Source organism: Phyllostomus discolor, chromosome 5 (assembly GCF_004126475.2).
Source record: "Phyllostomus discolor isolate MPI-MPIP mPhyDis1 chromosome 5, mPhyDis1.pri.v3, whole genome shotgun sequence".
NCBI lineage: Eukaryota > Metazoa > Chordata > Mammalia > Chiroptera > Phyllostomidae > Phyllostomus > Phyllostomus discolor.
The window spans coordinates 8,364,844-8,865,629 of NC_040907.2; the positions used below are offsets into that span (position 1 = coordinate 8,364,844).

General features: G+C 56.8%; 3 protein-coding genes across 8 annotated transcripts; 2 read left to right on the forward strand and 1 right to left on the reverse strand.

Annotated features, from left to right (window-relative positions):
* Nucleotides 1-26,349: 26,349 nt before the first annotated feature.
* On the forward strand, nucleotides 26,350-413,778 carry KAZN (kazrin, periplakin interacting protein). Of its 6 annotated transcripts, none has more exons than XM_028513058.2 (15): nucleotides 26,350-26,831; nucleotides 312,332-312,523; nucleotides 359,664-359,800; nucleotides 364,395-364,565; nucleotides 369,545-369,734; nucleotides 371,534-371,664; nucleotides 374,584-374,634; nucleotides 375,947-376,070; nucleotides 397,220-397,425; nucleotides 397,982-398,100; nucleotides 405,159-405,390; nucleotides 405,810-405,911; nucleotides 406,440-406,606; nucleotides 409,054-409,168; nucleotides 410,571-413,778. In XM_028513058.2, the coding sequence occupies exons 1-15, from the start codon at nucleotides 26,597-26,599 to the stop codon at nucleotides 410,733-410,735; spliced, it is 2,337 nt and encodes a 778-aa protein (XP_028368859.1). In that variant the 5' UTR covers nucleotides 26,350-26,596; the 3' UTR covers nucleotides 410,736-413,778. The 6 variants fall into 6 exon arrangements, with proteins under 6 accessions (XP_028368859.1, XP_035881232.1, XP_035881231.1 ...); XM_036025338.1 differs by lacking the exon at nucleotides 26,350-26,831 and adding an exon at nucleotides 282,042-282,520; XM_036025337.1 differs by lacking the exon at nucleotides 26,350-26,831 and adding an exon at nucleotides 287,375-287,659.
* Nucleotides 413,779-433,474: 19,696 nt separating this feature from the next.
* Nucleotides 433,475-434,694, reverse strand: LOC114496863. Its single transcript, XM_036025113.1, is given in 2 exon segments — nucleotides 433,475-433,987; nucleotides 433,990-434,694. Coding segments are annotated over 2 exon segments (705 nt in total). The 5' UTR covers nucleotides 434,182-434,694.
* Nucleotides 434,695-436,290: 1,596 nt separating this feature from the next.
* TMEM51 (transmembrane protein 51) lies at nucleotides 436,291-486,921 on the forward strand. Its single transcript, XM_028513145.2, has 5 exons — nucleotides 436,291-436,635; nucleotides 437,075-437,254; nucleotides 478,907-478,980; nucleotides 483,020-483,546; nucleotides 485,831-486,921. The coding sequence occupies exons 4-5, from the start codon at nucleotides 483,209-483,211 to the stop codon at nucleotides 486,240-486,242; spliced, it is 750 nt and encodes a 249-aa protein (XP_028368946.1). The 5' UTR covers nucleotides 436,291-436,635; nucleotides 437,075-437,254; nucleotides 478,907-478,980; nucleotides 483,020-483,208; the 3' UTR covers nucleotides 486,243-486,921.
* Nucleotides 486,922-500,786: the final 13,865 nt, after the last annotated feature.

Genomic DNA, 500,786 nt, shown 5'->3' on the forward strand with positions numbered 1-500,786 from the left:
GAACCCCAAATCCTTTGATTTCCTGGCAGATTTTTCTTCCAGCAGGTTCTCAGTCTCTGAAATACCTGCAGGTATTCAGGAAAAAGTCTTTCTCCCAAGTCTCGTCTCACGAGTGCTGAACAGTGCGTGGGTCATTTCAACCTCTTTCTGCTGGTGATTAGTGAGCACCTATTCGGTGTTAGGAACACCCTGCGTCTATTTTCCAGTAGCTTGTGGTAAATGTTAATGAATGAAAGGGCATTCATTCTTTCCGCATGTCCACGGGGCGGAGGCTTCCCGAGACTCCCGCTGGAAGCAGGAGGTGATCATTGTCATGATCGGCAAGCCAAGCGCTCGATTGCATAGCACTCGGAAGTGTGTTTAGTTGAGACAACTCCTCTCTGAGGGGACTCGTGGAAGACAGGGTTGTGGCTCATTTAAGAGTCCCTGCAAGAGGCTCTTGGACGTATTTGTTAAGTGGTAGGTGTGCACGGGAGGGCCAGGGTGAGCGGTCAGAGCAGGAGGTCAGAAGCGTGCTCCCAGCTGCAGAAGGAGTCCCATGAGGACAGCTCCCTGTGCAGACGCGCAAGCCCCGGGGCCTGGGACCTCAGGGTTCTCCCCATCCAGCCAGACCTTACCTACAGTGAGAAATCGATCAGCCCTTTCAATGGGTGCAGCCAATCACAGGGGGCGCCTGGGGCCCGGTTGACGCCCCCAGGGAGCCTCCTCTGTCACGCACGCACCAGAGTCATCTGGGAACTTCTCAAAAATGAAGATTCCCAGGGCTCACGCCCAGCGATTCTAGCTCCTTGAAGGGGTCTGGGAAGATGCATGAACCTAAGTGAGATGGACCCCCCCAGGGACCCCAGTCGGGTGATCCCCCAGATCACGCTCAGAGATTAACGGTTCGTGAGACGCTTCTGTCGTGGTCTCTCTTCTGAACTCCAATAGTGGACATTTGTATCAAGCTGTCCCCAAACTATCATGGTGGGCTGGTCCTCTTCCTGGGTTCATCTCCTCGGATGGCACCACCGCCACCCCCAGGCAGCAGCCAGCAGCTTGGCAGTCACTCTCGGTCACTCACCACCCGCAGCACGTGACGCTCCCTCGTCCTCAGCTCCTGGGCTCCAGCCCCGGACGTGTAATCAGATCTGCTTGTTCCTCTCCATCCCCTTGACCTTGCCGCGGTTCAGCAGCATCACTTCTCACTCTGATTACGGCAAGAGCTCCCGATGGCCCTCCTCCCCTAGGCTGTCATTTGCATATTTCCAAACGGGGCTGCTGACATTGTGCGTTGAAGTGCAAGTTTGATCGTCAGCCTAGCTCCACGTCTCCAAGTGTGGTTCAAACTCCTCAACGTGGTGCTGTGGTTGGAGGTGGGCGCTCTGCTGAAATTCCGACGTCGAGATCCTCATGCCCCCTGTGATGGCCCCAGGAGGTCCTTTGGGAGATGCTTAGGCCATAAGGGGGCGCTCTCTCAAATGGGATGAGTGTGCCTGTAAAAGAGACCCCAGAGCACTCCTTTGCCCCTTCCATTATGTAAGGACACGGGGTGCAGGCACCCGCCATGAACCAGGAAAGGGGTCCTCATGAGAACTCCACCACACAGAACCCTGATCTTGGGCTTCTCACCTGCGGAGCTGTGAGACGTCAGTCACTGTGGTGTAAGCCATGCAGTCTGTGATACGTTGTCACAGCAGCCCGAGTGGACGAGGGCACGTGGCATCTGGGGCCTTTCATGCTGCTTATGCTACCTGCCCGTCTACTCTCATGTCCCAGGCTCCCCTTCCTGCTTCCCATGTCCTAAAGTGAGTTTTGTATTCAGTACTCGACGACGTCCCTTTTGCCTGGAATGCCTTCCCTCACGTTGTCCCCCTGGTGAGCTCCTGCTTCCTTCCTTCTAGACATGAGACCAGAAACCACCCACCTGGGGTTGTGGGTCTACAGAGAACACTGCCCGCTGTCGCCTGCTGGTCCGACTGTGCGACCCGTTCAGCCTCCCTGTGCCTCGGCGCCCTTCCCTCCTTGAAGGGGGTGGGCCTGATAATAGAGGTGACCTCTCGGGGTTGCTGTCAGAATTAGATGAAGCAACATGTGTTCATTGCTAGAACGGCGCCCGGCCCAGAGTATGTGCTGTAAGTGATTACTATGTATCATCATCATCATCATCATCAAATGCAGTATCCATGGAAGCATGACCAGGACATTGTCAGCATTATTTCCTGCAGGAAGAGAATCTGGATATTAGAGGTCCAAGAGTGAAAAAGAGGGCATTAAAAACTATTATAAAGGTTTGCATGCATCAGAAAGGCATAACAAATGAAGAGCACTGGCCTACCCACCTGCCAGCGGACAGGTAGAGCAGTGTTCACACAGGCGGGGCCCTCTGGGTGCCCCTCCCTGGGTGTGTCCCCCCTACCCCTCCTCGCCCTGCTCCAGGAACCAGGCCAACTTACTCTGCATGTCTTGCCCTTTCGGGTCCTTGAATTTTTTTCAGTAAGTTGCTCTTTTCAAACCCAAGGAAACAAAAAAGATATTTAGTTACACAAGTATCAAGTGCTCGTATTAAAAAGCTATACAACTTAGAGAAGTGATATTTTTCAAGTCAATTACTTTTCTCAGTCCATTAAAAAATCACCCCCTCTGGGAAGCCTTCCTAGCTGTCCCGTCACCCCATTCGGCAGGTAAAAGCCCTTTCCTCAGTCCCTCCATTCCACACTCTCCAATTATACTTCAGGTGCTGTGGCAGGCAGAACTCCGAGTGGCCCCCAAGACCCCACCCCCGGTGTGCACACCTGAGTAAGCCCCTTCCTGTAAGCGCTGGTAGGTCTAGTGAATACGATCGGCTTTCACTCATGTCACCAAGGTAAGGGGGTTTTTCAGACCTAATTAAGGTCCTCAGTCAGTGACGGGGAGTTCATTAAAAGGGAGATTCCTGTGGGTGGGCCTGACCTAATCAGGCGATCCCTGGAAAAGAAGGTCCAGCCCCTACCTGAAGAAAGAGACGGAAAGCCAGAGAGAGGCTCCTGCTGGTTTTGAAGAAGCAAACAGCCAGGCTGTGAGCTGCCTATGGAGATGGGCACGTGGCAGGGGTCCGCGGGTGGCCTCCAGGGGCCGAGGGCCCTCATCCTCCAACCATAAGGGGTTGAATTCCACCAACAACCCCATGGGCCTGGAAGAAAATCCCAGCTACAGGTGAGGGCACAGTCCACTGGCGTTTTTATGTAAGCGTCGTGGTACCCCTAGCAGCGCCGTGCCCAGACATCGGACCCGTAGAACTGCGAGAGGATGAGAGGGCGCTTACTCGAAGCCACTAAGTTTTCGGAGCATGTTCCTAGAAAACAAAAACAAAAACAGATTCTCAGGGTCTCCCCAGTTCTATTCTGTGCAGCTCAGCCGCCATATTTATCGGGGACCTAGCCTGTGTCCTGCCTTTCCATTCACCCTGGGGAAACCAGGGCGGCTCCAGGGGACATGGTGCCCAAGGGCTCCTCATCGGCTGGCACAGAGAGCGAGCACTCGGCGGATGCTTGCTGGCCGGAGGGAAGCAGAACACGCCGCAGGGGTCCAGGAGAACCGCTCACATCCCAGCTACACTTCCAACCGCTGCCCCATTTCCATTCTAAAGCTAACCCGCCTTCCAGCCGCGTATTTCTTTTTCTTCTCCTTCTGACGACTCCCCGGTCTGCTGCATGAGTCGTGTGGAACAACAGTAATTGTTGTACACAGAGGGGAAGCCTGTTGAAAATGTGTTAGGTATTCCATTACCCAATAGTTTCACAAGCCCTAAAGTACAAACACTTAGTTCATCCAAGTTTCCAATCTTAACGGCAAAACTACCGCCACTCTCTCTTTACTGAAATTCTCAGAAATATCCATCATTACCCGGTTCGGGAAATTTTCTCTCTGAAATCACAAGTCAGTGACCCCTGGGGATGTCCCACCAATTAGAAGTGGCCCATCTGCCATGGTAAGTGCAGCCAGAGGCTGGGATGACCGTGGGGCTGAATCCTCCCACCAGTTTTCCGATTAGAACCAGGATGCCCATCTCCGTTTCCCCGTCCCGGGGCCAGGCCCCCACCCCAGGTCGTATGAATGAAGTCCCTTCACTCCTCTGCTTTTGTTTGTTTTTTAACAGCTCTATTGGGGTGCGATTTCTATACCATAAAATTCACCCGTTTTAAAGTGTACAATTCAATTATGAGGTTTTTTTAAGTCCTCACCTGAGGATATATATTTATTGATTTTAGAGAGAGAGGGAAGGAGAGAGAGAGAAAAACATCAATGTGGGAGAGAAAGATTGATCAGTTGCCTCCCATACGCACCCCTATGGGGGACTGAACCCATAACCTTAGTATGTGCCCTGACCGGGAATCGAACCCGCAACCCTTTGCTGTACAGGAAGACGCTCCAACCCACTAAGCCACCTACCTGGCCAGGGCTCAACGATGTTTTGTGTGTTTACAGAGTTGTGCAATCACTACTATCTCATTTCAGAACGTTGTCCTCACCCCCAAAGAAACCTCGGAGCCATTAGCTCCGACCCCCAGCCCAGCCCCAGGCACCCACGGGCCTGCGTCCTGTCTGTCTGGTTTGACCCATCCTGGACGTTCCGCACAAGCAGGCAGCACAGCGGGCGCTCTCTCGGGTCTGGCTTCTTCCCTGAGCGTGTGCTTTTGAGGTCGTCCACGCTGTCGCACGTACCGGTACTTTGCACCTTTCCATTGCCAAACAGCAGCCCGCCGTGTGGTGCACCACATTGCATTTACCCGTTCCTCCGCTGGTGGACGTTTGGGTGGTTTCCACGTTCTGGCTATTATGACTGGTGCCGCTGTGACTGTTCAGGGACAAGCTTTTGTGTGGACACGTGTTTTCATTTCTCCTGGGTGGACACCTCGGAGTGGAACGGCTGTGTCAGGCGACAGGTCTGTGTTTAATATCCTGAGTGGTCACCAGACGTGGTTTCCAAAGGGTGTCATCGTCTTCCGTTCCAACCACAGTGCCCCCACAGCACCTCTGCTTTACATGTGAGTTGGCTCTGCACTCCCGAGCCCTAGATCCCTGCCCACCCACTGGACTCCCCCACCCTGGCCTCTCCCTGTGGTCTGTAAACTCGGGGCTTGGACCGCTAACCACCTTCGGATGCACAAACTACTTTCTGAAGCTCAGACCTTCCCTGAATGACCTCTGACCCCAACGCGACGACCGCCATGGTCCATGCATGACAAGAACCCTTCACTCAGACTTTTCTTCTTCTTTGTTTTAAAAAATGAGACCGACTCTAACCTTGCAAAACATAACATAGAATCCAAAACTAAGAACTGTGGACACAATCAATTTTTCAGAATGCTTTTGCTCTTTTTCGGAAACTATTGAGGAGTAAAACGTGGTCTAGGGTTAAAAGGCTTAGCCCAATACTGCCTTCATGCAATAGTGCGCCAAAGAGAAAGAAATTAGGTATTATTGCCCGTAATTGTTTACCTTTCTCGTGTATTGAACGCCCTCTGCTCACTGAGTTCACTCTGCAAAAAGTGCCAGGTTCTCTTGAACTTCCGGCGTTGCTTTGGCCTAATTCACTAAAACGGGCTCTTTGGGGAGGGGTGGGGGTTCAGCTCTCCCGCCAAAGCCAGTTCAATTGCCCAGCACGATCAATGGCTACAGGCACCTGTGCCCTGGGAACCCAGCGAGGAACCTCCGGGCAGATTGGTGGGAGGCTAAGGAAACCAGCGTGAGAGCAGAGACCTCTGCTCCCACACAGGCCCTTGCCGCTTTGCATCCGTCTGTGCTGTTTGCTTGAATGGGGAACGCCGTGGGCTGTGAGAATGCAGGCCAGGGAGGACAGCAGCACCTCCCCGCCACCAGGGTCCCGCGGGACTCACCCTGGATCAAGCGATCCATCCCTCCCCCTGGGCTGCCTGTCAGAGCTAAGCACGGCGGGGAGCGGGGAAGGGGGAGCAGGACCTGCCTTCAGCTGGTACCAGCAAGCACGCTGACAGCAAATGCAATGTCACGGCTCGCTCCAGCACTGACCCCCCTGCTTGCCCCACTCCTGGCCAAGGGCCTAGGGGGACATGACTCTGATTCCTGTAGCCCCCCGGGGAGGCCTCCTGGCGGACAGGACCCAGCCAGGGGGTGCTAGGGGAAGGCTGCCGCCGCAGCTGGCCAGAGGGCACCTTGTCCGTCACCGCCACTGCCGCGCTGTGACTAGCCCTTAGGAGGCAGGCCACGTCATTTCTGTCGTCGCATGGATGGGTGGGGAGCTCTCAAACGACTCAGGAGGTAACCCTGGACACTCAGACATGGCATCACAGGTTATTTCAGTGATGGGCAACGGAACGTGAGGGGGCCCTGTGCTTCCTGATGCGGACCGGGGAAGGAGAGAGAGGGCTGCAGCGTCCCCACTGGGCAGCCTTCCTGGGTGAAAAGGGCCCCAGGCTCCAAAAGGGTTTCTCCTGCATCCAGCCCCCCAGGAGGAGACCCCTCTGAAAAGCCTCCCTGTCCCCGGACCTCTGGCTGGCATGACCTTCGGCCTGGGAAGCAGGGACACAGAGGTTTCCGATGCGTTCGCCTGCCGTGCCCGCCGCTGGGAGCTTGGTCACTGAGCCTGTTCCCGCGGCTTCAGCAAGTGCAGTAACAAAGCCACTGCCTCCGCCCGCGCGGGGCATGCGAAGGCCTTCACGAAGTGTGCAGACTGGATCCGTGGCTTCCCTGGTGCCACCGAGCGCCCCTGCTCTGGGAAGCAGAATGGGCTGAACAGGAGATGCCAAGGGTGGCACGCTTCCAGAAGAAAGGCTCCCCGCTTGGACTCTTATTTCTGTACATCAGCATGTACACTCCCCGGCTGCAGCGTTTAGGGAAGCCTTAAGTACCTGCTGTATACCTAGCACTCCCCTGGGCATCATTGAATGGAGACACCAAAGGGACAAAGAAAGACAGTGTCCCCCGCCGTGTGCTGCCTGGAGAAACCCTTCAGAAGCGACGCGGTAACAGACCGGAAAGAGCAGCGGGCCGCTCAAGTGCCCCTCAGCTCTGATGGATGGGGAGGACGGTGCGAGACCTATTTCATGCATGAGAAGCAACACACTTCTGACTCATTAAGCTCCTCTCTCCGAGGGGTCAGTAAGCCCACTTCTCCGAGACCTCCCGGAGCCGCCCGCAGCCCGCCTCCAAGGGCCGCCCCCCCCCCGCGCCCCCGTGTATTTAGGGAAATTTAGCTGAACAATTTCTACCAACGCAGAGAGCGCTCATCAAAAAGAAATTAAGGCTTTGTGAAAAGCCAAGTACACTTTCAGGAATCTACTTGAGGCTTTCCCATAAACCCGTTGTCTGCAAAATGGAAGCATTAGAAATACACTTAAACCCGAACCGAAGGAGCACAGGTCGGAACTGGAAGCAGGCGGAGTTCCGGGGCGTGAGAACCCTGGCACGGAGCGTTCTCGCTTTTCCCCGTGCAACAGCGTTTTAACCGGAGTTGGCCGGTGTATCTTACTCCCACGCTCACCGCTTTCAGGGATGCAGAAAGAAGGGGAAATTCAGGCACCTGCGACCAGCACTTGGAACAGGAAACATGTTCATTAAGAGAAAATAGAGTGTCTTCATTAAGATCAAGAATTATTGCTGCCAGAGGTGGCCCAGAGCTCGGATTCCGTCTCTCGGTCCTCCCATTCCTATTGGTCTGCTTGATTTTCCCCTAACACATGTCTGGTATTCATCCAAGGAGCTGTGATTTCACGACCTGAAGCTTCCTCTAAACAACTGCAGGCGGGCATCTCGAAAACTCTAAGGACTCTGGGGAGTTTTCTCTCGGGGAAACAGAAGCATGAATGCTCAGCAGGATGGGGACCAGTCCCCGCCTCACCGTGTGGCTTTAGGCAGGTCCATGTCCCCTCCCACCTTAGGGTCCCCGTTTATAGCACAAGGAAGCTGCATCCCATGACGTCTCCCGGAACCTCATCGCCAGCCACGAAATCGAGTTCTCTTTCTCACAAGTGCACATGGAGTCTTGTGTTCACTCACTCAACCATCCGCCCCTGGGCCCCTGCCGTGGGCAGGGCTGAAGGCTTGGGTATGAAGGGCGGAAAGAAAGGTGAGGGAGGACTCAGCCTGCCCTCGAGGCCTGCCAGCCTAATGGAGGAAGCTGACAGTCACAGGATAAAGGAGGAAGGGCCATGATGGACAGGCTTCTGGCCAGAACGGGGGCAGGGGCTGCTGCCCATTCAGCCAAGACTTCAGAAAGGGGCTGACTCCCAGTGCCCAGGGCAGGGGGCAGAGGAGTGGGTGGTATCCAGTGAGGGGCTCTGGCAGAGCCAACAGCAGGGGGAAAGATACAGGCCCGTGGGCACACAGCACAGCGGAGGGTTCTGGGGGGCACAGGGACTGAGTGCCGACGGGCGTTTCATGACCGTTCAGGGGTCTGGGTTTGTTCCAGAAGATAGTGAGGATCCACAAAGGGGTTGGTTAGGGGGAAAAAACGAGCTGATTAAACAGTAGCCCCTGAGGGCCCCTCTGGCAGCACTGGTGGAATGTCATTGGGTTTGGGGGGAGGGGCAGACTGGACGAGGTGATCAGGGGGCTGTGCAGCCCTGGAGGTGACAAGGTGACCAGGGACCAGTACCTGAGCTGGGTCAATGGCTGTGGTGGGTAGATGAGGGGACGGAGCTGAGAGATGGTTAGGAGGCAGATTCTTAAAGAGCTGGCAGTGCACCGCTGGGAGCTCTGATCCGTCTCCTACCCCACGGACTGTGCTCTTTCAGACACCGAATAATGCTACTGATGCTCACGTGCCATGTGTCTCTCTGCCGGCCCGCAGCCTTGTGGCAGGGGTGGGAGGACGATGTCTGTGCCCCTCTCGTCCACTGTTAAACCCCTAGGACTTAGCACAGTGCCTGGTACGTCCAAAGAAGAAAACTCCCTCCCTCCGATGAACGTGGCGGGTGGGTGGTCCTGTCTCTTCTCAGACAATAAGCCGGTTACACTCAGAACATTTAGACTTCTCTCCTGAGGACGCCGGGTGGGCCGTGGCAGGGCTCAGAGCCCTGGACTCGGGGCCGGGAGACGAGCATGAAGGCTCCCCACCCTTCTCACCTGACCCGCGTGACTTGCAGAAGTCATGAAACCTCTCTGAGCCTCCGTTTCCTCATCGGTAAAATGCAGGCGGTCTTCGTACTGGACCTCACAGAGGGCGGTGAGGACTGGATGCGGTCGTCCATGACAGAAGTGTCTGAGCCGAGTGTCAGACACAAGATAAACACGAATAAATGCCAATTAGCCCGGCAGGCTTGAAGGCCGGGGGGTGGATGGATGAATGCATGGATGTGTGTATATACATATATATACATATATACAATGTCAATGGATGTGTAGGTGCAGTGACCATGGCCGAGGGGACAGAGGAAAGGGTCATTCTGGAGAGGATGTCCCTCCCAGGTCGTGCTCTCCCGGGCTGCCCTTCGTCCCACTTTGTGGGCATCTGCGTGACGCACTGATTGAGCTGAAAACGTAAGAAGCCACCAGGTCTCGGTTTCTGTGGAGGTCTCATGGCCTGCTGCCATTGAACGCTAATGATGCAAAGTTCTTATTTTAGGTTCCGTCTAGACACCTCTCTAAATAGGAACTTTATGCTAATCCGCAGGTGTTGCTTACGAACAGGTTATTTCTAAATAGTGGCTGGTATATTGCAAAAAACAAAACAAAACAAAACAAATAATAACTTACTGGAGTTGAAGTCTCCTGTGGGAAGATTCCTCATCAATGTGTCCCCTCCTCCCATACCTGCCGGTTCCTGACCACACCCTCCCCAATGACGGGCAAATCAAATATTCACAGTAGGTGCAATTAATTAAAGGCATTTTTCCCGATGAACGGAAGAACTGGTACACAGGGCCTCCCCTTGACAGTTTGAAGGTGCAGCTCCCGGCGCCGCTGGTGACAACGGGACGTGGGTCCGGCTGGGAGCCAGTCGGTAGTGGATGGGAGAGCTTCCCAATGCTCCTTCCGGGGTTTGTCCCGTTGGATCCCACTGCTCTCGCGGACCCCCTCGAGTCAGTAGTGCAAAATTCATCTGGGAGCATAAACGGTATCTGACAGTGGCATACATCAAACCCCAAACCGAACACTCGAGATAAATTGTATCGAGATTTTGTCACAATCATTGATTTCTGCTTTTCAGGCTCCCGGTTTCGGAGGCAGCCACATAAAACTTAAACACAAGCTGTCCACGGGCTCATTGGATTGCGGTCATTCATTAAGGCAGCCGTGGCTTTAATAAATCCGAACATAAAGATTTCTTCCACAGGCACCCTACGTGTGCCTCGAATCAAATAGGGTGGCGAAACTGACGTTGGTGGCGTGGGGTGGAGGGGAGAAGTGGCTTTGGAGGGTGGCTCAGGGCTGGTCATCAAGGGTGGCTTTGGACTGCGCAAGGGACCTCGTGTCACTGGGGACCAGGGAGCCCCTGTGGCGTATGTGGAGGGCACGGGCAGCGCTGGCCCTGGTGCTTTAACCGAAGCTGGTTTTAGCCTTGAAGGTGAGCCCCCTTGTTGGGTGACCTTCAGTTCTATGGATTGATTGGTTTCCCTCCACTGTGCCCACTTCCCAACGTGTGATTACCCCATCACAATCCCCAGTGATGGTGGTAATCACTGGCAATTTACAAAGCATTTCCCCACCCGGTGACTTCTGTGGCCCCCTGGCAACCCTGGGAGGGACAGGCCGAGATGATGATTGCCCCCACTGCACAGATGGGAAGACTCAAGTTTAGGAAGCAGAGTGATTGGCCTGGGGTCTCACAGCTGGCGGGGCTGCGGACCGACACCTGTCCCAAGCTCAGGCTAAACCCCACCTCCTGGACACGCTAGCTCAGCGTCCCGGTCGGGATGTCCTTCCGCCTTTCAAACCCTCAGGTTTTCCCGCTGTGAAGTGGAGCTGATCGGAGTAGGTATCTCCTACTCAGGGGACTAAATGAACTCCTACAGATCGGATGCGTCATGAGCGCTAATGCACATTTGCTATTATTCATTGAGAAAGTGAGGCCGCCTCAAAAACAAAACCCCATGGGACAAGGCCTGGAAAGTAACTAAGGGGAACTTCAAGTTCAGTTCACACCGGCGGTGGAAATCCTCGCCCTTGTCGCGCGTTAGCCTTTTCCAACGGCAAAGCATCCTTCCTCCTGGCGTGTGTTCAGAGAAGCCCGTGATATTTCAGTCCCATTCAGCTGTGACTCATTATTGTAAACAGCGCCGCGATGAGATAAGAAAAGAATTTAAATACACCGACTGACAGGATTTTTAGGGAACGTGATGCACAGGAAGATAAAGCGCAATCAGAAACATTTGCATAAACCCTTATGATCTCAAAGGTCATCTGTTTGGGAGTCTAAGGGCAATACATCATTTTCAATTCCGGGTGATTATTTAATTGAGAAGGAAAGCATTTAAATGAGTCAAGCCATATAGTAGGGCTGAGTCGATTTATGTCAACTGCAACAACCACCAAAAAATGAATGTTTCCTTGGGAGAAAATTGGTCCATTCCCATACAAGTGGAAATGGTAGAAGGAATAGTAAATCTGGTCATTTGTTAGGATTCGGTTCAGCACCTTAAAATATGTTGACGTTAATGTGAATTATGAATTTATTTTTAAAAATCAGCTTCCTATTATACCCTTCATTCTACTTAGGAAAGAGAATCATTTCATATCCATTAATTTACTTGAACTTCGCAATGACCCTCGGAGGGAAGTATCATCACTCCCACTTTATAGCAGCATATAATATACACCGATTAAGGGCAGCCACCAAGACTTTTTGTCTTTTTTCTTTTTTATCCCCCGCGCCTGACTAATAAAAAACGTAAGCTGAATGTTAAGCAGAACCTCCTCAGTGTTCTCCCCCAGACATCAACCCTCTTTTGGAAGGCAGCGCAGACAGGAGGTTCAGACTCCGCCTTATCACCGGCTCTCCCTGAGTTCAAACCCCAGCTCTGCCACTTACTGGTGCTGTGACCTTCGGAATCTTTTTTTTTTTTTTTTTTTTTTTTTTCGGAACTTCCGCGTATAACAAGGTTAAGAATATCTACCTCCTGGAGTCATTATACTAATTAAATTTCGAGATGGTGAAACGAGAGGCAAGACAGAATGCACTCGGTATGTTGTGGCAAAGGCTCTTAAACGGTACGTTCCGCTCCCTGGCGAGTACGCTCGGGAATGCTAAGATAAGCACACACGTGACCACTGCTGGAATTTTTTTTTTTTTTTGTAAGCATGCCTTAATCATCTGGTTTGAAATGAATGGGGGGCGCTGAGCAGCTGGGGCATCGTCAGAGGAGGAGTAGGCGCCAGGGATCTCACCGGGAAGCCGGGCAGGAATTCTCGCTGGCCCTGAGCGAAGCTTCCCTCCTAACTGGACACAGCGGGTTGATGTTGACGGGGCGGGGGGACCCAGTGTGAGAGGGTCTGCCACCTCTCATGCCGGGTCCTGTCACGTTATTATTTTCTAGGACATCACAGAGATCTTCTGCCCCACTGCAGGTGGGGGGGGGGGGCGTTGTCTGCTCATATAATTTCCACGTGAGAGATAATTATTACCAATCATGATTCCTAGCGACAGGAACCCAACGTGGCTTTTAGGGTGTGTTATTAGAGTATTTGCAAACTCACTGGCCGTCTCTGAGGCTTCCGGGGTAGTTAAATCGTGTTGTGGTCAGTTCAGTGTTCTCCGTCGGTGGTACCTTTAAAATATGTGAGTAGCACGGCCATGCAGAATGAAGGACTCTGTGGCTGGTATTAAAAGGTGTGGGGGGAGTACGGATGGATGGCTGTGAGCGGGACGAGGTGTGTAGCAAGTAAAGGACTCAGAACAGGGGGACTAACATTTAATGAGCATCTACTCATCCCGGGGTTCAAACTAGGCACTCTCTCTATGTAGGTCCACCCTCTCCCCACCCCCACTGCCCTGTGTAACCCCTCCTGGGGGCCACCAGTTTTCCCGTGGCCGGGCCCCTTGGTCAGCCTTCGGCCCCCACTGCCACCTGGCCTGTCCGAGGGTTTTAGCCAGGCCCCCTCTGAACGCTCTCCCTGCGCGGCTTCCAGGCTGTCACAAGTACTTTTCCTCTCCCGCTTCTCTCACTGCTCCTCCTCAGCCTCTGTGGTTGGTTTCTCCTCCGCCCCAACCCCTAAACGTCGGAAGACCCCAGGGCTCAGTTCGTGGGCCTTTTCTTCTCTATCCGATGCCTCTGGATAACACCGAGATGCCGGCAGCTTCCACTTGCATCTTTTCGGCTCACACCTGTCCTGGGACTCCAAACGCTTGGGGCCCACGGCCCACTCGATATGCCCATTTGAAGGTCGAATGTGCACCTCAAAAGCAGCACGCACTCTGACCCCAAAGTGGCCCCTCCCACAGCCTCCCCCCGTCCGTCAGTGAGTTCTCCCTTTTCCAGGTGCTTGAATCCAAAGCACTCACATCGTCCTTGACTCCCTGTCTCTCGCACTTGCTGCGTGCAGCTGCCAGCAAGTCCTGCGATTCTGTTGTCAAGGGTCCCTGGGACCTGCCACCCCTACACGCCACCTTCTCCCAAGTTACCATCATCGCTCACTAGATACAGCAGTAGCGGTTGTTGGGCAGTGGTGTGGCGGCCGTGGGCAGTGGCCTGTGTCCTTCTGCGGAATCCCTCTCCCTCCCACGGGCACATGCTCCCTCTGGCGGGGACACCAACCCCATTCCCCGAGGCATCCAGCTGGGGACACACACAGGCCACTTCAACGTAGCACCGTGGGCTGGCCCCAGCGTAGGCCACCTCTTCCCAGGGAGCCATGGGAGAGGGCGCTTCTGCCCTCCCCTGCCCCCGGTGGTTGAAAGTGGAATGACAGCGGCCAGGAGCTGCCCTGGACCTCCGCCTCTGTAGGGAGACCGGCCAGGGGCATTGGAGAGAATGAGAAATGAGGCCGATACACAGAGCGGGGCAAGGAAGGGAGACCAGAGAGCACGGCCTCGGCTCCTGGAATTGCTGGGGTTGAACACGCCACTCCACTCCCCAGGTCTGTGCGCTGGTCGGTGTAAGTGGGTGCACACCGATTCTCTCCCACTTGCGGGGAGTCGGGCCGGGGTGTCACCTTTGGCCATGGCGCTAGTTTCCCGTGACACAGTCGTCAGTTTTCGCTGTGGTGCAGGCTCCGGATTTATCTCATGTTCGTATCTGCACGTGGGTGAGGGCACGGCTAGGGTCTGGCTGGGCCTTACTCTGGGCTGTGGGTCTGCTTCCAGTGTGCTCAGTCTGGGGCTGAGACGAATGAGGCTGTTACCGGGGCGTGTTCTTCTCGTGGAGGCTCATGGGAGTGCAAGAGGTCAGGTCACACTGTGGAGATGCCGAGGCCTCTGCTCGCTGCAGGTCCACTAACATTCCAGGGCCTGAAGCCAGCCCCGTGGCCAGGCTGGGTATCGGTGGGGCGGGGCAAGGTTCTCCCCGACCCTGGCGAGAGGGGCTGAGGTCACCAGGCTGCAGGGCGGCACAGCTGATGCTACCGATATTATTGATATCATCGGGAGAGAGGGATTAGGAACGCTACTCCGGCGATCGGCAGGGAGAACGAGCCGAGGGAGCCAAGTGATTCCTGACTCAGCAGAACCTTCCGGCCGCCACACAGATGTCAGCCGAGGTGTCATGTCGCCCGCGTCCCTGAGGGGACAGCAGCTTCTGCTGACTGTCTGTTAGAATTACAGCAGAGTCAGCCGATCCCCAGCGCCTTCTCCGGGCCGCGCACACCGCATCAAGGCCCTGTGTGCGGGGGAGCAGGACCCTTCAGGGAAGACCAGAGCCAGTGTTAAGCGGACACAGCTCCTTCCTCGCGCAGGGCTGTCCGGAGCCAGGGGGCGCCACGGGAAATGTTTGTCTTTGTGTTGTAAGTTGTGCAGATCACCGGAAAAAGGGTTTTAAAGTTTGAACACTGGTTTCTGGAAGGATCAATTGCCCCCTTTGCTCTCCTTTCCAAGAAAAAGAACCCCGAGATCAAAGGGGCGCTTCCATAGCAGAGGTTCCCCCTCAGACTGAGTTTGGGAGCTTCCCCCCCCCACCCCGAGCAGAACAGCCCGAAATAGAGCTAGTTTTGTTTTTTGTTTGTTTGTTTGTTTTTGATGTGCCCCTCAGCTGGATAAGTGACATGCCACAGTTTAATTTAGTTCGACAAATGTTTGCTGAGCCTCACTCAGCAGGTGCTCACTTACAAAAATGCATAATGATAGCAAGTATTGCCACCGGGCGTCTGGTCACCTGGCCGGTCAGATGACCCCCAGGATCTCAGCTTCTTCAGCTGGTAAGAATGCAGGTTTGACCTATGAACCCTGACGTCCCTTTCAGGTCTAAAATTCTGGAGTCCACGAACTGGCTGACGGTCTTTGCTCACGTGCAGGTGACTGAAATCACTGAGGTGTGTGCAGACAAAATCAGAGCTGCAGACGCCCCGAGGGTCCTGGGACTGAACAGGGGTGTGCGGGCTCCCCTCGGCGGTCAAGCTAAGAATTCCTGGAGCAGATGACTGGTGATGGCACTCACGTGCCTCGTCCCCCCTCCTCCCACCTCCCCAGAAAGGAGGTATATTGTCCCACCATCATTCCCACTTCAGGGGTGTCTATAAACCCCATCTTTACTACTCTTCTCGACAGCACCTATGGCAATTGGGGGTGTGAGGAGGTGATAACAAAGGATGCCCCAGCATCCCATTGACTCAAGTCCCAGCCCTGCCACTTGTTAGTTGTATGAACTTGGGTGAGCGACTCGACCTCCCTGAGCCTCAGTTTTCTTATCTGTAAAATGGGGGCACCAACAGTAGCTGCGTCCTCACAGGATTGTGGTAAGGGATGTAAGTTAAGTACTCAGCACCGTGTCTGATGAAAGAACACACTAGAGACGTCATGAACAGCGCCTCTTCCATGCACATTTTCAGGCAAAACTTAATCTCTCAGCTCATTTAGCCTCTTCTGGAAAGCCTAGAACTTTGAAGAAGGATAGGCTTAAACGGTCACTCAAATGTAATGAAAAAACGTCAAATCATTTCACTCAGTGCTCTTCATATAAAAGTTTACATGGCTTCGTAAAAAAGCATGTGTGGCTTTGAACTAAAACAACACCAAAAACATCTTTTAAAAAAAAGGTAGAACCTAGTTCTGCCGCAGAAACCCTCTGGGTTCCGGTGAGACTCCAGCTGGTGGTGAGATCCGTGATCACCTCCCGCCTGGAGCCCCAGGGGAACCCACACGCCGCGGGAGGGGCCCATTCTCCGAGCCTGTGCCCTCTTCCAGGGCTGCATCCCCTGCAGGAAGGGGACACGTCCTTTCTAGTGGGCACAAAGGGGCTCTGCGGGCTGGCCACGGTCCTGGACCAGCCACCTCTCAGGAGACACCGAAGTTCACTCTGGTTTGATGTGTCCCAATGAATGACGAGAACCTAGACCTGCATTTTCTTCCCCAAACCTGCCCAGCGGACTGAGGCTCCCAGTCTTCCCCAAAGCTCTGGGGCTCCCCGTGCTCAGTGACGGTCGGCAGGGCCCCCGGGCTCCTCACGGGCCAGGGGAAGAAGTCAGCTCCAGTTCCGTCTGGTCAATACGGAATTCCACCTCTTTAGTGGCTTGGAGCCCGGACAGGTGCGTTCTTGCACTGACGGTCCCGGTGGCGTGAGGGGCTAGGTGTGGCGCCCGTGTGCTGGACGGAGGGCCCCGGCCTGTGGACCCGGGGCAGGGAGCCAGAGAGCACACGGTGAGGAGGGAGAGGGAGCCCCTCCCCTTGGCACCAGGCAGCCTGCAGCCCCTGGGGAAGGTGTCAGAGCCGGGACGGATGATACCACCGCAACTGACACTGCTCTGAGCACAGACAGTCCCCCCTCGGGCCGCACGTCCAAACACGGGATTATACATTGTCTCACATCTCCCCACCATAAAGGAAGGCAGATAAACAAATAACGATAACAATTAAGATAGATATGGCAACTCTGCAATGTACTGGCTGGCGACACATTATCCCAATGAGCTGAGCGTTGAATGAAATAGCTCCCTCCCAGCTGTGCCTGCAAACTTGCCATTGGACGGCTAATCCCGGTACCTGGGTGGGTGGGGGCAGGGCGGGTCCTTCTTCGAGCACTGGATTGAACGGTCTACATGTCTGGGCTAAGGAAGATTTTCCCCAGGGTACGTTAGTGCTTAAAAAGGTTTGCCCTTGACTCAAGGAGTTAGATTCCAAGAGGCCTGTTCCTGGCCATCCGGTTCCTGAAAGAGGGTCACACACATCGCCGTGTCTGAGATGCCTTTGTGGTGGGTCGGCGAGGGGCATTAGAATCTTCATGTCCTGAGCTGTTTGGTGCCTGGCGTGGCGTCTCCCCTGGTCCCAGGGGGAGCAGTGGTCCTCAGGGGGTTCTTAGTACAAAAGGCACCTAAGAGTCGAAGGAAATGAAAGAGGAGGGAAGCAGAAACTCCTGAGCGCCTGAGCAAAGTAGGAGAAGAAATAAGCGGGGGGAAGTCTCCTGCTGAAGGTTTCACTAAACCGTTTAGTGAAAGAGTGAGAGAGAGATGAAAGTGTGGGGGGAGGGAGATCCTGAAAATCCCATTCTCGGAAACTCCCCTCTCTGCTCCCTGTCAAGAGAGTATCAAGTCGAAGGCACTCCTCTTTTTATTTATTTATTTTCTTAGTTTTAGAGAGGGGAAGGGAGGGAAAGAAAGAGGGAGAGAAACATCAATGTGTGGCTGTCTCTTGTGCGCCTCCTACTGGGGACCTGGCCCACAACCCAAGCCTGTCCCCTGACAGGGAGTCAAACCAGCGACCCTTCGGTTCCCAGGCTGGTGCTCAATCCCCTGAGCCACACCAGCCGGGGCCAAAGGCACCATCTTAGAAAACGCTCACACCCCTATTTCCCCGACCCTGCTACCTCTAGAAAGAAGAAAAAAAACAATTTTTATGGGATGGAGACCACAAAAATAATGCCACCGATGAGAAAAGAATAAATTTCCCACTTAGGGTAGGTCTGTAAAGTATTGCAAGTCCCTTGGGTACCATTTCATGAACCAAAGGAACTAATTTACCAAGTGGGTCCCCAGGGCCTGGAGGAAGTAAAGCGCCAGGCGGCAAGGAGCGGCTCCCTCCCTTGCTGCTCCATCAGCTCCAGGCCTGTTGCAGAGGGCGGGGGCGTGGGGTCGGAAGGGACACAGCCGGCCCCTGGGTGCATGGGCGCACGCAGGGGTGAGACCGCGTGGTGTTCCAGGGGTGAATGGGGAGGAAGGAGAAGGCAGAGACCTGAGAACCAGACACACCACACCTGTGCGTGCGTTGGCTTCTGCCCCTTTGCAGCCAGGTGCGTGGGGGCCGACCTTCTGAGCGTGAGGTTGTTCCTGCCCCGCTGAAAGGAGGCAGGAGCACCCGTGTCCGGCAGCGGCGGGTTCAGCCAGAGCTCGTGGAAGTGAGTGGATGGGCACAGAGGCGGGCTGCAGGAGATACCCAAAGATTCATAGCTGCCCTTACCACTATCACTGGCAGCATCATCATCATCATCCTCACCACCGTCATCTCCATCTTCTCTACCATCGCTGTCATCCGTGTCTGCACCGTTGATTGCATCTACTGAGTTCCTTCCAGACACCAGGCCCCCTGCCAGATCCTTCTCGTGCGCTGTCTCCTTTAATTCCCCAGCAGCCTAGGAAGTGGGTAGTCACGTTATCCCGAGCTGCTAATGAGGCTGCGGAGGCTCAGAGAGGTTAAGCAACTCACTAAGTGTCACACAGCTCATAAGAGGCAGAGCTGGGACTTGAACCCTTGTCTAACCTCAGAGCCTAGGCTGTGCTCCACTCTTGCCCTCAGAGAAGCCTGAGCTCACTGATGATGTCACTTAGCATCCCCCAGCCTGTAGGCTGGGGAGAGGGGGCTTTGCTGGGGTGAGGAATCCGAGCTGAAGGTCAGATGGCTGGCGGACTTGGCTGTGTTCTCTTCAGTGGTGTGGAGGGGACCTTTCAGAAACGGCTCCGTGGGCTGCAAAGTGGGGGGGGGGGTCCCAGCACGTGGAGTCAGCCAAGACAGGAGAGGGCAGGAGCCGCAGCAAGAGACCTGGGCGTCGGGCCACTTCTTTGGGACACAGAGACGGTTTTCTGCAGGTGGACGGACTTGTCTCAGGGTTTTGCGTCTTGCTTGGCTGCTGTGATCGGGCCACCGTCACTCGTGGAGGCCATGACCGAGCCAGGAGCCAGGAGCCAAGAGCCAAGAGCCCAGGCCATCACGCACATTCTCCTGTCCTCTCCACACCGCCCCCAGCCAGAAACACATCAAACAATGTTCAAGGAGGAAAAAGCTGCCCTTCTATCAAGAAACAGGTGCTTTAAGCGTATCTGCTCGTGCGTGCAAGTCCGTGGTTAGTACGTGGGTTTCACGTTCATCTATTTTGCACGCAGCAGCTTCTGCATTACAAGGGATTATTCAAGAACTGCTTGCGAATGAGGAACGTGCAGCAGTGGCCCTGGCCGGCCGGTGAAACGCTCACACGGGAGACAGGCGCCTGGCCGGCTTCCCGACCTCTAGCAGGAGGCTGCTCGGGAAGCCCAGAGGAGAGTGTCGCTTCGCCCTGATGACTGTGCTCCGTGTCCGCCCCCAGACAGGCGCACGTTGCTTAATGACAGGGTAGGTCCCGAGGGACGTGTCAGGAGGCCGTTGTGTCGTTGTGCCGACACCACAGAGGCCCTCGCTGCGCACCCGCTCCACCGCACAGCCCGCTGCTCCCGGGATACAAACCCGCACGGCGCTGTCACTGCACTGAGTAGGGCGGCCGCTGCAACTCGGCAGAGCGTGTCTGTGTATCTAAACACGTCTACACAGGGAAGAGGCACCGTAGACACGTGGAACACAGCACTTGTGTACCACTGACCGTGCGGTGTGCGTGTGTTTACACCAGCATCCCCATGAACACGTGCGTAACACATTGGGCTGTGACGTCACCACGGCCACGACATCACTAGGTCACAGGAATTTTTCAGCTCTGTTTTAATCTTACGAGACCACTGTCATATGTGTGGTCCGTTGTTGTGGCCCAAAAGTCACTGTGCAGGGTGTGACTCGGTGTGCGTGGATAGGGCATGCGTGCCCTATTACCGACACCTGCGCTCACACCGCTCCGTCTCGTGGCTGTGGGCTGGTTCCCTGAGCCCTGCCGCCCTCTGCCCTGCTTTTTGCTCCGGGCTTCTTTTTCTCCCCATCCCTTCGTCTCGTGACGTGGTTATAAGAGTGACTAGTGGGGGGAGGGAGGGGACATGGCTGGGAAGGGAATACGGCTTCACTGTTGGGGTTCACCTCCTGCACACTCTTCTCTGTATCTACCACCCCGCACCCCTCCCCCCAGTCTTCTCACCCACAGCCTGGAGACCCGGGTGCCCCTGCCAGAGACGCTTTGCCCTGCCCCCAGAGCACATGTTCAAATGCACTTAGTCCAAGTGCGCCGTGCAAACACACAAAAGACGAATCTCCTGGATGGGCTGGGATGTGCCTGTGACAGTTTGAATAACCAGAACGTCCATCTGCGGGACAGGAGGGTGATTCCTTGGGGACCCTCCGGTGCAGGCTGCGGAAGACACGGGACCCACAGCGTGCAAAAGAGCCAGGGCGGGGAGCCCTGGGGGCCATTGCTGAGGCTCGGGAGCTTCCTCGTGTTGACATGCTCACACGTGTGCTCGGTGCTCAGTGAGACCCTGGGCGCCTGGAGCGGCGAGTCCCGACCTCACGGTGCACCACACACTGCTGGGCAGCTCGCTGCCAGGGCAGGTACCCAGTGCTTCGCCCGGAGTCGCTCCTGGGCCGGGGGTGGAGCCCAGGCTCTACATTTTAACAAGCATCTCCTGGGGACTCCGCATCGGGGTCTTCCTCTTCGCTTTGAGGAGCACTGGGGCCAGCCCGAAGCCAGAGGTGTGTTTCACAGAGCCTGGCGGGGGACACTGTCCTCAGGATGCGACCTTTCAGGGGAAGGCAGGACCACAGTTCTCCCTGGCTTCCGTGGGCAGCCACATGCCCTGCCAAGGAACCAGGGGGCAAAAGCTCCATCACACCCCAGCTCCTCTTCCAGACGCCCCCCTTTTCCCACCCCGTCCCGTGTACGAACGTCACCTTGAAGCGGGGAGCACACGCATCCCGCCTTCTATCCCTCAGCCAGACAGAAACCAGGTCCCTGATTGAGTCAGAGAGAAAACTGGGCCACGCATGGATTTCAAAGTCGGAGGACACGCAGGCACGCACCTGGGATGTGAGGACAAGCCCCTTATCCCCAGTATCAGAATCTGCCCAGCGCAGGCTGTAGGAGCCCCTTCCACCTGATGGGTTTTTGCAGGGAAAGAGTAAGACGAGAGATCTGAAAGCACTTGGGGGAGTAAGATGTGGCTGGGACCCCGGGGGCAGACGGAAGCTGAGGAGGGTTGGGATGAGAGAGGCAAGCGCCTCTGTGGATGTGAATGGGGGTGGAGGGGCGCACAGGCTCCCTCAGCCACAGACCCTGGGGGAGCATCTGCTGAGCACCAGGCAGGGGGCGCAAAAAGAAGAGCCGAACGAGAACCCTGCCGCCAGGAGGCTCGCAGAGCAGCTAGGTGGGCGCGTGTGGTAGTGGTCGGGGGATGGGGGCTGCAGCCTCAGCCTGAGCATTGGGTTGCATGGGACAGAAACCTTCACGTTAGCCCCAGGAACGGCCATTGATTTCTTCTGCATTCCGTGGACTTCAAGACAAAGCAGAGTAAGCAGGATGGCCGTGGGGACCTCCAGATCAGGGGTTTGAAACCCTTCACCCCCCGTGAGCCAAACGTATGGCGACTTACCTCTCCAATTCTCAGCCTAGAGCTTACATGTACAGACAATCAAGGCGATACGTGCTATGAAATGAGGAGATGTTGAATGCGAAATCTGAGAGATAAGAAGGAAACGGGTGCAGAGAGAGGCAGGGAGATTATTCCAGGCACAGGTGAGGGAGACAGCCAAGCCCCCGAGGTCAGGAAGAATTCAGGGACAAAGGTCTAGTGAGCTGGGGAGCGTGGTGCAAGATGAAGCCGGAGGCCAGGCTGTGCCAGACCGTGGGCTCCCTCTCCTCCCTCTAGAACTTGGGAGGTGCCACGTGCACCACGGGGCTGGCGAGAGCCTGACCGTCCGTTCTGCTGGACGCATGTCCAAGCCGGGCCATTTTCTGAAAACTCGGGTTTCCGTCTTGCCCGCCTCCTTTACCAGCACGGCTGCCGGGTTCCTTCCTGTCTCCCAGCCTCCGTTTCTCCATCGGTATCCAATGGGGGCGCCGGAGGAAGGGGTCCCAATGTTGCTTCAGAGGACCAAGCCGCCTCACTCGGTCGTGGGATGGGACAACCATGCATACGGGGTTTCCTGGGTCAGTTCCAACGTACGCCGCTTGGCTCAGCTTCACGGTCCACAGCACCTTCCTTCCCTTTCAAAAGTGTCCCAGTTCGGACATTCCATTGTAAGGCCACCGTATGCATGGGAGGAGGGGCGTGCGTATGGCGTCGCCGTCAGCCGCGGGTCAGGCTCTCGGCCTTGGTCCTTTCTCATTAGGGTTTCCTTTCGCTGACAAGGATGGCTTTGCACGTTCCGAAATGCCCAGACAAGCTCCGACAGGCACCAGCCGCCTGCTCCTTCTGCTCAGAAAGGAAGATGGGGCACGCAGCAAATACTGGTGGGGGCTGGTGGCCGCGTGAGGACCAGGGCCCTTGTCTGGGCCTTGGATGGCGTGGGGCTGCTAGGGACGGATGACAACTAGGGGCACTGGGGCAGTGGCAGCCGACCCCTGGGAAGTGACCCCATTTTCTGGCGTGGTTCTCAGCGTCGGCTCACTACTGAGAGGTGAGGCAGGGGCTACTGCAGGAACATGAAGAAGGTCGGAGCCTGAAACGGAAGGCACAGCACTGATGAATTCTCACAGTTGTGGCCCCTAAGAGAGAGAGAGCTACGGATGATGGACAGCTCTGGAGCCCCGCCCCCCAGTTTGCCTGTATCTCCCAAGAAACGAGTCGTGTGTGTGTGTGTGTGTGTGTGTGTGTGTGTGTGTGTGTGTATTAGCCTTCACGTAGGTGTGGGGCTTGCAAACGGCAGCGGACAGGGGTTTCCCGATTAGTTTGTTACCTGAGATCACCTGGGATGGAAGTTTGGGGGGAAGAAACCTTTGGGGTTAAATCAAGTAGATCCCAGAGGCTAATTGATTCCCTTCAAGATCTGACCCTTTGTGTAGAGGTGAACATAAGAAGACACAGCTGGGAAAAAGTCCCTTTTTCCTGTTAAGAAAAAAAATCTCAGCCCTGGCTGCTATGGCTCAGTAGATTGAGCGCGGGCTGAGAACCAAAGGATCACCGGTTTGATTTCCAGCCAGGGCACATGCCTGGGTTGCGGGCCAGGTCCCCAATAGAGGGCATGTGAGAGGCAACCACACATTGACGTTTCTCTCCCTCTGTTTCTCCCTCCCTTCCCCTCTCTCTAAAAATAAGTGAATAACATCTTTTCTAAACAAATCTCAAAAAATAAAACTCTTTAAAATCCCAAGAAGCACCCCAGCAGTTTCTAAAGTGAGTTTCTGTAAAGCTCCACGGCTGCACACAGCTGGGGACGAGGAGGCGGAGAGACGAGAAGGGGCCCGAGAAATGGATCTTGGCTTTCTCTTTCCCTTATTGGGTATTTTGTTTTGCCTTGACTTTAAAACTCTGGTGTGGGAGAATCATCTCGCGGAAGAGGAAGTGAGTAATCTCGGTGAGTTTGTTTACGGCACGAACACGCTCGCACACCTTCGTCTGCAGGATGCCGACTCTGGGCTCGGTGGCGAGGAGGCAGGGATGAGTGACGCGGACGCTGGCCACTCTCCTTCTCCCACGCAGACGCTCCCGGTGAAGTAAGTGGGGGGAGAGAGACATGTAAACAGATAAATCACAGCGCCTTCTGAGGGGGGCTGTAACAGAGGTGTGCGCGTCTCACACACACACACACGTGCACGAACATGCACACACGCATAGAGGGAGCTCTCCAAATGGAGCTGCACTTAGCTGTTTTCTCAGGCTTGTTCCCAGGACAGCCTCTATTTTTTTTTTTTTTTGCATTTGCATATATGCTGACTTTTTATTGAGGTGCAATTCATGGAACAGTAAGGGAACCGTTGTGCGACCATAACCTGCTTCCAAAACATTTTCAGCACCCCACAATAAAGCCGGGTGCCCGGAAGCAGTCACTCCCCGCTCTCTGCTCCCCCTCGCCCCTGGCAGGCACCAATCTGCCTTGTGCACCCATGGATTTAACTTCTCCGGAGAGGTCTTATAAACGGAATCCTGTACCACGGGACCTTCTGTGTCCGGCTTCTTTCACTGAGCATAACGTTCTCGAGGTTTATCCACATTGTAACGTATCAGTGCTTTTTATGTTCCTTTTCACGGTTGATTAATATTCCGTTGTGTGGCTCAACCACAATTTGTTTATCCATTTCTTTGTTGATGGACATTGGAGTTGTTTCCACCTTCTGGCTATTGTGAATGGCGCCTTTGTGAATGGTCATATACACATTTTTGTCTGAGTATGTTTTCAGCTCTCTGGTGCAGACACGGAGGAGTGGAATTGCCGGGTCACATGGTTATTCTACGTTTAACTTTCTGGGGAACCAGCAGGCTGTTTTCCATTGAGGCTGCACCATGCCCCCCCGGCCCCCACCCTTGTGAAGAATCCACACAGCAATCATTTCGATGCCCCTCCATGACTTCACTGAAGAGCTTCAAAGAGCTGAGTCCTGACTTACAAATACCCCCAGCCGTCTAAGCGCCTGTGTCGGCCCAGTGGGTCAGAACTCATGCCAGGGAGGCTAAGGTCAGGGTCATTCTCCAGCTGACCAGTTGTTAGCTGAGCGGAGTGGACTGAGTGAAAACTGCGCTGCCACCGAACACTGCTCTGTTCTCTTGCAAAAGCGTTTTAGGGATCACAGCGCATGGAGCAAAACTGTATGTTTACGGTTCCCTATAAAGGGGGAAGGAAACTACCCAGCATCCACTGCCTCTTGAAGGCACAATGGGACGAACTCAGAATCAGGTGACCACTCACTCCTAGTCCTGGTTTCGCCTGATTTCTGGGGGGTGGGGGGGGACGCCTTGGATAAATTGCTTACACCTGCCACAGCCTCAGCCTCCTCATCTCTAAAATGGGAATAATAATCCTTCCTCCAGAGAGAGGTAACGCCCGCTTTGCACACAGTAGGCTTGCGATAAATGCTGTTGAATCTCAAGGGTGGGCCACCCCGGTCTCTGCAAGGAGCACACCAAGGGCCTCTGCGGTGGGCTCTGAGCCGCTCTCCCCGGCTGGCCGGCTGGAATGGCGGCGCACGGGTTACATTGGCTGCTTTAAACTGTCCTATTTGCATGGAATGAAGCTTGCTATGGTAACAAGGTCTGGTGGCTGGAATCCAGGGCCCCAGTGAAAAATGCAAAGCCTGTGCTCCGGGAGACAGAGGCGCTGGATGGGTTTATCAACTTTAAGGTTACCTCAGGTCTCCCGTGAAGAGAGTGGGTAAGCTGAGGCAACTGGGCTTCGAGCTGCGGCTCCCAGCAGGAGGAGGAAAGGGGAGGCCCCCCAGACGCCTTTCAGCTTTCTCTCCTGGCCTCATCCCTCTCGACCCCACCCCAGCTAAGAAGCTTGGGACCTAGCCGAGGCCACCCTTCCACACCGGGCGCGCACGCCGGGTTTCAGGTACCAGGGGAGGCCAGGGCGCGAGTGGTCCACTCTGGGGAAGGGCCAAGCGCTCCGGGAGGGGAGGACAGCGCGGGGTGGGGACGCAAAGGTGGGGTGGGAGGGGGTGGAGAGTAAGGCACGCGGGACACCCGCCCAGCTCCCCGCTGCAATTTCCTCCCCGCAGTTTAAGGAACCCGCAGGCCAGAACTGCACTCCAAGCTCGCGCAGGCTGCCCCCACCCCCGGAGCTCCCTCCCCACTCCCCTCCGGGGCCCCTTTTCCAAGCACCCCTCTCTCCCAAGCACCCACCTCCTCCCCAGCCCTAGCAAGGCTCGGGGCGCGAGTTCGCCAGGGCGGGGGCCGCCCCACCGCTCACGGGAGGGGATCAAAGGCCGGCCTTGGACTAGGCGCTCCCCACCCCTCGCGGGGGGCGCCACTTGAGCCCACTTCAAGCCTCCTCCTGCAGCCCCCGCGCCCTGGGGGTGTGTCCCCCAAGTGGGGGGGCGCGAGAGGCCGAGGGTGAGCCCCGGCGGCCGGGCCGGGCCCCCTCCCGAGCACGCGCCGAATGGTAGGCTCCATTGAAAGAGTGCCGGGCGGCGCGCGGCGTCCTTCTGCGAGCGCTCTCCGCGCTGGGGTCTCCGCGATCGCTGCTCCTCCTCCTCCTCCTCCTTCTCCTCCTCTTTCTCCTCCTCCTCTTTCCCCTCCTCCTCCTCCCCCAGCGCCTGGCTACCGCCACGACTCCGGCTGGAGGCGCCGCTGTCATTCCTGCGCCCGAGGAGCCGGCGCTGCCGGTGCCCGGGGGTCGGGGCGCGAGGGAGCCGGGCCGCGGGGGACCCAACAGGTAGAGCCGGGGTGCCCGGCCGCGCACCCCCCCGCGCATCATGCAGCTCTTTGTCACCTCTCTCGCCCCCAGGCCAAAATCCTGAGCATGATGGAAGACAATAAGCAGCTCGCGCTCCGCATCGATGGGGCGGTCCAGTCGGCCAGCCAGGAGGTGACCAACCTGCGAGCTGAACTCACGGCCACCAACCGGAGACTGGCGGAACTGAGCGGAGGTGGCGGCCCCGGCCCCGGCCCGGGCCCGGGAGCGGCGGCCAGCGCCTCGGCGGCTGCAGACTCAGCGGCGGCGGCGAACATGGAGAACCACCAGCACGGCGCGCAAGGTAGGGATCGCCCGGCGCCTGGCGGGGAGGAGAGGCGAGTGAGCAGGACCCGGGCCTGGAGGGGGCCGGAGGCTCGGCGTCCCCCGTGCCCGGGGTGAAATCGCGCCGCTTTGTGGCTCGTAACCCTTTCTGTCCGGCTGTGGCCACCGCTGCTCCCCTGCTGGGAGTTGCAGGCAGCTGTCTTGAAGGAAAAACCCGGCTCAGTGTGCACCGACCGGTTCACACGGTCACACCGGCCCTGGGCGGCGCGAGCGAGGCGCAGCCGCGGGGCCCCTTCCCGCGGCAGAAAGTGCCCTTTAGATGGCACACAGCCCCCAGCTCCGTGGGCAAACTTTTCATGCCCGGGCCTTTGCCCCCCATGCGGGGCAGGGGCGAATGCCACAGCTCCCCCCGGCTTCCGGAGCCTGCTTCCTTTGGAGTGACTGCTGCCCTGAGAGCGAGCTCCAGGCTCTGCTGCTGTGTTTGGGGCAGGGGATTGGGCCGCTTTGCACTTTTCTCCACGATGCCAAACCCTTCGTCACGATTGCATCTGGACTTTATTCCCTGCCCCCCCACCCCCATTCTGATCCCGCAGGCGGTAGAACCTAGCCACGCAACAGTAGATGCTCCCTGCTCAGCAGGGAGTTTAAATCCCCAGCAAATATTACCCCCCAGAGCACTTTGCAGGGGGAAAGCTTAGATCTCAAAGGCTGAGGGATGGGCTAGGGTCGGAATGACGGCTTTGATTGTGGGCAGCGGAAAGCGGCTGCTGGAAGGCACTCTGGGCAGTTGGGGAGAGAAAAAAGACAGCTGGTCTGTGTTGACATGGACAGGGATGGAGCTCAGAAGCCCCCCCACCAGGGTGGACGGTGGAGGCAGCAGCCGGAGACCTGAACTGTTTGTTCTCAGCGAGCGGAAAAGTGAAAGGGGCAAAGCTGGCTTTTCAGGCTTTTTTGCCTTCTTTTTTTTTTCTTTTCCTTGCCTAATTGCCCTTTAAGAAACCGGGTGCCCCTGGTTATTAATAGCATTTGAATTGTCTGAATAGCATTTGAATTGTCAACTAACCTGCTGAAATCCAGAACACGACAGGAAAAGAAAAATCCAGCCCAGGAGGGTCACTTGTATACATACGTCCCTTGGTGGAGTATGAGGTACCCATGGCTCAGGGACTCCTAAGTGAGGAGTTTCTGGGTTTGTCGTGATCTCCGGGGCTTCTCCTAAGTGCGGAGAGGCTGTTTTCATATTGCCGCCGGCTCTCGGTCAGTTTCCGCTCCTAGGGAGGCTGTGCCTTTTGGGGGGTGAGACGTGAAGCCTGCACAGGAACTGTTCTGTGTTGAACCGCAAGTCCGATCTTCACTTGGTGCTTTGGGAGTCTGTCCGAAGTCCTGGGAACGGGGGCCATCACCTGGGGCCAAAGTAGCCATGACGTCATGCCGGGAAGGTGTCGTGAGCCCGGTGTGGGCTGCACGGTCGTAGCCCGGTTACTCCGTCATTTGTCCCCGGCTGTGTCGTCGTGTGCGGAAGGCGGTCTGCTGGTGGTACCTGGGGAGCGGGAGGGGGAGCAGGGCACGCGCTCTGCCCTTTATGGGCAGGAACTCTTCCAACGTTCAGAAATAGCCAAGAACTGGCATTTTGCTAAGAATCAAGGGCCATGGCGAAGGGGCCTGAACAATGCTGGCCTCTTGCCCGCCGTCTGCCCCTGTCCCTGGCCAAGGAAAAGTTACGCGGCTCGTATCTGAGCCCTGGTCCAGCCGCACGCGGAGGAGCATGCTAAGGAGGTCGGCAGCCGGGATCTCCACACTCAACCTGGGAGCTGCGATGCTTAGCCCGTGGTTAGATTGTGGATGCAAAGCCACGGGGGGCTGTTTTTTTTTCTCTTTTCCTACAAAAAAAAAATACACAAGGCTCTGGAAATGGACCTGGCGAAAGCCAGGATCTCCTGCGATTCTTAAAAAACGTGCAAAAGCCAGCAGCTCCCTCCTGCTCTTAGCAGCCCACCGAGTCCGTGGCTGCCCGTGGGTGGCTGGGTCAAGGGCCGGTCTTCGATTTCCCCTCTGTGGACCACGGGTATTTTCCAACACCTTTCCTAGGGGGCAGGTAGCGATTTGACAGTCGGAGAATAAAATGTTCAAATTTTAACTCAACTTAATTCCTGGCTACCTATCCCTCTCAGCTGATGGCATCTGAATGTAAACAGATGTGATGGTTGAAAAGACCAGCCTCCTCACCCTAAACCCAGTGGGGCGTCATTTACTCATTTACGGCCACAGGACATCCGTCCGGTCCTTGCCCCGTGGTTTAACCTCTGTGAGTTCGCGTTGCCTGGGTTTTTTCTCATGACCTTTGCTCGGTGTTCTGCCAGAACACAAACCCTGCACAAAGGTGGCCTGGTGGCTTCTTCTGCCGGTGCGTCCGTACTCCTACAGGAGAGTGGTGGCTGCTCTGAAGTTCATGGTCCCCGGTGGCCGATGGGTATCCTCCTGTGTCTCCATGGTATACCCCCAGGAAGGCTCCCCAAAGCTCAGCTGCTGGGTGTTCCTGACTGTTCTTCCAGATTTGTCTTCTGCTTAAACTCAGTGTGTCGGTGCCACTCCGTGGGCCCACACCGGAGGAGTGTTTGGGGCTATTGAGTTATCACTTTGCAAATCCAGGTTCCTGAATGAAAAGAGTGTCTTTCAAAATGCAACTGTGCGAGCCAGTCTTTTAACTAAAGGGCATTATGCACATACGCAATGAATCCTAATGTGCTTTTAATAATATTAGCACAAACGGTCACGCGGGAAGAGCTACCTTTTGCTCTCTCTCTGCCAAGGAATTGCTAGATACCTTTTCAAATGTTTTCTTTAAAATTTTTTTTTTAAAAAGCGAATTAAACAAAGTCGTCCACCCGCCATTGGATGTTTTGTTCCCGTGATGGCATCCGACGGTAGGTGGGTTGAGGAAGAAAACTTGGGTTTCCCCCCGCGAGGGTGCAGGCAGCGTGGCAGTTCAACAGAACGGTGGCTTGGTCGGTCCCCTCTGGGGGCTGGTGTGGTTGCTATGTAACGCAGCAGTCCAGAAAGCGCACTGCTGAAAATCTGGGCTTTCGACACTTCGCAGGATCTTCTTTCGGAATCTGTGTTGAAAGAACGCTTGGCAGCCAGCCCATCTTCCCTCTCCCCGCTCCCAGCGGGTTGGATAATCCCTAATGAGGATGCTGGCGAGCAGTGCAGAGGGCGCTCGTGCAGGGTGGCGCATTCCACAGCTCCTCTGGAGGCCGCCCCCTGGGCCGGCGGGATCCAGGCGCCCCTCGACAGGTGGACACAGGGAGCCTCGGGAGGCACAGAGCCACGCATTGGTCCCCCCGTTCATCTCGCTGTTGGTAGCCAGAGGCACGGGGTTGTTTAAAGTAACATTTCTCAGCTGTTTGCCTCAGCATAAAGTCTCTGGGAAAAAAAAAAAAATGTGTTTAAAATCCTCGCTGTTCTTCGAGGGGAAAAGATGGCACTTTGTTTCTTCCAAAATGTTTCATCTGATGAATGACTAATATTAGATCCCACGGGTGGCTGTGCTCTGCATGGGGTGAAACAATTAAGCGCCACCGTACCCAATTCGGAGAGGTGTTAGCCGCGTATAACGTAACACACGTATGCCCAGTAAGATGCCCTTCGTTTGTTGGGGCTTCATCTTTAAGGGCATAATGTACGTACCTGCCTGTGCAAGTGGGAGCGTGGATACCACTGTTCCTGGGTGGCGCGGAGTCACTGCCTGTGGCATTGGTGAGGGCGGGGGTGGGGCAGAGTGCCGTTTCCGACACCTCCGTACCTTCCTGTCAGTAGAGGCAAGTTTTATTTTTTTCTCGCCAGGCATTGAAATGGGCTGTTGCTCCGGGTCTGTCTGACTGCTCACTGGTGATGAGCACATCAGCCTTGGACCGAGCAGGGCGTGCGTCAAGCCTGCGGAGACCTGGTCCCGGTCGCTTTGCAAAAGAAGTTCTGTGTCTTGCCACCCCCTTCCCAGTGCATCCTGCCTCTGCCTCGCTTCCCCGAGCAGACTCTTATCTCTCCTGAGAAAGAGAATTCCCAAACCTGGCAGGATCCCTGGGGCCTTCTGTCAGCTCGGCCCAGAGTGACAGCTCATCACGTGGCAGGCGAGGGCCTCAGTTTCCCGCCACCGTCAGGGGATGGGAGAGAGGGGCGGGGCCTCCCTGACCTGCCGGCCTCTTGTGAGCCGGGGCTTTGAAGTCCTTGCCGAAAATCGCCGTGCATAGTCGAAAAGAGATAGATTACTTACAGATCAGTGCGGCATGGTTGAAATTAGTTATTGATTGGTTATTATTTACTGTCTTTCCATCGTCTTTGGAAAATGCCTTCGGAGGACCCTTAAGTCAAGTTTCTGGTTCCGGTTAATTGCATGCTTTCACATTTTCGTGATTTATTGAGGTTTTCCTAAACTTCCTTCATGCGGACCGCACGTCTAAGCCAATCGGATTTTTATAGCGGGAGCCTCGTCACATACCTGCCCCGAGGAAGGCAAGGCCTATTCCTCCCCCTCCTTCGCCCGCCCCCCTCCCCGGGACTGCTGGCACTTTTTAGGAATCCTGTGGGTTATAATTTGTGACTTCTGGCTGCCAGCGCGCTTGTAGCAGATGGGCCTGGCAGGTGGGGAGGGCTCACTGGAATGCTGCCTGCTCGCCGTGCAAGTCCTACGGGGCCCAGAAGGTCAAGCTCGGGGTGCTGGCCCTGTTCATCGCGTGTCATGGATATGGGGGACGTGTCCCCAGGTCCCTCTGTTAACAGAGCTCGGGGACGCGCGGTCAGTGCGGATTCCTCCGTTCTTCGCCGGCCTTTCCCGGGAGCGGTTTCCGGGAGCGTGAGCGGTTGGCTTCTCACCCTCCGCCATCCGTCAGGCAAGCACACAACTCATCCTGCCCGCTGAAGCCAGGGAATGGGTTTTTAAGTGATCCTGTAAATGGAAATTAGTCCGTACGGTTTGGGCTGGAGATTAGGGCGAGTGACACGTGCGATGGCAAGCGGTGCCATCAGCAGCCGTCCTTGCCACGTTGCTGTAGTCGTCTGAGACGCGGGCGGAGCGGGTTCAGGCAAGAACCTGTAGGAGGAGACAGCTTCCCTGAAGCCAGCAGGGTGGCCAGCCACGGTGGCAGACCGCGCCTGACCACTCAGAGCAGGTGAGAGTCCTGCTGGCCGTGTCACCACCCAGGGTCCCCTGCCAGGCCCGTCTTGCCTATGGAGACGCAGGAGGACGACCAAACAAAGGCACATCTCTTCTTCGTCCCCAAGGGGTGGGGCAAGCCCAGAACACGCTAGCCTGCTGGACGCGACCTCAGACCTGAGCTGCGGAGCCCCAGCCACGCTCCGCGGGTACCCCTGCTTCTCTCTCCGGGACCCCCAAGCTGCTGAGAAGATGAAAGGAGCTGAATGTCGTCTTAGTGAGTTTGACAAGAACCGCGGTTTAAGCAGGCGGCTCCTGTGTGACGGGAATTCGCTGGTCCTCGGTTTGTTTTGGTGGCTTTGTCGGCTTGGCCTTGCTGGACCTTCGGGTTGGACTTCTGAAAAGCTCGTGTCCCCTTCACCGTCTGATGAACTGAGACCCATGCACCAGAGCTCCGATGGAGCTGGTGACCGGCAGTTCTGCGGGCGCAGCATCCGCGAGGCCCCTGGGCTCCCCTCCTGCGACGGGCAGCCAGTCTGGGAGGGGGCAGAGAAGCAGGAGGAGGGGACGCCTCGCCCGGCTCCCATGCCCGCTCTCTTCTGGCACCAGAGCAGGCGCCGGAGTGCCCTTGTGGGGAGGCGAAGGCCTTCCCTTCCCAGTATTGTCTTGGCCCTACAGACCCTCTGAAGTCACTCGAGTCATTAAAAGCCAAGAGCCCCCAAACCACAATGGGCTCAGAGCTCATACAGGGGCGGGCAAAAGTGGGTTTGCAGTTGTAACACAGTAATTAATAAAGAGTCACACCAGAAGGAATTTTGTGTTTCACGGACGCAGCGCCGCAAACCTCCTCTGCCCACTCCTGTATTTTACACTCACCTTTGGGGCTGCGTGACAGTGCTGGGGGGGGCTCACTTCCGAGCAGGTCACATGACCCTGGGTCCTGGAACCATTCTGACCCCATGGACCTTTAATGCAGGATGAAAAGAGAACCAGTTTCAGAACTGTCGTCAGACTTCTCCGTGAGTAATAATTAGGACTTACAACATTTCAAATATTGCCCCGAGGGCTTCGCCTGAATAATCGCACCCTGAACCCATTGAGAGGGCAGCTCCTCTGTCCATTTTTCCAGAGAAGAAGCTGGGACTTGGAGAGGTTAAGCCAGTTGCCCACCCTGACACGGTAATGACCATGACGGTGGGGAAGATGGCAAGTTTTGACATGGTTCTCACTCGGAGCCTGGTCCGGTGGGTTCTAAGTGCTTTTGTGTATTAGCGCTTTAATTAATGCAGTTAGTCCTCATAGTGACTTGTGAGGCAGGCGTCATGGACCCATTTTACACATGGGAAAACTGAGGCACAGAATACGGTGACTTGCCAAAGGGCCAGTAAGTGACCAGGCTCTGGCCCCAGGGCCGTGCTCTCAGCCTTTCTGCCTCGATGCCCAGGGTCACTGAGCCGGCAGTGACCGAGCCGGGAATGCAAACCCACCGGTCTCTCTGCTCTTTCAACCCGTGCGCGCTTCCCTGTCTCGCCTCCTACGTGAGGAGCACCCTCTGGCTTGTTGCATGAGGAAGGCTCAGGAGCTGCAGGCTCGTCCCATGCTTGGTTGTCTTTGCCTTAGCCTACTGGCAGCCCTGGCGCCTGACGCCGACCTCTCATGTTGGAGAGTTAGGGAGGCATCCGCACCTCTCAGGTGGGAGATGAACTCGTCCCCAGGCAACGCCCATGCTGCCTTGGCAGGTCGGCGACCCAGGGCTCACGTGCCACCCATGAAAAGGGCCATTTCCATCCTGGGCTCCGGGGTCTTCCACTCCACGGATTTCATATGTTTCTCTCCTAGGAAGGGTGTTTCCAGGCAAAACTGGAAACGTGGGGGCCTCTCGTTCTCCAGCCCACCCACGTCCTTCCTTTTCCTGGGCTCCCACCCTGCGGACTCCCTGGCCTCCAGTAGCCCAAGGCCACGCCCAGCAAAGGAACTATTAGCTTCTCACAGATCCCTTCATGCCAGGATTTCTCCGCCCCGGTACTGCGGACATTTGGGGCAGGACAGTTCTTTGCTGTGGGGAGACCGGCCGTGCACTGCAGGGCGCTCAGCGGCATCCCTGGCCTCCGCCCACTAGATGCCAGTAGAACCCTCCGCACCTCGGCCGCGACCATCACAGAGGTCTGTGCAAGTTGCCGAAGTGTCCACGGGGGCCCAAATCAGGGCGCTGCGCTTTATGCCAGGAGCCGGGGAGGCCCGGCTGTGAGTCCCAGGTGTGGGCTGCGTGAGAGCAGAGTTCGGTCTGTGTGTTTCCTGCTCCATTCGCAGCGCCCGGAACAGTGCATGGAGCAGAGGCTCAGGGAGTGGTTGATGAATGAATGAACGAATGAATGAATGGAGGGATGAACCCTGGATGACTCAGTTGCAGAGCACGTGGAACCTGGTCTACTCACCACGTGATACGTGGCATCCCAGAGACCACTGCGGTAATGGCAGGTGATTGTACATGTTCATAGGTCAACACTATTCTAAACCCGTTCCCTGTGTTACCTGTTAACCCTTAAAACTACCTTCTGCAGTAAGTGCTATGATGACCGTTTCACAGACGAGACACCTGAGGCCCAGAGAGGTTCCTTGACTCTCCCAGGGCCACCGAGCGAGCCAGGGGCGGAGCCAGGGTACGAGCAGAGGCGACGTGGCCCGGGAGTCCGTCTGCGGCCCCAGCCAGGGGCTGCAGCTTTGCAGAGGTTTTCGCTTTCCTGCTGAGAAGTCCTTTTCGTTCTGAAGCTGGCACTGTGGCGATTATAACCAGGGCGTGCGTGGCAGACACGAAGTCATTCATCATAAATCCTCAGAGCGCCACTGTCCCAAACAGGCTTTGTCACCGCCGGCGGATCTGCGGCCAGGAAGAAGCCGTGTCTGTCTGGCCAGAGGTAGGAGGGCGGCCTGGTGGCCAAGCCCTGTTCCAACGTGAGACCGCCTCCTCTCGTTGCCTCCCTGGTGGGCTTCAGCCACAGAGAGTCACAGAGAGGACGTGAACTTCTTTCCGTGCTGGGAAAGGGGGCAGCGCACCCGGAGCTTCCCAGCAAGGTGTGATTCATCCTCAGGAAAAGCCGTGCTCCCGGACCAGAACCGGGGAGACGGAGAGACTTTGAGGTCCTCTGAGAGTCCAGGGGATGGCAACAGCCAGTTTGCCCGGCCTCTCGTGGGCCTTCCCGGGCCTTGCGCCGTGCGCTTGGTGAACATTCTCTCACTTCCTTTCCTATCACAGTGATTAGGTCATTCCCCCTCCCTGCCACCCATTCTACAGACGGAGAAGTGGGGGCTTAGTGAGGTCGTGTCCCCAAGCTCTGGTAAGGGGTCATCAGCTGAGTAGAAGGTCGGGGGGCGGTTGGAACACAGGTGCAGGCGACCCCGGGGCCTGCCCACTTCACGGCGACAAGAAGACCAGGGTGTCGTGTCTGGGCGGCGCACAGATGCGCAGGCAGGATGCTATTTCCTGTCTGCTCACACGCCTCCCCCCCAACTGGCCCCCTTCCCCTCCTCCGTCTTCCTCTGCTCTGCTATCTCCGTCTGTCTTGCGAGCTTGGGCGCAGGGGTTCAGGGGCCACAGATTTAATAAGACGTGGGCTCCATTATCTTAGCGATCCGTCTAGGAGGTGTGACTGACACGGAAACATAATTACATTCCATAATAAAGGTCTAGACAGGTGTAATGGGGAAACAGATGACGACGTGACAGACGCAGAAGCCCTCGCGGGCGAACGTGACAATGGCGATAGGAAATAAAGGCAGGCCGGGGAGAATGCATTCATTTCGCCGCTCAAGGTTAAGCTGCCCAGGAGAGAGGATTAAAGAGGACAGCTTTCTGGGCAGGCTGGGGTGGGGTGCTGCCGGGCACCGCTGCTGGCTGGGACCTTCTCCCTCAAAGAGCATTTCTTAAGGAGGAGGAAGAGGGGGATGAGACGGGGTTTGGACATTGAATAATAGCTGCTTCTTTTTTTTTGTCTCCAAAGAGAACAAGAAAGTACATCTCAGTAAGCCCCGCATCTTCTTCTCACACGTGCTCTCCCGTTCTATTATCTTGCTGGCCAAGGCTGGGGCTTCTCGTCAGCTGCCGCTAATGAATGAGTTCATTTTCCTTGATGAACTTGACCTTTTTTTTAACCATTGACCACGGTGTATTTGCTTTAATTCCGTAAGTGCCACCTGGAACACCGTGGGCGTTACGCCACTCCCCCCCACCCCCCATCCTTGTCATTCGAGAGCCCGTGCTCACCATCTCTTGAGGACAGCAAAGTATGACTTGTAGAGATGTGATACTGATCCCGGAGAGTGCGCCCGTGGCACCACAGAGCATGGGAACTGACGGCGGGGGACCGCTGACCCGCTATTACATGTGTGTTGATTATATCAATTAAGGTGTCCGTCCCGTGTGTCGCTGTTCCCAGTCCTACGAGGTTTCCTGTGTCGAGCAAGGAAAAAAAATGGGAGTATTCGCTATACCTTTAGAGTTGGGTAACAGAAGGGCGAGGCCCGGCTGCCATTTTTTTAAAGATTATTTATGTATTTATTTTTAGAGAGGGAAGGGAGGGAGAAAGAGAGAGAGAAACATCAATGTGCGGTTGCTGGGGATCATGGCCTGCAACCCAGGCATGTGCCCTGACTGGGAATCGAACCTGCGATGCTTTGGTTCGCAGCCCACACTCAATCCACTGAGCTACGCCAGCCAGGGCCTGGCTGCCATTTTTGTGGGTGCTGTCAGCCAGTTGGCTCACAGACATTTAAGTCTTTTTTTTTTTATTGTTGTTCGAGACATTGAAGCCTTAATGCAAGTCTTGCGGAGAGGGTGCGTGATTCCTTGTCAGCTGCTCTGTGGTGCGGGTCACTGCTGAGGCCGGGAGGTGTAGACCCTTGTTAAAACTCAGCTGGCCAGCACATGGTTCGGTTCTACCGTGGGTCAGGTCAAACCTCGCCCCCCCCCCCCCCCTGCAACCGTCACCGTCATTGTCACCGCCTTGCCTCTAGAGCAAAAAAGCTTGGTCTGGCAGCCTGCATTTGCAAAGCCCCCTCACCGAGCCCCCCGTGCCAGGATCCCACCGCGTTCACCCACCATCCATCCATTCGTCTTTCCTTGGCTCCCAGGAAGGCGTCCGGGAGGCGCTTTAGCTCATCGCCCCGCTCTTTGTGGTGAACAAAGACGCTCACAGGCATCGTCTCCAAGGACCCTACCGACCGGCTCGTGTGATTGAATTGAAGTAGACACAGCAATATATTTCTCAAATAAAGAAATGGAGGCTCGGTGATTTAAGTTGACGGGGCCAGGGTTGCCGAGCAGGTCATTGAACCACATCTCTCTCCCAGGGCAGGATGAGGCCCGGCGGTGCCGCGGCAGGAGAGGGCTGCCCTGTAGCTTGTGATTGGATGGGCCGGCCTTACCTTGGCCACGCCCTCTCAGGCCTGGGCCACCCTGGTCCTGAGGCCTGCAGGGTGACACCATCACCCCGAGACTGTGCTCTCTGCCGCCAAGCCCCCATGCCCGATGTCCACTCACAGTGAGAGGAAAATCCAGTTTTCCAAACGTAATCCCATTTTTTACACCGTGTTCTTTCATCATTTCGGTTACAAATGTAATCCCATTTTTTACACTGTTCTTTCATCATTTCGGCGGGGTTTTCTAGGCATCTGGCTTCTTCCCACCACAGAGACTCTTTCCACGACCCGTCTCCTTGATGCCTGGCCTTGCGGTGCCTCCTCCCGTGGCCCAGCCCGCAGTCAGGGGCCTGGAGACCGGGGCGGGGTTGCCTTCAGGACCTGCCCGTGGACTCCAATGAGCCGCAACCCAATGAGCCGCATCCCAGTGAGCCGCACTGGGGAATGACTTTCCTCTGGAAGAGAACTTTCTGTGCCCAACACCACCATCGTTTAGGATTCCTGAAGACAGGAGCACACCTGCGTGGAGACCTCCGGTCTTAGCGTGCGGGTGTGCATCCTCTGCACAAGCTGGAGGCAGGAGTCAGCCATCGCAGTAAATCTGCTCATTTTCCCTTTCTCCACTCTCCCTTCAGGCACTCTCCACTCAACCCTTAGGGTCTCTTTATCAGGGTCTTTGGGTTAATATGCAACCAAAAGTGTTGGTTTAAATCTTCCTCCCAACCTGTTGGCTGCGTGGGTACGTGCTCTCCCTGCTGCGGAGGCCGCTGTGTCCGAGCAGTAGGCGGACTTCCCGCTGCTCCGGGTTGGCCCCTAGACCTGGTGCTCCGGGCCGTGGAATCGCATCCGCAGACCCAAGGCCACGGGCGTGGCGGGAAACTCGGGGAAGATCAGAGTGGGGCCTTTTGCTGTGCATCTCAGCGGGAGGGAAGGGGAGCATCATCCCCCCGAGGCCTCTGTGCTCCCGCAGACAGACCACCTGCGTGCGGTGGCCCATGGACTCCTGAGCGGCTGGCCCAGCGCCGGCTGACCCAGCGCCGGCTGTCCGATCTTTTAACGTCAGTGCGACTCGTGTTCAGCGCGATGAGGAACGTTTGGGCTTCCTAGACGTCTGGCAGCAGTGAGAAATAACAGAGTTTGAGCTTCGTTTAAGGATCTATTATAATGGGCTCTAGAAAAGCAGGAAGTATTTTTAAGGATCAAAATGCTTTGGTGCTTTGGAAGTTTAGATTTCTGTAAGCATTACATACTTACAATCCACTCCCCCACCCCCACTGCCGATCCCTGTATGTTGGTGAAAGGGCTTCATGGTTGGGCTTGGCGCTCACGGCAATGCCCCTCTTTTCTGGTTTGAGTGAAGGCGCTAACACGGGAGCAGGCAAGCTGTGTCTGTAATGGGTCAGAGAGTAAGTATTTTAGGCCTTGGGAGCCATAGGGTATCTTTCACGGCTCCTCACCCTGCTGCTGTAATGTGAAAGCAGCCATAGCCATTAAGTAAAACAAATGGGTGCGAGTGTGTTCCAATACAACTTTATTTACAAACACAGGTGGCCCTTGGGCTATCATTTGCTAACCCCTGACCTTGTAGTTCTTTTTCATTTGCCTTCTGACCCATTTACATCCAGCATACAGGAGGAGCTTAATAAATGAGGATTAAATGGGAGCAATAAAGCCCCTAGATTACGAGGTTGGAGGAGCAGAAATGAGAAATTAATCACTAGGGTTGTACTTGGAGAAAGAGACGTTTGTTGGTAGCTCCGTGGTTGGAGGTGAAGTTTCTTGGGTTCAGTCGTTGTCACTGGCCTTACGAGAACTGTGAAGGGACAGGAGTCACGGTCCATGGTAAGACCCAGGGTGACACACTTGGCACCTGAGCCTCAGTCTCCTTATCTACGAAAGCAGGAGGGCACGTCCGCCTTCAAGATCACGTAACAGATATATGAGCGTGGGGGAGTAGACAGACCCGACTCCGGTTCTGGTGATAGAACTCAGGCTCTGTGGAACATTCTAGCTCTGTTTCCACACCTATAACCTGAGGCTGTTCCCACCTCCCTCACAGGGTGATTGGGGGGGTTTGACTCGGTTTTTCAACCTTGGCACTGTTTGTATTCCGGGCCAGAAAATGCTTTGCTGTGGGGAGTTACCTCGTGCACGGTAGGATTTTTAGCAGCATCCCAGTTCCTTCCTTCCCACTGGGTATGAGTAGCATCGCCATAACGTGACAACCGGAAGCGTCTTCATTCATTGCCACATGTTTTTCCCAGAAGGAGTTACTCCCCAGGTGGGAGCCCTGGTTTAACTGCACAACACGTGGTGTCTGGCACGAGGCATGGCAGACTTCGGGATTCAACAGGTAGAAGAACTCTTCCTTATGAATAACACATTGCATTGGACTCTGGATTCTCCCTCCTTTGACGAGATCTTTGTGATTTCCCTAGCCCATTTCTGACTCCCAAAGGCAAGACTGGGTATGTTTCCTCCAGACCCCAGGTGTTTCTCTGCAATCTCTGTGTCGCTTAGATGCCTTGCGCCTGGGAGGAGCCAGGCTTCCCGTGATGGCCTGTGGACTGTGCTTTCTAGCCCTCTTAACACACGTGTGCCCTAGACATGCATTTGGGGTTACGGTGTGAACCCATACATGGTTCTCTAAGAAACCACCCAGATGTCTGAAACAGGAGCGGATGGAAAGGGTTAAGGCTGGAAAAGCTTAACTGCCAAAGGTCGGCAGGCCAAGGTGTAGGAGGTTGTACTCAGAGGAAACAGGTAAGGCACCACACACCGGCTCCAACAAAAGTGTCGCTTCCCCACTGAGCCTGCACGCACTTCTGACGCCCATCGGGGGCCGGTTTCCAATGGTGTAGACTTTAGCGAAGGCGGCAGTTCTGTGCCATCCGTTCACATCCCCACCGGAACAATGGCCCCCCAGTTTTTACATATCTCAGATACTCTAATGATGAAGGGAGAGAAAGAGAGATTGATTTTGAATGAGTTCTGGCCCCTACATAGTCACAGTTGTATTTTTTTTCTATCTGTTTGAGATAATACATGAATACAGAAGAATACATTGACTTCAGTAGCATTGTCAAATGGATGCGTCTCCCGCATCTGCATGCATTTGAAACATAATGGAAGATAGATGAAAAATGACTCGTTTTGTCCACAGGCTGCAGGTTGGAGGCGTGTGGATTTTGGACATCCCGTGAGGCACGGTGGCTACCCAGAGTCTCTGGCCCGCACACGGGAAACTGTTGCTGCCGAGTGCCCTCGGGCACGTGTGTGCGGCGTGTTCGGTGCGGTTCTCCGCCACGCCGTGTGGGGCCCCGCCCTCGGTGAGCGCCTCAGAAAGCCGTGGGTACCGCCCCAGGCCTTCGGGTCTCTGCTGGTCTCACAGGATCCTTCTCTTCCTCAACCTCCACCCTTCCTTGTTGTGATACAGTCAGATTCATCTGTGATTTGGCCCCTCGACTTAAAAAAAGAGAACTCCTTCATTTCAGCCACAATGACTGCAGTGACTTCCCCGCGTGGGTATTGGAGAGCGCCAGGGCTAGTCGGAATGACAGACCCGGCCCTAAACTAGATTTCGGGCGATACGATTTGATTGGCCAACTGCCAGCGCTAACTAGCGTCATCCTGCCCCATCGCCGTCTAACTCCTGAGACCCCTGAAGCGTGTGATCCATCATATCATTTTCTCATTTATACCAGCGCTGGGTAATGGCCTAATCTCTCCAGCAGCATTCAGATTTATTAGGGGAGATGGCATTTACAAACTCATTCCGCGGTTCCATTGCAAACACCCCGAGCCGCTATGTACTTTCTTATTATAAACCTTCCTTTTAACAATGGTTTATTACCTGCAATTAAAATCACCTGCAAGACCCACGTAAATGGGTTTCAGTTCTTTTCCTTTGTGTTCATATTTGGCTGGTGGCCCACTTAGGACGTAGGAGCGACCATTAGCGAGAGGCAGGTTTCAGCTCCCGGAAAGGACAATCTTGGGAAGATGTCCAGAGGGAACACGGTCATCATTGGAGCCTGGGAGACCATCTGCCAGGCATGTTAGCAGAGCCACTGCCCGCTCGGTCCAGCAGAAAAAAAAAAAAAACCATGTGGAACACCAAGTGGGGTGTGGTGGAGAGGAACCTTCCCGTCATTGTGTTCTGCCTTGAGACCGGGGAAGAGGTTAGCAGCCACAATGCGCCGCCCTCTGGGTGCAACCCAGAGACGCGCTGAGCGGGGGTGAACGCTAGAGAGGGTCTCACTGGCTCCGGTGAAGCCATCTAACTTGTGGGAACACATGAAGGTGGTCCCGTTAATTCAGCATTTTATAGCATAGGACAGAAACCTCTGGGATCCGTTGCGTGGGTGCATTCCCTGTTCTCTTAACACTTATGCGCTGCGTAAGATCAGTGTGTTGCTTTACTGTCTCAGCCTCAGTTTCTTCCTAGAGATAACAACACTAATCCCAGCATTGCAGGGTTGTAGTAAGACTCCCCGAGAGCGTGTGTGTGAAGCGGTGAGTTCGTGCCTGGCGCTTGCTAGATCCTCCATAAATGTCCTAAGGGTCGTAAACAGTGCCATAAATGTGCGTGACTGTGCGGCATCCTAGCAGGCACTGGGGGAGAGAGACTGAGCTCATGCTTGAGTTTATGCCTCCAGTTAGCAGTCAAGAAGCACGTTTTCTGATTGACAAACGAGGTGATGGGTGCAAGGGATACCAGGGCCAGAACAAACACGGTGTCGCCTTCTGAGGAAGCCAGGGGAAGCCAGGGCAGCAGGAGAATGCCCAGCGTGGGGCTCCAGAGAACTGGGCAGTTCCAGCCGACACAGTGGCTTGTGATGCCGGCAGTGTGAGGGAAGACAGGGGTCACGTCATGCCCGCCTCCAGCCCCCATGCCTTGTAAGAGGCACCCCAGACGGCCACTTCGGAGCCTGGGCTCGGTCCACATGAGTGCGTTGGGTAAGGCCTCGCTGAAGTTCCCCTCATTTCTGTGCTCTACAGCTTGTGACCTTTCACAATGTCACCGAGTCAGTCGGCTCCACGTGAAAGAACACCCTAAGGTGGACAGGTGTGTTACATTGGGGGACCCTCGCCTTCTCGGGGGGAAGCAGAGGCGGTGTCAGCCTGTGACTCTGCGGTGGACGCGGGGCAGAGGGGCTCAGAACATGGGTCTGGAGAAGAGATAGAAGTGCCTGAGCAAAGCACGCATGTGGGTTACGGAATCGCAGACCGTCCACAGGGCCCTGGGCAGGTCATTGAAGACCGTCTCATCCTGCCTTTGCTTTGCAGTTGGAGACACTGAGGCCGGCAAGCCCACGTGAGCTCACAGAGGGTCTCGTGGCGCTTTGCAGCGAAGCCCGGGCTAGCGTGGTGTCACTGGCTTCCCAGGCTGGCACACGTGCCCCTGACCCCTCACCCCCGGTACCATGTCCTCACCGGAGCCCAAAGACGCAGGCCCGTGCCGTGGGCCCGGCAGCGCCCCTGCTGCCGCACACACACGCCCCTCCTGGGCCCTCCAGGAGCTGCCGTCCTGCACCCGGCCAGTGGGACCTGGAGCAAGCCGCCCTCCTCCGTGGAGCTGATGGTTTGGTCTTGTTTCCCAGCACACACAGAAGAGGATGGTTTAAAAAATAATAATAATAAAGCACCAGCCAGATGCCCAAATTAAAACACTAAATTTTCTTGGAGTTTATGTGCTCCGAGCAATGTAAATAAAGGTGAGGGCCGGGCGCCTCTGCCCATAAATCAGCCTCAGCCCCAAGGCTCACTCCCCCGGTTCGTGGAGGTATTCTAGCCCATCCCCCACCCCTCCCGGCATTTCCAGGAGACAAGGGGGAGGGCTCCATTTGTCATCCTGATTGTCCTCCCCTGGGTTTCTGGGAGCAGCAATCTCGGCGTCGCCTTTTGCATGAAATATTAAGCTCGGGGATAGAACCGGGACATTTCAATGCAGGCGGGATACACTTGGGAAGGCTGGTTTTCTGCCCCCGTGGCCTCATTTGCATTTATTTTACTCCCGACCATTTGTAATAGAGTGGTGGGTGTCCATCAAATAGCTATTAACTCTCCCTCGCGCTCCTGAGGGGGCTGCCGGGGCTGCCGCTTACAAGTTTAGGGGAGAACGTGGTCCTAACCTTTGATCATTCGGTTAGTGTCCTGGGCGAGCCACCGTGGATGTTAGAACTTCTCGTTCCTCCTGAGTCTCTCAAGGACCCGGCAAGACAGCAGCCTGGGTCGTATGACTAGCGTCCCTTTAACCGGACTCACATTCGCGGGTTTAACCAATGGTTCCACCACTTCCTGGCACGTCATCTGGTTGGGTCCCTAGTGGGCGTTTTCTCGCCTGTGTAGTGGGGCCGATACCCACCCGCAGGTGTGCCCAGCCTTTCGGCGTCTCTGGGCCACGCTGGAAGAAGAAGAGCTGTCTTGGGCCACACATTAAATACACAAACACTAACAGAGACGGATCAGCACAAAGAAGGTTTTAAGTACATTTACGATTTTGTGTTGGGCCACATCCATACCCATCGTGGGCCGCAGGATGGACCCCCCTGCGGGTTTTTACAATAATTGAGTTGATGTATGCGCACCCCTGTGTGAACTGCTTGGCGCCTGTGTGCGGAGGACTCCATCAGTATCAGCCGTATTTAAAGTGACGCCCCAGAGCCTCTCACGGAAGACCTCTAGCGCCCAAGGGGGCTTCTCGGGGAAGCGACGACAAAATCGTTTAAGGAGGAGCTAGTTTAAGTCGGAATCTTGGTGTTTCAAGTACACATCCCAGAGCGTTTGAAGCCTGAATGTCCGCATTGGTTTTGTGGTTTGATCGATGGGGTTGGGCAGTGGCAGGGGGGACTGGCCCAGCACCCACTGCTGTCCGTCTCACCTTAAATGCCCCCGGCTGAATTCTTACCTCCGACGGCGCGTGCATCCTGCTCCCCGGGAGGGGGCGCCCCGCCGACTCACAGACGGACTCTCTGTTAATTCCTGCATCATTTTTTTCTCAATTATTTATAGCTCGCCCGCTGATGTTTCAAGCTCTTGTTGTTAAGAAAAGACAAAAAGGCCACGAGCGCTGAGAGGCAGTGGCTGAGTCTAGCAGTTGCTTCCCTCGCGTCGGTCAGTTTGGTTTGGGCTGCAGGATGGGGCGCGTGAGGTCTCCGGCCCGTGTCCGTGGAGACAGACAGACGCCCTGGAATGTAGACCTCTCACCTTCCGGGGGTGAGTGAGGGTTCGACACGGGAAGACCCCCTTCCGTTTCCAACTGGTTGTATGACCAGACCAATCAGTTTCACGTTTGAGCCTCAGTTTCCCCACCGTAAAAGGAGAGGAAAAGAGGAGGGGGACCACCGCTTCGTGCAGTGATATTTCTGGGGCGTCTGCCCAAGGGCAGGCTCCGTCCCGGGCTTATGGCGCTCCTGAGCTCCTGGGGCAGAGGGAGGGTGATGGCCACGGTGAGGGCGGCAATGACACTGACATTTACTAGTGGCTTAGGAAGGACCAGGCACTGTTCTAAAAGCTATACAGCTATTTTGGCGTTTAATCCATCAAGTATTATCAGACCAAGGTTTACAGATGATGTGACTGAGGCACAAATGGTTAAGTAATGGGTCCCTGCGCACACAGGGGGCAGAGCTGAGATTTGAACTTTGGTCCAGTGACCCCCCGACCCCGCCCAAAACCCATACTGTATTTCTAACCAGCCTGCATGCCTCTCTCCAACGGATGCATACAATGACAATGCACTGTGACAAGGACCGTGATAATCATACCTGCAAGGGATATCGGTGTCCACAAGGGACCCTCGGCCCGGGCTGAGGTGAGGGGCTCGGTGACAGCCTGCCTGCCGAGGGGGCTGGGCTTGAGCTGAGTCTTGAAGGACAGGGGGTCTGCCCTAGCCAAAGCAGATGTGGGAGAGGCCTGGGCCGGGCTTGCTGCGGGAGGCCACGCGTGGCTCCGGGGGAGCAGCCAGTGTTTGGGCTGGACGCCAGGTCTGGGCGTGAGGGGAGAAGGGGGCGTTGAGAGAGAAAGAGGACAGCGGGAGTGCAGGTGGCGGGGACAGGTGTGGCAGGGTCTCGTGGACCCAGTCCAGGAGTGCGGATTCTACTACCACCTTCAATGGCTGTGTCCCATGGAAGGGGCATTGCATCCCTTGTGAAAAATTGTGGTAAAAACACACCTACCACAAAACGGACCATTTTAGCCATGCTCAAGTGTAAGTCAGTGGTATCAAGCGTACTCACCGTGGTGGACACCATCACTGCAGTCTAGTAGTGCCAGAACTTTCTGATCGCTGTTGCATCCAGCAAACTCGAGAACAAATGTCAGAGACTTTCAGGGTATCAAAGATGTTGCTTTACTGGCCAAGTTTAACCTGCGCAGGGGCGAACTCTCAAAGTGTCCAGAGACACGCTACCCACAAGGGCTGCAGATGAGAGTCACGCCGAGCGCTTACAGCTAAGTCCTTATATAGGGGTTTTGGCGCGAGCAAGCAAGCGTTTCACAGAAGCTGATGTGGCAGTTAGCTATTTGCTTACAGAGACCGTGTGCGGGAACAGGGTAAAATTCAAATTTCTAAAACTAAACAAAGCATTGCTTATTTAGCATGCCCAGGCGAGAACATCTGCACGACACAGGACGTTTGCTCAACTACATCCTGCACTCTGTCTCCCTTGTTAGTTCCTTTTAGCTACAATGAGGTTCCTGTTTACTAAGGTCACATTTAGTTCCTAATTTTCTTGTTCCCAACAATCACCTAGGACAGAAAGAAACCCTGTGCCCGTTAGGCAGCCACCCGTTGCCCTCCTCCCACAGCCCCTGGCAGCCCCGAGTCCGCTTTCTGTGGCTGCAGATCTGTCCCTTCCGGACATTTCCTACAAATGGAGTCATGTCCTGGCTGGCATAGCTCAGTGGATTGAGCGTGGGCTGCGAACCAAAGCATCACAGGTTGGATTCCCAGTCAGGGCACTTGCCTGGGTTGCAGGCCACAGCCCCCAACAACCACACATTGATGTTTCTCTCTCTCTCTTTTTCTCTCTCCCTTCCCTCTCTAAAAATAAATAAATAAAATCTTAAAAAAAAAAAACAACAAAAAACGGAGCCCTCGTATGCCAGGCTCAATTCACTTGGCTGAATGTTTTCAACGTTCATCCACATTGCGTATCAAAATTTTATTCCTTGTCATGGCTGAATAATAGTCTACTACCTGGATTATACCACATTTTAACCTCCTCATCATCTGATGGCCATGGGAGTTGTTTCCTATCCTACCTTTGGTCAATTGCACATAGTGGCCTTGCATCACTCTAAGGTAAGTTTTGGGCTCAGGTCAGCTCTTCCGACCAGTCGACTGTGACCCTGACCCCACTGCCAGCTTACCCATCTGTGTAATGGGGAGATGTGCGTGCCTGTGCACACACATGTATATTCACATGGGACTGCACACTGTCTACCAAAGCGAGTCTTCCGCTTCGCCCTAAATTACAACAGAAGATTAAATAACTCCGAAATTGTTTGAGGCTCCAAAACTTCTTCTGACAATCCCAGCAAGAGCTTCCTTGGGATCAAACGGGGCCGATGGGGGTACCCACTTCTGAGGGCTGTGGAGGCTGCTGGCCGTGTTCATGTAGGGAAGGCACAGATCGGGGCGCTCGGCAGACCCGAAGGGCCCAGGGAATGCTGTTGTGATTGCCCCCCTGTCGCCGTCACCCTTGTTATTAGCACGGTCCTCACTGCACCCACATTCTCCGGACAGCGGGAAGCTGGGGCAGGTCTCCGGAGCGTCAGCCAGTCCGCGAGGGAGCCCTGCTGGGTAGGCTGTGGGCGCACGTTGTCCAGAGGAGGTTTGTGACCGTGTCACTACAAAAGCATTCCTCTTCTTCCTGCCGGTCCTTTCTGAGATACTCACCGAGCCCCTGCGCCACGCCCCCCCATGGAGGTGGGCAGTGGCTTTGACCCAGACCCTGTCCGGGGCCTTTACAGTCGAGTGCTTATCGCAACACACAGTGAAAAGCCCAGGCTCCAGAGTGGGCGGCCTGGAACGGAGTCCTCTCTCCACTGCTGGTTTGCTGTGTGCCCTGGGCAGGTTATTTAGCCTCTCTGGGCCTCGGTTTCTCCATCTGTAAAATGGCACAGCACAGTACAGTCCAGCACACCCTGAGGTCCAAAGGAGGTGGTAAATGCAAAAGCATTTGGTACAAGGTGACCTGGTACCTAATAGGCTCTTGCCTGAGTTTTTGTCAGGGAAAGAACACATACACACATAAATTACCTAAGTCGGAATCTCTATGAGGTGTTTTAATACCCTTTGGAAGTTCAAAGGAGAGAGAACTGGCTGAAATGGAGTCTAGAAATTTGATCTGAGACTCTATGAAGAAATAGCTCTGATTTCCAGTGTCCCCCTGCTCCAGGAACTGAGCTGAGCACCTTCATTTTTATTATATTTGACTACATGCCTACAAAGTGGTGCCCCTTTTAAGGATGGATTACATTCTTAAGCCTGTTCAACAGTCCCACTAGGGTGAATAATCCCGTTTTTAGGTGACAGCAAGGCCTTGCCCAAAGTCACTCAGCATAAAAGCGTCGAGGAAAGGACTTGAACTCAGATCCCTCTGTGCCCAGAGCCCCATAGAGGGTCACTTGAAAGTGATTCCAGGTGGGTCATCCATGCGGACTGGAAAATGCTTTGGTGTCGATAATCCACAAAGTGATTCTCCTTCTGCAAGGAATTTCGACTGAAAGTACATTTGCACTATGGGAACTGAATCCACAAGTTAAAAAGAGGCAGACTCAGAATGGTACCGGTGGCAGATGCTAGCTGGAATGTCACAATGGGCAAGAGGCCTGGGATCAGACTGGCGTGGGTTCAAGTCCCAGCCCTGCCACTTACCAGCTGTGCATGACCTTGAGCAAAGCACACCGTCTCCTGCAGCCTCATGGAGTTCATCACCCCTCACGTGCACATGGTCACAGTCCCTGCACGGGAGGGTCGTTGTGAAGGTTGTGGGGGACGGTACAGGCGGGACTCTCAGCAGAGCCCCTCGCAGGTACGAAACTTCAGAGCGTCCCCATCACCGTGGTCCATGTGCCAGTCCGGGGGCCTAGAGGGTCTGCATCGCCTCTGCTCGCCCTGGAAGCGGGAGCCGTCCTGCCAGCCAGTCTGTGTAGGAACTTCCGACCACAGAGCAGATGGGCAGCTCTGGGGGGCACACTGTCCTGGAGCTTCCACCGCACTCCCCCGCCCCGGGGAGGAGCTGCCAAGTGAAAAGACGATTGCTAGAGACGAGGCTGAATCCTTTGTGCGCTGGTCCACTGGGGACCGGACTGGGCCACCCCACTCATTTGTCATCTGCTAATGGGGCTCATCAGTGGCCAGAGGGTGGGAAGAGGGGGGGCTTCCCGCCCACAGCGTGCAGATCCACACCAGGGTCTCCGGAGCGGCTGGGCCGCCGGAGCCTTTTTGCTCCACAGTGGGTGCTGCCTGTCACAGAGAGGTCTCTGAACGCAGGAAGTGCGTGTTTAATCCACGTGACCCCTGAGCTTTGTTCCTTCCAATCTCTGCTGTGTCTTTGAACCTTCTCCATCTTGCAAGACACTACTGGAACCTAAGGAACCACAGAGGCTTGGCTCCTGCCCCCCACTGTGCCCCCCACTTCTCAGGGCCACGCTGACTCCCAGACACCTCTCTGCTCTCACTCCCAGCGTGCCGTCTGCTTCCCTCACGTCTCTGCTCCTGCTGGTGTCCAGCGTCTGCCCCCGACACTGGCTGCAGAATGAGATCTCAGGAGAAGATGCAGGCCTCTGCTCTGTTGACCTCGGTTTTGCTTTGGGCAACCAGGCAAAAGATGAGAAAATAGCAAGCACGGGCATGCTCCTAACCCTGGGAAAGCTTCCACAGCCCGCACTTAGCTTCCGGCTTGGGCAGAGCGGGAAGGGTGGGAGCCCGGGGGCCGGACCAGGGACCGGACCAGGGCCCTAACCTTGTCCACCGCAGACAGTCGGCTGCACAGTAGCTCCTCCCCTCGGGGCACCCGCGCGGAAGGGGCAGTTTGGGAGGATGCACACACAGACCTCTTCCTCCTTTACCTGGGAGCTGTTGAGGTCTCGTGTGCTCTGGCTTCTTTAGCGATGCAGTGAGCATTGATTAGTGTCTGTCGATCGATCGAAACTTCCTCGGGTGAGCCTGCCGAGACTCCATCTCAGAAGGGGAGATTGTTGGCGTACTTTGATTGGAAAGTGTGGGTTGACTTAATCGTCGGCCTTCTTGGGGCATTGAAAAAATAGTGACAAATGACATTATGTTTAGTAAAAGAAGGTACCTTTGAGATTTCTTGCATTTCTGTAAGAAATTAAAACCTGTCAAACTCTGCACGTCAGCTGGAAGCCTTCCCGGAAATGAAATGCAGAGAATGAATCTATCCCTTTATTCCGATCCCCCTTATTTTGGGCAGGGCTGAACGCTCTGTCTTTGGAATCCAACGGGCCTGGTTCAAATCCTGCCTCCATCACTTCGCTAGCTGTGTGGCCTTGGGAAATTTGCTGAACTTCTTTGGGTGTCAGTTTCCTTACATACGCTTCTCATAACAAAAATAAGGATGTTTTGGGGCAGCAGCGAAATGCCCATAGACCACACACGGCCCGCACCGTGAGCCCTTGATAGCGAAGGGGTCAGTGAAGAGAGGTCACTCATTTATTCGACAGACGTTTAGTGGGCCCTACCCATGTGCTGATCACGACCTGCTTTCCGTCCACAAGGAGTTAATTCTCTCGTGGTTTGCGGGAAATCAGCACTGCCAGGTCCAGCCACTCGCAGCAACATGACTCTTTGAGGCGGGGCAGTGACCCAAGAGCAAAGAACCTTCGTGTTCCTTCGGCTCAGCCCTTCCACCTACCCCACCTGCTCCCGCCAGACATGACCAGAAACTTCACCTGAACAAACAGGAACACCGCTGAGCTCTTGATGAGGTGATGTCTGGTTTTTCAGATTAAGTGTCCCAGGTAAATTGCTAAGTGTGTGCCAGGAGCCAAAACACGGGCAGGACCACCGTTTCCAAGAGAACGGCCCGAGCCCAGGCGGCGTCCGCTGAGGGCGCCCCGTCCACCCGCAGGGAGCCGTCGTGGAAGAAATTAGCAGCAGACCCCGGGTGCGAGGAGCGAGGAGGCTCACTTCGGCTTTCTCTGCCTTCCCCTCGAGTGTGTTTTCTGCATGCGCCGAAGTTCTTTAAGCTGCCGCACACAGTTCAGAGGGTAATACCATTAATTAGACCAACAAGGTAACGTAATGAAAGGTGCAAGCCTTCCCAGCATACTAGGTTGATCCCTGATTAACGGAGTAGCCCCCTCCCATTGTGACGCCTTGTTCTCCAGGCTATCCGAGGCTAATGCTCTGATTGTAATTAAAACCAGGGATGAAATTTCCACTCCTCTCCGTGAGTGGAAAATGAACAGTTTGAAAGCAGAGGACTAAACTAATCACTTAGAGAAGTCAAAGAGATATCCAAAAAAAAAAAAAAAGAGCCCCAAAGAGGCTTGGCTTATAATTAGCGGCGAAAAGATTTCCAGTGATACTTCATCAATCACTGTTTAAAAAAAAAGGAAAAGAAAAGAAAAACTTTGAGATTGTTTTGACAAGAGAGAGTTTTGACTGAAGTTGGGGGAAGCTAAAAACGTTCCTTTAAAATGTAATTACGAGAAATTTCAATTATCGCTCTTCTTTCAAAAGTCTCTGCACTCGGCAGGCAATTAAGGGGAGCGAGGTGTACGCAGCCGCGTGCAGTGGGTTTCCCCCCGGGGACCGGCACACTCCGGGTAGCGGGCCCTCGGCAGCTCCTTGGAAGGGAGAGCACGTGGGGGGGCGGTCGTCAGCCGGTCACTGAGGCCGGCCGGGGGGAGCTGGACACTTCCGGCAGCTCTCCTTCCTCCCTGGCTGCACCCGCGTTCATCCCTGGGCACCTGCTGGTTTCTCACCTTTCGGGGACCCTAACAGATTCTGAGTGATATTTGCTACATGGTAGATTTTGATCCAGACGGGCCGCCGTTGTCCCCCGAGTACAGACTTGGGCCAGCCGGTGCGGAGCTGCCGCACGGAGCACAGAGGAGTCTTTTCTTCCCGACGCCGGACAATGAAGGCCCCAGCCCACCGGGTGGAGCCCCGCTGGGAGAGTGCGAGTGCCATTACGGGCCTTTCATCCTGCGCTCTTCCCCTCACGCCGACCAGTACTCGCGGCACTGAATTAATGCCTCTGGCTGTCAATCAAACGACACCATTATTTAAATTCATCGGGGTTTAGATCCTGACGCAGGCACTAAGTGCTAACTAAGCAAGGATGGAAATGGGAAGCTTCAGCCATTAGCCAGTAACGCTAGTCATCACCATAACCGCTTGCATTTGTCGAACCCTTAACCATGCATTCCAGCAGAAGCCACATTATGTATACAGATTCTCGCAACACGCCACTGTGCTGTTTAGGATGACCATTTGGCAGGTGAGACATTGGAGGTGTGGACGGGTCAGGTGACTTTCCCAGGGACGATGGGGTTCCTGAGATGGGGCCAGGCTCTGCTCTCTGCAGGGCTGCCATCATGGCCGGGGGTCTTAGCACCTCTTTCCACTGGCACCCTGGCAACAGCCCCTGGCAACAGCCCCTTCCAGCCTCTCCCCACGTCCATTCTCTCCAAGCTGTAGCCCGAATGGGCTTTAAAATGCTAGTCTTTCTGTGCCATTCTGCTTCTGGAAACCTTCTAAACAGCTCTCCATGTTTCAGGGTCCAGCCTGACCTCCTACTGTGGCTCCTAGGGACTGGCCGGAGGGCCTGCCTCCCTGCTCTCGTTTCGGACCATTGTCCCACAGGGGCTGCGTCCCAGCCACACCAGGAGTCTCACGGCCTCTCACTGCTGTTCATGCCTCCTGCAGACTCCTGCTTCCCCATCCTCCACTCAGAAAACCTCCACTGGCCCTCCAGCACCACTTCCAGGAGGCCTTCCAAGCTCTGCAGTGACTGTGCTCCTACTGTGTGCTCCCATAGCACCTGCTAGCCTCTTATCATGATTCTTGGTGCATACATACTGAGCACCTACTACGCCCCAGTTGCTGTTAGAGGCTCTGAGGATAAAGCAGTGGACAGACAGTTGAGCAGGGAAAAGAGACGGCAGACAAGCGTGCCTACGGTGTGGCGGGTGACACTGAGGAAAATGGCCTGCTGAGGGATACAGAGTGAGGGTGGGCCGGGGCCACATCTAGATCAGGGCCACGGAAGTCCTCGCCCAGAGAGTGGGAGGGAAGTGGAGGAGCGAGCCACGGGGCTGTGCGGGGGCGAGCATCTAAGCAGGGGGAAGCGCAAGTGCAGGGGCCCTGAGGCTGCAGCCACTTGGTGCATTGGAGGAACACCAGGAGGCCGGTGTGGCTGGAACCCGGCAAGCAGGGAGGGTTGGTAGGACTGCGGTCGGAGGAATAGCTGGACCAGAGCTACAAAGTGGGTAAGAACACAGCTAGCAAGCTGGGAAGCCCAACCGGAGGAGGCGTCTCTGCCCAGGCCCGATGCGATCTGACTCCAATGTAAAGGACTCAGTCCTCACACCCCTTGCATGGCTGGTGACTGCGTCTGCCCTCTTTCCTGCTATCCCTGAAGCCCCTTGCGGCAGGGCCTGTGGCCACTCTGGCCACCGTTCCATCCTAAGGGCTTAGCACAGTGCCTGCCTCCTTAAAGGCGCCACATAAATGGAAGTGATGGAAGTGAAGTGGTTCCCAGCCCAGCTGGCTTCCCCTGAGACTCCATAACCATTGACAAAGTAGAGGGGCAGGTGTTCCTGCTCTCTGTAGTGGAGCCCCCCGAAAAACAACCACCAGCCAGACGGGAGCTCCGCACCCGGGCCTGGCACGCGCTGGGCAGGTGCACCCAGGTGCATCGGAAAGAGGCCATTCTCTGGGGACACAGTTCTCTGCTCACCAGGCCCCGAGTCAGCGTTCAAGTTCATTGTGAATACAGACACTGCGCCCGACAGCTGACGACAGCGTGGGCAAGGTGACTAGGAGCTCTCTCCCTCACCTGCCTGACCTTCGTGCCTTCCCTGCCCAGGAGCGGGCAGCCGGCATCCACTCGGGAGTGAATCTGAATGTCTTCTCCCAAGTTGTTTCCCCGCCTTGGGCTGGGGCACCCCAGTCCCCACCACTGTGGGCGGGGGGCCTGGTCTGCAGCTCCATGCTTCTGAAGGATTGGGCCCGGGCGGTTCGGGGCGCCTTGTGTGCGTTCGGATTCCGGGGGCTTGTTTGAAAGGACAACCTTTTGTTGGCGGAGCGATTTTAGTTTTAGCTGGCGCCCCAGACAAAGCAGTCTTTCAACACACCCGCAGCCTATAGGCAGCCAGGACTTTTTCAATGAGGTTGCAGGAAATTTGCCAAGGCGCTCGGGGCCTGTAAATTAGGCCTTGTTTAAAAATTTAGATAAAGCCCAATGTGAGAGAGAAATGCTTTCATAACACGAGAGGCGAGTTCCCCTGAAAACCCCTTTCAAGCTAAATGGAACGCTTCTCTGGAAGCCCAGAGACGTGAGATGCTTCGGACGTCCACAGAGTTTTCGTTTATTGTCCCAAGTGAAGCGAGGGCATTTTCCGTGGCTGAACAGTTCAGATGCACATGCCAGTGGAATTCCTTTGCAAAATGCGGGGCCCGTTGGGGCATCGATTTTCCCAAACCTGCCTGATTTCCTTGCTCCTTGGCTGTCGCCCTGCAGGGGGTGGGGACCACCGCTCCTGCTTCAGAGATGAGGACAGCCTGGTGCCCTCGGCTGCATTCTTGCCGCCAATGGGCCGAGCTTCCGCTGTTACTCCGTGTGGCGCGGTGGTTTGTAGTTTGGAGTATTGGCGCGTCTCCAACATTCACCTGGAAGAGACCAGTCGCCAGCCGTCCGGAGGCGCCTCCTGGGTAGCCAGGGAAGGTGCTGGCTCCCGTCTGCGAGCGTCCGCCGCTGCACGAAGCACATTCTCTCTCCCCAGGAGCCTTGTGTGCCCGGGTTTGCCTTGTTTCCTGCTCCTCTCTGATGGCAGCCGCCTTCCCCTCTGGTGGGTCCCTCCCATGTGCTTCCGTGGGGTTTGTTACAAGGGACAGAAACTCCACGTTAAACTGGCTGTGGTGGCAGGGGGCTCTCGAGGTGGGGAGCCTCAAAGGCTCCCGGCATTGTCGATGCAGGTGCAGCACAGCCGGATGACACGGCTCGGCTGAGATGGCCACGCCCGGCCTCCCCTGTACCTCCTCGGGGTCGCCTCTCTTGCCCACAGTGCTGTTCCCTCCCTGTCCCAAGGTGCCTGGCCCTGGCTCCGGGGCGCCTTGCTTCCTCGTTCCCATCCAGTGGGAAGAGCTGACGCGGTCAGATCTTTGAGGAAAAAGTCCCAGACTTAGGCCTGATTGGATCAGTCGGGTCACATGCCTGACCCTGATTCAGCCACTAACGCGGGGCTGGAGGAGTGGGGGAAGGAGGGGCCGCTGGCCTGTGCTGTGTCCGTAGACCTAAGCCGCTGCTCTGAATGCAGGGCATGCTTAACCCTCATTACATGCTCAACAACCGCTCTTGGAGGAGCAAACACGGGGGTGGGGGGGGGCGGGGGGGGGCGTCACTTGCCAATTCCTGTGGTGTAAATATTTCTCCCACAATGATTTTAAGCAACCGGAGCAACGCCATTGAGCATGGGGCTGGGGACAGAAGCACACAGTTGGCTCTCGGGCCAGGGCAGCGCTGTGTCACCTCCCCGGTCGTATGTGGACCGCAGAGAGGGAGGATGGGTCCTCACACAAAGAGCAGAGAAGGGGCAGGGACATGGCTGTGGGGCTGCTCAGTCAGACGGGCCCTCCCGAGGGCAGCCCAGGCCCAGGCGTGCACCTGACGCCGCATTCATGGTGCTGGTCCTCGCCGGGCCAGCGCAGGCCAGCTGCTGGTGCGTGTGTGCTGTGTCCCTGCCCCGTGCGGAGAAAGGGGAGGAGTTCACTCAGACTGAGACATCAGGCCAAGCTGGGGCTCTCAGGCACGTCCTTCACCTTTCTCGGTACCTTCAGCCACAAAAAGATTCTAGGAATGATCTCTCCCAGAGTCGCCGTGAGTATTCAGCAGGCTGCCAGCTGTTAAGTACTGTGCCTGTATAAAGACAAGGTGTGTTCCTCATGCCTCTCCAATGTGTCCCCCACATGAGCCACAAATGAACACCGGTGCAGTCTAGCAGACAACCCAGGAATCTGAAGTCAGACAGGCCTGGGTTCAAATCCCAGCCCTGCTGTTCATGAGCTGTGTGACTGTGGGGAAGACACTTAACCTCTCTGAAACTTTGTTTCCTCATCAATACAATGAGATATAATTGCCTTATCCGGAGGGGTCGTTGCCAAGATTGAATGAGACAAAGCAGATAAAGGCACAATAATACATAAAAGTTATTTTTAACCTCGCATGCACTGATTACCCCTCCCCTCAAAGTCATTTATTGCCCTGCTGGCCACAGCCCCCAGTGTTGGTTTGGAAAGCCGCCTTTCCCTGACTTTTAGGATATGAGGTTCATGGAGGGTCCTGTACCTGCCTCCCGATCCCATTCGAGTTGTTTCAGCCAAAAAGCATAGTCACATTCCCTGACCATCGTTAGGTCAGAGGTCCGGCCAGAATGAAGCCAAGAGATTCTGTGGAAGCTATAGGAGGTGACTTCCTCGGTCCTGGGGACCTGGGAGACTAAACCTGTGGAGCTGCTGCATCCATCTTGCCACCATGAGGTGAGACCCAAGGTGTACAAGCCAAAAGATGGCAGAAGCCAACACAGATTGAGCCTGCATCAAACCCGTCATCCAGTATATTTCATTTTCATACACCATATATTCTTTAAACAACAACAACAACAATTTAGTTTGAGTTGGGAATTTCCATCAATCGCAACCGGAACAGCCCTGTTTGATGCATTACGCCTGAAGAAACTGAGCCTCAGGAAGGCGGTGCAGGCGGAGGGGGCCGAGGGGCCGGCGAGTGGTGGGGCAGAGATGGGGCCAGGCCCTTCCACCCCAGGGCCCCACCGCAACCTCGAGGGGACCATTCCCGCTGGCGGCTCTGGTGCGTGCACACGGTGGGGAAGTGCGACTCCGGGCTGTGCGCATCACGGCTCCTCACTTCACGCTGTCCCCGAGACAGGGCTCGCACTCACGAGCCTGCGGCCTCGGGCTGCTCGGATTGCTCCCGGGGAACCAAGCGGAGAAAATCCCCAGGGAGTGTCCCCCTGCCACCCCCCATCAGGAAACGTGTGGATCAAACGCACCTGCAGCCTCTACTCTTCTATGCAGGTGGAAAGGAACACTGTGAAGGCACCTGAGGTCAACCCACCTCATCCCACCCCGAAGTCTGGCAAGCGCCCCCAGGTCTTTCCTAAATGTTATTTTGATTGGATTGAGAAGTTTGGAGAAGACAAAGTGACACATTTTCACAGTTCCTTGTCAAACCAAAGCATGATTGCCAAAGTGTGAAGTTTAAAAAAAAAAAAAGCAGGAAAGGGAGCAGCTGTGTCAAACATCACCATGGCAACTCCAGGTTTGGGGGGGAGGGGGCTTTGCCGTCATTTGCATTTCCCGTAGAATCGCTTACAGGTACAGCGCAGGTAACAGAGCTGGGACCCCGGGAGGATGCGTACCGTAGTGTTTGCAGTCAAAACGTGGTTTGCGTGCTTGTTTTTATTTGAGGCAAATTTTAATGAAGCACCACATCCCTTCAGCGGTTTCTCGTTCAGGAATTAGATGTGAATCCTTTTGTAAACAGAAGAATCCTTCTTTTGGGGAAAGAATTAGCCTCGAGCCTACCCCAGCAAATGCTTCCACAGTAGAGTCCCAGAATTTTCCCGAGAAAGCTGGACAAGCCCCCGGTGGGAGAAGCTTTCCCACTCGTCTAAGTTCTGCTGCTTGTCCTGCCCCACTGAAGCCACGGGTGATGATCTCTTGCCACGCGAGGGAGCCGCGTCGTTCTCAGCGAGGACCTTGCAGATGGAACCGAGACTCCAAGTGTAAACCTGCTCAGGCCCCTGGTCGGCTTTGTCCTGTGGGCACCGGCCACGTCCCTGCCCTCGGCCACCTGTGTCAGTGCTGGGCTTTCAAGCTGAGCCAGGTGTGGGCTGTGGCCGGTCCGGAATGAGTGATCGCCCGTCCTGCACTGGAGAAGTGACTCCAGCTGCTCACTGTTTATGAGAGCACCCCGTTTGGGAGGGAGGGCGAGGCGCCCTTCCCACGGTCAGACCTGCTGATGACACCGTGGTAGCAGAATGACCCCCCAAAGATGTCTGTGTCCTCACCCCCAAACCCTCACTTGGCAAAAGGGCCTTTGCAGATGTGAGGTGGGGAGACGATGGTCCGTTGTCGGGAGGGCCCAGCGTCACCATGGGAACACTTAGAAGAGGGAGGCAAGAGGTCATGGTCTGAGGCCACGTGGGGACAGAGACAGAGGTCAGAGAGACGTCACTGCTGGAAGGGGACCCCGAGCCAAGGAATGCAGGTGACCTCTAGAAAAAGGCAAGAACTTGGTTCCCCCCCCACTCCCCTGTAGTCTCCAGAAGGAACACAGCTGCTGATTGGGGCCTGTGACCTCCAGAACAGTAGGTGACAAATCTGTGTTCTTTGAAGCCACCGAGCTGGCGGTCATTTGTCACAGCAGCAGCAGGGAACTAATACAGACGTCCACCTCATGAAGCATTAGAATAACACACCCTCGACTCTCGGACTCACGGGATGAAATTGGTTCTTCCTCTGAGGAGGCAGAAGCTCCTGGAGGTGCTTCCAGTACCTGGGGGACAGGTGTATGAAAATGTGTTTCCATGATATTAGTGCAGTTAAGAGACGGCTTGGAATTTCCACTTGGAGTGGAAAGAAAAATACCTCAACCGCTTACCCCGGAACCTGACTGGGTGGTAAGCTGTTGGGTTCTGCCCTCGGGGACGACGTCCCACCTGCCTTCCCTGCACTCTGCGGCTCTCCTTAGGGGCGTGCGACGCTGGGGGACTGGAGACCATGCTAAACGTGAGACTGGCGAGAGGGACCCATCCTTCTCCCGCTCTTTGCGTGCCTAGCTCCCATTACTGTCACGAGGAGTTATGTGTGTGTGTCTAGAAGGCAATGGCAGCATTTATTGTAATCCAACCGCACTTGCCCCGCGCCCACACGCTAACTGTTCCTTCTGAGGAAAACTTCTCCCCAGGGGGATGGATCAAAAACCTCCCAGCCCCTTTTTTTGTTTGTTTTTATATTAATTTTTAAAGATTTTATTTATTTATTTTTAGAAAGGGAAGGGATGGAGAAAGACAGAGAGAGAGAGAGAAACATCAATGTGCGGTTGCTGGGGACCGTGGCCTGCAACCCAGGCATGTGCCCTGACTGGGAATCGAACCTGCGATGCTTTGGTTCGCAGCCTGCGCTCAATCCACTGAGCTACGCCAGCCAGGGGTGTGTGTTTGTTTTTAAATCAAGCCTGGCTGATAAAAGAAAAACGATCACAGAGGATTTTTTTTCTCTTTTGCCTTAAAAAAACGTCCATTGTAAAACCATACGTGGAGAATCTGTCTTCAGAAATGCATTGTGCGTTAGCAGGAGGTTGGACATGTAGGTGCCACGTAGCCTGCAGCACCTTGTAAGCGAGGCCCCGCATCTTCTCCAGTCCCGGCCCATCCGGCAGTTGAAAAACAAAGTGAAGGTGAAAGCAGGAGGAACCTGGCTCCTGTCAGCTGTGGGGCTGGGCAGCTCCGCCCACCTTTCGGGCTGTGGGTGCAGACCGCCCAGCCTCCTTCCCCACCCCCTGCAGCTCCGTGCTCTTTGTGTAGGGCAGGCTGGCTGTGTTCCTTGAGTTGCCTTGTGTAAGGGATGGCAGGCAGGGGAGTGGGGGCGTCCTAGTGAGCTAACTGCAGGCTTTGGAGGGGGCTCCCAAAGCTCACAGAATGCTGACAAGCAAAGACATTCGCCAGGGCTGGGATGCCCAGAGCGCCCCCTGCCCACCTGTCTGCTCCTGCGTCAGCTAACACCTCTTCCTCAGCAGGGGTCCACGCCACGCTTGGGAGGGTTGGAGAGTTCCCCTTTGCTTGTTGTACGCATGAGAAAAAAATGTTTAGATGGTCAGTGGCTCAGAAATCGGGCTGTGGGGTCCAACTGCTTGAGGCAGAGCGTGGCTTCTCCTTGTGATGCCGCCAGTGAACTTGGACAAGTCCCCGAACCTGTAAAATGGCGGGGATGGAGGGGACAGGTGTGGGACCTGCCCCAGAGGGGAGTGGGAGGGGCTATACACTGGCTGTCGGGTCGTTTGTATTGGCTCGTGCTGAGCGTTCAGTAAACACTAGCTTTGCTGGTGTTTTGGTGTTCATGGGGCACGGTGGTGGGATGGGTTCGTTTCGGCACAAAGTTTGGACATTCGAAATCCTCAGTGCCGTGTCCTAGCGTTGGGGGTCCGGGCCAGCCCCTTCCCCGCTCGGACTGGGGTTCCCCCATCCAGCCACTAGAGGTCCCTGGCAAGTGCCCAGTCCACGTTGGGCACCTAGCAGGAACCAAGTCGGATTTCCTTCTGCTGCTCCTGTTCTTACAGAGCAGATGAGAGTCTTACTACTCTCATCTGCACCGGGATGTCCTTTGCTCCTCCCCGAGCAATGCTGTCCCTCAGCCAGGTTCCCTGAGGGGATTGTTGGAAAAGCAGCTCCACCCGCACTTCCGGCGCCTACCTGCTCCAGGTGTAGCAGCTGTGTGTAGGTGCTGTAGCTGTTGTGAAACTAGCGGACCAGGGGTTGTCACCTGGGGCAATTTGGTCTGGGCTGGAGACATTTTTGGATGTCACCACTAGGGGGAGCTGCTACTGGCACCTAGCGGCCGGGGGCCAGGGAAGCCGCTAAACACCCTACAGTTCGTGGGAGAGCCCGGATCCCAGTGTGGAGAACGCCGAAGCTGAGAAACCTTGAGCCAGGCGACCCCACGGGTGCCGTGTCCATTCTCGACACCTTGATTCGACAGTAGTTTATTCCATCGATGGCATCTGTTCACACTCAGCTCCGTGGGCGCATGGAAGCTCACTCACGGTTGCCAAGTAAAGGAAGGAGTAGGAATGTACCCTGCCCCCACCCTTCAAAACCAACCCCAACAAGACCGCTCCACCCAGAAGAGGACGGGCTGGGAATGGAGCGGAAGTGCGGGGGCATTCGTGGGACCCCGGCCCGGTGAGCAGAACACCAGGGTCTGGGCCCATCTCTCACACTCCCTAGATGGGCTGGCTCTGGGCAGGTCATCCCCCCCTCTGGGCTTCAGGGTCCCCCTGTCCAATGAGTGGGTCAGGTGGGAGTCGCCGCTCTGCTCTCGAGTTCCTAACTAGAGCCTTACAATCCAGCCCAGCGGCCGCCAGTCCCAGCTGCCGGTGCAGAATAAATAGGAAGGCGGAGTGGTCTTGGTGCCCCGGCGATGCCTTGAGCCACGTGGACCGGGGGCCACTTGTGTTCGCTGGGTGTTTCTGCCTCGCTTCTGTCCCCCCAAACCATGTCCCCCTTAGAATCAGGACAGTGACAGGAGCAGCTGGCAGCGAGCCCTCGCTGGGCACCAGCACTACTCAGTCCCCTTCGGCCCCAGGAGGCACAGGCCATCATTTCCGGCACCTTCAGACGGGAAAGTGGAGGCAGGAGAAGGCTCTTCCACAGCCGCCAGTCTCAGCCGGGAGACTCAAAGGCTGTGTCCCCGACCACACAGAAGGGGGAGGGACTCACCCCAGGCCGTGAGGAGCCATCCCTTTCCCAGAACGCCCGCACCCATGCCTCTTGCTCCTCTGGTGAACAAGGAGAAGCTAAAGAGTTGACTATCCCGATGATGCTCAGTATTGGGGTGCAACCCTCCCGAGGAGGGGAGAGAGAAGGCCAGGGGACATGGAAAGAGGAAGGAGCAAGCTCATGCATCTGAGGGGAAATCCAACCTGAAGTTCAGGCTTTTCGTTGGAAGACGAACCCTGAAGAGCTCCCGTTTCAAAGGAGAGACCACTGGGGAGTCCGGGGGTCATGGCCAAGGCTTCTGAGCAGACAGGGCGCGCAGGCTGCCCGGAGAGTCCAGTGCTCTCCCGCCTTCCTCATTCCACTGTCAGCTGGCTGCACACCCGCTCCATGGGGTGCGGGGCAGGCTCCCCAGCGGCCCCCGGCCGTGCAGTGGAGGTGTGCGGTGAAGATGGGACCAGAGCAGCCTGTGCAGAGCCCGTCAGGAAGTGTCAGAGGTGACGGGGGAGGGGGGGTAGGGGACTGGAGGGGGCGCTGTGGGCATCACTGTATCCCAGGGACCTCAGCGATAGGAGCTGTCCCATTGCTGCCCCCCGACGACCACAAGGCACCGAGCTAAGGTCTCTGTTTATGTTAACTTGCTTCAGTGCCGCCATGACCCCAGAGGGCAGGTAGGATCGTCATCCCAAGCCCACCAAGGAGGGAAACCGAGGCTCAGAAATGTCACAGGACTTGCCGAGGCCACAAGGTGGAGATGGTGGGGATGCAGACGGCTTGACTCCAGAACCCATGCATTCGGTCACCAGCCCCCTGAGCTGGCCCGTACAGCACTGGCTCTCCAGGCTGGCTCTCCAGGCTGGCTGTGGGTAGAGCCGCCAGGAGCTTTGTACGCCAGTGCCCCTGGGCTCTGCCTTCCTAAGAGGCTGGTTTCATTGCCCCTGGGTGGGGCCTGGGCACAGGTATCTTTCTGAAAATCCCTCCGGTGGTTGTATGGGGAGCCAAGGTTAAGAACCACTGTCAAGTATAAACGTGTGTGTGTGTGTTGTAGGTATGCAAACGTATATAGGTACATAGATACGTGTACATATTGTATTAGTTCCTAGGGGCTGTGTAACCAAGTACTACAAACTGGATGGCCTGAAACAACAGAAGTGTATTCCCCATAGCTCGGGAGGCTGGAAGCCCAAGATCACGGTGTGGCCAGGGTTGGTTCCTTCCTGAGCCCGGAGCGAGACTCCGTCCCCTGCCCCTCTGCCGGCTCCTGGCGTTGCCAGCGTCCTTGGTGTTCTTTGACTTGCAGACTCGTCACTCCGGCCTCTGCCTCTGTGAGCACGTGGACTTCTCCGTGCGTCTGTATCTCTGTGTGCTCGTCCCTGTCCTTACAAGGACCCCACTGGCTTTAGAGCCCGCCCTAAGGTCACATCTGTGGTACCCGGTGGACATGCATTTTGGAGGGATGCTATTCAACCTACTGTGTGTATGTGTGTGTGTGTAAGTAACCGGGGTTATGTTAAGACCTGGCTGTCCTGTAAGAGTAACTAAGACCCTTCCCCAGTAGAAAACCATTGCAAGTGTTTGCGGAAGGGGAGGCGGCAGGGAGACGAGTCCTCTCTCCAGAGCTGAGGTGGAATGCTCCTCCTGAATGGGTCGTGCGTCCTCCACCCTTCTCCTCCATCCCTCGCACCCCCCCCACAACTGACCCAGTCCAGGCCACCGTCGTCTGTCACCTGTGTAAATGGCAGCGGTCTCCCTGCCTCCTGTCTTCCATATTCCACAAGACTCGCCCCGCCGCCCCCCCCACCAGCAGCCACTCTCCATACAAGCCTGAACTCACCCCTTCTCAGCCTCAGGCCCTTCAGTGGGCCTGGCAGCCCTCCTGGGCCCCGCTCCTGCCTCTCTCGTATCCCTCTGTCAGGTCTCTTGTCCGCAGCGTCACCCAGTCTACTTTTATTCATGTCCAGATAGCGGGGAAGGGAGGAGGCGGGAAAGAGAGGGAGGGAAACATTGATGCAAGGGAGAAATATCGATCGGTTGCTTCTGGAATGCAATCCCCTGACCGGGGACCAAACCTGAATCCCAGGCACGTGCCCTGACCAGGAATCAAATTAAGGGACCTTTTGCTTCGTGGGGTGACGCCCATCCCACAGAGCGACACCGATCAGGGCTTGTGGGGTCTTTCTTCAGGCCATCCTTTGTGCGGTCCCTCTGCCCGGAAGGCCGGACAAATGCCACCCCCAACCTGGGGACCCCTGATGCTCTCTGCCAGGGGTCTGGCTCCCCAGAGACGGGATGGGGGAGGCAAGGGGAACCCCTGCTGGGCCTTTCCATTAAACCTCAGTAGGGCGAAGAATAAACATCCCCACTGAGGTGCCCCCTGCCACTTTCCAAGCTGGCAATGAAGTGACCGGCTGTAAAACTGTGACGTGTTCTTCCAACCAGCTTCATGGCTTTCTGAAACGTTAAGAATTAATATGGAGTATCAACACTTTCAGTGGTCAGATGTCCCCCGTGGAGCTCCGTGTCTGGAAATTGTCCCTGTAGGGGACAGTGGGGACCATGGTGGCAGGCCTGTTCGGGGCGGTGTGAGTACCTGGTGGAGCAGAGGCCTTTTGGGAGGAGAGCTGGGCTTGGACGGCTCCGGCCGGAGTGGCTTCTGGCCTCCTCCGCCCTGGTCTGTGCTCTCTCCAGCTGCTTGTAAGTTTCACAGTTGTTTTTTATATTTTTTTTGTAACAACCCCAGCTTGTTCCTCTGTTTTTAATTCCGAAGGCAACACAGAGGGGAGGGCTGTCTGCGGCCACCAGGCACTCAGACCCCTTTGCTTTGATTTTCTGAGCCATCCCAGGCAAGGAGGCAAGGCTCTCGTGCCCAGGGGCTGCCTGTTGCTGCCTGTGGGGTGGCCCATCTCCCTGGATCAGCCTCGAATCTTTCTGGCTCCCAGAGTTTGTAATTCCCTGCTCCCCACCGCCGCACCCCAGTGAGGGAAGAGAGAGGTGATGTACAGTGATCGCCCAAGGTCTTCTCTCTGTCAGGGACCTGGTGGCTGCGCATCCCGGGGGAGGGGGAGGGAGGGACCACAGGTGCAGCTCGGGATCCGGGAGGCTGCAGAGGTTGTTCGAGAAACACTCCTGGATTGTTGGGCCTGAAACAGCAGTATTTTTCAACACCCAGTCTGCTGCTCAGCGAAGTTTAAAAACACCCCTTTATATTTTGGATAATAAAGCTCAAAATCATTCACTCTGTTAAGTGATGTTTAATAAACTTATGGTCTAATGAGCTGCCTAGTTTGTGTTTGCCAGGTTTCAGCCGCCTGGGACCCGCTGGGGTGTGTAGGATGCTGTAGACTCGGTCGCAGGTGGGATGAGCCCCTGATCTGTGGCTGTGGCAGAGGCAACAACAAGTTGGGATTTTCATCATCCCATTAGCGGCCTCTCAAGTGCCCGCACCTCTTCCTCCGGCACACACACAGGGTCAGAGGTCCAGAGCTGTCTGTGATGCCAGGACTCTCTCTCGTTGTAGCCATTAGCAGGGGCAGGCATGGGAGCTGTTCGCCGTACTTGGTGTCTGTGCTGGGTACTTCATTATTTCTTAATACTTTCCCAAAGTGTCCATGTGGTGCTTTGAAGGCTCCTGGGCAAAACTCCTAAGAGCTGTAATTTGATAGGATCGCACCCTTTCATTTCAAGCTCCGCCCAAATAGAAAGTTTGCAACCTGTGCGTGACCGGCAGTCAGGCTGCCCCTGGGCCTTTGCACATGCTTTTTGCTCTGCCCGGGAAGCTCTGTCCTCACTCTCCGTACCTTCACCATCACCTCTTCATCCTCTTGATACCTATTCTTGCTTTAGGTCTCCAATTAAATGCCCCTTTGCTCAGAAAGGCTAACTGCGCTCCAAGGTCTCTGCTCTGCGTCCCTGTGTCGTGGCCAGCACACTCCTCTCCATCATGTGGCCGTGCCTTTCTCCGAGCTGGCTGTACTCAGGCAGACACTCTCATTAGTGGCGTAATGGGTATGGGTACTGTGAACTCACATTCTTCAGGTGAACTTGATGGTCTCATTCCCAGTGGTTCCAGCTCACATCCTGGGTCACTTGCCCACCAGTTAAGCAATTCTACCATGAGTCTGACCGGCCAGGCTGGGGTCATAGAGCTAAGAAGGGGAACCCGTCCATCGCAAACATGTGATTTTATCCCAGTGGTACATGGAGGTGGTACCACCAGAGTTGGGAGGCACACTGAGATTATTATTAGTGCCCAAATCAGGTGGGGTGCTGGGCAGGCAGATGCCTCAGCCGGCCAGTCCAGCTCCCAGTGGCCCACGGGACACCGAGGTCAGTTTCATGAGAGATTCCTATGTCTTTCTGCATCACATCTGTCCGGATTTGCCAAGGATGACAGAAGATCCAAAATAACGGTTGTCTAAGTGAAAGAGACACTTGTCATTCTCTCCCCCAAGAGCCAACGTGGACAATCCAGGGCTGGCCTGAGGGCTCGGCCCTCCAGAGCCCTCCAGCATATGGTGTCAGTCAGCTCCGCACCGTGCCGCCCCCACTGCATGGCCGTAACCTTGAGGGCCAGGACGGTGCTCCAGTGGTCACGACCCCGCTCCAAGACGCAAGGCGGAAGAGGCCAGAGGAAGGAGCAGAGGAAGGACAGCAGCTGACCTTGAGCGCTGCACCCTGTTCTCGCTCCCTTGACCAGAACTCGGTCACGTGGCCACCCGTAGTGACAAAAAAAAAAAGCTGGGTGTGGCCATGAGCCACTCAAAAGCTCTGTCACACCAAAAGTACACTCCGTAAAAGATAAATAACGAATTCTCACAACTCAGTGGTAAGAAAACCACCCTGTTTTTAAACTTGGACAAAGACTTGAACAGAAACGTCATAAAAAATGCAGGACAGACGACAAGTAAGCCCATGAGATGTCCCACATCATTGGTTATTAGGGAAATGCACATTAAAACCACAGCGAGCTCCCACAACACACCTGTAAGAGTGGCTAAAATTAAAATCCGGGCAATACCAAATGCTGACAAAGAGGCAGAGCAACTGGATCTTTATGAGAAACTAAAACAGTATAGCCACTGTCCAACACAGTTCGACAGCTTCTGATAAAGTCAAACAGATACCCACCACGTAACTCAACAATCTCACTCCCGGATTCTTCTCCTAGAAAAATAAAGTCTTACCTTCAAGCCCTGGCTGGATAGCTCAGTTGGTTAGAGCATCGTCCCGATACACCAAAGCTGTGAGTTCTAATACCAGTCAGGGCACATACAAGAAGTAACCAATAAATGCATAAATAAGTGGGAAAAATTGACATTTCTCTCTCCCTCTAAAATCAGTTAAAAAACAAAAAGAATTATCTTCACCCAAAACCCTATACACAGATGCTTGTGGCAGGTCTATTCACAATAGCCCAAACTGGAAACAGCTCCAATGTCCACAGCAGATGCATGGATGAGCAGCCTGCAGTACATCCACACGATGGAAACCACTCGGTAATGAAAAGTCATGACTTATCGATTCATGAAGCACCTTGGATGAATCGCAAGGCATTATGCTGAGTGGGGAAAACAAGCCCCGCAGTCCCAAAAGGTTACATGCTGTACAACTCCATTTATAGGGCACTGAGCAGAGGGCAGGCCCGGAGTGATGGGGAGGAGATGCGTGGTTGCCGAGGGCTAGGAATGGGCACGGGTGTGGCTGTGAGGGACAGTGCAGGGAGGTTTGGGTGACGGAATGGTTCCGCTTCCTGACTGTGGTGCTGGTCACTCGAATCTACACGCGTGTTAACATTCGTAGAATCGTACACCCCTTGTACACATACACGTAGAATCATCCATCTTCCTGTAAAAAGTGCTTGTACTGTGGTCAGGGGTGGCGTGGAGGTGGGGGGGGGGCAGTAGCCATCTGATCCCACCACTTCTGCCTCATTTTCCAGCACATTCCCTTTGTTGGGCCAGAGCAGGGCTCCTTAGCCCCCAGAGCTGTCGACGCATGAGGCCAAATAAGTCTTTGTTTGGGAGCTGCCCTGCGCATAGTAGGACATTTATGTCATCCACCCCCCCCCCCCACGAGATGTCATTGCTATCCTCCAGCCCCCACCCCCGGTGCGGCAGCCAGAAACGTCTCCAGACTTTGACCGCTGCCCACGGGAACCCACCTGCCCCTGGTTCAGAGCCCTGGGGTGAGTCTGTCTTATGTCCTTGCAACTGAACAACTTCCAGTTGGTCGTTTCTTTTCTCAGAGACCCTTCTATCTGCTTCCTCTCTGTCTCCGTCACCTCTTTTGTGACAGCTGCCCAGCAATTTGCAAGGCGGAAGTCGGATACGGCTGAAGCCTGGACCCCCCGGGGCCCACGAGACTGCTGAGCTTCTGCTCCTTGCAGTTTGGGGCGGCTGTCCCCAAGGCCCCGCCTTTCCCATAGCCTCTCTCTACACCCACGTCACCCCCACTGTGTCCCCGTATCCAATCCCTGGCAGAAGAGGACTGAGTCCCAAGTATTATTGCTGCCAGGTGGTGGGGTGTTAAGCCTGCCCTTCAGTTCCATCTTAAGCCAAGCCATGGCCCTCTGCTCCTGTTAAAGCTCAGAGAAGCCATTCCACTATTTAAATATCGACGAGGAACATACTTTAATAATCATACCCCAGGGCCCAGTTCTTCCTGTTGCATGAAAAAATAACGGTCAAAACAGCCAGTAGCCAATTGAAAAATTATGTAAAAGAGACGAAAAGAAATCCAAATCCACACGCCTTCCCATCACGCCGGACCATCTTGGCTACAGTTCTCATTTCGCACGCTCCCCAGCCCGGGTGCATGTCGTGGAGCCCGCCGCGTCTGTCTTTGCAAAGGGCTGGGTTCATTCCGAAGGTGGCCTAGGGGTGGGAGCTAGAGAAGCACCTGTTCGTTTCTGTCTTTGACTTAGGAACCAGTAATGGAGTTTATGGGCGTTGTCTTCAAACCGGGGGAGATCAGAGGAGTGGAAGGTCCTTCAGGACGGCGCAGCGCTCGCCGGCCCCGAGCGGGTAAACAAGTGACGGAGTTGGCTGATGGGACGCTTCCGTGGACTAGTCAACGGGTCCAGGCCAGACCTGGGGACTGAGGTGGCTTCTTCCTTCTACACGATGGTCGGCACACGGGCGTCAGGGTGCTGTGTTGTCCTGTCACGTGTGTTTTTGATAGATGCTATAAACCTGAATCTTTAGTTGTAATTTGTGAATCTGATCTGTGAATCCTGCAGTGAGTTTAGATGGCAAAGATCAGGTCTGCAGGCTAGATACATCTGAGGGCTCAAGAGGCGTGACCTCTCCCCCGTGCCCATCCTCTGAAGGTCAGCTCTGCAGACAGCCTGAGGAGGAGGCTTAGTGGCGGGGATGGGGGGTGTCCCCGCGTCGTCACCACCCACTCCCGCCATCAGCCTCCACGGCTGTTCTCTCTCCGCCCGGTCCTCCAGGGGCCTTCCTCCCCAGCTGGCCTTTCCGTTCCCCCTGCTGCCCCAACGGCCCAACCGAGGCGAGAGTGGGTCCCTCCTCCTCTCCGCTGAGCTGAATGAAGATGGAGCCTTCCCGCTGGCACTGTCTAGCCCCGGGCAGAGAGAGCAGCACGGAGACATGCCCAAGAAGAAACGCCCGAGGGAAGGAAGCAGGGTGTGACGTTGTGTAGACGGAACCATCCCCTTTGTGTGACCATCACCACCAGCAAATTGGGGCTGTGCACTGGGACAGCCACTGTGGAGAGCGGTCCGGAGGTTCCCCAAAACACTGAAAATAGAACAATCCTAGACCCGGCACCCCCTCTGCTGGGTGCCCATCCAGAGGAAATGAGCCCACTGTCTCAGAGAGATATCTGCAGGACCCCCCCCCCCCACACCATGTTCACTGCAGAATTATTCCCAGTTACTAAAATCTGGAAACAACCTAAGTGTCCATCGAGCGGTGAATGGATAAAGAACCTGTGTTTGGGGTATATTCCCCATGGAATATTAGTCAGCCATAACAAAGAATGTCCTGCCATCTGTGACCACATGGATGGACCTTGAGGGCATTATGCCAAATGAAATAAGTCAGACAGAAAGACAAGTACTCTACGATCTCACTTACATGTAGAATCTAAAAGCACCAAACTCAGAGAAACAGAGACTAGAGCAGTGGTTGCCAGAGGCAGGCAGTAGGGGTGGGGGTGGGGGATGCATGAGGGTGGTCAAGTGGTCCGGACTTCCAGTCGTAAGAGAAATAAGCCCTGGGAATCTGAGGTACAGCATGGCGATTATAGTTAATAAGACTGTAATAACACTAATAATACTATATGTTTAGAAGTTGCTAAGATGAATCTTAAAAGTTCTCACCACAAGAAAAAACTTGCTGCTATGTGAGGTGGTCGATGTTAACTAGGCTTATTGTGGTGATCGTTTTGTCATATGCACATGCATCGAATCATCATATTGCTCATTGATCATTGCTCAAACTAACGTCATGCTGCATATGAATTACGCCTAGAAAAAAGACTGGAAGGAAACATGGCAGAATGTTGATAATGGTCAGCTCCGGCCATGGGAATGGAGGTCGCTTTTTCCCTCATCAACGTCCTTATATTTTTCAAGGTTTTCACGCTGGGGTGTGCTCCTAATGGAAAACATTTTCTAAAGGAAATCTTACTAAGTGAGAAACATAACGAAGAGAGAAAGTTCAGCAGTGACATTCCGGGAGTGTCTGTTCTTTGGTAGATATCCGCAGGTTTATTTAAGATGCCCAACCGCGGGGCATCTGATCTCCACGGATCTGGAGGGTCCTGGGCTTGCTCCCCACTGTACATATGTGTCCTGGAGGAGCATTGCAGCGGGCAGTGGGGAGGAGGCCGGGCATCTCCCGGTGGCGTTCTGAGCAGGAGGGGTTGGAGCTGGGACACTTCAGAGGTGAGCACTTCTTGGTCCCTCGTTAAGTGTAGGGACAGAGCCCTGATTCACCAGGTTTTCCTTCCGTGAACGTTTACCAAAGGTCCAAGAATGGGAGTCACTATTGTGACAGTAGAAACATAACAGACTTTGTGGATACCAGGTGCACACAGTAGGTCACCTCCCTTTGGGAACAGACCTCTCCCCTGGGTGATTTGCAAGAGGCTCGAGTCCTTGGGACACGAGGCCATCCCACCCTGAGTGAGACACCTCTGTTCGTATCTCCACGTGAAAAAATAGGCACTTGGGTACACCCAATACTTTTATGTTGGCAGCAAAGAACTTTGAATTAACTCATTTGTTCTGGCTACTTGTCATGTGCAAGTTTTCCGGAATCGTTCTCCGAACCACTCGGACTGACGCATGCCCAGACCTCTTTGCCACTGGACCAGAGCATGACAAGGCAGAGATCTGTCACCTCGGCAAAAGCTCCACGTCATTGCTCTGAGGGTGGCCAGGCCCTGGCTCTGACGGTCGGCCACGTGTCTTCACCAGCCCTGACTACGTGGCTGGTGTGCCTGAACCCGGAGGCCCCAACTCATGTTTTCACCTTCTGTACAGGACGCGGGTGACCCCATGAGACGCTGAGACGCTGTCTCCATGGAAATAGTCCCCCCAAGAGGAGCATCGTCCGGCCCTCTGTAGTCAGCCTCTTGTGGGCTTTAAATTAGTTCCGACAGAGCAGGACATTCCGGTGCCGCAGCGAGGTCGGCGCGGGGCACACCACGAGGCCACAAATCAGGGCCAGCCTCGAGGATGAAAACCAAAAATAGAGTAAGCCGAGCCGCAGCAGCCCGAGTCTGTGCAGGAAGCTGTATCTCTCTGTGTGCAAGGACTTACCCCAACCATGAAATTGCGATTCTGTTTTGAACCGATGACAAGTGCCCTTCACTTTAAATAACTGTCAGCATCCTTGAAAACTTGTGTGGGATTTTAACCCAATTTGCTTTCATTTAAAATGGCCATTTGAGTGTCATCGTATTATCTTCCCTCTCCGTTATTTCTCAGTTAGCTGGGGCGGGGAGCTTTCTGCCTCCTTCCTCCCGGGCACCTCGCTCTCTAATTTACTGGCCGGGCCTGCCACCCGCCCACCCCTCCGTCCATCCATCAAGGAGATGCTTCTGGGCTGCCTGTGCGCCAGGCCATACACCAGCCTAGTGTGATGTCTGGAGGCACTTCCGGTTGTCACACCGGAAGTGAGGGAGTGTCCCTGGCATCTAGTGAGGAGAGCTCAAGGATGTTGCTCAGCGTCCACAAGGCACAAGGTGGCCCCACAACAGGGAGTTAGTTGATCCAAACAGAGAATGCCGAGGTTGAGAAATTCTGCCAGCTCAGAGACAAATGACTGCACACCTGGCCCTATGGGGTGCACAGGACCGCAGGGGGAGCTGACCCACATAGGGAGGTTGTGCTGATGCCCCGGCTGAGGTCATAGGTGTGTCCCGCCGTCTCTCCTTTGGAGGGTGTGGTTTGGAAATGGGTCCCTTCACGGAACTACGAGATTCTTCTCTGGCGTGATCTCGTAGGATTCGGAAATAGGGAAAGAGGTTGGATGCCGAGAGGGTTGCAGGTACAGGCGTGGGGCATGCTGTGGGGTGAAGGTCGCTGGAAGCTGGAATGTGGGCGGAGCCTCCGGGGCACCAGTAACAAGCTCGTACACCTGCAGGGAGCAGGCAGGGTGACAAGGGCACTGGCAGACGGTGGCCGATACAGCCCCCTGGGGATCGTTGGGGACTGTGGCAAACCTCAGAGCAGCCGAGACAGGCAGCAGCTCCGGTCAGCTGTCTCCATTGAGAACACGAGCCCGGCGTGACCGGATCCTTCTGATTTTTGGAGAAAAGCGAGAAGCCCAGACTTGACATGAAATCTCCTGAGTTTTAAATGTAAACAACTGATTCAATATTTGTTTTAAAACAAGACCCAAAGGCACTGCTCAGGCCAACGATGCATCTGCGGACTGCATCCCCTAGTGGTGACGTGGGTCCTCAGGAGTAAACGAGCAAAGGCGTGTGACGCCCAGTGTGGCACCTGGGAGACAGTAGGTGCTCAGTAAATGCTGGTCAAGAGTGATTGCCTGAATCAGGCCTTTTGACATCTTTGTCAGCCTTAGCCACTTGGCATTTGGGGCTGGACCATTCCTTGTTGTTGGGGCTACCTGTGCACTGTAGGCTGTTTAGCAGCACCCCTGGCCTCCACCCATAGGTGCTGGTAGCACCCCCTTACCCCAGGGATGCCAGCCAGAATGTTTCCAGACCTTGTCCGCAAGGCATTCGCCCAGAGAGTGACACTGTAACTCAATGCTGTGAATTCTTAGGTCTCTTGGTGGACGGGTCAGCCCCAGGTAGAGAACCAGAAAGAACGTCTCTGTCATTCTGAATCCTCCTGCCTCCCCAGGACAGGTACCCTGGACAGAGGTCATTCTGTGGCTCTGTGTTGTTCCAGAGGCCCGTGGAGCTCAGCTGTTCAAGGCCCGAGTCTTTGGTTAATGTTTACAGAGGCCTTTGAAAAGACCGAGCATGCTCACACCTGCCCACAGGCGGGCCCGCCCAGCTGCTGGAAAGGGGCTGGAAGGACAGGCCTCTACTCCAGGGACCCCAGCACCACTTGCGTGTCCACAGAGATGGGGGGCCGCCCTCTCACCCAGGTCTTTGATGGACTCTAATGAAAGCAGCCGAGAGAGCGAGTGTAAACCCTTCACTGACCCAGAGGTGACTCTCAACTTGACCCTGAGAGTCACCTGCGGGGCCAGTGAGAAAGGACTGCTGGGCGCCCCTTCCCCATGCCCCCCACACCAGCACCAGGTATCTGACTTAGTGGGTCTGCAGGGAGTCCAGGGATTTGCATACTGGACCAGTTCCAAGGGGCAGTTGCCGCTGCTGGCCCAGGGGACCGCACCTTGAGGACCACTCCCCTTCCCCCCCCTCCACCTGGTTTCTCCTGCGGTAGAGAGAGGACTGCCTGTTCGGCTCACTCTGGGTTCTCTACCTGGGTCTGACCCACCCACCGGCAGACGATAGCCAGGTGCTCGTGGCCTTGAATTAAATTGTAACTTGCTGTGTAAGTACTTGGCTGGCTCAATAAAGGGAATTTATATGCCTACCAGCTTCTTTGTTTTTTAATTATTTTTCTCATTCCCTTGATAATGTAGTGTATTTGGACAGGTCTCCCAGTCATTAGAATGAATTAGTGAAATCCCTCTTTATAGGTTTTTGTTTGTTGGAGCTTAACGGAGGTGGTTTAAATCACTGGACGTCGGAGCGGCCTGCTCCGGCGAGTGCGTGCATAATGCTGCCTTCTAAGCAGGCTTAGCTGCCGGGATGGATAGAGATTAGAACAATTTGCTTCTCCGCTGCCGGGGAAGCTGACATTTTGGGAGCTCTGATACAGAGTTGCTTTTTTCCAAAAAGGAAAGCCTCCCACATTTCAGTTCAGTCCCAAATAATTTACCTTCAGGTGCTTGTGTGCTGGTAAGGTCCTGGGGGGTTGGGGGGCAGCCACCGGGGTTGGGGGCGGGGGGACATCAGGTTGGAAGGGAGCTGCGTGCTCATCCCAGTCTGCCGGGACTGTCCCGGGGTGGGGGAGCCCTGAAGGTCCGCTGGCGAACCCTCCACCCCCCGGGAACTGGCCAGGCGGTGAGCCCAGCTCGGAGGAGGGTGTGGCTGCACGCTCCCGGCAGGCAGAGCTCAGGAGATCGCAAAGTAGCGGCTGGGCCAAAAAGTCTGTTGAGTCCTTTGAGTAAAATAAAAGACACATTTTTCAGTGTCACCAGTAACTTTATTGATGGGGTATTTTGAGTGTGTCGGCTGTCTCCCTCTGTTGGTTTCTAGTGGGCAGAGGCCAGGGCTGCTGCTGGACATCTTCCAACGCATCAGACGGCCCCACAGCAGAGAAGTATTTGGCCAGAATGTCAACAGTATCAAGAAACCGTGCAAACCACTTCTGACACGTTCGATCAGCCACAGCAGCTTCTGCACACACCGCGCAAATCTTTTTCTTTCTTGAAATCATAAAGCATAATGTTGCATATCTCCTTCCATCTTCGGTGTTAAAATGGCTGCACAAAGCCCTGGCTGGCGTAGCTCAGTGGATTGAGCGTGGGCTGTGAACCAAAGTGTCGCAGGTTCGATTCCCAGCCAGGGTACATGCCTGGGTTGCAGGCCATAACCCCCAGCAACCACACATTGACCTCTCTCTCTCTTTCTCCTCTTCTCTCTCTCTCCATCTCTTTCCTCTCTAAAAATAAATAAATAAAATCTTTTTAAAAAATGGCTACACAAAAATTCAGCAGTTTTGGTACTTTTTTCAAATGCACGCTGATATGACAGCTGTCAACAATACAATCTAACAAAATTGATTCAAATGAAGTTAAAGACCACTAAGCACTACTAGACCCATTGTACGGGAAAAAAACCAAAAAAGCTTTTTGGCCTACCCAATAGCAATACCCATAATTCTCACCCAAGTTTAACACTCGCAGACCAGATACTTGATCTGTGTGTCTGGTTTCATCCCCAAACAGAGCAAAACAGGGCTGTTCCACCATTTCACAGGTGAGGAGAGCCCAGGCTCAGAGAGCCCCCTGGCGGTCGCCATGACCCCAGACGGGGGACAGCAGAACCGGTCCGGTCAAGGGCCAGGCCGTCTCGTCCTTGACAGGAGCCAGCCTCCCGGGGCCTTGTTAAAATGCAGGGTCTGGGCCCCACCCCCAGCTTCTGATTCAGTAGGTCTGCGTTGGGGCCTGAGAATCTGCATTTCCCATGGGTTCCCAGGCCAGGCGGCTGCGGCTGCTGGTCCGGGGACCACACTTGGGGACTCTGAAGGGCCGTCCCACTCCGCCTGTCCTGCGGAGGTGCAGCTGTCACCCGCACTGCACGGGACACCGGAAGCCTGCCCGCCCCAAGCGCTCCCGAAGGTCAGGCTTTACCGGGTTCTTCTGTGACGTGTATGGGCTCTCGGGACGAGTCTTGGACTCCCCGATGCAGGTGCCAGGTGACCCCAGGTGATACCCTCCTCAGAGCAGCTCTCAGGCGCAGTGTCCTCAGACCCGGGCAGGGTCCACTGTGGCTTCTCAAGCCGGTGTGGTCACCCAACAAGGACACACCGCCCCTTTACTGGCCCTGAGTGTGAGGGCAGGAAAAGCCAGCATCCTTAGGCAAAGTCATTGCAGCTGCAGGTTTTCGACACCCGTGGGAAATTGGGTGGGGACGCCTGTGGGGACTGGAAGGAGAAACTGCAGAAGCAGTGGGCAGGAGTGGGGCCAGAGCGTGTTCCAAATCCCAAGCGGGCCGGAGCCGGGGCTGCCGCTCCTCGGCCCTGGGACCGTGGGTGCTCTGCAGGTGCCCTGCGCTCCCACAAACCCCCTCCCTGCGAGGGCCTGCGATGACGTGCAAACGGTGCTGGCGCGCAGTGCGCACTAGGGACACGTGAGCTGACCTTTTATCATCGTGATCCTTCGAGGCTTAACCAACTCCAAGCCTCAGTTTCTCCGTCTGTGAAAAGGGAACGAAATGGTAACATGGCCCGCCGTGGGAGGGCAGGGTTAGAGGAGCCCGCGTAGGAAGCACTGCGCCCAGAGCCTGGGTGCCTGGAGAGCCCTCAGGAGTGCCAGCTGTCATTGTCCTGACCTTCCTAGGCCCGAGGCCGCTGAGTATCTTATAAAAACTGTAGACTTGGGAGAATACATATATAATGATGAACATCAGTCAGGGACTTTGGCCATCTCTTTTTCTTTTTTAAGATTTTATTTATTTATTTTTTTAGAGAGGGAGAAAGAGAGAGAGAAACATCAGTGTGCAGTTGCTGGGGGCCATGGCCTGCAACCCAGGCATGTGCCCTGACTGGGAATCGAACCTGCGACACGTTGGTTCGCAGCCCAAGTTCAATCCACTGAGCTACGCCAGCCAGGGCTTAAGCCGTCTCTTGAACTGGGTTTAGAGTCTTAGCAGTGAAAGGGTAGCTCACAAAATAAGTCACTTAGGCCACTGTCCACTGGGGAGTGCTCTGTGTCCTCACAGTCCCTCTCCCCACCCCAGAGTCCCCTCCAGCAGCACCCCCCACCCAGTGCTGTCTCGACCAGGGTGTCCTCCGCATGCTGCTTCAGGGCACCCTGGGTGACCCTCCAGGTGACACTGGAGCTGTCCCAAGGCACAAGGAATGTTCAGAGACTGGCAAGAGCTTCTACTCTGGCCTGCTTTGGCAGTATTTATGTTTCAAAGGAGGCTGCCAGAAAAAGGCAGAATCTAGCCAAAGGAATATATTACTAATGGTGGAATTTGACCTGTTTCTGTAGGTCATCAAAGAGAAGAGATGCCATTTAACCTTGATGAAATCTAGGACACAGTGGATTTCGGGGGTGGGGGGTGGATGTCATAATGGGGGAAAGTATGCAAAGGCAAGGGAATGAAAACCATCCGTTACCTAGCCTCTGCTCACCTTTAAGCCCCACGAGTTCCTTCTCCATTCTTGCTCAGGCAGCACTCTATGTGGTATCCTTTATAGTAGGTGGAAATTTCTAGAATTTCCCTGGTCTTGCCTCGGAAAGTACAGTTGCATGTTTTTCTGTAAATACTGTGCAAGATGAACGAAGCATTCCGAGCCTCCCTGAATTGGATAGATCATCTCAAAGCGAGCTGACTGCTTCTGGAAACCGCGATCCCTGCTGGCCCCACAACAAGCAGTTTTCAAACAAGGCAGGTCCTGGCATCTGGGAAGACTGGCTGTTTCCTTTGTTGCCAGGGAAATCTTTTCGAAACGGAAAATCCCCTCCATCCCAGCCCCCAACAGTCTCCAAAGCAGTTGGCGTTCTTTAAAAAAAAAAAAAAAAATCCAAACACCGAAAACAATAGACAACATAAACCCCTGCCCATTACTGTGCATTAGGAAGGGTTTTTTTCCTCAACTGAAGGGATGAAAGGGCATCATTATTTTGTTTTCAAATGTGTTTAAGAACCTGTTATTAAAACGGAATTAAGCCCGAGTCCCAGGGCAGCGGCTCTCTGAGTGCCGGGAGATAATCTTGATAATGCGATTAGCGCTGCCCCAGTGGGGCCGGGCGGGGAGGGGAAAGTCGGAGGCTGGCGAAGCTGGCGCTGTGCTGAGCCTCCGCCGACTGCCCGCCCACCAGCCTGTGGTCCAAACAGGTACGTTCTCCCCTCGATGGGGCCACGCCCCCTGCCATCCCCAGAGGCCAGGGGCCTCACCGATAAGACGAATAATATAACATTCACCCGCTGCTCCCCACGTACCGGGCGGCATGCTGAACCCTTCACGTGTGTGTTCTCCTTGGTTCTTAGGTGCTGAGGGTCTAAAGCAGATACTAGCGCAGCCACGTGCTCCGCCCCATTTTCGAATGAGAAAACCCAAGCGACTGGAACAACCTCCCCTAGGGTCTCGCAGCTGAGGAGCCACAGAGCTGGGATTCAGACCAGGTCAGCCGGTGGCAGGGCCCTGCTGTTGACGGCCACCGCCGAGCGTCAGATTGGGCGGCCCGGCACTTAAGTGCAGAGGAGTCAGATCTGTTGGAAAACTTTCATTGACTAGCAATCCCCACCCCCACCCTGCAACCAGGAAGCTGTGATCCTCGCCAAAATGCTTGCCAGTGAGGTGCGGACAGCGGTCGTGCGGGGAAGAGGTCCCTCGTGGGTGCTGCATTGTGCCTTTTGCTTGTTTGTCCGAAAAACAGAGGCCTCTCTGTACCCCTCCCGCTCTTTTTGACATTTAATTTGCTTAAGAGCGATACTATTTCTTGAGCACCTACTATGTGCCAGGTACTAAGCTGGGTTGGGTTTCACCCATTATTGTATGTGTGTGTGTGTGTTATACATATATACAGATACACACATACATACATATATACATGCATACTTACTTCTTATTCCTATTTGCAAGTGATGAAACTGGGTCTGAGAGAGGAAGGGACTTGACTGCCAGGCGCCCCAGACAAGACATGGGACAGTCGGGAGCCAGGCCCAGACCTCGGGGACACAGAAGCCCTTTCCCTTTTTCTTGGTCACCGATCTGTCCCCTGCCCTCTTCAGCCAGCCCTCCACAGAGCCGGCGGCATTCAGGGCTGCTTTTCCAATAGGTTACGTATTTTCCAGGGGCGTTTGCTCTTTTCTGTCAAGTTAAAAAATACCGACATATTTTATATCCGTTTATTAAAATGAGCTGCGTGCATCAGGGTGGCTATTACTTAAGACACTCACGCAGAGAACATGGCAGAGGCTGGTGACAACGTGGGGACACGGGGACCCTTACGGAATGTAGGTGGCATGTGAACCGGCGCGGCCACTATGGAAACTGGTGTGGTGGCTCCTCACGAAAATGAAAACTAGAATTACCATACAATGCAGCAGCTCCACTCCTTGGTGTATGCCCCAGACAACGGGAAGCAGGCTCCCAATGAGAGTATTTGCACACCCCTGTTCATCGCAGCATTATAACAGTAGCCAAAAAGTAGAAGCAGCCTAAGAGTCCGTGAGTGGATGAATTGATAAGTGAAATATCGTATATACCTATGATGGAATAGTATGCAGCCTTCAAAAGCAAGGAAATTCTGACACGTGCTACAGTGTGGATGAACCTGGAGAACATTATGCTAAGTAACATAAACCAGTTACCAAAAGTGACAAAGACTGTGTCGTTCCACTTTCGCGAGGTACTTAAAGCGTACTCAAATTCGTAGGGAGGGAAAGGGGGAGGCTGGTTGCCAGGGGCAACAGCCTCGACGTCAGTTTGACCAGTCCTCTGCTTTACAGGGAAAAATCAGTGATTCTGACTGCGGTTTATGCGTCCGGCGAGCTTGCCGTAAGCCAATCACTGTGACAAATACAAGGTGGATTCCCGACTTCATTTCAGATCTCCACTGGCAGCGGGACCCGGGAATCTGTATTTTTACGAAGCTCCCTGATTCTGATGTCAAATGGTTGAGAACCACCAGCAAAAACAATCCCCGTGCCCAGAAACAAGACCAGCTCTGCATGCTGAGCAAGGCATTTGGAGCTGCCCGTGTGTCCCTATTTCCGCCCTGCCCCCATGAAGGTGGCCTTGTGCACGCCGACCCTGTAAGAGGCTGCGGCAGCCCCATCCCGCACCACGCCAGCAGCATCCCTGTGGGAAGGACAGCAGAGTGGGCCAGAGCCAGGCGAGCGGAGCAGACGGAGCAAACCTCTCTCTTTCTCTGTTATCTTCCAGCAATCCCCAGAAATGCCCAGTGGCTGGCTGCCTGTGCAAAAAAAAAAAAAAAAAAGATGCATTGGAAATGTGTTATCACTGTTTGCTGCATTTCATCCTGTGGATTAGTCTGTAATCGAAAGAATGACATTTATCGGCTCTGCTGGCAGAGTGATTGATGCACAAGTCATGCAATGGTGTGATTTCCCAACAAAGTCAATTATTTAAGTATTTAAGTGCCATACGTTAATATTTGCAGTAGTGCAGCCTGATGTCACAAGAGTCAACCCTTAGGTGCTTCTTAGGGTTGGGGTGGGCAGCCGAAGGATGGATCGGGACATGGATGCTGTAGCCCGGGATCAAAGCCGGTTCTTCTCGGCCTGTGACATCCCCTCTGGCGCACGGTTTCTGAACGGGGAAGCGGAGGCGATGCTCATCCTTGCCCCCCAAGGGTTCCCCTGGGAGAGGCCCATGGACAGTGTGGCGTGGTGCTGGCCCATTGTCACGCATCGAACTCTCATCATCTGTGACCACCACAGAGAACTCTTGGTATTCCAGTGGTTGTCTTAAAGCCCACGGCCGCCGAATTCAGACAAAGGTCAGCTCCTCACTCTCCACCACTGGGGCCCGAAGGTTACATCTCCCTTTGAGCATTTGGGGGCTCCAGAAAGGACAGAAACCCAGAGATGCAGAATCTGGGGAGTGGCCCATAATTAAGATGCTATATTAATTTCCTAGGGCTGCCATGTGAATGCCCACCAGCTAGGTGGCTTAAACCACGAGAATTTATTCCCTCGTTGTTCTGGAAGTCAGACGTGCAAGATCAAGGTGCCAGCGGGGCCGCGACCCCTCTGAAAGCTTGCAGGGAGGATCCCCTCTGCCCCTGCAGCTCCCGGTAGCCCCCCTGGAGTTCTTTAGTTGATGGCAGCAGCACCCCAGCCTGTTTCCAATAAACGTCTGTCTGTTCTTCTGTCCCTGGCCTTCCTGTCCTCGTGTCTCTGTGGGTCCTCTCCTCTTCTGACAAGGACACCGGTCATCGGGTTGAAGGCACACCCCCAATTTAAGAAGATTTCATCACTGGATTCTTAACTAATCACATCTACAAAGACCCTTTCTCCAAATGAGTTTCACAATGTGAGGTTCCAGGCAGACGTGAATTTTGGGCGGGACGCTGTTCCACCCACCGCCGCTGTTCATCGCACCACCAGCCCCGGTGCCCTCAGGACAGGTGGGGAACAGAGGCAGTGGGAGCCATCGCTTCCTCTGGAGCTAGGACGGTCTGCGGCTTCCCTGAGACCTGGCCTTTCCGAAGGGTGAGAGTCTCCCGACGAGGAGGCTAGAAGATGAGCTCGAGGGGCGGGGGGGGGTGGGGACTTATTCAGCCAATGATCAGTTTGCTTCCAACTGCCAGAGCCCATGGAAGCTAAAGAGAGTGATGTTTTAGCAAGAATCTTAGAGGATCGTGTTATTCTCTTCACCATGGACCCCCGAGTATGTGTTTGCGGGTCCGAATTAATCCACAGCGCTGGCACACGGAATAAACTGCTTTTCCAGGCGGGCTGGCTGAAGCAACCTGACTCGAACCCCAGGCAGATCCTCCTGCGGGTTGTCAGGAATCCGGGGCAGACAGAGGAATGGGAAGGGGAGTCCCCGTGGGACCCACGAGGCCGCCTCCGTGGGAGGACTCCCCCCGAAACCTCCACACCCAGCGTCCGTATGTGACCAGATAACCGCCGTCTGCAGTCCAGCTCCCCCTGCTCTGTACAGGTGCGAGCTTCAAAGAAGGAAGGAAAAGCGCCGAGAAGAGACCTCACGCTCAGGTTAGAGACCGGCCCACGCAACTATCAGTGCTCGGACCTCCTTGGAGCCTCCCTGCACGTAACCCCTTCAAATCCCTTTTCTTCGTTACCAGGAGTGACTTCTGCTGTGACAGACTCAGGTAGGAAGGTGACCAAGCTGGAGAGACCGGCCATTCCGATGTCGCTTAAAAATGCTCTGCTTCTATGGCTCCGAAGAGAATTATCTGTACCTCTGAATAAATTCTCCAGTCGGCAAGAAAGAAAGTGGTGCTGGGGGGAGGGAAGATCAAGATCCCTAAGAAACTGGGAACTTTATGTGTCATTTTCTCTCGCGCAAGTAGAAGGGTCTTGGGTAGACCCTCGAGTACGGCTCACTCGCTCTGGCCGCGGAGCCACCGTCCTGCTTCAGACGCTGCTCGCATGCCCCTGCGTGGGTCCACCCGTGGCTCGGTGGCCGTCCTCTGTCGTGGCTGTCCCTCATGGATGGACCCCCTCCACAAGCCTTTGCTGTTGGCGGCCCTGGCTCCTGCATCCCGCATTTTCAGGTGAAGGGAGGCTGGTTCACACCCTTTCATTTCTCTCGAGAAGCCCTGAGGGGCCCTGGACATCCCGTGTGTGCACCAGAGGAGACCCCCCATCGGCTCCCTGGCCCCCCTGCCCGAACGCCCCCAGATGATGCCACGTCACTCCCCTCTCCAGGATCAGCAGGACGGGGACACAGGAGAGACCCAGGAGCGGATGGCTGTGCAGAGCAATGGTGACAGCCTGCTGCGGCGCGGCCGACCCCCAGGCCCCTGAAGACGCCCACACCTTAGACGCAGAGGCTGCCCTCGGCTGAACCAAGAAGCCCCCCCGAGTGTGGCGGGGGGCATTCTCTTGCACGGACCTGGGTGTTCTTCCTTCCGTCTCACATGGCACTCTCGCCGTTGAGCACTCGCCCTCGTGTCCTCACATGACCTCAGGAGGACCCGTGTGGGGGGCAGGAGAAGGATTTGGGGCCCCGTATCTCTGGTGAGGAAACCGAGGTCTAAAGTCACAAGGTAACCTCCGAAGGTCTTTTCACCCTCAATGTACAACTCCTCCTTCCTCTGGACAAGCCGGTGGACTCCTCCGAGGGGGTGGACCATTTCCTGCCCCCACCCCACCCCCCGCACCGCCCTCCCCAGCGCCTGGGTAAAGAGCACAGTGTCCTCCCCCTCCTGCTTCCCCCCTCCTCTCTCACCCCTCTCTGTAAAGCAGGAGGTATTGCCTCCTTCCTTCTTCACGGGATGCTGGCGCTTCTTTAAAAACCTGTCGGCAGCTGCGTACTGGCACACAGGCAAGGTGAGGGAGGGTCCGTCACAGGAATTCCGACTGTGAGTATGACCTTCTAGGGCGTGCATCTCAGGGCTCTTGTTTTTGAATAGAAATAAACAAGAATAGATGCGTGCTCATGGCATGAAGCCAGCTGCAGCTCACGCTGCTCAACGTCAGTTTGTAACTAATCTGCAATGTGTGTAAAGGAATTGGGTTTGGAATTCTCTCCTCCCGGAGCAGAGCACGGAGTGGAAGAAGGTGCACAGGGACCCTGGAGACCCTCTCCGGCAGAGACCATTTATCATGGTCTTGGACAGAGGGGCGTTTTCAAAGATGTATGCCATTTGTAGGTATTTCTTAGCCCATTGTTACCAAGCAGCTTTTCCCATTGCTTGGGAATGATGGGAATTACTGTAAAGGCAATTACAGTAAGGGGGGGACCCCCCACTGAAGGCAGGGAGCCCAGTCTGGGTGTGTCCACCGCCCGCCCCTGCCCCGACTTGGGAAGCGCTCGCTCCCTTCTCCTGGTGGACGGATTCGGTTCACATCTTCAGTCTGCTCGGGCCACTAACGGGCTCTCGGTTCTGCAGGGGTTTCAGACAGACACCGAGACCGGGCAGAGTGGGCTCAGACTGTCAGTGCGCGTCAGTGACCTGGGAAGCTGGCTAACAACTCCGGGGCCGCGGCCCCGCCCTCGGGCTCTGATTCTGTAGGTCTAAGCGGCGACCTGGGCGTCCGTACTTCTCATGAGCCTGCAGGTGCCCTGGGTGCACACCAGGGGTTTGGGAATCATTGCTGTGAGGGTCCCAGGAGCGGTGGGGACCACTGCTTTCTTCTCACATACCTAGTCTGCCTGTGAATCGCCCAAGGATCTTGTTGAGATGCGGATGCTGACGACGTAGACCTGGGCACAGGCCTCAGATGCTGCATTGCTAACCCGTTCCCAAGTGATGCCCATGTTGCTGGTCCAGGGACTTCCTCTGAACAGCAAGGGGTGGACCAGTCGTTCCTGGCCAGGTTGCTTTTACCCCTCTGAGAACACTGGCGATGTCTGCAGACATTTTCAGTTGTCACGGCGGGGGATTATGGGTACCACGAGCGTCTATCTAGTGGATAGAGGCCAGGGATGCTGCTAAACATCCCACAATGCACAGGACGGCCCCCAGCAGAGTGGGATCCATCCCAAAATGCCAGTAGTGCCAAAGCTGATAACCCCTGGGCAGACAAGGGCTTGGAGAAGTTGACTAACCACTAATCAACGGGCCAAGGGCTCCCTGGAGGAGGGAATATCAAATAAGGACCATTGTCCAATATTGGGTTTCCTTCAGGCACGGTAGGGCTGGTATATAATCATGCGGTTTCCACCTTCTCCCGATCTGGCCTGTCCCTCTTTCTGTTTTATCCCTTCTCCCCAACACACGCTGCTATCTGATGTACGCATTTTACTTCTGTGCTCCTTATTTTTCTTATTTATTTATAGCCTCCCCTATCGAAATGTAAACTCCAGGAGGGCAGAGATTTCTGTTCACGTGGTTCACTTTGTTATCCACAGCACCTGGAACAGTGCTCGGCACATAGTAGGCTCCATAAATAGTTATTAAATGGGTGGCTGGACATCAAGGTCTTTGGAGAGACGGGCAGGAGACTGGTGCCGGGCCTCGGGCTAGGGAAGTGGCAACCCATCTGTTTCATCCTCTCTCCTTCGCCCATTCATAAAACATACATTAAAGGCCTGCCTTGCGCTGGCCTCCTGGGCATGCGCTCTTGATTGGTTGGTGGGCAGGCGGTGAGCTGGGCCACATCTACTCTCCCGGCCTCTCAGACACTCAGCGGAGAGTAGCAGAGTGTTCCCCAAGAGGCAAGGAGCCCACATTTTTTTAGTGCTGTTTACACATCCTGATTTCGTGATGCTTGCAAGAGAATCTCTGTGTAACACAGAAAAGTCAAAATGAAAATAAACGTCTCCCTCTCCTTTAACTCACTGCCTTTCTTTTTCTTTGTAAACCGCATTTCCATCCAGAAAGTTCTTGCCCTGGATTGTCTGGCCTTCTGGGAAATCGGCCCCTGGATAGTGCGTCTGTGACCGCGGGGGAGCGAGCCGGGAGCGCGGTTCGCCTGTGCAAGGGACACTCCGTTTCCCCAGCAGCCAGAGTGCCCCCAGCCGGCCGTGTGCCTGCCTTCGGGCAGGACATGGTTACACAAACACATCCCAGTAACCGCTGGCCTCTTGTTCCTTCGGCTCTTCTGCAGCCTAGAAATAGGCATCCTTGCCTGGGAATTCTGTCCTTTTTCTCGCTGGGGGCAACAAGTCCCCCTCCCCCACAGGGTTATTGTCTAAGCCCGGGTTGGCGGGATGTGTCTAATGTGCGTGCCGTCAGAGAGGTCAAGACCACGACGAGAAGAGCAGCTCCGAGTTCATCTGCATTCCCAGGGAGGCCCGGGGACAAAGGCTCCTCCCCACCCCATGGCCTCCGCTTCGTGGTTCACTGGTTTTGGTTCATTCCCTGCAAATTGAGTAGTAGATTAAGAAGGAAAAAGAAGTCATGTTTTTATTCCTCCAGTGTCCCCTGCCCGGTGGTTTCGGCGGGGCCATCATGGGGACAGGCCCTGGTTGGCACCCAGGGAAGGAAGGGCCGCTGAACGCGGTGTTGGCCCCAGCCCTCCCCGCCCACAGGTCAGTTCCACCGCTGCCTGGCTCGTCCTTGAAGAGCAGGGAGCCCGGGATTCTGCAAGCTCAGTCGTCAGATCCCGCCCACAGACTCAGTTTTCCCCTCCCCAGCTGTACCCTGAGTGTCACCCGTGTTTTGGTGCAGGTGACAGAATTGCTCTCTGGCAAATGTAAGCAGACGAAGAATGTATCAAAGGCCGTTGGGGACTCACAGGACCTCCAGGAGGGTGTCAGAGGACCAAGGGGCAGCCAACAGCAGAAGCATAGTAGGTGCCGTGCCGAGGTCTCATCGAAGAATGGGTTTGTAGGGATGCCGGTGCCACCACCGCTGGGCACAGGCGAAGTGCAGCCCCCCACCCCACCCCGCTGCCAGCCCCAGGGGCCACCTCTAGGCTGAGGTCACGGCCGTCTCTGGGAAGTGGATGGAGCAGCCGTACCCTTGGCCGAGATCTGGCCGTGCCCGTTTCTCCAGCCACACGCTCCACCTTGGGCTTGGGCACAGTCTGATTGTTGCAGCCCAGGTGACGTGCAAAGGAAGCCGACCAAGACACAGTTCCTCACCTTTCATTTGGAAAGAGGTGGGCTCACCAGGTGGGAAACTCCCACAACTCAGGGAAAGTTCGGCATGACCCCAAGGAGTGACAGGTGCCCAACAGCCTGGGGAAGGCCTAACCTTGACATTTTGCATCACGGAGCGCTAGAGGTTTCAGGGTACCAGAGAGAGACACCTGTCCGAGGACCTCATGACCCCTGGCTTCCCATCAGGGGCAGCAATAAGCTAAGCTGTGCTCAGATTTGCCAGCCTCGAGTCCAGTCCTTGGCCACAGGTGGGTTCTTCCAAGGCTCTGCCAGTGCTGGACCCCAGGGGACCCCCGGGGTAGTCGGACAGTTCCGAGCTCAAGCAAAGGACTGGGGCAGAACGTCTCGGCCACTGGCCCTTGGCTGACTTTGGGTCACTGCTGTCAATGTTTCCATGGCCGCGGGAGTGGGCCCTCAGCTGGAGGTACACGGAGGTTTGGTTTATAGCCAAACCAGTTGGGAGATCGCTTTGTCCACAGATGTGCTCAGTGAGGTTTTTCCCATCATTCCAAGTGGCTCGTGGTGGCGTGGGGGCCAGCCCCTCAGTGCCGGTCATTTGAATGGGGCAACTTGGCTACAGTATTTTGTGTAGCCCGTTGGGACAGCTGGTTCGTTCCTCCTCTGGGGATGTCACTGCTGCCAGGAGCAAAGGCCACAGGCTGTCACCAGGCTGTGGTGCATTCATTCTGACCCGACATTGGAGGGGCAGCTGGGAGGGAGCCCCAGAAGTCACACCCTGGGAGTAAGTCACAGATGCTCAGCAGCAGGAGGAGTCCTGAGCGGTGACCCCCAGACATCTGGCGGGGGGTGATTAGAGAGGCGGCGGGTGGGGCCCTGGGGCCTTGGGGAGTGTTCTCTAAATTGCCCCCTCCTGCTTCGGCTGCTCTTCCTCGCATCATTAACCCATCTACTTGGAAGATAGTCCGGGGTCTTTCGCGCCTGCATCCTCAGTGCCTCGACCACCGTGCGGCTCCTGGTCGAGGCGGGCAGCCCGAGCCCCCACTCTCACTCCCTTTCCCTTTTGTTTGTGTGCCTGTTGCCTGTCTCCACCCTGAGAATGTGCATCTCAGAGCCGGACTCTGTTGTCTTGTTCCGAAGCTGTCTCCTGGTGCTTCCAGCCGTACACGCAGTCGGTGCAGAGTAAATATTTCGGTTAACGAGCATTGAATAAAAGTATGTGCTCGATCACTGCTGGTTCATTGCATGCGAAAACGGAGACTTTCCTGCAATAGCCAAGGGTGTCCTTGGACGCTCCAGCCCTGCCTGTGACAGGGCAGGGCCCCTCTCCCCGCGTGGATCATTTCCGTCTTCTCTTTCTCTGATCGCCGGTGGCTTTCCTGTGGCTTTGCTCTCTGTCTTGTGTACGGTCAGCCCCTCCAGGTCTAAGCACAAGAGAACTGAACAGGGACAAAGAGCCTAGGGGAGATGTGGGAGGATCTGACCTGACCGTGTGGGGAATGAACAGTGGGGGTGGGGGGCGGTGAATGGCACCCGCCCCTCCAAAAGCCCCAGGCATGGGCTTCAGGGTGAAACCGACTGTCGCTGGGTTTCCAGTCCGTAGGAGGGAGCCCCTTCCCTCCTCGGATGCTGGCCCCGAGCCACCTGGAGTCGGCGGCCGACTCCCCTGCTAGGCACAAGAAGCAAGATGATCTGTAATTGCGCTCACCCCTCTGCCCGCACGGCCCAGCTGACATGCCCTGTGATGAGTTGCCGGAGTCGCCCTGCAAACACAGAGGCCCGGCCCTTTCTCCTCTCTCTCTGAGCCTGAGGTCGGGAGGGTGGGCCTTGGTCCCTGGCGTGTGTCTACAGAGCTAAGCGACACCTCAGGCAGGCCACCTCACCTCCCTGAGCCTCCGCTCCCATCTCGGTGGTGGGCGGGGTCAGACCTGCTCTGCGCTCCCGCAGGGAAGGTGAGGATGGAACAGGCACTGAACTGTGGAGACAGCGCAACGCCCCCCAGTGGATGAGGGATAAACCACAACAGCAGGTCCACGCCGCGGAGTGTTATTTGGCAACAGAAAGGAATGAGGTTGTGACACGCACCATGACGTGGTCGGACCTGGACGGCGCACAGATCGGTGCCTCTGTGACATCGATGTCTGTCTCTCTCTCCCCGCCCCCACCCCTGCTTCCTCTCTCTGAAAACAATGAAAAAAAAAATGTCCTCGGGCGAGGATTTAAAATTACATAAAAAAAAAAAAAAGAAATCACGCTAATTGGAAAAAGCCAGACTCAGAAGGCCACGTATGGTGCGTCCTTCCTGTTGAACACCGGAGCGGGAAGATCCGTGTGGACGAATGCAGATCCGTGGGCCCCCAGCGGCTGGGGGAGGGGCGGCAGGGAGTGGCTGGTGGTGGGTGTGGGGGTTCTTTCTGGGCTGACGAAAATGCCCTGGAATTATGTGGCGGTGATGGCTGCACAACTTGGCGAATATACGGAAAACCACTGAATTGTATGCTTTGAAGAGTGAATTCTGGGGTGTTAGAGTTACATACCTCGGCAGCAAAGGAAAGAAACACACACACGATATATAAGAAAAGGGCTGCATCAGCTCTCAGGAGGCGCGCCTGTAAAGTGTCATCGTCAACAGCGTCGTCTTCATATCCCAGCATTTATTTAGTGCCTACTGTGTGCCTGGCACTGTGACAATGGCTTTGCTTGCCTTGCCTTGCATAACAGAGCTTGTCGTTTTTACTTTTTGTGAAGAAGACTGAGAATCAGAGAGAGCAGGTCACGTGACCAAGGTCACAGGCTGCTGAGAGAGGCCAGGCAGGGGCCCAAGCCCAGGTCCTTCTGACCCCCAAGCCTGGACCTCTTCCTTCGGCCCGTGCTGCTCTGCCTCCGGTTCAAGGACCTCTGAATGGAACCAAATGTCTTATTTGTTCGGAGACCTGGCCGTTGTCTGATTGACAGTGGTTCTTAGAGCCTAAATGAGGACACTTGAGACGCCCCCTGGAAAGGCAGAAATATCTCCACGGTCAGTCCACGTGACACTTCCCAGCGGTTGAAATGGACCGGCTCACCAATGGCTCGCGCGTGGGACTAGCAGCCAGCCTCTGGCCTGGGCCGTTAGGAATGGGATCTAAAAATTCCAGGAGTGAATGACAGATTCTAAGACACCTCAAGGACCCTTCCCAGGCCTGGGTGATGTCAGGCACCCACCATCCCAAAGCCAAGGGCAGCTGCCCGAGGGTTCCCTCTGGGAACGGTCAAGCATTAGCTTGGGAATTACATCACATGGAGAGGAGGTCACTTCCAGGCCTGGGAATTACTGATGGGGCCCCTTTGAGCCAGCTCCCTTCTGTGAAGAGAGGCCAAAGACGTGGCCTTCCAAGCCCAAAATAGCTTCAAGGTCTGTACCGATGTATCAGAAAGCTGCTGAGCGGTGACAAGAAACGGTAACAACTAAAAACAGCATCACCGCGGAGAGCAAAGGACAGCGGCGGGCAAGGAGAGATCTAGAACTCCCCGTGCAGAAGTGGACTGTGTGGGGGCCTGGGCTGCTTTCCACGGCTGACAAGGTCAGACCCCAGATTCGGGGTGACTGCTTGGTATGGGAGAAGGGGCCCTGAGAGTTCAGGGCCTTGATCTTAGCTCCTTCCTACCCAAATGGGCCGTGTCATTTCAGAAACTGTGGACTCACCCACTCACGACCACGATCCCTTGCAGCTCCAAAACCCCACGACGCGGTTTCAGCTTGAAGGAGTGGCATGTGCAACCATTACTTTTTTTATTGTGGTGAAATACATGTAACATAAAATTTAGGACTGTGGCCGCTCTGAGACCTGCAGTTTGGTGGCATTAAGTACACTCACATCGCTGTACAACCATCACTATCGTCCCCTCAGAACTTTCTCATCTTCCCAAACTGAGCCTCTGTCCCCACTATGCACGGACTTCCCGTAATCCACTCCTCCCAGCCCCTGGCGCCCGCCACTGTGGCCTCTGTTCTATGAATTTGCCTCCTCTGCACACGTCGCATAAGTGGAATCGTACAACTTCACCTCCTTGTGCTGGGCTTATTTCACGCAGCACAACGTCTTCCAGGTCCAGCCACGGGGAGCATGTGTCAGAACTTCCTTCCTTTTTCAAGGCTGCATAATGTTCCATCGTGTGCATATCCTGCCTTTTGTTCTTTCTTTTCATAATGGAGAAAACTTTTGTTTAATAAAAAGAATGTTTAAAAGAACGTACAGTTACCCAACCCATCGGCTCTTCCCTTACTCAGGCAGGACGCGTTGGGCTATATCGGTGTCCGTGATGTCCTAGACCCAGAAAATCTCAACTCGACACAAGGTGGAACTCACAGCTGTTTTCATTGGAAACGCCGGGAGGCATAAGGACCGTCACCAGCTCGCCAGCCACCCTTAGCTCCTCCTCCCTCTCATGTCACCTGGCTTCCCATAAGTCCATTTAAATCTTGGCCATTTCTTGTTCCGGAGCTGCTCCTACCAGAGTCTGAAAAGCACATCCGTGTGCTTCTGTTTCCCAGGTCTTTGTCACGTGCAACGTACTGAGGGTTTTCTGTCAGACCCTAGAGGCAGGCAGCGCCTGCTGCATGTGCAGTGGGCTGGGGACTGTGAGCCAGAAACTGTTTATTTAGGCTCTGACCCCAGCACCTTCCGGGGACCTGGGAGCTGCCGAGCGAGTGTCTCATGGCGGGAATGAACCTGAGCAGAATGGGCAGAGCTTCCTTGCCTGGACGGCGAGTTTCTTCAGAAGTGCAGAGAAATCATAAAGGCCTTAATTAAAACTCTGTCACTCATATTTGACGGCCGTGGCCTGTCCCCCAAAAGGAAGCAGAGGACGAATGCACAAATTATATTCCTGGGATGTTAATGCAGAAACATGGTGCTAAGATTTCTCACGTGTTCTCTGTGAGACCCCAGCTTCACTTACCTCTAGGTTTTCTTGGACCCTCTGAGGGGCACTGACCACATACTCTTATCAGCTCTGTTGTTTGGGGGGATTCTTATCACCGTGTTAGCTAAGTGCAGGTGGGATAATGTACACGGGGACCTTCATGTAACCACAGTGCCACAGTCCCCTGTGTTCTGTGTTCCGGAGTGAACCCTATCTAAGACTATGTCGGTTCGGGTCTCCCTAAGCCAATGGAGTCGAGGGTTCAAGAGCAAATCGTTGATCTGGGAGTTCCCAGGGACACCAGTGGGGCTTTGGGCAAGTCAGACATGGAAGGAAAGACGGCTGGAAAGAGGGGAGCTTCCAAGCCAGTGACCACTGCGGGGGACAGAAGCGTAATCACAGGGGGAGCATCCTTAGGAGTTAGCGACCCCTACAGGTGAGGGAGCCGGGTCATTTATCCACCAGTGCCCACCAGTCATTGGTGTGAGAGTTTTCATGGTTCTGTGCCCCTCCTGGCCTGCTGAATGGGGAGCGGTGCGAGTTCCGGCAGTGAGAGAAGGCCCTCAAGCGAAGGAAGGCAGGCAGTGTGCACCCACGTGCTAAAGGCTGGGGTGCACGAGCAAAGGCACCCCTGGTGTCTTCATGGGGACCCAGGGCTTCGGAATGCTCTTGGCCAGAGGTCTGCTAACCCCCACACCTGGGCCCCGTGCTACCAGCAGTCATTTGCTTAAGAGTCATCTACAGCCCTGGCTGGTGTGGCTCGGTTGGTTGTAGCATCGTCCCATGCACCGAAAGGCCATGGGTTCAATTCCCGGTCAGGGCACACAACCTAGGTTCCTGGTTCAGTCTCCGGTAGGGGTGCGTATGGGAGGCAACAGATCAATGTTTCTCTCTCACATTAATGTTTCTCTCCCTCTCTCTCTCTCAAATAAGTGTATCCTTAGGCAGAGATTTAAAATAAAAGAGCCATGTAGTTGCTCCCCCACCTGTTCATGCCAGGTGGACAACGCTCTAATGGAGCTAAGTTGAATGCACAGATATTTAGTGAAACTGAGGCGAAGGCTTCTTTGGGGTAGATCCCTTTTAACAATGCTGCTCTGCTGGATCTGGTCCAGACGACTGTGGACAGTGATGGCGGAGAAGGGAGAAACCCAAGGTCCTGGAAAGCAGTCGTTTCTCCCTGTGAGGGAACGCACACTGGACATCAGAAACAATGAGTGAGGGGAGTGGGCTGTGTGCACGTGTGTGTTCAAGTCTCATAAATATTCCCATTTCATTGACTATTTGCGAAGAAACTGAGGCCCACAGGCCACTGCTCCTTCACTGACTGGAAACCTAAAAAATCGTAGCAACGTCAGCCCCACCCGTCATCACCTTCTAGCAAAGATGATGTAGCAGAAAATTCTTGGCAACCTCCCTCTGCTTTGCCAGATCTCAGGGCCCAGCAGGAGGCCTGGAGGAGAGGCCCTGGCCCTGGCCTTGGCTGTTCAGAGGCCTCCAGGTCTGGGACTGTGACCACAGCGGGAATACGTGTCACTCAGAACCTCAGTCCGGGGGCTGCAGGGCCTGCAGCGTCCACGTCAGTCCTGACGGCCTGCGACTGGGCTCGGTCTGGATTCTGTTTGCGGGGAAGAGCTGTCAGTGGAGCAGAGCTCATGAACCAAGCTGTTAGCAGCCCCCCGGACTGGCTGGGTCTCTTCTTCCATTTCCTACGGGACCCCCGCAGAGCTGGCGTGGGAACAGAGCTCGAGCCCGGAGGGCCGGTGGGATCAGATGTGCCGGGGGGACCTGCCGGTGAGTGACGTGGGACAGGCCGGCGTGCGGCTCTCGGAGGCAGCTCCTGCTGTCCTCCAGATGGACACGTGATCGGCTCCCGGTGCGGTTACCAGCATTCAAAGTAGCCTTCCTTGTTTTCGCTGAGGTTTTATTTGCTTTTCTTTTGTTTTAAAGGAACTATCCATTGGCTAGTTGGTTGGTGTGGTCATTCGGACACTTAAACGCTCAAAGGTCGAAGCGGTAGCCGTTTATGAAGCTGGGTTGAGGGGGGCATGGACCCCATTCCCTTACCATTTTTTGGGTGCCAGCTGTGCTCGGGCCTGGGCTACTGCGGGCGTGGGGCTGAGACATAGCACCTTGTTGGACAAAAAAGGGGGGTCAGCAGGCACGTGGTAAGTGCCATGTGGGAGGCACACACAGAGAACTGTGGGAGCCCAGGGCGTGGACAGCTTCCCCAGCTCTGTCTGTGGGGTGGGGGCACACTGACATTCATGGGAGGTGGCCTCTGAGCTGAGTGGGAAGGGTGCGTGAGAAGAACTTCAGGGAGTTCGCTGGGGCCGAAATGTGGGAGAGAAGCCAGCACAGATCAGCCTGGAGATGGAGACCAAGTCCAGCCAGTGAGGCCTTTGGACCTTGCAGACAAGCTGGGATTTGACCCTGGAAATAGTCACTAGTGGTACCTGCTTTTTATGCCATGGAAGTCAGCTGCAAGTGGGAGGCAGGGACCTGGGTGATTTATCTGTGGAATAATACGTCGTATTTTAGGAGTTTTCTATGTGTTTTCATGGGGCCAACATTGAGAGGCAAATCTGCTCTTCAGTTTTAATTCTGCAAAGCCAAAAGGCAAAAATTATTCTCTTTGTTTTCAACATGGAAACCGCAGCCTGTGCCCTGGCCCCACGCCACAGACTCGCGTTGGGATTTTGTAGCGTTCCTGCTGCATGGGGTGGCCGGGGACTTGACGGCCACCACTGACTGGAAGACGCCGACAGGGCCCGATTCTACCCCCGCCCACAACCTGGCCGCGTCTCTTCACCTGGAATCCTATGCTGTTACCGTGTCCCTCCCTCTTGCATCTGCTGGTCGTCATGCCCAGCCTCTAGCACCAAAGCGACGGGCTGAGGGACATACTGCCCATTTGCAAGGTTGAGTTTGAGTGCGTCCAGCCAGCACAGTAGGGAGAGCGGGGCTGGTTCCGGCTCTGTGACCCTGGGCACGCTCCCTCCCTGAGCCTCTTGCCTCGCTTATTAAAAGAAAGTGTTGAACTCTGAGACCCTGTGTCTGTTCTGTTCACTGCTGTGCCCTTCAGTGCCCAGCAGAGAGCAGGCGCTCAGTCGGGATCTCTAGAACAAATGCAGGAGCCCCCAACTCAGGCAGCCCCTGCCCCAGGCAGACACCCAGGAGAATAAAACAAGACCCCTGCACCCCAGCATCTGGTGGGGAAAACCAATGAGGCAGTCCATGATGAGAACGCAGTGCAAACATGTATAAGACACAGAGAGTAGAAAACGCAGTGGTCGCTGGCCGTGCTCTGTGGAATGCTTCGATTCCGATGCATTTCAGTGGGGGAACTGTAGCGAACGGAGGAAGCTCGGCAGGACTGCGCAGCGTGTGCGTGGGCGCGGAGGGGAACTCACCCAGGTCACTGACCGTTCGAGTGTCCATCCTCTCCCAGTGCACGGATGCAGTTACTTGTTGTTGTACACACAGAAAGTAGTGCAAATACTACACGTATTCCCTTTCACGGTTGACATGACACATTTGGGCAAGATCACTTTTCTCCTTATAGAAACGGTGCCAGGAACAGTTTGTCAGTGAAACCACGCTGAGGTCTGTGTATTACAGTCAGGAAACTGACAGAGGAGTTGCTGCTCAGGACCTGGTCTGGCAGGTGACTTGACACCCAAGTGACAGCCGCCGACGGAAGTGAGATCCTTCCCCCCCTCCCACGCCTGACTGTGGAAGAGGCCGAGTCCACACACTCACCTCTCGGGCCAGGTGTGGGTGGAGGTGCTGGAGGGCATTGATGGCATGCGAACAGTTCCCGAGCCAGCCAGCGTTCACCGTCGAGCACTTGCTTGCTTTGGAGGAGGCTGGGAATTTCCGATGGGCAACGGATTAAATGTAGAGGTTCTGCCTGGATCAGGCCCCAGCAGGCCCCTGCCGACCCTGCCGGAAGGAGCTGGAGTTATTTCCCCTGTGAGAACCTCGCATGCGGCCAAGAGGGAACAGAAACAGAAACAGGTGCGGGACCCTCCTCGCAGCCCGGAGCCTGGAGCATCATCCCAGCCCGCCTCACCAGATGGCAAGGAGCCACGGAGCTGGAAAAGCCCACGCGCTCCCTCGGGGCTGCTGATCCCCCACGGGGATGCACTGAAGCTTTGGTCACAATGTTCAGCTTGTCCGGGGGCAGAGGGCACGGGGAGACCCTCAGGCAGCGGGGGATGCAGCGAGACCGGCCGGTGGGAAACGAAAGCTACGTGCCGAGCCAGGCACGTGTGTCACCGAGCCAAAGAACACGGTCTCACAGGGTTATTCCTTTTAAACAGTGAAATAGGCCTCGACGGGCCTGCAGAGCTCCCAGCTTCTCTCCGGGAAACGGACTCACTGGACGGCGGCAGCGTCCCCTCCAGAGCCGGCGGCTCGGTGGCGAAGTCCGTTCTCAAAGTTGGCCGGGGTTCCAGAGGCCCGGCTCCACGGAGGGAGAACGCACCCTTTCTGGCCGCAGGGACCTGCTGCGTGGACACCGTCACTTCCTGTAGGCAGATAAAGGGCAGCTGTCCACGAACAAATGAAGGTGGGATGCGCTTTCCCTCCGGGGGGCTCGTCACAGTCACAGGTTCCGCCGGTGCCGTGAACTACACTCCGGCGAGCCTGCGGGGCTTGTCCTGCCCTTTCTCAAGTGCTTGGAGTAGACGGGGCCCTGTAATGACATACACACACTGGGTGTGGCTCACACAGCGGCGCACCTGAGACGGCCTCCAAGGAAGCCCCTCCCCGGGAGCCCGGATTTCAGGAGGCCGTGGAGCTGACGAGGACGTCAGGGGGAGAGGGGCACGCTGCGTTGATGTATCCAGGCTGAAGGCCCCGCTGGGAGTTCTCCAAGGCCAGTCTGAGTGCGGGCATCAGGACAGGATCCCTCCTCGTCCCCGGAGTCATTCAGGACTCCAGTGGCACGCTCCAGGTGATGCAGCCCCTGCAGGCCTATGGGGGTTTTCCCTTCACTCACGTTCTCCTTGTCCAGATCTTTTCAAATCGGAGAAGAAAGTCACGTTCTGGGGTCGGCCGGAGCCGTTCACCCAAAAGGAACGCTGCTCCCCAGACAAACCAAAGCCCTTCGCAACAGCACAGCTTGCTTTTACCCAGACGGTCGTTGTGTGCCAGACGTAAAGCTCCTTAATAACGGTGCCTTAGATAGCACTCGGATATCCATGATTCATCTAGGAAGGCGGACTCCAGAGGCCGTGCTGCGGTTTATTTTAATTTTGCATCATTGCACGCCCCCACCCCAGGCTGCACACAATGATTTACAGAGAGCTTGGGATATCTGGTCCTTACTCCTCACTCCTGGTCCGTTATTACTCTTCCTGACTTTGCAGAGTCGCTTGCTGGGTAAAGCCATTTAGAAAACCCATGCATTATTTTAATGGCTACTATAGAATTTACATTTATACCTCGGGTGCAGAGGCAGAGTGATGTGGTAATTGAGGGCAAATATATAATTTTTAGTCATGACTGGGGATTGCTCTGCCGACAGACAAGTGCCGGCTTAGATATTTAAACTAATGTTAAAATTTTTTAGAGCTTCGGGGATTTTTGACTATTGATGGATGGCTCGGTGCTTTCAAATCTCGGGTGGGGGAAAGAATCCCGCATTTGCCCTTTACATTTAGGGTGTTAATGTGTGTTTAGGTGACTTAGCAATTTGTGGCTAATTCATCAAACGTGCTTACAGTATCTTGATGAGTTCACCAGCCAAGGTTTCAGCAGTATGCGTAAGGTATATGCGATCCTACACTGTGATCCTCTATAGGCGTGTGCACACGGACGTGCACGCAGCATGCACGTCTATAGTTCGTGTTTTGTGTCCAGCAGTGGGCAAAAGTAGGTTTACAGTTGTAACACAGATCAACAATACAATAACTAATAATACAAGAACAAACTGTGATTTGCATGCTTTTAACTATATATAGTATGTATACATGTATACAGGAATACATTAGCATATATGTATTCATTCTTCTAGACATCTTTCAATGCATATATGGAAGAATGACAAAACACTAGCTAACGTAGGTTAACTTGGGGTTCATGGGGTTTTGCTGCCTGCTTTAAGCAGGACCGTTCATTCTCCTGGTGGAGAGCCTGTGACGAGACGAGCCAGGTGGGAAGCCGATGCTTGACCGGACCCACCTGAACAGACAGGTGAGCCCGCCACTGTGCATTCACGTCTTGTCGGCTCCTCATCCAGGTCCAGCATCAATTCGACTAGTGTGGGTCTCATCGAGGGTCATTTTTAAAGGGAATGCAGACAAGTCTCTACTTAGGTTGCTACGTAACTACCCTTGACTTGGACTCTGGTGTCCAAAAGCCCCTCAGTGATTTGTGAGGCTAAATGGGTGTGACCGTGTCTCCACTCCAGGAGAGCAGTGGCCCTTGAACCGCTTTGTCCTTCGGACAGTGTGGACAGACCCCTGGGACAGGCGGACCGTCGGCTTCCCCGCCACCGCCTCCCTGCGCGCTGCTCTCCCGAGACAACTCCTAGATGCACACGTCGGGGAGGGCTCCGTGACGCTGGTGTCGGCCACGAATTCTGGGGTTGGCGTCCACAGCGCAGGCAGCAAAAGCAAAAACAAATAAGCGGGCCTTCATTAAACTAAAAGTTTCTGCGCAGCGAAGGAAACAATCCACTAAACGAAAACACAGCCTAGGCAGGGAATGGGAGAAAATGTTTGCAAGCCACACATCTCACGAGGCATTCATATCCAAAACATATGAGGGACTCATGAAAGTCACAAGGAAAAAAACCTGCGAATAACCTGATTTTAAAAATGAGCAAAGGACTTGAACAGACTTTTTTTTCTGAAGAAGATAGACAAATGGTCAGCAGGTAGATGAGAAGGGGCTCCACATGGCTCGTCACCAGGGAAATGCAAATCAAAACCACGATGAGGCATCACCTCACACCTGTGAGGACGGCTGTCGACAAAACGCCATGACAACAGGGGCCGGTGAGGATGCGCAGAAGAGGGAGCCCCGAGCGCCGTTGGTGGGAATGCAGACCGGCGCAGCCGCTGTGGAAAGCAGTATGGAGATGCCTCCAAAAATTAAAAATAAAACTACCGTATAGTCTAGCAATCCCATTTCTGGGTATATAGCCAAAGGAAATAAAATCATTATCTGGAAAAGATATTTGTTCAGTGCAGCACTATTCATAGTAGCCATGATGAGAAACAACCTAAGTGTTTGTGGATGGATGAATAAAGAAAATGGGATCGACTGTCTATAATGGAATATTATTATTTAGGCTTAAAAAAATAAGGAGCCCTGATCAGTGTGCCCCACTTGGTTGGAGTGTCATCCCGTAAACTGAAGGGTCGTGGGTTCAATTCCCAGTCAGGGCACATACAAGAGGCAGTCGATCAATGTTTCTCTCCCTCCCTCTCTCCCTCCCTTCCCTTCTCTCTAAAATCAAAGGTGAGGATAAAAAAAAATCCTGCTATTTATAATAACATGGGTGAACCCGGAGAACAATATGCTAAGTGAAATAAGCCAGACAGATAAAGACAAATAGTGAATGGCGTCACTTATATATGAAGCCTAAAAAATAACTAATTGAACCCACAGTAACTGAGAAGAATGGTGGTGACCAGCGGCTGGGGGTGGGGGAAGTGGGGAGATTCTGGCCACAGGGTCCGAACTTTCAGTGGCAAGACCGAATGAGTTCCGGAGACCAAATCCACAGCATGGCGGCAACAGCTAACAATGCATCGCATGTTAAAATTTGCTAAGAACATAGATCTCACGTGTTCTCACCATTATAAAAGGTAACTGTTCTGAGGTGCAGATTATGTTAATTAGCTTGACTGTGATAATCCTTTCACAAGGTACACGTGTATCAAACCATCGAATTGTATACCTTAAATACCTACAATTTTTGTCCATGGTACCCCAGTAAAGCAGGGGAGAAAAAGCTGCCTTCTGAGTGAGGGAGGCAGTGGTCTCTCCGGGCGGTGGGTGGGTGCTCCGGGAGGGACCGCAGTGGGAAGCAGAGGAAGCCACAGCGCTGTCCTTCTGAGAGTCAAGATCGCAAATTGCCGTTCGGTGGACACCCTGGTTCCGTCTGCACGTCGAGAACCTCCGCTCGGAAAAGGATTCCCGTCAGTCCTCACTTCGTGTCCTCAACACGTCCCAAAACCGATTCCAGCACAGGCGCACTGACCTGCGGAGATGGGCCGAAGGAAGTCAGATCCCGTTCCTGTGCACTACCCTGCGCTGCAGTAAACTTGGCACGAGCCAGTCTCCAGGAACCCGTCGACAATGCTAAGTGAGGAGTGCCTGTACTCCAGTGTTAGAGGGGGAGCTCTTCAATCTGTGGGCGCTGGACTTGTGGTCTCGTGTTAACCGGAACTGGGATGGCCAAGCGGAGTCGCGGGGTGTGCTCGCCTGAACCCGGGGCCTGACCGCTGCCGGCACAGAAACTGAGATTTTCTCTGTGTAAACCACCTGCTGTAGATCTCCCTGACCTTGACCTTCCCTCTCTCCCCATAAACCTGTTTGTGTGGGGGTGGCTGCGTGCACAGGATTTGGTTTCTGCCATACATGTCACTTGGTGTTCAACAGAGGCCACATGGTCACTGTTACTGACAGAGGCACCCTCTTTGTCCTGGGGATGTTTGGAGACTAGTCCAGAAGAATACTCCAAGAAAGGGGCCCAATATTTATTTCTAGATTCAGCGTATTGAGTTGTGCTTGTCGTCCAGGCACTCGGCTCCGTCCCCGTGACGGAAGCCCAGCTGGGGGACTCTTCCCAGGAGGGGCCCCCTGAGCCGGCGCCCCGCTGCGATGGTGGTGGCCACACAATGGGGAAGATTTAAAATGCAGCGCACAGGCTGGGCATCTTCCTAACTCCGGCAGGAGTGTGGCTTCAGCGTGAGCTAGGAGGAGATGGTCTATTAATCCTTTTGACATTCCCTTTGAATGGCATCATATTTCAACCCTGTTAAGCCGTTCGGCCATTGTTTATTGGTCTCCCTCCAAAAAAGCGGGACCTCTGTTGTGCTGAAGCTGCAAAACGCTGCCGGGCTCTGTGCCTTTAAGAGGACAGTTGGCCGACTTCGGCCTGCGAGCTGACCTCCACCTTCACAGCTCTGAGATACACTCAGGCGGCTCCCAGCGGCCTCCGCCAAGGGGTCAGCGCGCCTGGAGCCCTTTAGTTGGAATGTTGAGAAGAGGAAGAAGAAAACGCACATCTGGAGAATGGGAGGGGGGAGGAAGGGGGAGGGGAGGTGGTCGGGTGCACGGAAGAATCCAGAACTCCACCCTCGACCGTGGCCACGCCTCCACCCTTCCTGCTTGGGGCTCCCAGGCAGAATTGTTCATTCACGTGTTCATGCATTCGTCAGACACCTCCTGTCCCCGGCGCAGTGCCCTGTGCCCGCACAGCAGGTGGGCCTGCGCCCTGCGAGCCAGCCACCTGGGAGTGGGACGGGTGTCGGCGGAGGGAGACGGGAAGTGCCAGGAGAGCAAGAGCTGGAGATGGAGGGGCGGGGCTTTGCAGCCGGACTCTGCCACTCGCCGGCTGTGGGACTTAGGGGAACATCACTCACTTCTCCTCCTAGAGCCTCGGTTTCCTCGTCTGCGAGGCTAATAGGGGTCCCTACCTTAGAGGGTTTTGGAAAGGCTAAGTGACACCCCAGGGAGACAGACACTCAGTGATTGTTGGGTTCACTATTAACGCATGTTGTGAGTGGTAAAGGAGCGAGTCCCGGGTGTAAGCCTCACAGGACATGTCCCAGGGAAGGCGTCCCGACGAGGGGACGTTTAAGCTGAGAGTCCCACTCGGTGTCTTTCTGAGGGTCTGCCACTCACCTGAATTCACCGCCTGCCAAGTTTGCACTTAATTGGATCCCTGTCTCCTCTGCTGGGTGAGAAGGGCCTTGTGGGCGGGGAGTATACCTCATACGACTTTCTAGCACTTTCTACCACAACGAACACACTGTATTGCTTGCCCTTCGTTGAGCAGCCCGAGAAGGGAGGGACCGGCGCTGGGGGGAGACCTACAGATCGGAGTCCGTCACAGTGTGGTCCAGGGATGCATCCTGCGGGCCCTGCAGTCCACGTGCCGAGTCTTGTTATCACGCCGCTTCCTCTCTGCCCGGTGAGGTGCCAGGGGCAGAGCCCAGCACTCCTGGACCGTGAGCAGGAAGGGACCCCCCAGGCTGCCCTGGCCCAGGGAGTCAGAGGAATCGTGGGAGGAGTGCAGGGAGCAGGAGGCCCCAGGGACTCCGGGATGTCGCCTCTTTCCCTGGCCCCTGCCCCGATCTCATGCACCGCTCCCTCCCCCAGGCTGTAGCTTTCTGGGGCGCTGCCTCTGTCACCCCACCACACACATGCACAGCTAGCATGCGTGTGCCATGACTTTTATGTAGCGATTTTACTTATTTAGTTTTAGAGAGAGAGAAAAGCGGGGAAGGAGAGGGAGAGAAACATCCATGTGTGGTTGCCTCTCACGTGCCCCCTACTGGGGGCTCAGCCCACAACCCAGGCATGTGCCCTGACTGGGAATCGAACCAGCGACCCTGCGTTCCCAGGCTGGCACCTGATCCACTGAGCCACACCAGCCAGGATCATGTACCTTGACTTACACAAGAGGTGTGATGCTGAAAATCTGTAAATCCTGCTTGTTTTGGTGAATACAGTAAAAAGTCTTTCCAAGAGGAGTGTTAATATGCAGCAAGTTATACATAATTCAGTTTTCCTTTAGCTAGCCAATTAATTTTGCATGAACAGTGTTTTTAAATTGCCACCCATGCTGAGCTAGCTTCTTGCCACATGAGCCTGAGGCCTCAGAAGGGTCTGAGGACCACTCCTCCAGGTCCCCCCTCCGGCATCAGTGGCCAAGCCCTTTATTCTCTCTGAAAGGATCGGCGAGCACCTACTGCGTGCCAAGCCCCATGTCCGAGAAAGCACAGAGTCAGCAGCTGAGAGATGCCCTACTGAGGGCTGAGAGATGTGTACAGGGAATTGGTGGGGTCCCAGCCTGGGGGGCATCGGGAGAGGGCCCGGGCAGAGCAGCCAGCCTGAGCCAGGGGGACGGTGGGAAACCGGGCTGTGTAAGTGGGTGAATCATGCTGAGGTTAAGAACATAAGCAGAGAGTGGCATGCAAGGAAGGAACCAAGGGTTAAGGAGGGTCTTAGCCATTACGGCAAGGGGATGGGCAGCAAGATGCCGGAAAAGGAGTCGGGGAGGTGCAGCGTTTAGGGGACAAAGCAGTGATTCGTGCCCACTGTGCCCTGTTGGGGCTGGTTTGGGTATTTGTGGCAGGAGCCCCCACACCACAGGCTGGTGGTTCTCCAGCGTGAGCATACTTCTGAATCACCTGGGAGGTTTGGTGAAACCCAGGTGGCCGGCGCCCGCCCCAGAATTTCTGAGTCGGGTCTCGGGTGGGACTGGGAACGTGCATCTCTAATAAGCTCCCACCTGGGACAGCCCCTGCCAGCCCAGGGGTCTCCACTGAGAACCACCGCCGAAGGAACTGGGGGGTCAACCTGGAGAGGCAGTGTCCCCTGCATCCCACGGAAGAGAGAGGAAAGGCCAGGAACGAGTGGGCAGGAGCCGAGTAGAGGCAGCCGCTGCCAGGCAGGGGGTCCCGGAACACGAGCTCCTGGTCCCAGGTGGTCATTCCCAGGGGCCACCACCCCTCCCCAGAAGTGATCACCTCCTTCTCGTAATTGTACACAACTTGGTCTCATCCGGAAACACAGCCCATTTCCCTTTTATTTTCAACCGTCTCTGTTCCCTCGGAGCATAAAGACCACCCGTTGAAGGTTTTGGTTTGGAAGCATGGTTTCTCACTGATTTTAAATTCTCCCGGCTTTCTGGTCACCTTGGGGAGCGTCATACATGGGCAGCAGCTCCTACGTAACATGGCGGCTTCCCCATCCACACCCACTCTCTGGTCCTCCCACCCCCAAATCTAATGACCCATCAATGGCTTCAGCCCACTGACAGGAGTGTTGGTGGGAAGGACCCAGAGACAAAGCTCTTGTCGACACAGGGAAGCCCCAGTCTAGACTCTGACATGTCACGTTGTTCTGGGTTGACGCCGTGGTCCTGGAGTCCCAGCAACCCTCCCCCGGGATGGCGCCCTCTCTCCCGGGCCATTGGCTGTCACCTGCCTTCCCTTCCCCCTGCATCTTGTCTCAAACCCGATTTGTCTGTGGTTCTCGCCAGAGGGCCCAGCAGAGAGGCTGCCCCCCACCCCAGAGCACGAAGCTGTTGGAAGTAGACATGGGGGGCGCTGAGGTAGAGTGGCCGGGAAACCCCAGTCCCCCTTCTCTGGAGGGCAAAGCAAGACACCTGGGCCAGGTTCCTGGGGTTCACCTGTGTATTGGCTTCTCTGGCATCCTTCCCAAAGGCTGTGACTCCCCGATATCTACAGAATAGGTCTGATCTCAGACCACAAAATTAGTTCCATTTTCTGGGCACATTTTAAAGACGTTACTGAGTTTAAAACACTCCACTTCCCTTTCAGCTTTGAGCCCCACTTGGCCTGAGCAGTGGGCGTGTGCCAATTTGGGGGGGGGAGGCCTTTAAAGTGCCCAGGGGACGGGGCCAGGGTGGGTGTGGCACGGGGCATCTGCTCCTGATGTCACCTGTGCACCCAGATGTCCGCTGACACCTCTGTCATCCCCTCTGGCCGGCCATGGGCTGTGAGCCACGCAGCTGCTGCTGACGTGCCCTTGGGATTGGGGACTTGCTGCCTAGAGGCTGCCCCGTGGCGTATGGGATGAATGCCACTGTCCCACCCGTGTGGGGCTTCAGCAAGCTCATCTCGCAGGGCCCAGTCAAATGTCACCTTCTCCACAAAGTGTGCCCCCTTGGGAGCTTAGGGGAATGGCTATGAGTGAAACCACGCAGCATGAGTGTCCGATGGCAGAATCCCGTGAGTGTGTCTGCCTCCGCTCCCTCTGTGGGACCGGCCTGGTGTGTGTGTGTCCCTGTCCCCGGAACACGGCATGGGCCCTGGAGGAAGAGGGAGCAGGCAGAGTTTGCTGAATAAATTGCAAAGAACGTTCAAGCCCCTGGAGCTGGCTGACCCTAGCTCTGTCCCCCCACACATCCTCCTCAAGATAATAAAATGGGCAAGCACCTTGGAACAGACCAGGGACAAGGACATAGGTCTTGACCGACGGGGTGACCAGAGCTCTAGAAGGTAAGTCCCGTTTATAGCTACGCTTCCACCCCCTGGCCGTGGCGAGAAAGAAAGTCCCAGCAAATGACTCCTGGGTGTCCCTCAACAGGACAGATGTAATCCCGAAAACCCCCAGGAATCTCCCTGGCTGAAGGTCCAGCATCATGAAATCATGGCAGACGGTAGGAGATGACAGTTGAGCTGACCCTGGGCCAGCGAAGCCCTTGGCGGAGAACTGAAAGGCAAGGACAGTTCAGACTGTAGGTCGGACCAGGGAGGAGCCGGGACACTCTCAGACCCCAGGCCTTGAAGACTGACTTTCCCGGGAAGTGGTCTGGCCCCTCCCTGGCTCCTCCCTAGCCCTTCCCGGTGAACTGGAGGCTTGAGAGAGCCGCCCGTCGCTCCATGTCCACGTCAGCAGACCCGCGTGGCGCGCAATGCCTGGCCCCTGGGGATGCGTGGGGAAATACAGACCGGCTGCGGGCTGCTCTCTCAGGCCTACAGTGGGGAAGGGATGTGCCGTCCAACACTTAGCAGCAAATAAGTAACTGAGCTCCAGATTGCGAAAGTGACAGCAACAATAAAAACAGGCCGTGTGGCACGGAGGCAGGACGGGTGGGACAGCCTTGTCGGAAGAAGTGCCGTTGGAGCAGGATGCGGGGTGACAAGGAGGAGCCAGCCGGGGGCGTGTTGGTAAACAACCCTCTCTTAAAAGAAAAGCACGATTTAACAACTCCCTCTTAAAAGGAAAACGAAACCAGCCCTGAGGTGTACAGCGTGCCAGTTTCCATGGCGCCCATCTCCCCACCGAGGCCCATTTCAAGCTGCCGCCCTGCAGCATGCAAAGAGGTGTGCACAGCCCACTCTGGTGAGGGCCATAGGACGGAATCGGGATCAGGAAAGCCTTTCAGAGCCCTGAGTGGCAGTGGCAGTGGCAGTGTGCCAGGGTGGTGCTGCTAGCAACGTCATTGCCAGTGGCCACGACGACACAGCATAATGAGGACTGGGAGGTCTCGCCCAGTCGTTGTTGAAAAGTTACCAGCCCTGACCCGACTGGTAAGCTGGTCAGACTGGGCTCACGGCCCCAGTCTGTTTCCTGCCCCCGCTCCGGGATCTGACAGATCGGGTGTGTCCACGGAAAAACAATGTCGTTGTGTCAGATGAGTCCACACGCCCACCCTCCACTTGTGAATGTCCCCAGGACGGAAGCTGAGCGTGGGTGACCCGTGTCTAAAATAGCCACGGTGTGAGAACCCAGAAAAGACTCTGGCCAAGGCCGCTCCCGGCCCCTGATGATTCGCTGCCCGAACAGTCCGGGCCACAGAGCCGCCGGGAAGGGGCCGGCGACCGCAGGGGCGTGACGGCCGTAGCCGGCTCCTAGTGAGGGCTCAGCCGCTCTGCGAAGTGCGTCAGGTGGGCCAGACCCACACGGGGGGGGGGGGGGGGGGTGCGAGTCTTCTCGACAGTTCTTGTCTCCCGTGCCTGCTCGTCCCCAGAAACCATCATCACACAGAGGGGCCCCGTGCCGTGAGCGGACTTCAAAGGGACATCTTGCTCCGATGAAGAAGCCGGAGAAGACTTCAATTAAGGCTGCTCGTTTGTTTATTTATTGGACTTTTCAAAAGATATGCCCCCACGCCCTCTGGGCGTGGATATATAATTTAAAACAGGTGTCATCTGAATAATTTTGTAAAAGCAGATGGGTGTCCTCCCCCAGGTACTGTCCAGCAGGATTCCGCCCAAGGAGGAGAGAGGTCATAGAAAGAAGGTGACCCCCCCCCCCCCCGCCCCATCTCGTATTTCCATTTCCTTCCAGGCTGCCCCTCCACCCCACACAGGGGTGTCCGTGGGCATGGCTGTCTCCTGGGGGTTGTCAGGGGGCCCTGCGTGCGTGCGTACCTGCCACCCTGGCTGGGCTGCGGGCTCCGCACCCTGCTCCCCTGCAGGCTGAGGCGCATCCTTGCCTCGGGTCGATGTTCCTGAAGGAACAGATGGGGCTGCTGTCTGGTTCGCCATCACCCGCCCCGCCTGTAGGAGGCTGAGGGCGGGGAGACCCACCGAGAGGACGAGAGGCCGTGTTCTTTGTTTACTTGGCGTTTCCACTTGGGTCCTAGAGGTGGTGGTTTTAAAAGGCTCCGAGATCTGGGCAGCTGAAGAGGCTGGGGAAGCACACCCACTTCTAGGAGGTCTGAACTTGGAAAACTCGGAGGCGTTAATGGGTTTCCTGGGTGCTCTGAAATTGTCTGCAGAGTGGTGTGTGTGTGTGTGTGTGTGTGTGTGTGTGTGTGTTGAGTGTTCCGTGAAGGCAGCTCTCATCACATTCTTAAGAGGTTTTTATGGGTTAAGACTCCCAAGAGGTTAGAAGCAAACTCCCAAAAGGTACTGATGACCCGCCACCCTCCCCTACCCCTGCACCAAACGACAACACAAACATTTGCATGCAGTCACAGGAGCCTCATAAACTCCCCATGAGACCCCATCCAAAGCCCCCACTGTTGACGTCAGGGCGCAGCTGGGGAGGTCCTGGGGGTGTGCTCATGGAGGGCACACCTGCTTCCCCTTCCCCCGGGCGTCTTCCATAGGCACGTTCTTGCCGTCTCTTCCCCCTGACGACACCGGTCATACCAGGTCCGGGCCCCAGCCTCATGGCCTGATTTGGGCTTAATCCAGTGACTTTCAACTGATGCGCTGTAAGAATTTTTAAAACATGTGCTACCTGACTGTGGAGTCAGGGGCACTGACCTCCTTTCCCTTAAACTGCCGCATAAAAAAATGAGAACAGCCAACCCAATAATAGCAGTTCAGTGTGAATGAATCAAAGCTATACCTGTTTGTTGTTAGATGGGCAAAAAGCATATTTTTGGTGTGCCGTGGCATTTTAGTAATGAGTGCATGTGTGCCATGAGATGCAAAAGGTTGAAAATCGCCTGTCTGATTTCTCTTTAAAGAACTTGATCTCCAGGCACAGTTACGTTCTGAGGCCCCGGAGGTGCACGTGGGGGTGGGGGGGCACAATCCAGCGTGGTACCGCCCCAGGTCCCCTGCAGCCCCCATCAATCACACCGCCGTAATGGGGGTGCGCCATCTGGTGCCTGCTGCCTGGTTGTTGACGGGAGGCGCCTCGGGCCGTTTCTCTTCTGCGGGTCGGTACTCCGTGGCCCCCATGTCTCTCACCACCCCCCAAAACCTCCGAATCGGAAGGCCGCTGTCTACACCGGGGCTGAGCCGTCCACAGAGCCACCAAACCTCTGCGCAGATGAAGGCCGCCCTCTGGGCCCCTTAGGTGGGCTCGGGTGGGTGGAGAACACAGGACCCAGCTCCCTGGGTGGGTGGGACGGCAGGGCCTGGCTCCACGGGGCAAGGGGAGAGGGCTTTGCACCTGGGGGGGATGAGCTCCTAAAAGGGTACAAGGAAATGACAGTTCCCCAGCCACAGCCGCTGGGGAGGGGCCAGAGTCAAAGTCGAGGTCACCGCGGAGGCATCACCATGCCTCCCAGAGCCACTGCCGTCCTGAGGACAAAGCCAGGCTGTCGGCTGCCTGGTCTTAGCAAGTCTGTCTTCCAGAATTCTCCACACCAGTCTGCTGGCGGCAGGGGTCTTCCTCTGAAGCTGTGATTTCCTTTCGTTGCCAAACCTCGCTCTCTGTTCTCCCAGTAACGCTACTGGAGACGCCGGCGCGCTCTCCAGCGTCCCGGCACCCGCCGCCACTCCGGGCGCTTTTCAAGCCCAGATTGTGTTCCAAAGGCCCGTTCTCTTTTATTTGTTTGCCCTGTCAGTGTTCAGGAAACCCAGACCATGTGTTTCTGATTCATTTACACCAGAGCCATCAGCGAGTCTGAGGAGCCGTTTGAAGTCCATAAAGGTTTTATGTCTCTGGTTTGTGTTTCTCGGCATTCCTCTTTAATGAAGCGCAGTCCGTCCAACACGCCCCGCACGGCACTGGGCACTGGGTGGGGGGCGGGGGAGGGAAGGCACAAACCCCTTTTTCGCTGGAGCTGCAGCCCGCACTGTCACGCTGCCAGCAGGGACTGAAATTAAACCAGGATGCGAAGTGCTCCCTTTCAAAGTCCAGGCCCCGCGTGCTGGAGGTTGAGCGTTTTTCCAGACCCGACCACGGGGACCTGGGCTTTCCTCTTCTCCAGCTCACACTCCGGCTTTGGGGCGTTCTCCTTCTCCGATGTGGGCACGTCGGCAATGCACCCTGATGCCCCGATTCCCTGTATCGGAAGCGTTTTCAACCATGCCTTTCCGTAGATGAGAAGACCCAGGGTTCACCCCGAGTGCCCAGGCCCCGCGGATGCCCACAGTGCAGCTAGAATTGGGACTTTGGACTCTGAAGTTCCGGGGAAGAGAACTCAGGGGCTCATTAGCAGGAACGCGTGGCCTCTTGCTTTTGCTGCCTGCATTTCACAGCCCCAGAGCGGGGTCCTCACCGAGCTTCCCGGGTCCCACTGATTTCATCAACTCACAGAAACCTTCCTCCCTCTCATGGCCACGAGAGGCTTTTAGGATGTTTTCCTAAATAAGCCGCATAGACTTGGCTTTTCTTCTTCCAGGGGCCAGCGTCTGGTCCAGAGCTGTGGTGGGTCGGCATCGTGGGGTTTATTCACGTAGCCCCTTCTCAGAGCCACACACAGGGCTTTCGAAGGGCCTGAGTTGTGGAGGGGGGGGTACCCCCGCATGGAGGGGGCCTGCAGCCCTGCCACTCGCAGGAGGGAGCGCAGGAGGCTGCAGCCGCAGACTCGCGGGAGTCACCGTCCAGTCAGGAGCGGCTGGTTCTCAGCCTGCGGTGTCCCCTTCGGCCCGAGGAGTACTCAGCGGGTGGCCACCGCCCGTGGGATCGCTTCAGGGAGCTGTTCTGTTTCGGCCCTGCAGTACTGGCTGAATGTGGATGGTCACTTGATTTTTTTTCACTCGATTCCTTGTTGTTTTTATCATTTCCTTGCCCTCACCTGGCCCTTGAGTCTAGAGATCCTTCTGAGCGCTGAAATCGGGGAGCCCGTGCGTGTCTCTCTCCGTTGCCAGCGCGATGTTCTATTCCCGCTGCTTCCGGGGTCTCTGGCTTGGCCTCTAGGAAGCACGTAGGACCTGGCAGGGGATGAAGGTGATGACGGTGATGGCAATGATGGAGATGATGAGGGCAGGTACCTCTTCTTTCCAAGTGCTTAGCCACGTGCCAGACACTGTGGCAGGGGACCTGCCTGCCTCGTCTCACTGAATCGTCGCACCACCTGAGCAGGTGAGGACCCATCACCATCTTTACGGGACAGAGGAGCCATCGTGCACAGAGGCCATGTGACCCGCCCAAGGGCCCGGGCCAGTGAACAGGGAGCCGAGGTTCGAGGCCACGTGAGTCTCACTCCAGAGCCCTCGGTCTTGTCTTGAGTTCAGGGGTGAAAACCCAGATTCCTAAAGTGCAAAATCTTTGTCTTCCCAGTTCCGTTTCTTCCACGTCTGAGGCATTTATGAGGGAGGCTATGCGGAATCCGGCCTCATGAGCCACGGTGGGCGTTGAATGCGTGACGCGGGACTGTGAAAAACGTAGACGGGAAAGCCAAGGAGACAGCTCTGAAGGGCGGCTCTCGGCCAGCCAGTGCCCAGGAGACCCGCCCAAAGGGGCCCAAATGCTCTCGGGAGAGGACCCAGAGCTCCTGAGGGGAGCAGAGCTACACCCAATGGTCACCGAGAGAAGCCGTGTGGTTGGCTCAGCAGAGACGAGAACCGGGGGCTGGCCCTTGCTGCTGGAAGGTGATCGGCCGCGCATGAGCCGGCATCTGAGAGCACGGGATCGTGCTCCGTGGGCAGGGCTGAGGGCCGGCATGAACCCACGCTGTCCTGGTCCTTCCCCTCAAAGCTGGGGAGGAGGCAAACTAGACCAAAGGTCAGCGGAGCATGAGTGTATTAGTGCAAACTCAGGTGTGTCAGGGTCTGCCAGGTGCGGAGTCACTGTCACGTGCAATTTTCTTGTTAACATTTCTGAACTGAGATTTGTCTTCTGCCCCATCGTTTACGGATGAGGAAAACAGGGCTTGGAGAGGTGAAGGCATGTACCCAGAGGCAAAGAGTTGGCATGAGGCATCCACCCAAGGGAAGTCGCTGGACTTCGCATCACTTTGCATGCTATCCGTGTGGCTCGTGCAGACCTCCCATGTCAGAGACCACGCATTGTGCAGTAATCTCCCTACATCCATTCACGCCACGTCCCAGGCTCCAAAGACAGGGAACATGCCAGACACAGCCTCTGCCCTCATGGAATTAATATTCAAGGGGGAAACAATGAACAATGGCATGTTGCACAGTCAACTACTTATTTGCAGCTGTAGTAAGTGCCGCCAAAGAGAAGGCTCGTTCACAATGTGCAGAATCTACCCACTTCTCCCCACCTCCATTGTTGCCGCTCTGGTCCCAGCCTGCATCGCGTCTCTCCTGGGTTCTGCAGCTGTCTCTGAGCGGCTCTCCCTGCTTCTACTCTGGCCAGCCAGAGGGGTCTCTTAAACTACAAATCAGACCCTGTCCGTGCTCTGCTCAAAACCCCCAGCGGCTGCCACGTCACTCAGAGAAGAGGTGAAAGTCCTACCATGGCCCACAAGGCTAAGGTCAGCCCCTCCTCCTCTTCTCCCACCCTCTTACCCACGGCGCTAGAGCTTACCGCTCTACCTCCTGTTGGCTAGTTCCTGCAAACCCCAAGCTGGCTCTGCCTCAGGGCCTTTGCACGGGCTGTTCCACCCGCCAGGAACGCCCTCCCCCCCCACCCCCCCACCCCCCGGTGTCAGCATGGATGGACTGCTTCTCGCTCCAGGGCTCTGAAGGAGAGCCCGATGCCATGGTTGGCCCCACCCTCCTGTCACCTTCACCCCCACAGCAGTTGTCACCAGGCGGCATTTTTCATGTTTATTTGTTCACTGTCTGTGTTGCTCAGCGGGAAGGAGGCTCCGTGGGGGCAGGGCTTCGGTCTGCTGTGGGCCCAGGACGGAGAACAGTGCCTAGTACGTGGCTGACTTTTCATAAATAATTATTGAGGAGGTTAATGCGTCATTGAAGGCCATGTTTTGGCTTGGGCGTCAGAGTTGGTTTCCATGAGGGGGGACAGAGCTGTCGCAGGCAGCTTCTAAAATGGTTCTCCATCGTCCCCACCTCCTGGAGTTCACGCTCCCGTGCAGTCCCCTTCCCCTGAGCGTGGTCGGCCCCTGTGACCTGCATCTAACCCATGGACCACAGTGAAGGTGAAGGGTGTCACTCCCAGGATTAGGTTCCAAGGACTGCCACTGTGCCTTGCTGGCCCTCGCTCACCTCCCTTTGAGGAGGCAACCTGCGCCCAGTTCCCAACACATAGAAACTGTGACATCATCGAAGTTGCTCTAAGCCACTGAGTTTGAAGGACTCGTTACGCAGCCGTAGATAACGAACACAGGGGAGGCCTGGGCGTGGGCAGCAGTGTTCTTTGTCTAGAAGGAGCACGAGGCAGAGAATTCAGGATGAAAAGAAAGCTAACGCTCCATGAATAAGGGCGAGGAGAACACAGGAGGAGGTGAGAAAGGGCCCAGGGGCCAGGCTCTGGGTCTGAGCTTTAACCGAAAACCTAATGGAAACCACCAAAGGGCCAGAGCCCGGGAAAGACATCCGGTTTGCACGGCTGACGTAGAGACGAGATTGGAGGGGTGGGAATCGGGACACCGGCAGCAGGCTCTGAGAGTCACCCGTGTCCTTGTCCCAGATGGTAGACAAGGCCCGTGCACCGGCACGGTGGCCTGGCCCCGGGCACCGGCAGTGGAGAAGGAGAGAGTGTCCTGATGTCATACCAGAGGCCAGGATCCACAGGCTTTGGTGACACACTGGGTGAGCCCAGAGTGCTGCTCAGGGAGAAGCTGTCATGGGCCAACGTGTGGGTGTCAATAATCCTTGTGTCTGTTTTTGTCCTAATGTGTGGACCTCGGGGACGTTGTGTTGGCTCAGGTGGATGCCAGTGATGCTTAAATCACACCGTGCTCGGCGTAGAAGCGCTCGCTGCTTGCAGACGAGCAGGTTGGAGCAGGGCTCTCCCTGAGAGAGGGAAAGCCGGGCTCTGGGAAACAGGGTCTTTCGTAGTCATCCGAGCTCTGAGGGACCCCAGCACCTGCTCGAGCACCATGCACCAGAAGCTGCACTTTAATTCATGAAAGGCCACTCCGGGCCCTCCCTGGCGCCTGCACCTGACTGTGTTCAATCACCCGTTACTACCCAGAGAACCAAAGCTGGGCCTCAAGGAAGCTGGGGCAGAGACAGCCTGGGCACCAGGCTGGAACAATTCCCTAGCGCAGTGCATCGCCGAAGACCAACCTGCAGCTGCTGCAGAATGAATGCCTCCCTCCCCTCCCCCATGCTCCCTCTTCACCACAGTGAAGAGCAGCCAGGTGCTCCCCACCCCGGTGGTGCTGGGACTTGTGATGTCTACATGGGACACAGGAGCCCCCATCCCCATACATGCTCACGCATCCATTATTTTATGCACTCGTGCTGTGTGACAAACAACCACAAAACATAACTAACAATGAGTGCACACTGCTCGCCTGTCTGGGCTGGTCAGCGGGACCACTCCGACCTTGACCAAGCATGCGCCATTCCTGTGAGTCATCTGGCTGTGTGCTGGGGTGACGGGGGTGACTAGGCTCCGCTCCCTGTGTCCCTCGTCCTTCACCGGGCCAGCTTGGGCTTGTTCTCACAGCAATAGCGGGGGTGCAAGAGGGGACACACTTTACTGCACAAGTGTTCTCAAGCCTCTGTCCCGTGTTTGCTGGCATTCCATTGGCCCAAACAAGCCACATGGCCAAGGGTAGGGGTGAAGAGTGGGGCCGTCCGCAATCTTCCCCAGTAGACACGCACACCTGATTATCTCCGCTCTCCGCAGCACCGTTATTTCAATGCTCATCGCTGTCAGTTACGGAGCTGGCACCGTCATTATTTTGCATTAACTCAGTGGCTCTCAGCTAGGGGTATTTTGTCTCCCAGCAGGCACTTGGCAATGTCTGAGGACAGTTTGGGTTGTCACACCTGAGGGGTAGGGTGCTGAAGGCGTCTGGTGGGTGGAGACCAGGGATGCCCCACCGTGACAGGGACCGATTAGCGCCAAAGGTCAATGGTGCCCAGGTTGAGAGCTTCCGCGCTAATTCATGAATCCTGACACGTACACTCTGCAGTAAGTTTTGGTAGATCCGTTTTACTTCCTTCTTTCTTTCTGATCCACCTGACCTCGTCATCCCCCCAGGGAGTGACTGATGAGGAGGCCCTGGTTTGGGTTCAGATCTGGGCCATCAAGTCACCCTCACACCAGTTCCATTTGGTTCCTGCCACCTAGTCCAGCTCCCAGGTAGGAGGGCTGGCCACCGGATGGACAGATTCCTTCTCAAGAGGCGTCTGGGGAGTACCGTCTTCAGAGCAGGCGAAGCGTTAACGGGTGCTTATTCTCGATCAGTTGTGTAGTTGGCACCAGACAGAAATTCTCATTGGTGGTGTTGGAGAAGCAGTTTTTTAAAAAATTCGAGGAAAGGAAAAAAAATTCCTAGACAGCCAGCACGTTAGCGTGGCCACCTGGTCTGCCCTCCGGAACCTCCCGTTATGTGTGTGGCTTGATTAAGGCATAGGGCCACTGTGGGGGGGGGGGGGGGGGGCAGTGACTTCAGACCCTCTGTGCCCCCTAGTGCCGGCTCTATCCCCTCATTCAGGTAACTTCTCATGAAAGCCTAGGGGGTCCTTGAGGAAAGAGCAGCTGCTGACCCCACGCGTGGGTGCCGTGCCTGCTGTGTGCTCTTCCTGTGAGGAAGAGAGGGATGTGTGTGTGTGTCTTGGTTTTCTCACTCTTGGGTAGCAACACCACCGGGCTGCCCCATAGATGCAGAAGCGAGTTGCCACACAATTCAGAAGTTTGTTCCAAATACCTTGATTGAGGATGCTGTGCCCTGCCCCCTAGAGGCTCCTAGAGGAATAGCAACATCAGCCCTAACATCTGGACCTGGGCAGCCCTGTGTTAGCCCTTTGCATGCATCTCCTCATTTATTCCTGACAGCAGTCCTCTGACGTGGGTTCTGGTATCATCCCCATTCCATAGACGCAGAAACCAAGGCTCGGGAGCTACCAGGTGCAGGATGCACAGCTGGGGGAGCTGGGGGTCAGCGCCGTGCCATCTGGCTGCAAAGCCCAGCTTTTTGCCAGGAGTTGGGGCTGCTTCTCTGCAGCCCCGGGGACTGTTGTCCTGCATGGACCTGGCCCCCAGGTGTTTGGCACAGAGTCGTGGCTTAATGGGAGCTTTTCTGGGGCCTCTGAACGGGCACGACATGGAACCCCCCCGTGGGGAAGGCACGGACCTCGAGGTGCGGGGACCTGCTGCGGTCCAGGCTCTCGGCTGCATGCCTCCTCTCCATTATCCGGTGCTGAGTGCATCCTCTCCATTGTCCCGTTTGTGCAAAACGTCATTGATGGAGTGATTATTAGGTGGCAGCCAGGACAGGCGGTAACGTGGTGCCCGGACTAATCTGGCCTTCGGTTTCCACATCTGTAGGAACGGGTCGGAGGGAGTGATTCTCACAGTCCCCCCGCCCCCAGCGTTACTACTCGGCGGTGCTCTGAGGGGGGAGCAGGCTCTGATGAGGCTTGGATGCGTTTCCTCTCGGCTCATTTTTTTTGCCACAACAACAAAGCACAACACAAGGACGCACCTGCTCCTCCAACTGAGATTCTGAGTTTAAAGGAAGTGTTGAGGAACACAGAGGGTTCAGTGACCAGGACTGTTTTGCTTGGTTGGCCCTGTCAGTGGGCCATGTGTCTGTCTTGATCCTTTTCAAAATTGCTAATTCCTAAAACACCCGTTAAAGGTCCACGGTGTGCCCGCAGCAGCCCTCTCGGGCTGACCTAGGCCCACAGGTCCTCCCGCTGGGACCTGGGGGCTCTTCCGGAAACCTTCCCCTCCAGCCTCTGCCCCTCGGCACTTCCTCTGCTCCTCCCACAGACACGCCCTCCCCCGCCCCTGCTGCTCTCTCCACGCACCCCCTCCCCCATAGCTCACACTTGCTTGTTTGCAACGTGCAGGCAGAGACCGTCTGCCTTCAGGGCCACCAGGTAGGATGGCAGGAGCATCGCTCCTGTTGGGGAGATGAGAAAACTGAGAGAGAGTTCGTGGCTCGCCCACACGAGGTGACATGGCTGAGCCTCGAACCTGGGCCACCTGTCCTCTAGTCCTGTCCTTTCTCCCTTCGGCACACGGCTGCTATGCCCCCTGCCTCCTTCCTCCCCATGTACAGTAGCAATAATACCAATGTCCCCCCGTATCCACAGGGGACAGGTTCCAGGACACCCCCTGGTTGCTCCAGTCCCTTGTACGAAATGGCGTAGAACTAAGCAAACAGGCAGCCCTCCACATTTGTGGGTTCCCAACTGCAGAACAAAAATCCACTCAAGGGCAGGGATGATGATACGGTGTGCACCCCGGGGACGGGAAGCGTGTAAGCCATTCCAGAATCCCACTGGCCACAGCGGGAGAGGCACAGAGCAGGCGAAAGGGGAGCAGAGCGGGGACCCCGCCCAGCTGGAGGGTGGTGAGCGAAGGCTCCTCAGAGAAGGTGAAATAGAAGTCACTAAGATGTAGTGGTGCGCGGGGCACCCCAGGGGAAACAGCCTACAGCCGTGTGGCGCTGAGACCGGAAACAGTTCCAGGTGTCCTGAGGGGAGGCTGGGGACAGGAGGAGAGCAGAGGGCGGAGCTTAAGCCGGAGCCTGAACCTTATTGGTGCCGGAGTCCCCGTGGTGCACGTGTAAAAACTGAGACTCGGGGAGTTCCAGCGAGTGCCCACAGTCACTCGGCGTGTCGGAGTCAGGACCGGAACTTGGACGAACCCAGAAACTCGCCCCACGCCACCGGAAACCCCGTGCATCACCCACACCCACCCTTCATTAAACACAGCAGAGGGGGCCTCTTAGGGCCACCAGCTTAGCTTCTGCGTGTGGCTGGCGTGACACTGGTCACACCTGCACAGGGATGCATGTGGCAACGCGACATTTGCCCAAGAGATGACTGCTCTTTCCTTCTTGAGTGAGTCGGTTCTGTCTGCGATGCTTTATCACAGAAGAATACGGTTGTAAGAGCATTTGTGTGTGGTGTGCACTTACCAAATTACACCTTTGTGTGCTTTCTGGAAGCAAGGCGCGTGTGCTTGGGCGTTCAAGACGGATTTAAATTTCAGAGCCAGCGGGTTAGCTGACAACGGCCACGCTGCCCAGGAGAGAGGCACTGGGAACTGGGGAGGGGCTTTGGGTTGTAAACTCCAGGCAACGATGGTGTCTTCCCAGCTCCTCTTAGTTTAAATGTACGAATCCCTTCATGAATTCTTTTCTTTCAGCTCCGAGACTGATAGTGAAAACAAGGATACTTGTCGAGTGCCTGTGACGTGCTAGGCACCGAGGCAGACGTGCCGTTGCGTTGTCTGTGTCAGCCTCCCAGCTCCCTCTCTGCAGAAGCCCCGTTTCCTGCCATTTCCCAGAGGAGGAGACGGAGGCCCAGGGAGGTTAGATGTCAGATGTCATACCAGAAAGTCCCCGCACTGGGTTTTCGCCATCCCAGCGGGCAGCGCGGCCCTGGCATCCCTTGCCCAGTTTTGTCTCCTCTCTGGTGAGGATTCTGGCCTGTGGACAGTGCGGGCTCCCTTGTCCACCATTCCTGCGAGCCCTGGACCCTCTTGCTTTTCAGCTGTGCCCTGGCTGGTGTTTCATTCTGCCCCTTGGCCGGTGTTGAACCGGGCAGCAACAGACAAGGCCACAGACGCAGGGGGGGTCGCTCTGGATGTGCATCAGCCTCTGTGTGTGGGCGGGGGGCCCGTCACAGCCTTTGGGGAGCTCCGCCTGTCTGACGGGAAGGGTGTGCTCTTTGCCTCTGCACTTCACCTTCTGAAGGGAGGCTGGCCAAGTTCCCGAGAGGAGGCGACACTGGGCACCAGAGTCTGAAAATGCCGCTGTTGCCGCCACTCAGGGCACAACGGTTGCACGCAAGGCTGGTCGGAAGCCCAGCACCGGGACCCACAAGGCTGCACTCGCGGCTCGCTGTGCAGGGGGCTGGCAGGTAAACCGGTAATGGGTGTTTCCCATCTCAAGGGTGCACGTTCCTGCCAGGACCCCCTCACTGCACAGCAGGGCCTGACTCGGGCTGTCGTTTCTGCGTGACGCTGAGGGGCTCTGCAGCACACGTGCAGTCGGACCCGTTTTCCTGACTGAGCGACAAGTATCACAGCCTCACTTTCTGTTCCCTGTGGGGTAAGTCAGTATTTAACAAGCCTTCCTGAGGAACGAAGCTCCATCTCATTTTCAAAGCTCCGTCACAGAGACCCGGGCCGAGGTGGGGGACAGGGGCCTGGGTCCCTGCCCCTGGGCACGGAAGCCATCTGTCCCCTGCAGCAGGACGCCAAGTGTGCTCCTAGACCGGGAGGGAAGCGGCTCTGCTGAAGGCCTGTGATCCGGCTGCGGTCGGCAAATAAAGGAAGGGCCGTCTCCCTCGAATCACTGAATGGGTTGGATTTCTTCATCAGGAGCGTTTTAGGAGCAGGCCCAGGGGCTTATGGAGGTCGGACATTAGCTTCCACGTGCCAGCATGCACTGCTTTTCCTGGAGCCCGGAGCAGATGTGTGTGCAAGCATGTGTGTATGTTTGTGCACCCTAATGTATACATCCATGTGTGTGCACGTGTGTATATGTGTGGGCACGTGTGTACAAACATTGTGTGTGTTTGTGCACACACATGCATTCATTCATCTGTACACATTGTGTGTATGTGTGTGCCTGTGTGCACAGACGTGTGTGCAGATATTACATGTATCATATGTACTGCGCACACAAACATTATGTGTGTGCATGTGTGTCACTGATAGGGACTTTTTAACTTCCCCTGCAGTATTCTCTGTCCCAAAGCCACCGTGGAGGTCGTGGCCGTGACGTGTGTAAATTAGCGCGAGCAGATTTCGCCCAACGTTTCTCCTTCAGGCCGTGCCGCGTTCTCGCGGAGTCCCCGTCACCTGAGCACGAATCCTTTCAAGCCGTCTTCGCCTCTGCCCTCACTCGAGGCTGTGCAATCAGTGGAGCGGATTTTTTTTTCCCCCTTTCCAATCTCTTTTCACATCTCTCTGCTCCTTTCCTGTTCCCACGGCCGCCCAGCAATCAGGCCCCGATAATCCACCCCCTGGACCTTGGCAGTCCCCTCCAGGTCTGCAGCCGCCTCCCCTAATCCACCCTGGACCCGGCCGCAAGATTCATTCGCCGGTAGCACGTCTCTGGGCGGGCTGCTCCAGGCACCCAAGCCCGCTGCTCCGGCCTCGGTCCGAACCCCTGTAGGCTGGCATTTAGTGGTGGCCCGCAGCCTTCCCTTCCCACCTCCTCCCAGCTACCCCAGCTCACCCAAGCCCTCGCCTGGCTCCTGCTCTTCACACTGCACCTGGGGAGGGCGAGGGACCAAACCGAGAGCCGCTCAGGCCCGAGCAGGGCCGTGTCCGCTGCAGGCCTGTCTCTGCTCAGTTTTGTTGAGGTCCTAGCGCCAGTCAGTCTCAGCTCCTGCCGGCTTTCCCCAAAGGAGGGGAGGCTCTGCCCCGGGGGAGAAGTGTTCTCACTGCGTTCCCTCCAGGCACCTTGCAGTTCTGTTCTCTGCGCCTTGATTCACGCCACTCCCTCCCTCCGGAATTGCCTTTCCTTCCGCTCACCTCCCCCGGCCAGACCCAGCGGGGGGGCCGGTGCCACTGAGTGAGAGGCAGCCTCCTTGATCCCCTGGCGGACAGGAGCCCTCTCTCCTGGGCGTCTGCGACGTGTGCGGTGTCCTTAGTCGTGCAGGCTTGTGGCATCACCGACTCATCGCCGCCATTCCTCCTCTGCTCACCGGAGACGGGATTCTCGGGCCCGAGTGTATCTTATCCATCTCTTTAATCATTCGTTCACTCATCTGCTCACTCATTCATTCATTCACTCCGCAAACATTACCCCGAAGCACAAACACTTTCCTGTAGGAGATGCTAGGCCTGTGGCAATGGGTCAGACAGACCCGTCTCTTTTCTCAAGGGTCATACCTCCTAGCCGAGGAGAGTTTTAAAAACAAAGACGGAGATAACAACTTTGTGCAAAGTGGGAGGAGAGCCAGGAAGGAGAACCCTTTGCGCGGAGTGGGGAGCACCGGTCAGGGGCCGTGGAGCCCGGGAGGAAGTGTCAGCTCAGGCAAAGACGAATGGGAATGCGCTGGGGGAGGAGTGGGGGTGGGGGCGGGGTCATAAGAAGAGCATGCCTGTCCCCCAGATCACTGTGCACACGACCTTGAGTGGGACGTCCCCTGAAGCCATGTAGCCCCTGTGAGGTCAGCGTGACAGCCACCAGTGAGTGAGTGGGGGACGGTGAGGCAGGGGAGGGGGCAGTGCGGGGTGAGGCGGAGCCTGTGGGCTTCTCCCGGGGAACGAGAAGCTCTGGCCTGGCGCACAGTGGGTGGTGGAGAGCCGTGGTCGACTCTCGGAGTCTCAGCACGTGACTCCTCTGCAGTGGCAGCGAGTGGGGGAGTTTGGGCACCAGGCTCACGCAAGGGGAGGTGCTGTTTGCAGGTGAAATTTTAAATGGCAGAAGTAGGAACGGCAACTACTGTACTTCAGGCCCCACGCTGCCCAGGGTCTCAGGCGTTTTCCAAGCTGCTGTATTCGTCTCCGTGGGCTGTCTTAGTCAACTGTCACAAACCGGGTGGCCCAAAGCAACAGAAATTCATTCTCTCCCAGTTCTGGAGGCCAGAAATCCAAAATCAGGGTGTGGGCAGGGCCACGCTCCCTCCAGGGGTTCTGGGGGAGGAGCCTTCTCTCCTCTTCCGGCTTCAGGGGGCTCCTGGTGTCCCTTGGCTCGTGGCAGCGTCACCCCAGTCTCACCTGGCCTCCCTCCCTGCGTCTCTCTCTCTCTTCTGTCTCTTATAAGGGCTCTCTTGTTGCATTAGGCCCCATCCTAGCCCAGCACGGTCTCACCTCTATCCTTCCTTTACTTACGTCTGCAAAGATCCTTAGTCCAAAGAAGGTTCTGCGGTTTTGGTTGGACAGGAATTTGCCGGGGGGGAACATAGCAGCCCCCACCGTGTCCCTGTGGGTTCGACATGCAGGTGGAAACTGGATCCCAGAGGGGGACTTTGTCCCGGACTGCACAGAGGGGCTTGGCCCAGCAAGGGCTCCAACCCAGCCTTCGCCTCGGGACTGGGTGCCCTTCCACGGCACCCGCTCCCCCTCCTCTAGAAGGCGCATGTGGCCGCTGTCCCCTTGCCTATGGTTCGCAGCTTGCTCCTTGGTTCAGAGCACAGGGACGATCTTGGCTTCCCAGCCCAGCAGGTCAGAGGCCTGAACTGCAGCCACTGAGATCGGGCAGGTGTCTCTCTGCGGAGCCTGGGCCCCCCCCCCCCGTAGCAGCCCCAGGAACAATGCCCAAGGCCGGTGGCATTAGCCGCTGGCCACCACTCTGGAGCTGAGCGCAAAGAACTAAATACCCCGGGCAGTCAGCTGCTTGTCCAGTCTCATTTTCGACGGGTTCTATGTTCTTATCTCCCAGCTGCTCCCATCGCCCCTCCTCGTGGCTGATTCTCTTTCTTTGCAGAGAAAACGTTGCTCGTCCCCCCTGCGTGCCACCCTCACCGGTGCGTGCTGCTGCCCCAGGTTTGCGTTCAGACCCAGGCAGGCTGTGTGTCCTCTGGGCGCCCCCCTCAGCGTGCCGTAGGGCCCTCAGGCACCTGCTTTGCAAGTGACACAGACCGGATTCCCCCATCCCAGCACACCAGTGTCCTTGGGGACACTCCTTTTTTCTTTTTTTTTTTTTGAGGGTTTCAGTAGTTCTAGTTCACAATATCCTTTGTGTAATAAAAAGAGAATAATTGCTGGTGATCTGCACAAATGTGGGCTCTTGCAAGAATAATTTTCTTTGAATTATGTGTGATTCTCCCTTTTCCCGTGTCCCTGGCGTTGTTTGCACACGGTGCACAGCTCAGCTGACCCTGAAACGCTTGGCCTCTGCTGCCCCTGGGCTTTTAAGCCGTGGGAGTCGAGCACAGGCTGGAAGTGCAGGAAGGCCTTCCCGGGGGTAGAATGCCACTAGGGGGTTATTTTACCTCCCAGATCGCCACACCTTCAGGCTCTCCTTTCTGCCTTTATCTTCGAGAAGCCCAGGTGGAGACAGCGGGATTCCCAGGGGGTGCCTGTGAGGAGGGCGTGGTCAACAGGGCTTAGAAAGACCAGGTGGGAGTCAGGACTAGGGAGGTCTGCGTCTTTCAGAGGGCGGCCTCGGTTTGCAGGAGCGTGGGAACCCGGGACTGTGGCCACCGTCTACTCCCAAGCGCGTGGGAGTAACCACACAAACGGGGCACGTGTGCTATTATCGCATGGCCGTCTGCCTGCCGGCCTCGGGGGTTCTGTCCAGCACACAACACAATAGGTGACCACTACATCCTGGTGGAGTTCATGAAATAACTCTCACTATTATCATTGTTATGAATGCAAAGACCCATTACGTGAGTCACTAAACAGTAGGTCGAATGTACACCAGGTGGCAGGTAACTGTGCTAGAGGCTGGGATCCAGGCAGAGCATCTCCCGGGCAGAAGCCCCTGCCCTCGTGGGACATAGGGTCTAGAGGGAGAATCTAGGCCGTGAGATACATAAGTAGATTTTCGTCAGTGGCCTGTCAGGAGGTGACGAGCACTGTGGTGGAAAAGCACGGGTGGAGGGTGGGGGTGCAGTGTTAAACAGGGTGATCGGGGTTGGCCTCTTTGAGAAGGTGATGAGCGAGCAAAGATGAGACAGCGGGGAGAGAGCCATACAGGTGCAGGGAAAGACACTGCAGGCGGGGGGAGGTGGCCCGTGCAAAGGCCCTGTGGCATGTGTGAGAAGCAGCGAGGAAGTCGGAGGGACCGGAGTGGACGAGAGGAGGAGCAGGAGGGGCAGAGTCCACAGGCCGCCCTCCCTGCCGTGGGCAGGTGAGGCGGTGACAGCTCAGGGAGTCGAAGGGGCGTGTCCTGAGCCCCCCAGCTGGTAAGTGGCGGAGCAGAGCCCAGGGTTCGGATTCCCGCTGTGGTGCCCCCTCTCGCCCTGACCAGGGGGTCCGCCAGAAGACGGTACTTTCTGTGGCGTGGCACCCTCAGTGCCGGCCTGATGCAGCTGTAACTTGGAGAGAAGAACTATTATTCCGTCTCCCTTTTGACTCCCGTGGGCCTCTTCAGTCACAGGACAAGTCTTGGGAGCCCCACCGTTTCCGTCTGAGCAGTCCTCGGAATCCCCAGTGAGATCCCAAGTGCCTCTGACGTCCCCCGTGTGTCTTTCCTGGTTGTCCAGTGTCAGCAGCAACTCCGATCCCTTTCCACGTTTTCCTCTCCTGCCCCGAAAGACTCTCGCCTGTTTCTGAGACCAGCCTCATCATCAAGGCCGGGAATCAATTTAATTTAGGGCTTCTACCTGCATGAGCAGTAAATGGCTTTTGCTCATTCGCTCTGACAAAACCATCTCCCCCGGCTGACCTTGACTGCCTCCCGTTCCTGCAACATTTTTCTTTGCTTAACTTTCCATGCGATCTTCTCCCTTTCCCTTTTCCCCCTTCGCTTTTCTTATCGTTCTTACAGACTGGCCCTCCCTGGCCTCAGGAGCCCTTCCCGTTTTTTGCCTGCCGCTTCGTCTTCAGTTTTAAAGATGTTTTTCTCTCTTGTTGCCTCCGGGGCGACCGGGTGAGTTCGGAGACCCCCTGACCTGTTTGAGCGTCAGGCGACCTCCCCCGCTCTCGGTGGGCCCCTGCCTGTATGTGTGTCACCTGCTCAGAGGCAGGTGCTTCTGGCTGCACGCAGCTCTGTCTGGTTGCCCGGGGAAACCGGGACAGGGCGGCGGTGGTGACGGCGACTGGGTCAGGGAAGCACCGAGCTCCGCGGGGCTGTGAATTGGCCAGAGAGCCTGGCACGCAGCCGTGGCCGTCACCAGGGTCAGGTTGCGGTTGGGAATCGACCCCGAAGGTGACATTTCTGTTTTGACAGTGAGAGCCCAGACCCACACAGCCTTTCTGAAAGGCACCTGGCTTGCCATTTTCACCACATTCCTGGGATTTGCGAACTACTAAGCGGGTTGTGCAGGGATCTGTGGAGGGGACTGACTGCCGGCCGCAGCATGGGTGACTGTAAGACTAAATTGAAATCCTAATTGTCTATCAATCCGTCAGCAGGTTGCCCCGGATAAATAAATAGTAGTCCGTAAACTCTGGAATAGTGTGAGGTTATGAAATAGGGTGAGGATTGATTGATGTGGGCACGGAGGGGTGACCAGGAAACAGAGTTCAGTTTAAAAATAAGCAAGTGGCTATCTATGCCCTTGTCTAGGGAATGATTCAATTTTTGTAAAATAAAAGTATACATTCGCTGTAGGGCAAGCGTGATGTTGTTAGTAAAAGAAATTACCGTATTTTGCCATGTATAATGCACACTTTTTTTGCCCAAATTTTTGAGGGAAAAATAAGGACGTACATTATACACAGGTATAATGATTACACACCGTGGGTATAATAATCCCATGTGTAATGTGCACAAAAACGTGGATGCGAGTTATACACAGCAAAATACGGTAGGTGCCTCACAAATCCTAACCGTTGTAGCATTCTCAGGTCATTAAGAGGTTATACTATTCTAGCCAATTAACATAAAAGGCAAGCTAACACCCTGAAGAAGGACTTCATTCGTGGTCCCGCTTTATTTGGTCGGAATTTTGATTTCTTTTAAATAGACGTGAAACACGCGTCACCTCCCCAAAGTTATGCATCCAGACAGGTGTCTGCACAGCGGCCGGAGAACGGCTGGACGGACGCGGCCCGGCCGCCTCCGAAGGCCAGCGGCCCGAGGGTGGGGGCTGTGAGTGCGGGGAGGTAAGGGCGGAGGCGATGGATGCTCTTCACAACCTACCCTTCCGGATTGCTGGAATTCTTTCCCAGGAGCTTGGCTTTTCATGATAAAAAACAAAAGAGAGGGACAAGGGATTTGACTTTGTCTTTGGCTTTGTTTGTCTCTTTAACGTTCATTGAGACGAACACTCGGAGAAGGTACCCGAGCAGAGTGAACCCCACGAAACCCTTCCCCAACCCCAACCACCATCACCCCTTGGCCCGGCCTGCCCCGTCCGAATCCAGATCCCTGACCCAAGCTCCTGCTCCTGTATGCGGTTGGGGCAAACCCCAGGCATCACTTAAACATCTCCGCTTCTTCCTCCTGACCCTGCTAACCTGCCATCGCTGCGGGTCACGTCCTCTGGGGCTGGGCCATTACAACAAGGTCCCCATCCTGACCTCCAGGTCCCCCAGCCTGCTGTTCATACCCACGCCGTCCCCTGAGTGACCCTGTCACACCCTCATCTGAGCCTTGCCTTCCAATGAATGCATCCATCAGAGCCTTCCAGTGGTGACAGAGGGTCCCAAAGGGGTTTCGGGTATCAAGGGCCAAGGTATCAGGGCCGCGGGGGCGGGTAGCCCAGAGAACCCCAGCGGTCTGAGGCCAGTGCGGAGTGCACATATGATCCCACATCTGTGCGTCACGGCAGGGGACGCGCCGGAACTACTGAAGCGTTCCAACTCGGCTGCTTGCTACGAAAGGCCCCGCACAGACCGCTCACAGGCCGTCTGCCCATCCCAGCTCCACACCCTCAGTCCCCCACACCCACCTCTGCTCTTCCCCCGGGGCTCCTGTGGCCCTGGGGTGAGCATCACGGGGAGGGTGTGGGGAAGTGGTGACCGCATGTGGCACGTGTTTCCAAACGATGATGGTGGTTTTCCTGTAACGTTGCTGGGGCTGAGCCGGTCTGTTCTTTCAGCCGGTCTTCGCACGGCTGTGTCACTGGGTGTGCCCTGTTTGCCAGACACTGTTCTGGGCACCGGGAGCCCAGGCATGACGGGAACAGACAGAACCCCTGCCCCCCCTCCCCGGAGGTTTCCGCACACCTGCGAGCCCAGGAAGATGTTTGCACCAACACGCACCGAACACGGCGGTAGTCTTTGCACGTTCGTCTTTGTGATGTTCTGCACTCATTTTTCTTTAAAGGGAGTGTGTTTTATGTTTTTTAAAAAAAAACCCATCTCATTTTTTACAAAAACAAAGTGATTTTTCTCAAAACAAAACCCACAAACAAAGAAAGGCACACAGAGCCAAGAAGTGAAGAGTGATTAATTCCGGGTGGTGAGAACAGGCGTGATTATTCCCTTCTTTGTTTTTGATGTACTTTTTAAATCCCCTAATTTTTGAATTAAAAAAAAAAAGACGGGGAAAAAAGTGAATTCTCTGGAGCTGGCAGTGAATCCGCCCCGGAGCAAGGGGTGGAAAAGATGTTTTTCCCCCTGTCTGCGGTGTCACCGCCTCCCTCCAGGGCACAGCTGTGCCGCGGGAAAGCCGAGATGACGGTCCCCCGCTCCGTGGGGCTTTCCTCTAAACCACCTTTCTGTGGCCTTAATTCCGCGAATGCAAACAATAATTACCAACCTAAGTAGATTACTCGGAATAGCTTAGACGCCTCCGGGTCCCCGAATGAGTCATATTATTGACTGCTCGCAATTAATCTAAAAAATTAAGCCGATTGCCTCTCTGGTTCCTTCTTCCCCGTTTGGTGCCTGGGCGACACTTGCGCTGATTTATCGCCGGAGCCATCGTTTCTGCTTGCTGTTGCCATTTGTCTCCGGGGCAGAGACGGTCCTTAGTGTTAAAATGAATCTCTTTCCCGGCCGGGTCTTCCGAGCTCCTTGCCCCTTCCCCGCACCGCCCCTTCGGCTGCAGTGGGCCGTGGTGGACAGAGGAGCCCAGTTTTCTGTTCATAGTTCTTCTGTGGCCTGTCTGGCTTTTCAGTGACTCCACGGACTCCCTTCTCGCCTTCCTTACTTCGCTTCCTCGATTCTGCTTCCCCTGTCAAGTTCGGGAGAACTCGGTGCTGTTGCCCCAACCCCTTGCACCCCAAGTGTTAGTTGGGGGTCCAGAAAGGGCCAAGAAGACTGGGGACATGGAAAAAACTAATTCAAAAGTATGTATTGAGTCTCTGTTAGTACCAGGCACATAGGAGATGTTTGCAAAAAAAAACAATTTTTTTTTTTAAATCCTCAATGCGGAGCACTTTGGAGGTCACTTGTTACACAGCCGGAGATAACTGATACACACTCTCTCCCTTCCTTGCTGGGCAGGGGACATTCTTGTGTCTCCTCACCTCCGCCTACACTTCACTGCGTGTCAACATTGACGTCACATCATTAGAACCCCCTCCCCCAGGCTCCCGATGGCACTTGTACTTGTCCTTGGTGGCATTTACCTCAAGTGGAAGCTGCCATTTGCTTGTGTTATCCTTCAACATTTCCCCGTAAGCTGCCTGCAGGCAGGGCCGTCTTTTCTCCTGTTCCTGTCGCATCTCCAGTTCCTCTCGGCGCCTGGCTCGTAGCAGGGACTCAACTATTTGGCACAGGAGTGAAGGAAGCCTCCTCACAGCTGTGTCATATTGCCCCCACTTGACAGATGAGGAGACTGAGGCTTGGAGAGCGTCAGGGGGCCACTCACCTCGATCGCCAGTGTGAGGAGCCGAGATTCACGTCCCACTGGCTGCCTTCCCCAGGGTGCCCCTGAGCTCTGCACTTTTTAAGCTGCAGCGGGCACACCGATCCCCGGGGGACCTTGGTGAAACGCAGACCCTGACTCAGCAGGTGCAGGGTGGCCAGGAAGCTGCATTTGTAACAATCTCTGGGGATGCCACTCTTGCTGGTCCCAGGCCACGCTGAACAGCGAGGCCCCAGGAATCACCTGCTCGTTGAGGGAGGGGATGGGGCAGGTTCAGAGCCGATGAACAGGTCCACGTGGGGTCTGCAGGTGGCCTTCGGCCCTGTTCTCTCTTGGCCTCAGTCCCCCTTCAGCGGTCTGAGTGTCCACGGCTGTGGTGGCAGTCCACGCGTCCAGGCAGGCACCTCGGGTACCCAGGGGGTTCTGAATGCCAGTGGCACCACGCCTGCCGTCAGCTTTGTGAATGAGGCCTGTGATGGTTTGGTTCCAGGGGGCGGGGCACTCGCGGGTTCTGGGACCAGCCCTTGTGGAGGGAGTCGGCCATCCAAGGAAGCAGCTCCCAGCTGGGCGGGGACGGCTGGTGCTTGGGAGAAGCAGCCGCGCACCCTGCGGAACAACCCCGAGAACCAGAGCACCTGCGGGGTCGGTGCGGGGGGCAGAGGCTCTTGTCACCAGGGAGTCCCTGCTCCCTGCCAGGAGGCCGGTCCCCTGGCAGATGTGTTCCCAGCACCTCAGCATCTTCAGCGTGCTCCATCCCAGGATCCTCCGGCACTGCCCCTCCCGCGCCATCAGCCGCAGGCCTGTCCGCAGAGGCCCTCCCTGGTGACCGGTCCATGGACGCAGCCTGGGCTGGGCCCTGCCGCACCGAGCTTCCAGCTGCTCGCGGGTCTGGTTAGGGGTCTGCACCACAGCAGAAGATGTCAAGAACTACCAGACTGCCCCCCTTTCACGGCCACTAGGACCAGACCAGGAACTGCTGTTACAACCTCAGGGTGACACATGCCTGGGAAGGTCTAAACCAGGGCTGTCCAACCTTTTGGCGTCTCTGGACCATGCCAGGAGAAGAAGAGCTGTCTTGGGCCACACATTAAATATATTGCTACATGCAATCACCAAAAAAAAAAAACCCGTTCGTAATGTTTTAAGTCAATTTACGATTTTGTGTGGGGCAGGATTCACAGCCATCCAGGGCTGCATGCGGCCCAAGGGCTGCAGGTCGGATGCCTCTAAACTGTCCAGCCTGGCTCCACCCACCTCTCCTGTCCTTGGTCCTTCTCCCAGGGTGCTGAGCGGGGACCTGGGCACGTAGGGATCCGCACCCTGGAATTCTGAATCACAACTTAATGAGTGATAAATACGCACTGGAACAGTGTGGGGATAAGTAAAGAGGCTGTGAGCCTGCGAGGACCGTGGAGCCCCCTGCACGGAGCTGCCGCAGAAGCCGTGAACGCGTGTGTGGCGGCGACCGCCACGCTCATGGGTCGGACACCGCTTCAACCGTCTGCTGTGTCTGCAGTTCTCCCAGCGAGGTCCCCGGGCCAGCAGCAGCGGCATCGCCTGGGAATGTGTGGGAATGCAGACTCTCAGGCCCCGCCCAGCCCTGGCAGGTCAGAAACGCTGGGGGTGGACCTGGAACCGGTGTTGAGCCTGCCCTCCAGGTCGCCTGGATGACACTCAGGTGTGAGAACCTCAGACCTAGGGGAACCCACCGAATCTGAAAGCAACCCTGTAGGGGATAGAAATTGTTGGCATGACCGGTCCACAGTCACTCGGTGGGTACAGTGGCAGCAAAGCCGGGCCCTGCCGCTGGCCCCAGAGGCTGCGTTGTGACCACCATTCACATGATGACCAGTGTCCTCCTACAAACCCCCGAGTCAACCATCAAACACAGGCGAGGACATCGAACCAAACAATATGGTGCCTCTTCCCTACGTGTCTCATTTGATATTTTTATAAAATATATAAAACAGTGGATTTTTCCCCCCAAACATTTTTTCTTTCTTTCATGCTCAGCCCGTCTGGGCAGAGGGGACACAGGTGCAGAGGGGAGCAAAACAGGCCTTGGACTTGAACCCAGAGCCTCCCGAGTCAGCGCTGGAGGGCTCCAGCCCCTCCTGCTGAACTGTTTGGTGAATTAATTCCGAACTGAGCTGGGAAATGCTGACAGGCTCAGTTCAGCGATTCTCAGGGTCATCTGGGTGTCTGCTGAAATGCAGGTTCCCGGGGCCCGCTCCCAGAGATGCGGATCGAGGACATCCAGCGTGGGCCCAGGAACCTGCATTTTAGTAAAGCGCCCCCAGATTGTCTTAAGGCAGCCAGGTTTCATGACCTTCAAATGTCCGGACGCTTAGCTTCCTGCGTTCAAAGCCCCCTCCCGTGCAGGGACATTGCACGGCAGAGCTCTTGAACCTGCACCCGAGCGTGACAGCCAGCCTGGTGCTCAGGACCCGAGGGTTCAGAGTCTCAGGTTGGATTCCTGCCTCTGGCCTCAGAAGTTTATGACCCTGAACCAACCCCTTAACCCCTCAAAACCTCCGTGTCCTCATCTGCCAAACGGGGTCGGAGGATCCTTGATGGGGCTTCAGTGGGTAAGCAGGCACGTCTGGCCCACAGTCAGGTACTCAACAAAGTTTCCTCCAGATTCACACAACAGGCGGTTTGGGTAGCTCCCAGGGGTCGCTCGTTTGCTCGGGTGGCTGCAGGTAAAGATTGGGAAGTCCCTTTCTTAGGTACCTGCCAGGCGCAGATGCAGAGTCGCCTCACCTGGAGCCCCAACGCTGCCCACAAAGCTTCCTGCCCATTTTCTGCCCAGCGCTCTGGGGTACGGGGCCATGGTGGGGGAGGGGCGCTGTCACTGGGGGTTCTCCAAGCCCCCCGGACCTGTCTAGGGCCTTTAACGGCCACGTGGGACAGCAAAAGGACGGAGGACAGACCAGGCTCTCTTCGTCCCCACAGCGACCCAGAGAGACTTGGCGGCTCTCTCCTCCGGCCCTTGATAGGAGACCTTTGCTGGCCCTTCTCAGAAGCTGTTGCTTCACCATGATAGCTCGTGTTTATTAGCTGACGGATTGCGTCCTGAGCACACATATCTTTCCCATCTTCTGATGAGTTTAACCCTCATACCCACCCTAGGCCGTGTACCCCTAAAATCCCCACTTTACCCATGAGGCAACAGAGGCCGCGAGAGGCTCCTTGTGATCTGCCCGAGGTCACGTCGCTAGAAAAGGGGAGAGCCAGGACTCAAATCCAGGCCACGCTCTTGGTAACACACCAGCTCCCATGGCCAGATTCTGCAACACTTGCTCCTTTCGGAAAGCACCCGTGCAAATGCCCAAACCTCTTCCTGAGCATTAGGGCCCAGAGGGGCTGATGCTGTCTCAGACCCTGGGGAGAACAGTCCCTCCTGATCTGTAAATAAGCGGCCCAGGTGTCTGCAACCTCATCTTCATTCCGCTCCCAGGTGGCGGTCCCTTCCACATGGGCGCGGACTCTCAGATGCCAACCTGGGCGCCATGGGCAATGCGGATGCTCAGGCCGAGTGGATTGCACGGCTCCCCGAAGGGACAGCCTCATTAGCCGGGGAGAAGGCCCTGGCCATTGTTCTGCTCTCTTTCCTTGGTGATGTATGGTTGCACTGGAAATGTGTTTCTCAACAGTCTCCCTGCAGCCCTCCTGACGAAATGAGGCTCCGGAGAACTGTGCCGTTAGCGCCAATAAACACTTGCCAACGCCACCGCGAGCAAATGGAAACCCCTAATGAAAACACGGGGAGCCTTGCAAGTAATTAAAGAGGCTGGGGGGGGGTTATTATTATTTTTGAGCAATTATGACTAAGAGCCCTCATCAAGCAGCACCCATTCTTCCATCCATTTTGAACTCCGTTATTTAAAAGGCATCGCCTGCTGCGGGCAAACGTGGTCGAGGTGCCCGAGCCAGCGTGGCTGGGCAGGCAGTGCCTGTCCCGAATGTGCTACTCCAGGGCCTGCCCCGGGCTCTTCCGTCCTCTCCCCTCCTTTCTCTCCTCCTCCAGCTTTCTCCTTCCTGTCCCAGGAGGTTTTGCGTGTCGGTTAGTGCTGAGTCTTCCTTACTTATCTTTGATCCATCGTCTTAAAGACCATCCCTTTGCAAAACAGCTGCCTGAGGCGCACACACAGCAGGTGTGGACTGGAGGACCAGAGGGGTTCAAAAACTAGCAAAGACACACAGCTAGTGAGTAGCAGAGGCTGGACTTGAACCCGGGTCCTTGGACTGTGCTGGGGGTGGGCAGGTAAAGGTCACGGGCTCTGTTTCCATTTGGCCTGAGCATGCGTCCTGGCTCTACCTGATGATCGAGGGCACATGTCTTCACCTTGTTAAGTACCAGTTTCTTCCCCTGTAAAAGGGGGATGATAACAGTGGAACTTACCTCTCGGGGCAGTTATAGCTATGGGGAGTACTCTTCAAGCAGCCATGGTCTCCAAACTGTCACCAAGGCACCCCAGGTGCCACAGAGAAGTCACTGGGGTACTGTGGGCTGTTTTTAGTTTTCAAAGAAAACATAACACCTGCCAAGACACTGAGGGAATTACTAACTCAGTCAAGGTCATTCACTGTTTCCACATTAGACTCTGCTACCTGCTCTTTGATGGCATCGCTTCTTTACGAAGCGGGGGTTTGGACAGTTCCTTTGATCAAAAGCAAATACCAACGCAGTCGGAGAGGAACAGGAAATGAGGTTGGTGGCGTCCCCTGGGAGTTCAAGGCCGAGAGGTGCCCACCAGCAGGCTCACCCGTCCTTGTGTATGTGCTTGCGATTATTTAAGGACAAGATAAAACTATTGTTTATTTCCAACGTGTGAATGGTATTTTCTTTCAGCTGGCCGTTAGGTTGTTAGAGCACAAATGCTGATTCAGTTTTGGGCCTTACCTACTTAGTAATCAAAATGTTTAGTGATTTCTTTTGGCCTGTAGGTCCCATGAGAAACATTACTGAGACTCGGAGAATGCCGGGAAGTGAGAAAATGTGGCCACTTCTGCCCCGAGGCACACCCGGCGGCTTCCCAGCGTCCTTTGCAAACTAGTTTCCCCTGTGAGTAGTTTCTGAGTGAGCGGAGACATGGAGGCAGATTGCTTTCCCCGCCCTGTTCGCTGTGCTGGCCCGAGGGTCACTGCATGACTTTGGGGAGTCGTGGATGGAGCCCTCTGTTCAAAGACCGAGCCCGCAGCAGCACCGCGGATGGTTCGGCCTCGAGAAACCACTTCCTCAAGGACCAGGGGCTGAAAGTTTAACCCCTGCCCTCCGAGCGTGCCCCAGGACCGTTCTTGCACAGCCATCGGTGCCGATTCCAGCTCCCAGACGTCCTGACAAAGGGCTTTCCGCCCCGCCGCACCGGACACTGCAGTGGACACGAGGAATCCAGCGGTCGGAGTGACAGCAGAAGGCTCGTGCACCTTCCTGGCAGCAGGCGCTTGCAGCTGAGCTGCGAGCAGCAGGAGACCCGTCCCAGGGAAACGCAGCCAACGACGAGGAAAGGATGCTCGTTTCACACGCAGAGCCCTGAGCTGGACGTTGCTGACACGGGGACAGTTCTTTCCCACCCTGTGCCCGCGCCACGTGGGTGTTCTGCTCGCACAGTAGGGCCTGGTGCACGGCGGCAGGGTGGCCCCTGCAACGCAGCCACGTGCCATAGGGCGGCACCGAGGAGCCCTGGGAGTCGGGAAGGTGCTCCTTGTACGATGTCCAAATGGTCGTTCTTGCAGGAGTGCTCAGGAGTTCTGGAAGGTTCAGCACCTCCTCTCTGAGGGTCGGGTGCCTCCTGCTCTCCCAGGACCCATTTGATGGTCAAGGTGGGGCCTCAGGGGAGGCATAGCCCGCATGGCCTGAGCCATCAGAGCTCCGTTGAGTGGCTTCTCTGGGGTCTGGCCCCTGCTGGTCTCTGCAGGTGGAACCATCCTCCTGCCCACTTTGCAGCCCAAGCCCCGGCGAGTCCAGGCGGCTCCCGGCTCCCTGCAATGTAGGGCCATGCTCAGCTCCTGCTGTGGCTCAGGCTGACCCCTCTGCCCAGAATGCCCTTCACTGAACACCTGCCCTTTGCAGCCGCAGCTCCATAGCTCCCTCCGCCAGCGGCTGCACGTTAGAGTCGTGGTCAGAGTATCTGAGTTCAAGTCATCAGCTCAGCCCTCGGGCCTCGCTCCACCCCCTCACCCATGAACTGCGGATAAAATTGCCCCTCACTCAGTGCTTCTCAAACCGTCAGGTGCACCGGAACCGCTCAGGTGTCTCGTTAACCTGCAGATGGGGATTCCGGGGGACCAGAGGGGAACCCGAGATGCGCATGTCTAACAGGCTCCGGGTGATGCTGGTGTGCCTGGCCCAAGGGGCCACCCTTGGACCCCCCAAAGGCCTTTCTCGCTGCGTTATATGCAGTGGTAGCTGCTCTTGTACATAATGTGAGGCTTCCAGGGCACGCCCCCTCCTTCCGGGCCACGTGTCCTGGCCGTGTGTCCAGAGCATCTCCCGGTCTGAGGCTAGATACTTCTCCTCCCTTTTCCCCCTGTAGCTCCCTACACTTCAGCGGGGTCTCCACTGGGGCCCCCAGTCTCCACAAAGGTCATAAAGTCCCTGAGGCCTGAAACAGCAACAATGTAACAGGTGTGCTGCGTGAAGATCTTGGTTTTTATGATGTGGACCAGGTCACGCTGTTGTTTTGAGAAAGACATTTATTTTCGAAGGGGACACAGGAGAGGAATAGGATTTCCTTCTTCCGGTCAGCCCCACCCTGGTTCTCGCCACCTTGGGCGTTTGGGCTGCACCCCCGGGCCACCCACCGTCCACAGGGCCCAGGTGTGGACACCGTCCAGGCTCTGAGATAACACGGCAGACGTCAGCACAGCCACGGGCGCGTTCTCACAAGGCAGCCCCAGATGGAGGTCCAGATACCCAAACGTCAGAGGGCTGCTTCAAGCAGAAGCAGCAGGAGACGTACAAGCTACTTATCAGCCACTTCCCATCATCCCTGCCACCTGTCCCGGTTTCCAAAGCATCGCCCCGGGTAATAGCCACTCAGGCACCACACGGGAGAAACACTAATGATTTTAAGAGCCAGCTCCTTCCCTCGCACCGGGCTTCAGAGGTTGTAAAAGGGGTTCGCTGTGATTGTGAGCCCCGAGCTCGAGCCTGAGCTTGGCAATGATCTCAACCTGTGGCCTGAGAAGGAAATCACGTACGGGAAGCATGGCGCCGCTGCAGCTAGGGGAGCGGCCTCCGACGAGTGGAACTTGGGGAAGGTCCGGCGGGAGCGCAGCCTGGAGACACGGCGGCCCAGCTGTTCCTGTGCAGCCGGCGTTGCGGGCTCTGTCACGTCCTAGGCTACTGCGGGACATTTCCACAGCCTCCGGAGAGAAGGAGGGGGTGGGTTCCCTGTCAGTCAGCATTCTCAGACTTCCATGTGCCCAAACACGGGGCAGGAGAGGCACTTGCTAACAGTTAGAAATACAGCTTCCTGGGCTGTGTGTCTACTTGGGGGGGTGTATCTTTAACAAGTTCCCCAAGTGGTTCTGGTGCTGGTGGTTCCTAGGTCACATTTTGAGAAACACAGGCTCAGGTACGTTCCTTTCTGTAAAAATGCAGAGGAGACGGTTGTTCAGGAAGGTCAAGGGCAAGGAGCAGTGTGTTCCAGAATAGATTCAGGCTACAGATCTTGGAGGGGCACGGCCATAGCCCACGTCTTCCATTCATTCATTCATTCATTCATTCAAGCGTTTCCTGAACACCAGCTGTGTGCCAGCTGCCGAGGACGTGGAGACTAAGGCAGACCCAGATCCTTGAATTCCAAGAGCTTCCTCTCTTACAGAAGAGATCAGCCCTATAGGAGACGGGCAAGGGCACTGGCGCGTCAGGCACACTTAAGAGTAGGTGAGAAGGTGGTAAATGCTACAGAAGAGAGTGTTGTGGGCAGGGAGGGTGGCGGGAGCAAATGCTGCAGCTGCAACCTGGGAGGTCTGGGGTGGTCTCACAGAGAATGACATTGAAGCAGAGACTTGAAGGGCATGAGTGGAGCTCTGTGGCTCTCTGGGGCAAAGCCCAGGGGCCCGGAGACCTCAGGGCTCCCCAGTGTGCAAGGAGGCAGGTGGCAGGAGAGTGAGTAGGAGGCGGCATGGTAGGACACAGGGTTGGAGAAAGGGGGAGGTGCCCGGCAGGGGTTTGGCCCATCCAGGGTGTCCAGGACGGTCCCAGCTTAAGCTCAAGATGCCAGCATAGTGGTGAATGGTTCCTAATGTTACCCTGAACAGTTTCCAGTCTGAACAATAACATCGATTATCTGTTGACCTGTTCACCGGCCGTTGTAAGGACGTGGACTCTGAGGGAGGTAGGAAATCTTGGGTGGGTCTGAGCAGAGGGATGGTGTGATTTCATTAAACTATAAAAGGCTCTGTCTGGCAGCAAAGACAGAAGAAAAGGGGGGAGGACATTTGGGAGGCAGTTATAATACTACCAGCGGCATGACGGACAGAATAATGCCGCCCCCAAAGATGTGTCTATGTCCCCATCCCTGGAACCTCTTGAAGATGCCACCTTACTCAAAGAAACTTTGCTGATGTGGTTCAGGACCTTGACGTGGGGGGATTACCCTGGATTACTCCGTCGGACCCAGTCTCATCCCCAGAGTGCTTCTACCAGGGAGAACCTTGGCTGAGACTGCGGCGGGATGGGGGTCCCAGTGCCACCGCCCCCATGCCAGCCCCGCTTGGCCGTGGCGTGCAGGAACCTTCTCTCCCCGGGAGCGGAGAGGAGGAAGCGATCACGCTTTGAAAATGCTTCCCAAGCCGCCGTGGGCCGTGGCACGGAGACACAGCACCGCCGAGCACCCTGGCTGCCGCCCCAGCGCACTCAGCCCTAATGGATTGACGTTGGCAGCCCCTGTGCCTCTCGCCTTGCCAATAAGGTAATTGAAATGGAATTGTCTCCAAGCGTCCAATTAATCAACAAATAAATCATAAACCTGTAGCCATTCATTCAGAGAGGCAGAGCGGCTTCTCCCTGGCTTTCTGGCCAGGTTGCTGATGGAACAGAGACGCGAGGGACTTCCCATGAGCTTGCGAGAGGAGGAGGTCGGGGCAGGTAACTAGCCGCGCCTTTCCTGGAGCCGCGGGACCTGTGTGCTGGCTAAGATCTCACTCTTCCCTCACAGAGGTTTGCACGCTGAGTTTTATTCACAAAATTATCCTCTCGAGAGAGGGGCTTATGATCCCCATTTTACAGAGAAGGAAACAGCCCCAGTGAGGTGAACAGCCAAAGCAAGGAGAGGGCAGATCTGGGTTCGAAGCCCGGTCCCTCTGAGCTCTGAAAAGCCGTGTTCTTTTCACTGCACGCTGTGCCGGAAATGTGGATCTAAGACAGAGACGCCGGCATCGAGGCGTATGTCAGGGCCAGGGGTGCGCAAAGCGAGAAGTATTTGAGCGGATGTCGTCCATCCGCAGCTGCAGCTCAGCCTCGTTAGGTTAGGTGCCGGCGTCGGAAGTGGAAGCAAGATGGGGGGAGGAGCCTTCTCTGGCGGGTCCTCATTCCCGTGGAGGCACATTTTTGTGTCCCTGCGATCACTTCAAAGGCCTTGAGTTCCCCCCCCCCAAACTCCTCCATAAGCCTTGGGCCTTGGCTCAGAAGTAAGGGATGTGGTTTTCTCGTTTGGGGGATGCTTCAAAGACCTTCCGACATCTTCATTCCGACGCCCCCTTCTTTTTCCATTCTGCAAAGTTCCAATCAACAGGTTCAGTGGGTTAAGGGTCTTAATCCAGAGCGGCCGAACAAAAGGCATAGGGCATTCAAAAGAGCAAAAAAAAAATTTGGCGTTTCCTCTCCATCTCAGAGTCATGAGATGTTGGCCTGTTTGCCTGCCTGCCCCAGTGCTGACGTGTACCTGGCCCAGGGCGCACTGCTGTGCACACCTAAGGAGGGTTTCTTTGCCTCTGTTTTGGCATTTCTGCAGACAGACAGGGGGCTCATTCTCAGGGTTTGGAGTGGGCCTCTGGGATTCTGCTGTAGGAAGTGTGCCCCTGCTGAGCCCTTCCGGTTGAGGACCAGGGAGGTAGCTGCTGGTTCCCTGGGCGGATGGCTGTGCCGTGGGGCTGGAGAAAGAAACAATCCTGTTCTGGAATCGGGCACGTAGACACGGCTGCAGGATGCGGGAGGTATCCCATCTGCCTTGCAAAGCCGGGGCTTTGTCCATCAGAACAAAGCTGAGCGCCCTGGAGCTGTGGCGACCACCCAGCTGCTCCGAGAGGAAAATCGGTCCCTCCCGGGGGAGCTGCAGCTTCAGGAGTCCTTGCGTCTCGGGGGAACTGACGGATGGGGCGATGGGAGAGGCACCAAAGATGCCGTGCTGGGCCGGAGAGCTGCCACCCCAGCCACGCTGGCCCTGCTCCGGGGCCAGCGGCCTCCAAACTGCCACACAGAGGATTAGCTGGGGTAGAGGGAGCCACGTTTGATGTGCCCCCAGCATCCAGAACCTTCCTCCAGTTCCTCTTCCTCCTTGTCTTCTTTCCACAACTGCAGATGTTCACTTCTCTTCCAGGATTTTTACAGTCGCCTCCTGAAGTCTCTCCCAGTTGATTCCATCCTACCATGTGCAAAGGAAAAAATGTGAATCTGGTCACATCGCTTGAGTTCTTTAAACCCCTCGGTCACCTGGCCTGGGCCCCACAGGCCTTCCTGCTGGGGCTGCCTGTGCCCCCACCCCAAGGCTCCCCGCTGCTGTGCTTGCCATCCTTTCTCTTTCTCCCTCTGTAGCCTGGGGCTCTCCTAGCTCTTCTTCCTGCCAGCCCTCAGGGAAACGGGAGGCTCCACCTTCCCTGGACTCCAGGAGTTCCAGTGACGGCCCCTGGGAATAACGGAGCCCTCGGGGGTCCCGTTTTGTCAGTTCCTGGGGATGACCTAGACCTTTGCTCTATGGTGCCCGTAGGGGTCGGGGTCCTGCACTCTGTTCAGAGGCAAGGAGTGAGGGAGAGTTCTACAGACGATGATTCTGTGGGTTTGAGAAATCTCTGAGGGGTGCGCATCCCCACGCAGCTGGGGCAGAATCATGCCCCCATTTCCTTCTTGATGCTCCTGTGGAGGCCCTGGGTGCCCGCTGAGCATTTGCTCCAAGATGCTGGAGCTGGTGGCTTCTGTCCCTACTGTGTCCAGGGCCCATTTATAATTAGTGCTTGGTTTTGGGATGGATGATGGATGGTAAATGGGTAGGTGGATAGTGGGTGTATGGATGGTAGATGGATGGTGAATGAATGGATGGGTGAGTGAGCAGTAGATAGATGGTGAGGGGATAGATGGATGCATGGTGGATGGGTAGGTGGATGGATGGATGCATGAATAGTAGATGGTTGGGGGGATGAATGGTGGGTGGATGGTGAATAGGTACATAGATGGATGAATGGTGGATGAACTGATGGATGGATGGTGGATGGATAGTGGGCATATGGATAGATGGAGGGATGGTAGATGGATAGTGAATGAATGGAAGGGTGAATGGGTGGATGCATAGTAGATAGCTGGTGGATGGATGAATGGGTGGATGGTGGTGGATGGATGGATGGATGGATGGTGAATGGATAGTGGGCATATGGATGGATGGATGGATGGATGGTAGATGTATAGTGAATGAATGAATAGGTGGATGAGTAGTAGATTGATGGTGGATGGATGGATGGGTGGTAGATGAGTGCATGAGTGCACGAATGGATGGCTAGGTGCATGGATGGATGGAATTGTCTTTCTCCTCTTTTCTCCTACTTTGAGGTGGGGGTGCTGTCTTGACCATCCTTGCCTCCTCAATGCCCAGCTCAGTGCCTAAAACAGCTCATTGCTCAGTAAGCTCAGAGGGAAGGATGCTGGGGGAGGGGCTGGCTGACCGCATGCTCCCTGTGGTTACCTCAGCCCAGGCAAACGTGGAGCCCTGGAGCCCTAGCATATTTTCTAGGGCTTGTTGCCTTGTGAGGATCTAACGGTTCTGGCCCCTTGGCCCGGGTCTCCCAGGCGTGCAGCAGGACCTCCCACCGGCTCAGAGGACTGGGAGAGCGGCACCGTCCACGGTCAAGGGGAAGGCTCCTCCGGCCAGGGCAGTACCGTTTCTGAACCCGTGTGGTGCCCTTTCCTCCTAAATGATGCCAAGCTGCTCGCTGAACTGCCATGAGGGGCGAGGCAGGGGGCGGGGGGGGGGGGCAGGGCAGGAGGGTCACGGGACCCGATCGGCCTCATTGCCAATGGATTTCTGTTCTTCACCCAAAGATCAGCTTTCCAGAATGGCCCTCAGAGACAAAAACTCTTTCGAGGTAAACTGAACGGAAGTAAACCTTGATAAAATCTCATTTCGATGGTATGTTTTATGAGACACCGTCGAGGAACCCTAAAACATACGTACGAGCAAATCTTACTGTTTGAGCGGAACCCAAATACCGCCTTCCCGGTGACTGGCTCCATGTGGCCTACAGACCGAGGTTTTCTTCAGGGTTTTCCTTGGAGGAAGGCCCTCACCTCCTTGATGCTGTGAGGTGAGAGGTGAGTAGGTAGGAAACAGAGCCGTGCACAAGCCATTTCTCACCCCTGGAAAGACCCCAGAGCGGGTGGTGGTTGTCTCGCGGGCACTCATAGAGCAGGAGACGCAGAAGGGCAAACCCACCGGGAGGGTCGTCTCCCGCCACCTGCCTGTCTGTCAGCTCCGGGAGTGCAGGGGCCCTGCTTGCCTGTCTTGTTCGCTGCTTGTCCCCAGCACCCACGACTGCACCTGGCACATAATAGGTGCTGAATAAATAGCTGTGGGGGAGCTGCTGGAATGTAGGTGCTGCGATGAAGGACCATTGTCGTGTCTGTTTTGTCCATTCGTGTGTCGCCACCACGTAGCCCTGTGGCAGGCACAGAGCGGAAGCTCATTCACTCATCGAGCAACTTCCGTGGGCCAGGGATTACTACTCAGGGCCCTGGAGTAATATCTGTTGACTTCATCAATGCATGCGGGCATTCACGATTGAAGGAATGAAAACAGCAATGAGCCGGTTGATGCATCAGCCAATAACCAACGTCATTTCCCTTTGTTCCGGTTCTGGAACCGCGAGCCTGGGGATTTCTCTCCCTGCACGTTTCCTTGCTTGCTTTGGTCTCCCTGACACACATTCCCCAGCTCTCCCCTCCAAACCCCCACAAAGTGTCGGCTCCGGTGGCTTTCTGTGAACCACCCCATCTGGTGTGAACGAATGCTCATGCTTCTGAGTTGTGTTGTGTCACTTTTATGCTCAGCCCGGGGGCGCGGTTCAAACCCTTCGGTCGAGCCCCTCCTGGGAGCGGCCATGCCTGCGGGAACCAGGGCTGCGGAGACGACAAAGAGCCAGCCTCAGTGTCGCTGGAGTCGGCTGCGCCTGTCCGCCCGCCTGCACAGATCAGAACGGCACCCACGGCTCCGAGACAGAGGTTTTCCCCTCTGTGACTGCGCACAGCTCCACACACGGAGTCCGAGCACAGGTTCCCATGCTCACTCGGTGAATGGGCTCCTGGGACGTGCAGCCTTTGACAGCTTCGCTTTGGTGGATTCAGAATGAGGGAGGGGGAAGAGCGAGCTGAGCAGCAGTGTGCTTAAGCGACTGGCTTGTCCCTGGCCAGGACCCGGGGAGGCCGGGACCAGAGGAAGGAGCCCAGCGTCAGGGTCAGACGGACGTGTGTGACCTACAGTAACAGACACCAACAGGTAATAATGGGTCACCGCCGCGGTGGTAAGAACGAGGACTTCTCTAATAGCAGCCCATGTACTCTCTGAGCTTGTGTAACCGAGAAAAACAGAACAAAACTCTGATTAGGTCCCAGGCCTGAGGCGTCAAGGTTGTCCCTGGCACCAGGAGGGCTCGACCGTGTGGCTGGAGTCCGTCTCTCTCCTCGGTTCTCAGCTCTGCTGCCCTCGGGGCTGACGCTGGGTTGAGGGGGGCTGTCCCCTGGGGTCCCCCACCCTCTGCCGCCCCCGGCTGACGTGAACTGTCTCCGCTTCGGTAGTAGGACGACGGAGATGCTTATGCAGCAGCTCCAACCAGAGCGCTGGGGTCGGTCCCAGGTCCCTTACGGCCAGGAGGTTGGAATGTGCCGATGACCCAGCCCGGGTCAGGTGCCTACCGACGGGGCGAAGAGCAGGGTCAATGGTGACCCAACTACGGGGACCGAAAATGGGATGGAGTTGGTTCCAGAAGCAAAACCAGGGTCTGGTACCAGGAGTAGAAGATACAAGCTGCAGCCCCTGCCCCCCGCTTTCCCTCCTGGTCGCTGCGCAGTTATCGAGAGAAGCTAATGAGAGGGCCTGAGCACCTCCTCGGACCCCGCCCCCACCGCCCCGACCCCTCCCCGCCACGCTGCATCGTTGGAGTGGGTCCCAGGAGCCTGCTCAACACGGAGTGGCTGTCTGGTGGTTTACGGGGCGAGCCCTGCTGGTCCTGCTGTGTGACCTCGGGCCAGTTGCGTCTGCTCTCTCGGCCTCCCTTCCCTCGTCTGCAGAGCTGTGGGGCTGGGGAAGTCACCCGAGGGGACTTCTCCGCGCCTGAGAGTGATGACTGCCTGACTCTGTGGTGTCAGGAGTGGCGCTGCCATCCGTGGGCACCACCATGGCCTGGACCGGGGCCCTACACGGGGCCCCATGTCCAGGTGGCACGAACGCGGCCATGTTCGCACAGTGGTACTGACCACAGGGTTATCAGTATGGCTCCCACCACTCTCTACGTGGCTTCTACGTGCTGGCAAAGTGCCAGTTAGTATTGTTATTCAGTGTGGATTGCAACCTCTAAGGCAGGGGCTGCTGGCCCCATTTTACAGATAAGTTAACTGAGGCCTGGAGAGGTTAGTTCATAAATGAATAGCTAGAAGGTTCTGCCAGGTGGCCACACCCACAAAAGCAGCCCTGAGGCACCCATGACCCCTCTTAGTCCCTACCTGTCCCCAAAGCGGCCACAGCCCCAACTCTGGCGCCAGTGCGGCCGCAGCTGCCCAGGGCGGTCTTGGCTCCAGAGCCCCGTTCCCGGCCTGGGTGCTGTCCTGTCCATGGGCAATGACATCACCTCATCATAGATGAACCCTCAGTCCAAGTCTCAGGACGTGACCCAGATGGAAGGCGCTCTTGCTGACGCAGTCGGACTACCTTATGACCCCAAACCTTTGACCTTATGACCCAAAACCTTCGACCAAAACCCAGACAGAGCCTGATGCACACGTGCAGGGCTTGGACCAGCCTGGCAGCGGCCTGGGCTCCTATCAGGAAAGGGGAAAACCGCATTCTTCCTGCAACAAAGCGCCTTCTCCTCCACTGCTGTTTTTTTTTTTTAATGATAAGCAGCTCAAAATAAATAGTTGTCAGGAAGATAGTACAATAAGGTAAATAAAGAATCCCCTGGAACAATAGTTAGGGGGCCTTTTTTTTTTCTCTGCCAGTAGCAAAGCCAAGAGTAATTAGTGCTGCGAGAACGGGGGCCGTGACCGCTGCTTCCACGACACGCTCATGAGCAGTCCCTGATAGTCATAACAGAGCCGAAAGGAGGCTTGTTTCGTCGCCCTGCCGAGTGGCGGCCCGGAGGACAGAACACGGGGCCCTGGGGTTCCACTGCTTCTCGGGCCATCGGCCGGGACCGGGTTCTTTTCTCTCGTGTTGTTGCTGGGTTGGGGTGGGGGACAGGGGTTGTGTACGTGAAGACCCGAGCGGGAGGTCTTCATTGTCACTGGAATTATGACCGCCGATGGCAGCACTGACGACAAAGCTGCGTTTGGGCAAATGCTGACCTAGACACTGTCTTCTTGGGCGCGGTCTGCCCGTCTGCCTGGGGAGGGCCGGTCTCGCTGCTCGCGAGCTGGCCTTCCGGAGCCTGCTCCGCACAGAGCCCTCTGCTGGGCAGCGGGCCTGTGGGCGCCCGCCGTCCCTGCCTTCATGGGGTTGATAATCCGGCAGAAATTGAATGGAACACATGCTGGCTGTGCGGGAGGAGGAGTCTGATCAGTTGTGTGTGCCGTAGGGTTCGTCACGACCTCTAAGTGGGTTGGTTGTAAAAGGCCATTGGGGTGTGCACACACCCCAAATTAGGCTATCGCTGAAGTTCAAAACTGCGCAGACTCCCCAATGGGCCACGTGCTGGGGTGAGGGGGAGGACCAGGACCGGCTGGCTAAGGAACGACACACAGTCTCCAATGTTCAGGTCAAGAAGGATAGCTGGCTTCCTCCTTTGAAACAATTTATAAAGGTTACCGAGTGGTAACTGGCAAATGCAATCATCTATATTGAAAGTGTACAATGTGATGATCTGATGTACATATACATTGTGGAAGGGTTACCAAGGTCAGGATCACTGACACACGCATCCTCACATAGTTAACTGTATGTGTGTGCATGTGTGCGTGTGTGCGGCGAGAGTGTATAACAAGGTGCACGCTCAGCCACTTCCGGGCATGCAACGCCTTATTATTACCTACAGTCACCATTCAGCACGCAAGAGCCTCAGACCTGCTTCTTCTAACCGAAAATGTGCACCCTTTGACCTCTATCACCCCATTCGCCCTCCTCCCAGCCCTTGAAAACTAGCATTCTGATCTCTGTTCCTGTGAAACTGGCTTTTTTTTAAGGCTCCGTGTATTAGGGATACCATATAGTATCTGTCCTTCTCTGTCTGGCTTATTTCACGTAACACGTGAAGCCCCTGGTCCCTCTTCCCTGTGACTTCGATGGCAGTGGGCCAGGCTCCACCCAGCCCCTTTCACCCAGCAAGGCAGATTTCTTCAGATTCTGCTGGGCTTTCTCCCAGAAAATCGCCTTTTAAAAAATGAATCTAAGCGAGCCCTCCAGGATACATGGACCAAAAAGCTCTCCTCCTTCCCGACCGTGTTCAGTTCACAGGAATGTGGGGGTGGGGAGGAGCTCAGCTCAGGAGCGAGCCCGCCCCACCCCAGGGAGCAGGAAATAGACTGGACATCACCAGCTGGGAGTCCCCAGACCTGGGGCCATCACCTTGATGGTTTTGTGACTTTGGACAGGCTGACCTCTTTTTTTGGGGGGGAGGGCAGTTATACACTTCTTTCTTCCTTAGTCTCTCTGTGCCTCAGTTACCTCATCTGTAAAGTGGGGAAGTGGGGGTGATAACTGATAACTTTGCTGGGACAGTTCAAGGAAGAAATGCCTGTGAGTCACCTGTAAGTGGCTGGCGTACAGTGAAGGTTCTGTGTCTGTTAAGTTGCATTCGTTTTGTCGAGGCTGGTGCCTCTCAGCCTCAACCTCTCCTCCTGTGAAATGGGGCCAATAGTGTTTATGTTTCTACTGGTTGTGTAGACCAGTGGAGCGAACACATGTAAAGCTCTTCTCACAGGCCTGGCCGTCGCCCAGTAAGCCTAAGTCATTCTGTCGTCACCAGTGTGGCCGGTGCTGCCCTCCTGGCCCCCGGACTTAGCTCAGAGGGTCGTGATGATATCCAGACCCAGGTGACGGAGCCACAGCTTCTGCGAAGAACACCCTGCAGGCGTCACAATGGTCTTCTGAGCTTGAGGAAAAACAACACTGATTGGTCAGGAAACACATGTGACCTATTCTCCCCCGCTGCCCCCAGGATTCTGTTTGACCAGGGCACGTCTCCGGTCTCTTGGCCTCCCCTTCCTATTGGTACTGGGCTCTGTCCAGAGCAGTGAGTAAGCGTGGTCCACGAGACATCACTGCCCATGGCTGACGTCACTAATCGACCCAGCACATCTTCACTGAGACCAGTCTTACCCTCCGAGTCCTCCTTAACACGTTGCTGCGGGCAGCAGCCAGCAGCCGACAGCAGCCGGCTAACGAGCTGAAACCTGTCGGATGCTCTAAGTGGGCATCCCGATCCCATTATGAGCCCTTTTCTAGCACCACCAGAAACAGGGGCAGACGTGCTAAGATTTCTTTAAAAAATGCCTCATCAGTTTTAACCACAGAACGTCTTCCCGGGGCCAGGTGCCTGAGAACACCCTTGATGGAGCGAGAAGGTGCTCTTCAGGCCCCCTTAGCCCTCCGCCAGGGGGCGCTTCGGCTTGGCAGGAGAAGGCGAGCTCCAATCAAGGAATCAGTGGTGAGGGGCAGTGACAGGCACCCTGGTAGAGCCGGCTCTTCGGGCTCTGCGTGGTTGATGGAGGGGAGCAGGCTGAAGGGGAGGGGCCCCCCCGCAGTTCCCAGCGGGGCTCAGGGACTATTTCCTCTTAGGCGGGTTTTCCTGGGCCCTTTGGCCTTGGTGCTTGGGACCTGTGTGTCCCCGGAGAAGCCACCCACCGGCTTTTAGGTTGAGGGCTCCCCAACGTTCGGCTCCTCCATCCCCTGCCCGCCCAGGAAGGTGCCATCCCGGGCCCGCACTGCGGGCTTATCCACGTGATAGAATGTCATGGGACGAAGACCTACCCCAGCGTCGAAGACGAAAAAGAGAGGGGGAACGCTGGCGAGCCCGAAGATGGTGAGTAGTTGTCAGTGTCAACTACAGGGTTTTGTGCTCTGGTTACAAAGACGCCGCCTCTGGGAGAAGCGTCATTATGGATCCAGGGAGCCTCTCTGTACTAGTGTTGCAGCGCCGTGTGAGCAGGTCATATTTCACAATAAAAGTTTTCTTTCGATGAGATCCTTGAAAATGCTTCAAGCAATTTTGCGATAGTGCTCCTGGGCTGTGCTCCCTCCCCCCGCCCCCACACACACACAAGCTGCCCCACCCACTCCCAGGAGTCCGGGGTGGTGCTGCAGAAAAGCAGTAGGGCCCCGCCGTTCCCGCGCCGCCAGAGTATGGCTGTCTCACCCCATCTTGCAGGTCAGCTGGGGGCCTGCGTGCACCACAGGAACAAAGTTCCCCCTGTTCCACGTTCCGGGGGTGAACACTGAGGCCTCAGCTGAGCAGCCCCCATGGATTGGGCAAAGCTCCTACACCGGCATCTTTTCTCCCCCGCTTTCACACCCATAATCTGGGATGCTCAGTAGCTTCCTGTTTTAAAAGCAACCGCTTCTGCCCTGGCTGGCGTAGTTCAGTGGGTTGAGCTCAGACTGCGAACCAAAGTGTCGCAGGTTCGATTCCCAGTCAGGGTACAAGCGTGGGTTGCAGGCCATGACCCCCAGCAACTGCACATTGATGTCTCTCTCTCTCTCTCTCTTTCTCCCTCCCTTCCCTCTCTAAAAATAAATAAATAAAATCTTAAAAAAAAAAAGACCGATTCTTCGATTTCTATACATGGCCACGTTTCTTTAAAAAGAAGGGGCTTGAAAACCCATGTGTCTCCCATCCCCTCTGTGCAGCCTTGAGGAGCCCAAGGCCGGGAAGAACTGATTACTTCGAAGACTGGTTGATTCCTCTTGCACTGAGGGGAACCCCTAACCCTGCTCGAATGTCCCACAGATGGCTTACATAGGGGCCTGAGCCGCCTGGCTGGGTGGCGTGCAGGGTGCCTACACTTGGGAAAACACACGATTTTAGAGCTTTTGTCGGAAGGGCTCTCATATCGTGAGACTGTCATGGGAAATAAGCAACAGGTTCTGCTGGGTTAATGGCCAGGCCCCACGTAGCCCCTGAGGTTCCGTTTTTGTTGGGGCCCGATCGCCGCAGTGAGGGCCGGCATGTCCCGTGGGAGGTCACTTTCAGTACCAGAGACTTCTGCCTCTTTCCTTCCGAGAGGAGGTGTGAGGCTTTGTATGTTTGCCTGTTTGATGGTACGTGCTTATTGTAAATTAACTCTAAATTCTAGCCACCCAGGTACAACCACGGCTAACACTGTGAGCATTTCCCTGTATCTTTCCAGGCATTTAGACACCTGTGGATATTGTGTATATACAAGTGGATATTATGTATACATGTGGATATAATGTGTACATATGGACTTAATGTATATGTGCATGCCCTTCTGACACCAGCCATTTCCATTGCAGTGTTTGAGGCATGGCAGGTCTTATCTTCACTATCGATGAATTCTAAACTTTTTATTTTATCACTAATTCACAGCCGACACATATGTAGCACTCACTCAGGGCTAGGCTCTATTCCCACGTCCTCTCGGATTATCTCACTGAATCCTCACAACAGCCCTGTAGAGTGGGCACTGTCACTGTCTGTACTCAGAGCCGAGGACACTGAGACACGGGGAGGGTGTGAGACTTGCCCAAGGTCAACAGCAGCACGGGGACTGGGATCCAGCAGTCTGTGCTCTCACGACTGGGCCGCCCTGCTGCTCAGTCCTGAATCCAGGCGTCACTGAGCTCGTTGGCCCTGGGATGCAAATGCTTTGCACGCAGAACACCATTCACCTTGTTTCCGTGGCAGACATCACTAATCGATCACCGCACCTTTCTTTCTGAGACTCCCAGAGACTGGCACGAGGCCCTTTTTCATACAGCATCACAGCAGCCACAGCCACGCCATTGGGATGGGTTCGCACAGTGACACCTAAATACTTTCCCTGATCCCTTTCATGCTGTTCTCTCCCTTTATGAGTAAGGAAACAGGCCCAGAAGGGAGCTCGGCTCCCTCGATCACCGGCCCCACTGTCTTCCCGCCCTATCCCTCTCTTTCCCCCAACGTAACAAAATCAGCAGGGGCTGCTTTGGGGGACACGTCGTCACCAGAGTTCTGTGGCACCTAACTGTGTGCTTGGTCAGCTCAGAGCTAACGGGAGAGGATGGGCCATGGAGAATCCTTTGATCATAATGCGAGTTATAGACGATATTGCCAAAGTGTGTTAGAGACACCAGTACTTTCAATGTATACAGTGGCCACAGCGCAGAGGGCAGACAATCCTGGCTGATGTCAATTGCCAAGAGGTGGCCAAGACTGCCCGTGACTAGAGGGTCCCTCAGGGTATCCGGGAAGCTGCCTTCCATCGTCTAGGCACTCGGCATTCGGCCGGCGCGTCTCACTCAGCCGGCACACGTTGAGCACCTCGTGTTCAAGCAGAGAAGCTTGGGTTTCCACATATGAAACAACCACGGGTCACCCTAGGTGGTACTTGTGGGGCTTAACTTGGAGGGACCCTTTCCCTTCCATCCCCAAGCGGGTCTCCACTGACAGTGAAAGATGCGGGAGTAAGACACACGGAGGTCACTGTCATCGCCAAGAGAGCTGACTGGGAGCTAAGACTTGGCTGTGGGCCATTTCCCAGCCACGGTGGCGGGCAGGGCTTTAGGGCTGCAGCACCCCGCCCCCTCCGTCCCTGGGAACTGCCCCTCCCCAGTACTCACCTGCCACACTCAAGCAGGCATTACTTCTGCTGGACACTGTGTGTGTGTGTGTGTGTGTGTGTGTATGTGCACATGTACTTAAACAATCCACTTGTATGTTGTGTAGTTATAGGTACTTTTTTTAAAGCAAGGAAGAATAAAGGGCCGCTGAGAAGTTATGCTCTCCAGAAGTAACTAACACTCATTAAGAGAGAGGTCTCAGCAGATTCCCACAAGCCGTGGAGGAGGAAATGAGATGCAGACTCGGATTTGCATAATCGCTGAGGTTTGCCGCCCATTCGCCACTTTGCAGGGGCCTGCGGGGGGCGGGGAGGGCCGCCCCTTCCTGGCCTGGATGCCCTCCATGCCCAGGCTCCGCGGGGCGCCCCTTGGAACCATACTTTAATGATCGCTCAAGTAGCATTTAGGTTCCAATTAAGAGCACTGGCCAAGTTGGGTGAATGTTCCGGGAATTAGCCCACTCAGGAGAAACCTGGAGAATTAGCGGGCCCACAAAGCTACCCCTTGGCTGGAGCCACGGCCTCCAAAGCTTTCAGACCCCCCACTGGCTGGAGAGGAAGGAAGCCGGTTGCACGGCTGACCTGCCTCTAGATTGTACTGTGGCCTGAACTTGGGAGGTCACGCCCACTGGGTCTCCGCCCAGACCGGTGCCTCCTGCTTTCTCCTAGTATCTCGTGCTATGGACCCTACGCTGGTGTCCCCACCACATTTACGTTGAAGACATGATCTCCGAGGTGATGGTATTGGAGGTGGGACCTTCGGGAGGGGATTAGGTTTGGATGAGGTCATGACATGGAACCCCCACGATGGGATGGGTGCTTTGTATGGGGGTGAGCAGACCTGTGTTCTCTCTCTCTCTCCCTCCTTCCCCTCCTTCCCTCTTCCTCCCTCTTCTCCCTCCCCTCCCGCACACCATGTGCACCAGGGAGCCAGCCAGCCCTCACCAGACCCTGACCAGGCTGGCACTCTGATCTCAGACTTCCAGCTCCAGAACCGTGAGGTGCCCGCGTCTGCTGTGGACGCCCCGGTCTCTGGTGTTCCACTCTAGCAGCCCTGCTAACGGCACCCTCACGCGTGCCCGTAACAAGCCCTTGTACCAGCACGCCGTGAACATGGAGCTCAGTGCCGGAAGTCAGCGTCCCAGGTCCGAGTCGGTTTCCAACTCCAGGAGCTGTGGTCATGCATCTGAGTGGATGTCCCACTCTCAAAGGAACCTGTTGGTGGCTCTCTCTCACCCTTCAGCTCTCTGTATCCCTCCTCCATCCCAGGCCGGCCCTCCGGCTTCTTCTGCCCGGCTGCCTGGCTCCTCACTTTGAGGAAAGCAAGTTCACGGGAGAGTCCGGGAGAGCCAGCTCGGTTCTCCTGCTGACCCACCTTCAGCCTGACCCCAGGGCTCCGGTCTGTCTGATTACTAAGACGGCATATGTGGGTGTGAGGTTTCGGAAATGGCCCTTCTGGTATCACACCAGGCAATGTCTTTCTTGCCCATTTATTTTCCATTAAAACCCACTTCAGTGGGAGCCCGCCGCGAGCCGAGGGTGGGAACAGAACCTGTGGGACACGGAGCCCTTCACCGGGCAGCTGGGGACACAGCCAGGGTGTCACTACATCCGTCGCACCGCGCCCCTCTCCCGTCCCAGATCCGTGCGCTGAGAACGCAGCGAGAGGCAAGCGTGGGTTTCCAATGTCTTCTTCCTAAGGAGTTTGCCAACAGGAGAACCATTAATCTCTTTATCATAACCAGCTTGGCCACATTTCAGGACTAAAAAGAAAAAAAAACAAAAAGAACAAACCCTTTTGTATTTCTGCCAGCAGAGGGGTAAGGGATACGCTTGTCATTTTGTAGACGTTTTTGCGTCCGTGTCCTTTTACCTTTTCTTTTCATCTGTGTGTTGAGGTTTTGGATATTCTGTTGCAAGAGGGAGAAATTGTCACACCTGGTTTATCTGGCAAAGGGTCGTGAGAGTCCCTTAGACTCTCCCCTGCAGCAGCCCAGGGGTTTGCAGAGGAAGGGTTTCAAGGGCGCCGTGTAGGATGACTGACACCCCACCCGTCACCCAGCCTCGGCTCCCAGGCATCCACTGGAAATTAATCGTTCTCATAGGTGGGCTTGATTTGGTTTTGCTTTGTTTTTTCAGTGTCCACAAATCATATTCTGGCACTAAACGGGACACAGAATTATGCACCCCCACAGCCCACAGCTCCCTCGGGTCCTGCCCATGCCCCCTTTCTCTGCCACACCCCATTTCTGAGCGACAGCAGAAGAAACGCGGGGCTGCCTACCGGAGCTTGGAGGAAGGGTGGGCAGTTACGGGAACAAAGAGGTCACGCTCTAAAAACTGCACTTGAGTCCCGGCTCTTCCGCGTACCAGCTCTGTGATCTTGGGCAAGTGAGCCAGCCTCTCCGAGCTTCAGTTTCCTCACTGGCAATTTGGTGACAGTAGCAACCGCCTCTGGGAGTTTTTTTGGGAAAAATGGGTAAAATGTATGGAAAATGTGTATGGAAGAGTTGTACAAATGTCAGACGCTGTTAGTGGTTTTATTGCACGAAGGAGAGTCTAGGAAGCAAACCGTCGCTTTTGAGGGAACCTGTCCAAGATGAAACGGAACAGCTCCGTGTCCCTCTGTTGTCTTACTGGAAGAATCAGAATTTCTCCTGTGGGCTTAGGGGCCGCTTCTGATGTCAGCTCTGGAATATGGATTAAGAATGCATGTGCTAGCATGTCGAGCCTAATTGCTTGTGTCATCTGTTATCATTGTGATTTGCCTTCTGTTTAAGAAGAAAGGGAGGACCTGGCTGGCGTAGCTCAGTGGATTGAGCGCGGGCTGGGAACCAAAGTGTCGCAGGTTCGATTCCCAGTCAGGGCACATGCCTGGGTTGCAGGCCACGGCCCCCAGCAACCGCACATTGATGTTTCTCTCTCTCTCTTTCTCCCTCCCTTCCCTCTCTAAAAATAAATAAATAAAATCTTTTAAAAAAAGAAGAAAGGGAGGGAGGGAGGAACCCATTTGGACAGCAGTGGCCCCGTTGCCTTGATGGGAATGTGTGGTGGGCTGGATTACCGGTCCGAAGTGTGTACTCCCTAGAATGGACTTCTGCATCCACACTGTTGCCATGGCCACATGGTGGGCGAGTGGGCTTCCCCTTGACTTCAGGCCCGGCCATGTGACTTGCTCTGGCCAATGGGCTGTTAGCCAGTGGGACACAGGCGGAAGCCTGAAATGAGCTTGGGCTGTTGGATCTGCTTTGCTAAGCGTGTCTCTACTCTCACAAACTTCATGCCTCCGTTCTTAGGATGGGTTAGGAAACAGAGCGAGAGACTGGGGCTTTGAGGATCTATCTTGCCTTTCAGATGACAAGAAGGTGTGGCCTTGCATTGGCTGCTCTTATTGTTCTGGAAGGCAACCTTTTTCAGGTGGAGAATCCGGAAATGACTGAGGGAGAAGGAGTGAAAGTGTGAGGGAGAGAACCAAAGTGAGAGAGCGAGAGAGAGAGAGAGAGAGAGGGTAGGGATCCACACAGACTTTAATCTGATGTCCCATCTGGACCGAGAGCTGACCCAGGGCTAGGCCAGGAAATCCTGAACTGAAGGGAGTTCTAAGGAGGGAGGCAGGGTTCTCTTAGAGACTGGCTTTAGGCTTCGGCTGGTAAAGTCTCATGACGCTTCAAGTAAAAAGCCACAAACAGGGACGGAGCCCGTGTAGGGCGGCGGCCGCCCTGGCAGCGCGAGTCGGCGTGAGGGCATTGCCCACCCAGGTCTGACGTTTCTTACTTTGATAACGGGATGTGGCCGCGTTGATGCTCGTCACTGGGAGAGCATCGGGCCGTGACCTTGGTGGGGGCCTGGCTCTGTGAAGAGGGAGAGAAATCTGTTTCCGCTGCCCACGGAGTGTTGTTTGATGTATCGCTGCTGGAACAGGAAATTCTTTATGCCCCCACCCGCGCTTGGGGCGGGGGGGGGGGGGGGGGCACGTTTTACAGCCCGCCGTTAGAGACACTCCATAAAGGAGCTATATTTATCCAAACTTCGGTATTTTGATAACCTTCCTGGACGGATCAGAGGACACTTGAACATGCCCGGTTTTTACGGCCATCATTTGTTTTTGATTAAGCAATTACGGGCATTAAACGACAGTCTGCCAGAGTGCGGCCAGCGGACCGGCGGGGCCCTCTCACGCAGGAGGGAGTGCAGAGGGCTGTGATTTTTCAGGGCCGTGGAGGGAGGCGGGAGGGGTCCCTCTGCGAGGGAAGAGAGCAGGGGACGGCCTTGGAGTCCCGACTGCCACGGGGCCGCGAGGCGGGGCTCCTTGTCTCCTCGTCTCCTCGTCTGAACAGTGGGCGTGTAGTGCAGAGCACGCTCCGCCCGCGTCCCCTTGCGCCCCTTTAAGCCTTTTCTTGTGCACCATCGCCGCCCGCTTCACTGTGTTTCTGCTTCCCGCACTCTGCGGCTGGGGCGCCGCTTCCGAAAATCGCTCTTGGCCTCTGCAGCCACTTTGCCCACATGCCCACAGAGCTGGGGCGGCCTGGGAATCAGCGTCCGTTCAGGGCAGCCCTCAGCTGGTGACTGATCAGCATATGGGGATGGAAGCCCCCACCTCCCTGCCCCCCCACCCCCCCATCCACCTGAGGATGCACCCTGAGGCCTAACTCACACTCCAGAGCCCCCCCCCCGGCCCCCTCCCCTCTCGTGAGATTTCTTGCTTTCCTGCTTCCCTGATGCCTCCATCCTTGTCTCCGGCTCTGCTTCTGAGAATCCTACCTTCCAGAGCAGGCGGGGCTCCTTGCCAGTTTTTTTTTTTTTTTACAAACTACTTTGTTAACTGTTATGCAAGCCTTCGGTGTGCCAGCCGTGGGATTAAGTGTTCGAAATGCATCATCTCCCTTAATGTTGTCTCGAAGAGGCGAGGGCTCCAGAAGCAGTTTGCGGGGTGATTGACATGTAGCAGGAAGTCAGCCATGCACTGGCACGGTAGGTCTGCAGCGTGACAGGGAGGGAACTACAAAGGCTCCCTCAAGCTCTCCCTGTTCCTCCTGCTGCTCCCCATTCTCCCTCCATACAGCAGCCACAGCGGCCTTTTACAACCTATCAGTCAAATGCCTAAGACCCTCTAGTGGCTACTCGACTGACCGAAGAATGAAGTCCCAGCTTCCTGCCATGACGTATAATGACTGTTGGCCAACGTGTCCTGTAAAAGGCCGGACAGTAAATAATGCTGTCTTTGTGGGTCGTATGGCCCACATCTGCGGCAATGCCCCACCTCCGCCGTGTAGATCCGAAGCCGCTGCAGACTTGTCCACAAGTGGGCGTGGCTGCTTCCAATAAAACTGTATTCATAGAAACAGGAAGTAGGCCTTAATCAACCAGCAAGCTGTGGTTCCCAGACCCCTCATCTACAAGAGAGCTGAGTGAGGTGGACTCTGCCCCCCTCACCTGCCGCTGGCCTCCTCCTGACCCACCATCCTCCCCTTCCACTGCTCCCGGAGCACCCAGCTCATCCCTGCCTCGGGCATTTCTGCCCACTGGGCCCTCTCTGGGCCTGGGACCCTCTTCACAGAGTTGTCTGCACATCCGGCCCAAATGGGCAGGTGTCCACACGCCTCCACATCTCGGTAGCCACCCCTCCCTCTATCCTACTGCTGTGCACCACCTCAGTGATTCCTGTCCTCTCCCGATCACTTGCTCGGGGTCTGTCTCTCCCTGTGGGAAGCCAGCTGCAACACTATCTGCTTATTTTCTGCAGCAAAATGAGCTCACTGCACAGGCCTGGCAAGCTAGTAGGTGCTCAGTTGATACTGGCTGGTTCAGGTGTCTCTGGGCCATGCCCTCCTCCCTGACCCCTGCCTGGAGAAGAGTTTTTGAAGGATAGGGAAGTTCAGGTGGTTACCTCAGCAGTAAGGCACACCTACAGAACCCCAAATAGCCTTCCTCTTTCCCTGTCCCTTACCCATTAAATGGAACATCTCACCGGAGGGTTGCCCCCGACCGAGCAAATCCTCACTTTTCCTTTCCCAGCCCCAGGCCTGGGCCTGCAGGCCGCTGCCCCCAAGGCTAACCACGCCAGCAGGAAGGCGCTTCCGAGCGTCTGTTCGGTGCCAGTAAAACCCCGGATGCTTTCCCGACACCATCGTCTCCAGTCCTCCCAGCAGTCCCTGTGCGAGGTGTTACTATTCTCACAGACAAGGAAAACCAGACTCTGAGAAGTCACGCACTGCCCAGGGCTACAGCGAGCAGCAGAACTGGGCTTGGAACCCATGACCGCCTGCCTCCACACTGAATCATTTGTGCTTCAAGTCCAAGTTGGACCTCCTACTCCGGACTCCAAGACTGGTGCTGCCACCTCCCTCCCCCACCCCAGGGCTTCTCGGCCTCCGCACTCTTGACGTGTTGGACCGGACCGTTCTCCGTGGTGGGGCGGTCCTGGGCACCGCGGGATGCTCAGCAGCACCCCTGGCCTGTCCCCACTGGGTGCCAGTAGCATTCCCCGCCCCCACAGTGTGACAGTCAAAAATGGCTCCAGACTTTGCCAAGGAACCACTGGAGGGAGGAAGTCACCCCCAAGTGCGAATCTCAGCTGTGGATGAAATGGAAGGAGCCCTGATTGCCCCAAGACCCTTCAGGGAAGGAAGAGAGAGCTGTTGCTAGGGAGACCCACCGACTGGCCCCGCATCCAGGCCCCCTGGAGGTGTCCCACTGGGATGTGGCCCCTCTGATGCAGGCTGTCGCTCCACCGTGTGGACGTGGGTCACTGAGAAGCAGCTAAGGTGGCATCAGGGGTCCGGGAGAGTTATCGGGGAAACTGCCCAGTAACTAGCAAAGGGGCAGGGGCAGGAGGAGGCAGGGGGGTCTTCAGGCTGGGTGAGGGCCTGGCACATGTGAGAGGGGCAGAGGCAGGCAGGAGGGCTGGGTAGGAAGAGCCTCAGACCCCAGCACAGCCCTGAGGCGGTCTCAGCAGGGTCACCCTGCTGAGAAGAGTGCCACAGCCCACAGCTGGAGCCTCTGGGCTGTGACACCCAGGCCCGCCCAGCGGTCCTGGGGGGTGTCCAGACCCCGGGCATCGTGTTGGCTGCTGGGGAGACAGCCCTCTCCGCCTCCCTCTTGCTGCTCTCCATGCCCCCCACCCTTCTTTCGAGCCCCCGCACCTTCTCCAGGTGGGAGCAGTACAGTCGCAAGGTCTGTCTTCACAAATCATCTGCAGATCACCCTCCCGTCACCTCGACGGGAGTTTGGGGGTTTCCCCAAAACATCAAGCCACACACGTATAGACAGAGCTGTGGCTGGTTCCCTTCCACACTAGTGATGCCATTCGTCACATGCAGATTTCACTAGTTCGTGTCCAAGGGCAGTGGAGGAAGAGGCCGGTGGGGGCCTTTGTGTGGGGGGCTGCGGACCATGATGACACTGACAAAGATCGACCCTTGGCTGGCACGCCCACGAGCCCAGATCTGGGAGGAGCACTGTGCAGAGAGCAGCGTGTCGGACTCTCCCCACAGCCCTGAGAGGCGGGTACCGTTCCTAACCCCAATCTACAGGTGGGAAAACTGAGGACGGGGGTAGTCAGGTAACACAGGCAAGGAGAGTAATGAGATCGACAGCTTTGCAAATCCAGGCCAACCCCACAGCCCTTCTCCTCCCCGTCGCCTCACACAGATGCCAGTGGTCAGAACCGTCTGGACAAACTGAAGTTGGGGAAACGTGTTCTTGTTGAACAAACTCTGTTTGTTTGGTGAGCAAGGGCTTTCAGAGCTAGGAGTGCCCTGGAGAGAGTGACAAGGGGGACCAGAGGTGACAAGGTCGGGAACTGCCCACTCTGCTCGCGATCCATCTGTCGTGAGCAATGCCCTGCAGCGGCGTTAGACAGAGGCTAGTTTTGTGGCACAGTTTTCTTTAAAAACTATAAAAGCCACAGGGAGAGCTGCTCTCACTCACTTTGCACAGAGACGGGAAAGCGAGGGCTTTTTCCCAAGCGCCCAGAGCGGGAGGCTTGGACCGGCAGGCACACCTGCATCGCAGCAGTGCGAGGCTTTGCTGAGGTCTCCGGGTGGCAGCTGACCTTCCCTCCCTTCCGAAGCCCCCAAACCAACATGCGCGGTGACAAAGGGAGCCAGGGCAGCGGTGACCACCGAGGGCTCTGGAGTCCTCGATCTGGGTTTGAAGTTTCTCATTAGGTGGCTTTGGGTGAGGTTTCTAAACCCCCTGGGCCTCAGTGACCTCATCTGTAAAATGGGGATGAGAGCAACACCTACCTCACAAGGTCGCTGTGGAGTCGAAAGCCGTCGTTCATACGTTTGCGTCTTCGTGTGCCGCTTCGCACGGCCCTTGGCACGGAGGAGGCACCGCAGTGGTGGTGCTGGGCCAGGGATATTTTCAAATGTCAGCGCGGTCCGGGCTTTCTTCTGGCAAGCGGCATCGAAAGATGCCTGAATGGGCAGCACGCCTTGGAAACGAGAGGCTGCGGATTGCTCCGCAGGGCTGTGAGGACTCCTTTTCCCTGGAGACACGCGCCTACTTTCTAGAGGCAGCGAGACCCAAGGGACCTCCCCTTCCCCTCCCCAGAGCTGATGTGTTTATACGAGAGAGGAAAGGCTTCTCTCTCGATCTCCCTCCAGGGAGGAGATGGGGCAGACACCCAGGCCACTCGCTATAAGTTCCGAGTCTCCCAATTTCAGGGTTCCTCTCCCAGTGTGTCACCGTTGCACGTGCTGGTGACATCAGCCCATGGGTTGTCACCCCGTGAAGGATGGGGCAAGGAGAACCGGTGCCGCTGAGATGCCCTGAGTGAAATGGACTATTCTCTGACCCAGTGACCTGGCACGCCCATGGATAGCAACACTTAGGCTGTGATTCTCTCTCCTCGCAGGGGGGCCTTTACCCTTGCCCCCTGAGGTTGGGGGGGGGGGGGACATGCATCACTGCCCGCCCCAGAACTGACGGGCAAAAGCTTCCTCTAGGGCCCCTGAGCCCTTCCCTCCCGCAAGAGTGGTAGGGCTACCAGCCGTTGCCGGTGAACAGAGCCCGGTCCGAGGAAGCACGCCGTCTGCCACGTGGACAAACACAAGCAGAAGTCTAATGAAAGCCTCTGCAGGCGGCTTTAAAAGAGCATCGTGGTGACCTTGATTCACGCCTTCTCGCGCAGTCCGCCAGGCTGCCTTGAGCATCGTGGGAGTCGGGGCCGCCTCAGTCTGGCTCCCGGCTGCATCCCCCGCCCAGGAAACACCGCCTGGCGTTTGGTGGCCAGTCAGCAAAGACGTGTCCATTCTTGCCTGTTCTCTTCCGGCGTCTTCAGAGGCTGGCCTGCTGTTCTCTGCCACCTCCCACCTGCAGGTCAGGAAGCTCTCCCAGCCCCGTCTCCTGGTGGTGGCCTCCGGCACGGACCAGGACATGGCTGGATTTCAAGGGGCCGGACGGGAGCTTGCAGAGAAGAACAGTGGATTTCCATTCCAGCAGTACCTGCTCCCCTTCTCTGGAATTCAAGGCCATTACACTCCCTAACTCTAGGGGGCGCCATTGTCAGGACAATGTAATGGGAATGGGGCTGGTTCCTTGGAGTTTTGCAACACGGGGCCCTAACAGCACCCATGGCAGTGACTGGTATTTGATAGGCACCCTCCTTCTCCTCGAGCCCCCTGAGGCCTCACACACCTTCCCCAAAGTGGCTTCAGGAAGCCACTGTTTGTAAGATGAGATGTGTGGCCTTCCCCCCTGCCCCGCTCCACCTCCCTGCCAGGCACTCAAGGCAGAAGATGAAAAGACAGGGGAAGGGCTTTGAGCAGCTCACAGCCTCAGAGAAATACAGCCCACAAAAGGAGAAGAGGAAAAAGGAGGGAAGGAGAAAGGAAGGTGCCGTCCTCCTAGTATGTTCCAGACCCGACATTAAAAGCCAATTGCCCAGTGCCCTGGGACCACGGGGAGAGACCGGGGCAGCCGGAGGAAGCAGCTGCAAGAAGCCGCATCCTTCCCTGGCCTCTAGCGCACATATACCGAGCGCCCAGAGGGGACCGGGCACTTATCTGGGAAGACAAAAGTGCGGAGGGCCCATCCTGCCCTGCTGGGCCCCCGGTCCAGAGGCATCAGCAAGTGCAAACGCCCTGCAACAGGAGGCTGTGCACGCGGTTGGGGAGGCGGGCTGTTGCTGTTAACCGCTCTGACCCTCGGTCTCTTCACCCGTAAACGGAAGACCCTACGGTTTCCCACAGCGTCGCCGTGAGGACCGGACACGAGGGCAGCCGGGGGGCTCATCCCACTCTGCACTCGCATACCGTGAACACTCGGTAGACTTCCGTGACTGTTCCAGCTGCTGCTGCTCTAGCGGAGAAACACGCGGTCTGGGGGACATAGGGCCGGAGGGACCGAACCCGCCGGTAGAGGAGGTGGTAGGGAGGACGGACGGCGGGTTCACGGAGGGTTGGCAGCGGCACTGAGCCTTAGAGGAGAAGGGACGGTGGGTGCTGAGCAGCGGGAGCTCGGGGCACCTGCTGTTTCTGTCCCCGTGCTGCGGGCCCTGGCGGCTGAGGTCGGGTGAGGGTTCAACGCGGTGTGAGCTGGTTCCCGTGGGGCTGCTTGGAGCGAGGGAACATGATGATTTGCCTGACAATAGCATTCTCATCTCCCCACGCTGGAAATTCCCACCCCTCCTCCGAGTCTGTTCTGTTTTCCACCTGAACTGGTGATGACTCTGAGTGGGAGCGAGTCTCATGCAAAACCCAGAGCCGGGGAACAAACACACCCTGACAGCTTGACCTGTCAGGCAGGAACCCAGAGAAGCCGAAGAGAGATAACTTGGAGTCCCAGGGAGCGAGGACGCTCCAGGCTTTCATTTCTCTGGAGATTTCCCGGAGCTGATAGAGGCACAGCCTGGGGGCTGGGGGCTCCCGCTGCTGCAGGAGCTCCAGCTTCGACTTGGGATGTTGACTCCGTGCAGGTCCGCATCACGTCTGGGAGGGCAAAGAGCTGGACCGGGCAGCAGGTCCCTCCTGGGGAAAGCAGCTTGGAAGGGTGCCCTAGAGCAGCCAGACGCAGCAGGGAAAAGGCCCGGATGTGGGTCCTGACCACAGCCCCTTCCTACTTTGGTCTGTGTGGCCCGGGGTGGTGGGGTGCTCAGTACCACCAGCCCCACCAGGCGACAGGAACAAGCAGCACCTGGCTGACACTGAAAGAGCCTCAGCCGTGGGTGGCCGGGGGTGACCACCTGGACGCAGGTCCTCCTGGGCCAGGGCTCCAGCATGTTCAGTGAGCTGCCAGGCTGTCGGGACGCCATGCTGGAGAGATGGCCCAGGGGCCATACAGGTCACCTCCATTCCGGAGACTATTACCCAGGTTCAGGCAGAGGGGGACAAGCTGCGTGCCTCAGCCTTGGCTTAGTCCAGTTGAGACATGTCATTGTTGAGATTTAAAGACCTCTTCGTGGTCAGAGACCAAAACTGATTAGAAAGGGCAAGAACCCGCTCTCACTACAGTGCAAATTTCTCTGAGCATTTTGGTGAGGAGCATGGAGTCCTGCTGCAACCAGAAAAAAAAAACAACACATGAAGATGTTTAAAAAGATCTGGGTATGAGGGTTCGATGTGGATTTCCATTTTGAAATGTAACTATTTTTGTAAAGATTTTATTTCTTTTCAGAGAGAGGGGATGGGAGGGAGAAAGAGAGGGAGAGAAACAATGATGTGAGAGAGAAACATCCATTGGTTGCCACTCGAAAGTGCCCCGACCAGAGATAAAACCTGCAACCCCAGCCTGTGCCCTGACCGGGAATTGAACTGGCGACCTCTCACCTCACAGGACAATGGCTGACCTACTGAGCCTGAGCCGCACTGGCGAGACATAACTATTTGTTACTGATGAACCTGCGAAGACACGAATAGGGCTGGCATTTTCACAATACTTGTGAGCCTTATGTGCAGGATCCGTGTAACTTTTATAACATTTTGTAGCAATTTCTCGGTGTCATACTTGGAGGTAAGATTGTTACTGGTGATGTTGAAAGCAAAATGGCACCCGTTTTTACTGGCGCAGCCGGACCTCGGTTCTTGAGTCCGGCAAAGGAAGGCTTCAGAGCCAAGCACCCAGATTACAAGAGAAAGTTTATTCAGAAAGTCACAGAGGTAGAAAAAGGGAGCCAGCCGGGCTGCGTGGGCTCAGGAGACAAGTTAGAGAAGCAAAAGAAGGGCCCGGCAGAGCTTAGGAGAGAGAACAGCAGAGGTAACGCACCTGGTGGGGGAGGAAGAGGGGAAAAGGGGAGGGTGTGCTCTGGAGAGGGAGAGGGGGAGGGAAAGGGGGAGCTGGGTCCTTCTTGCTGAGGGTTTTAGAGGCTGGGAATTTAGGGGAGGCCTTAGGGGAACTCTCAGTAGAATACTCACCAGCCGTGCGGCTGCACCCAAGTGGGGTCTATTCCCCTGACGTCATCCGTCCTTGGGTGTGGCCGGCACCAAGGGCACCGAGTGGGTTTCTGTCATCGAGCCCCCTCAGGAGGGTGGTTTCAGCTGTGGACCCGCTGGTTGATGAGAAGAGTGAGCCATTTGCTCTTAGTGTCCCTGGTTAGGGAAGAGAGGGTTGTGTGACTTACTAGGTGGCTGTGAACCACTTGGCCGGTTACCTGTCTGCCTCCGTGTCCCTATTCCACTTGTCCTGGCTCCCCAGCCTGTCTCAGAAACACAGCCGTCTCATGGGTGTGGGAACGGATTTGCGTAGAGAATTTTAGTACCAAGGCCTCGTCTTGAATCAGCTCTGTCAGTGTATCAGAAAGTTGCCTCAGACGGGGTCCTTGCCATAAAACGCAAAACCTATGGAATTCAAACAAACAAAGGGTTTGCAATGGTCTCCCCGCTCCACGGGTTCCCCACCCTCCCTCCAGGGGGGCAGGGGGCGGGTGTGACCGACCTGGAGTGAGAGGCACCCGTGGGATGTTCCCTGCGAGACCCTCCAGAGCAGGCTCCTTTTCTGACCGACCTGTCAATGATCCCAACAGCGTGGAATGCCAACGCCAGTGCCCACGGATGCTCAGCAGGAGGCGGAGACCGGTGATGCTGGCTGGGGCGGGGGGGGGGGGGGGGGGAATGAATAAAGAGAGAGCTGGCCCCGTCCATAGGAAGAAGTTTCTACTCTTCCCTGTAGCATCGCAGGCCAATGTGGCTCAACGGTTTACCTTTTCAAGAGAAGCTGGAGCGTTGAGATAGGCAAAATCTCCTAGTGTTTTTCATCCTTGGTGACTCACCCCCCACTTTTTACAAAGTACCCCCACACAGGGTGGAATCTGGGCCAGGTGTGGGCACGTCTTCCCCAGAGCCTTGCAGAGTCTATCACAGCTAGCTGACTTTCCATAGGGACGTCTGTGTCTGTAAATGAGTGAATCCCAGGCAAAGAGCCCGTCTGAAGGCTCGGCCCTTTGAGTGTTGTGCCTTGCTGCCTGTGAGCGGCATCACCAGCCGCAGGAAGGAAACGGCCCTGTCATCAGTAGCCCCAGACTCCGAGGAACTCGGCTTGCTTGTGGCACTTGGGTTGTGCCTGGACTGCAATCATCGGTATCACCCCCACCTGCACTGTAGAACCCGGCGACTGACTTGGGGAGGTTCGGAAAGCACCCACGTGGTGAAAGGGTCAGACATGTCCCCTTCCAGGCCCCCAGCATCGTGCCTTACCAATGGGAGGTTCTCAGTTAGTGTTTGCCTGCCTGAATGAAATCAAAGCTGGTCCTTCATTGGCTCGTGCGTTCGGTGAATGCGGATTGGCCGTTGCTGTGTGCTGGCAACGGGGCAAGTTACAGACCTGCCCGTTGCTAACAGTCTGGTGGACAGGTAGATGTCAGAGAAGTGTCAGTAACTCCATGTGCTGGGTTTGGGACAGAGCTCTAGGACCCTGAGTGTAGGGGCGTGAGTAACTCAGCGTGGTGGTCCTGGAAGGCCCCACTGAAGAAGACCCCCCAAGGACTTTTTCTTAGAGGTTTCATAAAGGCATAGAAATACTGTCCCCAAATTCCCTTCAAATGTAGTTTTGAGGGTTAGTGAGACCAAGGACATAAAATCATCCTGGTTGTAAAAACCAAGACGCCATCCAAGCAGACAGCATCTCTGAGATGCCAAAGAGGTAGGACGCGGCTCTTACTAAAATGACAAAAATACTTTACCTGGGGGAGGGGGCAAGGCCCTTCAGAAGCCGGTCAGCCGACGTTCCTGGGCCTTCGAACATCTCCCTGAATGTCCTGCGGTCCACATTTATCCCAGGGAGTCCTCCTGTCCGCAGGGAAGACCAAGACTTAAAACATCAACGCCCGCTTTGGGGGAAAGAGACTCACCCCAGCTCCGTCACTGGCGGCACCATGGGTTGGCCTCCCCGAGCCTCAGTTTCCTCATTGGGGAAATGAAAACAATGGCGTTGACTTTGCAGGGTCACTGGGACACAGGAACCGGTCAAGGTCCACCACCAGGTGTCTTTTGTCCTCTTCCCCTGCAGTCCCGAGAGCCACCATAGGTGGCGCTCCGGCGCAGCCGCCTCCCGCCGACACGATTGAGCCTCCCGGAGCTGCTAATGGGGCGCCGCTGGCTGCAGGCCCCGCGGTGGTGTTCTCTCGTTAGCATGGCCTTCCCCTGGGCGCTGCAGCCAGCCCAGCCCGCCCTGGCCTCCGGCCCCCTCCCTTCCAAAGAAAATACTGTCTTTCCAGCCTCCTGGCCCAGAGGGGAGCTGCAAGGAAGCAGGGAAAGGAAGAGCTGTCAACGCTAATTATAAGAGAGTGGTCTGAGTCCGAGGGCCCTGCACCCACCCGCGTGGGCGTCCTTTTCTTGCTGGCCCACCTGAGCGCCGCCGTCTTGGCCTTGGCAGTGAGTCCGCCAGAGTTTCTGGAGACTCAGCACGTGCGAGACACCATTCTCTCTCTTCTGCGGCCTAACTGACCTCGTCGCCACTCCCCAGCTTCCTTCCCCGACGCAAGGGGGCCCTGTGTCCCCTGAGAGGCAGGTTAAGGGGTGAAGAGTGGTTTTAGGGTCCAGCGGGGAGTCAAACCCGGACTCTGTGACTGACTGGCCGGCTGACTGGTTGCGGAGCTCAGTAGGGCCACCTCTTGGAGGCTGGCTTCTCCTCTCTGCAAAGCGGGGTTGGGTGCCAGCCCCGCAGGCTCCCTGGGAGGGTAGGGAAGTCACGCACGTGTGTAGCCCTGTGCGCAGGGCCCCAGACACGTGGGAACCCAGCGAACAGTCCCGAGTTTCATCCCTTCCCTCTCACCGTCTCCCACCGCACTCACCCTTCGGATGCTCGGTGTTGCCGTTTCTCTGTTCTTGGGCAGATCCGTACACCTCTGGAAGGGGACCTGGAGCCAGCCATCCGCTCTCCCTCCCTCCCTTCCTATGACAGTCTTTAGTAAAACCCCCCGCACACCTGGGACTTGGCCTGGCAGCCCGCTGGCCAAAAGCAGTCGCAGGGCTGCCCTCAGGGGGCTTCCGGTCCCGGGGGAGGCAGACCTCGAGAGCAACTGTGTCCCGCCTCACCAGGCCCACCCTGCTGTGTAGACACCCTGGGACGCCAAAGAGACTCAGGGGTGCCTTAGAGTAGTCAGTCCTGGACACATGATGGACAGCCTCCCACGCGGGCAACAAGCGGATCCCCGTGCACAGATGCGGAGAGTGAGGACCAAAGAGCTGTCTGTCTTCTTCTGTCCTGTTCAGTTTCCTCCAACATCAGAATCCTTCATAACGTTTGTCTTTCATTTCCAGAACAGTGTCACAGAAATGGCTCTCACAACAGATCGTCTTGACAGCTCCCTTCCAGGAGGCCATTGCACTAGGGTTTTGTGGGCACGCTCTCATTGCAGCCTCAGCTGGCAGAGGAAGCCGCTGAGGAAGGCTAACGAACGTGCCCACGGTCGCCCAGCTAGGGTGCGGGGCTCACAGGGGCAATCCAGGTCAGCCCAGCCTTGGCGACCACCACACTCCTCTATGGGTAAAAGAGAAGGCCTCCGCTCAGAACACAAAGCTCCAAGAGGCAAAGAGAGGCCGGAGAGGAAGGTGGAGCCAAGAAAGGAGGGGAGGACCTAAGCCGGGCGCCCCGCCACTCTCGACACCTGTGAGACAGCCACTCGTGTCCTCTCGGCCAGGAGCCTGCATCGTGAAGGAGAAGCGATCGGTTGGGAATTCATTATGCCCAGGAGACACACACCAGCCAGGTGCTCAGAAAAAGCTCAATATCCCAAGACCAAGACCGTGGAGGAAGTCCTCCCAGAGGGAGGCTCCTTGTTCGGGGGTCACTGGGTCAAGTCTTTGCACTGGGAGCTCCCTCTGGGGACGCCGGGGCAGTCTTCCCGGGGAGCCACCCGGCGACGGTGTTCTGTGTGATTGCCTCGCCCTGCCCAGTGGGTGACACAGACCCACGTGTCCAACCACCGTGAGGGACCCAGACGCCCCTCCTGGAGATCTGCCGTCACTGCCCCAAGTCGGCCCGACCCAGCACTCGGCGTTGGGGCCAGAGACCAGGTCTCCCTCGAGCATCTTTTCTTCTTACGTAGTTCAACCCTCCGGTTGCTGCCCAAGAAAGCTAACTGCTACTGTTTATTGTGTCTCTGCGACCTGCCAGGTGTTCTGTTAAGCTCATCACAGTATCTCACTTAACCTTTGTAAGAACTCTTTGAAGTGGACACTTACTTTCTTTTTTTAAGATTTTATTTATTTATTTTTAGAGAGGGAAGGGAGGGAGAAAGAGAGAGAGAGAGAGAAACATCAGTGTGCGGTTGGTGGGGGCCATGGCCTGCAACCCAGGCATGTGCCCTGACTGGGAATCGAACCTGCGACGCTCTGGTTTGCAGCCCGAGCTCAATCCGCTGAGCTACGCCAGACAGGGCTGACACTTACTTTCTTTATTCCTTTGATCTGATGAAGAAACAGAGGCTCGGAGAGTTGTCCCAGGTCACAAAGCTAGCAAGAGAGACCTCGGGGATTTGAACTCAGGTCTAGCCGACCCCAGACGCCCTGGGTAGAAACACCCTGAGGGCCACACCTCCGGTGGCTCCTGTGGCTGCCGGGATGCACGCCAAGCTCCACTGCACGGCCCACGTGACTCCCACATGACTGGGTCCTTTCCTGCCCGCCTTACACACCTCCACGCTCCCTCCGCGCCCTTCTCTCCTGGCGGGGCCTTCTTTCTGCCCCTCCAAGTAGCCACGCGTGTTCCAGGACTTCTGGGGACTGTCCTCCCCCGCCCTCCTCGTCCCTGCGCCCCCCCATCCACCACGTCTTAGTTCAGACGTTGCAGAGAGGCCCTCCCTGCGTCTCGGCCGGACGGCGCCTTCCACACACTGCCGTCGCGTGACTCCCTTTGCTGCTCGGGGCGCTTTTCCAGGGCTGCCGCGATCCCGCGTCTCATCTTGTCCTCCTCCCCTTGCCCACCCCACGGAATGTGAGACCCTCAAGGGCAGGAAGTCACGCTTTGCTCACTGAGCCCGTCTTCCCGCAAGTGTCCGATAGACGTGTGGGAATGTATCCACTGCTTCTCCCGCTTCTGCTGGGGAGGAGCGTCCCCCACTCCTCCACTGCGGCGGGACTCCGGGTTTGCCCCGACAGCTGTGGGGAAAGCCCCGGCGAGTGACCGGTGGCACCCAGCTGCAAGGGTGCACCCACCGTTCCGGCCTTCTTGAGCCCAGAGGAACCTGGGAAGGGAAAGTCTCTTAAATGCACCTCTGAAGGCAGAAGCTCACTGCCCAACAAACAGACAATACTGTCCCTTTTTGTCACAACCCCTCGTCCCCACAAGGTCCTCAGGCGGCCCCCAGGGCTCACACACGTCACCAGCATTGGCTATCCAACGTGTCAGCTCTCTTTTGCCACGTAACGAACAACCCAAAATCGACTGGCTGCAAACAGCCGTTTCATTGGCTCAGGATTCGGTGGGCGGGGCTCGTTAGCGGGCTGGGGTGGTCAGCTCGGCTCCACGGGGAGATGGCGGGGGTCCCACGGGTTGCATTCAGACGGCAGCTGGGCTTCACCCCTGTGGCTAGCAGCCTCGAGCCCGAGACCCAACCTTTTCTCTCCATGTGCCTCTGGTCACATGACTAGCTCGGGCATCTGGGTCTCGGAGACGAACCCCAAGAGTGAGCATTGCCCCAGGCCGGTGGCAAAGGTGGAAATTGCAGATCGCTTCAGACCCAAACTCAGGAGTTACCCATCACCACGCCCCTTGACTTCTATTGGCCAACACAAAGGACAGGGACCACGGTCAAGGGGACATAGTCTCCACCTCTCAATAGGACCACACACTAAAGAACACGTGGGATGGGAAGTATTGTTGCCCCATCAATTCACACCACAGACTTTGGCACTCAATTTGTGTGTCCCGCCTCCAGGAGGCGCCGTGGGCTCCTCCGCCTTCCCTTGGGGGCTTTGCCGCTCACTGCCCTCCCAGAGCACCTTTGCACGGGCTGCTGTCGTGTGTGGATGACAAGCGGGGCTCACCTCTCGCTGCAGGAAGCTCACGAATGCATTTACCTCGGAATTTAAAACCCATAACCGATTGGCATCGCTCCTGACCTCACAGATAGATTGAACAAACAAGATGTAGGTCTGCAGGGCAATTGTTTTCTTTCTGATTTCCTGGGCTGATTACTATTGATTATCTGCTGTGCACTTTGTTAATTTTCTTTTGACGGCCACTCTTCTCTGAACAGTTCCTGGGAAGGCTTTGCTTTGCTTCTTTTTTGCTGGGATTAAGGCGCTCTGTGTTCCCAACAATCCGATCATCCCACAGAGAATCCATTCCTCTGCCGTTTTGTTTTTGTTGTTTTTTTTTTTGGCAGCCGATTTACCAGTGACCTCCCCCAAAGCGAAGTGACAGGCAAGCGTCATGCAAGGCGTTTACTCATCTGTGCGAGATACCGCGACGCCGGCAGCTGGGTACCCGCGACCTCCTTTGCTGGTACTAATTGCGGTGTACCCGGGGTTAATGCTAATTGTTCAATAACAGGTAACATTTAGTTTGTGTCGAGCTCGAGGCTAACTGCTCGACCCGCTTTATCTCATTAATTCCGCCCAACAAACCCTCGAGGTAGGCCCTGGTGTAGTCCCAGGTGTGGTAGGTATCCAGAGGAGAGCTTGAGAACATGCGGAGGTTTTGGGGGTGTCAGAGCCAAACGGGCTTTATTAAGCCAAACATGTGTCCTCTTTAGGGGCTTTGAACTTGACAGTGTGTCCGTCTGGAAGCCTTGGCCCGATCTTTGCTCTGAGCACCGCCTCTCCGTGTCACGCTCAGGTCCTGCTCAGGGGTCACAGCTCGGAGAGATTTCCACCCTGCCCAGCCTCCCGTCTGGCACACGCCCTGTTTGATTCTGTCCCCAGCACATACCTCTAACGGGCAGGTACCACTTCTGTGTGGAGGTCTGCTGGGTCTCTCCTATCCTGGTTAGTGAGTCCATTACTCCTTCGCCGGCTCCCACAGCATCTGCCAAGTGGACGGACGGATGGACCCACCTCCTCCCCCGCGCTCGTTCACTTCCTGCGGGACCCTGACAAGTTCCCGAAGTTGGAGCATCGGCTCTCTCACCTGTCAGGTGGGGAGGGTCTCGGAACCTGCCTCACGCAGGCTGGCGTGAGAACTGAGCGGGTCCTGTAAACAAGTTTCCCAGCTCGTTCACGGCACGCAGGCAAGGAGCCACGGAAACACAGAACCGCTGCAGATACAGAAGGCACATCAGCAAAATGAAGCTTGGAAAACACGGTGTTTGGCACAGCGCCCAGCATGCTGTGCGTGCCCAGAGCTGATCCCTGTGTGGGGTGTTCCTCCTGACAGTTTAGGGACAGGGACGGATCATCACCAGCCAGGATCAGGTTGGGTCCTAGGCTCTACTATGGGCCGAGGTGGAAACCAATAGAACTTTTAAAGTTCAAAAGTCTTCTTCACCTGGACTTGGAGATGGAGAAGGGGAGCAGCTCAGAGGATCGGGGTTCTGGGAAAGCAGACGCCCTCCCACAGGCCTGCAGCCCCAGTGCCCGGCCCCCCCGGGGTGCTGGCAGTGGAGGGGGCGGGGACCTGAGAGAAAACAGTCATTCCAAGGCATGAAACGTCCGTTTCAGCCGCTCGGAAATCACGCGTCCGTTGGAAAAGCTTCATTTGGACCATCAGATTCTGAAGGGGACATTGCATTTTCTAAGCACAGGGTCAGCTTCCGAGGAGAGCAGTTACAGCCGTCGGCACTTGGGCCTACGCGGTCCCGGCAGAATCTGAGCGCACGCTGCACAGGTGCGGTGTGGCATCATTCCCAGCAGCACGTGAAGAGGCTGAAAGCAGAGGGTGCCAACAGGAGGCCGCTTTCTCAGTCCCCAGACAAGCTCAAGGCTGAATGCTAGTGACCAGGCTCTTCGGCGCCCCCAGTAATCGTTTGTACCTTAAAACCCATCAGGAGAGCAAGGGACAGTCTCTATGAGCTTCAGTTTCCCCATGCGTAGACTAGAAATAATTACAGCGCCCCCTACAGTGTGTTCTGAGAATTGATTATAAAATAATGCAGGGGGAAAATGCTTAGCACAATCCCTAGCAGATAAGCATGCTCAATAAGGATAAGCTATTGTTATTTTTAAATGAATGTTTTTTTAAAGATTTTATTTATTTATTTTTAGAGAGAGAAGGGAGGGAGAGAGAGAGAGAGAGAGAGAAACATCATTGTGCAGTTGCTGGGGGTTATGGCCTGCAACCCAGGCATGTACCCTGGCTGGGAATCGAACCTGCGACACTTTGATTTGCAGCCCGAGCTCAATCCACTGAGCTACGCCAGCCAGGGCTTAAATGAATGTTAATTCCACCCCCAGTAGTAAAAACTCTTCACCAGTTGGAAGTTCACACATGGACCGAGTTCTCCCAGCCGTGCTGTGTGACTCACAGTCATAGCTCTGTCTTGCCTCTCTCTGTGTGACTCTGGGCAAGTCCTCCCCTTCCCAAGCCCCAGTGTCCCCATCTGTAAAATGGGCATAAGAATGGAGCCTGCCTCTTGACCTGTTGTAAAGGGTTCCCGCAGTGCCCAGCACGTATAAAGAATGTTCTGTACGTTTGCTATTATTGGCATCAACATTATCGTGACTCGGAAGCAGCCGTTGAAAATGCCAAGAAGGAGACTTACGCCCTCTTTAGGCAAACCCGCCTCCCTGTAAGGGAGCGGCTGCACATTCGTGGTTCCTCGCGCCTCATCCACACCTGCCTTCTGGGAAAACTTGGATCAGGGTAAAAGTGTGCTCCCTCCTTTGGGTCATTGAAGAGCCTCGTAAAAGCAATAATAAATACACTTAGGTTTCTATGGAAACAATTACCCAGGTAGGTGTTCCTTTCATCCAAGGAGTCCAAATGCAGGAACTCTTAGTACCGTTCCCAAGGAAGGCCACTAGCAGGGGGGGCCCCAGTCTCATTTGAGGGCGGATGGCCGCAGAGGCCTGGTGCGTTTTCTGAAGGGCTCGTTTGCCTCCCCCGACAGCCCGGATAAACTCTGCGGATAACCCTCTCTCCTCGGGCAGTCTTGGCAGGCCGCAAGAGGCAACAGCCAGGACTCGGGCCTCTTTTCCCTTGATGGCGGCTGTTCAAAGGACTCAGAAGGGACACCCACTGGAGCCAGCAGGAAAACGAGGGACAGCTGCCCTCAGCACCCGGCCATGAAATGCTCTGCGCCGCGGCCCAGCTCAGACCGGCTGCAACGTGTCAGAATGTGATGAGGCTGATATTTGGAGTTCGCTGCTCAACGCGGTCCTTGCAAAATGCCATTTCCAAGACCTAATACCTGTCTGGGGAGAGATCAGAACATTTAGTTTTCATCTGAAAGGTCATGCAGGAATTCATCCTAGTAATGGAGCCCCGGGCCAGCCGGAGAAGCCGGCAAAGTCTCAACCCAAGGCTCCTTTTTCAGACCGAGCCCCTGCAGAGAGGAAAAGGCCCCGGGTGGACAACTGGTCAGGACCAGCCGGCCTTGTCAGGGTGACCCCGAGAAGCCAGGTGTGGTCTGGCCTCCTTCTGCTCCAGAACATTCCTTCTGCAACACCGGAACCCTAGGCACGGGTGTCTGCACTCACGCATGTATTGAGCAGAAATGTGTCCGTGGGCCAGGTTCTGAGCTAGGCCCTGGAGACGGGAGATAAAAAGATAAACTCTCTGTGCTCGAGGGGAGACTTGCCAAGCCAAGGAAACAGAAAAATGATAAAAAAAGGATCCCAGTGCCGTCAACCTGAGTATAAAGGGCACGGCACCGTGGCTTGTCGGAAGAAGTCAGGGAAGGCTCCGTGTAGGAGGTGGGCCTGCACGGAGGCCGGGCTGAGGAGTAGGTGTTTTCTAGCAGGTAGGCATGGTGGTGAAAGGCTCCTGGCGGCAAGAAAAGCCTGCGAGCATGCAGAGTGGGGTGAGGTGGGGTCTGGAGACAGGGAGGGTGTCAGCTGTGAGGACCCAACTGGGCACCAGGTAGAAACCACGCCCAAAGGCTGGCCCATACCTGTGGGCAGCAGGGGGCTCCTAAGGAGGGGGGTGTGGCTCCTTCAATGAGAGAAACAGAACCAGGAGGAGATGTATATTAAGAGACTGACCACAAAGCGAGTCTGAAGTCGGCAGGGCAAGCCGTCGGGAAGGGCAGGCGGGACTTGTCCGGTACAGGGCGAAGCTGCTGCCACGGAGGAACTTCCGCTCCGTTAGGGAGGCCTCCACGCTGCTCTTACAGCCTTTCAATGGGGGGATTCAGGCCCTCCGGGTCATCTAAGCGTGAAACTCCCCTTTACCTAAGGTCGGCTGATTATGGACTGTGATCACATCTGTAAAACACCTTCGCAGCAACACCTGCACGAGTGTCAGACTGCAAAACGGGACCCCGGGGGCTGGCCAAGTCGACACACGGCACTGACCACACTGACCGCTGCAGAGGGTTCTGGGAGCCATGCACGCAGCCGCGCCTGCACCGGAGAGGGCTGCACAGTAAAGAGGGGTGATGCTGGGGCTGGAGGAGGGGATGCAGGCGCTGTGCGGGAGTGGCACCACCCCACCCGAGGTCGGTCTCTCCTCCCGGCAACCAGAAACGCGTGGTCCTAGAAGTCCCACACAGCTTGACTTCAAGTCCAGCTGAACTACTTACGTTTTTTTCATCTGTAAAATGAGATAATGCCTTTGAGGTATGTTGGGAGGTTCAGATGCAACCGTTAGCCCTGGCCAGCTGGCTTTGTTGGTTGGAGCATTCTCCTCTACATCAAAAGGTTGCCGGGTCAATTGCCAGCAGGGCACATGCCTGCCTAGGTTGCAGGTTCGGTCCCCAGTCGGGGTGCGTGCGAGAGGCAACTGATAGATGTTTCTCTCTCTTTCTCTCTCTCCCCCTTCCTCTCTCTCTAAATCAATAAACACATCCTTGAATGAGGATTTAAAAATATTTTTTTAAAAAAAGATGCAAACATAGCCCTGGTTGGCGTAGCTCAGTGGATTGAGCATGGGCTGAGAACTAAAGTATTGCAGGTTTGATTCCCAGTCAGGGCACATGCCTGGGTTGCAGGCCACAGCCCCAGCAACCACGCATTGATGTCTCTCCTCTTTCTCCCTCCCTTCCCTCTCTAAAAATAAATAAATAAAATCTTTAAAAAAAAGATGCAAACATTAGTCAAGCTTCCAGAACGTGCTTCACTAACAGCCTGATGGCTGTTAACTAAGATTTATTTAGCTATAAGTAACAAAGACCTACGCGAGCTGAATTGTGCAGAAAAGGGAATTCAATGGAGGAATCCTGGAGTCCAAAAAACTTGACCGCCAAGCGTCAGAAAACAGGAAGCAGGACTGACTGCCCCGTGGACCTCCTCAACAAGAACTTTTCGACCTTCCCTTGGCCTTGACCAAACTCAGCACTCAAACAGCACCAGGCTCAGTGCCTCTCAGTTCAAGTGCTTGAGAGAAAGAATCTCTTTGGCTGGTTTGGGTCAGGTGTTCACCAGGAGTCCAGCCAGCTATGGCCTGAGGGCAGTGTCATGGGGAACGTGGCCGCCAGGTCTCAGCCCTTGGACAGAATGGACATCTCAGGAGAGGTCTGTTCTCTGGCATTCTGGTGGGAGCTTCATGTGGCTCCCTCCCTCACCCCAGGGACCTTCCTGCCCTGAACTTGACCAACACCTTCTCATCTTTTCTCCACCTGCCCCACTGCAGACCTCAACAGCCTCCTCTCTATCTGAATAGCCCAGGACGAATTATTTACCTTTTCAAAGAAGCCTCAGTCTCCTCGTCTCTAAAATGGAGACGGAAATAATACCCATCCATCAGAAGCGTTGTGAAGATGAGACGGTATGCGTTCGGCCCTGAGTCTTAAAATTGTTGTTATCGCTTTCGTTGTTACTGTTTTTAGTGCAATAGTGGTGATGGTGCTCCCTGCCTGGCTGGGCATGGGGGAAAGTAACGGCAGCCCACAGTGCCCCGGGAAGGTGTGGAAGCCGGCTTCAGAGCCAGCTCTCCGCCGACTGCAACCTCACCCCTGCCGCTCGGTGGCTGTGTGACCCGTTGCCCAATGTTGTCTCTGAGCGTCCTTGCTCTCTTGCAAAATGAGAGTGTAGTGATGGCCTTGCAGGGCCCTGATGAGGCTCCTATGACATCCCAGGGGTCGTATGCTTCGCCAAAAGCCTGGTATAGAGCAGACACTCCACAAGAGGGAATTCTTATCACCCTCATCCTTGTTGTTGTTATTATTATTAAAGCACTTATTTAGTCCAATAGGCTCCTGACACACGAGTCCCCAACTCCCGCTGACAAGAGCCGACCTCTGGACATTCTCCCTCTGATGCCCTTTGTGTCTCGGGCACCCGCAGAACTGGCTGATGACCTTTCACCGTTCCGGCTGCTATGCCCTCACCCACTGGGACTCTGTAGTTCATATTTCCTGCACTGGCCAGTGTCATCATTGGCCTCAAGGGCATCAGCAGTTCGGGGCGCGGCAGCCTGGTTTTTGCACAGTGGCATCGGGGAGCCCACACTTTCTCCATCAGGCGTCCCCCGAGAGCAAAGCTGAAACCCCACCCTGGGCCAAGCCAGGCGTGTGATTTGGTGCCCTGGATGGATTGCGAGAAAATGAAGCTCAAATAAGGAGGCTCTGGAAGCGTATTTAATTTTCATCTGCCATTTACAGAGAAAGGCCGCCGCCTGGCATCTAAATAACCCGGTGCCTGTCTTGAAAAGGTGCTCACTCGCTCTCTTTTAATCAGGACAAAGGGGAAAAAAATGCCTTTGTACACAGCATCACCTGGACAATTGGCCCTCCCTGTGATTCTCACGCAGCCCTGGCGCTGTCCCCCGCGCTCCCGTGAGACCGTTAACAGAAGGATGTTGTGCTGATGTCTCCTACCGTGGGGGTGTTGTTCCTCTCCAGCAACACCACACGGTGAATTTCCTAGCAGAGCGTGGAGCGCCATTACAAGTGCTTCGACATTGCCCATTGCTGAGCCAGCAAGCAGCATATGTCTAGGGATACGGGTCAACATTTTTTTAAATATTTTATTTATTTATTTTTAGAGAGGGAAGGGAGGGAGATAGAGAGAGAGAAACATCAATGTGCGGTTGCTGGGGGTTATGGCCTGCAATCCAGGCATGTACCCTGGCTGGGAATCGAACCTGCGACACTTTGGTTCGCAGCCTGCGCTCAAAGGGTCAACATTTTGAACCGTGTTCTTCTGCCTGTTCATTTCTGGCTCCCGACTCCAGCATCTGGGGGGTTGGATGGACGGGTACGCTTTGCGGGTGTCTCCCCACATGGCACATCGTGGCTGCCTCCCAGAAGGTGGGGTGGGCCAGTGGTTAGACTCACAGAGCCAGAGGTCTCGTTTGCTGGGTTCCGGTCCCGGTTTGGCTACTTTCTACCCGTGTGACCTTGGGTGTGTTACTGTAAATAATAGCCAGTGCGTGTACTAACACGTGTATTGCACTGAGCCTATACTAAGAAGTATGTTAATAACTCTATGTATATTGACTCTTTTAAACCCTTAGATTTAGCATGCTACGAGGTAGGCATGTTCCTTGTGATTCCCATATTAAAAGAAGAAAACCAAGGCCCAGTGACGGGGAATGGCTTGCCTGAGGTCAAGGTGCCGTCACGGCCACGCTGGCCTTTGAAGCGAGGCTCTCGCCTCTGCAACCCCTGTCCTAGCCTAGAGCTCACAGCTCGACCTCGGTGCGTGTCACCTTCCCCATCCGTAAAATGACAACAGTCCTCATACCTGCTTCTGGGATTGCGTGAATGATGGAACGCTGGAGCCCATGCACACGGAATGCTTAGCACGCTCGCTGCCTGGAATTCAGCGTGAGCTCAATTCACATTGTCAGTTCTGAGATAACAGGCGCTTTGCAGAGCCTCTGCCTCACACATCTCTGGGGCTTGCTGGGGACCTTTCCCTGGGGTCCCAGATGCGGTGCCCCGGGAGCTGTGCCGCACCCCAGCCCTCTTGGCTCCGAACGGGCAGAGGCTGGAGGGACAGAGAACCTTCAGGAATCCAGGGCTTCCCGGCAGGAGCCCGGGGAAGAGACGGCCAGCCCACCCCAGGGCAGCGGCTGCGGAAAAGCGCGAGGGGAACTAATTCGGGGGAGGCACCATTACCAAGGATTCTGCTCTGCGGAAGGTCAGCCAGCCTTCGGGCCGTGCCAGTGGCCCCGGAAGGAAACCAGGCCAGGTCTCCACACCGGCCCCGCTCTCTGGTGTGCAGGACCAGGCAAAACGAAAACACAGGTCCCTCTTGCAAAAAGTGTCAAGAATTTTAAAACAGCAACAGCAGAGCATTGCAACCCAACTCGGGGCATTTCTAACGTGGGACCCTGTGCTGCTGCAGAGGCCGCATGCCCAGGAAGCCTGCCCTGCCCGTGTCACCATCCGGCCCCAGCGCCAACCCCAGGACCTAGAGCCGGGCCTGCAGTGGCTCCCAGGCCTCCGACCTCGGAACTCGTCTGCTGGGTTAGCCTCAGATTTCTGCCCCCAGGAGCTCAGCCACAAGGCAGATATGTAGCAGGCAGAAAAAAATGGTTTGGACTCCCGACAGGAGTAGCGCCCGGAAGGGGACTCTTCATCCGGAATGAATTGTGATTAACCACAGCTGGATCCCAAGGGGCGCCCCAGGGAAGCCAGGACGGGTAAGCTGAATTCTTGCCGTGAGAGCTCACAGAACCTTCAGGAGTGGTTCCTTTCCAAGGAAACCGAAGCAGCACAAATTCTTGCAGGGTTTCCTTTCCCCCCATGAGGCTGTTGGAGTGAGGAGGCGTGAGCTGCAGCCACCTGTCGGCGTGGACGGACGATGCACAGAAACTCGGGCACCCACAGGCCCCCGCTGAAGCACGCGATGCCGGGGTCTGGCCGCAGTGAGCTCACCGCTGCCGACACTCACCTGCCGAGCCAGAGACGGCTTTCCTCCTGCAACTGCGTGGCCTCCCAGATGCCCGAGCGCTGGGCAGGTCGAGCCTGCGACAGGCGGGGCTGTGGTCTGAGGCTTGTGGACCGACTCCTCTGCCCAGCACACCCGGTGCCTGACCTGCCGCCACCAGCGTCCCCCCCCACCCCCCGCCGGGCTGAGATTTCCCATGGAGAATCCATTCACAAGTGCCGCCCTCTTACCTAGGAGGCTGGCCCTCCCTTCTCGAACTGCTTTCATGGGAGCACGCAGCTAGATTATCTGGCCCTTTAAGAGCAGAGCCCTGAGAAACGGGACGCTGGACAGGTTAGGGTTGATAGGGAGATCAGGGTCTTACACCTCGGGAGCATTCATTTATTCATTCACTCATTGCATCATCTACTACTCACTGAGCATCTTTTAGGGGGCATCCCCACCAAAGCTGAGGGCCTTGGGGGCAGGGCCACACTGGGAATCTGATAGTGGGTGGGAAGGTGGTGGAGGGGGGTGGCTCCCAAAACAAACCTTGCCTGCCTCACTATTCACAACCAGGACCACCCCGGGGCAGGGAAGGACGCACCTGGCCAAGTCGTGCCCCGTGAGGACCCGACATAGACTGAAGCACCCCCCTCCCATCAGCTGGTATGAGGGCCAGCTGACCCTCATTCTGGACTGACCTCCCTCCACTGCCCTGCACACACCCTCCTTTCGCAGGCAAATTAGATAGAACACGTGGTATTTTCCAGCTGCCCGAGCCTTCGCTCCTCCTGGCCCCCTCCCCCCGACCACCTGTGGGACGCACCCCATCTCCAAGTCCGTCTCTGCGTCCTCAGCATCTCTTTCCCTCGTCCCCCGGACCAGATGACCAGACGGGACCCTGCCCTCCTCTGAACCTCCTGGGAGCTGACCTCCGGAGCCCCTCCCCTCCCTGCCCGCGGCATGCTCACCTCCTGCTCCCGAAATTTGGTTTCTTGTCTTACTTCCATTCTTTCTCTTGGGGCTGGGACCCCCATCTCTTTGTCCCTCTTCGGTCCCTAAGGCCTAGACAGTGTCTGGCACGAGGGGAATACGTTTGTGTGACTGAAGTTTACCCCCTGGCTCACGCTGCCGTGGGCGCCCAATGGAAGATGCCATGTGTCTCCTCTTTTCAAAGGGTTCTTCTCTCTGTCTGATTCTTCGTGGAACTTTGTGGACTATAGTTTCCTGTACCTGAGTTACCGCAGCTCTGTGTTCCTTGAATTTTCTGACCCGGGGTGGGGTGTGGAGTAAATAGGGCTTTTCCCACTTTTTTATTGCGATGTCATTCACCTACTGTAAAACCCGCCGTGTCGAAGGGCACCATTCCGTGGTTTGTAGCATCGTCACAAGGGCGTGCGACACTCACCGCTGTCTGCTCCCGACCGGTCACAGTGCCCTGACCCAGCGATGGGCCCGCCGCCCACTTTTATAGCAGGTGACCGTTCTTTGGTTCGGAAATCGTTGGTGTCGTTGTCCAGCTCCCGCCAGTGGGGGCCTGGCTTTCCAGACCTGGTTTCCCGGAGCCGCAAGAACCGCTGGTTTCTGGGCTGAGAGTGGGGGGCAGCCTGCATTTCATCTGTCCTGCTCCCTCAGCTTCCCCGTCTGTCCTGTTCCGTGTCCCTTCTTGCACACGACGCGCCCCACAGAGAACCCAGCACTGCACACGGCCTTGACACGCATCTGCATCACCAAAAGCGATCCCTCTTGGCACTCTGTCCCATCACCATTAATCTGCTCGGACAGCCTTCCTCCTGGGGCGGTTTATTAACATTTCATTACCTGGGGACCTTGATGAGCGGGTGGGGGGATCTCACCGCCACCTGGGATGCCCAGGCCCGTGGGGTGGGTTGGGGGCCGAGCCAGGAAGCCTTCCCAGTGACACGTGTGCACCGGAAACCACTCAGCCTGCTGCTCCCGTTTCTGTCCTGAAGTGTCACTCTGGGCCTTGTCCTCAGACAGCTCTCTCCGCCCTCGTCTGTTAGTTCGTTAGCCCCGCCATTTAAGGGGCTTCTCGTTGGCTCTTTGGGGCCGAGGAGCCAACATGCGTATTGACCTCGTGTGATTCCCAGCCCGGAGTCTCGGGACCTGTTTGAGGGCCCACCCTGTTCGCTGGCCGTGCCGTCGACCCAACAGCACCGCAGCGGTGTGTCCAGGACTCCCGGGGACGTGCGCGTGGGCCCAGTCCCCCGGAGAATTCCCGCAAAGGCGGGAGGGAGGCGATCAGGGAGCTGGGCACGCTTCCGGAACACCCGTGGCCTGATCCACCCCATCGCCACAGAGAGGTTCCTGGGCCCTCAGGCTCTGCGGCCGGACGTGCGGGCAGACTGACGTGCAGGCAGAAGGGACGCTGGCTGCACCACCATCATTAATCCCCACACACCCAGCGTCACACTCAGTGCGCATTCCATCTGTGGCGGCGGCGGCGGCGGGATTCCTGCTGTTGCAGCGATCACCTGGTTCGCGGGGTGGGTTTGCCTTTCCCGGGAAGCAGCGAGATTCGCTGCATGACCTCAGTCTGGGCTGCCGGGACTTCGGTGCTCAAGACTGGGCCTGTACTTTCCAGACACCTGTCCTGGCCCCTTTCGTGTGAGTCCTGACCCTCCTCTTCAGAGAGCCTTCCTCACCTCCCACCCACCCCCAAAGCACAGGGTGCCCCTGACTGTCCGATTCAGGACACCAATCAGAATTGCTTCCTGGTTGAAAGTATAGGCAATCCAAAGGTGGCCAGCCACTTACTCACTCACCCATCCATTCATTCACTGGTCAGTTATTGAGCATCCTCGATGCACCTGATACTGTGCTGGGTGATAAGAAAGAAAAAGTGAGTGGGACTCCAGCCCAGCCCCAAAGACTCTCACAGCCCAGCAGGCGGGCAGACAAGAATATCGGCTGACACACAGGGGTGGAGCAGTTCTGTGGCCATCCCCAGGACGCAGCGGGAACTGAGGTCGCTGACCTCAACCTGCAGATCTGAGTGTCTCCAGAAGGGGAGGAGCCTGGACTAGCACCATTTCAGCAGGTGCTGAAAATGGGAGGAGGTGCGGGTCCAAGCACAGGGAACAGCATGTGCAAAGGCACAGAGGCAGGGAGGACAGTATGCATTTGAGGACATGCACTCAGGACATGGTCGCTGTGGCGGGGCTGTGGCCACAGCAGTGAGGAGAGGAGGGTCCAGCCAGCCAGGCCTGCAGGCTGTGCTCAGACGGTGGAGAGAGTGACAGCCTTAGGCAGGAGAGCGACGGGGCTGCGTGCCCACGGTGGTGATGCAGAGGAGGCGAGGCCGGAGGCAGGGACCTCCAGGAGCGAATGCGGTGCCCCAGCAACACATGAGGAGGGCGGCCAGGCGGGCCTCGGCGATGGCATCTCGGGCGGTAGGTAGCCTGGCCATGGTGGACAGAGAAGGGAGAGATCTCCCGGTTTCCCCTGGGAACATGTGTACCCCATTCAGAGGATTTCCTAGTGCTTCGGGCTGACCTCTGCACCCCCCTCTCCCGTGCAGGTGAGTGGTTAGGGGCTGAGTGTCTAGAGCCAGGCTAGCTAGGTTCAAACCCTAGCTCCTCCACCTGTTAGCTGTGTGACCTCAGACAAGTGACTTAACCTCTCTCTGTAGCTGTCACACAGCTGTCACGTGGGGATGAGGATAGTGAGAGTGTCCAGTCCTAGGGCGTTGGAGGATTACATGTGTCTGTGTGTACATATACGTGTGTGAGGTGCATGGCACATAGTACGTGCTCAATAAATATTTGCTGTTATTCTTCCTGCTTGGAGCCTCCTTGCCCTTTGTGGCTCCAGACAGGTCAGGATAGAGCTCAGTGTGTCCTTGAAGCTGGTGGGAGCTCGGAGTACCGGGGGGTCCCTGGTCAGCCCCAGCAGGGCCCTCTGGGTGGCTGGTCTGTGACAAACAAGCCTTCCTGTAGCAGGCTGGCCCCTCCGGTCAGCCCCTGTGCACGCACACAGCCTGCAGCCTCCACCTGAGGAAATGAAAAGCTGGATTGCTTTTTCAGTTTAATCAAAAGTAATACCACAGGGCCTGACCTTTTGTTCCCGGCAGTGAGACAAGTGGCATTTGCCAAAGCCTCACCTTGAGCCTCTGTTTCCTCCGCTCTCCTCTCCCAGCCTTAAGGATGCAGGCTGCCATGGGGGTGGCTCCCCTGCCACCTCCCGCCTATGGTGGTAGCCTTCGGGCGGGGGGGGGGGGGGGGATGAGCAACGGGGTTGCTCTCTTTGTGCAAACCCTGCAGCGGTTCCTGGCTTTAACTGGAACCAGGCACAGTTAGGAGCCAAAGGACATGTCCACATTCCTAAAAATACCCATGACATCCAAGATGAAAGCTCAATAAACCGCCGCTGGACTGAGCGGCCGGTATTGGAATCACCCACCATCGCCCACCACCTGTCCAAAGGCAGCAGACCTTTGAACTTGGAGCGCGGCCGTCCCAGGGCTGTGGGCTTTCGCCCTCTAGAACCTCAGGTGCCTCCTCTGCGGGATGGGGACAGCCAGTGGTGTGCTGCTGAGCGCTGCAGCACCAGCTCTCCGGGGCACGGGGCAGGGGGAGGCCGGTGGTGGCAGCTGCCAGTTTCCGTGGTGTGAATGCTTGAGCTACGAACCTGCCGTCCCTGGTGGCGGAGTGGGAAGAGGTGTACACAGTCGGCTCTGAGGAGCCGGGGAAGCCAGCTCCTGCACACCGTGGGGCATGACCGCTCCTGCCTCCCGGGCCGTGAGGAACCATGAAGAGCAGCCATGGCAGCACAGGTTACACTGTGGGGAGGGGGCAAAGATGGGCAGCCTGGGTGCTGGGTCGTACTGCCAGCCGGGAACGGAGAGCCACACAGTTTCTGCCATATGCAAGGCGCACTTCCGGTGCTCCCCTGGCACTTGGAGATGGATTCAAGTGCCTTTTATATTGTTTGATTGACATGGCTGCTCTCCTGTCCACAGTCAAGTGTATTGCCAGAGTCAGGCTTCACGGCACCCTGGGAGTGCGTGCTCTCTCCCCTCCATCAGAACCTCCGAAATGAGACCTCAGTCTGCCCAACTGCCCTCCCTCGCGCTGCCCTGTGGGGTCCGGCTCCCACCTGCTCCACTGCCCTCCGCCCCTGCCACGCGCCCTCGTCCTCATTCTGGGCCCACCTCTGGCCTCTCAGCTGCTCCTACAACACCCCAAGCATTCCCTTCCCCAGGGCCTTTGCACGTGCTGTTGCTCCCCCCCCCCCACCCCGCCTCCCCCATCGCCCAGGCCTCTGCTCAGATGTGACCTTTCAGAACGCCTGGTCTGAAATAGGAAAACATCGCCGGCTCAGCCTTTCCTCGTCCCCACAACCTGCTTTATGTCTTTTGACCTTTATTTTATAGGTCTGCCTATAGGTTTATGTGTTTAGTGCCTGTCCTCCCCCACCACACTAGTGGTAAGCTCCTCATGGCAGAAAACCCATCCCCTTCTCTGTTCGCCCGCCTCTCCTCTGTTCCCACCTGCACTTTGTCCCCCTCCAGCCGGAAATGCCCCGCCAGCCCCCTTCCAGCCTCCATTCCTTGCTCCGGCCTCTGCCGGCCCCAGAGCCCTGCACTGCCACGGCCAAGCCTCTGGGTATCGTCCCTGCACCAAACCCCAAAATGCCTCACCCTGCTTGTGCCAGGGCCTCCCAGACACCGCTCTCCCTGCTCCACAGCCTGCAGCCGGGGCTTTCCCCAGCCAGAGCTCAGGCCGCTGCTCTTCCAACATCCTAGTGAGGCTGCGGGTCCCTGTCCCGCGTCCAGACCAGCCGTGACAACCACATCATCACCTGCCCCCCCTGGCTGGGAGCCCCATGGACGCAGGGACCGTGTTCTGTCCCGCTCTGGTTCCCGTCCGTAGAACACAGCCTGGCGTCGCAGGCGTGGGGCGGAGACTGGGGAGGCGGCAAGTCTTCCCGCAGCCCCGGACCCGCCGCCGAGAGCCCTGCAGGGCGGCATTTCTGCTGCAGAAGGGCACAGAGGCGCCCGGTTTGGCCCGGCTCCGTGTGTTGGCCATATTTTGCAAGATGCCTGTCTCACCTTTAGCAAGCACAGCCCCGAGAAAAATCTCCCCATTGGGCGTTTCCTCCTAGAGCTGCCTTTTTCATAACCTTAACCGTCCTCACCCGCAGTTGTTACCTGAAGGCTTGAGAAAGGAACGGGGCAGCTTAAGAAAGACAGAGACTTGACAGAAGGAAAAGAGAGGCTCGAACAGATGGCCTGACCTGCCCCTCCCCCCGCACAGCCCGCCGCCGAGAGAAGCAGGCCTCGCACCAGCTCAGCGTGAAAGCGGCACCGACGTGGAGAGCAGGGGGAAGGTGGCGTGACAGTGGAAAAGCCGTGAACTAAGCTACGTGGGCAAATTCTTTGGCGGCCCCTTGGGTAACACCCAGGAAGGTAGAAGGGGGAGGGGGTTGCCGTTTTGAACTTAACTGGGTTTTATCCAAGAATTGCGAACGGGAGAATGGTGCAGCAGGATCGTAAGATACAACCCAGGAGACAGGCGTCCATGAGGGGTCGCTGGGGGAGGGTTAGGAAGAACGTGGGAACAGAGAGTGCGAAGGGGCTGAATGCAGACGGAGGCGGAGTCTACGAGACACTGGCTGCCCCCGCCGCCCACTCACCGACTGACGCTTGGTCTACGTTGTTCCGAGATTGAGGTTCTATGGCTTCAAGGCCGGGAGTGGTGGCCCTGGAGCCAGGAAGGCCTGGGCTGAAATTCCGGCTCCACCTCTGACTAGTTATCAGACCTCAGACAGGGCCCCTCTCCACGTCTCCGCTTCCTCACCTGCAAAACGGCATCAGAATGTGCTGGCTTCAATGAGCTGTTAGAGGATGCCACAACGTAACCCTCCGTGCAGTCCCCACGTCCACACTCAAAAGACACCCTCATCGTTTATTTACCAAACACGGCACCCACGATGGGCCAAAGGCCTTGCAGTGGGTGCTCGCCTGCACTGGCTCAGTTACTCTTCACTGGGCCCCAGGAGGCGGGACTGACAGTCCCCCACGTCACAGATGAGGAAACTGAGGCACAGAGGGGTTAAGAAAATCGCCTGAGCCACACAGCTTGGGGTTTGCCGGAAGCGGGACGGAAACCCACGCGTGCAGCCTGTCTGTGCTCCGCTCTGCTGCCGCCGCCCAGCTTCGGGCCAGCTGCTCCGTGCCTGGCCCCGGGGTGAGGCGGCAAAGCCAACGGGAAAGCAGAAAACCAGGTCCTACCGCTACACGGCTGGTGGTCTTCACAGAGAGCTCACTGCCTCGTGAGGTCCTTGGTTTATAATAGAGAAAGTAATTAGGTGGTACAGCATCCAAACCACCTTTAAAAATTCCGTCGGCCGACACCTTTCTCTCCTGCAGAAATCAATCGTCCTAATAGGTGAACTTGACTTTCTGGCTGAGCGTTTGGCGAGCAGAGATGCCACAGGAAACAAGCACGCTGCCGTGGGTGGGGGGCTTGCTCATTCCTGCAGCGCGCCCTGTCCCGTCCTGCCCACCACCCGCTCCCGGTCTGCGCTCCGTCTTCGCCGTGCTGGGCGTGAGTCCAGAGGCGCTGGGCGGGGAGCGCCTACCCGGCAGAGGTGGGCGCCGTCAGGCGAAGGGCCTGAGGGCTGCAAAGCTGGAATGGGCACTTTCATCCCTCCTGCCCTGGACGGCTGCATTTCAGACCCCTGCGGGAATGCCTGTTTGGGCTTTCCTGTGAGGCAGTTGTTAAAGGTTTCATTAGCTCAGATAAATTATTCAAACAGGAGGAATACCCAAAACCCCTTTGGACTCTTGACGTGGTCCGGCAGTAAATGCACGGAAAAGCACCTCCAGGTCCCAGGCTAGCTTCTGTTTCGTTTTCAGAGGACCCCGTCGAGCGGTTTGAATGACCGGAAGTGGGCTGGCCAGCGCCCACTCTGCAGACCATTAACTTAATCGGATCAAGTCAATGTCAAGAAAACAAAGCTCCTCACGTGACAACGAGCTCAGGATACAATTAGCAAGCGGATTTGACTTCCACTCGGAAGCCCCTGAAGAACTTGGTTGTTTTTTTTTCTTTTTTTGAAAAGTAGGCTTTAACCAGATTAAAAAAAAACCTAATGTACAATTCAGTTTAATTTCCGGAATCTTACACCATATTTCACAGGAAGCCTTGGAGACCCTAATCAGAGTTCCTTTCCCCGACTTCCTTTTCATATCTTCATGCAACTAATAAAGCAGTATTAGATAATAGATGTCCCCAAAGGCCATATTGAAGTTACAAGTCTCTGACATGTTTCTGCTATTGAATTACGGAGACACTGTCAGAACGTCTTTGTACCTAGGGAGCAGGTGCCGTGGGGAAGTCAGGCTGGGGTATAAATAGCTTCCGAGAGACGTGTGTGTGGATTGAGAGTCCCGTGATGAGCCACATGGTGACACAGCAGACTTGGGGCAGCCCAGGATCCCAGCCCACAAATGCCCCGAGACCAACCCAGGGTGGCAGAGCTCAACGTTTTTACGATCTCGAAACCAGGAGCGGCCAATGACACAGCAGTTCCGCCCCTACGTTTACACGGATCCGAGAGGAGCAGAAGCTCGTGTGCACACAAACGCTTGGACAGGGATGCTCAAGGCAGCCACACTCACGATGGCCAGGAGGTGGGGACACCCCAGATGTCCACCAGCTGATGGACGGAGACACCAAGGGTGATCTGACGTGCAACGGGCTGGTTTTCAGCCGTGAAAAGGAAGGAAGCGCCGACACACGCTGTAACGTGGGTGAACCTGGAGAACCTGCTAAGTGGAAGACCATAGGTTGCACGACTTCGTTCCTGTGCAGTATCCAGAATCGGCAAGTCATGGAGTCAGGAAGCAGGCTGGTGGTTGCCAGGGGCTGAGAGGAGGGGAGGTGGCGTGACCACTAGTTGATCAGGATTTCCTGCGGGTCGAGGAGCATAATCTGGAATTAGTGGTGGTGTTTACACTGCTTTGTGAATATACTAAACACTGCTGAATCTATACTTTTAACGGTGAGTTTTATATGTACGAGTTATGTCGCAAAAAAAAATAAAAAAGGACCACAGGGCAAGGACTCTGGAGGGCAGGGTTCCCGTGGGCACTCGCTGGAATGAGAAGTGAACCAGGGGTGAAGGCCGTGGGCTCTGTCCCCAGCCCACACGGGGACTCAGGACAGCCCCCTGACCTCTCAGGGCCTGGTTCCCTCAGCAGGAAGGTGGAAGCAGTGACCTGACCTCCTCCCACTGTGGTCATGACAACAGGAGGCAATTATTATGCAAAAGTGGTTCACCGGAAGTGTCATTACGCTCAGCACCGGGATGGAGGACTAATTATACAGCAGATGCTGCACTGAACACCTCCCTTCGTCCACACGATGTCCCCAGGAGGAACGTTTTGTTGTCCCGTTTTCAGAGGAGGAGGGACCTGAGGCTCAGAGAAGTGAAGCAAGTTGTCTTACTGATTCAGACCCAGCGATTCTTCATTGCTGTCCCCTGCCGTCTCCAGGGCCCCCTCTGGACAGCCACCAGACCCAACTGTCCCTCCAGTCCCCACCTGTCCCTCCAGTCCCCGTGTGCTCGGCAGCCCTGACACTCAGGATCAGAGAGTCCATGCGTCAAAGGGCCCTGCAAGCGGGACCTGCCCTGTCCTGGTCCCCAGTGGTGCTGGGAGGGCCCCAGGCCGGGGCGACCTCCCTCCAGAGCATGAGCTCCACCCTGGGTGCCTGCCGCTCAGGGGGTCCCCCACGAAGGATTCCTGGCTGGGAGTCTGCATCCAAAACGAGGTGCAGCCCCAAGTGGGCCCCCTAAATCCAGCGCCGTCTGGGGATAGGTTTTTTCCACTGCTTTATGGCTGCACACCCCATGCCCTGCCGTCACCGGGCCTGGGGAGGGGTGCCGGAACGAACTTCATGGCCCTGCTCCAGGGCTGTTGGGCACAACCAGCCGGCAGAGCCTTAGTGGCCTGGGTCATGTGTCTGGTCCGTGTAGCCTGGTTCAAGGTAGATCCTGTCCTTCAGTGAACGTGGAGCATTTTATCTGAACCCAGCTGTACCCCAGAACCCAGCAAGACAAACGTTCTCCCCACCCCAACTCAGTCCTGGTCCTCTCCCCAGCCTCGCCTCTATCCCTCATCCCATTCCTGGGCCCGCCGGTGCCTGGCCTAGTGACGCTGATCTCTGAGACAAGCCCTGGGGCTCGTGGATGGTTTGTTGGGAGCCCTCGATGTCCTCTCTGGATGTGGTCAGTGCCATCACCCTCTGCCTTTGGCTTGGAGTGGCGCTAGTGATTAGGTAGGCTTTGCGGGGAATCGAGACCAGCCCTGGAAAAAGCAAAGGGGAACTCGGTTAGGGGGATGTTTCAAAGCTCTCCAAATCAAAGGCAAAGCTGACGAGCAAAGCTGGGAAAGGCAGGACTCAGGGTGACCCAGAATTTCTGGTGGCAGGGACCAGGGCCAGTCTTGTCAGGGTCTGCTGCTAGGAGGCATGAACTCTGAATCTTGGAGACTTTGTGTCTCCCCACCAAACTCCAGCGCCAGTGACAGAGGGTCCGCTGGCCTAACTCAGGCCCAGTGGGGCCATCCAGCCTGAACCACATGAATTGAGAGTGCAGGGGAGGTCCCCCACACAAGATCCTGGTGCTATTCCCGGAAAGGGGGTTGGAGGCAGAAGATAACAGGTATTAACTCATGACTCCTATTTATCACACCGTGACCCCCCAAGTTCCCAGTGATCAGCTTTACAGAGGAAAAGAAGGCTTCCCTCCTTCTATTCTCTTTGGGGTGAATGTATCAGGTTCTTGTCCCAACTTTCACAAGGCACAGACCTAGACAAAGAGCCATCAGCACAGAACCTACAGGGGGAAGCGTGATCTCCGAGCAGCAGACAGGAGCATGCACTTGGGCCGCAGCCAGGCTTGGAACCAGGTCCCAGCTCTGCCGATTCGTACTGCTGTGACTGTGGGCAAGCCACGTCACCTCTCTGAACCTTGGGCTTCTCCTCGGTAAAAGGGGGAGAACATCATATCTATCCCACAAGGTCATTGTGAAGGTTGAAGATGTATCCATTGAGGTACAGACTAAAATACTGTCACAAAAGCCCTAAGAGCTGCAAATACATTTTTCTCTTTTGCCAAAGTCTAGAGGAGGTGGTTCTGCCCCATGAGATTGTCCAGGGACTCAAGTTCCTCCTGTCACACATTGAGGCGTCGCCTCTTGGGTGAAAATGACTCTCCATCCCCCTTCCTGCCCACGGAGGGGGGAAGGGAAAGTGGAGGCAGATTCTTTAGACAGATGTGATCCGTAAGTCCAGGAACTTCTACTGGTCACTTCTCATTGACTGTAACATGCCATGTGACCAAACTTAGCTGCCAAGGACGCTGGGAAAACGGAGATTCTGGGCTTTCATATGCCCAGCTAGGTTAGCGAGAGTTGGGGTACAGAGGCCAGGGGTGGAAGGAACATTCCATAACTGCATATGGAGGGGAAGCGGATGGATGATGGGACACAATTAGCCGTCTTTGCCACTAGCCAAAGAATGCAATTAAAGAACAATTAGCACACTCTTCCTGTGTAGTAAGGACTCAATGAATGGTAGCTGTCATTTTTGGAAGAATCGTTCTTGGGAGGAACAGGCAAATTATCTCTCATCTCAGTTTGCTAGTTCTGGAAGGCAGACCAGAACCACAGATGTGAGGGCACAGCCTCTGAGTTTCTTTCTTTCAAGGCCACGGTCTTCCTCCATCCGGCCCCAGATAGCAGAAGAACTTACTATGGGCTCTGTGGTCTGCAGAGAAAAGCCCCCAGCCCCCTCAAGCACGTGACCACACATCACTCAGGTGCTCCAGACACCTCTGCTCCTTTCGTCTCAGCGTCTGGTGCCAATTCCTTCTGATCACGTCATCCCAGAGGGACAGCTAGGTGGCATGATTGGCAGCCTGTGGGCAGGAGCTTGGTGACCAGCTTGGCATTTCAGCTGATGCCCTGCCGTGTTCATTTTTGTCGACATTTAATTACATTTCGTTTTCATCAGCTGTCGGGCCAGCTTCCTGACAGGACACTGAATTACGTGTGAGGCCAGCCATCCCCTGCAGACCCCGCCTCACTGCAGCCTTCTCAGACGGACGGCCCTCGCAGGACCCAGACACAGGTCTGATGGGCAGGGCAGACCCCGAGGGTCAGCGAGCGCACAGTCGGGCACCAGCTTCCATTGTCTTTCCCGCCATCAGCTCCCATTTAAAAACACACGAGGCCTCTTGACGGTTCCGTTGTTAAGGAGTTTGGACATATTTAGTTACCGTTGAGCTATAAAGAATCTCACACACACACATCCTAACCATTACCATCTCTGTCTAATCTTAAGCTATTATTGGGGAGTGCTTTGAGAGGGGCCAAGTTTTGAACCCATCATAGCAAACACTTGTAAGGTACTTACAAGGTACCAGCTATAGTTCTCTGTGTTTCACCTGTCCCGGTTTTCCTTCCTATCTGAATTATTTCTGTTTCCGAGTTCCTGGTAGCAAGCAGGAAAGGGTTACACAGAAGGGATAGTTAATCCTTGTAACAACCACGTAAGGTGGGACCTATCATTGTCCCCATTTTATGGATGAAGACACTGATGCACACTGAGTTACATGGTATGCTCCAGGTCACTGGGCTAGCATATGGCAGAGCTGGGTTTGAACACAGGTGGCCTTGTTTAGCATTTGTACCCATAGCCACCGTGCAGGTGGGGATAAGGAATATGAACTCATCAACCATTCCACCCTCATTCTCTCGGGCCTGCCTGTCCTGCAGAGGTGGGAAAGCTGGGAAGTTGGTGTCAGGACTCCCTTGCAGCTAGAGTTCTGCATATGATTCAGGTTTGGCCACTGAGATGAATTTACATGAGGTTTGGAAGGCAGATGTAAGGCAGAGGCACATTCTTGCTGCTTCTGCAGTTCTGCTGAAGACCATGTTCCTGAGGCACTTGCTTTCTCTGCAGTCACTTCAGTAATGGTTCCTGTGCAGGGCAGGGCCTGAGAGGTGAGCACAACAGATCATTTTGCTGGTGCCAGTCCTGGCGAGCACAGTGTGTTTTCAGGAGAAGCAGCAGGAGGGGCAGCTTCCTGACTGTGCCCAAGGAGGTAAGGTTGTGGGGCTGCAAGCATCAGACTCATGGAAGAGGCAACAGAGCCCTTGGTGGCCCACTTCAACAGTGTAGATATTCATTCCTGAAAGCTCTGTTTCTGCAGTTCTTCCTGCAATTCCATAACCCATTTAATATCCTACACTATATGCCTTCCTGCTTAAAGTAGCCAGAATAAAGTCTGTTCTCCGAACTGACCCTGGTCACACAATGCCAGCCCAAAATATTATCTTCATTCCTGAAAAAGCTAATAGTAGAGAATGTGTCCTGTGTCCCCTAGGCAAATGAACCCCCTAATTAGACCTATCTCCTCACCGAGACACAGGTAGCCCTGGCCTGGAGCAGGCCCTACTCCCCAAGGGGTAGAGGCTGTCCCCCAACACCCAAGATTGTGGAAGAGCAGTGCAGAGTGTGAACCTTCTGTGGACAGCTCACCCCTCCAAGAGGCAGGAGCAAGGAGGGGGTGGCTATGGGTGCCCAGTCCTTTACCCTGTACTCACGAGGTAAATAAGCCAGTCCTACCTAGGGTGGAGGTGGAGACAATGGACAACAAAGGAGGAGATTATAGAGGACATTGACTCAAAGTGACATCTTCCAAGATCGAGATTCTGTGAGTCTGTGTATGGAGATCATGAGCATTACGTCACTGTGAAAGCAGAGATGGTCCATGTCATAGATCATGGGTCTTGGGCTCAGTTAAAGAGAGTAATTTGGGACTTTGTGGAATCTGCAAGGGTGGAGGACATAATTCCAGACTGAAGAGGTTTCTAAATAACTGTGTTTTGTGCATTTTAGGGATGACATCTTTTAAAATGTTAACCTCTGGGGATGGACATCTTTCTGTGAAGTATTATTACCAAAAAGAAACTATATCACTTAGGATGCTTTGGGTTACCAGTAACAGAATACCCAACAAGTAGAGGCTTAAACAACATATGCATTTTGCTTCTTACACAGTAAAAAGTCTTCAGTTTGAAGAATTGGCTTAGGGCTCAGCAATATCATGGAGGACTCAAGATTCTTTCTGTGTTTTTTTCCCTCCATCCTCAGCATGTTGGGAAAGGCTTTCCTCATGGTCACAGAGTGGCTGCCACTGTTGCAGGCATCAAGTTCTTCCTCACAAGCCCATTTTTCAAACGGGAAGGAAGGAGTGGTGCAAAAAAAAAAATGACTTTCTGGTCCTGTGGCTTCCTGCCTTATCAGAGAGGAAAATCTTTCCCAGGAGCTCCCAGGCGAACTTGTGACCTGCCCTGATACACGATTGACTGGAACAGGGTCATAGGCCCATCCCTAGACCAATCACTGACAAGGAAGAACGGGATGGCTGTGGCTGATTTTAACCCGTCTTAGAGTTCAGTGTGTTATCTCCCTAACAAATCAGAGTTCTGCAGACGTGGAATGGGTATGGGAGGGGAGATAGCAACAGAACAACCTGGACCTAGTTTCTCGGCCTGCACTGCACAGTGTAGAGGTACCCGGGGAGTCCAAGTGGCTCCAGACTCCGAGTGCTTCCTGCATCCTCCCTTCTCTCTCTAGGGGATGTTGCTCTCCCTCCGTCACTGTCAGGCTGCCCGCTGCCACTTCCTGCGGCACCTGTGTGCCTGTTGGAGGCAGCGCCCCTCCCTGCTTCTGATTGTTTTTTTCTTTCACTGCTGTAAGTCTACAAACCTGGCGGGAGGACAGTGCACTTTTCCGACCATGACGATGTCCGTTATTTTAGGTTCCAGGTGTGCTGGCCTAGTATTCCTGGACCCATTCTCCCCAGAGCTGACCAGAGCCAGATGGTGATTCTTATTTCATTTAATTTTTTTTAATTGGTAGTTAACCCAATAAGATTTATTGGGATAAGCTCGGCCAGGAGGGGAGGGACCTGAAGCCAGTCTCTGCAGTGCACAAAGTGTAGCTGGGCTTCCCTGTGCCCCTGCGTCCCATGGAGAAGACAGGGGCTGGTGGGGGGCTGGCTCTCTGATGTCACCCACGGCGGGTCACACTGATGGGGGGCTATTCGTCGGCCAGGTCCCTTCCACCGAGGGGTTTCCACCGTTATCATCTCTGTTAAGTGTCGTGGAAAACATGATACAGGGTAATGGACTAGATCAGGGGTTCCCACCCTCGGCACTGTTAACAGTTGGGGCCAGATAACTCCTTGGGCATGTTTGCAGGGGGGCGGGGAGGGGCAGGTGTCCTGTGCCCTGTAGGATGTTCAGCAGCATCCCTGGCTTCCGTCCACTAGGTGCCAGTAGCCACCCACAGATGATGATGATGATGATGATGATGATGATGATGGCCCTAGACATCGTCAGATGTTGTCTGGGGAGCGGGTAGAATCAGCCCCAGTTGAGAACCACTGGGCTGGAGAGTCACGGGCGGGGGCTGAGGTACCTTGGTGGGCACGGTCTCCCCCTGCGACCCTTCCCAAGGCAGCAGCACCTCAGTGTCCCCACCTCCCCTCCCTCTCCAGCCTTATGTCCTGCTTTACTTTCCCATGGTCCTTACCTCCCTCTGAATGTGGCTTATTTTGTTTGGTTGGTGTTTTGGCTCATTACGTGGTCCCAGCCCTGGACTCTACGTCCTGTGGGAGCAGAGACCAGGTCTGTCTCCCTCAACACACTGCCTGGCACATAGTAGGGGCTCCTCAGACATTGGCTGTCTTGAGTCAGAGAGTTCCCTCAGGGGGTCCTGAAAAGGAATCATGCACTGAGCGTCTCTTCCAGACATTCGGATGGGCAATTCCCCTGCATTAGCTCGTTCCGTCTTACAAATATGGAAACAGAAGCAGAGGAAAGTCTGGTAATAAGCCACTGACACAGATGTAAACTCAGGTCTGTCTGATTCCGAGGTGTGGCTTGTTTGGGGACGCCAGCCAGGCTGCCTCCCCGAGGACAGCAGCGCGGCTTGGAGGGGCTACTTCCGGCACCGTGGCGGTGACATCCTGAGTTGGGGACACACGGCCTTCCTGGTTGAATGGGTCGGTTCCAGCTGTCCCGCCGGCCCGAGAGGGTCCAGGAGTCAGAGCTCACGTCCTGGCGCCTGCCACGGTGCCAGGGCTGGCTGGTCCCACTGAGGACACAGGACACTCGAGGCCCCAGAGAGCTGACTTTTTTCCTGATCAGAAGCATTATGAATCAGCTGCTCTTCGGTGGCCCCCAAACTATTTCTGTTCCTTTCCAGAGGGAAACCACAATGCAAAGCTCTCAGCCATTTCCTCCCTCCGCACAACCTGGGAAAGGTGGCCCCCGGAGCCCTCCCCTCCCCCGGCCCCCAGCCAACTGTAAGAAAACCCGGAGACCGCGCGGGATTTGTGCTGTTTCCCTCCCTGCCCCCGCCCCCCACGGTAATTAGCACTTGGGCTCTCTCCGGCGGTATTCATGCATTTAGACCACACGGTTCATTGTTTCCAAATGTGAGTCAACTCCAGCTATACATGAAGCCCTGAGTCTTGAATCCCATTCGAGGGAAAACTCACAAGTTGATTCTGTCTGCACAGATAAATCATAAGAGGTGGGAATGTTACACATGGAGAAAGGCCACTTGGATGCTGTAAACGCAGCCTTTTGAGCTACTTGGAGAGGACATGGAAATGATGACATGAGGCTTGGGGGCTCTACCAAGGCATCGGTCTTTGTGGTGCAGTCATTTGAAAGCTCATTCATCTAATTAATATTTTTAGTGCTTTATCGTTTACAAAGCCTTTCTGGGGGGAGAAGGGTGTTGCACATTATTTATTTCAATTCCGGACAACATCCATTTTGTACGGGAGGCAGCTAGCTATTTGACTACATTCACCAATTCCAAGACATATTTTGTTTCCATTTTTATCTCAGCAATCAGGCCACGTCTTAGAATCAAAAGCACGTCAGCTGGACTGGCAGCTCTGTTTTCTCTGTGATGTGGCGAAGTGTGGTGAGTGTTATGGATGATGGTGCCTTAGAGTTAGTGAAATGTGTATCATTCTGATCCATGCTTCCCAAGGGGAGGCGACAAGCCCTGGGACACCCTCGGCCCAAGGTCCCAGTACATGGAAGAATCAGAACTTGAACCCAAGAGGGGCGAGAGATTTAAAGGGCATGTAAATACCGCAGAGTTAGGTGGCCGAGGAGGTGTCGTGTACAGAAGACGGTCCCAATAACTGAGGGATGTTTGCTTGTCTGAACAGAGTGTGCAGATTTGGGGCCAGGGCGGAAGTGCTCGAGGCATTAGAAGGGAGACCGAGAGCTGTCACATCCTCCTCCTCCACCCTCCCCTTGGTATATGCAGCCTCTCAACAGGCAGTGTAGACAGCCTTGGTTCGGGGTTGAGGCCTCCGAGGCCACCCCGAGGAAATCAGGAGATGGCCCGCTGACTCCAGGTGCACTGGGTCCCACATTGTGATAACGAGGCCCAGAGGAAGGAGCACAGGTTACGTGTCCACCCCTCTTCCTCTCAGCCAATCGCCTCGGACGGCACACATCCGGGACACCTGTACACAGCGGCCCCGGCCCAGGGCACCCACGTGTGTCCGTCTGGTCTCCAGTGGAGGCGTGGTAGGACAAGGATGCTTGACAGAGAGAAGGAAGATCGGGACAAATCCACAAGTCAGTTTTGTAGCCTAGATCACATGCGTGGCTTAAGTGGTTTCTGTGTGGGGGTCAAGTCTTATAACCTGTGCAAACCTGGACCGAGCTTGGGCCTCACTAAAGAATCGGAATGCTTGGGAAAACTCACATAGCCTTAAGAAACTCAATCGTGGTCTTATTGTGAATGGTCTTTCTGTGCCTGTTTCTGGAGAGGTGCCGTATTAGCCAAACCAACCAACCATTAGTGTTCACCGTTAGTATTTGCCTTGCTGGTCCAAAGAGCTACTTGGTGGAGTAGAAAGAGATTGTGTTTGGAGCTTATTCGGAGCTGGGGTCAGACCTGGGTCTCCGCCACCTCGCAGCTGCCCTCCGTGGGCAATGCCTCCGTTCAATGTCTGCAAAACCTCAGGCTCCCCATCTGGAAAATAGGTGTAGTGGATGAAAGAAAACTGCATGTCCTTTGCTCCTCCTCCCAGTGAAAGGCGGGATTTAATTCCTTTCCCCTTAAATCTGGATCAGCCTCGGTGACCAGGAAGTCACTCGGTGACTTGATTGGCCAATAGCGTGTGGCAGGAGTGACGCCCTGGCACCGCTGGGGCTCAGTCACTCGGGAAGCCTTGTAGTTCCCATGTGAACATCTCGGAACTCAGCCTCGGTGCTGTGAGGTACCCCCAGCAGCCTCTTGGAGGGTCACCATGGAGAGAAATTGAGGCCTGAGGCCACCACTGTGCACGTGAGCCATCTCGGAAGTGAGTCTTCCAGCCCCGGTGGAGCTGCCCTGGTGGGTGCCACGTGGAGCAAAGACAGGCTGTCCTTGTGCCCAGATTGCCGATTTGTGAGTGAGCTGAGATTGTCCTCTTAGGTCAGTAAGTTCTAGGGTGTTTTCCATGCAGCGACGAAAAAACGGGTCACTGGGGATGTGAGTGGGATGTGTGGAGTTAAAGGAGGTCTGGTACCCACCGCGGGTGCTGTGCTGTCCAGCGCACAGTAGGCACTCCGCCACGCTGAGTTCTTGCTTCGCCTTACAGCTAGTGCATGATCCACTCAGTGACTAGTTGTTTGCTCTGCTGGGACTGGCCTGCTCTCCCTCCAGGAGTTGGGGAGGCGGGGCACCCCCACCACTCAGAGTGGATGAGACCCCACTTTGCTCTCTGTGCGTGGTTAAGGCCAGCAGCAGCAGCAGCTGTAGCTGTCGGGAAGCACATTTGCTGTTGGGCAACAAATCATCATGTGTCCATTCTCCCTGATGTCCACGCAGGAAAGTTTCTCTGGATTTAAAGTTGATGGCTTTCCACGGTCACCGAAGGTGGCGAATAGGATGACGCATTTTCTGTCCGCCTCGCTGCCTGTCCCTGCCTGGCACTCTGAGCACAGGCCGGTGGGGACTGGCCTTCCAGAGCAGGGACTGTGCACCCAACCGTCAGCACCCCTGACCCAGGCCCATGGGGCACCCCAAGGTTCCTGGGGCTCCTGGAGCTTCTTATATCTTCAGTGCCCCCAAGCGGGGCTCCAGCCCAGCAAGCAGCCATGGAAGACATGAGGGGTGAGGTGGGAACAGATGAGTGGGCTTCACACCCACCTGGGGGCTTCTTCTGTCACCTGGGCATTCTGGGCCCTTCTCACACTCCTACCAATGCGGCAGGGCTGACAGGGGTGTGACCTGCGTAGCAACAAGATCACAAAACGGGGGTCTGTGTAGGTCACTGGGAAGGCAGTCACGTGATAAGGATAACACCTCACAGAGTGTAATGGGATGGGCGGAGGGGAAGCCAGCAGCGTGTCCCTCTGGGTGCCGGGTGTCACCTGAAGCACTTCAGCCGGTGGCCTGCCCAAGCCTCAGCTTTCTCATTGTAGCCCATGTTACCCAGAGCGCCCACCTCCCAGGGTGCTGAGGGACTGCACACCACACCGTGTTCCAGCCCCTGGCCCGCCAGTGTGCGGTGTGACCCGTTCACGTGCAGGTTCCAGATAATGATGTTAATGACCATCTTGCACCAGCCTTCCTGTTTCCGCCGCTGTGCCAGGGCTGGAGGCTCAGAGGGCTCGGGGTTGCTCATTCCGCTGGGGGCAGGGTCTCCTTACCTGGGAGGGGCACAGGGAGTCACTTTCTGAGAATCGGAGATTCCGGAGCCATTTCAGAAAAGGCACCGAACGCAAATCAGACGCGTCCAGAAGCAAGCCAGCAGCCCTCTCCCCTTCCTGTGCCCACACACCTGGGCATGTGCGTGCCTCCAAGCAGATGGCGGAGCCTGCGCTCTGCCACCGGGGCCCCCACGTCACCTGGCAGAGGCTCCACACTTCTCGCCCAGCCTTGACAAGGAAGCAAACAGTTTATTATCATTGGCCCCATTGGCCCCGGGTTCTGGGCAGATAACGGGGGTCTCGTCATTTCCCCAGTGCCTCTTCTCAGCTCCAAGGTGGCAGAGGCCAGCACAGAAGCTAGTGAACCCAGACGGCACACGGCGTGGGGTGTCTGTCCTTCTGGGAGGTGCCCGTGGGTGGTACAGGCCTGGGCCTCTCAGGGTGACCACTGCTTTTGGGGGGAGGGGGCGAGGGAGGCCTAGCTAACGTGTCTTCTGCTTCCTTCACCTCCAACTTTCAGAACCTACTATGTGCCGGCCACCTATTAGTTATCTGTTGCTCCAGAGCAATTGCTACAAGCTCAGTGACCTAAAAAAAATACCCATGTATCACCTCACAGTGCCTGGGGAGCAGGGGTCCATGCGCAGTGGAGCAGGGTGCTCTGCCGGGGGTCTCCCCAGGCCACGGTCAAGGTGGCAGATGGGCCGCATTCTCACCTGGAGGCCCGACTGTGGCAGAATCTGCCTCCTTGCTCCCTCAGGTGGCGATCAGCTCATCTCCTGTGACATGGGAGCGAGACCTGGCTCTTGGCTGCCTGTGGGCTGGGGGCCACCCCCCGAGCTGCCTGCAGCTCCTTGCCGTGTGGGCGTCCTCGGGAAGGAGGGTCTCTCTGGTGTGTTCAAGCAAGACGGGGTCACAGATCCATGTGTACATGTGTGTGTGTTATGTGTGTGTGTGTGCAGATACATGAGCAGAGGCAGAGAATAGAAAGATAGCTAGATAGAAAGAAACCTAATCACAGGAGTGAGTTTCCATCCCCTTTTCCATATTCTACTTGTTAGAAGCAAGCCACAGGTTCTGTGTAACGCCAGCGGGTGGAGGCCGAGAGGACATCTTAATTTTGATTGGCAGTTCCCCGATAGCCAGTGAAGTTGAGCATCTTTCTGTACATCTGTTGGCCATCTGCATGTCTTCTTGGGAGAAGTGTCTGTTCAGGTCCTCTGCCCATTTTTAATGGGATGGTTTGTTTCTTTGGTGTGGAGCTGTATGAGTTCTTTATATACTTTGGTTATTAACCCTTTGTTGGAGATGCTGTTAGCAAATGTCTTCCATTCGGCTGGTTGCCTTTCTGTCTTGTGGGCAGATGAAAGATCAGACTTCAGGTGGTGAGCACACGATGCAATGCACAGGTGACGTTTCGTGGAACTGTCCACTTGAAACCTGCATAATCTTTTTTAAAAGATTTTATTTATTTATTTTTAGAGAGGGAAGGAAGGGAGATAGAGAGAGAGAGAGAAACATCAATGTGCAGTTGCTGGGGCTAAGGCCTGCAACCCAGGCATGTGCCCTGACTGGGAACCGAACCTGTGACACTTTGGTTCACAGCCGGAGCTCAGTCCACTGAGCTACGCCAGCCAGGGCTAAAACCTGCATACTCTTATTCATCATTGTCACCCCAGTAAATTTCACTTAAAAAAGAAAAAATAAAATACATATGGCCATTCCAAAAAAAAACAAAAAACAAAAAAAGAGGACATCGTAGAATTCTGCCTGTCGCCAGTGCCTTGAGAGTTCAGTGAATTGTTCCCGTTCTCCAGATGGGAAGCTGAGGTTTAGAGCGCTAACTCACCAAAGCCCCAGAGGTGGCCCAGTGGACAAGCCGGGGTTTCAGACCGTGCTGGCCCCTCGGCGGATGCGTCCGCTCCACCATCAGAACACTCCCCTCGGTGCCCTGCGTGATGCTGCCGATTGCCCGTGTGCTGGCTTCGACTGACCGCCCGGGGCCGGCACCTCCGGTACTTTCTCTTGTGCGACAGTCATCATGCTGATAATGAACTTCTTCAGGGCGCATCTTATCCCTACACCCCTACTATGTGCTCCAAGAAGGCAAGGGCTGCATCCATCTTGTCCGTGGCCACATCCCTGCACTCAGAGAGGTGCCTGGCCCATTCTGTATACTGCGTGAACAGTCCTTCAGTCATTCAACAAACATCTGTGGAGCTGGGCTGCCTACTGGGGACATACACATGACCAGACACTACTCTGCCTCACTCTCCAGCAGCGCCGAGACATAAAAGAAATCAGCCACACAACAGTGTGGTGTGGCACAAAGATTACCGTGGCCTCCTTCTCAGGGCCATCCATCCCTAACGCCCCCCGGGTCTACGGCAGTGACTGGCCCGTAGTAGGTGCCGGGTCATACTGGTGGATTGTTGCTAGCCCCATCAGCTGGCGTGCCTTGCTCTCTTCTCTCCCACATGGGGCAGAAAATGAAAAGCATAAAAGACTAAAAATCCAGAGAAAGTTATAAAACACGTAACAGCATCCCAGGCCGGCCTCCAGCGTCTCTGACGCGTTCCTGCGTTCCCAGCCCCTCCCTTTTGGAGCGGACCTTTGCATTTCCAAACAGAATTAAAAAAAAAAAAAAACCACTGTAATTATTAAAATTGTGTATATAGGAGAATTTAGCCTTTCATTCAAGGTGTCCTAATGACACTTGAGCAACTGCTAGGGAAGATAATAGGGTTTGGAGCAATTACACAGCCCATCAAACACCGAACATGAGTGATTCAGATTCATGCTCGGAGCTGGAGCAGTTCTCGGCCACTTTGCTCCTGCACAGCTGTTTCATTTAAAATATTTTGGCAGAAAAGGGCGCAGTGCTCTGTGCTGGCCGTCCCTGCATCGGGAGCTTAACTCCTTCCACACCCAATGCCATCCAGCTCTCCCCCAACCCCGGGCCCCCACCTTCGTCGCTGCTCGACGACGTTTTTGAGCAACACGTTTGGGCATGGAGACTTGGCCCCTCGGCTGACAACACTGGGGTTTCGTGGCTCCTGACCCCCCTGGAGGGTTCTGTGTCTTTTCTGCCTGTTGTGACTGAATCAGTGGGTGTTTCTCGGTCACTAGGGGGCCAGCCCTGGGTGTGCTGCCGGAGTGATCCGGTCGGATGGCCGGAAACAGATGGTGGGTGATTTGGGAAGCGTCCCGTCTCGGGTCAAGCTGCCATAAGCAAACCCCACAGGCTGGCGGCTTACGTGGCAAATACTGATTTCTCACAACTCCGGAGGCAGGGAAACGGCACAGTCCAGGTGCCAGCAGGTGGGGCGACTGGGTAGGGCCCCTGCCCGGGTCACAGTGTCCTCACAAGGAAGAAAAACGGGCTGTCCCTGCTGCGTTTCCTCTTCCGAGGGCACTAATCCGGCTCTGGGGGCCTCCACCCTCAGGATGTAGCCACCTGCGAAGGCCCTGCCTCCTACCACCAGCACGTTTGGGGGTCAGGGCTTCAACTTACAGAGCTGGGGAGAACATATACATCCAGTCTGTATAGCAAATTCAATCACAGAGCCGTTTCCAAGGGTTCCGCTTGAATGTGGAGAAACCCAGAGAGGCAGTGCAATACTCTAGGGGTGCGATAGCAGGACGCCGATACCCCCTTTAGGTCTCAAGGGACGAGGGGCAGGGAGCCGTTACCCGAATGTGGAGAGGGTGCCTGTACAGAGCGGGGAGCAACCCATTAGCAGCTGCGGCTTTGAGTTCAAGGCATGCAGCCCACCCCCAACGACAGTGAAAGGACCCCGCCCCCTTCTCCTCCCATCCTCCAAGCTCCGCCTGCTGTCTCTCACTGGCCAAACCCAGGTGCAAGCCAGAGGTGGGGGGCGCTGATGCATTCCGTACAGGGCAGCCCCCCGGAGCTTGGGGAAGGGAGGAGTGCATGGAGGATATCCAGCAGGAAGGAGGTCCAAACAAAGGCCTCTGCCCCCAGGGGGCGGACCTCTGAGCTGCAGACAAGAACCTTGGAAGCACCTAGTCATGTGGATGCACTGTCAGGGGCACGTCCAAGCACCAGGAATCACTGGGGGTTCACTGTGAGGGGGCCTGATGGGAACCCAGAGAAACCAAATCCTGGGACCTCAGAAACAGCCGGAACTGACCCTCTGTGACAGTGAAGCGTGTGTGTGTGTCGGCCTGGCTGTGCCACAGTGCCAGTTGTTCCCTCGGAGGCTACCTAGGTGTTGCTGGGAGGGTGTTTTGGGGATGGCATGAACATATATAAACAGTGGGCTGGAGGTAAAGGAGGCAATAAGGTGGGTGGGCCTTGTCTAATCAGTCGAAGGCCTTCAGAACAAAAACAGAGGTTTCCTGAAGAAGGAAGACATTCTCCCTCCAGACTGTAACATGGCACTCCCGCCCGAGGTCAGCCAGCCCCACAGGTGTCAGACTGGCCCGCTCCCACAGCCGCGTGAGCCCGTTCCTTCACATAAACACAGAGATAAGCATCTCCTGTCAGTTCTGTTTCCCTGGAGAGCCCCTGGCTGATACCACTTCCCATAACCTGTAAGATGGTCCCAAGTGCCTTTCCACGGCCTCCGAAGCCTCGTGTGGTCCAGCCCCCGCCTCCCCGCCTCCTCTCAGACCGCAGTACCCAATCCAGTGCTTCTCCACCTGGCACGCACTCAGGGGCCACCCGGAGCATGTAGGGTGGGCAGCTCTTGTGAGAACGGTTTCCGGGACCTCGTCCCCAGACGTTCCCGGGTGGGGAATAAAAAACCAGGCAACGTGTTTCTGAGTCCAGGTGCCTGCAGAATAGAAACCCCACTGACCAAATTAGTACGGTCTAGAAGAAAACGGATGAGTGATAGGTTTGCCAGCTTGAAAGGATCCTTAGAAGTTTCTGTTATAGGCTTAGCCATGCGCCCCTCCATTCAAATATTGAAGTCCTAGCCCCTCAGATTGTGCTGTGTTTGAAGACAGGACTTTCAAAGCAGTCATTGAGCCCTAACTGGTGTGGCTCAGTGGATTGAGTGCCGGCCTGTGAACCAAAGGGTCACCGGTTCAATTCCCAGTCAGGGCACCTACCTGGGTTGCAGGCCAGGTCCCCAGTAGGGGGCACTCAAGAGGCAACCACGCATTGATGTTTCTCTCCCTTTCTCTTTCCCTTCCCCTCTTTCTAAAAAAAAAAAATAAAATCTAAAAAAAAAAAAAAAAACAAGCAGGTAATTCAGGTAAAATAAAATCACTAGAGGTGGGCCTGACCCAGTATGACCAGCGTCCTTTTTGAAGAGGGGATTCGGACACAGACACGCACAGAGGAAAGACCATGCGAGCACACAGCAGCAGGCTGACCGTCTGCGAGCCCGGGAGAGAGGCCTCAGAAGAAACCAACCCTGCGGACACCTTGATCTTGAACTGACAGCCTCCAGAACTGTGAGGAAATACATCTCTGTTGTTTAAGCCATTCTGTTATGACAGTTTTAGAAGAACGGATACCGTCACCCAGTTGAATCTTACGTCACAGGTGGGGACCGAGGGAATGGCGTCACGCCCTGTGGCAGAGTCCCCTCCGCCCTCCAGGCTCCGGACCCCCGCCAGCGGCTGGCCTTCGCCACCTCGAGCTGCCTCTTCCGCCATGAAATACTGACCGTCGCCCTGTCTGCGGTTTAGTTTGTTCCAACAGTTTGCTGCCGCCGAAGCCGACGAGCCTCTGTTTGGTTTTTTCCACAATGATTTTCTCCCGGAGTTCTCAGATTCCACGCTCCTGCTCCCACCCTTCTCCATTCCTGCTCCCGATGCCCCGGGAGACAAAGCTCTTGTCCCAGCCAGGTGATGAGATGGGGAGCTTCACCTGTGACCCCTGGAACTGGGGGTGCCGGGGGAGCGTTGAGGCAGCAAATTCCATGAGGCCACCAGGACAGAACTGTCATCAGGGGAGAGATGGGACTGGAGGTATCGATTTAGGAGCCGTCTGCCCGGCAGCGGGGGTCAGAGCGTTGTAAGGATGCGAGCGCAGAGAGGCAGGAGGAGGATGCAGAAAGCGGGGAGAAGAGATGTCTAGGCCGAGACTGGGTTTCGAGCCTCTGCATGGCTTAAGCGACGAAGGAGGATTTGTTGGGAGGACCCTGGAATTCCACAGACTCCAAAGAGAAGGCATTCGGGCCCCAGGAAGGGCGAGAGCCTGAGACTCAGGAGCTGTAGGGACACCAAGCAACCCCTCCCTCGGTGTCTCCTTCCAGGGCCACAGGTCCTTTTGTCCCTGAGGTCTTGGCGCATGAACAGAAAGCCCTGACGCAACTAGCTCACCCAGTGAGAAAATGTATGTCCCCGCACAACAAGAAGTCCTGACACAGGGTGGCCCCAGATGTCACTTAGGGGCTGTGCAGGGTGTCCGGGCACCTGGCTTTCACCTGTGTCCACCCTGAAGCCCTGTCATTGGCTTGGTCATCAGCTCGCTCCCTTCGTGGTCTAGGATGGCTGCCGCCTGGACGGGGCTACATCTGTGTTGGGAAAGGGACCATTCTGTCCCCGGCATCTCTCTTATATCCATCCCCCTCACCCCCGTGCCTCACTGGCCAGGACTGGGTCACGTGCTCATGGCTGTTCCGTCACTGGCGGGGTGAATAGATTAGCCCGCGGCCCCATGGAAAGAGTGGGCTTCCCGTGCAGGACAGGTGTGCCCTGCTGCGTTCTTGCTCCCCCCCCCCCCCGCAGAGCGGCCCCCTCTGCACGTGGCACCGTGTCTCCAGTACCCCTGAGACGCACACAGGCAGGCTCTGATCCCAATTCCCAGCTCCTAGGAGAGGGAATCTGCTATGGACCAGCTCCAGCCAGGTGACAGCCTCTGGCCAATCCACCGAGGGCATCACGGTGCGGTCATGCCAAACACGGCTGCAGGGCCCCCTCTGGGAGGTCGGGGCCATTTTCAGAGGAAGGAAGTTATGGGGTGGGAGGAGGAGTCTGTGAAGAAACCTTGATGGTGTCTCCTGGGAACCCTTGGAGAATACAGAGCTGTAAGAGGGTAAATTCAGAGGTCGTCAGCCAGGGCTGGTATCCCCTCCCTCGCCCCCCCTCTCAGCCCCACCCATGCACCCCCACCACCTACCCTGCAAATAGGAAGTGTTCAGAAATAGGAAGGGGGGAGGCATTGGTTGTCACCAGCCGGGGCCATCTCTTGGCACTCAGAAGGTAGTGTGAGCAGGGACGCTGAGTGTCCTGAAGTGCCGGGGACCGTCCCACGCAACAAAGAAGCGTCCCACCAGTTGTGCCGTGTGGAGGAACTTAAAGAGACAGAGAAGGGGACAAAGTCGGGGGGCAGGGGACAGATAATACAGCACCGGGGAGCCAGGATTGGGGGGGCCACTTGGGGTGAGGGCTGGAACAGGGGAGCATGCTCAATGCTCCAGGAAGAGGCGACCTGAGAGGGGACAGAGGATGGGCAGAGGCGGAAGCAGCGTTTTAGATGCGATTCGGGCGGGGTGCTCGTGAGCGGATGCGTTAGTGACCCTGTGGCGGGGGGAGGGGCTGGGGGGAAGGGAGACATACACGGATTACTGTGTACCGGAACCTTCTCTGCAGACAGCATCAGTGGTGTTGGTCCTGAGAGCGGTGTTTCAGGAGAGCAGCGGTACTGCCCACGGCCCAGGGAGAGTCCCGCAGGAGTGGCGTGTGCGGCCCCAGGTAGCGGGCAGAGCTGCTGGGAGCAGCCCCGAGCGGCAGCATGCTGCACATCACCGAAGGACGGGGCTTGCCCCCTGACCTTCACTCCCCTGCTCCTAAGGTTGTTTTGAGGATTAAGGACAAGCAGAGCAGGGCAGCTGCCCCGGAAATGGTGGCTCGGTGACATGTACATTACTCTGGCCATATCTTCATCACAGCCATGCCCTTACGGCCTCATCAAGCCCCAGGGCTGCCTCCTCTCAGATCGGGGTTCTCTGTGGCCTGTGTCATGCATCCTTGCGGCCTCTGTCCATCTGTATGTCCTCTTCAGGGGCTTCTGTGGCACCCAAGTCCTCAGCGTGGCTCTGTGGACCATGATGCTGTTTTCAAGTTTCTTTATCGAGTCCTCCACGAAGCCGCTGTCCGGGGCAGGCTTTTCCGCAGATCCTGGGGCAGGCCTCGGCGGTTTGGCTGCTGGCACGCCGTTTCCTGCGTGGTGTCCCCCTGTCGCTAGGAAGCCCGGACGCTGTCTCGTGTGCCTTATGCACGGAACACACTCCCTGCCACAGTGCGCATTGCCCACAGCCTTCCCCGAGCCCTCCGCTCCCACCCATCCCCCCACCGGGCCTGACTGTCTTTGGCCAGCACTGCCTCTTGATTCACGTGCCCCCGGAGGCCTGCATGGGCCGTGTCAGGCTGTGAAGGCGCCGGCCGGAGAGCACGGGCCAGTGTCCCGCAGGTGCTCAGGCTGCCGCGAGGCCCGGTGGGATGGCACACTGCAATTCCTTTCTTGACCCGGCTGCCACTGTCTCCCCCGGGAAGGACCCTTGTTGGCTCGTATTTCTCTCAGCTGTCCGAGAAAATGCCATCTCGGCCCTTTCTGGTGGTTTCACCTTGATCTTTTCCCCCGCCCCGCACTCTCCGTGGACTGTATGTAAATGAGCGTGTACAGATGCGTGCCTAGGGCCAGAGGAATACGCCGACCGTGGCGTGTGTAACGGTGCAGCCTCCGTCAGGTGTGAGGGCTTTGCTGGGGGTCCTGCCGTCCTCACAAAAACCCAGTGACTCGGCCTTTCATCATCCTTGCCCCACTGCCCAGAGGCAGCTGAGGCACAGAGAGGCCGAGTCACTTGCCCAGAGGCACACAGCAAGTAGTGACAAAGCTGGGACTAGAACCCAGGCCCCCCATCTCTAGAGCCTGTGGGCTTAAGCCCCAGGCTGTTTTGTCCCCTCTTCGCCTGATCAAGCCCTGCTCATCCATCCTATGGATGTCCTTGACCCTTTGGGGCTGGCTTTCCCGTCCCACTCCTCCACCCGCAGACCCCTGTGGCCACAGCCCTCCCCTCTCCCTTGCCATTGCCTGTTTAGCTCTCTGTTGCTCTGACTCATGTCCCCCAAGAGGACCCCGGGTGCCTCCAGCATTTAGCCCACGGCCCACACAGAGTAGCAGCAGGCGCTCCGTGAACGCGGGCTGAAGTTGTGGACGGCTGGCTGGTCTCGACGCTCCCAGAGGGTAAATGGCCCACCCACCCAAGGCCACTCAGCAGGGGCAGGGGCTGAACCTGGAAAAGCAGGTCCACGCTGGCCTCCGAGCCTCGCGCTGCCCCTGGGAGCCCCATGGAACTGTTTAGTGGCAGCCCCCGCGTCCCCAGCCCAGGCTGCCCCCTCTGACTGTCCCTCCCAGATTACAAAAGAGGAAACAACCCGTGAAACCAAGGGGCGACTTCCCGGCATCCGAGGACGGGCGGGGACTCCCGATCTGCTGGTGCCCATCGCGGGCAGGAACCCACCTCCTTGCCGGGCGCTCCCAGGCCGGCCACGCGGGTTTCTTTTAGGGGATTTTTGTGTCACAAACGAGAGTTTCTGGTAAACACAGGGCGAGTCATCATCTGCTTCTGCCGTTGCTCCCCAGGCTGCACTCGCTCCACCGACGCTCTCCGAGAGCCAGGTTGCAGTTTCCAGAAAGTTCTGCGGCCCTCCCTCACTGCTCCCGGGGTGAGACGCCCTGTTCTCCAGGAGTGCCACCCGCTCCTCTGTGCTTTCTGAGCCTCGGTACCCACCTCGGCCTCTCCTCTCCCTTTCTGGTGGTTCTGTCCGTTTTTCCCTCTATTTCCCCAGTGAGACTGTAAGTTCTTCTCGGGTGGCAACTGGGTTTGGTTTTTTTAATCTCAGTTTCTGCAGAACCCGGCACGCCCACATCGCCAACATGCACCTGTTGAAGGATGAACCCCGACTTGTTTGTGTGACCCTCGGTGGGCCTGGCCGGAAACCCGGGCGAAAACAGTCCCGGTGCTTTTGCTGTCACCACACCCACGTGTTTGCACGGAGGACAGGCCAGTGCGGAGAAGAGAGGGAAGACTTGGGGTCAGACCACGTGGAGGTCAAACCCCGGCTCCACTGCCATGTGATCTGGGGTTGGCCACGCCCCCCAAGTCTCAGGGTTGCTATTTGTGCTTTGGGAATTAACCTCAACAGATGGACTTGTTAAGAGCTAAGTAAAATAACAGGTGCTCAACTCTGCACACGTTGGTTTTTCTCTTCACCCCGGAAAAGGACAGAGACTAGAGGGTCCAGTCCCGAGGCCTCCGTTGTCCAAAGTCCCTGATGCCGCCGCAGGCAGTGGACCAAGGTAGGGGCCAACTTGAGGAGAATCAGGAATGAGCTCTGAGCGTCTGGGGCAAGGTTTTCTTGGTTCCTCCTTCATGCCGGGCCTGGCAGATGAGAACGATGTTCAGGCACCAGCTGCTGAACCCCAAAAGAGTGTTGTTAGGGGACAGTGACTGAGTCCCCCAGACTAACCTCTGGTGGGGTGGGGGGGAACCCAGAGGCCGGCGAGCAGCCGCGCACCCGGGTCCTTCACAGAATGTCCGTAAGGGCCTGCCTGCTGGCGGGCTCCCGTTTTCTGTGTGAAGCAGCTGCCTGACCATGGGGGGTTGGGGCACAGAGATGAGCAGAAATGTTTATGGGATGTGTGAACCCCGACCCCTGTAAGGACGGACGGCCTCCCCAAAGTGCAACAGGGTCCCCCATCGTGAGTGTCACACGTTGTCATGGGAAACACGAGAAATGGCCTGGACTCCCTTCTGTCGTTCATCTGTTTGCACAGAAGTTGGCTGCGCCCCCTTTTTGTCTGAGGTTTGGGGGTAACCGGTACAGCAGGAGACGGAGGCCAGTGCTGAAGCCAGAGGTGACAAAGGCTGGCTCATGGGCCCGAGCCCAGCCCTCCCAGCCCACTGCAGACACGCACAGTCACTGCATTGTCCGTGCCGCCCCCGGAGTGGATCACCGAGTGACAGCTTGGGGAACTTTGGGCCAGAAATGTGACAGTTGCATTCTTGTATTCTCGAACACTTTCTCTTTTAAAAAGGAGGAAAACATTCATGTTACAGTTAAAACATGCACCGCTGCACTGTGCAAATATCCAGGACCCTGGGAATTCCATCTCAACAGTCTTATTATCAGCTCATTTTGTTTGCGTATAAACAATAAATACATTGCAAATTATTACTGGAAAAACCATGTTTAAGAATTACAGTGATTACTGATCAATTGGATGGAATAATTAGTACAATCACTGGGTAATTAGATTCTTCCTGGCCTGACCGGGGTGTGTGGGTTCTGGGGTTTGTTCCTCAGCTCACCGGGGACTCAGAACCACTCAGAGAGTGCCCTGAACCCCGGGGCAGCCACACCGGTGACTGCAAACCCGGGTGGCAGTCCCCAGGACCCCCAGCGAGGAAGGCACCGCATCTGTCAGCAGCGCCTTCAGCGGAAGAAACCCGGACTGCAGGCCCCTCGCGCCGTGGGGTTTGTTTTGTTTCCCAGCAAAGAAGAAACCGGAGGCTGGGAGACTTGGACGGCTGCAGCCTCTTTCCATCTTCCTGAGTGGCCGGCAGGGGCTGGTGGCTTGTCACTTCCTGGTCACTCGGGGGCTGCTGGTGCTCCCGTGCCACAGTCCCATTCAAGGCAGAAGAGACAGTGGCAGCAACATTTGTCTTTTTCTTTTTTTTAATCAGGAGAGCCCCGAGGAGACTTCTGCTTATGTCTCAATGCCCAGGACAGGGACACTTGGCTGCGAGGAAGGCCGGGGGGTGCGGGACTGGTTATCCTGGTTGGCTCCGACCAGCGTGATCCTTCTGTGGCTGAGTCCGTTGTTACTCTGGACATGCAGGGTTTTATTAGCAACACAGAAGGCCAGCCTGGACATTGGGGTCACAGCTCATAGTCTGTGACAGATCCTCAGGGAGACCACGCCCCACATCCCTTTGAGACAGGACAAGTGTGAATAATAGAGCTGTGGATGACTTGGTTGATCCTTGTTCGTTCGTTTGTTCGTTCATTCATTCATTCATGCATTCCACACGTGTTTAATCAGTGCCTAGTAGAGCCGGAAATTGTGCTGGGCGAGGAGGAAGAGTACAGAATTACTAAGGAACCAAGGACAGAGACAGAGGGCAGCACAGGAAACTCTCTAGAGGAAGCTACATGTAAGCCAAGAATAAAAAATGACTCAGTTTGTCAGCTTGTCCCATGGGGCGTACGTGTGCATGTCAGTGCGTGTGCGTGCATGCATGTGTGTGTGTGCTGAGGGGGTAGAGAGTTGTATGTGGGATGGGCAGGTGGTGGGAGAGGTGAGTGTTGCAGGCAAACGGAACAGCATGTGTGACTGCCTCAGTGGCAGGAAAGGCATGACCCGACTGCGGAGATGAGAGGAGGCCAGCGTGGCCAGAGCGCAAAGAGTAAACCTGGAAGGAGAGCCGTACACCAGAAACCCGAGGGCCTGGCGAGCTGCCCTGAGTTAGACCTTGTCCTAAAGGTCATGTCTGCCCCAGCCCTTGCTAGTGAGGGGCCGGCAAGAGTGGCATTAGCCACTAGCCCCCACTGGCAAGTGGCCAACACCTGAACCTGCTTCATGGCTCTGTTAGCACTCTTACTTAGATGGGGCGAATGGTTTAATTTTTAAAACTGGGGGAGGGTGGTTACTGGTGCACGTTGTTAAGAAGTCCAAGGGTAGCTGGCTTCAGGCACAGCTGGATCCAGGGGCTCAAATCATGTCACCATGAATCTGTCTCTCTTTTTGGCTCTTTCTTCATTGTGTTATGTTCAGTCTCAGACAGGCTCACCCTGGGTCATTGCAAGTGGCCACCAGAAGCTCTAGGCTTGTGTTCTGTGGACCTTGGACCCCAGAGGAAAGAGCAGCAGTTCCCGCAGAGGTTCTAGGGAGAGCTCTCTTTGGCCCACCTTGGGTGTCATGGCCACCCCCGAACTGACCCCTGTGGCCAAGGGATGCTGCGCTGTAATCGGCAGTCGGGGTCAGGTGCCCGCCCTCGGAGCCTGCACAGCTAGCTCAGAGACCAGGAAGAAACGGAGGTGCTGGTATGCTCAGGAAGACAATGCCCGGCGGCCCCTCCTGCCTCCTGCTTACCCCACCTATTATCCGGACCACACCTGTGTTTACCCGGCTTCTGCCCTGCCGCACCTGGTCTCGCTGCCCATCCCTCAGACCTGAGGACTCACCTGAGCTCCCCACCCCCGTTGACCCTCAGTCCTCCTCCACCATGGCTGCGAGTGCTTCCCAGGCCCCGGACCGTCCTGGCTCCAGTCCCCTCTGCTGTGGCGCTAGGGCCCCTGAGGAAAAGGGGATCCCTCCCTTCCTTCCCCCCCCCACCCCCAGCAGAGCCTGACTACCATCATTGGCCAAGTCCGTCTTTAACAAAGAAAAAGTGCTGCATGAAGTGGAGACGTGGGCCCTGTGAGCTCCTCTCCATTCAGCAGTCTCCCTGCAGCCCCGCCAGCCCACCGCCGTGAAGGCTGCGGTTGACTCTGCCCAGCTCGCAGCACTGACTGCTTGTTAGTGCTCTTGGTCTGGCAAGAGAGATCCAGCCCACCTCCCAGGTGTCACAAAAACAGGACTCGGCCCCCATCTGGACTCTGGGCTAACAGAGTGTTTGCCCACTGAAAGGGAAACTGAGGCAGGGTCGTGACCAGCAGTGTTGCTGAGGGCCAGGGTCCACCCCCCCCCCCGCCTGTCCTTCAAGGCCGCCTCTAGTTTTGCCTTCTCTGGGAATCGTCCTCCGACATCCTCACTAGGTTGTTCAGGACTCTCTGGGTCGCAAGTGACAGAAACGCCACTCAAAAGGGCACAAGCAAAAGTGAGTGAGTTTGTGAGCTCTTGAAAGTGAAAATCGAAGAGTGGCTGGCTTCAGGCATGGCTGGATCCTAGGGCTTAAACGATGTCACTAGGGCTTGATTCATTTTCTCTCTTTGTCCCCAACTGTGGGGTCTGCTGTCCTGAATGTACGCTTCGTTCGTGAGCAGGCTGTCTCCCATAACGGCCCCTGGAATTTCCAGGCACAATAGACAGCTTGGCCGCCTTGACAGAGTGAGGGCGCCTCTTGCCCGAATTTCCCAGCAGACATCCTGCGGCCAACAGTCATCATCGCAGACCGGCTCCACGCTGGGCGTGGATTTAGGGTTCAGTCCAGTCCCACCCCCTGTATTTGCACAGCCCACACACCGAGAATGCTTTTCACACCTTTAAGTGGTTGAACAAATTCCAAAGAACAGCGTATCATGACATGTGAAAATTACATGAAATTCCAATGTCAGTGACCCGAGAGGTTTATTGGCACGCAGCCATGCTCACTCGTCTACAGTTACTGTCTGCGGCTGCGTTTGTCTACAGTGTGGGGCTGAGCAGCTGGGACAGACCACATGGCTCACCAGGCCAGACAACTTTACTGACTGTTCCTTCACAGAGAAAGTCCATCAACCTCTGGTCTAGGCACTCGGGGTAGCCAGTGGCATGTCTCGGTCAAGTGCTCAGCCTTGGAGTCCGGGGGCGGAGTCAGCTCCACCGAAGCAGACATCAGGACGAGTGTGCCAGAGGGTTTCAGGAAGGAGGGGACCTGAGTGGAGAGTGGGCAGGACAACGCATGTCCACCCTGCCACTGTCTTAGGCCAGGACCACCCGGAAGCAGACACTGAGACGTGTGTGAGCTCTTGGCTTTTACGGAGCGTGGCGGGGGAGGTCCCAGGGAGCAGCGGTAGGGAGGGGAGGGAGAAGGGGGGTGAACGGAAGGAAAGGAGAGCAAGATAGTGTACGTGGTTGAGTGGTTACCACCATGGGCGAGTGGAGATCGCCCTGCTGGGGGGCTCTGGGAGACTGTGGGGCGCACACCTGAGGGACCCCAGCTGAGGGGCAAGGAACCTGGGGTGTTCGTCCTCCAAGCCCTGCCAGCCGCTGGTCACTGTGCACATCGGTGCCCTCTTCTCTGGGCGACGGTGAGGCGGTTCCTTTCGTCATACCCCATTTGGTCAGCGGTTAATCAAGTCTTCTCGACGCAGGGACATCTGGGGGAAAGAGCGCACCACTCCCGAGACCCTGGAAAGGGGGGTCCTCTGCTCGCCCTCCCCAGAACCCTTGCCTGGAGCGTGTTGCCACGGCACGGCCGCGGTGAGCTGCACACTGGGCAAGCAGAGGTGACTGCCCCCTTCCGATCGTCGCCTGGAGTCCCCTTGTCCCCACTCAGGAGGACCTCCCCGTCCTTCCAAGTAGCCTCGTGTGGCCTCCTCTTCTCCTGCCCTTTGTCTGTGGCATACGTTATTTATAAGAGTGTGATCGTTTCGCCCTGGCTGGTGTGGCTCAGTGGATTGAGTGTTGGCCTGCGAACCGAAAGGTCACCAGTTCGATTCCCAGTCAGGGCACAGGCCTAGGTTGCAGGCCAGGTCCCCAGTGGGGGGCGTGGGAGAGGCAACCCATCGATGTATCTCTCACACAGTGATGTTTCTCTCCCTGTTTTTCCCTCCCTTCCCCTCTTTAAAAATAAGAAAAAGGGAAAAGAATGTGATAGTTTAGATGATAATGTCTTAAAAATCATGCATATGTAATAGAAATCACCATTTAAAGTTTATGACTCAATAAAATTATTGAGAACCTTACGGCAGGCACTGGAAATATATGAATGGGAAAGGGAGCAGTCAGACATTTCATGGAAAGGGAGAACCTCATGGGATTATTATTATTATTATGACTATTATGTAATGACGATATAACAGTGGCTATTGTTAGAACACCGAGTCTGGATAGGGTGGATGTTAAAGGGCTAGTTTGGGGGATTCTTCCACGTTAAACGACTTCCTGCCAAAGAAGACTTCTCTCCGCAGGCCTCCACGACAGAGTAGGTTACCTAGTGGCTCTGTGTGTGTCTGTCCTCGGTCACCGCTGTTGCAGCAAGCAGATTTTGAAACCGTTTGTCATGAACGGATGAGTGTGTGACGTAAGTGCGTCAAAAATGCCCACCCCGCCAGCAGGGCTGGAGTTCCGGCCCCTCGCGGAGCGATCCAGTCCTCCCACCCAGTGCGACGGCTGATAGACTTACCTGCCTGTCTTCGTACCTGCTCCGCCCCGTCCTCGCCCCCCACCCATGCATGGCCTTAACGGCTGCAGTGGGCGAGACGGGGCATCTGTGGCTGGCCCTCCGCTGGAGAGAAATTAAAATTCCCTGTAAAGGTTTACGGTTCCTGCAGCGCAAAGCCAAAAAGAGGGAAAGAATGAGGAATGGGCTGCCGCTCCAGACAAATGCCTGCAGCCTTTAAAGTCCGCCGCGGAGGAGCCAGAGGAAGCCCGGGGGCGCGGGTGAAATCCGAGCGTCTCTCTCTCCCGGAGCCCGATGTGAGCGCAGGGATCTCCGGGCCCCCGGCTGCCGGAATCACGTGCATTCCGTCATTGGCTCCCCGCACTGTCCCAGGAGGGTTGGTGTGGTTAACCCCATTTTCAGGGGAGGACACTACGGCACAGAGATGGAATCATCTGCCCAAAGTGACACCCCAGTAAGTGGCGCAGTTGGATTTGAACCCGGGGCCTGTACACTGAGGCATTGTCCGCCGTGAACTGCCCTTCCTCGGAAGCGGAAATCGGCGCTGTGCGTCAGGGGCTCCTCTGGTCCCCGCAGCCCCATCTCCTGCCTCCTCCTGCCCCCAGCCCGTGACCAGGGAGCCCTCCAGGCCAGGCAGCTCCCTGGGTATTACCTGCCCCTTTGGTACTGGGGGTTGAGGGAACCAATAAATGACTCCCCCTTGTCCCTGCTGATTCATAACTAAATGTGACTGAAAACAAGCGTTGGCAGATGGGAACCAAAACCTTACCTCTACTACTTCGAACCCCCGGGTTAGAGACAAGAATGGAACTCTGATGAGGCGACATACCCCACAGGCTGCCGGACAACCACAGGCCAAGGGGGCCCCCACCCCTAAGTCGGAGACCTGCTCCAAGGCTTACAGCGTGGAGGGCTTCCTGCAGGCAGTGGCCTCCTAAGAAGGAGGGAGCGGGCTGCAGCGTGCAGTGACTGATGAGGGACGGAGAGGCCAGCAGTGTTGCCTGTGCCCCAGAACAGGTTCCAGCCCAGGCCCGCAGGCCCCCAGGCCCCAAGCCACCTCGCCCTGCCCCTCACCAGGCAGACTGAGGAGTCGATACGACATCCCCCCTGCCCCTTGGGGTTCTGAGGATTTTCTTGCAAGTGGCCAGCAGGAGGCACCTGGTGTCCCAAAGCCAGGGCGCTACCAAGGTTCCGGCTTCTGGAATGAGGGTAATACCTGGTTAGAACAGTGTCTGGCATAGAATAAACGTTCAATAAATGCTAGGCATCATTTTACAGTAAAATAGTAGCTAAAACACACCCCACAAACTGTCTTGAGCAAAGCGAGTTCATTTTAATAACTGGGAGCCATCGACAGGATTGCTGTCATCACCAGGAAGCTCCTGTTCACCCCTCAAGGCCCGACCAAGAAGTCCCTGAGCCATGCTCCCCTGCCTCCCCATCCCGACAGTCCTTGGTTCCCAGCGCATAATCCCGTCCGTCTGGCTGTGGTTTCATTTCCCTGTTGCTGGTTTTCGTTGCTGCGGTTGCTCTCTTTTCCCAACCAGAGTACGACGTCTTCCAGCTCAGGGGCCGTTTTTCTCTCCCCCTGCCCTGACGGCCAGCACGGAGCAGGTGCTCGGTTTGTGGAAGGAAGGGTCTCCGAGGCACATCAGCGCTACCACTTTCTCCCACGGGTGCAGAGCGGGCAAGACAGGGAAGCCTGCCTGTCGGCATCCACGGGGTCGCAGTAATTCCGAGGGAGGAAGAGCCAGAGGATCCCATCCAGCCTCCTGCCCTGGGCCCGCCCCTCCTCAGTGCCTCCAGGAGTTCCAGCCGGGCGCCCTCGGGCCTCCAGTCCCACCCCACCCCCACCCTAGCCCTTTAGTTTTTCTGACCCTCCCCACCACCTGGCTGCGGAAAACACTGGCTTTCCCTCCCGTTGTGTGGTTCACGTTGGCTGCTTCAGGCTAAGAGTCCCTTTTGGCTCTGAACTGAGCCCGGGACAGGGCATGCGCGGTGATGGCGGATAGACGAACGCACCTCTGTAGTGGTCAGGTATGTTCTTGACTTAAACAATGGCCACTGGTATGATTGGATGGCTGGGCACTGGGAAGCATTTGGGGTGGGCATCTAATCACACGCAGAATTGCTGGCAAATCACCTCGTTTCAGCCTTTTCTCCCCAATCCTGAGCTGCCCCTCCTTTTCTAGACATTGGGGGCCCGTCGCCCACCTCTCCGTGTGGAAACCACGTCTGTGGGGATCCAGGTGCCAGGGAGGAGACACAAGCAGCAAGCACAGGAAAGTCCCCTTAAACGTGGACTCAAGGATGAAGGCTCTCCCGGTGCCAAGAAGCGAGGGTGCTGTAAACCACCAGCTGAAAGTCCTCTCGCCCTTCACGGCACGTGACAGAGGGGCTCTGGGTGTGACTTTCTGAGCTGCTGAGCAGCGGTCGCCATTCGACCCCAGGCGGCCGGAAATGCCAGCCCTCAGCCAGATGGAAAGAGCCACACTCATCGGGTCACTTAGCCAGGAAGCTGGCCCTGACTCATTTGCCTCTTGTCCATGATGCGTGTCACTCGTCCTTGAAGGAGACAAATTCTTCAGATCCACGCAGGAGGGTCATTTATTGAAGGGCCCTTGTTGGAGATACCGGGCAGAAGGGCCGCACACGCGTGTTTGTTACACACATTCCTCCTCTGCAGCAGACACTGTCTGGGCGTGTGGGATGCGTGGAGCAGTGCCAGCCTCCCGGATATCAAAGGCGAGCTGCTCGCCCTCACGCTGAAGAAGATGGCAGGGAGATAGACACGGTCGATCGGGTGGGTCGAAAATGTAGTTCGGACAGCGATAAGCGCTTTGAAGAAAATTAAAAAGGGTAATATGAAGAGAGTCGTGGGGGAAGAGGGGGGGCCAGAAGGGCTCTCGGGGGGGACCTCTGAACTGAGATCTGAATGTGGAGAGTGAACCAACCACGCAAAGATCAAGGGAAGGACATTCGAAATGTCGAGCGCTAGTGGAAAAGCCCGCGGTGCCATCAGCTTGGCCTGTGTGTGGTCCTGCGCTGGCTTTTGTCGGTAACTCACTTAGAAGTGGAGCCAAAAGGGGGTTGTGTTCCAATGCACGAGGCTCGGGCTATGAAAAGGGTGTATTCTGTGCAAAGCGTTTATTGAAGGGTCCCGGGGGTGGGAGTTCCTTTTTAAAAATCACTGTAGGTTTAAAGGGTCAATGGCCGTGCACAGGCAGTGGGTGGGGTGCTAGGGGCTGGGGCCGGATCCACCCATCTCTTCCCAACGCTGCATTCAGTGACATCACCGCAGAAACCAGCAAATGCTACACATCAGGGATGTTTTTAAAGCCAGTTTTCAGCAGCGTGCCACCGACTACAGAGCATCTCTGGGAATGAACACACTGGGGGAGGCGTTGGATCCACCGATCCCCTCCCTCACCTCCTGCACGCTGCGTTCCCCTCACCACCCTGTTCCTGCCACTCCACACCCCTGGCCGGCCCCCAAACTGGCCGAAGTGTTCCAGCCTTCAGGCCTCTGTGCTTGCTGCTCCCCTCTCCCCGGGCATCTGCAGGCCTGGCCCACTGACCTCCCACAGGCTTGCCGAGACGGCCCCTTCTCAGTGGGTCCCTCCCGAGACACCCACCCCTCCTGTCTCCCTCGCCGCCCTGTCTTCCAACGTAGTGCTTAACGCCCTCTTACTTACGGCAGCTTTTGCTGACTTATCTTCTCTATTCTCTGCCTCACGCCCAGCTAGAACGCAAGGCCCAGAGGAAAGGGGGATGTTCGTCTGTTTCGCTCACACTGTTTTATACCCAGCCCTTTGAACCATGCCTGGCGCACAGGTGGCGTTTGTTCATCTTGCATTGGATACGTGGGTGAACGGGCTGGCCTGCGTTTTCTCTTTTCCCTCTGCTGGATCTCACTGTCTGCTGTCGTCTCTCATTTCCAGAACGGTGACCGACTCAGGGGTCCAGCAGGTCTCAGGGAGGAAACTGAGGCAGCACAGTGGAAGGAGCGAGGGTCTTGCCTACAACCAAATACCCACCTGTGGCCCCAGCCGGGAGGCCCAGGGCGGGGCCCCTCTGTCCCAGTGTGTGAGGTGGCAGCTCTGGGAATGCCTCGTTGTCCTGCACCGTTGAGTGAAACATCCCCCCCAGGATCTAATACCTCAAATTCATTACCGCGCTGAATGGAGCCGACATCTGTTTACATTGTTCTTCCCTCGCTCGTTTCCCCGGGAAAGCTGTCTGCTTTGATGTCCCACCATCATCTCCGGGCACGCCGCACGGAGGAATCAGAGGCGCCGTGCAATTCGCAGTGGGATCTCTTTTTTCCTTTGCGCTCTTCTTCTTTTCTTTTTAAATTGTTTTACTTTACCCAGAATAATACATGCACGTAATTAAAAGAATCAAAGGGTACTACAAGACTTATAACGAGAAATGCCAATCCCCGGCTCAGCCTCCCTCCCCTGATTCCGGCGCCCGCAGCCCGCTACTCCCCACACTTTTCTGGCTGTTTCGTTTGCCCCTCGTCCCCATCCTCTGAGACCCTCCACGGCTGGATTGCTGGTCCCTGGGCTTCTCCTGCACTTGAGACGTTTTCCTCTTGACGCCCTGCGGTGGGGTGAAAGTGCAGCGCTCTGGGGCCCCCTCCACCTGCGCCTCCCTCCCCGGTCCTCCCGATGCAGCCGGGGCACACTGCTCAGTGTCTGTCGGTGGTCAGCATGCACATGTATGACGTCATGCTCGCTGCAGAGTCCAGGAGAAGACTGGGTTCTCCCGGAACGGCCGGCTTGCCTCAGATCTGTGTCTCTCTGTGTGTGTAGGTGTGTGCCAGCCCCGGGCCAGCGGGTGTGGTGAGGGGGGCGCCCAAGAAGGAAACAATAAGAAAAAGAATCATAAAGGACCCATTCAGGTAGGGGGTGGGAGGAGGCGACATTGAAGCTGAGCCCTGAGGGGTGGCAAGGACAGAGCCAGCCGAGGGCATCTGTGGGGAGAGGGGCAGCCTTGCGGGCACGAGAGGATATGGCAGCTCCTCCTCCCAGGCCTTCGAAGCTCAGGGTTGCAGCAGCCAGACGCGAAGGCAGGGACTGGCTAGGGAACTGGCCTCGCAGCCGGGCCCCGAGGATGAGCAAGGTTTCGGTGGGTAGGTCTCGGGTGGAAATCGTTCAGGGCAGGAGCCGGCAAGGCCAAGACCCAGGGGCAGGCCCAATTCCAGCAAACCAGCCTTGCTGTTACTGGACCCAGATGTCGTTATTTTATAACTTTAGGGTTTTTTAAGGAAATACCCCCACCATCCCATAGCCCTGACACCTCCTTTTATTCTCCATGCTCCCTCGGGGTCCTCCCCTCCTCGCAGACACAGTTATGGGGCTGTCACGGCTGCAGGTCTTGAGTGTGTGGAACCCGCCAGTGGGCCTTCGGGGGTAGGGGGGTCCCCACACAGATCTCACCCTGAATGTGTCTTTGCCATCGCAGCCACTCCGCCAACCACGGCACCTTTCCAACCCGTGTGGAGTTGGGCCCCTCCCCCTAACCTTCACAGAGGTGGAGACCAGACAGAGGTCCTCCAGGGGGGCCCCCTCTCCATTCCCCTTCAGGCTCTCAGCAGCGGCCTGCGGTCTGGATTAGCCCTGGAGGTCACCTCGGGCGTGTGTGGGAGCCCAGCCTCGGGGAAGCCGCCGGCCCGCTGTCTCTTCCCAGACTCACCTTTCAGGCCGGCTGCTTTGCCTCTCTGAGCCTCAGCCTCTCCATCTGCAAGGTGGGGGCAATAACTAGACCTTCCTCCCCTGAGGGGTGCTGTGGGGGTGAAACTGGGGGGGGGGGGGGGCTGTGAGTTAAGAACCTGGGACGGAGCAGAGGCCTGACGACTCTGCTTGCTCTCCTTCCCCGTCATCGACAGCGACTCCCCGCAACGAACCGGCTTATTCGCACTCTCACGGCTGCGCTTCGCGTAACAGCCTCCTTCCTGGGCTGTCAGCCCGGCTCCACGTGTGCTGGAAGGTGTGTGTCTCGCAGGCTTCCTTCGGGGGCGCGGAGCCAAGGTTTCAGTGAGATCGCTCTCCGTGAGGGAGAGAGACGTGAGCACAGCCGTAGGGTATATATTTATCCCGTCTGACTGGGAACCGACCCCGACGACAGAGTCCCTTTCCAGCAGGGAGGAGGTGGCGCTTCTTCCCCAGTCCCTTCCCGCCTCCCCCGGGGTTCTCAGGGCAGCTCCAAGGTCAGGGATGCCGGGCTCTGCCCCGCATCCCATCCCAGTGCTTGGTTGGTTTGTGGGCTGTGTGGCTAGGTGGACAGGTGGATGGAGGGATGGATGGATGGATGGAAGGGAAGAAGGGAGGGATGGGGTGAGCCACTCCCCTCTTTAGTTTTGAGTGTCCTTGATGGGCCGGCGGTTCGTTTCTCAAGTTGTCCTCTCTGCGGCGAGATAACCTGTGTTCCTTGTGATGTAAACAGATGCTCTTCGAGAGGTGTGCGCTAGCCCAGGCCTGCCGCGATGGGGTTCAACACTTAAGGACTTGGTTGGGGAAACGCCCATGTGAGGGGAAGGGGAGAGCTGGAAAAGGCTGGTGTGCCGTGACTTCTCACCCGTATTTTGCTCCTGGCAATGGCATTGACCGTGGTGGTGGTAACTGCTTCAGTGACTACTGCGGGCCCTTTAAGTTCCAGCCAACCCTGCCTTCATTAACTTCATTCTCCCTGCACAGCAAGGGGACTGTGGCTCCGAGAGGTCAAGGGACTGATTCAACATCACACGGCCAGCACGCAGCAGACCCCTGGCCAGGCCAGGGTCTGCCTGAATCCACAGTCTCTACCAGTGGATTAGCTGGGCCAGTCCCTCCGCCCCCTCCTCGGTGGTTGCAGCCGCAGGGGCCTAAAGCCCCCTCCACGTGGGCTTTCTAGAACCTGCTCCACACCACAGCTCAGGGAATGTGCAAAGTGGGTAGAGATTTTTCTCCCCCTTTCTTTTACTGCCTTTGTTTATTGAGAGGCAAATGGTTGCCGTTTTCATTTGTGTTTCTAGCACAATAAAAATAAAAGATATGCGGGCAATCTGTTTAAAAGCTTACGCAATTCCCCAATTGGCGCCGTCGGCTTTGTGCTGCGGGCTCATCTCAGACACCGCAGCACCAGCCCCCTGAGCCCACCCAGGGCTTCTGAAGCAGCCATTGTCGATCAACGCCCGGGGCCACACGCTCAGGGGCGCCCCGTGGCCGCCTCACGGGCCCCCACCGAGGCCCGTGGAGGACAGACTGGGGCTGCATTTACCTGGCCTTGCCCAGAGCTGCAGCTCCGTCTCAGCCGCCTTGGTTTATTTGCAACAATCAGTCTGGGGCTGCCGCAGAAGAGGGCCCCGGGCCTGGGAAGGGCCTGCGCTTCCGACCCCCACCTCTGTGTTCTGATCCCACCTGGGGTTCACAGTGAGGGACGCACGTCTGCACGTTGCAGCCTCCCCCCCACCCCCCGTCAGCGGGTCAGCTCCGCGATGCCTCCTCCGCTCCGTTCCGTGCAGGGTCCCCAGGCCCAGAACAGTGCCTGGGACACAGGGGGTGCTCAGGAGGTGCTTGCTGGATGGATACAGGAGTGTCCCGTGCGTGTGAGAGACAAGTACGTGCGGGAGGAGGGGGCCAGGTTGTCGTCCTTCCTCTCTCTCTTCCCGCGTCTCCCTTTCCGCCCCCAGGCCCTGCCCCCGAGCATCCCGTCTGCCTCCCCAGCTCTCCTCTCTCGTGTGGTTTCTCGGGTTTCTGCTCCCTCTCTCAGTCCGTCTTCTCCTTCTGCCAAGAGGGCGTCACCAAGCTCAGAACTTCGGGGTGACCCTGGGGAAGAGCCGCCAGAACAGGGAAAACACGGGTCTAGCTCCACCTTGGATTGACTTTGAACTTCCGTTTCCTCGTCTGTAGCACGGGGCGGGAGGGGGGGGGGAGCGTGCCCGCCCTGCCTCCTGTGGGGGTGTCACAAGAACAGGTGGGCAAGGGGAGGAGTCAGGGAGGTGGGGGGATGGGGGGACACAGCTCGTGCTCACGGCAGACCCCCTCCGTGTCCAGGAAGCAGTAGCGCTCTGTCTCTCTATAAGGGGTGCGTATTGGGGCGTGGTTTTGGAGTTCAGCGCGGGGGGACCCCGGGCGGGGGGGGGGGGGGGGGGCGGAGCATAAACATCCGCTCTTCCGGTCTGACGCTGCAGACGGCGCCTGTCAGTGAGATCCACGGTTCCATTAGGCAGCTGCCCGCCCTCCGCGTGGTGATTGGAACACCGCCATCCATCCCACGCGCTGTGCACATCATCCCACCCGCCTGGCACTGCATCCAGGGCCGTGTGGGTCCTGGGCTTCCTCGTCATCCTCCACGGGCCGCACGGAGGCAGAGCTGGTGGCAGGCATCAGGGCGGTGTGTCCCCGGAGCACCTTGGCTACAAAGGCTGGGGCAAGCTTGAATGGTAGCGAGAGGCCAGGAGCACCGGCAAGGGCCGGCTAAGGGGGCCTGAGGGTGGCTTCAGGGGACAGGGCTGGACCAGGAGAGGCCACCGGGAATGGAAGCTGGGGGCCTGGGGACCCTCCTGTCCCTGCCCTCATTTTGCAGACCAGCAAGCTGAGGCGGGGGCTGCTGCGTTCCGTGTTTGACCATTCTGAGCGTGAAGGGTTAAATTCCTTCAGCCCCGTCTGCACCCCCCCCAGACTGCACTCTGTCCAAGTTCCCAGGGGGTGTTGTGCTTGATGAGTTGCTAGAAGCAGCAACCAGAGTCCCAGGGACATTGGCCGCCCCGAGGTGAGGTTCGTTGGAGCTGAGGCCTCCTGCCCCTCGCTTGGGTGTGTTACCCCAACTGTTATCAGCTACAACCATCACCACGGTCCACACAGCGATAGCAACAGCAACAGCGAGAGCAGCCGCCATTGACTGAGAGCTTACTCAGTCAATGGCGCTGAGAGCTTACCTGGCGCTGTGAGCGCGTGACACACCTTAACACAGAGACTTCTGCCGTCATGTCACGTATGTTCCTGGGAACCCCATGTTCTGTAAAACCCCGAGCCCCAAATAGCAGGGCTTATGGGAATGGGGTGGGGAGGGCCACTGGGTGCTCCCAAACCTGGGAAACTCTGAAACCAGAGCGCACTCGGAAGCAAAGGAGACTCCTACGAGGAGACTGAACAGGGGAGCTTGTACCCAGCCTCCCCAGGGGTCACTTGTGTGCATCCTTCAAGGATACATGTTAGGGTTTATGCTTCCTCTGTTGAGATGTGGATCCCGGGGGGCATTCACTGCTGATTGAGACTGTTTTTGTCAAAACTGGAAATCCACTGCAGGCTGCTGCCCTCGTCATTCATTCATCCGCTGTTTCCACGTGGGGAGAAGCAGCTCCGGGCGCCAGCGTCTCGCTGCTGCGGCGAAGGTGGACACTTGGGGAGGTTTTCTGCTTTTTGTAAGTTTGTTCATCATTGAGATCTTCCAATGCTGCGGAGGCGTTCTCTTCAGTTTGGAGAAAGCTGGCCCCCGATTGCTCCCAGACTCTACTGTGCAGGCGAAGGCCACCCGTACATCAGCGGGACCCCATCCCCTTCTTGACCAACCACGGAAGCGGAAGTCACGACAGGCAGACTAGATCTTCTGAAGTCCTCACACCAACCCAAGGGGGCAGGCGCTACTACAGTTGTCCCCACTTTACAGACGGGAAAAGCAAGGTTCCGAGAGGTTACGTCACTTGCCCCAAGTTACACAGCAAGAAAGTAGAGCAAGGATCCAGCCCTGAGCAGTTTGCCCCTGAACGTGTGACCCCGGCCACTGTGCATCTGCCTCCCTGCCACGCCAGTTGCATGGACATTTGTGCTCACTCTTGCAAACTCCTTGATGACGGGGGCTGTGTGTTGCTCTTCGAAGCCCCGGCATGCAGCATGACGCACGGCACCAACCAGACAACGGGAAACGTTTGCTTAGGTGGCTGCCACCCCGGAGAGGTTTCCCCTGGGAGAGCCTGCCAGGATGGCGGGGAAAGAGCTGTCCTCACGTGCCTGGGAAGGCGGCCCCACCGTGCCCAACCACGGCTGACCCCTGGGTAGCGTGCACCTCCTGCGTTCCCCCAGCCCCAGACTCCGGAAGTTGTATCTGGTTTCCTGACCCGAATCTCAGAAGAAAACCTGAGTCTCCTTTTGGGGGGTGGTGCCAAGGGCCCGCCTTACCCCACATACAGGCGGCCTCTCCGTCTTTCTCAGCTCTGCGTCCCTGGGGCCAGGCACCCTGTGGGCTCAGAGCAGCCTTCACACGAGTTCACCCACCGGGACCGCCTGCCTTTGTCCAGTTGGCCCTTCTGCTGCCAGATGTATCATCCTTGACCTCACCCCTCCCTCCTGGGAGATGTCCCTGCATCCCCACTGGACAGATGCTGCATGTCTAAGCACGCTGTTATGGAGCCGCTGCTGGGTGGGCGTCGCTCCGGCACCTGCCTGCCACACTGGGTTCACGCCTGCCCAGGGGACCACTGGCCAGGATGCCAGCTGATGGGGTCACGTCCCTAAACCCAGTGTGAGACAGGCCTGTCGTGCAAGCGCATGGCTCTGGACTCCCTTCTGCGGTGACGGGCAGTGGCTCTGCTTACTCCCAGCTGCCAGCCACCCTCTGGCCCTGCTCCTGCACAGCCCGGAATAGGATGCCCGTTTCCTCTGGCCCCGCCCCAGCACCCCCAGGGGCAGAGCCTCGCCCACCTGGGTCCTGAGGAGGGATGCTGAGGCGGCTGTGCGCAACAAAGGCACCTGTTCGTAGAAGTTCCTTCGGGGTTTCCAGGGAGGGGGCTTGACTACCTGGTCAGGGGTCCAGGAATGTCACTCAGAACATACACGAGGGCCACTAGCAGTGTGTCTCCAGCCCACTACACGGAGGAGGACGTTAAGAACAGAACGCTTCTGTCCCACAGTCCCCCGCCTGGGTACCTGTCTCCCTGCTGCACCACAGTCACTTCTATCTGTCGCCTCTTGCTCTGCGTGGAATTCTCTCTCAGCACCGCTGCTAAGAAGAGTTTCTGAGTGGATTTGCACCTTGCTCTCTGGCTCCATGGCCACCTCGTGTGACTTCTGTCAACGCCCCCCAGCTCAGCCCAACACACACACAATGACACCCTAAGGATAGCTGCTTCTCACCTCCTGGTCTGTTTGTCACCAGAGACACAAGGGACCAGGTGCGGTCTTGCACTCAGATGGATCGCTGCACCCCCAGCCCAGGGCCCACGACCCGGGTGAGATGTCACAGGGCCCTCCTGGACTGGGTCAGCCGGGAACCCCAAGCCAGTGGTTTGTCCCGCAGCAGGAAGGAAAGTCGCTCGCAGTGGAGCAGCTCCTGGGGGTCGGGGCAGGGGCGGGGGGACAGAGGCTCCTTGCACAACCCCAAGGGCTGATCCCACTCTCCGCACCGAAACTTGAAGCCCGGGCCGAGCTGGCCCAAGTGCACGTGACCACTGGCGGGGTCGGACCTGGAAACGACCTCTGAGGTCTTGCCACTGCACCAAGTCACCAGCTTGTCTTTGCCGTTGGCACAGAACTTTCCAGAACAAAGAGGAGAGGAAGGCTCTTTCACCTTTCGAAAAGAAAACGAGGCTGCTTCCGCTGCTTCTGTCAAAGCAGGTCTATGGAGGGATCGATTTTTCAATAAGCCACCAAAACGATGGTACATTTGCTACTTCGGTTACCGATAAGGAGCGCGGAAGTCATTGGAATGCACCGCTGGGGTGTGGGCAGGCGGGTAATAATAAATAATAGGCTTGCTTCCTTGGGGGCTGGGGTTTAAGTGAGGCAGTCGTTATTGCGGGGTCTGCGCCGTAAAATCAGATGCAGGTAAACACCCCTGCCGTGTTCGAGATGCCGTGTGCTTGTGAGGATGATGGCCATAGAAATTGGGGAGGGGGTGCGGGCAGGGGGAGGGCGGCCAGGAATACCTCTCCCCACGGGCATTTGCTAAGTGAATGTAAAGAGTCCACATTCCCCACTTACATAGATGCTGGTCTCGGAGCAACCTGTGCCTTTCACGTGTTTCTTAAATCTTCGGTGATTCTGCTCGCGGCAGCGGCCGTTGTGCGCATTGTTCTAAGATAAACCACGAGCGTCTATTTGTTGTCAGGCTCCTGCGGGCTCAGTCAGAGGCTTTACAATTCAGCGGGAACTCAGGTTCCTCCTCCTCCGCCGTCCCTCGATGTTTCTGCTCTTTGGGAGGTGAGCTGCTTAATTAAGCAGAGAAAGCCCAGAGATGCTTTGGAAATTATCTTCAGCCCCACGCAGGGCTTTCTGCAGAGGGCACCGATGTGTACTCGGAACAGAGGGAAACGAGCTTAACTCTGCCAGGAGAGGTTTGGATTCGATGTCAGGGGAGCGAAGGGGTGAAGGTGAAGGGTGCGGGCAGGTGAAGAGCAGGTTCTGGAGTCTGACGGGCTTGGGGTCAAGACCTTGCACGTGTCCCGTTGCTTCTCTGAGACACGTCATCTCCTTTGTAAACTACAGGGGGCGGCAGTACCCCCTGTAGAGGTTACTAGGGGGATCCAGTGAAATAAGGTTCGGCCGGCACTCAACACAGTGCCTGACCTGCAGCTCCGTATTCACACCAGGAGTCCTTGACTGCCAAAGGGCGAGCGCCGTGGGGACACAGGCGAGAAGTCAGAAGGCAAACAGGCCCAGAGGAGCTGCTGTGGCCGCAAGCCTACAGACCGGGCCACAGCCCCCCAGCTCCGGGACCGTGGGACTCCACACACCGGGCTACGGGTGGCTCGGAAGGGGGCCCTTAGAGAGAGACTCTGGGGCCCAATTTACTGCAATGGTGAGGAGTCCCACCGATTCATTAGCATTTCAGGGCCGTTTCCCAATGAAATCTATCGCCCCTTGATTTTCCCCGAGGCCGTTTTGCTCCTTACCTGGGCAAAACCATTCCAGCTCTTTCAAAAATTCCAAGTCCCTTCAGTGTGGCTGATGGCCAGGGCGGCCAACTTCTTTTCTCGTCGTAATAATTTTACTGAGACGTGATCCGTGTGCTCTGTAATCCGCCCACAGGGCACGGTCCTCCGCAGCCTTCGCTCTGCGTTCCGTGTCTACAGGTCTGCCTGCTCTGGAAATGTCACATAAATAGGACCGTGTGATACCAGCCTCCTGTGACTGGCCGCTGTCACTTCCCCTAATGTTTTCAAGGGTCATCCCTGTTGTAGCGTGTATCAGTACTTCGTTCCTTTTTACGGCAGAACCCTGCTGCCTTCTGCAGACATAGCCCACTCTGTTTGCCCTCTCACCGGCTGCTGGACACCTGGGCTGTTTCCACGCGTTGCAAATAATGCTGCTGCGAACGTGCTTGTACAAGTTTTCCATTCAGTTCCGCTTCTCCCTGAAACAGAGCTCCATGGGAAAACCAAGTGTGGACCGTATGAACTAGAATTAAAGGCGACATACTTTTAAAAAGAAATAAATTTAGAGAAAGACACCCAAATGCCTCTATTTGCATTCTTATTGCACGGGCATGCGCCAAGAGGCCCTAGTTGGCAGAACAAGCCTCTGGAACTCTCCATCCAGGACACGGGCTGGAGAGACGTCTTTGCAGGCATTGCTCCCTGCCTCACTGCGTGTGTCCTGTGGAGAGCCAGGAGATGAAACCTCCTCCAGTCGGTGTAACGAGAGCTGGAATTCTAATTCCGCTGTAGCTTATGGACGCTGAATCTTAGCAGCTGCGCACGCTTGCCTCTTGGCTGTGGCCCCTGGGGTGTCTGTCCGGAGGCCAGCTTCCGTTCCATACCCGGCACACCTCGCGCCTTAGCCCATTTTGTCCTCCAACGTGCCTGGGAGACGCAGGAGCTACTGTGACTCCTGTTTCACAGATAAGAAATCAGAGGCACGTGACTTGCGTGAGGTCACAGGGCAAGAGGCGGCAGAGCTGGGATGTAAATCGGATTCTTTTTTATTCTGAAGTTTGAGCTCCGAACCACACTCCGCGTGACTACACGCATTTATAAACACCCACCTCGGATCATTTCCGAGAGGCGGAGGAGAGGAGGTATGGATTGCCTTCACCTTTAACTTCTTGCATGCACTGCTTTTTATTTTCTTTTACCCCCCCCCCCATCTGATCTGAAATCCGATTATCACTCTCCTACTCTGAACCTAATTAGAATGTCCTTCTGGGTTGAAAGCCATCAGGGCCACCTGATATGAAAAGCCCTTATCTGTCTAGCCTTCTCCCTAGCACAGCCCCGGTCACTTGCTCCAGCTAACAAGGAGGGCAGGGTTATTTGGCCCTTCTAGGCTGTCCTAGGTGTCCAAAGCATCTCTGCTATTCCTCCTTCCGTTCCCTCTGTGTATCCGTAAGCCTCTGCTATCAAACACCAAATATCAGTAAAAGAAAGTAATTAGGATGTAGCGATGGGGCCATCCTGCCTTGACGCCTCTCCTGGATGTCCCCCACCCCGGTCCTCGTTTCCTGGCACGGAATCCTGGGCAGCCAGGACAGGTGAGGGAGAGCCCCATACCGCACCACGGCCTTCTCAGCAGCCATCTTACAGGGAGCCTTCTTAAAGGTGTCCTCCTTTTTCTGGCATTGCCGTCAGGGAGGGAGGCCCGTAGACTCTCTTCCAAGATTTAGTGAGATTTCCTTTGTGGTCTAAGATGTAAATGGTCCGTGGGCTTTCACAGAAAATGGGTGTTTCCTGCTTGGCACCCACAGATCTACACCTACCCACATATCCATCCTGCGCACTCCCTACACACATGTGCTGCACTGAGAGTGTGCGTTGTGCATTTAGAACACATCTCAGCGAAGCAAGGCTTATCAACTGGAAATATAACGCCTTTTCCCAACAGACCTGAACTGAGTTATTGCAGGAGGCTGCATCTAGCGAAGGAAGCCTCTGTCTGCACGTTGGTGCTCAAGTTGGTGGTGAAAACAATTGCATCTTATCAGATTCGAGTTGCCAAGAAGGGCCGTTGTGCCTTCCCCCAGCCCCTCTGTCCTTAGTGCATGTGATTTCCTTCTTATTAGAAGGAATAGAAAGAGAGACACCGGCCCTGGCTGGCGTAGCTCAGTGGATTGAGCGCGGGCTGCAAACCAGGCATCACAGGTTCAATTCCCAGTCAGGGCACATGCCTGGGTTGCAGGCCATGGCCCCCAGCAACTGTACATTGATGTTTCTCTCCCTCTCTCTCTCTCTCTCTCCTTTCTCTCTCCCTTCCCTCTCTAAAAAATAAATAAATAAGATCTTAAAAAAAAAAAGACAGACAGACAGAATTCCTGCCCTGGCGTAAAAGAAGGAGTAGGAAAGGAATACCAAAAAGGCATTATTATCATCGAGCCTTAAAGAGTTCTAACAAAGGACCCAATTTCCTCCCTGATGTTTCTTGCTTCTCGGACTGCTCAGGCGAACCTGCAGTGTTTCACCCGCCACCCATCCTCCGATTTCCTTCCAGGGAGTCACCCCTCCCCACTGTGAATCCACCCAGTTCAAATAACACTCGGTCCCGAGCAGGTAATACAGCAGGTACTATTCAGTCCTGAGCATCACAGCCCCCAGGCCACACTGATTGGTTCCAGGATGGGCACTTGACCCAGGCAGGACTAGAGAGACACAAGGAGGCTTTTCCTGAGACCGTTGGACAAGAGATACATACGCACCAAAGAATGAACTTGCACAAGGGAGAAGATGAGGCTGGAGCTGCTGGCAGCCATCTTGCCACCAGGAGGAGAGAGCCGGTCTGAGCAGGGAACCAACACGGGGAGAGAAGCCAAGGAATTCTTGGCGGGTGGTATCATTTGAGGTCCTTGGCCACTTTGTATCCGGGTGTAGAACTACCCTTGGACTTCCCAGTGGTGTGAGTCAATCATTACTTTTTATTTAAACTCATTTCGGTTGTGTCGTCCATCATCTGTCGTTGAAAGGCCTGCCTGACCACAGTGCCTGTAGAATGTGCTGGACACACAAGGGGGGAGGGTCTAAGTATGAACAGGAAACCGGCCCCGCCTCTCAAGGCTCTAACAACAGAGTGAGAACGACACAGATCTGAAGGCATCATGACAATGCAGCTCGACCGTTGCTGTAACAAATGTGTGAACCTGGTGCCAGGGGCCCCAGCAGAGGAAGTAACTAACCTTTTTGCCGCCTGTCGGCAGAAGCCTTTCTCCAAGAGACGCTTAGAGGCACCTGTGTTGGGCTGTTGACCCTGGGAGGAGGCATCTGCCGCTCGGGGGGTGCCTTGGGGCCGAGCCCCACAGGGTTTCCCCGTTCCAGTACATTTCCCATCAGTCCAGCCCCTGTTCCAATCAGGCCTGGCAGGGGGTTAATTGCTTCAGATTGATTTTGGCCACTGGTGCCCTCCACACCCCCAGCCCAGGGACAAAGCGAGACTCGCCACGGCAGGGAGGCTCCCTACTGACAACGGCAAAAACCAGCCAAGGGTGAAGGCATTTAAACGAATTTTTCAAATCAGCATCCCCGTGTGCACCTAGCCTACGAGCGGGCTTTCTGACAAATGGTGACGGGTCAGTGAAAACACAGCGACGATAATTACAGGAGCTGCCGTTTTCACCTGCTCACAGTCCACCGACACCGTCTGAGCCCTTCACGCATATCCCAGGGTGCGCTCAGCTTTGCAGACCAGCACACGGGGCCACTTCCACCAGACGCTGGTCACTGGAACGATTGCTACCCAGGGGCCTGGCCCTGGGTGGCTCTGCCTGGGGCCAGCTGGTAGCAGGGGGGTTCTTGACTTCTTGTAGGAAAGTGTCACAGCACACGTCCGGTGACTGTGAGGATGCATTTATGAAAGCTGGGGACGGTGACACAAGGAGGGGCTGAGCATAGGGGAAGCAGCAGCAGAGCCGAGGGTGGGAAGTCAGAGAAAAGGGGTCCTTGGGGACAGGTTCCCCTGATTGTCTGTCTCAAGGTCCCTTAGAGTTTAGGGGACGTGTGTCTGCAGAGGAAGAAGAGGGGAAAGGGAATGGCAGGGACTGCTTACTCCCCAGAGGGAGAGCCCTCACTTGCTGGGTCCTTTGTCTTCATGTCGTATCTCCAGGGAGGCGACCTTCTGTATCTGGCTGTAAATTGCTTGGTCATGGTGTTCAGCTCTCTGTCTGTTTCCCTGTTCCACTGGCCAAGGAATCTCCCTGGCTTCTCACTACCGTGTCTCAGCACAATGCATGGGCTGTATCGGTTAAACGTTTTTATATTATCGCCCCTGCAGACACGGTCTCATTTAGTCTTCATGACAACGCTGAGACAAGGACTATGTTGTGCCTGTTTTACAGAGCCAGGGAAGAGAGTTATCTGCCCGGCTAAGAAGACGCAAAGTAGGGATTTGATCTTATGGGGGTCCCGGTGCTGCTGTGGTTCTGATGGGGGGACTCGGCAGTTAAAGATGTTAGCCTTGGTTGATAGGCTTGATGCAGGTGAAAAGCTGCCAGTCCAGGAGCTGGAATGCAGGACCTACGTGACTCCAGGAGGGCCAGGAGCAAGTCAACCTTTGTGCCCCAGGGGGGTCTCCATCTCCCGTGGAGATGGCATCTGAGCCATGGTGTTCCAGGGAGGGAGCGTCTGTGATGCAGATAAAGAACTGTTGAGTGACAGATAAAGAAGTACTAGGAAAATTAACATCAGACGGCAACTCTTAGCCCGCTAACCTTTTTTTCTAAACTCCTTACCCACCCTTTCTTCTCCTTATAAAAAAGGTCGGCTTTGGGTGAGATGTGAAAGTGGTTTTTGAGGGTACATAACCCATTGTCTTCTCAGATCTCCAGCATCTGAATAAAGCGCCCACAAGGATCCAATCCTTGTCTCTGCTCATTGGTTCTGGTAGTGACAGGCAGCATGGGTGCCAACTTTTCCGGTTCCAGTTCCATGTATGCCAAGAAAAGACATTTTCTGTAGCTGGGTGTTGGCACCCTGGGACAGTCCTTTGAGGTACCTGGAGTGTTGTGTGCACTGTTGTCTTCATGTGCTTGCCGTGGAGACGGGGTCCGATGACCAGCCAAGGTTTGTCCGTCTGTGCAGCAAGCAGACTCTGTCTCCGCAGCAGACACCTATGCCTCGGCAGGACTTTGGGGGGCTAGATGTGGATGACGGAACCTGTGCGCTCACCTGGACTGTCCCAGGACACAGGTGTCGCTGTGTTTCAAAGTCAGCTCTGAGCAGAAGGGGAGACCAAGGCCCCATGGCTGTGGTCCTTACCTGTCTTCTGCTCAACTAAAGACACGACACTTGAACTTCCTGGTTCATTTTCAAAGACTTTCATTGACCACTAGGTGTGGGGACTCAGAGGTGAACTGGATCCGGTTCCTAACCTTGGGGAACCCTGTCTCATCTGTCAAACAGAGAGACAGACATGCACATAACGACAGTACAGTCCAAGTGCCGCGGTGACATCTGGTGTGCACAGGTGGGGTGCAGGGAGGGCGCGGGGAGGAAGACTTCACTCAGATGAGCAGTCATTTCAGGGGAAGTTTAAGGGGGATAGGGGTCAGCTTGGTGCTAGAAGGATGGCTAGGCATTCAGGAGCAGACGTGAGGGCACGGGTGTCTCGGGCAGGCGGGACCACGCAGGCAGAGGCTCAGTGTGTGTCTGGGGCAGTAAATAGTCCCCAAGGGCTGGAACGGGGCAGTGGGTGGTGCGGCTGAAAGGCAGCCGGGCTCATCCATTCATTCTTCAATCACGACCTTCTTCGTTCATCCAGCTAGGAGGCAACCGTTGCGTGTCGGTTATGAGTGAGGCGTGGGTCAGGAGAGGAAAGGTCTACTGGACTCGGTGAGGGCTCAGTCTTGCCAAACCAGGGAGCTCAGCAGAGGGGGGATTCCACCCCCACCGACAAGCTTCACGGAATTGTCTGGAGAGCTGAAATCCTTCTGCATAGGGCAGCTGGGAAACTTTGGGAATGGGTTCCCACTGAGACGTGAGGAAAGCTGAAAGTACAACGCCAAGGCACTATTTCAGCCGTGGTTCCCAAATGGGATTTGCAAAGTCCAAGCCAGGCGGGGCACAGCCCTTAACTTTGAACTTGAAATGGCGGCCGAAGCCAGGCAGTAGGGGAGCTCTGCTCTGAGTTCAGATCCCGAGGGCCACGTATCAACTGCTTTCTGGCTGTCCCTTCCCCTCTCTGGACCTCTGTCTTCTGTTTGCACACATGCAACGGAATAACACAACACTCAACCCGCAAAGCAGTTGTGATGTTCCGAGCTACAAAAGAATTACTACGCGGAAAGAGCTGCCACCAGGTCCTGGCCGTGTGACACTCCCGAGTAAACTGCTCTCAGTGACAACGCACTGCCCATCAGATTAAATGGCAAACCCCTGGGGCCACGTCTTCAATGGGATCTTTTCCTCTCCAAGATGTACGGACGCGCTCAACAAGAAGCTAGTCAACATGGTATGCAAAGATTCTGGGTCGTGGGAGAACGTTTTACCTCTGCCCCCTGCCCAAGGTCAGGGACATCTTTCTCCACACCAGACACCACATCTGGAGAAGCCAGAGGGACAGGCTGTCCCAGGCAAATGTGGACACAGCGCCTTCCCAGTATGAAAATAGATCGCCCAGGGACTGGAGCAGCTAATGAAGGTGATAATTAGAATTGCTTATTAGGACCCGTCTTCTAAAGTTCATTTGTGCTTTTCATAGAATAAATAATGCATCTGCTGAGCAGGGATAGCAGGTCTTGAGGATTCGGTGTATTTAAACACCAGATCTGTGTACCCTGGCTGCTCCTCGTCTGCCCTCCCCCGCCTCTGCCATCTGCTGCCCAGGTCGCCTCCCCACACCCTGAGGAGCCTGAAAGTTGTGACCAGTAAAAAGTGTTCTTCCTGCCAGGGACCCCAGGCCAGAGAGACGGCTGGTACCTCCCTCTGAGCACACAGTCGCATCCAGGCTAGGCCACCCTGCTCACACACCAGACTGTCGCCTAAACATTCATGTACACCCAGAACCTCAGAATGAGACCTTATTTGGAATGAAACCTTTGTGGCTGGAACTAGTCAAGTCAGAGTGGTTGCAGCGGGCCCTAACCCAGAACCTAGTGACCTTAGGAGAAGACCAGGTGGAGACGCACAGGGAGGAGGCCACGTGACCACAGAGGCAGAGACTAGAAAGACGTGTCTGCAAACCAAGGGACGCCAAGGGTGGCCAGCAGCTACCACAGGCTGGAAGAGGCCAGGACTGTCCCCTGGAGCCTTGGGAGGGACTGGGGCCCTGCTGACACCTTGATTTCAGACTTCCGGCTCCCAGAACTGGGGCAGAATACGTTTCTGTGTTTTAAGCCACCCAGTTTGTGGCGCTCTGTGAGGGCGGCCCTAGGGGACTCCTGCAGTGACCGGTTCTCTGTCCCAACTCCATCCCCCCTGCACATGCTGTCCCCTTGGCCTGGGACTCTCTCCCAGGGTCCTGTGCCCTCAGTTCTTTTTCTACCCAACCTGCCCGTCACCTGCCCAGCCCCAGCTGAAGATCTCTGTTGAGATGAGACACCTTCTTGGATCGTCCAGACCAGGGGTTCCCCCCTACACCGTTGGACCCCCAAGAGTGCTCACCTCCCCTGCTGACACTCACCACACTGTATCACAACTGCGTGTTCGTGTCTGCCCTCACCACCAGGCCTTAGGTTCAGGAAGGCTCCGCCATTGTGGGTCTTGTCCACCGTCTTGGCCCTGGCACTTGGCATTGTCCCTGGCCTTCAGCAGGACCCTGGGAGGGATTGCTGCGGTCATGGTTGAATTGAGCAACATTCCTGGCTGCTGGGAGCTGTGCTCTGAGCCCCTCTCAGCCTCTGCGACCACCTCCCCCATGGAGACGAGACAGCAGCCACCACCGTCCCTTTGCAGTCCCGTTCAACTGGAGGCTCTGGGACCCAGCTTCCTGGTCAGCTGAATACCCTTGTGAATGACACATGTCACCTCAGTGGGAGAGGGACCCTGTGTAGTAAGTGTCCTGGGCCCCCTGCCCTTCTCTTTTGTGAGCCCTCTGCTCACAGATGACTGTGTGACGAATTGCCATATTTAAAGCAAGGTGACCTGAACAGAAAGCAAGCAGTCTGACTTCCCTGGGATTTGGCTAAAGCCCCGCCTCAGCCCCATAAACTCCTGGGCGGTGAGATCTATGCTCATCCTATCATCCCTTTGTTCCCAGGGCTGGGCACCAAGTTGAAAAACAGGAGAAAAGGTTTGATTCTAAAATCACTAAACCCAGAGAAGTCAGAAGGTTCTTTTTTTTTTTTTTTTTTCAAGGCCTTAGACCTGGCTGGGTCCATGAGAGCCAGGATACCTGCCCTGAAGCTCCAAGTGTGGAATTCCCCACAGGGAGATGCTACTCTCCGGGAAGGTGCTAGTCTATGGGGAGGTGCTACTCTGTGGGGAGGTGCTACTCTACAGGGAAATGCTACTCTATGGGGAGATGCTAGTCTGTGGGGAGGTGCTAGTCCACAGGGAGATGCTACTCTACAGGGAGATGCTAGTCCACAGGGAGGTGCTACTCTATGGGGAGATGCTAGTCTGTGGGGAGATGCTAGTCCACAGGGAGATGCTAGTCCACAGGGAGATGCTACTCCATGGGGAGATGCTACTCTATGGGGAGATGCTTGTCTATGGGGAGACACTGGTCTAAAGGGAGACGCTGGTCTACAGGGAGATGCTATTCTACTGGGAGGTGCTACTCCACAGGGAGATGCTAGTCAACAGGGAGATGCTACTCTATGGGGAGGTGCTAGTCTGTGGAGAACTCCCAGCACTGGTGCACTGGAGAAGCCCATTATTGCCACACTATAAACCTGGACTTGAAAAGACAGAACGGAAACAGGAACTGAGTGAGGATGGCCACTCCCCTGCCCCAGTCCCAGTGGGCTTTTCCTTGCAATGCTCCCCTCCTGCACCCCGAGTTCAGGCTGTACTTTCCCAGGCCTTCTCAGCCTCAACGCTCGGCCACAGGGGAACCAGCTTGGGTGGGGGCCCCAGTCAATGGAGGGGCCTCAGAACCGGCCCTCTGCTTCCCTCCTCTCCCCTTCTCCCTTGAAAATGTGCTATTTTGTGGGCCCAGCAAGAGTGTGACTTATCCTGCACCCAGGCTCTGAGTGGGCAGAGAGGGCAACAGAAGACCAGAGCTGCACTTGACTTACACTGGGGACCAACATGGACAGCCCAGAGCATTCGGTCCCCCCGGGACCGGCTCAGCCACCACGCTGACGGCAGAGTGCCCACCCACCTCCTGGACTGCAGGCTCTCTCGCTTGCCTGCGCCTGTTTCCTGCAGATGACGTAGCCCAGGTGTCACCGGACAGAGTGCTGGTGTTTGCGTCATGAATGGTAACAGCAGTGCCTTCGCCAGGACTCTGCTTTCCGTGTCCGACTCGCTCGGGGTCTTCGGAGACCCCCAGGGTGTGGCTGTGGGTGGGTCGGCTGGCGTGGCCCTGGTCTGGGGGCGCTTGTGCCTGGCTCTGCGCCCTCAGCGTGCCCTGCTGAGCCTACGGTGTGCACGGGGCTCTGGACTGCTCGGGCAGGCAGAGGGGAGATGGAGGCTCGGCCTCACTGTAGCGAGGGCAGGAACGCACAGGCGACTGCCGGTAAGCTCGGCCAGAGCCGCCTCTAGCACCACGGGGCAGGGACCGTTCTGATACCCCAGAAACAGCTGGCCTCACCACCACTACTTACTACCTGCTGCTGTGCCTGTCGGGCACTTACGGCGTGCTGGCACCGTTCTAACGATGTCCCGGGGTGGAGCCATCTTACAGATGAGGAAACCGAGGCTCAGAGAGTTGAAGCGACTCACCCGAAGCCACACAGAAGAGACCTGGGATTCAAAGCCCGGCTGCCTGAGCCCAGAGGCTGAAATCTCACCAACCGGCTGGTGGGCACCGCTCGGGGGGAACGCCTAAATGGTGCCCCTGTCAGGGGGTGGTGCAGACCCAGAGCAGCCCTGCAGGCCTGGGGTTTGGGGGACCCAGGGGCTCCTCTCTGCCGGCCTTGCCTCTGCACATCCTTTCAGAAATGCACCAGAAAGTGAAGATGGATTTCAGGGACCTCTGATCTGCTTCGCTTTTTCCCCCTGGTTCTTCCATCTCCCTCCCCCCATCTCTCGAGAACCCCCGAGCCACAGTTGGCATCAGTGAAACACTGAGCAGGAAGCCAGGCTCCCCTTTACCAGTCCCCGGTCGCATCTCTGGACCTTCCCGTAGGTGGGAAGGCCCATCCGGACCGAGCGCAGCAGCGGCTCAGCTCCGGCAGCAGCCTGTAATCACAGAGTACTCCAGCTTCCCTGCCTCCTCCACAGTTCCCGCCTGTCTCGACCCTTTCCATTTGCTCCCTTAAACCTCCACAGCCCCAAGCTGATGTTTTTTCTCGCCGCTCTGGGTGAGCTGGCAACCTTTCATGGCCTTGACCTTCTGCGGCCTTTGTGAGCACAATGCAGGGGGCCGCGTGTATAGATTCACACAGCGCGGCTCTAATTACAGGCTGCCGGCCGCTGCGGACTCGCCACCGCGTGAGTCATTAGGCCGCGGCGCTGGGGCTGTAGCAGCACCTTTAGACGAGTTCTGTAGTTTTTATATCCTCGCCTATGACGGCGTTTTCAGTGAAGCAGAGTGCACAGTGGGGGCGGGGAGGGGAGGGGAGAGCCGGCGTCACAGCCCCCAGACTGTGTCCCGCTCTGTATTAAAAGGGCCTTCTCCCCCCTGTTCTAAGGAGAGAAGTATTGACGTGGATGGCGTCCGGGGGGTGGACAGCAGGCCTGTGCCTCCGTCTCTTGCTAATCAGTAACCCAAAGCCGAGGTTGGGGTCATGTGTGAGCGCTCCCGTTTGCCGTCACATACTCGACCTCGGGCAGAAGGCTGAGAAGCGATGCATGCCTTCCCGTGGGCAAATTACAGGCTCGCAGGTGGGGTGTCCTCAGTCCACGGAGCCTGTGAGGAGCAGGTTTAATGAGTGAGCAGTTCTTCTGGAAAAATCCAGCGGGATTCAGAGCCTCGTTCCGTCGGTGGCTGCCAGGCCATGCCAGTCCCCTGACGGGGCCCTAAATGGCCCTCGGCCATGTCCTGCCAGCAGCTCCCCTGACACCCATCCCCCCACCGTGGCTTTGCGCTCAGTCCCCAGTGACCAGGGAAGAGGGAGAAAAATTACAAGTTCAGATTTTTTCCCCACTGAGATGAGGGCCAGGGTCTCACCTGTGCAGAAAATCCCATCATTTATCCAAGTCTTGGATCCCTTGGCTTTGACCTTCAGGGGCCTGCCGGGCTGATGCACGGAGAGTGAGGTCCATTGGCTCGACTCAGAAAATGAAGGCCCTTCTCACAGGCAGAAGACCACAGGTTTCAAAGTCAAGGTAGAGTGAGGGTTGAGTCCCAGCTCTGACCTCTGGGACAGAGGCAGTAGTGACTTTGATCAGATGGCTTAACCTCTCTGGTCCTCAGTTTCCTTGTCTGTAGAATGGGGCCAATCATAGCGATTCCCTCGTGAGTTTGGCACCATGTGGTTGCTCTTGACCGAGGGAAGCTGCTGTGAGGGGTGTCCAGTGTTGGTTGTCCCTGTGCTCGTGTTGTGTCCGTTATTACCTGTACAAATCTTACTCCACACCAAGTGCACAAGGAATCCAACTGGGTTCAACCCCCCGCCCAGAGTGGTGAGAAATTAAGACTCCTCCTAGGGTTGGGTCCCTCCATGCCTGCCATCTTCCATCGGCGGTGGCCTCGGCTGACCTGCTCCTTGTCCCGGCCCATCTGATCCCTGGGAGGCAGGCAGCACTCTCACCTGAGCCTGGGTGTGTCTCTGTTTGAGCGCCAGTGTCCAGGGTCCAACCCACTGAGCCCTGCGTGGGGTCCACATGTGGCCATTCCCCTCTTCAGTCCCGCCACCTCCTCCCCATGCTGGCAGAAACCCGACACCAGTCCCCTGTCCTGTAGGCAGTCCTGCAGGCCTCTCCTTCCACAGATTGGGGAATCAGCCAGTCCCTTCTCTTCTAGAATGTTCCATATTGCTGCCTCCTGAACTATCGCCTCTTCCTCTCCCCTGGCCGAATTCCCTCAGAGAGCTTCCTGCCTGAGACGCAAAGGTCAGGAGGGAGGCATGGCTTCAGGGAAGCTTGGCTTTCCTTTGACCACGAACCTCCCTAAGGCAGGGGGGAGTGAGGGGCGTCCTCTCCTGGAGCAGGGAAAGGGGGCTGAGAGACTGCACACAGCTCTGGTCTGGTGCTTTACGGCCTCAGGGAAAGCAATCACAAATCATTATTTCGGTAGGGCATGCCACACCGTAATGACTAGTGGGTCTGCGGCAGGGGATTAAGGAAGAAGCTTTCTGAGTGTCTTTCCTCCAGCACCCCCGTCTGAGCCAAAGACATCAGCTGCGGTGAATCTGAGCCAGCGACACGAATAGCAGTGTGTGCACGTGTACCTGTGCATGTGTGTGTACGCACACTCGTGTGTCCTAGGCTCGTGTGTCCTAGGCTGTGTAGCATTGTTAGTTCTATGACATCATTCATCCAATGAGGATAAAAAATGCCCCGTACCCTGACTGACCAGACTTGAGTCACACGCTCGCCCGTGGGATCACAGTGGGGTCATCCCCACGCAAGGCTCACAGACGGAAGGTAGGGGAGAGAGGGGTGGCCAGTGAGAGCGGGGGTGCTGCTGCCAGGAGGGGGCATGCAAACAGTACAGAGCACATGGCAAGAGGCCATCACCAGCAGACAACCCCTCAGTTCCCGTAGCAGAAGTTGAACTGAACCCGGAAAAGCCGGCGTTCGGGCTGCCCGGCACCGACCAGACCCGATAGGCAGAGACGGGGTTGAATCTGCGTGGGCGCTGTAATCAGATGGTCGGCGATCTGAGGAGACAGTGGGTTTGTACCCCAACAGACTGTCTGCCATTCCATGTTAAACCCACCTTTTTACAAGGAGAAGGAAAGTGTGGGCAGGGGGATTGCAATTCAGGGGAAAAGCTGATCAGATAAAAGCAGCAGCATTCTTTTTCTGGGCCCCGGGCGGTGGGCGGTGCCCCCCCCCCCCCCCCCCCCCCCGGAGCACAGGGGCTCAGACACCGCCTGGACTGCTGCGGTCCTCCTGGGGCCCGAAAGTGGAACTGCCTGTGGGCTCCTGGGGTCAGGGTGGGGCCCACCTCCAGTTCCTGGAGCCACAGCTTTTATGTGCATTGATCGCTAAGCTTATTGGCTATTGCCGGAAACCAAAATTTTTCCGACATTTGAGCCCCCCCATCGGAACCGCACAGGGTGCAAGTCTTTGGGGAGCAGACCCCCCCCCATTTCTCCGAGAGCGCAGTGGACTTTGGACTCAGAGGCCAGACTTCAAGGTTGGCCGCTGTCTCGTGCTAGTGGCAGGACCTCTCTGGGTTTGCTTCCGTGCCTTCAGACTGGGAAATAAAGGCTACGTAATAGGGCAGTTACGTGGCAGCGCCGTCCAAAAGAGCTTCCTGCGGTGACGAACGTGGTCTGTACCTGCACTGTTAACGTGACGGGCACTGGCCACACGTGGCTGCTGGGCACTTAGAATATGGCCAGAGTGACTAAGGACCTGAATTTTGCACTGACTTAATTTTTTAGAAAAATAATATCCCTCATTAAGAGGAATTATTTTATTTTTAAAACATTTTATTTATTTAACTTATATTTAGAGAGGGGAAGAGAGGGAGAAAGAGAGGGAGAGAAACATCAGTGTGTGGTTGCCTCTCACATACCCCCTACTGGGGGACCTGGCCCGCAACCCAGGCCTGTGCCCTGACTGGGAATCGAACCAGCAACCCTTGGCTTCACAGTCTGGCACTCAGTCCACTGCGCCACACCAGCCAGGGCCGCACTGTGTTTAATGTTAATGAATGTAAATGTAAACGGTCACATGTGGCCCACAGTGGCCGTATTGTACAGTGCAGGTAGGGAGTATTCAGTGGGCCCGTGAATGTGCAATTGCTCTGTAGACTGTGCACTGCGGTCAACAAACAGCCATTGCCAATGTAAACGGAAAGGTTCACGGAGAGGACCACATACCACGTGACGAAGCCAGGATCACGTGTGCAATCCCGTCCCTGCTGATCTCAGGGCGGCCTGAGGGCAAAGTCAGAGGTGAATTTGGAGAAAAGGAGAGATTGGATCTGCCGTATGTTTACGTTGTGCCGAAAATAGACCCTGGGGAGGAGGAGCAGAGGCAGACGACAAATAAGGAAGTCGTTGGCCATAATCCAGGCAGCAGATGACGGTGGCAGAGAGCAGAGAAGGAACAGAGCAAAGTGGGACGGAGCGGTGAGTTCAGGGCCCGGTGCTACGTACAGACAACAGAACTCACAGAAGAAAAAGCAGTCGAGAATGCCTTCCCGAGCAGCTGGAAGGAAAGCGTTACTGTTTGTGGAGACAGAGAACACAGGGGCAGAAACACGTTCCCAGGGCGGGGGGCAGGGGAAGCCGGGAGTTCCGTTTGGGGCATGTTGAGTTGGAGATGTCTATTAATCACCCAAGAGTTTGAAATTCAAGGGAGACGCTGGTCTTATACATTTGGGAATCCTCAGCATCGAGATGGTATTTAAAGCTGTGATACCACCAAGCAAGTGAGTGTGAATAGAGAGAGAAGAGGCCTGAGGACTGAGCTCTGGGGCCCCCCAACATTCGGGGGGCTGGAGAGGGAAGAGGCTCCAACACAGGCTATTGAAACAGAGCAGCAGGTGAAGTGGGAAGGGAACCAATGGAGAGTGAGGCACGGCAGTAAGGTGTGTCGAGGAAGAGAGTGATGAACAGCTGGATGGTTAAGATGGGGCTGGAAAATTGGCCCCTGAGTTTAACAGTGTGAAGGTCATCGGTGGCCTCGGATGGTTCAGAGGAACGTTGGCATGAAGTGCTGGCCGGCTGGCTGGCAAAAAGGGTAATTTAACGAGCACAGCTGTCTGCAGCATCCTTTCCTTGTACGGGCACTTAGGCAGATGTTGCCTGACACCTGCATGCCAGAACCCAGCCCGTCAAGATCAATCCCCTGCTCGCTGTACGATTAGAATCTTGGCACTGTCTGGTTTGATTATTCTTCTTTGGATTACCCATCATGCTCTCCACTGAATGGTTTTCTCTCTTTGAGGCTTGAGAAGGGAAAGAAGGGGAAGAAAATGAGACAGGAAAGCCAGCTCTGGGATCCTGTATTTGCCACACTGTTTTTGCTTTGCCAAGTACCCCTGCCCTTCAGGGAGATCGGGTTTGCAGAGCCACCTGCCTCCACGTGGTGGTGCCCCTGGTGGTTCTCCTCCGCTTCAAAGCCACGCGAGAAAGGGTTTGGGATAGGCTTCTCGGCTGTGGGTAGGGAGTTAGAGATTCTGTGTAAAGCCGTGTGTATCTTTTCACGCGTGTAGTTGGTTGTTGCCGCTCATTGGTCAAGGACAGAGGGTGGATCCTGTCTTGCATCGGCTGCAGGCTGTTTCTTAAAGCCCTGTTTTCCATGAAGCAGACTCTGCCTTCTCCTCCTAAGGAAAATCAGGTAACTGGGGAGGCATGAGGCTCAGATCCTGGGCTTTCTGCCTAGGGTGCCTTAAGATAAAGTCAGCTGTTCCAGGCTCATGAGAGTCAGGGGTTCACGCTCAGGAATGCCCTGAGCCTCTCATTGGTAGCCTGAACCTGACACGTGATGATGGAGGGGGTATTTACACCAAGACAATTGGCAACCAGTGCAAATCAGGGCTCCTCCCCCTTCCATAGCTGGTCTCAAACATTTACCAGAACACTGCTGCCCGTGGCCCTCAGCACTAGGAAACAGAATCACTGGGATTGATCTCAGGAATTTCCTGCTTTCCCAGCAGGAAAGAGGTTGTAGCCCGGGCGACTGCCTCATGGACAGATATGCTCAGGGAGAGGGGTAGCCGCAGACTTTCGGGCCTGGCTTCCCCTGCTCCAGGCTCTGCAAGGCGGCAGCGTGGTGGGAGAGAGCGGCTGCCCTGGTGAAGGGGGAGATGAACGGCAGTTGTTTGAGAAGAAGAAGAAGGAGTAAACCGAGACAGGCAGAATGGGGCCGTGCTCCTCACACGTGTTAGGATCTCATCTCATGCGGGCATCTCGGGCGAGCCGCAAAGGCAGAAGCAGCCAATGAGGAGGTGGCGTGATGGAATTGTAGGTGTTATCAGTTCCCTGTCCCTGGTCTATCCGCACCATCACCGCCTCTGTTATCACCTGTCCGATTTCCAATCTTGTGGTCCCTGTGTTTATTACACACACAAATGCAGCAGCAACCGGCACGGCATCAGATCGTGGCTGCCACGGGCTCTGCAGAATGCGGGCTGGAGACGGAGCTGCAGGCAGGGGATGCAGCGTGCTCTTGACAGCAAAGCGAAGGGCAGGCGGTTGGGAGGGCGCGCCGTGGGTGTGCAGGTGGAAGCCGGGGCTTCCGACCATCATGTCCCTGCAGGTCTCTGCAGGGTAAGCAGACACGGTGTTGTGCAGTAGTTCAGCGTGGGGGCGGGGGTCTGGGTTCCTGCCTTGTTCTGCCACTTGCCGGCTCTGTGACCTTGAGCACAGTTCACCTTCTCTGTATACTGTAGTCTGCCCACCTATTAAATGAGATGAGGAGGAAGAGGATGAGGATGACACAAAAAAATAGCGTGCTTGTGAGAATCAATGAGTAATCTATGTAACACACTTAACCACGATGCCTGGCACACGGAGCTTAACCGGTGTGAGCCCTGGTCACTCTCTCCCAGGCTGTTGCACAGGGAGGCGTGTCAAGGCTCAGAAAAGCCCAGTCTCCCGTTGCGGACACTACAGAGCCATTCACACTGGAATCAGAACCTCAGAAAACAAGTAGGTCTTTGGGCAAGTTGAAACCACTTGGATTAGTCAGACATCCTTGGTTTTTCGGGTGAGAAAAACTTAACCCAAACCGTCTAAAGCATATATACATACGCTTTAGCCTGTCCAGAAGAAGTCCAACCATTGTTAATATAAGGAGAACAGTTTGTGCAACATGGATATAGCCTGGCAGCCAAGGAGAGTGCACTGGAATGCCCATGAGTGAACGATGACGACTTCACTGTACTGGCCGGTGGGGGTGGTAGATACTGTTGAGTGAGCATGTGTACTGTGTGGTTGTCACATTCAAAATGACTGAGAGGGCAGAGCAACGAGTCTGCATCAGATTTTGTGTTGAGCTTGAACATCCCTCCGCAGAAACTATTCAGATGACTCGGAAGGCTTTCGGGGACGATGCAATGAGTGCAGCACGAGTAAAAGTGGGGCACACGTGCTTCGTAGGTGGTCGAGAATCTGTTGAGAGTGACCCACGCTCTGGAAGGCCTGCAGCAAGCAGAACACGTGAGAATGTCAAGCGTGTACGGGCTGCAGTCAGCAAAGATCCATGAGTGACAGTGCTTGCAGAACCGTGTGAGGCCCCAAGGTGCCTACTTTGAAGGGGACCGAGGTGTCCATGTCCTATGGACAGTGTTTCTTGTATCTTGTATCTTCTTCAATAGATGCCTCCGTTTTTCATATTACCTAGATGGATACTTTCTGGACTGACCCGTGTGTGTGTGTGTGTGGTCCATAGCTGTATGGCTTGGTTAACTGAACATACCAGGGCGGATCCTTCAGCCATGACCGGGTCCAGGAGCTTAAGCGGCATCACCTAAATTCTCTTAGACCCGCCTCCCACCCTTGATCTGGGGGCTCCGCCTCCCCTTGGTCTCCTTGTGTGCGGGCCCCATTCTCTCCCACTGATGCAGCCTTCCCCCGGGAGCCAGGGAGATGGTCTCACGCATCATCCTCACATCTTCCTGCTCCAGAAAGAGTCCCAGAGAGAACTCTAATGGACCCATTTCTGTGGTCACGTACCTACATCCAGCCATGATGGCCCCAGGGAGAGAGCCTGTGATAGACCTGAGTCAAGGGCCAGCCCTTGAGCTGAGAGGTAAGCAGGTGGGGTCAGCGTTGCCTAGCCCAGCCCCTGCGAGGGGGAAGGGGTGGTTCTCCACAAGGTCATGGCCAGAGGAAAGGCTCCGAAGGCCTGTATAGCGTGGGTTCAAATGCTGGCTCTTACCTTAGTCGCTGGGTCACCTAGGACAGGGTTACTCCTTCCCTCTGTGCTTCAGGGTCCTCCTCTGCAACACGGGGACGATAAAGGCACCGACTTCACGAGGCTGTTGGGCACCAAACGCGGGAACAGATACAATCTGCCAGAACCGTGCTTGGTACTTAGAAAAGAAACGACCTGACAGTCACCGTCATCACGAATATCCTGCAAATACTTTCACTAATCCAACGAGTATTTCGGTGTCTGCACTGAGCCGGGTCTTGTGCAGGTCCCACGTGTCCAGACCCCGCCCAGGCCCAGGGCCTGGCTGGTGACCTCGGGCAGAACGAGGGTTCTCCGAGCCTCCGCTGTCTCGGCTGCGTAGCAGACAACGGAGCGAACCCCCTGTTCTCGCGGGGCTGCCGGGTTAATGTATGTGCAGCACGCGGCGTAGTTCCTGACACACGGGGAATACTCACCAGGTCATCGTTTATCAACGATTACATGTATTGTGACAGAGAAGTCAGAGAGGATTATTGATATCCGTTGCTTTGTAAACGGTTCAGGGCTACATACCAGAGTAAATAATTCTAAGATGTTATCGACACTGCATCTCTCTGCTGGCTTCCCCGCGGGGAACAGCCAGGGCGATCTCTCGCCATCACGGTCCATCAGCATCAGGCATCGCTTACGCTGGCTTCAGGGTCGAAGACAGCCCGCATCTCTAAGGGGAACAACCATTCGGGGAGCTGACTGCTTGGCTCAGGGGGACTTGAAGCCTCACTCTGAAGAATCCACCCCACAGACCAGGGCCCGTGCAACCCAGCTGGGCTCCGGGAGGGATGGTTAGAACCCGGGAGGGATGGTTGGAATGCGGCTCGATGTGAGTGACTACACGTGCACATACAGCCCTCCGCAACAAACCAACAACGGGAAGGTGCACACCTTTTATGACCTAACCCTAGATGTCACATGTCACCTGTCACCACTTCTGTACTTTGCCAGTCCGAGAAGTCACAAGCCAGCCCAGATAGGAGGGGATGGGACATAATGTATACCAGGCTCCGGGTGAGTGCTGGGGACCGAGAGAACAGCAAGAAGACAAACCCAGGTCCTTGAGAGCCTCCCGGTCGGCATGAGGAAAATGATGGAGTCCAGAAAAGAATCACAACACAGCATGCCTCGTGCCCTCCAGGCCTCTAGGAGGCGCTGTGGGCACCCGTGGAGCGGAGGTGCCTGAGACACAGTCAGCCTCCATCTCGTCATCCCGGAGACGGCGAGCACGTGGGACGGGCCCGAGCACCAGCCGCCGCAGCATCTATTGTGCGCGTCAGTGCGTGACTCTACAACCGCGCACCAACCCCCACGGCACAGCTGAAGTGTCTGAACCACCTTTAGGATGGGGGGTCTGTCATGTACTCAGGGGGATTCAGGCAGTGAGGGGAGGGAGGGGTGACGTGACCGAACGGAGGTACCCCATAATACTCTGAGCTGATGATAATGGCAGCTACGCCAGGCGCATGCTGAATCCTTCACGCACATTTTCCCACGTAGTGCTTGCAACAGCCTTTCAAGGCAGAGCCCCTGTGCACGCCCATTCTGTAGCTGGGAAAGCTGAGGCCCGCAGGGTCTGCCTGACTGGCCCGGGAAACCTTTGTAATCGTTGGTGGGGCTAGGATTTGAACCCAGGCACTCTGGCTGCAGAGCTGTTCTGGTTCCCACGGCTACAGGACACATCACCCCAAGCTCGGGGATGTAAGACACACACTTTCATGAGATGCTCAGGAATTGTGTGGATCAGGAAATTGAATGGGGCTGGGGTATGTTGTTGTTTTCACTGCTTCCTCGTGACTGAGCTTCCGCTGGGGGTGACTCAGATAGCTGGGAGCGGGGCTCGCTTCCGAGACGGCGCCCTCACTCATCTGCAGAAGTGGCTGCTTTGACTCGCAGGCTGGGTCCCGCTGGGACTGCCGATCTGAGCCCCGGCGCGGGGCCTCTCCCCTGGGCACCTTTGAGCACAGTAGCTGGATTCCAAGAAGGACCCTTGCAAACGAACCAACAACGGGAAGGTGCACACCTTTTATGACCTAACCCTAGATGTCACATGTCACCACTTCTGTACTTTACCGGTCTGAGAAGTCACAAGCCAGCCCACATTGGAGGGGATGGGACATAATGTATACCGGGCTCCGGGTGAGTGCTGGGGACCGAGAGAACAGCAAGAAGACAAACCCAGGTCCTTGAGTGCCTCCCGGTCTGCATGAGGAAAACGGTGGAGTCCAGAAAAGAATCACAACACAGCATGCCTCGTGCCCTCCAGGCCTCTGGGAGGCGCTGTGGGCATGGAGCTCATCCCTAGAGTGTGCAGGAACTGGACGCTGTGTTTTTGGAGTTACGCATGGCCGAGGGAAAACTGAACATTTCCCAAAGCAAATTCTCCTGTGATACGCAGGGTGTTTCCAGTTGCACCAGAAAAGCCAGAGTGACCAGTCAGATAGCTTCCCAGCCGACCCCTTCCCGGCCCTTGTCACCACTGGCGGGTGCAGAAACCGGCAGTAGCAAACACCCGTGGCCCCGGGAAATGCCAGCCCGGGGAGGCGGGGCTGCTTTGTGAGGCCCTTGAGGCACAAGGAGGACCTAGAGAACAGGCTTTTGTCACCGATACCACGGCACCCTCGGCCACCTTGCCTCGATTTCCATCGTTCATTCCTTCATCCCACAAGGGTTTACTCAGAGCTGCCCACGTGCCAGGCCCTGTCCTGAGCCCTGGGGATAGGGCACAGAGCAAAGCAGAGGTGTCCCTCCTGCCTTCGGGGGCTGATAGCTCCAGGTCTGAAACGGCTGCAGGGCACTGCACAGTGGGTTCAGGTCCAGGCTGCAGCGTCAGACACCTACCTAGGTGTGGGTCTGTTTCACCCTGTGCCGGCCAGGAGACCTCATGAGTCATTCGGCCTCCTCTGGCTCCCTCTGAACTTGTTTCCTCATCCTGACCCTGGAAATAATCACCAGCTCTTCCCCGTAGGGTTGCTCCAGTGAGAGTCTAGTTAGCAAGCGGAGCTGCTACTGCCGGTGGAGGGGTGAGCGTCAGCTCTCTTTCCTCCTCCAGACTCGAGATCAGCTCCTCGGGTCTGGGACTGCCTGCTCCTCCGGAGGTCTCTTGCACTGCGCTTTGAGCTGCTCTGGGAGCCGGAGCTCCGTGAGTACCTGTCGGGTCACGACTGCTGAACCCCAGATTTTACTGTGACTCTGAAGGTCATTTCGATCAGTCCTGGCTAATCCCTGCTTAGCACAACTCCAAATTCTGCTAGGAAGAAAGCCCGTTTGAAACTCCCGAAGGGTAGCCTGGGAAGACAGTCCTGGGTTTGAATGAAAACTCCTCTTCCGTGTTTTAGCTTCTCGCTGGGGACGAGTTGTTTCATCTCTAAATCGTGGCTCCCTTTTCCGTAGTAAGAGGACTGGCCGGTGTGGGGGCTGCTGGGATGCCTGGGAAGCACCCTGCATGCAGCGGGGTTGTTGTTGTAGGCCTAGAACTTCCTCCAGCCCGGAGCCTCAGATCTCGGAGTAAACAGGTGTGTGCAAAGGGAAGCCCCGCCCCTGAGGGGCCAGGATGGTGATGATAAAGTACCATTTGGAGGTCATCTCTGCAGAGCGCCGTCCGCCCAAGCCTTGCTCTTCCAAAAACCCCACTTCGTCTCCCCGCCCTCAGGGGGGCGAGCCAGGATGACCGCCAAAATAAAAGTAATTACAGAGCATTTAAAAAAATTGATTGGCAGTTATCGAGCACCTACTACTTCCAGAGCCTTCTGTTAAGAACTTTAGATGGATCGTGGCATTTAAGTGTCTTGAACAAGGTAGGCCCTGCTATTTATCCCCCTTCTGCAGATGGGGAAACCGAGGCACGGGCCTTGAAGAGATTTGTCAAAGGTCACCCAGGGACCAAGTGGGGTGCTGGAATGCAGAGCCAGACACCTCTCTCCGAAGCTGCTCCCTAACCCTTGTTGGGGACTTCAGCGGCGGCCCTCTGGCTGTTGTTGGGGGACAGGGGTCTCCTTAGGACTATCACAGAAGAGGTGATGCCCCTCCCCCAGAAAGGGAGCACAGGGCATGGCCGGGCCTGCAGGGTCCTCCCCAAAGCTGTGCCCTGTCCTAAAGCGAGCCTTTGAGACAGAGCCGGAGGCGGGGGGTGGGGGGACACCTTTACATGCCCCCCATCTTTTACCCCCAGGGCAGAATCTGGCATAACTTCTTAGACGAATACACAGGCACACAGCGTTGGATACGGTTTCAAGAGATTCAGCGCCCCCTCCAGGCTAGCTCATCCCCCTCACGTGCACACTGGCGAGCATTTCAGCTGGGAACCAGAAAACGATTTCCTATTAGAGACAGGTAGGGGTCCCGCTTTAACTCGGGGCCATCATTCTGAAATTAGCATGCTACTCATTTGCATACAGCCTACTTGGAAATCACTTGCTTGCTTTCTGTCATTAGTGAACACCCCCCTGACCTACTGTTTGTGATTAGGAAGCCCCCTTTTTACCCCTCAGACCCCTCCCCCAGGCCCAGTCTGGTTTTGCAGGGCAGGGCGGCAGGCCAGAAGGAGTTGGATGCAGGCACTTAAGGCTGGTGTATGCCTCCTTGCACGCCCACACAAACCCGGTGAGGGAGGCGTTCTTTTCCCCATTGCACAGATGAAGAAACGGAGCCCGAAAAAGATGGTGTCACTTGCCCAGAGTTTCACAGCCGGAAAACAAGGAAACCCAAAGAGCATCCAACGCCAAACATCGCATACTACTCCGTCGCTGACTTAAAGAATAAAATTGGCACTCAGTACCATGCGTGTAACAGAACTATGGACGGCATGGCCTTGCTGAGACTATTTCTGCCGTCAAGTTCTCCACACTGGGGGGTGTTTGTCTGTCCCCGGAGTCAGGGGAGCCCAGAGCCGAGTGCATTTCTGAAGGTCACTGAAAGCAGAGCTTCCTCAACTTCCTGTGCATGACAATCACTTGGGGCTCTTGTTAAAATGCAAAACCTGATTCACTAGCTCTGGAGTGGGGCCAAGATTCTGCATTTCTAGCAAGTTCCAGGTGAGGCCCATGCTGCCGGTGCAGACACCACGCTGAGTGCGGCCAGAGGCTGGCCCGCCCTCTTGCCTTTCCCTGAATGGTTTTTCACAAGTGAACAGGAAATGCCATTACCTGAGAGCGTCTGAAGGGAGCATGTGGCAGTGGCGGTGGGGAAAGGTCCCCCGATAGCATGGGGCAGAGTGGCCCCCAGCCACCCGCTGAGACCGAGCACCATTTCCCACGCCACAGAAAGCCGTGCTCACCCAAGGAACCCGCCAGGGACAGGACGACATGGCTGTCCACGGGAAAATGCTTGAGAGGAAGCTATTACTGCTCAGCATCCAGTCTTCCCTGAAAACGTTTTAACAAGAAATCACGAATCAACAAAAATAGCATTGCCTCCAAGTTCTCCTTCATTAACCTGCAATGAGGAGATAATCGCCGCTTTCTTGCTTGTGTGAACCCAGGAGTCCAGCCTGGGGAGCCCCCTGCCCCTCCCCCGCTGCCTAGCCCTCCCACTGCCCACCTCTCCCGGCCACTCTGGCTTCCCTCCAAGTGCTCGGAGCTCCCCGAGTCCTTCTGCTTCACCTCTACACCTGCTGGGCTCATTGCTGCTGAGTACACCCTGCCCCCTCGCTCCATCTGCTTGACTCCTGCCATCATTTGCGGTCCCCCTTTAGTGCCCCCCTCTCCCCGGAGAACTATTCCCTGATTCCCCAATCTAAGTCAGGCCCCCCAAAGATGCTGTCACTGCACCCCTTCTTTTCCCTCATAGCGTTCATCAGAAGAACAAGGCATTTCTGCGCATGGGCATTTATTAATGCCTGCCTTTTGCACTAAGACGTTGTAGGGGTCCTGTCTCTGCACCGCTCTCCTCCAAGCTCGGCACTTTACCACAGTGCGGGCTCAAGGGTCCTCTCTCGAAACCCACGCTCCGTCGGCCGCTCCTGTAACACCCCTCCCTCCCTGAACTGTGTGTGTGCGCCTGCGTGTAGAGGGTTTCCCAGCTTCAGAACGTGACCCCTGGGGCTGCATCACTCTTGGCGTTGGAGGTTGGCCTGGTCATCGCAGGGCATTTTAGCAGTGTCTCTGGTCTCTACCTACCAGAGTACGTCCCCCAGTCATGACGATGAATGACGTCTTCACAGTCCCAAATGTCCTCTAGGGGCAAAAGCATCTTCCGTTGAGAACCCCCTGAATACACACACACACAGGCATTCACACACACACAGAGGCATTCACACATGTTCACACACAAAAACATGTATCTGTTTAAATGTACATGTATTATAAGGGGGGAACCCCAAAAACCGGGATTATCTTCAGGAGGGGGGCCCCTTGTAGTACAGGCTTCCCCCACTAGGTGAGTGTTCTAGGAACCCATCTGTGTCAGTGTGCCAGCTGGCGTTGTTGGGAGAGGCTGCATTTGGCTTCAACAAATTTTTTTTCTGCCCATTTCACGATGGGGGGTTTACGAGCACACCAGCCCACACCATGCTGAGTGTTCAGCAGTTTGGGACCCAAAATGGCACGAATAACCCGCATGCCCCACCCTCCCTAGTCACCCGATCTTTCCCCGAGAGACTTTCTTTGTGTTTCCTAGATGAAAAAAGTCCTCAAAGGGAAACATTTGCTGATGTGGAAGGGGTGAAACGAAAAACAGCAGAAGCACTAAAAAGGCATCAAAATTGACGAGTTCAAACACTGTGTTGAGCAGTGGAGAAAACATCCTGATAGGTGCATTGCATCCAACGGAGAGTGCTTTGAAGGTGACCGAGGCTTGAACATGCAAGCATAAACACACAACTTGTTATAAATAAATTGCAGGGGTTTTGGGTCCCCCTCTTATCTGGACTTAAACACAGGTGCATCTGTGCACGTGTTTATGGAAGCTGCACAGGGGGCAGGGTCTTCGTTGTGTTTGATGCCAGGTCTCCTCCCCTTGGCGCAGCGCCTGGCAGGCGCTCAGAAGGGCGTGCGAAGGGGACGGGTGCACGAACCAGCGCGGGCACCGCTCCCCACCGCTCCCCACGCGCGGCCGTGGGGGCTAAGGGAGGTGGTCACGTATTGTGTCTAGCATGGTGCTTGGTGGAGCACGTGACCCAAAACTGAGCTAATTCTCCTTTCTTCCTCCTTTCCCTCACTTTCTCCCTCCTTCCCCAGTTGCCAAAAACCACTTCGATAATTTTTACTCCTCATGACCCCGTGGTTTGAAAGATTTCTTTCCTGACATACTAAAATAATAAGTTAGGCCTTTCCCCTCGTACAACGAAGCAAACACGTGGTTGGCCGCGCGATGGCCTTGGCCTCCCTGTGAAGGACCCACACCCGTTTCAGTAGGAACCTCATGGTCCCGGAGATGTCATGGGACACCCCCAAAGTCCCAGAAATTCCTAGGATGTTATCAGGAACCAATCAGACCTCTCCTTGGTATGCGTTAGTTACCCCAGAGCTGATGACATTCCAGCCCTAAACAAAGGAACTTGACTTTTTTTTAAAGATTTTATTTATTTATTTCTAGAGAGGGAAGGGAGGGAGAAAGAGGGAGATAGAGGGAAACATCAATGTGCGGTTGCTGGGCATCATGGCCTGCAACCCAGGCATGTACCCTGGCTGGGAATCGAACCTGCGACACTTTGGTTTGCAGCCCGCGCTCAATCCACTGAGCTACGCCAGCCAGGGCTGGAACTTGACATTTTTAGTTCGTCTGCCTGTGTCCAGCTATCAGGAATAAAATAATAATTTCCAGTAAGCATTTTTTTTTTTTAGTTCTCGAAACAAACCTGCAGCCCTCCCTGCAATCCCCACCCCCCACCCCTCCCTCTGGAGTGCCATGAGGAACCCCAGTTTGGGAACCACCGGCCTTGCGGTGGTGTTCCATGCCACCGTGCTCCCGGGGAGCCCAGAGGCACTTTTCAGGGTGCGCCTCCTCGATCACTCTCCTTCCCTGCTCCCGGTAATGAGCTTCAGGCCTAATTAGAATGAAATGTGTTGTTTCCCTTCCTCCTTTGTCTCCGTAATGATCTTTATCATTAGGATGGATTAGTTCCTGGTGCCCGCTCCCTCATTACGGCGGCGGCATCGTGGCGCGCGCACACGCGTGTGTGTGTGTGTGTGTGTGTGTGTGCGCGCGCCCGAGCCCGCTCGCCGTGTGGATGGGGCTAGTTAAGGAGACCACCCTCGCCCTGGGAATAAAGAAGCAAGAAGACAAGTGACAAGGAATACAAATGGCACCAAATGAGCCTCTGTCCTGACAGCCTGTCCGGGGGATCACGGAGGACCGGGACGCGCACACAGCAGCATTTGTCCTTCTGCGCTGCCGTTGCTTTAATGAGAAAGGGAAATTAACCGGTCCCCCGGGGACGTGTCTGTCATCGTGCGGCACCCGCCCGGAGCACCGCTGCGAGGCCCCCGTGAACTTGACTCGCCGGAGCTGTGCCCTGACGAGGCCCCCCACCCAGGAGGCTCGGGCACAAAGGCCTCTGCCCAGGCTGGCTTCTCCCCACTCGGCTGAGTCTCCGGCCTTGACCCGTGCTCCCCTTCCCCAGCTTACACTCTTCTTCCAACGTGGCAGCTGGCATTTAACTGGGCCCGCAAGGCTGGCACTGCCTCCCTTCTGCAGCCTCTGTGCTCGAGAGTTAACGGCAAAGGCCCGCAGGGAGAGGAGAGGAAGTGCAGGCCCCCAGAAGTCAGGTAGAAGGTGCTGATCTGTCCCCGGATGCTATTTATCTTCAAAGCACTTTCCAGTTGTTATTGGACGAATCACTCTCCATACACATGCTGGATGGGGTGGGGTCAGGGGATGGCTAATAGTGACCCTATTCTTCCTGTTGAATGTGGCTTTATGCCTTGCTGATTAATCAAGTCTCCTAGGAAAATGGCCACTCCCTCTGACCCCTACACTGGTAATCACTGGGTTGCGGTGGGAAGAGCAGGATGTATCAGTCAGGATAAGATCAGTTACGCTGCAGTAACAAATGGCACCAAAAAAATCTCAGTAGCTTTCAAGAACAAGGGTTTGTTTCTCACTCCTGCTGTATATTCAGGGCAGCTCACTCCAGGACCCAGGCTGATGGAACAGCCCCTGTCGAGACATTGCCAGGGAAAGAGAAAGTGACCAACCACATGCTGACTCTAGAAGCTTCTGCTCAGAGGTAGCACACGACAAATTCTGCTCGCATTGCATCAGCCAGAGAAGGTGGCTAGGCCAGAGCTGCCATCGTCGGGGACAAGTATAATCCTCCCCCAGAGAGAAGCAGTGAATGTTTCTGAAAATTAATACCATGTACCATGGTGGGCTTACAGTTTATAGTTACAAAAACAAACAAGCAAACAAAAAATGTAGAAGTCACGATATCGTCCCTTAACGGAACAGTATGCAGCAGTGACGTGGCGACCCCTGGCAGGGACGAGTCTGAGACATGTCACGCTGAGGGAAGACAGCAAGTCCCAAGAGACTACGTGTGTTAGACCTCACTTTTAAAAGCTCAGAGAAAGAGGAACTGAACAAGATATTAAGAATACGTAGTGATTATATCAGGTGTTTTCAAAGAAGAAATGAACAAACCTCAGGACCTGTAAGAGCAGCAACCCCTGATGGGGGAGAGGCAAGAATTTAGGACAAGGGAGAGGCAAATAGGTAATGTTCTGATGATATTGATTGACAGGTGTCTATTTCATTGTTATGATTCGTAACTTACCTGTAGGTTCCACGTGCTTTCAATTTTCACTGTGGCGGAATGCACATAACGTCACGTGTACCACCTTAACCATCTCAGCGGCCCACCCAGGGGTGTTACCCACATTCACGAGGTTGTGCAGCCGCCGCCGCCACCCACCGCCAGGACTCCTCTCCTCCCACAGAACTGAAAGTCCGCACCCACGGAACACTGACTACCCATTTCCCCTTCTCCTGGCCCCTGCCCGTGCCCCCACACACACACGTTACTGTCCATGGATCCAATATGACATAAGAATTTATTCTGAAAGAAAGAACGTGGGCTTTGGAAACAGACATGGGTTCAAATCCCACCTCTAGTGTCCGCCGACCTTAAGGCTCTGCCTGATCCAGTCTACCACGCGGGAATGCTGAGTGCTCCCTCCCAGGATGTCGGAAGGGTTAGAGGTGACCCGCAGAGAGCATTTAGCATGAGGCCAGGCGTATAGTCAATGCTTAAAAAAAAACAGGCAGGAGATACTATATTATGAAGTGATGATTGATACTTAATTGCTGAGTAAAGAATTGGCCGTGGGGCCACGGTTTTTCACAGGCATGCACTCGGGCAAAGGCTGGGCTGGGCTGTCCCCTGGGCTGGTGAGTGTGCACAGCTAGTGCCTCCGGCACAGAGCCCCGGGGGCCAGCACGGACACGGCAGGGTAGCCTCGGAGGGTCCCCAGTTCATGGTGGAGAGAAGTGGTACCTCCACGGGGAAGTGGGACCAGGTGTGATGGGTGAGACGGGTGAATCCCGGGGTCCCAAGTCAGCCAAGGGGGCAGGCTGGGGAACACGGAGTGGATTGGATTACAGGGACCAGGTCAGGACTGAGGCAGGAAGCGCTGCTGGGGTCTCTTTAAAGGAGTCGGTGTGGTTCCCAGTTTGTTAGGATGATAGAACCGTGCGCAACCTTTCAGTGAGCCACCCTTCTGGTGGGACAATCCCCGGAGAGCTGCTGGGGTCCCGGTCCTGCCCCCGTCACCACGGTTCCCAGGGGCACTCTGTGGACAGTCCCCACCATGCTGGTGGTTTTCTGGGACACCTTATAGCCCCGTAGCATGCTCCCCTCACCCCCCATGGAGTCCAGGGTTGGAGAAGAAACCCTCCATCCTCTTTGCCCTCCCAAAGAGACGATTCTGGGCGTGTCCGACAGTTGCTCAGAGGGTCACAGAGGATGGACCCAGTTGTCACAGCACGAACCCACCTAGCCTGCCCTCGCTGTCTCCCTTCCCCATCTCAGGACCGTCCCCAAATAAACCTCTTGCACCCAAGTCCTTGTCAGAGGCTGGCTTGGCAGGGGAAACCCGAAACGAGACGGCTTCCTCCAGGCCGGGTGCTTGTGCAGCACGACCTAACACCCGTGTCTCCCAGGACAGAATTCCCCAGGGAGTCAGCGCCAGTTCAGGAAGAGCCTACACACCCCGGCCCGCGTGCACACTGCAGGCTGCAGGCCAGATCTAGCCCTCCACCCTCCCCCTCGCCTGGTTCTATACCGCCCACCAATCACGAACAGTTTTTACATTTTTAAATGGTTGCGAAAATCAATAGGAGGACACTGTGTCACAACAAGTGAAATGCACGGGAAACCCAAGCTTCAGCACCCACAAACGGAGTTTGCTCGGAACACCGCCACGCGCACCCATCCGTGGGTCGTCTGAGCCACTTCTGCCTGGTGACCCGCAGAGACAAGAGGTTGTGGCTGAGGCTGCAGGGCCCACAAAGCCCACAGCGTTGACTCTCCAGGTCTTTACAAACCAACAAAGAAAAGTCTGTCCACCTCTGTCTGGACCCAGTGCCGACTCTCGGGCGATCTCAGGCAGGAACGTCAGTGGAAGACACTTTGGAAGGGAGAGCCAGGCCCCACCACCCCCACCCCCACCCCAGTCGGAATCCGGCTTGAGGGGCTCAGGCAGCTTGCCGCGGGCACCCCAGGGGGCCTCCCCCAAACTCGCTGAGCAATCCCCTGTTCCTTTCAGCTCGGCAAGTGTGGGGTGAGAGTGAGCAAGCCCAGCTCGGGCATCTGGGATGCGCCCCGCTGGGCACAGACCGCTCTGGGCACTTGGAATTTCCCTTTAATGGAAAACTGAGCGGAAAAACCCTTTCCACGCGGCCCCTGGGGAGAGATCTCGGAGTCGCGTGAAGCCGTCTTCCTGATGGCCAAGTCCATCTTGCGGATGTCGCTGAAGCTCTCCATGGCCCCGGGTTGTGTTCGGCGCCACAGGCCCCATCCCAGGCCCCACTTGGGGACATTGTTTGTGCCGCAGAACGGGTAGGACAAAGAAACAGAATCGGCCAAACCCATGGCATGCCCTTAAAACCGATTCTTTTTCTTTTTTTTTTTTCTTTTTTTTCCTTTCTCCCTACATAAACAGCAAACACCCTCTGCCTCCTCCCTGCCCCTGCACCGCCCTGGGGTTCTGACCGAAACCCCACGCCATCAGCGAGCCAGGAGCTGGGCTTTGTAAACTGTCAAGTACAAGTATGAAGATGCGCAGTCACCTGGTGCTGCAGCCTAACATCTGTAGCAAAGGGCTGAAATAATTTTAGGGCTGTATACCTGTGACGGCTCCTTAACAGTTAAGGAGCTGACATTACATTCGGCCCCTTGAAGGCCCCCGCCAGGCTGAGGTGGCCCCCCGGTGAAAACGAGTTTGACACCCCTGATCTATAACCTCCACTGAACTTTTTAAAATTCCTGATGTGAAATTGAAATTGTTTTTTCCCCTCGTCCCCCTTCTAAAACATACAGGGACAGGTATTTTTTTTTTTTTAAAGCATCCTATAGGTCAGGATTCTGAGAATCAGAATCACCTTGCGGGCTTTTTCCACATATAGACTTCCAGACCCCACGGCGGATCCCCCAGTGGGTTTCCAGATGGGGCCCTGGAATCTGTATTTTATCAAGCCTCCTGGTATCTCCGATGTATGTGCCAGGTTAAAACCCAGCAGTTTAAAGTCACACGAACCTACATGGGAAAATGTCTATGGGACATTGTTGGTTTCTTTTTTGTCGGTTTGTTTACAGTTAAGGTCGTCTGTATAATGCTATCTGATGTCTGGGAAATTCGGTGTTGGCATACAATTGCCCAGGAGGGAAAGAAAAAGCCAACAGAAGTACCAGCGAGGGTAGCGGGATTTTATAGGTTATGTATACTTTTTCTTTTTACTTCTCCTACTTGTTTGACATTTATGCAATGAGCAGCTCTTTCTCTTAAAATAGAAAATAGTCTCTAATTTCCTGGCTGGGGGGTGGGGTGGAAGGTGACCCGAGACCTGTCGCAGCTGGGGTCCCACGGGCCAAGGGGTGACAGTGTGCCCTGCTCCTGGGTCTGGCCCTGCCTGTTGGCGTGACCAGAGCTACTGAGAAGAGTGGGGAGAAGGGTCTGGCACCCCCTCCCACCTCCTGCCTGTGGTCTCTGCTTCCTTCCCTCTGAGGGGTCTGTGCACCGTGCCCCCACCTAGAAGCAAGCGCCCGGCCACAGCGGCAGGCAGAGCCCAGACAGGGGTGAGGCCGTGCTGGCCTCTGTGTTCTGGTTCCCAGCCTGGATGGAGCCCCGAGGCCTCCTGGGAGCCTGGCCCGGCAGCGCCACAAGGACTAAATTCTCCCAGAGCTCCAGGGAGAGACGCTGCTGCCGGAATGGAGTTCAGGCCCCGCCCCGGGGGCGTGGCTCTAGGCCATCTCCCATGAACTGGGTCCCTGGATGCCCTCGCTGGACCCTCATTATGGGAAGAGAGGCGTCTGTCTTTTAGACGCATCTCGCTCTTTCTCTCTCATATACACACGTGCACGCACATACATATGCACACGCATGCACAACCCCTGGATGGTTCAAAGGCTAGTTTCCCCCCCGACGCCCCCGGCATACCACCCTCCCCTGACAGCCCTCAGGAGCCCACCTGCAGGGTCTGCAAGGCACAGAGCAGAAAGGAAGGTGCCAGAAGTTTGCAGGGAAACCCCAAAATGTGTCTCCAGAGCAGACTTTCGCGTTACCTTCTGCCCCGCCATCCTCAGTCCACGCTGAGGGTTAGATGTGTTCGTCACTCACACACGTGGGCAGGTGAGCCCAGGAAGCTTCTGCCATCGGGCCGCAGGGGCCTCCTACTGCCTGGCCATCTGATAGCCAGGACCGAGGCCAAATCATCTGACTCATCTTGTGTGCCCGGCACCTACGCAGGAGAAGTTTCCAGAAAGGAGAAAGAAAGGGAGGGAGAGGAAGGATTACTCTCAAGACTACTCCTCCCTTGCCCATCCAGGGGCACCTGCTGGGTGGCCAGTGCAGTCCCCGCGGTCAGGATGCACCAATGAGCAACGCCGCGCCTGCTCTGCACCTCGTGAGGCCGACAGCCTGCAGGAGGGAGCCGCCATAAGCAATAATGATTAAACGAATAGAGAGAAATATCTCTGGGACCAGAGCGACACCCAAGAGGCAGAGCCTCTTTGATCGGTGGGGTCTGGGGGTGGGTTGCAGGCCTCCCCGTGGAAGCAAAGCCCTCCCTCCCCCTGCCCCCGCTCCTTCCCCTCCTGCTCTGTCACCTGCTCTGTCACCCGCCTCTGCCAACACAGAATCCAGAACGCTCCCCCTGACCCTGTGGTCCGGGGCTTTTCATGAAGCTGGGTCTAGGAGGCCAGTCCTCGGAAGCCAGAGCGAGTCAGAGCTCAAAGTGGGCAGCATCAATCTGTCCCCCTTGAAGTCTGTGTTTAAGGTTCAAGCGTCGTTTGAGAAGTTTTCCTCTACCCAGAAGGCACCCTCCGAATGTCAAAAATCTCGCCCCGGCTCAGGAGCAGACAGCCTTGCTTACTGAGGTGTCTCCAAAGTTGTGTGAGTGACAAGCTCATTTTTAGCTGCAAAGAAGACACCGCTGAAATATTGATGCGACAGCCGGAGCCCAGCACCAGACCCGGCTACAAAGGGAGGTGCTAAATAGTTGATGAAGAGTATAATTAAGGGGCGGCTGTGGCCCTCTGGCTGCAGGTTTCAAGCTAACGGTTCCCCATGCACACTTTGCTGACCCGCCAGGGCCCACGGTGCTGCCACTTGGAGCGTCAGCAGCACAGTCCAAACCAAACGTCTGCCCTTGCATCACCACCCGCCCACGGCTCTGAGCTCTGGCCACTCCTGCTGCGGCCCTCAGCGCTTCCGCCTCAGTCCTTCCTTCTTCTCAGGGATCCTTTTGCTCCCTGAAGCCCCTCGCCCACTCCCACTCCCGACTTACCTCTTCCCGGCTGGGCAAATGCCAGCCAAGTTCCTCACTCTCTCTGTGCCTCGGTTTGCTCACCTGTAAAATGGGGGCACTGCCATAGTCGCCACTGGGTAGGGTCACTGGGAAGACGATGTGCAAGCGAGGTCGAGGACGAGGGCGTGGCGTAGCCTGTCATGGTTGCTCTGTCGATGTTAGCCGTTGACTTGACGCTGTCACTCGATTGCTGGCTTCAGGTCCTTGCTGGACTCTAAGTGTACTGTCCCTCTGTTTCCAGTGGCGTGTGTCGGGCACACGGTAGGCACTGAGGGAATGAACGAGTGTGTGAGTGAGTGAATGAGTTAAGTCAGTGAATCTCCACGCGGATTTCTGCAGGGGCCGAGATCCTTTGCCGTCACACCGGTGATGAAGACATCAGCTCAGAATGCTTCGCTCAGTCACTTGAGCTGCAGCCGGTCGGCCCTGCTGGGGGTGCGGTAGGTTTGCACATCCGGCCAGCCCTCTGACTCAGCTGCTGTCTACCCCGGGGCCACTTGTCCACTAGGCAAAGCGGCCACAGGCTGGGCTCATGCACGTCATCATGCAGCCTGCCTGCCCTGCCAGCATCACTCAAGGCTGAGTTTTGGACAGTGAGTCTCACCATCCGCCTCCCCACCCTCGGGGGCAGGATGTCTGTAACTGGCCCCTCCTGGCACTTGCCTGTCCCTTCTTCCTCTCACGGCCTCACTGGTGGCCTCTGCCATCATCCGCGCCTCTCGCTCCCGATACTGGGACACCGGGCGGCCCCAGAACCCAGGGTGCAGCCATGGGCTGTTTGGGTTTTTTCCCAGCATTGCTTTCCCACCCATCCCCCGCCGTGCCTGGCATGCCGGGTGCACACCCCAGGCTCCGGGGCGACTCTGCCAGCAGGAAGTGCAGTCCGCCTTGATTAGCATAAGCAACATGCTTCCCTTGGCAGGGTCTGGAGCTGTCGCAGCCTAATTAGCAAAGACACCAGACCAGCAGGCCCTCTCATTAACAGTGACCTGCTCCTGTCTCGGCTGGCAGAGTCCCCGTGACCGTCCCTCGGCGGCCTTCCCCCCGGGTCACCATGGCTCCAGGAGTCGGGGTGGGGGGCCAGCGGTGACAGCCATCAAAGGCCATGCTGTGCCCTGTCAGCAGCTGATGTGTCACCCAACCAGGGCTCATCTTCCTGAAGGGCAGGACTTGAGCTGGGAATGGTGGGGCGGGGGGGGGGGGGGGGGCCTCTGGACATTCAGTGTGGGCCTCACGTCCCAAAGCTTTTGGGCCCTTCCATCCCGCAGTGACCCTGAGCTAAGTGTTGCAAAGATGTTGGTGCTCCACTCAGAAAGCTCTGTCCTTTCCCCTGGTGCAAGCCGCTCTGCTCCCTGGCCCAGGTCCCAGCCACGGCCCCTGCCCTCCCGCCCCCCGACCCCCAACCCCAGGCCAGCCCTGGGAGTGTAGTCAGGTCAGCTCAGAGCACCTGAGGCCAGAGCATAAGAGCGAGCAAAGGGGGGTGAGAGGGGCAGTTGCTCCTGTTTAAGGAGTCAGGCTTCTCAGAGGCGGTGACAGTTTCATTGAGACTTGAGCAACAAGAAAAAGTTGGCCAGGCAACAGTCTTGAGGAAAAGTCTTCCTAGACAAGGGACAGTGAGTGCTGGTGAGTAAAAGGATGGTTTCTTTAAGGAAGAGGAAGGAGGCCAGATGCGGGAGCTTGGAAGAGGGTTGGGTGGGCCGGGCAGTGGGATAAGAAGGAAGAAATGGGCCCTGGCTGGCATAGCTCAGTGGATTGAGCGTGGGCTGCGAACCAAAGTGTCGCAGGTTCAATTCCCAGTCAGGGTACATGCCTGGGTTGCAGGCCATGGCCCCCAGCAATCACACATTGATGTTTCTCTCTCTCTCTCTCTCTTTCTCCCTCCCTTCCCTCTCTAAAAAAATAAATAAATAAATAACATCTTAAAAAAAAAAGGAAGAAATGGTTGGGTGAATGAATGAATGAATGAATGGAGCGAATGCTGTCAGAATTGAAAGACCTGAGATCACTGGAACCTGGGGTTCAGGGACACTTTCTAGAAGGCACGAGGCTTCCCTTCTGCTCCCCCATCGTAGAAACAGATTCTGCGCAGGGAGAGAGAGGAGGGACACCCCTGGAGGCCTCAGGGCAGATGAGGTTTCAGACAGGGGGGATGGTGTTCACACGTGGCGGCCCCCTCAGCTGCCTTATGGCAAGTCCCAACGAATGAGCCAGGTGCTAAGTAAGTACTGGACATGGCCGAGCTTTGTCACAGCAACCCTGCAATGGGCATCAGTAATTATCACCATGTTACAGTGGGGAAACGGAGGCCCAGAGAGGTTAGAGCAACTTCCCAAGGCACAGCCCTTGTAAAGAACGGAGCTAGGTGTTGAGCACGGGTGTTGAGCCCGGGTGCTGGCCCCTGAGTCTGCGCATGCTCCTAGTTATTGTTGAGCATTTGCTTCTGCACTTGGCCAAGTCACCTGCCGTGCTGAAGAACCGGCAGCCCAATTCCCAGCCAAAGCCACATATTTGTTCCTGAGAAAAACTTGTGCCCAGACACGGGGGAGCTTTGACCCACCAGACCCACTTATTGGGAGCCTTGAAGGGGCCCTCCAGTGTGCTGAGTGCCTGTCTGGAGTAGACATGTGTTCCTCACGTGGGCCACGTGACATGGGAACTTCCTTTCTGGGCTTGAAGAAGCCCCAGTTGCTTTAAGATAGACCTGCTTCCCTCAATCAAGTTGAAAATGTCAGCATCCCTTGCCAGAATTTTTCCCAGCTTCTCTTGCAGCTAAGGAATGAACACGTGACATAGTTTCCACCAATCAGCTGCTTAGGACTGGAAGCCAGTACCCAAAGAAGAGACAAAAAGTGCAAATCAGATTATTCAGTTTCCAAAGGTGGTTGCGTTGACACCCATGGGCTCCTCATCAGTGGTGGCAACAGGCAAGAGAGAGCGTCTGTGCCCAACAGCGTGGCCTGGTCACAAGAACTAACTCAGTGGCTTGTTTGGGGCACTCATTTTGGTTTCACACCCTCCTAGCTTGGCTCTCCACCACCCGGCAGATGCGTGAGCTGGCCAGGCAAACGTGCCTGTTCTGTTTAAATTGGCTCGAATTGGCTTCTGTTGCTTGTAACCACCAGCCCTAACTGGAACACTGTCGCGGCCTCATCAGGTCACGAGACCATTGAACTCTGATCTGAGAGGCACGCGCAGGCTGTCCCAAGCAGACCCAGTGGCAGCCTCAAAAGTCCCAGGGGTGGGAGAGGGAGCTCGTCATTTCTGGGGCCAAGAGAGGGCCTCTGGAAGACACTCCCAAGTGTAAGACTGCCCAGTGACATTTTTCCTGTTTTCTGGATTCGAGATGGAGAACGGCAAGAGCTTAACTTGATTGAAAGCTACGTAACCTGGTGGGGGAAAAAAGATTTGGGACACAAAGGACCTGGGTTTGGATCTGGCTCTTCCACTTACTAACCCTCTGTGGGCCTGCGTTTCCTCATATGTAAAATAGGGTATATGTTTTTTACCCCGCTGGCAAAAAAAAAACAGAGATGTTCACTGAATTGTGACACTGCACTGTGAGACGTAGGTCAACTTGATCTGTGGCTCCATCTCCTTTCTTGGTGATTCCCTTGGCTCTGCCTTCCTCTGAGTGTCGCTCCCTCCCCTGGCTGGAGGTGAGACAGCTGCGGAAGCTCTGGCAGCACCTCTGGGCTCAATAACATCAGAGAAAAGGATGGTGTTGCTCCTAATCAGCCAGGGAGTAGTAGGGAAGGACATCCTCAGCAGCTCAGCAAACCACTCCTCCCATCTCATTGGTCCAAACTGGGTCACATGGCCATTCTCCAACCAATCACTCGCTCCAAGGGAACGCCACGTGCTGATTGGCTTAAGCCTGAACTCCTGAGCCAACCACTGGCAAGGGCTGTGAGATGATTGTGAGTGGCTTAAACCAGCGGTTCTCAGACTTTTGTTCTCAGGCCCCGCCCCCCCCATGGTACCCTTTCAAAAATTAGAGCAGACCCCGACAAGCTTTTGTGTGGATTATACATAGTTATCATGTTTACCATTTAAGAGTTTAAAACTGAAAAAGATTAAATATTTACCCATTTACAAATAACAGTAACCCCATTATACATGTTAATATAAATACCATATTTCATGAATAATAACCACACTTTCCAGAGCAAACAAAGTGTTAGTGAAGTGAATGGCATTTTGTACGCTCGCAAATCTCTTAAGCCTGGCTTCACCGAGGACGGCAGGATTCTCCCACCTGCTTCCGCACTCGGGCCGTTGCCATAGCTCCTTTGGGTCGTTGTGTGTGCAGAAAACCCAGCCTTATACAGATGCACGGTGGGGAACAGGAGGCCCTGGCAGTCCCCCTGGAAAAGTCTCAGGGACCTCCGAGTGTCGAGACACTCTGACACCCACTTGCTTAAACTAACCAGGGCCTAGCCCTGGAGCTGGCCAGGGTCGGGGCCTGCAAGCTGCGGGGCAGCTGCACCTTGGGAGAGACGCACGGGTACTGAGGAGACACCCCGCCCCCCAGTTTGCAGAGGGGGTTGTCATCCCCACGCCGTGGAGCACTGTGGGAGATTGTGTGTGTAAAGCACTCAACACGCGGTACGCTGAATGGTGTCTGCGAATGAGGGACCCCTGGTGAGCGCAGGTAAAAGCAGCAGTCCGTTACGCAGATGAGCTGACATCCTGGCTCCCTTCCCCAGGGCCTCTCCACCCACACACATCCATCATGCCATTCCCTGATGCATCTCTGGACACAGAGACATGCCAGGACAATTGCTATGGAAAGGAGCACGGGGTGTTGTTCCACAGAGGGGAGGGCCCAGCCAAGCCATTGAACTTGAGGACATGAGTTTCCCTGATCAGAGTAAGAGGCAGAAGCCAGAGCTGGCACTGGCCAGGCATCGGGGTGCGCCTCAGATTTCCTGACGGTCCCAACGTGGGCAAGACGGGAGCCCTTTCTCAGCAGCGGCCACGCAGACAGAGCGAGACAGTCCAGGCTCCAGAGGCCAAAGCAAAGCATCTGATACTGGCACCTGGTCAGCAGGTTGGGGCTGGGGACAGGTGAAAACTGGATGGCATCGGGAAGTCAGAGAAGGACAAGAGAGAGCAGAGGGGGCTCGGATGACTTGGGAGCAAAGGTTTTAGGTCGAAGCCAGAGCCTCCGGCCTGCAAGGAGCAGCTGGAGCCGTGTACACGGGCGGCTCACGGGCCTGCACCCGTGTACACAGGTACAGGACTGGGCAGAGAGCAGGTGTCAGCGAGTCCTGGTGCAGGGGGAAGGGCACTGATGGGACAGGCTGGCCACAGGACACAGCTGGCAGAACCATCTCTGTTTCGAGACTCTAAGAGGGTAGGGACTTGCACCCCCAGTATCTGGGGGTGGCACATAGTGGCTACCCTATAACTCTTAGTTGGATGAATGACCCTGTATTCTCATCCCTAAAAACCATCAGAATGCCCCAGAATTTCCCAAGCTTCCACACCCTGATTACATCTCCCAGAGTGCCCCTTGGCCCCAGGAGTGGTACAGAAAGCCTTCGGCTGAGCGGATGTTTGGATTGAGCACACACGGACAGTGGAAGGAGCCTTGCTCCTCGGATGGGGAGATGCTGGTTCCAGCCGCAGCTCTGCCCCAGGTCACTGTGTCATTTAGAGTTTGTCACCTTCCCTCTTAGAGACTCAGGTCTCCCACCAGTGGGTGGCAGGAGGCCTCAGGGGGGACCCCTGAGAACGTGTGCTGAATGAGGGGCTCGGGGATCCCAGCGACAAGGCACAGGGGATGTCCTGCCAGGTCAGGGTCACAGGCAGAACCAGGGAGGTGGGCTGTGGCCGCACCCGGTGAGGCGTCCCCTCTCGACCCTGGTAACCCTTTTGCAGAGCCCCCTCACCCTGACTGGCCCACAGGTGCTCGCCAGGCTCCGACTTGATATTGATCAAAGCCTCCACCTGCCTTTTAGGGTAGATGCTGCCAGCAGCTGAGGCCCGTGAACTCTGGCCTGGGCCGCCGAGAATGATTTGAAAGGAAGAATCTCAATCTCCTTTCCAGATGTGGGATCAGGGAGGGAGCGAAGGTTCCCGAGCACCTGAACTATGCTGAGCCTCTGAGAGACACTAAACTGGGTATACGACCTTCTACCCACCAGTCGGTGTCAGTGCCCCAAGACAACTGAGAGAGGGGCGCAGTGTTTTGGCCAAGATCATGAAGCCAGGATTTGAACCTCCTCTCTCTTAGGCATTCCCCGCGCCCTCATTCCTCTCTTCTCCTTCCCACCCCTTTCCTCCGCCTTCCTCTCCCCTCCTCTCCGCCGTCCTCCTGTCTCCTCCCCTCCCCTCTCTCTTCTCCTCCTCTCTTCCTCTCCCTCTGGGCCCCTGCGAGGTCCCCAAGACTCCACAACCACCTCTCTCCCTCCGGGGCCGTGCACCGCCCTCTTAGGAAGCTCGCCAGCCTATGTCCCTCTCCCTTCGTGACCCTGCGTTTCCTCCCTGCGCATTCAGAGTGACAGGTTCCTACACCCTCTCCACTCGGCGGACAAAAGCCGGCCTAATCCTGTCTTCCTGCCGGCCCCCTCCGTCCTCCAGAGCCCTGTCTTTCTCCCCACATCCCCCCTCCCCTGCTTCAGCCCTGCGGCTGCCCTCCAAGCAGGCCCGCGGGACTAGGGCCAAGTTGGTCAGGAGGGCCTGGGACGGCTGGGGAGGCAGAGCCCGGCGACTGCGTCCCCTGGGGGCTCAGTGTCCTTTGCTCACCAGGCTGTTCCTTGGAGGTCCCTGTCCCTCAGCCACTCCCATCCTGGGGTTTGTGAGGAGGTGGTGTCTGTCAAGAGGAAGGAATGACCTCAGGGGCCCCAGGGTGCGTGTTCTGCCCCCAACCCAGACTGCTCCTTGGGGAGCCATCATCCCCCTCCCATGAGCCCTGCTTAGAGCCCGCCCCCCCGCCCCCCGGGAGAGAGCCTGTACTTTTCGGATGTGTGTGGGGCAGGTGCAAGCTCTGATTCTGAGGGCAGCTCCGCCACATTGCATGAGTTGAAGCCCGTCGGTGCCTCTGTTTCACCACCTGAAAAATGGGGGCAAGAGTAGTGACTGCCCCCTAGGGTCGTCGGGAGGGTCACACGCCTGTGGAGGCAGCGGGTCGGGCTCACAGGAAGGGCCTAGCAATGGGGTGCGCCCGCCACCTCGGTGACATCTATCAGGCCGCTTCTGTCATCTAGCAATGGCGAGTCCGGGGCAGCGAGTCCCCGGCGCAGCCCCCTGTGATCCAGGGCTGGATGCAGTGCCCACCCTGCTGAGCTGCACACACAGCCGGCAGATTCATACAGTCTGCACACAACTGAGTGTCCACTCTGTGCCAGGCACCACTGTCCCAAGGGCCAGGACACGGTGGTGGCAAGACACAGGTGGCCCTGGTCCTCCAGGAGAAAGACAGCCAGCAAGCATGTAACGAATGATGTCAGAGATACGTAAGTGCCGTGAAAAAAGAAAGCATAGTGATCCGTTGGGGACACCTGGGGGCAGGGGGCTGCTTCAGGGCAGGTTGTGGGAACGGCCCCTCTCGAGAGCCGGCACCTGATGGAGACTGGAATGGGGAGAAGGACATGGGCACAGGTGGGGCAGGGCACTCGAACTCCAGACAGGAGGCACAGCACGTGCCAAGGCCCTGAGGTCGGAAGCAGATTGGCTCAGTCATCACGAGGCCAGTGGAGATGAGTGGATGAAGTCACAAGTAGGAAGGCGTGGCGCTGGGGGTGGTGGGGCAGGGGCCGCGGGTAGACCCAGCTCCTTATGCCTTGGGCAGGAGTTCAGAATTTATCCAAAGAGTAACAGGAAGTCAGTGTTCTAGGCAGGGCGTTCCATGGTCTGACTGGCTATAAGTTTTGCTTCTGGGCAGAGCCTGGATGGAAGGGGAGTAAGATGGAGGCAGGGAGGCCTCAGAGAGAGAATAGCTCAGGGCAGCAGCAGCCGGGGTGCTGAGAAGCTATTGGATTCAAAATGCACCAACATGCTAGTGGGGAGGGTGCATCCAGACCCCACCCTGAGAACAGCCTCAAGTGGGAGAAGTTCCCTGGCAGCCCAGAATCCAAGGTCAAGGTTACGGGGACGTGGCCCTGGAGCCCGCGAATCCCCTCTCTTTGGAGTGCTGCAAGGGCCTCCGGTGGTGGCCGGCATTTCCTCAAATAAAACGATAAGGACCGTTGACACAGGTGCCCAAGGTCGGCTCACACGGGGGCAGCTGACCCGCGGGCCAGGTCGGGGACGCAGGGGCCCAGCAAAGCGTGCAGCCCCTGCAAAGCCTCGGCTGACAGGTACGTGTGCACGCGCAAACGTGGCGCCCGAGCGAGGGTGCCGGGAGCCGGCGAGGACTGAGGACGCGCTCCAATGGGCGTAACTTCACCGGCTTGGAGACCCGCCGTTCTGAGAACATTCTTTTCATCGTCTATGTTATTTCTAAGCGGAGCCTGAGATGCAGCGGGCGCCGGAAAACGGCAGGGCCTTTTCCCAGCTTTTTACAGACATTCTGGAAAACAGCATCGTTAAGCCCAGGTGAACGCAGCGAATGTTCTCGTACAAAGCTCCTCCGAGAGGGTGGAGCGGGAAGCGGGGGGCCCCAGGCCCTCTCCCGGGGAACAAAGGGCGTGGGCAGGTGGATCCTCAGCAGAAAATGGCCTGAGTTCGTTCTCGTTGGTTTAGAAAATGGAGACGATGGTCCTCATAGACACGTAAACGGTGGATTCGTTTTTATTTGCGCCTCTTCCCTCCCCTCTCCTCCTTCACCTGCTGCAGTCTCTCTGCTCACGCACTCAGGATGCCAGACACGGGAAATGCACGGAAAAGCACACACAGTGGCTGACGGCATCTCTGTGCTTGTTCGTGCGAGTCCGGGAGTCAGGCTGGAAGGAGGCCGTGGAGGCAGATTTCGCTCAGTGGCCCTGGGGCCGGCTGCGCATCAGCTGCCCCTGCAGACGTCCCTCTGGTCCCAGCCCTGCCGAGGGGCAGCCGTGAGCACCCCTGCGCTCTGCCTGGGGGCAGGGGTCCCTCCTTCGGCGGCCAGGACCAGGCTTCGCCGGGTGCCCTCGGGAACTGGAGTTCAGGACTCCTCCTGCCCAGGGCATTGGCCAGGTAGGCACAGGGAGGATGAGAGTGGGGGGCCGTGAGGTCCCCCGTTGTCTCTTTGTGGCTAGAGACAGGGACACGCGAGGGTGGCGTGGGAACCCACTTGCGGAGCTGAGGGACAGGCGCTCCCCGCTCCCTGCCCCCACCCCGGGTACAGGCTCTGCAAAACGTCGCTGGAAGCAAAACGTTATATTAGAGACGAATGTAATGTACTAGTTTAATTTAAAATATCCCCATCCCGTTCATCTAACATTAACAGGTAACATGTATAGAACTCTCACTCTGGCACCTGCCGCTGTCAGTGCCTTCTGGGGGTTTGCTCCCTCAGCCCGACGAGGGAGGCTGCGTTACTGTTCCATTTGACAGATGAGGAAGCTAAGGCCCCGGGTGTTAAGTATCCGCTAAAGGACATCTGGCCAGGACAGGATTCTGTCGTCCTCTCTCCTGGTTTCCAGTGCCCGGCACCCAGTAGGCACCCACTGAACGCGTCAGCTAGTGAGCAGTTGGCTGGTCGACGGGCTGGTTAGCGGGTTGACTGGCGAACTGGACTAGTGAAGCAGCAAAGTTGTCAGGGGAGTCACCAGCACACCCCGGTCCCCATCACAGCACAGCCACTTCCAGCTGTGTGGCCTGGTGGAGATCACTTTCCCCACGTGCCTTGATTTTCCTCATTCATGGGACGGCCACAGGAACTGCCCCAGCTTGGGTGAGGATTGAGGAGGTCAGTACGTACAAAGACCCGGTGCGCAGTAGGGGCTGAGTTCCACAGCCGTGGATGCAGCTGTGCAGCGCAGTTCCAAACGGCGACGCCCAGCGTGCCACGCGGTAGGATTCGGGCGAAGCTCACAGTCCGGGCAGCAGCACAGGCAGCCCCATGCGCCGCCTGTCGGAGGCTGGAGCAGCCTCGGCTGAGGTCTCTCCAGAGCAAATGGAGTTGTTTCCACCGGTTGGAGGTACGTGCAGCTCCCCGCAGGTGCCACTGGCCCCAAAGACACAAGTAGGACCGAGTCCCACGGCCTGCATTGGAGACAGGTGGAGCAGGCCTGCCTCCAGGATGTCCTCCAAGAGGCTGCTAACCAGACGTCCATGATCAGAACAGACCAAATACTGAATGCAAAGTTTTAATGAGAAAGCAACACACCACATGGATTCAGCTTGCCATTCACCGCCCAGTGGAGCCTGGATGTGAACAGTGGGCAGTTTAGCGCTGGCTGTGATTGCGCTCGAAGTACACTGGCTTTTTTCCCCTCTTTCTCTCTCTTTCTTGCTCTATCTCCCCGGAGCAGGCTGACTCTCCTAATTGCTTCGCTTAAGCGGATGTGAAAATTCATTCTCATTCCTTGACTTGGTCGGCAGGGGTGGGGCAGGAACGCGCCTCGTAGTGAGGAAAGGTTAGCCTTAGAGGCAAGCTGGGGATGCGGACAGACAGGTAGACAATGGTCTGGAATCGAGTGCCCAGAAATAAGCCCACCCATATACGGTCAGCTAGTCTCGGACAAGGGAGCCAAGAACGCTCCGTGGGGAAAGGACGGTCTCCTCAATAAATGGTGTGGGAAAACTGGATGTTCACGTTGGGAAAGAATGGATTGAACCTCTGTTTCACACCACACATAGCAACTATTCAAGGTGAGTAAAGGACTTACACGTAAGACCTAAAGCTGCAAAACTCATGGGAGAAAGCAGAGGGGCGAGCTCCTTGACATTGGTCTTGGATGTTTGATCTGACGCCAAAAGCACAAGTAACAAAAGCGAAGACCACGCATTGGGACGGCATCAGGCTGGACAGCCTCTGCATGGCAGAGGAGACAATCAGCAAAATGAAAAGGCAGCTTACAGAACGGGAGAAGATATTCACACACCGTATATCGAATAAGGAGTGAACAGCCAAAATGCGTAAGGAACTTACACCACTCAGTAACAGAAACAGACTAACAAAACTCAAGCCGTTTAAAAGTGGGCAGAAGAAATTATTTTTTCTGAAGAAGACACACCAATGACACACAGGTACGTGAGAAGGTGCTCGACGTCACGGATCATTTGGGAAATGCAAAGGAAAACTACAACGAGCTATCACCTTGCAGGCGTCAGCACAACTGCTCTCGGAAGACCAGAGGTAACAAGTGCTGGCGAGGATGCGGCAGAGAAAAGGAACAAGGCAGAGAAAAAGGAACGCTTGTGCACGGTGGTGGGACTGTGGGAAACAGTATGGAGGTTCCTCAAGATGTTAAACTCGAGCCACCACGTGGTCCAGCAATTCCACTGCTGGGTACTCATTCAAAGGACATGAAAACACTATCTCGAAAGACGTCTGCGTCCCTGTGTTCACTGCAGCCTTCTTTAAAACGGCCAGGGTCTGGAGACGACCTGCATGTCCGTCCACACAGGAACGGATCCAGAGAAAGTGTTACGTATCATATATAGTTCCTGTCATGGAATAGTATTCAGCCATAAAAAAGGAACGCCTGCCATTTGCAACCATTCGGATGAACGTGGAGGGCATTATGTGAAGTGAAATAAGCCGGATGGAGAAAGACAAACACCCTGTAGTATCACTTATACGTGGAATCAAAAGTAAAAGTCAGACTCCCAGTAACAGAGCGTGAAAAATGGAGGTGACCAGGGCCTGAGGGATGGGGAAAACGAGGAGATTAAAGGGTCAGTTAAAGGGTGTGAACTTCCGGTGGTAAGAGGAGTACAGAATACGGTCCGGGGACCTCGTGCACGGCGTGGGGACTGTGATTAGCAAGGAAAGCTGCCGTGACAGGGGAGCATACAGGTTCTCCCCGTACGTAACAACAGCGAAATGGTAACAATGTGACGTGGAGGATGTGTTACCTAACCCGATTGTGGCAGGCATTTTGCAGTATAGACATGTATCCAGTCATCACATTGACAGCTTAAACGTACATAACGTGCATGTCAGTTATATCTCAGTAAGGCTGGGGGGCAGGGAGAGAAAAGGGAGTGATCCCAGCGGTGTGTCTGCTGACTGGGGCTGGGGGAGGGGGTGGGCAGGGCCCTCCTTTCCTTCAGGTAGGCACCCAGGAGTGGAATTGCTGGACCATGTGGCAGTTCTATTTTTCACGTGTTGAGGAACTTCCATACCGTTTTCCTGAGTGGCTGCACCAGTTTACAGTCCCACCTCGGGAGCCCGGAGTTGGCTGTGCGGTCCAGCCCCTCGGCCGTCTGTCTCTCCCAATGACCATGTTAAACAGGGCACGCTTCCGCGGACCCTCCTCAGCGTACGGTGGGGTTACATCCCCACAGACCCACTGTAAGCTGAAGATGTCGTCAAGTTGAAAATGCGCTTAATACAGCGACCTTACTGACCATCACAGTAAGCTTAGCCTGGCCCCCCTTAAATGTGCTCAGAACGCAATACCCAAAAACTGCTGGCCACACAGTGCACTGCAGGGGATCGGCTGTCCACTGGTGACCACGTGCCCGGGTGGGAGCTGCGGCTGGCTGCCACTGCCCAGCATCGCAAGAGAGGGTTGTACCCCGTGTCGCTAGCCTGAGAAAAGATCAAAATTAAAATCTCGAAGTATGGTTTCTACTGAATGCCTATCTCAAAATTGAAAAATGTTAAACTGAACCATCCTCAGTCAAGGCCTTCTGTACTCTCTTCAACATCACAAAACGTAAAACTGATCCGTGGAAACATTCCTGTGATTCTTAAAACTCACTGTGCCCTGGCCCATGCGGCTCAGTCTGTTGGAGCATCACCCGTAAACTGAAAGGTTGCAGGTTCGATTCCTGGTCAGGCCACATGCCTGGGTTGCGGGTTGGATCCCTTGTCCGGGCGTGTACAGGAGGCAACTGATGGATGTTTCTCCCCCTTTCTTTCTTCCCCCCTTCCCCTCTCTGTAACATCAGTGAGCATGTCATGACAAGCTAGTGGCCCTAGGCTGAGAGTAGGCGGCAATGAAACATTTCCAGGCTGCCCACCGGGTACGCCTCCCTCTTTGGAAGGCCTGGGGTGGGGGTGGGGAAGAGTGGGGAGTGCTCTGAAGCAGAGAAGATGGGGGTCAAGTTGAGGCGCTCTGCTTGGCAGTCCCTCCCCCCGCCCTCCCCCCGCCCCACTGCTGCGATTTACAAAGGCCGAGATGAGAACGTGCAGCTCTTGCCCAGAGGAGAGTCCTGTCCACGGAGGAAGGGTGACCGCAGGGAAGGGACCTAAGCCTTTGTAACTCAGCGTGTGGCACTCAGGCACGTGGTCCCTGGACCAACAGCATGAGCGTCTCCTGGGAGTTGGTTCCAAAAGCAAAACCTCAGACCCCACCGGCGCCTGCATTTCAGCACGATCTCCCGGAGACGCACATGCAAGGTGAAGGCTGGGACGCCCGTGGGCAGGGGGCAGGCCCTGAAAGGACCAACTGAGTTGGAAACAGGGCTCTGGGGACAAAGACCAGGGCGTGACCGCTGTGCCTGGGCATGTCCTGAGCCGCTTCCGGAAACACGTGTCCTCTGAGCTGGGTTGGAAGGGGGTTCAAGGAGGCGGGAAGGAGAACATTCCAGGTGGTGGGGTGGGGCAAGGGGGTGACAGAGTCACCCAAGTCACGGACATGCAAGGCAGCGTGGGTGGAGAGGGCGTCTCGGGGCTCAAGAACTGCAAGTGAGGGATGCCTGTCCGGAACCAGGCTTAGGTGTTTCCTCCCCTGAGTGGGCACAGCGTCTGCCCACCCCCCATCGCTCCCTGGAGCCGACGTGCACCCAGAGTGTCTCGGGCACCCTGTTCTCGTCAGTCCTGCAGAGTGGACCTTGTTCCACATGCCAGGTGACCCTATGCGAGATGTCCAGCTCCGTGCCAGCATTGTGCCGGGCACCTTACCCGCTTTATTGCACTTATGCTCAACGACAACTCTCTGAGAAGGTTCTAGAGAGGCAGGGCGCCACAGTGGTGAGGAGCACGCACACAGCAGCCACGCTGCCTGGGTTCCCATCCCGCCTTCGTTGTTTGTTTGCAACACCCTTGGGAAAGTTGCCGCCACCTCACTTACCCATAGCTCCAAGCTTCCTCCTCTCTAGGGTGGAAGTGATAACAGTATGTACTTTGTAGCGTTGCCGTGAGGACAGAATGTATCACATGGAGTTTGGGGCCTTGGCACGTGGTAAGTGTTACCTGCGATGGCTGGTGTTACTCTTACTATCCCCGTAGAGCAGACGGGAAAACGCGCTCTGAGAGCTTAAATGACTCCCCGAGGCCACACTGTTAACCACACTCCACTGCGTCCACAAGGATCCCCCCACGGCTGCTCTCTCTCTCCCGCCCAGCTTGCCTTGGAGACCCCTTACGTGCTGCCCACAATCTCCTCCTCCAACACCCAGCTGCCCCTCCCCTCCCCTCCCACCTGACAGAAAGCACGCCACCTCCAGTGTGTGCCTCTGAGTCTGTGACTGCCACCACACCTTTGCATAGGTTCTGTCCTCTGCCCAGCGTGCCCACCCGCTCCCCACCCCCCCTGCTCTGCCTACCCGGACCGTACTTTTCAAAGCCGGGGCCAAATGACACCTCTGCAGAGGTGCCTGCCTATAGGAACGCCCTCCTCACTTTCCCGGCTTCTAACATTCAGTGTGGACCTGGAATCACAAGTGGCTGTTGTGGTATCTGCTTTCTCCTGAGTGGCATCAAGTGGCATCAATTAGAGAAAAGGACTTGGTCCGCAGGGCTGGCCTGGGCCTTCCCCCCGGGTGTGGGTGAACCTCCCTCTCAGGATCGTGTCCCTGGCCTGGAGCAGCTGTGTCTCTGGATTCAGCTCGGGGGTTCTCAGCCTCAGCACTGCTGACGTTTGGGGCCAGAGAATTTCTTGCGGAGGGCGCAGCTCAGTACGTGGTAGGATGCTTAGCAACATCCCTGGACTCCGCCCATTAGATGTCAGTGGGACCCTGCCCCCCCGCCCCCCTGATTGTGGCAACCCAAAATGTCTCCAGATATGATCACATGTCCCCTGCAGACAAAACTGCCCCCAGGTGGAGAACCATTGGTAACCATATTTCACTTGGGGTGACCAGGATGAGACGGGGTGACTTCGGCATGGGAGGCTGCAGAGGGGGATTGAACCCCTAAGCCCATGTGCAGGGAGCGCACAGAGACCAGGACAGGTGGCCGAGCCTGGGGGTGACGGGGAGCAGGCCTGTTCCGGCCATCGTTGCTGAGCGGAGATGCGGCCTGGCTTTGGCCAGATCTTGAAACTCTTCGAGAGAAGCCAGAAATCCTGTCTTTCATGTGAAATCCCCCGATTCTTCAATGTTGGCAATGAGTGTGAGTTTTTTGAAAACATTGTGAGAAAAACAAAGTATGTCTGTGAGCCAATGCGGGCTGCTGTCTGCTGGTGCTGCAGCCGTTCCTGTAAACCGAGTCTCCCTCCTGGAAGCTTCGGCGGCTCGCGCCGTCCCGGAGCCCGCGGGTCCCCGTCCTCTCCGCGGTGATTTGTTTGTGCCTTAGACACCACGTACGAGCCCCGTGCCATGCTTCTGAGCCAGACGCCCCTGCCCGTGTGGGCCACTCCAGCCCCCTTCTGAGGCCCCATTCCAAGAAGCTGGAGGGGTCTAAATTCCTAAGGGAGAGAGAATGCGCCCAGAAGGGGGTGAGGAACCCCAAGCTTGTGCCTGAGCAAGCACCGACTTCCTGTGTGACCGCGGGCAGTCACCCCCCGTCCCTGGGCTCCAGTGCCCTCCTCCATCGAACATGTGCAGGAAGGAGAAAGCGGAAGGAGGTTGGAAGCATGCTCTCTGCTCCTGGAACTTGGATGAGCGTTGCCTGTTGGCAGCACGGAGCACCAGCCGGCTTGCCATGTGCCCAGCAGGTGTCCCCTGTCCCCAGACAGAGCTGGGCGGGGACACGCCGGCCCCACCTCCCCGCTCAGATGCCCTGCACCTCAGAGTGGGGAGTCTGGGTCATGAGGTCATCGGTGCCCGAGGGCTGCTCCGAGGGCGGAACAAACGCCCCCATCTCCTGACTCCCTGGCCAGTGCTCCTCCTGATCTGAGACATCGGGGTCTCCCAGGAGTGGGCACTAGTGAGGTATACGAGACAGACAGACAGACACATGGACACAGGACAAGCACTGACCTGGCTCGTCCCTAAGACCAGCGGGGAGCTCTCCATGCCCGGAGCACCCACGCGTGGACCAGGGAGGCAGGGGTAAGACCACAGGGAGCAGTGGGGGTGGGGGGCAGGGCACACCCCACCGGGTGAGATGGAATGGGGGTGCGCTATTACCAGACCTCCTGATTTTTCTGAAATACAGCTAAATATCTGAATTTTTTGGCATAAATTATCCTAACATTAAAATTCTGGCAACTAGGGGTTTTTTTCATGTTTTTTTCATAGAGTGCTAGGAAAAGAAAACCCGTTTGCAAACTACATTTGATTCGAGGGCCACCCGTCTGCAACCTCTGCTCCCTTCTCGTGCCCTCGGTTTGCTGGGCTGCGGAGTGGGCACGATCACAGTCCCCTCTCGCAGAGGGCAGCTGAGCGGTTCAGGGCGACGATGCCACTAGAGGGTGAGTCCCACCTCGGGGCCCACAGTCAGTGGTAGCTGTTGGTATTTACTAAGACAGGGGGCACTTAGGAGAAATGGGAAGGGGCTTGTACGTTGAGCGCAGGGCAACGGGGAAGCCCTGAGCCAGACCCGGGGCCGTTCCACTGATGATCCGCAAGTTCTAGTCAGTGCGTGCCCCGTGGGCCCGGCCCTGTGGGCACAGATCAATGGGAGACCCACCCCTGCCTCGGCTTTACAGGGGAGGTGCGATCAGGCCCGTCCAGCAGCTGGCGGGCCCCGTCCTTCACCCCAGGAAACCCCGAGTGTCTCTGCGCCATCGCCGCCACCGCCACCACCGAGCTCTGATTTGGGAGAAACAAAGCGCTTCCAAAGGTCAGGCCTTTCAAATCCAGACGGAAGCTTCTTTTACATTTAGCAAAACACATTTTGCTTGTTTATTTTAATGAGGAGCTTCAGGGGGAAGGTGCCAGTCCTTCCCACGTATCTGTTTGACAAATCCGCCTGTTGCAGCCGGTTCCAAAGATATTTAAAGGACAATTCTGGGAAAAGAAAAACTTAGAACAAATTCTAATGAGTCCCGTTGGGACCAGGGGCCATGGCAGATCTCTGCCCTGAGAACCTGGAGACCGAGGCCTCGGGTTACCTCCCGATGCGCAGCGAGTTCCGCCGTCCTCCCTAGGCCTGGCCCACGCGGGGGCCGCTGGAGGCAACGTCAGGCCCTTCCCGGCTTTGCTGGGGGCCCTGGCAGCCGTGGAGGCCCCTCCCCCGCTTGAGTGGTGATGACGGAGGCCCCGTGAGCTCCGCCTGCAGGCTCAGAGAAGCTGGAGTCCCTCTGGCTGACATGCCCGGCTCGGGTGGGCGGGCGGGCAGGCAGGCAAAGCCCGTAATTACAGGAAAGCAGCCGTGGGCATGTGTGGACAGGCCTCCCGGGGCCCAGGCAGGTGGCCTCCTGGCAAGGGAGGGCCGCGGAGTTCGGACTCTGGGTGCAGACAGCCACTGCGGTGGGGGAGGGGGAGTTATGTAACTGTGACAGCACCGCCACTGAGCAAGTGACCTTGCTACGCTCCGCCGCCTCCTTCTTCCCACTCAGAAGGGCATGAAGGCCTGGCGGCCCTTTCTTAAGGCAGGGCAGTGGCCCTTAACTTTGTCAGCCTCCAGGTTACCTGGCTGGATGTGAAAACAGACTGTCAGCTCCACCCTGAGTTTCTGACTCAGGAGGCGGGGTGGGGCAGAGAATTTGCGTGTCTCATGAATGTGCAGATGTGGCTGATACAGCTCTTCCGGGGGCTCCTGCAAGAGCCACTGCTTCGGGGCTCACTGATGTCAGTCTGCCTGGGATCCCTGATTTGCTGTGTGCCCCTGGGCGAGTGTCTCAGCCTCTCTGGACTCCTGTTTTTCTCAGGAGGAGAAGCTGGCCTTATCTTTGACCCACTAAACCTTTACCTCCATCCCCATGTGGAAATGCCTAATTACTATTTGCAGGTAGCTCAGAGACCTTCCCATGGAAGGCCTAGGCCTTTGCACAGGGTTCTTACCTGCCGATTCCAACTTGCTTGTAGCCACTGTGGGAGCTGAGTCGTTCTAGGAGATATGGGCACTTTAAGCCTTAAAGGGACAAGCCAGGCCAGCGTCTCTGGGCATCAGCAGACACCCTGCATGCAAGAATCTTGAAGCAGTTCAGTCGCCAGGTCTTCAGGGTCATTTTGCTGCGTCGAGGAAGTGGGTGGCAGGGTGGCAGGGGCTCACCACAGTCCCAAAGAGGAGGCGTCCATGGCACGGACAGTATAACTGAAGTCACACATCTGCCAGCAGCTCCTTCTCCTCTGAACCTGTACGTGCACCGGGAGCTTCCCGCACACTGGGGTCCTTCCCATGCTCTCCCCCCAGCACGGAGGGCAGGATGCACAGCGATGCCGAATGCAGACTGATGAACAAGCCAACGAACAAATGACTCCATTACGGAACAGGCCCCACAGCCCAGCTGGCTGTTTGTCTGTGTCTGTCTGTCTGGCCCTCTGCAGTCCCATGGTTCCCACTTACAGTCACCTTTGCTCCTCACAGAACAGCCTTGGGGGGAGAGGCCAGCATTCAGATCCTCATTTCATAGGTGGGGAAACTGAGGCCCCAGGAAGGTGGCCCGACTCGCCCAGCTTGACTAGTCGGTAGAACACCAAAGACGGGCGCAGCACGCCAGGCCTCGGACCCTCACTGTGGCCCCTCGCAAGTCTGAGCAGTTTTACGGCCCATGTCTGTGTCCTGCCAGTAACGGTAGCGGAAACGGAGTTGGGAGGGAGGTGAGCCAGGAACGCAGGCCCTTTCTGGTTCCCGGGGGCGGTTGGGGAGGGGGCAGGGCCCGAGGGTGGTGCAGAGGAGTGCTGGAAAGACCGGTTCTCCTCTTTCCAGGAGAAAGAGACACCAAGGCCGGTGTGTCCCAGGGGTCCTGCCTTGGGCCCTCTTTGCGTCCCATGCGGGCACACCACAGGGGCCCTTGTCAGGCTGGTTTGCCTGCAGAGCCCAGCACGGTGGCTGGCACGTGGCTGGCGCACAGTCAGTACTTGTTGAACTAACGAATGAATGCATGAAACAGACTTGACTGAAGTACTGTCCCTAAACTTACTTACCAAGGATTTGTGACCCTCCACGAATCCTTTCGCCACTCCAAGCCTCGGTTTCTCCAACTGTAAAAGCAGAATGATAATGTGACAATAATAAACAATAATGGCATCATAATTAAGAGAACAGGCTCTGGAGCCAGACCTGCCTACGTCTGATTCCTGGCTCCACCGGATGCTGCTGTGTGACCTCAGGCAACCTACTAAGCCTCTCTGTTCCTTGGTTTCCTCATTGGGACAGTGAGGGTAATGATAGTCCTCACACAGTATTGTGGGGACTAAAATGAGCAGTACGTGTCAAGTGCGCTACCCAACATTGTTAATAACCCTTAGTGGTGACTCTATCTCTGTGCATTTGTTAAATTAAGTACCATCTAAGTAATAAGTACCTAGCAGAGAGCCCGGCACAAAGGCGGAAGTGCTCAGTAACCATTACTCTTATCTTGGACACTCACTGGCCCGTGGCCCTTTGGGTCTGTTGAGTCACACGTAGCAAGTGGAGACAAAAAGGTCTTAAAATTGCTGTGGGGGGCATAGGTGTCATTCCCAGAAGCCACCAAGCCAGGGTTAAAGGGCCCCAGATGGGGAAGGTGAAGTGCCACCGGTGGCCACCAGGGGCAGCAGAGAACCCATCCTACACCAGTGATAAAACAATGGGTGGGCAGTTCCGCCCTGCCACTGGCCAGCATTCTCCCTAACCCTGATGTCAGAGGCATTTCCCAGAAAACACACCTTCCTTCCGAGGGTGAGACTCCCAACCCTACACGTATCCGCCACATCATCTTGGAGAAGCCCTTTGTCTTCTTAAACCTCGGTTTTCTCACCTGGGACATGGGGACATGCTGCTTCGGAGGGTGGAGTGGGCCAGAAAGGACAGTCCCTGGGCCAAGGTGAGCGCTCCGTCAATAACGCCTGTTGCCGAGGTAGCATCGTGGTTACTACACTGGACTCCGCAGCTGGACCACATCAGCTTCAGCCCTGCTTGCATCACGCACTGGCTGGGTGCTTTTGGGGAAGTGGCTCAACTTCCCTGTGCCTGTTTTCTCATCTGTCAAGTGGGGTGATAATAACAGCGCACGAAACTCTCAGAGGTGTTGGGAAGCTTAAATGTAAATGAGCACAGTAAATGCTGTGTCGGTGTTTGCCAGTATTGTCATTGTAAGTCATAGTGTTTCTGATGTTACTGCTTTTATTCTGGATACGCGGCAACATTGTAACTTCCTGCAGACACCTCACTGCTTTGGACAGAAACAGCCCAAAAAGGGGGCTCAGGAGAAACAGGACAGATGGGGCCCCTGGATGAGGAGGGACTTTTTCCTCCCATGCCCTCGAGGACCTGACTGGGCATTCATGGACAGTCCGACAGGTGGGGCACGGAGGCCAGCTGCACTCGGTGGAGAGGCTTTGATGCCCTGCTCGGGGCTAAGCCTCTGCCTCCCAGCAGGTTCAAGCCCTCAGCGGCGATCAGGATCTTCCCCAGGTCCCTCGGGGCCCCGGAAAGATCATCAAAGTATACCAGGGAGCCTGTGGCAGGCACACAAAAGTCTCCAGCCAGGAAGTCCTGCTCTGGACAGATGGCAGAGTGGACCTCAGTTAAATCCTCTGCTCCCCCAGGGCAAAGGTCTAAGTAGGTTTGGAGGAAAACCGCAGTCGGAGCCTCCTCGCTGCACCTGGGCCCCAGAGTCCTACTGGGATGGCCGGGGGAGCTCGGCACCAGCCCTGCAGGGGGCCTTGGTCACAAAGCCATCCTAGGGCCTGTCACAGGCCTTCCAAGGCACTCTGGAGTCCCCAGGAAGGGATCGAAGGCAGCAGATGTCCATGAAGAGAGCAGGCAGTGCTTGTCTGGCTTAGAAGCCACGGGCATGTCACTCAGGTCCCCTCCAGCAATGTCCCCCACACCCATGGTTTGAGGGCTCGCCCTGTGCCAGGCGCCATTCAGAGCTCGGCACGTGCCTCTTATCCTCAGAACTTCCCGTCACAACCGTACAAGGTGGCGGGCATGACCACCTCCTCTTTAGAGGTAAAAGGCCTGAGACTTGCCCCAGCCAAATCTGTTGTCCCAGATTGTACACCAGTGAGTGTCAGAGGCAAGATCGGAGTCCTGGCCCCTCCGCCTCCAGAGAATGTGTCTCCAGCCTCCCTGGGGCAGGCAGCCTCCGAGATGCACCCCCACCCCCCCACCCCGGGATCCCACCTCCTGGTATCCACACCTTCCTGTAATCTCTCCCATGTGGGAGGGACCTAGTGACTCACTTCTAAGGAACAGAAGGGGGGAAAGGTGATGGATGTCATTTCCAAGTCAGGTTACAAAGAGACAGCGGCTTCCGCCCTGTGCACACCCTCTGTCACGCACACCCAAGGCCTCTGGAAGACGCAAGCTGCCCTTTGGGAGCCGGTCCACAGCTCTGTGGCAGGGAATGGGCACAACTTCTGGCCATCGGCCAGCGTGGCCCTCAGTGCAACCCCCCACGAGGAACTTGGCCAAGAGCCACGTGAGCAAGCTTGGGAGGAGACCCTCCCCAATGGGAGCCTTGGGTTAGCTGCAGCCCCGGCCGACACCATGACAACAGCCAGTGACAGTCCGGGCACCAGAGACACCCAGCTCAGCCCCCCCGGGTCCCTGACCCACAGACACTGAGAGAGGACACATGCGGGAATGCTGGTGGTTTAAGCCGCTGCGCTTCGGGGCGATTTGATACGCAGTGAGGGGTAACCAATACACTCGCTGTCACTACTAGCAACCCACACACCACAAGCGTGAGAAGGGTAGAGAAGACCGGCTCGACCACAGCAGGCAGAGCTGCGTGATTGCTCCCTTGCTCCCACCCGCTGACCCAGCCCTTCCTTTTGCTTCTGCTGGTGATGGCACCCAGGTGCATTGACAGAAAGGCCTGTCCCAAGGTCGCACACAAGCTAAGGGAGACCTGGCGTGGCCCTCGAGGTCTCCAGAGTCCCGGACACCATTGTGGGAGTTCACAGGGGCATTGCCCACAAAACTGTGCATGCTCCCAGGAATCCAGACCTGCTACCTGGTCTTACTTAGCTCCAGCTGCTTGGAAAGAGTACAGTAATGCTGGCTGGAAGGTCCCAGTGAAACTTCTCCTCCGAATGCTGAAACCACAGCCAAGGGGAAAAAATACCTGAGACATTCCAGTGGGCTCAAGCATCCCACTGCAAGCAGACACCAGATACGGTGGGGTCCTTCGGTGAGACGTGTCTCGGTGTTTGTTCCTCAGGCCGAATACTTATTGTCCTTTTCTCCTGTCCTCTAAAGGGAGGGAGTTCCCCTGGGAGTGAGGGGCCACCGTGGATGGGAGCTGCTCCGACCCCTCTGGTCCCTGTCCCCGGCCTTGTTTGTGTTTTCTTTGGTGGCATCCTGGTGGCCCGAGGTCAGGGTCGTGGGGACAGAGTCTGGCCTCCGAGCTCAGATCCAGAGCAGCCTCCCCACGCTCTGGTTGCACTGCCCCCTTCCCCCTCTGCTTCTCACTGAGCGGTCCGCCTGCAGGCCTGGATGGAGACGGTTCCTGCAGCCTGTCCCCGCCCCCCAGGTCCTCCCTTCCTGCGCGCCCTGGAGAGGGAGAGAGGGAGCCAAGTCCCAGGCCCAGCTGTCTCCAACCCCGATTCCCAGCATCCCTGGGAGACTGGGAAAATCTTCTGGGAGCTGGACCAGCTACATAATTTGTGGAGCCCAATGCAAAATGGATGTGTGAGACCCCCAGTTTAAAAAAATAAAGAATTTTAAGGCAGTCCTGGCTGGCGTAGCTCAGTGGATTGAGCGCGGGCTATGAACCAAAGTGTCGCAGGTTCGATTCCTACCACATGCCTGGGTTGCAGGCCATGACCCCCCAGCAAACTGATGTTTCTCTCTCTCTCTCTCTCTCTTCCTCCCTCCCATCCCTCTCTAAAAATAAATAAATTTAAAAATCTTTTTAAAAAAAGAATTTTAAGGCAACAACAGCAGAGTAACTCTGGCACAGGGCCCTTCTGCCCAGGTTGTATGCTCAGAAGCTGGCCTGGTCTTGGGGTCCCCAAATAAACCCACCCTGAGTTATCCTTCTGGGAGGGCCTGCCCAAGCTGCTCGCAGCAGAAAGTGGCTAGCACTCCGTGACCCAACTTTGCTGATAGGGACAGCAGTGGAAATTCACCAGGACCCTGGGCTTGAGGAACGGCGTGGACTGCTGAAATGCAGAACGGAAGCACGTGCAGACTTCTAAGAGGCTGCAGCAGGGACCGATAAGGGCAGCAGTGGAATGAGCCCCAGTGGCCAGAGGGCTGGATAAAAACTTCTAGATAAACTTACTTACTTGGTCTTTCTCCTCCCTCTCCTTTTCCCTCTTTTCTTTCTTCTTCTTTTTTTTTAAAGAGTTGCCAACATTTCAAACTTAAGATTTCACATAAATATTCATATTCCTAGGAGCTCTAGGAACAGAGGAGAACCTCTGGTAACAGAAGAGCCACATTCCTGCGTGGCAACAATCTACTGCCTCCTCTACAGGGATTGGCGGCCTCTTATTTGCCACAGTCCCCACCACTCCCTAATGCCTCCCTGACCCAGAATCCAAGTGAAAAGTGTACAGAGTCGCAGCCGTGCTGCGGTTTTCTTGTCATGGGGCTAAGAGGGAAGTGCGTGTCTATATTAAAGTGAGAAGACAGAAGGTGGACCGAGAGTTCCACGTGCTTCAGGAAACGGGAAAGAGTATGTCTCTTTGTGGAAGAACCTCCCTACACGTTTCATATGTACAGGGGGTCTAAGTCCTAAGAATACAACTGGAATGTTCTTATGGGACAAACCACAGCTGTCCCCACACAGCCCAGCTCACTCACTCATGTCCCCGGTTGGGTCCCTGAAGGCATCAAAACAGAGACTCCTGGACCAGAAGTCTCCGGAATGCAAGGGCAGTCCTAGCGTCTCCACCTACCAGGGCCCACGGCCATCTTTCCTTTGTTCTGTTCTGCCTGTTACCCCAGCAAAGGCAGTGGACCTGGGGGATTCCCACCGCTTCCTCTCCCTTCTGCGGGGTCAGTTTCCTTCCCTCAGACCAGTGTGGGTGTTTAGCCCCCCCATGAATAGTGTGTTTTCCCAGCTGGGAGCACCAGCAGCATTTGCCATACTGGCCAGTCCTCCACGGGGCAGTCAGGGTTGCTGGTGGACAGGGGAAGGAGGTCTGAGGCTGCCCTGCGGACCTCCACCACCAGCCAGCTTCCCCGTCTGGGAGGGTGAGGGAGATGTCGCTGTGGAGGCCGGGAGAGCCATGCGGGGTGATGGCAGGCGGCGCTCCCCCCCCAGACACAGGAGAGTGACAGGGTGAACGGTTTTAGAGACCTGGGGTGGGGGGGAGAGGCACTCAGTTCCCACCACTTGTTGGAGAACCATATGCCAATGACCTAGAGATTCCCAGAGCTCGGGCCTGGGCCAGGGGGAGCCACGGGTTACCAGCCAGGCCTGGGAAGGGCGGGGTGCAGGCTGCCCAGAAGGGGGTGGGGGAGGGGGCTGGAGTTGCCATGGAGGGTGTGTGATGACTCCTCCCCGGGGATGTTTTCTGGCTCCCTGTGTCTACAGTGGGGGCGGGGGTGGAGGACTAGACCTGCCTCCTGGGGCTTCGGGGAGATAATTATTTCCTTCTAAAGAGCATCATAATCCCCAGATCAAAGGGGCTCAGAGCTGCACACTCACCTGGCAGTGAGTGAGTACTGCCAGCCCCTGGAGCACCCACTCCGGCGGGCGGGTTCCGATTTTCAGGCCCTCCAAGGTGCCAACTCGCTGACGGAGATGGAAATGACCATCAGCCCATTTTCTAGGTGGGAAAACTGAGGCTCCGGGAAGCGAGGTGCAGACACAGGGCTCCCCCACCGGATCACAGCCGCCCCATGGGTTTGGACCTTGGCAGTGTTCTTCCCCACCCCCACAGCCAGTGCCCTCGGCGTTACATTCTCTCAGAGCACGACGGGTCGCACTGCACAGGTGAAGTCCGTGTCCCCGGGGCTACCGCCACTGTCCTGCCCACCCCCGCCGCCCTCTCCAGGCCAGTCCCCGCGACTGCAGCTCTTCAGCAAGCCGGTCCCAAGGGCGTCAGAAGAGTGCGGCCAGAGGCAGGCTGGGGTGCCGGGCAGCTTCCCCTTGATGCGCTCGCTCACTCGGGGCTTTCAAAGACCTGGGTTCAGGCCGTCACTGCCGACCCCTGTGGCACCGGCCGCCTCTCTGACTGTCAGCTTCTCCAAGAATGACCACGTTGGGGACGCACCGAATAGCCAGGGCCGGGCGCGCAACCGGGCGACGCCGTGCGCCCCGAGGCGTTGGAGCGAGTCTGGGCGCCGCGGAGGGGCCGGGCCGGGGCCGGGGCGGGGCCGGGGCGGGGCGCGGGCGGGCCGGGGCGGGGCGAGCGGTCGACCCTCGGCGGCCCGGAAGGAGCGGGAGGAGGAGCCGCGGGAGTGAGAGTCGTTCCCACGTGAGAGGCTCCGCGGCCGAATTCCTCGCGTGCGGCAGCGGCGGTGGCGGACGGCCGGGCGTCCGGCCGGACAGAGAGCCTTGGTCCCGCGCGCTCCGGCGGCCGGGCGGGCGGCGGGGGCGGAGCTCCGCTGCGCCCAGATGCGGCGGCGGCCCCGGGGGCTGTGAGCCCGGCGCCCGTCGTCGGAGCACGCCGCGCCGCCTCGGGCAGCGCCCCCCCCCTCCCCCGGGCAGGCGGCATGCGGGCGGCCGACTCGGGCACCTGGGAGCGGGTCAGGCAGCTGGCGGCGCAGGGCGAGCCGGCGCCTTCCTGCGGGGCGGGGGCCGGGCCGGCGCGCCCCCCGGAACCCGCAGCCTACGAGCCGTATGCGGACGCCGCAGGGCCCGGAGATCGGCCCCGCGCCCGGGCGCCCTCCTTTCGAGCGGATGGCGACTGCAGCCAGCCCGGTAGGTGCGCGCGGGGAGGGGAGGGCGGTGCGGCCTCCGGCCCGGGGAGCCGCTGGGGCCGGGCGCGCGGGGGCGCTCCCGGCCCGGATCAAGAAGCCGCTGGTGGCAAAGTTCTCGTTGTGCGCGGAGCCCAGAGCGCGGAGCGGGGAACAGGGGGAGAGGCGCGGGGTGGAGAGTTAGTCTTCAGCGTGGGGTCGGGGACCTCGGGGCTCCCTGGCTTTCCGACCCTACCCCCCATCCCCAGCGAGGGCTGCAGAGGGAGTTCAAGGCCGCGCCTGCCGGAGCGGTGCGGTCCCGCGGCACCTGGAGACCTTAGCTCTGCGCGGGGCCCCAGCGCCTGTTCTGGGGAGCGTGGAAAAGGGGCCAGCCCCGCGCGAAGTACGGGCGGCCGCTGTGTCCGCACCTGTAACCCAACTGGTAGCCGCATAAAGTGCCAGGAGAGCCCTGCTTTACGGAGAGGAAAAGCAGTGGTTCGCATGTGCTGGGAGCGAACAGAGTTCTCATGCACTTGAACGACTAGTGCGGACACAGAAATTGCGGCGGTGGAGGCTCGCGCCGTGGTCCAGCTGTGCGCCGTTGGCTCCTCCGCCCCGAGCGGAGCACGGCGTTCCAGTGTTGAAATGCCCCGTGTGGGTGTGCCCACTCCATTCTGTCCCGGTCTCAGCTGGTTCCCCAGTAACACCCCCATCCCACCCCGCAAGGTAGGTCGCAGTGGCGGCGGTGGGGGGGGTCACAGGAACCCGTGGATCCGCTTGACTCTGATAGGAAGAAATTTAGATGGAAAGCAAAGAGCGTCTGGGCAGTTTGAAGTTTGAATGCATTTCCCAGGAGGAACTGGAGGGGAGCGTACGTGCTCTTGAACCTACTGCAGTGTCCCCTTGAATCTTATCACAACTCACGGAGTGAGGCTCTGTTATCTCCAAGAAGAGGAGGACAGAAAGGGCCCCAGGTTAATCAACTTTCCCCAAGTCCCGCAGCCCTACACCTTGGGGCTGGAATTTCTCATTGGTCTCCGGTCGACACCAGAGTGCCTCTCCCAGGCAGCAAGTTTACCGGCTGGGAAACACGAGGCTTATTTTTATTTACCTAGTAATTTTTTCTCTTATGAGAAAAAAGCCAGCCCCACCCCCCATCCCCCTTATTTCAGGCCCCCTGTTGGTCTCCCCAGGAGATGGAATCCTGGGGGTCATAGTTCTAACCACAGGAGCCGGGACTGCCAGCCAGATGGCTTTTATTAGCTGAGCTGCTGCTGGTGTCCTGGAACAATTGGAATCTCGGGTCACCGAGGGCCTAGAAGAGGGGTGCGGAGCCCTGGAAGGAGCTTGAGTCCCCGGCCCTTTGGCCTCGGGGCCGGGCCAGCCGGAGGCCATCTCGCCTCTTCCCCAGATGCGTGGAACAGTTTGAGCCCAGGACTTGGTGCAGAACAACACAGATGCGAAGAAGAACCAACTGCGAGAGCTTGGGCCAGTTGTTTGATCTTTTTGAGACTCCGTTTATGGAAATAATAATAGTGTCAACGCATGTTTAGATTCTGCAAAGCTGCTGTCTGCAAAACACCTCGCCTAGCTCATAGTTGATGCTTAACGAATTTGAGTCTCCAGCTCTACTTGCGGGGCACCCGTCAGTGCCCCGGGTGACTTGGGTTTCCCACTAGGATAGGATGCTGGCGGCTCCATCTCCACCCTCCCAAACCGTGTCAAGATAAACTTTTGTCTGGTCTGTAAAAACACTTGAGCGATCCAAGGCCGCTGTCGTGCCAGTGGAGGTTGTTATTATGTAAACGTTTCAGAGAGGGCTGGGTGGAGATACATCTGTTTACTTTGTGCCTGTGTAGACTCACTCCATTTGTGTTCCATAATAACAATAACCTAATGACACGGTGTGTGGCTGAGAGCACCTGTCTGAGGTCTGGGGGTGGTTGTTATTTTCCGGTGGCCCTCACGGTCGCCCTGTAGGGCAGAGACGGTGCAGATCCCCTGTGCTGATACACAGGTGACACCACTGGCCTGAGACAGGACGCAGCCAGCAGCGAAACCAGAAAGTGTGGAGCTCTCTCTGCCCCACCACCCTTCACCCTCTCCGGGTCTGGTTCCTAATGATCCAATGACGTTTCTGAGAATTTCCATGGGGTTGGGGCCTTGAGGACAGCCTGTCGTGGATGTGGGTTCTGAAGCCACTGGCTGTTACGAGGGGATTTCCTCTGGGAAACAAACAAGACCTCTTCCGGCTTAGAACCACAAGCTGGTATTGCCGCTGAAATAAACACTTCAGCCAGGCGGTCTGGTGACTCGCCCCCGGATCTCAGCACATTGGTCCCCGGCCGAACGGGATGCTCAGTTTCAAGAGCCGAAAGAGCGGCCCATTGGGTGATGGAGCCCCGGCTGGGGAAGGGAGAGGGGATGCCTGATGGGCAGGGTGGAAGACTGGACATCTTGACATCGCCCACAGGGAGTGTCTTCCTGAGGTCAGCGGGGTGACAGACCCTGGGCTGGCGACAGCTCTGACCTCCAGGGTGGGGTCCCTTCCAGGGGAAGATGATCGTTCTTTGCACAGGGACTGGGGACCGGAGCAGGAGACACAGACATTAGATAACGTGTTCCCTCTGCACCCTGGCCCGCTGAGACACTTGGTAACTCGGTTTCCCTCCCGGCGCCGTGGGAATGACTCCGTCTGGGGGTGGGGGGGAGCATTGCGGAGCCCCAGCAGAGCAAACCGGCTTGGGCTGAGAACGCGTCTCGTTCTGTCTTGGGTTGTCCGTTTATTCGTCGCATTTTCTCCCGCGTCCACTCCCGCCAGGCAGGGTGGTAGCTGCCCGGGATGTGGCAGCCACCGAGACAACCACAGCCTTTGTTTCCATGGAGCTTACATTCTGTGGGAGGAAATTTCCAGTAGGCAAATACACACGGGGCGTGTCAGGGGGCGGTGAGCCCTGTGCAGGAAAATAAGACCAGGTGAGGGATTCGTGTGACGGCAGCGGGTGCGCTGCAGTGTTCGGGGAGCTGGTCGGAGAGAGGGCCAGAGAGAGGGCCAGCTGGAGAGGGAGGTGCATGGGTGCCGAGGCCCCCAGGCGGGGCGGTGTTGCCAATCAGTTAAAGAAACCCAGTCAGTCATTGTTCAGACGTTCTTGGTAAGTTAGCATCTTTGTAGACAGGATACCGTACCCGTCCACGCCTGAAGCCCACCCGGACTTCCAGGTCCTGTTCCGAGGCCCCTGCCCCCTCTGGCTCCTCTCTCAACTGACAGCTTAAATGCCCCAGGACGCCAGAGCCACTTGGGCCCTGTACCGCCTTCTTTATTAGTCATTTGAGTTCTTAGCTCCTCTTGCCCCTCCCCTCGCTGAAAGTACAAGGAGGAGGGGGCCTGGCCTTTGCTTATGTGTGTGTTTAGCTCCCAGGACTTTGCTGCTGAGCGAGGCTTGGAGCCAACCAAACGTCAAACTTTGTCTTAGTCCGTCAGCGATCCCTGGGGGGACTGGGACTCAGGAAAACTTCGTGACTCGCCCAAGGGCAGCTGGTAGGTGTCCCATGTGGGACACGGTCCCAGACTGTGGACCTCAAGGCAGTGTGGCAAGACCTGGTCCTGATCTTAAGAAAGCAGAGACACCTGCATTCAGTTTCCAGCCTGTGTTTTCTTTTTAAGTGTTTGTCTTGTATGAAAAGGTCTGTCCTCTCCTTGGCATTCCTGGTTTTGAACAGCTCAGGCATTTGCGTACCTCTGCGGCGCCTTGAGCCGCGTCAGCAGTAGGTTTCTGCTGGGTCACAGGTGAGATTAGATCTTCCCTTGGAGTTGGGATGCTGTCAGGCAGCCAGCCGCCGGGACAGGGAGGGTGTAGCGGGAGCTCCCTTGGCCGACAGGTGGGGCAGAGACAGTGGGGGGCTCGGCTGTCCTGGACAGTGGAGAGTGAAAGTCACTGCTCTTGGAAGAAACTCAGACTGGTGTTCCTGGGGGGGGTCTCCCGTGGCCCAGCACCCTCCCTCCGCCTTGTGGGACTGCTCAGTGAGACGGGCTGCACCTCCCTCCTGCCAGGGCAGGTGGCACACCGGAGTGGGTCCAGGGCCCCAGCTTTGGGATCTAACCCCCCGGTTGGAATTCTCCAGCTCTGTTGCTTACTTGCCATTTAATGCCCCATGCCTCAGTTTGCCCATCTGTAAAGTGGGTTTCTATTATGCACCTCGGAGCTGTTGGGCAGGAGTGCATAGCATCCTTCCTCCCCACAGAGCTGGATGCTACCTGAGCCAGGTGCTACCTGTGCCGTAGGGGGTGGGGCCATGCCCATTTATCCAGAGTCTGCAGAACTTGAACGAGTGAGTGTGTGTGTGTGTGTGTGTGTGCAAAAGTTTTTAAAATTGTTGAAGTTTGCAATGCTGGGATTTGACGAGACAGGTGAATCGGAAGGACTGCTAGCTACTTCTTTGGCCTTCGGAGTCATTGGGAAATTTCCTTAAAGGTCATTGTGCATTTGTCATGTTCTCTGTAACGTTCCGATCCAGTTAAGTAGGTGATTTGCTTGGACCCTCCAGCCATTCTGGGGGAAGGAGAGTTTAGGCTGTAGGTCCCTTTTCACCGTTTCAAGAGCCACTGCGCATTGGCTTAAGGAGACTGGCAAACACAGCCTGGCGATCGCCTCTCCCACCCACACCACGGCCAGCGGACAAAAAGGGGAGCCGGGTGGGCGGGCGTGTCCCCAGATCTTAGCCTGGCAGACTCACGCGCCTGACGTGTCATTAGAGCCGGCCGAAGCCATCGCCGCGGGGATCCGAGTCACCGAGGGCCGCGAACACTCCAGAGAGGGTGGCGAGCCGTGGTTACGAGGTGTGCGGGCGCCCGCATGTGTGTGGTTATTTCCCCGTCGGTGCCCTTCGTGTGGAGCGTGGCAGATGAGTGCCCGCCCGGGAGGGGAAAAGTCAGGGTTGCCCCCTGTTCGCAAGGACCAGCCCCTCTGGGCGCCTTGCGGCAGCCACCATGACAGTGGGGACTTCGGGCTCTCTCTCGTCTGCTGTTTGGGTCCCTTCAAGAGAGGCCAGTTTGAGGACATCAACTGGGGCAGTTCCTCAGAGCCCTCTCCAGGAGGCATTAGCCCAGGAGGTGCCGCCGCAGCCCCCAAAGTGGATGAAATTCACAGCCAGAAGGGTATGACAGGTAGGCGAGTCCACCTGGGGTCCTGGCCCACACCCGGCTGGTGCTGGGCCTGGGCCAAGGAGAAGGGGGACCCAGGGGTTCGTTGGTGGCGACCTTCCTTGGTTTGAGGTTCACGTGCCGGGCTTGTGGGCTATTTCCGGGAAGAGCCCCCACCTGGTGGCCCATCTGCAGGTGCTGGCGGCCTCGGCTTCGGTTGCTGGCTGGGGTCTGCAAGTTGGCTCCGCCTCCCAGCTAGTTTGGGCTGTAACTTTATCAGAGGCATTGAGCGTGTTCAGTGCCTCTTAATTGTGCAGAGTTTTCAGCAAGCCCTCCCTGGGGGCTCGGAGAGGATTAAAAACAACAGCTGCCAGCTCCCGGGTGCTTTGGTCCCTCACCCTGAGGCTCAGCCTCACCAGCACGCCGCTAACTTTGAAGTCCTATGCGCCCAGGCAGGGAAGGAGGTGTATTTCCCTTTCGTAAGGTCCCGAGAATGACGGGGAACCATTTACAAAGGGCCAGCCAGGACCCAAGCCCTTTGTCACTTGCATTCCTGTTGATCTCTCCTCACCCCTGTAAGATACCTGGCCTTCTGCCTGTCTTACAGGGGACACGGTTGAGGCTTAAAGAGGTCGCACAGGCCGTACTCAGTGGCTGTTCCAGGCTGCCCCAGGACTATTGCACCTTCCCCCTGAAATTTCCATCATCAGCTGATGGACGATTCCCCGAGGGCCACCAGGGCACCAGGCGGAGGCTGTGACGCTGGGAGTCAGGGGACCCTGTCCCTGGCATCTTGGGCACCGTGGCTGGCAATCAGCCAGAGGCAGTCGGAGTGAGGGGCTCTGGGGCCTAGACTGCACCCCCGGCTCCACTCGCCCCACTGGCCCGGCCGGAATCAAAGAGGCCGGCTGGCCCCTGATGGAAGGTCTGACCCTGACCATTTGGGAGCCTAGCATGCAGAGTCCTGAGACGGGGATCTTAGTAGTGCTGGGGCAACTCCCTCCCTCCACACGGGGAGGAAACTGAGGCCCGGAGAGAGGAGGGGACCGAGCTGCTGTCACGTGGGGCGGTTTCCAGGGTCATTGTGACAACTACAGGCACGTGGGCGTCTTGGCAAAGCGGCGAGTTTTCTCTCTTGACCCCCGTCGCTGGCTCCCTCAGACTCGGCCCCGTGTCTGGGTGCTTGTTGGTACACAGATTCTGGGGTCTCACCTCCATTCTGGTTCCGTAGGCGTGGGAGAGGCCCGGGAATCTGTATTTTTATCAAGTGCCCTGGGTGATTTTTGATGTAGGGGTCCCGGAGTGGACAGTAGGTATCTGGACATCCTAGTTCAATCCCACTTTTCCTTTTTTAACCCAGTCTCCACATATCATCCCCCCCGCCTTCTCCGGGCCCACTAGGGCTCAGGATCCATGCGAGAGAGGCCCCTGCGTCTCTGGGGAGCACACTGACAACATGCAACCATGAGCGAACGGCCCCAGTTCAGCTTTGTCTCTGCTCAGAAGCCCCGCTCGGCGCCCCAGGCTGACGGCAGCATTTCAGGGCCTTTTTCTTCAACCACATTCCTTCTTCCTTGAGCCCAGAGGTGGAGCCAGCCAGGCCCTGGGCTGGGCTGCGAGGGGCACAGGAGACCACACCCTTGACCCGGGGCGCAGGCAGATTGTTTAGACTTGGCACCGGCCCCCCACCACGGGGCCTGCTCTTCCAGGCCCCCAGCCCGGCCGCCACCCACCCTGTCCCACTTGGATCGCTTTGTCGTTGGCCCGAGTGTGGTGCGCGTGGCAGGCGTGTTCGGTGAGCGGTTCCTCTGTGCTTCCTCCGGCCCCTCTCACCGCTTCCACACGCAGAGGGGAGCCGTGGGTGGGGGCGGAGCGCCGTCCCTTCCTCTGCTGCCGGACTTTCTCCGCCTCGGAGTCTGGGTGGTGGGGGCGGGGCCTAGATGGTGGGGACGGGGCGGCTCCCTGCCTGCGGCCCTCCGCCCGTTGCGTGGGAGACCTGCAGCGAGCGGAGGCCTGGGGTCAGTGGGCTCAAATGCAGATTCTCGGGGCCCACTTCCAGAAATGGGCTCCGTAGATCCAGGGTGGAGCTGAGGACCCTGCACCGTTTTTCTCCTTTCTCACGGTGGTGAAACGTATATAGCCCGAATGCAGGCATTTTTAGGTGTACCGTTGAGGGCCCTTAAATATTTTCACAGTGAGGCAGCCAGCACCGCTGTTTCCAGGACTTTTTCATCATCCCAAACTGAATGCGTCCTCATTAAACAGCTACTCCCCCCACCCCCATCCCCCCGTCCTCCCACCCCCACTAATCTCTGTTCTACTGTCTGTCTCCACGCATCGGCCCGCACCAGGCGCCTCGTGTAAGTGGAGTCACAGAGGACTTCCACACCGCCCACCCCGCCCCCTCGGCTGACGGCCCTGGGACCACACGTCCAGCCCCCCGTCCTCCGTCCAGTGTCCCCCGCATTTCCTTCACCCCGTGCTTCCTTTAAAACACCACCACCTCGCAGGTGTGCTGGGAGGGTGTGGGGAAGAAGTAAGTTCATTTCTCTCTTCCTGTGATTAAAACCAGTATGTCGTTAATGCCTCTGCCATCCCGATGCATTAAACAGACACTTCATCTTTCTTTGGTTGATTTTGTCCAATGTAGCTTTTTTCTTTTTTTTCTTTTTTTTTGAAGAGAATGGCCTGGGCTTCTATTCGTTTGGTTTCCGTCACCATGTGCTTGTGGCCGCTGAGTGGAAGGAGCACACAGGGCCCTGGGGATCTGCCTCGGGCTGAAGCAGGCAGGGATGGCCGAAGGGCCATGGATGATGCTGAGAGCGGCAGGGAGACAACACCCCTGCCGGGGGTGCCCATAGGGTCTGGGGGGAGATGTCAGCCCTGGGGTGCTGATGGGGGCTGAGGCCAGCCATCCCTGTAAGCGCTCAGCTTGCCCAGCTTTCCCATCCTGGCCCCCACATGCAAGTGGGGTTGTGGGGTGGGGGCGTGCAGTGAGGGGCCGAACTGGGTGGGTCTGGGACTTTGCAGCCCCGACTGTAGCCACCTGCACACCCCGACTGTGCCCTGCTGCCCGTCAGCGTCAGACACCCGGCCGAGGCTGATGGCCGTCCCTGATCCCGGCACAGACCCTCCTCCATCCCCGCTGGCCTTCGGCTGGGCGGCCCTCCTTTCCACGGCGCCAGCCCTCACCTTCCTGTGCGTCCTGGAGGCCCCTCTGGCTGCACTAGCGGCCAACCAGGAGGGGAAGCTCGCATCCCTGGGGTCCCCCCTGCAGGAGTGGAGGCTCCCTCCCCTTGGTTCTGGGGCAGACGAGGCTGCCACCCCGCCGAGTCAGGCTGCGGCCCCCGCCGCGGGTGCAGGAGGGCTTCCGGCGTGGACTAGAAACATCTCCCTTGATGGAGGCTCTCCTCTCTCCCGCACCCCGGGAAAGACCCAGGAGGAGCCCTTTTTATAGAAGGGGAAACAGAGGCAGACAAAACATGACCTCTCCAGGCCAGCGCTGTCGGCTAGGGCTCTCTGCAAAGCTGGAAAGGTGGCACATCTGTGCCGTCCGCTGGACTTAAAATATAGCTAGTGTGACGGGAGAACCGGGTTTCAGATTTGAGTGTTCACGGCCACACGTGGCTAGTGGCCACTGGAGTCGACGGCCAGCTGGCTGTGCTTCAGAGCAAGTCACGGCAGAGGTGGCGCTGGCCCGTCCCAGCTCCCGCAGCCACTGTGCTCCTCTGAGGCCGCCGTGCTGCCCACGTGGCCCCCGGGACGCCTGTGTTGGGATCACTCAGGAACCTAATGGGGTGGGGTGTTAAGTTCCTAGGCCCCTAACGGACCTGGACAGGCAAGTCTCTGCGGGTGGGCCCAGAAATCTGCATTTTAGACACGTTCCCCCCCCCCCCACCCTGGAGTTTGAGGACCCAGGCCTCCAGCACCTTCCAACTTTACTCCCATGGGGTTTCCAGCCTCCAGCGGCCCCTCGGCATCCTTGGGCCTTTGTCCCCTGCCCCCCACAACCACGTGAGCCAGGCCTTTGGTTCCCGAGATGGGGCGCCAGGACCAGCAGCACCGGCCTCGCTGAGAACTGGGTAGAGATGCAGATTCCCAGCCCACGGGCCACCTGCAGGATCAGAAACCCGAGCTGGGTCCCAGCAGGCTGTGTCTTAACGAGTTGCCCCAAGGCAATGCTGATAGAGCTGCAGCTTGAAACCAGTCACTGAACGAGACTCTTCTTAGGAAGCTCCTTCCACTTAAATTTTCCCCCCAGATCTTCTGTCTTCTCGTCCCCCTCCCCCTCCCCTCCTCCCCGATCTGTCCTCTCACCAGCTGCCAAGAGCTGCCAAGCCCCTTTCACGCCCAGGGGCTGCTGGGTGTGTCTCGAGATGATCCTGCCTTTTACTGGGGTCTTCGGGGATCCTGGGCTTACCCACGGGGCGGCCATAATGGGGGTGTCACAGGAGAGGCGAGCAGAGCAGTGGCCGGCAGCACCCCGCCCCCATCTCCTCTCCCTGTGTCCCAGGTGGTGGCCTTCTGCCACAATCGCCAGAGGAGAGGGCCAGATGGCCCCGTTTCCCCAGGGCCCCCAGGTCCTCTCTCGGGAGCACCGGGCCTGGAGCCTGGAGGAAGCTGGCACAGCGCACATCTGTGCCCCACAGACCGCAGTGGCCCACCCCGTCTTCCCGGCGCGTGCAGAAGGCGGGGGAGGCGGGGCCTTCCTTGTGCAGGTCTCTCGCCTCCGAACCTCACTTTCCCTGCTCCATGGAATGAGGTCCGCAGTGCCACGAGGTTGCTTGGCCCGAGCCCATGGACTTAGGCATGCTGTGCACACTTCCAGGCACCTTACAGATGCGGTCGGCACCGTTGGTGATCTTGTTATCTCCGGGGTGCTGGTGAGCACAGGCCATGCCGGCGGTGAGCAGCTCATCCTGGCTGCTCTGCAGCTTTCCTGGGCCCCTCACCAGCCCTGCCTGCCCCCCCCCCCCGCCCCCCACAGTGCCTACATTCTGTAGACGGGCTTTCACTGGCCAGAAGCCTTAACTGGTACCAGGAGGGTGTCCCCCCTCAGTGCCCCCTCAGGTCCAACAAGGGTCCAGGTTCTTCCACCAGCAGGCCTCGAGCACCTGCTCTTGCCCGAGTTTGGTGCTGGGCACCCCCAACAGTTGGCAGCCCCCCTTCTGACTCCCGCTGAGGGGCTTGGGGTATCCTCACTGTGCTGCGAACCAGCCAGCTCGTTCCCACCGCCCACCTTTTCCTCCTTACCAGGGTCACCTTTCCACCTTGTACTAGGTTTCACCCGGTCCCGGGCCCCCAACCCACCTGCAAAGCCTTTCTTGCTCCCTCCCTCCCCTGTGTGTCAGTGTTTCGAGGCCATGGGTGTGTGTCATCTGGACACACTGTAGTCAGGACCAGGTCCTGCTGACCTGTAACCTCCTCAGGGGCAGACACCATGGGGCACTTCCCATCTGTCCCCCTGCTCCATCGGGACCTCAGGAGGAACCCTGTCTGGCTGATCTGTTGGCACAGCAGTGGGTGAGCCTCACCTGGCAGGCCGGCCAGCACCTGGAGAACACCTGCGGCCCCACCAGTAACTGCAGGGGGGTTGGAGGGGTCGGGAAACATACTCCAGATCCCTTCTGGAATGCAGAGCCCGCCCACAGAGGCAGGAAAGAGCAGGTGGAGAGTGTGACCTCGGAGCTGCCGGGAGGGCCCCCTTGGCCCACACCTCCACACTCCACCACGTTCTCGGGCCAGGCAGCTGCAAGCCTGGGTGAAAGCGTGGAGAAAATGCAAAAACCACGCACACCTCGCCCCACAGGCCAATGAGAAAGAGGAGCTTAGGAGAGAGAGAGAGAGAGAGCCACAGGAGACTGACAGCTTCTCCCACCCCCGGTTACTTTGCTTCTGGAGAGCAGAGAGAGGGGCACAGGCATTGACTGATGTGTGGAGAGGAGGGAAGGAGGCTGGCTCTGCTCCAGCGGGGATGCTGTCAGTTCTGGAAGTTCAGGTGGGCAGGGCAGGGCGTGGGGTGGGGTGGGGTGGGGTGGGGGGCAAGACCAGAAGAGACACTGCCCAGCCTGGAGCACGCTCAGTCTCTTGAATCAGGGAACCTGATCTGAGGACCCCTGCTTGGCAGACTTGCCTGCATGAAACAACCCAAATAAATTTGGTCCATTTACCAACCCATTTCATAGCTGAAGTAACTGAGGCACAGGGAGGTTCAGAAACCTGCCCCAGACCATAATGCCAGGAAGCAAAGGAGGTGAGATTCCGCCTAAGAGCCCGGCCGGAGCCCAAAGTCGCCAGCACGTTCCTGTCCCTGCTGCAGCCAGCGCTACAGCGTCGCTTGTGTCTGTCCTCGGCTGTGGCACGGCAGAGTGGGGAGTGAGGGACAACAGACGCCATCCCTCAGAGGTGTCAGGCACAGCCCTTCTGTTCAAACCCCAGCCCTGGTGGGGAGCCCCCCGGGGCCCCCTCCCTGGGCTGGGCTGTGCCCTTGTGCAGTGGGAGGGCCTTGAGGCAGCTCCGCAAACTCCAGCCAGGGGCTCAGGTAGGGGCGGGTCCTGCACAGGTGTCCCTGAGAGCCGTAGGTTTGCTGCTGCTCTTGGCCTTCATGTGTTAACAATCACAGCGGTCGGAGGAGGGTTTGGGGAGTCTCCCATTCACCCTGTGAGGCAGGGAGACACGATCGCCACCGTTCAGGGTGGCATCCGAGGTTCAGAGAGGCCTGCGCCTAGTGCTCAGTAACTATTTATCAATGGAAAAACTAACCTGGTATTGTTTGCGCTTCCCACCTTCCTACCACCTGCCCAGGCAGTCCTGTAGGTACAGGACCATCTGAGTTGCAAATGTCAGAAACGCAACTGGAAGTGACTCATTAAAAGGGAATTAATAGCTCACCGTAACTGAAATGATGAGAGGTAGCTCTAACTTTACGCACCGCTGCAACCTGGGGCTCCAGTGATGTCATCTCCCAGCTCTCCTTTCATCTGTTTGGGCTCTGCCCTTTCTGGTGGCAAAAATGACCACCAGGTCTAAGGGACCTTTACCTTTCTAGGATTCTCATGTAGAGAGCATGCTTCATTCCCAGTATATCCAGCAGAAATCCCAGGGCTGACTCTCATTGGCTCAGCTTTAATCACGTGACAGCTCTGCACCAATCACTTGGCCCATTAGCATGGAATGCATCGATTAGCCAGACCCAGGTCATGCACCCTGCCCTGGAAAAAGTTGGGGTTGTCGGCCTCCAGTGAAACACTCAGGCTGAAAGTGGGGTTTTTCTAGAAACTCAGGAAGAATGTTCATCACTGGGAATGGAAGCTGGGAGTCAGACCCTGGAGCTGCCCCCCACCCCACTGAGTATTGTGGTGATGATTCCTTCAGCACCTTGAGAGTTTGCTCCCCTGGCTAGGTGTAGGAAAGCTTCAGGTGCAGACCCTATTGCCTAGTTATTTTGCAGATTTTCTGAGCACCTGGCGTGGGCCAGGCCTTATGCTGGATCCATGTGGAGAAGCTCAGTTTCCTCTTCAATTACTTGTCCAGTCCTTCTCCCCTTTCCCTTCCTTCTCTTTCTTTAAAGTGAGCAGTTGCCACCTCCCAGGGTCCTCTGTCCTCTCTCCTGGTCTCAGGTAATTACAACCCTTGCTTTCTTTCCCACCCTTCCGTGTACGTTGCTTTTATCACACCTGCCCCTGGTGGCTTGTGCTGAGTGTGGGGCCCAGGTAGGGTTGATCTGAGCACCCCCACCCCAGTGTGCCTGCTCCCTCCTGGGTGGGGGTACATGCCTGCCGTGACCAGCCTCCTGCCACATCCCTGGTGCGGCAGAGCACACGCAGGTCAGTGGAGGCAGCTGGCACTCGGGGCACTCCAGGTAGCATCTGCCTCTCTCAGCCTTGCAGTTGGAAGTCAGGTTTTCCGGCTGCCGCTGGAGCTTGGCTGTCTCCCTGGAAATCCCTGATGGATCCCCCTACCTAGGCCCTGAGTCCATTCCCAGCAAGGCGGAGTGTGGGCAGCTCAGGAATGTAAGAATTTAGCAAAAGGGCCCAGGGGGCTTGCCTCTGTGCCTGGGGCTGTTTAGGGCACAGGTGCCAGCTCCCCATCTTGCCCCCCATGGAGGAGAGTGAGCTCCCACACTGAGACAAGTTGCTGGACCCGGGGCTCTGAAGGAGGGAACGTGGAGACCAGGCACCAAATGCTCAGCAGGCCACGGAGCCAGGCCGCCCGGGTGCAGCCCGTTCCGAGCTAGTTAACCTCTCTGCACCTCGGTTGACTCACCTGTAAATTGGGACGCTATCCCTAGCTAGTAGGGGTAAACGAGATTCTTGGGCACAGTAGGTGCCCAAGGGAGAAAAACAGCACCGAAATGGGTGCCGGAGAGATAAGAGGCGACCAGAGAGATGCCCAGTTGGACACACGCAGGTGGATGATCACTAGGAGACACAGTCGTTGGGGCTCAGGGAGGTCTTGCTGGGGAGGAGTTTCTAGAGACGGCATCGGCTCTGCCTGGCCTGCGCTCTGACTCCGGCGGGCGGCACTTGGTCAGGAACGTGTGAGTTGAGGGAAGCCCACACCAGGACTGCCAGCCGTGCTGCTTATTAATCTTCCTGAGCCTCAGGTTCCTCGTCTCCTAACGTGGGAACGATGCACCCACCCTGCAGAGCCTGACAGCATTTTGCAGGTGCTTAGTAAGTGGAGCTACTGTTGTGTAATAAGCCGTCTTCATTGGATTGCATGTAATGAAATGATGTTGATCGAGCTGGAGGTCTGCACTGGCAGTACGGCGTGTGCCTTTCCACGGGGGTGGGGGGCGGGTGGTGTGTACCCAAGGGTGTGTGCCCACCACATGCTTTTCTCCCTGTTGGGGTGCTGGGAGTCTTGGCCATGAACGGGCTTGTTCTCCACGGCATGCATTCAGGGCCCGGGCCCCGTGCTGGGCAGGAAGTACACCTGGGGGCCACACACAGGCTGTGTGTGTGACCCCGGAGCCAGCCTCGGAATGTCCGGTTCTGGCTGAGACTTCACCCAGCCCCACCATCCCCCAGGGAGGGCCCTGCCTCTTGCTGCAACGCTTCCAGCCAGGGAAGCGCAAGGCAAAGCTGGGCTTGTTTTAATGTCATAACGGGCAACCTCAACCCGCCAACCCTGGAGGGACTGGGCAGGAGTGCTGGGAGCCTGGGGTCCTGCCCTCTCTCCTCCCTCCTATTTCCCCTCAAGGGTTCTCCCCAGCTTGACTCCTCTGCCTCTCCAGGGGCCCCAGGGCCTGGCCTGTAACCTTTCTGTCTCCTCAGTGCCTGGGAGACAGAGAATCTGATTAGCCCCTGCCTAACCAATTGTCTGCCAGAACCTGGGTCAGGTGACCCACCCCCTGCCAATCAGCTGCATCTGTAAGGGTGGGCAGGGTACCTGGTGTATCTGGCTGCTTCCTTCCAGGGGCTTTGAGTTAAGTCGTTACTTAGGAAGTGTGAGGCGAGGAAGACTAATTGTCTCATACTGTCCAGGACAGATGTTCCTTCAGAGTTTGAATGCCTTCCAAGACTGGAACTCACATCCTCTCCAGGCAGCCCCTGCAATTTTTGATTTCACTTTAAACTCTCACTCAGCCTTTCTATTGAGCCAAAACTTGATCTCACTGTAGCATCCAGTCCCTGGCCCCTGTCCTGCTATTTGAGGATCTTGCGCACTAAACCTGTTTCCTCCGACGTGAGGAGACAGCCACGGCCACTTCCTGCACCAGCTGCGTTTCCCCGAGTGTCTTTCCTCCCAGCCGGACAGAGCGGATTGCGCCGGGGAGGAGTGGAGGGCAGGGCGTCTTGCTCCGATCCGCCCAGTGGGAGCCCTTTGTGAGGGTGGAGAGAGCTGCGGGAGCCAGAATCGCCCCTTGGCGTCCAAGGAGAGAATGTTCCCCCTCTGCCCCGTGCTCCAGGCTCTGCTGATGTTTGTTTAAGAGGACTGAGCAGGGGCCTAAAGGCATCAGGAGGCCCTCTTGGGAACAGGCAGGGGGACTGGGAGCTGGAAACTTTTTGCACTGCTTTTAGGGCAGGTGGGGCAGGCACAGTCCATCTCCTGGGCCAGGACAGGGCTCCGGAATTAGGACTCCATTCCCCCATTCTGCAGCCCACCCCGTGAGCTGACAGCTCGTAGGCCAAAAGGACCTCAAAGACATTCAGTGACAAGTTCACATACTCCTGTTGGACTCCGTAAGCAGTATCCGCGGCCAAACAAACAGCACTTGCCTCTTGGCAAGAGGGTCTCGTGAATGTTTGTGTGCAGCCAAGAGATTACAAAAGGAGATGGCGGAGAGCGGAAGGATACCCTGAGTGCTGACCAGTTGAAACTGAGCTTCTCTGCCTGGAAATGTTTAACTTGTGTCAGCCACCTACCTTCCAGGGCTGGCCAGGCTCGGTTGGGGGTTTGGTCCCACCCCTCCCCCCCCAAATTAGCTTTTTGCAGGTGTGCACGCAGAGAAAACGGCAATTTGGAGGAGATTTATAGCTTTCTCCAGCGATCAGGAGCGGGAACAATTTCCTGGGCAGCGGGGTCACCCCGGCTTCGTCTTCGTAATTACCGAAAAAGGGCCTTAGCCGGGACTCGTGGGCTGTGCCCGTGGCCTTTGCTGAGGACGGCGCCATCTGCTCCTCTGCCTGCCGCCCCTCCCTGTCCTCTGGCCTCCCGGGTTTGGGCTGCATTGTCCAGGGCCTCGAGGCTGAAGAATAACCAGAGCTTGCATTGTGGGGTGTGGGTGGATTTTATTTTCTTTCTTTCTTTTTTTTTTTTGGATTCCTGGAATGTCTGCAGCTATTACGTACCATCCACCGCTGCAGATGGAGTGACCTCACTGGCCTGGCTGGTGATCAGCCTGCAATCCACGGGGACATGGCAGCGAGCCCACAGGACACAGGCCCTTTTCTTGTCACCGGTCCAGTGACAGTGCAAACACCTGCTCCTGGTTAGGGCCGCTGCCTTATTTTCTGCAGCAATGCCCGACCATGGAAGCTGTGTTTAGGCATCTGCAAACTGTCCTGTATATATACCCTGTCACACATATCTGTTCTCAATTTACTCCAGTCACCACAAGTGTCCACAGTATTTCAGATGTGTTGGGAAGGAGGTCCCAGGCTAGGGCCCCGTGTTCCAGGCTTGAAGTTTGGGGACTGGGGAGAAGACAGAGGGGAGAGCTGGAAGCTCAGCCCAGGAGAGCAGGGCGGGGGGAGGATGACGTAGGCGAGTGAAATGCACAGACCAGCAGAGAGCCTTTGACCTGCTCCAGCCTGTTCCCATCCGGCGTCTCTGCCGACCCTTCCCTTCATTCACACCGGGCACTTGGACGCTGCGGCCACCAAACTGAGAACCTGCCATTCTCGGTGTCATTTTCTCCTGGTTGTGGGTGCGGAGCAGGGGTGGGGGCAGGAGGGGTGGAGCTTGGGAGACGAGAGAGGCTTAGAGGAAGAGCATGTTTGTTTGGTCCTGAAGCACCTGTGTCCAGGAGCCTGCGGTCCTAGGGGGCTTTGGCCAGACCAAAGTCACCCTTTGCCCTGAGCCTGTGCCCTGGGCTGAGCTCAGCTCAACGGATGCTTCTTGGGGTCAGCTCCTGGGTCAAGGCTAGTCGGTACTGGGGCACAGAATAGGCAGCTCCCACCAGGAGGTGCTCCGGAAGAAGCTGGAGGGATGCTGCCCCGTGCAAGAGTTGGCCTCGCCTGGGTTGGCAAGGTCATTGGTGTTCCTCCAAGAGAAACAGCCTGGGGGCCGGTCACCGTGGCTGAAAGTTCTGCATCACCTCTTTCTCCCCCCACTCGGCCATAAGACCAAGGTGCTGGGACGCGGTTGTGCGTTCTGCGGGACTGGGCGTGCACTGCATGTGCGTGTGGGAGTGCGAGTGTGTGTGTGGGGAGAGCCGAGAGCCATGGGTTTTTTCAATTGACATTTTTTGAATAGTTTTCTCCTCTGCGCCCCCAAGGGGCAGCGCGCAGAGTGGAATGAGCGCTTGACCTTTGCGAGAAGTTGGCGGAGTGGGCCAGACAGGCAGGGGAAGTGTTCGGTGGCAAGTCAGTGGCAGCCCGCAGCCGGAGGTCAAGTTACTTCTCCCCTTTTCAGCCCATAAACTGGAGGCAGTGAGGGGGGCAGGCGGCAGAATGCAGGGAGCGTCCCATGCCCGGGCCTCCAGGTTAGGACGGCACGGCCGCTTCCTCGGCACCCGGCCGCTGGGAGCCCCACTCTGGACACCTCTCAGATGGGAATGTTCTGCCTGGGGTGCCCGGTCGGGAGTTCCAGGAGAAGCCCCTGGGGGTCCCAGGACGGAACTGCCGGGCAGGGGCCGACCTCAGAAGCACAAGGCGGTGGCCCCCAGAGGGGGAGGGGGGCAGGGAGGGGAAAGAACGAGCATGTACGAGGATGTGGCACTTGGCGGGCACCGAGCACAGTTCTTTATGTGTAGTTGCTCTGTGTGTATAGTCACTCATTTAATACAGCAACCCCGTAAAGTAGGTACTGTTATTGCCCCATTTTACAGATGAGGGAACTGAGGCACGGAGGGGTCAGCAAGTGGCTGGCACTCAAACCCAGACCGCCTCACCCCTGCGGAGGTCACACACAGCCCCTCAGACCCCGCCGCCTCTCGGTCTCGGTGCTCAGCGAGCATTTGTCAAAACCGGAAGTCAGGTTGCAGCTTCTGTGCTGGGGTTGAGTTTTCTGCCCTGGCGGGGGGGTGGGGGGGGTGCGGAGCGGCCGGCAGGGAAGGAAGGGGGTAAAAGTTCTGTCCACTCACACACACGCAGCAGTAACTCAGGGACTCAAGTTTCCCCTCCTCATCCCACCATTCTACCCCCCACCCCCAAAATAGCCCACATTTTTCTGTCTTAATAATACGTTTGGTTTGTAGACCACACTGCTGAAACTCCCCGAGTGAAATAGGGGTGTTTTTCTAACCGGTTTGTTCGTTTTCTGTCCTGATGTGTGTAGCCCGACAGGGACAAGGGACGGGGCTGTAGGGTCCCCTTCGGTCTCCTGGTTGGGAGTCTCAGAACCTGTGGCTGCGGAGGCCTCTGGACATGGGCTGGGCCAGTGTGGAACCATGGGTGCCCCCGGCCCTGCAAGCAGACCCGGGCCCTGGGAGGGCAGGACAGGACGGAACAGCCCAGAGAGGCTGGGCTGTAACCGCGCATCTGCGGGGGAGTAACGGGGGGAGCTGGGCCCACACGCCCGCCCTGGGCGGCCGGTTGAGGACCTGTTGCTTGGGCCTCGGGTTGACTGTCCTTCATGAGGACAGTGAAACCCACACTGTACCTACCAGAGGGCTGGGGTGGCGGGTGCAGTAGAGAGCACTTGGAAGGAAAAAAACTAAAGGTTCAGCTAAGCAGTGTCCACCCCCAGCGTGGCCTTCTGCACATGAGAAGTGCCATCTTGTTCCAGCCCAGACAGTGGGCCTCCGGCCAGTGTCTGCTTCCTTCCGAGTCATGTCAGCACTTGGGACTGGGTTGTGCCGGGGGCGGGGGGGGGGGGGGGGGTGTTGTCCTGTGGCACAGTGCAGAGCAGTATCCTAGGAGGAAATACCACAGGGGGCGCCCGGCGGCCTGGGTGTCCCTGGCCCAGGCTTCCCAGGTGTGGGCCCCTGGGCCTCCCTCGGGCACTGAGGTGGCTGGGGCTGCACGGGATGTGTGCCCAGCACATGGGGCGGTCCCTGTCCCTGGGATGCGGAGCCAGGCTCCGGCCCCCCAGCCCCAGGTGTCCCTGCCCCCAGTCAGCCTGGAGACCCAGTGCGGCTCTGTGACCGGCCCCTGTGGCCCGGAGGCCTGCTCTTTCTCAGCCCGAGGTAATTTTTCAATTAACTCGATTGGCTGGAATCCGGGGCGCCCTGGGAGTGTGGGAAAGCGTCCCAGGCCGGAAGGGCCCTCCCCTCTGCCCCCGCTGGCTCGGGGCTCGGCTCCCAGAGGGAGGATCCAGTTTCATATCAGGACACCAGGATGTGATCCCAGTGCCCCTCTGAAAAATCCCAGATGGCGCCTTCTGGAAGCCCCAGTGGGCTCCGCACTGGCGGGCGGCCGGCCTGTCCTCCCCTCCCACCCCCACCCCAACCCTCCCTCCCCCCTCCTCAGGCTCCTGACCCGGCTCCAGCGGTGAGAGCCTCGCACGGTGCTCTCTCGTTGCTGACTTTATTGCTAAACAATTTGGAAAGGCAGCCCTGCCAGTTTTCGTCGGTGGAACATTTCAAGTATGCTGAGCATATTTTATTTCCTCCTGGAGCAGCTGCTCGGTCGGGCTGTGCAGTGATCAGCAGCAGGGTATAGGGGGGATCGGCGTGCTGCTGCCCCTGCGGCCTTCCCGGCCTCAGGCACTTCACAGCAAGTGACCACGGAGGACTGGAGCGGCTGGAGCCCCAGATGCCCTCACCTTCTTCCACCCTCCGCCGTGGTGGCAGCATCGGAGCGGCTGCCGGCGTTTGCTGAGGGTTACACAGTGCCCGGCCTCCTGACATCACTGCTACTTGCAGAACGTGGCCGCAGCCCCGGGAGGGGGACACTCTCATCGTCTCCACCCCCCAGAAGAGGGCGGAGAAATGGCCCTGCCTGGGTCAAAGAGCCACTAAAGGGCAGCACCGGGGTCAGCCCGGCAGCCTGCTCCAGCACCGTGGCTCCTGATTGCCACCGCGGCCTTTTGTAGGGGAGGAAGCAGGGGATGCAGAGGTCGCGCCACGGCAGAAGCCGCACATTCCTGTAGCACCTTCCGCAGCCGCATTTGAGACAGGGTGTCCAGGCCCGCCCTCTGTCTGGGCCGCAGTGTGGGCTTGGCTTAACCCGTGGGGAAAGGTCAGATCTGCTCGTGATACGGATCAGAAGGTGCAGGAAGCTCGGACTTGCCGCCCTCCTGCGATGGCAGAAACGTGTTTAGGAGAGCCGCTGGCTGGGCCCTGATCGCCCACTTCCCTTCTCTGTGTGACCTTTCACCTCCGCAGGGGCCGGCGGCGGCGTGCCTGACACCTTTCCATGCATTTCATCCCTGAGCTGCCGGCTGGGACTGGCTAAGCAGAATGCTCCAGCCAAAGCGTGTGTCCAGTTTGGCCTCCAGGTGAAGGTGGCCAGTGGCCTGGCAGTCAAGGTCGTGGGTTCCAGACCCCCTCCTCGGGGCCCCGGTGGGCTGTCTGCGATACGGGATAGAACTGTCTGTCTTCCCCCAGTCTCCCCAGGAAGGCAGCTCTCCCGCCAGGGGCTGGACCCGGGTAGAACCGCTGTCTTGACAAGTGGGACAGGCAGGGTCTTCCATCCTCTGTGTGCGTTCTGTCTGTGCCGGGCGGGGAAGGGAGCTGGGATGTGGGTGTTTTGCTGCTGACTCAGACTCAAGGGTGGGGAAGAAAGCGAGGGCGGGGCTTCCCCCCCAAGTCAGGCAGGTTCCTCCCAGCGTGTGATAAGCCTTGGCGCTCTGCATGTCTCCCCCGAGCCCCCCGCCCACCTCCACGTCACACAATGGTGGGTGTAGCCGATGCCGGGCCTTCTCCTTTATTTTTCCTCTTCGTGTGTTGACATTTTTCCCTCCTGGGTGGTGAAAAAACGAGGAGGGAGGAGAGGTGAGAGTCACGCGTGGTGAGGGTGGTGAGGACACAGACAGGCCTTGCCCCCTGCCCACCCCCTCGCAGTGGTTACTGTCCCTCTCCTGGATGCGGCTATTAGGAGCCATGCCTTGAGGAGGGGGGAAGCTTGTGGCAAAAGCCAAGGATGGGGCCCCCAGCCATTTCCACCAGAGTTCGAGGAAAGGCCCGGCTCCTTCTCTGTGCTCGTGCGTCAGCTCTCCGTCATGGCATGCGGTTCGAGAAGTATGCACATTGTGATGCTGAGGGCCGGGAGCCTTGTCCAGTGCTTACAGACATGAGCTTTGCACTCAGAAAGACTTGTGAGTAGGGATGCGGCTCTGCCTGCTGAACCAGCCCTAGGACCCTGAGCGAGAAACGGCCCCCTGCCGTGGCCTCCGTTTCTGATGTGCAAAATGCAGGGGCTAGCGCTGCCTCCACAGGCTGGGCCAGGGAGTTCGCTGGGCCAGGGCTCAGTGCCCAGTGCCAGGCACCTGAGTGCACAGTGGCCCACACCTGAATGGAAGCTGACCCCTCGGGCAAAGGACAGTGGCCCTGTGGCTGTGCCACTGGTGCTGTCAGACCCCGTTAGGTGGGAGAAGAAGACAAAGGCTGATTTGGGACAGGAAAGATCTGTAAATGGCCTTGAGGCTGAACTTGACAGTTTGTGCCTTCCTGGGTTTCAGGCCAGGGGGACTGGTCACTGTAGGGGCTCCCTGGTTTGTGGAGGCAAGTCCACTCCCCGCTTTGTTTGACCAGTTCCTGAAGGAGAGGCACAGCTCGGAGTGCTCAGCACACAGCAGGGGAGTTTTACATTTGTGGGGATGTTAGGTGCCCCAAAAATGGTCCCAGACAGACTCGGTCTATCAGGATTCTTTTTTCATTGCCAAGGATAGAACGGCAACTCATACTGGCTTAAGAATGTATTGGCTCATGTCCAGGGTTAGATCCTGGCTTCAGGTGTGGTGTGATCCAGGACACGGGGATTACCCGAATCCAGTCTTTGTCTCATTGGCGGCCCCCTCTCAGTGGCACTGTGGCCACCCGCATCTCCAGACTCCACCACCGTGGCCATCATCAAAGAGTGCAGCTCCAGGTCCAGACACTGACTCTGACTGGCCTGACTTGGGCCATGCCCTCCTCCTGAACCAATCACAGTGCCCAGGGCAACTCGGTGCTCCAATTGGCCAGACTGGGGCACATTTCCACCCCTGAACCACAGGCCTTGAGAGCCGGTGGCTCCCCTTTGGGGAGCTGCTGTGTCGGGAAGACAGGAGGCACAGATGTCAGCTGACAGAACTCCTGCTGCCCCACCCAGGGGCTGACGAGGAGGAGCACTGAAAGCTCCTGCCCCTCTTCTCTCCTTTCCTCTCCTGCCCAGCAAGTGGATAAGGAGCAGGCTCCTCGAGGCCGCCTGGGCATTGGGTTTTGGGACCGAGCTGTTACTGCTGTCACTGCCCGTCAGGGGTTCAGCCACCCAGGTGGCAGGACAGTGTCTGCATCTCCCGCCTCCAGCCAGGGGGTGTATTTAAAGGTTCACATGACCCCCCAGAATGAACTTCACTTGCTGAGTAGTCTTTGCCGACCGCCGAGGACAGTGGGCCAGTGCCGTGGGGGCATCGAGCCACAGGCCCAGAAAGGCTGCCAGACGCTGTCCTTCCTGGGCTTGCAGAGAGAGCAGTGGGCGCAGGAGGAGGACCTCCAGTGACAACTGGCCCCTGATAGGGGTCAGACCAGGCCACCCACAGGACCGCATTCTGCAGCGCTGAGCCTGGAGTTATTGGGGAGACCCCTGAGAACTAGGGGGCTGCGTGCTGGGGGGGGGTTACGATGCCTCAACTTCCCGGGGGCATCTCTGCATTTAAATCTGTGACCGTCACTGCTCCAGGGCAGGGGACTCGTCTCTGTCTGTGGCACCTGGCCAGTGTTGCCAACTCAGTGCTTGGTGGGGGCGGAGGGGTAGACCCCCATCCCTGGACAGAATCAGATTCCTGGGATGAGGAGCTGGGTGGGCACAGCTCTCCCGTGGGAAATGCGGGCCCCCGAGATCATAGACAAGGAGGGTTAGTGTGGCGGTCAGGCCCCAGGCAGTCTGGCTGAGAACAGCCAGCAGCTGTGTGAGAACAGCCTGGGCAGGACCAACGGATTAAACAGTGCCTGGAGGAAAAAGCGATTACCTGAAATATGAGAAAAAGACAGAGGCTGTGTCACCTGGTACCTGCGACGCCCACCCCCACCCCACCTGCAGCAGGAGTCACCAGGCGGCTCTCCAGGCCTGGGTGTGGCCTCGGGATCAACACCTTTGCAGAGCAGCCGGCGTCATTTGAGAGGCTCCTGTACTTGGCAAGTGCTGTGCAGCTTCCCGTCACCCCTACGGGGTTCAGTGTCATGGTCAAGCGACAAAGGCCCGGAGAACACGGAATCTCCAGCAAACCGTGGTTCCAGCCCTTCCCTGCCTGCTGCTGGGCCCGTCCCTGGCCTTGTGGGTCTGTCTCTGTACTCAGAGTGGGGACCAGGGGAGGGATGGGAGAGACTGCATAGGGAACGGGGACAGAAGTCACCCAAGGGGTCTGTTTTCAGCTCCTCGAGCAGGGACCAGGCAGGAGGGGCCCCTGGGCTGGCCCTGCAGCATGGCCGAGCAGAAGGGGCTGATGGGAAGGCTCGCCTCACCCCTTCTTCCCTGGGGCTGCTCTTCCCAGGCCAGCATTCCCAGAGTTCTCTCCTCACAGGTAAACCATTAATTACATGCTAGACCGACCTGGCTGGATTCCCCAGGGGCAGTTCCGGTCATTTACAGAGCTTTGAGGACCCCTCGGGGCTGGAACCAAGGGCTACATTGCTGCTCCAAACCCACACTCCCTCTGCCATGTGGATGCCGGGCAGCTTAGCCCAAAGGCCGAGGTTCTGTGACCTTCCAGGCCGGGGAGAGGATGCCAGTGGTGGGAGCTGTCCAGGAGGGTCTGGGGCACCCCCGAGCAGGAGCAGCAGGCTTTGGCGGCCCTGGGGGTCAGTGTGCAGGTGGGCAGGCGGCCATGCCCGCAGGAGAAGGGGTATGATCATAACACTCAGTGGCTGCAGGCAAAGGCCCTGCAGCCAGACCACCTGGGTTTAACCTCGTGTCCTCTCCGTGCCTCGGGTTCTCCTGTGAAGGGGGCGCGTCCCCTGCGGTTACTGTGAGGACTGAGAAGTAGCTCACTTAGAACGGTGCCCGCATACACTTGTGGCTCCCAAAGGGTCTCTTGGTCCCCGGGTGCCTCGTCCCCACCATTCTCGGGGGTGCCCTCCAGGCTCAAAAAGCAACCATCTTCCCTTTTCTTCTCCCCCCGCCCCTGGGAGCTCACAAGGGCTCAACCTGGAAAAGGCTCATCAGAAACCGGGGCTCTTCCCCAGGGCCGGGGCGGGCGCCTCCTTTCTGCGCCGTGTTGTTCCCCCCACAGTCCTCACTTCCTCCTGCCCCCACTCCCCGGATTCCACAGCTGAGCGGGCCCCAGGGCGGACCTGCAGAGACTGCTGGCGCCTGGCAGCCAGCAGCACTCGGACTCGGAATCAGCAGGGAACCCTAAGGCCCCTGTGCTGGTCCGCCCTGCCCGGCCGGTGCTGCTCCAGGTCTCAATGGGACCACCGGGCTGAGCCATGCCGTCCAGGCCCCAGGCTCTGTTCTCTCCCCTAGGTGTGATTGTTGCCCTGTGCGCCTGTTGTCTCCTTGTTACAAAGTGGCTGCTGTAGCTCCAGCCCAAGTCCACTTTCCAGACAAGAAGGCAGACAAGGGGCAAATCCCAGTTTTTTTCCGAGGGCAATCCTCCTCAGGGACCTTGTCCTACAACCTTAACCGGCCAGAACTCCGTCACGTGGGCAACCCTACTTGCAAGGGAGGCTGACAAATGGCATTTTTGAGCACTAGCTTCATTGCTCTAGAAAACAAAAAGGGAGGTGCCAGAGAAGGGGGGCTCTGCCCCAGCTCCCTTGACACTTCTGAGTGGGAGGATGCCCCATGCCCTTGCCCTGGGGAAGAGGGCCCAGCGGCTTCCACTGCCGGGCCTGCCTGCCTGCCTGCCTGCCTGTAAGGCCGGCCCCTAGGGCGTAACCGCTGGTAACCAGCAGCTTCTCCTGGGGCAGGAGGGACTGCCAGGCAACGCTTCCCCGCAGCTCCCTGGGCCTGGGGAGTTCTGCTGAGTCTGTGCCTTCTTTGGTGACACCCCGCCCTTACACCACTCACCACACCCCCTGCCCCAGGAGCCAGGACACCGAGGCTGCCCAAAAACTACAAGAAGGCACATAATTGACCTTTCCTTTATCTGTCCTTGGGCTAGGCCCAGGACAATTTCTCCAGAAGCAGTGGCCCCTTCCACAGCACCTGTCGCCTTAGGCTAAAGGCTCCCTCCTGTCCCTGCATCTGCGGGCCTGACTGCTTCCTTCCTTCTCCATCGTGCACCCTGTGGACCAGCTCCGGCCGGGAGGACTCCTTGCAAGGGTGGCGGTCGTCTCTGTGTGCACTTGAGAGGTGGCTAGTGCAACGAAGGAACCAAGTTGTCCATTTTCCTTAATTTGCACAGAAATAGCCACACATGACCGGTGGCTGTCTCACTGAGCAGTGCCGTTGGAGACTAGAGCAGGGACCCCTGTTCCTGCCAGGGGACAAATGCACCATCAGTAACATTCGTCTAGATTCATAGAGTGGGACCTTCCAAGGATGCCGATAATATGAAGGCCCAGAGAGGGGCAGTGTGTTGCCCTAGGTCACACAGCAAAGGAGCAGTCCTCTGCGGCAGAAACCCAAGTCTTCCAGCTCCTGCTTCTTCCTTGTTTCTGAGGAATGTGATCGGTCCCCTCTGTGCAGGGGGCAGAGGGGCTGTGGGTACCATGGGGCACAGACAGTGCTCCCTGGGCTGAACACGTGTGAGTGTATTACACACGTGTCTCATTTTACAGGTGAGGCCGCTGAGGCCCAGGAGAGGAAGGGTCTGTCCCCAGTCCCGCAGCCCACAGACGAACAGGCTGCCATCTCCTGAGGCTCTCTGTGACCCAGTCCCAGAGTTGTCGCGAATCTCTGCCCCTGGGAGGTCCAGGGTGTGCGAGCTCTGGTTTACACGCCCAGCCGGGGCAGGTGCAGTGAGTAAGCGTGCACAAACCTCTCCCTTTCTGTGGAGTTGTTTTTCCAGCCTGGTCTCCTGAGACTTGGTTCCTGCCACAGGTGCCACACCTGGTGTCCCGCCCTCCTGCTTATTCTGGGCCAGACCTGAGGGGCGGGGTCTAAGTGTCAGGTACACCTGTTGGAAAGGTGAGCACAGGAAGAATCCGCTTTTGCCAGTAGTCCAGGAGAGGGGTGCCCAGCTCCATCGTGCTCTCTGCCCTCTTGTTAGCGCAGGGCCTCAGCCAAGGCTGTGCCTTCGCCACCGCCCCCGTGAGGGGCTCCGGCCACGCCCTTCCTGAGACCACCCAGTTCACTGTGCCAGAGAGCAGGGCTGCTGGGTCGAACACAGCACCCCCAGCTGAGTTTGAACTTCACATAAGTGACAAATAAATTTTTAGTGCCAGTGTGTCCACATGATGTTTAGGACAGGCTTACACTAAAAATTATTTGATATCTGTCTGGAATTCAAATGTAATTGTTCATCTGGGATTTCTGTTTGTGTTGCTTTGCTTCATTTCATTTGCTCAGTCTGGTGAGCCTGCGGGGTGTGGGGGCGGGGGTAGGAGCATGATCCCCATGCGGTGCGCATGACAACTGAGATCGGAGAAGTGACGGAGGTCGCACAAGGTCACGCACAGTAAGACCCTGACCGGGTCTGGGTTTGACACCAGGTCGGATGGAACCCCCCCGTGCTGTCTGCTGATAACAACCTCACCGGCTTCCGCAGGGCAGTTTGAGGAAGCCCAGAAGTCACACACCTAAAAAAAAAAAAAAAAAATTGAAACAAACCTGTCTTTTCCCTGCCCGGGCATGTTAGCAGTTACTCACACCTTAGTCTGAAATAAGCTTTTGGTGACAGCTGATGGGCAACTGGGGAGAAGTGTTGACAGAGGGAGTGTCAGTCGGTTTGGGCTGCTGTAACTAAAACACCACAGACCGGGTGCTTGTAAACAACGGAAACGTGTCGCTTGGAGTTCTAGAGGCCTCAAGTTCAAGATCAAGGCTCCAGATTCAGCATCTGGAGCAGGCAGGCCTCTTCCTGGTTCAGAAACTGCCTTTTTGCTGCGTCCTCACGTGGCAAAAGGGGCGGGGGAGCTCCCTGCCGTCTCTCTTAGAAGGGCACCAGTTCTGTTCCTGAGGGCTCCAACCTCGTCGGTTGGTCACCTCCCAGAGGCCAAGCCTCCGATACACATTGGGGATTAGCTTTCAACATGTGAACATTGAGGAGACAGAAGCCTTATATAGTCTCTGGCAGAGAACAACAATGAAGGTTTTCAGAGTCCTAGCTGCGGATGGAGACGGTGAGCCAGGGCCGGGGTGCAGAGGGGTGGTGAGCGTTAAGACCTTTTATAATCTGACCCCCGTGTGCCTCTCCAGGCCGCCTCTTGCTCTTTCTCACCTTGTACCCATACACCGGTCACCCAGGGACCTCTCCGGCCGTTTTGCCTTTGCTCTCGCCGTCCCCTCTGCTCACCGCCCTCCCCCACCCATCTTCCAGGTCCCAACTCAGAGGTCCTTGTGCCCGAAGCAGAGACAGCCCCTCCTGTTTGCTGTGCTTACACGTGTGTGCGCTCCTTCAGCTCACGGGGGGCTGCCCTAGGCCCTGCTCCTTGCTGGACGCCCCGTGCTGGGCCTGCACTGTAGGCGGCCCACAAATGTTGGCGGGAAGGAAGGCAGGGGAGGGGCCCCCAAAGCAGACCGCCTACTGTGCAGTTTTGCTGAGACACTTGGACAGTTTCCAGCCCACGCTCGAGGCGATGTCGGGGCCGCTGGACACTCCCCTACAGACGGCCTGCCTCGGGGGGTATGGTTCGGGGGCCCTGTGAACCGTATTCTCAGTGGGGTCTGGAGGGCTAGCCTGAGGGTGGGACCTGTCTGTGACATTCGCTCGGGAGTCCCCAGTACCAAGGGTGGCAGCTGGCACGTGGCAGGTGGCTATAAACTCGTTGGGTGGGTGGATGGGTGGAGGGAGTCATTCACCAGCCACATGTCATTGTGCACTGTCTGGGACTCTCGAGATCCCGTGGTGAAGGGTACGGCCAGGCCCGCCCTCGGTGAGCTGCGCCCACAGCGCCCACAGGTGGCAAACAAGTGGGCCGCCCTCGTAATAAGGGCCTCTGTGCAGGTTGCCCAAAGTGCTGTCAACATCAGGCAGCAGGCAGGGGCCCCTGTAGGTCTCTGAGGCGACAATGGGGCTGAGACCCACTGGCGGGAAGGCGCCTGTGGGGAAGGGAAGGAAGCTCCTCTGGCCGCCACGAGCCTCGCACCTTCCAGAGCTGGAAGCCCTTGGTGGCCCGGGGTGGAGGGACACCTGTCCTTGAGGTCTCGGCTCTGCTCCGGTCAGCCTGTCCCCCACCCCGGGAGAGATCTGGCTGCACCTCGAGGCCCAGGACCCACCCCCCCAGCAGTGCCGGCACCTCGGGCGGGGCAGCCACCACCTCATCAGTACTGAGCGCACCCTGTGGACCGAGCCCCATGGGAGGGGGGCTTCCTCCCGCGTCTCCTTGAAGCCACCCTGCCGGGTGCGGGCTGGACCCATTTTACAGATGGGGTGCCTGAGGCTTGGAGGGGAAGGGGTGAGTGCCTGGTCAGTGGGGGGAGTCGGACTGAAGGTCCAGTGACTTGAAAGCTGTGTCCCAGTCACGTCCCTCTGCCACCCTCACCGTGAGGACGGCACCCCCAACTTCCACAACGCTGTGGGACGGGATGGTGCGAGGAGGTCCTGCCAAGGAGGCACGTGGCCTGTGTCACAACAAGGAGGTGGCCGCAGGCAGAACACAGAAAGGGTGTCCCAGGTGCGGGAAAGAGCTTGGCATGTTGCAGAGGGAGGGACCAGTGTGGCGGGAGGGAGGGCAGGAGGGACGGAACGATGGGCGGGTTTAGTGGTGCCACGGAGGGGAGCCCCCACGCCTGCTGTGACGAGCGCTTCCAAACCTCCTTTAGCCCCCGAGGTGCAGGTGCCCTCTTCACAGTGGGTGTCACGGTGGGCACCTCCCCTGGGGAGCCGCTCCCCTGCTCCCGGCACCCTCTGCAGCCTGGCGCCTGCTGTTGCTCAGAGGAGCGGACCTGTCCGTGTATCCATGTGTCTATGTGTCTCGGTGTGAATCAGCCTGCAGGACTGAGCTGGCTTACGGCTCTGTGGGACAAAGGTGCACCGCCTGGGTACCTACCGTCTGAGGCTCCCCGGGGCCTGAGGGATGCCGCGCTCTCCCTGGTCTCACTCCTCGCACTCATGTAGGTAGCGTCAGGTTTAATCTAAGTGCCGCAGACACCTCTGCCCGCAGTGTCGCCGTGGGAACCGCTCATCGGAGTCCGCTTCCCTGCACAGACACGTGTGAATGCCGACGTCCTGTTCCTTCCGGGCCCCTGAGGGCCACATGTTTTGTGAGACATGTCGAGTGTGTCTTCTAGGGTGTTTCCCGAATGTCAGACTCAGGGGATAGGGGGCTCAGGCTCTGGTGTCGGCCAGATCTGGGTTCAAGTCCGAGCTCTGCTACCTACTAACTATGGCATCGTAGAGCTGCTTAATCTTTCCAAGCCTCCATTTCCTAATCTGTGAAGTGGGGGTGAGGACCGTACCTGCCTGCGGGGGTGGGGGGCAGGACGATTAAATGAGGCCGTGTGCCTACAGCTCACCCAAGCATGCTGCTGGCTCAGGGCCCTGATGCCAGCTCCCACCTGCTCTTCCGTCCACTCTGGCTCCTCCCTTTGGGAGGGGAAGACCCTCGGCCGTGGGCGTGGATGCTTTGGGGCAGGGATACCAGCCGTGGAGCCCTAGAGAGCATGATGGGCTATGGGGCCCCGCCAGGGGTGCTCTGCAGGTGGGGGTGGGCCCAGGACGGGACCTGGGGCTCTGTGAGGTAGGCTGGGCTTTGGGGGTTTGCTTGTTGCGCACACGTGGGAAAGGCCCTGAAGGCAGAGCAAATGGGAAAAGCCAGAGCGCCTTGGAACGGTCCCCAGGAGCAGGGAGCGGGTGTGAGCCAGCGTCCCCTCCCCCTAACCGTGTGCCCTTCTCCCCTAGTGCTCCTGCGGGAAGAAGTGTCTCGGCTCCAGGAGGAAGTGCACCTTCTCCGGCAGATGAAGGAGATGCTGGCGAAGGACCTGGAGGAGTCGCAGGGCGGCAAGTCCTCTGAGGTCCTCTCGGCCACCGAGCTCAGGGTCCAGCTGGCCCAGAAGGAGCAGGAGCTAGCCAGAGCCAAAGAAGCCTTGCAGGGTGAGTGACGGGTCCGCAGAGTTCCTCCCTGCCCTTGCCTGGGGCTCAGGCTCGGGCCAGGGCCTCACAGGCTCTGGGCACCAGAGTCCAGCCTCGGTCCAGGGAGTGACAGGGACACGGGAGCGGCCCAGCGCCCAGGCCCCCTGCGGCTGGCGTGCCTGTTCCGGGATGGAAAGCCGCCTCTTGCAGGGTGGGGCACACATGTCGTCTCCCGTGTGCCCACCATTGTTCTCTCTCGTGGCAGGTGGGTGGGCAACTTTGCTGAACCAGGGTGCCGACCGGCAGCTGCGTCTCCTCTCCCACATCCTGGGGGTCCTATGGCGCCTCCCCTCCCCGGGCGGTGTGCCTGCGCGGGGCTCTCTGCTGGAAGACGCGTCGGCCCCTGCACTTCCCTCTGGTGCCCCGTGGCGGGCCCTGTCGGGAGGGGGGCTCGGTCCTCTTCTCGGGTTGTTCAGAGATCCCCTCAAAGAACGGCAGCCTCCAGCCCTGGTGGGCGCGTTGGGAGGGAACGTGGTCTAGGTGTCCGGGTGGTCTCCTGCCACAGCAGACCACGGGCCCGTAACCAGAAACTGCTGCAGAAAGCAAGGGAACCAGTGGGCCCACGCGTTCCCCCTGCTTTCCGGGGAGCCGGCTGGGATGCCGGCAGCCGCATCCCCATCTGTCTGGGAGCCACCTGCCCACGCTCTGGGCGGTGGGGGAGGGGCCTCAGGAGGTCCTTCGAGAAAGGCTGGAGGCCATCCCCGGACAGAGGTGCTCGGAGGTGTCCGCCCCGGCCCTGGGACAGAGAATCGGCTCCGGGGTCTGCCGTGATCGTCCGCCTTCCCCGGGCGTCTTTGTTCCCCCCGGGGGTGTGGAGGGGGGCAGGCAGGGAGGCAATTAAAACCTGGCCACCTGCTTTCCACTTACCGTTTACTGGAATGATAAATACTCCGAAGACGCTCTTTTTGAAGCCAAAGCAGGCTAATTACTTAGATTGATTTGGAGCTGCTGTAGCGGAGACTCCAGCACGGAGGGGCTGGGAGAATCTGTCCATCTCCGTCTTCCGTGACCATCCCGAGGAGCGTTTCAGGGCGGGGGGCCTCTGCTCCCCCAGCCTGTGAGAGACGCAGGGGAAGGGCCTAAAGGGGGGGAACCAGAGACCACCCCCCCGGCAACAGCTGGGGCACACGGCCCGGCCTGGCTGCGGGGCGTGTGGGCAGTGTTGCTCCCTGCTCAGCATCCCTGTCCGAGCTGCCAGTCTCACGCGGGGGGAGGGGAGAGTGGATGTTGCTGGACAGTTTGCTGGCTCTGTCACAGCGGGTTTCTCGACCTGGGGGGAGGCGTGAGCCGCGAACACTCACACCCTGGCTAAGCAGGCCGTCTGTCCATCCAGCAGCCCCTGGCCGTCCCCTGGGGTGTCTGGGAAATCGTCTCTGAGCGTGACCCTCACCCAGCTGTTACAGCCTCTGCACGCCTGAGCTCTTCTCAGGGAAGCAGATTCCTCTCCCAGCCAGGGAGGCCCATTTCTGTCGGGGTTTTGTCTCGAGGGGTCACTGAGACAGCGCCGTGGGCGGCCCCTGCAGGCCACGGTGGGCAGACAGGTGGGCTGGTTGTGGCTGGGAAGCCCTGGTGCCAAGCATGCCTGCTTTCTCTAGCAGCCGGCGAGCCGTCTAGGCCGATCTGTGGGCGCCTCCCTCCCCCACCCCCACCTTCCCGGGAGCCTCCGAACGTCCCTTCTCTTCCCTCCGGGGACGGGACCCCATCTCAGGTCCCCAGTCCAGCGAGCTGCGGTCCTTCGGTCTCCCTGAGCTTTGTGCAGCTGTGGGGAGTCGGGGCTGCCCCAGGAAGCAGCCGCCTCGACCACCGTGGCCAGCATTCACTGCCAGGAGGGAGGAGCCTGCCCTCCAAGCCCTTGGGCCCAGAGAGAATTCTCCCCCGTATTCGTCCTCTGGACCCCTGGGGAGTAGAAAAACCTCTCAGCTGTTTCTGGACCCAAAGGAATGGGCAGGGGAGTGGGCGGAGGCTCAGTCACGTTGCCCCGCAGCTCCTGGAATGTCTGTGAAGGGGACAGCTCGGAGATCGCCCCTGCGGTGTGACCGGCTGTCAGCGTGAGGTGCGGCCCTCAGGGCACAGAGCTGGGCGGGCATTTCTCCCGAACTGTGCCGTAGCTCTCCCGTCCGCCTCCAAGGGTCTCCCCAGGGACCCCAAGGTCCGCCTGACGGGGTGGCTCCTTTGCAGGAACAGGACTCTCATCAGTGACAACTTGTCAATATTTGTTAAAGGAATGCTTTATTGAGCACCTACTGTGTGCCAGCACCATTCTAAGCACTGGACCCACCATTTACCTCAGTGCTGCTAGGAGGCCGGAACCCCCTTTTACGGAGGGAGCCACCTGGACGAGGCTCAGGGAGGTTAAGTAACTTGGCCACGTCTGCAGAACTTCTTTAGAAATTGTGTCTGCTACACCAGCACACCACACCCCCCCTCTGGGGATGAAGTCAGCCCGGACGAGAGAGACGGGGCCCTGTTGGAGCTTGGTAACGGTGCAGCAGACACCTACATCAGATGTGGGCTTGAGCCAGCTTTACCGCTTCCTAGCTGTGTGACCTTGGGCAGATTCCTTACCCTCTCTGAACCATAGTTTCCTTACTGAGGGCACCAGTAACCACACCTGCTTTTCTTATCATTGGGGCTAATAAGAGTAGCTACTTCGGAGGGTTGTTGTAAGGATTAAATGAGATGTGAAGTGCTTGGCCCCGTGCCCAGAACATGAGTGCAATTATTCAGGAATAATTGCATGAGAGGGGGTTGGCAGACCTGCTTGGAGGTTTGGTCTCCTGCCTCCCAGGAGGGGGTGCCCAGACCTGAGCACCGCTGAGCCCGTCCGAGCTCAGGGTAGGCCGTGTTCCTGAAAAGCAGTCCGGTGGGCACCTTCAGCCGCCGGAGGGTCCTGCACGGCCGTAAATAGGATGCTTCCTCCCCAGCCGCAGCACACAGTGAGTAAATTGCAGACAGATGTTGCAGAAAGAGGCAAGGGCAGGAAAGGGGATTCACGTGCCCGTCGGAGAACGGGAATAAACGCGAGAGCCAAGTCAGCAGCAGCCAGGGTCCCTGTGGTGGGGACACACAGAGCCCCCCGCCCCCACCCCAGAGACTCCTGGCAGGTCCGCGCCCGCCGGCCTGCCCGCAGTCTTGGGAGGCGTGGGAACTCACACGCCCGAAATATCAGCCCCGGGTCCCAACATCAAAGCGACGCAAAGGATCTATTTTGGGGGAGATGGGTTTAGGAGGTTCCTGTGTGTCTGTGGGGATGAGTCCAGGAATGTTTGGTTTAGGAGTCTGATCTCCCTGTGAGTTTCCAGGCGGAAGCCATGAGCGGTTGTTTAGGAAAGAACGGTGTCACCGCACACGCTCGCACACGGGTGTGTAAACGTACCCTAGTCCCTGCGTGACCCCAGCTCCACACACGTCGTGAGATTGTAGCCCCCAAGGCCCCTTTGGGGTGTCTGTCCATTTCCCCAGGCCCTCCTCGGTTTCACTGGTTTCTCCGAGCATCAAGGCGCTGTAGAAACGGTCATGAACATGTGCTTCCTCCCTTTCTTAATCTCTTAATGGCACGTGGGGTGTGGTGAGCCTTTTCCCACAACGATAAATACTCTTGGAAAACATAATTTTTAATGACTGCATAATGTTCTACCAAATGGATACACTGAAACTGATGGAGCCACTTCCCTATTATTGGACATTGGTTTCCACGGTTTTCGTTTCGTCTTTGCCGTCACATGAGACACGCTAAAGACCTGTGTTTGTGAATCGGTTTCTTTTTCTCCAACTCTCTGGTCTCCAGAGCGTGTTAAACTCTTGCAGAACCGAGGACCCCAAAGAGCCTTTGTTTTGTTTGCATGGTTTGGATCGGTTGTCATCTACTGTTTTAGAAATTGAAATGGGAAAAAAGTTTAAATCTTTAATAATTTATTTAAAAATAATCATAAGCCCATCGTACATGAATATAAAAATAGAAGTATTTTTAATGAAAAACAACTCTATTTTTCCCCAACAGAAAGACTTACATGAGAAGGGAAACACCATTTTGTGTGTGTTTTTTAAAGATTTCATTTATTTATTTTCAGAGAGGGAAGGGAGGGAGAAAGAGAGAGAGAGAGAGAAACATCAATGTGCAGTTGCTGGGGGCCATGGCCTGCAACCCAGGCATGTGCCCTGACTGGGAATCGAACCTGAGATGCTTTGTTTCGCAGCCGGTGCTCAATCCACTGAGCTACGCCAGCCAGGGCCATTTTGTGTTTTTGTGCAAACTTTTTAACGTCTAGTGTCACACAAGACTGCTGTGTTCCCCTCTCTGCCCCTTCGGTCAGGCTGCTGGGACTTGGTTCCTTGGCTGGAAATCTGGCCTCACACATGCGCTGCTGGAAAAGGGAGGAGTGTATTAACTGCCTTATCAGGTCGTTGTGGGTAATTTTCTTCCATGCCTCACTGAAACTCGCCCCATGGAAGTTTCTTCAGAGGTTTGCTGCAGTGTAGGATCTGAAGTCTTGTTTTTGTGATGGGTCACAGTCGCCCAAGCCACTGGTCCAACTGGCACTTTGAATGGATTTTTGCTCCCACGTGGGATTTCTTTTAACATTTAATGTTGGTCACTTGGAAATACTGACTCACTGAGCAATGCAGATCTTCCCAACGTTGTCACATTTCATTATCCATAAAGTCTTTAAGCCTTAAAAAGTTGCACCAGTCCGAGCGGCAGGTCAGGTTCGCCGGAATTCTCATTTTTGCTCAAAACTTAAGTGCTGTCAATGGCAGCAAACCCTGCCAGCTCTTTCCCTAAGAAGTGACAGGCTCACTTCCCCCATTTGGTGACAGTTCAGTAGCTTGCAGGGCACCAAAGTGTGTGGGTCAGTCATCCCATCGAGGACAAACGGTGGCTAGTTTAGCTGGCAACTCGGCCACAGAGATGTTTTTCCTGACACGGTCACCTTTCTTCGCTGTGCAGCCAGAGAGATTTAAGTGCCCTTTGCATCTCATTAAACGGCGTGTGCTTGGAGATCCAGTGTTAGCAGAACAAATAAACCACTTTGCACTGCTTCCCCAGGGCTGTTCGTGAGTACCACTGCCCCCTTTCTCCTGCTGCAGGTGCACAGGACAAAGGGCACAGTGCCCGCTGATTCTGTTCGGTGCCGCTGCTGCGGTTTCCGCTGAGATGTCAGCACGCTGCCCGCCCCTGCTTGGGCACCAGCAGTGCAAACGCTCACACGGTGAAAAGGGTGAATGGCGTCGGAGTGTGATCGGGAGGATAGCTTTCCTCTCGGGCCCCCTGAGGATCGTGGAGACAGCCCGGATTTTTGAGCCCTTTTTACACATCAGCTTGTCGAGCGCTCACAGGCCTATGAAATGGGCTGTGGGTGTGCCGGGATTACCCAGCAGTACCAGGGTCAGGCCTCAGCAGCGGCCCCTGGGGCCCTGAGCGGATGCTGGCAGGGGCAGAGAGGGTGTTGCTGCAGGGAAACAGCTCGAGCAAAGGCGAGAAGATCGGCCTGTAGGTGGGCTGATGATGGGGGCGGGGTGGGAGATGGTCACAGTGAACCTCAGGGGTCACACTCAGAAGTTCAGGGACCGCAGAGGTTTTGAGCAGGAGGAGACAGTGTGAGAAATGGGGTGTGAGGCTGTCCCCTCTTCTGACTCCCTCCGTGCCTTTGCAGCGTTGTCTCTCTCCCAGCACGTGGACGTACACGTGGACATGCACGTGGTTGTGTCCACAAGGTTCCCGGATGTGCCTCTGGGTCACCCCCTTCTCTCCCCTCGGGGTCTTCCCACTGGCTCTTCCTCCTGCCTCCACCTCCTGATGGTCCCTCTGCCTCCAAGTCCTGCTTCAGGTCCGGCTTCCTCTAGGACCTCCTCTGCCTCATAGTCCAGGGCCTGAGGTTGGCAGAATCATGCCCTTTCACCCCCAGGATGTCTACGTCCCTGTTCCTAGAGCCCGTGAACTGGTTAGATGACATGGCAGAGGGGATTGGGGGTGTTGATCAGATGTCCTTGAGATTCGGGGACTCCCCCGTGGGCCTGAGGTAATCCGAAGGGGCCTGCGAGGGGGAACAGGAGACGGAAGAGTCAGAGTCAGAGAAGATGCTGTGACCGCAGAACAGAGGTCAGGTTCAAGGTGAGGACTCAACCTGCATTGCTGGCCTCGAGGGCGGAGGAGGGGCTGGGAGCCAGGGCACACGGGCGCAGCTCGAAGCTGGAAAAGGCCAGGAAACCGATTCTCCCCTGGAGCCCCCAGAAGGAACCCAGCCCCGCCGCACCTTGGTCGGCGCTCTGGAGGACCCCTTTTGGACTCTGACCTGCAGAACTGTGAGAGAATGAATTTGCATCGTCTGAAGCCGCTACGTTTATGGAAATCGTTGCAGCCTTAGACGCTGAGCTCCCTCGGGACAAAGCACACAGGGGGGGACTTGTGCTTCCCATCAGGCTCGTCGCTGGCCAGGGTCCTGCAGGGCAGAGCCGCCAGCACCGAGCTGGCCTTGTTGTCGGAACAAAGCAGATGGCCCGTCACTGTGGGGCAGAGACGATGCCCACGTTTTCTCTCTTTAGCAGAGGGAATGAGGCTTGTGGGGGCCTTTTTCCTGCCTCAGAATGACTCACCTGCCCGAGACGGAGCTCTGGGAGGAACTGAGCCACATTATTTAATTGGCTCATCCAACACATGTCCCCTGGAAATGTCCCCCCACCGGAACCCGTGCCTGTGGCTCGGGGAATTCAGAGGCAGATTGGACCCAGGCCCCGCCCAGACCCCGGCGCCAGGCCTGGAAGCCAGAACACATTCGGTATAAATTGGTTGGATAATCTTTTTTGTATTATCTACAGCCAGGCCTGCAGATAGGAATCAGCCGCAGATATTCCTGCTTCAGAGAGCTCCAGGGTACAGAGAATGCCTCAGGCTTTGGGCAGGAGGGGACACCGGTGTCTTTTATGTCCCCGGCAGGCGTGGCCATGGTCTGGCTGCCTTTACAGACGTCACCAGGCCTGCAGACACTGGCCCAAGTGGCTGTCGACCCGAGTGATGTGTCATTGCTGCTGGGACGGCTCTGCCCCGCTCTCCTGCACACACACCCTCGTCCCCACAGCGCCCCGTGGGTTTGGGAAGCCACTTAGTGTGTTCTGGTTCCCTGCCCCGTTCTCACCCCATTCTTCATGGGGCTCCTTCCCACTGGATGGGACTGTGCACTCTTGTCCAGGAAGTCACACACACAGAACCAACTGCGGCAGGCCCCCGGATCTAGCCGGGTGGCCCCGGGGGCCGCTGCAGGGACACCGTCCCCCTCCCGAGCCAGCCCCTCTGACCCACAGCCATGATGCAGAAGACCTAGTTGGTGAATCTTAGAATTCAGTGGGAATTCTACAGAGAGAATGTCTTCCTAATATATTATTGGCAGCTTTTAATGGTTAACAGATCCCCCTAGAAAGCTTCTAGACTCTACATCTGATCTAGACTCTGATTCATAGGCAGAAGAAGTGTCCAACATCTTTGCTGTCCTCCTGCAGCCGCCCGGGGGACCATGTGTCTCCCGCTGGTGAGCTGCATCACGTGGCCGCTGGGTTCCCAAAAAGGGCACGTGCTCCTAGTGCACATGTATTTTTTTTTTCTTTTAGAATAGTTTGAGATTTACAGAGAAGCTGCAAAATCTCGTATATCCAGTTTCCCATCGTCAACATCTTAGGTTACCGGGGCTGCCCTGCAGCAGTACTTTGCAGGCCGGCTGGTGCCTCGTTTGTCGATTTCTCATTGGCCAAAGGAAGTCACATGACCAAGCCCAGCGGCCTGTGGGCGGAGACTCCGCAAGGCTGTGGATACTGGGAGGTGGGGGGTTCTAAATGGCCATTAATATAGATCCACTACAAAAAGCAGTTTAAATAGAACAATATCCAAATCTGCCCTAGAGTCTGGGGTTCTGGTGACTGACAACCATTCCACCCCTGTATCTCTTTTGACTCCTTTGCTTTTTATAGGTTTTATACCTGAGTCACTAATGGCCTCTCTTCTCATCCTCATCTGGGGTTTTTAATACTGTGACCTTGACTCTGTGAGTTAGAGAGGCAGCCAGTCCAGTCCCCTCCCCCTCCCCCTCTTTGTCCCCCTTCCCTTCCCGCCTGCTAGGACAAGAAGTCCCCCGAGCCCCACAGCCTCCCAAACAGGCTCCCTGCCGGCATCTCCTTCAATGCTTTGGGTGCAGTTCTTGGTAAATTCCACTGCATATTAATGTGCTGATTATCGAACTTTCCACATGTCCTGTGAGAAACGGAAAGACCGGCTGGTTTGAAAACGCACAGACACCCACCAGGACTCACCCCGCACATCCCTGACACCTGTTCCGTAAGCACGTGCCAGAGCCCGTCTCTCCTCCTGATTCAGAAAAATCTCATCCGCCCATTTTGTGGTCGGGGTGACTGAGGCGTGGAGCATGGCGAGTCACTTTCGAGCAGTAATCATCCCGGCTGCTGTTTGTTGAGCACATGGACCAAGCCAGGCACTCGCCTCCTTGCCTGGCCTGTGCGAGCCCCTTGATCCTCCCAACAACCCTTGTCAGCTGGCTAGTGTGCGTTAGCCTCAGTCTCCCCATCTACAAAATGGGGGTGAGAGAGGTTTGGATTTTTCTAAGGTCTCCTGGCCAGTGGTGGTTGAAGCCAAGATTTGATCCCCCAGTGAATGGTTTCTAAACCTCTGCTCTTGGCAAATACTTAGCTGAGAACTGGGAGGTCAAGGGGGTAGTCGTCGCTTTCCAGAGGAAGGAAGTGAACGGGGAAGAAGAGGAGGAAGAGGAGCAGATCTGGATTGGGGAGCACAGGGTTCTTGGGTGCCATCGAGTGGCCTGAGTCCCCAGGATTTGTGGATTCCCTCTCCGTCTGGGCTCTGGAAGTTGTCCCGGGAAGAAAGGCTTTGAGGCTGGTCCGGGTCTCGTGAGCCACGAGTTTCCTCTCCCTGTCCCCAAGCCACCCCGTTCCCTCCCTGCCCCTTGGTCTCTGCTGCCACAGCGGCCGTGTTTAAGGTGGGAGCGTGGGCTGCAGACCTTGAGCCCCTGCTTGTCATGACTCCCTGCGTCCTTCCTAGGAAGGGCAGGGATGGATCCCCACAGGGTAGGTGGGGTTAGCCTGACTTTACAGTTGGAGAAACTGAGGCTCCAGAAGGGTCATGCAGCGGGCGGGTCACCATGTTTGAATCTGAAGTCCCGTCGTGCCGGACGCAGGTCCCTGATCCTGCACCAGGACTCACTCTGTTCCGTGGAAACCACATCAGTGATCATAGAATCCAGCCTAGAGCACCACCCACTCATTCGTCTAGCAAACACCTGTGGAGGTCCTGTTACCGTTCTGGGGACTTTTGGGGTATATCTGTGAGCAAACTAGATACACGTGGATCTTATGTTCTAGAAGGGTGCGCCGGTGGCTGTTGCTGTGTGACAGGCTGCCCCCAAATCTTAGCAGCATTTCTTAAACCAACCACCGTTTTCCTTACGTCCACTGATTTTGTGCATCAATGGCTTGGCAGGGCTCTGCCGGGTGGTTCTTCAGGTCCGTGCGTTAGCAGTGGGGGTGGGGAGGGTCTCGCAGTGGTGTTCCGCCGAGAAGTTCAAGACAGCTTCCTCACGTGTCTGCCGCCTTGGTGGGACGTCTGGGCTTCGCCGGGACCACAGCACCCATTCGTGGCCAGTCCGGCGTGGCAGTCAGGTCTTGTGCATGGAGGCTCAGGGCCCCACCCACAGAGAGGGCTCTGTGAAACCAGGGTGCAAGCTGCAAGGCTCTGTGGTCTCAGATACCACTCAGGGTCACTTCTGCTGCATTTGGTTGGTGACGGGCCAGCCACAAGGTCAGCCAGTCTCCATCCTGTCAAAAGCCAGTGGTAGGGGAGATAGTATTGTGTTCATCGCTGCAAAAATACCATCTGCCACGGCGGGGAGGGGGAAGGCCAACAGTAAACAATGACCACAGTAGAAATCAAATCATATGTGTTGGAAGATTGTAAGCATCGTGGGGACACAGAAAGTTTCCGGTGGGATATCATGGGACCGAGCCATCCCACGCCCCACGGTTCACTCACACCGGAAACACACGCTTGTGCACGAAGGGTCGCAGCAGCTTCGTTGGTCATGGCCCAGGTGCGGAGGCAGCCCAGTGTACACGAGCAGACCAGTGGGTCAGCAAACTCGTGCATCCTCCTGGAGTCCTACTCAGCAGTGAAGCGGCGAACTGTTGCCACAGGCAACACGGCGGGTCTCAAAATAGTGACACAGAGGGAGAGTCCAGAAAGACAAGGTGTATCCTGCATGATTCCATGTCCGTGAGAGTCTAGAAAATGAAAGCTCATCGGTAGGGTCAGAAAGATCAGTGGATGCCTGGAGATCGGGGAGGAAGGGCCGGAGCCTGGCTTACACAGGGGAGGCAGAACTTTGGGGGCGACGGTTTTACAGGGGTGTATATGTGTCAGACCCTACCAAGTGGTAAATGTTAAAGATCTCCAATGTATTGTATGTCCTTTATTATCAACAACGTGTTTTTTTTTTAAAGAGGATAAGGTGGGTTAGGAATCCTGGAGATGGGGCGTTTTGGAGCAGGGAACCTTTCAATATCCCACAGGCCCCACCTGGGCAGAGTCCGGGCAGAGCCCTGCCTGCCAGGGCCCCCGCACCCGGGGCTCCTGGGCTTGCATTCCAGGAACAAGCGGACCGGCACGTTCTGAAGCCACACGGGCTGTGGCCCGGGCTTCCAGCCCAGCTCTTTAAATAGCTCCCACCACACGGCCTGGCCAGCGGCTGAGACGGAAGCTGCTGACAACCAGGCGAGCTGGACAGGCCTTCCTGCCGGGGCCGGACGTGGGGCGCAGGAGGGGGAGAGGCGGGCGTTGGCACTGAGCTCGGAACCCAGACCGGTTCGGAAAGGAGCGTTGCAGTGCAGCTCGGGGCCAGGCACGGGGGAAGAGTGGAGTGAAACCCCAATGACGCCATAATATTTTAAAAATTAATATTTATATCTGATGTATATGTAATTACTATAATATATATGTATTTACTGCATATTTTTATGGGCCAGGAATGCATGGGCTATAAACCCCATGAGTTACCGCATAATCCTCCCCATTTTCCGGATGAGAAGACTGAGGGACAGAGGAGGGAACTATTGCTCCGGGGTGGAATTTAAACCGAGGAAGGCATGCCCCGGCTCCAGGACGGGTGTGGTTTAGCCAGTACCCTGCACCGCCCCATCGGGAGCCTGCTGCTGTCTCTTTAAGTGGTACACTTTTTTTTTTTTTTTTTTTTTTAGTGATGAATGATTTGTGATGCGGATCCTGGGGACAGGCTGGGCCTGTGAATCAGAGGCAGTGGGGCGTGTTGGAGCCGGAAGTCAGGAGGCCTTGCCTCTCTGGTGGCGGCGTTGCTGCCAACCTCCAACCTCTGCGGGCTTCACCTGGAAAACGGGGTGGGGGGTGGGGGGGGGGCTGTGTGTTCTCACGGGGCCCCGTCCTACTGTCCCACGAGCAGCATGCTCGGGATGCCCCGGGGGCGGGGGAGGGGAGGGCGGGGTAGAGGAACAAATGCTGTCATCTGACTACAGAAGTGGTACTGTCACCTGATCGTCCCAGCCGTGATGCCGCCCCACTCACTGCAGCCCAGACAGAAGCCTCAGAACCCCACCCCCACACCCCTGCAGTGCCCGACCCAGCAGCCCTTAGCCCGCTGACCTGGGCAGCCCCTGAACTCCAGAGAAGTTGCTTGCCCACAGGCTCCGGAACATGCAGATCTGGATGGATCGTTCTGATTCGGGCCTTGCCCGAAGGTCATGGTGCCCGAGGAAAGCAGTCTTTAGCAGGACCTGGAAGGAGGGGGCGGCGGGGGACCGGTCAGTGTCCCTGACCCCTGCCAGGCCCCAGGGGGGCCTTCCCAGTGCTCTTAGCCCGTCCCTGAACCCCACAGAGTGTTTGACCGCAGGCTCACCAGGCGGCAGGGCACTCCGAGCGGGGGCCCTGAGGTGAAGGCCTAGGCTGGAGAACAGCATGGAGACTTGGGGACAGTCACTTCCTTGGGGAGGTGGCTGTCCACTCAGCCTTTTAAGGCTGGGGGCACCTTGAGGTCAGGTCTGAAGTGTGTTGTCCCTGTGTCTCTGACTCTCCCCTCCCTGCTGCTGCCAGGTAAGCAAGGCCGGGGCCCAGAGGCCGAGTGAGGCGTGGCGTGGGCCGGGCCCTCGGGGCTGGCACCCAGTAGGTGCGCGGGAAAGGGGTGAAGAGCAGAGGCAGGGCCCACACCCCGCGTGGACGTGCCCACAGCCTGCACAGATCCCGGGTGGTCCCCGTGCTTGGGCGGCATCCCTCGGCCTGGCTCTGCGGGTTGCGTGACCTGGGGGTGCTGCCCTGAGTGCTGACCTCTGTCCGCTCGTGGAAGGGGTCACGCTCCCCTGCCTCTGAATCACTGGGGCGACCTGGGCCTGGCAGGGTGCGAGCCGGCTGACGACGCCAGCGGAGAAGGAAGGCGCTCCTCTCTCTCCCTTCCCCACCACAGCTCAGGGGACTGCAACTATGGGGACACTCTGTTCCTTGTGCATCAGAATGGGCTGGGGTGGCCCTGGGCGAACCCAGGGTTGAGAGGGGCTGGCAGGGCAGGGGTGTGGGTGAGGGCCTGCGGCCAGTCCTGCTAAGACGGGGCCGTTTTCTGGCTGGACCTCCCAGAAGAATGTAGCTTCGGAGGCTAAAAGCTGGGGGGCTGGGAGATGCTGGGGGCACACCAGCTTTCCCGGGAGAGAGGGGACTGCAGCCAGGAGCTGGAGGCCAGGCCCTGGTGGGGGAGGGGGGGAGGGGCGTGCCCCCGCTGAGCTAGGAGCTGAGCCCTAGACCCCTGTCTTAACTGCCACTGCCGACTGCTCTCAGGGGTCCTCCCTCATGATGGCCCCTGTCCCTAACACAGATGTCTGTATTTTCATGGACCCTTGGCCCAGGAGAGCATTCCTGCACATAAAAGATCTTCTTTGGAAAGATACGGTCTGATCGCCAAGCCGTGGGTTGCAAATGCACATGGTTAGGTGTTAATGGACTCCCACACCATGAAATCCGTGCCAGTGAGAAAAAGGCCTGATGCCAGATTAAGACAAGGCGTCCCCTCCCCTTGAACATAGCCCCGCTGACCCTCAGCCCGATGACCCCTGGCACCTATGTGTGACAGCACATCTGGGGTGCAGCCCTGCCCCGAGCCGCACACACTCACTGTCTGGATTTCAGGCCCCGCTCGTGGCCCCGACCAGACCCCCGGGCTGTGTCCGTGAGCCTGGGTGCGAGTCGTGCTCCTCCGGCCTGCTTGTGCTTGGCCTGAGAAGCAGCCCCCTGTTGTTGGCATCTGGAGGATTTTAGGGTGGGAGGGGTATGGCAATCAAGGTGGCCCCGACTAGAGACCCACCCCCGCCCCAGGGGCGGTGTCCCACCCAGAGCAGCTCTCTCAGTTGGCAAAGTGGGAATGGACGGGTCCTGGTCAGCTGGCTGAGGTCCCCGACAGAGGCCGTCCCCCGGCGGAGCGGACATTTGTTAGATAGGCACTGCACGCACGGCTCTCTGCACACAGGGTCCCGTCTGATCCTCGCAGCCGGCCTGTGAGGTGGTCCTGTTGTCCCTCCAGCTTTACAGATGGGGTCACTGAGGCTCAGGGGTGGGAGGAACTTGCAGGGGACGCGGCTGGTTGGTGGTGCAGCCAGGGTTGGCCTCTGGCCCCCTCGTCCTGGCTTCGAATCCTGCGCTCCTAACCGCTACACCATGAAGGCCAAACACCTGTCTGCCGACACCTGAAGGTGCTCCGTGCCCTCAAAATGCAGCCGTGGGGTGGAGGTGGGCAGGCTTGGGCCTCGGGTGGATAGGACAGGGGCTCCCCACTTGTCCCCTCGGAGACCAGGTGCCCTGAGACCTTGAAGGGGCAGTGGGCACAGGGCCAGCCAGACGCAGGTGACCGTGTAGTGTCAGGGAGGGCTGGTGGCACAAAGCCAGATCCCTCTACCACCTGAATTTCAAAGACACCTTCCTGTGGCCCGCCAGCCTGGCACGGGACGGGCAGGTGCTGACTCAGGAAACGGAAGTCCCAATTAGCGACGCCAGCCCTCACGGGCGCCCGTGGCCTCCTGCTTGGAGCACTGTGGCGGGAGCCAGACAGCTCGTCCTTGATCATCAGAGCAGAAGGCCAGAAGGTTGCTGTTGCCTGTGGGAGGCAGCAGGGAGCCTTTGTACTCCAGAAAAAGGAGGGCGGGCTCCTGAGGTTTCTCCGGATATGCAAAGCGCTCCTCCCCCCTCCGTGCCCCCCCCACCAGGCACCAGTGTTCCATATGAGCATCACTTGTTGTGCCAGGGTGGATGGGCAGGCACCACGAGGCTGTATACCCCCTGCACCCCATGGGGATGCTCAGCTTAGCACCCTCAGGACGAGCCCCGGACTTAGCTGCAGGGCCAGCCTGGGCCACGGGGCTGACAGTGGGCACAGTGGATTAAAGAAGCAGTCGCTGAGAATGCACATTAAAGCCAGCCTGAGCTGCCGCTGCTCTCTCTCAGGGTGGCAAAAATCCGAACCCACACGCTCGCTCTCTCCTGGCGTGCCTGCAGGGAATGGCGCTCTCGCACACGGGGTGGAAAGGCAGGGCGGTGGGAGCCCCGTGGAGGGACACGGAGGTGAGGTGTCGCTGCAAAGTCACAGGTGCATCTACCCTTCGATTTCATGGTCACACTTCCGAGATTTGCCCTGAGGAGGACCCCTCATGATAGGAAACCAAGGTACTCCAAACGCCGCAGAACACGTTCAAAAGCCTGTAAGAATGGAAGGACAGGAAGCAAGTCTCAGAGTTCCTGTGGTAGGTTTGTGGACCGTGCTCTTGATGCAGGAATCCTGGAACCACTTTGCCATTATGGGGTAGAGCCAATGAGTCAATACGCTCTTCGATGCCAGGGTCTCTCTCCTGGGGCAGGACGCGGCTTCAGACAACACAAATGTATTCTGTTACAGTTCTGGAAGTCAGAGCCTGAAACAGGTTTCCAAGGCCGAAAACCCAGGTGTGGGGCAGCGGAGAGTCACCGAGTGTGACCGGAACATCTTGTCGTGTTCGAAAGCAAGGATGCATGCAAAGACAGACAGGCCGGAGAGACCCAGCCAGGCTGGCACATCCAAAGGAATCGTGAGAGAGACGGATTATCAGAAGCAGGAAGCCGGGGAAGGGTGGACACGAGTTAGTGAATGTAAGAGGACCTGTTAGAAAAATCACCAGGAATGGACAAACGGCCCTTGTGGGCCTCCCGTGGGACGCAGCGAGGACGCCGCATCACCTGTGGGTTCATTGGACTGAGGACAGGGCAGCCTTGAGGCCATGGAAGACCCACCAGAGACACAGGGAACCTCCTGGATTCCAGACAGTCCCTTGCCCGAAGGGATCCTGGGATCCTGGATGGGGAGAGAGGCGGTGTGAAAGCCGCAGATGCAGTTCTGGGACAGCTGGGGACTGTGTGTTAGATGGTGTCATTACCTCAGTGGCAGCGCAGGGCAGAGCCCGTGAGCAGCAGGCTGTGGAGCCTGTGGTGGAGCTCGAGGGCCCGGCTGTGGTCCACGGTCCGAGTGCCTGCCCGTCTTCCCGCTCTGCCCCCGAGTTTGCGTGATGCAGGTGTTGGGCAGGGTTGCTGGTGCGCTGGCCACGCAACCGAACAGGTGTTGGTCCACGTTTGCAGACGGGGAAACTCAGGTACGGTGCCGTCGCTTCCCTTGATGAATATTTTAATGCGAAAGCAGCAGGCCCCAGGAAGTGCTGACCTGCCGCTTTCCTCGCTCGGTCGGCCTGCTCCAGGCCGTGCCGCTCGCTGGTCGTTGTGGTTCCTTCGGAGCACGCAGAGCCTCCCCCTGCGGCGGGGGCGGGGCTCCCGCACGGCGCCCTGTCCCTCCTTGAATGGGGCTCGCAGGCCCTCGAGGGCATAGGTGACCCGTCCTCGTCTTATTTTAATGTCACTTCAGGAACGTGGAGCTCCGCTTAGAATCTAAGGAAAGGGGTCGGCTGTGTGCTGGGGGTGGGGGGGCTCTGAGGGGGCCCCGGCTGGCCACCGTCCCAGAGGCCGGCATGGGGGGGCGTTGGGCCCGAGGGGCTTTGCCTGCAGGCGCCCAGCTGAGCATTAATAGGTCCTCACTGGGCAGCCGCTGCCCTGCGTTTCTCCATTTAGTTTAATCACATGCCCAGGAGCGGACGCTGCCAGGCATCAGAAACAAAAACAGTCATTCATTCCAGAAATATCGACAGATCCCTGGCCGCGTGCTCCGTCCGGGGCTCGCCACGGAAGGTATCACAGAGAGCAGAACAGTCCCCGCAGGCCCCCCCCCAGCCCGGCGGTGGGGAGGGGGAGCACGGAATAAATTAGTGAACAGACGAGGGCGAGGTAAGATGGCACGCTTGCCGTAGGGTTACAGTGGGGTAACGTAGGAGACAGCGGTTGGGAAGGGGAGCTCCGTCGCACGCAGTGGCCGGAGGAGGCCTCTGGAGCAGGGACCTTGAACCCACGGCTGACGGGAAGGAGGCAGCGTGCGCTTTCCAGGCAGGGGGCCGGAGGAAGCCACCGTAGCTGGGAGACGAGGAGGAAGATGGGGATGAGATGCTGGGCAGTTCCGTGTAAAGGAGGAGCGGGGAGTTTGGACTTTGTTCCGCACAAGGCAGGAGGCGCCGGCTTCAAGCAGGGAAGCCACTGGGTCTGATTTGCATTTTGAGGAGCCCCTGTGGCTCCTGCATTGGGAGTGGCCTGGGGTGGGGTGGTGGGAGGGGCAGCCGTGGGAGGCTGTCACAGCAGGACAAGTTGGGGAGGAGGCCACAGGACTTGCTGGCAGAGGACAGCTTGCAGGAATGGGCTGGGGCGCCTGGTGCAGGGCCACTCCTGCTGCAGCCGGAGGGCACTAGGGAGCCAGCGCAGGCCTCAGACAGGGAGGGACAGGATCCGATTGGGGCTCCAAAAGCTGGCTTGCGCTGCAGAGCCGAAGCCGCTGAAACAGCTGATGCAGCTGTGAGTAGTGCGGCCTGGGCCAGAGAGGAGGAGGGAGGAGCAGGTGGCTCCTCTCCAGAGGCAGCATGAGCTGCAGGCAGGGCCTCGTTCCCTCCTCGTTCGTCCTCGGGCCCCTTGCCCAGGGAGCCTGCCCCATCACTCCCCCTTCTCCTCCTCCCCGCTTCTGGCTTCCTCCATGCCCTGTGAGGGCAGGGGGTGCGAGATCTCCCCTTCCTTTGGCGGGGACCACATTCCCAGGCAGAGCTCCCAGAGGCACTGGGCTTCCCTGCCCAGCAGCCCGGCCGCGGCCCCGCTGGAGGGAAGTGCCGTTGAAAACGGGCAGCCGCACTCCACATGGCTGTCCCAGGCACGGGCCTCCTGCAGCCACAAAGTCCGGAAACTCCAGGCTACGTGCGGTCGGACGCGGGGCTGCGAGGACCCTGTCACGCATGCCCCTTTTCTGATTGGTATGTGTTTGGGGGCAGAGCTCACTCGCCTGGGGATTGCGTCGTTCACAAGGGCCGCCCTTGGCCTGGGTGGGGTCCGATGAGCAATTCTGCTCAGTGTCTGCTGAGCTGGGTCCAGCCCTGGGGAGGAGGAGGGAGGGGGTGCCAGGAAAACCTGGCTGCAGGCCACATGCAAGACCACCGCCCCTCGCAGGGGCTCCTGGGAATCCCGCACAGGACCTGGCTGACAGTCGCTGTTCCTCCTCCTGCCACACTTTCCGCCAGCACCTTCACAGATGTCCGCCCAGGCCCTGCTCCAGGTGCCCGTGCAGCTGTGGTTCCATTTCGTCAGCTGGGACGGCAGCGTCCCCGGAGCCCCGTGCGCCCCGCCTTCCCGGCCAGGCTGGGGCCAGCTAGGTTAGCATTTCTCCATGACTCAGAGCCACCTGGGAGTGTTCATTTTTGTTCTTGGGAAGATACAGTTGCACAATCTTTTCGTTTTTGCTCGTTTTTTCCTTCCCCTGCCTTGCAGGCTGTGGAATGTCATCTGTCCCTTGTCATTGTTCTTCTCTCAGCCCCGATGGAGGCGATGCTGTGTGTGGGCTGTGCTCTCATGCACCGGGTTCAAACCCTGGCTCTGCTGCATCTTATCTGCTGGCCCTTGGGCCAGTCCCTCGGGCCCTCTGAGAACTGGAATCAGCTGACTCGGCCACAGAGCAGGGGTAATAGTAGCAGCCACCTGAGAAGGGGGTTGAGGAGACTACTGGGACACAGGCAGCCCCCAGGACTAAAGCAACACCCTCATTCTAGGCACCTTCTCGCCCACGTGCCATGCTTCCGTCCCAGCGAAGAGCAGGCCATGGGCCACCAAGGCCACCAGCAGCACTTAGCGGTACAGGCGGTTCTCCCTGGGCAGCAGGAGGAGGAGGCTGAGTTCTTAGTGCAAGTGTGAGCAGGGGCCTTGCACACTTGGCAGCAGCGGGCACAGCCGGCTGGGCAGAAGGGAGGGGCTGGAAGAGAGGGTGGCGTGTCTCCAAGGTGAGACCTGGGCTTCCTGCTGTGCCTTGGGGCGCATTCCTGCGATGAGGTGTGACCCTCCCTGCCTGTCCTGTTTGACAGCCCCGGAGACCTCCCCCCTCCACCGCAGGAGCCCTTGTGACTTTTCCAGGGGGGACCCTGCAGAGTCCGGCTGAGGTCAGCTTGCCCCCCTTCCAGCTCCATCAGACCGGGAGGGCCGGGGACAATCTCCCCGGGACTGTTCCTCTGTCCCCATACCCACACAGTCAGAAGGAGGCAGCAGCCAGTCTACACGGCTGCACAAGGAAGAAAGCAGGTGCCCTGCTGAGGGGGCCTGGTGGGGGGCACAGGGGGCGTCTTCCGTCCAGTTCCGCCCAGACTTGCTCCTGTCTCCTGCCTTCAACGTTCTGCGCGGGAGGCCCCTCTTCCCGGAAGTCCTCTCCTGCCCAGCCCAAGCGCCCGGGGGCATCTCAGGCACCATCACCTATTTTATTGCCCTTCCTTCGTTCCGGGCTGTAAAACTGGTGACGCTCGGATATGTTCACCGGAGCCTGTGTGCCCCTTGTTTCATCTTCCAGTTTGTTGCCACCGTTGAAAAGTCAGAAACTTCACAGTGTGGGTTTTTACCTTCGTTTAGAACACAAGCAGGTCTGGCCACCCCGGACCCAGTCTGCCCCAGGTCAGCGGCCAGCAGGAGCCGCCCCTTTATAAAGCTGGAGCTACCTCGCTGCCTGTGGCCTCCCTCCCCGCCCAGCCTCTCTGCCCAGCCCCTGCAGGTGTGCAAGCCCCCTGCAGCCGACCTGAAGACCCGAGTCAGCTTCCAGTCCCCCTGACAGCAGAGCTGGCCCAGCCTCTGGGTTTCGCTCCTCGGTGCCCTGCAGCGTCCAGCGCCTTTGACGTGCAGTCATTGGGCGGGCTTTTCTGCCCCTTTCCTTGGAGACCCCTTCTCCCCTCCCTTCCTCCCCTACATCCCTCTGCCTTACTCCCACGCATCTCCCCCCACCCAGATTAGCAAGTGCAGTGACTCACCCCTGGCCGTCTGCTGCCTGGGTCCCTTCCCTGGTGGCAGGATTTTAACACCGTGGGTGTGTGGCTGAATCAGGCTGCCCCCAGGAATGAAGAGTGCATAAGAAAGCTCCCAGGCCCCCTCCCAGCCTGCCCTCTGAGGTTCAGAGAGATGGAGACACCCTGACCACGCCACCACAGGGCGGGGAGAAGTAGCCACATGCTTCGTAGCCAGCGCCCTGCAAAAGGCTTGCAGATCAGCCAGGGAGACGCTGCCCAGGGGGCTGCTCACCAGCCAGGCATGGTCTGGGAGCCTCCTCTGCCCTGGCAGCTCCGCCTCGTGCCGGGTTCTCCCAGCCCCTGGAGGAAGGGCTGACCTTCCCAAAGACGTGTCGTTTGCAGGAAGAAGGCATCCATCCTGGGAAGCTTTGGGCCCTGGGAGCCCTGCCCCTCTTGGCACCCCAGGGCCCTGCACAGGGGACACTAGGAGAGAGGTGCAGGGGCGCCCACCCCCCTGGCAGTCACACTGTCCTTTGTGCTCCTCAAACGCCCTAAGGCCACTCATCGTGTTCTTTCCCAGCTTTCCCTGCTCCTCGACCTTCGACCTCCGTGGTCTCAGCTTAAATGTCACCTGCCCAGAGAGGCCCTCGGAGCTTCCTCCGCCCAGGAGACCTGCCCTGTGGCCCACCCCGCCCCACGTTACTCTCAACGTCAGCCCCAATCCTGTGCTTCAGAGCCCGTTTCACAGTTTTTATTTTCCATGTTTGGGCTCTTATGTGTTCGCTGTCGGCCGCAGGAGGGCAGAGAATCACGCTTGGCGTGTTTCTGTTTGTCCCTGACGGCCAGCACGTGGCTGAAATACCGTGGCCTCCTGTGAGCTGTGCTGGGAGAATGAGTGGGTGAATCCTGGGTGCTCACCTGCATCGGCCCCCTGAGGGCATGGGACCAGGGCCCGGGCTGGGAGCGGCAGCAGAGCCCAGAGCCTCGAGGGCTGCTGACCAGGACCCTGAGCACCTAGGGGTCGGTCCACTGGGGGCCTCGCAGGGTAAAGGCATCAGGCAGACCTCGCGAGGCCCAGCTCAGCCACTTCGCTGCTGTGTGGCTTTGGGCAAGTTACTTAACCTCTCTCAGCTCCAGCTGCCTCCTCTGTGAAATGGTGTAGTGCCTTCCGGCTCTCGGGGCTCCTTAATGAGACTGAGTGTGTAAGGCCCTCAGGACACAGCCCTGGGGCAGGCTAAGCACACTGCTTATCCAGTGGTGAGCCTGATTTTAAGTGTGTTTGGTTTGGAACGAGCAGGCAGGGAAGAGAAGTGTGGGTCTGTGCTCAGGAGCGCGGCGGGGCTCGGAGACCCTCTGAGCCGTGTATCCTGTCCCCCTTGCTGCCCCAGAGGCCCCTCAGCCAGCTCGGGGCAGGCGGGAGGTGAGCAGTCCCCTGCTGTTTGTTGACTGGGTTACTGATGATTTTGTAGCTAAAAGTTGCTCTGAAGATGGGCCTGCGTGGGCTTGTGGATTTTCTGAGCTGTCAGGGGGCCTGGGCCCTCTCCTCCTGCCTTTTGTATCAGTTCAAAGTCAAGTAAAGCCCTGGTGGGGTGGCTCGGGTTGGAGCCTTGTCACGTACACGAAAAGGTTGTGGGTTCGATTCCCAGGCAGGGTGTATAAAGGAGACAACCAATCAATATTTCTCTCTCTCTCTCCCTCCACTTCCTCCCCATTCCTATCTCTCTAAAGTCAGTGAATATATTCTCAGGTGAGGATTAAAAAAAAATTAAAGTTAAGGTAGGCTGTTGCAGGCTTCTACTGGGAGTACGGCTGGAGGGGGCACTCCCCAGAGGTCAGGTGGGGGGGGAGGTTTCGGAGGGTCGGAGGGGTGTGAACTGGGCTTCCCCGGGTGTGGCGCCGTCCCAGCCCAACACTGCACCTGAATCAATACATTAAGTCCTCACAACGCGAGGCGGGTGCTTTCCTTGGGTCCCCTTCCCAGAGGAGGAAACGAAGCACAGAGGGGTGAGCGCCCCCGGCTGGGCGGAGCCCGGATCCACACCAGGCTGCCAGCCCAAGGACTTGCACTCACAACCGTGCTGTCCTGCTGGGGGCAACGGACCACCAATGCCTGTCAGGTTCAAGTGTGACAACCTGGCGGTGGTTTGGGTCCAGTGGAAAGGATGCTGGTCTTCGAGTCAGATGGACCTGCTTGGAACCCCAGGCCTCACTGCTGTGTGTGACTGGAGACAAGTCACCTCACCCCCCAGAGCTTCCGTGTCCCCTCGGGACAAGGGACATAAAAACACCCCCTCTGCAGGAAGGTTTGGGGGACAGAAGGAGGGTAGCATGAGAAGCCCCCCCTCCAGGGGCCCCCACAAGTGTTTGGTTACTTCCTTTCTCCAGAGTTCCCCCCCACCCCGTACCTTCAGCCCCAGGCACTGGCTCCCGGCCAGAGCCTGACCTTGGCCTTGAGTTCCGCCAGAGGGCTTCGGAAATGGCTCTGGCTGCTCTGGCTCTCTGGCGGAGGGAGCTGCCCTGATCCGCTCTCAGATCGGAATCTCCGGGCGCCCCTCGCCAGGCCTTTCATGCTGTTGCTTTATTTCCCAAGAGCCCCGGTGTGTGTTTAGAAACGGGGTGGTATTTTTAGAACTTAAAAGCACTTCTGCTCTTCGAGGAACGAGCCCGTGGATGTGGCCCCACCCGGAGCCAGGCCCGGACTGGAGGCGTGCGGGCGCTGTGCCTCGGGTCTCCCCAGCCCACGCTGTGCCCCCCTTGGGTCTTCCTGCTGGATGCGGGACACCCTCCATCTGCCTTGTCCAGCTCGACTCCTTCCTGCCTGGTGTCGCCCTGGGGGGGCTGGTGGGGAGGGCGCATGAGGCTCCCAGGCTGTGGCAGACGGTGAATGGTGGCCCCAGCGATGCCCAGGGCCCCATCTGCAGAACTGTGACTACGTCACTACGTACGTACGTATGGCAGAAGGGGCTTTACCGGTGCGAGTGAATTAAAGAGATTATATCCTGGCTTATCTGTCTGGGCCCCAGTGAACCACAAGGGTCCTTGTAAGAGGGAGGCGAGAGGGTCAGAGAGAGGGAAGATAGGATGCTGGAAGCCCAAGTTCACAGGCAGAGACTGAGATTTGCAGGCCCCACCCTGCCGGGTCGGAAGGTGGAAGAAGGGGCCACAGGCCAAGGCATGTAAGCAGCCGCTGGAAGCTGGAAAGGGGAAGGACGGGGCTTCTCCCCTGGAACCCCCAGGGGGAGCCCAGTGGTGCTGCCCAGGATACACGTGGGTCTGGGCCCAGGAAACCTGCTTAGGCCTCTGGCCTCCAGAACGAGAGGAGACTGAATGTGCGCTGTAAGCCACGAAGCGTGGGGTGCTTTGGGACAGCAGCTCCGGGAACCTAACACGCCACAGCCCAGCGCCCTCCTGCCTCCCCGGGGCACCTCACTGCGAGCCAGAGCCGCAGGGAGTCGTGCGGGAGCCAGTGCCACCCGTGTTCGCATCCTGCTTCGCCCCCCTGGCCCTCCAAGCCCCCAGTAACACATCTGTGGACGAGGCTCGTTCTTCCTGGAATTGTCGGGGGCGAGTTTGGACGGTGTGAGCCACCTCTGCCCCTGGCCGCCCCTGGCAGGCCATGAGCGCGAAACTGTTACTTAGTCCTGCACGTTGCAGGCTTCTCCTCGCTCAGTGGTGGTGTGTTTGGATCGATGCGATGGAAACCTGGGTGGGGATTCCAGCTTCACAGACGCAGGGAGGCTGCTGGTGAAGTTCGGCAAAGTCTTGGGTCCCTGCGAGCCTCAGTTTCCCCATCTGTAAGAGGGGAGAACCGTGCCCCCGGGACCGTGAGCCCAGAGCCTGACCCACGGTGCTGCTGCTGCTGCACCTGGCCGTGCTCTCGTGGGGCCGCCTGCAACCCTGCCCTGCGCCTCCCTGACCAGCTGGAGGGCCCCCGGCCCCCAGGGTGCACCTGTGTTCGACACAGCAGCCTTTTCCCTCCGGGTTAGCCATCCCTCGGGAGGGCCGTGAGGGTCGCTGTCCGTCCCTCCGCGGGTGATTCAGGGCGGGAAGAGGTTTCTGCCTGCGGCGTCCCACCTGGCCCTGCAGAGCTGAAATCCCAACTGGCTGCTTTTTGCTGGGGGCTGAGACCCCCCGGGCCTGGAAGATGACACATCGGAGGCAGGAAGCCTCCGGGGAGGGGTGGGAGGAGAGATGCCCAGAAACGGGTCTCAGAGGTTCCCTGCCGGCCGTGTTTGTGAGGCGCAGGCTGTCGGAAGGGAGGCGTGGGCGCAGCAGGGTCTGCAGAGAGCAGCCTGCACACGTGACCTGCTCGCACTGTCGCCCGGCCCGTTGGGGTGGTGGCCGCAGGTCTGCAGCCCCGGAGGCAGGTGAGGGCCCCTGGCTGCGTCGTCAGGCACTGAGCTTCCCGTGTCCTGGAGCTTGTGAGCTCCCTACCCTCCCCCCTCAGCGGATGCATGTAAAGCGCCAAGCGCCTGGGTCTCACAGGTACTCAGCGCCTGTTGTCTGCAGCTGCGGCTGCTGCCCGTCAGCAGAGGTGCGTGGTGACCCACCAGCGTTGGGGACGCAGCTCAAAATCCATCTTGACCTTGTTGGCTGCGGGGGTGATGTCAGGCATTTACACATGATCCAGATGCGTCTGATTATGTGCTTTCCATGATGTGTAGGTTGTCCACTCGATGTCAGTGACACCTCCATGATGCTGTCTTCAGAAAATACAGAAAGTCCATCCTGCCCCTTGGGTTTGGCCAAGTGAGGGCCACCCAAGGGATGGCCCCTTTCCGGGCTGTTCTTTAGGCCGGGTCCTCCACTCTCAAGCGCCAGCACAAAAGCGGGGCTGTGGAGATGGGGGCAGGAGGGGGCTCCGTCGTTGTGTTTGGCACAGGGTTGGCCCTTGCTGGTCACTCGGCTCAGGACCGGCGCACACAGACACCCCCGCCCCCCGCACTCGGCAGTCGGATAATGTTCCCGCAGCTGTGTTTTATGTAAAACACACCTGCCTGCTGCACCGGCCCCCGGCACACAGAAGCAGGCTCCCACCCCCTGTGCCCAGGTATCTCCCTCGGTGCTCCCCACCTGGGCTGCTCCAGGAGCCGCCTCTTTCAACGTCCCAGGTCCTGGCTTACCCCTGGGCTGGTGGCATCAGCTCACAGGTGGCAAGCCTGAGCCCCCGGCCCTGATGGGGAAGAACAAAACAACCAACTTTCCTCCCTTCCTCCCTCCCTTCCTTCCTTCCTTCCTTCCTTCCTTCCTTCCTTCTCCTTTAAGGGACATTTCCCCCGAGGCTCCTGTGCTCTAGGTACTATGGAAGGTGCCAGGCATTCCTGGATCAAAGACACAGCTCAGTGAGGTGGACAGATGTAAGGACAAGTGTCCAGACGTGGCCTCTATGAGCCGAGTGACCCCGGGCTCATCCCTCAGCCGAGCGGAGCCTCCGTGTCCTCGTGTGCACGGTCAAGGCCATCTCACGGGGCTGTCGTAGGTCACATGAGGAGGTCCCGCATTTCATCAGTCCTCACGTGCATGTTTTTCGCATCTCAGTGGGTCTGCAGTCGGGGTGTGGCCCTCCCCGGGGTGAGGCAGCGGTTTCGTTGGCAGTGTCTTTCCGCCCCCCGAGGCCCCCTGAAACACCCGTGCGCGTTATGCCTGCCGGCCTCCTGGATCTGAGCTCACGCCCCGTGGGGAGGCTCTGGGCGGCGTGCAGAGGTGGGCGTGCAAGGGAAACAGCACGGACTCCAGAGCCCCCACGCACGCTCCTCGTCTCGGCCCCCCCACTGTCCGACTGTCTCGTGGACACGTGACTTGACCTCTCAGAGCTTCAACTCCCTCACCTGTAAAGTGGGGACCATTTTCTTTTGAAAATCACATGAGCTAAGGTGATAAACGCATGGAAGAAATGTCGAATGCTCCAGAAGTGACAGTTCTAGAACCTTCCAGGGGCGCAATGAGGTCCCTAAGGTGAGCGCGCCCCCTGGCGCAGGGCCGGGCGTGTGGCGGGTATTGGGTGAATCCATTCGCCATCCTGCAGAGGACGGCACTGCGGTCTCTGGGGAAACTCGGCCTGAAGTCAGAGGTGCTTCCGGCGTTGCCCTTGATGGCACTGGAGTCCCTTAACTCTCGTGCCTCAGCCTCCTGATCTGTGAAATGGGTGCGATGGTAGCACCGCCCAGCGGGAGCTGCTGTGAGGCCTCACTGAAACATCACAGCCTGGCGCTTGCAGACCCGGGGTCCGCTGGTGGTGCTGCGCATGGGGCTCGTTCTCTGAGCTCGCTCGTTTGGGAGCTCGCAGCCCCGCGCGCATTGAGGAGGACGTGGAAGCCAGCCCCCTCTTGCAGGAGGTTCTCAGGCACAAAGACTCCTGAATCTCACAGGCTTCTGTTCTTTAAAGTGGTCATTGGTTTTATTTGGAAAAAACATTCTTTTCATTTGTGCTGTAGATTTTGCCTGTGGAGTTGCGGGGGACACATACCTGCTCCCAGGGGTCCGGTCTGCCCGAGCCCGAACCGCGCCCAGGCCAGCGCTGGCAGTACGGCCCCGGGGTGGGGGCCACCCGCCCACTCTGACTGTCCCACCTTCCCCCAGGCTCCCACTCCTCGGAGTCACGCCCAGTCCCCCCCCACCCCCCCACCCCCGCCATTTCCTTCTGAGCTTAAACTGTAACCTGAGGAGGCTCAGTGTTGGTGCCACAGCAGTCAGGGCCCCGCCGCCTTGTCCTCTCTGCAGTGAGACCGACCTCCCGGCGGACCGCAGTGGCACTTGCCTTTTATATTTTCCCTGCTCTTGCCCCATGCTGGGCTCAGGTGCACGTACAGGTAGGCAGGTCTTGGGGTGGCCCCCGGCCTGTGAGCTGTGCTCAGGGACAGGTCCCCCTGCCGTGAGGCCTGGGGTTCGGCAGGGCTCCCCCACCCCCACCACCGGTGAGCCTCGGGGTCCCGGTGAGCTCTTCATGAACAAGAACCAAAAGCCAGACGCTTCCGAGTTCACAGAACATTTGCACTCAGCATCCGGTTTAAACAGGAGGATCCCGTGGCCTGATGTGACACTGGGTGCAGGTGGTTGGCTTGGGCTGTCCTGGACACGACTGGTTTGAGCTGGGACTCCGCCGGGCTGAGACCAGGTGGGGGCCTCTCCGGCCTGCGGGGGGGTGGGGTGACCCAGCAGGTGCTTGCTGAGTACTATGGGCATGGGACAGGATGTGAGCAAGAAAAATCTGGGCTGGGCAGGTCCTGGCAGCGATGGGCCAGGCTGTGTGCAGTGTGACCCACGTCCCCACCCCCAGTCACAGCTCATCCCATCCATAGCGACTGCCTAGGTGCCAGCCGACTCTGGTGGGGGTTGGCTGTGGGGTGAGGGCAGTGATGGTGGTCCTCGTACTCAGTCCACAGATGTTTGTCAGGCACCTGCTCTGTGCCAGGCCCGGTTCCGGGCCCTGAGGGCACAGCAATGAATCCAAAGGAGAAAACACCCGTCTTCGAAGAGAGGCCACTCAGCTTGGGCTGTGGGATAGAAAGTAAATAAGGAAAATAAGTCAGTGGGTGCTAAGAAGAAAACGCATGGAAGAAATGTCGAATGCTCCAGAAGTGACAGTTCTAGAACCTTCCAGGGGCGCAATGAGGTCCCTAATAACCATAGCTCAATACCTCCATGCCTCCTAGAGGCCACGCCCTGCGAGGAACCCAACAAGCACTCACAAGGCTTTTGGTGACAGCCCGAGGCTACTCCAGGAGGCCGGGCCAGCCTCGGGAACCTGACGCTGTGGGGCGGCCCGCCCAGCCGTCACTGTCCTGGCTTGCGTCCAGGTGTGGTCCGTGACATCACCATAGAGACTGCACCAGGTCCTCCAGCTGGGAAGTGGGAAGAGCAGCAGCGCCTGCCTCTGGGGCTGGTTGGGGATTAAATGAGTTAATAGGTTCAGAATGCCTGCAACCCTTCCTACAAGCCCGTACGCGGTAACTACTGGTGTTAGTATAATTATCCCCAGTAACTACGGAGAAAACTGTCATCAGTGAGCTGTAGGGTCAGGACTCCAACCCAGAGCTGTCACTCCAGACCCAGCGGGTGAGCAGTCCTTTGAGGCCTTGGGCTTTATGGTCCCACATCACAGATGAGCACATCGAGGCACAGAGCCATTGGCCAGGAAGCGGGAGGGTGGGCTTTGAGGCCCGGGTGGTCGGCGTGGCTGCTGGCCCAGCCGGCCGCCTGTGTCTGGACTCCCCCGGAGCAGGAGGGAGGTCCTGGCTGGGCTTCTGCGGGGCGGGGCGGGTGCCTCGCCTGCCTGCCTGCCTGCCTGCCTTCCCAGCAGATGTGGAAGAGGCCCCGCAAAGTGGGTAATTCCAAACCGGAGGAGACTGTTTGGGAACAGCGTGCACTCCTCATTTCCCCACGCCACTGCTTGCCAACAGATTTGATTGCCGCCGCCGCCACCCGCTAAACTCCTCGGCTCCAATTTGCATAAGGAGTTTTGTCCCTCATAGGTTTACCAGCTCAGAGTGTCGCCCGTGTGCGGAGGCCTGGTGCCCCCTTGGCAGCCCAGGGTGGGGGCTCGGTGCAGAGGTGGCCCTGTGAGCAGGGCTGGCTGCCTGCGGGGGGAGGGGGGGGCCGGCCGGCAGAACTCCTGCTGAGTTCTGGGGCAGAGGACCCGCCTCCCTGCCTCCTTCCCATGTTAATAAATAACTGTTCTGTCCACGAGGCTTAGTGAGGATCTGGAAACTTTGTTTGTCTCCAGCTGTGCCTTTCCCTGGGGGCTCAGCCCTAAGCTCATTACCGTAAGTCCGTGCACAGGGCCAGAGGTCACCGTCTCAGAGCCTGGGACCTGGCTGTGATGCTGGACCCCGGCTGCCGGCGCTGGGAAGGAACAGGCTTTCTTTCCCAAGCCAGTGAGTGGCCTGAGGTTGCACCGTCTGCGGGAGGCGCCTGGGCCCTGCAGGTCTCTGAAGGAGGAGGCCTGGGCTCTTACCAGCTGTGTGACCAAAGGCAAGTCACTGAAGCCACCCGAGCCTTCCTTGTGCATCTGCACGACGGGACAGTGGTACTCACCGAGCTGCGTGCGGAGGAGTGATGTTGCCACGGGGAGGAGCGGCCCTGCCCCACCGCGTCCGCCCATCACTTCACCTTCGGCAGGGCCCTTCGCAGAGGTCGTTGTCAGGGAGCCTTCACGTCATCACCCCATCTTTGCGGGATCCGGCGGGCAGCATCAGAGATCACAGGTGCTGTGACCTGTCCAGGGTGTCGCAGGGCCTCCAGCCTTGGTGTCTCTGGCTCTCAGCCTAAGCCTTTTAATTCCTTGCCCCATGTACCTTTCAAGTTCAAGGTCTATAGCAGACGCTGCTGTTATCATGGGAGTCAGCCCCGGTCCTCCGTGGGCCCCAGAGGCCCCGGGCAGGGACGGCGGAGTCGCAGTGGTGGCGGCTGGGGACGGGGAGAGACGATGCTGAGGTCCCACTCCCTCCTGGTCCTGTCCCGAAGGCCTCTCCTCATCACTGAGCGCTGTTTGTTTGGGCCGTTACCAGCTCAGTTCCTGTTATTCCCCCCCAGACAATTGGCCAGGAAACTCTTCCCTTTTGTTTCCTTGGGAGGTCAACTGCGTTTCTCTCTGCAGAAGAAAAAATAAATAAATCCTACGAGCTGAGCTGGCAGTTTCTCAGGGCCACCTGCAGGCCCCCTTGCCCTGCAGCTTAGCCAGCCCCGCCCGGGGACCCAAGGGTGCGGGGAAACTGGGGCGGCCTGCGCCTGTCCTCCGCCACATCTGCGAAGGCAGGGATTGTTTTTTTTTTTTTAACCCGGAGACGGGGCTGGAGCCCGGGCTGATGTGCAGCAGGGGCGGTGCCTGTGGGAGTTAGCACCAATTGCTCCTCCCTCCTGCACCCCGAATCCAGATGGAAGTGAGTGAGGGAAGAAGCGCTGTGACCCCACACTCCCCACGTTCTCAGGGGGCTGTCCAGGCTCTGCAGAGGGAGGACGTGAACCTGGGGACAGGCAGCACCGAAGCCACAGCTCTGGGCACCTCTCGGGCAGCAGCAGGAGCTGAAGCTGGGATGACTCATGCCTCACACAGGACTCTGAAGAGCCAGGGGCCGCTGTCCAGCCCCCGGCAGCGCACAGGAGAGGCGAGAGGCGCGGTGGCTGCGAGGGCTCCCGCAGGTGAGGCAGCTGGCAGCCGCGCAGCAGAGGAGGGAGAGGGAGAGACACAGGAGGAGCCGGCCTCGCACCGCGCACTGCGCCGCCCTCGGGAGCCCTCGGTGGAGGCATCAACTGCCCTCCGCTCGTGCTGGTGGCGTTTTTTAAGGGAACGTTTCAGTTTCATGCAGAAGTCCATGGAGCAGTGAGATGGGCCCCTGTGTCCATGACTGTCCCCATCACGTCACCCCCGACCGATCCTGACCCACCTCATCCATCCGCCCCCCACCCCATGTTATGGAGAAGCCGATCCAGGACACGTCATGTCCTCTGTAAATACTTCAGTATGTCACTGTCACAGAGAAGGGCTTTTAACAAAATAGCCTCCAAACTGTTATCACACCTACAAAAGAACAATTAGATATCCAGTCATGATCGGCTCCTGAATTCAAGTTTTAAACTTCGTTGGACTCAGGAGCCAAGTTAGACCCACGCAGTGCGATTGGTTCAAGTGTCTTGTCATCTGCAAGCTCCTCTTTCCTTTTTTTTTTTTTATTATCATTCTTGCTGATTATTCATTGGAGGAGCCCTGTTTGGTGCGTTTCCCAGGATCTGACGTTTGCCAAGTGCATCTCGTGGGGCCGTGCAGCCCCCGTCCTTCGTGCCTCTCGTACACTGGTGGTTCTTCCACAGGCTCGACCGCTTGCTTCACCTTTTTTTTTGCAAGATTCCTTCAGAGGAGGCGTGGGGTCCTCCCCCTGGAGACACGTGCTGCCCGGTTGTGCCTTCCGTGATGTAGCCTCCGGGAAGCAAACGCGGCGGGACGGTGGCGTACCCATGTGCTGCTCCTTCTTCGCGTGGCCGCGGGGTTCCTTCCCTGTCACCCACGGGTACAGTTCACGCAGGAGGGTGGGGGAAAGGCCCCCCCTTCTCCCCGCTAGTTCCCAGCTGTCCAGTGAGTCGGAGCCATCACTGTCCTCGCTGAGTTAGGGACCCCTCAGGGAGCGGTTTCTGTCGTGTGTGCATTTGTAAAGGGCTCGGCCACTCAGAAAGCTCAGGCGACCAGAAGGGTGCGTCCGCCGCTGAGACAGCTCAAGGTGCTGGGCAGGCGCTGTAGTTGTCAGCATGCCGGTGAGCACCGAAGGGGCTCTCACAGCCCCTGCCCAGCCTTTGCAGAAACAGGAGGGCTGTGCCCACCTTGCAGACAAGACGGAGCCCTGGAGACCGGGACCGGCCCGTTTATGGCGCCCGTCGGTGTGAGAGCCCGGGTGGCCCGCACAACGCCCAGGGCAGGGGCAAGGCGGCCGCGGGCTCACGTTACCTCCAGGGTGCAGGCCTCCCATCGGGGCTGAGGACTCGGTCTGTCCCCTTGCCCCGTCCAAATGCCCCAAGGTCTGGCAGGCGCCCGGCGCTGTGGGCACCCAGACTGCAGCCTCCGGAGGCAGTTGGTCAGCTCATTGCCCGCCGGCAGGAGTCTGGGAGACACCCAGTCCTGCCTCTTTCCGGAGGCCTTTCCTGGGGTCCGTCCAGCTTGCGATCTCTGACCTCCTCCCTCCTCCCCAGGGCTGGTCTGCCCACAGTCTCCATCAGAGCGCCTCCTGCCCTGGGCTGTTACTTGAGACATTCCGGGTATTTTGGTTTTGTGCTGGTGTGGTGCCAGGCTCAGTGTAGCTAATACAGTTTGCCTGAATGAATAAATGAATGAGTGAGTGAATGGGCAAAATAAGTAGACGTGACTGTCATTGGTTGTATTCAGACCTTCTTGTTGCTTCCGCCATAAAGTCCTCAAAGGCAGAAGCTCTGTGTGTTCCGTGAGGCTGGCACAGGGCCCAGAGGGTTACACAGGAACAGACAGAGGCACAGAGAAGGTAAGAGATGCGCCCAGAGTCGCCCGGCCAGCAACTGGAGGGGCCGGGACTTGAACCAGGCGCCCAGCTCCAGCCGCCTGCGGGTAGAGAAAGAGTGCCCTGTTCTGAGAGCCTCCCAGAGGTAGCCGTGTCTTCAGTGCTAGAAAACTGTCTGAAATGGACCCGGTGAAGCCCACGTCTTTTCCAGCTCTGGCAGGGTGGGGGCCTGGAGCACAGGGGACGCCTCACGTCCGGGTTGGAGACATAAGCAGCCACCCACCAGCGGTGCAGTGCACGGCTCAGGAATCTGGGTGGAGGGCGGCACCCCCAGAAGCAGGCCCTCTTTAAAACCTCCGAGCCTTCCGGCAGAGGTCCCTCCGGCCCCAGGCCACGGCTCCGGTGTGGCCTGTGACCAGCTGTGCCCGCTGTCAGCTGCTTCGCAACTGGGAGCCGCTCTTCCCAATGCCCAGTGTAGCAAAGCTCAGGTGATGCGGGATCGAGTGCGGTGCCCCAGACACACCGGTGCCCGCATGCATCTGTGGCTTTGAGCACACCGTCCTCTCTTCTGCAGTGACCCCCCCCCCCCCCCGCCCCCAGCTCCGTTTGCCAAGCCCGGCAGCTCTGAGCCTCTCTCTTTGGAGACCTTCTGCCTTCCTGCCCCGCCTGTACCCTGCACTCACGTCCCCTGTGGCCCCTTCTAAATGCTTCCACAGATATTTATTAAGCGCCTTCCATGTGCCCGACCATGGTCTCAGTGCTGTGTGCGTCGCAGGAAACCAGAAAGGCAAAAGCCCCACCTGGGCTGGACAATAACCAAGCAAAGGCAAAACGTCCATGACGTCAGATGGAACAGAGCTTTGGAAACAATGTGTAGAAGGAAAGTAGTCGGTGCTGAGGGGTCGGGTAAGAGAGCAGTCTTGGAGATGAGGAGAGACACCGTAGAGGCCTCCCTGGAAAGGTGACCGAGAACAGAGGCCCGAGGGAGGCAGGGAAATGCGCCCTGCACTTGGGGGCGGGGGAGGGCGTTTCAGGCAGGGCGGGTGGTGAGTGCAAAGGCCCTGGGGCGCCCTGGAGCGCCCTGGGGAAGCACTTCCGCTGTTCAGAACGTCCCGGCTGGCCCAGCCGTCTGCGTCCTCCACTTCTGTGTCTCACCGCCCAACCCAGCAGCACACCTTGGGCAGCACGGGAAGGAGGCTCGAGTGAGCCTCTGGGAACTGGAGCTCGTGGCTGGGGAGGGTTCTGTCTGCGGAAACCAGGGGCCCAGACCCACAGGCCAAGCAGGGAGTAGGGTTTGCTCCAGAGTCCAGGAAAAGAGCTGACATCACATCCTTGGTCCTTCTGGATGAGACTCAGATCCTTGGGGCTGCCTCCACCCAGGTGCCCCCAGGTGCAGCCACACCGGGAGGGTGCTGGGGGGCGGAGAGAATGCGCTTCCGTCTGCCTCACCAGAAGCCTGTGATTGCAGTCCAGCCTGGCCTCTGCTTCCCGTGTGAGCAAGTGCCCCCCTTTCTGGGCCCCGATGCCCACCTCCGCGAAGTGGAACTGGAGGCTCTCCCTGCGCCCTCCCCGCGCGGGGCTTCTGGGAAGGACTAGGGTGGTGTTTTGTAAAACTGAGCACGTCCCAGCAGGGGGGAGGCGTGGCCATTACTGCCGTTGCTGCCGCTGCAGAATTCTGTCCAATCCGTCACTTGTCTCGATGTCCGTCTGTCTCCAGGCCAAGTCTTCGATCAACCCGTCGAGCTCTGCTGGAGTGACTTTTAAAGGCAGGGTACCTCTAGCATTCTGGGAAAGAGAGCCCGAAATTCAGCTTTGTGTTTCTTGTGTGGATCGGGAGGCGGGGGGAGCAGGGGCGCAGGCACTGGCCACTATCGGGAAAGCTGTTCTCCTGCGAAAGGTCTTGGCAACATGCCCCTTGCTCAGAGGACAGCTGCTGGCAGCCCTGGGGACAGTCGGGCCATCTGGGACCAGGTCCCTGCCTCTCAGTTCCTGGCTCCGGTTACCTTGTCTTCGAGGGTCACGAGAAGTGAGGCTCTGCAGGCTGGTGCCATGCTGTGGTGGGACCTCGGCTGCATGATCTAACCTCAGTGTCAGTCAGTTTTCTCATCTGTAAAGTGGGAGTAACAATAGTTCACCATAATGGCGCCTTCCTCGTAGGGCTTCCGTAAGGATTAATAATACAGGGAGTCCTCAGGACACTGCTGATGCACAGTAAGCGCTGTGCAACTTTGACGTTGTTTAGGGTGTATGGGAATTGGGTGGGTTTGGTGTCTGGCGAAGGGGTGGCATGTCCTTGCTGCCATCCCACACTCTGCTCTTCGGCTCCAACAAGTCAGACTTCTCAGGACAGACTCATGTGAGTCAAACTCACGAGAGACTGATGTATAGCCCATAGTGCCAGGTAATCGTTTGTCAAGGAGAAATGTGGCTTCCCGGCGCCTGGTGTGGCTAGACCTCGCTCTTGCTCAGAGGGTGGGGTCTGAGGTGGCCCTCCGTGAGCTGGTGACATTGAGCTGCAGTGACAGGGTTTCCGCCTGTCCTCTGCGGGGCACCTGCTACGCAGACAAAGTGCTGGTGTGGGCAGGGTGGGGGTGCACCTTGCCTGGTCTGTCCCTCTGAGTCCTCCATGTTTTAGGGGTTTCCTGAAAACCACCTCCCTTCTGGAAAGTGAAAAGGCGCCGTCCCCTGTTCAGTGTGTCGTAGCTCCACCCACTTCCGTGTCTCCACTGCCGCCACCCCACTCCAGGCCACCGCCCTCTCCTCCCTGGACTCCCTGCTTCTACTTGACCCTGACCCAGTCCCCACAAGGCAGCAGAGCGATCGTAAGGCAGGTGCTGTGGGCTCCTCCGAAGATCACGTCTGCCCGAACTTGTGAGTGCGCCTTATTTGGAAAAAGGGTCTTTGCAGGTGTAGTTAAGGTAAGGGTCTTGAGATGAGATCACCCCGGACAGGTGTCCTTGTACACAAGAGAGAGAACCTGGGGGGGGAGAAGTCCAGGCAAAGACAGAGGCAGCGATTGGAGCGGTGCATCCGCAAGCCGAGGAACGCCGGGGCTTGCCAGCGACACCAGAAGCTGGACGGGGCGAGGAAGCATGGGCCGGCCACAGCCCGATTTCAAGCTCCTGGCCCCCAGCACCTCAAGAGAAAGTAGATGTGTGTGGTTTTAGGCTCTCCGGCCCGTGGCAGCCCCAGGAAACACATACAGGCAGCTTCCACTGCCCTTCAGAGAAAAGCAGACTCGTCTGCCCACGGGCCCTGGCCCCAGCCCCTGCCCGGCTTCACCCCCCGCCCTCTGACCTGTGCGCCAACCCAGTCTCCTCTGGACACAGACCTCATCCGTCCTGTGGACCCAGGTTCCCCGCAGCTGGCGCCGTGCCCAGTGCACAGTCAGCCCACAGTAAGATTTTGTCAAATGTAAGTCCCGATAGCAAAATCCTGCTCCTCTTGTTCCTGACCTCCCAGAGGACATTGTTTTGAAACAACTTGTGCAGACACTGTGATCTCCTTAGTCTTGCATAATTGAATTTAAACTGTTGGTATTCCGGGGGGAGACCCCAGTATCACCCCTATAAAACATTCCCGCAGGCCTGTCTGCGGGGTGAGATGAATCAGCTGTTCCTAAGAGTAGTACCTTGTCACCCTGACTGGCGTGGCTCGGTGGGTCGGGTGCCGTCCTGCAAACCGAAAGGTCACAGGTTCAGTTCCAGGTCAGGGCATGTGCCTGAGCTGTGAGCCAGGTCCCTGGCTAGCGTGCGAGAGGCAGCTAATGGAGTGATGTTTCTCTCTCACACTGATGTTTCTCATTCTCCCTCCCTTCCCCTCTCTCTAAAAATAAACAAACAAAATCTTTAAAAAAAAAAAAAAAGAGGAGTAAGTTCTCCACCCATGGAGGCAAGCAAATTTTTACATATAGTCACTCATTTGGTTTTCACAATTTCCAAGGACCCTGTGGGATCTTTGGGGTCCTCCCCTCTGACCCCACAGCCTCCCCCCTAGTCTGCTGACTCCCTTGACCTTCCCTTTGCGGGGCGGCCCTTCGGGCCTTTCCTTCAATGACCTTAATCACAGCCCGTCAGAGAAGCCGAAGCGTACACGTCTGCTCACACACGTGTAATTTCACAGTCCAGGAGTTTATCGGCCCTGAACGTGTGTTTAGTCCGTGACAGGCCTGGCTAATCTTTCATCTAATTATACTCATTAACACCTAAATACATAATCATTGATATATCTGGGCATGCGGTCTAAATATTTTATGGAGGTCTTAATTACAGAACACTTCCTGTCCCGCCGTCAATCTCGTGTGCCCTGTCAATTAAAGGGGTGGTGTCATCTAGCTCGGGGCCCCGGCCCGGGTGGCAACAGGAACCTGCCATCTGCTGGGGCTGTGGCTTGGGAGGGGGGGGGCATGGCCAGGGTCCCCAGTTTTCGATGGCACAGCAGAAGCAGGGCCAACTATCAGTGAAGACGAGAGCGTCTGTTTCTGTGATCTCTCTCTGCCACACCTCTGTCGACTGCTGTCACCGTCCTCCTGGAAGAAGAGAACATCAAAGGCACAATAACAGAAATGTAGAGTCATAATCATTGCTTTGGAAGCTTTAGGGGGTTGATAAATAAAGCACCCTTTTCTTCCTCTGCCAAGTTAGGGAGCTTTGGCAGCTCCCCACCACCCCCATCCCCCCCGGAGTCGTGTGAGTGAAGATCAGATGCGAGTCTGGTGGCGGCGAACGCCGGTCTGAGGACGAGGAGGTGGCTCAGGGCCGTGGCCACGGCCGCTGGTTAAGACGGACGCAGCCAGGCTCGTCCACCCAGACCGCACAGGTGGGCAGTCGTCCCGAACGGCTGTCCCCACGCCCTGGGCACCCTCGATGGCTGATGAAACTCCCCTGCAGGCGCTTCTCTCTCAGGCTGTGCGGCCGCCAGGGTTTTGTCGTGCCCATTGCACAGAGCTGAACACTGAGTCTCTGAGAGGTCCCACGGTTTCCCGAAGGCACACAGCAGGTGGGAGGCAGAGGAGGACCCAGATTCTGGACATCCCGCTTCAGGTCCCACCTGGGCTGTGACCTGTGTTTTCCCAGCATCAGGCCCAGGTCCCTGAGGTGACCCTGCAGGTCCCCCTGGAGGACCCTGGGCCAGGGGTCCACAGGGAGTTAGAAGATGTCATGTGACAGGGCCATCGGGCTCCACTCTCTCCACAGCCATGGCCATGAGGCGCCGGGCACCGCCCCCCTGGACGGAGTGAAGAGCAGGAGCCCTGAGCCGCACCTCCTGGGCTGGACCCTGCCCCCGCTTACTGGCCAGTCAGCCCAACCGAACTTTGCCTCAGTTTCCTCACTTGTAAACTGGGGATCATGATGGTAACCACCTCACAGAATGGGTATGAAGGAGAATTCAGTGAAAACATACAAGATGTAGAACAGCACCTGGCCCACAGAAAATACTCAGTGTTGGCTGTTGCTACTGTTGTCATCACCGTCACTATCACCATCATCACCATCACCCTCACCACTGTCATCACCATCACCACCACCATCACTATCACCATCCCAGGGCTGGGGAAGCCCGCACTGACCCACATCACATGTGCACTGTCCATACGCCCATGAGGGCACCTTTCCCCTTCAGTCCCCGCCCAGTCCTGCATGAATGGTGCCATCGTTGCCCGTGTAGAATGGAGCTGGGCTCCGAACCCAGGACCAACCCCAAGTTCACGTTCCTCCTCAGCCCCAGCAGACCTGCAGGATCCACTCCCCTGGCCCACACACCAAGCTGCCATCTCCAGGGGTGTCCCCTGGTGGCAGGAGGGCCACCCAGCCCCCAGGTGATAAGGCCTGACATTCCCTGAGCTCCGCCCCCGCATGGGACACCGTCTGAGCGTGTTGCCTGTAGAAAACCAGTCCCGTGAGATGGACACTATTTAGAGCTTTTCATTAAAGAATAACACCCACACTGAAACGTGCAGATCTCGAGTTTACAACTTGGTGTATGGTCAGAAACGAAACACGTATGAGCAGCACCCACACCAAGAAGCTCTGTTTAGCTACGGTTAGTAGCTAAGCATCATCAGCTCCCTAAAAGCCTCCTGTGCCCCCTTCCTGCCGCTGTCCCCCCGTGGGGACAGCCTCTTCCTGAGCCTCCCCGGGGATGAGTTTTTCGCGTGTCGCGTGCTATCGGGGCATCACACACTTGTGTGCCTGGCTTCCCTGGCGTTTCGTGTGCGTGGCTCGCGCACGCTGTGTGTGGTTGTTCAGTCGCTCCTCCTGGGTAGACCGAGCGGGCCACCAGGAGAAGGGGCCGCGAGGGGTGCGGCCCTCCTGCTGATAGGGTGTTTCCAGTGCGGAGCTTTCACGGGGAGCGCCGACGTGAACTCGTGCAGGCCCTTTGGTGAACGCTCCGGCGCGTGCTTGCAGGCGCGTGCTTGCGGACGCAGGCTGAGATGGGAGCTGCTTCCATCCCCCTTTTACAGAGGCAGAGACCTGGGGCGGTGCGGTTTGCTGCCAGTCACAGCTCTGGTGCGCCTGCGTGTGGCAGAGCTTGGGGTGGAGCCCAGACCGTCTAGCTCCAGGGTCTGCGCCCTTGAGGGTCCGGTCTGTCTCCTTCTGAACTTGGCCTGGGAAGGGCCTGGCCGCAGCCACCAGTGTGCCGCCCGCGTCTGCCCTCGAACGGCCCTGCGGGGGTCTCTGCTGGAGACCGGGCCCCAGGTGCTCAGCCAGGTGCTCAGGGCAGCTTCCTGAAGGTTCCCAGGGCCCCGTGGACCATCTTGAGGGCATGTCACCAAAACCCAGAGAGGATGGGTGCGTCCCCAAGGCCACACAAGCGCAGCAGCTTGCATCTGGCGTCCCGCCTCCCTTTCTACCCACTGTTGCCTTCTGAACTCCTCCTCCTCCTCTTCCTCTGAGGCCAAGCCAGCCCTGTCATATTGCTTGAGGATGACCTCACACACCAACAAGGGCCTTTAAAAATAGTCCTCATTGTGTGGGGCACGGGGCCTGTGGCTGATGCCTCTTTTCCAGAAACCTGCACCGCCCTGAGTCCCGGGAATGTTGGTGATCTGGCCGTCCCTTGACACTATTTTTAGTGGAGATTCGGAGGAAGGAGGACTTTTCCTGGACTCGCCTTCGAGACTGGAAAACAAGCGCACCCCCACCCCGCCGGCCCTCTCATTTCCCTCCGCAGGAAGCGGGGCCTGGCTCCCTGGGCTGCCACCCTCAGGGCTTCCAGGTGAGCGCTGAGCAGACTGAGAGCTGAGGGGGGGTGGGGGACAGCAGGGACAGGAGCCCCACCCCCAGGCAGGACCGCACACAGCCTGCAAAAGACCCCAACTGTACCCCAGAACACCCAGCCCCCACCGTAGGCCCCTCCGATTACACTGTATCTTCAGGTATCTGATCCCCTCCCACCTAAAGTTTGTTTTCCTCGGGAGCTGCTGGGCATCTGTGCTTGGGAATCTCTGCAGATGGCTGATACAGGTGCACCCCCTCCTCCTGGGACCCCCACCCAGGTTCCAAGGCGCCATAGCACCCAGCGGCACTGCAGCCTCTGTTCAGACTCCCCCAACAGGGTGCCCAGTCCCGTCTGAAGTGACTGTGACGCTGCCACTCAGAAGGTGAAGCTCAGCAAAGCCGTTGTGAGGTGCAGTGCAGAGCTCTTGCTCTCATTGAATGCTTGCCGCCGTGAGGGGGGTGGGGTAGAAACTGGGATCCCCACTTTATAGGAGGAAAAAGGCACAGAGAGGTTAAGAAACTCACCCAAGGTCTCACAGCTGGGGAATGGTGGGGCCGGGCTTTGAACCCAGGTCTCTGATGGCAGAGCCTGCTCCCCCAGCCGTGTCTGGGCCCAGATCTCTCCTTCGTTCCCTCTTCTGTGGACACCTGCTCTGACCAGCGGTCCAGCACCCATGCTAAGCCCATAGATGTGATTGGGTGATATTATCAATTGCTGATAGTGAAAAATACAGACACTTAAGAAACCCTGGGGGGAGGTGTTCAGTCCTTCGTATGTGAGTCAGTCGGTCAGTGTTTACTGAGCACTTACTATGTGCCAGGCACGAGTCTAGATGCTGGGGCTACAGTAGGGAACGAGGCAGGCCAGGTGTCTGCCCCCGAGAAGCATACGTTGCTAGTGAGGGATGAATTTAAAGGTGTACGAGTAAACCCAGCGATCCTTCGTTTGCCTGTGACCCAAGTCAGAAAGGTCACCTGCTCTCTGACCTTTAAGCATGGAGGTTGGAGTTTGCCTGCCACCGTCTCGCCAGTGTGGATGCCCTGGTTTTCCGCCAGCTGAATGAAGTGCTTCTTGCTCTTTTGGTTAAACGGAGTTGACTTGGTTCCAGGGGATACAGTGGTATTTAGCACAGCACTGACCAGACCAGACTCTCAGACATGCCAACTCTGATCAGTCGGGGATGGCAGCTGCCTCCCCATCGGAGGCAGAGCTGGCAAACCCGCACTTCATTCCTGGGCTGTGGCAGACATCTCCAATCAACCCAGGGCCCTCTGGAGCTTCGTTGATTAGTCATGTCTGCACGGCCACAGGATGGATCCATGAGAGCCTGTGTTCCTGGTATTTGCCTTTCCTATGCCGGCCAGGAGGTTAGAAAGCTCAGGCTGCCTAACCTTCCAGGCTGCTCTTGGAGAGGGGAGCTGTGGGGATTCCAGAAAGATCATGAGCCTGAATCTTAAAGTACTGGGGTCAAGTGCCAGTTCCGCCACTCATTGGCCACGGGAGCCGGCCAACCCGCTTTACTAGCTGGTGAGAAGAAAAAGGGGGTTTCCATTCATGAGGAGCAGAGCCGTCCCAGATCAGACCCTGGACCGCCCTAGCCTGGCACCTCGGGTAGGGTTTTCCCAGCTGCCCCTTGCCGAAGTGTGTAGTTGGCTTTTCTCTCTTCCCCGAGTGCCTCCTAATGGGGCACGAGCCTGCTTATTAGCCTTTATAGGGAGGCTGAACTCTAACCTGTTCTTAACTCACCACGCTCAGCTTTCAAACAGGAAAAAACAAAATAAACGGGTGTATGGCCGTCCTGGGGCTGTAAGTCTGTGGGCGTTTAACGTGCTTCCCTGGGCTGTTTCTTCCGAGGCCTCCTGGGGCCTGAGGCCAGGCCTACGAGCCTGGAGAGTGGGAAGACAGGAAGAAACGATAGCATTTAATGACCCCCTGCTGTATGCGTGCGTGGGGTAATGTCACACACGCCTTAACAGCTGAGGACACTTGCTCAGAGGTGCTACGTGCGGGCCTAAGGCCCTCCAGCTGCCAATGGGCAGAGGCCGGACCGGAATCTGGGGCTCCATGCATCTGGAGCCGAGTCTCTCCAAGGTTCTCTCCTCCTCGCATGGTCAAGGTCGGCACCTGCTGGTTCACCCAGGATGCGGCAGTCTGTTCTGTGTAGGGCAGAGGTGATTATACTCTCAGTGCCCATTCTACAGATGAGGAAACCGAGGCTTTGGCAGGCAGACTCCAAAGCTGGTGCTTTTAACCCGACTGCGTGTTGGCCTAAGAATCGGGAGACCTGCGATACTGGATATTCCCTTTCCCTCTCTAGGCCTCAGTTTCCCCATCTGTAAAGCCAAGTTGAGCTGGAAGAACATCTTGGTGGGTTTTTGTTCAGAGTGCTTTGCCAGGCCCTCCGGGCTCCCGCCTGCCCACCCATCCTTTCCCAGAATCAATAGACGCTGAAGGCTCCACAGTCAGGAATGTTGACAGGAAGAGAAAGGGGGACCCCTGCTGGCATCGCCTGGGATCTGCATACACAGGCTGAAGTCTACCCCTGCCCACCTGAGTCTAGGTTTGTCTGGGGGCCACCAGGCTGGACATTTGCACCAGGGCTCCTAGCTTTGGGCCATCAACGGCCAGGCCTGCAGTCTTCTGAGCTCGACTGAGGGGAAGGCTGGCCGTGAGGAACGAGACTGTCGGGGGTTGGCTGAGGACCCCACGAGCAAGAGAGGGTGACTGGTGGAAGATTCCTTAAGAGCTCTGCTTTTTGAGTGTGTGTGCACACGCACACATACACACACCCTTCCTTCTTCCAGCAGCCACCAAACAGTCGGGGGGTGTGCACGAGAATGCCAAACCGCCTCTAATGGGAAGCTCAGCACGCCCCCTGGGACGGAGTGGCCACCGGCAGGGACAGAGGGACTAGTGTGGACAGCTAGACCACCCACTGGTGGTCTGGATCAGGCTCTGCCATTCACAACAAGGTGCTTCCACGGGGTCAGTGAAGGACCGTGAAGGGTTCAAGGTCCGACTTAGGGATGCCAGGCCAGGGCCCACCACTTGAGCTGCGCGGGTCTTGATGAGTGGGCGGAGCCTTGTTGAGCCTCCGTCTCCTCCTCCACGGGACCCGCCCCCAGCACCAGCTCTGAGGAGCAGGTGAGGCCGACCGGGCTGTGCGGGGATTGCTTGGGGGGTGGCAGTAGATTGCGGGGACAGCAGAGCAGCAGGGCGGCAGGCCTGGTGGGTGCTGGGGCTGCGTGGGCGCTGCCACTCGCTACTTGGCCAGACTCCTTGATCTCCCTAGGTGCCCGTTTCCTCGTGTCATGTGAAATGACTCGGTTGTGAGAATTAAGTGACAAACACCCCTAACGGGCTTCGAAAAGTGCCATGCCTGGCACGAGGGGATCCTTTTAATGTCTAGGAAATCGAGGCCTGGGGAGGTAAGTGACTTGCCCAAGGTCTCAGAGCGGGGACAGAACCCAGGACCCCTGACCCCAGGCCGATGCTCGTCCTGCCCCGCTGTGTGGTGTTGGTGACTGATGGCGGCCACTGACACGAGGGGGTGGGGGCGGCCACCAAGGCGAAGTGTCCTAGGATCTCAAGCCAGAGGAAGCTCGCGGAGTCTAGCACATTTGTGCTGGGGGAAACTGAGGCTCGGAGAGGGGGGAGCTGAGAACCTGGCCCCTCCCTCCTCAGCAAGGTTCTCACTGCATGCATTGTCTCGGTGGGTAAGGAGAAATCCCTTCCCTTCCAGGCCCCCAGCCCCCCCCCCCCCCCAAAGCTCAGAATTAACCTGTCCTGTTCTCTCCGCATGCCGGCTGTGGCTCCCTTGCCTGGGCCTTGGACCTGAGGGTCTGCTTTGCCCGAGGGGAGGGGGGTCAGTGCAGAAACCTCCTCTCTCTGGTGTCCCCCCAGCAGGAGCGACATTTGCAGAAGTGACACAGGCCGGCACACTGCCCCATGCTGCCCCACAGCTGCATTAAAGGTCTGAGAAAAGTGACATCCCCGGAGAAGTACCGTCGGTGTGGGCTGTAGCCAGGCCCCCGGTGACACCCGTCATCTCGTGCATGCATCCGGCCTCCTCAGAGTTAGAGAAACAGGTCCCCCCTCCGCACGCACCCTCCTCCCACCCCAGGGTCCCCACATTCCGAGGAGCCAGGCTCTCTCCTTCCGTGACCCTGCAGGGCCTGCTGGGCGTGACGTCACCCGTCACCATGGCAGTGGTTCCACTGGCCTGGCTGCCGGAATGGGACACGCCTGGGCGAAGCCGGTGGCTGGGGAGGCTAACAGAGCGCTGGGGAGCCTCCGCCGAGCAGAGAGGGCGGGCACGCCTGGCCGACCTCCGCTCGTGTTAGGAACGCTTGGGGAACGTCACAGCGGCCCGGGGAGAGGGAAACAAAAGCACACCTAGGACGAAGGGTGGGAGGAAGCCTTCCCTTGGGTGGCGTTCACAGCTGTGTGCGTGTAGCCGGAAGCACTTCTTAGGGGGTCTGTCTTGCTGAACCTCCTCGTTTTCTTAAGAGTCGAAATACCAGACCCCACGCGATGGGGGCAACGCAGCCACGTGGTTCAGGCTCAGTGGGGAACCAGGCACACGCCCTCTTGCCCACCTCACCAGTGCAGGAGCCCCCAGTGCCCCGAGTCCTGCTCCTTCGTGGGAGGTTCCGTGAGCAGGCCGTGGACATGTGGCTTTGGAAAAGCTGGGGGACAGTAGGGCGGCAGCTTTGTTCACACCGTGGTTCCCGAGTCGCCTCTCTCTGTTATTAGGTGGTCTTTACCCACCATTCATCCCCAGGGATTCTACTCTTGTGTTGTCTTGGTTCTCAGCCCAGAGCTGGGCAGAGCAGGAACCCCCGAGGAGAGCTTATGGGAGGGGAGCCCCAAGCAAAGCCGGGGCAGGGGGGGCGCCGGCACTTCTCACGGCCTGCCTTGATGTGTCCGTTAGGGGTGCGCTGGCTGCACGTAACAGGAAATCCCATGAACACTGGGGTTGGTGGTTCTCCTGTCGTCAGGAATTCCGGCCTGGGTGATGCCATCCATCAGCAGTCCAGGCTCCTTCTGTCTGTCTGTCTGTCTGCTCCCCATGTCAGCTTGTGTCCTTGTCCTTATGCTTACAAGATGGCTGCTGTGCCTCAGGATGTCACATCCACGTGCCCAGCAGGAAGAAAACAGAAGGGCAAAAGGCCAGGGAGACTGACAGCCTACTGTGACCTTTTTTATAAAGAACGCAGTGGATTTCCCGGTAGACTTCTGTGTACACAGTGGCCAGAACTATGATACACGCCCCCACTCGCTGCAGGGGAGCTTGGGAAGCTGAGTGTTTTAACTAGGCACAGGCAAAATTGGGGTTCTCTCGGGAAGAAGGAGGGTGGGTGCAGACCTGTGTCATCCATGCATATATATGGGTTTGTCTCCTCGATCAGATCTGCCACCACCCAAAAGATAGGGACCCCGTCTTGTTGTCCCTGCCCCTCCCAGCAGCAGGCATGGAGTGTGGCACATGAAAGATGCTTAATCAGTTTGGGGGAGCTCCCACTCTCCTCTTAGGGAGGAGCTACCGATCTGAAGGCAGAGGTCAGCCCTTGCTCTCAGGGAGCCCCCAGGGGATGGGGGAGGCATAGCACCGCCCCCCCCCCAGGCCACCCACACAAGGACGCGTGCTCACATGCAGCCCCCGCTGATGGACGGAGAGAGACACGCAGCCTCACCCTCACGTAGCGCGTGCAGGGATGGTGCAGGGCTGGAGTGGCGAGGTGTTCTGCAGGGCCAGCAAGGGGCTGTAGCGTCACCCCCTCCAAGGCCACTTGGCAAAGGTGAAGGAAGGTCCAGCAATGCACCAGGAAAAGTAGGGGGGGTGCCCCTTGCAAAGCTCCGGTGCCAAGAGCCAAGTCTGGAGTTTGGTTCTCAGCCAGCTGGGGCTGAAGGAGGTCAGCCCCGGGGGTTCAACTTCCAACCAAAGGGCAGAGGCCCACCCAAGGGCCCTCTGAGAAGCCACAGTGGCCCCTTTGCTTGGGTCAGCAGCCCCCCTAGGAGCCTTTCCTCTCAACGGGGCTTCCCTCGGGCCCTCACGTCCCGCCAATCCAAAACCTCCCTGAGACCAGGAGTTGGGCGTCGGCTCTGCTGTTCGCTGGCCCTGTGGCCTTAGTTTCCTCCCCTGTGAAATGGGACGATGCAGGTTCCCACCCGCCCACTCACCTCTGCCACAGGGAGTGCAGCCAGGACGGGACGAGAGGGGACATATGGGAATTTCTGACTCCTCGGGGACAGCTGGGCCCCAGCTCTTGTGGGAGGTTCCTTCTGACCAGGTTACATCTTTAGACGGTGGGTTTTGTTACAGCGAGGCTCCCTGGTGATGTGGTCACACCGGGTTAGGGTGCAGGACACAAAACCAGCCCAGCTCTGCCCCCTACCCCACCCACCCTCGGGCCTGGTGCGGCCACCCGCTGCCTGACAGGACAGAGGAGCAAGGGAGTCCTCTCTCCACGGGCTCTGCTGTCCCCGCCTGGTAAGGTGCCAGCCCGGCAGGTCTGGGATGCTGGCCTTGGCGACCTGAGCTGCTGCTCTGCCGGGCTGGCCGCGAAGAGGATGGGTCTGGCTGTGGGAGTCAGGAAGCTCAGAGTCGGATGTTAAAGAGCCGCCCAGGACCCAGGGCCCCCACTGCAGGTCTCCCCGTGGCTCCTCGCACCTGGTGACATGACCTGCCTCCACCCTGTTCTACCAGGGGTGGGGGGCCAGGAGGGCAAAGGGCAGGAGGATGAAGGAGCCCCCCGCCTCCATCCAGCAGGGCCAGAAGGATATCAGCTTCTGGTGGGCACTGGGCCAGGAGCCCAGGGTCCTCGGGACAAGTTTGCAGGGCTGGGTGTCCGGGACCGGGTGGGGTGGCACAGCCATTGCCCACCCCCTTGTCACTGTCCTCAGCAGGCAGTGGCTACAGGCCCCTGTGGGTTTGGGGGCTTCCCTGTAGAGACAGCATGATGTAGGATCCAGTGTGTGGGCTCTGGGTTCAGGTGCGGCTATGTGACTCTGGGCAAACGGCTTAACCACTCTGTGCCTACTTCCATCTCCATGGGCTTTCCTACTGCGGATACTTCATAGACATGAGGTCGCACAATACGGGATGGGGCACAAGTAGGCTTGCAGTTGTTCATACAGAAAGTAATACAATAATTAACAAATGGTAATGCAAGAATAAACTGTTTTTGCATACTCATAACTGTAAACCTACTTTTGACCCGCCCTGTGTGTGGCCTTTGGTGACTAGCTTCTTTCACTTGGCATAGTATTTTCAAGGTTCATTCGTGATGTAGCATGGCTCTTCTTTTTATTGTCGAATAATACCCCTTTAGATGGATACACTGCATTCCTCAGCTGACGGACATGTGGTGGTTTCACCTGCGGGCCCCTGTGACTAACGCTACTAGGAACATTTGCCTACAAGTATTTGTGTGGACTGATGTTTTCATTCCTTTGGGGCACATGCTGGGGAGTGGGATTGCTGGATCATAGGGTAACTCGAGGTTTAATCGCTTGAGGAACCGCCAGCCTGCTTTCCACAGCAACTGCACCATTTTCCATTCTCGCCAGCACCGTACGACGGTTCCAGTCTCTCCACATCCGTGCCAACACTTGTGGTTGTCTCCTTTTTTATTTTAGCCATTGCAGTGAGTGAGAAGTGGTAGCTCGTGGTTTTGGTTTGCATTTTCCTGATGACTAGTGATGTAAGCGCCTTTTCACGTGTTTATTGGCCATTTCTTGGAGAAGTACCCATCCAGGTCCTTTGCCCACTTTTTTAAATTGGGTTGTTTGTCTTTTTATTATTGAGCTGTGAGAGTTCTTCTATACTCATGTCCTAGATATAAGACCCTTATCAGATAATGATTTGCAAATATTTTCTCCCATTCCCTGAGTTGTCAAATTACTTTCCTGATGGCATCCTTTGAAGGACAAAAGTTTTTAATGTTGATGAATTTCAGTGTGTCCGTGTTTTCCTCTGTTGCTCATGCTTGGGGTGTTGTGCTGCTGCGTGTTTTTAATCAAACGCTGTCCCCGTGGAGGAAATGGGGCAGATGATGGACTGGTGGGCTGGGCTGGCTGGTGCTGGTGGGCTCAGGGGGGGAGCCCGTGGGGTCATTGCCGCAGGATCAGGGAGCCACCAGCTTCCAGGGCCACGGGGGTCTCAGGCCCACCAGGCCTCCAGCTCCTTCACACCGGGGACCTAGCAGTTCAGAGCAGGGACAGACATTAAATCGAGGACTTGCTCCCCTGGTGGGATCAATAAAACGGACAGGTGACAACTGGGATTCCAGGAACAGACAGATCTGGGTTCGAATCCCGAGAATGCCACTGAGTATGGCATGGGAGCTTGGGAGAGAAGCTTCATCTTTCTGAACACTATTCCCTCGTCTGTTGAAAGGGGGATACAAGTAGGGTCCCTTCTCAGCTTCCGGGGCTGGCAGACAGCTCGGATCTCTGGAACTCACCTTCTCTTCCACCCCCAGCCATGAAGGCCGACCGGAAGCGCCTCAAGGGCGAGAAGACGGACCTGGTGAACCAGATGCAGCAGCTGTACGCCACGCTGGAGAGCCGCGAGGAGCAGCTGCGGGACTTCATCCGGAACTACGAGCAGCACCGCAAGGTCAGGGCCCGCCCTCCCCGCCCCCCTCCCCTCCCCTCTGCAGGCACCAGCTCCCCTCCCCACCGCCCTGCATGGGGTGGCCTCTCAATCCCGTCACCTCGTGGACCCCAGGGAGGCCGTCGATGTGTCTGGCCCGGCCTGGACACTGAGATGGGACACGGCTGATCAGGGTGGCTCCTTCAGTGACAGTGGGGACTCTGGATAAAAGCCGGCCCAGGTTCAGATCCCAGCCCCCCACGTTTGTGCCCTTGGACATCTCAGCCTCTCAGAGCCTCCATCTCCATGTCTGCTACACCGAGCGCATGGCGCAGACCCCGGAGAGCCGGGACAAGGACTGTTGGAGGTGATGAACTCGGAGCACTCCGTCTGGTGCCTAGTGCCTAGTCAGCGCTCACTGAACATTAGCTCTGCACCTTATTAATGATACTGTAATAAATGTGTGAAGAGAGAGCTGGGGGCACCAGTGAGACAGATGGAAATTCTGCCTGCAGGGAAGCAGTCCTGGCAGGCTTCCCAGAGGAGGTGACTATGAGTTGGGCTCTGCGGGGTGGGTAGGAGTTTAAGTCAGGTAACCGAGGAACTTGGTGTGTGTGGTGTGGACACGCTGAAGAGGGTACCAACTCTTAAAGAAAAAACACTCAGTCCCCCCAACCAAGCAGGCCCTAGTGAGCCACTGCATCTGCAGGGTGAAAGTCGTAACCGTCTGGTGTGTGGGGCAGAAACACTGTGGAAAACTGCTCCTCACACACAGGACACCGTATGGCAAGGGCCGTGACCAAGGCTCACGCGCACGCTGGGGAGAACGTGGAGGCTGCAGGTGTCCTCGGCTTGGTGGTCACGAAGGTTCGACGGGCCGGTCACACTAGTGCACCCGCGGGTGCTGCCTGGGAGCTGAGAGGCCAGAGTGTCAGAGCGGGAGGAGGGGGATGGAAAAGCCTCATCCTCCCTGCAGCCCACCCTGGTCTTCGCCCACCCCGACCCCCTCTCACCATCCACACATGATGGACGCAGCCCAGCAGGGCTCCCGGGCCAAGCCGCCCACAGCCTCTGCCTGCGGCCTGGGGCTCTCAGCCATCCCGGGCGCCGCCGGCCCGAGCAGCAGGGCCCCAGTTTCCTCTCTGCCTGCGTCCTTCACGGCTGGTGAGCTGGGTCCCTCTGGAGTTGGCCTCTCCTGGCCTGTCACTTGGAGACAAGCTGTGGCAATGAGGAGGGCCCCTGTGGGAGCAGAGAGGAGGAGAGGGAGCCCGCCACGGCCCGTTTTCTCGGTCGTCCTCCCGGCCTCAGACTTGTCGCCATGACCTCCCACAGCAGAACGGTGCGGGAGCTCTGCGGGGTCTGCTTTGTGAGGGCTGCACCCTCGTGACCTCAGCGCCTCCCAGAGGCCCACCCCCTGGACCGTCACATGGGGGGTGAGGATTCCAGTGTGGGAGTTTGGGGCGGGACACGCACACACACAGACGACAGACAAAAACATGTGCCACGTGATGATGTTTTGAGCAGCGACGACGGACCACGTACACAACGGTGGCCCCATACAATTACAGTGGAACTGAAAAACTCCTGTCACCTACTGAGTCCATAGCCATGGGGACGGGGTGGTGCAAAGCCCGCCCAACCCCGAGCCTGGGGCTCTGAGGGCAAACGGGTTGACTGGCTGCAGGTGAGGAGGACGTGGAGGAGCACCTGGAGGAGGTTCCCGAGGATGAGGAGGCCACGTCCTGCCTCGTGATGCCAGCCCCCCTGCCCCCCATCCCCCCGTGGTTCCAAACCTCGAGGCAGGTCTCCTTTTCCGCCTCGGTTCCCGGCAAGGACCGAGACCCCCGCCACACTGTCTGTGGGGCCGGGGGAGTCACTCCGCCTCGTGGGTGGCAGTGAGGTTTGGCTGTCTCAGCGCTCACACTGGCCGGGGCTCAGGTGGGTGGAGCGTCGTCCGGGGTACCGGAAGGTGGTGGGTTCCATCCCCGGTCAGGGCACGTACCTACGTGACAGGTTTGATCCCCAGTCGGGGAGGCAGCTGGTCGATGTTTCTCTGTCTCTGTGTCTCCGTCCCTCCCTCTCTAAGATTCTCTGGTGAGGATTTAAAGTATATGTACTCGTACATCTATATGTACGTATGTATCATAGTGCACCGAGCACCGAGCCATGCTTGACGTGTGTGCAGAACCTTCGCGGCAGCTGCTGCCAGGGCATGCGACCGTGGCGGGGGTGGGGGAGGTGGTGTCAGGAGCCCTCCCCAGGCCTGCAAGCGCCCGCCAGCCTCCCCCAGCCCAGAGCCCTCAGTCCGCTGACGGCCGGCGGAGCCAGTGCCTGCAAAGACACATAGAGACGAAAACGATCCTGAGGGTCCTGGTGGACCTTCCTCCTCATTCAGGGACATTCTGTAAGCAGCCTCTTGTGCTCGAGCCAGTTCCACGGAACGGCCCTCACCCCGTGGCTCTGGCCCAACACTCTTCATTCCCCGGGCCCTTCCGCAGTCTCGGCATGGCTACGGGACGCCAGGCACAGGTGCTGGGGACGCGGCTCAGCCCTGGAGAAGGAGCTCGCCATCCGGGTGGGTCCTGGGAAAAGCTGGGTCCATGGTGTGACCCAGGGGGCCTTGCCTGTCCCCTGTCGCCCTGACCCCATCAGCACAGCGCCCAGGAGAAAGGACAAATAAGCAGAGGTAGGATGATGGCTCCTTGCTTCCACAGCCTGAGAGCACACCTGGCCGGTGACTCCGTAACAGTCACTCCTGTCTCGCGTCGCTGGTCCCTCTTGAAGCCGTCACCCCGGGCAGTGGGACTGTCGCTGTTTCACAAATGGGTCAGGGTTTCGGGGAGTTACACAGCATAGCTGGGGGGCGGCAGTTTGCAATGGACTGGCCTGAGGCTCACACCCAGGCATCCTGACCCCCAGGGTGCTGGTGGCAGGAACGTGTCCCGGAAGGGACCGTCCCCGCACCACCTCCGCTAGAGCACACCTCGAAGCGGCGGGGGGCTGGTGACAGAGGAGGAAGTGTGTCCTCCCCTCGCCCTCACTGCCAGAGCCTGCACGTGACGGCCTCTGACCTGAGTCCTGCACATTCGTGTCACCGGTGGGACTTGTCAGGGGCTCCCTGCCGGGCTGCCACTCTGGGGCCCCGGCCTGCCAGTGCATGAGCGTGGCACGTCCCTGCTCGCACAGAGCGAGCACACAGTAGGGCTTCAGTGTAAGCTGCACAGTGCAGGGATTTTTGTCTGGTTTGCACCTGCTGATGAATCTGAATATTGGTTGAGTGGCCAGTATCGGGCACCAGTACAAGAAAACGAGTTGGAGAGAACCCATGGCCACTCTCTGAGATGGGGGGGGGGGGCCCGCAGGGAGCAGACATGGGGGTGCAGGGCGTGAGCATCTGTTGGGTGCCCGGCGTCACTCGAGCTCCCCGTGTGAATTAGCTCATCAGCCCCCACAGCTGCACCCTCACATGCACGTGGTATCACCCACGTGTCACAGAGGAGGAAGCTGAGACGTGGTAGTCCCTGCAGCTCCTCCTTGCAAAGCCAGAATTCGGCCCAGACTCCCCCCAGAACCGGAGCCGTAACCACAGCTCTGGGACAGACACAGAGAAAGGGCCAGCGTCCCCCTCAGCCTCCTGGTCCCTGCCCCCCTGAGAGTCAGGCTTTCGGTGACCGGGTTGTTAGACAAGGCAAGATGGCCGCCTCTCTCCATCCTCCCAGGCCCCTTAGAATGTGGCTCTTGATCTGGTGAATAATAGGAAGGCCGTGGCTCGGCAGCTGGGGCTGGGCAGGGCCCCCTGCTGGGACCCTTCCTCCTGGCAAAGGCAGCTGCTGTTCTGAAACGTGGCTTTCGCTGGCAGAGGCCTGGCCCTCACATGCCCCTTGCCTGCTGACGGTGCTCCAGCACGCTCAGCTAGAGCCCTGGGCCCTGCCCTCAGTGTCACGGGGAAAACAGCTCCCGAGGGAGGCCGGATCCGGAGCGCGGGCCAGGTGACCAGCTGGGACCTGGCCTGCCTTTAGATGCAACAGCAGGCTGAGGGGTTCGGCCCGTGTCATCACCGGCTGTGACCTCGGGGGGTTGGGGGGGCAGGACCCCAGGGCAGTCAAGGAGATGGGGCTGCAGGTGCTCCCTCCTCTGTCCCTGTCTCCCAGCGACAGACATGTGACCAAACAACAAAGCAAAGCCCCAAACCCACCCTTTACCCTCACTGTGGCCACACTCTGTTTAAATACCTCCCTCACACGAACTCAGTCTCATGAACAATTCTTTGAAACATGGAGTCTTGGCACCCCGCCCCGCAATTGTAAATACAGAGAAACCGGGACTGGACGACGTGAAACAATGTACCCATGACAAGCGTTTGCTCATTTAGTCGTTGAGAAGTGTTTCCCGAGCATCTACTAATGGTTTACCTCCGTTCCAGCCTCCCAGCTAGTTTGTGGCACAGCCAGGATTCGAACTCAGGGCTTCCTTACTGCAGAGCCTGAGCTCCTAGCCACGCGCAGCGGGACCTCCCAGGTCTTCCTGTGGCCGGGAGTCGAGGCCCCTCTGGGCATCTCCGGGCCACGAGGAGGCCCCCCGCCCCCCGCGGTGACACCCTGGCGTTCGCCCCCCGCAGGAGAGCGAGGACGCCGTCAAAGCCCTGGCCAAGGAGAAGGACCTGCTGGAGCGGGAGAAGTGGGAGCTGCGGCGCCAAGCCAAGGAGGCCACGGACCACGCCACAGCGCTGCGCTCCCAGCTGGACCTCAAGGACAACCGGATGAAGGAGCTGGAGGCTGAGCTGGCCATGGTGAGACCCCTCCCTTGCCAACCCGCCCCCACTTCAGGGACCCGCTGTGTTGGGAGACCGGGCGCTGACCTTGGTTCATCCCAGAATCCCGAAGCAGAACGCCACAGAGGAGGGGCAGGGCTGGGGGCGGGGTTTGTGATGATTGGCATCCTCTTCACTCATCTATCTGCCAGGGCCTGGGGCTGTGGGGTGCTGGGAGACCATCCACTCTTCTGCATGCCCCAGACTGCTATAAAAAGAAAAAAGCCCATTTTTGTTTAAAATATACACATTTGTTTAGGTAAACATTTAAGAGGAAATACACCAAAAACATTAATAATGGTTATGTCTGGGTGCTAGGATTACTAGTGAGTTTTGTTTTGTTTTTTTCCTTTTTTTTTTTGGCCCTATTTTCATCTATAGTGAGAATGACTGCTTGGGGAATGTCATCAGGGGAAAAGGTGTTACTTTTTTCTAATCTAAAACAAACCTTCAGAATACTTCCAAACGCTGTGTTATCTGTATTGGTGCGCGGCCCACATGTAGGAACAGACAGCCCAGGTGGTGTCCGGGGGGCCTGGCAGAAAAACCGAGGTCCAGAGCCCTGAGTTCTGTTCTGCCTGCTCCTGTATGACCTTGGGCTGCTCAATGAACTTCTCTGGGCTTTGCTGCCCTTTATCTGGTACTGGGTGGGGCTGAGGGTCTTTATCCCATCCAGTCTGCCCCACGAGGTGGCTGGGAAACTCTAGGGAGCCCCCAGGGGATGGGGAGGCCCTGAGAGCACTGATGTGAGTTAACAGTGTGTTTACAGCCACGGGTTCTGGGTTCAAGTCCAGCCCCTGTCACCCTGTAGTTGTGTGACCTTGGGCAGGACCCTTCTCTTAGGACTCTGTGAGAGCATTTCCATGAAATAACGCAAGGGAAGTGCTTAGCGTGGTGCCTGTATGTGGCAAGTGATGATACGAGGAGACATGGTCCTTCAGGACCATGGCCCCCGGGGGCTGGTCTGGATCCACGGGTCCCTCTTGGGACCACTTCATCATGCTGCCTCCTGGGTCTCCTTGTCCGATGCTGACCCCTAGTGGTGAGAACTGCCCGGGGCCGGAAGAAGCTGCAGCCATCTGGTCTTCTCTTGGGGTGGAGGTGGGGTTCCCAGCGCTGGCTCCCCTGGTGCGGGGTGAAGCAAGGGCCCTGTTCTCCCAGGTCATTCCGGTGCCCTGTGGGCAGACAGACATGTCTCCCGCACCTTGGAGCACTGGCCTCAAGCATCCTGGGGAATTCCGGGGTCTGTCAGGATTGCGAGCCATCCCACCTCTGCTTCCACTGTCCCCATGCCCAGACTACCCGGTCTGCTTCCGTCCCGACCAGCAAAACTCAGGTTCTTGCCTCCTCCTCCCTGCAGGCATCGGGCCCCTCTAGGTGTGAATAGGGCGGGTGAGTGTTCACAGCTTGGGTGGTGGGTTTGCTGTAGCAAGGAAAAGGGCTCAGACACAGAGGGAAGGGGCTCTCCTAAGAACCCGGGCAGCCCCAGGGTTGTTGGGGTGCACACCTGGTGGGAGGTCCCCTCTGTTGCCCGCCACCTGCAGGGTTTCAGTACCTGGAGGCCACCAGGGCTGCCTGCCCCGGGCAGTGCCGTCCAGCTCCCCCTACTGCACCGCCAGCCAGGGCGAGGCCAGAGGGCAGAGACCCATCAGCACGTAGCCTCCGTCCTCGGGCTGCACGCCCCAGGACACAGCTCTGGCCAGTGTAAGCGCACGGGCCAGCGTGCACTGGAGGAAGTCAGGAGCTCACAGGCACGGCGGGAAGGTGGAGGGTGGCAGCCAGTTTCCTGCTTTGGGAAGTCGCTGCCCCCCAGCTCCTCCCATCCTTTGGCCTGGAGAGACGTTCCCCGGACGGGCAGGAATCCCTCGGGGCCAGGCTCACTCTGTGACGTGGACACACACCCTGGCCTCCGGCCCAGCGGACCCTGCGGGCAACTGGGGGCCTCCATCGGCCTGACCCAGAGGGTGGGCGAGGGCTGCACCCTGCACTGCTCTCCCCTCCCGCCTCCCGGCTTTTATCGCCTGGTCTTAGAGAGGACGTAAATAATCCTCAACCGTGGCCGCTCCTGTCGAGTGTGCCAGTAGATACTGTTTCATAGTAACAGCCACTCGCATTTCCTGAGTGTTTGTACCATGGACCAAGCAGCCTCCACGGCAGCCACGTTACTCCCACTGGGCGGATGAGGGTACAAAGGCAAGGAGAGGCGAGGGGCCTCTCTCAGGAGCCCTCAGCTACGAAGCAGCAGAGCTGGGATCAAACCCGGGCCGTCTGGTTTCAGAGCCCAAGCCCCCAAGTGCTGTGCCGGGCCTTCTCATTGCCCACCTGCAGGGGGCGCTACTCACATAGACATGCTCCCTCTGGATTTTCCCATCTCACCAGTGAGGACCCGGAAGCTCAGCCATGGACTCACTTGCTCAAGGCCACACAGCAACTGAGGCCAAGAAGCGGAGTCCGAACCCAGCTGTGTTTCGGCTCTTGTCACGTGGAAGCCACTCGCTAGTTCCCGGGAGCTCCAAACTCGGGGTTCAGAGAGGAGAAGAGGGTGTCAGAGCTCCCGGCGTCTTACTGCATCTAGTGGCAGAGACGAGTCAGAAACGCCGTGGGACTTGCCTCGGGGACCGGGCTGTGGCAGGGCCCAGCGGGCGGGCTGTGTTTGACTAAGACACCACGTGCCCCGCCTGCAGTCCACGTCCGTGTCGTGGCTCCGTGTCAGAGGTTTAACGTCGTGACAGGCAGTTAGGGAGAGGATCCTGCGCTTCAGAGCCCCAGGGTAAAGCGCTCCATCCCACAGGCCCAGCCGTAGGGGGCCTCCCCGTTGTCCGGTAGCTGTGGCGTCTGATGGCCTGCCCAGTAGAAGGTGCCATTCCGCGTCCCCCTTGGGCAAGGCTCTACTTGGGGGAAGAAGGCCTGTGGGGAGACAGGCGAGTGACCCTGCCCCGGCCTCTCCCTGTGCTGCTGTAACAGGCGGCTTGTTTCGGGGGCAGCTTGGACCTCCCCGTGCCTCCCGTGTTCGAGCCCAGCAGTGCTGCCGGAGGGCAGAGCGGAGGGCTCACCACCACAGGGCGGCAGGCCCCGGTGGGTGCCCATGTATCCCCTGTGCCCACCTTCTGGGCAGCCGAGATGGACTGGGCGGGAGGAAGAGAGCAAGGTGACCCCCCCCCCGGAGCAGCTGCCCCCAAGGAGCAGTGCCAGGGTGGAGGGCCCAGACACACGTGCGCCTGGAGGGGAAAGCAAAGGTGGTCCCTTGGGAGGTGCGGGGGTCCCGGAGATGTGATTCTTCATGGAGCGGGCGCTGCTGCAGGCACGGGCGGTTCCAGGACACACCCAGCCTTGCTCGCTCCCTCAGCAGAGGGATTGCGCCAGCGTCCTGTCCTGAGTTAGCCCCGGCGCCGGCAGGGAGGCCTGCTTCCAGCTGCCCCGCGGGTTTTCACCGAGTGCTCCGGTGGCCATGCCAGTCCCAGGCCAGCGGCGGGGGATTCCCCGGGGATTAGACGCACCCCACTCTCTGCCTCGTGGACAGAGTCAGCATCACAAAGTCTATTTGTGTTCTGGTCCCAGCACAGCGTGGGCCCCGTGGAACCCACGGTGGGGGGCTCACAGCCAGACACCCGGGCTTAGAGCCCAGCTCCGATGTTGTGCCTGCTGTACACTCTTGGCGAAGTCGCTTGACCTCTCTGAGCTTCTGGTTGCTCCTCGGTTGGCACAGATAATTGCACATCCCCTCCCTGAGGCTCAGCACGGTTGCACTGAAGGTTTTCTGAGCGTCGGAGGAGGTTGTCACTGGGCTTGAGAGTGGGGCTGACACCCTCCATTGGACTTCCTTCTGCCCGATAGGTTCATGTGCCCCGGGGGCTGGTGGCGCAAGGCGGGTGATTTCACAGACCCCTGGGGTTCCGAGCTGGAGAGAGCCTGCGGGTCACTCGGCCCAGGCTTCTCATTGTGCAGACCTGGAAGCGGAGGCCGAGGAGGCAGTGACTTGTCTGAAATAACAGTGTCCTGAGGGCGCATCAGGCCCTTGGCCACAGACGTCCATTGATCAGCAGGAATCTCTGCTCTGCCAGGAAGGGCCCGGGGCCTTAGGCAAGGCCTGGAAAGCTCTGGAGCAGGAGAGACGAGATGAAGGTTTTTACTGTATCTGTGCTCACACTGGGGCACAGCCAGCCCCAAGGTGGCTCAGATTCTCTGGGGCACGGGGTTCACTGGAGATCCCGGTGGGGGCCCCTCGGGCCCCTCTGTGTGTCTCCCGCCCCCGGCATGAGCCTGGGGAACCAGTTGGGAAGTAGACAAGGACCGTGATGAAAAGAATAGACATTAACACATTTTTAACATGTGCCCTTTTTCTCCCCCCAGTAATTTGAGATTATTTCTAATAAAAACCACGTATCCTGGGGGAGGTAACCTAAAGCAAAGAGACCTCAGTCACCAGATAGAGGAAGGAAGAGCTGTCTCCACCCCACCCCTGCCCTAACCCAGCCCCACACCGGTCTCTGGGCGTCCCTGTGTCCCCTGCTTTCTCACTGTGTGACCCTGAGAACCAGGTTGAGGACCTGCCCTGTCCTCCGCCTGCAGTGCACAGCGCCTCCTGAAGGGGCGATCACAGGCTGAATCTGGGGGGAGCTAAGGGGATGGATGTCAAAACACCATCTTCTTACAATGCCCTTCAAGTCCCAGCTAGTCCTTGGAGAACCCCCAAGAGTGGGTGGTGGGTGTGTGCTTGCCCCCCTTTCTCTCCATACCGCCGGACTCACTCTGTGGTGTCAGGAACTAAGGGGTGACACCCAGGTGAGGCCGGCCGTGCAGGTGCCCAACTTACCGATGGGCACTCGATGCAGCGCTGCAGGTACCCTGGAGCACAGGTCCGTCCGTGGGTTTCTCGGGATGGCGGGTGATGGCCGAGCAGTAGGCCAAGACGCCCCCTTGGTCACCTCACCCCCTTCCTGTCCCCCGGCCCTCTCCAGGCCAAGCAGTCCTTAGCCACGCTGACCAAGGACGTCCCCAAGCGGCATTCCCTCGCCATGCCGGGCGAGACGGTGCTCAACGGCAACCAGGAGTGGGTGGTGCAGGCGGACCTGCCGCTGACCGCCGCCATCCGGCAGAGCCAGCAGACTCTCTACCACTCGCATCCCCCCCACCCCGCGGACCGGCAAGGTGAGTCCTGGCCCCGCCACGGCCGTGGGGGCTTCCTAGACGGCCGTCTGGCCCGGTAGGGAGGGCACAGTGGCTGCTCAGGGGAGTGTGGAGCGGAAGCCACGGGCTCGGGTCACTGAGCAGCCCCAGAGGTGGACCTCAGGCGCAGGTGCATCCCACCTGTTAGACGGTACCTGCGTCCGTCTGTCTCTCAGCTCTGCCTGCCTCCCGCTGGCCTCATCTTGAATTTGTCTCTTTCCGCGAGGCAGCAAACAGTTCCCAGCAGTTGCAGGATTTTAGCTCAAAAGCCTTGAGAAGGGGGAACTATCTCTCTGTCCATAGCAAATCCCAAAGAAGGACTCTGATTGGCCAGCCTGAGTCACATGCCCACCCCAGGACCAATCACTGTGTCTAGGCAGCCAGCACAGTGATTCTTCAGCCCAGGAGATGGCTGAGCTCCTTGACTGACAGCTCCACACGACCCCAGGATGTGTGGGAAGGTGCTCACTGTAGGCACTGTGCAGGGGAAGGGCGCGGCCTCTAGGCAGCATCTGCACCCACTGGCCACAGTACAGGCCCCGAACTCCTCTGCACGCCCACAGCCCCCTGGTTCCATTCTCTGTCACTTCTGTGAGTGGCTGCCTTTGTGTGACATGCAGGTTGGGGGCAGGCAGCTGGCCTTCGGAGCCCCAAAGTCCTGCTGTCACATCACCTCACTGGGAACCCAAGTTCTGGCTCCAAAGCCCCTCCATGCCACTGCCCCACCCCACCCCGGCCTTAATGGCATTGGCAGTGGCAAGGGCTTTCTTGGTATTATAGCCCTATCTGCCCACATGCTACCTGCACATAGTAGGTGCTCAGTCAGTCTTGCAGAACAACATGCTTCCTCTACCCAGCTCCTGCACCTGCACCCAGGAAGGCAGTCTGCTGGGTGCAGCCTGGTGCAGGCTCCCAGCTGAGCCTTTTTTTGGTCAATGACTACCGAGTGAGCACCTACTACGTGCCACACACCGTGAGCTTGGGTCCAGTCTGGACAAGGCACCTAGGGTGCCTGTCCTCACGGAGCTGACGTTGTAGGTGTGAAGACAGCCAACACCATGTACCCAAACTGACTTACAGAATGATGACAGATGGTCATTAGTGCCGGGAGGGGAATGAACAGAAAACAGGTGCTTTGATGGGGAAACGAGACAGTGGGAGAGCCGGTCACTGAGGAGGGCCTCTTTGGGGACGGTCCCGAGAGACGAGAAGGTGCCCGACGGGCAGCAGGGCCAGCAAAGACGGAGGCGGGAGGGGGATGGCAAGTTGGGCGCTGTCAGAGGCCGGGGTAGGGGTGTGGGCCGGCTGTACTCCCTCCAGCCTCCGCTGCCAGGAGGAGCAGTGTCAGCCCCAGAGCAACCAGATGGCTGGCGCTCTCTGCAGTGTGCGGCTTGGGCTCTGGGGGGCGACAGTGGGCTGGAGAGCAGCGGGCGGGTCTGGGGTCCAGTTGAGAAGCCCTGGTGAGGACCAGGTTTGGCAGAAAGACAGGAGCTGCTGGTGGCCTAGGGGCTTCCTGCTGGGGAAGCTGGTGCATGCCGGCAGGTTTAGGGATCGTCCAGGTGGCGGCAGCCTTGTGGGGACAGTCACTGAGGTCCCCGGAAACTCCGCCTCTTCCTCCCCCTCACCGGTGAAGAGGGGGCCTAGTGGGATCCCAAGGCCACGATGGGAGATTCCTCTGGAAGCTGCTCTCTGACCACGAGTGGGGCTGCGGAATAGAGGGGCGGACAGCCGGGCAGGCATGCCCTCCATCCCTCACTTCCCAACTGTCCCTGCTTTCCCAGCGGTCAGGGTGAGCCCCTGCCACTCCCGGCAGCCCTCGGTCATCTCGGACGCTTCTGCCGCGGAAGGCGACCGGTCGTCCACGCCCAGCGACATCAACTCCCCTCGACACCGGACGCACTCCCTCTGCAACGTAAGGCCAGCAGCCGCAGGGCCCGGTCTGGGGCCCTGCCCGAAACCCGCGGGGGCGGGCGGAGGGGCGAAGACGCACCCGCTGTTTCCTCTCGTCCACCCAGGGAGCACTCTGGCGGAGGCACTTCCTGTTCTGTGCTCTCCCTTTGCGAGAAGAGACGGATGTGGGGAGAGAGAGAGAGGAGGCCCACTTGCTCCCTGTGTCCGGGAGGGCAAGGAAAATCCAGAGGAAGGCGGGCCGGGGTCGGCCGCGGGGTCTGTGCAGCCCGGGGTTCCCTCTGATGGGCTGCGTCCGAGCCGAGACCGTGGGCTTCTCCTCCCAGACGTGACCCACCCACACCCACACCCCCCGCCCCTGCAGCTCAGCATGTCCCTGTGGGGCCAGTGCCCAGTCTTCATCCAGGAAGGAGCCAAATTTTTTTTGAGCTTCCAGAAGCTTTGGCATGAACCTCTGGAGAGGTGTCCATGAATTTGTTCTAAGTGCATTTGCTTTGCCTATTTAATCAAACCCTGTGTGGTTGCGTACGGGGTGCCAGCTACCAAGAGGCCCCTGTCCCCAGTCACCTAACTCTTGATGACTTGTAAGGCAGGCAGAGGCTCCCAAGGGTGGGGGTGGACAGGGATGAGGAAGGTGGGTGAAGGGTCAGAGGACAGGAGGGCGCCATGTCTGGGCTCCAATAGGAAAGGCTGGGGGTGGGGCCACGCCTCGTTCCTGCTCCAGCACGTGGTTGCTGGTACTCAGGGCCCCCTGCCAGGACCCAAAGACAGACACACAACAGAACAGGTCTTCAAGTGCACGGGGAGGCTTTCTCAAAAAATCAATGAATGTAGCGAAATTGATAATAAAAAAAAGAAATGAGATGAATCTAGTGGGAAGGAAAGACAGAACAACCCTTACTTGCCATGATACCATTATCTACCTGGAAGACGCAGGAGAATAACCTTGAAAAGCCACAGAACTAATAATAAGCTAGTACCTAACAGTACTGGTTGAAAATCAATTTATAAAAATCAGTAACTGTCCTATATTCAAGTAACCATAATGGAAACATTTTTTTTCTCGCTACAATAACAATGAAAAGCACTTATAAAAGTAGCTAAGGCTGAATTTACAGTAAGTTGCCGCAGCCTGGTGCATGGGCAGCAGGATGGTGGGCCCGGGGACTTATTTGGCCCACGTCATACTGGCCTGGGGCCTCACCAAGGGCTGGGTGGTTTTTTTAACTGGGGCTTTCTAAAAGGAAGCAATGTATGCTCACCTCCCCAGGAGGAGGTGACAAAGGCTGTCTTGACTGACAGAGCCAAGGCGGAGAAGGTGGGCCACTAGAGGGACTTCTGGCATCTCTTCCCTGGTTCTGAGGGGCCGGCATCTCACAGTGTGACCCAGCGCCCTGAGTATCTGTCTGTGCACAGCCCAAATGGGAGTAACTTCTCAAGGGCCTTTTTTTTTTTTCAGTCTTCTCTTGATGGGCCCAAAGGGGCTCTGGCAGCCAGAACACTGTTGGGAAATGCATTCTGCAGAAAGCGTTCTCTAAAGGCCTGTGGAATTGCTCTGGCACAGGCCTAGCCTTTTGCCCAACTTGGCCTTGGCACATAGCTGCTGCTACAGGCAGTAGGTCCAGCACATGTATTTCCAAGTTCACTTAAGACAGGGCCCTGCCGCCAGGGCGTGGGTGCTCCAATATGCCGGTTGTCTGGGTCCATTGCAGTGGGCACCAGCCTTGTTTTTTTCCCATAAATTTGGCGAAGGTGGCCCTACCCAGAGTAAGCCCGTCTCAGCTGCCTGCTGTGAGCTCTGCTTGTAAACCTGGAGATAGGACTCAAGACTAAACTATCATGTGTTCCATTCCTGCCGTCCCCTCAACCACCTTCATCCCCCACATCAACAGATGTGCACACAGGGAAGCCAGGAGGAGCCCCAAAATAGCCCCCAGGTAACCCTCTGTTGTCAGTCGTGTGACCGGACAGCAGCAAGAACAGCCACGTCTGGACTAAGAACACCCCCCTCCCCATCCTCTCATGCTCTGGCCACTACTTTTGAGCACTGCCAGGTGGTGACTCGGCACAGAGAGGCTGGAGAAAGTTGATGGATGTGGCAAGTGACACAGACTTTGTTTCTTCATGGGCCCTTTGCCTGCAATTCTGGAAACAACCGCCAGGGGTCTCCCTAGCAGTGACTTCTGTGATGGAAATGATCTGCTCCCCACCCCCCCACCCCCAGCAGGACAGACTGATCGTGGCGTGTTGTGAAGGCTTTTGCACGTGCACTTTGTACACTGTAGGGAGAGGAACTAGGCCAGGAGGAACCAGACTGTCCCAAATTTGCGTTGTGGCTCTGCTTTTAATTAGCTGCATGAGAACTGGGCTGTGTGGAGCCTGGGCATCTGTAAATCAGGCTAATGAATCCTTCTGCCCTTCCATAAAATAAGTGATTCATTGTGTTTGTGAGGGCGGGGGAAGTTCGAGGCTACAGAGTCTCCTGAGTCTTCTTGTTCCAAAATTCTTTGGGTTTTTTTGCTTTTTTCTATAAAATCCTATTTATTTAGGAAAAGCACCAAGTATAACCAACCCCCAGTTCCAACACAATCAACCGAGACAGAAACTTAGAAGCCTTTAAGTAACTGCTTTGTGAGTCAGAGGGTGTCGGGGTTCAAGAGGCCGGAGCAGGCAGGGGAGCACCCCAGGGCCTCAGACCAGGACCCCTGACCCAGATAGCCCCAGCGAGCCCCAGGCCCTCCCCATCAGCCATCTGGGAGTGTCTGCTAAAGGGGTGGGGGGAGGCCCCCCACTCAGAGTCAGGGTGGCCCCTGAGGGATGGCCTCATCTCACGGAAGACCCCATGCATGCCTCACGGGCCACCTCTGCACTCGTGTGTCCTGCGTCTCTGCTGTCTCATCTTCCTCTTCTCCTTTGGCTACAGGGCGACAGTCCCGGCCCAGTTCAGAAGAACCTGCACAACCCTATTGTACAGGTAGGTGCACCTTTGCTTGGTCCTTGGGCCCTCCCTGTACCCCAGCCCGACCTCGGCTTCATCCCCGGGGCCCTGGCATCCCCACTCCCCATACCTGGGCACCCGGGGCAGACAGGAGTTACGGCACTCAGCAGGTCGCATGTGGGTCTGTCCTTCCGTGCCTTCTTCTGAACCTGTAAACCTACTAAGTGCATCGCACTTTCTGCACCCTGCTGCTCCGGTAATGTCCTCTCTCCTGGCAGCCAAAGTCCGATGACCCGAGCCATGAGCTCACTGGGCCCCTCGTTGCAGGAAACTTTCGTTCGTTTTTAACATGTCAATAGTCTGTCACCAGGATATGTAGGGGATGTGCAGGGAGGAAAACAAGAATCCAAGGGTCGGGGGGAGGGGTCTCTGAGGTCAGTCTCTAGTCCTGGGGCTCCCTCCTGATGACCTGTGCGCCCATCCGTCCCATCAGAGTCCACCAGGGAAGTTCCCCAAATGCAGATTCCCAAGCCCTTCACCCTGGAGATTCTGTCCCACCAGCTGTGGGAAGTTCCCCAAATGCAGATTCCAGGGCTGGGCCTGGAATTTGGGGGATGTATTTTTGGGAACCATTCGGCTAGTCTGGCCCCTACCTTTCTGACGGAGAATGATGCCCCACGTCTGTGCAATGCACGTGGCAGTTTGCAGAGCTCTCTGGCAGACACTGCCCCCCAAGTCCCCATAGTTACCCTGCAGTCGGGACTAGAACTCAAGCCCCAGCCTCCTCGCCCAACCTCAGCCAATCCTGTTCCTTGTCCAGGCCTTCAGGTCCAGGGTCCTTGCCCGTGGCCACTGCAAAGCTCAGGTTTCCTCCGTCCTCGCTCTCCAGGCTCCCCCGGCTCCCCCAGGCCCCCTTTTCCCCGGGGACTTTTTCACAGGAACTGGTGCCGCTGCCCCATGCCCCTGCACGCAGGCCCTGTGGCCGGCCCAAGGCCCAGTGTGTGCACAGGCTCCTCCAAGCCCTTAGGGGGCACTGCAAGGCGCAGGCCAAGAATTTAAATGAGGTTGCACACGTCACCAACAGCTAACCATTGCGAGAGGCTGATTATGTGCCAGGCAACGTTGCAGGCCTTTTTATCCTCACTTCAATGACATCCTCATGATAGTCCTGGGTGACTGGCCCAAGGTCCCTCCTCGAGCGCCGGGCAGACCCTGGCATTCCTAACCACAGGTGACCCCTGCCCCCACCCCACTGGCCGCCCCCGCCCCTCCTGTGCTGTGCTCCCAGCTCAGGATGGCTCTGTTCTCTTCTCCCCTGTCCCTCTGCCCCTTGGCCCCGGCTCCTCAGTCACTAGAGGATCTTGAAGACCAAAAACGGAAAAAGAAGAAAGAGAAGATGGGATTTGGCTCCATCTCCCGCGTCTTCGCCAGAGGGAAGCAGCGGAAGTCCCTCGACCCCGGCCTCTTTGATGGTACCGCCCCTGATTATTACATAGAGGAGGACGCGGACTGGTGATACCCGCCTCCCTTGGCCTGCTGCCCGGCAGGCGTGTCAGTGCGTGTGGACGTGCGTGCGTGTGTGCGTGCGTGGGGCGCGCGGGGGCGTGCGTGCGTGCGTGGGGCGCGCAGGGGCGCGGGAGCGGGGTGTGGCCGGGCGCAAACACGTGTGACCCCTCCCCCCTGCGTCGCCACCTCTGTAATTGATGTACATACTACAGACGTGTGTTAATATGTCAACTCTGTCGTCTTTGGCGCGATACAGTTGTGTTGTTAACCTGGGTTCGTTTTGTTTTCTTTGTTTTTTTTTTTTTTTTTTTTTTAATGTTTTCTTTTTTTCTGTTCGTTTGGGGTTTTTCTCCCCCTTCCCCCTCCCCTCCTCGTTTTTACGAAACTTGAAAACTTGAAGGACTGCTGTGTATTTGTAAATAACGAAAACCTATTGTGCACTCCGTGCTTGTAAATGTCCCTCGTCCACACTGCTACTCCTGGAGCCCGTCTGCCCGAGGATGTGGTCTGTTTTTTATGTCCTCCCCTCCCTGTGCTCCCCCCTCGCCCCCAACCCCGTGTGAACGCGTGGGACCAGACCCTGTTCTCGGGGCGCGCCCAAGTCACTTTAACCACAAAACGCCACCGTCGTCAGGGTAAGGTCTGCTCCCCGCAAGCCTCTCACAAATCCGGCCCAGGGGCCTCGTCTTAGCCGGGTTTGCCGAGGTCAAACGGGCTCTTTTCAATGGCCTGCCGGTTTTTAAATTGCGTTGCCATTTCTTTTCTTTGTGGAAACAAGAAAAAAGAAAAAGAACATTGTTCCGTTTAATTTATTTGCACAAATGCAGAAGACTTATTCTATCTAAATTATTACATAAATATTGGAATGTATATTTTTCCATGGGGCGGGGGGGGGGGGGGGGGAGGCGGGGAGGTGGGTGTTTCTTTTGACCTGTCTAGTCTCTTCTTGCGCTGCTGCCAGACGGCGCCAGGTAGAGTTCGGGGTGGCCAGAACCCAGGAAGCGTTGGGTCTCAGAGCTCACTGGTCTGCGTTAGTTCTTCCTCTCTCTCTCTCTGCCGGCTCTTCCGCCCCTGCATGGGAGTGCGCTCCACCTCTCTTCCTGTCCATATTGCTCTCTCTCGCCAGGCCATTCCCTGTGTATCTATTTACCTGGACTACAGAACACTGAGCTCGGTGAGCAGAGCGCCTCCTGTGAGAGCCACCTGCTCTTGGGCCTGTGTTCGGAGTGAGGGTGAATGAATATACAGGGGAGAGAGCCAACTGCATGGCCACAGGGTGCGGCTGACTGCAGGGGACCCTCGGCCAAGCGGCCCCACGGGGGTCCCCCAGCGGCATTCATCCCTCCTCCCTGTGGCTGTGTCTGTCTTCTCCGTGGCTTACTCTGCACGCTGACCAGGCAGGTGTCACTGGGGAGGCTCTCAACTCTGGGGAGGGCTGTGGGGGGGCAGAGTGTCAGGACCAGGGCCCCTGCCCTCCCCATTCTCGTTGGCTCCTGCAGCCACACCTGGCAGAGTCTCTTGGGGTCCCTTAGGCAGCCTGAGCCCATTCACCTCAGGAGAGAGGGCTGGCAGGAGCGTTTGCCTATTTGGGGAGCAGAGTCGGCCTGTGAGGCATCACCATCAAGGAACCGTGTGCATTAAACATGGGGTGATAGAGATCACGTGAGCTAGAAGCCAGGGGCCCCCCCGAGGCCATAAACTAGCTTCCCTTTTCTTTTGGCTGGTGAATGCCCCCACCCCGCGCCCCCCACCCACCCAGTGCTCCCCCTTAACTACTAACCCAGCTCCACTCACACACCCTCTAAACGGTAGTAGCTGCGCTTTCTGCTAACTGTAACGCTGTCTGCTCTTACCAAGAAATGAGATTTTCAAATGCTGGAGTATCTCTGTCAGAACGGTTAGGATATTTTGTCCCCAGCCTCTAACACACACAGAAGGGCCCCAGCCAGCGGCTCCCTCTCCTCCGGCCCCCGTGGGGGTGGGGCAGGAGCCGGCCGGGCACCTAATAAGGCGCTTTCTGGCCTCCTTGGGCTTTCACAGACAGACCGAGGCCTGGCATCTTTCTCGGCAGAGAGAGATTTTTCGAAAACACTTCTCCCTCTCCACCCCTTCCCCGTGAATTTTTTTTTTTCCTTTTGATTGATTTGTATTGTTTTTCCCTTACGAGAAAATAAGATGGCAACCACTCCTGGTCATGATTTAGTAGTTCCTTTTCATTTCAGTTTTTGTAAATTAGGAGATAATTCTAAGAGTTCCTAAGGATGATTTATTTAAGAGAACTACGTCAAATAGCGAATGAGTTAATGGGTAACGCTAGATGAAAAGAACCTTTCCCGTGGGCAAGGTTTCTCGAAGGCATGGATGCAAATATAAAATATTAAAAAAAAATCTAAATAAAGCTTATTTTAAAATATTATCGAACTCTATGTTATTTGATTGCTTCTATCTTGCTCCGGGTGGGAGGCCAAGGCCCCACGACCTGCTCTTCGGAATATTCCTGAGAGAGTGATGGGAGGGGCCGGGGAAAGCTGGCCGGCTTCTGGGCCCACGGAGGGGCTCGGGCCGGGTCTCCCAGAGACATCTGGCCTTTGCCGGCTTTACCGTGGGCGCCCAGGGATGCCCGTGGTCCTAATGCACCAGCCCCGAGCCTGGCACCCCAGCCCTGCGTCCTCCAGCTCAGCACCCCGGTCAGCTTTCACCGGCTCCCTTCTCCCCGCTGCGCGCCTTCTGAAGGCCCAGAGGTGGGGCCTGTGAGTTTGGGGCGTGTTACTTACTTCCTGCAGGCCTCCGTGGGCCTCTGCAGCGCCCCAACTTCCCCCCTTCCCGGGGGGCTAAGAGGAGCTTAAAGGAGAAACGGAACTGTCCACAGGGTTCCCTGGTGAAGGCAGAGTAAGCCCGGCTTTTCCAGGCCCCGGGAAATCCCCCAGACCCAAAGCCCAGCCCCCTCCCACACACACCCCTGCACAGTGTGTCCCGGGAAGAGGCCCCGGCCACACCAATCCGAGGTGGCAGCCCTTGCCCTCAGCCTCTGTCTCCCAGCCTCAAGGGAAAGCTGCCCCAGCAATAAAACCGACACAAGGCTGGCCTTTTAACTCCCCATCGCTTCTGCTGGAAGGAAGCTCAGAGCTCCGGGAGAGCGAGACCATGCCGACCAGGCACAGAGCGCAGGGCTGCGAGGGACTTGGGCATGTCTCCCCCAGCCGTGCTCAGCCCGGCCCCACGCTGGAAGGTACACCTTCTCTGGTGGTTCCGAGGGGCGACCAGGCTTGAGGACCCCTGGGCTCATCCAAGGAGGGCCAGTGGCCCCAAGATGCCGCCGCTGCCCTCTGCCTGGCCTCATGCGGACATCGCGAATCCATTAAGAGCCCTCCCTGCCCAGCCCAAAGTGGCTTCCGATATCTGGACTCCGTCGGTCGGAGTTGGCGCACAAGGAGGAAACCTGTGTGCCGTCTGGAAACCAACCCGGCCCCCATGCTGGGCAGGCGGGAGAAACTGGCCCAGAGAAGAGTGATGTGGCTGAGACCCTCGCTGTCACTCCTACAACCACGTGACCTTCTCAGGGGCTGGGCCACACCTTATTCAGACCTTTGTAGCTCTACTGAAAAGCCATACAATGTCCTTATTTAATGTTCTCTGAGACTTGGTCCCAAACAGACCAACTTCAGGTGGCACCTCTTAGACGTTGAAGCAGGGTTGCCCAGGGTGCCCAGGGCCAGTGCACAGCTGCCCGGGCTGGGCACCGCCTCCCTGCACAAGGCCCTGCCCGGACGGCTGTGCCCTGGCCCCCGTGCACTCTCCCGCCCGTGCTGGCAGGCTCCGACGGCTGGAACCTAATACTAGTAACAATAACCACGTCTAACACTTACTTATTAAGCACTTACCACGGGCCAGGGTCCTGCTGCGCACTTGGCACGCATTAACTCGGTTAGCCCTCCGACAGCCAGCGTTATGGAGAAAACGGAGTGCTAAACCATCCAGGGTCAGGGAGCCCCGAAAACAGGAGAGCTGGGCTTCAAACCCAGGGAGGCCACGGGGCCCTGAAGCGCCGCACCCGCTGGGCAGGGAGGGGCTGGGACGGAGCAGCAGGCAGGCGGACACTGCACGCGCGTGGGCAGGGCCTGGTTGGAGCCCCCCTCACCCACCCGTAAGTAGCCTCTGGCACAGCCTGGCACTTCCTGCTTTTGTGACTGAGTCTATTCTTTCAGCCTTTGGCACCCCCAGGCCCAGAAAACCCACCCAGAGAGGAGGCGCTGGTGCGGAGGGCAGAGCAGAAACACACACGGGTGCCCCGTCCCCCCGCAGAGGACCGTCTGCCGTCACTCTGCCTGGAAGTCAGTCCCCTGGCTGCACCACACCGCCCGTCCTGAGGGTTGGCAGCTCCGCCCACAGCCAGGCAGCAGCCCCCACCTGCCTTGGGCAGCTGCTGAGGCTTCACTCACCTGGGCTCTGGGGAACCCAGAGGCGGCAGGGCCACCAGGTATGGGGTCGTCTGCTCTGTGACAATACACGTTTAAAAGTATCTATAGGGCCCTTGCACCAAAAGCCAGCATTTGCACAAAATGGGCCTCAAAACATCCCACCCCCGCCCCCCTCGATTCCTAACAATTGGCTCTTAAGCTATTTCAACCCACCTGCCCGCACTCCAGGCCCAGGTGGGGCAAAACAGGCCACGCCCCTCCCTCCCACCTGTTCCCACTTCCCAGTGGAGCAAGAACCTGGCGGTAATAGACAAGAGGGGATACATACAGTTCACCTTCTAGAAGACAGACTCGACTGTGTACAACAGAAGAATGCCCTATAAACTTAACACTAACTCAGGAGTTTGATCTCCACTGTATGTTAGAAGTTTCAATATCAAAGTCCTAGCACATCACCAACAAAGGACCGCTGGACAGGCAAATCGAGGGTATAAACCTTGACCGCATCTGGCAAACGGGTAATTCCAAGCTGAACCACCACCGCCTGGCGCCTTAAAGCCCAGGCGCTGGAAAACGGGCAGACACCGACCCCGCACAGCACAGGGCTGAGCCCGCCGTCCCCGGCGAGCCGGAGCCCTGGGAAAGGGATCCCAAGGGGATTGTTCTTTAGGAGCAAGAATAGCAGCAACTGAAAACCTTGACCTAGTCTTGCTGAAAATGGCAGGACTTCCCGTCACTGAGCCTGTCCCCAGGGGGGCCTTGTGACCTTGCCATGCTTCGGAATCATAGCCCCCAGAAAGCACCTGGCTGTGGGCTCGCTGACGGCCCGAGTGTGGGGGTTTAGAAGTCTCTGACCGCCTTCTTAATAGGTTACCAGTAAGTAGCAGCTAATTGCACCAAAATACCGGAACATGTACGACTGCGTGTCATGCTCCAACCCAAGGACCCTGCAGCCCACGGGTGGGGTCAGGCCATGCCTGGCGAATGGCTGCAGCTCTGGCCCCGGCATCGGACCGCAAGTAAGCTGTGGACCCGTGAGCCTCAGCAGCCTCCTCTTTGAAACGAGCGTGAAAACCCTCCTTTCCTAGTAGGCTCAGACACAAAAGCTGAAAGTGTTTTGGTGCCCGGAGAGGGCTGGCCACCCAGTTTGTGTTCCTGGCGGGTTGAGTGGGTTTAAGTTCAGCCCAAGGGAGGAACTGGGTGCGAAGCAGCCGGACACTCGCTTTCAGCCCGGAGGAAGGTGATGGGTCCAAATGCCCTCCTTGAGGCGTGAAATCGGGGCCTCAGGCGGTGTCACCCTGATGTCCCTGGAGCTGTGTGCCCAGTCCTTGGAGTCCAGGTCCATTGTCGCTTTGGGAGAGAATCCAGGTTTCCCTTGGGACGGGGCAGGGGGCTGAGGTGCTGGCCCCTAGGACGCACCAGCCCTGAGCACCTTGTCTTTCTGAGTCCAGTGGAAACACACTCTCTGCCGTGGCCTCACAGGCAAGTTTTGGCCAAGAGAAGCAGTCAGGCTGCCGAAGGAAGGCCGGGTCCTTGAGATAGAAGTCCCAGGGGCCGCCCTGGGGTGGCACATGTGTAAGGAGATGTGTCAGAGCCCAGAGGCGGCCTGGTCGGGTGGCAAGCGTGCCTCAAACCCCGGGATAAATAGTTACCGTCCTCCTTTGTAGATGAACAAACCAAGGCACAGGGAGGTGGAGTCCTTGCCCCAAGTCACACAGCCAGGAGGCGGCAGAGCCGAGACTCAGATCCAGCAGACCGGCTCCCGCGCCCACTTTCTCGGTGACTGCTGCGCGTCCTTGACCAGCCATGGCAGGCCCCCCAAGTGCTCCGCCAGGGACAAGTGGTCAACGGGAAGCATCAGGGAACAGGAGAAAGCCTTGCTAGCCAACCCCGTGCAAGCTAGCTGTTCGGGACTCCATTTCTGTACCCAATAGAGGAAGACGTGGGAACAAGCAGGGGTTTGCAAACTGTGTTCCGCGGAACCCTTGGGGGGGGTTCCTCAGAGATCCCGCAGAAGACTGCCATGGCTGGTGAAAGAACCAACTGCAGGCCTGTGGTAGCAAGTGAGAGAGAGAGGGAGAAAAGGGAAGAGGGGTTTGAGAACCACGCGTACGTAGCTCAGTAGTTGTGAGACCCGACCGAGCCCTGCGTTTTAAGGGTGCAGGCTCCCGGGCTCCCTCCCCTCCCTGCTGGATCGGGGAGCCGTGTGTGTATGCAACAAGCTCCCCGCATGGGCGCAGTTGAGAGAGGCGACACGGGGCGATGCACACAGGTGGCATCTTGCCCGCGGGTTTCGAACGCAGACTGCCGTTGGAAAGCTTCCCCAAGGGGCCGCCGTTGGCAGGTCGAGCCCACCTTCCTGTGGCAGTTCTGGGGTTCCCCAGTGAGACCCCAGGCTATCCCCAAGGTAGCCGGTGACTAGGGGCTTTGCTGGGCCCTGCAGAGCAGAGCGAGGGGCCTGGCACGGTGTGTCTGCCGTCCCCTGGGCAGCCCCAGGGTGCTTCAGCAGCACCCCTATTCGAGTCACAGAGAGGTTCCCCGATCTCCCTCGAGGCACAGAGCCAGACAGCGGCAGGGCAGGAGCGGAGCCTGGTTCTGAGTGTGATGTTCATTGTCATCGTGTCACCGAGACTTCTGCTGAGCTCTGCAGGGGAGGGGCCTGCTGGCCTTGGCCTGGGGCCCATGGTGCCCCAGCAACACTGAGTGGTGAACCCTAAATCGAGAGCATGGCTACCCCAGCCACACTCTGGGGACAGGTACAGGGTGGAGCAGCTGCTCAGGGCCCCCCAGGGGCTTGGCTCTTGGGAAGGCCCAGCCTTTGCCACCCCGGAATCCCACCACCCTCAGCCCAGTGCAGTCAGGAGGCCTGAGCCTGGCTCTGGATTCCCGGTTCCCAGCTGGGCCAGTGACGCGCTGTGTGACCATGGGCAAGTCGGTCTCCCTCTCTGGGCTTCAGGCTCCCTCTAAAACAGACCAGGGCAGCGCTGACCCATCTGTGGCCTCTGGAGTCTCGTGAGTTCCTGGTGTCCTCAGCCACCTCCCTCTCACACTCGCTGCCCTTCAGCTCAGAGCTTTGGCTTACTCATCTTACAGGCAGGATTTCATTGGAGCGGAGGGCCTACCACATCGAGCCAGTTGGAAATCCGTGAGCTCAGTCATCTTTAAGCTCCCTCAGGGGCCTCCTTCTGCCCCCCCCGCCCCCCACCTGCAAACTGTGGAAGAGTCACTCCCTGTGGGCACCCAGACTCCCTCTGCTCTGCGTCAGAGAAAGACGGTCTAGGCCTCCTCTCCCCCAACTCTGGCAGAACAAAAAAGTGGGGGCTATTCACGTCCCCCCCAGCCAGTAAATCAAGGGGCACGAACACTCCCCAGGAGGCCACACACGTCCCCTGGGCGAACCCCAGTGAGACTGTGTTGGACAGTGCCCCTCCCAGGTCACCCAGGGTGCTACAGTTTACAACACACTTGCAAAGGCAGACTAGGGTCAAGGTTAAGCGTGTAGATTCTGGGCAGACTCTCTGAGTTCGAACCTCAGTCCTGACATTTGCTTCCTGGTAGGCGAGTTACCTAACCTGGCCGTGCCTCAGTTTCCTCAGGTGTACACGAGGGACAGTAAGATATTGTCAGAGGGCGGCTGCAAGGAGAAAATGAGTGAGCATATTATAAAAGGCTTAGCTAGGGCAGCGATGAATGTTAGCTCCGATGATGATGACACGATGACAATGATCTCACTTCCGCCTGTCACCTGCCCAGTGAGACAGGCAGAACAGGGCCCGGCCCTTTGTACAGATGCAAAGACTGAGGCCCAGGTAAGTTCAGCAATTCACCCAGGCTGCCAGTGCCAGCCCAGGTATAGGGCCCGGGGTGGCAGGAATTCCAGAGCTGAGAGGGCTCTCGGTGGCCTCCCACCCAGTTCCCTCCTCTTGCAAGGAGGGACCTGCCCACAGCCAGTAGGGCAGCTGTGGCTGAGCTGGCTCAGGAACCCAGGCTCCTGACCCCCAGGCCTGCGCACCACAGACCGCAAGGTTCAAAGTCAATCCCTGGGTCAGTGAGCTTTGGAAACGAGACATAGTGTCCGACCCTCGGAGCTCAACACACCCGTTAGCTTTGCCAGGCTCTGACACGCTCTGCAGTGAAGGGAAATGCTTCACTTTTCCCCACTCGTGTTCCCCACACGTGATTGACGGTAGGCCTGTGCCTTTTATCTAGTTCCACGGAGCGCCCTCTGGGGAATCTGGGGACGGGTGGCTCCCCCAGTCGGCCGCACTCTGTGCTCTCGGGCCTGAATCAGCGGTCCTTTGAAGGCCTCTGAGTACCCCACGTGTCTGACATTGCTCAGCCACGGGAGGTCCCTGTGGCTCCTGCAGGGTCCCATGCACCTTAAGAAGTACGGAGAGCCAGATGCAAGGCGAGGCAGAGTCTGGACCTCCCTCCACGCGAGCACCGCCTTTGCTGAGAGTCAGAGAGACCTTGAGTCCGTGCGCAGCACCTGCAGGAGGGAGAAGGGCCCCGGCAGACTGGCTGAGAAATGCCAGCCCCGCGGTGTCCCGGGTCCCAGGTGTAGACAGAGGGGCCGAGCCCACTGCCACAGGGCCCTGTGCAGGGGGAGGAGGGGGCCTGCCATCCCTCCAGGACATCTGGCCCCGCCTGCCCCGCCTTCCCACTGGCTCTGAGCTGCCCAGTTGCTTCCTTGGGACAGCGCGGCGACATTGGAGTCACATCCAAGTTGGCTCTAGGCCTGCCCAGTGCCAGCGCCCTTCCTTGTTAGGAAGCCGATCTCTCTGGCGGTGGCATGGACTCTGTGGTCCTGGGCCAAGGAGGGAGAAAGCCACCTCTGGCAGCTGTCACTGCAGGGACCAGCGCTGGTGACAGAGCAGGAGGCTCTCTGTATGCAGAGGGACACTGCAGGCCGTCTACGGGCTGGTTGCAGCTCGGGTGCACGAGCCATCCCCAGGTTCCCTCGGTCTCTGCACGCGTGTGCAGGAAACAAACCCATTCGGGGGCAGCCCGAGCCCAGCAGAGCTGATTTTAAAAACCAAGCAATGCAGGGAGGGGCGTCGAGGAACAAGCCAGGCTTTGGAGCCAGGTCTTTGGGTTTGATCACTTACTGTGGAACCCTAAGCCAGTCACTTAGTCCCTCTGAGCCTCAGTTGCCCCCACTGTGAAATGCAGCTAAAACCGCCAGTCTCCCAGGGCTGTGGGAAAGGTGCGTGATGGTGGGTAGAAGCTGGAGGTCCCCCGAGAGGGAGAGGGGGCCAGCGGGGTAAAGCACAGGCCCCGTGGCCTGGCTGTGCCCTGCGCGTTTCAAGCTCCACATTCCCGTCTGTAAAATGGGCCTCTAGGCCCCTCGTGCCCGCCTCCCAGGGGGGACGCAGTGAGCTCACTCCAGGCAGCGTTAGCAGCAGCGCTGCAAGGCCTCCCGCCGGGAGCGGGAATGACTCAGACCCGCCGCTGGGTGAGATCCGCTCTCACGGGCCCCCTGCAGAGAGGACTGTGGGTGAGGATGACAAGGACCCCCTCGGCCGGCTCCCATGAGCCCGTGCTGTACTGGGCACTCGCACACCCCTGTGCCACTAGGTCTCCAACCTGGAGGCCTCAGGAGAGGCAGTGAAGGGGGTGTCAGCGGGAGGCGGGGGCTGTGGAGCCGTGGGGTCATACACTCTCCACCGAAGGGGAGCAGCCCCTGTGGGCCCCGGCATTTGCAGAGCCCCTGATCGTGCCAGAGAAGACAGAAATGTCATGTAACCCACCCCAGTTCTTTAAGAGGGGAGACTCATCTTTAAAAATGCAGTGCCCTTCCTCCAGGGCAGAAGATCCCACGCCTCTGTTTGTTTCTGGGCCACGGGCTCCGCCCCCTCCAGCCCGCACTCTGTCTGCGGGCGCATCCGGCCCTCCCATGTCTCGCCTGGGCCAGAGTCCCACGGGCCCGCCCAGAGGTACGCAGGGGCACCGCGATGTGGCACACATCTTCCCTCACCAGAGTCCCCCTGCCCGTCCCTGCTGGACAGACGGGCAGTAGGGTGACCACACTGTTTCCTGAACCCAGAGCAGCATCCCCAGGATGCGGGCTATTGGGGGAGTCGCAGCGGGGCTGCCCTTGGGAGCCTGGAGTCGGCACCGGAACCCTGAGCCCGTCCAGAGGCCCTGTGGCCAGGGCTGCAGCCGGACCGGGGGGGCAGCCCACCTGCGGCCCAAGCCCAGCCAAGGGACTCAGCCGTCTCTCGTGGACATGGCCGGGCTCTGTGGGACTCAGAGACGGAGAGAGTGGGAAGGAGGCAGTGCTCCACCTTCAGTGAAGGTGCCGGCGGAGCTGGCAGAAGGGTGGCTCGTGCTCTCCCAGAAGTCCCAGGAGGATAGCTGGTCACCGATGTGGAGACAGCCGTGACCCGGAGGCCTGGGCATAGGGAAAGGGTGTCAGGCTGGGGACTGAGGACAAAGACTGGCCTCTAAGAGGGGAGCAGGAAGTGACAGGAGCTGGGAGAGTAGAGGATGACGTGCCGAACTACGCTTACTGAGAGCCTACTGTGCCTGGCATGTGTAGGTGCTTCACATACACTCGTTAAGTCATTCAACAAACACTGATTGACCACCCTCTATGGGCCAGGCCTAGGGCCGAGTGCTGAGGACGCCGATGTAAATGGTGAGGTGACGTGAATTACCCACACACAGTCCTCACCAAAATCACATGGAGTATGTGCCATTGTCTCAACTGTACAGATGAGGAAACTGAGGCTCAGAGAGGAGAGATGGGTCACCAGAGAGACTTCCTAAGTGATGGGATGAGGCTAAGCGCTAGGGTCCAACAGGCTGTCGCACTGCCCCACTTCCCAGGCAGAGATGACTACAGTGCATAAAACCACGAGCCATTGGGATGAGGCTTCCATCGGAGGCAGCCAAGGGGTGTCCCAACCCAAAGGAGGTCACCTAAAAGGAAAGCGAGGACTCGCTTGACAAGATGGGTGGAAACTTCCTAGGCCGTTTTGCCCCGTGTGGAGGCTCTGGCTGAATGTACCCACAGGTTTGCAAGGGGCATCCGCCACAGAGCAGATGGTGGCGGTCAGCCCGGGGCTACAGACTCCGCCAGGTCCCGAGCTCAGGGTGCAGGAGCCACGGCTAGGACCAGTTTCTTCCCTGACACTGCCTGAGGGTGTCCAGGTGGGAAGAATGCCCCCAGCACGAGCCTCACCAAAGCTCTCTTCATTCTGAAGGAAATGGCATGTTGGAATGCCATGGCGAGCGGGAAATACTGCTCACACACACCGCACCCCGTGAAGGAAGTTTCTCAGGGTCAGTTGGGAGGCATTTGGAGGGAGGCGGCGGACTGGGCAGTTTGTGTTAACGGCTTAGCACGATTTCACAGAAGGCCTCGCCCTGAGCCAGAGGTCCCCAGGTCCCCGTGAGCAAATGGACAGGGTCTTGCAGCCGTCACAGCCACCACCGTCCACGCAGCCCGTGGAAGCAAGGCTGAGCTGAGCCCAGAGGGCACCTGAGATGTGCCGAGGCCCACGGGGTGGAGGTGGGGAGAGTGGAGAAGGTCAGGAAGGAAGAGCGGAGGCTGGAAACCCGGCGAGGACCCTGGGTCCAGCTGGGGCCCCCAGCTCCGCCCCCCAGGGCTCAGAGGCAGACTCACACGCGGAGAAGGCTCGTTCTCCTCCTGCCCACAGATCTGCCTGAGGACCCCCTGTAGCTTCTCAAGGAATTCCCTTTCAGGCCCGCCCACCGCTAGAGAAGTTGCCCAGCAAAACCAGCTGGGAGGCGACCAGATGTGGGAGCGCACAGGGAGCTGTCTGTCCGTTGCAGGTTAGACTCTAAGGAGGACTTCCTGCGTGCGGCACTCTGGCCCTGGGACAGGTTAGCGAGGAGGAGAAGGGGGCGTTGGGAGAGCGAGTTGGAAAGCATACAGCAGGGTCTGCCTTCCCGGAGTCTTAGCCTCTCCCGCCCCAGTCTGTGAAAGCAGAAATACTCGCTGAGCATCTACCTGGGGGGTTGCTGTCCGCTGAGGTTTTGGGGACAGACAGACAGACACAGTGAGCACAGCTCAGGCCCTTGCCAGGCAGCGGCACCAAAAATGCGCGTGAGGAAAGTATATGATCTTTTTTTTTTTAAGCATAAAGTCGTTACCACTGGTAAGACAGAGCTCTGTCGGACTTTCCTCTGCACGTCATGGTTTCGAGTATTTTAAGGGACGGGTGGGGGTGGCAGGGCCATCGGCTTGTCAGCTCAGGGCCGCCAGCAGAACTGTTAGGCCCTGGGGCTGGGTGTGGGGTGCTGGTGGGGGCCCACCAGCGTCCAGCTGTCGTCCCAGCAGCTGCACAGCTACTGACCGAGCGGTTCGAACCCACGCTGGCGGGCACTCGAGGCCCGCCCTCCCCGGCCTGTCCGTTGCACGCACTTCACGGGACTGGTGACCGAGAGCTCCCACACAGCACCTCCATCCGGCACAGAGGCCGTTATCGGGCCGCGAGACGTCACTGCTCCACATGACAACGAAGCGCTTTAAGAAAACAAGGCTCAGCGTTTGGCTTCAGAAGTGCTGACAGGGGCTCTGCTGCCACCGCCCACGTCCAGGGAGTTCTGGCCACGGCTGGCTGCCGGCGCTGGGCTGGGCTGAGAACAGAGGGGCCGGGGCGTCCGCCGGCCTCGAGGGAGTGGAGGCCATGGATGCTGCAACGCCCTACCGTGCATAGGACACCCCCCGTGTCAGAGGGCGATCTGGCCCAAACGTCACCTAACGGTGCCAAGGTCGAGCGGCCCTGCCACAGAGAAGAGGGGATGAGACCGTGCAGTGCTGTCAATCCAAGGAACCGCGGCAGCAGGATGGGGCTGAAGGGGTGGGGCTGGCAGAAGATGAGCCCGAAGACGGAGAGGCCTGCTCCCGCCCTGCCTCCCTCCAGCCCACCCTCCCTGTCTGCCTTCTTCCAGCCCCCACGCAGAGAGCTGTTCCTCCTGTTCTGGCAGCAGCGGGCTGGAGCCAGCAGGTCCAGCAGGCTCACCAACGGACTCCCACATCCGTGTCCAGCGGCCTCATGCCAGTGACTGCCATCGGCCACGGTGGGTGAACTTACACCGCAGAGGTGGGCAGGGACATGCTACACGTGCCAAAGCAGCATCTCAGAATGTGAGAGCCGGTCGTGAGGCATCTGCCAGCACAGCACCGGTTTCCGACTAGCCCGGTGCCCGAGACACCTAGGGAGCAGCAACAGGCCCGTCCGTTGTCCCCCGGGAGTCTGCAGGCTGGTGGGGGGCACAGACACTCATCACACCATCACACGGCCCTTAAGTAACGTCAGCCATGGGACATGCTGTGCAGGAACGTGTCCGGATTACTGTGTGTGTGCACATGAGTGCGGGCATGGGGGGTGTATGTGTGTGTTATGGGGGTGACTGGCCTACTTGAGGGAACCAGACAAGGGCTCCCTGAAAGAGGCCGCATTTAAACGGAGCCCTGAAGCTTTTGTAGGAGTTCTCCAAGCAGAGGCGACAGCGGCCAGCAGGCCACCTTTCAGGCAGAGAGAGCAGCGGGCAGAGCAGATGGAGGTGGGGGGCAGGGAGGCAGGGTCGCCGGGGAAGTGCGGAAGGCCCCAGGTGGCCAAGGTGCCGAGGGGAGGGGGACGAACTGAGGGGGACAGGCAGAGCCAGCTGGGTCCCACACAGCCTCAGCATGCACGGAGCTGGGGCTCTGTCCAGGGAGCCGGGGAGGGGTGTTCGGCAGGAGAGGTGCCCCGGGCAGATTCAAAGTTTAAAAACGAACAAAGGGAACTGCCTGCCCCTTTCCCATTACCTGGGCTCTTCCCGCCACTAACGGCATTGAGCATCACCGTGAGCCAGGCCTGGCTAATAAGGAGAGGGCTGGACTTGACCGCTGACCTAGGGACTCCCCTGGTGGCGGGGCAGATGGGCAGACCCAGGCACGGGCAACGCCAGCAGGATGTGAAGAGTGCTAGGTGGGGGACGTGCGCATGGCAAGCAGGGTGTCCCCGGGGGTCAGTGTGCAGGAGGGCGGGCTCTGGAGGGCCTCCCTCTACGAAACCACTGACTCGGGACTAAGACATAGGTGTTCACGCATTGCTGGCTTCGCCAGAAGTCAGGACAATCCCCCAGGGTGCCCGCCTCCAAAAACAGAAAGCTCTAAGCTAATACCAGAACAGGAGCAGTGAGGGGTGACCCCATGCAGAAGCGGGGGTCTGTCCTGGAGTCAGGGGCTGGCATCAGGGCCGTTAACGGTCACCCTCTCCTGGACCCCAGAGGCCCTCGATATCCAACGTGAGCTCAGCATGCACGAGAGGCAGCAGCAACAAGCCGCACGTTGAAACCCTCCAAGGCCGTTCCAAGCCAGTCATTGTCAATACCAAATACAAAGCACTATGCATGCAATATTTAAAGAAACTTAAGATGAACTCACACACATGAGCAAACGAGATTATCTAAAAAGACCAGGCAGATTTGAAAAAGAACCAAATAGAACATCTAAAAACAAAAGCAGAAATATATAGTTGGTAGCATTTTTTTAAAAAAATCAAAAGATGGGTTAAACAGCAGACTAAAAGGCTAAAGAGAGAATTTTTTTAAAATGGGAATAGGTTTAAGGAAATTATACAGAAATGCTGCCCCAAGAGAAACTGATAGAGGAGAAATGAGAGCTTTCTGATGGGCTACAGTAGCCACTGGCCACACACGGCGATGTCCCGTGATATGTGAATCAATTGAAATTAAAAACTAGGTTCCTCAGTTGCACCAACCACATGTAAGTGCTCACGGCCACAGGGGGGCGCCAGCTGGCACATTGCACAGTGTGTAGACCACACGACCTCGCCCCGACTGCAGGAAGTTCTGCCGGGCTGCATTACGTTACAGGACAAGGAAGACGGGAAGTCCAGTCCCAGAAAGAAGCAAAGACAGAATGGAAAAGGAGTCATATGCTAAGAGAGAATGCCTGAGAATATCCCAAAAACGAACCCACAGATACAGGAGGCACCATGAGTACCAATCAGAATGTACAAGAAAGCAGCCCACATCCAGCCACATCACAGTGAAACAGCAGAACACCAAAGACGGAAAGAAAACCTTACACGCAGCTAACGAGAGCAATCAGACCAGCAGCCGCCTTCTCGTCAGCTAAACAGGCCGACGACAGCGGGGCACTGTCTCCGAAGTGCGAAAAGAAATAACGGGCAACCCACAACTGTGTGCCCAGCAAAACGCTCTGAGGAACAGCGGGGAAATGGGCTTTTTCCAGATAAGTCCAAGTCGTGAGAGCTTACTGTAACAGGGCGCAGCCAAGGGGGACCCCAAGGAGGGATTTGCAATGGGGTCCAGAACTTAGGGTGTCCAGGAAATATTAGAAAAATACATGTATATAGGATGTCCTCACCCCCACAAGTCTGAGCTGGGGGATGGGACGCATGGAGCAGGGCCATTGAGAGTTGTTTTGCATAGCAACAGCTTTGCAGATTGCAGATAACCTCAAGAATGGTCATTTAACATGTCTATAACCTTTAACTGGTTTCATAGATATGTTAAACAGCTGTGGGGGGTTTGGGCGGTGGCAGGGAGGGGAATGGGAGTGACTTCAATACATGGTGTAACTGGGAGGCAATGCCCCCTGGTTACAGCACCTGCATGAGAGCTTGGAGATGATTGACTCCACACCACAGGGCCACACCTGCCCGGACTTACTATGGCAGCCCAGTAAAGCTGGAAAAATATGGGAATGCTGGCAGCTGTGGCCAGTTGTGGGGTGTGGGAGGAGTCGGAAATGGGGCTGCAGAGGAAGATTGGCACGGGGATTTAAACCCGGGTGCGGCAGCCATGCGGGGGCTTTTTGGGACGGGGCAGAGGGGGTGCGGTTTGGGAATGAAATAAAAGGACAGACAAAAAATCTTTCATCCACACCAACTCTGTCCAGTGAAAATATCATTCAGGCTACATACATAATTTTAGACTGCCTAGCGGTATTAAAAAGTAAAAAGAAACAGGTGAAATGGATTTTTGTAATACATTTCATTTACCCCAATATACCCCCAAATTATTGTTATTTTAACGTGGTCCATTGAAAAGCTATTAACGAGCTAGTTCAGGTGATTTGTACAAAGTCTTCAGAACGCAGTGGGTGTTCAGATTGTCAGTCCACGTGCCGGTGGCTGAGGGGGCTCAGTGGCTGCACGTGGTGTGCAGCTGCTGCTCTGTTCGCACCTGGAGGTGACTGCCGTGAGCTGCAGTGGCCAGAGGCCCCCACCGGACGCCAGCCGCCAGGCAGAGCCTTCTGTCACTTCATACGTCACCTCAGTGAGTCCTCACGCAGACCTGTGTGATCAGACGTAACTATTACCCCACTTCCCAGACACCGAGAGCGGGGCCGAGGTTGTGTAAAACCTCCCCCAGCCCTGGGTGTCTCCTGTTCCCAGCTAACACAGCTGCTCCTGCAGGCCCGGTCCCGGGAAACCTCAGTAACTGACTACGCACCTGCAGAACCCACGTGCCTGTGCTGGGGGGTGGGCGGGAGGATGCAGAGTCCACCATCCAAAGTCACCACTGCCCCCCAGCGTTCAGAAGGATCCCGAGTGGCTGGCTGCCCGTGGGAGGCCCTTCCTGAGGCTCTGCCAAGGCCCAGACGGTCCCTCTAAACATGAGTTATTCCCGCTCTCAGGGCTGCGACGGGGGGAAATAAAAGCCAGGACTGATGGAGTCCCGGACATTAAATCTGGCGCCGTAACACCAGCATTTGCCAATTGCCTGTAATTCAAAGACTCCCTGTCCCCAGGCCGTCTGCAGCATCTTCGCCTGGGAGCTCAGTCCCAGGGGGCCAGGCCGAGGGAGGTGGGGTGCTGATGAGCTGTCTTTTCTCGGCAACCTAAACGTGTGGTTCGCTCACATGACCTCAGCGTGGCCTCCGGCCGGCACTCCTGGAGCCCGAGCCCATAAATAACCTGACTTGCAAAGCCAGCGCCCGGCTCAGAACCTCCCGCACACCCTCCCAAAGACACACTCACAGGAAGTCTGTTCTTGTTTTTGGTTTTTCGCTTTTGTTTGGTCTGTCCACTGATCTGCAATTCCCTCTCCACCTTCCACCCACTCTCCTCCTTCGGGTTTATCTTTGTGTATCTGTTGTTTCCTGGGCACGATTTCTCTCCTGCAGGCTCCTTCACCCGGTGAGCCTCTTCTTCCTCCTCTCTAGGAAGTTCTCTCTCTCCCTCTCTCTCCTTCTCTCTGCCTCTGACTCCTGCCGCCCATCTGCTCCCGTCTTGCCCCTTCCCATGCCCCCTTATCCCCCTTACTTGGGGAGACATCACCAAGCACTGCAGACACACCCCCCTCCCCACCTGGGCACAGAACACACAAACCCACCCCTCACCCCCTGGACGGCCCCGGCCCTGTCACCCAGACCGGGCGGGAGTCGGGCTGGGACAGGGGGTGCCTGCCCACACCAGGCATAGCATGGCTCACTCCCGAAGCACCTGAGCTGAGCGCCAGCCGCGTTTCCTCCCTGCAAGGCAGTGCACTGAGGCAGCAGCAGCTGCATTCCGGGCATGGCCACAAAAGTGCCCGAGGGAGGGGCCCTTCATTACCGATGACAGCCACCCTGGACAGAGTGCCTGCTGCGGCTTCACAGAGTTTGTAGTAGTCGTGTTAATCTAGGAGGTGTGTTATTATACCCATTTTATGGGTGGGAAAAGTGAGGCTTCAAGCAGTAAAGAAATTTGCCGAAAGCCTAGGTCTGTCCAATTCCAAAACCCGGTCTCTTCCCACAGGCCTGGTCCAACAGACAACAGGGGCTGTGTCTTGGAATTTGGGGTAACCAGATTCCGCCACACGTTGTCTGCCACCATGTAACACAGAGAGGACTCAGTTACAGGACCGGGGCAGCGGCTCCCAGCTCTCTCCAACCCGGGGAGGATACCTCTTCGGGTGCCCGCGGTCCACCCCTGTAGGGCCCGATCAGAAAGACTTCCCTGCAAGCCAGGCCTGTCCTTGGGAGCCTGGCGCCAGCAGGCAGGGCGGGGACGCCCAGGCTGGGCCTCTGTGCCCCTAGGGGCAACTGTCTCACCAGCAAGAACCTGGAGCCCCCAGGAGGGGTGCAGAGGCAGCTGCAGTTTCCACATCCCCGGGCGCCACGGCTGCACATGTTTGCAGACCCGTGACCTGCTCAGACCTGTGTCGCCTGCCCTCTCTCCGGGCCTTCCACCCTCCTGAGAAGAGAAATGGAGTGACGTTGCAGCGACCTCCCAACCCCCACCCTCCTGGCAGAGACGAGACCTGTCTGCCAGCCACTGCCACTCAGTGACGCAGGTGGCAGGGAGCAGCGTCGAGCGAGCTTCACAGAGGTGGAGACCGAGGCCCGTCCAGGGTCCGGGCGCTCTGCCCGGCGCCCTGCTGGACCATGGGCGGCATCCTCCAGGCCGGGCTGCTGTGGGGCCTGAGGGGCTTTGGCTGGGCAGCTGGAGGCCCCAGGCACCGGGGAGAAAGGCTCTGGGGGAGCACTGTGCAGGGTGAGAGAGCAGTGTGCAGTCGCCGAGCTGAGGCCGTCTTCTCCAGGACGTTCGAAGGGTTTAAACAGCGGGAGGTAAAGAAACGGGGAGAAGGGCTTTATAGTTTGGAAAAGTGAGATTTCCGGGCTGTGGTGTGGGTTGTTTGTTTGTTTGTTTTAATTTCAAAAGTAACGTAGTCCATGCAGAAAACTCGGGAAACAGAAAAGCGTGTGGACGCCAATAATCTCGAACACTCAGGCATGCGTGCGCGCACACTCTTACACCATCACCCATCCTCCCTTTCCAGAGACAAAGACTCTCATGTTTACCTGGCTCGTGTTTTTTTAAAACGATTCTTCCTTTCTTTTTATTTATTTTATTTTATTTATTTATTTTTAGAAAGGGAAGGGAGGGAGAAAGAGAGAGAGAGAAACATCAATGTGCGGTTGCTGGGGGCCGTGGCCTGCAACCCAGGCATGTGCCCTGACTGGGAATCAAACCTGCGATGCTTTGGTTCGCAGCCCGCGCTCAATCCACTGAGCTACGCCAGCCAGGGCTCTCGTCTCGTGTTTTATGTACATGCGTAGAGTGGTGTGCACATCCGTGCATGTATGCACACGGCTGCAGCTATACAGGCCATCTCGCACCGTGCGTACAGTACGGGTGGCAGAACGTGGCACCTGCTGCCTTGCGTGCACTGTGCTTCTCCGCTCAGCGACAGATTGTGGCCACGTTCCCGTGTCAAAAATATTCTCTTGTGCCCTGGCCGGGCAGCTCCGTTGGCTGCAGGGTCGTCCCCAAAGGTGGTGGGTTTGATCCCCGGTCGGGGCGCTTGCCTGGGTTGCAGGCTCGACCCCTGGTCAGGGTGCGTACGGGAGGCAGCCAATCAATGCTTCTCTCTCACATCGATGTTTTTTTCTCTCTCTCTCTCTCAAATCAATAAACATCCTTGAGTGAGAACTAATTTTTTAAAAAAATTCTCCTGTGACAGATTTCTTAACTGCATGTATTCTAATATCTGAATGGATCATCATTCATTCAGATAAACTCCCATCAATAACCATTTACACTGCTTCCTGCTTTCTCATTTTCCCCATTTTTATTATAAATGCCCACACGTTTATCACGAAACTTCGAGAATATGCAAAGGCGAGAGGAAAATAACCGCTCTTCCTGGATCCCGAACTCCGTAATTGTGAACATCTGTGGGTACTCCCTACGCGATGTGTCAACTATGCGGCCAATCTGACAGATAAGGATGTTTTTTACGCCGTTCTGATCCGCGATGCACAGTCCCGGGAGGGGCCCTCTAATCAGCTCATTTGTTAATACTCGCCGTTTGCTCACGGTGTTGAGTTCGTCTTCTGGGGTTTCGATAATCCTGCCGTATTTAGACAAGAGATGCTTCTCCCCCCTTGGCCGACTCCGTGCCAACCCGAACTTGGCCTGCTCATCCGGTGTCGATGCAGCCCACCCCGCGCTGAAGAACAGGGTTGGAATGTGCTGGCAGAAAGACAGTTTGCCTGGGAGGGCCACTCCAGAAACAGGCTCAGTGTGTTAAGGCACAGAGCCAGCCTCCATCGTCCTAAGAAAACAGACCGCCCAGCTGCCCAGAGACCATCCCTGCGGCATCGTTGGCAGTAACAGTGAGGCGTGGAGAAGGGCCCTTGTGCGTCAACCCAGGTGGGCGAAATACAAGACGGAGCGTGCGTTCCGCAAGGAGAATGCCGCGCATTCGGAAGATGGCCCAGGCCCCTCCCGCGAGGGGAGGGGGCCCCAATTGTACCGAAGAACGGCGCGTTACAAAACGGGCGCGCGGCGCGGCGCGTGGGTCTGGGCGCGGGCGCAGCCTGGGCGCGGGCGCACCTCCCAGTGTACTTAGCTAACTACCGGTAGCTGCCGTCTCTGAACCTGTGGGGTGTGGGGCTATTTTCCCTTTCTGCTTTATGTGTATTCTTCTCTGGATTACGTTTTTAAAATCTGTATCTTTGTGGGGGGTATAGGTTACTCCGGTAATGGGGGAGGGGTGGCAAAACAAAACAAAAGCCATTTTGATTTTTAAAAGAAGACACGCGTGGAGAGAAGGCACCCCTGCCCTCCTCCTGCATCCGGGAATGCAAACTCCGGGATGCCGCCTGCCCGGCCCCGGCCCCGCCCCCTGCGGCCCCGCCCCCTGCGGCCCCGCCCCACCAGTCCCCCACCCAACTTTGCCCCGCGGCTTCTGTGTTGCAGACTCGGACAGCCAGTGCAGCCCCACGAGGCAGAGCCTCAGCCTGTCGGAGGGCGAGGAGCAGGTGGACCGGCTGCAGCAGGTGGAGCTGGTGCGGACCACCCCCATGTCCCACTGGAAGGCGGGCACCGTGCAGGCCTGGCTGGAGGTGGTCATGGCCATGCCCATGTACGTCAAGGCCTGTGCGGAGAACGTGAAGAGTGGGAAGGTGAGGCCCCCGCCCCGGGACCCCGTGGGAACGCCCCCTTGGCCCTCCCATGAGCTTCACCAACCCTGAGCTGGTCTGCCCCCCACCCCCACCCCCACCCCCACCCCCACCCGCAGGGTTAGGAGGAGCTGTAACCCAGGAGCTGGCTGACAGCGGCTCAGGCGCCAGTGTTCCCAATAAGTCCTCACGCCTCCCTAACGAGGCGCAGAGCCCTTGTGAGCCTCCGCCTCCTCCCCTTTCACGTGGGACTGGCCTTCCTTGACCTGGCTGAGGGGGGGCAGCCCTCCAGGGGAGGGCTCTTTCCGTCTGGATGGACTTACCCCCACCTCCTGGAGCCCTGATCCAAGATGGGCAGCAGGGAAGCCCCAGGTGCTCTGCCCTGACCCCCCCAGAAGGTGGGCCGGGAGACGGGAGGGGGCGGGGTAGGCAGCTGCAGCCGGCAGACCCCTCTGGGGCTCAGCCCCCGCCAACAGTGGTCCTGGGCGGCCTTAGGCGCCCACCGCAGACCTCCCTCCGGGGGAGCACTCAGTCCCTACCCTTCCGATCCGGGGAGCAGATGCTGCTGAGTCTGAGCGACGAGGACCTGGAGCTGGGCCTGGGCGTGTGCAGCTCCCTGCACCGGCGCAAGCTGCGGCTGGCCATCGAGGACTACCGGGACGCCGAGGCGGGCCGCAGGTGAGCCAGCGCTCGCTTGGGGCTCCCCGGGAGAGGGACCAAAGTCCCCCCGCCCCCCGGGCCTCCAGTCACACAGGTGGGGTGAAGGGCGCTGTGGGCTGGGCCGGGTGGGGCTGAAACAGTCCCAAGCGCCACTGGCCAGGAGACGCAGGCACGACCCAGTTCCCCCACGGAAAGATGGAGAACAGGGAGAAAGTGAAGCCCACAGTGCCCTGCAATGCCCCCCCCACCCCACAGTGCAGGAGTTGGGGAGACCGCACGCACCCCCAGAACCCCTCTGTCTCCGAGGGTGGGCCAGCCCAAGTGGATCTGGGAATCTGGCCACAGCACCTGCTCTGCCTGCTTCCGGCTCAGTCCCCAGCACCGAGGGTTCCAGGGGGAGGAAGGAGGCATAAGCAGGGAGGGGGCTCAGCAGGGCTGAGCGGGAGGGGGCCCCCTTCGGGAAGCACACCGGAACAGCCAGAGGTCTCTCCCATCACCCCCCACCCCGTCTATCCCCTGACCTACGCAAGCAGGACTGGTTGGGGGAGCTCTTTCACCAGGCAGCCCCAGGGAAAGAGGAGGGACCCCTTTGCCCCCCCCACACACACACACACTCACTCGAGTGTGTGCAGAGGGGGAGAAGGAACAAGCGGGTGGATCTGACACTTGTATTGTGCATAATTATCTCCTTCACTGGTTTCACCATCTTTTTTGTGCAGTTAATTAATCAAACCTGGTGGTGTGTGCTATTATTTGCAGAGGCAGCTTTGTGGATTAAAAAAAAAAAAAAAAAACAAGGGGCTGGGGCTGGGCAATCGGGCTGGTTTGGAAGCAGGGAAACCAAACCCATGTGCCCGGGAGAGGGCCCCAGACGTCATTCTGAGGTGGCAGGAAATGAGGACATCCGATCGGAAACTCAGGCAGCAACAGAAGGCAAGCAGAACCAGAAGGTGCGGGCCCTGTTCCAGAGTCAGGCCCCTGCCCGTCCTGGGTGACAGCTCCAGGGCTGGAGGTGAGGGACGAAGGAGCTGCGGCCTGCTGAGATTTCCCTCCTGAGGGTCCCACAGCGTGTCCCAGCACCCACTCCTGACCAGGGCCTTCCTCAGGGTCCCCAGAAGTGCTCACCATCCTCTGTCCCCCAAGCGGCCCCCCTCTCCCGCGCCCTGGTCCCTCTCAGTCAACGCTGCCCGTGCTCACTGAACAGGATGGGGGTGCCCGCTCCACCCCTCAAAGGGGTGCGACCTCAGCCCCAGCTCCCCTGAAACACGGCTGGCCCCGAGCACCTCCAGGAACCAAGGTTCTATGGGGCAGACTCATCAGCAGCCACATGCAAATGGATTTTGAAAAATTCTGAGAGCTGCAAGCAGGCTTGTTTCCAAGGATCAGGGTCCAGCGCTGGACACTGCAGGGCGTCCTGGAGGTGGAGGGGCTCCAACCAAGGGTCCCCTTCACTCCCTGCGGACACCTGGCCCGTCTCTAACTTGCCGTGTGGCCCTGCTCTCTCTCTCTGGGACTCCTCCTCCCCCTGTGAAGTGAAGGGGGTGAATCAGAACAGTGGCTCTTTAACTGTGGGGCGTCACGGCCCCTTTGAAAATCTAATAAAAACGTTTGACACTTTTGCCAGAAGAAACATACAAAACCTCACAAATTTGCACCCTGGCATCCTCTGCAGGGTAAGAACCCCAGGCCACACACGGAACACGTGCTGTGTGCCTTGGGGCTGGACATTGCCCTCTCTGGGCCCGTTCCCCTCATTTCTAAAATACAACGCAATTCACCAGCACGTGCCAAAGCATCCCCCGTCACTTCACGGGTACGATTTTACGTCACCCGTCACAACACCAGTGCAGGAGGGACCTTCTTACCCCATTTTAACGATGGAGAAAGGGGGCCCCAGAGAAGTCCTGGGCATGAGGTCACGCTACAAAGTATCTACTTTGAAGCCAATCCCCTGTCCCATCCCCCATGTCCCCTTTGTGTTGAAACAAGAGCAACAGCCCCTTCTACTCTTATTTATGGAGCAGTCAGTGTGCCCCGGGGCCTGAGCTGAGGGCCTTCCCTTCCCGTTTCCCTTAGTCCTCGCAGTGCCAGGAGGCTAAGACAATCAACCCCGCTTTGCAGATGAGGAAACCGAGGCACAGAGGAGCAAGGCCTTGGAGCCAGCGCAGCCTCGTGCTTTCTGTGTTGAATGGTGACCCGGATGATATCTAAGTCTGTGCCCAAACTCGGATCTCAGGGTCTCATGCAGCCCCAGTTGGGGGAGGGGCCAGAGTCCAGTTTCATAACATGTTTTGAATGACTCGTAAGGTCTCACACCGTTTTATCCAGCTTGGGCGCCCCCTGCAGCTCAGACCTGCGGCTGAGGAAGGGCTGCCGAGGGGGGCGCCATGGGGACGACTGTGATGACAGGAGAATGTCGTGAAGGGCGGGCGTGCGGCCGTTGTTGGCATGCAGAGGGGTGCTGCTGGTTGTAAGTAGGTCTCTCCCGAGTCGGTGAGGGGCCCCCCCACCCCTCCCCACAGCCTGCTGCACCACCAATGTGCTGAGCAAACCCCTCCTTTGTCCGGGAGAAGAGGCAGCTCGGGTCTCCAGCAGCCACCTCGCAGGTGCCGTGGCATCTGATGCACGGGGCCCCGGGCTCCGACTCCTGCCTGGGGCTGAGAGGGGTCCCTCTGAAGTGACTGGGCTGGAGCCAGCACTGAAGGGGCTGGGAGGGGTCTGCCTGCATCCCCCCGGAGCCCACACCCCACTCTGTCTTCGAGGCGTGGGGCGCTGTCGAGCATTAACTGAGCAGGGTGGGGCCCAGGTAGGGCCCCTGGGCGTTTGTAGATGTGCCACGCGCTGGTCCCACCCCCCAGATGAGCAGCAAGGAGCCAGGGAGGCCAGGATGGGGGCGGGACGCCCCAGAGGCTCTGGGCCCAGACAGGGCCCTGACCCAGCAGCAGCCCGGGGGCGTGAGGGCTCCGGAGAGTGTGGTGTCTCCGCACAGTCCTGCAGGCTTCGGCAGATGAAGAGGGTGCACAGGGACTGGAGAGCGGGACTGGATGGGGAGACAAGGAGGCCCTGGCCCGTGGCGGCAGGCGCAGTGGTTCTAGGTGACGGAGGGGTGGAAGGAGGGGCGAGAAGCCAGCATCCCACCCCTCCTCCTGCAGTCATTCCTTCCGTGAAGGGTCTGCCCTGGACGGGCACCGGGCCGGCTGTCTTGCAGAGAACAACCCCTGCACTCGGATCGATTAATTTTCAAGTTCCATGTGTGACTCTTACTTAGCAGGAAACGCTCAGAGGCGGAGGGCTCAGGCTGGGGGGCAACCTCAGACTGCACGGGCTCTGCAGGGTGGGGGTGGGGCCTGCAGGGGCGCTGCGGAGCGAGCCTGGGGGGAGGGCTGGAAGGAAAGGGAGCAGGGGAGGCAGTGGGGGCGGGAGGGGGCCCCCCGCCGGAGGGGAGAGCAGACCTCGTCAGGCCCCTCCAAGGACTCCCGAGTTCCCTCCCCCAGAGCAAAGTCACGGTCGAGTTCTCCTGTTTGATTTTGCAGTCCCGCCTCGGTCCTCGAACCTCTCCCACCTCGAACACTTCGGTTCTCCACCCAGTGGTTCACAGGGGGAAAAAGACTCGGTTTTCGCGCAAAACTTCCGTTCTCGGGGACCCGACAACCCTGTGGTGCTGACTGACACCTGGGGGAAAGCGATTCGGTGTTCAAACAAATCGCTTCTCAAACGGCCCTCTGGGGCACATGACGTTTGAAAACCAAGGTTCCACTGTATTTAAATCTACCCTTCGTCCTTTTTCCCTCTTCTACTGGCTTATTTTTCACTAGTTCAGTGTTCCCACCCCTGGCGTAGGAACGACCTCTTTGTTTCGCGTTTCGCTGTCGCGCTGCGGGCTACAACACGCCCACTTCGCGCACCAGCGCCTTCCTCGAGTGGCACGAGACAGCTCGCTCTACAGCCTTCATTGATTCCTTCTCCTGCCTCTGTGCTATTGTCCTCATGCTTGTGAATAATGTGCTCCATTATACCTCGTCCTCGAGGTTAATTCATGTTGCAGCATATTGCAGAGTGTCCTTTTTTCTTAAAAGACTGAACAATATTCCCCTGTATGCCTTCACCACCTGCGGCTCATCCCCCTTCGTCTGCTGAGGGACTCTGGGGCGGCCGCCCCCTTGTGGCTGCTGTGAGTAGTGCAGCTGGGAACACGGATGGGCAAGCGCCTCCTTAAGACCCTTCTACTCAGGATTCGTTCGGGTGCACACCCAGAAGTGGGACGCTCGGTTAGGTGGGAACACTATGTTTACGTTTGGAGGGACCACCACACTGTTTTCCACGGCAGCTGCACCATTTTACGTCCCCGCCAGCAGCGCCCGAGGGCTCTGATTCCCCCACATCCCCACACTGCCATTGGGGGCGGGGTTTGGATAACAGCCATCCAAATGGGTGTGAGGTGGCACTTTGCTGCGGTTTTGATTTGGCGTTTCCCTGTGGATTAGTGGCCTTGAGCATCTGTCATGGGCGTCTTGAGTCCCCTTGGATCTCCTGTACAGAAATGCCCGTTAAAGCCGCGTGCCCACTTCTGAATCGGGTTACCTCTCTGTGGCTCCGTTTCAGGAGCTCTCCTTTTGATTCTTTCGTGCAGTCCAAACTGCCACCGGTGGATTGACTTCTTTCCTCTGAAAGAAATCCCTTTCACTTTTCTTGGAGTCCATTCGTCTGAGGATGACTTCTCTCAGTTTTGCTGGTTAAAAAAACAAGTCTTTGTTTCCACCCTCATTTTTGTAAGACTCACTGTTTTAAAGAAACGTTAGATCCAGAGCAACATGGGGCACAGGTGCAGAGGTCTCCCATGCGCCCCTGCTCCTCCACACGGGCAGCTGTCCCGTCCCCCGCTAGGTGGGACATTCGGTACAACTGAGCCTGTATGGACATGTCAGCACCACCCCAGTCCACAGTGGACATGAGGGCACATGTCCACTGTGCCCTCCTCCTGCTGGTGCACATGCTGCATGGTCGGACACACCTATAACAATGTGCATCCACCATTGCGGCATCACACGGAGCAGCTTCAGCACCTTAAAACTCCTCCTTGCTCCCTCCACCTGTCCATCCCTCCCTCTCCCCTAACTCCTGGCAACCACTCATTGTTTACCGTCTCCATAGTTTCACTTTTTCCAGAGCGTCATGTACTTGGAACTGTACAGTATGTAGTTTTTTTTCAGATTGGCTTCTGTCACTCAGTGATATGCATTTAAGGTTCCTCCACAGGGGCATTTTGAGCAGAGAAGTGGTGTGCTCTCACTGATGTCTTTACACGCCCGTCTGGCAACCACAGGGAGCGTGCATCAGAAGGGGGAGGGGAGGTGGGCACAGTCAGGAGGCAGGTGCAGAAATCCATGCCAGAGGCGGCTGGGGCTTGAACCCATAAAAGGAGAGAAAGGGACAGACACACTGACCTGACAGAAGGACAGGGTGGGAGAGGGAAGAGGCAGGGCAAGTGAGCACAGGGAGCTGGATGACTGTGGGGGGTGGGGAAGAGCTGGGCAAGGGGACAGGGCATTTCAATTGGAGCCCATCAGATGTGGCTGCGACTGCCAGGAGAGGTCAAGAGGGCGATTAGTTAGAACCTGGGGCTCAGACGAGAGGAGGGATGTGGATTTAGGACTTCCCGTTTGCAGACGGAGTCCAGAGCTCGGGGAATGGGTGTCCCCCAGAGATGGAGAGTATGAGGGGGAGAAAGGAGGGGAGGGGCCACGAGGGAGCGGTGCTCACGACAGGGCGGCATCCACCCAGGCCGGCGCTCAGTAGCTGCTCAGTGCGTATTCTTGGAGCAAACGAAGGACAGGGAAGAGCCAGTGAGGACCAACAGCAGGAGGGGGGTGTGATCTGCTAGCTGTTTCCGGGGGAAGGGACTGGAGAGGGCACAGGTTGGCGGGCCAAGCCCAGGGGAGAGAAGGGGGTGCCTGGAGGGAGCAGTGGAGAGTAGGAAGGAGGAAACTGAGTCAGGTGGAGTTGAAAAACCCAACCCAGGTCTCCAGCCTGGGTGGGTGGGAGGGCAGCCCCCAGAGAAGGGTAAATGGGGACGAGCCTCTCACCCTTCTCCCAGCGTGCACCGGCCCTGACCCCGACTAGGAAGGAGTGGGGGGGTGTTGCTTCTACCTAGGGGGAAGGGAAGGAGAGTGGCACCACTCTGTGAATCAGTCGTTTTCCTTTGTTGCTTTCACACTGTGATTGGTTCATGGTCCCCTGCGGCTCCCACTTACACAAGGACCCTGCTCCCCTACCTCGAAGCCCCTCCCGTCATTTCTCCAAGTCCTCACGGTGGGGGTGGGAGATACTGTCCTTATTCCTTCTGCGAGGCTGTCACCGTGTGGCGAGCACGGGAATGGCAGCCAACTGGACTACCCCCGCCAGGTGCATCCACTCTTGTGTGCGTGGGAGAAGTACTTGTGGTGCACCTACTGTGTGCGTAGCAATGGGGTAAGTTCTGTGTGGGATACAAAGAGATCTGAGGTGTGGCGGGGAGGAGAGGGGACTTAGAACACACAAAAGGTAGACTTTGATTCTGATCCCAGGGCGTGCCGCTGCGTGGCTCTGGACACACACCTGCACGGGCCAGGCCGAGGGTCTGTGGGCCTTGGGGTGCTGCAGAGCCCCCGGGCTGCTTCCTGCTGCTTAGGCCCCCGTTGCTCTGCTGCTGTCCCTTGTCACCGTCAGTGTGTCCGAGTGGGGCCTTTTCTCTTTTCCTGTCCCCTCTGTTTCTCTGGATCCTGTTGTTCTTTGGGGCTCTGCCTGCCTCTCTCTCTCTCTCTCTCTGCCTCTGTCTTTCTCCTTTCTCTCTCTCTCCTCTCTCTTCCCCCACCCCCCGCTCTCTCCCTCTTTCCACGCCATCTCTTTCTTCCCATCTCTCCATTCCACACCCGTTCCTGCCTACCTCCCTGATTTTCTTGGTTCCCTGCCTCCCCCCTACCATTGCTCCCCCCTTCTCTCCTCACCTCTGCTTATCTCTGCACCATTTCCGCCTGTCCCCCTATTTCGTCTACCTCCCCCCACCCACCCCTCTCCCTGGCCGTGTCTCTCTTCACCAGCCTGTCCAAAGCCGCCGACCTGGACCATCACTGGGTGGCCAAGGCCTGGCTGAACGACATCGGCCTGTCCCAGTACTCCCAGGCCTTCCAGAACCACCTGGTGGATGGGCGGATGCTGAACTCCCTGATGAAGCGGGACCTGGAGAAGCACCTGAACGTGTCCAAGAAGTTCCACCAGGTCAGCATCCTGCTGGGCATCGAGCTGCTGTACCAAGTGAACTTCAGCAGAGAGGTGAGACCCAGGCTGTGGGGTGCAGGCACCTTCCACAGCCTCGCCTGCCCCTCCGGCATTCACTGTTTGTCCACCCAGCTGTCTTCCCGTCCACCCATCTGTCCATCCAGGCACTCATGCAGCCGTGCACCCACCAACCCATCCATCCACGCATGCATGAATCCATCCATCCATCTGTCCACCATCCAGGCTTGCACCCATTTCTCGCTTTCTCCATCTCTCCTTCCAACGACTGCTTACACACAGGGCAGGCCCGTGCTCAATCCAAGGGACACGGAGCCTCGTTTTTCAGGGTCCCACTGCTTACCCCCACACAGGCCGGCCGAGGTCCCTGTGAGCACAGTGGACCCTCACACCCCATGTGACCTCAGCGTGCCCCCATGTCCCCTAGACTAACCCATGGTCTCCATCCCCGCCAGGCCCTCCAGGAGCGCCGGGCCCGCTGTGAGACACAGAACACAGACCCCGTGGTGTGGACCAACCAGCGGGTGCTCAAGTGGGTGCGAGATATTGACCTGAAGGTGAGGGGTGCTGGCAGGGGTGGGGGTGACTCTCAGGCAGGTGCCGGTCCCATGCACGTCTGCGTGGGAATCAGTATCCACTCTTGTGTGAGCGGGGGCATCGTTACCCAGGCTGGCAATGATACCCTGCCCCCCCGTCACTCATGAGGAGGGAGCCACTCAGCCCTCCCCCCCAACAGGCCCCCCGGCACTGATGGTTTCCTCACAGTGGGGGTGGGGGTGCTGAGCCGTCCTCCCTTTCCCCAGGGAGAATGAATCGGGCCCATCTTCCCACTCAAGTATTTATGGGCTGCCCGCCCAGGTCTGGCATGGGTCAGGGACAAAATAGTCTTGGTCACCACCCCAAGTCCCTCAAAGAGTGAGGCTAGGGTTCCCCCTCATTATTACATAACTGGTCCCCAAGGGGTCAAGCCCTTGCTGTTGGGGACATAGCCCCACCTACAGCTGGAGCCCCCTCAGGCCAGCAGGCTGGCCCCGCAGGTCAGCAGGGCGGCCCCTCGGGCTCACCAACCTCGCCCTTGCCCTCAGGAGTACGCAGACAACCTGACCAACAGCGGGGTCCACGGCGCCGTGCTGGTGCTGGAGCCCACGTTCAACGCCGAGGCCATGGCCACCGCCCTGGGCATCCCCAGCGGGAAGCACATCCTCCGCAGACACCTGGCGGAGGAGATGAGCGCCGTCTTCCCCCCGGCCAGGTGCGTGCGTGCGTGCGGGCTGCCGGCTGCAGCGCCGGGGCTCCGAGCGGGGCGGCCCTGACTCCCCCTCCTGGCCCCTCGCTCACCGGGCCCCACGTGTCCCTCGCCACACGGCGGTCGGTCTCCGCTTACCAATCAGGAAACTGAGGCTCAGAGAAGCGAAGTGCTTAAGCCCAAATGTCGTAGACCAGAAAGAGGGAGAGAGACAGTCAGGTCTGGAGTCAAGTTGTAAGCAAAGGCTGCACAAGGGTGGCTTTGAGCTGGGGACAGCTGGCACCAGCCTCAGCGGCGAGCGCCAGTTGTCAAGGTGGCCACTCCAGGCAGGGGTCACTGTGGGGACGAAGGTCTGAGAAAGGGACGGGCACGTGAGTGGTGTCCTCTGGTCCAGGTGAGCAGACTGTGTCAGCCCCCCCCCCACTGTCTCCTCATCTGAAAAGCGACCAGAGGATACACCCCTGGACGGATAAACGAGGGTCCTCCCAGGGGGCTGCCCCCTTCAGACGACTGTAGCTGCTAGGGTCAGGTGACCGTTCACTGAGCACTTGCTGTGTGCTCCAGCAGAGACTGGGGCCAATCTGGGACACTGTCCTAGACCGATGCCGGGCTGGGGGGACCCTGACATGCTTACCTCATGCACTATCACCCACAGTGCTGTCCCGTCCCTCCATTCACTCAATCCTCCTCCCGTGAGAGAAGCCAAGTGAGAAGGGGCCACGCCCACTTTGTGGATAAGAAAACTGAGGCTGCAGAGGTGCTAGGACTTGCTGAAGCCAGGACAGGTGTCACTGGCGAGGTGGCACCTCCCACCACGCGGAAGCTCCGAGGGGGGGTGTCACGTACCTGGCTCCGCTCCCCAGTAGATGTGCTCCCCAGGGCCCTGTAGCAAATATTCACGGAGGCCAGTGGCATGCAGCGCCTCTGACACACAGATGCCCCACAGTAACGGACAGGTCACATCCCCGGACCACGCGGGAAGACTGAAATCTGTCGGGGAAGCAAAGCATTTCCTCTTCAGCTAGTTGGGGGGGGGGGCTCCCCCCGGGGGCTCCCCAGGGCTCCCCTTGCGCATTTGCACATAAGGGTCCTCCTTAGCATTTCAGGGGAGACCAGCGATTCCCCTGGGAGCTCTGAGACTTGACTCCCAGGTGCACAGAACCGGAGGCCTGGCCCGCCCTTTCCACCTCCTTGGCAGCCAGGCTTCCCCAGGCTGGGTCCCAGGAGCCCAAGCGACAGGCAAGGGGGACATTCTTGGGCCACTGGGCAGGTCACCCGAGCAGGGATGGAAGGGGCCCGTTGAGATTTCCAGGCGCCCACAAGAAAGTGGTGTTTTATAAGTCCCTGGCCACCGCACCCCAAATGCTCACTGAGCCCAGAGACTGGGGCGGGGCGGGTTCGGGGCCTGGAGGCGTGGTCTGTGTGACCGAGGGGCGGGGCCTGGGGTTGGAGGGTGCGGGGATGCTGGCTCCTCCATCACCACCTGCGTGACTTTATTGTAGCAGGAATATTACCTTGGGCTCCCCAACCTGAAATGGGAGTAACCACTGCTCCCTGTCTGGGTTTCCGAGGGGGCTGAAGGAGCCCCCATGGGTGCGGGGCCCAGGGGCAGCGGCAGGCCTGACTCACAGTGAATACGCTTTCCTTCCGTCCTGGGCCCGTAGCAAATCCTCATTTGATTGGGTGAGACTCAGCCCGCCCCTGGGCGAAAGACCTTCCTTCCGGCACCACGAAGCCTCCCAGGGTCCCAAAGGACTCGGGAAACCCCACTGCGATGCCGTTCTCCAGAACCTTCCCTCGTCAGAACTGACCCTTCCACCGACCCATTCCCTCGAGGTCTGACGAAGTGACTAGACATTTTCAATAAGCTATGCCAAGCCTCCAAAACCCTTCGTCCCGTGCTCGGTTTATTCTCTGAAGCATTTGTACGTTCACACCTTTTCGTCCAAAGGAGCAAGAAGGTGGGGTTTCAGCTGCTGCGGGAAACGCAAGGGGAGTGACTGGGGCACGATGGTGGCAGGGCCATCCCCATCCCCCGTCCACACCCCGGAGGCAGCCACCTTCTGGTCCGGGTATAAAGCTTGTTAAGACCGGAGGCGCGTGCAGGGCTCCGCTGTACAGATGAGGAAACAGGCCCAGCAAGGTCGCCAGCTGGCACAGGGCACAGCTAGGGGACTCAGACCAGGTGTTGGTCTCAGTGAGATGTAATCACGGCAGTCATTCGTGGTGTTCCAGCCCCTTCTCAGCCCTTTGCGTGTATCATCTCGTTTAATCCCCGCAGCGACCTCGCAGGAGAAGTGCTATTATCACCCTCTTACCGAGCACACAGCCCCAGGGGCACCCCCACCCCGGGGCTGGGCAGGGCACCGACATACGAGTGCGCATGTCCCTGCGAGGCAGTGGCTGAGGGGTGGGGGCGGCCCCCCACTCACTGGAAATGGGTCTTCCCCCAGCTCCACGGGCATCCGGGAGGCGGAGCGCTTCGGCACGCCCCCCGGGAGGGCCTCCAGCGTCACCCGGGCAGGGAGGGAGGAGAACAGCAGCGGCCTCAAGCACAAGGCTGGCCGGGTAAGTCGCCCCCGTGCCTTCCCCTGAGAGTCCTGCAGCCCAGGGAGGGTTTTTTGTCATCTGGGTCCGCTTCACCCTTCCCCAGCTCCTGTGTTGGCCTGTGGAGGGGGCCACTGGGTCAGGACACAGGTGCAGTTTGGAGAAGTCGCCCTTCAAGGGACTCATGCGACACGGAAGCCCCGCAAGGCTCAGAGTGGAGGCTCAAGGGGCAGCTCTCCCCTGCCCACAGCTGCGCCGCCTGGGCGGGGTCTCATCAGGCAGATCCTGGGGCCCACCCGGACTCCGGATGCAAAGGGCCGCTGGTGCGGGGGGAACCCTGCATGCAAGCCGCCCGGCGGGCTCCCATGCACCCCAGGCTCTGAGAACCATGGACTTAAATTGAACTGCGGTGACCTGACCAATAGCAGCAGAGGGGGCGCTGGTGGGAGGAAACGTGCGCAGTTCCGGGCGGTCACGTGGACGCAGGCCGACTCAGGGCCCGGAATGGAAGAGCGTAGACCCAGGTGGCGGGAGTGGATAACCCCAAAATCCTCCCATTGCTTCTGTGGATGTTTGGGGGTCCCTGACACGTCCCAGGCACCACGCTAAGCACGGGGGATAAGCATGAATAAGTTACCACCTTCCCCTTAAGGCGCTGTCTGCCCAGAATGAGCATCGTCACTGAGGGCGACACCCTCAAAAGGGTGAAAAATTGGTCTACAGGAGGCAGAAATTTTTAAAAAAGTACTCTTTTTACATAACTAGCAGATACACCAACAGCCCATAGGCTGAAGCTTGGTATATCTGTGGCATAAGTTCACGGCAGGAGTGTGAGGAGGGGAAAAGTATCTAAGATGCTCATTTTGGGGGGGGGGATAATGAAAAAGATAGGAATTATTATTCCTATTTTGTAGCTGAGAAAATTGAGGTTCAGAGACAGCAAGTGACTTGTCCAGGGTCACACAGCAGGGACGCGGCAAAGCAGGGATCCGAGCCCTGGCGTGGGGGCCTCTGAAACCCACACCCCCACACACACACACCTGCCACACCAGACCATGCTAGTGCCCCCCCCCCCCGCCACGGTGCTCCAGCTCCGCTCCGTCGCTGTGTCCTCGACCGCTCTCCCACCGCAGAGGGAGGCGGGAGACTGCGGACAGTCAGACAGACTGCATCTGTCCTCACCCTTGGTGGCCGGCGGGCCCCTTCCAGCTGGGGACACAGAGCTCTCTCTGATGTTAATTCACAGTGGAGTCTTACTACGAACAGGAAAAGCACAGAGAGGTTAGATGAGTTATTCAAGGTCACACAGCAGTTAGGATGGGAGGCCCGCCCCCCCCCCAGCATTTCCCAGACCTGAAAAGTCCATTCTTCTCCCCAACTCCCCCCCCCCGCCCATCCTTTGGTCTCATTCCTCTCTCCCCAGCTGCCCCTGGGGAAGATAGGCCGGGGCTTCAGCAGCAAGGAGCCCGACTTCCACGAGGACTACGGCTCTCTCCAAAACGAGGACTGCGGCGATGATGACCTGCAGGGCAGGCCCGAGCAGGGCCGCCTGGAAGGCTACAATGGCCTAGAGGTCACCAACGTGTAAGGGCCAATGCCCCGCCAGACCCAGCACAGGGTCTCGCCTGGAGGAAGAGTAGCCGCCTAGCCACTGTACATAGCGACCTCGGGCTGAGCACGCTGCTCTGGCCCTGGAAGAACCCCAGCACGCCGCTGCAACTGCAGACCGGGGCACAAGGGGCGAGGAGACCCCCCGCCGTGGACCTCCTGCTCCACAGGAGGGTGCTGGCCACGAGGACTGTCACCGTGCCCAGCCCCTCAGAGTGACTGACCGGCAGCTGTTGTCCTGGAGCCCTGAACTGAGCTGCCACGGTGGGAGGAGGTCCCCAGGCACCCTCCTAGGGGGCGCAGGTGGGACTCCAGCTGGGCATGCAGCGCCCGGGAGTGACCGTGGTCAGAGCAGGCAAAGCCCGAGGTTGGCCAGTCCACACGGGACCCAGGCAGGGAGGTGACAGGAAGTGCTGCCTCCAGCTGAGACGTCACATGGAGGGCCGTCCCCTCGCCAGCATCCTCGTCCCTGGGACTGAGAACCTGGGTTCTTCTTCAGGTCCCCAAATCCCTCTTGGGAGAAAGCAAAACAGGGAAGTCATTTTCTGTCCCCTAAAAACCCCGGGTCACGTGGGGTGGACACGTCGAAGAGCTGTTTCCCCATCCTCCCTGGGGCAGCTCCACAGGGTCGGGGTGGGAGCATGATCCATGCAGGGCGGGGCTTAGCGGTGACACTCCCAGGAGATGCAGACAGCCGGTCATCAGGGTGAAAGACGTGACGACAGCAGGATCAGGGACAACTGAGTCGGGGGGTCTGTGACAGCTGCGCCAAACGTGGCGATCGATCTGGGGTGGGCGGCAGGGAAACGCTCACAGTTCACCCGGCAAACCTTTGCCGGGAGGACTGTCACCTGAAACAGAGGTGTGCTCGCCCAGGGTCCTCACTGAGATGAGCCCCGCAGGGCACAGTCGTAACAGTGGTGGGATGAACCCGCAGCCCTTGGCTCATCTCAGCCGGCCGCTAGGGGGCGTCTCCCCGGTGAACTCACCTCTCCGTGCCTCAACCTCTTCGTCTGCTCTACTCCCGGTTCCCTCCCAGGGATGCTGGGAGGACTAACCCTTGCTAATGTCTGTAACACACTCCGTAACCTCTCAGGACACGGGTGGGAAGCTGGCGGTGGGCGGCTGTCTCATTTCTCATTCACAACGACGCATAGCTGACACGGAGCTGCTTCTCTGCACCTCTGTGATGTCGGAAGCCGTGTGCCGGAGGAGCACAAGGAATGTTCCATGTTTCCATTCTCCAGAGCCCCCCACAGGGCTCGACCACACACAGAGGGGGAAATCCCCCGAGCACAACCCCTGGAAACTGGTTCAGTTCAAGTGCTTGGCCTTGATTGAGTTCCTGGACCTCAGCGACGATGCGGGAAGGTCGTGTGCATGGGGGTTCCGCTTCCCCTTCAGCTGTCAAAGCGAATCCTTCACTGGAGCCGCGACGCTGCGCTTCTACTGAAGCCGCCGGCAGGGGGAGTCGGGAGCGGTTTGAATCTCCAACACCCGCAGCCGGCGGGCAGCAGCCTCCGACAGTTCCCCAGCCCCGCGCCTGCCTCCCGAGGAGCACGCCTCCCCAGCCACCGCGTTCTCTCCCACCGTCACATAAGCAAGAAATTGGTTTCTTCCCCCGGAACCAATTGCCCGGTGGGCAGGCAGGTAGATGCCCCTCTTGTCTGAATGTCTGGCCTCCTAGGGACACATTTCTGATTCTAGGGACTGAGGGATGACGCTCTGGCACCTGCTTTGGCTTTGCAGAGGCCCCGAACCCCAGGATCTGGATGGCATTCAGCCAGGCACGGGACTGAAGCCGCAGAGCCCACAGCCAGGGTTGGAGGGCAACCCCCCCAACCCCAAGGCTAAGCGGGTGCCCCAGGTCCTTCCTGAGCCAGCACCCAGGCTGGGTGACCCAGCCCCCCCAGGGCCTGCCTCTTGGGGGCAGCAAACCAGGAGGGCAATCACTCCTGCAGGCGGTGGCTGAACTAACATTCACCCAACTTGTCAGAAATAAAGTTTTCATTGTCCCCTGACTCCATCCCTTTGGGGACAAGACGAGCAAGCAGACAACTGGGGGTCACTGGCAGGGACGGCATTAGGCTGGACGGCCTGGGGCAACACGGGCAACCCGAAAGGCACCTTTTGGTCTGAATGATGCGCTGACCACACCGTCCCTCCTACGGCGCTCGAGGCTCCTATCCTGGGCAGCCAGGCGAGCGTTGGGAGCTGGCTTTTCAACAGGAGAACAAGCTGGCTGGTGACTAAACAACTTCCACGGAGAGTCACATCAGGGGGGCTTTGACTGCTGGAAAAACCCCCAACTCCGCTTGGAGGGCGGGCAGAGGAGCAGGGGGGGCACAAAGCTCTGGAAGCTCATTGGCAAAGGCTGGCGGGGTGGCCACCTGCAGCACGCTGGCCTGCCACATCCTGTCCCAACAGCCTGAGTCCTGGTCTCGGTCCTTACTGGCTGGACCCGGGAATGATACAGAGTGCTTCCCTGAAGGTGCTGTCACCCAGGCCTGCGGGTGCTGCCCCTTGAGAAGGGGAGCTGGGGACCAGAGGCCGAGGAGAACCGGGGTAGGCAGAGCCATAGGAAGGCACCTGCTTGGCAGACTCAGCTCTCTGACCCCACAGAGGCCTCTGAGGGCCCCCTTTGTGCTCCGCTGAGCAGAGCCCTCCCCCAGGAATCTCAGCACGGCAGCCAGCCCACCCAGGCTGCAGGAGGGGGCGAGAGGCCAAAGGCAACCTGACCAGACGCAGTGGAGGGGGAGGGGCCTCGGAATAGTGACCCCGAACCTTGAGGTCACTAAACAGGGCTGGGTCTGGCAGCATGGGATGATCTGGGCCAGATAGGACTTGAGGCTCCCCACAGGGACACCCAGCCCCTCGGCTTCTCCAAGGCCAGGCCTCCCCTGCCCATCAACACCTGTGTGTTCGGGGCACTATGACCTCTGCACCCCCTTCCGAGGCTCCAACAGGCTCCGGGCAGTTTAGGGGCAGGAAAAAACCCCTGTTCGAAAAACACCCTGTGGGAAGCAGCACCCTCTGAATCTAACAGTACTGCCGATGGTTGGGTGGTGGGGAGAATTTCCCAGGCCCTCCCACACGAGGGGGTTGGGGGCTGCCAAGGAGGCGAGTGGCCCACGAACACAGCTGCTGTTCCTGGCTGCTGGTGGCCCGTCGTGGCCCCAAATGTCTTCCCAAGAGTGAACTTTAACACTGTAACAATAAAGACTACTGCACAGCGCTTACTGACCACGAAGTGGCCTTTCTCTGTGTGTGTTCTCATTTCATTTTCCCCACAGCCTCTTGGAGGAGGTCATGAACCCATCGCCCAGATGAAGAAACTGAGGTTGGAAAGGCTGAGGGGCCTGCCCAGCTCTATGAAGCTAAGAAATCACTGGGAAGAAACACACACACAGTCACATGCCCCCAAATTTCAGGCTGGTCCCTCCCCAGCCCCTGCACCCCCCACTGCAAAACTGGTAATCCCACCCTCCCCTACCTTCCAGCCTAGGACTTACCTTACCTCGAGGAACTGCTCAAAAATGGAGCCCAGGTCTGCTTTCTCCTGCTGGGAAACTTTCCCAACTGAAAAAAAAAAAGATTCTAGGACAGAGCAAGTAGGATATCTGTATTAGCCAGTGACAGAAACCCAACTCAAAAGCTGGTTTAAAAATAAAAGGGTTACCGGCTTACATAAAGAACAGCCCAGGACCAGGGCTGGGTTGGACAAGGTTGCATTCAGGGTGAAGTGCTGTTTTCAGGATCTTCATCCCTCTTTACTTCTTGGCTTTGCTTTCCTCTCTATCAAATTCACTCCCAGACAGGCTGCCCTGTCTGTTGGCAAAATGACCAACGGACACGCGACCTCCCAGCTTGGCAGCCCCACATAGGACAGGGCCTCTGCCCAGTAGCTCTAGCTGAGTCTTAGGGTGGCATCTCCTTGGCTTGAGCCACGTGGGGTCGGCGCCGGCCACAGGCCCTGAAGGGGTGATGCACTGAGAGAAGAGTGTCCTATGGCTCTTAGGGGACAGTGTGGGATCCTTTCACGTGGCCAGAGAGCTTCCCTCTCTACCGATAGTTGCTTCCCCTCTGCAGCAGGTGGGGCAGGGCAGCCGGACCCCAGGGACAGCAGCCCCTGCTACTTAGAGAGGGAAGGAAACTTGAGCCCACGCGCCCAGCCCTCACGGGAGCCCCAGCAACAGAACTGAGAATTCAGGGACATCCGACCCAGAGGTCAGGTTTAGTAACAGCCAACACAGACTGGGCGCTGCCCTGTCCCACGCAGCGGGGTTTCTCACCTGGGCACTTCTGACATTCTGGACACACGCTGCTCGGGGACAGCAGCGTCCCTAACTGTCCCCCCCCCACCAGGGGCCACATCACGGCGCTCCAGCCAAACGCCCTCTGGGGAGGCAAAATCATCCCGCCTCGAGAACGCCGGCGGTACGTGTTTTTGCCCATTCCAACCCCCCGGAGCTCTTTCAGGGAGGCATTGTTTTCTCGCCTGACAAACGGGGAAACTGAGGCACAGAGAAGGTGCCTAGATTCTCTGCGTTCTGAGCTGGCCAGTGGGAGCGTGGATCTCGGCGTGGGCAGGGGGCTGGCCACACCCAGCTGTTTACGGTGACCAGTTCGAGCCAGATAGTCCCGGGCGGAAGGACTCCCACCTCCGGCTGGGCCCGCCCCCTCCACCTGGCAGAAAATTGCTCTATAATCACAGGTTTAGGGGGAGAGACAGCTCCTCGGGCTCCGGACTTAAAACAAGGTGTTCGCTCCGGGACTGCAGTGGCCTTGTTGGGTGAGTACTTCCCACAGCCAACCCCACACCATGCCTCCCTTGCCCGAGGCCTCGCGGCCAATTCCTGAGCAGCCGAGGTGTCCGAGGTGTCCGCCGCCTCACTCTTCTCACCACTGCGGTGCTCAGAGACCCGGCGGAGCTGGCCGCCCTGGCTCCACCCCAGACACGGGCTGCGTGGCCTGTCCCTGCCTAAGCCTCAGACGTCAGCTGAGGGATTCCTCCCTGCTTCCGCCGGCCTTGGGGAAACTGCCCGTGCCCCCACTTCCTGTCCTTCTTGGGGGTGGGGGGTCTGATGATCACCCTGCCCCTGGCCTCCACCCTGACCCCACCCCCACCTTCAGCGAGGTCACATGATGCCATCTGGACCAATCGCAGCCCTGCAGTCCCCAGGCCCTGGGAGGGCAGGCCCCGAGCTCCAGGGAAACAGAAACTTTCCCTGAACCTTTCTGAAAAGTTAGCTCTCAGTGGCGTTTGGGTCTCGAGCCATAAGACGTGTCTGAGCGCTACAGAGCTGCCGTGTCCCTCCCGCAGGAGGCGCCCCCGAGAGCGGGGGCAACCAGGGAAGAAAACAAGATGGGAGAAGGGCGCGGGGGGAGGGGTGGTGACACAGGCCCTGGATCCAGCTGTCCCTGAAGCAGGTCCACTCCTGCTTCCTGAGGTTTGGCTGAGCGACAGCCTAACGCACCCCCTTCCCCCCATCCCTTCCCTGTATTATTTTGCCGCAGCCGCCATCACCAAGTGCTGGGGGGCTTAAACCACAGGAACTGAACTTCTCGCAGTTCTGCAGGGTAGAAGTCCAAGGTTAAGGTGCCAGCAGGGTTGGCTGCTTCTGAGGTCTCTCTCCTCAGCTCATAGATGGCCATCTCCTCCCCGTGTCCCCTCTGACCTCCCCTCCGTGTGTGTCTGCGTCCTCATCTCTTCTTAGAAAGACGGTAACACTAGGGCAGGGCCACCTCGATAACCTCGTGTTAACTCAAGTGCCCCTTTGAAGTCCCTGTCGCCCCATGCAGTGACATTCTCAGGCGCTGGGGGTTAGGACTTCAACGTGTGAATTTTCAGGGGACACAATTCAGTCCGCACACTCCTCCCACCGCTGGATTAAGTCACCTTGAACTGGGGTTCAGTTGCTTGACCCCAAGAGCCCCAGTGCAGCTACCCACCAGCCACCTGGGCTTGCCCTCAAGCGACTCCTGCCCCTTCTCCTCACTCCCGCTAACCTCATACCTGCGCACCCTCGCACACATGTGCACACACATGCCCTCCCCTGCACATCAAGCGTTCTGTCTACACTGCACAGAATGACACGGATGGGTGAGATAATCCTAAATTCTTTTTTTTTTTTAGCTCACCCAATCTCCCTAGCTAGAGTGCCCCTCCCTGGCACCTGGGACCTTACAAGGTCGGAGGCCAGGCTGCATTTGTCGGGAGGAGGCCACCCTGTCTCTCCTCACTGCCGTGTCACCCTTTGGACACCCTGAGGAATGTCACTCCTCATTCCTAATGCAGTTTCCAGGCCAGGTTCTTCTAATAACCTGGGTCACTTGGCTCTAGTTCACGGCGGAGGTCAGTCCAGAGCCGAGGACATAACCTTGGCCCCCTGGGGACACCAAGCCTGGGGACACCTGGAGCAGGGTTCTGCCAGGAGCCCCACAGAGGCTGATGGCACGCAGCATCATCCGAGGGAGAGCCTCGGGCAACACAGGACCTAAGAGACACCCGTCCCCTGAGAGCAGGTGCGTTGAGGAAAACGAACAAATGAGGTCGGGGGCACAGGCCCCAGGAGACACGCGTGCGGTGGGCAGGGGGCTGAAGGAAGGGCGGGTCCGTGTGCGCCTTCCCTCTCCAGAACCACTGTGGCCGTGGCTTCTCGGCCATTCACCCCAGTGAGCCCAGCGCCACAGTCCTCGGTGGCCTCAGGCTGGGTCCCTGCGGAAGGCAGCCCTGCCACAGCGACAGCCTCCCAGGCGCCTGAGAGGGGAGGCGCTGTGGGGGACAGTCTCCTTTGGTGGGAAGCAGTGCACCACGCCACCAAGCTCAATCTCCAGACCCGAGTGGGGAGTCTCTCTGAGGGTGGGTGCCCTAAGACCCCCAGGCTGTTTCTCCCACGTGCACTACTGCTCTGTAGTTAGGACTTCATGGCGTAGTCTGTTCCTGCTGCTGGAACCGAGTAGCGTAGACTGGAGGGGGTTCTAACCTCAGACGTTTGTGTCTCACCATCTGGAGACCGGAAGTCAGGGCGCCCGCATGGTCAGGTTCTGCTGAGAGCCCTCGTCCAGGGTGCCAATGGCCGTCATCTCAGTGTCCTCAGGGTGGAAGGGTGGGGACCTCTCTGGGGACTCTTTTATAAGGGCACTAATCCCATTCCTAAAGGCTCCACCCTCTGACCTAATCACCTCCCAAAGGCTCAACCTGCTAACCTGCTAATACCATCACATGGCGGCCGGGAGCAGGGGGGGGGCAGTCAGGTTTCAACATAGGAACTTGGGAAGGGTGAAATACAATCATTTTGTGCATAACACTTAATATATACCATATGTTGCCTGTATAATGCATACATTATTGCCAAATTTTTGAGGGAAAAATAAGGATGTACTTTATACACGGGTACAACTCACAAAAACGTGAGTGCGCAGTATACACGGCAAAATACGGTATGTATTTTGCGTTTGGCTCAGGCCTGACCTTGCCACCTACTGCTGTGAAACCACAGTATTAGGCATGCATCCATATGTACATGCATGTACTGAGCAGGCACATAAACATACAAAGAGCCACTGTGGCAAGTGCCTGTCTGTGTGTCCCCCCGGATCAGCCCACAGGCCGTGAGGGGTGGAAGCGCCTCCATGGGCCCCATCACCCTGCAACTCAGACACGCGGAGCTCTCCCTCGGCACCCGCCTGGAGGCTCCCAGCACGGCAAGATCGCCGCCCCGGGAGCCGGTCTGCGGCCTTCCTAGCTGCGGGGGTTCACAGGCGTTTGCTCCCGCAGACCGCCTCTTTTACAGGGGGGCCTGGGGCCTGGTGGGGGATTGTTTAAGTAACACTCATACTTCTTCCCCAAATACCTCTTACCCCCAGTTACAGACCCCCGAGCCTTCTCCAGGTCCCTGGGCTCTTCCTCTCCTGTCCCCTTCCTCCTGCTCCTCCTCCTCCCCTGGACATTCCCTTTATAACTGTGTCCCTGGTATCGCACACGGCGCTCCCAGCAGATACGAGCACGGGGACTGTGCACACCGGATCCTCTTCCTAAGGGTCAGGCCCTGTGCCACGACGTGCTTTCTGCGTGACCCCCCTGAGTCCGCAGAAGCGGGAAGAAGTTGAGACGTGGACCCGAGGTCGCACAGTTGGCATTAGTAAACGTAGGACTTGGACCCAGATACTAACTTCTGTATTATATCCTTCCCTAACCGGGGTATTATGCTTCTAGTAATACAACAACCATAGCATCGCTTTTTAAAAGAAGTCCACATCCCTCAGTTGTCTCGTTTAACTCATGGACAGCTGAGTCAGTGGTGTTCCGCTCAAGCCATAGGAGTTACTGAAGAAGTCTTGTTAAGAATCCAGATTCCACCGCCGCTGGGGTGGCTCAGTGGATTGAGTGCTGGCCTGCAAACCAAAAGTTCGCCAGTTCGATTCCCAGTCAGGTCACATGCCTGGGTTGTGGGCCAGGTCTCCGTAGGGGGTGCACAAAGGCAACCACACACTGATGTTTCTCTCCCTCTCTTTCTCCTTCCCTTCCTCTCTCTAAATAAAATCTTTAAAAAAAAAAAAAAAGCCTAATAACTTAGATTTGGCAGGTAAGGCCTGGAGATCTACATTCCAAAGCTAAAATGCAGATCCCAGACCTCAGAGGTTCTGATGCAATAGGTATGCAGTAGGGCTTGAGCATATACATGTTTTAAAACCTCCTTGGGGGATTTTGTGACCCAGCCAGGGTTTGGACCCTTGTCCTTGGATAACCAGCTTCAGGTAAACAGGCCATTACAACTCGAAGTTCTGCCCCTCTCCACTAGATGGCGAGAGAGGCGTCCCTCTGAGCCCCAGCCCAGCCCAGTTCAGCTCAGCAGGAGAGGCGGACCAGCCCGGACCAGCCCAGACCACCCCAGAGGTCCTGCGGGAGAGACCGGGCTTCAAGGGGCAGGCCCCTTACCATCCCTGTCCCCTCCTTGCAACCTGGGTGGTTCTTAATGGGGGAAAAAAATGTCTGTTTCCCCCACAGAAGGCAAAACACACACCTTCCCTGGGACAAGGAAAATTTGGAAGCTGGTCTCCGAACAAATCAGAATACCTGCTGACCAGCTGCAATGCTCTCCCAGCCAGGAGACCTGGACCCTGAGCCCAGTACCATGCTCGAGGGTGACAGGCTGCCCAGCAGGAGGTGAGCTGAGAAGGAGTCCTCTCACCAGCCACGAGTCCCCCCACAAACCACAAGGCCTCCCACCAACCACGAGACCCCCCACCAACCACGAGGCCTCCCACCAACCACGAGGCCCCCCGCAAACCACGAGGCCCCCACAAACCATGAGACTTCCCACCAACCACGAGGCCTCCACCAACCACGAGGCCCCCCACAAACCACAAAGCACCCACAAACCACAAGTCCCCCACCAGCCACGAGGCCCCCCACCAGCCACGAGGCCTCCACCAGCCACAAGGCCCCCTACAAACCACAAGGCCTCCCACTAGCCACAAGGCCTCCCACCAGCCACGAGGTCTTCCTCTGTTGATGCGTCCCCAACAGGAGGCTCCAGCTGTCTCCCTTCTTCTGAAAGGTCCCAGGCAGGTGGCCTCCAGGAGCCCCACCCCTGCCACCTGCTGTGCGGCAGCTGGGAAGCAGCAGGACACTTTAAGGGCCATTGTTCCCAGGGAGAGAGGACTATGAAAACAGCCCCACAGGGCCACGTGGGTGGCCCAGAGGGAGTCACACACACAGTCAGGGCACCTGAAGAATGGCCATAAACTTCACCTTGTCCAGCCACCTGCGATGCATCCTCCTCATAGTTCCTACAGGACAAATGAGTCTTCCGCCTGGCCCCTGGGCATGCCACACAGGGCCTCACCCCGTGGGCGTCAGGACCCCACAGGGACAATCAGGCAGCCAGGCATGGGGTGTGGCGAGGGGGAGACCCCGGGGCAAAGACAGGGGTGTGGACGAGCACTGGTGGGCTGATGAGTGGCTCCCTAAAGATGTCCCATCCTAACCCCCAGAACCTGTGACTCTGTCACCTATGTGGCAAAGGCGAACTAAGGCTGCTAATCAGCTGATCGTATTAAAATAGGAAGATTATCCTATTTTAGGGTTGAGGATGGGCCCAAAGTAATCCTAAGGGGGCCTCAAAAGTAGACAGAGGCAGAGGAGGAGGGGAGAGAAGCGTGACTGCCGAAGAGGGTCAGAGTGATTGGCGTGAACAAAGGCTCAGTCGTGCTCCTGGCTTTGAAGGCGGCGGAGGGGGCCACCAGCAGAGGCCTGTGGGCACCAGGGGCGGCGAGAAGAGGGAGACCAGCAGATCCTCCCTGGAGCCTCAGAGGGGGCTCAGCCCTGCTGACACTGATTTCTAGCCGGGTGAGGCCCGTGGCACACTTCTCAGCCACAGAGCTTTAGAGCAACGTATTTGCACCGCTGAAGGCACCGAGTTCCTGGTGTTTGTTATCAAGCCCTAGGGAACTGACACGGGCAAGGAAGGAGGTCAAGGTTAATCACACTCAGTCCTCAGCTCAGCCCCGATGCAGGGGACAAAAAGGCCTCCACCTCGAGGCAAGCTTCCCATTGTGGGTTAAGAGGAAACGCCGGCATCAAACTTGGTTCTGCCTGACTCCAAAACCCGTGTTCTTTCTGGCATCCGTGATCTCAACGCGGCGCCCCCGTGTGGCCCGCAGGTTCAAAAATGGCTCCAGTGCCCCACCTCCCAGGAGGAGGCCCCCGGGCAGCCCTGCGAACATTCCCCCCACCCCCCACCCTTCCACCCCACCCTCCGCACCTGCCTGTCCTCAGCAGCCTGCGCCCTGACTCCTCTCCACTCTCAGCTCCTGAACCTCCTCGGCCGGAGAGGAGGCCTTGGCAGGGAGCCAGGGCAGGTACAGAACGAGCCGCTCTCGTGGGCCAGCTCGGAGAAGCATCTGGGTTTAATAACATCCTTGCAGTGAGAGAAAATATTTTGATTCCCGTCGCACCCGCATCAAGAAACCCTTGGAATGCAACCGGCTGGTTAGGTGGTTAGGTGTGGACGGGCCGGCCCCCTGGAAGCTTCCTTGAGGATTGTGTTCAGTGTGCAGTTGTCCCTGGCAGTGCCCCGGGGAGGTGAGGGCAGGATGACGTGCTCGCCCCCAGGCAGCCCTCCTGGTGCACGAACCCTGTGTGTCTGTAGAAATAATGCGCCAGTCCGCACACGGAGAGGGGAGACAGGTACCACGAATGTGAGCCTACCCAGTCGTCAACCCAGGGCCCTTTGGGGCAAGGCAAGGGCAAGTTTAAAGGTTCAGACACTCGTAAAAGAGACCTTGGATCAGGTCCCTGTTGCAGAATGCGGCGGGGGGGGGGGGGGGGTGCCTGAGACAGTCATCCTCGCAGCCCCCAGGGGGGGCCGCAGGTCCGAGGCAACCAGCAAGCAAACAGGTAAATCATCACACACTGTGGGAAACGCCCTGAAGAGAGCAGGGACGTCAGGGGAGGCGTCTCCGAGGAAGCGACATATTTCAGGAACCGAGGCGTGAAGGAGGCGGCAGAAATGCCACTCCAGGAGCGGAGCTGGACAGCAAGTGCCGAGGCCCAGAGGCGGCAGAGACTCGGCATGGAGGAGGAGCGGGGGGGGGGGGGGGGGGGGGGGGGGGGGGGCCGGAGCGCATTCAAGGCCCCTGGGGTCGGGGTCGCCTCTCAGGAGGTTCCATCATTCAGGTGCTTGTAGGGCTTTGTCAAAATGCACCCCCCCCCTCCCAGAAAAGAGGAAGCGGAGGAGCAGATAGAGGGACAGATGGGGCAGAATCCAAGTGACCTCCTCTGCCCCGACGCACGCGCACGCACGCACGCACTCCGTTCAAGGGCTCGGCCCTGCGTGGCAGGAAGACCCGAGGAGGCCTTCTCCGGCTGACTGCGGAGGGGAGAACCTGAGGGAAAGACAATGTAGGAGAATGAGGAAGCGCTGGTGCCTGAGACTCGGTGGCCTTCTTTGCAGAGCCCGTGTGCCTTGCATGTAAGGTGACCTTACATTAAGACCAATGTCAACCTGCCAGGAAGTCCTGTGGGCGCTGCCTTTGACATGTCAGCAGGACGGGTCTCCCTCCGCTGTCCCTGCCGGGCCAAGCCCCATCATCTGCCACTGGATCATGGTCACAGTCCTTTCAATAGTCTCCCTGCTGCTCCTGTCTTTGTCCTCCTCTGTTGCCCACATGGCAGCCAGCGGGGTCTTCAGAAGCGCTAAGTCGGGTGTCACTACCCTGAAGGAGACTCCACAGTCTCCACACCTCACTCTGAGTCGGGGCCCAAGTCCTTGTCTCGGTCTGTGTGGCCCTGTGGACCCTCTGCCCCCTCGCTTCTCCGACTACATCGCCCACCCTTTGCTCAACTCGCTCTGGCCAAAGGGTCCTTCTCCAGGTTCCCAGACCCCCCAGGCAGGGTCCTGCCTCGGGGCCTTTGCACTTGCTGTTGCTTCTGCCCAGAACATTCTCCCATCCCATGGCGCCCACCCCACGTGACAGCACTCCCTTGCCCCTTTCAGGGATTCTGAATGCTCCCTTCCCCGGTCATCCTGGCGGACATCCAGCTCGCTCTGTCCCCAAGCTTCCAGCCAGCATCTCCCATCCTCCTTCCTGCTTCGTGTGGTCCTAGAGTTCTTCTCGTTAACCCACGTACTTCACCTAACTTATCTATGCATTTACCGGCCTTCTCCCCTGAGAGGACGCAAGCTATGTGAGGGCAGGAACGCTGGTCGGTGCTGTCCCCTGCTGGATGCCCTGAGACCGAGACAGCACCTGGCACGTAGCAGGTGGTCAGGGGGGTTTATTGACTATTGAACAGAGTAAGTCTAGGAACTGACGTGCAATAGGCAAGGTAAGATGACTGCCAGAAGTCTCTGAACCTTGGCGACGACAGCTTCGGGCTCGCCTGACAGCGATGGCGAAGATCAGTGACCATGACCCCTCCTCCGCCCAGGTCACGGGCGAGGCTGCTAGTTGCTGGGACTCTTCGTGTTCCTGGCCCTGTCCCTCCCCAGCTGCGAGGATTCAGGCCAGTCGCTTCTCTGGACGCCAGTGTCGCCACCTGTAGAACGGGAAGAATGTGCGTGATCTTGACCGTCTCTGAGGTCTACTGACATTCAAGGCTTCAATAGGCACCCCCAGGATGGGGAGGGGGACAATTTCCTTCTGAGGGCAGAAAATCAAAGGTCAGATGACATCTTTGAAAGGGGAAATGCTGGTGGCGATGCTCTCACTCTCCTCTCCACTCCCCCCACCCCCAGGCCTGCTGCGCTGTAGTTCCCTTTTCCCTGATCCTGGAGCATTTTCACATAAAAAGTCTGAAAGGCCCACAGACCCGCGGGGGCGTATCCCTGGCAGACACAAGAGCCTCAGCGCACGCAAATCCCGGTGCAAAAACGTTCACGGAGGCTTCATTCACCGTGGTCCCAGGCCGGAGAGAACACCCTGAAGTCCATCCACGGGAGAAGGAAAACATAGGTCAGGGTGTATCCGCACGATGGAACAGCACCCAGCAACAGAGAAGAGTGAGGTGCAGCTTTGCAAAAACCCCGCAAGGGCCACAGTGTCGCTTGGAAGAAGTGGAACACCAGAGCATGCGCACGGCGGTCCCCTTTCGCCGTGCGACTAGGCTCCAAGACCCCGAGGGGAAGCCCCCAACCACGGACAGCACCAAACCCGACATGTGCCACGTTTTCCCTGCACACACATACCTACCTAAGATAAAGTCCACTTTTAAATGAGGCACAGCACAAGACTGATAACAATAACTAATGATGAAATAGAAGAATTGTAACAACCTGCTGTAATGCAAGTTGCGTGGATGTAATCTCTCGTCTCTCTCAAAATGCCGTGTGGAACGTGTAGCGTGGGGTGAGACAGAGTGGGACACGCCACTCAGAGTGGTGTGCAACTTAACATGTATGCACTGTTTATTTCTGGAATTTTCCATTCAGTATTTTCAGAGTTTGGGTTTCCTCAAGTGACAAACTGTGGAAAGCAAAACTGAGGATGGAGGGACCTATGGAACTGTCTGACTCTGTTTATTTGAAGTTCAAAAAACAGGCAAAGCCAACTTACGGGGATGAAGGTTAGAACTAGGGGTTCTTGGGGGAGTTTTGACAGGGGGCAGGGCCTGAGGCAGCCGCCTCGGGTCCTGGGAATGCCCTAGATTTTGATCTGGGAGGTGGCTGCAGAGCTGCACACATAAGTGAGAACTCACCGAGCTGTCTACCAAAGAGCTTTGTTCCTCACTGACTATAAGTTACACCTCCGTGAAAAAGAAAACATGTGCCCTGGCTGGCGTAGCTCAGTGGATTGAGCGCGGGCTGCGAACCAAAGTGTCGCAGGTTTGATTCCCAGTCAGGGCACATGCCTGGGTTGCAGGCCATGACCCCCAGCAACTGCACATTGATGTTTCTCTCTCTCTCTCTTTCTCCCTCCCTTCCCTCTCTAAAATAAATAAATTAAATCTTTCAAGAAAAAGAAAACATGTAAAGCAGTAAAAGGCCTGGGGCCAGAGGAGGGGGCCCACGCAGGGAGCCGGACACAACCCGCCACCAGGGGGTTTCCACCGGGTCGGGTAGCAGTCCCCCCCCCCCCCCCCCCGTCCCCTAGCAGCCCACGAGCTCACTAACTCGGAACTCAGCACCTCTGGCCACTGCTTCCCCTTGTGAGCAGCGGGGCCCTGGGAGCCCAGAGGACTCAGCACAGCTGCCTCTGCCCCAGGCTGCTTGGCTCCCTCACCACCCTCGTACCCCTCCCCACCTCCCTCCCACCTCCCAAAAGCCAAGGCCTCAGAGTGGGCCCCATGTCTCCATCCTTTGCCCCCCCACCCCGTGTTGTTGCATAATCCCGAATGAGACGGAGAGGGAATGGGGCCTGGCAGCTCCCCGCGGGCCTTTGTGGCCCCCCGGGTGAATCCGCAGAGCGCTCACCCTTGGTTCTCTCCCTGGCGCCCGCCCGCGGTGACACTGGAGAGTCGAATTCATCCGCCACCACCGGATCCTCGGTTCTCAAATCATAATCCTGCTGAGACCAGGGACCGGACTCCAGAGCCGCGTCACACCACCCTCCGGGACCCACACCGCTCCATTCATGTTGGGAGTTTTTCTCCAAAAAGGAGAAGAGCCTCCCTTTCACAGAGCAGCTTTTCACAAGCCAGGCGTGGCCTGCTGCATGTCACAGACACCCACCTGGTCCAGACCGCTGCTAACCCCACTGTCCAGATGAGGAAGCGGAAGCCCCACAAGGGTGAATGGCTTGCCCAAGGAGCTGGACTCAGTCATCGCAAAGCCAGGGTTTGAACCCAGGCAGCTCGGCTACAGAGCCACGTGCCCCCACGCGCCAAGCCAGACCACCTCCCGCACGCACGGCTCTGATACAGAGCCGCTCTGTGAGCGGTGCCCCGCGTGAGCTAAAAGGCAATGTAAGGCGAAAGAAATGGTTTCATTTCCAACAGGAAAACATCACAATCCCAATGAACGCAAAATGTGAAATGTTAAATCACGCTGAATTTTAAGAAACACCACTTCACCCTTTCTGGCCAGGGGGCCTCAGTGGCACGACCCAGACCAGGTCCAGATGCCACCCCTGAGAAAACCCAAGGGCATGGGGTGGGTCTGTCTGTTCCCGGGGCTGTGCTGACTCTTTGTGGCCAGCCTCTGGGTCAGCAGAGGGCTGGAGGGACCCAGGGCGGTCAAGGGTGAGGACAGAATGCCCTGTGCCCAGCTGCTGAGAGAGAACAGCCCTCCTGGAGCCCCCGCGACTAGAAGCTCATGGATTGCTAGCAACGCCCTTGGACATGAGACAACCAAGGGACAGTGGGGCGGACAGGGAGCCGAGCAGAACCCCCAGGGCTGCCCTCTCAGCTTTGCGTTGTAATTGGATTTTCGGAGAAATGGCTTTGCCCAGCTTGCAAGATGAGCTGATGATTTGCAAATTGACGACAGCCAGCCTCTACTTTCTCCTTAATTGGATCGGCCAACTCTCTGACTCAACCTCTGGCTTCTGCCTTCCATTTTTATCCCTGCTCTTCTGCAGGAAGTCCCTAGGCGCTGGCTGTCGTGACTTGGCACTCTGAGGTTAAAGCAGGGGCGGAGGGTCAAAATGTTAGTGTCACGCATCAGCAACCTGTCAGTCACGGCCACCCTGCCAATCAGCTGGGTAGTAGGCGGGCATTGTGAACAGTTCAACCAGTGGCCTTTCACTTTCATCCAGGTTAAGAATTCCGACTGGCCCCTGCCGGGGACCTGGGAGCCCAGGGAGCAGAAAAGGGGGCATGAAATAAAACCTTACCTCTGTGGGAACAGAGAGGCTGACGGGACAGGATCTGTGTGTCGTCCCAGCTCTGCCTGTCACTCTCTGTTGACCTGGGACAAACACTTCCTCTCTCTCAGCCTCATTTCCAGTTTGCATGTGAAGAGCCTAGCACAGCACGTGGCACGTAGAGAGACGCAGACAGCCGCTACCGTGTGTCTGCAGAGAGGGATGGCACAGCGAAAAAGAGAACCAAACAGCCCCAGCTTTTGGCTTTTGAAAGCCGAAGGAAACCGAAAGTCCCCGTGGGTATGGCCAGAGAGTAGACTGGGGGTGGGGGTGGGGACAGGTGCAGGGCTACCAAGGCCCCCTCCCTCTTCAGACACAATAGAGTTCCCAGATCAGGAGGAGGAAGGAGAGTATGCAAGGAAGCGAGGGAAGCTGAGGACAAGGGCCCTGGGCTGTGTCCCATGGTGTCCTCTCCCCATGTGGGATCATTCTGATCCTGGAAGGAACAGCCGTTTGATTCATCCACGCAGGTGGGTTTCTGCACCCCAGCAAGGGACAGGCGGAACACGGCCCCCTGGGACCCAGGAGTGACACAGAAGTAGGAAAGAGTCAGGGCCAGGCAGATTTTGTAAATGAGTGAATCCAGGCCGGATGGACAATGGGGAATGGCAGGGACTGTGGCAAACCCACACAGGAGGCATGCCTGGCCTAAAGGGACAGCCACCACCCAGGCTGGCTCAGCAGATCGCTGACCCACTGGGACGTGTGCCCAGAACAATCTGCTCCAGCTAGCTAGTTATGTAAAAAAAAATCCCATTTCAAATATTGCCAACTAATTTCTTAAAATCCTGAATGAACCAAGTAAAACATATCTGTAGACAGCTTGTGGGTCAGAGAATGCCAGATAGGGGTTTGTTCTGCCAGGGTTCCCTCGGGCTCAGCGTGTTGCGGGAGTCGGGGGGGAGGGACAGCTCAGTGTGGACTTGCAGGGGCCAGCAGCCAGCAGCCAGGCTGGGCACTGGGATGGGTGGCATCTGTACCAGATGGGCCCCTAGGGGGACTTTGGCAGGACGTAAGGCTTCAGAATGTAGATGCAACCCCAGCGAAAGGGAGGAGAACACTTCTGCCACCTGGCAGAACAGGGGCTCGGAAGATGAATGAGGCTGAGTCATGGAAAAAGTCATGCTTCCTGCTCGCTTAGGCATGCAGCCCGGCTCCCTCACCTGCTCTGGAGATCCGGGCAGCTTAACCGTTTCTGTGCTGCACAGGTTTTGTGAGGTCCTTCCCTCCACATCCCTGTATTTGTTTATTTTCTTGATGTGTTCTTTGGGTTGACATCTTTATTTTGAAATAATTATAGATTCACAGAAAATTGCAAAAAGAAAAAAAAAGAAAACCTTACAGGGGGATCTTGCGTGTCCTTCACCCAGCCTTCTCCAGCAGGAGCACCCTGCATGACTGAACTACAACATCCCAGCCAGGGAGCTGCCATTGAAACAAGGCACAGAGCTCGCTCAGATTTCCTGTTGCACATGTGTTTACTCGTGTGTGTGTGTGTGTGTGTGTGTGTGTAGCCAACACCTCAGTCAAGATCCAGAACTGTTCCATCCCCAGAAGCTCCCTGATGCTTCTCCGGCGTAGCACCCCCCAACCCCTCCCCACCACCCCCATCCCCACCCCTAGCAATGCTTCTCATCTCTCTAATTCCAAGAAGAGTATATAAATGGAAGCCTACAACATGTAACTTTTTGAGGTCAGCTTTTTTTCACGCAGCATTACCCCCTTGAGATTCACCCAGGTTGGTACATACAGCCATAATTTGTTCCTTTTTATTGCTGTGTAGAACTCCAACAGTATGGCTCTACCACAGTTTAAACATTCACCCACTGAAGGACATTCAGGTTGCTTTCAGTGTTTGGCCATGAGGAAACCTTATGTATTTACAAAGTTCATTCCGAAAACGTCCACCGGTGGGCGCTGTGTCCGGAGTGTGGGCAGGAGCGACGTGTTCCGTGACCCCTCCGCCGTGGAAGTCTGATGGATTTCGGGATGGGCACGTGACTCAGCTGTGGCCAGCGACTTTCAAGGAAGTGTACTGGGAGCTGCTGGGAAAGGTTTCATCACTGAGGGAAAGGGACCTGCGGGAAGAGAGGAGAGCACATGGAGCCCGAGGGAGCGATGAATAAGGAGGCTGAGCACATCGAATCCGCAGGGCCCGCCCGATCGCGAAGGACTTGTCCTTGTTGAGGATCTGGTCTGGGCGCTGCGGGCAGTGAGGAGCCACCATCTCTCAGGTCTGCCCCACGCTGCTGACCGCGCACTGTGGAGAACGGACTCGAGGGAGGCAGCTTGGGAGCGGGACAGCCGTCGGGAAGTAGCACTGATCCTGAGACCAGAGGGTGGGCCTGCAGGACGGGGCACAAAAGAGTATGGGGTGATAAGGGGGGAGAACTGCCAGGGGGCTGGGCTCAGGGGCTCAGGAACCCGTGTCCTAAAGCCCTGAGGTCCTTACTGACTCCACTCTAGCCCGTGTGATTCATTGGCACAGCCCCAGTTAACGTTGGTAACTCAGGTAGAGATACATTTCTTTTCTTTTTTTTTTATTTCAATCATTGTACATTTCTTTTTTAAAATATATTTTATTGATCATGCTATTACAGTTGTCCCATTTCTGCCCCTTGATTCCCCTCCACCCTGCACACCTCCTCCCACCCGCATTCCCCCACCCCCACCCTCGCTTAGGTCATGTCCAGGGTCGTACATAGAAGTTCTTTGGCTTCTACATTTCCTATACTATTCTTAACCTCCTCCTGTCTATTTCTTACCTACCACTTATGCTACTTATTCCCTGTACTTTTTTCCCCTTTCCCCTTCCCCACTGATAACCCTCCATGTGATCTCCATTTCTGTGATTCTGTTCCTGTTCTAGTTGTTTGCTTAGTTCGTTTTTGTTTTTGCTTTATTTAGGTTCGGTTGTTGATAGTTGTGAGTTATCATTTTACTATTCATATATTTGATCTTCTTTATCCTAGATAAGTTCCTTTCACATTTCATATAATAATGGCTTGATGATGATGAACTTCTTTAACTGGACCTTATCTGGGAAGCACTTTATCTGCCCTTCCATTCTAAATGATAGTTTTGCTGGATAGAGTGTCTTGGATGTAGGTCCTTGCCTGTCATGACTTTAAATACTTCTTTCCAGCCCCTTCTTGCCTTCAAGGTTTCTTTTGAAAAATCAGCTGATAGTCTTATGGGAACTCCTTTGTAGGTGACGGTCTCCTTCTCTCTTGCTGCTTTTAAGACTCTTTCCTTATCTTTAATCTTGGGTAATATAATTACGATGTGCCTTGGAGTGTGCTTCCTTGGGTCTAACTTCTTTGGCACTCTCTGAGCTTCCTGGACTTGCATGTCTATTTCTTTCACCAGATTGGGGAAGTTCTCCTTCATTATTTTTTCAAATAAGTTTTCCATTTCTTGCTCTTTCTCCTTCTGGTACCCCTGTGATTCGGATGTTGGAATGTTTAAAGTTGTCTTGGAGGTTCCTAAGCTTCTTCTCATTCTTTCGAATTCTCGTTTCTTTGTTCTGTTCTGGTTGAATGTTTATTTCTTCCTTCTGGTCCTAACCGTTGATTTGAGTCCTGGTTTCCTTCCTATCTCTATTGGTTCCCTGTACATTTTCCTTTGTTTCACTTAGCGTAGCCTTCATATTTTCCTCTATTTTGCAACCATACTCAACCAGCTCTGTGAACATCCTGATTACCAGTATTTTAACTCTTCATCACTTAGCTGTATTTTTTTCTGGAGCTTTGATCTGTTCATTTATTTGGGCCATTTTTTTTTTGTCTTAGCACACCTGTTATTTAGTAAGAGGCGGGGCCTTAGGTATTTGCCAGGGTGGGGCACCCCGTGTCACTTCTCTATGATACTGTATGTGGGGGAGGGGTCAGAGAGGGAACAGTGCCGCTTGCTCAGCTCTCTGCTGGTTTTCAGTCACTTCTGCCACTGCTCATGAGCAAATTGGGCCCTTCTGGTGCTGATTCCCGGGTGGGTGGGCTTGTGTACATTCTAGGACCCTCTGGGTCTCTCCAAGGAACTCTTCTGTGAGGCTGGGTGTTTCTCCTGCTGCTGCCTCAACCCTCACAGGTGTTTTCAGTCAGAGGTTTTGAGGCTTTGTTTCCCCTCACTGGAACCCTGGATTGTGGGTCTGTCTCTCTTCTCAGTTGTTCCTCCCAGTTTATCTGCATGAGAATGTGGGACCGCCCAGTCTGCCAGCCGCCACCTTGACATGAGTCCTTTCCACCCTGCTGTCTGTCTCTGCCTCTCCTACCGGTCTGGATGAAGGTTTCTTCTTTAACTCCTTGGTTGTTGGACTTCCATACAGTTCGATTTTCTGTCAGTTCTGGTTGTTTTTTGTTTTTAAAATTTTTGTTGTCCTTCTTTTGGTTGTGCGAGGAGGCACAGTGTGTCTACCTAAGCCTCCATCTTGGCCGGAAGTCTGAGATATATTTCCTGAATGAAAAATATTCAGCAAAGGGATGAAAATTGCTTTGTTTAAACAAGTGGTCCAGCTATCCAGTGTTGCTTTACTACATGAGCCCAGGTTCCCTGACACACAGACCTGATTCAGCCCTCAGAGATGTGGGGCCAACGCGTCATAGGTGATACCTGCACTGAGACATATTCCTTCCCGGTGACTAATGTGAGCTGTTCCAGAGGAAGGCCAGGTTCCCAGTACGTGGATGTGTGTGATTTACTGCTGACTTTGCCACGAGTCACACGGCCGACATGCTGCTCAGCGACTCGAGGGTTTAGAAATGAGCCCAGCGAAGAGTAAGTGGGAAGCAGAAGGGTCTCCTGCTCAGCACAGACCAAAGGAAAGAGGGGCAGGTGGGGGAAGGCCACAGTACTGGGGCAGATAGAGGAGGGTGCCCTCCCGGTGGGCAATATGGGGGACCCCTGGCCTCTTTTTTTTCCTTAGTTTTTATTAATTTAACACATTCTTATCAGAAAGAAAGAAACCTTCCCCAACACACACACACACACACATATATGCACACGCACCCCTCCTTCATTTCTAAGGGTAACCACAGTTTGATCTGACTCCTCCCACACACTTTCTAGGCGTAATTAAATATACGTGTGTCTGCATCTTTTTTTTTAAACTGATTGTGTGGCTTCATCACGTTTGGTCTAGTGCCTTTCTCAGGACGTGATATATCTTGGATAGTCTTCCTGGTCAGATAGTGCTGCCTCCTTTTTCATGACCTCATAGTATTCCGGTGGGAGCCTGCCCTATAATTCACTTAGCACCTCTCCTATTGGTGGCGTTCAGGTTGGTTACAGTGTTTCACCATAATCGGCAATGAAAAATCCTTGACATGGGTTCTTGAGCACATATGTGAGTCCTGCATGGTGGTATATTCCCGCAGGTAGACTTTCCAGCTTCCCTTCATGACAGATGGGTGTCTAGTCACTGACTAGAGACAGTTCAACATTTTAAATTAGTCATGTGCCCACTGAGGCAGAGCGAATGCTCAGTAGAACACTGTTCCCTCACAGAATCCAGACTTTCAGAACTGGACGGGCTAATGCTCCGAACGACTCACATTCAGATCACACTGGGCCATTTACAAGGCACCTGGTCACACTCTGGTTCCCCTGATCCTCATATTGCTCCTTCAAGGTAGGTACCATCAGCACTGCTGTTGGACAGAGGAGGAAACGAGCTCAGAGAGGAGGAGACGTCTGCCCAAGGCCACACAGCTCGTCAGTGGCAGAGGACTGAGAAACCCAAACAGATGTGATAAAATCCTGCCTACTTTCTAAACCCGTAATTCATGGCGCCACTTATGGGAAGAGCCTTACGGTGGTCAGTTAGCTGAAAAGGCAGGTAAAGGAAACATCTTCCTACATGGCTGAGTTTGCAGACTGTATTAGCTTCCTGTTGCTGCTATAACAAATTGCCACAGCCTTCATGGCTCAGAACAGCACAGATTTGCTATCTTACAGTTCTGGAGGTCAGGAGTCCAGAATCGATCTCACTAGGCTCCAACTAAGGTGAGAGCAGAGGTGTGCTCCTTCTGGGGGGTCTAAGGGAGGATCCATCCCTGACCTTTCCAGCTTCTAGCAGTGGCCCACGCTCCTTGGCTTGTGGCTCCCTACAGCCTTCGCATCACTCTGACCTCTGCTTCATCGCTCACGTCTCCTTCTCTGTCTCTGATCCTCCTGCCTCCCTCCTATAAGAACCCCTGTGGGTATATGAGGTCCGGCGGAATAATTCAGGATGATCTGCCTATCTCAAGACCCTGAACATCATCCTATCTGCAAAGTCCCTTCTGCCATGTAAGAGAACAATGTATTTGTGGGTTCTGGGGATTAGCATGTGAGCATCTTTGGTTTTGTTTGCTTGTTTGTTTGTTTCGATGCTGGCTGCTTGTGGTTTATTTCCCACTTGGTGTGAAGCACAGGTTATGGGGCATCAGGAAGCCTCCGTGTGGCTTGGACAGTGAAGAGTGGGGCTCCCCCCACTTTCTTTGGTGTGTTGATGTTTTGGTATAAGAGAGCCCACTGTTTCTGCTTGCTGCAGCCGGCCTCACCTGTGAGGGGAGGTGAGGAGCGGGGGAAGGAATAGAGCAGGAGGGGCAGGGTGGGGGACTCAAAAGGGCCTAGTGCCTGGAAGTCTGGTGGCTGGTGGTGGCCACTCAGGATGGGGCTGGCGTTGGCTTTGCTCGGCTGGCCACCAGGCTGCTTCCTGGTGGCTGCCCGAGCCAGGTCACAGGTGACCGTGCTGCTGGAGGCCCGGGGAAATTCCGCATGTCCCGGGGACCCCAACACAGTGGCCGTGAACGGGACAGTGGACTTCCCAAAAAGGAAGCTCACCCACCAGGGACCTGGGTTGGCCTTGGGGAGACCAGGGTAGTGGGGGATGGCTTCCCCGAGGTGCTTGGCACCTCCACAGGAGCTGTTCCCGGGAGGGGAGCCCAGGCAGTGCGCATGTCGTAGTCGTGGGTGGCCCGAGCCCAGAGGCTGGAGGGGGTGGCTGCCATGTTCTTGCTGTGGACCGGTGGAAACCTCGGTGGTGACCCCTCGAGGGCCTCGGCCCATAATCGGGGTGGCAGGAATGAGGGCGCTAGGCCACAGAGCCCAGTTACAGAGGAGAGACCACAGCAGGCCATGAGATGTGGTCATCTTTTGAGGCCATGATTCTGTCGACCACACGGGGTTCCCAGCACAGTGATTAAGAGCAATGGTTAACCTCAGTTCAAATTCTGGCTCTACCACTTGCTAGAAGATGCAAATCCATAACTTCTCTGAGTTCTAGTTAGCCTCACCTAGAAAACTGGAATAATAGAATATTCCTTCTAAGGCTATTGTGAGGATTAAATAACACAATGTATGCAGAGCAGGCAAAAAAACATGGGGCCCAGTATATAGTGGTAACTGTCACCTTCCCCATTGCTTATTATGGTCATGGGTAACAGAAATTCCACCATTTGAGATTTCTTTCTTTGGCTCCTTTCTCAAGCCTGTATCTCAGGCCCTTGTCAGCTGACACTTTGTGGGATAAGTTGGCAGGTACATTCATTCAGGTTCATCAGCGGGACACAGAGGACCTGGGAAGATTCAGAGAAGCGAACCACGTGGAGGGAGAGGGTGCTGAAGGGCAGAATGACAAACAGAAACGCGCCTCCTTTTGCAGCTTCTCAGCTTTGCCTGGGGCTCAGCTTTGCCCGAGAACGTCTCCAGCCTCTCCCCGCAGACTGGCCTCAAAGGGACGCTGGGAAGATGGTTTTCTGAGATAGCCGGGACCTGCCCTGTTGGGTTTGCCGCAAAGCGGGGCAGATCTGGACTCGGAGCCTGGTGTGGAAAAGTACTGAGGCCCTTGGGCCCCAGGCAGGAGCAGGAGAAGGAGCAGGAGCAGGAGCAACCGTCTGAAGGGATCATCCCCCGTCCAGGCCTCTCGGAGGCCGGTCTTGCAGAGCGACCTGAAAACCGGATTCCAGTCTTATCTGAGAGCTGGTGACTGTTTCCCAGCCCTCCTGTGGAGCCCGGAAGGTTCCCAGGTTCATTGTCTGAACTTCACGATGGGTGTGCACAGACCTCAGCCGGGAGCATGGTGTCGCAGGCACCTTCTTACCTGAGGGGCTCTCCCCAGTCACTAAAATCGTGTTATTATTTGGGCCTTTCATTCATTCAGCAAATACATTAAACACCTGCGAGGATCCAGACACAGTCACGGGGGCCCAGGAACCCCTGTCCTCTAGGAGAACAAGAGTCAGACTTGTAAAGAATGACATCGCTGGGCAGAGACTGGGGCAAGGGTGACTTCCAGACTGGCAGACAGGAAGGGGTGGGGGGTTAGGGGAGGGGGGGGCCTTGTCCCAAGGTAGAGAGCGTGTGCAGACTGACAAGGGATTATTCTAGAGCCGGCCAGCCGGGGCCTGACGGCTGCTGCCTCCCAGCTGTGTGACCTTGGGCAAATGACCTCACTTCTTCACGCCTCCGCCTTCTGCTCTGTAGAGTGGATGTAAGCAACACCCGTGTCTCGTGGGTTACTCGTGGGTTACGGTAGGGATTAAATGAGACAGGGCAAGGGAAATGGGCCCAAATGCTCTCTCCATCCTCCAATCACAAGCCAGCCCCAAATTTGCCTTTTCCTGGACACCAGGGTCCTGTTGACCTGTTACAGAAAAAACAGAAAACAAAAACCCCACCAGTGACAACTCTGTGGGTATGCACACCCACACGGAGACCATGTGTGCCCATGACCTCAGCAGCTGAGAAGTGAACTTGGTTGCAGTTCCACCAGGGTGTCTTCATTTCTGTCCGCAGCTGGGTAGATTCCCAGCAGGGGGCACCCTCTGTCCTCAGCTCCATCCTCTGACTCTCAGCCAGCCGCCTATTGGCTGTCCTAAGAGTCTGAACTTCAAAGGACTGGACACTCACCAGAGAAGGGGACCCTGGCCTGACCTCTCTTGGAATTCAAACAGGCTGAGGTGGAGAGAGGAGGAGGGCGACTTTCTCCCTCTCTTTAGAACCTGGATTTCTGCCGCTTTGGCTGAGCTAGTTTGGACGCCAGGCCGGCGCGGTTCCAGAGCAAACCTCCGGGCAGGGGTCCGAGGCAGAGCTGCAGGTAAGAGGCGCCCTTATGGAGCTCGAGTTCACACTCCCCCGAGCCAGGCCTCTGGCAGCGGCGCGGGGCTCTGAGCGGAGGCGGGGCATCCGCCCGCCGCGGCGGGGTAGGCAGGAGGACAGCGATCCGCACTTCGTTGGGAAAGTTCTCTGCAAAGTTGGGAATGGGCCTCCGGCAGAGGAGACTCCCCGGCCTGGGCGCCCCAATCCCGTTTGCTGGCACCGGCACCCTAAATGGGTTCCACCCTGGCGGAGGCCGGGGTGTGCGACCCGGAGGGCGTTCAGAGCGCTCGAGGGGGGGAGGGGAGCCGGGCGGAGGGCAGGAGCTGACTCGCTCTCCAAGCCTCCGCCCATCAGTCACCTCGCAGGGCACAACCTTGGGCGGTGCAGGCGGGCCCCAGCTCCCCGAACCCCACTCCCGCCCCCACGAGCGTGAGAGGGAGGCAGCCACCTCCCCAGGAAGAGCCAGGAAAAAAGCTGGCGCACCGAGCCGCCAGGTGAGTGTGGGGCCAGGTAAAGGAGCCAAGCGGACGGCCCGCCGCGCGGTGTCTAAGCGCTGGAGCTCAGAGCGGAGCGAGGGGTGGGGGGGTCTCCCAGTTCTACTTAACCCACAAAGACCCGTCCCCCCACCCAACAGGCCCTGGAGCCCGTCCCTCTCCCCACCTCGGAACTGGTTATAACTGGGTTAGGGGGAGGACTTGGGCCCAGCGTTTGCCCACTTCCACCACAGCACTCTCCCAGCCCACGCGAGGGAGTGGGTGCCCCCCTAGGGCCTCCGAGTGGCATGGCGCGGTGGGCTGGGAGGGAGGGTCGACTGGTGGGCGGCGCCTCTCCGGGCTGGAGGCCTCTCCCCCTCGGCGCCGCCCTCTGCCTCTCGCCGTCCCTTCCTCCCGCACGCCAGCGCTCAGAGGCCGCGCTTCCTGCGTCCCCATCCAGGTCCCCGAGAGAGAGGTGCGCCCTGTCCGTCACCGCCTCCCCTGACCCAGACTCTCCGGAACCCCCGGCCCCGGGATCCCAGCCCCCTGGAGGAGGCAGCCCGGGGTGGGGGGGGGCGGGGTCGTGGAGCCCCCAGCCGCCCCACCCCCTGACAGAGACCCAGCTGGACCCGCCACCCGGGTGAGTCTGCGTCGCCGCCGCCGCCGCGTTTCGAGGAGTGACTGTTGGTTCCCCAGGGAGGGAGTCAGGGGCAGTCTCGGTCGGTCTGTCTGTCCGTCCGTCCGAGAGCTTTCTGCCCCGGGTCGGGCGCCGGAAGGACTCCGCACTCGCACCCCCCTCCCGGGGCAGCGCCCTTCCAGCGCAGGACACCTTCGCCCCCAGGGCACCGCGCTGGGGCCAGCTCGCCTCCGCCAGGGGAAGGCAGCGGCCCCCAGGGCCCCCTGTTGGTGGGGGCTGGTGCCATCCGCCTGGCGGGTTTTGAACCCTTGGCCTCGACAAAGGCACCTTCCCCCGGTGCTTAGAGCAGAATTTCCCGGTAGGCCCCTGGAAACCGCCTCGGTGCTGCCCACAAGCTCTCCCCTCTCCCGTCCCTCACTGCTTTCTGGAAACCGAGGCTTTTTTTTTTTTTTTTTTTGCGTGCGAGTATGTGTGGGTTATGTACTAGAAGCCACAGGGCGAGGGAGAGGGCGTGGGCCAAGCGGGGTGAAGCTCAGTGTCTTCACCGAAAACGCTGCCCAGTGTGGACGACAACCTGCTGGGGTGAGGTGGGCGCTCGCGCCGGGCACACAGCAAGCCCTTGGGACCCACATCACATCCGCAGGCTGTGCCCTGAACGGAGGTGTGCGGCTCGGAGTGCCCCGTGTGTTGAGCGCCGTGGTTAATTTCAGAAAGAAATCTTTCCTGACCGAGGGGCGAGGGGACTGTGAGCCTGGGTGTCCCCAGGTTTCCCTACTCCCGCCCGGGCACTCCCTGGCCGGAAACAGCCTCGGGGCACCCGTGCGGCGCACGCACTCACGGAAGAGCCCGTGTGACCTGTGCCAGGTCCTTCGAGCCACGCGGGTGGTCCCGGCCCTGGGAACCCAGGAGGGGTGGGCGGGGCCGAAGGGGAGTGGGCGGGGTCCGAGCTGGCCCAGGCAGGCTGCTGGAGGGTGATTGCCCTCTAGGGTGGCCCTGGCTTTTGCTTTTCTGAAGCTTCCTGAGTGAGAAGTCGGCTCTGGGACCTGCGAACTACTTTGACCCTTTGGAGACTTGTCACATAGTATTTCGACCTACATTGATAGGGCCAAACGGAACTGGGAGGGAGCCCCTTTCCCTCCAGATACCTCTCTACAGCTTGCTGGAGGCACCACTCACTCAGATTGGGAGGAAAGGCAGAAGAGAGAGAAGGGAGGAGGCTGGCGGTGCCTCTGTTTCTCACGACTCCTGAGCTCACCGTGACTCCATGATTTACAACCTCCCAGGGACGCCCTGGGCCAGTGGGCCTCAGAGAGTTCCCGGCCTAGTGAGTAGTAAATGACGAGTGTCCCAGCGAGGTGGCAATAGAGCCAGGCCCCGCCAGGCCCAGGAGTTTCTCCATGACCCACGGTGGGCGGTCACTTCGCCTCTCTGAGCCTTGGTTTCTTCATCTGTAAAATGGGAATGGGACACCCATGCCTAGCACCTGGCAAGTACTCTGGGAAGTTATGTTACCGGGCTTGGAGGATAACAGAAGAAAAAAAAATAACCCAGGCTGAAGCATGACAAGAAGACCTGCTAAGGCTCTGACTGGTGCGGCTCAGCGGGTTGGGCATCATCCTGCAAACTGTAAGGTCGCCGGTTCGATTCCCAGTCAGGGCACACGCCTGAGTGGCAGGCCAGGTCCCTGGTTGGAAGCGCGTGGGAGGTAACCGACTGATGTTTCACCCTCACATCAATGTTTCTCCCTCACTTTCTCCCTCCCTCACCTTTTCTCTAAGAGTAAGTAAAATCTTTTTTAAAAATTCCTGCTAAGAGAAGAATGTTAGACTGCTCACCCCACAGAGAGTTGGAGTCACTCAGGGGGACAGGGAGAAGGGTGTCTGAGCAGATGGAGCAGCGTAAGCAAAGGCATGGAGGTACGGAGGTCGTGGGGAGTGCTGGGCAGGGGGACTCAGGTAGCGACGGATGGGGAAGTAGAGGGAGTGGAGGGTCTGGAGTGAGCCGGGCTGGGTAGGCGAGGCCAGGTCAGTGCGGGTGGGACTTTGTCATGTAGATACCCTGGAACCGTTCAACACACGCCGACTGGGTGCCTTCTGCACCCCAGGTGATGTTCTCAGCATCCTGTGTGCACGCATCGAGGAAGACATGCATTCCACTCAGGCTCTTTACGCAGGGGAGTCATTGGGTCCCATTGAAGTATCGGGAAGATAATTCCAGCTGCATGTTGGATGGAAGTTTGGAGAAGGCCGCTGGGAGAGAGAAGGCTGCCCTGCAGGTTGGAGGCAGCGGGGGTGACCTAGAGGGAGGGGACTGAAGCACCACGCAGGGGGCAGGGATTAACACGTGGTTTTACCACGTGACCGCTGGTCAAAGGTAGACCACTACGCGCACTGTGCACGAGGCCCAAACTGCCAGCTTGTCTTCTGCCCGGGAGAGGCAGCGAGCCTCTGGCACCTTGGCAGGGCCACAGCCCCTCCAGCTGTGGCCTTCCGGCTCTCTGGCGGCAGAAGTCACAGGATCCAGGAGTTCCCCTGTCTGTGTGAGGACAGGCAGGGCTGGAGGCAGGGCTGGAGGCAGGGCTGGAGGCAGGGCTGGAGGCGGAGCCAGCAGTGCTGCTGGCATTGGCTCTGGGCAGCCCGCTCCGTGGGGGGTTCCTGTCTTACTAAGGGCATAGTTCTGATAAACGTTCTTCCCTCCCTCCGTGGGGCTGACCATAATAAACCCTCAAAACTCTCAGGCTGGAAGAGACCGGAGCGTGAGGAGCTTCGGCTCTGGGCTTCTCTTTCCCCGGCTCCAAATGAAGGTGGAGTTGGAGGGACTGAGAAGAGTTTTCTCCCTACGTGCCTGGAATGTTCCAGAAGCTCAGCTGCCTTCTGATGGGGGCATGGTGAAGGGTCTGCTCTGGATACTGGCTTTTGCTTTCACTTTCATCGTGTCTGCTCTGAAGCTTGGAGGAGCCCTTGCCATCGACCACTATGAGAGTATACTTCTTCATGCTATGTCTCCCTTGGCTCGGCGGCGGGCCGCACATGGTCCAGCCACGTACACAGGCCCGGCACCCAGCCTTCCTGCCCCTTCTAAGGTCCTCCGCATTATCGCAGGAGGCCTGGCTGCCTTTGGGCCAGAGACTTGTTTGGGGCCCCAGTTCAGTCCGGGTGGTTCTCAACATCTCAGTCTTGCTGGCCCCTTCCTAGGGCCTTGCTGCTCCCCAGCCCGGAAGGGCGGCCTGGCTTCGCCTGGCAGTATTTCCTTCCTCCCTTCTCCTGGGCTGAGCCTTGGCACACTGGCCGCCCCTCCTGGGAGCTCCGGCTCCCCAAAGAAACAGGTCACTTGTGTAGTGTTGCCTGCTTCAGGCCAGACTGCCCCACGTCTCCCGGGGCAGCCCCGAGACACAAGCCTGGGAGACCCTGCTCTCCAAGGGTCTCCACAGAGGCCTCGGGCTGGTTCTCCACTCCCCCCTGCCTTCCCGGTGCCAGCGGCTGCTGGGTTGGCCCTGCCTCCTGTTCAGTGTTGTTTGCTAGTCTCCTCATTCTCCCTTGCCCCAGATTTGTCTGAATTAGCAGCTCTTAAACCTGAATGCTGGCCCCTTTAGCTCTTAGCGGGCGGAGCCAGAAAGGGACCTTTGCCATCAGGATGTTCAATGTGCCTACTTGGAACACGGGGAAACCGAGGCCCAGGGCTTGCCTGAGATCCGAGCCAGGACCAGACCCCAAGCTCCCCCAATTCTGTCTTGAGTGATTTTGAGGATGATTCTTGGAACAAGAAAACAAAAACCCAGGGCATTCTCCCACTCCAAGAGCCCCTTGCTCCGCCTGCTCGCCACACCCCCAGGGGCCTCAGAGGCACCCACAGTACACATCAGGGAAGAGAGGATGCTGAGGCCCCTGGAAGAAGAGGGGTGCACGTGGAGGACTGTATATCTGGGCGTTTTCCATTTGCGGCTGTTCAGGCTGGCATTCCCCCCGGGGGGCGGGGGATAAGCCCGCAATCAAACTCACGTGCCCCCCCTCTAATCCTACTTCCTGATGCGCCCCCGACGGACAGGCTGTAAAGTTGTTTGCGCCCCCAGATTACAAAAGACGTTCACGTCCACGGTAGAAAACTCGGGAGGAAGCCATCGCAACAGGCCGGCAGCCCCTGTTGACGTGTGGGGTTTCATTGAAGTGTTTTGTTTGCTTGTTCGCTCGCCCTGCTGTGTCACATCCCGGTTTTCCAGTCCGTGGCCGGGACGTGTGTTTTCCCCGGGTGACAGTTTCCCACGCCGGATCCAGCCTGCCGGTCTCCTCTGTGCCTCCCATCTGACGGCTGGAAGGTACTCAGAAGGCCAGCTGTCTGTGCTGGCTCCCTCAGAGCTCTCTGGTGGCCAGAATCCTGTAAAGCTATGCAAATTATCCACCGCCGCGGGGATTTAGGAAGCATGGGTTCTTGGAAAAGGGCTGGGTGGGTAAACTCTAAAGCAAAACTGGTTCTCAGGGAGCCTTTTAGCGTTGGAGGAGGTCAGCCCCTGGGGTGGGATGGGCATGACCCAGAGATTACACAGGCGGAGGGAGAACGCATTGTTTTTTTCTGAGTTTTTGCTATGTTGGTTTTTTTTTTTTTTTAAGATTTTATTTATTTTTAGACAGAGGGGAAGGGTGGAAGAGAGAAACATCCATGTGTGGTTGCCTCCCACACACCCCCTACTGGGGACCAGCCCGCAACCCAGGCATGTGCCCCGACTGGGAATCGAACCAGCGACCCGTGGTTCACAGGCCAGCACTCAGTCCCCTGAGCCCCACCAGCTGGGATGCTATGTTGGTATTAACCCAGTCCAGTATGCTCACCCAGTCGTCTTCATCCCTTGCCTAAAATCCCCCCGGGGTTAGGCATTGGGGGTCCAGTGTAGATCACTAGAAAAATCAGTGTGTGACTCACTCATCCGCAAACCCTGCCTCTTAGAGAACAGGTGTTTCCGTGGTGACGCCTGGCAGAGAATTTGTTACCTGCTCAGGTGATGAGGTCGGTCACCACCCCTGGGGGACAGGGTCTCCCCGAATCGCTCATCCCCTAATGGGTCCCAGCTTGGTTCATGCCATGTAAATTGTCCATACTAGAAGCAGTCTGGGAGGTTTCCTGAGCTAATGTTTACAGATTGTGAGCATTGACTTCCTGGTGAGTTTTAAAATCAGTTCTGGTAAGTGGCCTTCCCCTGGCTTTCTGCAAGTGAAACAGGAAAGCAGACTTGAATACAAAGGGCATTTTCTGCCCTGGGAGGAGAACGCTAGTAAAACTGTCATCTCAGCCCTGACCGGTGTTGCCCAGTGGGCTGAGGGCCATCCCGTGAACCAACAGGCCACTGGTTCGATTCCAGTCAGGGCACCTGGGTAACAGGCCAGGTGCCCAGATGGGGGCATGTGAGAGGCAGCCGGTCAATGTCTGTCTCGCACATTGATGTTTCTTTCCCTCTCCTTCTCCCTTCCTCCCGCTCTCTCTAAAAATAAATAAAATCTCTAAAAATAAAAAAAAAGAAAAAGAAAAACCTGTCACCTCAGTTGCGTGTCTGTGGCTTTGCACCAGTCACCAGATAAATACAGGAGTGGGCAAAAGTAGCTTTCCAGTTAGGAGTACGTGAAACACAGTTTATTCTTGTATTGTTATTAATTATTGTATCATAATTTGCTTTTTTATATAAAGAATTTATTTATTTATTATTAGAGAAGGAAGGGAGGGAGAAAGAGAGAGAGAGAGAGACATCAATGTGCGGTTGCTGGGGGCCACGGCCTGCAACCCAGGTATGTGGCCTGACTGGGAATTGAACCTGCGACGCTTTGGTTCACAGCCCGCGCTCAATCCACTGAGCTATGCCAGCCAGGGCTTGTATCATAATTTGTATTACAACCGTAAACAAACTTTTGCCCACCCCTGTATATCTCTAACAGTGTGGTAGGAAGCTTAAGTGGCTCTGTTCCGTTCCCTTGGTTTCTATTCTGTGACCCTGGAAAACTTGGGGGTTCCTTGGACGGGCCCCAGAAGCAGAGACAGGGCTGAGCACCGTGAGGGAGGCAGGGCCAGCTGGAAGGACGCTCTGCTCACAGACGTTCCAGATGTCGGGGTGTGAAAGATCTTTCTAAGAAGAATCTGCATGTTAGAAATAGAGCAGTGAGTTGGAAACCGCTGCTAGTCTGGACGTCTCAATTCGTAGAAGAAGCAACGGGGGCCGGAAAACAGAGAGGCCGGGTCCTGTGCGGGGCAGGTGGGCTCCCAGGCTTCCCATCGACGAGGGTCTCCAAACGTAGGCCTTTGACGCCTCTCCCAAAGAGGCTGTAAAGTCGGTGTCAGACAGAGAGCTGTGGGGCCGCACCGTGTGCTCACCGTGCAGCCAGCGCCCCCTACGGGCTACACCGGTATGTGCCCCAGGAATGAACGTTTGTCAGAGAGCCTGTGACTTCCATGCCACCAGCCCGGTTTACATGGCCACGGTGCGCTGAACATTCCTGTGTTCGATGCCAGCATTTAAAGCCCACCGTAGGGCTAGAAAGCCCGTTCTGGCGCCTCTTCTTCCTTTTTTCTTGTAATGTCCCCAGAGCCTCACTCATGGAAGCATCCTGGAGGCAAGGGGCTCACGCTCCCCTGGCGAGTCCCAGCGGGTCTGGGCTGAGCAGACACAAGTGCCTTTTAGGAAGACCGTGGACTCACAGGGTACACAGTTCTGGATGTCTCCAGAAGGTTCTGCCGTTTCTTCTGTTCCTGATGTAGAGCCAGGCGGTCCCAATTCCTAGTGGATTTTCATCTTTGCCACTTTGTCTCTTTACATCTGGTCTGGTGGGCGGGGGGAGGGGGGTATAGAGAGAGAGAGAAAGAAGAAGTTACTGGTACTTACTTCTGCCTTGTCCTGCGTGTCCCCGCACCCACTGACCAGGCTCACGTTGGTCAGGGTGTGGGTGTGCTTTGTTGATGCGTGGGACAGGGGGAGGCGGGATGTGATAAAACACAAAACACACTCTCAGACCCCAAGTATTACAGCTGTATTAGCTGCCATACACAGGGTAACAGTTATGTAACTGCTACCTTTGGGCAGGGTAACTGTTTTTGGGTAACTGTTGCCTTTGGGTGACTGTTTTCAAACCGTGACACATGCAAATTATCTCTGCGGGCGAAGGCATCTCGGGCTGGCCACAGGCTGCCACTCTAAACAAATGCGTTCGCACGAACTGTGTGCCGGACACTGAGCCCGAGGTGAGCTACAGGGGGCCAGCTTCTGCCATAGGTGGGCGGGCTGTCCTGGGCGGAGACTGCCGTGAAGGGGCCTTGAGGGTGCAGCTGACTGTGATGAGGAAGCCTTGGCGCCTGCAGGAGGAGGCGTGACTCACACTTGGGGGGTCAAGGAAGGGTTTTCCGAAAGAGTGAGGTCTGAGCTGAAGTCTCAGGTGGGCAGCAGAAGAGGGTGCCCCTGGCAGGGGCAGCAGCCTGTGCCAAGTTCCAGCGGTGGAGTGGAGCCTAATTCACGGGCTGATAGTAGAGGCGAAGGACAGGGGTGAGGAAAGCCATTGATATAATTTATCCTTAAAAGTTACTTGGACCTGGCTGGCATAGCTCAGTAGATTGAGCACGGGCTGTGAACCAAAGCATCGCAGGTTCGATTCCCAGCCAGGGCACATGCCTGGGTTGTAGGCCATGACCCCCGGCAACCGCACATTGATGTTTCTCTCTCTCTCTTTCTCCCTCCCTTCCCTCTCTAAAAATAAATAAATAAAATCTTTTTAAAAAAGTTACTTGGGGAGTGGGATTCATTCATTCCAGCGATAGTCACTGAGTTCTCTCTGCAGGCCTGGTGTGCTGGGTTTGGGGGAAGGAGTCCTTAATGGAGACACAGTCCTGCTGTCCCGGAGCTTACACCCTACTGGGTGGGAGGAGGGGTCAGTAAATTAGGAAACCAACATGGAATATAACAAACCAATAGCCATACCACGCACTGAGCGAAAATCTTTGCCTCTTCCCCGCTGCCTACGGGATCGAGTGTAGGCCACGTTCTTAGCTTTCAAAGCTCTGAAGACTGGACTTTTTAATCAGCTTAACAATAACCCACAACCTTCGGACCCACTCAGAGACTGGACTTTTTCGAGTTCAGACTCAGTTTACTTTTGAAGACCCACCCCTGCTGCCCCCACCCCTATCCCCGCCCAATGCCGCGGTCACCAGGGACCAGGGACCAGGAACCATTTCCTGCCTCCACCTCGCTCTACGCCCTACCCATGTGCCGTGCACTTGCCTGGCTTCCTTCCTTCTGTTCCTTCTGCCTCTCTGCCTAGACTGTTCTCTGTCCTTGTCAAAACTTTTTTAAAAATCTAACTTTATATTTTGAAACAAATGTGCCTTTATAGAAAAGTTGTGAAAATAGTGCGGAGACCCGTCACTAAGAAATTCACAGACTTTCTCTGAATTTCACCCGTTTTCTCGCTGCTCCGGGATCCGATCCAAGACCCCACATTGCCTTCAGGTGTGGCGTCTTCTCCGTCTTGGCTGGCCTGTGACAATGTCTCAGCCTGTCCTTGAATTCCGTGACCTTGAGAGTTTTGAAGAGGACTGGTCAGGACTGTGTAGAGTGTCCCCCAGTGTGGCCTCGTCTGGGGTGTCCTCTCATGCTCAGACGCCGTGAGGTCTGGGTGTCAGGGAAGAGCCCTGCAGAGGTGCAGTGTCCTCGCTGCCTCATGTCGGATGCACGTAAGGTCAGCATGACTGATGACGTCAGCCTTGGTCACTGGGGCCGAGCGGCGTCTGCCAGGAATCTCCACTGCAAAGACTCTAGAACCCCTTTTTGGGAGGGGCGTTCAAAGCACAATAGGAAAAGGTAAAATTATAAAAGAAAGTATTGCAAATAACTGATAAATTTAAAAACTCAGAGCAAACGATACATTGGAGCAGTCTTTGCAACACACGGCGGACACGTGGCTGTTTCCTGAGCGCAGAGGAGAGGCTTTCCAATCAGCGCGGAGAGGCTGAGGGCCCTAGTCGTCGGGGAAACCGGGCAAAGAAGCAACGCCGTCAGCCAATAAACACACGGGGCAGGGGGCGGGGGCGGGACAAAGAAACGACATTCGACCTCCTTGTATTAAAAAAAATGCCAAATGAAACAATACCGGTTTTCACCTGGCACTTTAAATGTTTGGAAAAGCTGTAAAGTTTTAGGTTAAGAAAGAATGCTAACGTTGGGACGAGGTGCCTGGAGGAGCTCACGGTAGGAGTGTGAACGAGGCGATCTGCAAATGCACGAACGCGGCAAAAGCTTGAAAAACGGCAGCAGTTCCAATAACAGGGATTTATCCGGAGGAAACACGATTACGTAAGGAGTTCGTGTCAATACTGTTATTTTTGCTTAACAGCAGTAACATAGAGACCAACTATGTGTCCATCAGGAGGGGACTGGTTATATAAATGATGGGTCCTCCACATCCTGGAATATTCCTCAACCACTAAAAAAATATGGTTTAGATGAATACTGATGATGTGGGAAATGGTTAATTATACAACAGAAACTTTAAGATTAGGTCACAAAACCGTATTGCAGTAAGATCTCATTTTTGTAAAAAAAAGTTATGTTTGCTTACAAAATACATGTGGAAGTCTGTGCAACATAGATGTTATCCATAGTTGTGGATGGCAGGGTAGCTCGATGATTTTCAATTTTTCTGTTACTCTAGATGTATGAATTTTTGTTACTAAACAAGTATTGTCTTTACCATAGGAGGAAATGTTTTATTTTCTTAGATGAATATTATTTACATTGCCGGTCCCCCAGGACTTAACTACTAGGCGAGTTGCTTTGTGAACTGTGGAAGGTTTTGAAACTAGTCCAGGTGGTTCCTTTACAATTTTAATTTGGAGGCTCCCTGCCTGGACTTGGGAAGCTGAGACAGGAGCAAAGCAGGGCCACCTGCATCCGTGAAAAACAGCCTGTTAGGGCTGAATGTCTGCCTCCCCCAAACTCCCGTGTCGGAGTCCTCCCCACAGCGTGATGGAAGAAGGAGGCGGGGTCTTTGCGAGGTGATTAGCTTTAGATGATTAGGTTTAGCCTCTGTCCGGGAGTGAGACAGTCCTAATGGGATTAGTGCCCTTCAAAGGAGAGGAGGAGAGATCACCAAGGAAAGGTCGTTTGAGGACACAGTGAGAAGAGAGCCACCAGCGAGCCAGGGATCTGGCTCTCCCCGGACACCGAATCCGCTGGCACCTGGACCTTGAGCTCCCGGCCTCCAGGGCCAGGAGAAATAAATGTCTATTGTCTAAGCCCCTCCGTCTCGGGGCTTAGCAACCTAAGATACCACTCTCCCAGCATTATGAATGTATATGTTTAATTAGAAAACGTATATGGACATTAATTTACAAACCATAAAATTCAACCTTTTTCACATACCATTCTGTGAGTTTGACAAACACATGCAATTTTGTGATCGCCACCAGAATCAAGGTACAGAAAGGTTGCATCCACCCCCAAATTCCCTCCTGTTCCCCCTGTGTGGTCGACCCCTCCCCCACCCCTGTCCCTCGCAACCCTTGATGTTTGCTGTCCGTTCAGCTTTGCCATTCCCAGGATGTCCTGTAAATGGAAACATACAGCGTGAGGCCGTTTCGAGCCTGGCTTCCTTGACTCCTCCTCCTGCACCTGAGATCCCCCCGGGTGGTGTTTGACACCACGGTACGAGGTGCCACTCTGTGCTTACCCCTTCCCCGGCCGCAGGGCACCTGGGGTGTTTCTGGTTTCGGTGACGACGGGCAAAGCCACTGTAAACATTTGTTTGGGTTTTAGGATGAACCTAAGTGCTTCCTGCCTCGGGGGCAGATACCGGGGAGCGGGATTTCTGGGTTTGCGTGGAGTATCTCTGTTTGTCTTGCAGTAAAATGGCCACGTGCAGAAAGTTTCACGCCGATGACCCTGGGAGGGGCGGGCGGAAGGGATGGACTCTCGCTGAGCCCCTTGCACGGAGCCAGGAGCTTCACACGATTGGCCTCGCGGACTCCTTCCTCTCTGTGGCACAGGAAGTGTCAGGCTCAGTCCCCCTACAGACGACCACGGGAAGGGCAATTCGCGGGATTGGACCGAAGTCATGCAGAGCTGCCCTCTTTGAATTTGGGGGGAGGGTACATGCAGGGGGACTGTTTAGCCTCCACTGCGTGTCCTCCCCTCTGTGCACCCTGGCCTTGTCCTAGCATTTACGCGACTTTATGACCTGCAGCCTCGCTCGGAGTTGATTTGCTTGTGTGCGCCCCCTGCCGGTCTATCACGAGACTCGGCCAGTTCCTGCTCCTGGCACCCACCGCGGTGGCTGGGTAGAGGCCTAATGGAAGATGCACAGCAGCCTCCCCGTCAGCTGGGAACTTGAATGACCTTCCTCGAACACAAAGTGGAAACGACTTGCCATCTTCCCTTGAGCGATGCTTTGGCTTCCCCAGCTGATGTGGGTGCCAGTCTCTGGGCAGTAAGCTGACCTCTGCCCGACTCCGGCCTCCCCCTTCCCCACGCCACGGGAATGGAAGCAACGATGGATTACATAGAGTTCTTTACTCAGATAACTTTTTTTAAAGATTTTTAAAAAGACTTTATTTATTTATTTTTAGAGAGGGAAGGGAGGGAGAAAGAGAGAGAGAGAAACATCAATGCGCAGTTGCTGGGGGCCGTGGCCTGCAACCCAGGCATGTGCCCTGACTGGGAATCGAACCTGCGATGCTTTGGTTCGAAGCCCGCACTCAATCCACTGAGCTATGCCAGCCAGAGCCAGATAACTTTTTATTAACCCTTCTTGTTTAATTAGAAAATTAGTTGTATTAGAAACTGTTCTACACATGGTGAAAAAAAACAATGGAAAAGGTTGTGCAATGGAAAAGATACATTTCCCTCTCACTGCCGATGCCCCTCCCCGACCCCGCAACGCTTGTTCTCCTAGGTAACCACGCTTCCAGAAATTTTCGAGGCAGCAAACTGAGGCTTCTAAGTGCCACTCTGAACTGTTCTCCTGGTGATCAAAGCAATAAAATATTGTAGTCGTCAGGATCATTATGGAATTGTTGGGTAGTTTTAAGCTCGTGATAACTCATACCAGGGCCCCCAGATTGCCTTTAAGGACCCACAAGCACCTGAAGTTTCATCAGACCTTCTTGTCTCTGCAGTTTTCTGAGGGGCGTTAGTAGCTTTCCTCCGATTCTCAAACGGGTCCGTGCACAAAAAGAAAAGGGAGGCAGGCAGGCCGGTCATGATTCATTGGTATGAGCAAAGCAACCTTGTACAGATAAATGGCCGAGATAAACGTGTAATTAGCTGGGGGTACAAGTTCTGAATTTAAGGATCACTGGTCCTCAGTCTTGAGGTTGGAGGCGGAGGGAGCCATGGACTGAGCGGTGCCCTCCGGGGCCGCGGGAACCGGGCCTGGCTGAGCCAGCGGAGGCGGAGTTAACGGTGCTCTTCGGCCGCGGGTGTTCGTGCCGACTCATCGCGTGTTGGAAAAGTGCTGGCAGCTCTAGAACACATGTGTGCTCCTGCCGGGGACGAGGCTGCCCAGTTCCTGGGAACTTCTCACGGTCGGGGGCAGACAAATCTGTTTGTACAAGAAGGTTTCAGGCTGAAAACGCTGAAAAAGAGTTTAGGGAAATTCCTGGGAGGCAGAGACATATCCGGCGAGTGACGAAAGCCCTGGGTGTGTGGGGATGTGTCCCTGATGGGGTCAGTGTTCTTGGAATTGGGGGCAGGGCGCCCAGGCCTTCCCATCACCCTTGTCTTGGGGTGGTCGCGACAGAGGTGGACCCTGGCCTGGCTGGTGAGAGGGTCTGCCCTTACAAGTTATTTACAGTATTAGTTTACATTTCCATCACAGTTGTGGCAGGCACTATTCTAGGCATTGTGCATCTGTTAACTCAGAGATACTCAGAACAGTTCTGTGACTTGGGGAAACTGAGTCAGGTGTATGCTAACGACTGTGCAAACACCACCACACCCCCCTCCCACTCCATCTCCAGGGCTTAGGAGACTCAGGTCACAACTGCAGTTTAAAGTGTTGGGTGGGAAAGGTAGGGTCTTTGTCCCACACGGTCTGGGGCCCAGGCTTCTTTCATCGTGAGTGAAGAACACCATCCACAGCCACTGAGTGGTGGTGCTAGGATTTGAACCCGGGCAGCCTGTTTCAGAGTCTGTATTCTCAACCACCACGCCGTGGCGAGACACAGGAGTGCTGGCTTTTAGCACAATTTACCTGGTAGGTAACCTCAGACCTGGAAGTGGGGAGGTAACCTGGGATTCCGGAGCACATTTGCTCCTCATTGCCAAGGAATCGAGCTCATCCTTCTGAGGACGGAGCTGGGTAAATCTAAGAGACATTCGACTTTGTCTTCAGCACATAAACGGGAAAGCCTTTCCCCCCGGAAGTCGGTCCCCAAAATAAATGTGCATCAGCGACGCTGCTGCCCGGGCCTTGCGTCTTCCTCCCGCTAGGGGCGCCCCTCCAAAGCAGATCGAGGCGTTGCTGCTTACTGTGCGGAGGGGTTTTGCTCCGTGTCAGAGCACTGATTCAAACGTTCTTCATCGGTGCAAGTGTCTTCGTGCGGAAATCATCCACAGGTCCCACGCAAGGGCCAGGAAATACACTACGGGACATCCACGCAGGGGGGACCACGTGGCTGTTAAAAATGGCGGTGATGGGGAAGACGTGGAGAGACGGAGAAAACGAGGCCGATCTGTGAATGCAAAAAGAGAAATGACAACGCTGGCCCGTGTTAACGTTTTAAAAAGATACAAGGAACTCAGAAATGTGGACATTTACCACTTACAAGTTTCTAGATTTCCTAGGGGGAAGCATGTGACACTTGGTGTTAAAGGTCAGATCTGAGGTCAAGTGCTGGCTCTCATGGCCTCGGCGACTTGGGCCAATGATTAATTTCTCCAAATGGGGAGAATACTTCTAAGATTTTGTGAGGATTCAGTCCTGGCTGGCGTGGCTCAGTGGTTTGAGCTGCGGCCTGCGAACCAAGGGGTCGCCAGTTCAGTTCCCAGTCGGGTCACAGGCCTGGGTGGCGGGCCAGGTCCCCAGTGTGGGCCACAACAGGCAACTGCACATCGATGTTTCTCTCCCTCTCTTTCTCCCTCCCTTCCCCTCTGTCTAAAAATAAAAATAAATTTTAAAAATGTTTTTAAAAAGATTCTGTGAGGATTCAGTGAGCTACGTGTAAAAGTACTTAGACACAGTAAATGTTCAATGCATTTTTGAGGTGCTGTTACTATCATGATTTAAAAAATCTTTCCATGCTGACAAGCCACTCCAAATCCAAACCGTTTCTGGTGGCCCATGGGGCTTTGTGTCAGGAGGCCTGGAGTTGGGGACACCAGTGTCCACCCCCCTCCCTCCCTTCAGGGCAGGGAAGAGTTGAGTGAGTAGGAACCTGCTTTTCTTTGTAGACTGAGGGGTGCTCTGGCTGATGTCTCCTTTCTGTCCTGTGCACAAAGAAGTAACTCGGTGTCCCGGGCATAATGGTGATCGGTTAAAAGTGTGGGTTCTGGAGTCCGACTGCCTGGGTCCCTATCTATGGCAGGGGGGTGCGTGCAGGGTGGGTTGGAGAATGACAATGACAATGCCGCCACAGGGCTGGGGTGAGGAGGAAACGACCCTGTGTCATGCTGCCTCAGTGTACCGTCTCAGTAAACGCTAGTTGTCCCGGACCTAACGTCTGGCCTCAGAAATTCACGTGCCGTAGAATCAGCCATTTAAAGGTGAACAGCCCGGTGGCACGCAGCACGCACATTCACAGGGTTGTGCGATTGCCACTTCCGTTCAGTTCTGAACCCTTGTCAGCGCCCCCCCCGCCAGAAGACCTCATGTCCGTTCTCAGTCGCTCCCTCCCTGCCCTCCTGTCCCCCGCCCCCCGGCAGCTTCTACTCTGCTTTCGGGGTATGTTTTAGATAAATGGAGTCTTGCAATATGTGACCTTTTGGGGGCGGTCTCTGGATAATTGAATTTTTTAAAAAGATGTTAACCATTCCCAAGTGTGCTGTTCCGTGGCCTTCAGCACACCCACGGTGTTGCATGACCGCCATGCCTCTGCCCAGAACTTCTGCGGCATCCCCGACGAAAGGGGAGGACGGCTTTTCGAAGGCCCGCGGGAGCGGGTCTGACACGTCAGCACGTCTCAGCAGCTCCTGGAGGGAGGGCTTGTGGGAGCAGGTCGCTGGACGCTGCCCCGGAATTTCTGATTCAGGAGGTCTGGGGCGAGGCCTGAGAATCTGAATTCCTCACTAGCCCCCGGCGATGCAGGTGCTGTCTGTGGGGGAACGCTGCTGGGGAACCACGGCCTGGGATGGACAGGTGTGCAGGGGACACAGACGATAGTCTCACTCGGGGTGAACCAGGGAACCGGAGCCGCTGTGACCTGTGGGATAAGGGACTCGCTGTAAGAATCAGGTCTTACATGGTGACGGGGGTGGGGGGTAAAGGTGAAGGAGAAAGGGGGTCCAAGGGACCAGAGACCACGTCCACCCGAGAAGCCAGGAGGTCCGGCCCCCAAAGCAGGACCTCAGGGGCGTTAGTGAGGGCGTTAATGGGCAGCCATTGCCTGGCGGGTGCCCAGCCCAATGTCCGGCGGCGGGGCCTGAGGACAGTATTGGTTGCTGGATTTTGAACGAACTTTCTGGTTGATTGAGATGGCCAGCCCCGTGTGGAACTCCTGGCACATGGGACGGAAAGTGGGCTCTGGGGCCAGACAGACGTGGGTTAGAATTCTGGTCTCGTGCGTAATAAATAGCTTTGTGATCCTGGGCAAGCGACTTAGCCTTGCTGGTTTGATGCTGTTTACTCATCTGTAAAATGGACATGACGCCTACCTTCCCCACAGAGAGTTGCGGGGCCTCAGTGACACGGCGTGTGCCAGACTTCGGGCCCAGAATATCGTGGTGCTTCATACAGTGAATAGTCGCAGGTAGACACATCTAAGGGGGGATGTCCTGTGCTCCCCAAGTCTGGTCTTTCTCCTTAAGAATCTGGGCCTCGCCCTGACCGTAATCTTACACGGACCGCTTTCAAAACAGCATGAAAACTAGCCTCGCTTTTCCTGAGTCTCGGTTCTCATCCCGGGCGTCAGTTCGTATCCATATCAGTTGCTTATTTCTCCTATAGACAAAGATCACAAATTCCATGTTAAGAAAAAAATTATTCCATCAACACCATTCCCCTTCCAGCCCTACTGTATCTCAAAACTCTCTTTCCAAAACCTGGGGTCCTTGAGGGTTTTGCCACACGCCAGACATTGCCGTTAATGGACTTTTCTTCAGTGTCTGTCGTTTTGACAACGAGTGAGCTGTGGTGGTCTCCGTGGTAGGACAAGCTGCCTCCCCAAGAAAGCAAGCTGCCAGGGTCCGTCCTGCCTGCTGCTCAGTGTACCGGAGCCACACCTCCAGGCCAGGCTATTCGATGGAGGGAGCCTTGACTTTGAAGTGGGCTTTTCAAGAAGCTGTTCTTCCAAGGCAAGGGAAAGCAGCAGTAAGAAAACAGGAGGTTTGCATTTCAGCTGCAAGGAGGAAGGGGAGGGAAGGGTGATTTGGGGGGTCAGATACAGAGGGTGGGGGTGCCTTTCAAGAAGAGCCGTCAGCATTTGGCAAAGCCTCAGAGCCTCGTGCGCACGGGCCTCGCTGAAAGAGACGCCGGGTTCCGCACCGTGGGGGGCACTTCCGTAGGCGTCAGTGAGCGACAGGGTCTCACCCCCTTACCAGGCCTGTCTCCAGTCTGAGACTTTCATCCTGGAGGCCTGTGTTACCTGCCGTCCTTTGCCGAGATTTCCCCATCTCAGTAAAGGGCCTGTAGGGAGTAGTCAGCTCAGGCTGGCCTAACGAATACCTCAGACGGGAGGTTCCAACGACAGGAATGGTTTTCTCGCAGGTCTTGGGGGCCGGGGACTTCAAGATCAAGGTCACGTTCTAGTGAGGGCTGTCTTCCTGGCTTGCCGCTGACCAGGCCTGGGAGTTAGGAGGGAGATGGATGGGGGCAGGGAGAACCACTGAACAGCGGAAGGGCTTTGCGAAGGAACAAGAAGCAAGTCGGGGGACCACCTGGATAGGGGGTCACGCACGCACATGTCTGAAACGAGGCAGCGGGAGGTTTACGGAGAGAGAGAGGGCGGCCGGCTGCGAGAGGGCCGGGAGTGGGGAAGGCGCGGCCGTGACGGGGCACACTTCTCCCAAGTGGGAGTCTGGGCCGGGGCTGCCAGATTTTCAAGTTTCATAAACGAGATTACCCAGGTTCTCAATGCTGGGAGCTACCGCACACTGTGTACAATACATAGCACTTCACGGGTCCGGTAAGATATGTCCGCAGGCCAGATACAGCCCATGGGCCGCCGGTTGGAGTTGGGGACCTGGGAGTGTGGATGGGAGGGGTGGAGTGAGCAGGGGGGAGGATGCCCAGGTCACCGGGAGGACGGGGCGGGGGGGGGCCCTCGCACTGTCGTTAGCAAGTCTGGAGGAGGATGAGGGTGGCGGTGGATGGAAGGAGGTGGGGGGTGGAAAGGGCTGAAGTGACGCGGATGGTCATAGGACGAAGGAGAACACAGATGAACAAAAACAGCTCTTTCTGGGAACAACTGAGTTGCAGAGGCGGTTGGAGAACGGAGGGGCGGCCCGTTGGGGTGGTTGGTCGGCAGTGGGTACGGAAGTGGCCTCTCTGGAGCTCTCTCCCAGAGTGCCTTGGTGCAAGGCTTATTCTGTGTCAGATTTGGAGTTGTTGACTTGTTCGCTTGTTCATTTGTTTGAGTTAAGATTGCCTGATTGGCAACCTGGTCAGTGGCAAATGTAAGAACACTGGTGTTAGAGCTTTGGAGACACGGGTTCTGATCCTGCCTGGCCCCTTACTCTCGGGGACCTTGGGCAGAGTCCCTCCGGGCCCCCCTTTCCTGGGGGTCTGTCACACGTGGATAAGAATGCTCCCCCGCCCCCCAGTGCTTGTGCCCCTCATGTGATAGTTCAAAGTATTATCTTGAGACAACCTTCACTCCCGCAGCGCCCCTGCCTTCTCACCTGAAAACGAGGGGGTCCGATGGGATGAATCCAGGGTCCTTCCTGGTCTGACTCATCCTGCCTGGGTCTTGCCGGAGATCCCCTTGCCATCCGAGTGCCCTTTGCCCGGAGGCAGGAGACAGAGGAGGAATATCCTGGCCCATGCAAGCTGCTCTCACCCCGCCTCCGAGAGCCACGGCACAGCCTGAACATCCCAGAAGAACCTCCTCTCACCACGAGGACCCCTCAGCCACCCGGGGAGGCGTCCCAGGGAACAGTCATCAGCCACCTGCCTGGTCAGGGGACTCGGAGAACACCCCGAGACCCCAGACACCTGTTTGGGTGTAGTTTTGTCCGACAAGGGTCCTGTCCTCATGGGGCTTACAGTCTCCGGTGGGAGGGAGGTGACACCAGCCACTCAGGAGGTAATGCCGATGCCCGGTGTGTGGTGACATTTACTGAGCACTCGCTGCGGGCCAGGCACGGGGTTACTGGGTCTGTCTGGGTGGCAGTACTTACACCTCACCACAGCGCACTGAGGTAGTTCTATTGCGACACCCACTTGGCAGATGAGGAAGCGGAGACCTGGGGCGGTGCAGTCACTTGCTCCCCGCCCTCGCTCAGATTGCAGAGCTGGGCCTGGCCTGGCTAGCGGAGACCCTGTGCTTAAGCAAGTGGCACATTAGGAGCATCTAGGAAGAACTGGATTGAAGCCGAGATGTAAAGGAGGGAGAACGCGGCTTCGGGGAAAGGGGCCGTTCCCCCAGGTGCAGGGGAGAGCTGTGCCCTCTGTCCCTGTGCCCCACGGGTTGGGACTTTTCTGAGTCGTCAGGAGTCACCAGCTGCATCCCCACACCGAAGGGGAGCCAGGTGATGCCCACTGTATCGGTAATGGCCATGTGAAGGGTGCCCGGCTGGGTGCTAAAGGCTCTGTGTGCTCAGCTCACGACCGCTTTCTGGCAACCCCGCTAGGGAAACGCTGCCTGCTTTATATACACCCTTGGTACGGCTCAGCTGAAGTGACTCGTTCAAGTTCATCCAACCAGGAAGTTGTGTCGCTGGGAGTCAAACCTAAGACCTGGTAACTCCACAGCCAGAACTTTGAACCCTGGCCTGACCACACCTCCCTTGCAAAGGCGCTAGGACTTGGCTGAGTTGGCCCAGGGGCCCTGGGAGGCACACGTGGCTGGAGCTCCCGGGTCGGAGCCGGAGGCTGTCTTGGTGGAGGAATGCATGGGTCCCCGGCCCTCCCCGGCCCAGATGCACTCTGTGGTTCCTCCGAGCCTCCGCTGCCCGTCTGGGTCCTTGCACCCCGCCTGTCTCTGCATCCTCAGGCCAGGCTGGCTCCCCGAGTTCCACCTTGGTCCCCGCTCTGGGGTGAGGGTCCGAGACTCTCTCGAGCCTCAGGATCACTCGGGAAGCTTGCTGAAAGCAGACCCCAGATTCTGACTCTGTGAGTCCACTGTGGGGCCTGGATCCGCATGTTCGGCAAACGCCTCCTACCTCTGTGAGGCAGGGGATGAAGTGGGCCCGGGGTGACAACTGGTCTCCAGTTCCTGCTCCCTCCGCTGACAACCCCACGTGCCGCCCAGCTCACCGCTGCCACCTCCTTTTCCACGGCCCAGGTTGTTTTATCCGTACTCCAGTACCATAGGAAGTGTCCCCATTTTGCAGATGGGAAAAATGAGGCTCGGGAGGATGAAGCAGCTTGCCTAAGGCCACCCAGGCTGACACAGACTCTAATTACCACCTTGCTTTACCGCCTCTGCTAAACTGGCATCGATGCCCTGGGAGGGTCTCTGCCGGGGTTCAGAGGAAGGGCTGCGAGTGCTCCGTCTTCATCAGCCCGTCCCATCTGGCCACTCTGGGGGAAGGAGGCGTGAAGCGCGGCCAAAGCCTTGGCGACCAGAGTGTCCCTAGTGTTATCGCCATGGGCTTTGAAGCTTTCAGAGCTGAATGTGGATCCCAGTGTGGACTGGCCCAAGGACCACTGATTAGGAAGACTGGTCCCTCCATGACCCAGAGCAGGTCCCGTAACCCCTGGGGCTGCTCACCTGGACGGAGGGCTTCAGGAAGAGCAGGCTGGGGAATCCCACCTGCACCGGCTGCAGCAGCACCTGAGGAGAGAGGACGAAGACGCGTGCTTCTCCCTGTGCCCCCGCAATCTCACCACTGGGGGCTTGTCAAGGGGGAGGCCAGCACTTGTCTGCACAGAATCACACGCAGATGTTCGCGGCAGCTTCGTGCACAGCGGCCCAGGCGAGCAAAGAGCCCCGTTGTCCATCAGCGGGTGAACAGACGGATGGTGGTGTGTCCACCCGGTGGGCGCTGCTCAGCCAGATAAAGGAACCACAGGAACCGCTGCAGACACCGGCAATGCCGAGGGGGGCCAAAGAAGGCCGGGATGAGAGCAGCGAGTGTGTGCGTCCGTTTATAGGAACCTCTAGCACAGGCAAAACGAACCCACAGTGACGGAGAGCTGATCAGTGGTTGCCTGGGGCGGGGGAGGGCAGGGATCGACTGGAAGGAGGGACACACCCAGAACTTTCTGGGGTGGTAGAAGTGTCTTCTATCTCGAGCTGGGTGGTGGCGGCAGCTTGTCAAAGTGTACACTAAGATCTGCATGTTTTCCTGGGTGTGAAATATGCTTTATACAAGTAAACAAGCAGATGCCTCCACCCAGCCCTACACCTCAGAGTCAGCTGTCCTGGGGGGTGGAGGGTGCCCAGGGGCATCTGCATTTGCAGTAAGTGCCACAGACAGCGTTGAACCCCCAGCCTGGCAGGCACCCCCAAACTCTTGATCACTCAAGTCTCTTCTAGCCAGGACAGTCGAGTGTTTGAAGATGCCGAGGATTGACTATCAGTCTGTTTTTAAGCACAAATCCACTGGGGGTCAGAGTCCGGCCCCAGGGCTCACTCCCGGTCATCGCCAAGACCAGCTCTGAGCCACAGACAAAGCATCCTCAGTCACCCGGCTGATCCTGGCCACGTGCCGGGCATCACAGGGTCTGCTATGCCGGGAACAGGGGGCAGGACTCCCCTGTAGGGCTGTAGGCGTCTGCCCAGCACTGGGCATCAGGCAGAACTAGACAGGCCCTTTCTGGGTTCTCTCTCCATGGCCACCCTCCAAATGACGATGATTTCAGCTGTGGGCTGAAGAGCTGTTGTGCTGTGGACACTGCGTCTGTGGTTTGTGCACGTGTGGAATTGTGTAAGAGGATACACTGTGCAGTTCTCAGGAGCCTAGCCTCAGAGTCGGCCTCGTAGGCTGAAATCCCCTCCACTCGACAATTAGCTGTGTGTCTTTGCACAAGTGACTTAACCTCTCTGAGCTCCTCATCTGTAAAGTGAAGAAGATGGCAGTGCATCTTTCTCTACAGTGCCTTGGGCGTGGGAAGCATTTAGTGAATACTGGTCATTGTTATTAGTGCCTGATTTAATCCTTATACTAACCCTATTGGGGTAGGTGCTATTCTCATCCCCATTCTAGAGAGCAGCAGCTGAGGCTCAGGGAGGCCAAGTGCCCAGCCCAAAGTCACACAGCTAGAAAATGGAAGAGCTGGAAATGCAACTGGGTCTAACTCATGACGACTCTCACTGCTGCAACACAGCCACTGTCAGCTCTGTAGGAGGGGGCTCACTTCAGAACCCCCCCCCCACCCCCCGTGTACTGGAATGAGCATCCAGCGCTGGCTGAGTGGGAGTCACGCCCTCCTCAGGAAGGCTCTGTGTATTGGCTCCAAAAATAGGTTCAAATCCCAGCTGTACCCCCTGTGGACTTTGGAGAAGTTGCTTCACCACCTCAGTTTCCTCATTTGTAAAACGGGGGCGCTAACACCAACCTCAGAAGGCTCCGGTGACTCCGCACTGAGTCAGTAGGTATACAGCGTAGAGAGGGGCACCCTGCACGCAGGAAGCCTGTTCAATGTGTCAGCTTCACCCACTAATCATCTGCCAGGTCACGCACCTCTGGGTTCGTGACTGAGCTGGGTGGGGCTCCAGGCTGCTCCAGGACGGACGGTTGCCCTTTTTGCCTTCGAGGGAGTGACAGGGCAGCCTCCGGGGCGCCTGTGGCCGCGGGCGTGGCAAACAGCCACGTGGAACCACATCCAGGAAACCCGAGGGTCTGTGATGAAACCCTCCCTTGGGTTCCCTTACGTTAAAAACGCAGAGCCCTCCTCCCAGCCTTGTCGCAGCTTCCCGAGCATCCCATGTACTCTGCTGGGAGAGATTCGGGCCGCCCACAGCTGCCCTCGCATCCTTGCAAACAGCGGCTTCCCAGCACCGCACTGGGGGGCGGAGCTGGGGGCGGGGCAACGGCAGGCGCCCCGCTGGGCGAGCTCAAGGTGGACAAACAACCCATTCGTTGGTTGATTCTGTGTGTGTGTGTGATTTATTTTGCCCGCATCTTGAGAGCCAGTGTGGGTTCCTCAAGCTGCTCTGTTTCCTTTGGACTAAAAACAAAAATGAAAGGAAAACCATCAAACCGGGACATCCAGCTGCCTGCACGAGACTCCGCGAGGGCTGGTTTGAAAACAGAAACGTCTGCCCGTGCTAGGCGAAAAGCAGAGCGGCACCCAGCAGGTCTGGGTTCCAGTTCAAAGCCCTGCCCTCGTCGTGGCTGTGTGACCCTGAGGATGTGTCCGTCTGCCGCTCTGAGCCTCAGTTTCCTCACTCCTAAAAGGGGCACCCACCTCACAGGGGCTCTTGTGAGATTGAGCACTGAAGGCCCCAGCAGGGTGCCTGCCCCACGGCGCAGACTCAGTGAGCATTAGCTTGTGGGACCTTCGGTGTACAGGGACCGCTCTGAGTTGGACGGTTCAAGTTCTAGGTCTCTTGCTAACTGGCTGTGTGGCCTCGAGTAAATTACTCCGCCTCTCTGAGCTTCAGGTTCTCCCTCTGCAAAATATTGAGACCCCCTTGTTCCTTACATAGAGGATTGTCCTGAGGGGTAAAGTGAGGGTGGTAGCTTTGGAAGGCAGCCTGATACAAGCTCGTGTTCAAGAAATGGTGGCCATGGTGCTGATGGTGTGGTGATGAGAATTGGGGACACACTGCCCCAGTTCTCAGGGAGGTCAGGCAAGGTCGTAAGTGTCCCCCAAAGCATGCTGGGGCTGTGATGGCGAGGGACCTGGTGCGGCCCCATAGTCCGCTCTCTGTGGGGCGAGGTGGGGGGCTGACAGGAAGGGCGGGGGAAGGGAGGTGCTAGGTCTCTGAAGATGGGCAGTGGTGACCTGGCGGCTGTGAGAAGGGAGGGCGTGGCAGCCCGGCTCTTCTGGGCACAGACACGTCAACCGTTTCTCAGCCTGCGTTTGTCTCAGTCCGAGACACTGGACTCGTGTCTGCAGGGGCAGTGGTTTCGAACAGCCGTCTCTGGGAACACATGGACGGGCAGACCTTGCTTACACAGATTCCGCATACAAGAATGTCCTTTACATGAAACCCATGAAGAGGTCCTGAATTTCCAACAGCAGGATTCTTTTTTTTTTTTTTTTCAGATTTTATTCATTTTTCGAGAGGGGGAAAGGGAGGGAGAAAGAGGAAAACATCAGTGTGTGGTTGCCTCTTATGCACCCCAGCTGGGGACTTGGCCCACAACCCAGGCATGTGCCCTGACTGGGAATCGAACCAGCGACCTGTTGGTTTGCAGGCCAGCACTCAATCCACCGAACCACGCCAGCAAGGGCTGCGTTCTTTATTTTGTAGAAGTATTCACCAGGAAATCCTTTTCAATGTCGGGCACCCCTTGTGCGTGTACAATGCCATTTGATTTACATATAAGAGGGCAGGACCCTGCGGTAGAAGCTGGTGTTGTCCCAGGGCCAGACCGCCACCCCGCCCGGCCCCAGGCGGAGCCCCTGCTCTGCCAGTCACCAGCTCTGAGGCCTTGTGCCCTCTGCCTCCACTTCCTTGTCTGTAACATGGGGATTATCATAAGTAACACCTGCCTCACCTCGTAGGCGTCATGAAGAATAAACAAGATAATCCTCCTGAAGAACACTTTCTGCCACATTGTAAAGGCGCAATATTGTGGCCGTTCTTAATTGCACAAATATTTGCAGAGGGCCCCTCTGTGCGGTCTGCCCTGGGCCTGCCCCCGCGGAGCGTGCTCGGGGGTGTGGGCGGTGCAGGGAGAGAGGCAACCTGGAACATAAACAGAGACCATGACCAGTTGCCATCCCAGCTGTGCCCCAAACCAGCGGAGTTCCGAGATACAGAACCACGTGGTAATCACCGGCAAACGTTTGGTGTGGAACGGACACCCGAACTCAAATAGTGACATTTGAGTGGCAGATGAGAACGGGCCAGTGGTGAGGGGCACTGTGGCTGGAGCACTGGCGGGGGTGGGGGTGGGCAGAGCCGCTCTTTGTGGTCTGGGAGGTGCCCCTCACCTGTGGAAGCGCCCATTCTGGGCCGGTGGGCCTGGGGTGGAGCGGACACTCTGCTTCTCCAGCCAGCTCCACGGGCCACACTCGGAGTGGCCAGGACCGGGAGGGGGCAGAGGCAGCCAGGTCCAGGTGGGTGAAGCCGAACACCCGAAGGCAGGCGGGGAGTTCGGGGTCATTCTCGGGGTTAGTGGGAAGCCAGGCAGGGCAGTGACAGGACGGAGGGCAGCTGGAGAAGCCCCTTTGGGCTGCCACTCGGAGGAGACCCTCGGGCGGGGGGGTGGTGGCAGCAGGGAGGCCAGGGCCGGGGCGGGTGCAGTCACCCCAGCGACAGCAGCTGGCGAGGCCGGAAGTAGGTTTATTAGAGATCACCGGGCAAACAGAGGTGACAGCACTTGGTGAGGTGTTGGATCTAGGCATTCTTAATAACCTTAGTGTAAATTATTATTATCTGTGCTCTTCAAAGAAAATTAAACCAGTCATCTTGTGCCGTGGTTCTCAGCCAGGGACGTGCTTCCCAGGGGTAGCCAGGGGTCACGGTTGGATAGATGTGGAGCCCAGAGGACAGGACAGCGACGCTGCCAGTGGGGGAGGCCGGGCAACGTTACTCGGGCTCTCCCAGCCTCAGTGGAATTGTCTGTGGGGTGGGGGGAGGGGCTGTGGGGAGAAGGAAACGTGGTTGTGCGGGGCAGGTGTGCGGAGGTCAGCTCGGGACTGAGGGGCGAGGCAGGTAGGTGCTAGGGACGGGAACAGCCTTATGAGCAGGACTTCATCCCGGGGGCAGTGGGGAGCCATGGAGGAATATTGAGTGAGGGTGGTATGATTACATTTGCCTTTTGGAGAAATTCTCCCCCCCCAGCCCCCCCCCCAAAAAAAAACCTGTATTGAGCACAGGCCAGGAGGCTGGGAGGCCTTTGTGGTCTGTATCCAGGTGAGGTGTGAGGTTGGCCTGGATTAGCAGGAGGTGATGGGCCAGCCTGGGGCGTGGCCTCTCCCCAGGGCCCTGCTTGCCATGGCCCCTTGGTGCTGGGGCAGCCACTCTGATAAGTGCGAGGTGGTAGGCGCATGTCCTGGCAGCCCCGCCCTGGGCGCTCTGTCACCGGTGGCCGATCTGCGGGCACACACTGGACACAGGTGCCGCCCCGTGATAGCTGCCAGGACGATGACAGAGGAGCAAGAGGCCCAGGCCGGACTCGCCCTCCCTTCCAGAAAGGCCCCCCACCCCTCTGCACCCCGCCTCCACTGGTCTCCCCAGCCACTCCCTGCCTCAGCAGGGACCCCGCCTTCCTCCCTCCCGCCCCTGCCCTCTGCTCTTCCTGCTTCCTGTCCAGGCTCGCTTACTTTTCTCTCCTTCTTGGGCTTACTGAGGCCCCGTTCTTCCTGCCCTCCCTCCCCGGCATTTCGCCTCTCCTAGTCTTTTCCTCTCTTTGCCCCTCCTGGCCGTGCAAGCGTGAGGGTCTGGTGCTGTGGGTGCCCAGCTCGGTGCCCCACAGTGCCTGGCCCACAGGGCAGAGAGGTGGCGTTCCCCTCGGGCGTGCCTGCCTGTGCCCACGAGCCCTTCCAATGCATCCCCTTCCTCCTTCCCTTTTCCTGCGCACGTGTCTGCTTGCTAGATGTACTTTTAACCTCGGCGAGAATGTTTGCAAGGGCAGGTCTGGCTCTTCTGCCCTTTCACTGCTGCTCAGCGCCTGGAGCCATTCCCAACCCGGAGATTTATGACACAATCTATTGGTGGTGTGTTCCAGGGTGGTGGCCCGGGGAGAGACTGGCCAACGTTCAGTCCTGTGACCGTGACCTTCCTCAGTCACTGCCATGGCCAGAGTCTTCTTAGTGAGTGAGCCAATAGTCACGGCCCCACTCCAGGATGCCCGCTTGGCAGGTGCCTGCCCCCGTCAGCACCAAGTTTGCCTCAGAAAAGGGAGGGTTGGGGGCAGCTGGCAGTTTTGTTCTGTTTTTGTGGTTTAGTTACTTTATTTTCATTTTTTTATGGGGCAAAAGAGGATATGATTGGTTTGTGCAACTGAAACCCTGGCAGGTCCAGCTGGATCTGTGGGTTCGAGAGAGGCACCCTGGGGTCCTGCCCGCTCTCCACCTCAGCTCTGTCTCCCACAAGCCAGCCCCCTGCCCCGGTAGCCCCTCCCCTTGTGACCACCAGAGGGTCACCAGCAGGTGCAGGAAGGGGGTGGAACCCCCACAGTGTTTCCTCAACAGTGAAGGGCTGAGTTTTACTGGTTCTGGTTGGGCGGGGCCTGCCCTTTGGAAGATGTGATTGGCCAGGCCTGGCCACGCCCAGGCTCCGAACCAGGAGAAGGGCCCCTGGAGTGGGGCTGGGGCCAAGGACAGCCACAAAGCACCTACTACACGCTGGTCCAGGACGCCTGGCACAGTCTGGCTCCCCAGCCCAGTGTGGCCGGTCCCTGGGGGCCCCCAGTGACCCTCCCCAGGAGTGACTAGCACAGCAAGCTCCGGACAGCTTTGCTCTGTGGAGAGCCCACAGTGTCCTTGTCACTACTGTGTTTTTGTAAGGAGACGGCGTGCCTGGCACAGGTGGCTTCTCCGAGATGCTTGCTGCCGTGTCCCCCTGCACCTGGACGACTGCCTGGTGTGTCGTGGGCGTGCGGTTCATGTGTGTGGAGTGAATGACTGGAGGGAGACAGCAAATCAGAGTGTGGCGGCCTTGTTCCTGCCCCCCCCTCCCCCAGGGCCCACCATCACCAGCCGCACTGGCCATCTGTGCCCAGCTAGCTGGTCAGTGGCCAAGGGCAATGGCCGCCATTCCGTCATCATCCTTATTAGTGTCATTCGTTGTCATTGTGACTCTTGTGGCTGCATGACCACTGTCAGTGCTGAGCCTGAAAGTCTCTCCCGGCTCTGGGAGCAGTCGTGACCCCTGCTGACCCTCGCTGCCTTGGCGTCAGTAATGCGTTCTGGGCCAACACGTGTGGAGGCAGACCCCTCAGCTGATCCTCCCCCACAGGGTGGATCCGCCCTCACCGATGTTTGGAAAGCTCCAGAGCCACTCAGACCCCCTGGGGGGCAGGGACAGTTAGGCGTCGCTCCTGGCCTGAGGGACAGGGACATGACTGGAACCCCCACAGGTGCGTTGGAGACATGCCGCCTGCCGTGGGGCTTCCAGGGTGTGGGGTGATGTGGGCTTGCACCTGGACGATGCCCGTTAGAGCCGCCGTCAGCATCCCCGGCGCTGTGCTCTCGGCTCACAGAGGGGGCGGGGGAGCGGCTGATGATTCGGGTTACAGAGCTGAGTTCAAAAGCGTCCAGCTCGGCGCGTGGGCCCAGGAAGCGCTCTGAGCGTGGGGGTGGACGCACACGCCCCAGCACTGCGCTGCGGCAGCTCAGAGAGGGGCTGAGTCCTTGGACGTGAGGCAGGCAGGACTCCAGGCAGCCGCGCGAGCCCGGAGTCCCAGGGGCGGAGCCAGAGAGGGGGAGGGAGGAGGCACAGGGTCCGCACTCAGCCCCGCCCCTCGGCTCCTGACAGGCTACCTAAGACCCTGGCATTCATTCATTCGCCCTGGTCACCGAGGGGCCCGTGACAACCCCGTGGGTCCTTCCTCTCTCTGCCATCAGCCAGCTGCTTCTGACATTGGGCAAAGGAGCGCCTCATTTATTCGTGGAAGCAGGGAGTTTGTGTTTAAAAACCCATTCTTTTTAAAGCATTGCTTAGGGGCAGGTGAGAGGCAAGATCTTAGAGGGACTCTGGACCCAACTGTCTGGTTCACAGCCTCGCTCTGCTGCTTTATCACCACGAGACTGCGGGCGAGTTAAGGAACCTCGCTGGGCCTCAGTGTCTGCACCTACAGCGGGGGGCGGGGGGCGGGTAGTGAGGGAGATGGTAGCGGCTTCTTCATCGTGGTGAATGAGATAGCCCAGACTCAGAGTAAGCGTTCAATGCGTGTTAGCTCTTGTCATCGGAATTTGAAGACGCACACTTTTTTTCTTTTCTTTTCTTTTTCAATCCTCACCCGAGGATATGTTCACTGATTTTAGAGCGAGAGGAAGGGAGAGGGAAAGAAACATTGATCGGCTGCCTCCCCCGCTTGCCCCTACCAGGGATCAAATCCAAAACTTAAGTGTGTGCCCTGACCAGGGATCGAACCTGTGACCTTTGGGTGTACAGGACAACGCTCCAACCAACTGAGCCACCCGGCCAGGAAGAAAGGTGCATGCTTTTAGAAACAAAAGGCCCTCTCGTAAAATGTGCGATTCCCCCGAATTTGTAACCTGCGACACGTTGCCTATACCAGCTTCACCTGGCGCTCCAGAAGCCACCTGTTAGACATCGGAGTGGGGCTTTTATCTTGGGAGACAGTCTGTGGAAGGCCAGTGATCCCCTAAAATTGTGCAGGAGACTGCCTGGAACCCTAATGGCAGGCTAGAGAGTGAAAACATTAATGGACAACCACACACACACACACACACACACACGCACACACACAGGTTCACGTCCCGATCCAGAACCTGTGATTCTGTCTCCTAATATGGTGAAGGCCTTTGCTGACTCACAGTATCCGGTGGCATGAAGCAGTCCCCAGAGTCCTCACTAGAGGCAGGCGGCAGGGCCGTCCGGTGGGAGAGGAGGCCCGATGAGGATGATGGAGCAGGGGTCGGAATGAAGCGCTTTGAAGACAGAGGAAGGGGCTGCGGCCGGGAATGCAGGTGGCTGCTGGTAGTCAGAGAAGGTGAGGGTCGGACTCTCCTCCTGAAGGGAAGCAGCCTGCTGAGACCTTGATTTAGACCTCTGACCTCCAGGTCTGTAAGAGAATGAATTCACGTTGCTTCACGCCGCTCAGTTTGCGGCGATTCGTCACTGCAGCCCAGGAAGCGAGTGTGGTCCTTCTCAGGGGAGGGTTCAGGGTGGTCTATCAGGTTTTCACCTGTGTTGACAATAAACAGGCTGAACAGCCCCTGGTCCAGAGCACCCCACCTGGCCCCAGAGGCCCTGCTGGGTGTGACTGCAACCCCCCTCCCGCACCCAAGCATCCAGGTTCCTAATCTAGTGCATCTGGAAGTTGGGTACCTGCTCCACCAGCAATTTCTCCGAAAAGCACTCTGAGCAGCCCGGCAGAACAGCCTGAGCCCCCTCGCTGGGGTTTCCTAAACTAGGGGCGTTGCGGGGGTCCACGGAGTGTGCCTCCCTGGTGCTCAGTCCCTCCCTCTCCCAGCGGCCACTGCCCGTGTGGAGGGGGAGGGAGCTGCGGTCCAGCCAGCGGGACAGATAGAGGCACTTCCCTTTGGGGTGAACCGCTAAGCAGCTGCTCATGACCACAGCCTGGCACCCAGCTCGGGTTTACCGTTCCCATACCAAAAATAGCAACCGCTTCTTGGCAGAGCCTCCCGGCCCTGCACCTGCCCAGGTGTTCCTCGCACGGGACCACACAGCAGCAAGAAGTCAGACAGTTCCATGCCGGACCTGGTGTCGTTTGTGTCACTGGGTCCTCAGAAGCAGCATCTTTCTTTGATGGATGAGGAAACTGAGGCTCGTGGAAGTGAAATGCATTGTCAGGGGTGTGCAGAATTATACCAAGGTTGGACAGAATTCATAGTGCATGTATGGTCCATGATACTACGATGCTGTGGTATTCATTCAGTCAATGTTAGCGCTGTCTTTGCCGTAGCTGACAGTCTTGTAAATAATAACAGATTCGCTGTTACTCTTTACCAGCCCTGGGCAGGTTCAGGTGACAAAAAGCCCTAGGTAACAGTAGGTTTGGCAAAAATAAACCTTTATTTTTCTCCCCTGTAAACAGAGTCCAGAGGTCAGCAGTCCAAGACTGGGAGGCCAGCTCTGTGTCCACCAGACACTAGACTCCTTCTTTCTTGTTCTGCTAGCCTCTACCTCATGCTCCAGCATGGCTGCTGAGCTCCAGCCATCACTACAGCCAGTAGGAAGGAGTTTAAAAAAAAAGAGAGAGAGACATGTCCCTTCCATTTAAGAGCCCTTTCTGAATATCCCCTCTGTGATACCCACTTCTGCTTATATCCCATTGCCCAGACCTAGTCATATGGCACAGCTCGCTGCCCAATAGGCTGGGTCTGGGAAGCCACCGGAAGCTGAGCATGAGAACTGGCCTTACGATGGAGAAAGGGAAGAGTGGATATTGGGAACTGTGAGCAGGCAAAGCAAAACCACGCTGTTAGAGTATCATGCTAGAGAACCAGCACCTCCGTCCCCTCTTTCTGTCCCTCTAGCACAGGCAGGAGAGGAAAAGGTCAGGAGCTGAACTGGGCCCTACAGGTGACGTCTCACCTCAGCCAGGTGCCTCAGCTGCATCCCCAGGATTGGGGGGTGCACTTAGTGGGGCCCCGATGGGCACTTGCGGATCAGTGTGACAGAGAGGAAAGCCAGCTGAGAGGTGCCTGAGGCTCCTGAGAAATCATCTGTGCCTCAGGAATGTCACCTGGGCTTACGTGTAGACCGTGAGGCCACTTCAGTGTCACGAATGTATTGTCTGCAAAGAAGGCAAAAGGAATCCTTTCCAGTTCCGGGAGACTTTAGGGTGAGTGTTGGGGTTAGGGTTTAGGGTTAGGGTTTGGGGTTCTTTTTAGGGTTTAGGGCTAGCGTTGTCCAAACGTCACCTTGCCCTTGATGCACCATGTTCTGGGGCACTTACTCTGTACCCAGTGTTGTACACTTAATGTGGATAGAGCATTGTCTCTTCAGCCCTCTGAAGGCGAGACTGTCTATCCTGATCACCACTGTGCAGAGAGGGTTAATTCCAGCCCCCCCACAGACCGTGCCTGGACGCTGCAGGGTGTCGGGGGCCCTCCCCTCCCAGGCCACTGGGAGCCACAGGGGAGAGGAGGATGGACGCGTTGGCCATGCCAAGGAGGTCGTAAGCACTTGGCCAAAGGTAGTTTTCCTTGTATTTCCCGAAGTGAAAAAGGAGCCAAGCTCCCCAGAGCAAGCCCCACCCCCCCACCCTGGCCTGTCGCTCGCCCCCGCCCCCTCCTGCGGGCTGCTCTGTGTTAACTTCAGCTCCAGTTTTATGATTCAGTATCACAGCGTCAATTATTTACAGCCGATCCAGATGAGTATCAGGGCCTGAGTGACTCACATGGAGTCAGCTGGGTTTTGTGGAGGAGAAACGACAGGAAGGAAAACAAAGGAAAGAACTGTGCCTCCTGATCACAGAGACTGAGGTTGCCTGCGGGGGAGGGGGGCGGCGTGGGGGTGCTTCCGCCCCGGGGCTGTGGGGCGGGGGCTCTCCGTGTGCGCGGGGGGCCTGGGAAGCAGTGGGAACCGGAGACTGACAGCATGCTAGGTCGGGAGTCAGATGAATCTAGTTTGAGTCTTTGCTGTGCCCTTCGCTGTGTGACTTGCAGCAGCTGTCTTAACTTCTCTGAACTTCAGTTTCCTCATCTGTGACATGGAGATTATTCTGGAAACTTTCTCCTTAGGATTCTTGGGGAAATTTAAACATGATAATACATAATACATTTAAAATCTAAATATATTTAATAAATAATGGTGATAATAAGTCACTAATACACATACATAAAATATACTCATTTGGCCCTGGCTGGCGTAGCTCAGTGGATTGAGCTCAGGCTGCAAACCAAAGTGTCGCAGGTTCGATTCCCAGTCAGGGTACATGCCTGGGTTGCAGGCCATGACCCCCAGCAACCGCACACTGATGTTTCTCTCTCTCTTTCTCTGTCTCCCTCCCTTCCCTCTCTAAAAATGAATAAATAAAATCTTTAAAAATATATATACATACTCATTTTACAAATAAAGTACAATCGTTAATGGTAATAAATGCATAGAAAGCCCCCAGTACAGCACCTGGCACTCCGTGAGCAGTTAGGAGAATGTTAAATGTTGTTACTACAATTCCACAATGTAAAATTTGGAAAAAAAAAGAATTGGAAGCAGGAGGAGACCGGGTGCTCCAGAAAGCAGCTCCTGCTAAAATGCTCCGCATAGAAACTGGAGGTAGGAAGGGGAAGGGGGGTGTGGAGAGGGCTGGACAGGGTCAGCCGTGCGCCAGCAGGGCTCTTGGCACGAGGTTTGGGAACCACTTGCTGTGGCTAAAAAAGAAAATGTCCAGATATGGGCAGGACCGACTCTCTCCCGCCGGGTGCTAATCACAGAATCAGGGCTGGCCTGATAAGGGCCTGGGAACGGGAGGGCTTTGCTTCTGCAGAACTCAGCAGCCTTCAGAGGTCTGTCTATCTCCTCCACCCGCCTCTGGTTTTGGTCAAACCCCCCTCATCTAAGGGCCACATAACACCAACGTCTGGCCCGCGTTGTCCGCGCGCCCAGGCACCACAGTGTTGAGCCCGCAGGGAACAGGCGGGCCTGCGGGTACAAACCGGGAGACGCAGGCCTTCTACCCCAGTTTTCCTCCCAGCAGAGAACAAGGGCACGCTTGACTCACGGGCAGAGCCCGGGGTTAAAATGTAAGCCGGGCGGGGGAGGGCCGTGTTGCCCAGCCGCCCTCCACCCTGACCACGGGAGGGGTGGGTGCCAAATCCACCAGGCGATCGCCTTGACTGGGACGCAGGAACTGCGCCCCACTAAACCAGCCACCGGCTAAGCAAACAGGCCAGGCGGTGGCAGGTGCCCTGGCAAGGTGTGAACACAAATGCCACCTGTGTTTATTTCCTGTGACACTTCACCCCACACATGGCTGCTGAAAACGCCCCACGTTCCCTCTCGGGACGTTCTGGAGGTCGCGAGTCCACGCACGGGCAGTTTTGCGGCGGCGGCAGGGCCGGCTCCTGCTGGAGGCGCTGCAGGGGAGGCGTCCTTGCCTCCTGCGGCCCTGGAGGCCGCCTGCCTCCCTAGACGTCCCCTCCTGTCGTCACGCCAGCCTCTCGCTTCTGTCATCTCACCTCTTCCTTCTGCCTTTGCCCTGATTTGGCTCCCCCGTGTGAGGGCACTCGTGCTAAGAACATCTGGACCCCCCTGGACAGCCCCGGCTGCCCGCCCCATCCCAGGGTCCTTCACTGAATCGGCGCTGGACTTGCCCCTTTTGCTGTGTAAAGTACCAGTGGCTGGGATTCTGGGGATTAGGGTCTGGATCCCTTTGGGGGCCATGACTCGGCCTAAGACATTGCCTTTCCCCAAATTCTGAGCAACAGGGGGGCGGTGGGGGGGGGTGAATGGCAAATATCCCTGAGCTGGGCCCCAGAGTCTTCTCTGTCCCCAGTGAGAATGGCCCTGCATTAATCCCCAGTCCCTGCGTGGCCCCTTTAAGAGCTGATGGCTGCTCCCCTCGCCCGATGGGTCAGTCAATGACAGGTGGCCCATTGGGAGCAGCTCCTGTCAGCCAGGCAGCGGGTGACTTCATGCAGTCACTTACTGCTTTGCAGCGTCCCTGTCCCTGGGAACCACCAGGAGGCTCCTGCCTCGGGGCCTTTGTCCGGTGGGTCGTCCCTCTGCCTAGAATGTCCTTCTCCCAGATACCCACGTGCTTCCCTCCGTCGCCTCCTTCGAATCTCTGCTCAGATACCTTTTCTCGTGGCTGTGTTCCCTGACTGTCACGTTTAAATCCCCTGCTTCCGGTCCCCCTCACCACCCGCCTGCCCGCAGCATCATGGTTTTCCTCTGGCCCGGCGGTCTTCAACCCGTGTCCTGCACGAGTGTCTCAAACACGCAACACTTGGCTGTGTAGTCGGGGCCACTGACCCCCTTTCCCTTAGATGGTCTAGTAACACGTGACAACAGCCAACACAGCAATAGCTGTCCGGTGTGCATGAATTAAAATTATACCTATTGTTTCTGTCTGATTGGCAACAAATATAATATGTCTTGGTGTGCCACGAAATTTTAGTAATTGTTGAGGTGTGCCACGAGAGGGAAAAGGTTGAAAATCACTGCTCTAGGCTGACGGTCTCTAGAATGTTCTCTGTTAGGGTGGTCACCCGGGAGCTCCATGGTGACAAGGCCTTCTGTCTGTTTCGGTCATTCCTCTCCCCCCAGCACTTAGAGCATGTGACACATGGGAGGGGCTCAGTTAATGTTCTGTTGAGTGAATGAATACATACCTGAATCTCTCTCTCTTTTTTAAAGATTTTACTTATTTTTAGAGAGAGGGAGAGAAATATCAATGCGTGGTTGCCTCTCGCACAGCCCCCACTGGGGACCTGGCCTGCAACCCAGGCACATGCCCTAGACTGGGAATCGAACTGGTGACCCTTTAGTTCATGAGCCACACCAGCCAGGGCTAAATACCTAGATCTCAAAACTTGGAGCTCGTGACGCATAACAGCCCAGCGAGGTGGATCCCAGTGCAGTTCCCCTGTTGCAGATGAGGCAACTGAGGCTGAAGGAGGGAAGAATTGACTTGTCTGCATAGCTGTTAAGTAGCAGAGCTGGGCTAGGAAGGCAGCCTCCGAGCGGAGCCCACTCCGGGAATGCCTCCATGAGGGGAGTGGAGGCCATCCTCGGAACAGCCTCCGCAGTCCCTGATTTCAGTTCTCCCCCCCCCCACCCCGCTGCACTCCTCTACTTTCTGCTGCAAAATGCCTCTTGGGGAGGAGGAACCAATGAATCAAGTCAGTGTCCAAATGGCCTGGTGCACAAGGACAGATGCTGTGTCCAGACAGTGCCCGGGGTCGCAGGAGCCTGGCAAGCAGCCGGGGCGCTGGCAGGAGCAGGATGTACTCCCGCCTCAACTCCTGCCTCCCCAGACTCCGGCTGAGCCTCGGAGGTTGGTGCTCTGGTCCCAGGAAGGTCGGCTGTGACATCTCACGTGAATGTCCCCCTCGGGCCCAGAGGGTAGCTTCAGTGGTGGGGGGCCATGGGGCCAGCCCTTAACAGCAGGGATTGGCCCTGACGAGGCTTCAGGGAAGCTTGGCTGAAAGGCTGGTTATCTGTTGTTGCCTGGGGACAAGAAGGTCTGAACAAGGAGCTTTTGTGCACGGGGCCACCACTTTTAAGCCGTGAGACCTGGGACAGGTTTCCCAACCTCTCTGCCTCCAGGGACTCAGTGATAACGAGGGCAAAGGTGAGGCTAGTCATACCTCCCTCGTGCGGTGGTTGGGCAGGAAAAACAAGCTAACCCGGGCAAAGCACCTAGTGTGAGCCCAGCACACAGTCAGCATCCAGGCAATCGTAGCAGACATGTGTGCTGTTGGCCAGATGCTGGGCCAGTGGGCTGGGCTGCATGGTGGGCGGCGCCTGTGCTCAGCCTTGCCTGCCAGACCGAGAGCCCCTGGTGGCTCCTCCCGGCACCTGGAGGAGGACCGAGGTGTCAGAGTCACTTTGAGCCGATGGTGACAGAAGCTGTGGCTGCTGCCCTGCATCTACGAGCACCAGACTCTGTCCTGGCAAGGGGAACACAGAGAGATGTCCCATTTCCCCAGAAATATTGAAATGTCACCAGAGCCTTGAGACTATGTCCTCCCTCCCTCCCCCCCGCCGCCTCCCGTGCCAGCCTTCTCCATAGGGTCACATGCCAGCCACCTGCTCAGAGGAAGACATTGCGTCAAGCTCCCATAGGAAAGATCCCTGATCTGTGTGTGGCTCCTTCTGTTTATGGCTCCCAGAGTCTTCAGAATGAATTTGTCTTCCTTCATTTCGCCAGCGCTTAAACGGATTAGCAAGGAGCCTGGAGATGTCAGGTCTTGTAAAGCTCACCCGTGTTTGGGGCGGAAGACAAGAAGCTGCCTCTTTTCTCTGCAGGAGGGTGCGATATTCCAGGAGATGCCTTCTCTCCCATCTCTGCGGTTTCTGAGGCCGAACCCTTTCCCCTGGATGACCTTAATCTCCTCCTACCCACAAACTCTTACCCGAGGAAGTGTACATGGAGCACCCTCCCCCAGGCCCTGCAAAGATGCTGCTTTATCTTCCTGCTCCCCATCCCCTTCAAATAGAATTTGTCAATTTTTCTGTGGACTTTTTCAAAATATATATTTATGGATTTTAGAGAGAGAAGAAGGAAGAGAGAGAGAAACATTGATTGGTTGTCTCCCGTACATGCCCTGACTGGGAATCGAACCCCTGACCTTTAGGTGTGTAAGATGATGCTCCAACCAACTGAGCCACACTGGCCAGGGCTGTTTCTGTAGACTTGCTACTGTGCCCCACCTGAGCAGCACTGCTGAGTGGTTAGAAGCATGGGTTTTACAATCAGACATGCTTTATCCCCGCTTGCACTAGCTGTGTGGCCTTGAACAAGTTGCTTTACCTCTCTGAACCTCAGCAACCTTATCTATAAAATAGAATGAATGACTTTTAAATGATTATGCAGGGAAGGAGCTCAGCAGAGGGCCTGGTAGGGTAGGCATCCAACACACATTCACTGTCACCCTGTCAAGGACTTCCCTCCTGTGAGGAAGTCACCTGCCTTCCTGCTGGACGGTAGACACGTGTCTCACACACCTGTGTGCCCCTCAGGGCCCTCAGCACACAGTAGGGGACCCGGAATTGTTGGGATTGAATTCTTTTTTTTTTAGAGAGGGAAGGGAGGGAGATAGAGAGAAACATCAATGTGCGGTTGCTGGGGGTCATGGCCTGCAACCCAGGCATGTGCCCTGACTGGGAATCGAACCTGCGACACTTTGGTTTGCAGCCCGAGCTCAATCCACTGAGCTACGCCAGCCAGGGCTTGGGATTGAATTCTTTAAAAAGCCATCTGCAAAGAAGTGCACACCTGTCACCCCTCGCACTTTTGTGATCCAGTGGCTCCCAGGATGAACTGCGATGTTCATTTCTGGCCTGCGTGCCCTGCCCAGGGAGTGGCCCATAGGGACTCTGCTTTGAGAGGCTGGTGTGGTGCCAGGGACAGGAGGTGGACTTTGACATCAGCCAGATTTGATTGTGAATCTTGACTCTGCCACTTAGAGCTGTGTGACCTCGGGCAAATTGCGTCACCTCTCTGAGATTCAGAGATAGTGGTCGGAGCATTTTGAAGAGTGGCTGTGAGGACTGGATGAGTTGATGGTTGATTCATGGTCTCAGGGGCTGCTGATTTCATTATTGTTACTGCTGGTGCTTCTGTTACAGTCATGTGCTGCTTAATGACAGGGTCCATTCTGAGAAATGCATGGTTAGGCCCTGGCTGATGTGGCTCAGTGGATTGAGCACCAGCCTGCAAACCCAAAACTCTCCATTTCAATTCCTAGTCGGGGCACATGTCTGGGTTGCAGCCAGGTCCTCATTGGTGGTCTGCTAGAGGCAACTGACCGATGCATCTCTCGCACATCAATGTTTCTCTACCTTTCTCTCTCCCTCTCTTCCTAAAAAGTAAATAAATAAAATCTTAAAAAAAAATACATGGACTGGGCATTGTGTCCCTGTGCGAACACCACAGAGGCACTTACACAAACCCAGGTGGTACGGCCCCCTGCACACCTGGCCGTACAGTGCATGCAACACATTAACTGTGCTGAATGCTGCAGGCAGTCGTAACACAATGCTATTTGTGTATCTGTGAGTGCGCAAGCCGGCGCTCAGTCCCCTGAGCCACGTCAGCCAGGTATTCGTGTATCTAAACACAGAAGAGTTACAGCAAAACATGGTGCAGGTGATTTTTTAAACGGAGCACCTGTAAGCGCAGCACGGTAAGTGCACCAGGGCCCTCACCGTCGACGGGGCCCACAGGCCTGGACGCTGCTCCAGGGAGTCGGCGGGTGAGGGGTGCGTGAGTGGGGAGACCCGGGATGTCCCTGGGCACCCCTGGAGACTCGGTAACGCTGCCCCACAAGCCCGTCCCCCGCTTCCTCCTGACAGGGTCGGAGGTGGAACCTCGGAGCTGCCCCCCGAACAGGGAGGTGGGCTGGACTGACTGGGCACACTGGGGAGAGACCGGCTGGTGGGACGCAGAGACACCACCGCGTCGGTGGCTGTCGGGGGGAATCGGGGGGATGGGGGGCGCCGAGGGTCGGCAGGAACAGGAAGCTAAGACGGAGCGGGAGGAACGCCGGGGACTGTCCTGGCCCTGTGGCCTGGCTGCTGCCCGTGGGAGCAGTGGGCAGATCGAGGAGCTCTGTGGTGTGTTCAGGAAAAGGGGATTTAACACAGAGAGGGTGTAGACCTGAGGACTCGCCGTTTCGACTTCGGGATTTGGTTTTGGCTCCATCCACCCTGCCGGGCACAAAAGGCTCTCTCCGGTGTTGAACTGGTGGGAGAGATAAGACGTACCTACACTTTACACCACTGCAACCGAAATATTTCCACGTGCAGGGACAGGCTGGCCCCACGTGGCCACAGGCAGCCTTTACTAAAGCGGCGGTGGTGCCCGGGGACCTGTGTCCTCGTACGGGGTCTCAGGTCCCCAGCGGAGGCCTCACAGCCCTGGTCTCCGAGGGCCCTGGTCTCCGAGGGCACTGGCCGGGGCTGGGGGCCCGGAGCGCCCTCCGCACACGCAGCAGCTCCAGGGGACGGGCTCCCCTGTGCCGAGCGAGTGGGCGCCCAGCAGCCTGGGCTGCGGCCCTGTGGCTGTGCCCTCGGGACAAGGTGCTGCCGGGCCCCACAGACACGCCCCCACCAGAGGGAAAAGAGTCTGCCCGAAGCACGAACCCTCCTGTCTCCTAACGGGACATTCAGTTCTGGTCTCATCTCTGTCGTTGATGGAAAGCTCATTACTCGGCACGGGACTGAGGGGACCATTCCCACAGTTGCCATCTTTCCGCCGTGCAGAGCACCTAACACCCTTACACCCTTCTTTGTCTTTCCCATCAGCCCTCTCAGACTCCGGCAGCCCAGCTCCCTGCTCCTCAGCCTCTGTGACTCATTTGCACAGTGCTTTGCATTTTTCCTGAAGGCTGCAATCTACAAGAACCTGTTCTGATACAAAACAGGAAGCTGTTGTTACCCTTTGACCTTGGCTCTTAGGGAGGTGCCCTGAAACATCCGATGGGACAAGAGCAGCAGCGGTGGCTTGGTGGCTGGGGGCCTTTCTTCCTGGCCCCATGCCCTCCCCACTGCACGGGGCTACAACTCAGGGACGAAAGGGATTGTGGGCCCCAGTGAATCCTCCCTTTGCGATGGGAACGTAACACAGGCCGGGCCCCTGCGCATGGAGTGGGGATCTCTTTCCCAATTATGCAGCTTGGCAGGAAGAGGCTGGGGCCCAGGGAGAATGGTCACGGAGCCTCTGTGTCTCGGGGCTGGTCCAGCCGCCAGGCCTCCTGCCCCAAAGCCTGCTGGGCTGGATGCTTCGGGGACTGAGTCTTCCAGGGCCGCAGGGCAGGGCCCCATGGCCGTGTGAGGAAGGCCTAGGTCAGACCCCTGGTTTCTGATCCATGATCTATAGAATGTCTGGGATTCAGCTGATAGGCAGCACTTGGGACCTAGGCTCTGTTTCAGCTAGAGCGACACTTCTTTCTCTTGTTTGATTTTATTGATATCATTGAAATATATTAGGTTCCTAGAGCCTCCCATCCAGGTGTGGACTGGCAGTGGGGACCCACTTGGGCCTCAGCCAGGTGGGGCAGCTGATGTCCAGAGCTGTGACCACCTCCCTCGGGGCACAGCCCCTTCCCTCCCCCCACCCCAAATCCCTGCTGGCTCTGGTTGGCCAGAGGTGTGCATGGGGTCGGGAGAGGGCTCCGGGCTCTCACACTCTACCTGGGACGGTGCAGGAACCGCCGAAACCTCACACCCCACCAGGGAATACAGGTAGAGTCACCCTCTCGGGTCAGAATGGAAATCACATTTAATCTGGGCACCTCGCCCGTGTTGCTGGGCAGTCAGTCATTTGCGGGCGGGTAGATTTCGTATCCAGGTACTCCTGAAAATTAGCTCTATCTAATCCTCTCCCCCTCGGTGCCAACCCTTGAACTGGGAATTTCCCCTCATTCACGTGGGACCTGGGTTAAACTTTTCTTCAACTCCACAGGTAGTCACTCATTTATTGACTCTGCTTACCAACAGTTATTAGGTAGCTGTTTTGCTCCCAATGCTCTGTGCCTGGTGCTGGGCACGCAGAGATGAAGAGCGGACGAGAGTGGTCTTTCAGGGAGCTCCCGCTCCAGCAGGGGAGACAGGGGCCAACGAGACAAGAAAGCTAGACCGTACAGACTGCGAGGTAATGCCATCCAGCCACGGGAAGGAATGCCATCCAGGAGCTGGGTGAGGGAGCGGGCAAGCAGATCCTTGGGGAGGAGGCGGCACTGGAGCTGAGAGGCGGAAGTAGTCAATAAAGAAGTAGCCAAACAAGAGAGAGACGGGTGGAAGAGTGTTGCAGGCTGCAGGGAGAGCACGTGCAAAGGCCCTGAGGCGGGACGTGCTTGGTGCGACTGAGAACCGGAGCAGAAGCTGCCAACTGGGGGCTGGGGAGCCCAGAGGTGAGATAGGAGAGAGACAGGAGCCCAGTGCAATCTGGTGGGACTTAAAGACCCCAGCAGAGGAATTTGGGTTTTCGGGGAAGAGTGATGGGAAGACATGGATGGGCTTTTGGAAACTGCCATTACAAAAGCGTATGCATGAGAGGTAGGTGACGTTGAAGGAGTAAGACATCAGACCCTACGTGGCCTTCACTGTTCCCCTCGCCAACACCTTTTCTCACTTCTTGGGGGAGAGGGCTGTCCTCCTGAATTTTAGTTTATAATCTTTGCCTTTCTGCCCAATGTCACAAAAACTGACCAACATATTGTTTGGTTTCGCCTGGTTGGGAAGTTCGTGTAAGAGGAATCTTGCCGGGTGTGTTCTTCCTGTGATTCACTTTTCCTGTTCAGTGGTGTGCGTGTTAGAACGGCCTATGTCGGTGCGTATAACTGTGTGTGTTCATTTTCACAGCTGCGTAGTACTCCAGTGGCCGAGCCTGCCACGGCTTGTCCCCTCTCCTGGGACAGGCCCTCACTTGATTGTCTAAGGTGGAGCCATCCCTACATCTCTGGGACGAACCCAACCGCATGGGGAGGTATCGCCGTTTTTAAAGGACACAGTTGGACTCTACTTGCTGAGATTTCGCTGGGGATTTCGGTGTCTGTGCTGCTGGGTCACACTGGCTGGTCACTTTGTCGCCTTGTCCTGTTTTTGGTTTCGGTGTCAAGGTTATTATTATATGTGCGCCGCCCAAGGACCTGGGGCAGGGTTTCCCCTTCATTCACCCTCTGGGGCTCTTGCATCAGACTGAGAAAAGCAGGGGAGGGGCTGGTAAACGCAGCTACCGTTCCGTTATCCTTCTGTAACCTCACGTTTTGGGCACAGAATCTTGGCTTCCTGGCGTGTACCCCTACCCAAACCCAAGCCCTATCTATCCCCCCCAAAACAAAGAGAACACATACCCCCCGCCCACCCCATGAGCACCTGGGATTGCAATGCTCATCGTCTACTGAGAGCCTTGTTTCCGGTTTTCTACAGGTGGGCCCTTCACTCAAGGTTTGAGCATGAAGAGTTGTGTGCAGGCCTTCCTTGAGCCCCCCAGGTAACCGCAGGTAGGTGCCTCTCTTAACCAGTTAACAGGTTTTTCTTGAAATCCCAGACACAGGATCCCACCCTTAGCCCTCAGGGCCGCCTGGAACGTGAGCCGTGAAGGGTCCGACTCCAGGGTTGTGGGGGGGCCCTGGCCAGGCTGGGAGCCCCGGCTGCCCACCAAGGCGGCTCTGTTTTAGGAACATGTTGGAAGCTATGTGGTCCAGATCCTCTAAGGACAAAATTAGCTTCTTTCCATATTTTTCAAAGGGAAAGAACGCCATACTAAATATAACTCGGGGCAACAAGCCAGAAGCAGGACAAACAGCCCCCAGCTGCACCTCAGGGAGCGGAGCGCTCACATGCCCCGTGAGGCCGTCGGGAGGGCCGGTCTCGGGAGGGCAGTGGGGTTGACAAACAGCTTTAAGCTCCCGCCGGACGTGTAGCCCTGCCGTGAACCCAAGAAACAAAAACCTTTATTTCATTTCTTTTTTCTAAATGCACATACACCTCCACATTTCCTGATTCTTATTTTCCCTGTAAGAAAAAGAAAGGAAAAGTCGATCTAATCCCATCACACGGAGAAAAACTGCTATAAACATCATGGGGTGTATAATTGGAGTACTTTGCAATGTACTATAACACACTAAAGACTGTTTCTCGGCCTCTCTTTCCCACTGTCCGCTAAGGACTCCTTACACACCCCCTTTGGGTGGTGCTCCCCCACCCCCACCCAGGAAATGTTAATACCACGGAGATGCTGTCTGTGTGTGGGCTGTGGAGCACCACAGACCATGCTAATATCTATGATGATTACGCCATCCCCCCAAACCACGTTTTTCCCCTGTGGGTGATCTCACCGCATTCAGAACAGCAGGCTTTCAATAACATTTAATAAGAAATCTTTTCTGTGAGAATGTACAACGTGCTGGCCCGCATCCTGCTCCATGTACTTTGACTTCTCATAGCTCCCCTATGAGGTGAGTGCTAGAGAGCTTCATCTCCATTTTACAGCTGTGGAGATGGAGGCACAGAGAGGGTGAGTGACTTGTCCAAGGTCACACAGCTAGGACGATGCAGAGTGAGGATCCGAGCACAGGCGGTCTGTCTCCAAGCTCACACGTAACCACCACACTGTGTTGCCTTGCACCAATACATTCTGATGGTAAAAAATTCAAAATACAGAACCAGAGAGTAGAAGGTGCACTTTCCAAGGTCCCTCCTTCCCCAGAAGCAACTGTCATGATAAATTTGGAGTGTGCCCCTCATCTGGGATTCTTTTTTTTTAAAGGGTTTCTTTTTTTTTTAAGATTTTATTTATTTATTTATTTTTAGAGAGGGAAGGGAGGGAGAAAGAGAGAGAGAAACATCAATGTGCGGTTGCTGGGGGTCATGGCCTGCAACTCAGGCATGTACCCTGACTGGGAATCGAACCTGCGACACTTTGGTTCGCAGCTCACGCTCAATCCACTGAGCTATGCCAGCCAGGTCATCTGGGATTCATACACACATTTGCACACATGGAAATAAATTGTCTCTTGTTTCTTCATATGAGTAGGATCATGCCGTCTTTTCTCTCATATGTTCAAATATACGTATCTCTGTACAGAATATTTTTAAGTTAACACCGCACTGAGCGTACCATTATTTTCACTTTGCTCTTTGACTTTAAAACCTATCATTAGCGGCCCTGAGACCAGAATGGTATAAGTGCGCGGACCATATTTGATTTAACCAGATCCAGATTATTGGCTGTTTAAGTAGCTTCTAGCTTCTCATTACCGCAAAGCAATGCCGAGCATCCCTGCGGTGCACGTAATTCTCAGAAGTTTGGATTACAGAACCGGAGGCTGCAAACTGCTGAAATTGTTGATCCGCCAATGCCAGAATGTGTCAACTGCAAAAAGGGCATGAAACTGCCCGTCCCAACCCCCTCACCCACACTGGGTGTGACCATCTGTTTTCCATCATTGACAACTTCACAGGCCTGAAATGTGTGAATCCCAACGTCTTTATCTCTGCCAGTGACTCTCCCCCGGGGTCTGTGTCACTCACTGACCGGACAAGGCGACCCGTGAATGCTGAGTTAACAGGATGGAGGGGGCGGGGGTTGAAGTGGCCCCATCACTGGTTTAACGAGCACGCCTTCAGCCTCCCAGTTTCAAGGCCTACCTGCCAGGGCCTCAGCAGGCACTCAGCGCGCGGCTTTCTCATCTCCTGCTTGCAGCACAAGCCTCCGGTGGCTTCTCTCTTCCCCTAAGCCCTCCGCCTCTGGCCTCGTCTCAGAGCCGTTTGGCAGACCTCAGGTGTTTCCAGGGCTGCCAACCGCCTCATCCGGCCTTGACTGATGTTGTGAAAAACGGATGCTTTTGTGCTTCTGCTAGATTGTTCCTAGCTGGTCCCACTCCAACCATCTGTAGCGGGATCCTTGTGCCCTGCGTGTCACACACACACACAGGTGTGCGCGCGCACATGCATGCACGTGCACATATGTACGCCCCTGTGCATACATGTGCACATGCAATGTAGCATGTTCAGGTGCAGGCCCTATGATGCTAGCGGGACCTGTGTTTTGAAAAGATTTCCCATACACCCTCCTGCCCAAGTTAGGACCCCCAACTGCCCCACTGCATAGTTCCTGTACCTCCTCCCCACTTGACTCTTATTCCTTGTAGACTGTTTGCTGCTGGCCTGGAAGCCCCACCAACCTTGAACTTGCTCACCCGTGTTCCTCTAGGGCCCATAACACTGCTTAGCAGAGGTACGAGAAATATGTTGAGGGGGGAAGAGGAAACAGACCTCAAGCTGATAAAGGACGTTATCCCAAATATTTTTAGAGTGTTTATCAGCAACATGGTCAGTTTCAGATTAAGGCCCTTGTTTAATGAGAAAATATCTCCGAAGCGTTGGATTTCCGGGCACCTGGTTAGCCATCCTTTTGGGAAGGTCGGAAAGAATGCAGAGTGGAAAAGAGGACCTTGCCCGTGTAAACATCTATAAAGTTTGCAGCTCTGCCGAGGCTGCTGTCGCAGGAGTAACGGGCAGAGGAGTGGCCGGTCACCAAGGACCACTGCTCGCTCGCCGTGGGCCCCTGGACGTGTTCTAGGCTGACCCTTCAGGTGACTTGCTCACGCGGCTCACTCGCCCAGCCAAGACGTGCTGATGGAGCCCCAGGACAGCTGGCTGCTCCCTTTAGCAGGAGGTCTCCAAGCGGCTTCAAGGGAAGGGGGTTTCTCTTCTAGTGGGCACAGCACCTAAGACAGGGGCTGTGCAAGCTCTGTCCCTTTAACAAAAGGAAAACTCCATGTGGCCGAGGAGAAGTGTGCCCTGCAGGCTGGCTTCATGTTCATTTGATCCAGCAGACAGTTTTTTTGAGTCCCTGCTGTGTTCCAGTCGTGGAGATGAGAAGACTAGAGCCAGGGTGGTGGCTGGGGGCTCGTAGACAGCTGAGCTGAGCTGAGCTGAGGTGAGGGCAGAACTGCCGAAACGCTAGAGGTGGGCTGTGCAAAGAAGGGGGAGGCAGGAGCTGAGTCAGAGAGGCAGGACCAGGTCAGGTTGGTCGTGACCCTCATTCTTAAGAGCCTGGATTTTCAGCTGCAGGAAGAGGGGGTGGGGAAGACCACAGCGGGCAGTCCTGGCTGGGCTATATCCCTGACTGATGTCCGCCACCCAGGCCACTCTGTTATCAATCATTATTGATCACGGCTGACGCATGCCATCATTCACACGCCTCGCACACCCGGTGAGGTCTGAGACTTCACGGCACTTCATTAAATTCCGAGAGATGTTTTAGTGACTCGGAGCCCTGACCTCTCTGGCCTCCTGCAGGGAAAGGTCCGGCTTTTCCTTTTCGGGTGGGTGTGGGCGGAGCGGCCTTCCCTCTGCAGGCGCCCAGAAGGAGCCCAGCGCGTCAGACATCTGGAATCCATCAAAGGCGAGCCCAGCCGGAGCCCGTGGCTCAACGCCGCTTCTGAGCTCCTTCAAAGGTGCAGCCGCTGTGTTCACAAAAGCATCATGGACTGGGACTGATTTCCCTCTCTCCTCTGCCTGCTTTCCTTTCAGACCCGTCGGTTACGGCTGTCCACCTGCGATGCCTCGCGTGTGCCCGAGAGTCCGGTTGCTTGTTTCTTCCGCGCGGCGCTAGGGATCCTGTTCGGCGCATCTGCAGGTTTTTGTTGTGGTGGCAGCGGCGGCGGCTTCTTATTTATTTTCTTTCTTTGAACCGGGCCCTGCCCGGCTCCTGCCGGCACGATGGCCCAGTCCAAAGCCAATGGCTCGCACTACGCACTGACCGCCATCGGCCTGGGCATGCTGGTCCTCGGGGTCATCATGGCCATGTGGAACCTGGTGCCCGGCTTCAACGCCGCCGAGAAGCCGACGGCTCAGGGGAACAAGACGGAGACGGGCAGCGGCATTCTCAAGAGCAAGACGTTCTCCGTGGCCTATGTGCTGGTCGGGGCCGGGGTCATGCTGCTGCTGCTCTCCATCTGCCTGAGCATCCGGGACAAGAGGAAGCAGCAGCGGGGCGAGGAGATGACGCACATCCAGTATCCGCCGGGGGCCGAGCCCCACCCCCAGGAGGAAGACAGGTGAGGACGGGTGGACCCGCCCCCCAGCCGGGACACGGGCACTCACGGGGTTCAATGACGAGAATGGTTTGGTCTGGGCAGCCTTCCCTTCTCCCTGGCTCCCGCTGAGGCTCTGTAAAAGAGCTATCATTGTACAAACCACTTTGCGCGTCTGTCCCAGAGCATCCCAAGCATTGTGTGTGAGTGGGTTCCAGGTATACCGAGGTCTTGACACCCCCAGGGAAGCTGCATGGGGAGTGGGGTGGCCGGAGCCTCCACACTGGCTGCTTGTCCATCCCCCGCAGCTCGCTGTGGGTATCCATCCGCTTGAGGTGGAAAAGGTTGGGGAGCAGGGTTCTATGTGATCAGAAATGCCACAGACAAATTGAAAGCATAAGCGATATTTGGGGGAACAGATGGTCAAGGTTGGTGTCCCCAGGATAAAAAGAGCCGCTGTACCTGAACATGAAAGACCGGCCCACCAGGAGGAACAGGAACAAAGGACACAAGCAGGCATTTCGTAGACGTCCAGACAATGGCTGTTTGACCTCATTAGTCGTGAAATGCAAACGCAGGGGCGGTATCATTATTCTTTGCCTCTCGTGTTGGCTGGGGCAGCAGCCCTGGCGCTGGAGGGCTCCTGCTGGGAACCTAACCCTTCTGAAGGGAAGTTTGCACAGTAAGAGACAGTCTTCAAGGTGTGTGTACCTATCGATTCTATTCCTAAAAGCTTATCCTTATCTTTGCACACCAGTGCAAAGGAGTTTGTACCCATGTGTTTATCGGAACATTGCTTAGAAGAGCAAAAACTGAGAAACAACGTAAATAGCCATCAATCAAGCTAGATTATGACGCATGCCCTCCCGGGACCCTCTGTGCTGCCATTGCTGATCCGTGCCTTGCTAATGTGGGACCGTGCCCGCCACACTGAGAAAAGGCGGTTATGACACAGCATTCTGTCAAGGTCGTAATCGCATCCAATATTGTGGCCGTGGGATCAGGGAAGGATCTAGAACGGTGTGTGCAGCAGAGTGTTAACGGTGGTTATCTCCGGGTGGAAGGATTTAGGATACTTTCATTTCCTTCACCAGATTTTTCTGTGTTAGGATTTTCTATAAGTCTCTCTTATCTTTATAGTGGGAGGGAGCTGTTTGCACTTGGAAAAGTTAAACGGATTTTCTGATCATAAAAGACAACCATGCATAGGCTAGAAAACTTGGGGAACAGAGAAAAGGACAAAGGGAGAAAATCAGTCGCCCGTAATTACTAGCTGCGAGCTCACAGGAGTGCGTTCCTAAAGGGGAGGAGAAGAAAACCTACACAGGCAATGGGTGTTCTGTCGTTGGCCATTATCACCCCACAGGTTCAAGTGCAGGGTCCTGGAAAACGGCTATTGGCATGACTCCCCTAAAATGCGTAAAAAAACACCCTGGTTTGGGGGTTTTTATCTTTTTTTAAGATTTTATTTATTTTTAGAGAGGGAAGGGAGGGAGAGAGAGAGAGAGAGAGAGAGACATCAATGTGCGGTTGCTGGGGGTCATGGCCTGCAACCCAGGCATGTACCCTGACTGGGAATCAAACCTGCGACACTTTGGTTTGCAGCCCTCACTCAATCCACTGAGCTATGCCAGCCTGGGCTTGGGATTTTTATTTCCACAGTCAGATGAGAGCAAGGCTGAGGGCCTGACCTGTCCTTTGAGTCCTACGGTGTACCTGGAAGATAAAATCACAGACTCCTTTGAAATCCGTATCCATTTTGTATTCAGATGTTCCTTCTCTGCCCGGGGACAACCATTTTGCTTCCAGCCGGCAGCTGGTTTATGCATGTCCGTGTTGCCTTTGGCCAGAGGACCGGCTGGACCTCAGAATAGCCCAGCTGGACTGTTGTGAAGTGTGAGACTGCAAGGCAAGGTGGGGGGGCGGGGGGGCACACAGATAACATGGTGTGGGCATTGAGAATGTGGCGTCCCGTTCCCAGCTCTCGCTCTGTAAAGGTCTGGCCGAGCCAGGGGACCTCGATGTATCAGTTGTCCCATCCGTAAAATGGGTATAATAACAGTGCCTAACTCACAGTGTTGTCCGGAAGATGAAGTAGGTGCCTGTGTGTTAAAGCACTTAGAACACTGCCTGGCTCAGAGCACGTGGATGGAGTGGCAGCTTCTGTTACTTCTTGGACCCATTCGTTGTTTCCAAGCCGGTGTCTGTGGGCCCAGTGCTGACACGGGGTTTTTAGAGTCCGTCTTCTTACGAGTTTATCCGACTCGAGTGCCTGCTAATGCTCCATGTCTGTGTCGTTGTCTTGCAGCCAGGAGGAGGAAGAGGAGGAGGCCTCCTCCAGGTACTACGTGCCCAGTTACGAGGAGGTGATGAACACGGGCTTCTCAGAGGCCAGGGGACCCAACCACAGCCCGAGGATGAGCATCTCTCTCCCGTCCTATGAGTCCTTGACGGGCATCGACGAGACCAGCCCCACGACCGCCAGGGCCGACGTGGAGGGCGGCCCCGGGCACCCCCCCGACAGGCAGAACTCCAAGCTGGCCAAACGCCTGAAGCCGCTGAAGGTCCGAAGGATTAAATCGGAGAAACTTCACCTCAAAGACTTTAGGATCAACCTCCCGGACAAAAACGCCCCTCCTCTCTCCATCGAGCCCCTGACCCCCCCGCCGCAGTACGACGAGGTCCAGGAGAAGGCCCCCACCGCCCGGCCGCCCGACTGATGGCTCCTGTCGGGGGCGGCCCCTCCTGTCACTCACCCTCCGCACCCACAGACCCCCGGGGAGCCACTCCGGCCACAGTTGAGGAGCAAGGGGACAGAGGCTCACTGAGTGGTTCTGGATGCTGGGGGGGGGGTGTGCAGACTCGTGTGATTGTGGGGTGACTCACACCCCCAGAACCTCATGTAGCAGGCGCATTGGAAAGGTGCTGGGGACCGCATCTGGGGGCGGTGTAGGCCTCTTCCCCATCGTCCTTCCTCAACCGAATCGTTGGTGACAACAGCCTTTTTCCGACCAGGAGAGGCCACCCAGCCCCTGGTTTAGGTTGCGGTTTTGTTTCGCTTTCACCAGGCTGTCCTGTTAGCTTTCTTCACCGGGGTCCCGAACCGTGGGCAGGAAACACGGCTCCTCTCTGAAGCAAGGACTCGGGCTTTTGTCCAATTGGACTTTTGTCCAATTAAGCAAAACAAACGGCTGGATGATTATGTGGGGGTGAGTGAGGCCCAGGTGGGGGGTTCTCAGGGCCCTGCAGGCCCAGGGCCTGGTGATGCTCGAGATGATAGTCTTAACCGGTACACTTTCCTGGTCTCTCCTATGTAACAGCAGGAAAGGCCACGTCTTGTTCCTTCTACAATGCTGTGCGACTGAGCTTTTTGTAATAAAATGTTTTATATGTAGTGCATTCGGGTGCCGGGTCGCTCGAGCAGCTCTCCCGAGACCGACTTGCTCACGGAGCAACATCGACAATGATAACGGCAGATGCGCACCAGGCACGCAATGTGTGCCGGGCGCTGTGCCGGGCGCCCCACTCGTGTCATCCTGTTTCACCTGTGCCTGTGTCGCAGGTCAGCTCATGGAGGCTCGGGGTCATTTCAGGGCCCCGTGCCACACCCACGGTGAGCAGCAGGGCTGGGGTTTGAAGCCAGGCCGTCGGGCCCCAGGGCCTGAGCTCTTGGACATGCTGCTGTACAACTCAGTGTTAAAGAGCTTTTCACATGCTGAATGAGGACTCGTGTTCCCCAAGAGCTGAGGCTGTCCCCGTCGGTCCACATGCCCCATAGAAAGTTCCGGTGCTTAGACAGCAGCTCTCTGCCCAGCTGAGCATTTCTCCCTGAGAGCTGGCCCGAGAGGGAGCTCCACCCCGCCTGTCGTCTGCCCCTGGACCTGACGGGCCGTGTGATCATAGAGGGTGGGTGAGCTTGTTGTCGGGAGAGGACAGAGTGACTGCGGAGCCCGGGAAAGCGGGGCAACTCATGAGAAATGCCCAGAGGATCGCAGACTGCCGAGAGGAACGGGCGTGTCTGGGGTCAGGGTCTTGACCGAGGGGTGGGAGTCCGGGAAGACAGACCCGAGTCCCAGGGTGCCTTCCTAGTACTGGCAAGCGCGGAGCGGGCCTGTGGGGAGTCTGCACGCTGGGAGCTTGGTTGGAACAGGAAATTCTCAGGCCCTGCCTGTTTCCTAAAACCTCCTCGGGAGGCAAGTGACAGTTTGGAAGTGAATCACCTTTTTTTTTAAGATTTTTTTATTTTTATTTATTTTTAGAGAGAGAAGGGGGAGAGAGAGAGAGAGAGAGAGAAAGAGAAACATCAATGTGTGGTTGCTGGGGGTTATGGCCTGCAACCCAGGAATGTACCCTGGCTGGGAATCGAACCTGCGACACTTCAGTTCGCAGCCCGAGCTCAATCCACTGAGCTACGCCAGCCAGGGCTGAATCACCTTCTTATCACAGGAGTGGCAGCCATTCCTGAAGTCCCAACCTTTCACTTCCCTGTTGCAAATCATCTTTGAAATGGGGCGCCACAGGGATCTGCTTGCCGGCTCCCAGCCCACTGCAGAGCCAGCCTCTGGCTCTCCGGGTATCTCTGGGCCAGGCCTGTTCTTCAGCCGCTCTCCATGCTTCCTCCTGATGGGAGGACAAAGACGAGAGGAATAGCAAGGTTCCCAATGAGCTGAGAGACAGCTTTTTAGAAGGGCACTCAACCTGGCCTCTGATGGACCTCTTCTGGGCTGCCTGCCTACCCTTGACTCTCCTTGGGAGAGAAGGAGGTTTGCGGTTTGTAGTGGGGTGAATGGTGGCCCCCAAAGATATCAGGAACCTAAGAGTGTCACCTTATATGGTGAAGGTTGCACAGATGTGATTCAGTTAAGGATTTTGGGATGAGGAGATGCTGGATTTTCCAAATGGGCACTATCATCCACAAATGTGCTTTTACGTGGGAGACAGGGGGAGGTCTCATACATAGAAAAAGGAGGAGGTCACGTGACCACGGTGGCAGAGGCTGGAGTGACAGACGCAGCCACAAGCGCAGGCATGCCTGCCACCACCCGAGCTGGAAGAGGCCAGGGTGGAATCTTCCCTAGAGCGCCCAGGGGAGCTCAGCCCTGCTGAACACCTGGATTTCCACCCCGTTGGTGCTAATTGTCCGCTTCTGGCCTCCAGAGCTCTGTGAGAGTAAGATTCTGTTGTGTTAGGCCACCCACCAAGTTTGTGGGAATTTGTCACACCGTGGCCTTAGGGAACCCACACAGGGCTCGATCTTCAACCTCAGAGACCAGCCCCCTTCCACCCAAACGGCTTCCCAGCTCTTCCTGCAGGGAGGGGCACTGTGGGAACAGCACGGAGGACCCTACTTGTTTTGGATGTGTGGGAACGATCGAGTAGAAAATTATTCACGTGACTCCGAATATACCATGGACATTTAGCATGTGAAATGTAGAGCAGGGGTCACCACTGTCTAAAACAAAGGCAGACAGCACGTTAGCCTGAGGCTGGAGTCCTGAGTTGTGCAGAGGCAAAGGAGTTACCTGCAATATCGAGTTAAAGCCACCTGTCCAAGCAGGGGTCGTCTTCACCTCAAACTTCACCAAGGCACACTCATCCTCTTTGCTCCTTGGTTCAGGACTATCAGGGCTGTGGGCTGACTACCAAAAAAAAAAAAAAGTTTAAAACATAAAAGCCAGAAGACCCTAGCCCTTTCCTCTGCATTGCATTTTTGTTCTTAAGGTAAATTGTAAGAGGACAGAGATGAGGGAGTAAATTCGAGAAGTCCCCCACCTGTCCTTGAGCCCCCTAAAGGGACCCGGGGCTGTGAAATAGCAGAGAAAATCCCCACCCAGTGCTCCCAGCCCACCAAAAGGAGGAGTCTCAGCAGCTATGTTGGTGTCATGTGACCTACACCCTCTCAAGTCACAGCTGATTGGACCTGAAGCCTGTGTTCAGCTGACCCAGGAGAACCAATCGGAAGCTGAGCTGGCTGGGCCATGCCCTTCTTTCCCAGGAATTGGTCCTGGGATGGACTGAAAGGCCACTGGGCAATGTGGTCTCAGGGGTTAAGGGGTCTGTTCGAGAGCCTTCAGGATGGGGCCCAGGTGAGTGAAGCTCACTTCCGACAGAGGCAGACACCAACAATGAGACCGCAGAGATGGCTGCCGGCCGAGGACTTTCTGGTCCTCGGTCCTGTCCCTTGGGAATCTCAGCTGCACTTCTGCCCTAGGGCTCCATAAGAGGTGCTGTGTCCTCCCAGCAAATTGCCCTTTTTAGCTCTGCCCCTAAATTTAGCCGAAACCCCGGAAGGCGGGCACTGCCTTTGGCTCGTCGGCAGTGCTGGGCCCACAGCGCATTCCCCACCTGCTCTCAATGTTGGGTTTCACTTTTCTCAGCCCGCTTGCCGCTCTGGCGAGGGGGAGCTGCAAGCAGGTGTCTGCGGCAGAGGGCGGAGCCTGCCTGTGACTGCTGTGGGTCCCTAGCTGTCCCTGGCCCTGAGAAAGCGATGACAACCGCCTGGTGGAGAGAGACCTGGAGAGCCAAGTGCTTCTCTGAGTGTGGACCTCACGCTCATTTCTGAAAACATGTTCTGGGAAATTCACCAGGTGCCCTGAGCGGTATGCGAGGAATCCTCGCAGGGAGCCAGCTCCGCGGACAGGCAGCAGGGCCGCATAATTCAGGTCATAATTCGGGCCATAATCCAGCGGAGCAGCCCCGCGGCCAGCCTGGAGCAAACATCAGTCCCCCAGGGCTCAGGGTGGCAGTTCCCATCACAGAACGTGGACAGTCCGTTTTGTTTGACTTTCAGTCTCGTGCCACCTTGCCCATATATTCAAACCGGGTGTCTGGGACTAAGAAAGTGACTCTAAGGAACCACAGCCATCAGGACTTTAGAGACCCTCTTTCCTGGTGAGTCCCCAAGTATGTTCTCCTGGATTGTAATGGGTAGAAGTGAACAAGGTCCCCAATTAGATCCACTGGGACATCCTCAAGTTAAACAAAGTCTAGTCACTGAAAATATTTTTATTGAGCAGCTACTATGTGTCCTGTGCTAGGGAGACACTGCAAACACAGTTCCTGCTGACACAGTTGGCTACATTCTGTGTGGAGATGGGTGGGAGGTGAACAAGTAAATACATATATAATGTAATGTCAGAAGATAAGAAGTGCGGTGAAGAAAAATGAGTCAGCCCTGGCTGGAGTGGCTCAGTGGACTGAGCACCAGTCTGCAAACCAAAGGGTGGCCAGTTCAATTCCCAGTCAGGGCACATGCCTGGGTTGTGGGCCAGGTCCCCAGGAGGGGGCGCTCGAGAGGCAAACACACAGTAATGTTTCGCTCCCTCTCTCCCTCCCTTCCCCTCTGCCTAAAAGTAAATAAATAAAATCTTTTAAAAAGAAAAATGCGTCGGTATAAAGACCAGGTGGGGAGAAGGGACAAGAAAAGTCTCTGGGGGAAGGAATGCCGGAGAAAAGTGGCCACTGAGCCACAGGGGCATCTGGGTGCAGGGATGTCAGAAAGTCTTGCCTCATGTGCTCATGCACGTTATCAGTCTCCAGATGCCGTGGAGCAGAGCATTTCCCGAACCACTTGGGCCACGGAACTTTTTCCCCAGGAGGCACCTTCCATGCTCAGGGTCAGGGACCACACTCCAAGGAGCCCTGAGTGAGCCAAACCCAGCCATTCAACAGGGCAGACACAGGCCAGGGGCAGACAAGAGACCTGTCCAAAGTCCCACAGTCCATGGACGATGTTATCCGATAGGTGGCTTCCTGTGTCGTGTGGTATTCCAATCACAGGTCGCTGGCGAGGGCAAACCACTAACCAGACAGGTAGAGGGAGAACCAAGGCCGTGGGGCGGGGTGAGCCAGGCTGTGGAGCCGGGGGCCTCCCGCCTCAGACCCACTGCAGACCTGCTGTGCCCACCACATGGTAACGAAGCTTGCGCCTTGACTGGGAAGGCTGCAACCCCCCTCCCCCGCCTCCCCTCCCCTACTCTGCCACGACAGCCTCCTGAGGAGCAGTGCATGCTCTCCAAAGGTCTGTCCACCTGTGTGGATGGTGGTTTGTGAGATGCCTCTAGATCATTCCAAAACAGCCTTCACACTGAGCCGAAAGGAGAAAGCCATTCCCCCGCCTCTTTGGTGTCCCAGAGTGCCTGACACTGGGATGGTGTGCTGAGAGAGAGCCCCAGCACATCGATGTCAGATTCTCCAGTGATCGATGGAGAGCAGCGGTCGGGGCAGCAAGCCGACTGAGAGACAGAGGGGAAGACACCCTAGAAGCAGTGCACAATATGTGGATGCAAATGTAATCCAGATAATCTGCTGGGGAGGACACAGGGCCACACACACCAGGAGTCCTTAAAATGAGGCCCTCACCCTGGCTGGCGTAGCTCAGTGGATTGAGCGTGGGCTGCAAACCAAAGTGTCGCAGGTTCGATTCCCAGTCAGGGTACATGCCTGGGTTGCAGGCCATGACCCCCAGCAACCACACATCGATGTTTTTCTCTCTCTCTCTCTCTCTCTCTCTTTCTCCCTCCCTTTCCTCTCTAAAAATAAATAAATAAAATCTTTTAAAAAAGAAAAAAAAATGAGGCCCTTAAAAAAAAATAAAATAAAATGCAGCCCTTGCCACAAGAGTTTGCTCAAGGGCAACCTGGCTGCCACCCACATGTGTCTCACTGACACCAACACGCCAGGGGGAAATCAGACCCTGGAAATCTGCAGGTTCAAGGTAGGCCGTCAGGTGGATGGTGTGCTGATACCAACCAACCCCCAGATGCCACATGTGACAAAACACTGAGCGGTCTCCGCTCCCAGTGATGCATAAACGTCCTCACCAATGAGACATTTCATCTTCCATCCGTGGTTTTCCACCAGGACTGGTTTTGCTGCCCAGCGGGTATTTGGCAGGGAGGCTGCTAAACATCTTACAGTGCATAGGACAGTCCCCACCGCAAAGAGTTACTCTGCCCCAGATGGCGATGGTGCCGTAGTGGAGAAACCCTGCCCTGGAGAAAGGAAGAGCCATCCTCCGGCCGAGGGGACTTTGACCGCAGAGCCTGGCCGCCCGCATCAGCTCCATCAAGGAGAAGCGGGGACGGTCCTTGGAGGTCAGCCAGAATGCGGTACTTTCCTCTTCTCTCAACTGTCACTTTTTACAAAGACCAGTTTCTAATCCCTCTCCACTCCAGGACGATAAATCTAATTCTCCACGGCCTGATAAAAACAGATTTCTCTTCCCTTTCTTTTCTTTTTTATCCAGCCCCAGTCCCAACTCTGCATTAAAACCTGGAATTTATTAACTGAATTACAAAGGATGTGGGAAAGACAATGGTCAGGAGTACTTACAGACTCAAAGAGATTGGAGAAATGTTATATTACTTGAAAGCAGGCTTCGAACTAACAAAAGCCATAGAACAAAATAAAACAACCGGAATCTAATTTGGGGAACAAAAATTAGGGCAAGACCTTTTCCGCTATAAGCCTTTCTTCTCAGGAAAAAAACAGTGTCAAACGATACGGCATGCTCCTCAGAGACCGGCGGGGCTCAGCACTGTATAAAATTTGGGAGGTGTGTGGGGTCTTTAAACCCAAGAAAATACTGTTAGTATTTGTCCTCAAGATGTCTTATTTCAGAAAGCTCCTTGACAGTTGCGTCCAGCCAAGAAAAATCATTAGCATCTACTTTAACAAAACACAGATAAAAGGAAGGTAATGTAACAGTGTGATAGCAAGCTTTTCTTTTTCTCTGTGGATACAACGCGACAAGCCGTGAGCGTATATGTGTTTGGAAGAGAAACGGCCAGTGCTGGTGTGAACAACGGAATAAACGCATCTGCCTTATCGAATCCCTGCCCCTTTCAAAGTTGAACCAAAAATAAGACAAAAAGCGCTTTGTTTTTGTTTCCGGCAAATTAGCTTTAAATCAGATTCAAAGCCCGAGTCCAGGAACTGATGTTTTTGAATAGGAAAGGACACGCAATCCTAGCGGCTGCCAGTGGTACGGGAACACCCGTGGGGTTCTTTCAAACCCGCGCAAACGCAGCAGGGCCAAGGGTGCGGGGATGCGCACACCTTGCAGGAGGAGTTGCCAGCAGAGGGGCACGGTAACGTCACTGACTTCCACAGGCAGTGCCGTCCCGGGGACGTCAGGAAAGCAGAGGGAACACAGTTGAGGATGCCGGGGTGGCTTTGCGTGGGGCTGGGGGCCCGGAAATACCAGGGGACACCACTTTGTAGAACATAGGACTGTCCAGCCACTAAGCTGTGCACCCGAAACCAATACGTAATATTTTGGTTTTTTTTTTTTAGCCCTGGCTGGCGTAGCTCAGTGGATCGAGCGTGGGCTATGAACCAAAGCATCGCAGATTCAATTCCCAGTCAGGGCACATGCCTGGGTTGCAGGCCACGGCCCCCAGCAACCACACATTGATGTTTCTCTCTCTCTCTTTCTTCCTCCCTTCCCTCTCTAAAAATAAAATCTTTTTTTAAAAGATTTTTTTAAAGGTGAGTCTGTTGAAAATATCCACTCGATCAATAAAATTACAGAGAAATTGGGACCAAAAATATCTAACTGCTATTTAGGATCAAACTTCATTTGGATGAAGCTTAAAAACAAACTTTTTTTAGGCCCTAACATGTTTCCATGGACTTGAACGCAGTGGAATCGTCCATTAATCGTCCCTTGGGCCAGTAATAGAGAAGTCTCCGGGGGCACGACAGGGGCCAGAAATACGACTGAAGCAGAAACGGCGGGAGAAGAACAAGACAGGGCCACGCCCCATGACAGGGTGTGCTTGAAGCAGCCCGTCCCGTCGTCCGTGTCCAGTCTGGGGAGACTCCCAGGCGTACACATCTCCGTACACTCTCCAACGGAGTATACGTGGGATTAAAAAGGATGTGACTTTTCCTCTACAGACTGATGTCAGGGTTTCTCCGCTGTGGCACTGCTGACCCTTGGCGCTGGATGACATTGACACTGGGGGGGCGAAGCATCGCAGGATGCATAGCGGCAGCTCTGGCCTCAATAACTAGATGCCACCAGCCCCATGAAAATTGTCAACATGTCCCCATTGTGGAATGTCCCCTGGGTAACCCCTTCGTAAGAGATCTATCAAGCCACTGTGTTGTACACCTGAAACTAATATGAGATTGTGTTGTGAACGATAATTTTGAGATAAGTTTTTTTTCTTTTTTTTAAGAAAAAATTTTTAACATTTTAAAAAAGATTTTATTTATTTTTAGAGAGGGAAGGGAGGGAGAAAGAGAGAGAGAAAAACATCAATGTGCGGTTGCTGGGGGCCATGGCCTGCAACCCAGACATGTGCCCTGACTGGGAATCAAACCTGTGATGCTTTGGTTCACAGCCCGTGCTCAATCCACTGAAGCTACGCCAGCCAGGGCTTTAAGATAAGTTTTAATGAAAGTCCTCTGGGGGGACAAAATAGTCTTGACTGAGCACCAAAGCTGTAAGTCTACTGAGGGGGGAGCAGTAGGGAGAAGTGGGAAAAATAGCATCACCTGGGTGGCAGTCCCCCTGTTTGTAAAATGGGGCTGTTGCTACTGCACTGGGCCACGAGGCTTGGAGACCCCAATGAGTGAGCCTCGTGTGAAAACGCTACAAAAAGCGGAGTGTTGAGCAGGGCTGGTGCTAGAGCTTACCGTGTTCAGCTGCCTCGTGCCCGAAGGAAGGCTGAGACGGAGAGGTGTCTGCCTGAAGACCACACCAGGGCGATACAAACATAGATGGTTGTACATGAGTGCTGTGTGGTTCCCGCCGGGAAAAACCAAGGGCCCAGGAGCCGGCCTGAGGGGACCCGAGATGCCGCAGTGCGAGCACCAAACCAATAACGACATCAACAGGCCAGCACATACCTACACGTTTTAAAGCAAAGCTTCCTAACGCTCTGTTTACAAACTCAGTGGTCACTTTGGCAGTTGCTTCCTACTCTGACTCTGGACACATGAAAGGAAAGAACCAGTCATTGATTCTGCCCTCCCTGAACAAAATGTGTTTTATGATAAAGAGCTGAAGGGACAGTTCCTTATAGAAGAACTCTAGCTAATAATCACCAATGGAGTGAGAGAGGAAAACCAGAACTCCGTAACCCCGAAGGAAATGATGGGTGTAGGGTGTGGCCCTCAAAGAATGTTAAACTACTAGGTAGAAGTTGATGAGCCTGAGTGTCCACTGACAGATGGACGGATAAACAAAATATGGTGTGTGTGTGTGTGTGTGTGTGTGTATACACATAGTGGAATATTATTCAGCCTTAAAAAGGAAGGACATTCTGACACACACTACAATGTGGATGAACCTTGAGGACATGATGCTCAGTGAAATAAGTCAGTCACAAAGGGACAACCACTGTGTGATTCCACTGATGTGAGGTCTTGAGAGTCGTCACATCCACAGAGACCGAAAGCAGAGCAGTGGTTGCCAGGGGCTGGGGCAGGCGGGAGTCGGGGGGAGCGGGGAGTTGTTTAATGCGTGCAGAGTGTCGGTTTCATAAGCTGAAGGTGTCCTGGAGGTGATGGTTACACAACAGTGGGATGCAGCCAACACTACCGAAGTGCACACTTAAAATGGCTAAGATGGTAAACTTGTGTTTTGTGTATTCTACCACAAATAAAAAAAGTTATTGGAGCGGAGAGCTGATGCAGATTTCGTAACAGATGGCTCTGTCTATGAGCCCTGCTCCCACAGACCTTCTCAGTATCAGGAAGAACGGGGCGACCAGACATTATGCGCTCACAGTGCGAGGCAGAAGGAGTCAACCCGCACCACCTGTGATGTAGCCTTGACCTCGAAAAGCCTTGGCGTCTAATCAGGCCCCTGGAACTAACTAGCAGTTTGCGGGAGACCTGGGAAAGAGAGTAATGAATTAACTGCAACCATGAGGAATCAGTCAGATGAATCTGGGATGTGACTCTTGCCCAGGACAAAGGACCCTGTTTCTCCAACAGATCAGTGGCTGTTACAAAAAAAAAAAAAAAAAAGTGGTATATGTGGGAGAGTCGGGGAGGGAGTTGCTGTCACAGAATAAATGAGATTTTAGAGACTCCAACACCGAATGTAACGTGCACGTCTTGTCTGGATCCAGATTCCAACAAGCCAGGAGTTCAGAGATACTGGGGAGCATCAGGGACACTGAGTGTGGACAGGGCGTCAGACGGTCCTCAGGGTTTGCTGTAGGTTTTGTGAGGTGTGATAACACGGGGGCCGGTAGGGTAATGCAAAGGGTGTCAACGTAAGAAACACCCAAACACTTAGAGAATTTTAATGAGTTTATTGGAGCCAAACTGACAACAGTTACTGGGAAAATAAATCTCAACAGATTGAGAACATGTCCTGGAGAATGGCAGCTGTGCAGCTCATGTTTTATGTTCGAATCAAAGGAGGAGACGCAAAGAGAGTTACATGAGATCCATTGGCGGTAGATCAAGGGAACAGAAGAAAGCAAAGCGGGGAATCTCTGGGATTGGATAAAAAGGCAAAATAGCTCTGGTTGGTGTGGCTCAGTGGACTGAGCACTGGCCTGTGAACCACAGGGTCGCTGGTTCAATTCCCAGTCAGGGCACATGCCTGGGTTGTGGGCCAGGTCCCCAGTAAGGGGTGTGCAAGAGGCAACCACACATTGATGTTTCTCTCCCTCTCTCCTTCCCTTCCCCCTCTCTAAGAATAAATAAAATCTTTTTTTTTAAAAAAAGGCAAAATAGAAAGACATGTCTTTTATACTGGTCGGTACAGGATACTAATAATTGGCATTTCCAGCCCACAGAGATGGTATGCAGGCAACAAGATAACGATGAGGGGTTCTGTGGTCTCTGCTGTGTGTGGAGGTTGTACCATGAGGCGTCTGGAAAAGGAAATTACTCTGACATTTCAAAGGTATGTTATCCAAGCCCTGGCCAGATAGCTCAGTTGGTTAGAGCATTCTCCCAATACACCAAGGTTACGGGTTCAATCCCCAGTCAGGGCATATACAAGAATCAACCAAGGGGCCCTGGCTGGTGTGGCTCAGTTGGTTGGAGCACCATCCTGCAAACCAAAAGGTTGTGGGTTCGATTCTTGGTGAGGACACATGCCTAGGTCTCAGGCTCAATCCCCAGGTGGGACACATACAGGAAGAAACTGATCGATGTTTCTCTCCCTCTTGTTCTCCCTCTGTTCCCCTCTCTCTCAAAAAAAAATATCAACCTATGGATGCATAAATAAGTTAAGCAACAGATTGATGCTTCTCTCTCCCTCCTTCTCTCTCTCTCTCCTTATCTCTAAAAAAATGATAACAATAAACACTTTTTAAAAAAAAGGTATATGAGGCTCCCTTGAGTAAAAGACTGACCTTTGTCAAGGAAGCTACAGGCGTCAGATGTGACTACCAGCCATGACCCCCCTTTGGTTAGAAATGTTTATGTTCAGAACACCCTATGTGCTTATTTTGGGCTTCTGGGTTTGTAACACCCACCACGCAGAGCTTGCAAGTTTAGCATGTGGTCTCTTTTTCACCCACAAGGGGAGAAAAAGACCTTTCAGTTAGGAAGTATGTATGAGGAAAATAACTCGCTTTAAATTAATCTGGAAAAATCAAAATGGAAGACAAAGAGAAGTAAGAGAAGATGGGGAAATGTTGACACAGGACGATGGGGACACGGGGTTAACTGCATTCTCTTCTCCACTTCTGTGCATGTTTCCAAAATCCCCTCATGAGACACAGTTTGTATAAAGGGGCTAAATGGTCACGGAAGAAATACAATACAGATTAAATTTAAAAAGGAAACTACAATCATGATAAGAAGCAAAGCACACACAGACTTAAACTTTAACAGGGACTCTGGCCCCTGGGCTAAGACAGTGGTCCCCTCCTGCGCGCTGGGCACTCCCAAGCCGGAGGGAGAAACAGGTTCACGTACAGAATCCAATTCAGCTGGGAGTGAAGATTCAGGTGCTTCCAGAAGCCGGGGAGGAGGTGTGAGCAGTGCAGGGGGCCGGGAGAACGCAGGCTGGGCGGCATCTTCTCAGTCCTAGCAGATTCTGGATCTGTATGCAAGAATAGAGCCGGGAATTGCCCGCTACTCCCCTTCTCCAAGAAGAGGCATAAAGCCAGCTTTTAATCATTAAATTAAATGACACATTGGCTGCTGTGGTAGACGTGTGAAGTTTCAGTCACCCAAATATCAATTCACCTCTCTTCTAACATACCACCGTGTGATGGCCACCATTTGCAGACCACACCTTCCTCCCAGCCTCAGCCCAGTCTCTCAGGGATGGCACTGACTCAGTCTCTGGCTGCAGGAATGGGCGTGCCACTCAAGTTCTGCCCATCAGAGCACAGCAGCTTCTGGTTCCAAAATATTAACTCGGGAATAACCCTGTGATCCAACCAGAGAAAATGAGAAGCAGCGAGGCCTTTAGGGGAACTTTAGGGAAAAGACTTTCACTCTTCCCCCATGGGATTCAAAGCAATAGATACAAGGGCTGCAAAGATAGAAGGGCTGGAGCCATGGCAGCCTCTTTGTGACCATTACACAGAGATTCCATCGATGGTTGGATCCACATGGTTAAAGCATTGCTGAGGGCTGGAGAGAGGCCAGGGCCTTATGACATCACTTGGGCCTGAACCCAGCTGTTCCTTCCAGACTTTTCCTTTATAGTAACCAGTGAATTTGCTTTCATGCTGAAGCCAGTTTCAATCTGTTTCTCTGTCGCTCCCCAGACAGAGGCCTATCCCTTCAGCAACTGATTAAGCCTTTACACAGTATGAAAGCCAAACAAAGGTACCTGAAGGCAGACCGTGGCCAGTCGGTTTGCATTCTCAGCACCCAGCCGCCGCTCTCCCTCTGACCCACCATACGGAGCTGCTCTCACCACCCATGTTCTCGCCTCTGTCCTCACTGTGCCTTCCTCCCACCAACGTCTTCTCTCCCTGCCCTACCTCCTGAAATCCCACCCATCCTTCAAAGGTCACATGCTTCCTTTTTTTTTTACAGCCTTTCCTGACCCCATCTCACCCCGGCCCCCAAGTGCCACCTCAGGCAAAAGGAATGTACCTCCCTCCCCAACCCCAGGTCCCTCTGCACTCCCCCCCCCCCCCCACACACACACACGCACACTCCCCTGGAGCGCTCAGCCCTCCTGTGGAGGATGCTGATCACCCGGCAACATTCCTGTCCCCCCAGGCGGCTTCCCGACAGTGATCCAAATTCAGACTCAGATGAGAAGGGATGATCTTTGTGACTTAGGTTTCAAAAAAACAATCCGTGCTTAGGAGAGACCAGAAAGCACGGTGAAAGACGAGGATGTGGGCGAGGGAGAGGAAAGAAAAGAACAGTTGTTCTGGGGAAAAGAGAGATCTATGCTGAGGGCCGTGAGGAAGAAGGAAAAAATGAATATATTTAGACCAAACGAAATGATTCAGAGGACACCTGAGAAGAAATGTCTAGAGAGGCAAGAGGTGGGAGAGGAAGATAAAAAGCATGTGACGGGAATGACACCCCCCCCCAAAAAAAAGCTCAGAATAGGAGCATTGTTCAAATGAGAAAAGAATGCAGACAGTAAGCAAGACATTGCAAACCCTCCGGAACACAAGAGGGAAGGTGACAAAGGATGAGGTCATCTCGACCAGATACACTGGGAGGCTTTCTGTTGATTGAAAGAGGCTTTCTCAAAAGGTGGGGCTCAAGCCGGCTTGCCACTGAGGGACTCAGAGCCAAGAAACTCATACAATGGCTCCCAACTACCCCTGGCGCTCACACCTCCGTGGGAGCCCCTTCCCTTGAACGTGGGTGGGACCTGCACCTTCCTTCTAACCAACAGAATGCTGCAAAAGGGACACAGGATGTCATTTCCGTGATCACGTTACATAAAATTGAAACACCCATCTTGCTACAGGGTTTTATTGACTTACCCTACAGAGAAGTGCTTATGAAGAACCAGAGGGGCCCTCGGTCTACAAGCCTCAAGGAACTGTGTTTCCAACGACCACAGGGCTTGAAAGAGGGTCCTTTCCCAGTTGTACATCAGATGAGACCCCAGCCCCGGCCAACTCCTGATTGCAGCCTGTGAGACCCCGAGCAGAGGACCCAGCTGAGCAGTGCAGGGATTCCTGACCCACTGAAACCGTGAAGCGACGAGTGTATGTTGTTTTGAGCCACTAAGTTTATCATAATTTGTTATGCGGGAATTGATCGCTCATACAATGGAATGCGACACAGGAACGAGAATGAATAAAACATCAAACAGCACGGTTGAATCTCACGCACCTAACATTGAGTGAAAG

Excerpts from the sequence above, each read along its gene's own strand:
- KAZN (XM_036025337.1), top strand. The coding sequence starts at position 287,398 with ATGAGTGCCCGCCCGGGAGGGGAAAAGTCAGGGTTGCCCCCTGTTCGC. Across the intron at positions 312,524-359,663 it reads AGCCAAAGAAGCCTTGCAGG|CCATGAAGGCCGACCGGAAG; the intron begins GTGAGTGACGGG and ends TTCCACCCCCAG. Across the intron at positions 369,735-371,533 it reads CCACCCCGCGGACCGGCAAG|CGGTCAGGGTGAGCCCCTGC; the intron begins GTGAGTCCTGGC and ends CTGCTTTCCCAG.
- TMEM51 (XM_028513145.2), top strand. The coding sequence starts at position 483,209 with ATGGCCCAGTCCAAAGCCAATGGCTCGCACTACGCACTGACCGCCATC. Across the intron at positions 483,547-485,830 it reads CACCCCCAGGAGGAAGACAG|CCAGGAGGAGGAAGAGGAGG; the intron begins GTGAGGACGGGT and ends GTTGTCTTGCAG.